We start from the raw sequence: 539713 nt of genomic DNA on the forward strand, positions 1-539713 counted from the left end.
TCCTGCCTAGAGAAGTCCCTTTAGCATTTGTTGTAAAGCTGGTTTGGTGGTGCTGAATCCTCTTAGCTTTTGCTTGTCTGTAAAGCTTGTCATTTCTCTGTTGAATCTGAATGAGATCCTTGCTGGGTAGAGTAATCTTGGTTGTAGGTTTTTCCCTTTAATCACTTTAGATATGTCTTGCCACTCCCTCCTGGCTTGCAGAGTTTCTGCTGAAAGATCAGCTGTTAACCTTATGGGGATTCCCTTTTATGTTATCTGTTGTTTTTCCCTTGCTGCTTTTAATAGTTTTTCTTTGTATTTAGTTTTTGATAGTTTAATTAATATGTGTCTTGGCCTGTTTCTCCTTGGATTTATGCTGTATGGGACTCTGCGCTTCTAGGACTTGACTATTTCCTTTCCCATATTAGGGAAGTTTTCAACTATAATCTCTTTAAATATTTTCTCAGTCCCTTTCTTTTTCTCTTCTTATTCTGGGACCCCTATGATTCGAATGTTAGTGTGTGTAATGTTATCCCAGAGGTCTCTGAGACTGTCCTCAATTCTTTTCATTCTTTTTTCTTTAATCTGCTCTGTGGTAGTTATTTCCACTATTTTATTTTCCAGGTCACTTATCCATTCTTCTGCCTCAGTTATTCAGGTTTTGCTTCCTTCTAGAGAATTTTTAATTTCATTTTTTTGTGTTGTTCATCATTGTTTGTTTGCTCTTTAGTTCTTCTAGGTCCTTGTTAAGTGTTTCTTGTATTTTCCCCATTCTATTCCCAAGATTTTGGATATCTTTACTATCATTATTCTGAATTCTTTTTCAAGTAGACTGCCTATTTCCCCTTCATTTGTTTGGTCTGGTGGGTTTTTACCTTGCTCCTTCATCTGCTGTGTATTTCTCTGTCTTCTCATTTTGCTTATCTTACTGTGTTTGGGGCTCCTTTTTGCATGCTGCAGGTTTGTAGTTCCCATTGTTTTTGGTGTCTGCCCCCAGTGGGTAAGGTTGGTTCAGTGAGTTGTGTAGGCTTCCTGGTGGAGTGGACTGGTGCCTGTGTTCTGGTGGATGAGGCTGGATCTTGTCTTTCTGGTGGGCATGGCCATATCCGGTGGTGTGTTTTGGGGTGTCTGTGACCTTATTATGATTTTAGGAAGTGTCTCTTCTAAATGGGTGGGGTTGTGTTCCTATCTTGCTAGTTGTTTGGGATAGGGTGTCCAGCACTGTAGCTTGCTGGCTTTTGAGTGGAGCTGGGTCTTAGCATTGAGCTGGAGATCTCTGGGAGAGCTTTCATCATTTGGTCCACCAGAGACCTCCCAGCTCCATGTAATATCAATGTCCTGACCTCGGGTCTCCCACATCAGAGACACAGGCCTGACCCTGGCTGGAGCACCAAGACACTGTCAGCCACATGGCTCAGAAGAAATGGGAGAAAAAAAGAGAGAAAGAAAGGAAAAAAATTTTTTAAATTATAAAGAAAAAAAAGAACGAGCAACCAAACTATAAAACAAATCCTCCACCAATGATAACAAGTGTGGAAAACTATGCTAAAAAATATAAATAAAAATAAATCAAAAAAAAAAAAAAAAAAAGGACAGACACATTCCCAGGACAAATGGTAAAAGCAAAGCTATACAGACAAAATCACACAAAGAAGCATACACATACACACTCACAAAAAGAGAAAAAGGAAAACAAAACAAACAAACAAACAAACAAACAAACAAAAATATATATATATATATATATATATTGTTGCTCCCAAAGTCCACTGCCTCAATTTTGGGATGATTTGTTTTCTATTCACGTATTCCACAGATGCAGCGTTCATCAAGTTGATTGTGGAGATTTAATCCGCTGCTTCTGAGGTTGCTGGGAGAGACTTCCCTTTTTCTTCTTCATTTGCACAGCTCCTGGGGTTCAGCTTTGGATTTGGCCCTGCCTCTGCATGTAGGTCACCTGAGGGCATCTGTTCTTCACTCAGAGATGACGAGGTTAAAGTAGAAGCTGATTAGTGGGGCCCTGGCTCACTCAGGCTGGGGGGAGGGAGGGGTATGGTATGTGGGGTGAGCCTGCAGCGGCAGAGGCCAGTATGACACTCCAACAGCCTGAGGTGCACCGTGTGTTCTCCCGGGGAAGTTGTCCCTGGTTCATGGGACCCTGGCAGTGGCGGGCTGCACAGCCTCCCAGGAGGGGAGGTGTTGATAGTGACCTGCTTTCACACAGTTTTCTTGGTGGCTGCAACAGCAGCCTTTGCATTTCATGCCCGTCTCTGGTGTCCGCGCTGATAGCTGTGGCTTGCGCCCATCTCTGAAGCTCATTAAGGTGGTGCTCTGAATCCCCTCTCCTTGCACACCCCGAAACAATGGTCTCTTGCCTTTTAGGCAGTTCCAGACTTTTTCCCGGACTCCCTCCCTGCTAGCTGTGGTGCACTAGCCCCATTCAGGCTGTGTTCATGCAGCCAACCCCAGTCCTCTCCCTGGGATCCGACCTCCAAAGCCTGAGCCTCAGCTCCCAGCCTCCACCCGCTCCAGCAGGTGAGCAGACAAGCCTCTCGGGCTGGTGAGTGCTGGTCGGCACTGATCCTCTGTGTGGGTATCTCTCTGCTTTGCCCTCTGCACCCCTGTTGCTGTGCTCTCCTCTGTGGCTCTGAAGCCCCCCCCCACCCCCCATCTCTGCCCGTGAAGGGGCTTCTAGTGTGTGGAATCCTTTCTTCCTTCACAGCTTCCTCCCACTGGTGCAGGTCCCATCCCTATTCTTTTGTCTCTGTTTTTTCTTTTTCCCTACCTGGGTATGTGGGGAGATTTTTGCCTTTTGGCAAGTCTGACGTCTTCTGCCAGCATTCAGTAGGTGTTCTGTAGGAGCTATTACACATGTAGATGTATTTCTGATGTATTTGTGGGGAGGAAGGTGATCTCTACATCTTACTCTTCTGCCATCTTGAATGTCTTTCTTCTCTTTGTCTTTACTTTTTGTCAGTTTGATCACTATATATCTTGGTGTGTTTCTCCTTGGGTTAACCCTGCCTGGGACTCTCTGTGCTTCCTGGACTTGGGTGGCTATTTTGTTTCCCATGTTAGGGAATTTTTTGACTCTAATCTCTTCAAATATTTTCTTGGGTCCTTTCTGTCTCTCTTCTCCTTCTGGGATCCCTATAATGCGAATGTTGGTGCATTCAATGTTGTCCCAGAGGTCTCTTATGCTGTCTTCATTTCTTTTCATTCTTTTCTCTTTATTCTGTTCCATGGCAGGAATTCCACCCGTCTGTCTCCAGGTCACTTATCCATTCTTCTGCCTCAGTTATTCTGCTATTAATTCATTCGAGTGTATTTTTCATTTCAGTTACTTTATTGTTCATCTGTTTGTTCTTTAATTCTTCTAGGTCTTTGTTAAACATTTATTGCAACTTCTTGATCTTTGCCTCCCTTCTTTTTCCAAGGTCCTGGATAATCTTCACTATCATTATTCTGAATTATTTTTCTGGAAGTTTGCCTATCTCCACTTCATTTAATTGTTTTTCTGAGGTTTAACTTATTCCTTCATCTGGTACATAGCTCTTTGCATTTTTATTTTATCTATCTTTCTGTGAATGTGGTTTTCTTTCTAGAGGCTGCAGGATTGTAGTTCTTCTTGCTTCTGCTGTCTTCCCTCTGTTGGATGAGGCTATCTAAGAGGCTTGTGCAAGCTTCCTGATGGTAGGGACTGGTGGTGGTTAGAGCTGGGTGTTGCTCTGGTGGGTAGAGCTCAGTAAAACTTTAATCTGCCTGTCTGCTGATGGGTGGGTCTGAGTTCCCTCCCTGTTGGTTGTTCGGCCTGAGGCAACACAGCATTTGAGTCTACAGGCTCTTTGGTGGGGCTAATGGCAGACACCAGGAGGGCTCATGCCAAGGAGTACTTCCCAGAACTTCTGCTGCTAGTGTCCTTGTCCCCGCATTGAGCCACTGCCACCCCCGCCTCTGCAGGACACCCTCCAACACTAGCAGGTAGGTCTGGTTCAGTCTCTATGGGGTCACTGCTTCTTCCCCCTGGGTCATGATGACACACTACTTTGTGTGTGCCCTAAGAGTGGAGTCTCTGTTTTCCCCAGTCCTGTCAAAGTCCTGCAATCAAATCCCACTAGACTTCAAAGTCTGATTCTCTGGGAATTCTTCCTACAGTTGCCAAACCCCCAGGTTGGGAAGCCTGATGTGGGGTTCAGAACCTTCACTCCAGTGGGTGGACTTCTGTGGTATAAGTGTTCTTCAGTTTGTGAGTCACCCACCCAGCAGTTATAGGATTTGATTTTACTGTAATTGCACCCCTTCTACCATCTCATTATGGCTGCTCGTTTACTTTGGATGTGGGGTATCTTTTTTGGTGAGTTCCAGTGTCTTCCTCTCAATGATTGTTCAGCAGTTAGTTGTGATTCCCGTGCTCTTGCAAGAGGGAGTGAGCGCACGTCCTTCTACTCCACCATCTTGAACCAATCTCCTCTTTAACCTTTTTGAATAAAATTTATTTTTAATATCCTATGTATTCTATAACAGACATAGAATGCAAAATTTTATTTCAAAAATCTGCAGTCCTTTTATTGGTAACCTGGGATACTTATTTTATACATTTAAATTTTCTTGAGATTTGATGACAGTATTTAGATACATTTGTAGCCCAGAAATTAAAATATACAAAATAGTTCTAGGAACACATGTATTTTTATCTGTGTGTACACTTATAAATCCTACAAAGGTACAGATTTATTTTAAAATAAAAACTTTGAAAGTGAAACCAGTTCATCTAATTTTTACCAAGTTATGACAAGAAATATTTTATGCAAAAATTAAAAATTGAAGCAGAAATAAGACTTTCAACTTATGATTTTTTAAGACATTAGAAAACTATTCTACAAATTGCTATTTCTGAGGACAGAACCATATCTGTTCCCCTTGTGTTTTAGTCATGCTTATGATAAAACATAAAAAGTACTTTAAACACAATAAATGGAATTCTTACATTTTAAACCATTTTAATATAAAGGATAGCAATTCAAATCATATTGTACATTTCTACTTAAGTTTACATTGCACTAAAATTATTTTACAGGGATGAACTAGTTGATGTATGATGACATAATACCTTAGAAATGTTCTTTGATGTTCACATCTATATTAGTGGATATTTCACAGTCCACTGAGATGATTTGGTGTATACTAAAAAAATTTAACAGAAACAAATCTATAATGCTAATCTGTTTTAAGAGCAAAGATACTCAGTATTTATTACTGCCTTTGGGAAATACACTAACTTTTAAAAAATGTTATTATTTATTTATATCTGTGTTGGGTCTTCTTTGTTGTGCGCAGGATTTCTCTAGCTGTGGTGAGCAGCAGCTACTCTTTGTTGTGGTGAATGGCCTTCTCCTTGTGGTGGCTTCTCTTGTTGCAGAGCATGGTCACTAAGCATGCAGGCTTCAGAAGTTATGGCATGTGGGCTCAGTAGTTGTGGTGCACAGGCTCTAGAGCACAGGCTCAGTAGTTGTGGTGCATGGGCTTAGTTGCTCCGTGGCATGTGGGATCTTCCTGGACCAGGGCTTGAACCCATGTCCCCTACATTTGCAGGCGGATTCTTAACCACTGTGCCACCAGGGAAGTCCCAATACATCGACTTTTAAAAACACATTTAAATCACTCATAGAAACTGGAAATAACATTTGTGCAATTCCTGAAAATTCTTATTGTTGAGTCTCCACACAGCTACTTTTTAAACACAATTTTTATTAAGAAATGAAGAGAAAGTGTCCTTTTATTTAGTAGAGCAGAATTACAAGAAGAGCAATATTAATAATAATACTTCAGTGTTGGCTTCTAAGCATGCTTCATATAACTTAAATTTTCAGTTCCCATGATTCTGCTGCAATATAACCAAGCCCTTTTATAATAAGAACCAATGCCAGAGTCTTTGAAAATCAAGATTACAATTAAAAACTGGAATAGCATGATAAAGCTAATGACAACCTCTTTTTAAAATTATAGTTGATTTACAATGTTGAGCTAGTTTTGGGTGTATGACAAAATGATTTAGATATATATATATTTCAGATTATTTTCCATTATAGGTTACTATAAGATATTGAATACAGTTCCCTATGCTATATAGTAAATCTTTATTGCTTATCTATTTTACATGTACTAGTGTGTATCTGTTAATCCCAAATTCCTAATTTATCCCTTCCCCCTACCCTTTCCCCTTTGTTTTCTGTCTGAGTCTGTTTCTCTTTTGTATATAGACTCATTTGTATCATTTTTGGATTCCATATATAAGTGATATTACATAATAATTGTCTTTGACTTACTTCACTAAGCATAATATTCTCTAGGTCCATCCATGTTGCTGTAAATGGCAATATTTCATTCCTTTTTATGGCTGAGTAATAATTCCACTGTATGTGTGTATATATATACATACATATATATGTATATATGTTATATATATATGTATATATGTCATATATATATAACATATATATATATACAACATATATATATATATATATATATATATACATATATATATATATATATAAAGGCACACCACATCTTAAGCCAATCATTTGTTGATGGGCACTTGGGTTGTTTCCATATCTTGGCTATTGTAAACGGGGCTGAACATTGAGGTACGTGTATCTTTTACTTTGTCTTTTCTGTATATATACCCAGGTGTGGGATTGCTGGGTCATATGGTAGCTCTACTTTTAGTTTTTTAAGTAAACTTAATGGCAACCTCTTGAACCATTTTAAGTTAGCTCTACTTCCAAATAACACTTTTGAAAAAAAATTAATGTATTATTTTTTTTGGCTGCATTGGGTCTTCGTTGCTGCATGTGGGCTTTCTCAAGTTGCAGTGAGTGGGGGCTACTCTTTGTTGTGGCACACAGGCTTCTCATTGTGGTGGCTTCTTTTGTTGTGGAGCATGGGTTCTAGTTGTGTGGGCTTCAGTAGTTGTGGCACATGGGCTCAGTAGTTTTGGCACATGGTCTTAGTTGCTCTGTAGCATGTGGGATCTTCCTGGACCAGGGCTCGAACCCGTGTCCCCTGAATTGGCAGGCGGATTCTTAACCACTGTGCCACCAGGAAAGCCCCCAAATAACACTTTTAGCCAGCAGCAGCTTACATTTTTTTCAATGTTCTAAGATATAACTTTTGGCATCCAAAAGTATAAGTAAGCACTTTTGTGATGAATAAAAAAATCAAGTGCTAAAATACCCATGGTTTCCTGTGACAGGGTATATATTCCCCTTCAAGTAATGTTCTCCCCCCAAATTAACATTTTATTTCTCCCTCAAAGAGTTTACTAAGGAAAAGAAATCACAACAATCTTTTTTAGTTGAGGAGAAAGAACTGCTTGATAAGTTCATGTACTATAAAAGCAACTGCTTGAGAAAGAACACAGTGAATGTAATTAAGAGAGAAACCATGATATCCTTTTGAATTCCCTGCCATATAGACATACGTTATAGTCAGCTCCATGGTAGGGCACTTTTCAAATTCTGGAAGAACAGTCCTTAACTGCATTCACTGATGAGTTACATCAAATGGGTCGGATACTGTCTGTGTTATTGCTCCAGCAGCACCACCATAATGTAAGTTTATGTGAGTTTTGAAAACTCAGACGTTAGGGTGTATGAAGGTCTGAGAAGAAGGGTGGGAGCATAGGAAAGGCACCAAAAGTAAAAACAAAAAAAACAAAAAAAACACATCTGCACGAGGAGCCGTTCCTAATACAACAGGCATCAGGCCTCTGTAAAATGCAAGGCACCTTCCTTTGCATAAATTGTTTTGAATGCATGAATAATTCCTATATAGGTATGTGCTAGGTGTACTCTAACCACGTGAAGAGGGTAAGTACCGATAACTGCTGTTAAACCTGCTATCGATACAGCCATTCATCTGTGCACAGACCAGAAACTACCAGCTTTGTAGTAATTAGTGTTCTATAATGCTCAAACGCGATAAACTGGATCGCACCATAGGGAACGATTTGGATCATCACTGCAGCATTCCCTTTATACAATCCCCCAGGTATCCCTCCTTCGGGGAACAGCACGCAATGCAGCAAACACTCCCAAATGTTTGTAATGGTGATTGTGAGCTGGTAATAAAACCTTTGCTTGATATAAAGGAGCACCTGTTTTGGCACACCATCCAGCAACACCTGCAGCCAGGAAGGAGCATGGCCAGGAGAAGTATCGGCCTGCGATGGGCCCTCCAGCTCCGGAGCTGCCGGCTGCATCGCTAGAGGTGGGGTCGCCACAGCCAGTGCTGCCTGGGGAGATTTGGTCGCCAAGTTACAAGCCAAGGGCCCTAGCCATGGCCAGAGCGGGCAGTGACAGGGCACCGACCGCCTGTCAGGAGGGGCAGAGTCTGTCCTTTAACCTTTATACTAGAGTTATGTGGTTATATGTCATCATATTCTAGTATTAGAGTATTCTAAATCTGACTATATACTTAGCTTTACCAGTGCAATGTGTATTTTCACGAGCTTACATATTAGTAGTTAGCGTCCTTTCATATTAACTTGAAGTTTTTTCAGCATTTCTTCTAAGGCAGTTATAGTGGTGATGGATTCCCTCAGCTTTTGGTTGTTAAGAAAAGCTTTCTCTTCCCTTCATTTCTGAGGCATAACTTTGTTGGGTAAACTCTTCTTGGTCGGCAGTTTCTATGTGACCATGCTGGTGCCTTGATTTTGGACTTCCCAGGTTCCAGAACTGTGAGAAATAGGTTTATAAGCTATCCATTTTTTGTTTTTTTGCTATTGCATCCTGAATGGACTATATCAATCAAAATAGAATTGTCTTGAAATTCTTTTTCTCTTGTAATGTCTTCTTCGCCCCCTTCATATATTACATACTTTGGGTTTGGTGATTGTTCCCCTAAGCACTTTTATGCACATATATGTACCTTCTTATATACAGATATCTTTTCCAAATTGATCAATAAGTTCATAAGGGCACATGTTCCATATTTTTTCCCACTAAACAGGATATGGACAGGTTTCCAAGTCAGTATATAGTTACACTTCAGTATTTTTTAAATGCTGTATAAAACTGGATAGTATGGACATCGTGATTTTTTTCTAAACAACCTTTTCCATGTAATGAAAATCTTGGCTGTGTCCAGTTTTTAGCTCCCCGTAAGCCTGTTCACTGGAAAAGTAACAAAACTATTTAAGGATACACATATATGTATATATATATACATATGTGTGTGCATGTATATATGTGTATATGTGTGTGTGTATGTGTATGTATGTGTGTGTATATGTGTACGTGTGTGTGTTTGTGTATATATGTATGTATATATATATATATATATATATATATATATATATATATATATATAAAGAAAGATTCCTAGCAGTGTAATACAATCCTTTCAATTCAAGGAACTGAGCTCCAGAGGGCAAGAACTTTATCCAAGGCCAGATTTAAACCATGACTGATGCCAGTGATCATAAAATTTCCATGAAATCCTGCCAGCCTTTCAGTTTATATAGTTAATAAGGAAGAAATGACTCTTACTAATGTGATTGATAGATTTCTTGAGAATAATTTTTGAAATCCAAGGCAGTAATTATCATGCATTTTCATCTTGTCACTCTTTTGCTAAGTATTGTTCTTAATCCTCAGGGACATTCTTGTTGGCAGGATGAACATTTACAATTATTTTGTAGAATAGAGAATTGAGCCCCTGGGACTTCAGATTCTTTTTTCTTTTCTTCTCTTTTCTCCTCTCTTCTTCTTTTCCTTCCCTCCCCCCTCCCTCTCTTTCTGTCTTTTTCCTTCTTTGTTTCTTTCTTGGCTATTTGTCTAAGGTTGCTCATAGGCATAATTTGAGTACTCTAGTACAATAGCCTATGTCTTGGGGTTACAAGAGAACTCTAAATAATGGGAGAGACAACAAGGAAATCAATGCTCCACAGTAGGGATAGGGTTAAATAGATAGCATGGCTGCAGGAGAAAATGAAGAGCCAGCTCTAACTGGAGATGGACATAGTGAATGAGTGATGCTTTAGTTGAGAATTGAAGGATGAGTGGACATTTATCAAGTGGGGAGGGCATGCTAATCAAAAGGAACAGCATGTAAGTGCTTGGCATTCTGAAAATAATTGGTATAATCAAGCAAATGTCTATTTTCTATCCTGGGATTGGCAGGAGTTGCCGTGGGAAATAAGAAAAACCAAATCACAGAAGGCCTGCCCCCTGTTAAAAACTCAGTCTGTCAGCCTCCAATCTTGTCTCACATTGCAGTAATCATCTAGATGAGAGATGAGGGCCTAAGCTGTGGAATGAGACATGATAGATGTGAGAGATTTAAAGATTGAATCAATGCCAGCTGAAACTTAGCCGGGGTCCTAGTTCTGTTGAGCCTCAAACTAATTGGGAGACAATGGTCAGCCAAGAGATGGGAAAATTGGTAGTTATCCAATTCCTTGTCTGATTCAAGATTTCCTGAGTTACTTGATATATACATACCCAAGGCACTTTTTCAGGGACAATAGAAGGCATTTAAGTATACTAATACTTGGGATTCTACATTTCTTTTCAGGATAGTGTGAGAGTGGTCAAAACGTATAAACCACAAACCTAAGGAAATAATGGGTTAGGGATAAAGTTCAAAGCTTAAATCCTGGTCATTGCTAATGCCAAAGGTTGCTAGGACTTGCATCTTGGTATAATTTATTTTCAGTGCAAAGGCACACAATGAATGATCTCTATTTTGTTTGTACTATGTCATAGTAATTGAGATATACTGAGCTAATCTTTTTGCTTGTGTTTCAAAAGGGAATAAGGTAGAGGCACATTAATACCATCCCCACTCCTAAAATTCTCCCCTACCTTCTTTCTCTAACTTCACCAATGTGAAGCTCTATTCTATGTCCACACCAGCAGATTCCTGACTCATCAATTTCAAAAGTCTAAATGAATGATGTTCAGCTTAAAAACAAAATGGCCCGCTGGCCCCTGTGAACAGAAAATAAACTTAGTTCCATGAAGTGCCCAATACCTTCTCATTTTCAGAAGCAGATCAGGCTCAGAAAATGTATAAATAGAGGCAGAGCTGAAAACTCCCCAGAGAAACAACTGAAGATACAGGCATCAGTGCTAGGACGTCATGTAGCAGGCAATTCCACCATCAATAAATCTGGAACAAGTAACACCAAGAAATAAGGATACTGGAGAGTTTTGACACTTTAATTAGTAGATGCAGTAAAGTGGATTCAAAATTTCATATGCAAGCATTTGATTAACAGAGCCCAGGTCATGTGCCCATGCCCGGTTACCAAGATGACAAGGAAAAGTTGAATATACCTTTGGACTTCTAGGTTTGTAGCAGGAAGTAAGCTCTGTTAGGTACCAAGACTCACACAGGACCCAACAAGAAGGGGTTCGTGATGGGTATAATCTGTTGCCACACTAGTGCTGCATTAAAAACTACACCTGACTTAGTGGCTTAAAACAACCATTTATTATACTGACAAGACTATGGGTCCACTGGGTTGTTCTGCTGGGTTTAGCTGGGCAATTCATTTGGTCCTGGCTCGGCTTACTCTCGTGATTGGTTTGCTGTTGGCTAGTCTAGAATGGTCTCAGCTGGCGTTACTGGCTCTGTTCTATGTATTTCATCTTCCAACCAAATTCCCTGGGCAAGTTCTCATGGCAACTGCATGGGTCTAATACCTAGGCTTGGAGTTGGCACACTGTCAGTTCTACCACATTCAATTGGCCAAGGTCCAGATCCAAGGAATGGGGAAATTGTGGTTCCTCCCATGAAGAGGTAGAACCTAAGACCAATTCCAAAAATAGCCTCAATTCTCCACCTCTCCTATACCTATGCTTTTTTTTTTTTTTTTTTTTTTTACTTTTAGAATGATGGGCAAAGTATCTTGCCTACCACTTCACCTAGCCATCCAGCTTCTTTTCTATTCTCGGATATTATCAGTAATTATAGGTAAACATGTATGCATGGTTCCTTTTTCACACAAATGGTCATATATTCACACAATTTTGTGCTTGATTATTTGCATTTCATGCAACTTGATGTATTTCCCATATTCATAGGTGTATATATCTGTAGCGTTAATTCCTAAAAATAGAATGACTGGGTCAAAGTGTATATGCATTTTAAAATTTGATAGTGACAAACAGCACTCCATAAGAAACAGCACTTTTATATACTTTCCCACCTAGAAATCTATGCAGTTTTTCCCAACTCCTTGCCAAAATGCCAATCATGAAACCATTTTATATTATAAACATGATTTTTTAAAAGGTATTTTAGTAAATTTTAAAATTTCAAATGTACAGAAAAGTTGTAATGACAGTAAAGTACAGTATATCCCCATCATCAAGATTCCCCAATTATTAATGTATTTGCTCTGCAAGCATCTCTATATGAATATCTATTTCCATTATTTGTTTTCTGAGCCACTTGAAAGCTAGTTGCTAACATGATGCCCTGTCATCTCTAAATCTAGTGTATATTTCTGGAACACAAAGACCCTCTCTTACTTATAAAGCAACAATGCAACCATCTAAATTAGGATATCAACACTGATAGAAAACTACTGTCCAGAAGTGATGCTGTGTTCTTCTCAGTGTATCACATTAGGAGGCACATGACATTGACCCATCCCACTACTGTTTATGTTAACCTTGATAACCTGCTCAAGTTTGGGTCTGAATTATAGGTGGAGAAGCCTGCCATTTCCCCCTTCTGGTGTCCTTCATAATTGAGTAGTATTTTGTGGGAAGATTTCTAATAAGAAATTGGATATTAGCCGAGTTTCAAATTTCTATCTACCAGCCTTAATATCCATTGATAATTCCCACTTGAACCAATCAGCATTGTAATGGTTGCCAAATGGTTTTTTATTTTCCTCATTTCTTCTACATTTATTAGTTGATACTCAACTGTAAGGGAAAGCATTTCCTTCTCTTTCATATGTTAATATCAGCATGTACTTCTACAATTTTATTCAATGGATTGTAATCCATTACTGTCCTTCTTAAAAAATTTTATTATTTTAAATTGAAGTATAGATGATTTATATTATTGTAGTTCAGGTGTACAGCATAATGATTTAGTATTGCACACTCCACTTCATTATAGGTTATTACAAGATAATGGGTATAATTCCCTGTGTTATATAATATATCCTTATCACTTGTCTATTTTATATATAGTAGTTTGTATCTGTTAATCCCATACTCCTAATTTTTCCCTCTCCACATCCCTCTCCCTTTTGGTAACCATAGGTTTGTTTTCTATATCTGTGAGTCTTCTGTTTTGCATATACATTCAAATGTATTTTTTTAGATTTCACATATATTATACAGTTTTTGTCTTTCTGTCTGACTTATTTCACTAAGTATAATACTCTCTGTGATCATCCACACTCCTGCAAAAGGCAGTATTTCCTTTTTTATGGCTCAGTAATATTCCATTTCATATATGCAGCAGCATCTTAATCCAGTCATGTGTTGATGGGCACACTTGAGTTGCTTCTGTCTTGGCTACTGTATTGGGTTGGCCAAAAAGTTTGTTCGGGGTTTTCCGTAACATCTTACGGAAAAACCCAAATATCTTATGAAAAATCCAAATGAACTTTTTGGCCAACCCAATAACTAGCATTGCTACAAACATTGGGGTGCATGTATCTTTTCGAATTAGTGTTTTCATTTTTTCTGGATATATACCCAGGAACGGAATTGCTATAGTAGTTCTATTTTTAATTTTTTAAGGAACCTCCATGCTGTCTTCCATAGTGACTGCACCAACTTACATTCCCAGCAGTAGTGCAGGATGGTTCCCTTTCTCCACATTCTCGCCAACATTTGTTATTTGTAGACCTTTTGATGATAGCCATTCTGGCCAGTATGAGGTGGTAAACCTCCTTGTGGTTTTGATTTACATTTTTCTAATAATTAGTGATGCTGAGCATCTTTTCATGAGCCCATTAGCCATCTGTATGCCTTATTTGGAGAAACGTCTATTCAAGTCTTCTGCCTATTTTTTTTATTGGGTGGTTTTTTTGTTGAGTTGTATGAGCTGTTTGTATATTTTGGATGTTAACCCTTTGTTGGTCATATCATTTGAAAATATTTTCTCCCACGGCATAGATTGTCTTTTCATTTGTCTGATTTCCTTTGTGCAAAAGCTTTTAAGTTTAATTAGGTCCCATTTGTTTAATCTTGCTTTTATTTCTTTTGCCTTAGGAGACTGATTCAAGAAAATATTTATATGATTTAAATCAGAGTGTTCCATCTGTTTTCCCCTAAGAGTTTTACAGTTTCAGGTCTTACATTAGGTCTTTAAACCATTTTGAGTTTATATTTGTATATGGTGTGAGGGAAGGTTCTAATCTCATTGTTTTACACATGGCTGGCTGTCCAGTTTCCCCAGCAGCACTTATTTAAGAGACTGTCTTTCTCCATTGTATAGTCTTGCCTCCTTTGTCATAGATTACTTGACCATAGGTGTGTGGGTTTATTTGGGGCTCTCTATTCTGTTCCATTGATCCATGTGTCTGTTCTGGTGCCAATATCCTGCTGTTTTGATTACTGTATCTTTGTAGTATAGTCCAAAGTCTGGGAGGGTTATACCTCCAGCTTTGTTCTTTTTTTCTCAGGATTTCTTTGGCAATTTGCAGTCTTTTGTGGTTCCATATAAATTTTGGAATTATTCTAGTTCTGTGAAAAATGTCATGGGCATTTTGAGAGGGGTCACATTAAATCTGTAGATTGTTTTGGGTAGAATGGCCATTTTAACAATATTAATTCTTCCACTCTGAGAGTATGGGATATCTTTCCATTTCTTTGAAACATTCTGAGTTTCTTTCATCACTGATTTATACTTCTCAGAGTATAGGTCTTTTTCTTTTGATGCAATTTAAAATGGGATTGTTTTTTACTTTCTCTTTCTAATATTACATTATTACAGTAAGTCACCTACATACGAACCTTAAAGTTGTGAATTTTCAAAGATACAAAGTGCGCTTGCATGTCCAATCATGTAAGTTAGTTCATGTGTCTGGCATACATTGTCACGTGTGTGCATTCTCTACAAGTCGTTGTGCTTTTGTGTACTTTATAGAGTACAGTACAGTATCTTTATTTCAAGCCCAGGATATCCCCAAACAAGCATAAGACTGGAGGTGATGTAGCTGGTACTACTGCACTTTTCAAGGTATACTGTACTGTAAGATGAAAAATGTTTATTTTTTGTGTTTGTTTTTTATGTATTATTTGTATGAAAAGTATTATAAACTGATTACAGTACAGTACTATATAGCCATTGTGCACCTACGCTAACGTTGTTGGAGTCACAACAAATTGGACTTACAAATGTGCTCTTGAAACTGAACTTGTTTGTATGTAGTGGACTTACTGCAGTGTATAGAAACACAACATATTTCTATATTAATCTTCTATCCTGCAACCTTGCTGAACTGATTTATTCTAATAGATTTTGGGTGGAGACTTTAGGGTTCTCTATATAGAGTATCATGTCATCTGAAAATAGTGACAGTTTTACCTTTTCCATTCCAATTTGAATACATTTTCTTTTTCTTGTCTGATTGCTGGGGCTAGGACTTCCAATGCCAGAAGTGGTGAGAGTAGACATCCTTGTCTTATTCCTGAATTTAGAGGGAAGGCTTTCAGCTTGAGTATGATGTTGGCTGTGGGTTTGTCATAAATGGCCTTTATTTTGTTGAGATATGTTCCCTCTATACCCATTTTGATGAGAGTTTTTATCATGAATGGATGTTGCATTTTGTCAAATACTTTTTCTTCATCTATTGAGATGATCATGTGATTTTTATCTTTCCTTTTGTTAATGTGGTGTATCACATTGTGTGATTTGTGTATGTTGAACCATCCTTGTGACTCTGGGCTGAAACCAACTTGATCATGGTGTATGATCCTTTTTATGTATTGTTAGATTCAGTTTGCTAATATTCTGTTGAGGATTTTTGCATCTATAGTAATCAGAAAAAAAAAGAATTACAAGCCAATATCTTTGTAGTGTCTTTGTGTGGTTTTGGTATCAAGGTGATGGTGGCCTTGTAAAATGAATTTGGGAGTGTTCCCTCCTCTTCAATTTTTTGGAATAGTTTTAGAAGGATAGGTATTGGTTCTCCTTTACATGTTGGGTAGAAGCTGTCCGGTCCTGGACTTTTGTTTTCAGGGAGTTTTTTTTTTTTTTTTTATTACAAATTCAATCTTACTTGTAGTGATCAGTTTGTTTAAATTGTCTTTTCTTGATTCAGTCTTAGCAGGCTGTATGTTTCTAGAAATTTGTACATTCTTCTAAGTTGCCAATTTGTTGACATACAATTGTTCATAGTATTCTCTTATGATTTTTTTAGTATCTCTGGGATATCAGTTGTTGTTTCTTTCATTTCATATTTTGTTTATTTGGGTTCTGTTTTCTTTGTGAGCCTGGCTAAAGGTTTATCAATTTTATCTTTTCCAAAACCAGCTCTTGGTTTTATTGATCTCTTTTATTGATTTTTTTCACTTCTATTTTCTTTATTTCCTTGTTGATCTTTATTATTTCCTTCTGCTGACTTTAGGCTTTGTTTGTTGTTTTCTAATTCTTTTAGGTGGTAGGTTATATTGCCCTGAATTGTGATGAACTTCTCTCTTAGAATTGCTTTTGCTGCATCTCATAGGTTTTGGAAACTTGTTTCCATTTTTATGTGTTGATGGATTTTCTGATTTCTTCATTGACCCATTGGGTTTTTAGTAGCATGTTGTGTGTAGTCTGTGTTTGTACTTTTCCTTTTTTTTTTTTTTTTTTCTGTAGTTGATTTCTAGTTTCACACCATTGTGGTCATAAAAATCCTTAGTATAATTTCTATCCTCTCAAAATTTGTTGAGGGTTATTTTGTGACTCTAGGATGTGATATATCCTGGAGAACGTTTTATGTGCACTTGAAGAATGTGTATACTTTTTTTGCATGTAATGTCCTATAGATACCAATTAAGTCCAACTAGTCCATTGTGTCACTTAAGACCACTGTTACCTTACTGATTTTCTGTCTGGATGATCTGTCCATTGATGTCAGTGGGGTGTTTAAGGTCTCCTACTATTGTTTTATTATTAATTTCTCCTTTTATGTCTGTTAGTATTTGCTTTATATATTTAGGTCCTCCTGTATTGGGTATGTATATATTAAAGAGTGTAATATCCTCTTCTTATATTGATTCCTTTATTATATAATGCCCTTCTTTGTCTTTTTTTAGCCTTTACTTTAAGTCTATTTTGTCTGATATGAGAATTGCTATCTCTGCTTTCTTGTTTCTGTTTGCATGAAATCTTTTTCCATCCCCTCACTTTCAGTCTGTGTGTCTTTCACCCTGAAGTGAGTCTCTTGTAGGCAGCACATTGAAGGATCTTATTTTTTTTTATTCAGTCAGCCACCTATGTTTTTTGATTAGAGAATTTAGATCAATGACATTTAAAGTAATTATTGATAGATATGTCCTTATTGCTATTTTATTATTTGTATTCCAGGTGATTTTGTAGTTCTTCTCTGTTCATTTCTTTTTGTTTCTCTCACTGTCATTTGATTTTTTTTTTTTTTTTGTAGTATGCTTGGGTTTCTTTTTGTTTTTTTGTGTGTCTACTGTAGGTTTTTGATTTTTGGTTACCATGGGTTCGTACGTGTTGACCCATAATTATATCTACTTGTTTTGAACTGATAGTCAAATTCAAACACATTCTAAAAGATCTACATTTTCACTCTCCTCCTTCAATTTTTCTGATTTCATGTTTAGCCTTTTGGTGTTTACTGTAGTTATAGTTGCTTTTACAATATTTTTTGTCTTTTAACGTATGTACTGGCATACTTAACACATTATTGACTGGGGGATTTTTGCAGAAACTAATACCTGTGGCTAGTGATTTGTTATGTAAGTGAATACTGAAACACCTGCATTTGAGTAAATATCAATAACTTTTTTTTCATTTAACATATTTATTTGAAACTTTGTACATGTCTTACTAAAGCATTCTAATATTTTGTTAGAGTGTGTTAGGCAGTATAGCAGGCACCTCTGTGTAGGGGAAACAGAACATCTATTACAAATATACCATGTTTCCCTGTGTTTTCCCCAGAAGAGCAGACTCTCCACTTTCTGGCAGCATTTTGTTTTAGTCCTGTGGGTATTATTTCCTCTAGAATATGTTCTTTTATTTTACCTGATGACAAGGTGGATCTTTGCGGGGGGCTCTTTTAGAAATGCCACAAGAAGGACCGGGGTGGGACTACCACTACATTCACCAGAATGGTCAGTTACCCATTCTCTAGTTACTGCTAACAAAAATTGCTTGTCATTTTATTCTGTGCATTTAGGCTACAATAAATTTTAAATGCATTGAATAAACTGCAATTACTCAAATAGAAACCCACTTTCTTATACCATTATCAGGTTTTCCAGAGGATATTGAAGTTTGCCAGGTATTGATCAGATCGATCAACTCCTTTCATACATTTATTATACTTTAATATACAAGTGGACTTAGTCATCTGATGTCTAGTCCTTCTGTCTTCCTTTCCTGTAGATGCTATGGAGGCATCATGCATAGTTATCACCATGTGGAGTAGCCTCTTGTCTTTGCATATAAGAAGAATCATTTCTCTCTTACATAAAAATATCATTTCTCCCCTCTGTAGATTTTTAGATTTCTCCTTTAATTGGTTTGGTAGACCACTATTCTCTCTTATAGTCCCACAAACTCTGGTTTTATTTTTCAACAATATTTCAGATGTGGACACACTGTTTTAATAATTGTCTTGGTAAATATGGTGCCATGAACCAAAATAAGGTTGTAGGACTGATAATATTGTTTATTGCAGTTTCTTTCCTTCACTTGTGTAAATCTCATGGTTCCGTATACATCCAGTTTCACTTTTCACTAACCATCCTGACCAAAATTCCATATTTTGTAACTTTTCCAGAATTATAGGTTTTGAATCTGAGTCATCCTCTCCACCTTATTGTTGCCTCATCAAGTGATAGCTCTTGTTTGGGTACACAGATCGACTGAAATTTTGGTAGAAAATAATCCAAAAGAGGTTTAACTTTGAAATTCTGTCTGCAGGAAGTGGAGTTTCCAAGTTATTGTAAAAGTGAAGAAATGTCATTATTTGTTTGAACCTTCTTGTCATAATCTTTGGAAAGATAGGTGTTTTAAATAAGGGATCAGTTGACCTGTATTCTCTCCAGTGTGACTTTATTTGTCCCATCAAAATAATCCAAGAAACTTCTTCATGTCATTATTGGTTACATCAGTCCATTTTAAAGCCTTATCATGCTTTTTATATGATTTTTCATTCTGTTGGTCATACAAGTTTGTTTGAGAAGCGACCAATTTGAAAAAGTCATTACCAAAAATTAATTCTGTTATTTCACTAACACACACTTTGCGGGTTATTACATTCAATAGTTACACCTGACACATATGTAAAGTCTTCTAATTTTCCTGAAATGTTGTCTTCAATCCACTCTTCTATAGAAGCAAAGGAGCATTCTCCAGCTCCGTGAGTTTCATTTTCACTTTCTGTATCAGAATCAATCACTAAGGTTTTTTGTCTTCTTCTTGGTCTAATATTCACATCGTCTGAATCAGAACTATATTCTGAAGAACTATCTTCTGAGACACTAATATATATGTCACTCAGACAATCAGAGAAAGCATCTGCATAAAATTCTTCACTCAAAATTTCGCGATGTGTCGTTTTTGAAAATTTTGTGGTATAAAAAACCTAACGGAGTGAGGTTTTGACTATGAAATGTGAATGATTATGACAATTATAAGTTGTATAATGAACTCTTGATCAATTTTAAGCTCTAACAACTTTGTATGGTGATGTTAATTGTATCACTCTCTAAAAATGTATTGATACGTCTCTGGTCAGTAATATACCTTTTGTTGCCCAAATGTTATTATGTCTCTGGTCAATAACGTGTTAAGTGATCTTCAATCCTTACTATATATTTGCTTTTTCTTTTGGGATTTTCCATTTCCTGTATAGTCATTTCTTTTTCATTTAGAGAAGACCCTTCAGCATTTCTTTTAGGGTTTGTATTAGGTTTAGTAGGTTTAGTATTGCTGAGTTCTTTGAATTTTTGCTTGTTTGAGAAGTTCTTTATCTCTCCTTTGGGTAGGGTACCCTAAGCTGTAGGTTTCTCCCTTTCAGGGCTTTGCAAACCAGAAAGGGGTGACATGATATATTCAAAGCTTCTGCAGAGAAATCAGCTGATAGCCTTATGGGGGTTCCCTTTTATATGACTCTTACTGCCTTTAGAATCCTCTTTAAATTTTGCTGTTTTAATTATGATATGTCTTGGTGTGGGTCTGTTTGGGTTCATCTTTTTTGGGACCCTCTGTCATTCCTGTACCTGAATATCTGTTTCCTTCTTTAGGTTTGGAAAGTTTTTTTAAAAAATTATCTTCTTTATTGAAGTATACTTGATTTACAATGTTTCAGGTGTACAGCAAAGTAATTGTTTATACATGTATGTTCTTTTTCAGATTCTTTTCCATAATAGGTTATTATAAAATATTGAATACAGTTCCTTGTGCTATACAATAGGTCCTTATTGTTTATCTATTTTATATATAGTAATGTGTATTTGTTAATTCCCAATTCCTAATTTATCCCTCCCCCCTTTCCCCCTTGGTAACCATAAATGTGTTTTCTATGTCTGTGAATCCATTTATGTTTTGTAAATAAGTTCATTTGTATCATTTTTTTAGATTCCACATATAAGCAATATCATATGATATTTACCTTTCTCTGTCTGACTTAAACTTCACTTAGTATGATAATCTCTAAGTCCCTCCATGTTGCTGCTTGGGCATTCACAAAGTTTTGAAAAACAACCAAGAATTAGGGTATGGGTTGTACGATAAAGTTAATCTCCTATACAAGGACAGTCAAGACTGGGAGAGGTGGCTGTTTATGCAACTAATGCATATACAGCACAGAGTGTCAAGCAGAATAAACAGGAATATGTTCTGAACAAAAGAACAAGATAAAATCTCAGGAAAAAATATTAGTGAAACAGAAAAGTAATATACTGGAAAAAGAGTTCAAAGTAATTTTCATAAGGACACTCACCAAAGTCAGGAGAACAATGCATGAATGATATGAGAATTTCAACAGAGAAACAGAAAATATAAGAAAGTACCAAACTGAAATCATAGAGCTGAAGAATAACTGAGCTGAAAAATTCAATAGAGGGGTTCACTAGCAGGCTAGATAAAGCAGAAAACAGGATTAGCAAACTCATTTTACCAGGCCAGCATTACTTTGATAGTAAAACCAGAAAAGGACACCACAAGAAAGGAAATTATAGGCCAATAGCCCTGATGAATATAGATGCAAAAGTACTTACCAAAAATATTATTAGCAAACCAAGTTCAGCAATACAGTAAAAGGATCATACACCATGATCAAGTGGAATTTATCTCAGTGATGCAAGCATGGTTCACCATCAGTTCATCAATTTGATATACCACATTAAACTGAAGGATAAAAATCATTATCTCAACAGATTCAGAAAAATCATTTGACAAAATTCAACCTCCATTTAAAAAACTCAACAAATAGAATGTACCTCAACATAATAAATGCCATATATGATAAGCCTACAGCTAACATCATATTCAACAGTCAAAAACTGTAAGGTTTTCCTTTAAGATCAGGAACAAGACAAGGGTAACCACTCTTCCCACTTTTATTCAGTATGGTATTGGAAGTCCTAGCCAGAAAAATTAGGTAAGAAAAAGAAAAGACATCCAAGTTGTCTTTTTGCGTATGACATATACAGAATATCCTAAAGGCTCCACCAAAAAACTGTTAGAACTAATATTTAGTAAAGTTGCAGGGTACAAAATCAATATACAAATGTCTGATGAATTTCTGTAGAGTGTCAGAGAAATTAAGAAAACCATCCCATTTATAATTTCTTCAAAAGAGTAACATAGTATTACATTTAAGCAATGAGGTGAAAGACCTGTATACTAAAAACCATAAGACATTGATGAAAGAAATTGAAGACAACACATACAAATGGCAAGATAGATATACCATGCTCATGAATTGGAGGAATGAATATTAAAATAACCCTACTACACAAGGCAATCTACAGATTCCACGCACTCCCTATCACACTACCAATGGCATTTTTTACAGGAAAAGAACAAATAATTCTAATTTTTATGGAATCAGGAAAGACCCTGAATAGTCAAAGCAATCTTGAGAAAAAAGAATGCAGCTGGAGATATCACACTCTCTGATCTCAGACTATACTACAAATCTATAGTAATCCAAAGAGTATGCTACTGGCACAAAGCCAGACACATAGATCAATGGAACAGAACAGAGAGCCCAGAAATAAAACCACATTTATAGGGCCAATTAATCTACAACAAAGGAGGCAAGAATGTACAATAAGGAAAAGACAGCTCTTCAATAAATGGAAGAGTATCTCACACCATATGCAAAATACACTCAAAGTGGATTAAAGACTTAAATGTAAGACCTGAAACCATAAAAATCCTAGAAGAGAACATATGCAGAACACTCTTTGATGTTGGCATAGCAATATTTTTCTGTCTCCTCAGGCAAGGGAAACAAAAACAAAAGTGAACAAATGGGACTACATCAAACTAAACTGGATAGACACTTTTTTTTAACCAAAGAAGACATATCAGTGGCCAACAGACATATGAAAAGATGCTCAATATCACAAATCATCAGAGAAATGCAAATCAAAACCACAAAGAGATAACCACCTCACACCTCTCAGAATGGCAGTCATCAAAATGACAATAAAAATTGTTGGCAAGGATATGGAGAACAGGGAACTCTTGTTCACTGTTGGTGAGATTTGTATATTGGTGCAACCACTACAAAAAACAGTACAGAGGTTCCTCAAAAATTAAAAATAGAACTACGACATGACCCAGTAATTTTACTTCTGGGTATTTACCCAAAGAAAACAAAAAAGCTAATTCAAAAAGATATATGTGCCCCAACATTCATTGCAGCATTATTTACAATAGCCATGGTATGGAAGCAACCTAAGTGTCCACTGATAGATGAGTGGATAAAGAAGATGTGAATATATATATATATATATATATATATATATATATATATTATATTATATTACTTAGCATAAAAAATGAAATCTTGTCATTTGCCACAACATAGATGGATGTAGAGGTTATCATGCTAAGTGAAATAAGTCAGACAGATGAAGATAAATACCATATGATCTCACTTATGTGTGGAATCTAAAAAACAACAGCAAAAAACCAAAACAAAATGAAAAGAGACTCATAGATATAAACAACAAATGAGTAGTTCAGAAGGTTAGGGATTGGATGATTGGGAAAAATAGGAAAGGGGATTAAGAGGTACAAAATTCCAGTTATAAAATAAATAAACTATAGAGATGTAATACACAGTATAAAGAATATGGTCAATAATATTGTAATAACTTTGTATGGAAACTGATGGTTATTAGACTTATCATGGTAATCATTACATAATGTATGTAAATGGCAAATCACTATGTAGGACACCTGAAAGTAACATAATATTGTAAATAAACTATATTTCAATTAAAAACTGCATACTACCCAAAGCAATATATAGACTCAATGCAATCCCTATCCAAATTCCAATGGCATTTTTCATAGAATTAGAACAAACAATCCTAAAATTTATATGGAACAACAGAAGACCCATAATAACCAAAGCAATATTGAGAAAGAAGAACGAAGCTGGAGGCATCACACTCTGATTTCAAACTCTACTACAAAGCTACAGTAATCAAAATAGTATAGTATCACCATAAAAACAGACACAGAGATCAATGGAACAAAATAGAGTACCTAGAAATAAACCCACTCATGTATACTCATTAATTTATGACAAGGGAACAAAGAATACAGAATGGGGAAAGGACAGTCTCTTCAATAAATGGCGTTGGGAAAACTGAACAGTTACATGCAGAAGATGAAACCAGATCACTATTTTTACACCATACACAAAAGTTAACTAAAAATGGATTAATGACTTGACTGTAAGACCTGACCATAAAACTCCTAGAAGAAAACATAGTAAGCTCCTCAACATTGGTCTTGGCAATGATTTTTTGGGTTTGTCACCAAAAGAAAAACAAGTGGAACTACAACAAACTAAAAAGCTTTTGCACAGCAAAGGAAACCAACAAAATCAAAGGCAACCTACTGAATGGGAAAATATATTTGCAAATCATATACCTGATAAGCGGTTAATATCTAAAATATATACAGAGCTCATAAAACTAGCAAAAAAAAATCCAATTCAAAAATGAGCAGGGCTTCCCGGGTGGCGCAGTGGTTGAGAATCTGCCTGCCGATGCAGGGGACATGGGTTCGTGCCCTGGTCTGGGAAGATCCCACATGCCGCGGAGCGGCTGGGCCCATGAGCCATGGCCACTGAGCCTGCGCGTCCGGAGCCTGTGCTCCTCAAAGGGAGAGGCCACAACAGTGAGAAGCCCGCATACCACACACACACACACACACACACACACACACACACACACACACAAATGAGCAGAGTGGATTCTAAACAATATGCTAGTAAACAACCAGTGGATCACTGAAGACATCAAAGGAAAAAAAACCTGGAGACAAATGAATGAAAACACAATGATCCAAAATCTACAAGGTACAGCAAAAGCAGTTCTAAGTGGGAAGTTTATGGCAATACAGGCCTACCTCAGGAAACAAGAAAAATCTCAAATAAATAACCTAACCTTGTATCTAGAAGAACTAAAAAAAGAACAAACAAAACCCAAAATTAGTAGAAGGAAGGAAATCATAAAGATCAGAGAAGAAATAAATGAAAGAAACTTTAAAAATAATAGAAAATGTCAATGAAACTATAAGGTGGCTCTCTGGCTAAAGGTTTATCAATTTTCAGACTCATCAAGGAAAAAAGAGAGCATAAATCAATAAAATCAGAACTGAAAAAGAAGTTACAACCAAACCCACAGAAATACAAAGGAACATAAGAGATTACTATGAACTATATGAAAAACAAAAATAGAACTAGAAGAAATGGACAAACTCCTAGAACTGTACAATCTCCCAAAACTGAACCAAGAAGAAATAGAAAATATGAACAGACTAATTACCAGTAATGAAATTGAATCAGTAGTTGAAAAAGCTCCCAACAAACAAAAATTCAAGATCAGATGGCTTCACATGTGAATTCTATCAAATGTTTAGAGAAGAGTCAACACCTATCCTTCTCAAACTATTCCAAAAAAATTGAAGAGGAAGGAATGCTTCTGAACTCATTCTACAAGGCCAACATCATCCTGACACCAAGATCAGACACACAAAAAGAAAATTGCAGGCCAATATCACTGATGAACACAGATGCAGAATTCCTCAAAATATTAGCAAGCTGAATCCAGCAATACATGATAAGAATCATACATCATGATCAAGTGGGATTTATCCCACGGATGCAAGAATTTTTCAGTATCTACAAATCAATTAATGTGCTACACCACATTAACAGATTGAAGAATAAAAATTATATGGTCATCAACAAATACGGGATAAGTTTTTGACAAAATTCAACACGAATTTATGATAAAAACTCCAAAAATTGTGTATAGAGGGAACATATCTCAAAACAATAAAGGCCATATATGATAAACCCACAGCTATCAACATACTCAATGGTGAAAAGCAGAAAGCATTTCCTCTAAGATCAGGAACAAGTCAAGGATGCCCACTCTCACCATTTTTAGTCAACATAGTTTTTGAAGCCACAGCAATCAGACAAGAAAAATAAAAAGACTCCAAATTGGAAAGGAAGAAGGATAAAATTGTCATTGCTTGCAGATGACATGATACTATACATAGAAAATCCTAAAGACACCACCAAAAAACTACTAGAGCTCATCAAGGAATTCAGTAAAGTTGCAGGATACAAATTAATATAAAGAAATCTGTTGCATTTCTATACACTAACAACAAACTATCAAAGAGAAAAATTAGGGAAACAATCCCATTTATAATTGCATCCAAAGGAATAAATTACCTAGGAATAAATCTGACTTAGAAGCTAAAAGACCTGGACTCAGAAAACTCTAAGACACTGTTGAAAGAAATTGAAATCAGCACAAACAGTTGGAAAGATATACTGTGTTCATGGATTGCAAGAATTAGTATTGTTAAAATGACCATACTACCCAAGGCAATCTATAGATTCAATGCAATCCCCATCAAAATACCAAGGGCACTTTTCACAGAACTAGGACAAATAATTTTAAAATTTGTATGGTATACAAAAGACCCCAAATAGCCAAAGCAATCTTGAGAAAGAAGAACAGAGCTGGAGGTAACATGCACTGTGACTTCAGACTACATTACAAAGCTACAGTCATCAAACCAGTATGGTACGGGCACAAAAACAGACACATAGATCAATGGAACAGAATAGAGAGCCTAGAAATAAACCCACACACTTGTGGTCAATTTAAATACAAAAGAATGCAAGAATATACAATGGGGAAAAGATAGTTTCTTCCCTAAATAGTGCTGAGAAAACTAGGCAGCTACATGTAAAAGAATGAAATTAGAACATTTTCTCACACCATATACAAAAAATAAACTCAAAATGGATTAAAGACCTAAATACAAGACTGGAAACCATAAAACTCCTAGAAGAAAACATACGTAGAACACTGACATAAACTGCAGCAATATATTCTTTTGGATCTTTCTCCTAAGGCAGAGGGAAAAAAAACAAAACAAATTGGACCTAATTATACTTAAAAGCTTTTACACAACAAAGGAAACCATCGACAAAATGAAAAAACAACCTATGGAATGGGAGAAAATATTTGCAAATGATATTACTGATAAGGGGTTAATATCCAAACTATATAAATAGCTCATATAACTCAACTTGAGAAAAACGACCAACCAAATTTTAAACTGGTGGTCTTTAAGAAGACCTGGATAGACATTTTTCCGAAGAAGACATACAGATGGCCAACAGATACATGAAAAGATGTTCAACATTTCTAATCATCAGAGAAATGCAAACCAAAGCCACATGAGATACTACCTCACACCTGTCAGAATGGCTATCATGAAAAAGACCACAAATAATAAACATTGGCAAGGGTGTGGAGAAATGGGAACCCTCGAACACTGTTGGTGGGAATGTAAATTGGTGTAGCCACTGTGGAAAACAGCATGGAGGTTCCTCAAAAACTAAAAACAGAACTACCATATGACCCAGCAATTCCACTTCTGGGTATATATCCAAAGAAAATGAAAACACTTATTCAAAAAAAATACATGCACCCCAATGTTTACAGACACATTATTTACAATAGCCAAGCTATGGAAGCAACTTAAGTGTCCATCAACAGATGAATGAGTAAAGAAGATATGTTATTTATATAGAATGGAATACTACTCAGCCATAAAAAAGAATAAATTTTTGTCATTTGCAACAACATGGATGGATCTGGAGGGCATTATGCTCAGTGAAATAAGTCAGACAGAGAAAGACAAATGCCATATGTTATCATTTATATGTGGAATCTAAAAAAACCAACCAAACAAACAGAAGACCTGAGCTCATGGAAACAGAGAACAGATTGGTGGTTGCCAGAGGTAGAGGTGGGGGTGGGTGAAATGGGTGAGGGGGGTCAAAAGATACAAATTTCTAGGTATAAATTTATTAAATCATGGAGATGTAATGTACAGCATGTGACTGCAGTTAATACTGTATTGCATATTTCAAAGTAGCTAGAAAAGTGGATCTTGAAGGTTCTCAACACAAGAAAAAAATTCTTTGTAACTATGTATAGTGATGGAGGTTGAATTTACCCGCTCAGTACAAGCTGAGCTGGACTCTGGCAGGTCTCCCTAACAAGGTCCAGCCCCTGAAAAGTTGATGGTGTAGAGGAGCAGAACAGATGAGAACATATACTCTTCTTCCAGATGGGCATATCAGAGAGAGAGAGAGAGGAGCATCTCCCACATCCCTCCCTTAAACTCAGTCACCAGAGTGCAATCTCCATTCTTCCAGTTTTCAGAAGGAGGAGCTTCCACTTTGGGTGAGTGTTCCCTCCATCTTCCAAAATGTATGTCTCAAAACTTCCCTTCAGTCATCTCATCCAACTAAGATTTAATTCTTTTCAATGGTTCTTATGCTTTTTTCTCCCTCTGATTTATCTTTCTGGGAATAAAAAGAATAGTCTGTCTAAAATAGTTAGTTTTATAAAAATCAGTTAATTCAGTCTTGATCAATGATAGGTATAGTGGATGGTGTCCCATGTCACCCAGACACCTCTTCAGGAGTGAAGTACTTTTCATCCACTACTGAGAACACTTAGCTATCAGTCTTCATGTCTTGCCTGAAGAGAGGCACTTTGCCTGAGGGCACAGCCCCTTCCTAGAACAGTCCACATTCAGTGACTGATTATCCTACTCATTGACTCCTCTGCCCCCTTGATCCAACTGAGAACAACAATAAGGGGTCATTTCAGCTTCAGAGATTCCTGTTGAGTCTGGTGAGGTCTTTGTGTAACCATGTGGTGGTCCAAATTCCCTTTCTGTTGAATCCTTATTTCTATCCATCCCTTCCACATGTCTTCAACTTAAGAGCAACATTTAATAAACTTCCTGTACACTATTATTTGTCTCAGAGGCGGTTTCCTGGGGACCCACCCTGCAACAGTTAGTGCCAGGAATGATCTAAGAAAGTCAGTGCTAAGAAAGGATCCTGAAGCTGGGTTGTCACCAGCCAGCTGGCCAGAAGGACCCTGTAGTGAGCTGCATACAGCACACCCACCTCCCAAATTCACATTCATTCAGAATGTCAGGATGTGACTTTGTTTGGAAATAAGGTCTTTGCAGGTGGAATTAGTTAAGGATTGAGGTGCAATCCTGGTAGATTAAGGTGGGCCCTAAATCCAGTGACAGGTGTCTTTATAAGAGAAGAGGACATAGAGGAGAAAGCCAGGTAAAGGTGGGATCAGAGATTGGAGTGGTGCTGCCACAAGCTAAGGAACATCTGGAGCCATCAAAAACTGGAGGAGGCAAGGAAGCATTCTTTCCGAGAACCTTCAGAGGGGATATAGCCCTGCTGACACACTGATTTTGGACTTCCAGCCTCCATAATTATGAAAAAATAAATTTCTGTTGTTTTAAGCCATGTAGTTTGTGGTCATTTGTTACAGCAGCTCTACGAAACTAGCAGAGACCCCATCATTGATGATGTGTGGAGTACTGATAACACCTGGCACAAGGCTGAATTATTAAAAGGTTGAAACTGTTAAAATGTTTGCTGATGGTGAAGTGGAAGGAAATGAACTAGCAGGTGCACTGGATCAGGTGTTTGAGAAGTATGGGGAGATACTAACCACAGGTACAGTGGAATTAGGTGGCTCTTGCTAAATGCAATTGGTATTTTGGAAAAATAACAAGAAGTTGAGTGTTTAATCAGTAACTAAAAGCTAAGCCAGAGGCCTTCTTTACAGCATCTAAAGAGGCTCTTGTCTCCTTCACCAGAAGCCAGAGAAAACAGAGGACTAGGCTCTGGACTTAATCATAAATATAGCAGAGCTCTGAAGAAGATTCACTTCTCAGCTAGGCAAGTAGGCAATGCCAAGGTCAGGGTCCTAGTTGGGACAGAATGGGGTCATCTTCAAATCCCTGGATTCCTCGGAACCCATGATCCTGCAGAACTTATCCAGTCTTCCCCATTAATGGGATTCATGATGATGCAGAACCCCAACACCCCTGCTCCAGATCTATACTCAGTAAGTAGATTTCAATCACAACATAACCCAGCTGGGGATGTTCTAGGCTGGCTAGGCTGATAAGGGAGAAAAGGTACTCTACCCCAAAGTTTCTTGGGTGAGAAAGATGCCATGTGGAATTCATATAAGTCTCAATGGAAGAATCACAATGCAGACTGCTAGGGTTCTGGACAAGGTCATTTACAGCAAGAACTGTACACTGTTTGAAAAACAGCTTCCGCCTTGCTACTGGGCCTTGATGTAGATGGAGCATCTGAATATGCTATACCAAGCAACTATGCAGCAACACTGCCCTTCATAAATTGGGTTAAACCAGAACCCACAAATCTTTAGATTGGGTAGATGGAATGGTACTCCAGGATCAAGCAAGAACAGAGCTGAAGGACAAAGCAGCAAAACAGATAGCCCAGACCTCATCACTGTTGCACCTAGTGTCTTATCCTCAGGTCACACCCTAGGCAGCATCAGGGTCCCTTATGACCAGATGTAGAAGTAGGAGAAAAAAGATGTCAATCCTTTGAAGAGTGTCAGCTGGCCTAAACTGCTTCACAGGATGGCACAGAGGAGACACTGTCTACCAAAACATTGAGTATGAGCTAATGAGAAGGGAATCAGCATCACTAAGAAGTTCAGTGGTGGCTGCCTTGTAGGCCAGAGGTGACAAATGGAGATGCCACTACAGGACTGGCACCACTGAGAGCAAAGAGCATGATCAGATTCTGAAACAGTAGAGGCAGGAGATAGCAAATAAGCTTAAGAAATCTAGTGGACACAATCATTGTAATCAGCAGCATGGTCAGAGTGGCAGCCAGAGGGTTGCAATCTGGCTCAAAGAGATCTGAACCATGAGGACACCCTGTGCAATGTGACATGGGCCCACTATATAGATGACATCAGGCAAGAAATTTATTAGGGAGAGTGCCTATCAGGGAAAATGGCGCAGCAGCTGGGTGAGGCTGAGAGAGCCATTAGGCTGCATTGCATGCCTAACTCCAGAGGAAAGAAGTAAGGTTGCATGGAAGCTTCTTAGACTGAGTGCAACTCTAAGGAAAGTTTGGCAAGGCCACTGCAGAGTCCTTGAGCCACTTTACTTTCCTGCTTGTCCTGTCAGAGTGTCCAGGGTGAGGAAGATCAAGGGTTATTTGCCCCAGATAGTGGGGACAAGATGGCAGCTCCACTATTGACTTGGCTTTGGGGGAATTTCAATTCCATGCACATATATTTCAAGAACAAATTAACCTGGTTGTGGAATTCATTAGACAGTGGGGTTGCTTTTAATCATCATCTGGCATCTCTTTAAACTGAATGGCTTGCTTGGGATTTAATCAGGCAATAACAAAACGATGATAAAAATCACAACTCGTTTTTTTTAAAAAAATATTACATAACTTGAGATATTAGAGTGATTCCAGATAAATTAAAATTGGGCAGCACTCTTCTTTTGGATGAACTCTATTAATCAAGTGTATTTTATAATTATTGTTTATTTGATCATCAAGCCCTAAGGGTGAGTTAAAGATTTTAATTTCCTGGGAAATGTATGCCAAAGTATGAAATCAAGAAGACTGCTATAAAAGGCAAAGGATATCTAAAATGATGGGGCTACCACAACTGGTCAGTTCATAAATAATATTTGTATGATTTTACAGGCTGGTTGCCAGTAATTATGTCAGTTACTCCTACTAAGGAAATATCTCATTCCAAGATATTAAAGTTAGACCTTACTACAGAAAATCCATTAACTTCATCATAACTTTATAGAAGTTTGATAAAAACTCATTAATCAAATTGTATAGACCTGGAATATCTTTGGAAGGTTACTCTCTTGGAGGGTCATGGCTGTTGAGATTATGAAGTAGATTAATAGTGTTTGTTGTGTTAGAATTTGTTTACTATATCAATGTACTAATTTTAAAATTATAATCAAAATCAAAGCTATAAGTCATAGTTGGTACAATTACCACTTTAAAATCACATAGTATTTTGATACTATGATATACTTAATGTAGGAAGTATTGGATTTACATATGAACATATTTATATACTGTGGGTTCTGTTTTGTTAAAACCCGGACCTATCTCTTGGAGAGCCTTTCTAGGATAACCTAACCATAGCTAATGACCCTTTCTAGGATAATCTAAAAATAGCCAATGTTGAATGACCCAGGTTTGGGGAAATACGCCAAAGCACCACTAATTCCACAAGACCACACCATAGTAATACTATGAGGCCACACCATGAGTCCACACCGTGAGGGAAAGACATTTCCACATTAACTCTGAGGTAAGAAATGAGATGTATTTTGGACTAGGGAAAGTGAAGAGGCTTGGAGTACTTCTGCTGGTGGGGGTGAGATCCACGTGGAGACAGACAAGAGTAAGAGGAAACACCCAATCTCCTCCTGGTGTCAACAATGGCATTGTGGAAACACCCCTTCCTGAGCAGCTGGGACCCAGGGCAGCAGCATCTACAGTGGGCCTCCAAACTTAAGGGGGGTAGGTCTGAGTTCCTGTCCTGCTACTGAGTGGCAAGACTGACATTTTGGACATGTAATTACTGTTTTGCCTTCCTGAATTTGAGAGGGGGACAGTCATGGGGGTCACCACGAGAGAGCTGTGTCCAGCAGAGTGACAAGTGATGAGCTCATCATTTTAAGTAATGGAAAGAAGCAGCTTGCAATGGCCAGGTGAGGAAGAGAAAAATCTGAGATAATTAATCCAGGGTACATGTGAGATAGTACATTTGCAAATAGCTAGAAGTCAGTGTCCTCTTCCCTATTTGACAAAAAAACACACAAAACCCCAAACCCAAAACCCAAAAAAACCTGTGGGGGATAGGCCAATAACTGTGCCTTTAAAGGGAGTGTAACATAGCTACAAGCTAGGGACTTTGATGGATTATCCTCTATAAGCCCCAAGTTCAGTAACTTCATAGGCTAGCAGGGAAAGCTTCCTCCAAAGCAATCTCTGCTGGTCACTTGGTTTAGGAGCCCCATGGACTGAGATCTCATTCTGGGCATCCCAGAGCAAGATATTTTAGCCTCATGTGTCTGGGGTCTCCAACCCCATGTAGGAAACAACCCCATCAGTGCTAGATGAGCCATGTCCTCCCATTGGAGCCTGACTCTCTGACCTTTGAATAAGGCTCTAAGTTCCTGATAGGCAAATTACCAGGAGAGTCAGTTATCATACTCTTATCAACTGAGGAAAAATTATGCCTGTTACTCAAGGGATGCAAAACCTCTCCTAGCAGGCAACTTTGTCAGACAATTTTCATGAGGGGCTTTATAGAGCAAGAGCTGAGATATATAGTAAGCAAATATCTCCCATGTTGCTGGAACAAAGAGAGTAATGGATTCCATTAGCCTGTTTTTTTTTTTTTTAAATACCATCACTTGATGAAAGCTGAAGGCATAACACAAAAGTATAACACAGCAAACATGATTGTGTGTGAGGCCAAGAAAATATTGTCCAAGTACATGAGGGTCCTATTCAGTCTGAAGATGGAATGCACAATAACAAGAATTGGATTGCTGCTTGACCTGTAATCAATTCTTCACAAACATCACTTTTCTCAATTAGTCTTTTGGAAAGAGGAAGCAGATGATTTGAAATTAATCTCTACTAAGGGTGTAGAGGGGAATTGTTTTGCCTGTTCAAAGTTTATCCAATACTTTAAAGAACCAAATGAGCATGGTGTAAAGTTAATATCCAAAATTACAGTAATTAAGCAGATTCACTAAGCCCTCTGATCCAGATGAATCTCCATCTCTCTTTTGTTTGGGATAGACTTGGACGTCCACCCAGGCAAAGTCAGAGTCTTTAATGTCCCAAGTCTACTGGATAATCCATTATAAACTGGAACCAACGTCCTACATATTTAGACTTTCAGGCTATAGGCTCTTTTTACCCACTTCTAGAAACTTATGTCTGGCAGTTTCTTTCAACTCCTGAAGGCCTGTTTGGTTTCAGGGATTATATCTGCCCATTGGTATCTGGGTATTTCTGGCCAGAGGAACAGAAATCTTTCCCTTTTGTGATCCTGAGGGAATTCCTGAGGCAGAGCTGGTGATTACATAGATTCTGGAAAATGTTGCAGTCAAGAGCCAGCTCCACCCAAGAGAATTCCCTGTGCCATAGGGTCTGGGAATGAAAAATGAGAGAGGATAGTATCTGTAGATTCAGCTGGCTTAGACTTTAGACTAGAGTAGATATTTAGCACTTTTGGTCTCAGCTCCTTAGCTTTGATGGAGATGTTGAATATGTCAGTTAGCCAGTCTCTCTGTTGGAAAAGTAGACTTTTTATGCCTGCTGGAGTTTACTGAACAGATTAATAACTCAACAAAAGACTGCTTATATTTATATGGAGTCATCCATCAGAAATCTAACTCCAAAAGCTACTGTATAAAAAACTCAACCTAACCCTGCTTACTAGGAGAGACTGATTAGAAGTCCACATGAAGACAAGTATTCATCGAAATTAAGACAGCACTTTTTAAGATCCCTTTCAAATGACTCATTGGACCAGCTAAGTGGATGATAAAATAATGAGGTCTAGGATCCAAAGCTGATGTCTCTCTATGGCAGAGACGCATTTGGACTCTGAGGGAGGTGTGGTCTTTAGATGGGTCCCCAGGGCAGTACTAGCTGTTGATTCTCTAAGTTGTAGGCCTTATAAGATGTGGAGGCACGGTGGTCAGGAGTGTCTCTCCAATCCTGGCTGGCAGTGTAGATGGGGAATACACACAACTAGGCCCAACGGTGAACTGCTGGGGCACACCCGTGGGACCAGGTTTAGTGCTTTGGCCAGGAGATGGCAGTGTCTAATCACACAGCAGAGCTCATGGAGCCCTGAGGCACCTTGGATGGATGGAACCACAACTGGGTAGCTTCTGAGAGGGCTTTCTGAGAAGAAATGACTAGCCATGACTGACTCATACAGTCTTAGGACATCTTGTGTTCTACAGCTATGGGTAAAGATACATAGTTCTTGGAAGGAGAATGGCCAGGTTAATCTAATTGACCCAATCTGAGGCTGATTAGCAGAAGGAAGACCCCAAGAAGGGGAGGAGATGCTGAAAGGCTAAAGCAGAGCAAGACACACCGGAGAAGAGGTAAGAGTTGGACCAACAGGTGTAGGTCTCAGAAGAGAACGAATCCCAGGGAGGTGAGAGAAAAGATGCGTTCTGTCAGTGGGGAAATTGTGGGAACCACATTTCAAAGCATCAGTGTGCATGGCTCTGTTGACCTCTCCTCTCTCACAAAATAGATTATGCCCCAAACATATACTGAGCTAACATAGCTGGCAACAGGTGGGCAAGACACAGATGGTCCCTACTCTCTTGGATCTCTGTTTTCTCATTAAGGCACGTGACCTCTTTTACCTGCCTTGGGAGGGGTGTTCCTTGCAGTGGTTCAGCAATACTACCTGTATGGGTCCCACCTCTTTGGAGGCTGCTATTTTGCCAAAAGCATGATGATCCCTGGTTTATATGCACTGTTTTGGGATCTGCTAAAATGGAAATGGTAATGGTAGGGGGAAGGTTTTTATGAGATAAGAGATACTATGTGCCATAGAAAGAAAATAACATGCTATACCGTAGCAACTTTAGTTCTAAAATATAAACCCATTGAACTTCTAGGTGATTTTCCCAGAAACTAAACTATCTAAGAAAATAACTTACTAGAATAGTGGTTTATAATTATGAAATGGTGGTTTTAAATACTTATTAAATATACTTTTACTTATTAAAAACACTAATACTTTATGGCCTTGGGTTCCAATTATTTTGCCTTATTGTCATACTAATATAATACCAATACTTATTAAAAATAGCGGTTTATACTTATTAAATGGTTTTAATATAACTCCATTTGGTAATCAGTGACTTGCTGGCACGTTCTAACACTGACAACCTCATCTGGAGCATATGAGTAAGTAACTTGTCCAAGGTAACTCAGGTCTGAGAGATGGACTAATTCTGGATCCCAGAACTCTTGATTTAGTCCAGAGAACTTTGTTCATACACTATGATACAGTCTAGTTTATGTAAGCAGAAATTGCACCCATGTACTCTTTCAGGTCCCATGGGTTCACACACTAAGCTGTAGGAGTTTTGAATATTAGTAAACTCTCTGGAGCACTCCTTTGTGAGAAGGTAACTGATGGTGATCAGGAAACCAAGGTGAAGAGACCTGCTCTGTTGTGTCCATACAGAACCTTGCTCAGAGCAATGGGGCTGAAGAAATTCGTGCTCCATTTCCCCCTACTAGCCTGGAGGTTCTTCACTGGGTGTCATTGGAGACACCCAACTGTAGAACATGAATCATTCCTGAGGCTAATCCAAAATACTGCAATGCCCATTGTGGGCACTGTTTTCTCCTAAAGACCTAAGACCAGTCTTGACCTTCTTAGATATTTGTGTTTCAGAGCCAGATGGATGTCAGGCAAACAGAAAAGCCCCTGGGGAAGGATCCAGCACTAGGCAGGAAGCCAGACCGTGGAAAAAAATACTCAGCCCCCAAGGCCACAAGGAACTTTTCACTTGTAATGGAATTCGTGAGTAGAGGGGTCTTTGGGGGTATCCTGGTGGTAACTTTGGAAAGCCCTATAGTGGGGTCAGATCTGGGTAAAACATGCCATCAAGGGTCTCTAGTGTTTTGCTTTCATAATACCCTGTTCTCAAATATCCCTTAACTTGTCAAATTGTTGAACTCACTCTGAGTCCTTAAGCCACTGGAGCAGCTCACATCCAGACAACATGGCATCCCTTATGTGCACCATTATGTTTTGTTTAAACAAAACAGCTTTAAACAAAAGGAATGACCTATTTTAAATATTTAGAGTTTAGAAGAATGGGCCATAGCATTTTCCAGATGCCCCACGGTACATGCCCTCAGCCACATATGACTTCACACCTGAGGGGGTATTTATGTTTTATTCTTGCTGGCAGTGTGCTCCCCAGGCTCACACTGGACCTCTTCTGAGGGGCGTGGCTTTTGCCAGTCCAGGCTTTTTTCTACGTGCAGCCTGGAAGAGTTAAGGAGTTGTTTCTGGGGACAAATCTGAGAAGCATACAATCCTCCTGCAAAGGTGAAAAGCTGGATGGTGGACTTCAATATTGCACCTCATGGTGGCTTTTCCTTCTTTTCTATCTGATGCTTCCCCTTATACACTCCTGCTTTCTGGGTGTAGGCAGTTTATATAGGAGGCAATCCCAAATCCTTCTCTCAGGCTCTGCTTTTAAGGAAACCCTAACTAAGACACAGGCCCCAGCTTCAGGAGATTTATTTCACTCAGAAAAACCTATAATTTTAAAAAGTGAGTGAGGGAAAATTACATCATAAGCTATAAAACCACAGTAAGGCATCATTCAGTAATGGAAGAAGACACCAGAGGTGAAAATAATTCTTGACCTCAGGGAATTTCCATTCAATGTTTTAAGTTTCTTCCATTAGTGAAGGAATAGAAACATTGGCTTCTGACATGCACTGCACACTTTTTGCTGTTTGAGCTTTGCCATAATTCCTCATTTGGTGGACTTTTTTCTTATCTTTCTTTTCAATCTTATAGGAGCCAATGAATCCTGGTGCCTACCTTGCCTTTGCTGCCCTCTACAGCTGCTCCTCTTTCATTCTTTTAAGGGGTGGCTTTTGCCTCAACTGTAAAGGAGATCTAAGATTATATGATGATTCTGATTGAGAGGCTGAGGGAGAATGTCTTAAGAAACTGGCATCCTGTTCAGAGGGTTCCAGTCCAACATGGTAACATCAGAGGCTCCTGAACTTACCTCCTCCCACAGACACACTAATCTACAGATACGCATGGAACAATTCCCTCTGAAAAAAATCCAGAAACTATCTGAGTGACTCCTAGACTAAGATGAATGAGAAAAAATCCTACATCAAAAAGGACAGGGTGAGACATACTCACCATAAACTCCACCCCTGGCACAGTACCCTACAATCGGAAGGGAACTCCCAACTCCCAGCTTCTGCCTGAGGAGTGAAGGGTTTAGACCCAATATCTCACTCCCCAACTTTTAAGACTTCAACCTGGGGGGTGCCCCCACCCCCACCCAAACACCTAGCTCAGAAAGCCAACAGGGCTCACATCCATGAGAAGCACCAGATTATAGCAAACAAAGAAACGGTTTTTAACAGGCTCCTGAGGACTGCCCATGGCTATCCCCCCTGCCCCCCAGGGCTCAGTATAGAGGCAGCAATCAGAAATGCCCATCTTACAGTCTTTCCCTGAAATAGGCCTCCTTGCATATCTTAAAAGGTGCAGCTTGAGGGTCAGGCTCCTAATTTAGCCCACATCTAGGGTGACTATGGTTCTCCCTGGAGACCAGGGAGGCCATTGGGAGCCATCTTTGGATCCTCCCTCTGCTCTGCTACAGGTCACTAATATCTCCCTGAAAGAAGCATTTGCCTGTGTCTGGAGCTCTAGCTTTTTTAGCTCTTGCCCAGAGGATGCAACCTTTGATCACATGGCTCTGGTAGCCAGCGGGGCTTGTGTTCATGGATCCCACAGGACTGTAGCAAACAAGAATCAGTTCTCAACCAGCCATCTACCCCCACCCCACCAGGACTCTGTGCAGAGGGAGTAGACAGAACCACCCAGCTCCCAGTCTTTCTCTGACAGAGATCTACTTGTATACTTTAGAAGCTGCTGCCTAAGGGTCCAACTTCCAATCAGCCAGCATCTAGGTGTTGACTAAGATCCTCCCCCTGGATACTGATAAGTATTGGCACACCCTAAAACACTGGGAGCCACAAAGACAAAGAAGGCAGCTTGGACCATCACAAATGTTTGAGAGAGAACCAGGAACTAGAGCTGATAAGATTCATTTCCTACATAAGTCCACTCCTTTAAGACTGGGAGAAGTAGCTATTTTATCTGAAGTGCAAAAACCAACACAGAAAGTCAAGGAAAGTGAAGAAAGGCAGGAATATGTTCCAAACAAAAGAACAAGATAAAACTCCAGAAACAGACCTTAATGAAACAAAGGTGATTTACGTGATAAAGAGTTCCAAAAATGGTTATAAAGATGCTCACCATGTTAGGAAAACAATGCACGAACAAAATGAGAATTTCAACAGAGATAGAAAATATAAGAAAGTATCAGACAGAAATCACAGAACTGAAGAATATAATAATTGAACTGAAAAATTCAATAGAGGAGGTTCGAAAACAGACTAGATGAAGCAGAAGAAAGGATCAGCAAACAGGAAAACAGGGCAGAGGAATTCATTTAATCAGAGCAGGGAAAAAAAGAAAAAAAGAGTGAAGATAGTTTAAGGGATCTATGAGACAAAATCAAGTGGACCAACATTCGCATTATAGGGGTCCCAGAAGGAGAAGAGAGAGAGAAAGGGCAGAAAACTTACTTGAAGGAATAATGGCTGAAAACTTCCCTAACCTGGGGAGGGAAACAGACATCCAGATCCAGGAAGCCCAGAGAGTTCAAAATAAGAAAACACAAAGAGACTCCACTAAGGAATGTTATAATTAAAATGACAAACGTTAAGACAAGGAGAGAATCTTAAAAGTAGCAAGAGAAAAACAACTTGTTACTTATAAGGGAACCCCATAAAACTATCAGCTGATTTTTTCAGCAGAAACTTTGCAAGCTGGAAGGGAGTGGCATAATATATTCAAAGTGCTGCAAGGAAAAACTGCCAACTGAGAATACCTTACATGGCAGAGCTGTGCTTTAGAATTGAAGGTAAGATAAAGAGTTTTCCACACAAGCACTAAACCAGCCTTATAAGAAATATTAAAGGGACATCTTTGAGCTGAAATTAAAGGACACTAATTAGTAACAGAAAAACATAAAATCTCATCAGTAAAGTAAATATATAGTTACATTCAGAATATTCTAATGTTGTAATGGTCATGGTAAATCACTTACAAACCTAGTATGAAGATTAAAACACAGGAGTAGTAAAAATAACTATAACCACAATAATTTGTTAATGGATACATAAGGTAAAATGATGTAAACTGTATCATCAAAAACAAAACACGGAGGGGGGAGAGTAAAGATACAGAGCTATACTATGTGTTCAAACTTAACTTCTTATCAGTTTAAAATATACTGTTACAAATAGAAGGTATTTTATATGAGCCTTGTGGTACCACAAGTAACAATCTATAGTAAATACACAAAAGATAAAGAAAAAGAGATCTAAGCATACCACTACAGAAAAATCATTAAATTACAAAGGAAGAGACAAAGAGGAAGAAAAGAACAAAGGTATTACCAATAGCCAGAACAATTAACAAAATAGCAACAGTGAGTCCTATTGATAATTACTTTTAATGTAAATGAGTAAATTCTCCAGTCAAGTGACATAGAGTGGTTAAATAAATTTCTCAAAAGACCCAACTATGTTGCCTGTAAGAGACTCACTTCAGATGTAAGGACACATAGAGACTTAAAGTGAAGGGATGGAAAGAGATATTCCATGCAAATGGAAACCAAAAGAAAGCAGAGGTAGCTATACTTATCAGATGAAATAGACTTTATAACAAAAATTGTAATAAGAGACAAAGAGGGTCATTTTATGATGATAAAGGAGTCAATCCAACAATAAGATATAACATTTGTAAATATGTATACACCCAACATAGGAGTAGCTAAATATGTAAAGCAAATATTAACAGATCTAAAGGGAGAAATAGACAGCAATATCAAAATATTAGGGGACTTCAATACCCCACTTACATCAATGAATAGATCATTCAGGCAGAAAATCAGTAAGGAAACATTGGACTTAACACTTAACTAGACAGACTTAATGGACATTTACAGAACATTCCATCCAAAAGCAGCAGAATACACATTATTCCCAACTGCACGTGGAACATTCTCCAGTACAGATGATATGTTAGGCCACAAAACAAGTCTTAATAAATTTAAGAAGATTGAAATATCAAGCATGATATGCTGATATGTTAATGAAAAAAGGCAAATATGTGGAGGTTAAATAACATGTTACTGAACAAACAACAGATCAAAGAAGAAACCAAAAGAAAAATCAAAAACCCTTGAGATAAATGAAAATGGAAATGGGATTCAGCAAAGGCAATTCTAAGAGGGAAGTTCATAGCAATAAACGTATACATTAAGACATAAGAAAGATCTCAAACATCCTAACTAACACCTCAATGAACTAGAAAAACTGAGCTCAAAGTTAGTAGAAGGAAGGAAGAAACAAAATCAGGCAGATATAAATGGAGTAGAGACTACAAAGACAATAGAAAGATCAATGAAACTCTGGTTCTTTGAAAAGATAAACAAAATGCACAAAACTTGAGCTAGATTTATAAAAGTAGAAATGAAAGAGGACACATTACAACCAACAGCACAGAAATACAAAGGATCATAAGAGACTACTATGAAGAATTATATGCAAAAAAAAATTGGTCAACCTAGAAAAATTGATAAATTCCTAGAAACATACAAGACTACCAAGACTGAATCATGAAGAAACAGAAATCTGACCAGACCAATAGCTACTAAAGAGACTGACTCAGTAATCAAAAACATATCCCAAAAGAAAAGTCCAGGAACATATGGCTTCAGTAGTGAACTACCAAACATTTAAGTAATGGAATTTTATAATATTTTTTTATATTTTTATTTTATATTATATAAATATATAATTATGTATTATTTATTATATTTAATGTAATATAATTATATACTATTTATTATATTTTATATTATATAACATTATAACTATAATAATATAATCAATGAATTATTTTAATGATATTAATGTAATTAAAACCAATCCTATCAAACTCTTCCAAAAAATAGAAGAGAACGGAATGCTTCCACACTCATTTTATGAGGCCAATATTACTCTGATAACAAAACCAGACAAGGGTACTACAAGAAAAGAAAATTACAGGCCAATATCCCTCATAAACATAGGTGCAAAAATCCTCAACAAAATGTTAAGAAACCTAACTCAAAAGCACATTAATAGGATCATACACCATGATCAAGTTGGATTTATTCCAGAGATTCAAAGATGGTTCAACATTTGTAAATCAATCAATACAATACACCACATTAACAAAAAAAAGGATAAAAATTATATGATCGTCTCAATAGATGCAAAAATGCATTTGAAAAATTCAACATCCATTTATGATAAAAATTCTCAACAAACTGGGTATAGAGGGATTGTACCTCAACATAATAGAGATCATATATGACAACCCACAGCTAACATCATACTCAATGGTTAAAAGCTAAAAGAGTTTCTTATAAGATAAGGAAAAAGACAATATGTCCACTGTTATCACTTTTATTCAACATAGTATTGGAAGTCATATAGTAGGAAAGGGTGATGGTGGAATTTGAACTCTTGCAATCTTAATCCAGAGCTCCTGGCCAGAACAATCAGGCAAGAAAAAGAAATAAAAAGCATCCAAATAGGAATGGGAGAAGTAAAATTGTGTCTATTTGCAGATGATGCAATATTTTATATAAAAACCCTAAAGACTTCACAAAACAAAAACAAAAAAGACTTCACAAAAAACCTGTTAGAACTAATAAACAAATACAGTAAAGTTGCAGTGTACAAAATCAACATATAAAACCAGTTATGTTTCGATACACTGACAACAATCAGAAAGAGAAATTAAGAAAACAATCCCATTCACAACTGCATCAAAAAGAATAAAATACACAGGAATAAATTTAACCAAGGAAGTGAAAAATCTGTACACTGAAAACTGTAGGGCTTCCCTGGTGGCTCAGTGGTTGAGAGTCTGCCTGCCGATTCAGGGGACGCGGGTTTGTGCCCCGGTCCGGGAAGATCCCACATGCCCTGGAGTGGCTGGGCCCGTGAGCCATGGCCACTGAGCCTGCGCGTCCGGAGCCTGTGCTCTGCAACGGGAGAGGCCACACAACAGTGAGAGGCCCGCGTACCGCAAAACAAACAAACAAACAAACAATAAAACCTGTAAGGTACTGATAAAAGAACCTGAAGAACATACAAATATGTGGAAGGATATTCCATGCTCATAGATTAGAAGAATTAATATTGTTAAAATGTCCATACTGTACAAAGCCATGTACAGATTCAATGCAATTCCCATCAAAATTTCAACATTTTTTACAGAAATAGAACAAACAATCCTAAAATTTGTATGGACCCACAGAAGACCCATAATAACCAAAGCAATACTGGGAAAGAAGAACAAAGCTGGAGGCATCACACGCTCTGATTTCAAACTATAGTACAAAGCTACAGTATTCAAAACAGTATGGTGTTGTCATAAAAACAGACACATGGATCAATGGAACAGAATAGAGCACCTAGAAATAAATCCACTCATGTATGCTCATTAATTTATGACAAAGGAATCAAGAATATAGAATGGGGAAAGGACAGTCTCTTCAATAAATTGTATTGGGAAAATTGAATAACCACATGCAGAAGAATGAAACCAGATCACCATTTTACACCATACACAAAAACTAACTGAAAACAGATTAATGACTTGAATGTAAGACCTGACCGTAAATCTCCTAGAAGAAAACATAGACAGTAACCTCCTTGATATTGGTCTTGGCAAAGATTTTTTTGGATTTGACACCAAAAGAAAAATAAACAAGTAGAGCTACAGCAAACTAAAAATCTTCTGCATAGCAAAGGAAACCATCAAAACAATGAAAAGGCAACCTAGGGAATGGGAGGAAATACTTGTAATTATATTTGATAAGGGGTTAATATCCAAAACATATATAAAGAACTCATAAAACTGAATGGCAAAAAATAATAATTCAATTCAAAAGTGCACAGAGGAACTGAACAGAAATTTTTCTGAAGAAGGCATCCAAGTGGCCAATGGGTTTGTGAAAAGGTGTTCAATATCAGTAACATTCAGGGAAATTCAAATCAAAACTACAATGAGATATAACCTTACACCTGTTAGAAGGGCTATCACCAAAGGGACAAGAGAAACAAGTGTTGGTGAGGATGTAGAGATAAGGGAACCCTTGTGTACTGTTGGTGACAATGTAAATTGATACAGCCACTGTGGAAAACTCTACAGAGGCTCCTCAAAAATTAAAAATAGAACTACTGTATGATCCAGAAATTTAACTTCTGGGTAAATATGTGAAGAAAATGATATTGCTATGTCAAAGAGATATCTGCACTCTCATATTCATTGTATCATTATTCACAATAGCCAAGACATCAAAACAGCCTAAGTGTCCATGGACAGAAGAATGGATAAAGAACATGTGGGAAAACATACAATGGAATATAGTTGACTGTTGAATAACATGGGGGTTAGGGTGCCAAACCCCTGCAGCCAAAAATCTATGTATAACAGTCAGTCCTCTGTGTCCACTGTTTTGCATCCATGGATTCAACCACCTTACAGATTGTGTAGTACTATAGTACATTTTTATTCAAAAAATCCACATATAAGTGGATCAGCACAGTTCAAACACATGTTTTTCAAGGGTCAACTCTTACTCAGCCACAAAAAAGAAGGAAATCTTGACTTTTGTGACAGCATAGATGGACCTGAGGGCATTATACTAAGTGAAATACAGACAGAAAGACAAATATTGTATGATATCATTTACATGTGAAATTTAAAAAAAAAAAAAAAAACAAAACTAATAGAAACAAAGAACAGATTGGTGGTTGCCAGAGGAGGGAGGGTTAGGGCATGGGCAAAATGTGTGAAAGTTGTCAAAAGGCATAAACTTTCAGTTATAACATAAATAATTCCTAGGGGATATAATATTCAGCATGGTGACTATAGTTAATACTGCTGTATGGCATATTTGAAAACTGCTAAGGGAATAGATCTTAAAAGTTCTCATAACAAGAAAAAAATGTATAACTATGTGAGATGATGGAAGTTACATAAACTGATTGTGGTAATCATGTCGCAATATAAACATATCAAATCATTATGTTGCATACCTTAAACTAATATAGTGTTATATGTCAATTATATCTCAATGAAATTGGAGAAAAAAACAAAAAGAAACTGGAACCCTGTGCGGCCCTGGGGATGTCCCCTCAGATCTCCTTTCATGAAAGAACTTACCATGGAACTCTGAGGAAAGCAGCTGCTGACAGCCTCTCTGCAGTGCCTTTGGGATCTAACCCAATATTGGAGCAGTTCCCAGCCAATGTTAGTACAGTGAAAACATAAGGGCCTGCCTGGCTATTTCTGACCAACTCCACAGGGGGTAATCTTTGCTCCAGTGCCCCCTTGAGTCTCCCAAGACATCTCTGGCTATGTAATGTGGTGCAAAAATCTTCCGTGACCAATCCTGTTTCCTCCCCTTCATTTATCACAGGTGTTACCCCCCAATAAGCCTCTGACACTCCTAATTTCACCTCAGCATCTCTTTCCTAGAGGATCTGAACTGACACAATTGGTACCAAGAATGGTCTGAGAAAGCAAGATATGCTTCTGGGACTGGATCCCTCATTTCCCAGCTGGCAATGTGAACCCTATCCTGGTTGTTATGTGAGACATGGATAATCTATGGGTGGGGGGGGATGGGCAAACTCCAGACCAAGGGCCAAATTCCACCTGTTTATTGTTGTTTTAATTTGTATGGAAAAGTCTATTTTACCTTCATTTTTTTTTTAATTAATAGACTTTTTTGGGTGCAGTTTTAGGGATACAGAAAAATTGAGCAGAAATCCCCTCACCTCCCCCCAAGTTAGCCTTATTGTTAACATCTTGCATTAATGTAGTGCAGTTGTTACAACTGATGAGGCAATATTGGTTCAATATTATTAACTAAAGGCAATAGTTTACATTATGGCTTATTTTTCTTCTGTGTGTTCAATGGCTTTTGACTAATGTATAAACACACATATCCACCATTATATTATGACACATAATAGTTTCACTGCCCTAAAAATCCCATGTGCTTTATCTATTCATCCCCAAATCATTGGCAACCACTGATCCATAGTTTTGCCTTTACCAGAGTCATATAGTTGGAATGATACAACCACCTGTGTTTTTTTTTAAGTTGTATTGGATCTCAGCCATGTGCATTCTTTTATATATTGTCTATTTTTGCACTACAACACGAGAGTTGAGTAGTTGCTATAACTACTCAATAATAATAGGCAAAATATTGTCTATTTTTGCTACTTTTGCACTACAACAAGAGAGCTGAGTGGTTGCTACAGAGACTGGTCTCAGAAGCCCCAAAGCTCCAGCCTTTTACAGGGAGTCTCCTGACTCCTTTCTATGGCACAAGGTGGCAGCCCAGTTTCTAAAATTTTCTCCAGGTTAATTTAGTGGAATGTTTTAGTAGAGGAGAACAGTCTGGCCAGAGCAATCATTCAACTGTTTGAGAAGCAGGCATGGGTAGGTACGTACAGAAGAAAATGAAAATGAGGACAATAGAACTGGCTGACTGGTACTAAATCACATTGAGCCACTAGACAGAGAGAGGAACAAGCTGAAGCAGTTAACAAACCATTAAAATCAAGTGTGGAGGCCAGAGAACTTCTTCAGAAGCTTCCAAAAAGCCCTATTTCCTAAAGTGAAAGAGCAAAAGAAGTGGAAGACCAAACTGGATTTAATAGTTAGAGTTGCTGAGAAGCAAAGTTGACTGAATGCTCAACTGAGGCAGGTCTCTTATACCAAGGTCAGGGCCTAGTTGGACAAACTTGGAACCATTAGTATGGGATGGAACTATGTTACTCCTCATACTGCCCTGAACCCTTAGAGACTGCAGATGTGGCTAGCTCACCCTTCCCTTTCCTATAAAGAGAGTTACCTCTTACCCTAGCCCCCACCCTCACCCTCCACAAGGCAGCAGAACCTCTACCATAAGATCTGCCCCCATTTTCCTCTGGCAGCCAGGCTGATATCTGGGGTTAAGCATTATACATCCAGGTAGATATGGGCCTGCAAGAATTAGCCAACATGAACCAGCAGGGGTCAGGAGAGCACCCATCGTTTTGGATTTGAGCATGCTTGACCTAGGGAGCCAGGACATTAGACCAGATAAGGGAGAGTTTTTTTTTTAACTTGGTGGCACTACTGCTGATATTGGATTTAACACCCTGGCAAGGGCTTCTGGGGATGAAGCAAACTTAATGCTATGATGATTCCTAGAAGCCTGGAAAATGCAAGGGACCATGCTGAGCCAAGTTGAAACACCTTAATTGCAATGACAGACAGTAGAAGAAGGAACTAAAAAAGCCCAAGGACATGGGTATACTGGATTAAATGTATTTTGTGATGATAAAAGAACTACCATGGAATGATGGGACAGCCCAAAAGACACTCATTCACCAAGGTCATTAGGAATGTACTGGCAAGAGGGTCACCAGCGTCAATAAAAAAGTTCAACAGTCACTTTCTTCTGAAGGCCAGTTGCAGACAGTAGGAGGTGCATTTAAAGGTCTTGGCTCATTTCTAATAATGGAATGGTGGAGCTCCTGAAGCAAAAGAGGCCAGGTGGCAGCCCTCAACCAGCAAAAGCCAGGGTGTCATGATTATTATAAAGCCAGATGAGGCTGGAATGGCAGCCAAGTGGAAATGACCTCCAGAGAGTTCTGAGATGTGTAACATCTCACAGAACGCAGCATTCATAGAAGCAATATATATGAGAATCAATGAGGGCATTGATTAATACGTATAAGAAGAAGAATGAACAAATGGATGACAAGAAGGCTGAGAGTGGTTACCCCGCTAAAAAGTCATAATGTCTCGCACTGTCCCCAGACTGAGCCAAAATTACTCTGCCAGTTGATGTTTGTTAACGTTTGTCATCTGCCAACCCAGAAATGACGTGATGGGCATACAGATAGAGGGTCCACAGTGGCAGAGATGGAGGCCATGAGTGGACCCAGCAATGTGGACTCTCACTCAATAAGTCCAATTAAACTACTGGTGCTTCTGAATGTTTAACCTGCCAGCAACATAGACCAACGGTGAGCCCCTGATATAGAGCTCTTTTCAAGGAGACCAACCAGCCAGTTGGAGGCAAATCAATTACACTTCAACCCTTCAGTCTCAGAAAAATGAGTGAATCACTCTCACAGGAATAGCCCCTCCTGATATGGGTTTGCCTGTCTTGCCCTCAGCACCTCGTTCAGCATCACTATCCAGAGTATTACAGAGTTCCTGATCCATACAACACAGTATCTGACCGAGGTCTCCCATTACAGTGAAGGAGGTATGGGAGTGAGTCATGACCATGGGATTCCCTAGTCATACGGTGCTGTGCCATCCAGAATCAGCTGGTCTCAGAGAGCTTTGGAAAGGCCTGCTAAAGGCAGAACTGAGGTACCTTTCTCCAGGATACATTGTACATATTATAGAGAGATTTCTAAATGGCACAGTGACTCCAACAGGGAGCACATTTGGACCAGGAGCCAAGAGTTGGAAGCAGAAATGGCTTTACTCATCATTATCCCCAGTATCTCACTAGGGAACATTATGCTTCTCATCCTCACAAATCTGGGCTCTACCATGTTGGAAGTCCTAGTCTCCAAAGTAGGCTCACTCTTGCCTGATAATACAGAAAGGGTCCCAGTGAGCTATAAACTATGGTGGCCACCAAAGGACAAAATTTCTCCTTGGAGTTACTCTCCAGTTGCTCACAGTGGTAGGTGGCTTGATAGTATGCACTTCACTGGCTACTTTGCTTCCCTGTTTCCCTTCCCCACTCTCCTACCAGGGTTCCATCTACCTCTCAAATTACTTGCATTCTAGCCTCATAGCCTGCTTTTAGGGGACCCCAAACTAAGGGACAGGCCTAGGGAACACAAGATATGCTGCAATAACTCTTGCTCCTGTTTAGGAGCAGTGTTCTGTTAGACTAAAATCATTCAAAATCTAAACAAATCTAAAAAGTCTATACTCTATGAACCCTGAAACAAGAATCCCCAAATATTCTATTTACAGTTGTTCTGCTTTGGAACACAAAAATGTTCAGTGGTCACACGAAGATGACATGCAAGTGGTGCTTGATGGTCTTATTTCCCCATAAATTATTCCATTGATCCAAGAACATAGATGGTTTATAGAAGGAACAGAGGAGATTCGAACTCAAGGCATTTGAATTTTACACAGGCCATGATCAGGGACCAAGAAACACATGGCAAAGACTCTCTGCTCACGATAAGATGGGGAAGGTAACACCTAGCTCGGAGCAAGAAGAAAGTCTATTCTCTCTTTATGTGCATGGCACGGCCAAGGGGGAGAGACATCATCTCCCTTGCAATCGTCTCGAGCAGAGACTGAGTGGTGATCAAATGTTAATGAAGCCAGGGAGATTAAGGGGAATACAGTGAAAATATTAAAGCAGATGGGACACCCTTCTAATGGGAACAGGGTTGACCATGTTAGAATGGAAGACAGCAGGGGAGCCGCCATCTGCACAGGATGCTGCCTTAACCAAGTTCATTACTAAATGGATTGGTTAGTTATTACATGGACAGCTCCACACAGGTTTCCCATTTCAGTGAAAGAGGCAGCATTCGGCCCTGCCAGCCCCTCTTGAATCTATTCTTGTATTACAGAAGGGACATTCTCCCTGGAGGAGGCTGAGAGACAGCTAAAGCAGCATTTGTACCATTCCTTCAGAGATGAGTGCCTTTGGCTGAAATGATCTTTTGCCACTCTCTCATAGGACAGAGGTCATGGAGGGTCACTGTCCTCAAGAAAGCTCTTGCCCAGAACTGCAGACCTCTGCCTGATGGGGTACTTGCAGAAGGAGACTCCACTAAGAGCAGTTCTTGTTCTCCTCTGTGTACACTGCCTCCACCTACTGAACCCCCAAAATGCATTCTGAGCTCTCTGGTTCCTTGTACATAAGAGAAATTGAAAGACGCCCCACAGCAGACCAAAGTTTGCCGCCCTTCCAGGCAGGATGTGGGTGTATATAAAAAGACCTCATGAAAATACAAAATAAAACAAAATAAATGAATAAAACAAACCAAACAAAAAAGAACACATAGAATAGAGTAGTGGTTACCACAGGGGAAGGGGGTGAAGGGATGGTGAAATGGGTAAATGGAATCAACTATATGAAGAAGGATGGATATGAAACTTTTGGTGGTGAGTCCCCTGTAGTATATACAGAAGTCAAAATACAATATTGTAGACATGAAACTTAAACAATGTTGAAAACCAATGTTACCCCCATTTTTATAAAAAGTTACATTCTGGCATCCAGTGCAGGATCATACAAGAGCAGTTGGTAAAGGATGTTGTTGTGGGATTTCTACAGGACTCCCCAAAGTAACTGCCCACCCTGTCTTATACTTGTGGATCAAGGCAAAGAGACATTCTCCACATCCAAGATGGTTTGGACCATACAGAATGTTTTTGCCTTAGCTAAACTTCAGCTTCCTTCTTCCTTAAACATATGCTCAAATCTCTTGAGAGACAGTATTGAACAGGAGTGGATCAAAGCAGGAGCTCTCATGTCAGGTTGCAAGAGTTCAAATACCAGCATCACTCTTCCTGCTGTGTGACCTTATACAAATTACTTAACTTTCCAGCACTTTACTTGCCTGTAAGTAGAGATAATAATAGGATCTGTCTCTGTAGGGGTGTTGTGAAGATGAGAGGAGTTAATGCCTGTGCGTGGCCTTCTCCATTTAAAAGGCACTATCCTGAGACTTGAAAAATGAATCATGGGTTTACTGTCTCATTGTTAAGGCAAGGAAGAGCCCATCAAAAGAAAAGCTGCCCCTCCTATGAGAAGAAAGTGCATGTGTCTAGGCCAGTGATCCCAGATCTCAGGCTGGGTCTGTTTTCAGGAAAGAGCACCCACTCACTATCTATGGGGAGTGAGAATCCAGAGACTGTATCCACAGGGTGCAGGCCTTTAATTCCTTTGCTTACCACAGGAAACAATACAAATGCCTTTGTCTTTTTTTTTTTGCGGTACGTGCGCCTCTCACTGTTGCGGCCTCTCTCGTTGCAGAGCACAAGCTCCGGATGCGCAGTCTCAGCGGCCATGGCTCACGGGCCCAGCCGCTCCGCGGCATGTGGGGGATCTTCCCGGACCGGGGCACGAACCCGTGTCCCCTGCATCGGCATGGGGACTCTCAACCACTGTGCCACCAGGGAGGCCCAATGCCTTTGTCTTTGACCATGGAACTTCCCTCCACTGATGGGTGAGGAAGAGGGTGGTTGAAAGGTACAGCCTGGCGCAGGCCCTGGTGTTTGCATGGACGGTCTGACTAGTGCTCCGTGGGCTGTGTGAGGGGAGAGAGTGGGGACAGAAGGGGTGATGGCTTCCACTCACAGAAGCATTATGGACCCTGAAAGCTACTCCCCAAGCACAATGGCATGAAAGTCATGGCAGCTCTGGGAAGTTGTACATGGAAACAATTTGGAGTACGGTGGGCAGCCAATCTGCCAGCCCCGATCTTGAGTGTTGACAGGCTGTCTTCCTTCATGGACCTTCTTCATTAGTACCTGACTGTCCCCTCACAGACGGTGAACACTTTCATCATGCTCTACCTCAGGTCTCAAACTCTGATGCCGACAGGGGCCTGGCAGGTGATGCAATGAGTGATTTCTCAGTGACTAAGACGTGGGGAGTTCTGGAGACAGGAGTGAACTAGAGAAAACATACCCTGTATGAGGAGGCAACTGTTATTCCCTGCCATTGGATTGTTGCCACGTGGGAGTTTGCATAAGAAGCCAGGAAGCCAGATTTTTGGTAAAAGTTTCAGATTAAGAAAATATTGTGTGTGGGAAAAACCTAGCACATCTGTAGACCAGATCTGCCCCACTGACCATCACTGTACAACCTCTGTTCTACGGTTTATAAAGTAAATTCCGCATTCTCCCGTAACTTTCACAAAAAGCAAAAGTCTTTTCATTTTCCAGATGAGGAAATTAAGGCTCTGAACAGTGGTCTGCTCGTCACCACACAGTTGTGGATGAAATATCTTGAGCTTAAGTCCATCTTTCTTTCCATAAGAGTCCTGTACTTTCAATCACACACTGCCCTCCTTCACTTCTCTTTTTTTTTTTTTGCGATACGCGGGCCTCTCACTGTTGCGGCCTCTCCCGTTGCGGAGCACAGGCTCCGGACGCGCAGGCTCAGCGGCCATAGCTCACGGGCCCAGCCGCTCCGCGGCACGTGGGATCTTCCCGGACCGGGGCACAAACCCGTGTCCCCTGCATCGGCAGGCCGACTCTTAACCACTGCGCCACCAGGGAAGCCCCCTCCTTCACTTCTAATGGCAGTATGGACCGCTTGAGCCAAGGATTATATGCTGAAAGTTTGGCACTGCTTTCCAAAAAGACCTGTTTTTTTGTTTGTTTATTTAATGAGCAGTCAGTACTACTCCAGTTAGAAATGGCTGAAAGAGGCCCTATAAGAGAGAAGCTTTAGGGCTTCTCTTTTGGGGGAAGCTTTATGGAGAAGAATCTCTAGGAAAAGAAAGTTTAGACCCCCAATTAACTAGACCTATAAAAAAATGGCTCAACACGGTAATTACCTTTTTCAAGGCCTGATCAAGATGTCTCTGAAGGTCCTCAACAAGTGGGAGATTTAAGCCTTTAATTTTTTCATCACATGTGCGACAATTAAATAGAAAAGTTTTGTAATTAAAATAGGGGTGCCCAGATTCTGGTACTGCTTTACAAATGGGAAGCCCAAAGCAGAATTCTAACACAAAAGAAGCAAGCACCACCTCAATGATTCTTCATTTTTCTGCTTTCAGTAGTTACTTCCTGTGTCAGTTCAGATCCCCCCAGAGTCAGACACTGGGAAGGATTAGACATGCAAGATACAGGGAGATACCAATGAAGTATAAAGGAGAAAGAAGCAGAAGTATGCAGGGACAGCCTTTGGACTATCATGCAGGACTGACACCTGTAAATGGAGAGAAGGAAGCAAGGGTTGGTTAGGAAGGGCCTCTCAGCCTGCAGTACAGTTCTGAGAAAGTTGTGACCAGGCAGATGTAGTCCTGGAGCCAAAGTTGACTGTGAGATGAAACCTGCATCCCACAGGACTGGCTGGCTTCAGAGCTCCCGATGTTCTCAGTCATTGGCTTGGAAAGCCTCAGTCCCACCGGCCTCTGTGTGAATACCATGGTAGATCCAGGAAGCAGCAGCTGAGGTTGTTTTCTGCAGCTGGGTTCTTGATGGAACATCAGAGTGGGGCATCTCCATGGCCACTACACCCTCCTTGCCTGGATACAACTCAGGTGACTCACAACAGAGCTGGAGTTTGCTCTCTAGATGAGCGAAGGGGAACAAATTATCTTTTTCTTTCCTGCCTGAATTCTTAAACAATATAGGCACAGGACAAAAGCCAGCAGGTGGTAGCCAAAATATTGCCTTTCCTACTGAGAAGCCAGATATGGGAGAAAGTAACTTACATCTGCAGGGCAGTGAGATTCTCAAAACAGCCCAGAATTAGACACGTAGCCATTCTGGAAACACTGACCACTCCAGGACTCTAAGTCCTGTGTTGCCTCTAGAAAACCGACAGAGGCAGGAAGGGGAGAGAACACATGTTTCCTGTGGGCAGCCTCACTCCCAAAAAGAAAGAGGAACAAGCTGGGCTTCATGTCCCCAGTCTACTCTTTCAGGGAGGAGGCAAGGAGTGGTGAGAGAAAAGTGAAGAGTGCTTTAGCTGCAGGAGCTACCTCAACATGGAAAGATTAAGAACAAGGAGGGACACTTCTCTTCTTTCCTTCTGGTTCTAGTTTGAGTTCCCTCCAAAGAGTCAAAGACTTGAGTGCAGGAGGTTTATCTGTGGTGTTTGGAGCAGAAGTGAAGGAGTGGGGAGAGAGTTGGGAAAAATGTAGATAGTGTTTCCTAGAAGCAGTCTCCAGGCAGAGTTTGGGCTGCAAGGTGTTTCTTAGGGATCAGTGTCTGTGAAAGGAGTCAAGGGGAAGTGTCATTGGGCAGTCCCACTGGATGCAGGCTTAACCAAGCCAAGGTCAGCCTGGAAGGGTGCTCTCGAGCAAATATTGCCCATAGCATCATGCTGCATGGGACCAAAATGGCCACACCTCTGTGCCCTCATCTCACGTAGTTGTTAGATGTGAGTTTCCCAGGAAGCACATGACCTCAGGTGAGACAACTCTGGGACTAAGGTAGAGCCAGAAGGAGCTGACATCTGGAGCTGCTGGTTACAATATCTGGATCAGGACAGTGCATCTCTTTGTTTACCACCGAAGAAAGCCAATACGGTTGAGCAGGATACTGCTGTAGGCAACTATGGTTCAATTCCCCTGGGCACTCACTGAGCATCTGCTAAGAATATGCCTCAGGATTGTCCTACCAAGGGATGGGGGGCTACAGTATTTCTCCACTGACTTCCACCTGTCATTAGTTGAGGGCTACCTTGAGGGTCATTCAGTCCTTGGCACTTCCAGGCAAGCACCTTTAGCACCAGAGAAAACCCTCAGGCAGAGCAGCTCAGATAGATGTTTGAGGAGGGAGGCTGCCCATTGCAGCCATAGACCAGCTTGGAAGTGACCAGGGGGATGTAGAGCAGGATCTACAAACAGAATCTGCCATACCCCTGGATATGCCTAGCAATACTATCTGCTCTAAGGTAAAATTAGGTAGCATTCTGAGTCCCTGCTGCATTTGGGGGTTGTAACCAACGGGTATATGATTCTGTGGTTGGTCCAGTTCCAGAAAATGTGAGCTCTGGTATTCTTTCTAGTAGCAGAGAATGGGTACAATGTGAATGATGACTGATAGGGCTGTGGGTGATGTGAGACATTAATCCCATTGAGGACAGCACTCTGCAATTCAGGTTGCATTTTGGACAATCTTTGACTTTCAGTAGGGACGTTCAGTCTACTCTGTAAGAACAAATGTTTGACTTTGGGAGGTGTTTGGGCCTCTTCCTAGCCATCTAGTAGTTCAATATTAGCCATCTGCACCACACACAGTGAAGAAATCCTGAAAGGGACTGAACCTGAAGTGCCCTACCTCACTGAGGGTTGTCCAGCAGGATTCCACCCCTTCCCAACCTCTCCATGAGTGGTGTGATCTACCGAAATGAAAGTTACACGTGTGAATGCCTACAGACAAATTTCCAGAAGCCCAGCTTCTTGTATGGCCCACCACTCCTATGTCTAAGCCTCTAGAATTCCTACCCATTTAATATAAGTCTCCAGTGATTGAAATATAAGTCTTTAGTGATTGTTGACCTACAGCTGATGCCAGCAGGACTGTTGTCTTCCCTAGTGTTTAAACGGGAGCTATTTCTTTCTTCTGAAATCAGGGTACCATGGATCCAGTGGAGAGAGAGGCTTAAAGAGCTGGCTGGGGGATGCAGACTGTTTGAAGTGCTTCTATGTTTTGTCTAGAAAGCAATGGCTTTTGGACTATTTTCTAGTGTCCTTCTACCCTGCACAGTTCAGAATGTACAAGCCATCCGTGCTGTCTAGGAAGCTGACTCTTCCTCCTTCTGCATGAAGAGAACATGGTCCATTTGTAATTATTTTTCATTTTCAGAATATGCACTTCCAGTAGTCTGTGCGGTATAACTTGGCTAAGAGTCAAGTTAAAATTTGCAACTAACTATTTTTGTCATTAAGAAATTGTAATTATATAATAAAATGAACTTGGAAAGGCAACAGTGTCTTATCATTATACCTAGAAAGTATGACAAAAACAAAAATATTAAAACGTGTGTCCCCAGCCCACTTACTGCCCCAACTTGTGAAAGGAGTTCTATCAGTGTCCACTGAGCTCTTACATGCCCCATTCACCGCCAACTCAACCTGGGCAGAAGTTCCTGGATACTGGACCTCTTTAGACAAAAAGGTAAACAATAGAGAAGAAATACTTAATCTGAAATTTGAAGCATGCCCTACCTCATCCTCACCATTTCAGTGGATGGCACAATCATTTTCCCTTGGTCCACATAACAAATCCATCAGCAAATTCTGTAGAATTTAACTCTAAAATATTTGGAATCAGCTCATTCTTTCCTCTCCATGGCCACATTTCTCAACTAAGTACCCTCATCTCTCCATAACTGGCCCTCCTGCATCCATTATTCTTCCATTAAAATAATTCTCTTCAAAATGACTAGCATAATCTTTTTTAAAAAACAAATTTATTCATGTTATCCCTCTATTTAAAACATGTCTTGACTTCCCACTGCTCTTAGAATTAAATCCAAGCTTTTAAGCCACTACAAAACCCTACATGATCCTACTTGCTTCCTCACTTCACCTCATTCCATTTCCCCGCCCTCAATGAATTCCAGACCCCCGTGAGCTTTGTCTTAGATTGGGTGCTCCTAAAAGCAGAGCCCTGGACAACTATTTGTATGTTCTAGTTTATTTTGGAGGGAATCCCAGGGGACACAGTGAAGAGAAGAGAGATGAGACAAGGAAGAGAGTAAAACCAAAAAAGAGGTGTTTTAACAAGTGGGTTACTACTGTGGGCAACTGGGGCTCAGTCCCACTGGAGACCCTCAAAGAGCTGCATGGAATGCACTTTGCGTTGTCTATGGACGGGCAAGGAATCTGGGCTATTCACTCATATCCACTCCCATTCCTCATTGACTGAGGATCACTTCTGGGAATGTTGACTCTCTGGTACTTCATCCCCATGTTACAGCCAACCTTGTTCCCATAGCAATGGGATGAAGCCTGAATCCATAGCCTGAATTTGCTGCAGAGCCTTCTCTTGCTCTGACTCCTAAAGCATGATGGTACCTCCTTAGTTGGGCCATGCTGGCTCTTGATCCTTGTTATTAGTTTAGAAGTCATGAGGAGAGATGCAGTCAAAATTTAGGACAAGCATCATCTTGCAAGGCACCTGCCTCAGGTGAAACCTTTGCATGTTTCTAGGTAGTGGGGGGGGGCCTGTTATGCTCCAGTAAGGGGCCATGAGGCAAGTCCACCATCCCCAGAGTGTTCGGGGTAATGTGGGCATTTAGAGTTCTTAAATGCATCCCACCAGATGTTCCTGTCGCAGCTCTTTACCTACTTCTTTCTTATAGGGCCAGACTTTAGCATAGGAGATTTTCTGGGACTATGGGTTCAGCCTTCTTTTATAACTCTGCTCTTCTACAGTCAGGTATTGGATCTGATTTTTATCACAGTCTGCCCTCAAACTGCAGGAAATGACCTCTTTAAATACTGCCTGGGGAAGCCCTTTAGTTTTCCTATTGTGACCGAGTTGGTAGTTAGCTGACCTGAACCTGTCATTTTCTTCCTTGAGAGCATCAGCATCACTTAATAACCAACTGGCTCCATGGTCCCTAAGCTTATCATTGCCCGATATCTCTGCAGATTGCATAAGCCAGTGCATCCCCTTCTACCTGTATCCCAGCCTAGCTGGCCACAGATGAGCATCTTGGTAATTTTGATGCTACAGCACAACCATCCCACTTACCACAAACAATGAGGTTAGAAATCACAGGCAAAACTATCTGAGTCTGCTGTACTTTCTTTTTAATGTTTAAAGATTTAGAAACTGAGGCCAAAACAAAGTGGCCAAAGTGGTCCTCCAGCTAGCTAATGGCAGAGCTAAGCCTAAAATAAGTCCCATGAGGGGTACTGTTTCTGGCAGCCCAGGTATAATAGAAAACTTCTATAATATTTTGATCAAACAGATCATTTCTTTAAGGTGTATAATGTTCTTGATGCTCTCGGTGCTCCATCCCTTTACTGGCTGGTGCACCCAACCCCTAGATGCTCTGAATGTTAGCCGATAAAGTTCACAGCTGCTCCTTCTCCAGAGAATTGGCTCTGGGCAAACAGAAACCTGTGGGAGGCTGCACTACACCTCTTTTCTTGCCCAAGCTCTCACCTGGGCCAGACCTTCCAATGACTAGCTTGGGGCATAAGAAGCCAGCCCCCTTCCCTTGAGGTGCAACTAGTTTTTATGGTGGAATTTATGCTTCAGAATTCCCAAAGGTTCAGACTTAAGTGAGATTCCAGTGAGCTTTTTGCTTAGCTTTTTCATCTGCTCTATCTTGCTTCCCTCATTTTCTTAAGAGTACTCCCCCAATTAATCACTTAAAAACCCCCCATCATAGGTGTGCTTCTAGTGAACCCAAATTAAGACAGTTGGTAGAGGAAGCAGACCCTAAGGATGAGATTCTGAAGTTGGATTGCTCACTATCTGTATGGCACTGAGTATGTGAAGTAGTAATAGTTCCTGGCATGCTGGAGCTCTGGGATTGCTAAAACTAACTGGAATGATGTATAGGTGGAAGAGGAAGCTCTAGTTGGTACAGTGCCTTGGGCGTTTGAGGGGTATGGTAGAGAGAGCAACCAACATTCATTTCACAATCTTTATAGTCGCTAAGACAGACTCCGATATATTGATTAATGATTTAAAGAAAGCTTCAAGAGCCAGGTGACCTCCTTGACAACATTTTAAAAGACCCATATCCTTTGCAGCTGAAGGGCAGACACAGCTGAACAGGGTCAGGGCTAAGGTGAGGCAAAAGAGGCACCTTGGGCCCAAAATTTGAGGAGACACTTACACTCGGGATCTTGCTAGAGCAAGGTCAGTACTTGCATGTCCTTGAGTGTGAGCACCTCCTTAAATTTTGTACCCTAAGTGCTTTACTTGCCTCACCCTAGTTCCAAACCTACAGCTGAAGATCAGACACAGGTGTTAATGTTAACAGAGGCTGAACTTCAGAAATGGCCGGACTCCCAGTCCGGTCAAGAATCCTACACCAAAGTTGGGGCTCTAATAGGGAAGGATTAAGACCTTGAGATTTGGAATGGTTGTATCTAGGGAGATGGACTTGAGAAACTTGAATCTTCTGATCCCTTTGAGCCCTCTGGGCTTACAGTAGTAGTTCACAGCCTTTGTTGGAAGGTAGAGCTCCCTCCTTTCCTTGAAGACTCCACAGAAGCCTCAAATGAGACACATGCCTGATAAGACACTTGCCCTCCTCAGCATCTGTCCCCACCTAATCTCCTGTCCACCAGACCTATAATTGGGTCAAATCTCAGCAGAGCCCTCCTGGGGAAGTGATGGGCTTGTTCTTGTGGGTGAGAGATATCAAAGGAGCTACAGAATCTGGCTAACAGGCAGGCATGAACCAGGAGAGCATACCTGGGAATAGATCCTGGGGGGGTTGGCCCAGCTGGGGAGGAACTTAAATCTGGATAAGTGGGATTTGGTCAAAATGAAGGAACTCTTCCTTGACACAGGACTTAATGCCCTGGAAAGAACAATGAGTGACAGTGCTGCGATGGCTTCTGGAAGCTTAGAAAAAGTGGTGGCCCACATTGAATGAAGTAGAGATGGCAGAACTGTCTAGGCAGCCTATTGAGGATGGGATAGTGCTAAAACAGATCTACTGCAAAAGACTTGACCATGATCTACTCTAGAAGAGCTAATCATGTTCCTCAGCCAAGTCTGCAGGACACTCTTTAAAAAGGCAATAATGAATGCACCTGTAAGAGTGTGCCAACCTTGATGGAAAGCTATCCTCTATGAGCTGAAAGTTACAGTAAGAGATGCTGTTATGGACCTGGGCTCCCTGGAAGCAATGGGGATGATAGGTTTCCAGAAGAGCAGAGGCCAAGTGACCACACTTAACCCTCTGAACAAGGTGGACATAATGACCATAATGGGCAAAAAGGTTGCATGACTCTCAGGGAGACCTGACCCATAGTCATCTCTGGGGATGGCTCACACAAAATGGCATTCCCATAGAGCAACCCACAAGGATACTGTTTAATATAGAAAATAAAAAGCAATCAGGAACACATGAGCAAAAGTGTGATGTCAGTTGCCCCCGCAGGAAATGATGATCTCCTGCTACCCTGTTCATAATTTAATATTCTGGGGCCTTAGTTAACTTAGGAGTTGGGTTTGTTAACCCAATTGGTACTATCTTTTTCTTCCAGATAGGACAGTGGTTTCTGCTCTTATACCAGGGATCTACACTTGCTCCTAGATGAGCCCTTTCATGTTGGGATGAATCCACATGCCCAGCACCATGTTTATATGGTCCACCAGGGTCCTTTCCAGGTTGCCTTGCTGCTACCAATCAATTTTTCCTCACAGAGTTTCTTACTCTGTGAAATGAATTCTAATTTCCCAAAAGACTAGAAGTACATTTATTTCTTTGCTGCTTTACATAAGTCTTCGGGCATATAGACAATACCCAGAATGCTGATATGGAGTAGAAACTAAGATTATGTCATCTTAATGTAATTTTGAATGTTTAGATAGTGATTCAAGCAAGGTTTCTTTTAAGAGCATTGAGTCTGACTCTCACTGAATCTCTTTTTTGGCATTTAAACATTTTTTTAAAATGAGGATGTAGCTCCTTGATTGACAAAAAGTTGGCAATGTTTGAAGCAGAAGTTCAACTGTACAACAAGCAGTTGACATACCATGATCTGAGCATGCTTGTATAGTCCAAAATTTAGGGTCATTCCCTTTACTTTCCTTACCAGAAAGTGAATAAGGCTTCCGGCTAATGGGTACCTCCAAGAGTCCCATTACTGCTGGCAGACAAAAGGCATCCAGAGCCTGATTCAGCAGATTTGTGGTCAGGACTTTGAACCAAATTAAGAACGTCCTTTTGAAATGGGGGCCAGAGGGGACTTCCAAATGCCTTGAGGTTGCTCCGTGTCCTCAGCTAATTATACTGTCCTCTCAAATATGTAAAAGAGGAACTAGGCTCATGTAAAAAGAGTGGGATTCCCCTTTTGACTCGCGGTGGATGTTTAAGGCTTTATTCTGAACATAATGTTCTTTCTTCCCCAGTTCTCCTCCTCCTTCAATCCTTTCTGCCTCTTTCCTCTTATAAAATAAACAAGGAAAGATTGCACTTATGGGCCTGTCCCTGACCAGCAATTAGATCATCCACCAACCTTCTTGGTTTGGATGTTATCCACCACTCATGTCCCCACTGCTTGGGGGTGCTAGAAGGGGGCTGAGATGGGGGGGTAGGGTAAGAGCATCCTGAGTTCTACAGCCCTACAGTACTTACTTGAGATGAATACTCTCAGACAGGACCATATTTCTGGCCAGTAAACTATTCAGATAATAAAGTTGGTGTACTTTGACACTAGAGAGTCATAACTTATAGAGCTGGTTAAATTTATCCATAAGCTTCCTCTTTATCTTGACTTCTCATTCTCTTGAACTCCTGCCAGGGTCTGGAGTAGAAACCTTGCAGAAAATTGATTTTTGCCCGTGTGTTTAATCCCAGTTTCCTTCCCACCTGCTTGTCTCCCCACCCTCCAAGCCACATCTTCTTTTTGCTATTGTTCTTTCAACCACACCCACTGCTGACTATAACTCTCATTTTTCTTATAAATAAACTTATCTATGTACATCACAGCAAAATAGACTACCTCCATACTTTATTCCTCTAATTAAAACCTGGAGATGCTAATTTCTTGGTCACTCACTTGAGAGGAATCTACCCATTCTCCCAGAAGACCTTGCCATTTGGCATGGAACTCAGTATCAGTGTCCTGGTTCTGCCCTGTCCACAGACAGGTCATGGATCTTCAGCTAGTCTGATCACCTTCCTCAGGTACTTCTTATACCTGTCATTATTGCTATAATCTTATGAAACCTACCCACCCCATTTCTAAATGCTCACAGATTCATTGAGGATTTGGGAATCTGGATATGGCCGTAGTCTTTGACTTGACTCCTGTCATCCTAAGAATATTCATCATCCATGTCATTGTCTCATCCTTTATTCTAGTCTGTATTTTAACCATCTATTCCCATGGCCTTCTTATAACAAATATGAATATGCCTTTGTGGCAAATACTGTGGATTGCCTGCCCTGTGGGGCTTCACCTCCCCTACAGTTTCTTTACTCAACTGAGGCTGATACTTGGTTACCCAGCCTCTCTGGAAACTAGCTATTGGTGGCTAAGTAACCCAGTTATGATCATAACCATAAGAAAAAGTTTTGGAAATGTTTCCTTAATTGATAAAAGGAGAAAAGTCAGGGAAGAGACCCAGAGCCTCCTTTTCTTCTTTTGGACTTTATCATGTAAAGATATGTTGCTTGGAGCTACTTGTAGTCATACTGTAGCTCTGACCAGTAGTTCTGACCAACACCTGAGGCTGGTAGAAAAGACAGATAGAAAACTCTGGTTCTCAATGACATTGTGGAGCTTCCAAACCAACACTGCAACCAGCTACATCTGGATTTCTTGTTACTTGAGAAAAGTACACTCCAAATGTTTGTCACTTTTAGATCAGGACCTTTGCTACTTGCAGCGGAAAGCAACTTATATACACTATGAGTACACCAAGAAGCTTACTGGGAAATAATGGGTAATAAGAGTCCTTGCCTTTGAGGAATATACTTTAGTGAGGAGGTAGTCATGTGAACTAAAAGTACATTGTATTTGCTAGACTAGTGGTGAACTAGACTATTAAGTTCTAAGCTGACAGGGTTGGTGTCTGCTTCATCTGTTGCATCCCTAAAGCCTTCTGTGGTACCAAAAATATTGTGAGTGCTCAAAATAAAACTGAAGAAAGGGTGACAAGAAATAAAACTTCAACTCCTGTGTGCTTGCACATGTGTAAGTTGGGTGAGCATGTTAGAACTTAAGGATCATTGACTTTGCAACTTATTTTAGGTGGGGGTAGGTGTATGATTGTGTTGAGGTAGGAAAAATCAGTCTTCTAGATTAGATCTCTGTTTTTTAAATTTCTTTAAGAAAGGGTGTGTATGTGTGTTATGAGAGACAGAGACAGAGACAGAGACCAGTGACCAATCTCCACTGAATAAAACTGGCTTTCTAGATGTGATACAATTTTTCAATTGGAAATCAGGCCGTGTCATAAGCTCATTCTACAAGCTTGTGTGTTACAAACATTACTATTTCCAACATAAAATTTTGAATTAAAGTACCACATTTTAGTGACAATTTCTATAAAACATCAAGCTAAATCAAATTAATACTATTCTTTTTTTTTTTTTTTTTTTTTTTCGGTACGCGGGCCTCTCACTGTTGTGGCCTCTCCCTTTGAGGAGCACAAGCTCTGGACGCGCAGGCTCAGCGTCCATGGCTCACGGGCCCAGCCGCTCCGCGGCATGTGGGATCTTCCCAGACTGGGGCACGAACCCGTGTCCCCTGCATTGGCAGGCGGATTCTCAACCACTGCGCCACCAGGGAAGCCCAATACCATATATTCTTGGAGTCCCACATCTTAGCCAGATTTATATGCATTTGGTATACGTTTAGTGCTATTTGACTTTAGCTTTATTGCTGTATACGTTTAGGGCTATTTGACTTCACTCATACTAATGTGTTAGATAAAATCTTTTAAAAGGAGAAAATAAAAATTAGGTATTATTCACACAAAACACTGAAGTACCACTCTTTTTACCTAATCTTAGGGAGAAAAAAATATTATAGGAAAGATATCTAAGTTTTAAAAATTATATCATATCCAAAAATGGAACTGGAGTCTCAAATTCCTATCTGATTAATAGTTCCCTTTATTGCTCCCTAAATGCCAAATTTTCACTGTATATGTAAGACATATAGTCTTTCAGCTCAGTGTGCCATGGAGCTCAAGTGTGGAACATCTATGTTGGCAGCACTTTAGGGAGAAGAAAAATAACATCAAAAACACTAACGTCCTACAGTAGAGGAGGTTAGAAATACAAATGTTGAAGCACTAAAATCTCAAAGTAATAATATCCCTAATTTTATTAGCAAGAAGATATACAAGCATAGCAATGCATGGTTACCCAGCATTTCTGCCTCTTTACTATTTGCAAGTTGCAAAGCACCATAGAACAGCGGTTAACTGGAGTAGGCTAAGGGGCTACAACATGGGCACAAGAAGTCTCTGCTACAAGACTTTTCTTTGTTCCAGGTATTATGCTAGGCCTTGGAGATATCTATTAACTTGCTAGTCTCAGGATTCATTTACACTCAAAAATTATTGAGGACTCCCAAAAACTTTTGTTTATATGGGTTGTATCAATTGGTATTTCCTATATTGATATTGAAACTGTACTTCTTGATAAAGCACATGAATTTAAGAAAGAAGAGCAGACAAGGTTATACTTTCTTCCATCCAAATTCATCAGCCTCCTACAGGGCATCCCTAATTGGGGGCTTTTGCTCTTGTTATATAGGAAGAGGAAACCAATACCAATACCAAATGTATCTCAAAGGGAAAGACCCTATCACATGCTGGAAGGGAACACCAAGCTTGTTTTCTCTTGAGCTACTACATCAGTTCCAAGATTTGAAAAGCTGTGCCTTTGGTGCAATGACTTTAACAAAGATCTAAATACCCAATGGACTTAAACTATCCTTTTTCTAATACCACGGACTGGGTGCCCTCTCCATTCCCACCCTGGAGAAATCCAGGAATAAAAAGTTGATTAAATACATACATACATACATAAACTGTATTTAATTCAAACTTAAGGTTAGCATGGAAAGTATAAGGGTCTTAGCCCTAGCAAACAGAGACTATGGCAAAGCTTACATGTAAACGGGATGTTAGAGGTTGCAATCCAAGGCAACAAGAGTGAGAGAAAGGGATGTGAAGAAGGGAAATAGGGAAAGAAATCCTACAAACTGATATATTATCAAGCAAGCTATAACTTCATACAAATTCACAGGGGGGTGCTTGGATACAGGAGACATCTTTGAAAAGGCCATATGAAAGCTGTCACTGGGTCTTGAAATCTCTGGTGGGGGATCAAGAGGAAGGAAGTAGAATTTGTCAGCTCCCTTCTGCCTCCCATTGGTCAATATTTTATTAAGGAACAATCACTCACCTACACTACCAGATATGTTGCTTGGCCATTCCAAGCACCTGCCAGGTGAGCTAGAGCCTCTATGGGTCTGGTTAAGTCAAACCTTGGTAGTGAAGCTGCTATGGGTGCTGCTATGATGGCACCGCAGAAGCTGTGCCCTGGAAGAGGATTAAGCCACTGGCAGTATTTGGAGCAGCAATGACCACTGAACAATGTTGAGATTGGAGCTGAGCAACTCTGGGAAGATGCATAAATAGTCTGGTATAAATGTCACTTGACTGAAATGTTACTTCATGTGTACATCTGGAATTTAAGAATGCTGTGGCCACGATTTGTACAACATTTTATATCTAGGCATATTTGTCAGTTATTAGAAGCACACAGGGACAAGCAGCCTAGGATGAACCAATAGCATAACCAATGTAGTCATTTTTGCACCCCCTTCAAAACCCACCCTACTTTACTTAATGCATTAGAAGATAAACTTGCTTATAAATTGTTTGAGGCTTATTTGTTACTCAACTAAGAGAAAAACTGGTTATCATTTTCCTTTAGTTTCTTTTCTTATTCTTTGAGTCTTGTGATGACTGGTACTGTCTGGAACATTGTTGGATTTTTCTTTTTTTTTTTACAGTAAAAAAAAAAAAGGAACAAATACTAGCAGTCACAATTAACAGTCAAGAGATAATTCACTGCTTAGTTGGTGGTCTCTGGGCATCTTTACTTAGATGGATAATTCTTAATAATGCTATATTGTGTAACTTAGAGTCAAAAATCCCCAAATGTCACAATACATCAAAATTTCAAGGCTTTTTTCATCTGGGGTCCAGAATATGCTACCTACATAAAGCAATGAGCTTTTTATGGATCTGGGATTCCCAGTAGCTGTGTATTGTCCTTGCCTTAACAGAGAAAACTTTTTAAAAAGTGGTTGAGAGGGAGGATTCAAGATGGTGGTGTGGGAAGACGTGGAGTTAGCATCTCCCCACAACTAGGGCGCCTGCAGGTACCTAGCGGGGGACTCTGACTCCCAAGGAGATGGGAGGAGCCCCAAAGTGAACCAGTAGGACACAGGGGGACCGAGGGGGGAGGAGAAATGGAGGGCAGACAAGATCAACACCCCTGAGGCCAGGGAGATGAGGAGAGTCAGCTGAGAGGGACTCTCTGGGAAGAGCGGGAGAGGAGTGGAGGGCCATCACCTGGCCCACTTGGACAGGGGAGCCTGCTGAGCTCCCAAGCAGCTTCCCCCCCATCCAAAGCCCATCCAGGCTACATGGGTCCTGGAGGCATAGGAGGGAGGCCTAGGAGATCAGGAGTGGCAGGTGGGAGGAGCCATCCAGGAGGAGTGGGAGAGGAGCAGAAGGTGATTGCCCTGCCCTCTGGGGCCTGGGGAACCTGCTGACCTCCCAGGCCAGTCCCCTACAATCCAAAGCCCTCTCCAGTCCTGTGGGTCCTGGGGGCATAGGAGGGAGGCCAGGGAGATCAGGAGAGGCATGTGGGAGGGTACCTCCCAGACCCCAGACCAGAGGAGCAGGAGAGGAGAAGAGGGCATTTGTCTCACCTACTTGAGCCCAGGAAGACTGCTAGACTCCCAGGTGAGGTCCCCCACTCTCTGAGACTGGGGTGGAGGTCATGCCTGGGCCCCATCTGTTCCTTGAGCCTAAGCCCCACCCCTCACAGACCCCAGGGCCTTTTCCAGTGCTGTGGGTCCTGATCATTGGCCCTGCCTGATGCCCAAACCTCAACCTTACTTGGCCTTGCTCTTCACAGCCAAGGTCTTCCCCCGACTCTTTTCTTTTTTTTTTTTTTTTTTCTTTCCCTTCTCTTTTTTACTATTGTGATACTGATGTACCTTCTGGTTGTTGATTCATCTATATTTTTATTTTTACATTCTTTCTAACATATCTGTTAGTTTCCTAGTCTAATTTTATTTTTTACTCTGCTATTTTTCTCTTTTTTTTCCCCACCCCACGAGGCTTGCAGGATCTTTATTCAAGAACCTGGGGTTGGGGGGAAGGTCCTGTGGTGGAAGCTCCGAATCCAAACCACTGGACTAACAGAGAACCTCAGATCCCAGGGAATAGTCACTGGAGTGAGGTCTCACAGAGTTCCTTATCTCAGCACCAAGACCCAGCTCTACCCAATAGCCTACAAACTCCAGTGTTTCAAGCCTCAGACCTAGCAACCAGTAAAACAGGAACACAATCCCACTCATTAAAAAAAAAAAAAAGAGAGAGATAGCAAAAAAAAATATGTCACAGATGAAGGAGCAAGGTAAAAACCTACAATACCAAATAAATGAAGAGGAAATATGCAATCTACCTGAAGAAGAATTCAGAGTAATGATAGTAAACATGATCCAGAATCTCGGAAATAGAATGGAAGCATGGATTGAGAAAATAAAAGAAATGTTTAACAACAATCTAGAAGAACTAAAGAACAAACAGAGATGAACAACACAATAACTGAAATGAAATATACACTAGAAAGAATCAATAACAGAGGCAGAAGAAGAATAAGTGAGCTGGAAGACAAAATGGTGGAAATAACTGCCAAAGAGCAGAATAAAGAAAAAAGAATGAAAAGAACTGAAGATAATCTCAGAGACCTCTGGGACAACACTAAAGGCACCAACACTCGAATTACAAGGGGCCCAGAAGAAGAAAAGAAAGAGAAAGGGTCTGAGAAAATATTTGAAGAGATTATAGTGGAAAACTTCCCTAACATGGGAAAGGAAATAGTCACCCAAGTCTAGGAAGCACAGAGAGTCCCATACAGGATAAACTCTTGGAAAACCACACCAAGATGTATTTTATCAAACTAACAAAAATTAAATTCAAAGAAAAAATATTAAAAGCAACAAGTAGAAAACAAAAAAATAACATACAAAGGAATCCCCATAAGGTTATCGCCTAATTTTTCAGTGGAAACTCTACAGGCCAGAAGGGAGTGGCAGGATATACTTAAATTGATGAAAGAGAAAAATCTACAACCAAGATTACCCTACCCAGCAAGGATCTCATTCAGATTCGATGGAGAAGTCAAAAGCTTTTCAGACAAACAAAAGCTAAGAGAATTCAACACTACCAAACCAGCTTTACAACAAATACTAAAGAAACTTTTCTAAGCGGTAAACACAAGAGAATAAAAAGACCCACAAAAACAAACCCAAAACAATTAAGAAAATGATAATAGGAACATACATATCAATAATAACCTTGAATGTAAATGGATTAAATGCTCCAACCAAAAGACAGAGACTGGCTGAATGGATACAAAAACAAGACCCATATATATGCTGTCTGCAAGAGACCCACTTCAGACCTAGGGACACATACAGACTGAAAGTGAGGGGATGGAAAAAATATTACATGCAAACGGAAATCAAAAGAAAGCTGGAGTAGTGATACTCATATCAGATAAAAATAAAGACAGTTATTAGAGATAAGGAGGGACACTACAAAGGATCAATCCAAGAAGAAGATATAACAATTATAAATGTTTATGCACCCAACATAGGAGCACCCCAATACATAAGGCAAATGCGAACAACCAGGAAAGGAGAAATCGACAATAACACAATAATAGGAGAGGATTTTCACACCCCACTTACACCAATGGACAGATCATCCAAACAGAAAATAAATAAGGAAACACACAGTTTAAATGACACAACAGACCAGATAGATCTAGTTGATATTTATAGAACATTCCACCCAAAAGTGGTAGAATACACTTTCTTCTCAAGTGCACACGGAACATTCTCCAGGATAGACCACATCTTGGGTCACAAATCAAGCCTTGGAAAATTTAAGAAAATTGAAATCATATCAAGCATCTTTTCTGACCACAACACTATGAGACTGGAAATCTATTACAGGAAAAAAAACTGTAAAAACACAAATACATGGAGGCTAAACAGTGTTCTACTAAGTAACCAAGAGATCACTGAAGAAATCAAAGAAGAAATTTAAAAATACATAGAAACAAATGACAACAAAAACACGATGACCCATGAGACCCAACCTATGGGACGCACCAAAGCAGTTCTAAGAGGGAAGTTTATAGCAATACAATCTCACCTCAAGAAACAAGAAAAATATCAAATAAACAATCTAACCCTACACTTAAAACAACTGGAGAAAGAAGAACAAAGAAAACCCAAAGTCAGTAGAAGGAAAGAAATCATAAAGATCAGATCAGAAATAAATGAAATAGAAACAAAGAGAACAATAACAAAGATGAATAAAACTAAAAGCTGGTTCTTTGAGAAGATAAACAAAACTGATAAACCCTTAGCCAGACTCATCAAGAAAAAAAGGGAGAGGACATAAATCAATAAAATTAGAAATGAAAAAGGAGAAATCACAACTGACACTGCAGAAATACAAAGGATTATAAGAGACTATTACAAAGAACTATATGCCAATAAAATGGACAATCACAAAGAAATGGACAAATTCTTGGAAAGGTACAATTTTCCAAGACTGAACCAGGAAGAATTAGAAAATATAAACAGACCTATCACAAGTAATGAAGTTGAAACTGTAATTAAAAATCTTCCAACAAACAAAAGTCCAGGACCAGAGGGCTTCACAGGTGAATTCTATGAAACATTTAGAGAAGAGCTAACACTGATCCTTCTCAAACTCTTCCAAAAAGTTGCAGAGGGAGAAACACTCCCAAATTCATTCTACGAAGCCACCATCACCCTGATACCAAAAACAGAAAAAGATATCACAAAATTATAGACCAATATCACTGATGAACATAGATGCAAAGATCCTGAACAAAACACTAGCAAACAGAATCCAACAGAACATTAAAAGGATCATACAACATGATCAAGTGGGATTTATCCCAGGGATGCAAGGATTCTTCAATATATGCAAATCAATCATGTGATACACCACATTAACAAATTAAGGAATAAAAACCATATGATCATCTCAATAGATGCAGAAAAACTTTTGAAAAAATTCAACACCTATTTATGAAAAAAACTCTCCAGAAAATGGGCATAGAGGGAACCTACCTCAACATAATAAAGGCCATATATGACAAACCCACAGCAAGCATCATAATCAGTGGTGAAAAACTAAAAGCATTTCCACTAGGATCAGGAAGAAGACCAGATGTCCACTCTCACCACTATTATTCAACATAGTTTTGGAAGTCCTAGCCACAGCAATCAGATAAGGAAAAGAAATAAAAGGAATACAAATTGGAAAAGAAGAAGTAAAACTGTCACTTTTTGCTGGTGACATGATACTACACATAGAAAATCCTAAAGATGTCACCAGAAAACTATTAGAACTAATCAATGAATTTGGTAAGGTTTCAGGATACAAAATTAATGCACAGAAATCTCTGGCATTCCTATACACTAACAACAAAAGATCAGAAAGAGAAATTAAGGAAACAATCCCATTTACCACTGCAACAGAAAGAATAAAATACCTAGGAATAAACCTGCCTAAGGAGGTGAAAGACTTGTACTCAGAAGACTATAAAACACTGATGAAAGAAGTCAAAGGTGACATAAACAGATGGAGAAATATACCATGTTCTAGGATTGGAAGAATCAATATTGTGAAAATGACTATAGTACCCAAAGCAATCTACAGATTCAGTGCGATCCCTATCAAATTACCAATGGCATTCTTCACAGAACTAGAACAAAAAATCTTACAATTTGTATGGAAACACAAAAGACCCCTAATAGCCAAAGCAATCTTGAGAAAGAAAAACAGTTGGAGGAATCAGACTCCCCAACTTCAAACTATACCACAAAGATACAGTAATCAAGTCAGTATGGTATTGGCACAAAAACAGAAATATAGATCAGTGGTACAGGACAGAATGTCCAGAGATAAACCCATGCACCCATGGGCACCGAATTTACAACAAAGGAGGCAAGAATATACAGTGGAGAAAAGAAACCCTCTTCAATAAGCGGTGCTGGGAAAACTGGACAGCTACATGTAAAAGAATGAAATTAGAACACTGCCTAACATCATACACAAAAATAAACTCCAGATGGATTAAAGACTTAAATGTAAGACCAGACACTATAAAACCTTTAGAGGAAAACAGGAAAAACACCCTTTGACGTAAATCACAGCAAGATCCTTTTTGACCCACCTCCTAGAGAAATGGAAATAAAAACAAAAATAAACAAATGGGACCTAATGAAACTTAAAAGCTTTTGCACAGCAAAGGAAACCATAAACAAGACAAATAGACAACCCTCAGAATGGGAGAAAATATTTGCAAGTGAAACAACAAAGGATTAATCTCCAAAATATACAAACAGCTTATGGAGCTCAATATCAAAAAAACAAACAATTCAGTTAAAAAGTGGGTGGAAGGCATACAGATGGCCAAGAGGCACATGAAAAGATGCTCAACATCACTAATTATTAGAGAAATGCAAATCAAAATTACAAGGTATCCCCTCATGCCAGTCAGAATGGCCATTAACAATAAAGCTAGCTAGAAACAATAAATGCTGGAAAGTGTGTGGTGAAAAAGGCACCCTCCTACACTGTTTGTGGGAATGTAAAATGATAAAACTGCTATGGAAAACAGTATGGAGGTTCCTTAAAAAACTAAAAATAGAACTACTATATGACCCAGCAATCCCACTGCTGGGTATATACTGAAAAAACCATAATTCAAAAAGAGACATGCACCACAATTTCACTGAAGCCCTATTTACAATAGCCAGAACATGGAACCAACCTAGATGTCCATTGACAGATGAATGGATGTAGAAGATGTGGCACATATATACAATGCAGTATTACTCAGCCATAAAAAGAAATGAAATTGAGTTATTTGTAGTGAGGTGGATGGACCTAAAGTCTGTCATACAGAGTGAAGTAAGAAAGAGAAAAACTAATACCGTATGCTAATGCATATATATGGAATCTAAAAAGAAAAAAAAAGTACTGATGAATCTAATTGCAGGGCAGTAATAAAGAGACAGACATAGAGAACAGACTTGATGACATGGGGTGGGAGGGCAAAGCTGGGGCGAAGTGAGAGTAGCATCGACATATATACACTACCTAATGTAAAATAGTTGGCTGGTGGGAAGCAGCAGCATAGCACAGGGAGATTGGCTCGGTGCTTTGCAAATGACCTAGAAGGGTGGCCTAGGGAGCATGGGAGGTAGGCTCAAGAGGGAGGGGATATGGGGACACGTGTATGTATATGCCCAATTCGCTTTCTTGTGCAACAGAAACTAATACGGTATTGTGAAGCAAATATACTCCAATAAAGATCTATTAAAAAATAAAAGTGGTTGATTCTTTAAAATATGTGACATACAAAGTAGGACTCCTTCAAGAACGTCAATTGTCCACCATTCCATTTCACTTTAGTGCATACCATCTTTGAAGATCTAGATTCTAAATATAGTTTAACCTTACCATCTGCCATCGCACATTCTTGAATAGAAAAAAAGTAGATGGTCAAATGCTCATTCCCATGAGGATATTTTTATCAGAGCTTTTAGTGTGTGTCATTTATCTCATCCTATACAGCTACTGCCTCCACATTTCCTGTCCGCCCACTACTTGAGGCAATCTTGGCATCTTTCTGGATGCTTTAAGAGGACAGTTTATCAGATTGATTGTTCACAATGCATAAAAGCACATCATCTGACATGTGTGAATGCCTAAATAGCACTCTTCAGCACGTCACTGGCTCAAAGCCTACTACTCATGCATAGAGGATGGCCAGCAGGCCCAGAGGCTGCAGAAGGGAGAGAAACCTTTTGAATAGATGAACACTCAACAGCTCCAAGGCTGGAGGCTCATACTAGTGATGATTACCATGCTAGTAATGGTGATTTGTGAGGCCCCAAAGAAAGAGCCCCCCTTCCCTTCCAGCTACACTAACCCAGTTCCTATAACACAGTATTCCCTGGCTAGGCAGCCTTGGTAATCAATATCCTAACATCAGAGATGCCTGATGAGTTAAGGGGTTGTCCTTTTCAAGGTGGAGGTCTTCTGCAGGGCAGAGGCTACTGCTATTGCCCACTGGGTTTATTGGGATTGGAATCTTTAATTCTCTTGTCAAAGTGCAAGTAGATAAAAAATCTAAGTGATCCTGGATGAGACAGGGAAAGAGAAAATTGAGAGCAGGGAAAGTCAGTCCTGGTGAGGTGGGAAGTGGAGTGAGATTCCTCAGAGTTACCCCTGTCGGGTATGGTGAGAAAAGACCCGTGACCAGTTTCACCTTTACCACTTTGCTCAGTTTCATCTGGGAAACATGATTTATGAGACTGAGGATGGGGGGTAATACAGAACTACTCAAATTTCATCACTTCATTCTCTCATGCAATCTTTTTAATGCCCTTCCACCAGCTGCAACAGTCTCACATCAAATGCACACTCATAGCCTATGTCATGAGCAGCAACAGTTAGTTATTATTAAGATAAGTTAGTTATTATTAAGATAAATAATTTAAATCTTCAGCCATTTACTCTTGCTCAGTTAATAAATTTAATAAGAACTTTGAACAGGATCACATCCTCCCCTGTTTCAGACATATTCTTGGATAGAACAGAAGGGGTGAATAATAGCTAGCCTGCCTTGCTTTGCACATAAACCACAGCGTATCTCCCATGTCTACGGAATCATGCTCAAAGTCCACAGCATGCTCTACAAGGCCTTCTGGGGTCTGAGCCCATTAGCCTCTTCAGCATCAATTCTTGTCACACCTTCATTTGTACCATTTACTCCTGACATACCAAAAGGCTTGCTATTTTCACAAATATGCATTTCCTCAGCCTAAAATGCTGTCCTTCATCCAGTGCCTTAATTTAAGAGTATTTCACTTAATTATACTCTGATCAAGTATTACTGTTTTTAGGAAGTAAGACTTTCCTCACAAGCTCTCCCCTATAACCCCATTTTCATTTATAGAGGACCCTTTTTCTGGGTTATTCTCATATATTTACTTCCCCTGTTAGTTCTCTGAGGTCAGAAATTGTCTTATTTTCTCTTTCTCCAGTGTCTACCACACAGTAGATGTTCTTATTTGTTGGTTAAGGGGATATAAACAACTCATACTGCCAAAACATTTGTTTCCATAAGTTATTTAATTCTATCATCAAATACTTATTAAGCAACAAATTTTAAATGGCAGAGCACAGATAATTGCATGGTTGGACTATTTCCACTTTTATTTTCTCCATCATCCTTTCCTAGAATGCAAAACTCAGTAATTGATTCCAGCCCAGTGAGTTGTTTGGATGTACATGCTGCTTCAATTCAGAGGTTTCACTTGGCTTTCTCTGTGCTTAGTAACTGAACACCAACCTCGTTGGTGATAAGAAATGAACTGTGATTTGTTATGATTACAATGAGCTATGTTTACTTTGTGTATATATATAAGGCTTCTCAACTTGCTTGGACTTTTACATGGCAAACAAATTTTACATTTTTTTCCCTTTAGTGCCAAGCGAAGATTATTTGTGTCTGAATGGAAAGGAAAAATATTTTAGTTAACAATAACTTTACCAGGAGAAAGAGAAGATAGAAGAGTAGGGGGCCCCAGGAATCTGTCTCCCACTTAGACAACAATTGCACTGGCAGAATCTGTCTGATGCAACTATACTGGAATTCTGGGGTTTGTAGAAGAGTTACAATTCCAGGGGAAGATTTAGAAGGTAAATTTTGATTAATTTTGATCATTTTAAGCTTTTAGCACACTAGCATATGCCCACCCCCGTACCCCCATGGCAGGCAGCTGTGCATGTGTTCCTAGAGCAGCTTTCCCACAGCTTGCAGTAGCCAGGATGAGCAAAAAGGACCTTGTCCTCCAAATATTGAACATCTGTGCTTTGATTGCTGATTGCTGCTTCTGATCACAGAGGTTCAGACAATATCTTATAAGCAACTACTTTAAGTGTAAATGGATTTACATTTGTCAATGTAAACTCTCCAATCAAAAGACAGTGGTTGGCAGAATGTACAAAAATGCATGACTCAACTATTTGCTGTCTACAAGAGACTCACGTGAGATCCAAAGACATAAAACAGGTTGAAAATGAAAGGATGGAAAAAAATATTCCATGTAAATAGTAACCAAAAGAGAGTTAGAATGGCTATATTAAGAACAGACAGAATAGACTTTAAATCAAAAATGTTTACAAGAGATAAGGACATTCTATATTAATAAAATTTCAATATAGCAAGAAGATATAACAATTATAAACATACACATACCTAATGACAGACCAACAAAATATATGAAACAAAAACTGACAGAATTGAAGAGAGAAATAGACAGTTCTACAATAATAGTTGGAGGCTTCAGTACCACTCTCACAATAATGAGAGACAGAAGATAAGTAAGGAAAAGAGGACTTAACAAAATAAACCAACTAAATCTAACAGACGTATACAGAACACTCTACCCCAAAACAGCATACACATTCTTCTTAATGCACATGGGAAAATTTCCAGGATAGACCATAAGTTAGGTCATAAATTAAGTCTCAATAGATTAAAAAAGATAGATATCATAAAAAATATCTTATCTGACCACAATGAGATGAAATTAGATATCAATACCATAAAGAAAACTGGAAAATTCACAAAATTGTGCAAATTAAACAACACATTTTAAACAATCAATAGATCAAAGAAGAAATCACAAGGGAAATTAGAAAATAATTAGAGACAAATGAAAAATGAAAACACAACATATGAAAACTTATGGGACACAGCAAAAATGGTGCTAAGGGACAAAATTATAGCTATAAATTTTTTTGCATCCATGTATGATTTTAATTAAATTCTCCCAATACCCCAGTAGGTTAGTCATTAAAAAAAAATTAAAAAATTTAAAAGATCTCAAATCAACAAACTAACTTTAAACTTAAGGAACAAACTAAACTCAAAGCTAGTGAAGGGATGCAAATAAAAAAATAGAGCAGAGATAAACAGTATAGAGAATAGAAAAATAATGGAGAAAATTAATGAAACCAAAAGTTGGTTCTTTGAAAAGATTTTTTTTAATGACATATCTTTAGCTACATGGACTAAGAAGAGAAGACAAAAATATTAAAGTCAGAAATGAAAATGGGGACACTACTATCAATATTAAAGAAATAAAAAGCATTGTAAGAGTGCTATAAACAACTATACACCAAAAAAGTATCACCTAGATAAAATGGACAAATTAACAGAAATAGAAAACCTACCAACTCTAGAAAATCTGAATAGATCTATAATTAGTAAGGAGATTGAATCAGTAATCAAAAATCTCCTGACAAAGAAAATCCCTGGACCTGATGGCCTCAATGGTGAATTCTGCCAAAAATTTAAAAAACGAATACTAATCCTTCTCAAACTTTTCCAAAAAATTGAAGAGGAGGGAACATATCCTAACTCATTCTGTGAGGCCATAATAACCCTGATACCAAAGCCAGATAAAGACACCACAAGGAAACTACACAAATTTCTTTATGAATATTGATTTTAAAATACTCAACAAAATACTAACAAACAGAATTCAGCAGCATATTAAAAGGATCATACACCATGACCAAGTGGGATTTATTCCTCAAATGCAGAGATGGTTTAACATATGAAAACTGATCAGTATAATAGGCCACTTCAATACAATGAAGGGGGAAAAACACATGATCATCTCAATTAAAGAAAAAGCATGTGACAAAATTAAAACCCTTTCATGATAAAAAACAGTCAACAAAATAGGAGTAGAGGGAAACTACCTCCATATAATAAAAGCCATATGTGAAAGACCCATAGAAAACATATAGTCAATAGGGAAAGACTGAAAGTTTTTTCTTTAAGATCAGGAACAAGGCAAGGATGCCTGCTTTTGCCATTTCTAGTCAACGTAGTACTGGAAATTCTAGTCAGGGTAATTAGGCAAGAAAAATAAATAAAAGGCATCCAAATTAGAAAGGAAGAGTTAAAATTATCTCTTTGCAGATGATATGATCTTTTGTGTAGAAAATTCTAAAGACTCCACCAAAAAAGCTCTTAGAACTAGTAGATGAATTCATCAAAGTAGGAGGATAAAAAATCAACACACAAAAATCAATTGCATTTCTATACATGAGCAATGAAAATTCTGAAAGGGAACTTACAAAAACAATTCCATTTATAATAGCATCAGAAAGAATAAAATGCCTAGGAATTAACTTAATCAAGGAGGTGAAAGACTTATACAATAAAAACTATGAAACATTGCTGAAAAAATTAAAGACAAATAAATGAAAACACATCCCATGTTCATGGATTAGAAGTCTTAATATCATGAAATTTTCAATAATGCCCAAAGCAATCTACAGATTCAATGCAATCTCTATCAAAATCCCAATGATGCTTTTTGCAGAAATAGAAAAACCAATCCTAAGATTCATATAGACTCAAGGGACCCTGAATAGTCAAAACAATCCTGAAAAGAAGAACACAACTAGAGGACTCACACTTCTTGATTCAAAATTTATCACAAAGCTACAGTAATCAAAACACTATGGTACTGGTATAAAAGACATATAGATCAATGGAACAGAATAGAGAGCCCAGAAATAATAATTGCATATATGGCCAAATTATTTTCAACAAGAGTGTCAAGACCATTCAGTGGAGAAAGGACAGTCTTTTCAAAAATACTGCTGGGAATACTGAATATCCACATGCAAAAAAAGAAAAAAAGAAGAAGTTGGAACTTTACCCAACACCATATACAAAAATTAACTCAAAATGGATCAAACACCTCAATGTAAGACCTAAAGCTATAAAACTTTTAGAAGAAACCACAGTGTAAAAGTTTCACAACATTGGATTTTATTTCTTAGATATGACACCAAAGGCACAGGTAACAAAAGAAAAAACTAGACAAATTGGACCTTACCAAAATGAAAAGCTTTTTGCATAAGAGGACACTACCAACAGAATAAAAAAAAAATCCACAGAATGGCAGAAAATATTTTCAAATCACATATCTGACAAAGGATTAATAGCCAGGATATATAAAGAACTCCTAAACTCAAAAAAAGAACAAACCACCCAATCTAAAATGGGCAAAGGACTTGACTAGACATTTCTCCAAAGAAAATATACAAATGGCAATAAGCTCATGAGAAGATGCTCAATATCACTAATAACTACAGAAATGCAAATCAAGTGTACAATGAGATACCACCACATTTTTTTAACTAAAAAATACAAGTTTAATAGCAGTATGACAATAGTTTTTTAAGAAACAGAACCATCTGCATGCTACAAATATTTCTTCATTGATATCAACATTACTCTGACAACTATACAACTAAACTGATCTGAGGAATTTTAATTGAATCATTTTATAGTTACATTTTCTCATCTATACTGTCCAAACGTGGTACTGTTTTTTTTTTCCATCATTTTTTCTTCTCTGTTTTCTTTTAAGTGAATCCCTATATCGGAGAATTATATCCACCCATTAAGATGACTACTATCAAAAAACAGAAAATAACAAGTGTTGGTGAGGATATGGGGAAATTGCAACACTTGTGCACTATTGGTGAGAATGTCAAATGGTATGGCTGCTGTGGAAAATAATATGACAGTCTTTCAAAAAATTAAAAATAGAATTATCATATGATTTAGCAATTTCACTTCTGGGCATAAAGGCAAATGAATTGAAAAAAAGTCTCAAAGAGATATTTTTACACCCTTGTTCATAGCAGCATTATTCACTGTGGCTAAAACATGAAAGTGACCCAAGTGTCCACTGACAAATGAACAAATAAGTAAAATGTGGTATATACATTCAATGGAATATTATTCAGCCTTAAAAAGGAGGGAAATTCTGAAATATACTACAACATGAATGAACCTTGAGGACATCATGCTAAGTAAAATAAGCCAGTCACACACAAAAAGCGAATACATAATGATTCCACTTATATCCACTTATATGAGGTACTTAGAATAGTCGAAATCATAAAGACAGAAAATATAATGGTGGTTTTCAGGGGCCAGGGGGAGGATAGTATGGGGAATTATTATTTAATAGGTATAGTTTCAGTTTTACAAGATCAAAAGAGTTACAGGATGGATGGTAGTGATGGCTGCACAACAATGTGAGTGTATTTAATACCACTGGACAATACACTTTAAAATGGTTAAGATGGTAAATTTTATGTTATATGTATTTTACCACATTAAAAGAAGAAAAAAAAAAACCCTTCCCAACATATAATTACTTGATACCAATCAATAAAATTAACTTTTTAGAAAATTCAATTTTTACCAGCTTTAAAACTCAATGAATATGGAGAACAGTAAGGAGTTTCCTTAAAAAACTAAAAATAGAGTTGTCAAATGAGCCAGGAATCCCACTTCTGGGCATATATCTGGAGAAAACCATAATTCAAAAAGATACATGCACTCCAGTGTTCTTTCCAGCACTATTTACAGTAGCCAAGACATGGAAGCAACCTAAATGTCCATCGACAGAGGAATGGATAAAGAAGATGTGGTACATATATACAGTGGAATATTACTCAGCCATAAAAAAGAATGAAATAATGCCATTTACAGCAACATGGATGGACCTAGAAATTATCATACTAAGTCAGACAGAGAAAGACAAATATCATATCATATCACATATGTGAAATCTAAAAAAAATGATACAAATGAACTTAATTACAAAACAGAAATAGACCCACAGATGTAGGAAAAAAACTTATGGTTACCAAAGGGGAAAGGGGGGGAAATATGGAATTTGGGATTAACAAGTGTACACTACTGTATATAAAATAGATAAACAACAAGGACCTACTGTATCACACAGGGAACTATATTCAATATTTTGAAATAAACTATAATAGAAAAGAATCTGAAAAATATATATACATATATGTATAACTGAATCACTTTGTTGTATACCTGAAACACTGTAAATCAACTATACTATAATATAAAAATTACTAAAAACTTCAATGAGTAAAAGTACTGGTATCAGAGAACACTGTTCTCTGCTTTTCTTGTTAAAAAATCAATTTTCAATATTCTCCAAAGTTTGTCATGATCTGACCAAAAAAATGCAAGCTTTTAATATTTTCAATTCTGCATTTTTCTCTTGGTGTAATTGAAATATCAGAACTTAGTTTTCTTTTTAAAAGCAATGATTGCTTCCCAAATTCATTGAACTTTAACTCATTTTCCATCTATAAAATGATCCAAGTTATGGGCAGGCTCATTTTTCACTGAAGTGATTATGATGAATTATTCATATAGTTAGAATGAGCAGTAGGGTAATATTTGTTAAAAAGAATTTATGTCCTAGAATTAACATTGCTGTTTGAGCCACAGGTTTGAAAAAGAGGGGATATGGCCAAAAAAACAACAAAACCACATCAACCTAATGTAAGTTGTAGATTCATCCTTGCAGATGTACTATGGTTTTGAGTTACACTCACAGTATATCAACAGGAAATTATTTGGATGTCTATCATCTTACGATTGAGAAGACAAATAGGGCAAATGTGTTTACTTTTTGCACACAGTTCCCAAGACTGGTAACATAAAGTTCCTGTAAATTTTCATTTCCAAAAAGTTTATTTATTTGTTGAAAATTTCTTCTCATAGCTATAGAACTGTTTCATTTATTGGTAGCCAATTAAGCTTGAATCTAAGGATCAACACATGAATGAAGTGTTTTGACCATTTTTGAGCATCTGGGTTTGCTAGTTTACTTGGAGGCACATTATTTTAAGTTCTGCCTTGGATGCCACTTAGCTATTTACTAGTCAATGAGTGTTGCTTCCTTGAGTTTCTCCGATCTGGCTTTGTAGAGTGTTGGCAAGGAAGATACGTTGCATAAAAGAATGGTTTCTTGGGTTCAGGCATGAGGGGCTGGGTGGAGACCAACTGGAGGTGAAGGGTTCAGGCCAGGATGCTTTGGTAGGAAGGGGAGTCAAGCTCTGTTCTGAATTCCTACCTCCGTTGCCAAAGCTGTTATCATGTCATTTCAACCAATCAAATGGCTCCTTTAGTTTTTGTTTCTTGTTCTTTTATCAACCTGTGTATCTGCTCATTATTATAACCTCAGCGTCAATAGTGTGAACTTAAGTGTGGTAAGGAACATCACTAGTTACTGAAATATCACCAACTCTGTGAGATACAGCAAATGTTAACTACAAAGTTTGTACTCTTTTGACATTGAGACAGGCTGTTTCTTCTAAATTTTGACATATAATAATTGTTTCCAGGCATATTTGCTATTTATCAGGCTGCCTGGTCTTAGAGGGATAGGCCATGCCCAGCAGAGAACAGGAAATATACAGCAGAGGAGACTCTGTCATGGGGAAACGTACCTGCAGAGTAGCTTGATGGGGTGTCAGACTTCGATATATTGTATTGTCTCCTTGGTCCAGTGAGTCCTTTCTGAAATGATCCAAAATGAATATATGTGACCACCAATCTTTGGGAGATAGGAGAGAAGATATTATGGTCATTCCTTGCTTCTAAGCAAGTCCAGTTGGTATGATCAATGAAACACAGCAATTACCTTTTAACACTTGGAGCTTTTAAGAACTTTGGCAAATACTAGATTCCAGCATGAGGTCCCTAAAATCCTAGGGAATAGTAAAGCTGTTGTGATGGACACACACCAGTTCAATGAAAAATTTGTTGTCTCAGCTGCCAAAGCACTGTTGGCAGACAGTAGGGTGACCAGCTATTCTGGTTTGCCTGGGATTTTTCAGTGCTGAAATCTGGATAGTCCTGGGAAATCTGGGATAGTTGGTCACCTTATGAGACAGTTTTTTACCTGTCAGGACCTTCGGCAATTGTCTCAGGTGTAGAGACCCATCTAGCATAAGGATGTCCCTTCCCAGCTTGGCTCACATCCCATGACTGATCTGTGAGGGCATATATGGGCCTGGCCATCTGGCCCCAACTCAGGGTATCTCTGAAGAACATTCTAGTCTCAGAGCTTCCCAGTCAGACCATATGAGGTTGGTCCTCAGCCTGTATCACAGCGAGACTTCTCCCTCCTCTCAATCTTGCTTCCTCCCTCTCCTTTCCATACTTTCAGATCTCATGGGTGCTTCTTAATAAATATCCTGGATGTTAAACTCCATCTCTGAGTTTGCTTCCCAGGGAACCCAAAGTGTACAGTGGTCCATGATCTAGGCTTCAGACAGAAGAGTGTATGAGTTTATTAGCATTTACAGTTTTTTCATAAGTAATCTCAAATATGGTTTCTATGCTTTTGTCTGGAATGATGGGAATGCCTTGATAACAGTGATTCTCTTGAGCTGACCAGAAGCCATGATTAGTAATTATATATTTTCTCATTTATTTTCCATTTAAATGTTTAAATGTGGTTTTATACACATATTTTAAAACCTGTACTCTACAGGTAGGGTGAATATTTAATACAAGAAGTCCTTGATTTACCAGGTACTTTCAGATGGCAGTTGGTCAGACAAGGTGACATAATGTGACTGACTCAAGCTAATTTCAGTTTGTGATTTTTTGTGGGGAATGGAATGGCTGAATAGTTTGCAGAAGCCATCTGCTAAAGTCTTTTGCTTTTTTTTAGGTAATATTGCCCATTTTTTTTAATAGTTAAAAATGTTTTAATGAATTAAATGATACACTAGAAAATATTTGCTTAAAACCAAATGTATTAAAAGAAGGTCAGAGGAACAAAATAGTCATGAGACAGAAAGAAAAAGAAAATAAAAATAATTGATGTGATTCCAGACACATCAATAATTATACTTATAATCTAATTAACAGCAGAGACTGTCTGGATAAAAAACAACAATATCCAGCTATATGTTGTCTACAGGAAATATACTTTATATTCAAAGGTATAAATTGAAAATAAAAGGATAGAGAAAACCATACCATTTACACATCAACCACAAGACAGCTGATGTGACTATATATCATACAAAATAGACTTTAGGACAACATTGTTACTAAGGCTAAAGAAGGACATTTTAGGATGATATACTGGTCAATTATACCTAACAAGAGAACCCTAAAATACATGAAGCAAAATCTGACAGAAATGAAGGGAGAAATAGAAAATTCAATAATAGTAGTTGGAAACTTCAATATCCTACTTTATATAATGGATAAAACAATTAGGTAGAATGTCAGCAAGGGCATAGTAGAACAATACTATAAACCAACAAGACCTAACAAATACAGAACACTGCACCTAAAACATCACAATACAGGGCTTCCCTGGCGGTGCAGTGGTTGGGAGTCTGCCTGCCGATGCAGGGGACACGGGTTCGTGTCCCGGTCTGGAAAGATCCCACATGCAGCGGAGTGGCTGGGCCCGTGAGCCATGGCCACTGAGCCTGCACATCCGGAGCCTGTGCTCTGCAACGGGAGAGGCCACAACAGTGAGAGGCCTGTGTACCGCAAAAAAAAAAAAAAAAAAAAAATCACAATACATATTCTTCTCAAGAACTCATGGAACATTCTCCAGAATAGATCACATATTTGACCGTTAAACAAACCTTTATACACAGTAAAGGACCAAAATATTACAAAAGAATGTTATCTTTTAAAAAAAATTTATTGGGATATAGTTGATTTACAATGTTGTGTTAGTTTCTGCTGTACAGCAAAGTGAGTCAGTTATATATGTATATATATCCACTTTTTTAGATTCTTTTCCCATATAGGCCATTAGAGAGTATTGAGTAGAATTCCCTGTGCTATACAGTAGGTTCTTATTAGTTATCTATTTTATATACAGTGTGTACATTTCAATTCCAATCTCCCAAAGAATGGTATCTTGCTTTGGTTCTTCTGGCTGCTATAGTTATCTCAGATTCGTAAAATAGATAACAGTAAACTCTACTACATGGTCTTTCAGCTGCTGCTACTGCTGTTCACCCCCTTCCCTTGGTAGTAATTCCCAGTTCAAATTCCTAAGAACCTGACCTATCACATGGCCTGGCATGAAAAGATGAGCTGTATCAATATCTAGGCCTTGGATAGGTGGCCCTTTCATTGGGTGTCCACCTTTGCCTACTTAGTTGGCCATGTGATATGAAGCATGATCACCTAAAGCTGTCCATTCATCATGGGCTGTAAGTAGGGCAGGTATTGACTGACATTTCCAGTGGGTGAATCCAGTACATGGTTTGAATTTTTTCTCTAATCCTAATTAAGTTCCACCTTGAAACATGGCCTGAATTTTAAAAGCATATATCCATTTGGCTACATACCCTGGCCAAATTGAAGGTTTAAAAGATACCTTCAAATGAGAAATGTAGCACATTTTGAAATAAATATACAAAGTATTATTCCAATGAAAAATGATGCTGGTACCATGACTCCTCTCCCCAGTTTGGTACCGAAATAACTTAGAAGGGAGTAGTAGACAAGACTTTCTTTAGTGTTTGGAATCATAGAAACATAGAAAATCTTACTGAACTCATGATACTCACAACACAAAGAGAAGTAGGCAAGTAAGCTTGTGCTTCCCCTATCATGAAACAACCCACACTGCATTAATGAAGGAAATTGAATATTCTCTAATGCCCTATGATTAGGGCCAAACCTGATGGTAAAATGTTACCTAAAATTCACATACCAGCTCCTTAAATTCTATTTTAAAAAATCGTAAGATACTCTGGGCAGAAAGAAGCAAGAAAGGGCAAAAAAATATCCTGAAGCAACTGGTTGAAAATAGTTATGCAAATATGTAACAATACAAGGTTTTTGCTTTAAGGTAATAATGTTAGTTCCTGGGCAGAGAATGAGAGAAAGTGAGGAAATAAAATTTCTGTCTTGAATTCTTTCCAATTTGGCATGTATACTAGATGTCTTTAGGAATACTTTAGAAGAAGTCTCTATAGCATTGGGCCTCTGCAACATTAAATCATCAACGCTGTTTTTCAAATAATATTTCGCATTACAGTTTTTAGTCTTTCCAGTTTTAGATATTTCTCACTTCCCATAACAAATGTAGCCTGGCAAAACTGACTATACAAAAAAAATTCCATTTTCGTTGCTATAACAAATGATCCTATAATGGGCAATCTTCTTCTTAGGGAGGAAAAGAACCTCCAAAATTGAAGCATAACTTTTTGGTGATAAATGGAGAGGTTAATGGATTCATGGCGTAAGGGACATTATGGTCCCAGTAGTGCTTTTCAACTTGTACTTTCCCTAAAACGAGGATCCTCCTCTACTTAACCCCTCTGTTTTTCTCTCCAGAGGCAACTTTTTCTGTGCTTGGGGATTCATTGGTCCACAAGTGCAGCTCTAGTAACGCTGTAGGTAGATTCCAACAATAGGACCTTGATTTTCTCCTTCTCTGGTCTCACTATTTACTGCTTTTTAGTTGAAACTCTTATTTCTCACCTTGGTTACTGCAAAACCTCCTTGAATAATCTTCCTGCTGCTGTCAGAATGGTCTAGTATGGGGGGATGGTCCTTCAGTGGCGTGGATGTCACTCACTTCAACGTTCTCAGCTCTCACTCCTTACATTTGCTCTAGCTGCATTAGACCTCTTGTAGTTCAAATGTGTCATTCAGATTTCCTAGGAGCTGTGGCATATCCTGCCTTGACCTGGTGTTTCTCAATGTTGTCCATAGACCCCTGTGTATCAGCCAGGATCCCAGCAGAGACAGGTGGGAATTTGAGGTGAATTGAATAAAAGCAATATTTATTAGGGTGTGGACAGGTATAGAGAAGCCACATGGATAAAGTATTATTCTAGTGTGGCACTGATATTGGCCTTAGGCTGGAAGGGGAGATGGGAGGGAACACTTATCAGAACCTGGAGACAGAAAGGGCCAGCAAAACCCCAGGTGGCAATTCTGCAGGGGGAGCTGAGAACAAAGTCACCTCCCCTCAATCTCCTCCTTTCCATCCCCTCCTTCTTTACAGCCTTCCTGAGTGCTCACCTTTGCCTGAACCCCACTGGGAACCACAGGGCACAGAAGCTTCCTGATGCAGTTCTTGGTGGTCTGCCCCGCAGGGCACAAGGTAACCAAGTGTGGAATGTCGCTTGGGAGAGTAAAGAGAAAATATTCAGAGTGCCCTGTATCGTAGAGTCGTCCTGCAGGACTTGGTGAGGAAGCAGTCTGCTGAGGCCCACCGTGCCTGCTAAATGAGAATCCCTGTTATTGGAGCCCAGGAATCTGCATGTGGCAGAGACAGTGAGCCATCCACTGAAGAGCTTTGCCCCATTTTCATAGTGTAGAGGCTGGAAGTGACTGTGCACTCAGGAACTACTTTGTTCTAGATGAAGCCAAATGACACATTTTTGCTAATGGAATGTTAGTAGGAGTGTGTGAATTTCACTATTCTCTTTCCCCTGCTTATTCAGATGCAAAGAACTCAGAGGCCCTACAGCACAGTAGAACCACAAAATGAAAACATTATCAAGAGAAAAGCAAACCACCAACTATGGAAACACAAGAAATGAACTTTGAAAAAAAATGTTATTATAAAACATATTAAAAATTAACAAAATTAGAGAGAATAATGAATCACATTTACCCATCATCCAAGCTGAACAATTATCAAGATTTTCCATCTTAGCTTAACTATCCATTTTGTCTTTTTCTTTGCTGAAGTAGTTCAAAGTAAGTACCAGGCATTGTGTCGTTTCTCCTTTGCCTACTTAAGTATGCAGCTCTTAGAAAGAATGTATTCTTACTTAACCACAATACTGGATGATACCTAATAAAATTATTAATAATTCTTTGACATCAGCTACAAAGCCCACATGTCACATTTGATAATTGTGTTTTTTGCATATACAGTTGACCCTTTCCCCCATTGTCTTTTTGCAGAAAATGAGTCAGTTCCTCAGAGTGTTCCCTAGTCTGGATTCATCTGTTTCCTTGTGCTGGCGTCACTTAACTTATTCCTCTATCCTTGTACTTCCTGTAAATAAAAGGTCACACTAGAGACTCTAGATTCAGGTTCAACTTTTCTGGGAAAGAACACTTTATAGTGTTAAATGTTGTTTTGTTTGGTAAAAATGCAGAGTATTAGAATCACATTAGCTATTGTAGCAAACAGCCCCAAGGAATCCAAATGGACCTTGCAGTTGAAAATGACCTAACTTGGAACATCCTCTTCCCTCTTTTCTGGATTCTTATCTCTTGGAACTCAGCTTACAAGAGTTCCTCAGCTTTATGAGAAACTTACTAATACCTCCCCTTCTCTAGCGTAGACTAGTATTATTTACTACAAAAGCTTTTGTGTGTTTCTATTCTAGCAATTCCTTTATCTCACATTAATGACATATTTGCTAATATGACAAGATGGAACTCTTATTTTTTGCTGAGAGCCAAAAAGCAACCAACCCCACAATCCAAAGTGTTACCAGGTGTTGTATTTGCCTATGCAGAACTTCCAAAGGAGTTGGTTGGAAACAAGTTGTATCCCCTGGCTATATCCAGGCCATAGAAGTGAGAATTAAGAATTGAGTCAAGAAATTGGAATCTAGAAAAACAAAGGATTTCTCGGGAGGGGGTTATTAGTACAGTGGGCCTTCCCCACCTCATGGAAGAGACGTGAAGCATTATTTCCCCTTCCTCAAGCTTAGTAATCAGGTCTTTGATGAGCTAAGAGAGTTTGATCTACATCCCCTGGAGTTTGGGGAACAGAGTAAATCACTGCTGAAGATGCTAATGGCAAGAAGCAATGGTAATGAGCTGAGAGTTCAACCAGGCTGCCCTAGAAGCCAGCAGTCTGTCCCTTCGCAGCTCAGTGTTCCTGTGGGTCCTGATGGAGAGAGCCAGCTGAGAGCTATTGCAAATTCTATTGAAAAGGACTTCCCTGAAGTGATGGTTAACCCAAGTGAGAGGTGGACCATCCAATTCTCGGAGATTGAGGGAGGAGATATAATCAGGCACCCTGAAGAACGGGCATACCCATGTCACAGGAAGTTTCTTTGCAGTTCCCAGTGGGGGCCTCCAAACAACCCATGGGAGATACTGTCAACCAGACATATGCTCTGGCCCAAGATCACCTGAGTGCCAGCCAAGCCCATGCCTGCCTCTGAGCAAACCTCTGGCCCCCACCTTAAGCTCTAGCCTAACAGGAGCCAGAGGCAGCCTAGCAATTGGGAGAAGAATAGCAGGACCCCAGGAGGGAGATGGATAAGCTGCCAGGAAGGGGAGTCTTTACCTTAAAATGAAATTTGGTGTTTTGACAGAGAATGAATTACTGAAAGAAGACTTTTTTTCCTTTAGAAGTAACCAGAGGACTTTATTATTTGAGATTTACCAGAAAAGTTATTGGGGAGACCTGTCCTAGATTTCTTCTAAGGTACAAGGAAGCAAATGTTCTGCAGAACAGGTAGTAGGGACAGCAGAGTAACATTTTCTGTTATTCTTGTTCAACTCAGCATCTCATGTGTCTAATTCTTTCATGAGATTGAGCTCTCCTTGAGGACAGACTGTCCCATCCAATTTTATTTCTTAAAACGTTTGTAGATAAACAAGGATTTACTATATACTATGGGGAACTATATTCAGTATCTTATAATAACCTATAATGGTAAAGAATCTGAAAGAAAATGTATGTATATATAACAGAATCACTTTGCTGTACACTTGAAACACAATATTATAAATCAACTATACTGTAATAAAATAAGTAAATAAGTTTGTAGTGCACAGGCATTTGGTTGAGGTCTAATAGAGTATATAGGATAGAAATATATTATAATTAAGTGCATATTTAATCCTTTGGACCTGGATCTCAAATGAATCTACTCCCTACTTTATTAGTTTCAAAGTACTGTAAAACAAATATCTGTAACCCTGCACACTGAAGAGAGGAAATAATTTATCAAAAGAGTAATTATTGAACAGTATTCACTGGTGAGATTGAGTTACTTTTCAGTGATATAGTACAGCTTTCTCCAACTGTTAATCAATCTCTTTATATTTTCCAGATGTAGTACTGATAGGATTTTAACTTCTAGCCCAATGTCATAAGATAAACAATTAACTTTGGAACATCCCTTAACTGTATTTCCCTTTGAGATATTAGACAAGGCCTAGCAAGGGAATCCAAAGTGCTGTTTGTAGCATGAGAAATTTTAGGCTTGGTAGGTCTCCGAGGAATCTTTATCTCTAACTTCAGACTGAGGTAGACTGCTATAAATATTCTGGACACACAGGTGTGAGCACTGTGAACACTACTCTGAGCATTTTGGGGTCCTAGTTTTCTCCCCTGTGAAATGAGGATTGGTCCAGTTGATGAAGGTCCTTGAGTCCAACAGATTTTATCTGATCATATTTGGCTACTCTTGGCCAGTTACGTTTATTCAAGGGGATGAAAGAAGAAGATGTATGAACAAAATGGCCCTGTTAATGAGGTGAGAGGTTGAATGCATCAGCCCCACACACTCTACTGCCTGGCTGACTTCCAGAGCCAATGTCCATCGTCCCTCTTGGCATGGACAGCCTGGTCTGGAATTTGTTTCCAGTAACTAGCAAGGAATGTATGTGGTTAGTTTGTTCTGTGAGTCTCAGATCAAAGCTTTGGAAGACCCATGCATAGTCCCTGGAGACTGTGCCATGGGCCACTCTGAAGTTCCACTTCCAGGTAAGGGATGCAGGCCTTCTTGACTGGGTGATCATGGTCTGGTCAGAGGACCAACCATTCAGTATACTTTCCTTTGACCAAGATTCAGTCAACTTCAACTATGAATTTGATTTTTATTTTCATATTCCTCAATGACAAGAGGAGGATTAATTAGCCAACTTTTTCCTTCTTCATTTATTATTTTATCATTAGTTTCATCTCAAACCAGCTCCACCTATCAGCTCAGGGTGAGGTAGGATTAAAATAATTTTAGTGACAAAATTTGTAGATAATTTTACAGAAATTTAAAAATGCAGAGGATCAAACAGTAAATTCCCACAATTCTACCATCACATACTGCTGCTGTTACTATTTGTGTCAGTTTGCTAGGGCTGCCATAACAAAATACCACAGACTGAGTGACTTAAATAACAGAAATTAATTTTCTCACAGTCCTGGAGGCTAGAAGTCCAAGATCAAGGTGTTGGCAGGGTTGGTTTCTTCTGAGGCCTCTCTTTGGTTTGTAAATGGTTGTCTTATCCCTGGATCTTCATGTGGTCCTCCCTCTGTGTGTATCTGTGTCTAAATTTCCTCTTCTTATAAAGACACCAGTCATATTGGTTTAGGGCCCACCCTAATGACCTCATCTACCTCTCCCAATACAGTCGCATTCTGAGGTAATGGGGTTAAGACTGCAACATACAAATCTGGGGGGATGCAATTCAGCCCACAACACTACTTTAGTGTATATTCCTATATACTTCAATCAAACATAAACATTTTTATTTTATGAAATTGGATCATGCACCAGATAATACACATTAATACACTAAATAAAATTTGTCTGTGTTAAATATTCATGAAATACATTTAGTGACCAAATGCCAGCTCAATCTAAAATAGACCTTCATACTATTGAGCGTTTTACATGGTAAATATGTATGTCTTAGCTTAATCCAAGGATGGTGTTCGTGATGATCATAGGTAAATAAAAAAGGGAAATGATAGAAACTACACTAAAGGGGGAAAAGTTTATGGTAACTTGAAACCTGGATAAAGTGGCACTGAAATGTACCCAGTCATTCACCAAGTCTGTGGATTTGTTACATACTTGTCACTTAGCCCAGATGCTGAGGCTTCAAGTGAGAAAAGACACAAGGTCCCTGGCCTGACCGAGTTTATGTAAGATGATGTAAGCGAAGACGGTGACAAGCAAACAGATAAGTGAAACTGCAAACTGGGGTAAACATAAGGGGAGGGAAACCAGAGTTACAATAGGACCACCTTAAGGAAGTCAAGGTAGACCTTTCTGAAGAAGTGGCCTTTAAGCCAAGATTCAAAGTTGAGAAGAGCCAGACACATGGGGAAACAAGCAGATTGGTTGTAGAGTCATTGTGTTTGCTGGTCAAATATGAAGAGTTTGACATGCTAAAGATGCTGACAGAGGGCAGTGGGGCTGGAAAATGGTGGGCAAGTTGGTTTCCTTTCGTGAACATAGGGACTAGAAGTTTGGCAAACAAGACCCTAAGCATGGGTGGGAGAGTGCATAGCTAGACTTTGCTCATATTAAACATTAAAAAATATACTTGTGATATACTTCACCAAAGAAGAGAAACAGATGGCTAATAAGCATATGAAAAGATGCCTAACATCATTAGTCTACAGGGAAATGCCAATTAAAACCACAAAGAGACAGCACTACACACATATTAGAACAGCTAAAGTGAAAAATAGCTATCACACCAAATGCTGGTGGGGATATGGAGAGGCTAGATGACGCATACATTGCTGGTGGGGATGTAAAATGATACAGCCACTCTGGAAAATAGTTTGGCAGTTTCTTTAAAAATCTAAATATGCAACTACCATGCAACCCAGCAATTGCTCTCCTGGACATTTATCCCAAACAAATGAAGACTATGTTTACACACAAAAACCTGAATATGATGTTTATAATAACTTTATTTGTAGCAGCATGAAACTGGAAACAACCCAGATGTTCTTCAACTGGTGAATGGTTAAACAGTGGTACATTCACACCTTGGAATACTACTTAGTGATAAAAAGAACAAATTGCTGATACACAATAACTTGATTGAATCTCCAGAGAATTATGCAGAGTGGAAAAAGCTGATCCCCAAAGCTTGCATGCTGTATGAGTCCATTTACGTAAGATTCTTTAAATGACAAATTATAAAAATTGAGGACAAATTAGTGGTTACCAGGGTCTAAGGAGGGGATGGAGCAGGAAGAAGTATGTGTGCCTATTTTTAGGGCAACATAAGGAACCCCTGCGGTGATGGAAATGTTCTGTATCTTGTCTGTATCAGTGTTAATATCCTGCTTATGATATTGCACTATAGTTTTGCAAGATATTATCACTGGGAGAAACTGGATGACATGAGATCTCTGTTATTCTTATAACTACATGTGAATTTACCATTATCTCAAAATACAAAGTTTAATTTAAAATACATAGCTCTGAGAAGAGTGGGGGGTTTGAGTCGAGACTTATTTCAAATTTGTCACAAATGGCAGAAGTCCAAGTAGTGTAGAACTTAGGTGTGCCACTTAACCTCTCATTTCCAGTTTCCATGCCTGCAAAATAATGGGGCTGGGCCATAAATAGGTTCTAAGGTCTCTTTTTGCTTCTATAATCCCATGACTAGAGTGAGGTATATATATTTGTGGAAACTTGTTTTCAGCATTTTCATATTTATCAAAGACCCTCTGAAAATCTTTATGGAAACAGCATTAAATTTCTTTCTAGCATTACTCCAGAAGAAGTAGATCCGACCTTCCTGCCCTCCTAAAGACTGCTTTGCATACTGTGGCAAGATTACTGCTATTGTAAAAGGGGAAACACTGAGCAATTTATTTCCTGCCCCAAGAGATCTCCCCACCCATACTGTCCTCACAATATCCTCTTCCAGAGAGACAGAGAGAGAGAGAGAGAGAGGAGCAGGGAGGGAAGAACTGCTTTCAGAGGACACACAGTATGGTCAAGAGTATTCATTTTCACAGGAAGAACTGAGGATATTTTAGGAACTCTGTTTAGATCCAATTATTTACTTATTTTTCAAGGCCTGGGGGTACCCTGAATAACAGTTGTATAACATACTACTTCTTTTACATTTTCATAAATTCTATAATATACTTCCTTCCCTTCTAGGCATGCCTTTCCAGTTGAGCCATACTCATGTATACAGATGTAGTCCTCAAATCTCAATCTGTTACCCATTATATTTCCAAGGGTGACTGCAAAATCTCTCCTACCCCACATGCCTTTCTTACAATGTGACCTTGACATTTCTCCCATAAAGTGTTGGCATCTATATTCCTTCTCCTTGAGTCTGGGCAGAGCTTTGTGTCTGTCTTGACCAACAGAGCATGATGGAAGTGGCACTGTGCAACTCCCAAGGTTAGAACATAAAAATGCCACACACTTCTATCTGCTTTCTTGGGGACACTCATTACTGGAACAAGATGCTGCACTGTGAAGAAGCCCAAACCCACCCAGGTGGAGAGGGCAATGGTGAGGCTATATGGAGGTATTTTGGCCATACATTCAGCTGAAGTCCCAGCCAATAACTAACATCAGCAGCTAGGTACGTGAGTGAACATGTCTTTAGATAATAAGCTCCCAGCTGTGAAGCCATCTTAACAGCTGAGTCCCAGATAAGACCCTAAACGTAGTGGAGCAGAGACATGCCATCCTCATTATGCTCTGTCTGAATTCCTGACCCACAAAATTAGTGAGCCTAATAAAATGGTAATTTTATACCACTAAATTTGGGGGTAGTTTGTTAAGCAGCAATAAATAACTATACAGCTTGTTAGAATAAATACTCTAGCTTCACCCTCCTCCCTGAATCTTCTGCTACTGCCCCCCAACTGGTCAAACCCTACTAGAATCAACAGAGCAAGGGAGTCCATTGATCAGCCTGTGTAAGTCAGCTTCCTGGGTAGTAAGCAGGATGGAATGTGCATCTGGAATGACTGGCAGATAACCAGTACAGTTGGGAGTCTCACTTATACTCTGCTTTAGTTCAGTGATGATGTAAAGTAAACAGGATGAAACTTGGGATGCCTAAATTTGATCCAGGATAGGATAAATAGTAAACAACAATACTTTAACCATACTTCAGTTGAATCTGTAAAATGAGGGGTTTGAAGTAATTAATTTCAAAGTTCCCTTTCAGCTCTGGCATTTATCATGAAAACTTAACCAGAACTTAATCATTAAGAATATAGACTCCGGGCTTCCCTGGTGGTGCAGTGGTTGAGAGTCCGCCTGCCGATGTAGGGGACACGGGTTCGTGCCCTGGTCCGGGAGGATCCCACATGCCGTGGAGCAACTAAGTCCGTGAGCCATGGCTGCTAGGCCCGTGCGTCCGGAGCCTGTGCTCCACAACGGGAGAGGCCACAACAGTGAGAGGCCCGCATACCGCAAAAAAAATAAAAAATAAAAGAATATAGACTCCATACCATCTAAACCATCTATATATTCAGTACAATCCCTGTCAAAATTCCAATGGTATTTTTGTAGAAATAAAAAACAACAACAACAATTCTAAAATTCATATGGAACCATAAAAGACTACAAATAGTCAAAGCCATCCTGAGAAACAACATAAAGTTGGAGGAATCACACTACCTGCTTTCAAACTATACTACAAAGTTACAGTAATCAAAGTAATATGGCACTGGCATAAAAATAGACACACAGACAAATGGAACAGAACTGAGAGGCCAGAAATAAACCCTTACATATATGGTCAACTAATATTTGACTTGGGAGCCAAGAATACTCAATGGGGAAGGGATAATCTCTTCAATAAATGGTGTTGGGAAAACTGGATAACCACATGCAGAAGAATGAAATTTGACCCCTCTCTTACATCAGTCACAAAAGTTAACTTGAAATGATCAAAAAAGAAATCAAAAAATACCTAAAGACAAATGAAAACAAAAACATGACCATCCAAAACCTATGGGACGCAACAAAAGCAGTCCTAAGAGGGAAGTTTATAGCAATACAAGCTTGCCTCAGGAAACAAGAAAAATCTCAAAAAAAACCCCTAACCTTACATCTAAAGCAACTAGAGAAAGAACAACAAACAAAACCCAAAGTCACTAGAATGAAAGAAATCATAAAGATCAGAGCAGAAATAAATGATATAGAGATGAAGAAAACAATAGAAAAGATCAATGAAACTAAAAGTTGGTTCCTTGAAAAGATAAACAAAATTGATTAACCTTTAGCCAGACTCATCAAGAGAAAAAGGGAGAGGACCCAAATCAAAATTAGAAATGAAAAAGGAAAAGTTACAATTGACACCACAGAAATACAAAGGACCATAAGAGACTACTACAAGCAACTATATGCCAATAAAATGGACAACCTTGAAGAAATGGACAAATTCTTAGAGAGGTACAATCTTCCAAGACTGAACCAGGAAGAAATAGAAAATATGAACAGACCAATCACAAGTACTGAAATTGAAACTGTGATTTTAAAACTTCCAACAAACAAAAGTCCAGGACCAGATGGCCTCACAGGTGTATTCTATCAAACATTTAGAGAAGAGTTAACACCTATCCTTCTGAAACTATTCCAAAAAAGTTGCAGAGTAAGGAACACTTCTGAACTCATTCTATGATGCCACCATCACCCTGATACCAAAACCAGACAAAGATACCACAAAAAAAGAAAATTATGGCCAATATCACTGATGTATATAGATGCAAAAATCCTCAACAAAATACTAGCAAATTGAATCTAACTATACATTAAAAGGATCATACACCATGATCAAGTGGGATTTATCCCAGAGATGTAAGGATTCTTCAGTATATGCAAATCAATCAGTGTGATATACCACATTAAGAAATTGGAGAACAAAAACCATATGATCATCTCAATAGATGCAGGAAAAGCTTTTGACAAAATTCATCACCCATTTATGATAAAAAGTCTCCAGAAAGTGGGCATAGAGGGAACATATCTCAACATAATAAAGGCCATATATGACAAAACCACAGTTAACATCATACTCAACAGTGAAAAGCTGAAAGCATTTCCTCACAAGGATGCCCACTCTCCTTACTTTTACTCAATATAGGTTTGGAAGTTCTAGCAATAGCAATTAGAGAAGAAAAAGAAATAAAAGAATCCAAATTAAAAGGGAAGAAGTAAAATTGTCACTGTTTACAGATGACATGATAGCATACATAGAAAATCCTAAAGATGCTACCAGAAAACTACTAGAGCTCATCAATGAATTCAGTAAAGTTGCAGGATACAAAATTAATGCACAGAAATCTGTTACATTTCTATACACTAATAATGAAAAATCAGAAAGAGAAATTAAGGAAACAATCCCATTTACCATCAAATCAAAAAGAATAAAATACCTAGGAATAAACTTACCTAAGGAGGGAAAAGACCTGTACTTTGAAAACTGTAAGATGCTCATGAAAGAAATTAAAGAGGACACAAACAGATGGAAAGATATACTGTGGTCTTGGATTAGAAGAATCAATATTGTTAAATCACACTACCCAAGGCAATCTGTAGATTCATTGCAATCCCTATCAAATTATCACTGGCATTTTTCACAGAACTAGAACAAAAAATTTTTTGATTTGTATGGAAACACAAAAGACTCTGAATATCCAAAGCCATCTTGAGAAAGAAAAACAGAGAGGGAGGAGTCATGCTCCCTGACTTCAGACTAAACTACAAAACTACAATCATCAAAACAGTATGGTACCTGCTCAAAAACAGAAATATAGATCAATGGAACTGAATAGAAAGCCCAGAAATAAACCCACACACCTATGGTCAATTAATCCATGACAAAAGTGGCAAGAAGATAAAATGGAGAAAAGACAGTCTCTTCAATAAGTGGTTCTTGGAAAACAGCTACATGTAAAAGAATTAAATTAGAGGATTCTCTAATACCATACACAAAATTAAACTCAAAATATATTAAAGACCTAAACGTAAAACAGTATACTATAAAACACTTAGAGGAAAATGTAGGCAGAACACAGGCATCAATCAGACCAATATCTTTTCAATCTGTCTCCTAGAGTAATGAAAATAAAAACAGAAATAAACAAATGGGACCTAATTAAACTTAAAAGCTTTTGCACAGCAAAGGAAACCATAAACAAAATGAAAAGACAACCTACAGAATGGGAGAAAATATTTGCAAACAACACGACCAACAAGGGATTAATCTCCAAAATATACAAACCGCTCATACAGCTCAACATAAAAAACCCCCCAAACAACCCAATCAAAAAATAAGCAGAAGACTTAAATAGACATCTCTCCAAAGAAGACATACCAATGGCCAAAAGGCACATGAAAAGATACTCAACATTGCTAATTATTAGAGAAATGCCAATCAAAACTACAGTGAGGTATCACCTCACACAGGTCAGAATGGCCATCATCCAAAAGTCTACAAATAATAAATGCCGAAAAGGGTATGGAGAAAAGAGAACCCTCTTACACTGTTGGTGGGAATGTAAATTCGTACAGCCACTATGAAGAACAGTAGGGACATTCCTTAAAAAACTAAAAATAGAGCTGCCATATGATCCTGCATTCCCACTCCTGGGCATGTATCTGAAGAAAACCATAATTTGAAAAGATACATGCACCTCAATGTTCATTGCAGCACTATCTATAATAGCCGAGACATGGAAGCAACCTATCCATCAACAGATGGATGGATAAAGAAGATGTGGCATCTATATATATACAATGGAATATTATTCAGTTATAAAAAAAGGATGAAATAATGCCATTTGCGCAACATGGATGGATGTAGAGATTATCATACTAAGTGAAGTAAGGCAGACAAAGACAAATATCATATATCACTTACATGTGGAATACAAAAAAATGATACAAATGAACTTATATACAAAATAGAAATAGACCCACAGACATGGAAAACAAACTTATGGTTACCAAAGGGGAAAGGGGAGGGAGAGGGTAAATTAGGAGTTTGGGATTAACATATACACAATACTACTATATATAAAATAGATAACCAACAGGGACCTACCGTATAGCACAGAGAACTATATATATATATATATGTAGTTCTGAACCACTTTGCTATACACCTGAAACTAACACAACATTGTTAATCAGCTATACTTCAATAAAAAAATTTTTATCTACAAAAATTAACTTAAAATGAGTTAAAAACTTAAACATAAGACCTGAAACCATAAAACTCCCAGAAGAAAACATGGGAAAAAAGCTCCTTGACATTGGTCTTAGTAGAATTTTTTTTGATATAACCTCAAAAACACAACAACAAAAATTAATAAGTGGAACTACATCAAAAGAAACAACCAACAAAATGAAAAGGCAACCTAAGGACTGGGAGAAAAATCTTTGCAAATCATATATCTGATAAGGAGTTAACACCCAACACATATAAAAAACTCATACAGCTCAATGGCCTAAACCCCAAAAATCTGATTTTAAAATGGGCAAAGAACCTGAATAGTTAAAATAAAAATTCAAAATAATAAAAAAGAAGATACACAAATGGCCAACAGGTACATGAAAATGTGCTCAATATCACTAATCATCAAGGAAATGCAAATAAAAAGCATAGTGAGGTATCACCTCATACCTGTTAGATGGCTGCCATCAAAATTCAAGAGATAAGTGTCAGGGAAGATGTAGAGAAAAGGGAACACTTGTGCACTGTTGGTGGGAATGTAAACTGGTATAGCCACCATGGAAAACAGTATGGAGTTTCCTCAAAAAGTGAAAAATAGAACTACAGTACAATCCAGCAATCCTCCTTATGTGTATATACCCAGAGAAACTGAAAACAGGATCTTGAAGAGATATCTGCACTCCCATATTTACTGCAGCATTATTCACAACAGATAAGATATGGAAACAACTTAAGTATCCATCAATGTATGGATGAAGATGTGTGTGTGTATGTATATATGTGAGTGTATATATATATATATATATATATATATATATATATATATATATATATATATATAATGGAATATCACAAGACATGGAAACAACTTAAGTGTTCATCAATGTATGGATGAAGATGTTGTTTATATACATATAATGGAATATCACTCAGAAGAAATAGGAAATTCTACATTTGCAATAACTTGGATAAACCTTGAGGGTATTATACTAAGTGATATGAGTCAGAAAAAGAAAGACAAATACTGTATGATATCACTTACATGTGGAATCTAAAAAAAGCCAAACTCATAGAAACAGGAAGTAGAATGGACTGGGGGGCGGCAGAAATGGGGAGATGCTAGTCAAAGGGTACAAACTTCCAGTTATAAGATGAATGAGTTCTGGGGATCTAATGTACAGCATGGTGATTATAGTTAACAATACTGTATTAAGTACACTTGAAAGTTGCTGAGAGAGTAGATCTTAAATGTTCTCACCACAAGAAAAGAAGTGGCAGTTATATGACATGATGGAGGTGTTGGCTAACACTATGGTCATGATCATTATGTAACATATAAATATATCAAATCATCACATTGTACGCCTTAAATTCTCTCAGTGTTATATATCAATCATATCTCAATAAAGCTGGGGGCAAAATGAACATAAACTCAAGAGTCTATCTGCTTGGATTCAAGTCCGGGCTCTGCCATTACCTAGCTGTGTAAATTTAGGTAACTCCCTTAGCCCCTCTGTGCTTCAAATGGGGATAAAAATATTGCCTACCTTATGGGTATATTGTGAAGATTAAATGACCTAAGCAGTGTAAAGCACTTAACACAGGGCTGGGGGAGAGTAAACACTGTATAAATGTTAGCCATTCTTATAATAGATAGGAAGAGAAGATTACAGCATACAGACTGTGAGGGGGAAACAGAAGATGGAAAATTAGCAACATTTTTTCCTTTTCCCTTTATTTTCTTTTTTAAGCAGAAATAGCTGCTGCCAGTCTCTGATCCTTTGGTTTCTTTAAAAAGATTAATTTACCAGGATAAAAAAATTAAAGAGTGACTGCAGTGGATAAGAAGCTACCTAGGGTTATAGGGGTCATAGGCTGAGTAGAGTCCTAGAATGGCACCTAGTTGTACTAACTACCAGGTATCTTAGGAAAAACTAGGCCTCTAACTAGAGGCCAAAAAAGGTCTTAAGCTATAATTAGATATTTTATTTCCTCATTCTGCATTATATAACACAGTCCTATAGAGGATGCTAGCTATGCAAAGTATTTCTTCACCACCAGCATGTGGTTTTTAGCAGCATTCAAAATCTCTTTTTAAAGAGAATGAGGGGTATTTTTCAGTTTCAACCATGAAACTGTTCTTGATTTATCTCTTTAAAATAGTTATTTTTTTTATTTTGCCAGAAATAGTATACTAAAACAGTCCATTGTTAAAACAGAGTATTAAAACAAGCTCTTACAGCATATTCATTCTTAGGGAATGAGCACAGTTCTAATGATGTTTAGCTGTCTTATTCCTGCTCCAGTTTCAAAAAGGGAGAATAAATTAACACCTGGAAAAGGAAACCTGTTTTTTCTTTTTCTTTCTTTTTACATCACTCTCCTTCTCAAGATAATTCCTAGTCAACAGAGCTTATAGCCTAAGAGCGAGGACAGGCAGTTAGTGCAAATCAGATTTTTACCTTGGCTACAATTTCTCTCAAAACGTTATAGAAGAGAGAGTAAAAGAAAACTGCTGTCAGTATTAATGGTAATGCTAACAGCTAGCATTTACTCAGCTAGATACTGTGCTAAGCAGTTTACGTATGCAGGTTTGTAGTGCAGTCTTTTGCACATAGAAGTTCAATATTGTTTCAGTGAGGACTGCCAAACATAGATGGTCATCTTCCCTATTTCATTTTATGTCCTTTTGAAGGCAGAAAGCCAACTAAGACATATTTTGTTTTGCAGCTGTTTTTCTCCATCCTCTACAAACATTGAGATGGTCTTTCTTTTTCTTCATGTTTTCTTCCCTATTTAGATCTTAAACACAGGGACTCGATGAAGTTGAATAACACTGAACACACAGTTCATTCACTAGAGAGAAGTAGACAAGAGTAGGAGAGTTGCACATACAGGCTTTTCCTGGGTGAAAAAAGGGCAGACTTTAGATCTCAGCACTATTCCACCCACCCCTGGTCATGAGCACAGTCATTCCTGCAATTCTTGGACAGGACACATGGGGCTCAGGCCAACTTAGCCTGCATTGGAAGCTTTCATAAAAAGAATTCTGTCCCTGCTCAGTCTTACTAAACATTTTCTGAAGACTCAGTGAAGAATGACTTATGACTTTGTTTAACTTGAGTATGTAACAGTTGAACTGTTGAGAGATTCATTTGGTGTCTTGTGCATTGTTTTGTTTTGTTTTTCTTTTCTTTTCTGGGAAACTACGAACTCTTCTTGGAGAAAAGAAATCAGAAAATATTTCCTTTTCTCTGCACACATCCCCAACTTTCTCCCCTGCATTGCAGAAGCCAAAATTTACAAGGCTGGCTAATTTGAAGAGAAAGATGATAAGGGATTGGCGCTTTAGAGGTAGAAGAGAAAATGTTCTGGTTCACTCTGATGAAGCTCACTAGGGATGGTAGAATCACTGGTAGAGATGGTTGCCTGGATACCCAAGGCAAGCACTAACATCTTGACCTTGCAGTCTCCTGTGGAGGGCCCATGTCTGAGCTCAGCAATGGGGGAGGAAATAACCAAGTCTCACCAAACCTGGCAGCCTGCCATTGAAGGCTGTGGGCCTGGGCAAAGACCAATGACAATGGCATCCAAAAGTGACTAAGAACCAACAGTCTTCACTTTTTTCCCTGACCATTGGGTCAGAAGGACCATAAAAACAGAGAGATATTGGCATTCTTATCAACCTTGTTGAGAGAAGAACTAACTTGATATAACTATTTTTGGAAAAATAGGTACATCATATTTATTGCAGTCAATGTTATAGAGCAATTGCTATCTCCCTTCGTTGAGTGTCATTTATGTGGCAAATCCTAATGTAGTTAATAATAGAGCAAGACAAAAAACACTCAATAGAATGAATGAGGGTGCAGCAAAATCCAACTGTTTGTGGTTTGCAAGAAACCTACCATAAATAGTTTTTTTTAAACCCTGGTAAGTTAAAATAAAAGGATAAAAAATTTATACCTGGCAAAGATTTATTTTATGAAAACTAGAGTGATACTTCAGCACAAGAAATATTACTAGAGATAGAGAGAAATATCTCATAATGATAACTGAGTCATTTCACCATAAATGTGAAATAACAATCATAAATGTGTATGTACTCACAGTTTCAAAAATACACGAAGCAAAAACTGACAGAACTGAAACTAGAAATAAACTCACAATAATACTTGGAAAATTTCAATTCTCTTCCCTCAGTAATTGGTAGAATAGAAAGAAAATTCCATAAGAATGTAGAAGAATGAAACAATATCAACCAACTTGATCTAGACATTTACAGAACATTTATAGAACACTCCACCCTAAAACAACAGAATATATATTATTTTCAGAGGCACATGGATCACTCACCAAAATAGACCATATACTGGACTATATAGAGTCTGAAGAAATTTAAAGCATTGAAATCATATAAGAATGTGTTGTTTGAACACAACAGAAAAAATTAGAAATCAATAACAAAGAGATACTGAAAAAGCACAAATATTTGTAAATCAAACAGCACACTTATAAATAACCCATGTATTATACAATATATCACAAGGAATATTAGGACATATTGTACCTGAATAATGAAAATAATGAAAATGCAACACATCATAATTTGTAGGATATACATAAAGCACTGGTTAGAGGGTAATTTAGAGCTTTAAGGGCTTATATTAGAAAAGGATAAAAGTCTAAAATCAATAATGCAAGATTCCACATGAAGAAGCTCGGAAACAGAATAACAAATAGAACCCAAAGTAAGTAGAGTATAGGAAATAATAAAAATATGAATGGAATCATGAAATGGAAAACAGATAATTTATAGGCAAAAAGATCAACAAAACCAAAATCTGGTTCTTTGAAAAATTATTATGCTTCTAATCAGACCAGTCAAGAAAAGAAGATACAAATGATCAAAATCAGGAATGAAAGAAGGAAATTCACTATAAGACATTAAAAGAATAAAAGGGGACTATTCTGAACAAATTTATGTAATAAATTGGACAACCTAAGATGAAACGGACAAATTCCTTGAAAGACACAGCTACAAAACATAAAAAGAGACATTTTTAATAGCCCTGTATTTATTAAAGTAATTGAATGTGCCAAAATAATTAAATGGCAAAAAGATCGTCTTTTCAATAAGTAGTGCTTAAACAATTGGATAACCTTACAAAAAAATATGAACCTCAACTCTTAGTTCACACCAAATGCAAAAGGTAACTGCATTGGATATAAACTGAAACATAAAAACAAAAAGTATAAAATTGCTACAGCAATACATAGGAAAATATCTTCACAAACTTTGGGTAGACAAAGATTTCTTTGATATAACACAAAAACACAAAATATGAAAGAAAAGATTAATAAATGGACTCTATAAATATTAAGCATTTCTTATTTCAAATATCACTGTTAAAAAAATGAACAGACAAGCCAACAGACTGATAGAAAATATATTCTTTACATATATTTGATGAAGGACTTGCATCCAGAATATATAAAGAACATTTACAGCTTGATAATCAGAAGATAAAAACCCAGTTTTTAAATTGGACTGATAATTTGATCCTTAAAATAAAAAATATATAAGGATGGCCAATATATACATGAAAAGATGCACAACATTTCTAGTCATCAGGGAAATACAAGTTAAATCATGACATGTTATTATAAATCCATAGAATGGCTAAAAACAAAAACTGAGACTACCCAATGGTGAGAATATAGAGCAACTGAAACTCTCATATATTGCTGGTACAAATATAAAATGGTACAACCACTTTGGAAAATGATTTGGAAGTTCCTTATAAAGTTAAACTCATATTTGCCATATGACCCATCACTCTACACCTAAGTAAATACCAACAAGAAATGAAAACACTTGTCCACAGAAAGACAACGGTACATGAATATTCATAGTAGCTTTGTTCATAGTAGCCTAAAACCGAAATGTCAATTAAATGAGTGGTTAAACAAATGATATATCCATACAACAGAAGACTGCTTGATAATAAAAATCAATGTGTGTGTTGATGCACACACTGTGGATTTCAAAAACATGCTGAAGAAGCCAGACACCAAAGAAGATGTACTTCATGATTCCTTTTATGTGACCTTTTAGGAGAGGAAAATTGATCTATAGTGATAGAAAAGAGGTCAGCAGTTACTGTATCTGGTGGAGGTAGATATTGATGATAAAGAGGCATGAGGGAATTTTTGGAAATATACCTTGATTGGAATAACCAAATTTACTGTAACTTCATTGGGTGGTAGGTGCACAGATGAATACCTATCAAACTGTACACTTAAAATGGATGCATTTTATATGTATATTAAAGTTGATTTTTAAAATCATTGCAGAAACAGGCTTATAAAATGCTAAAATATAAAGTTGGAGAAATCTTCCATATTGTAAAGCCATAAAATATGAGAAAATTCAAAGATGAGTCCAGAAGATTAGGTCTACCATCCAAGAAAATGGGAAATGGAGCTTCCCCACAATGGCAGAGGAGGGAGACCTGAACACACCTCCTTCCATGGGCACACCAAAATTACAACTACTTACAAAGCAACTATCTATGAGAACGATCTGAAGACTAGCAGATACAATTTTCTATAACTAATGTTATAAAGAAGGATACACAACAAAATGGGTAGGAGGGGCAGAGGTGCGATATAGTCAGGACACACACCCCAGGGTTGGTGACACAGAAATGAGAGGAATATCACAACTACAACACAACAAATGTTGGCAAGGATATGGAGAAAAGGGAACCTTGGTGCATTGTTTGTGGGAATGTAAATTGGTGTATTCACTATGGAAAACAATATGGAGGTTTTTCAGAAAATTAAAAATAGAACTATCATATGATCCAGCAATTCCACTTTTGGGTATTTTATGAAATAAGTCAGAGAGAGATAAATACCACATGATCTCACTTATATATGGAATCTAAAAAACAAAATGAACACCCAAAACAAAACAAAAACAGACTCAGAGAATAAATGGATGTTTGCCAGAGAGAAGGAGGGTTCAGGGTTGGGCAAAATAGGTGAAGGCGATTAAGAGATACAAGCCTCCAGTTATAAGATAAATAAGTCACAAGAATTTAATATACAGCATAAAGAATATGGTCAATTATATAATACCTTTGTATGAGCACAGATGTTACTAGACTTATTGTGATGATTTTCTTAATGAACGCAAATGTCAAATCATTAGGTAGTACACCTGAAACTAACATAATATTGTATGTCAACTACATTTCAATTTTTTAAGAAGAGGGAAATGGAAGAAAGAAATTTTAAAAACATGATTTTCCTGAGTATTAGGAAGACACAAATCTTTAGTTTGAAATGTTGATTTATCCACTGAATCCATTTATTACTTGGCCCCCATATAGCTCCATTTTTAATGGAGAAACGATGATGTTTCAGATCTCTGGGCATCAGTGTTAACTCAGACCCCGTCCAATAGTCCCCTTCCATAGTGCACATTTGTTTATGTAAATGACCCTGGAGAAAGACTGGGGGGCTCATCACTGTGTGCATTTGCCATGGTGTTGCAAAGTTGTTGGTATCTGACCTCTTTAGTAACTGGGTTCCAGTCCTGAAAAAGCATTCAGACCTGGAATCTAGGCAATGGATCATGACTGTATATTGGAGCAACTACTGTCAACCTCGCAATGAGTCATCCTTGACTTCTTTTCATTATACAGATTGCGTACATGTAGGACCCTGTTAGTTGCCCCCTATTTTTCCCTAGGGATACAGTTTTCTGTTAATCAGTTTCACAATTTTCTGCAAGTCAGCTCCATCCATTAGCCTTTCATCCTTGCCATACGTTAGGATAATGGCATCTATCTGGCTTCAGATGGTTAAGTACCACCACCTGTCCTCTATAGAGTGCATGTGGGTGTGGGGCTGGTGGCTGCCCTACTATCAGTAAGCATAATAATTCTGTAATGGCATTTCCAGCCTTACACAGTATACATACTCTGGCTTGTGTACTTCTCTCAGCCCTTTATTTCCTTTGTCTACCAGCTGCCACGGCAACTCTGATGTTTCTTTTCCCACTCAGTGTGAGCTATCACTTTTTCCATGCTTTTAAGAGCCACCCTAGGATTGTTTTTGCACCATCTCTTGGTGTTTCTTGCCAGAATTTTAAATCACATAATCCTAGAAGAGTCTCTCAAATTGATAAACTTTGTGTTCAAGCAATATTCCAGCACCCTCAGAAACCAATCCTATCTATAATCTTCCAGTGCCTGTTTATAAAGGAGGACTAGGTCCTGTAGCTCCTTTGGGATATAGTCTCTTTCCTCCCTTCTCATGCCCACCATGTCTCTGGCTGTGTTTGCTGCAACTTATAGTTATAGACCTAGTGGCCGAGTGGGTCAGTAGGGTAGGGCCAGATCCTGAGTTTGGCACATGCTGTCTTGTAAGGAAAAAAACTTCTGCACTGCCTTTGAACAAGAGAAGAGTACTACCCTTGACTAGGGATGGGCATACTACTTCTGTAGGGCTCCTGGGAATCTGGTGATTCGAGATAGAGGTGGGGAGTGGTAATCTACCCAGGTGTGCCCATCCCACATGTCAGAGTCTTATTTTTACCTAAGCAGGGCCCTGACCTTGGCATAGCAGATCTGTCTAGGCTGAGAGTTTAACCTCCATTGAAATTTGGTTACTCTAATGCTAGTTCCTGGGCCTTGTCCTCAACTCTCTCAGCTCTTCTCTTGAAGGACATGAGAGCTTCTTTATATGCTACTAAGGAGAACCTCAGCCTTTCACCCCAGCTTGTCTGTTTTCTAAAGTCTCAACTGAGTTAGAAAAGTCACCCAATCCAATTGTCTTTATTTCCTTCATATTTCTCCAATGGTGGAAACTAGCACCAGCTAGTGTATTTCCTCCCACATAACACCATACAAATTCATTACCTGTGATCTTTTTAATACCTACACTACCACCTTGTGCCAAGAGTTACATGTCCTCCACCTACCATCAGCAGTGCCTCCTGTCACAGGTTGATTCCCCAGGAAGCAGACTCTAAGATGGAGATGACCATGCACGAGATTTATTACAGAGTGTCCTTGGGTTCAACACTTGTGGAAGGGAAAGGAAGGAAACAGGATTGAGTAGAAGGAGAAACTGAGATGTGATGCCGTCTAAATGCAGCTTCAGTCGACCCTGTGGCAATTTCTGAAGATGGATTCAACCCTTCAGAGTTGTTGACAGCTCCTCAGCCTGCACCTCTGCACCAACAGTCACTGGATGTGGACCACAGGGGAGGGGTGTGACTCTGAGCAAGGTGGCTTTCTTCGGTTAGAAGGAGCCCCCAGCGTGGTGGGGCAATGGAATATTTATTCCTGAGGGCGGCAGCACATCTAGCAGCCATCCACCCACCCTTCTCTTCTATGAAAGATTAAAATATGCTCTGTGTGTGTGTCATTGATAATATAAACTGAAGCTATGTGCTTCCAGGTATATTGGAGCCCCAGTCTTTGGGACCCCCTTCACCTCCTAGAACTTCCTGGTCATAAGCACTGCTGTGACCACAATGAGGTTTCTTTCTTTCTTCTTTTTTTTCAAACTTTTGCTGGCCTTTCTCCTTTCTGTTTTGATTCTGTTAATACTTACTACTTTTCAAACACTGACTATGAATCAGGCCCTGTGCTCAGGAATATATATGGGTTACCTTTCATGAATTATCTCATTTAATCATCACCTCAATCCTATCTAGAAAACATGAACTCATCATTTTATGGATAAGAAAGATGATTCAGAGTGAACAGTGTTTCCAAGACACACATCTAGTTCTTATTGAAATCTGTGTGTGAACCCAGATCTGACTCCAATTTCCATATTCTTAGTGATGATGCACCTATTCGTCACCTGCTCCTTGACCTCTACCTGCGTCAGCTAGGAGTCAATAAGTACATTGTGGGCCACAGTTCATAACCAAGCCCTGTTACTGACAACATATATTCCTAAACAATGCCCCTTTTGAGGCACATTTTCTAGAACCATTTTGTTAAAGTTATGACCATTTCCCTATATATTCCCGCTATATTCAAACTCAAGACTCTCTTGTCCTCTGAAGGCTCAGTTGAAAACCCTCTTCTGACTATACTTTTCCTAGGTATTCCAGACCAAAATAATCTCCCTGTGCCTAACAAAACTCTCCCACTAAGGAGAGCTATTTATTCACATTTTTACTGCTTAGTCTCTGCAGTATGTGTCTGTTCCCTTCAACAGATTGTAAACACCATGTACATTCCTTTACATCATTACCCTACATAATGTATGGTACATAGGAAATGTCTCAAAGCACATCACATTAATTTTGAATTAGTGTCATGAATTGCTTAGAAATATGTCTTTGGGCTCTCTTCCTTTTCCTCATTCTCTAATAATGATGCAAGTTTTTTCTTTTCTTAGGTTTCCCATAATGCTGAAATACTTATCTAGCCTATATATTTTTCATTCTGTACTTTTTCTCTGTGTAACTCTGCTTTGGGAACCCCAGTCAGTTAAGTTTATTAGTGGTGATCAACCCAGCTGGTTGTTATGTTCCATATAAGGCTAACAGCTGTCACAAATACAATCAAACTTTTTTTTTTTTTTTTTTGCTATGATGAAACTCAATGGATCCAGGGAAAGTATTTTACGAGTTACTGCATATTGTAATTTTTAAAAAAACCAAAACTTTTAGAATGGTTTAAAATCTTACTGCATAAAGTATGGTCCATGGACCAGCAGCATCCGTATCACCTGGGAGCTTGCTAGAAATACAGAACCTCATGCCCGACCCAAGTATGCTGAATCAAAATCTGTAGTTTAACAGATTTTCAAGTGAAAGTTATGAATATTTAAGTTTGAGAAATACATACTAGTTTAAAAACAATTTAATGGCAGCTCTCTATGTACAGTAAACGGCTATGTCTGATGCTTCATACAGTTCTAATCACCCCGATAATCCTGAAAGTAGGTGAGGTAGAATTTCTATTTTATAAAGAACAGGCTCGTGTGTTAACTTACCCCAAATCATCCTGCATCTAATCAGTAGCGCTGATCTTGGAACCCAAAGCTGTCTGCTTTCCAATTTTCTCTTGCAGTGTAGACTTGCTTTCCAATTTAATATTGTAGATGTAGCAGACGCTCCCAGCATCTGCCTGTCCCTGAGGCCTTACCATCCCAGAGTGCACTGGCTGCATTAGCCCGCCCACCCCCAGCAGTTCTCAATCACTGACTGATAAGAGTTAGTGTTTAAAGGCCCCAGCCCCCTGAGCCCCCAGGTGAGATATTTTGGTGGTCTGTGGTATCTCACGGTCTGGTATCTCACTGTATCTCAGGGTCTCTCGACATGATTAATTTCCAGTCAATCGCTGGGATAGCTGGCTTAGTAATTCACCTTTTTTTTGGACTGCCTTCCCTTCCCTCCTTCGCTGCATCTCCCAATAAACTATTGATAATTAAATCTTATCTCAGGCTCTGCTTCTGGGGGGAATCACCATTAAGATAGCAGAAAAATCAGCTCAGTTCCTATGAGGATTCCTCATAGCACAACAGAAGAAGTACTGATAAGTGAACAGTTAACCTCCTTCGTAAATAGCGAGTACAACACCTTTAAGAATAGTGAGATCTTTTTATGAGACTGGTGAGAGCTGAGAGATGAGATTCTGGGGTGTTTGCTAAAATGAAGTGTCATAAGGGAATCCAAGAAAAAAAAACTGCACTAACTCCCCAGCAGAAAGAGAGAAAATACCATTTTCCTGCTCCTATAAGAATCTGTCATATAGATCTTTGGACAGAATCTCTTGCCTCTTATTCACAACTATTTTCTGTGGGAGGAATAAACAAGTGTCATATATATGTACTTTCTGTCCTTCAATCCTTCCTGCATAAAAAAAAGGAAATCTCATCGTGTAAATTGAATATCCTACCCTGACTGTGACATAGATAAACGAAGCAAAGGCTTTAAAGATGCTGATGTTTGTATTCAGGGCCAGCTTCATAGACATGGAAGGGCCCTGCACTTGGTTTCATGCTCTGCTGTCACTGCCCTGAAATTCTTAATTATTGTGAACAAGGCACCCCATGCTTTGATTTTTCACTGGGTCCTGAAAATTAGTCAGTCCTGCTTGTACCAGTTAAAAACTGTTTAACATGGGTTTTCATGATACAAGAAAGAGAAGGCCAGATCAGAACTATAAGGGCTGAATAACAATGTATATTTGGGGAAAAACAGAACTGACAAAAGTTGGAGTTTCTAGAAGCTTCTGAGAGTTGTCATTAAAGGTTTGCTGCATAGAGTGCAGGAGGAAAGCAGTGGCACCTGATGTGCTCCGATACTTCTCAAACTGACACATGCATAGGAATACACATAGGAGTGATCTCTGAGACCGCGTGTTTGGCTTGCAGCCAGCAAGGAACATTCAGGTGACCCAGAAAATTAGGAGCAAAAGGAGTGAACCTCTTCCGCTGGTTTTCCTGCATCAGGCAAGCAAACCGACTGTGTTCCTAATGATACCCAGCATTTACCAAACATTTACTCTGTGTCTGGCCCTGTCCCAGGGTTCTTACAGTCATTACCTCCTTTAATCCTCACGACAACCCTAGAGGGCAGGTGCTGTTACTGTCCCTCTAGCGTGAGCAGGAAATCTAGGACAAAATGAGAGGGAGTACCTACGCTCCTGCCCCCAGCAAGTCCTGGAGCCCAGAGTCAGACTCAGAGCCCAGATTCTTAATTACTACATGTAGCTCCCCTCCCCAGGGAAATAACTTTGACTTCAAGAGGCGGGATGAGCAGAGACTGTGCTGAAAGGTCCCCAGTGGAGAAGAGGAAGGGGAAAGGCTGTGTGGCAGTGATGCAATCCTGAGCACCACAGTTCCCCATTCCCCGATGGGTGGGGGAGGGGAGGGGCAGCCGAAAATAAATAGCCCTAGACCTTGCGGAGCCTGTGCGGGGTTTTCCTGGGTCCATTTTGCTTCACAAGCACATTTTCCATGGATTTTTACCAGGTTGCGTCAGGTTGTCTGTGGGCCTCAAACTGGTCCTTTGAGTCTGCGTTTCAGCTGATGTGGCCCAAAGGTTTGGGGGGAATGCAGGGGGCTCAATGGAGTGGCTGGGCTCCTGCTGCTTCCACCTGCGCTGCTGTACTTTCACCTGTTTTAATCTAAATATAGGGATTGTGGGTAAGAATTTGTTTGCAAAAAGATGAGGTTCTGTGGCTAAAAATAAAAGTTTAAAACCCATGGCGCTGGTTGGGCTGTCGCTTCAAAACTGGGAGAAAATGAGTTAGCTGTAGGTGGCTCACATGCCCCTCTGTCCCCTCCCCCAAATACAATCCATGTTCAACCTGGATCGTTAGAGAAAAAAATGATAATTAAATTTGGTGATTTGGTATTTGGTATTTGGTATTTGGTATTAAATTTGGTATTTGGTGATTCTGGAACACTGGGCAGAACATATTTGAATCTTCTCTATGCTAAACGTTTGCTCACTGGCTGTGAGTTTGTTCCTATCTTAAGAAACATTTTTAAAAATTGTTTGCACTGGATCCTTCCAGAAAAAAGAAAAACAATAGAAAGAAAACCCTTACTGGGCCAACTCCGAAGGGTTTTTTGCTTGTTTGTTTTTGCGGTACGCGGGCCTCTCACTGTTGTGGAGCACAGGCTCCGGACGCGCAGGCTGAGCGGCCATGGCTCACGGGCCCAGCCGCTGCGCGGCATGTGGGATCTTCCCGCACCGGGGCACGAACCCGTGTCCTCTGCATCGGCAGGCAGACTCTCAACCACTGCGCTACCAGGGAAGCCCGGAAGCCCCAAAGGTTTTACATGAAAGTGGCTCTGACCTTCCTTTCACGCAGGAGCTGAAATTAATTGTTCCTTCCTCTGCTTTCCTACAGCACCCAACAATTATTTGACTATTATGTGTAAAACACAATGGAGCCTGCTTCAAAAGACTCACAATCTAGTAGGTAAGAGGAACTAGGTAATTCTCTGTACCTGTCATGGCAGTTGTTATTTTCTAACTCGTGATGGCGAGGAAGGAGAGAGAGCTGATGGCCATAAGACATGCGGAAATTGGTGGAAGAATGGCACCCAGGTTTGGCCTTTGAAAAACTACAGTCCACTAGGTGGATATGTATGTTTCCCAAGAGCAGATGAAATAACTGCTGTGTAGAGCTTCCAGTAACATGAACAAGACCCACAAACTTTGAAAAGCCTTTGAGGATGGGAACTTGGTTTTTCAATATTTTCCTGGAAAGCCCTCTTATCCCACATACTCTTCAACATCTGGGCCTATACATCAAATTTATAGACCTTTGTTTATGATTCAAATGGACTTCTGTATAATTCAGCTCAAGTTCGATGATGAAAGTCCACCTTCCTTATTGATATAATTCTATTAAAATATGTGTGAGCAAGCAGTGTTTATGGAGAGTCAAATGTGTGTGGCCATCTGGGACAATCTAATTATTTACTAGAAAATATATATTTAAAAATTTCCAGAACATCCAGGGTTACAAATGTGTATCCCTACCTCTTGTTTACCAGTCCATTCAGGGGATTAAAAAGTGCACCTGTTATAAAAGCAAACCATTGCACAAAACTCTGACTCGCCAATTGGCAATGTTCCTTCAGATAATGTGGATTGGAGAAGAGACCAAGTATAATTTGACATGTCAACTCTGAAACTATTGCTGTTTTTATTTCCTGTACCATACCTGCCCCCACCTTTAAAAAATTATTGTGATAAAATTAAAATAACATAAAATTTACTATCATAACCTTTTTTAAAATTATAAAAATAAGTTCCTAGAATGTGAAATATGAAAATCAAGACCCTTGAAAGTGCTTCAATTTGTAGCTTTTGTTTTTCCCACTAGCATATAAAATACCACAATACTTCAGAGCCTCCTATTTCTCCATCTCCCATCTTAGAGGATGTTTCCTTGTCCTCTTTTATCCTAAATTAATCTCTTAAATAGCAATGAGTATAACATATCAACCAATCACCTGCGAACTCACTAACACAACAGTTAGAATGGTTTTAGGTATTCAACTAGTTGTAACTCTTGAGTTAGGTTACAAATTATATTTTTAAAGGCCTCCAGGGTATGTCCCAAATCTTGATATTAAGTTAAGAATAGTAACCACTCTTTCCACAAATACTTTTTTAGCATGGTTTTAAATTCATTCAGAGCCTTTTTGCAAAATGGGGGGAAGATATTTTCTCTTCTGTATCAGGAACTACGTAACAACTAAAGCAACATGAATCAGGGTGGGCTGTCTCAAAGTAGCTCCCCTGTCACTGAGGAGATTCAAGCAGAGGCCAGATCACCTGCTGGGAATGCTGTGCAGAGGCAGAGGAGTGTTGGGAATTTATAGACTTCAGGGTCTTGACTCAGATGACTAACACTGGCAAAGTACACAATAGTAATAAATAGGAATTTCTTCCCTTTTGTTTTTTGTCTCTCGGCCATCCTATTGAATCTGCCACATAAAATGTAAGTAATGTCTTAGGTACAGAGTAGAGAAATCTTCCTTATCTGTAGGGCACTGGGTATCCATGAGGCATGAGAGGATACTGGTTGGGAGTCAGTCGTGGGTTATAGTTAGTGGCAGGTTATAGTTACCTGACCTTTGCCAAGTCACTTAGGCTTCCAGCACCTCCTCATTCTCAAGTACGAACCCAGGAGACAAGTATAGATGTCCTCCATGTTGCTATGTGATCATTCCTTGCCACCTTCCCCTTATCCCTGGGCCACAAAACTTGTTTAATATTCTGTTTCTTCCAGTTTCCTATCACTAATAAATGGCAAATAATTCATTAAACCTTCTTCACATTTTAAAAATTACTTTTTATTGCGGTATAGTTGCTTTACAATATTGTCTTAGTTTCTACTGTGTAGCAAAGTGAATCAGTTATATGTATATACTATCCCCCAATTTTTAGATTTCCTTCCCGTTTAGGTCACCACAGAGCACTGAGTAGAGTTTCCTGTGCTACACAGTAGGTTCTCATCAGTTATCTATTCCATACATAGTAGTGTATATATGTCAATCCCAATCTCCCAATTCATCCCACACCCTCTTTCCCCCCCCCTTGGTGTCCATATGTTAGTTCTCTACATCTGTGTCTCTATTTCTGATTTGCAAATAAGTTCATCTGTACCATTTTTCTAGATTCCACATATAAGCAATATTATACAATATTTGTTTTTTTCTTTTGGACTTATTTCACTCTGTATGACAGTCTCTAGGTACATCCACGTCTCCGCAAATGGCACGATTTCATTCCTTTTTATGGCTGAGTAATATTCCATTGTATATATGCACCACATCTGTAACCTGGGTGTGGTGGGGCTAACTAGCAACCTCTGCCACAGTAACTAAGGACCAGCACTCCCATTCTCTAGTTTCCCAGTGTAATCACACTCCCAAGTTTGACCTGGTATATAATCATACAGAATAAAGGTGGCAGTTCCTCATATCCCTTACAACTGAACATGGCCAGATAACTATGTCTGGCTAATAAACTGTAAGCAGTAGTGCTAGATGGTTGTTTCTGGACCTTCCTTAAAGGACAGTGGGAGGGGCTTCCCTGGTGGCGCAGTGGTTGAGAATCCGCCTGCCGATGCAGGAGACGCGGGTTCGTGCCCTGGTCCGGGAAGATCCCACATGCCGCGGAGCGGCTGAGCCCGTGAGCCATGGCCACTGGGCCTGCGCGTCCGGAGCCTGTGCTCCGCAACGGGAGAGGCCACAACAGTGAGAGGCCCGCATACCGCAAAAAAAAAAAAAAAAGGACAGTGGGAGGGTGCCTTTTGAACTTCCTTCATCATATTTTGTCTTCCATCTGCTGGCCAAAATGAGAATTTGAGGCTCGAACTCCAGCTACTACAAGGGCCACACTCCGGCGAGAGCAGAACATTGAGGTGAACGGGCCTTGGGTGCCTGGATTGTGCCACACAGCCCTGGACTGCCCTCCTCCAGACTGACCCCTGGCAGGAAAATGCATTTCTGTCTCATTGAAGGCATTCAGATACAGGTATCCCCCAGTTTTTGCAAGTTTGCTCTCTCTACACCACTTTGCTTTTACAAAAGACCTACATTTGTAGGTTTGCACTAAGCAAAAAAAAATCCAAAGAGGATTTTCACTTTTACAAAAAAAGATGGAAATTGAAAATAGCATTCAGTGTTTGTTTGCAGTTGCTGTTACAGAGGCAGCTCCCACCTCTGGCAGCCAGAGTGGCACCGCCAAGCTCCTTCCCTGGGAGCTACACTCAGCATCTCAGCATCAAGCCACCAGAGCTCTGAACTATAAGCATGTGTTCTTTATCTTGTTTTATTGTGAGCATCTGTTAGCAAGATGTGTCCTAAGGTAATTGCTTCTTTGCTTTACACCATTTCAACTTATGAAAGGTTTCATAGGAACGTTCTACTGTCCCATGGCAGGGGAAACCTGTATTCATTTAATCCTTACTGATATAGTTTTACCTGAACAGTTTTTTCAGAAGGCTCCTAAGGAGTCACTTTCCAGGTAGAATTTTGGAAAGCTAGAGTTGGGATCCTTTTTCTGAGGAGGTAGGTTTGGCTTCTGTTGTTTACCCCACCAAGGCTGTGGGGGCCTGGCCTTCGCTGCCCAGGTGCAGCATCAACACCGTGGTGAGGTGACCAGCGTCAGACGTAGTTATATTCCAGCTGAGAGTTGTTGATGTTTTCTCAATGTTAGTGCTGCTTGAGCCCCCTGAGGTCTAGCGATCCTTAATAGCTGTGTGTCCGACTCATACTCCTATTTTAAAGATGCTCCTCTGTTCTCATGGTTTCCCTGAAAAGTCCAGAGTTGATCCCTAATACAAATGTTATGTAAATAGTTGCTGGCATGTGGAAAATTCAAGTTTTGCTTTTTGGAACTTTCTGCAATTCTTTTTCCAAATATTTTCAATCTGCAGTTGGTTGAATCCACGGATGCAGAACCCACGGATACAGAGGGCCAACTGTATTCATATCTAGGTCATGGCTGAGTATACTCTTAGTCATGGTGTTGTCAGGTTGGAGCTTTTGATGTAAGGAACAAAGGCTTAAAAAACTTCTTTCCACATACCCTGAGTAATCGGACTGTGACAGGTTGCTTCCTCACCTCTCCCCTAGGTCAGAACACCGAGGAAGAACCAGAGTTAGATTAAGGAGGCCATTAGAAAAACATCTAGGTTAGGCTTTGATCTAGGAGAATAATAGTTGCTCTTATGGCTTACTTTTGGTCCATCTGGACCACCTGACTGGGTTTAAGCCCAAACCTCAGCCCTTTTGGACTTGAACTGGGATGAATGCAGCTTGATAGGAATATAAAATCCGTCAGAGATGCCTTTCCATCCTTTATCTGTCAACATAGTTTTCTGCTGGTTCCCTTGTTCTTGCCACCTTCGTGATTTGACAAATATTCAAATATACACTGTTCAAGTCACTGCCTCAGATAGCAAAGAAAAGACATGAAAGTAAGGGATAAAATAATAATTTTCCTATATGTGCCCCTCAACATTTTCAGGGCGAACTATTCGTTCCCCTTCACTTCCTTTTGCATTTCAGTTAGGGCCCTTTTGTACACCACTTGTTGTGCACCTGGTGAGACTGAGTTGTCCTTTCCTTGGACCCCACATGCAGGTGCAATAAGGACTCAAAGGCTATAGAGCTTTGTTGTTATTTCCCCAGATTAAATGGCATACAAATTATGATGGAGCCCTGACGGCCGTCCGACCAGCAGTGAAAGTACTAGGTATTCATCACCTTCAAGGCCCTTTTTAGGTTGTTAAGGGAAGGGAGAAGTAATGAAGGCACTGAGGACAGACATCTATTTGAAATGTAGATGTCTCTTCAAAGGTGAGGCAGTTTGTTTGGTATTTGCTATTATTGTGTATTTGCTTTGTCTTGCTTGCTAGTTTGTTTTGGTTTTCCTTGCATTGTTTTATGTTTCAGTGAGCCCACCTAAAGAACTACATGGCACACCCTCTCCCCTTAACTCCCACTTTCCCCCTTTAAGTCTAAGTAAATGACAGCCAAGGTAGGACACATGGAAAAAGGGCCAAGGATACTACTGAGATTGATTTAGTTTGGGTCCAAAAATGGAGGGGGAAGAGGTGACGTGATGGTGGAGGTCTATCCTATGTCACTGATTTAGGATACCACATTTGAGTTTAGGGCCAACATACAGACCGATAGCAATGTTCCATGACCTAGAATAGTCTTTTACATATTATTTCTCAAAAACTGGTGTGGCCACAATAGATGGCTACTCAGGGTTTGTATTCCAACCACTGCTTAAGAATGACCTTTCCAACTTCTCTAACTGCACAATTCTGTTCATATCATCTGGTCTATTAACCATTCCACTAACATCCGCTGTTTAAATCCACCAACACACCCTATATTCATTAGACAGTTGATGAAACTGATGTGGGTTCAGAATAAGGAAGAAGGCCATTCCAGGCCTTCTATCATTTTATGCTGATATTGTTCCAATATGCAGAGAATATAGAAATTAATACTCTTTCCTTAGTTGCTATTTGAAATCAAAATAACCTCACAATTTGAGAGAAAATAAAGTTACTCCAGATAATTTCAAAGCCTTCTAAAAATCTGAATTACCTTTAGAAGATACATTTTTAACAGTATTGAGAAATTTACTGGACAGAAACCATGGCTTAATCTGACTTTCTGGGGCACAAGAATGCTGAGGAATTAGTTGAGAGAGAGGAGGAGGAGAAGCATTACTATTGGCTGAGAATATCCAGTGTACTGACTATCTAGGAAAGTTGTGAGCAGAAAAGAATTGCCTGAAAGGAAATGGAAAATCCAGTCAAGGACTTCTACCCCTTAGGCACATGGGAAGACACAATTAGAATACTCTGATCTGCTTTCTTCCCTCTAGGTTTTAGTTAATAGCAAAAGTAAGGAGAGATACTAGGCATCATAATCCAAGCATCTCAAATTCAATTACCCTAAATCCTAAAGCTGCTTTAATGACAGCTATTACTTATACCTGTCCAAAAACTAGTGTATGCTCTAAAAATTCTTTCTCTCCAAAGACTTCAAAATGAAGACACACAGCTGTCTGAGCCCATGATTTCTTGCAAGCTTTTCTAAAAGAGTGTCCTGAATCACACATATTGAGGCACCATCCTGAAGCATTACTGTATCCCAGAATTCCCTGTTGGGCCACTAAAAGCAGACGTTTTACCAAAGTTGCTGGCTTCTTTTATTCAGTGAAAGTCTCATTCTTAGTATTCTGGTTATTTAAAATCTCTTTCCAAGCGTGGATGCTCAGGGGCCAGGGCACTCAGTTGATGTGGGTCAGGAAAGTTTAACTTAAGGAAAAATTAATATTCAAAAATTAACTTGGGAGGAGCTTCAAGATGGCTGAAGAGTAAGACGTGGAGATCACCTTCTTCCCCACAAATACATAAGAAATACATCTACACGTGCAACAGCTCCTACAGAACACCTACTGAATGCTGGCAGAAGACCTCAGACCTCCCAAAGGGCAAGAAACTCCCCACATACCTGGGTAGGGCAAAAGAAAAAAGAAAAAACAGACAAAAGAATAGGGACAGAACCTGCCCCAGTGGGAGGGAGCTGTGAAGGAGGAAAGGTTTCCACACACTAGAAGCCCCTTCGCGGGCGGAGACTGCGGGGGGTGGAGGGGGAAGCTTCAGAGCCACAGAGGAGAGCGCAGTAACAGGGTGCGGAGGGCAAAGCGGAGAGATTCCCGCAGAGGATCGGTGCCGACCAGCACTCACCAGCCCGAGAGGCTTGTCTGCTCACCCACCCGGATGGGCGGGGGCTGGGAGCTGAGGCTCGGGCTTCAGTCAGATCGCAGGGAGAGGACTGGGGTTGGCGGCGTGAACACAGCCTGAAAGGGTTATTGAGCCACGGCTGGCCGGGAGGGAGTCCGGGAAAAGGTCTGGAGCTGCCGAAGAGGCAAGAGACTTTTTCTTGCCTCTTTGTTTCCTGGTGCGCAAGGAGAGGGGATTAAGTGCGATGCTTAAAGGCGGTCCAGAGACGGGCGCGAGCCGCAGCTATCAGAGCGAACCCCAGAGACAGGCATGAGATGCTAAGGCTGCTGCTGCTGCCACCAAGAAGCCTGTGTGCGAGCACAGGTCACTGTCCACACCTCCCCTCCCGGGAGCCTGTGCAGCCCACCACTGCCAGGGTCCCGGGATCCAGGGACAACTTCCCCAGGAGAACACACGGCACGCCTCAGGCTGGTGCAATGTCACGTTGGCCTCTGCAGCCACAGGCTCACCCCGCATCCGTACCCCTCCCTCCCCACTGCCCTGAGTGAGTCAGAGCCCCCGAATCAGCTGCTCCTTTAACCCCATCCTGTCGGAGCAAAGAACAGACGCCTTCAGGAGACATACACGCCGAGGCGGGTCCAAATCCAAAGCTGAGCCCCCGGAGCTGTGCAAACAAAGAAGAGAAAGGGAAATATCTCCCAGCAGCCTCAGGAGCAGTGGATTAAATCTCCACAATCAGCATGATGTACCCTGCATCTGTGGAATACCTGAATAGACAACAAATCATCCCAAATTTAGGAGGTGGACTTTGGGAACAATGATATATATATATATACGTTAACCTTTTTCTCTTTTCGTGAGTGTGTATGCGTATGCTTCTGTGTGTGATTTTGTCTGTATAGCTTTGATTTTTACCATTTGCCCTACGGTTCCGTCTGTCCGTTTTTTAATTTTTTTTTTTTTTTTGGTATAGTTTTCAGTGCTTTTATCATTGGTGGATTTGTTTTTTAGTTTGGTTGTTCTCTTCTTTCTTTTTTTTTGAATTACATAAAAATATTTTTTAAACAATTTTTTGGGTTTTTTTACAAAAGAATTTTAATAATTTTTTGTTTATTTTAATTACTTTTCTCTTTCTTTCTTTCTTTCTTTCTTTCTTTCTTTCTTTCTTTCTTTCTTTCTTTCTTTCTTTCTTTCTTTCTTTCTTTCTTTCTTTCTTTCTTTCTTTCTTTCTTTCTTTCTTTCTTTCTTTCTCCCTTTTATTCTGAGCCATGTGGGTGACAGGACCTTGGTGCTCCAGCCAGGCATCAGGGCTCTGCCTCTGAGGTGGGAGAGCCAAGTTCAGGACATTGGTCCACCAGAGACATCTCAGCTCCAAGTAATATCAAATGGCGAAAATCTCCCAGAGATCTCCATCTCAAGGCCAAGTCCCAGCTCCACTCAACGACCAGCAAGCTACAGTGCTGGACACCCTATGCCAAACAACTAGCAAGACAGGAATACAACCCCATCCGTTAGCAGAGAGGCTGCCTAAAATCATAATAAGATCACAGACACCCCAAAACACACCACCAAATTTGGACCTGGCTACCAGAAAGACAAGATCCAGCCTCATCCACCAGAACACAGGCACTAGTCCCCTCAACCAGGAAGCCTACACAACCCACTGAACAAACCTTAGCCTCTGGGGGCAGACACCAAAAACAATGGAAACTACAAACCTGCAGCCTGCAAAAAGGAGAACTCAAACACAGTAACTTAAGCAAAATGAGAAAACAAAGAAACATACAGCAGATGAACTAGCAAGGTAAAAACCCACCAGACCTAACAAATGAAGAGGAAATAGGCAGTCTACCTGAAAAAAAATTCAGAATAATGATAGTAAAGATGATCCAAAATCTTGGAAATAGAATGGAGAAAATACAAGAAATGTTTAACAAGGACCTAGAAGAACTAAAGAGCAAACAAACAATCATGAACAACACAATAAATGAAATTAAAAATTCTCTAGAAGGGATCAATTGCAGAATAACTGAGGCAGAAGAACGGATGAGTGACCTCGAAGATAAAATAGTAGAAATAACTACTGCAGAGCAGAATTAAGAAAAAGGAATGAAAAGAATTGAGGACAGTCTCAGAGACAGCTGGGACAACATTAAACACACCAACATTCGAATTATAGGGGTCCCAGAAGAAAAAGAAAAAAAGAAAGGGACTGAGAAAATATTTGAAGAGATTATAGTTGAAAACTTCCCTAATATGGGAAAGGAAATACTTAATCAAGTCCAGGAAGCACAGAAAGTCCCATACAGGATAAATCCAAGGAGAAACACACCAAGACACATATTAATCAAACTATCAAAAACTAAATACAAAGAACAAATATTAAAAGTAGCAAGGGAAAAACAACAAATAACATACAAGGGAATCCTCATAAGGTTAACACCTGATCTTTAAGCAGAAACTCTGCAAGCCAGAAGGGAGTGGCAGGACATATTTTAAGTGATGAAAGGGAAAAACTTACAACCAAGATTACTCTACCCAGCAAGGATCTCATTCAGATTTCATGGAGAAATTAAAACCTTTACAGACAAGCAAAAGCTAAGAGAATTCAGCACCACCAAACCAGTTTTACAACAAATGCTAAAGGAACTTCTCTTCGCAGGAAACACAAGAGAAGGAAAACACCTACAGTAACAAACCAAAAACAATTAAGAAAATGGTAATAGGAACATACATATTGATAAGGACCTCAAATGTAAATGGATTAAATGCTCCAATCAAAAGACATAGACCAGCAGAATGGATACAGAAATAAGACCCATATATATACTGTCTACAAAAGACCCACTTCAGACCTAGGAACACATACAGACTGAAAGTGAGGGGATGGAAAAAGGTATACCAACAAATGGAAATCAAAAGAAAGCTGGAGTAGCAATACTCATATCAGATAAAATAGACTTTAAAATAAAGAATGTTATAAGAGACAAGGAAGGATAATACATTATGATCAAGAGATCAATCCAAGAAGAAGATATAACAATTGAAAATATTTATGCACCCAACATAAGAGCACCTAAATACACAAGGCAAATACTAACAGCCATAAAAGGGGAAATCGACAGGAACACAATCATAGTAAGGGACTTTAACACCCCACTTTCACCAAGGGACAGATCATTCAAAATAAAAAATAAAGAAACACAAGCTTTAAATGATACATTAAACAATATGGACTTAATTGATATTTATAGGACATTCCATCCAAAAACAACAAAATACACTTTCTTCTCAAGTGCTCATGGAACATTCTCCAGGATAGATCATATCTTGGGTCAAAAATCAAGCCTTGGTAAATTTAAGAAAATTGAAATCATATCAAGTATCTTTTCTGACCACAACACTGTGAGACTAGAAATCAATTAAAGGTAAAAAATCTGTAAAAAAATAGAAACACACGGAGGCTAAACAATACACTACTTAATAACCAAGAGATCACTGAAGAAATCAGAGGATATAAAAAAACACCTATAAACACTTGACAATGAAAACACGATGACCCAAAACCTATGGGATGCAGCAAAAGCAGTTCTAAGAGGGAAGTTTAGAGCAATACAATCCTACCTTAAGAAACAAGAAACATCTCAAATAAACAACCTAACCTTACACCTAAAGCAATTAGAGAAAGAAGAACAAAAAACCCCCAAAGGTAGCAGAAGTAAAGAAATCATACAGATCAGATCAGAAATAAATGGAAAAGAAATGAAGGAAATGATAGCAAAGATCAATAAAACTAAAAGCTGGTTCTTTGAGAAGATAAATAAAATTGATAAACCATTAGCCAGACTCATCAAGAAAAAAAGGCAGAAGACTCAAATCAGTAGAATCAGAAATGAAAAGGGAGAAGTAACAACTGACACTGCAGAAATACAAAGGATCATGAGAGATTACTACAAGCAACTGTATGCCAATAAAATGGACAACCTGGAAGAAACGGACAAATTCTTAGAAATACACAACCTTCTAAGACTGAACCAGGAAGAAATAGAACATATGAATAAACCAATTCCAAGCACTGAAATTGAAACTGTGATTAAAAATCTTCCAACAAACAAAAGCCCAGGACTAGATGGCTTCACAAGCAAATTCTATCAAACATTTAGAGAAGAGCTAACACCTACCCTTCTCAAAATCTTCCAAACTATAGCAGAGGGAGGAACACTCCCAAACTCATTCTATGAGGCCACCATCACCCTGATACCAAAACCAGACAAAGATGTGACAAAAAAAGAAAACTACAGACCAATATTACTGATGAACATAGATGCAAAAATCCTCAACAAAATACTAGCAAACAGAATCCAACAGCACATTAGAAGGATCATACACCATGATCAAGTGGCGTTTATCCCAGGAATGCAAGTATTCTTCAATATATGCAGATCGATCACTGTGATACACCATATTAACAAATTGAAGGAGAAAAACAATATAATCATCTCAATAGATGCAGAGAAAGCTTTTGACCAAATTCAACACCCATTTATGATAAGAACCTCCAGAAAATAGGCATAGAGGGAACTTTCCTCAACATAATAAAGGCCATATATGACAAACCCACAGCCAGCATTGTTCTCAATGGTGAAAAACTGAAACCATTTCTACTAAGATCAGGAAAAAGACAAGAATGCCCACTCTCACCATTATTATTCAACATAGTTTTGGAAGTTTTAGCCACAGCAATCAGAGAAGAAAAAGAAATAAAAGGAATCGAAATCGGAAAAGAAAAAGTAAAACTGTCACTGTTTACAGATGACATGATACTATACATAGGGCATCCTAAAGATGCTACCAGAAAACCACCAGAGCTAATCAATGAATTTGGTAAAGTAGCAGGATACAAAATTAATGCACAGAAATCTCTTGCATTTCTATAAACTAATGATGAAAAATCTGAAAGTGAAATTAAGAAAACACTCCCATTTACCATTGCAACACAAAGAATAAAATACCTAGGAATAAACCTACCTAAGGTGACAAAAGACCTGTATGCAGAAAATTATAAGACACTGATGAAAGAAATTAAAGATGATACAAATAGATGGAGAGATGTACCATGTTCTTGGATGGAGGAATCAACATTGTGAAAATGACTCTACAACCCAAAGCAATCTACAGATTCAATGCAATCCCTATCAAACTACCAATGGCATTTTTCACAGAACTGGAAGAAAAAATTTCATATTTGTATGGAAACACAAAAGACTCCGAATAGCCAAAGCAATATTGAGAAAGAAAAACGGAGCTGGAGGAATCAGGCTCCCTGACTTAAGACTATACTACAAAGCTACAGTACTCAAGACAGTATGGTACTGGCACAAAAACAGAAATATAGATCAATGGAACAGGATAGAAAGCCCAGAGATAAACCCACACACATATGGTCACCTTATCTTTGATAAAGGAGGCAAGAATATACAGTGGAGAAAAGACAGCCTCTTCAATAAGTGGTGCTGGGAAAACTGGACAGCTACATGTAAAAAATGAAATTAAAACACTCCCTAACACCATACACAAAAATAAACTCACAATGGGTTAAAGACCTAAATGTAATGACAGACACTATCAAACTCCTAGAGGAAAACTTAGGCAGAACCATCTATGACATAAATCACAGCAAGATCCTTTTTGACCCACCTCCTAGAGAAATGGAAATAAAAACAAAAATAAACAAATGGGACCCAATGAAACTTCAAACCTTTTGTACAGCAAAGAAAACCATAAACAAGATGAAAAGACAACCCTCAGAATGGGAGAAAATATTTGCAAATGAAGAAAATATTTGCAAAAATATTTGCAAATCCTGACAAAGGATTAATCTCCAACATTTATAAGGAGCTCATGCAGCTCAATATAAGAAAACAAACAACCCAATCCAAAAATGGGCAGAGGACCTAAATAGACATTTCTCCAAAGAAGATACACAGATTGCCAACAAACACATGAAAGAATGCTCAACATTGTTAATCATTAGAGAAATGCAAATCAAAACTACAATAAGATATCACCTCACACCAGTCAGAATGGCCATCATCAAAAAATCTAGAAACAATAAATGCTGGAGAGGGTGTGGAGAAAAGGGAACACTCTTGCACTGTTGGTGGGAATGTAAATTGATACAGCCACTCTGGAGAACAGTATGGAGGTTCCTTAAAAACTAAAAATAGAACTACTGTATGACCCAGCCATCCCACTACTGGGCATATACCATGAGAAAGCCATAATTCAAAAAGAGTCATGTACCACAATGTTCATTGCAGCTCTATTTACAATAGCCAGGACATGGAAGCAACCTAAGTGTCCATCAACAGATGAATGGATAAAGAAGATGTGGCACATATATACAATGGAATTTTACTCAGCCATAAAAAGAAATGAAACTGAGTTATTTGTAATGAGGTGGATAGACCTGGAGTCTGTCATACAGAGTGAAGTAAGTCAGAAGAAGAAAAACAAATACCATATGCTAACACATATATATGGACTCTAAGAAAAAAAAAATGTCATGGAGAGATTAGTGGTAGGATCGGTATAAAACACAGACCTACTAGAGCATGGACTTGAGGATATGGGGAGGGGGAAGGGTAAGCTGTGACTAAGTGAGAGAGTGGCAGGGACATATACACACTACCAAATGTAAATTAGATAGTTAGTGGGAAGCTGCAGCATAGCACAGGGAGTTCACCTCTGTGCTTTGTGACCACCTAGAGGGGTGGGATAGGGAGGATGGGAGGGAGGGTGACACAAGAGGGAAGAGTTATGGGAACATATGTATATGTATAACTGATTCACTTTGTTGTAAAGGAGAAACTAACACACTATTGTAAAACAGTTATACTCAAATAAAGATGTTAAAAAAAAAAAAAGAATGACAACAAAATGTCAAACAAAAATTGTGTTTACCACTTTTTCAGGGAGAAAGCAAATTATTCCAGGTATGTGACTAAGTTACAAGAAAGAATGGTGAATAAAGAAATTGGTAAACAAGTGGGACAATCTAAGTAAGCAGAGACAGTAAAAATAATAATTATTAATTATGGGGATTTGAAAAATAACACAAATAGTAACAATAGTACCTAAGTTTAGAGGGGGTGATTGGAGTTCAAGTGTTCTAAGATCTTTATATTGTTTGCTGGGGTTTAAAGACACTAATTATGTTTAGAATTTGATATATATGCATGATAAACTTTTAAGGCAGATAATATAGAAGTAGAACGTATAATTTCCAAACAAGTAGAAGGAAAAAATGGATTTGTTTTTAAAAACACAGTGGCTCGGGCTTCCCTAATGGCACAGTGGTTAAGAATCTGCCTGCCAATGCAGGGGACACGGTTCAAGCCCTGGTCCGGGAAGATCTCACATGCCATGGAGTAACTAAGCCCGTGCGCCACAACTACTGAGCCTGCATGCCAAAACTACTGAAGCCCACATGCCTAGAGCCTGTGCTCCACAACAAGAGAAGCCACTGCAATGAGAAGCCTGCACACCACAACAAAAGAGTAGCCCCCACTCACCGCAACTAGAGAAAGCCCGCATGCAGCAACGAAGACCCAACACAGCCCAAAATAAATAAATGAAATTCATTTAAAAAAAAACCCACACGGTGGCTCTAGAAGAAGGCAAAAAAAGTAGGAGAAAACAAGAAGCATAGAAAATGTGAGACAAATAGGAGGCTTAAAATAAGATGGAAAATTTTATCTAAATTGATCAGTAGTTACAATAAATGTAAGCAGCCTAATACACACAATGCAATTAAACAAAGTATTTTCTGAATTAATATAAACTAGTGGTAAGAAACACTGTTTTCCTCAGTTATTTATTCTAAATCTATCATTGACGTGTAGATCTAAGTCATTTTGAGATTATGTTTCCTGACTTACTCACCTGTCTGGGTAATGAGGTCCATAAGTTTGTCCCCTGCTGTGTGAGGAAGATTGCCTTCCATTCATCCTAAAATGACCTTTCAAGACTCAAAGAGGGGCCCACTGAGGTCTAATATTCTGGGAGTCTCAAAACATTGCTTCATTGCCCTTTCAAACTATTTCATGATTCTGCAGACATCAATCCTATTACCTCCCAATCTCAAAGTTAAAAGGTCTCATTTGTGTGTTTTATCCAGAGAGTTGGCTGCTCTCCATACCATCTCCCCTTGGAAGCAGGAAATAATCCAGGTGTTGATTCCCTGATATTAAATTCTAATTCAGAAAATGCAGCCTGATGGATCTTAATTATTTTAATTACAAAAAAGATTCCATCCACCAAAAATGAATAAAATGAGCTAGACTAATTTCTTACATGATTTCTTCTAGAAAATTATTTTCCACATTTTAACCTAAGAAGTCACTCAGGAAGTACTTTTAAATATTTTTGTTGTTTCTGAGAAGTATTAAGGAAAATATTTTAGGTAAAAAAAAAAAAAATTCAATGTTGCTCATTATATTAGTACATAAGTTACCATATACTAATATTAAATATTCTAACATAATATTTAATTATAATTATAATTTAATAAGTAAGGAAGGATAATTAATTTACTTTATGTAATATTAGCATAATGTCAACCTATAAATTCCTAAATGATACATTGCTTTTGGTTTGGGAACCAAATGTTTATACAAAGCAAAGTTGAAATTCTGCTTAATGTTATAACATCAAAAAGAGGAAGCAACTGATTTTTTGAGCTCTTGCATTTTGTATTTAAAGAAAGAACTGGTTTATTTTTATAATCTTGTCACTTTTTAAATAAATGACAATCTAAAAAAAAAAAAAAAGAAACGAAACTGAGTTATTTGTAATGAGGTGGATAGACCTGGAGTCTGTCATACAGAGTGAAGTAAGTCAGAAGAAGAAAAACAAATACCATATGCTAACACATATATATGGACTCCAAGAAAAAAAAATGTCATGAAGAGATTAGTGGTAGGATGGGTATAAAACACAGACCTACTAGAGCATGGACTTGAGGATATGGGGAGGGGGAAGGGTAAGCTGTGACTAAGTGAGAGAGTGGCAGGGACATATATACACAACCAAATGTAAATTAGATAGCTAGTGGGAAGCTGCCGCATAGCACACGGAGATCACCTCTGTGCTTTTTGACCACCTAGAGGGGTGGGATAGGGAGGGTGAGAGGGAGACGCAAGAGGGAGGAGATATGGGGACATATGTATATGTATAGCTGATTCACTTTGTTATAAAGCAGAAACTAACACACTATTGTAAAACAGTTATACTCCAATAAAGATGTTAAAAAAATAAAATCCCCTCTGTACCGGCTGAGTTTTCAGCAGAAACTTTGCAGGCCAGAGGGAGTGCCATGATATATTCAAAGTGATGAAAGGAAAAAAAACCTACCACCAGGAATATTCCACCCAACAAAGCTATAATTCAGATTTGAAGAAAAGACAAACAGTTGTACAGACAAGCAAAGCTAAAAGAGCTTTACTAAACTAGCTTTACAAGAAATGTTAAAAGGGGGTGCTTCCCTGGTGGCACAGTGATTAAGAATCCACCTGCCAATGCAGGGGACACAGATTTGAGCCCTGGTCTGGGAAGATCCCACAAGCCATGGAGCAACTAGGCCACTGAGCCACAACTGCTGAGCCTGTGCTCTAGAGTCTGTGAGCCACAACTACTGAGCCCACATGCCACAACTACTGAAGCCCGTGTGCCTGGAACCCATGCTCTGCAACAGGAGAGGTCAGCACAATGAGAAGCCTGCATGTCACAACTAGAGAAAGCCCATGTGCAGCAATGAAGACCCAACGCAGCCAAAAATAAAATAAATAAATTTTTTTAAAAAAGAAAGGTTAAAGGAACTTCTCTAAATGGAAAAGAAAAGACCACAACTAGAAATATGAAAATTATGAAAGAAAAATATCATTGCTAAAGGCAAAATTTGTAAAGGTAGTGAGTCAACCACTTATAAAGCTAGTAGGAAGGTTAAAAGACAAAAGTAGTAAAATCAGCTATATCTACAATAAGTAGTTAAGGAATATGAAAAATAAAAAAATGTAAAATATGACATCAGAAACATGAAACATGAGGGGGGAGTAAAAGTGTAGTGTTGTTAGAATGCATTTGAACTTAAAAGATAATTGACTATTAATAGTCATCTATCTATCTATCTATCTATCTATAGGTGTTATATATCAACCCCATGGTAACCAAAAACCAAAAACCTATAATAGATACACATAGCAAAAAGAGAAATAGGGCTTCCCTGGTGGTGCAGCAGTTGAGAGTCCGCCTGCCAATGCAGGGGACACAGGTTCGTGCCCCGGTCCGGGAGGGTCCCACATGCTGCGGAGCGGCTGGGCCTGTGGGCCATGGCTGCTGAGCCTGCATGTCCGGAGCCTGTTCTCCGCAATGGGAGAGGCCACAACAGTGAGAGGCCCATGCACCGCAAAAAAAAAAAAAAAAAGAAAAAAAAGAAATAAATGCTACATAACAGTAAAGTTAGTCACCAGATCACAAGGGAAGAGAGCAAAAGAAGAAGAAAGAAACAAAGAAGAACAACAAAAATAATCTAAAAACAATTAGCAAAATGCCAATAAGTACATACCCATCAATAATTACTTTAAATATAAATGAACTAAGTGCTCCAACCAAAAAGCATAAGGGGTTGAATAAATTTTAAAAAACAAGACCTATTTATATGCTTCCTACAAGAGGCACACTTCAGATCTAAAGACACAAACAGACTAAAATGATGGGATGGAAAAAGATAGTCCATATAAATGTAAATGAAAGAAAAGCTGAGGTAGATATAGACATTAAAACAAAGACTGTAACAAGAAACCAAAAAATACATAATAAAGGGATCAATTCAATAAGAAAATTTAACAATTATAAATATTAATGTATATGTACCCAACATAGGAACACATAAGTACAAAAAGCAAATATTAACAAACATAAAGAGAGAAGTAGGGGACTTCAACACCCCACTTAGAGCAATGGGTAGATCATCCAGACAGAAAATGAATAAGGAAACATTGGCCTTAAGTGACACCTTAGACCAATAGACTTCATAGTTATACATAGAACATTTCATCCCAAAGCAACAGAATACACATTCTTTTCAAGTGCACATGGAACATTCTCCAGGATAAATCACATGCTAGGCCACAAAACAAGCCTCAATAAATTTAATAAATTTGAAATCATAACAAGCTTCTTTTCCAACCACAGTGGTATGAGACAAGAAATCAACTACAAGAAAAAAAACTAAAAAAATGCAAACATGTAGAGGCTAAACATGTATGCTAATAAACAACTAATGGGTCACTGAAGAAATCAAAGAAGAAATAATACCTGGAGACAAATGAAAATGGAAACACAATGATCCCAAATCTATGAGACGCAACAAAAGTAATTCTAAGAAGGAAGTTTATAGTGATACAAACCTACTTCAGGAAGCAAGAAAAACCCCAAATAAACAATTTAACCTTACACCTAAAGGAACTAGAAAAAGAAGAACAAACAGAACTCAAAGTTACTAGAGGAAGAAAATAATAAAGATCAGAGTGGAAATAAATGAAATAGAGACAAAAAAAAAAAAGGAAAATTTCAATGAAATTAAAAGTTCTTTGACAATTAAACAAAATTGATAAACCTTTAATGATAGTCATCAAGAAAAAAAGAGAGAGGGCCCAAATCACTAAAATATAATTGAAAAAGGAGAAGTTACAACTGATACCATAGAAATACAAAGGATCAAAAGAGATTATTATAAACAATTATAACCAATAAATTGGACAACATATAAGAAGTGGATAAATTCGTAGAAATGTACAATCTTCTAAGACTAGAGATTCTATTTCAGGAAGCAACAGCAAATATGAACAGAACAATGGCCAGTGATGGAATTGAGTCAGTAATTTTAAAAATACCTCTCAAGAAACAAAAGTCTAAGATGGCTTCACAGGTGAATTCTACCAAACATTTAAAGAAGAGTTAACACCTATCCTTCTGAAACTATTCCAAAAAATTGAAGAGAGAGGAATGCCTCCAATCTTGTTCTAGAGTATCATCATGCTGATACCAAAACCAGACAAAGATACTGCTAAAAAATGAAGTTACAGACCAATATCACTGATGAACATAGATGCAAAATCCTCAAAAAATATATTAGCGAACCAAATTCAACAATACATTGAAAGAATCATACACCATGATCAAGTAGGATTTATCCCAGGGATGCAAGGATGATCCAATATCTGCAAATCAGTCAATGTGATACACTGCATTAACAAACTGAAGAATAAAAATCATGATCATCTCAATAGATGCAGAAAAAGCTTTTGGCAAAATTCAACATCCATTTATGATAAAACTCTCAACTAAGTGGGTATAGAGGGAACATACTTCAACATGATTAAGGCCATATATTACAAACCTACAGCCAATTCAACAGTAAAAGGCTGAAAGCATCCTCTAAAATCAGGACTAAGACAAGCATGCCGACTCTCAGCACTTTTATTCAAAATGGTATTGGAAGGCCTAGCTACAGCAATCAGACAAGAAAAAGAAATGAAAGAAATCCAAATTGGAAACTGTTTACAGATGACATCATGCTATATATAGAAGTCCCTAAAGTCTCCACCAAAGGCTATTAGAACTAATAAATAAATTCAATGAAGTTGCAGGATACAAAATTAATGCATTTCTATACACTAAAAATGAACTATCAGAAAGAGAAATTAATTTTTAAAATCCCATTTACAATTGCATAAAAGTTACCCAGGAATAAAATTAACCAAGGAGATGAAAGACCTGAACTCTTAAAGCTATAAGACATTGATAAATGAAATTAAAGATGACACAAGCAAATGGAAGGATATACTATGCTCGTGGATTAGAATAATTTATATTGTTAAAATATCCATACCACCCAAGGCAATCTACATATTAAGTGCAATCTCTATCCAAATTCCAATGGCATTTTTCAAAGATTTAGAACAAATAATTCTCAGATTTGTATGGAAAAGTAAAAGCACCTTCTCAAATTTGTATGAAAACATAAAAGATACTGAATAGCCAGAGAAATCTGAGAAAGAAGAACAAAGCTTGAGGTATAATGCTCCCTGATTTCAAACTATATTACAAAGCTACATCAAAAGAATATGGTAGTGGCACAAATGCAGACACATAGATCAATGGAACAGAATAGAGAGCCCAGAAATAAAACAACACTTACATGATCAAGTAATCTACAACAAAGGAGGCAAGGATATACAGTGGCAAAAAGACAGCTTCTTCAATAAATGGTGTTGGGAACATTGGACAGCTATATGCAACAGAATGAAATTGGACGACTTTCTCACATCATGTACAAAAATACACTCAAAATGAATTAAAGACTTAACTATAATACCTGCAAACATAAAACTCCTAGAAGAAAAAAGGCAGTACGTTCTTTGACATCAGTCTTAGCAATATTTTTTTGATCTGTCTCCTCAGGCAAGGGAAACAAAAGCAAAAGTAATCAAAAGGAACTATATCAAACTAAAACGTTTTTGTACAGTAAAGGAAACTATATAAAATAAAGGCAGCCTACTGAATGGGAGAAGATAGTGTGTGAATTATGTATTTGATAAGGGATTAATATCCAAAATATACAAAGAACTCATACAACTCAGCATCAATAAACAAACAACCCAATCAAAAAATGGGCAGAGAACCTGAATAGACATTTTCCCAAAGAAGGTATAGCTATGAACAACAGACACTGAAAAGATGCTCAGCATCACTAATCATCAAAGAAATGCAAATCAAAACCACAATGAGATATCCCCTCACACCTCCCAGAATGGCTATTATCAAAAAGACAATAAACAACAAGTGTTGGTGAGGGTGTGGAGAAAAGTGAACCTTGTGCACTGTTGTGTATGTATGTAAATTGGTGCAGCCACTATGGAAAACAGTATGGAGATTCCTCAAAAATTAAAGATAGAACTGCCATATGATTCAGCAATTTTACTTCTGGGTACTTACCTGAAGAAAACAAGCACTAATTCTAAAAGATATATGCACCCCTACACTCTTTGCAGCATATATACAATAGTCAAGATATGGAAGCAACCAAAATGTCCATTGATAGATGAATGGATAAAGATGTGGTGTATATATACAATGAAATGTTACCCAGCCATTAAAAAAGAAGAAATCTTGCCATTTTTGACAACGTGGATGGACCTAGAGGGTATTATACTAAGTGAAATAAGTCAGACAAAGACAAATACCATATGATTTCACTTATATGTGGAATCTGAAAAGCAAAACAAATGAACAAATATAACGAAACAGAAATAGAAACATAGATATAGAGAATAAACTGTCGGTTTCCAGAGGGGAGGAAGGTGGGAAGAAAAGTGAAATAGGTGAAGGAGATTAAGAGGTATAAACTCCGAGTTATAAAATAAATAAGTCACAGGGACGTAATGTACATCATAGAGAATATAGTCAATAATATTATAATAACTGTATGGGCACAGATGGTAACCAGACTTATCATGGTGGTCATTTCATAATATATAAAAACATCTAATCATTATGTTGTACACCTGAAACGAGTATAATACTGTAAGTCAATTATACTTCAATAAAAAAGTGATGAAATGAAATGAAGTAAAATAAAATAAAATTTCTCTGTGTCCACAAGGGAAAGCAAGAAAACATGCCCTCACTAAAAGATGTGGGCAGCTACCTACATAAACTGGCTCACCAGACATGCATATTCAGGACAGGGTCTCTGACTGTGAGGAAAGAATGGCTTTTTGGTGAATTGCTTAAGCAGCCATATTTTCCTGGCTTCAATGGAATAACTCATTTTTCCATCTGTAAATAGAGGATTCAGACATTAGCTTCATGTAAGCTTGCTGTTTTTCTTAGACGCTTTGAGGGAATATTTTGTGGTTTAAAGGAAATGCGTGGCAGAGGTTAAAGTCCTAGGAAGAAAAGGATCTAGACAGCAATTGAAAATTGCGTGTAAATGAAGGATAGTGTGACACCACAATTCCCCTATACGAGCTGCAGACCCAGCTGCAGTAGGTGGTGCTGAAATGTAAGACGACTCCATCTTCTCTAGCTGATGACAGATAATGTGAAACCGCACTGTGTCTTGGCGTCGTGGGGCTTCTTTTTCTTAGTCACTCCTAATTCAACAGCCTAGTGTGGAAACTCTGAGAAGGCTTCCCTGTGTGGCTCTTTAAAAGTAGATAAAGCCTAGACTTCTTTTGCCCACAAACTAGTCAACAGTATTCAGAACAAGATCCGGTAAGTCTGGTGTCTTACTTGCTGAACCAGTCAAAACAAGAAAAGGATGCTGTATTGGAACGTTCCTCTCAATTAATGAAGATTTCTAGTTTCATTTTCCCCCACCACCGTTCCCCTTTTATTCATTCACTTATGCATTCAGTCAGCAAAGGAACCATGGGGATCCAAGAAACTTTTATTGAGCTTTTGTACTGGTAACAGTACTAGTTACAGTGTGAGGAATACAAAGCCGTAATGTTTTGACCTCTTCCTGGAGGAACTCACAGTCTAGCTAAGGTTTATGTATAGAAATAAATGGTTGCATTCCTTAGGGTTAGATGAAACAATGGAGCTGGGTAATTGGTAGAATAGTGGCTCAAAGGAGGGAGACCAGGTATCTGTTTAATTGGAATCTTCACAAAGGCTGATATCTGTGTGCCAGGCACTGCATCAGATCTTCACTTTAGCTCACTTAATTCTTCAATGACTGTCATTTCAAGAATTAGAAAACCAAGGTGCCAAGAAAGCAAGTAACACACCGAAGGCCATGAAACTAATTAGAGGCAGAACCGGGATTCAAGTCTAGGTCTGTCTTTTCAGGTCTCTAATACTCCTCACCAAGTGACTGATTGCAAGAACAAGGAACGTGAACTGCCCAGTCCAATGGCCTGGGGAACAGGGTCACATAAGGGGATGACAGCAGTGTGTGGACCGGCTTGAGCCAAGGACAATTTCTGCTTCTGCTTTGAAATGATGTAGGGCACCAGGATTGATGGCCAAGGTGGGATTTGTCTTGTTTCCTTTGCATGATCTCATTTGCCTCTTCTCACCCTTGATTCCTACATTAATTTTCCAAGAAGCCTGCTCACCCTTCTCTACCACTAGTCTCCACAGAAAAATTCTAGTGAACAATCAAATGTTACTGTCAATTTGGGTACATAATTTATTTTACTGTTTCTTACTCCCATCCACACCCCTGAGGTATAAAACAAACCACAGTTTGGAAGAAAGGGTCACTACCACTGGGGTGGGTGGGAAAGTAGACTGGTCCCAACCCTCAAGGATTCTGGTACCATAGGTGCTGCTCACCTCTACCAGGATCACTGTTCTGGTAACTAAGTGTCATTAGTACCTGCATACCCCAGTCAGCTTAGTTCAGCCTTATGGATGTTCAGCTTTATACATTACTGACAATACTGGTGCCAACTGAGAGAATACACCAAGAAAATTATTTTTAAACCTATACTCTTTTCTTACTTGTCCTTTGCATGTGCATATGTCATCAGTGGAGTTTCTTCCCAAAACCAACTTCCTGGCTGTTCTGTCCTTTAAACTCTGAGTTCTCTCTAGCCTGGACCATGGATCTGGCTCCATCCACATTCTCTTCACCTGCTCTCATGGATCCTCTTTCTCCAGTTCTTTGCCTGGGATAACTTCATAGGCTCTGCTCACCCCCAACCCTCCCATCTCAAACACAGATAAACAAGAACAAAACTGAACACTGCATAGCAATCACTGCTTACTACCCTTAAAACCACTAAATGAAGTTATGCAGGTAAGTCAAACCCAGGGCGATTAGGTTAGAAGGTTGGCTTTTACAACTACTAGAATTGAAAATTACCCCTCATTGTTGAAGCAATTTCCTGTGAGCCACTTCTATTTTCAGTCTGTCTAAGTTTCTATCTCAGACTCATGTGGCTTGAAAGGCTGCTGATTATATAGACCATACACATTTTGAAATTTGCAGAAGTGCTTGCATGGGACTGGCTTTGATCATAGGTGGGGTGGAGGAAATTGTTGAAAATTATATCAAAGTTCTACTTCTTGACCCGAAGGCCGAATACCAACTGCTTGGTATGGAGCTGGCATTTGGAAAATGTTTGAGACCAATTGCTTGTTTTTCTGGAACCATAAAAAGATTTTGATAAATATTCATGTTTTCAACTGGCTCAATCTGTTCCATCAATTAGACATAGGAACTTAGGGAGAGGTTCATTCAATTCAATAGAAAACATGCAGACATACTGCCCTTGCCTCCATCAGAAGAGTAACACCACTCTTCTTCACTTTTTCCTTTTCCTGAACACCTGCATATACATTCCCCATACTCAGATTTTTCATACACCCAAAAGTTGATGGCTCATGTAAATACTCTATGAAATTTATTGATGTATGAAGTACACAGAAGACAGTTTTTATTGAAGTGTGATCACAGTCTCTCTGGATTTGCGGGGAAGTTTCAAGTTACAGACCTTTTTATATTTAGTGGCTCCAGGAGATGGTAAGATATATTTTTTAAATCAGAAGAGACTAACCTCCAAAATTTATATATAAATTGCCAACCACTTACTGCACATGTCAGAAATGTCCTTTTAGAGAATGTCTCTACTTTGTCTTTAGAAACCAGTTTCTATAGGAGGGAGAAGCAGTCTAAGGTAAAACATAGTCTTTTTCTTCCAGCAAAGCAACATGTGGGCCAAGGTCAAAAGTGCTTAGTCAAGTTACCATCCCACTTCAAAGAAGTTGATGGCATAGGGGATTCACAGAGGCAATTTATGGGAAGTTTGAATTCTTTATTAATTTCAGCCAAAACAAGAATTATTCCTTTTTTAAAATAAATTGTTCTAAATAGAATTGCACATGGTATAATAATTTAATAAAGTAAAACACAGTATCAAAATGTTGATCATAAACTTACCTCCGGAAGGCCTAAAGAATGCATTTTCCACGGACATAAGTCACACTGCAATTCCTTCCTTTTCTGCTCCTGAGTTTAAAACCAAATAGCCTGTGAATTATCCCCTCTCCTATAGCGATATCACACACTAATTCAGTGTGTGCCAGGATTAAGACAGCAATGTAAATGCAGGGGGCTTAGCGTATGTGTAGTCATGCTCTCCAAGCCCCAGTACAAGGCCAGTATTTTTGTTTTATGACTGGAAAGGTCATGCTAAAAGCTATTTCACGCCATGTAAAGTGTATCCATAAGAATGCTAGGGCTTCCCTGGTGGTGCAGTGGTTGAGAATCCGCCTGCTGATGCAGGAGACAAGGGTTCGTGCCCCGGTCTGGGAAGATCCCACATGCCGTGGAGCGGCTGGGCCCATGAGCCATGGCCACTGAGCCTGTATGTCCGGAGCCTGTGCTGCGCAACAGGAGAGGCCAGAGCAGTGAGAGGCCCGCGTACCACAAAAAAAGAAAAAAAAAAAAAAAAAAAAGAATGCTACCTGCCTCATATTATTACTATGTGTATACACTCATAATACGGTTTATGGCTGGTGCCACCATATTAGGAAGGATTCTCAAATACCAGAAAGCACCAGGATCACCTGGGGAGCTTATTAAACATGACACTTCCTTAGTCTGACCCCCAGACATGAAGTTGAACCCTGGAATCCACATGTGTGTAAGCGTTGCAGTGGCCCTAATGCCTGCAGGGTCCAGGCCACACTGCACAGCTCTACACTGGCTTCCCTTCCATGTCATCAGCACCAGGCCCTACATGCCAGCAAGAGCCTGGCCCATAGTCAGAGGGCAACAAATATCTACTGAATGAATGACTTTGGAATCAGGACACCTAGATTTGAGGGCTTGTTCTTCTTTAACTGATCAATTAAACTCTGAGCTCCAAATGTTCTTATCTATAAAAAGGGAATAGTATCTGTCTACACAGGGGTCTAGGTTATCAGTGACAAATATACACAGCAACAAAAGCAATTCTAGCTGTCTTGAATAGAAAAGAAATAATTGAAAGGACTTTGTATAGGTCATGGAATCCAAAGAAAGCCTGCAGAACCAGGGGGAAGCCATGAGGAGCTGGGCAACAGGAACCATGCCAGGATCCTGCCACAGGGGTGGTCCAGTTAAGTCAGAGACTTTGAATCAATCAAGAGTCCAAGTTTGTGGTGGGAACAGTATGGTTGCCATCCTGGGTCTTGTGCCCTGAGTACTAGGGGCCTTTTCAGATTCCGTGGTGGAAATGAGACCTTTACTGTATCCAAGACTCACACAATAGGAGATTTCTCTGAAACAAGAAGTTTTGGATGCTGAGAAGCTAACTGTACATTATGGTATTATCACCTCCACTTTAAAGATGGAGAAATCCAGAGAGGTTACTAAGTTACAAACGCATGGGCAGGGTTGGGATTTTCGCTCAGATCTTTCTTTCCTCTCTCTAGGCTCTATTCTTTCATCATTCTCTTGGATTTGGGTGGTCTCAGTCAACTCTTTGCCTTCATCCATTCTTCCCAATTAACAAGGCAAGAAATGCTTGACCAGGGGAGATTGGGAGAAACTGAAAGCTTGCTCCATTTCCCTGATTGTGGCTGTTATGAATCACTTGGTGATGAAACAAAACTGTTTTGAAGCACAAATTAAAACATTGTTAGAGCCAACTAGGCTGGAAAGAACAGAGAGATTCACCTCCAATTTACAGTAAGAAGGGGCACTAACATTGCTTCCCATCATCTCCCACATGTGCCCTCTGTTGGGCATCACACCAAAGTTGGAGGTTTGTCACTGGTGCTGTTACAACGAATGAGTGGACAGTCCCTTGAGACCTAACTTTCCAAAGCAAGGCTGATAAATTCCTGTGCCTTTGAGGAAGTTGACCTCAGGATTCAGTTAATGGAAATGCCTAAGCGGAGCAACGGAGAGAGTAAAATACCTTACATTTAAAAATCATTTTATATTTTACGAAGCACTTTCACATACATTAATTTCTTATATCACCCCTGTGCAGAGAGCTATTATTCCTTTTTTTGTAGATGAGAAAATGTGGAGATCAGAACTTAAGTAGTCAGTTCAAGCACAGTGAGCTCTCAAATCTAAGCTTCCTGATTCCAGAGAAAACCTTGCCATGTTTGAAGGTGAAGGGTGTCCTTGGACAAAGGAACACATGCCATAGTGGTTATTACTTAGCTGGGCAAAAACCTCTGTCTTCAACCAGCCGAGGGCAAGGAGGACCAGTGCTACCCCAGAGGTGGGAGCAAATTGAGAGATGCTTCGAAGTTAGAGGACAGGGATCTTTCTAACATTTATCAGGGACTGAACCCAGAGATTGGGTTGGGTGAATGGATAAAGAAGGGCAGCGCCACTCTCTTGAGCACCAGTAAGAGGTCAGCATTGCCATTGCATGACATGGGATTCATACTGGAAGGCATGTCATAGCAGGCAAGGCTGCTTTCCTTAAGAATAACATCAGCCTCCTGGCAAACTTGCTGCAGTGCAAGTACTTGGTGGCTCAGCCTAATGGGAAGAGCACTGGATTTTGAGTCAGAAAGGTTAGGTTTGAGTATCTCGGGAGACTACCAGAGTGAGTTATAAAGAGGAGGAGAGCGATGAGCTCTTAAACAACTGGCTTCAGGTCCACAGAGGCCCAGCTTCTCCCTCTGCCCTGGAACCTGGGTCCACAGAGCTTCCTTGCATGTTTTATTGCTTGTTTGTTTTTTTTTTTGCGTTACGTGGGCCTCTCACTGTTGTGGCCTCTCCCGTTGCGGAGCACAGGCTGCGGACGCGCAGGCTCAGCGGCCATGGCTCACAGGCTCAGCCGCTCCACTGCATGTGGGATCTTCCCGGACCAGGGCGCGAGCCCGCGTCCCCTGTGTTGGCAGGCAGATTCTCAACCACTGCGCCACCAGGGGAGCCCTCCTTGCATGTTTTGAGCTCAAGGCAAAGGCCCTGAGAAGCACTATTTTGGAGAACAAGATCATGAGAATCAATTTGTCTCTGCCAAAACAGAGACATCAATAAAAATGTTGAGACAGTGGGTGGATCAGGGATTCCACTGACACTTGAATCAAATGATCCAGCTTTGTCATTAGAGCTATAGTCAGCTGGATAGGTCAGAAACTTCCCTCTGGCCATGCACCTATAGAAAGCAGCACAGCCTGCCCAGGCCTCTGCTAACAAGAATATCAAGGCACAGAATAAACATTTCATGTCCCAAAGCCAGAAAAAGCCTCTGGCTCTGTGGACAGGCAGCTGGGCAGGTGCTGGGAGGGTGCTCGACAGTCCCCACTCTACTTCCGCCACCTCACTTGGGTAGCTTGAAATTGACCATGGTGGGAGTATCCACATCATGGAAATAGGCAAACATCACAAATCAGAATTTTCCAGAATGTTTGTTTTACAACATTTACCAGCACATTCCTTTTTTGTGTGTGTGCCAGTAAAACAAAGCTTTTTTGTATATCACTGAGGCAGATAGTAGGTCTATGGACATGACTCTAATTTCTTCTCACTTAATCTAGCAGGGGCAGCGGATGCTTTTGAGTTCTCTACTAAGACCGCTTATGCTTTATAATTAAGAAAACGTGTTGGATTAAAACATTTCAACCCCGCTGAGACACCCTGAGTGAGAGTAATCCAGGTTTGTGCTTTTAAACTCTGGGTCAAGATGTATTGAGCTTAGTACGTGCAGTAAAGGTGCTAAATTTGGGGCTGATTTTCACAGGGCATGGACCGCATGTCTTTTGTGCACATTGCAAAGTGCCTGACATAGAGTAGACACTCAAATAAATGACAGTGATTGAGTTCACCATGAAAGGAGCTGAACCATGGGGGAAGACTGAATAAGCTTCTCTTTTTCACCACCCATAGAAGAGTGTGGTATAAAGGTGTGAAAGCCAGAGCCTCTGACTATAAACACAATGGTGTGTGGGTTGATACCCCTCCTACAGCTCTGCCGGATGTCTATAGGACTGCTGCCCCACACGCCCACACAGTGCCCCACTGGCTTCAGGGAGACGTGCCACAAAACTTTTGTGATTTTTGCGCTAGCCTCTGTGTTAAGATACATCACTGCTGTCCTGCCAGGGCCTTCTGTGAGGATGTTGCTCTGCCGCCCTGAGCCTTCAGTCTTGGAGCTTTATGACTGTCTGCAGAGCATTTAGGGGGACTGGCCTTCTCCCCAGTTCTCTGTCCCACTTCCTAAGACAGTGTCCCCTGGGCTCCAAACAAGCATGCTTGTGTCCAGAGTCATTTTCATACACAGTCTCCTCAACTTGGCATTCCAACCCTCTTAGTGGTCCCAGTCTTTCAGCCTGGGTAGGGATGAGGAATTGACCACTGCATGCTACCCCTTTATTGACCTTCTCATACTCAAAGAATTGTTGCCTGCGTTTTGCAAACAAAGCAAACCCTTCGTATATCACTGACATAGACAGTAGGTAGTGTAACAGGAAATATAGGGGCATTTTTCCTGATGTCCTGGGTGGGTGCTAAGATCAAAAGCCGACAAGCAAAAGAACATGGGTCCATTAGGATACTTTTATAAGTAACCAAAAATGCATCTAAAAATGACTTTAACAATAAAGAAATATTTTTGTCTCAAGTAGTAAGAATGTCTCCATTCTTTTGACAATGAACTCTTCCATGTGTTGCCTTTGTTAGATCTGGGTATGACACCTGGAATAGCTGTAGTCATGAAAGGATGCAGCCCGAGGACAATGTCCAAAGGCAGGAAGAAGTCACCACTTACATTATCTTGATTTTAAGAGTTAAATTAAAATGTCTTTCTCAGGCCCCAGATTTAGAAAAGTGGAATCATCTTAATCATTGGCTTAAGACAATGAGGATTTCCTCCCAAGGGCCTTGGAATAGCTCATCTGGTGCACATAGCTGTGTTGAAGAGGTTGAATATTCAAATTAGATAGGGTTCTGTTCAAAAAATGGAAGTACAGGAATGGCTGTTAGGTGGGCAAACTGCAGGATCTGCTGCAGGCTGTGGCTACATTCTACATCCAGAGCACCACCAGTACCAGGGCCGACCACCCACTCACAGGGTTAGAATCCAATCAAAGAACCCTCTATCCTTGCCCCCCTCCAGTCAATATAAGGGGAAGACTAGGAGAGAGGAGAGAGCATTGCAAGATTGCCAGATATATATCAATAACAGAAGCTCTTCCTTCTCCTCCCTCTTCTGAACATTGGCAAGCCATTAAAGGGATAGAGTATTTGATGATGTTGGAGCTTGGGAAAAGGGGAAACAGGATGCTGAAACAGGAGGTATACCAGCAAGGCCATCAGCTTTTCCACTGGTTGGCATGGCAACAACCTTTAATCTTCTGTGGGTCTAGCAGATCCTGCAGGAGATAACCAAGCTTGGCCATCTCACCAGTACTCCACCTCCAAAAGAGGTGGCGTGGGGTAAGGTGACCCCAGTGACAAGTTGCTGTGGCATATGTCCCTCTGGTGGAGGCTGGAGAGTTGTGGAAGGAGTTAGTTCAGGTTCAGCTCTGCCACGTTAGGGAGCTGTGCATTAGGGAGGCTCCTCGTGGTCTCCCTGAGAGAGCCAGCCCTGCCACCCAATAGGTGTCCACAACGATAGAAGCACCCATGACAGAGAAGCAGCGATGAGTAATGGGCTGAGTGGGGGCTGCCCCCTTGCCATGGAAGACAACAATCCCAGCCCTCGTCCCTCTTCCCTGACAAGTCGCACAAGCCTGGAAGAGGAAAGGGGAGGTAGAGGACATCCAGACTGTGCCACACTCACCCATGCCAAGCCCCTCTAGTCAAAGTTTTCATCTGCATTGGCTGGAAGAGAGGAGAAGAGCTTTGAATTGTGCAAATACTGAACTGTTTTCAACAAACAGAGCAAAGATTATTTGAATAACAAAAAAAAGGCAAAAAGATGTTATGGAATCTGGACAAGATGCCTTACACGGCAAGAAAGAGAGCATCAATACAGTAGAGTTGGGAGTTGGCAGGGGGGTGGATTTTTCTTCATTATATACCAAGGTGACACTCCTCAGTAAATATGGTCCGCTCAGGAGTAAGGTGGGGTGTTGCCCAATGCTAAGCTTCAAAAATATCCACATGCCATATCCTCACACCATACACAAAAATAAACTTAAAATGGCTTAGATACTTAAATACAAGACATGAGACCATAAAACTCCTAGAAAAGAACATAAGCAAAACATTCTCTGACATAAATTGTACCAGTATGTTCTTAGGTCAGTCTCCCAAGGCAATAGAAATAAAAGCAAAAAGAAAGAAATGGGACCAATCAAACTTATAAGCTTTTGCACAGAAAAGGAAACCATAAACAAAATGAAAACACAGCCTACGGACTGGGAGAAAATATTTGCAAACAACACAATCCACAAGCACTTAATTTCCAAAATATGCAAACAGCTCATACAACTCAATAACAAAAAAACAAACAACCCAATCAAAAAATGGACAGAAGATCTAAACAGACGTTTCTCCAAAGAAGACATGTAGATGGCCAACAGGCACATGAAAAGGTGCTCAACATCGTTAATAATTAGAGAAATGCAAATGAAAACTACAATGAGGTATCACCTCACTCCAGTCAGAATGACCATCATTTAAAAGTCTACAAATATCAAATGCTGGAGAGGGTGTGGAGAAAAGGGAACCCTCTTGCACTGTTGGTGCAAATGTAAATTGGTGCAGCCACTATGGAGAACAATATGGAGGTTCCTAAAAAAACTAAAAATAGAGTTGCCATATAGTCCAGCAATCCCATTCCTGGGCATATATCTGGAGAAAACTCTAATTTTAAAAGATACAGGGGCTTCCCTGGTGGCGCAGTGGTTGAGAGTCCGCCTGCCGATGCAGGGGACACGGGTTCGTGCCCCGGTGCAGGAGGATCCCACATGCTGTGGAGCGGCTGGGCCCGTGAGCCATGGCCGCTGAGCCTGCATGTCTGGAGCCTGTGCCCCGCTACAGGAGAGGCCACAACCGTGAGAGGCCCGCATACCACCAAAAAAAAAAAAAATTTACAATAGCCAAGGTATAGCAACCTAAGTGTCTATCGACAGATGAATGGATAAAGAAAATGTGGTGTATATATACAATAGAATATTACTCAGCTATAAAAAAGAATGAAATAGTGCCATTGGCAGCAATATGGATGGACACAGAGATTATCATACTAAGTGAAGTAAGTGAGAATGAGAAAGGCAAATACCATATGATATCACTTATATGTGGAATCTAAAATATGACACAAATGAAGTTATTTACAAAATAGAGGCAGACTCATAGACATAGAAAACAAACTTACAGTTATCAAAGGGAAAAGGGGGTAGGGGAGGGATAAATTGGGAACTTGGGATTAGCAGATACAAACCACTATATATAAAATAGGTAAAACAAGGTCCTACTGTATAGCACAGGGAACTATATTCAATATCCTGTAATAAACCATAATGGAAACGAATATGAAAAAGAATATGTATGTATATGTATAACTGAATCACTTTGCTGTAAAGGAGAAACTAATACAACATTGTAAATTGTTTCTAGCCCTGGTACAACACCCTGTTATTGAGAATAAATATAAATGAAGCCATAGGAATAGGGCTAGAGGAAGACACGTTGAATATACAGGTACTGCCAATGAGGAAGGAAGTATTCATTTCTTCATTGCAGAAGGTGTTCAACCTGGGAACTTCAGACCACTAGTGGAGGGCAGAGGGATTGCCAAGGGTCCTCAAACTCATCTTTTGAAAAGTGGGGTGGAGAGCGAGGGAGTGAGGCAAGGGATGAAATGGGAGAGAACGCCAGGATCCACAGAAGGGCTGATCTGTATAAGGACAGTGAGAAGCTTTTGAAACAGAGCAATGACATGATTAACTTTGTGCTCTGAAAAGATGACTCTGACTGCAGTGTGGGAAATGGATCGCAAGGGGGATGGGAAAAGAGCAGTTAATGGGCCATTGCAGGATTTCTAACAATGGTGTCTTGGAATAAGAGGTGGTGATAAAAGTGAGGAAAGTAGACAAAGCCAAGACGTTTTAACAGATACAAGTGGCAGCTCTTGGAGACCAAATAAATATGGGGATTAAGGGAGATGAAGGAATTAAAGATGACTTACTAGTTTCTGAGCAACTGGGTGAATGATACCATTCACTAAGACTGGGAATACTGCAGGTAAAGCAGATTTTAGAGAAACTAAGTTCAATTTGGATGTGATTGGTTGGAGGGATCTAAGAGGCCTCTATGAAGCCATGACCACTAGGCTATTGGATAGATACCCATGTGAGTGGACTTCCATCTAAACTGGAAGTAGGGAAGAGACACGCTTGCCTTGGAAGAGGGCCCACAGTGAGAAGAGGATCTTGATGTCTGGTTAGACAAAGAGGAGACACTGGCAAAGGAATATGAAGCCAAGAGGATTACCTGGAAACACCTGAGGTTGTGGAACAGCAGATATTACAAAAACAGAGTGATAAGCCCCAAACTTTCTAAGTTAAATAAAGGTGCTCTTGCTGGAAACCATTGACTTTTATTCTTAACATCCAGAATTCCATCCATACATGGTTATAACATAAAGGTAGCTAAGATAAAAAAGCAGATGATGAGATAACATGTACATTATAGAATCTGAACCGGAGAAAGAAGATAACTATTTTGTTTCTGCTCACTGGGCTGAGCTGGAAAACTTGACCATCACTTTGACGTTGCCATGTGGTGTCCTCACTGTTCTCAGAAAACTTGCTAATCACAGAAGCTTTGCACTCAGCTGCTGCTGAGGCCTAACGTGATTGCACACCAGAGAACTGACGCACAATCTGATTTTGCAACCTCAGGGCCAAGAAGTTGGATGTGGCCCAGAATTTGTTGGATTACTTCTGAGTTTTAGGGGGTTTTCTTCCCTCTTTGAGTAACATTTCAGCCCAATTTAAAAAATCTCAAAACTCACAGTATTTAATTTTTTAGAAAAGCAATAAACCAAATCAAATAATGATTTGAACACTGAAATAATATGCAACACATCCCTCTTGTCAGCACTACAGGATCTTTACCTGTGGATCCGCCTTTCCCTTTCAGCAGGCTGTTTTTGTAATTAACACTGCCACCTAGCAGTCTTCTGGAAAATCACCACCCAAACACAGGGGAAAGAAGTTTCATTTTTAATTTTTTAATTTTATTTTTTTTGGAAAGAAGTTTTAAATAGACACATTTTAGTTTTGTCTGGGATCCACTATATTTGAGATGAACTTGAGCACAACTTGAAATATGAACTTAATCACCTTTGAAAATACCTTTCCTCAGATATGGGTCTTGAAATGACTGTCTGATAAACAACAGGCTGTTATAAGTAAGTAATTCGGTCGAGATGAAAATGATGGCAAAAGGCAAAATAGTCAATTCATAAAACTTCAGTACATTTGTAACTAATACAAACCTCCATGGGTGGCTTCTTAGGGAAAGGAGATCAATATTTTTGTTCAAAGTGGGTAAAAACAGAGTGTGAGGAACAGCTTCTTGGTCAGAGGACCTTTAAATAAGGAATCACATGTGTCCAATGGAAACCAAAGTGACACTTTAATTCACGTCAGAAGCTTGACTCACAAACGAAGCCAAAATTGCCTCTTAAAAAAGATGAGGGCTTCCCTGGTGGCACAGTGGTTGAGAGTCCGCCTGCTGATGAGGGGGATGCGGGTTCGTGCCCCGGTCCGGGAAGATACCACATGCCGCGGAGCGGCTGGTCCCGTGAGCCATGGCTGCTGAGCCTGCGCGTCCGGAGCCTGTGCTCCGCAACGGGAGAGGCCACAGCAGTGAGAGGCCCGCGTACCGCAAAAAAAAAAAAAAAAAAAAAGACGAATGAGCTGTAGAAAATCTGCTGTACCACGTTGTACCTTATAGTCAACAGTAATGTATTGTACACTTAAAAACTGTTAAGAGGGTAGATCTCACATTAAGTGTTCTTTCCAAAATAAAATAAATATAATTTAAAATAAATAAAAATTTTTCGTGTTTTCACAAAGGTAAAAAATTTAACATTTATTGAGTGCTTACTATTTGCCCAAACACTGAGCAAAGCACTTTCCCATCACTGTTATGTTCCCTATAGGACTCTCCAAGAAGGTACCATCACTTATCTTCAGTGCCAATGGCATGGAGGAACTGAGCCTTGGGGACAGTGCAAGGCAAGTAAGTCTTGGAGTGAGTTTGTAAACCCAGACAAGTCTGATTTCAGAACCTGAGCTCTTACCTACTAGGTTGTAATATTTTCTTGCTGTGCTGAAAGGCTAAAGCGAATGTCAGATGTTCAGCAAGTTAAAACACTTGTTAACAGAATAGAGCAAGTTTCTATTTTCTAGTTGAGTTGCTTTTAGATGGCATGAAAGAAAATGTTCTCAGTTTGGTCACAATGGCATTTGTCTCCTATTATATTACAAACTACTTAAAAATTATCAGAATTTTATCCCTTTAATCATTTTAAACTCTGCCATGAACCCTCTGTTCAGTGCCTTTTGACTAGCTGGATTGGTAGGTACTTTGGTCAATTATACCATCTCTCTACTTTAGTGACATTGCACTTTTTGATATCTTGAGAGAGAATTCCCTTCTTATTGCTTTCACTGCTGTGCATTTAGCAGTCAGGGAGCATGTTTGTCCTGTCTACTTGCACTAAGGGATCTGTGCATCATACTCCGAGGAGATGATTTGTGCAAACCTTTCTCTGAAGGCAATTTGAATATGCGTATGGCTCAAGCTATACAGAGCAGTTCTTCTCAGACTTTAAGGTGCATTTAAATCACCTAGGAATCTTGTTAAAATGCAGGAGCTGAGATTCTGCACTTTTAACAAGCTCTCAGATAAAGCTGATGATGCTAGTCCATGGACCACAATTTGAGTACCAAGGTACTCAAAACTACCCAGTTTTTCTTGGGTCTAAGAGAAAATCTGGTTTGATTCCAAAGTCTGGGGAAAAAAAAAACCCTCCCCATCATTTTTTCATTTTCCCTAAGTTTTTATATATCTGATCGTAAAAAATCAGGTTTGATATAAACCAAGTTGTATATTTTAATGTTTCCAAACAAAGGTCAAACTATTTATTTGTATATAAAAACTATTTTAAAAATAAAATGTTTCCACTTTGGCCCTAAATTTATTGTTTCAAAACATTTTTCTTCTTGGCTTCAAAGTTTTTGAAATGTATACCCCTATTGTAAATGAGATCATGGAGTGTCTGACTTGAAACTTCTAGAATCATCTGACCACCACAGAGCTGCACATTTTCCAATCCTATCTTGGGGCAGGCAGGTATAAAGTTTCTTTGGTCAGTATATGCTAAATCTTAAATGCTGAACATTAAAAGGAACAAAATCAGGCTTCCCTGGTGGTGCAGTGGTTGAGGGTCTGCCTGCGGATGCAAGGGACGCGGGTTCGTGCCCCGGTCCGGGAAGATCCACATGCCGCGGAGCCGCTGGGCCCGTGAGCCATGGCCGCTGAGCCTGCGCGTCCGGAGCCTGTTCTCCGCAAAGGGAGAGGCCGCAACAGTGAAAGACCCGTATACCGCAAAAAAAAAAAAAAAAAAAAATCACTTTTAGAATTACTCTGGAATTAACTCCTTGACCCAGCAGTTCTTTTTTAACAAGAGCCAATTGTGGCATTTCCTAAGTTTATTCAGAGTTCTCTTTTAGGTACCTTTACTCCTACTCTCTTCCTATTGTTGCCAGCATCACTCAGAACAAGAATTGCTCTGACAAGGAGATATATAGTACCTATAGCAGAGGCAAATGTAAAACTCCTACACTTGGGTCCCAAGATCAAATTGCACAAGTGGGCACAAGTGAAATGAATGAGACATATAGTCAGAAATGACCATATCAAAAGAAAAAGAAATTGTTACCTGAAAACTCAATGTAAGTGACCAGAATAATGCTATTCTAAGGGGCTTCCTCTACTTTGTATTGGCAAAGCCATACTTGGAGTAGTGTGATGTCCAGATGTGTGTGCATGCAAGAGTGTGTGTGTGTGTGTGTGTGTGTGTGTGTGTGTGTGAGAGAGAGAGAGAGAGAGAGAGAGAGAGTCAGAGAAGGTAGGGGTAGACAGAAGCAGGGGCAGTCGTGATTTAGGAGAAACAATGAAAAAGATGAACAAATTTCAAAAAGATAAACCAAACGGTGATTTATCTTTTTGAAGATAAGTGATGGGAAAAAGATGGTGAGAGAGCCTCAAACTGTGTTATAGGTTAGGATATTTACCTTTGAAATGTGTTCATTTGGGGTTTAGAGTAAAAGTTTTGATATTGATAATGGATGAATGTGTGGATGGATGGATGGACACATAGACCATCTACTGAACACATTCTACGTGCCACGCACTCTGCCAAGAATTCTACATATTCTAGATGATTTTATTCTCCAAAAAAATCCTTTAAAATTAGTATTATCCCCATATGAAAACTGGTAAATCTGAGATATAGAAAAATTAAGTGACCTGTCCAAAGTCATTGACCGGGTGACTCCACAGTTTGTGCTCTTAACCTCTAGCTTATAACTCTGCCCAACTCAGCCATGGATGTTCACTGCTCAAATCTCCTGCAAAGAAATAACTTGTTGGCCAGCTGGGAGAAGTGGAGTTAGCGGACAGCCTCCAGCTGTTAACATCCTCAGGCTCTGTTTCAGCTTTCTACCGGGGACCATGCTGCTTCTGAGAAGCCCCCGCCAGTGACTGGGCATGGCGGTGGGGGGAAGGGAGGGATGGTAGGGCCTGGATCTCTGCCCACTGTGGAGTTCCTCTAATAGACAGTCTTTTCTCAGGACCTCCCATTGAGTTGTCACAGACCCTCAGATCAGCATTGCAATCTAAAGCTCTCCTCAGTGGGCAGGCCCACTCCTGTCTCCTCCCTACTTTGATTCAGAAAAAAAAAAAAAAGAAAAGAAAAAACATTTTGTTTTATTCCAACATCCATCTCAGCATCTGCTTCCTGGGGGGCACAACTCACACACCCTATCTTCCAATATTTGGAGGACTATCAATGAAAGAGCAATTGTTTACATATGGTGATAAGGGGTTGAATTAGTACAAAGTGACTGAAATATTAGGGAAGCGGCTTTCACATGCACAGAAGGAAGAACTTTCTAACAACCAGAACTGCCCAAACAATGGAATGGGCTGCCTCAAGACTGATGAGTTACTGGTCACCGCAGTCATTCAGGCCAATTGGAGGACTGCTTGGCTTATGAAGGTATTATGACATTACCATAACCCCACCCCATACACCCTGGAGCATCTAAGATGCTAACATCCATAATGCTAACTTAGTAGCAAAAATCAAATTAATTTAGGAAGCCACACCAGGAAGACCAAACCTCTGATTTTTCAGTGGCTCCATGGGTCTGGGTTCGCACATCCACACCTGTACACTCCTAGGGCAGCCCAGGGGTGCTCTAGGACAGATGAGCTATTGTCCACATATATATATATTTTTTTTAATCAAAGATATACAGATTGCCAGCAAACACATGAAAGAATGCTCAACATCACTAGTCATTAGAGAAATGCAAATCAAAACTACAATGAGGTATCACCTCACACCAGTCAGAATGGCCATGATCAAAAAATCTACAAACAATAAATGCTGGAGAGGGTGTGGAGAAAAGGGAACCGTTTTGTATTCTTGGTGGGAATGTAAATTGATACAGCCACTATGGAGAACAGTATGGAGGTTCCTTAAAAAACTAAAAATAGAACTACCATATGACCCAGCAATCCCACTACTGGGCATATACCCTGAGAAAACCATAATTCAAAAAGAGTCATGCACCACAATGTTCATTGCAGCTCTATTTACAATAACCAGGACATGGAAGCAACCTAAGTGTCCATCAACAGATGAATGGATAAAGAAGATGTGGCACATATATACAATGGAATATTACTCAGCCATAAAAAGAAATGAAATTGAGTTACTTGTAGTGAGGTGGATGGACCTAGAGTCTGTCATACAGAGTGAAGTAAGTCAGAAAGAGAAAAACAAATACCATATGCTAACACATATATATGGAACCAAAAAAAAAAAAAAAAAAGGTTCTGAAGAACCTAGGGGCAGGACAGGAATAAAGACACAGATGTAGAGAATGGACTTGAGGATATGGGGAGGGGGAAGGGTAAGCTGTGACAAAGTGAGAGAGTGGCGTGGACATATATACACTACCAAACATAAAATAGATAGCTAGTGGGAAGCAGCCGCATAGCACAGGGAGATCAGCTTGGTGCTTTGTGACCACCTAGAGGGGTGACATAGGGAGTGTGGGAGGGAGACACAAGAGGGAGGAGACATGGGGATATATGTATATGTATAGCTGATTCACTTTGTTATAAAGCAGAAACTAACACACCATTGTAAAGCAATTATACTCCAATAAAGTTGTTTAAAAAAAAAGTTAGGCCCAACATCATCTCAAGATAATTTAAAAATTAAATCAATTTAGACGTATTAAAAAAAGAAAAAAATGTGCTCCTAGCAAGTGAGTTAAGGCTACAGGTTCATTGGGCCCATGGGTTATTTGGCCAGATCAAAACCAAATTGCACATGTGCTTTATGAAACAAACCGTAATATGAGATTCAGCATCTGATGAAATTCTAATGACACCCTCCACTGACACCTGGTTCTCAAGTTCAATAACTTGCATACCAGAGCCAGAAAGATTCTCCTCCTCAAACCTGTTACTTTCCTCCCTCGAAGACACAGCCACATTAATGAGGGGGCACATACTTGCCCTCTTCCAGGATTCCCATGATGGTGAAATTACATAAGTAATCATATATTTCAGATAGTGAAATATGATGTGGGAAAGTCTTGTAGAAAAACAGTCGGCATAAGGATCTGTATATAAGAAGACATTCATTATGTCTGCAAATATTTACTGAGCCCTCACCAAAGGCTAGACTCTCTTGCAGGTGCTAGGAACACAATGATGTGCCTGACAGAGTCTCTGATTTCCTGGAGGATATATTCAAATGCCATTGAGAAAGCCCATTGACCCTTCACTGAGAGAAGCAATCAAAGCCACAATCACTGACTGTGGTCCTACAGAGTGCTGTGGAGTCTCCAAACTGATAACCCTTTCCTTCACTCCCACCCCCAAATTTCTGCAGCATCCCTGCCATTTATAGGCTACATTTTCAAGAAATACTTTACTATATTACTATTGCTCTGAAGCAAATTCATAAAATTTGCAAGAGGAGTTTTAAAAAAACAAGCTCAGCAATATTTGGGGGCTTTTAAAACTGATGATGCAGCTGACCTCCTAGAGACAAAGGCAGTGGGAGGGCCTTACTGGTCTGAATAAATAGGAATCTCCGTGCTGAGAACTCACAGTTTAGACCCAGAGCTAACTAAAGTCTGAACTCCACCTTGACGCAGAATGAGATTCACCCAGGGATCTCTGCTTCTTGTGCTGCTGGCCTGCAGCCTCTCTCCAGTCCATGGTGAGAACTTTCACTTATGTTGTCATTTGTGCTTTGAGCTGAAATGGTCTTCAGCTGTTTCATTTTTTTTTTTTTTCCAATCAGAAAATGAGGGGAGATGTGAATGCAGGGAAAAAAAAACTGCTCAACTGCTCCTAGATTTCTAAAAGTAAGGTGCTTAGGGATTTAACTCTTAGAGGCTGGAAACATCTGTATTATTAAGATTGTCATCCAGAGAAGGGGGCAGATACTGGAGATCCAATGTCCATGGGACTTACACTCAGCTTGCCTATTCCTGGCCTTTTTCAGATGCAGCTCTGCCTGTAACTAATTCTCTCCAGGTATCTCTTCTTCATTTTGCCTTTCACTATCCCTTCTGACCAAACACTTTATAGGATTTAAAGATTATTCACCTCAACCTGTTGGTCTCCTGCAGGGAACATCTGATACAATTTTATAGGGTCAGCTGTGACATGAACCTTTGTATGTACAGCAGGGGTACTCAAATACACACATTCTCCCAAGAAGCAGACTTCCAAGTCTAAATGGGGAGGTTTTCTTTGTGTAAATAGGTAAATATCTAATTGAAGTGGTAAATTTTTATACAGCTGAAGTAGTCTGATGCATGCGCAGGATGCTATGCTCTGCTCAGGGTAGAGGACCAATTTTTGTTCTTAAAATGTGGGGATTTTTTTTTCCAATTTTTATTTTGTTTCATGTTATTTTCATTCTCCAAGACCCTCATCTCTCTTTCCTTGCATGAAGCCTTTCCATTGCTCCTGGCAAAGTCCCCTGTTCTCATTCATGCAGTTTGGGCCTTGGGGGAATACAACCTTCTATGGTATTTTAGTTTTTGTTCACTTGTTTCCCCCACTAAAGTGCAGACACGTGAGAGCCTGGTCCCTTTTATTTGCAATTCCATGTCGAGCACAGTAGTAGACACTGGGGTTAAAGAAGGTAGAATTCCTTAAAATGCATGAGATGTGTTACCTATACAAGTATCTAGTACTGAGAACTTTTGTTGTTGAAAACAAATAGTCGAATCTTTATGATTGGCTTTTTTTGGGTAATGATTTGCAACTGAGTTGGAGGACCAACATATTAAACAAAAAAAATATCCTCGTGGTATTTCCTCGGAGAGACAGGGAGGGTTGGTGGGCTGGGGAGTATGATAAGAGAGAGAACTCTGTTACAGCTTGTTAATGCTCCAGGAACTCAGAAACTAGTTCATTTCCTTGTTTTTTTATGTGTTGGGGGTGATGATCAGTCAATTTTATGTTGCCTTAATTATAACTGAGTTGTCAGTTCCCACCGTGGCCATTCTCAAATTCTATTATATGGACAACCACCTGAGTACCAATATAATGCTATCACAAATTTCAATGGGTATTGTGCTTTTAAAAAGCTAATTTTATTTTTAAGGTTTTGGTAGAAAACGTTTGAAAATAAGCCAAGATGAACAGAAATGCACAAACTAAAGGCATATGGCTGGAAGCACTGACTTGAAATTTTTAAATCTTCAGATGTGCAGTATGAAAGACTACTGATTAAGTTCTAGTTGTGAATTATATGCCAAAGGGACTAAAATAACTGATTCTGTGTTTATAGGTGTCCTGGAGACCTATAACACAAACTTAAAGTGTAAATGCATCCGAGAGACCTTCAACTTTGTCTCCATTTTGCACATTGGAAAGCTTCAAATCTTGCCCCCTGGGAATGGATGCCCAAACACAGAAATCATGTAAGTTGCAATAAAACAATAATGTATGATTCCTCAAAGTGATTTACTTTGAGTGTTGCTAGCAATTAATTCTCAAACTAATAATGAGAATCAGTAATACTTGTTAAGTACATACTTTGCAGGGGTCCTGAGCTAATGCACATGCTTTATGCACATTCACTGATTTTATTCCCTCAAGAGCCCTTTAAGGTGTGTCTATTGTTATCACTCCTTTACATATGCAGAAACTGAGGCTTAGGGAGGTTAACTAACTGCCCTGAGTCACACCATTAGAAATGGACAGAGTCAAGACTCTTCTCTTATCTGTCAAATTCCAATTGCCAGCAGAAGCAGACACTTTGTTCCCCAGAAGTTGAAGAGCAAGAAAATAAGTACCTACAGCCGTCCTTTGTCAGAATGTCTATCTTATGGAACTGTCCTTTAGCTTTAGGTTCTATCAACTTTGAACCCCTAACTCTGTTTAAAGACTTAGGCTAAGGGGATAGTAGTGGCTACAAGAAATTTAATAGATATTTTTTTTAATTGAAATGGTATAACCCCTTTCTTCTGTGACCCTCCCTTTTCTGCACACCCAGAGAAATCTGTGGATTTCTTTATTAGGGCATTTTCCATGGCACATTAATAAGACTTTACACACTCCACGTAAAGCCCCTAGTATAGTGCCAGGCACAGTAATAAATGTTCAGCAACTGTTAGCTGCAATTGTACGGCATCATTGTGTTGAAACAATCAGGTTTGTTTGTTTTTCTCTTTCATTCGCACCAGAAAACAAGTTCTTTATAGACGGGGATCAGATATTATTCATTTCTCTATTCCTGATGCCTTATCCCTTACCTGGCATATAGGAGAGGCTCAACAAAGTTGGATTGTTGCACTGAATATTTTAAAGGGAGCTTGTAGATCTTTTGCATATCGCTGCTTAGAAATGTGATTTCTTCTTCCTGGATCTAACTTGAATAAACCAAGGTGTCCCACAGCACCTTGAAGTACAGACAGGGCATCCTTCTCAGGGCACCACCAGCTTGGCTTTCATTAGCAACTCTTCCCTTGGCTATTTTAGCCTTATGAAACATTTGAAAGCAGCCAGTTTTTGTTTGTCCCATTTTGATGTTAGTGCTTTGGGTCTCGGACTAGTTGATTCACTTTGTTATACAGCAGAAGCTAACACAACATTTTAAAGCAATTATTTTCCAATAAAGATGTTAAAAAAAAGTACGGAAAATTTTCATTAAAAAGGCATTACACTTCCACTACTATCTTTGACAGTGAAAATTCAGACTAAACCATGATTATTGCCCTCATACTTGGAGACGCAAAGTATAGCCATAACCTGTTTAGGAGCAGTTCCTCTGGCTGTCTAGAGAATAGAGACTTCTTCCTTTATTTTTACCAGTTTCTCTGTCATGAGTCAAGTCTCTCACCTCCGGCCAGGGGGAGTAATACACCTTAATTTTCTCTACTTTAGCTTTAATTGTTTTAACGTGACAGAAATACTTTTTCTTCTTAATTAATGTATTAATTTTTGGCTGCGTTTGGTCTTCGTTCCTGCGCGCGGGCTTTCTCTAGTTGTGGCGAGGGGGCGCTACTCTTCGTTGCGGTGCACGGGCTTCTCCTTGCGGTGGCTTCTCTTGTTGTGGAGCACGGGCTGTAGGCACGCAGGCTTAGGTAGTTGTGGCTCTCGGGCTCCAGAGCGCAGGCTCAGCAACTGTGGTGCACGGGCTTAGGTGCTCCGCGGCATGTGACATCTTCCCGGACCAGGGCTCGAATCTGTGTCCTCTGCATTGGCAGGTGGATTCCTAACCACTGTGCCACCAGGGAAGTCCCCCCCAAATCTGATTTCTTATCTTCTCACCAGAGTCTGCATTTCTGAATTTTAACCAGATACAGAAGCAAAAGCTGCAAATAATTATGAGCAACTCACAGCAGTCAGGAGTGAAAATCCTGTAAGTCCACATGGTCATAAATCTGCTTTTCTATCACGAACTCAGGAGCCAAACTGGAAGGCTCTGCCCGAGAACCCAACAGTTCTATGACCTCTGACTCTGTACTTTTCAATGACAAGGGTAGAGTTTCAACACTAAATGGATGGATTCTTGCTGTTTGTCATTTTATAGCTAAAATAAGAGACACATCAAGAAATTGTGTTTTGTTTGAGGTCACCTCAACAGAGAGTAGAGTCTCCCAGTTTGCTGTCACCTGGGAGACCTCACTTTTTCCACCGCAGGTAAAACACTCAACACCGTGTCTGGCACTTGGTAACCATTCAGATCATGCCCATGTGGAATGGTGGCTAAATGTGTGGGTTCAGGAGTCAGATAAGCTTCATTTGAATCCTGCTTTGTCATGCATTTGTTGTACAATCTTGGACAAATTATTTAAACTCTCTAAGCCTCAAATTCCTCTTTTGAAGGTGAGGAAATAGTATTTCCTTTAGCACAGGATTTTTGTGAGATTAATTGAGATAATTCATACTACTGCTGAGCATAGTGGCTGGCACATTTTAAGTGCTTGATCAATATCAGCTGATAATTATCCTTGCTGCTTTTGTTGTTGCCTAATTTTTAGAGCATTGAAAGCCTTGCTCACTGATGGTTCCACCAAATGCAGATGTCACTCAGAGCAGACAGCTCTGTAACCTCTCCCAGAATAAATTTCATCTGATTTTTTTCAAATAAAAGGTCTTCAAGAGAGTGTTTTCTATAGTCTATTTTGTTCTCCCAAGCTCAATGGACAAACACATTTTAAAGATATTGTGATACAGCTTTAGGAGTGAGCAAACCTTGGAGTCAGCTGTTTGGTCCATCTCCAGTTCATGTAAAGGTTTTCAACAAAGTACTAACCTCTGACACATGAGAGCCTGTCAATTCATTTTCAGTTCCACCAGCTCACACATACCAGCACGCAAATGGGGTTTTTCTTATTCATCAGACCTCATGCCACAAATCATCTACTCCAGATCCAAAACTGCCTACCTCCAATTTCACTTCATGTGGGAATCTTTATTTTTATACTCAACTCTTTCCTTAAGTGAAGGACCTACTGCTTTATTTTTATTTATTTTCCCCCAGAGCCTGGATGAAGAATAAGTCAGTTATCTGCTTGAACCCTGGAGCCAAATGGACACAAAAACTAATGAGAGTGTCAAGGTGAGTCAGGCATATCAAGGGTTTGTAGGTTTCACTTGTACTGAAGGGTTTCCCTTTCCCCGTAGTCAAAATGGGGACCATTTTAAATTTATGAGACGTTCCTGAGACAAATGCCTATTCTTCACTATTATTTCTTATCAGATAGAGTTGGGGTGACTCATTCCAGCAGCTCAGTAAACTAAACTGGAAACCAGTGGGCACAGTATTCCTTGTTTGATATCTCCAGGGGAGAGCCACAGTTTCTGGCAAGTCTTTCTCTAAACATGACTCTCTTGTTATTTTTCACAGAAAAAGTGCTTTTTCAACTTCACCAGCTCCAGTGTTTAAGAAAATGATTGCCTGATGCCAATATTACCACCAAGAACACCTGCATTCCCCTTCATTCGTGCCCTCAGTTTTAGTTTTGTGTTTGGTTGGATGTTATCCAGGAAAAAGATCTTCCCCATCTGCTCAAGCATGAGAATATATATATATACAAATAACCTTGCAGAAGCTGATGGGGCAAACTTGAGATTTTTTTGATTACAGTACCCTACAAACTTAGAGTTTGCATTCTTAGTCATCAAGGAGGAAACTTTCTTGAAGGATAGTTACTGAGTTATAAATGATATAGGTTTCTTTCAAAACTATACCTGTTGTTGAATGCTGAATTTCCCTACAAAATAAGGGAATGAGAATTTAAAACTCAATTCTGAACATGTGGCTTGAATTAAGGAGGAAATGATGGAATGCATTTCAATCATTTTACACCCTAGGAATAGCAAGCTTCCATAAGAGATTTTAAAAGCTGCCTGGGAAACCCATGGAATTTCAGCCTTCCAAGAGACAGAGGGTTCACATAATAGATATCCTTCATTTAAAAGCTCACTATTGAGAGGAATGAGGTCCTTCTACTTTTAAGGAGTTCCTTTATAAGATTTATTGTCACAGATAAAAGCTAATAACATTCAAAGATCCCCAGACTTAAATTCATAGAATATTCAGGAAAAGGATTTAAAGGGTGATAACTTAGATGTATTCTTTTATACATTGGCTTTGATGAACTGTTTTTTAACTCACATCTTTTGCACAGACTTTTTTTTTCTGTCTCTGGTATTCAATTCTTTAATGCTTCCTATTAATCAATATTCAATAAACTTAAGCAAATGTTTTACTTAATTATGAGCAATTCATTCTTAATGGAGCATTTATTCAAACTTAGCCATTCTCTGATTCTTCATAATGAAAATTAGGATTTCATCATGTTAATGTTCCCTTGCATGCCTCTTGCCTTTTTACAGATGATCTAAATTATACGGCAAAGGGTGAGTGAAGTTATTCCTGATATCAGCACAGCAGGAAAATGCTTGCCCCCAAGAGTCTCTTCTCCCTGATATATTCATCACAATTTCTTCCAGAAATGCCCACACTCTTACTAAAACCCATTTTCACTGTCTCATTATATTAATTCTTAAGGTCACCAATGTTTTCTTTGAAGGTTTTGCATTGAATTTGACAAACAGAAGGAGCAGATACTTAAACTCCCACATCCCCTTCCTTCCCTTGTTCCAGCCTAGCTCTCCCACCACTGAAATAAGCACTGTGTTCCTGGCCCTCGCTCTCCCCGATGTTTTGGGAGGTCTGTTCCCAGGATGCTCAAGTTCCAAGCTATATCTGGTTCTCTCTTTCATTTTTCTCTTTATATTTTTATATTTTTATTTTTATTTTTTTGTGGTACGCGGGCCTCTCACTGTTGTGGCCTCTCCCGTTGTGGAGCACAGGCTCCGGATGCTCAGGCTCAGTGGCCATGGCTCACGGGCCCAGCCACTCTGCGGTATGTGGGATCTTCCTGGACTGGGGCACGAACCCGTGTCCCCTGCATCGGCAGGCGGATTCTCAACCACTGCGCCACCAGGGAAACCCTCTTTCTATTTTTAGATTTATTTATACTAAAGATTTCTTGGGAGTCAAGAGTACCTATGACTACTACATTTTCTATTGTCTACAATTCAATGATTATTTCTTTATTACAAACACACACACACATACAAAAGGATTATAAAATGCCATCAAAATCCTGTATTCATTTTTTAGTTTGATTTTGATCTTCTTCGAGAATGCAGCAAGCTGAACATTCAGGAGATTCAAAAAAAAAAAAAAATCTTACTATTGCAATATTAGGTGGGTTATCACCCCTGTTTTGCATATGTAGAAGCTGAGACACAGAGGGGTTAAGTAACGTGCTCAAGGCCTTACAGTTACTAAACAGCAAGTCAAAATTTGAACCCAGGCGGTTGGGCACTAGAATCTATGCTTCTGACCCCTCCACTATGCTGACTGTATATGGGTTAGAATATCATCAGCTCCATTTTACAAAAGCAGGAACTGAGGCAAATAGACATTCACATGCCCCAAATCACATAACTACTAAGAAACAAAACCAGAATCCAAACCCAGGGCCACCTGGCTCCTAAGCAAATGGGAGTCATGACTAGCTCCCAGTCATGACACTACACTGCCTGAAGTTTTCTTACCCCTAAATGTATTTCTTACTTCAGCTCCTTGCCCCCTCCCCTCCTTTCCAGGGCCAATCAAGGCCAGAAGAAGGATGGGAGTTCCAGAATGTTCAGGCCTTCCCCTGGGTTGACACATCTATTGAGTATGATCCAGGGGGACTGGACAACTGAGAGGGCAAATGTGGAATGAAAAGCAAAAAACAGGGCCCTTGAGGGCTTCTAAACTTGTTTTTCTTATCCCACAAGCACCCATTCTTCGAAAGTCACAGTAGATTTAGGCATATTCAGCCTGATTTGGAACAGGAATCTTAACCCATAGTTAGATGCTGTGTCACTTGTTGAGCCAGTTAATGGAGTTTTTGAGGAAAAGTGATCCTTAGCTGATCTGAGTGGGTTTGGGTCTAGAAGGGAGGATGGTGAGAATTCTGTAAGGCGGAATTTAGGTAATTTATGGCTATATTCATACATACACATACAGATTCTTTAAAATCCATATAAAATAGAATTGAAGGGAAAATACAAGGTAATCCTGCCCCAAATAGGATGTTCAACTCTGAAAAATGGAATGAAGGAGCTATAAGATCAAGCTACACAGGATCTTCGATGGAGAAAGCAGAGAACCTCTCACAAAGTAAGTTGAGGCTTACTTGCTCTTCCCACACTCCTCTGAGCGGCAGAGGCCCAAGGAGGGAAAGATTCTGATTCTCCAAGGGAAGCGGAATTTTCCTTTCTCCCAACTGAAGGATTCAGCCCCACCTCACTGGGAAACGGCTTGCCCCACAGTATGAGTTCTGTCCTAGAGTTTTCCATTTTCCATCACTTTCTTTCTGCAACTCTCCCCTCTCACTGAGATGTGCCATTTTACTGCTCCCAACTCTAGGTAAGGATTGATGTACAGCCCAGGGTTAACTTGCTCTGAGGTGAAGTTTGGAGGTACTTTTGAACAGAATGAATGGTCTACAAAAAACCTGGTAGAACTGAGGAAGAGAGGAAGGCCATGAATCAGAAGGGTAATATTTGAGAGACACCACACCATTTTGTGACCCTCAAGGATAGAAGTTCTCTGTGTATAGTCTCTCTGAAGAGAGCCATCAGCAGCAACTGGAAACTTGTTAAAATACATAACCTCAAGCCCCTCTCCAAACCTAATGCATAAGAAACTCAGGGGTTGGACCCAGCGATTTGTGTTTAACAAACTGTGGTATAATAAAAATTATATTTGGTCTTTGTCCCTGGTTCCTGGCACAGAGGTCCCAAAACCCTTGGAATTTCCTGACAGAGAAGACTGTCTTTTGTTATTTGCAATGAGCCCCTTTCAAACATACCAGAGTTTACTCTAGTGAGGTGACCATTGGCAAACCCCTAGATGCTTCAGGATGGGGGCTGGTTGCCAGAGGAACCAACCACGTGATTAGAGGGTTGGAACTTTCAGTCTGAGTTCAATCATCAAAGGCCAATGATTTAATCAATCATGCCTACGTAACTGAACCTCCATAAAAACTCCCTGAACAACAGAGTTTGGAGAGCTTCTGGGCTGGTGAACACATAGAGGTGCTGGGAGGGTGGCATACCTAGAGAGGGCATGGAAGTAATATGCCCTCCTCCTCCATATCTTGTCCTATGCATCTCTTCCATTTGGCTGTTCCTGAATTGTATCCTTTGTAATAAGCCAGTAATAGTAAGCAAAGCACTTTCCCAAGTTTTGTGACTCGTTCTAACAAATTATCAAATCTGGGGAGGGGGGTGGTCATGGGAATCTCCAAATTTATAGTTGGCTAGGCAGAAATGTGAGTAGCCTGAGCACCCCATTTGCAATTGGTGTCTGAAGTGGGGGCAGTCTTGTGGGACTCAGCCCTTAGGCTGTAGGGTCTGTGCTAACTATAGATGATTAGTGTCGAATTTAATTGAATTGTTGGACACCCAGTTGGTATCAGGGATTTGGAAAATTGGTTGCTGTCAGTAAACACTGGAGAAAAAAATTTCACACAACCTCCAGGTGGTTATTATGCTACTAAAGCTTGAAAAGCATTGTTCTAGGAAAAGGGTTTTCAACCCTTATAGTACATTAGAGTAATCTAGGGAATTTTTTTTTTTAATATCAGGTTAATCGTTATAACTTACATACAGTAAAATTCACCCTTTTAAAGTTTTCAGTTCAATGAATTAGTTTGAATAGTCCCTTAGCTTGGGCTGCTATAACAATGTACCATAGACTGGATAACTTATAAACAACAGAAATTTAGATTTCACAATCTGGAGCTAGAAGTCCAAGATCAGAGTGCCAGCATGATTGGATTCTGGTGAAAGTAGAGAAGGGAAGTGAGCTCTCTGGTGACCTTTGTAAGGGCAATAATCAATAATCCTATTCAGGAGGGCTCCACCTTTACGACCTCATCTTAATATTATTTATCTCTCAAAGGTCCCATATCCTAAAACTATCACAGTGGAAGGTAGAGTTTCAACATATGAATTTGGGGTGGGACACAAATATTCAGTCCATTACAGGCCCAGCCCCTGTTCTGTTCCTATAATTTTGTCTTTTCCAGAATGTCATATAAATGGAACCATACAATGTAAAGCCTTTTGTCTAACTACTTTCACTTTGCCTAATGGTTTTGATCTTCATCATGTTGTTGAATGTATTAGTAGTTTATTCTTTGTTGTTACTAGCTAGTATTCCATTGTACAGATATACCACAATTTGTTTATTCATTCACCAGTTGATAGACATTTAAGTTGTTTCCAGTTTGGTTCTATTATGACTAAAACTGCTGTAAACATTCAGGCACAAGTCTTTATAGAAACCTATGATTTAGGGGCTTCCCTGGTGGTGCAGTGTTTAAGAATCTGCCTGCTAATGCAAGGGACACAGGTTTGAGCCCTGGCCCAGGAAGATCCCACATGCCACAGAGCAACTAAGCCCTTGCACCACAACTACTGAGCCTGAGCTCTAGAGCCTGCAAGCCACAACTACTGAGCCCACGTGCCACAACTACTGAAGCCTGTACGACTAGAGCCCGTGCTCCACAACAAGAAAAGCCATGACAATGAGAAGCCCGTGCACCGCACTGAAGAGTAGCCCCTGCTCACCGCAACTAGGGAAAGCCCATGCACAGCAACAAAGACCCAACACAGCCATAAATAAATAAATAAATAAATAAATAAATTATTTTTTTTAAAAAAAGAAACATACGATTTTGTTTCTCTCGAGTAAATACCTAGAAGTGAGATTGGGTCATGTGGTATATGTATATTTAACTTTACTAAGAAGCTGCTAAACTGTATTTCAAAGTAGCTATACTATTTTGCATTCCCACCAGTGATATATAAGAATTCCCGTTGCTTCATATCTTCACCAGCACTTGGTATTGTTAGTCGTTTAAACTTTAGACATTTCAGTAAATTTTTAATCTCTTGTAATCTTAATTTGCATTAATTAACTAAAATGGCTATTGATGTTGAGCAGCTTTTAATGTGCTTGAGATCCATACATTAGAAATTTACCTTACATAAAAGCCTTTCTCCATTGAGTTATGCTGGCAAAGTTATCAAAAAGAAATTGCCCCCCCCCAAAAAAAAGAAATTACCCATATATGGATGGGTCTACTCCTGAACTCCTGTTCTGTTTCACTGATCTATATGCCTATCCTCATGCCAATACCATATGGTCTCAATTAGTTTAACCGACTAGTAAGTCTTAAAACTCCATAGCAGAAGTCTTCTAACTTTGCCCTTTTTCAAAATTGTTTTGCACCTAAGTCCTTTACTTTTCCATATGAATTTCTGTATCATCTGTCAGTGCCTATGCCCCCCCAAAATGATTTTGATTGGCATTGTGTTTAATCTATAGATCCATCTGGGGAGAAATGGCATCTTAATAATCCTGAGTCTTTCAGTCATGAACATAGTATATCTCTCCATTTATATAAGACTTCTCTAATTTCTCTAGCAATGTTTTGTAGTTGTCCACATTCAGATCTTACAGTCCCCCTAAACCAAACCATGAGCTGTAGCCTTTGAAGGACATTCATCTGTAGGAGCAAGACAATCAGGTGTGTTTCTTATTTATCATCCATCTCATTTGGAAAGTGGTCAGATGTGGCTTGTAGCCTAACTTTAATTGGACAATATTGCCCTCTTTCTCACAGAAAAGTAGTGAATCACTTAAAGTGATTAGATGGGACACCCTCAAATTCTCTCCACCAGATCTGCAAGTCTATTCAAATCTCCTCCCATCCTTGTCAATCTCCTTTTGCTACATTAGAGTAAGTACCTTTCCTCCTCATTCCTCCAAGGCTAATCCCTCTACCTGCATCTTAAACCTTATCCTCTCTCACTCTCTCAAGAACCACACACTATCAGCTATCCTCTTGTTCTTCACTATAATCAACCACTTCCTCCCAATTAGTTCTATCACCATACCATTTAAATATATTCTACTCTCTCCCTTCTCAGAAACAAAACCAAAAAATCCTCTTCCTATTAATATTGTTAAAATGACTGTATTACCCAAAGCAATCTACAGATTTAATGCAATTCCTATCAAAATACCCATGACATTTTTCACAGAACTAGAAAAAATAATTCTAAACTTTATATGGAACCACAAAGGATCCAGAATTTCCAAAGTAATCCTGAGGAAAAAGGCCAAAGCTGGAGGCATAACTCTCCCAGACTTCAGACAATACTACAAAGCTACAGTAATCAAAAGTGTGTATTGGCACAAAACAGACATATAGATCAATGGAACACAATAGAGAGCCCAGAAATAAACCCACACACCTACGGTCAATTAATCTTTGACAAAAGAGGCAAGAATATACAATGGAGAAAAGACAATCTCTTCAGCAAGTGGTGTTTAGAAAGCTGGACAGCTGCATGTAAATCAATGAAATTAGAACACTCCCTCATACCATACACAAAAATAAACTCAAAAGACTTAAAGACTTAAATAGAAGACATGACATCATAAAACTCCTAGAAGAGAACACTGGAAAAACATTCTCTGACATAAATCGCAGAATTATTTTCTTAGATCAGTCTCCCAAGGCAAAAGAAATAAAAGTAAAAATAAACAAATGGGACCTAGTCAAATTTATAAGGTTTTGCATAGCAAAGGAAACCACAAACAAAAAGACAACCTACAGACTGAGAGAAAATATTTGCAAACAATGTGACTGAAAGGGCTTAATTTCCAAAATATATTAACAGCTCATACAACTCCATAACAAAAAAACAAACAACCCAATCAAAAAATGGGCAGAAGACCTAAATACACATTTCTCCAAAGACAACATACAAATGGCCAACAGGCCCGTGAAAAGATGTTTAACATCATTAATTATTAGAGAAATGCAAATCAAAACTACAATGAGGTATCACCTCACACCAGTCAGAATGTCCATCATCAAAAAGTCTACAAATAACAAATGCTGGAGAGGGTGTGGAGAAAAGGGAACCCTCCTACACTGTTGGTGGGAGTGTAAATTAGTGAAACCACTATGGAAAGCAGTATGGAGGTTCCTTACAAAACTAAAAATAGAGTTACCATATGATACAGCAATCTCACCCCTGGGCATACATCAGAAAAGATGAAAACTCTAATTCAAAAAGATACATGCACCCCAGTATTCTTATCAGCACTATTTACAACAGCCAAGAACATGGAAGCAACCTAAATGTCCATCAACAGATGAATGGATAAAGATGTGGTATATATGTGTGTGTGTGTGTGTGTGTGTGTGTGTGTGTGTGTGTATATAATGGAATATAATGGGATATTTCTCAGCTTTAAAAAAGAATGAAATATTGCCATTTGCAGTATTGTGGATGGACCTAGAGGTCATCATATTAAATGGAGTCAGGCAGAGTAAGACAAATATTATATAACTTATATGTGGAATCTAAGACATAATACAAATGAACTTATTTACAAAACAGAAATAGACTCCCAAATATAGAAAACAAACTTATGGTTACCAAAGGGGAAAGGGGGAGGAGGGAAAGGGGGGTAAATGTGGAATTTGAGATTAACATATATACACTACTATATATAAAATAGATAAACAACAAGGACCTACTGTATCACACAGGGGACTATGTTCAATATTTTGTAATTACTTATAATAGAAAAGAATCTGAAAAATAATATATATCTATATCTATATACACATACACAATACTTTAGGGCACTAGTATATATTACTGGAAAAAGCAAAATCAATAATGAATCCATTCTCACCATAAGTATAATGTGACTAGCATTTATTAAATTCTTACCTGCTGTATTATTTAGGGTTCCACTAGGAAACAGCATACTTAGCTGGGACTTTGAAGAAAAGGCAACGAAAGCACTATTTCAGGAGTGTGGAAGGAAACAACAAGGAAAGTTGAGGCACCCAAGGACTAGCAGCCATACCTATACCTGAAGAAGGTGAAGGAAAAGGTAATGGAAGGTTGTTTGGAGAGCTGCAGCTTGGAAGCTAGACTGCCTGAAAGGAACCATAGCCACTGAGGGATCAACCACAACCAGAACTGAGTGTGAAGAAGGAGAAACATTGGCATCATTCGAGAGCATGTTAGAAATGCGGAATCTGAAACAGAACCTGGATTTCAACAAGATTCCCAGATGATTAAAATGCAACTAACGTTGAGAAGCTCCGTCTTTTCTATTTCTCCCTGCCTCCTCACTGCAAAGAGTTAATATGCAATAAAAATCCAAGGGGTAAACCAGAATTCCCCCAAGCTAGGTCTGCAACCATGCTAAGAATGATAAGAAGTAGAAATTAGATCTTGGATCAAAATTTGGTCCTGCTTGTTATTAACTGAAATATAATTAAATTCTCTGAGTCTCATTATTCTAAGTTTTCAGATGAAAATAATATCTACCCCTTAGGGACCTAAGAATAAAAACATTTTCAGATCAGCTACATATAAGTTGGGGTCATTTCTGTGCTCTATAAATTCCAGGAAGTTGGGATTTTTCTCCCATTTCTAATGTTATGTCACTGACCTTCTAGAAATGGTCATGGTAAACCCTCTGAGTTTAAGCCACAGTCCTCTACTGGCATCCAGTGGTGAGTGGTATAATGTGGCAACATCCACCTAGCCAAATATGAGAACTCAGTAAACCCTAGAACTGACCCAGGAACATGGAGCCAAAAAACAGCATGTGACTTGTCATATGTCCTCCAAAAGAGAGACCAAAGAGAGAAATGTGGTTACAAACCCAATGTCACCTAAGACCTGTGGCAGGTTTGGACTTATTATTCTGAGCAAGAAAATATATTCTAATTCATTATTAGCTGCCAGAGTGCCAAGCTATAGAAAGGTGCACTCAATTTTCTTTTACGCATCATCTCAAATTAGATGTGAAATAATCACGGAGAGTTCAGTCAAGCTGAGACCCATTAGTCAGTTAACAGAACTGACATTTCTAAAGTACTTTATAACAAACGGCAAATTAGTTCACTCAGCTTCCTTGCCTGAATCACGGGCCCCAGCTTTGCGACTTTCCATTTGTTTTTTTAGTAGTATAATTGACATACAATGTTATATTAGTTTCAGGTGTACAGCATAATGATTCGACATTTATATACATTGTGAAATGATCATAACAGGTCTAGTTACCATCTGCCACCATACAAAGTTAATATTATTGACTATAGTCCCCATGCTTTATTTGCATGTTCTGCCCTTTCTCCCTCCCACTTCCTTAAATTAAAAATGAGGATAAGCAAAGAAAGCCTCACTGATTCTCATTTTCAATAAAGAAGATATTCCATTTATTAGACATCCATTATCTATGGATGAAATTCCATAGATATTCCCTTTCCACCACGGTCGATGTCCCTGGTGGACAATCGTGATGTCCACTAAGACAGAGGAGATTTTTAAATTTTGCCTGACATTTAGTTTTGGAGATTGTATTGTGTATTACCATAACTTGCAACTTGTAGACTCTGCCCAAGAGCAACTTCAAAGAATTCCATTTTAGAAATATCCAGCACTTTTTTTTTTACATCTTTATTGGAGTTTAATTGCTTTACAATGTTGTGTTAGTTTCTGCTACATAGCAAAGTGAATCAGCTATATGTATACATATATCCCCATATCCCCTCCCTCTTGCATCTCCGTCCCACCTTCCCTATCCTACCCCTCTAGGTGGTCACAAAGCACCAAGCTGATCTCCCTGTGCTATGCGGCTGCTTCCCATGAGCTATCTATTTTTTTTTTTTTTTTTTTTTTTTTTTGTGGTACGCGGGCCTCTCCACTGTTGGGGCCTCTCCCGTTGCGGAGCACAGGCCCCAGACGTGCAGGCTCAGCGGCCATGGCTCACGGGCCCAGCCGCTCCGCGGCATGTGGGATCTTCCCAGAGCAGGGCACGAACCCACGTCCCCTGCATCGGCAGGCGGACTCTCAACCACTGCGCCACCAGGGAAGCCCCGAGCTATCTATTTTATATTTGGTAGTGTATATATGTCCATGCCACTCTCTCACTTCGTCCTAGCTTCCCCTTCCCCTTCCCTGTGTCCTCAAGTCCATTCTCTACATCTGCATCTTTATTCCTGTCCTGCCCCTAGATTCTTCAGAACCTTTTTTTTTTTTTTAGATTCCATATATATGTGTTAGCATACCATATTTGTTTTTCTCTTTTTGACTTACTTCACTCTGTATGACAGACTCTAGGTCCATCCACCTCACTATAAATAACTCAATTTCATTTCTTTTTATGGCTGAGTAATATTCCATTGCATATATGCAGCACTTTTTTTTTTTTTTTTTGCAGTATGCAGGCCTCTCACTGCTGTGGCCCCTCCCGCTGTGGAGCACAGGCTCTGGACGCTCAGGCCCAGCGGCCATGGCTCACGGTCCCAGCTGCTATGCGGCACATGGGATCCTCCCAGACCGGGACACGAACCCGCGACCCCTGCATCGGCAGGTGGACGCTAACCACTGCGCCACCAGGGAAGCCCAGCACTTATTTTTTTAATTTAAAGCATCTTCCCACATTCTCCCACCAAAGATAACCACATATGCAGATACACTTTTCACTAAAGTCAATGAGAATCTGAAAATCTCAATGAGGGTGTAAACTGAGGTTAATAGGATTCATTGTGCCACAAATATTCTAACCTGTGTTCAAGTCTTTTTCCTATTGTTAAAAGTAAAAATTTTAAAACCTTCCTTATTCATGCCTCCTGTTTATTATCCAACTATGCCTATAGGATTAATGAAAGAGAAATTTGTTTCTGAGTACTTCTTAGAGAGACTCTTGGATGTGTGATCTGTTGATTCCTCGAAGGAGTGCCCCTAGCGACTTGGTGAGGCAAGTAGAGGCGTGTCCACCTCCAGGTGTGGTGCTGGCATGGGAAAGGCAGGCAGGGGTTTCCACTTTCTATGAAAGCCTGTGATTCCTGGAGACTCTGGCTAGTTTTAAACCCTACTGACTGGAAGGGACCTTGAAGGTCCCTCTAGGTCTCTTTTGTCACAATGAGAAGAACTAAGGAGGTAGTTTTTTATTTTTTGTTTTCTTTTCTAGCAAAAGCTAAAATTCCAAGGAAGATTAAAATTGAGGAAGTCTCCTCACTCTTTTTTGGTCCCTCAATTGTCCTTGTGCTTCAGCTTTGCACTCTTGAGTTCCTCAGTACAGAACTGGAACCTCAGTGTTGGCCCAAGGCTAATAAGAACATCCAACAAATTTAAAGTGAAAAGTTTGTATAACTTTGGGAAAACCTTGGCCAAAATCTGAGTTTGGTTTTTGGCAGTGCTAAAGTCAACATGCATTAGCCACAAAAATACTGTTTTGTGTCCTGCAACCTTGGGATTTTGACATGAGCATTCATGTTCATATCCAGCCTGCAAAGTTGGTGGTGGATTATGGCATCTTACTCAACACAAAATGACAACTGGGTTGTTGTATACCTGCCTGACTTATAAACATAGCCTTTTTTTAAAAAAAAAAAGTCCTTATCTTGCGTCATATCATCTCAGATTGTGACAGAAATCGTGGAAGCAATTTTTCTACTATTTGCTTTATCTGTCAGTGTCCCAGGACTGGCAGGACAAGAACAATTTCTTCAGGATCCCACTTCCTGCCTATTTTTGAGACAGATATACTGAAAGGAAGTGAATCCAGGAGATGTTTGTCACTCTCTAGCTACCTACAGTGGAAAAGTTTCTTTTTTTTAATTGAAAAAGAAATCAGTTGATTTCTGAGTCTCGGCTTCTTTATCTGTAAATGAGAAGGGTGACAACTGCTAAGGCATCTTCCAGTCCTAAAAGTCTGCTTTTTCCCATACTGCTACCCTCCCCACAGCCTTTCCTCCTCCAATACTCCCTACCCTAGTAAATTTTGTCACTACTATCCATTAGAATTAAACTTGAGTGCCATCTTTGACACCTTCTCTCTCCCTAACTTTCCTCTTTAAATCATTCACCAAGAGCTATCGACCCCACTTCCTTAACATCTCTGGGATCCAGCCACTCTATTTCCACCACTGCATTTGGCCATATGAATGAGCTCTCCTTATTTGGGGAAGTGACTGTATAAGCCAGGAAGGTTTAAAATTACATTTAGAGCTGATGGAATAAATCAAACTCATGTATTTATAAAGTATAAAAGAATTTGGCCTCTCAGAGAAACGTGACTTCAATTTGAAATGTAACAATTTTAAGTCTGTGATTTTCAAGCTGAAAAGTTTATTTAATATCAACTTTAAGCATATTAGAGTATTTAAGAAAACTAGGTATGCAAAAATTAATCATTTTACGTATTTGATTAACAAGATTTTCTTAAGTAGTCAGGAAGACCTATTAAGGTTGTGATTTTGTTTTGTCAAGTATTTGAAGTACTTAGAAAAAATGGAATATATTACATTAAGATATTTATTCTAAAATTTTAAAAGGAATCTAATCAACCAAGTCTGTAAATGAGCCTATTGTTTAAGGTAAGTTCTGTTTACTGGGACTGGAGTTTCACATTAAACATCAAAGTGATTACCAGTATTTATATAAATATTAGAATAAGATTTAGAGGTTAAACTTGATAAAATATAAATTTGAAAACCTAAACTTTAAAACTGAACATTAATTGTAAACCCAAGCAACTATTAGTAGTCCTTTCTGTTTTCAGAATTCCCCTCCAGACATTGACTTCACTGAAAGTAGTAAAAGGAGTTCTTTTATCATGGACCTGTTAATGTATAGGATTTCATCTGAAACACCTTAATATGTATCTCATCTCTTAATTAAATACATGAGTGCAAAGTCAAACCAAATTGCAGAGCATACACCAATTTAAATACTTAAGTTCCGGTATAACTTTTTGTGATTCATGAAGAGAAAAGCCACATGGCATTTCTTGGGGTCCTACTGAATTGTCACACTCCTATGTATTTTGGGGGGTTTTTTTTTTTTGATTATATGGTAAGACTATATTTAGCTCTGTAAGAAGCTACTAACTATTTTCCAAAGTGGTTGTATCATTTTGCATTCCCATCAGCAGTGTATGGGAGTTGCTGTTGTGCCACATCCTTGTCAGCTCTTAGTCCAATGTATTTCAAAAACAGAGCAGATATCTTAGCAACTTGATGTGCTCTAAACTATGATCCAGGCCTTCCTAAAAACTTGTAATTTGCCCTACATAACTAGAGCGGCATCTAGGCCACTTCTTTTATCTGTCTGGGACTTGCAACTGGTCGGGTGATAGTCCCTAAAACACAGCTGTTACAGATTGATAAAATCTGTAATACAAACTAGGTTAACCTGCAAGATGTTTGCCAGGTCTCTGGGCAGCACAAGGAGGCTTCTCTATATTCACTTTGCTGACATCCCCACTCTTGCCATCAATGTTTACTATGCTTCCCAGTGAGTGTGCTTTATTATTTTAAACTCAAAATAAATAAGCAGTGAGAATTGAATGAAGTGCTCTTCTACTTTACAGATTATCTCTTCCTTAGCTTTAAGAAATTTTGCAAGAAATACAGCTTGCTACACTCTGACTCATAGCCAAGCACAAACTTAGGAAGCAGGGAAAGTTTGTGGGGAGAATTCCAGAGCCAAGTCTTCACAGAGCCCTGAAACTATGCACTGAACCAAATGTGAATAAACCAAGCGTGAGTCTACGTACATAGAAATCTGCCATGTGGATCAACTCTACCTCCCTCCCCACTCACACAGCCCATTGGATGCACCTATGGTGCTTTTCCTTTATAGAACGTAGAAAGTGAAAAGATTCAAGGATTATTCTCCTGTGGTTTCACAACAGGAGTACCATTGACATTTTGAGTCCTGGGGTGAGTGCATCCTGCATATTGGGAGATGCTTCTCATCTCTAGCCCCTGGCCACTAAATACCACTAGTCATTGGAAATTGTGGGTGCAGACTTGTTTGCCACCAGCATCCCACCTACAAGAGCAACTTCTTCCCCCCTGCCCCCAAGAACTGCTGACCTCAGCAGAACGGAGAAGAATACCCACCTTATTTTTAACCCCTTGAACTCTGTGTAGGGGCCCGGCTCTTCGGCATGTCTCTGCTTTAACAGAACGAGTGGTCTTGTAACAAAGGACACACCCCATCCTTCTGCTGCTGGGCACAGAGCCCAGGAGAAAAAGGAGAGGCAGGAGCTGATACTGTGACATGAGCTTGAGCAGAAAAGGAGATGGCAGGACATTCGAGTTGGAAGGTATCTTAGTAATCATCTAGTCAAACACCCTCCCTTTAGAGATGAAGAAAGGTTGTGACTTGTTGCCTATAATATATATTCCAAATGTTATTTTTTACTGTGATTTATTACTATAATATCTATCTTAAAATTGCCAAGCCTTGTGCAAGGGTGTTTTAATTCAGAAGTTCTCTGGAAGCCAAACCTGATGCAAGGATTTGGGTGAAAATGCTTTATGCTAGAGATGATCCAGGCAGTGCAGTGAGGGCTGGGGAAGTGATACAGGGTGGTAGAGACTGCACTGGGCTACCAGATCCACCCTCAGGGCTGAAGCACTTATGTTCCTCCACCTGCTGGGCATACAGCTGGCAGGAGCTGATGGTCTCTGGGAATTGCCTTCACCCTAGGTCAGGCTCCCTTCTCGGGACTGGGCAATGCAAGGGTGTATATGTCCCAGCCCCACCTCCCTAACTCCAGTCAAATCCGAATGGTCATCCCAGCTTCAGGACTTCCTTTGGGGTCAGTAGTGCCTTTGCCGTGACTGCCTCATGTTCAGTGCCTCATGCTGCCTAATCCTGCTTGCTTATCTTCCCCCCACCCCCTGCAAGGGTTAATCCTAAAACACTCCCAAATAAATGTTCTGCTTGCTAATGTCCTTATCCGTATGCTTGCTACAGAGCCTAGCCTGCAAAGATGGGTACCAGAAGTTGTTCAAGAAAGCAGAGGCTAAAAAGGGATTCTGGAGCTGCATCCTACACCAGCCAGCTGGCAATAAGGACCACATTCCTGGGAGCCCACACAGTCCCTGCACAAGGTAGCAGTGCAATTGTGAATGCTTCTACCTGCTGTGAATTGGGATGGATGGCAAACTGGTAAAAGGAAATGTATTTTAGGAAGTGTATTTGAGAAATATTGGGGAATTAGTAATTCTAAGAAAAATGGGATTGGATGGCTATTGCTGTAGGCATTAGATAATTTGGAAAAAGATCATAGAAGTCACAAAATGATTAATCAGCAAGTAGACTAGATATGAAAGCCAGACGGTCTCTTTGGAGCACATTTGATTCTCCTCTCCTGCTGGCAAAAAGCAGGGAAATCTAAGGAACAGGTCCAGGACTTAATCATAATAGCTGCAAAGCTCTAGAGAAGGTTGAACTCTCAGCCTAGTCAGGTCTGTAATAATGGGACCCTAAAAATTGAGATGGTGACCTCTGGATTGATGCACTGCAAAATATTAAACCCTCTGAATCCACTGGGGCCCTGAACCTGCAGAAGTGGGCAGCACTGTTGGAGATGGCACATTCTCGCTGGCTCTGCATGAGAACATGGGGCCTCTGCCCCACTGCTTCTCCTGACACCCAGAGCAGCAAGAAGAGTGAGCTCTCAACACAAGTGCTGGGCCTGTGAAGGGAGGAAAGAGATTATACCCCAAAGGACCTGCAGGACCTGAGAGAGGACATGTGAAAGTTAACTCTAAGATGGCAGATCAAGGGGCTGGTAGGACATAAGGTGGGATTAGGAAGAGTTTACTCTCTTGGGATAAAGGATTTTAACACCAGGGCAAAGACCCCAAGGCAGACACATTCCTGGGATGGTTTGGTCTGGTCCATCGCTTTTGCAAGCTCCTAAATGAAGCAGAACTGCCAAATTCACTGTGGCAGACAGTGAAAGCAGGGAATCAAAAGGTTCAGAAAAGTGGGTGTGCTAGAGTAGATGTGCTATAACACAGGAAACCCCATCACATAACCATGTTTGGTGGGAGGGCCTTCAGTTTACTAAAAGAGTAAGAGATGCTACTGAGAAGGACCCTAGCATCCCTGAGATGCTTCCTCTGTAGGGCAGGACACTTGTAGGAGAGGTCATTACAGAACTGGTCTCCCTGATAAAAAATGGGGGTGAAAGGTTTCAGAAAGAATAGAAGTGAGGTGGCAGCACTGAACCACCAGCAGCAAGGACAGCACAGTTGCAATGAGCAGCAAAAACAGCATGGCACCCACAGGGCTGAATTACAGGAGCTAAGATGATGGTTAATAGAACATGTTATCCATATGGGCAAGATAGATGGGCTGCCAACAGAGGTATTGCTCAGTCTATACAACCAAAAAAAGAAAAAAAAAAAGATGGACAGACAGGGGGCTAAGGTCAGACATTGCAATAAAGAGTTATGATCTCTTGCCCAATTTTTGGACCTGAGCCCACTTGGGGTCCCATAAATCATGGGCTGAAGGAGGCAAGTCCCCCAGGAGACAAGACCCTGCAATGTCATGGAAATGCATATGGAAAAGCACAGATGGAAATGATTCTCCCAAGACTCCCAGCAGACCTGTGGCCATTTACTAAGGAAACTATATACTGGAGAAAGAACAATACTCACAAATTTGGGGAACTCTTGGACACAGGGAGTAAGCTGGCACTGATACCTAGGCATGTAAAACATCATCATGGCCCAGATCCAGTTCACAGTGAGTTCAATGGGTTCACGGACCTACTCAGTGATTCCTTTCCTAATCACCAATTGTATAACTGGAATGGACATACTTGGAAGTTGGCAAAATCCCACATTGGTTCCTTGGCCTGTGGGATAAGAGTTATTATATCATGAAAAATCAAATGAAATGCCCCCTTTTCTATAATCAAGCAATATAGTAAATCAAAAAAGAGGATTGTATCATGGGGAAAATGGCAAAGATTAGGACGACTCTTAAAGACCTAAAGGATGCAGGAGTGATGGTCTCCAACATATCTCCATTTAATTCACAAGTGTGGCCTATATAAAAGCCAGATGGATCCTGAAAATAGCCTACTACAAGCTTAACCAAATATTTACACTAATTATACATTGGCCCAGGTGTGGTATCTTTTAATAGAGCAGATTAACAAGTCCTCAGCCACGTGGTACACAGTCATGAATCTGGTGAATATTTTCTTTTCCATTCTCATCAGAAAGGACGATCAGAAATAGCTCACATTCAGTTAGAACAGACTGCACTATACTATAAATACTACATTTATAGTTTTGCCTTAGGACTAGGCTTACTTTCTTGTCCTCTGTCATAACATAACCTGACATTCCCCTAGAATTTCACCCTGGCCCACTCTATTGATGACATCATGCAATCCGACTAGATGAGCAACAAGTGGCAAGTATGTGAACGACCTTACTAAGGCACAAGTTCTCCAGAGAAGGTAAGACAAAACCTAGGAAGATTCAGGGGTCTACCCTATCAGTGTAATGTTTAGGGATCCAGTGGTCTGGGGTGTGCCAGGACTTCCCCTCCAAAGTAAAGGATAAATTATTGCATCACACACTTCCCGCCATGAAGAAGAAGCACAATGCCCAGTGGGTTTCTAGAGTTTCTGGAGGAAGATTATTCTGTATCGGGGAACACTACTCCACCCAATATATTGAGTGAATGAATGGATGTCAGCTGAACATGAATATGTTCAAACAGCTCCTGCTACAATCGAGTGGCCCAGCTTCTTGCCCATGTGAGCCAGCAGACCTTATGGTATTAGTGGTATCTGTGTGGAGTTTATGGAAAGCCTTAATTAGAGATCGTAATGTAGAGGTCCAGGATCAAGATCATGCCATCTGCAGTGAAAAAATATGCTCTGTTTGAAAAAAAAAAAAAAAAGTTTCTGGAATGCTACTGCATCCTGTTAGCAATGCAGTAACAAGTTATCATGTGGCCAGAGCTGCTGTCATTATTTAGGTTCTGTCAGACCCATAGGTTGTAAGGTCAAGCAGGCCAAGCAACAATCCATTGTGAGATGAAAGTGATGACATATCTGAGATTGGGAAGGGGAGCTGGGGGGAATAAGAAAGCTGCATGTTCAGATGTCCCAGGCCCCCTTGTCATTCACGGCTACTGCACCAGTACCTCTCCCTCAGCTCACACCTCTGACCACAGTTGAAGTGAGGAGAATCGCTTACAAATAGCTTATGGAGGATAAAAACTGAAGTGGGTTCATACATGTGTCAACTCAATATGCCCAAAATTGACAGGAGCTGAACTGAAGCTTGTTGTTGGGTGGCCTTGAAAGACAGGAGAAAGGGGATATCCTCCCAGTGTCCCAACGAACAGAGCTTTGAATGGTGCACTTGATCATTCACTTTGTGTGGAAAGAAAAGTGGCCCAAAGTTAAAAAATACATGGATTGCTATAGATTAAATGTGTCCCCCCCAAAAATAATATGTTGAAGTCCTAATCCTCAATGTGACGGTATTTGGAGATGGGCCTTTGGGATGGAACTAGAGGTAGATTTGGCCATTGTAATATAAGCCCTGAAAGTCTTTTTTTTTTTTGTAATGCAAGTGCCTGACTTAGGCAGCACCACTCACAAGGGCCTACAGAGTGTTTGTTCCACAAAACTTCACACCAGGACAAGGGGACCCCTTTATAAAAAAGGGAGACATGGCACTGAACACATGACCTCTGGATCTACTGGTACTATCCCATACCATGCCAGCCAGACACTGCTAGTCTAACATGGTGATGGAAGGCCTTTTGAAGGTACAACTGAGGTGCCAGATCAACAGACTGGGAGAATAAGGCACACTCAAGAATTCAGTACACACTCTAAATCAATGATCACTATATACTGCTGTGTCCCCAACATGTAGAATATGTGGTTCCAAAAACCAAGGGGTAGGAGTAGGTGGGGTGCTACTTATCATAATTTCTAGTGACCCTCTTTGGGATGTTTTGCTTCTCATACCCTGGCATCTCTAGGCCTATGTGTTTAGGTACATTGGTTCTGGAAAAGATAAATGTTTCTACTTGGGGATAAATCAGGAATCCCATTAAGCTTTGAGCTATGGCAGCCTCCAAGAACTCTGGACAACTCATTCTGAGGGACAAGCAATCAAGAAGAGTCAATCAATCAATGAATCACTCAATGAGTCACTTTCTTGGCAGATCATCAGAGGGGAATCAGGCTTCCTTTACATGCAAATAGGCATATAGGAATGTGTGTGGCACCCAAGCAATTCACTTAGGCATCTCTTGGTATTCCCTTGCCTAATTTTGCCCGTAAAAGAACAAATGTAGCAGCCACAGCTTGGGAAGGGAATGGGACCAGACTAAGAGCCCTCAAGAATGAGATAAGCTACCAAGACCAGCAGAAGTGCCCACTGAGTAGAACGGAAATCCACAATGGATAGTAAAAGAGGGAGATAACGTGTATGAGTCATGATCTTGAGATTAGCACTAGCTATGGGGCTGTAGCTCGTCCCTCTAACTTTCCTCTTAGTTTACCCCAGAGAAAGAAGCCCACCAGAATCCTAGAAGAGCTGCTCCAGAACCTAGATGAAGTGAATCTGAGTGGAACAAGGGGTGGACTGTAGTGAATGCTGTGATTCAATGCCCAGATCCCCCTCCATGATGGAAGGGTTTACTTCCCATGCCGATAGGAGTGCTGGAAAACACCCTTCCCCTTAGCTGCTAGCCCTCTCCAAATATTGCCCTCAGCTAAAGAGATCAACCTCACAAAGTTACTCCCCTTTCCTAGGGACACACTGAATTGGGTAATAACTTGTCAATGCAGGGGTATTGTGGTCTGGCCCCTTTGCCCCAGCTCAGATGACTTTGAAGACCATCCCAGCTTCTGATCTCCCTAAGGAGTCAGTTGGTGCTTTTCTAAATTACTGTTCAACTTCTCCCTTGGCTCAAACTTCCCTCCTCCTTACCCTTCTGGTCACATGGATTCATCCTGAGAGCACTTCCCAGTAAATACCCTGAACACTAATCTCCTTCTCAGAGTCAGCTTGCTGGGGATCCCAACCTGCAACAAACAGAAGGAAATTGCACTGATGAGCATATAAATACTGTGGACAACTGGGCCTCAGTCTCCGTAGGGTCCTTCTCAGAGACTGTTGAACATGTATCAGAATTTTCCCATTGAGGAATGAGGGGGTCAGAGTATTTATCCACCAATTCCTACCCTTCACTGGCTGAGGGGTCTCTCTGGGGGTTTTAACACTCTGACACTTTCTTCCTGCTCTGTGTGTGGGCTGAGGAAGCCCCTGCCACTAGAGGACACCATCAGCTAGAACATCTCAGGAAGCCATTAGTCTATAAGGGGACTGTCCCCAGGGTAGCAGTGGTTACAAGAGGAACATTGACATCATCTGCAACAAGTCGTGTGGAGCTGTGCAGTGTATTTCCACTGAGGTGGAAAAAGGCTAAATTATGTTTGTGAATGATGATAGAAATGGACCCAAGATGACTGTTGGAATAAAGCAGGACAGGATGAGGCCATGAGGAGGGAAAACATCTAATAACTCTTTGTTATCATGTATCTTCTGTATGGAGTGTATGAGATAGCACTGGGAGAGGGTGGGTGGGTGTGATGGAGATGCTGTGAGGGAAAGGCACATTATAACCATATTTTACAAATCTACAAGTATTTTACTGCTTCCTGTCTTGAAGCAGAGACAAAACTCTTGAAGAAAGGAACTGTCTTGCTCATCTTTGATGTGGAGGAATGCCAAAGCTTTGGGGGCTATTCTGCTACCCCCCTCCAGGCACCATGATTGATGTGATAGAGAGAAAAACTAGGCTCAGATATCTGCCACTCAACAGCTCTATGTCCTTAGCTATGTTACTGAAATTCTTGAAATCACTATTTCCTCACTTATAAACTGGAGACAATAATATCTATTTCATGGGGTTGTTGAGAGGGGTCAACAAGGAATGTGAAACACCTGACACAACTCTTGGCGGATAGGGGTGCTCAATAAATGTCCAATGCCCTTTCCTCAAAAAAAAAATTTGGGGGTGAATGAGTGTACCTAAATTTACCTGAAGATTTTAGTAACATTACATAACTCCAAAAGTTGTCATATAGGAATTAACAAAGGGCTATACCGTCATGACGATCGTTGTCTTGATGATCCTTCAGATGTCATGAAGGATTATGTTGTTAGGAGACAAGTTAGTGTTATGAGTCCTGATTGCAGTGAAATCATCAGAGAGGGCTTCTAAAGGCTCCAATATACATAGTATTGAAGTTTCAAACAACAGTACGTCTAAATGAAAACAAAGTAACAGCCACAGTGGTGACTGATTAGGTCATTTGGAATCTGTTTATTATTAGTGTCTTTAAAATGCCTTTTTGAACCAAGGCCACTCTACTCTACTTGATCTTTTTGTGACAGTTTGAGATTTAAGAGCATGTTCCATGTCTCCAGAGCTGTTTTTAAACTATTTTTTGATGCATTATACCCTAAGTGGGAGAAGCAAAAACACTTAATATTTAATCCCACTAGTTTCTCATCTGAAGAAGATAATCTATCTTCCTAATCATTCCCCGTTCATTGTATCCACTCTCTGATATTCAGTGTTGGAAAGAATAAAGTAACTTTTAACTAAATAACTCAAGGTCACTGGGCGAGAGAGTTTCAGGATCAGTTTTGGGGATTTTTATTCATCTCTCTGAAACTTCAGATACTTGCAGTTGTCAACTACACCTAAATCCCTGCATCTGCAAATGGCAAGCAGTAACAATGATAAAAATAAAAATAATAGCTAATATTTACTTAGGTGATATTCAGTACTTTCTATTAATACTGTGTTAATACTTTGTATTGTTAATATTTTTGTATTGGTACTCAGTAAATTACTTTGTATTAAGTGTATACTTACTGAGTATGAAGTACAGTGCCCATTGTGTATTAAGTACTTTACAAGCATTATCTCCATTAATCCTCACTGCTGCCCAATGAAGTAGGTTTTTTTTCTATTATACCCATATTATAACAGATGAGGAAAATGAGACTTACAAAGGTCGTATCATTCAGGGTTCTAGCAGGGAAAAAAATGACCTCCTTAATGGGTTTAAATAAACTGTTTAATGAAGACTCCCTTTGGCCTCTTCTACACAATTGTAGGCAGAGCTAAAAGGAATCAACAAGGGGACCAGCAAGAGCTAGAGCCGTGAAGGGGGTCCACTGCCAAAGTCATAGCCCCACAGCAAAGTAGTGGGGACCGACTCCCTGCCTCAAATCTCCTGCCAGTTCCTCCCATTGGCTAAATCATGCAGATACCAGAGGGAAAGGCAGCCTACTTGCTGCCTTTGGTGAAGTTAAGCCTCCCAGGGCACAGAGCAGGGTGGAGAAAGATGGAGAATGGATCTGGGAGGGTAAATGGGGAATACCCTGTCACATGGCCACATGGTTTGCTCATGGTTACTCAGTGAGAATGACTTGAAAACTTATGCTATGTGAGGTATTATAGGTCCGAGGGAACTGCTTCATTACTGATCCCAGCACAGGCCTTAGAAATGAAATAGAATACCTTACCCATCCATAGTCTACCTGCGACAAGTTCAATCTCCATCCTACTGAGCCTGAAGAGGAAGTGGAAACCAGAGGTGGGTAGAGCTAGCTGACTCCCAGAGACCTTAGCGGTAAGTGGGTAGGGCTGGCCTGTGTGGGTTACGATCTTAGGGGCTGAAGAACCCTTCTTCACAAAACAAGAGCAATTACCTCCCTACTTTCTCTTAAGGTAGTGATACCTCAGTTTCAACAGATAAGACAAAGTTTCACCACCATCCTAGTTTAAACTTTGTTCCTTCCTTACACCCTCAACAGAGATACGGTAAGGGGTAAATACAACTGCTAGCAGATCCTTTATACTTAGAAAGTATATTTTGATTATAATAATAGTAATAACATATTTCATGGGGACTCATAAACATGTATGTATATATACAGATATCCCTGCTTTTCAAAAGTTTGCTTTATGTCACTTTGCTTTTATTACATTAGTACCTGTTTAGTACCTATTTTCACTAACCAAAAGAAATCCAAAGAGGATTTTTCACTTTTAGGAAAAATGACAAAAAGCAAAAATACTTCTCAGCATTTGTTTTGCAGCAACCAGTATGGAAACAGCTCCCACACCAGCAGAGAGGGTGGCACATCCAAGCTCCTTCCCCTGGAACTACAATCAGCATATCAGCATCAAGCTGCCAGAGCTCTGAATTGTGTCTGTGAGCATCTGTTCTTTATGTTGATTTATTTTGAGCATCCATTAGCAAGATGTGTCCTAAGGTAATTGCTTCTTCACTTTATGCCATTTCTGCTTACGAAGAGTTTCATAGGAATGCTCTACTTTCTCATAGCAGGGGAAACGTGTGTGTGTGTGTGTGTGTGTGTGTGTGTGTGTGTGTGTGTGTGTCTGTGTCTGTGTAACTTGAGGATTGGACTTTGTCTTCTCAAAGGCAGAAGATACAGGTACCTCCCATAACCATCAATGCCAGATTATAACTACACAGGTCAGGTAAGAATTTCTATGCACCAATCCTGGAGGGGGCAGAGAAAGCACTGTAAATAGAGGACAAGTTTTAGAAGAGAAATACTGCAAAAGCCACCCTAAGACATGCCTGAGCTAGGGAGAAGCTTTAACTTGGATTAGAGATTTAAACATCCCAGTCCCTTCTAATATAAGCATTGCAATCTCCAAAAAAAATAAATTCTTTATTAATCCCTGAGAGTAATCAGAAACACTATGATATCTGGCCAAGATTTTGTTCAAGTCCTGAGAAGCACAAATGGTAACAAAAAAGAAAGTTGCTTTCTGCTCACGCGTACAAAGTTCTATTTATTCCATAAAGGAGACATTGAGGTCAATGGTGACACAAGGTTGGGAGGTGCATCTGGTGGCAGAGCCAGATCAACTGAGTTGAGGAATGAGAGGGATTAAGGAAACAGAGATGGTGAGAGCAGTAATGCACTTTTTTAAAAAAAATTCTCTTTTGAGAAGTTTGGTTGTAAAGGTAAGAAAAGAGATTAGGGGTCAGCTGGAGGTAGATGGGAGATCAGTGAAGTTTCTTTTTTTAAGGAGACAAAAATGGAAACCTGTTTAAATACTATGGGGATGACCTAATGGAGAGGCAAGGGTTGAAGACAGAGAAAGTAAAAGAACAAGAAATGGCATACAGTTCCAAATGGGTGGGGGGGTTCCCAAGGCACTGGCCTTGGATGGGGAGGGAGGGCAGTTACTCCATTCAGCAGAAAGGAAGGAGGAAAGAACGGGTTAAAATAGGAGAGGTGTGTGGATCTGGAAATGGGAAAGTAAGATATTTTTTCAAGAATAATTGCCATTTTCTTTATGAATTTAGAAATTAAAAATTGACCCATCTTCTGCTTGATTCTGTCTTGCATACCAATTGCAACAGAAACTCTCAACAGGCATTTGAGAGTCGAATAAATGGATAAACTTTAACATTCTTTGTGTTTATATAACAGTTGATAATGTATTTAGTAACACTGCTTCAAAAAAGGTTTTTAAAATTCCAAATGATCACTTCCAGCTAGCTTTTTAGACCACCTATAAATGCATCATTTCACAGCTGCTAAAGTGGAGTTTGGAAGTCCCCTACTCAAATGTAAACAGAACATTCTCTCCAATTCACTTTTCTCTTTCTTTTTCTTCTGTCTTTTTTTAACCTCAGTCAGCAGAGCCCAAAACTTCCTTTACTCTGAGTGTGAAAATTAAAGGGAAGCAGTGGCTGCGTGTAGCCCTTGTGGATGGATATTAGTTTGCATTTACAGTCTCTAATCTTTACTGAGCCTATAACATTGCTCACCCTCTTTTTGCTTTTTTGAAGGAAAAATATTGATACAATAGGTATAGAGGTTAAAATAATAAATTGCCATGTACGCATCAACAGAATCAATGAATGAATATTTAGTGATATTTGGTTCAAATCTTATTTTTTTCTTTTTACTAAAAGGCATAAAACACAAGTGATGAAGCTGAAATTTCCTTGAGTGTGGAAAAGCCTCCACAGAGCAAGGGGAGAATCAGTTGACCAGGGTTCCTAGAAGGCAGGTTGGTAATTCATGGCAGTTTGGAGGAGAAAATTGTAACAGAGAACAGGTAAAGATATTAACCTAGGACAGTATGGGGCATCCTCTTGGCTCTAGCAGGAGGGGAGGAGCAAAGGTTGGCTGTCCATTTAGAGTTGGTGGCAGAGAATCGAGAGAGTTTTCATCTTTCCCTTTCTATTTTTTTCTGTGATAGAAGCCCATTTAAGCCCATTCATTTGTTGAGAGTGAAGGGAAGTTGGCTCAGGAACTTGGGGAAAATGGAGATCTGAAACAGCTCTTGGTGCGGGAGACAAGATGGGACTTGATATGGTTCTAATTCAGCAAATTGCTTCCTCTGGATCTTTAGTCAAATCTCCAGAATTTCTTCTGCCTTGATTTCTTCTGTAAAATGATAGAATTAAAATAAATGGTTGCTAAGGCCTTTCCAGATTGTGAATCATAAGGCCTACTCACGTTGACCCTAACTGTTACGGACGTGGGTTCTTGGATTGTTTAATCGACAGAAATTGATAAGAAGCCTGATGAGAAATTCAGTCAAGGATTTACTGGGACTCATGCTGCAGCACAAGGGAGCGAAAACAAATAACAGGTGCCCTTGGCTCACTCCCTAGGGTGGGGCAAGCTGGTCCCTTAAATGGGGTGAGGGTAGGGGCAAGTCCATAGGTCAGGCAGGAAGCTTGGCTTAGGTGGCCTGCTCACTCCCTTGGTGGTGCTGTGTGCAGGGCTCACGTGCAGGGCCCTGCTTTTGTTCCCTATTCCTCAGAAGTGGCAGTTGGGTTTTGGCCATTTTGTATCTTACTGTTCATAATATGCCCCAACTGCACATGTGTGCAGTTATTTTTAGTCCCTTATTGTTTCTTTGTATTCTGTTACTAGAGAAGACGTTTGTCCAGGTGCAAGCACTGTAGTAAAGGGTCCCAAGTCCCAGGTCCCAGCCTGTCTCAAAACCACTGGAAAGGCTTCCAAAGACTACTCCCAGAATTCTCAGATTAGGAGTATTCCAGGGCTCAGTCAATCTGCATACTGTGATTGATTCTATATCATGGGCTAGGAGGCTTGGCTGGTTGAAAATTTTTAGTGTGCCTCTCCTCCTTTTGAGATAGGTCCTCTGTTTGAAAAATGGCACTTTGCAGGCATTAACTTCACTGTTCACAGAAACAATTTTTTGAGAAGGAAGTGGTAACAATCAATCAGTCCAAAGCCTTGAATATTTTATGCCATGTCAAAAAGGCCTAATATCATCAAAGGTCACCAGTGAAAAGGATTTTAGCAATCATTTCATTCACACATTCATCCAGATTAGCGAGTCATACAGAACATTGCATGAATTGCATTGACTAGTTTGGCATCTTCTGTGATTTTTGTGCACAGTATTATTTTCTTGACCTATGCCAAAATAAACTTTACTATGACAAGTATAAGCTACCAGGAATATTGTGACAACATGGACATCATCACTGTCATTGTCAGTATGACAGCAGACAGATTTCTTATGCTTTTTAGAGGTAGCTTAGAACAGCACAAACTTTCTTACAAACTTCCTTTAGCAGTAGCAATAGTTTAAAAAACTGCTTTGCCAGTCCTTTTTCCAGCTACCTTTTGGTTGGCTGAAGTTTGTCCTACAGTAGATTTCTTAAGATAAGGCCCCTGGGAACATTAATTCATGATTTCTTACATGTCTAAAACTTCAGTTGCCTTCATCCTTAAATGGCAGTTTGGCCAGCATTACCCTTAAGCATACATGACTACAGGCAGAAGTGTCCTATCCCTGCCTCATTGCATCCTTTCTCACTTTGAAGAAAGGTGGCTTGACCAATTTTTCATGAGCATAGTTAATATTATTGTTTGAAGGGCTAAGAGAATTTTAAATTAACATTCAGTGCAATTATACTCTACATTGTGTGTGTATGCCTTTGGGGAAAAGTGGTATCTGTTCTCTGAGAACTGATTATTAAAACAAGAACAAAATGGTCTTGGATGAGACCTGGCTGGAAATTACATTTCTAATGTGTTTGTTTATTGTTTGAGAAACAAAACAAAATAAACTACTCTGTGAATCTGAAGATTTGACCACCACATATTTGGTTAGTGTTCAGCAGTAATTATTAACATTCCACTCCTGTTTGCCAGTGAATACTGATTCTAGGTTCTCTGTGGAGAACAGAAGAAACCCTAGAAGTCTTTTCACCATGAAAAAAATTATGACAATATAGTATTGTCCTGTATTACTGAGATGATGGTAAAGCAGCTCTCTAATTGGGACTTTTTTCTTTACACTTCAACATGAGTTAAATGAGCAGCTAGCATTGTTTTGTTTGGGATGAGGATCTTTTTCACAGGAACTCTTGTATAGGGGAGAAAAATGAAAGTCAATATACCACAGTGTGTTGAGATGTGTAACTTCAACCAAGCTATCCATCATTTTGGGTCTTGGGCTCACCCTATCCTGAGCAATGTTTCCTTCCCCTTATTAACCTTTCTCACTAGAAACTGAAATATTTAGAGGTTGATCTTAAGTGGGGTAAGGAAACATGAAGGAATCACAGACTCTCAAAGTTGAGACATACAGCAGAAGTCATCCAACCAAGTCATCTCATTTTCCAGATGAGGAAAGAGTAACCCAAGCTAAATAATAGCCTTGCCAAGGTCATGGAACTAGCAGATGTCAGAGTAGAATCAGAGCCAAAATGGGTCATGCTTCCACATTCAGTGTTCCTTCTGTCACCTGAACCTAAGCTTGGAATAGCCAACAAAGAGGAAGACACACAACTCTATTTAATTAGTTAATTAATTAATAGAGTTTGTGAATCAAATCTTTGAAATGTCTCCATCATTACTTTGCCCACTGGTTGCCTACTGATTATAAGAGTCAGCAAGAGAGAAGTTCCGAGAAAGCTTAGTTCTAAAAGTAAACATTAGAGAAAATACAGGATGAATTACATATTTCAGACACCACAGTGTATCTACCATTACTACAAGGCAGAGAAATTTTAAAAATTTTGTTTGCATCCCATTTCACAAATTATAAATAAGGCCTGAAAAAAGCTAAGGCACACATAATATCCTTGGCCCAGCCAAAAGGAAGACCCCAGCCCTCGGATGACTTGTCAGCTGCACCATCTTAAGCAATTCCTTAACCATTCTCTGTACCTTAGTTTCCTATGAAATGGCGTAATAATAGCATTATCCTCATAAGCTTGTTATGAGGACCAAAAGCATGAATATGTATTATATAATAATTATAATAATATAAATATCCAGATATAATATATATCATATATACATTCACAAACTGTGAGGCATAGAGTGAAATTATATAGGTGTTTGCTATTCTACTTCTTTGTTAATGTAGCTGAAAGGGTCATATTCAACAAAACTCATTTTGGGGAATGAAAGCATGAAAGGGAAGTCTGAATTAGTACTTATCAGATGGAATTAGAAAAAAAAAAATTCCCTGAGGGTACAGAATTGCACAACTAAGTAAGTCTGAGAGTAGAAGGATGTTAAGAGGAAAAGACCAGAGTGTGGTTGCAGAAGGTCTGAGGGCACAAACTCTGTCTCCTAAAATTAATCACCTTAGGCACTAATATTTCCAAGGGACACCACCACTCTCTGCCACAATGCGGGCTAAGCTTCATCTGAAACTCTTGGAGTACCTGTTTCCTAAGGGGTAAGCAAGCAGATTGAACAAAACGTAATCTGAGGTCTCTTTCTGAATTCTATGACTTTAAGGGACTTACCTGAGGCTACTTAGTGAATGAGGGGCAGAAACAGGGTTGAAACTCACATTTCCTGACTCACTCCGTCTTCATTTCTTCTCCATTCTTACTGCTACCACACAACTATTTTTTGTTTCTACTGGGTCACTCTTCGCCCTTTTTAAAGTTGAATTTTATTAAATTGGAGAAATATTTTATCCTAATTTTGAAAAACCCCACGCATTCAATTTAAGTCACTTATTTCAACAATATTTGAGAAGCAACAGGCTGTTTGGGGACGATAATGAGTTAAGAGTTAGACCTGGTTCAAATTCTGATTCTGTTATTTAAGAGCCATGTGTCCCTGGCCCAACTACTTACCTTTGCAGAGTCTCAGTTTCTCCATCCAGATGATGGAATGGATAATACCCTCTTCTCAGATTTGGATGAGGATTAAGATAGCATATTTTAATGGACCTGACACTCTACATCTTCTCTCTTGTGTCAGCCAGTACTCTCAGTACTGAGTAATAAAACTTTTTTAGCTTAGCTATGAAAGGCAATTTCTTTTGTGCTATGTAACTCAAGTGTGCAAGGTAGAGGTGCACGGTGCTAGCAGGAAGCCAGGCAGAAGCCTGAAGTCAGATTGCTCCCATGTGAAGTCAGCTGGAGCCCATGCAGAACCAGAACCAGAGACAGCTGAGGGCAAGAGCCTCTGATGTAGTGATTAAGAGGCATGTGATCAAGGTAGCTCCCCAGAGGGAGAGAGGGGGGGGGGAGAGATGTTGTGCAGACCACACGTGTCCGCTATTCCCCCACTGCAAACACGGTGATCTGATTTGCATCACAGGGAGCTTGCTGTTAAGGCAAGTCTTAGGCCAGGTGCACAGCATCCAGATTAATCCCAGCTCACTTCAGTAATATTTCTGATATTGTATCTCACCACCTTGACGTTATGATCCTACACTTCGACTTGACTAGCCACTGGCTGGTTCACTCTTCTCATTTCCAACCATTTTTCCCTTTTTTAATATTTCAATATTCATTGATATGGAGTTCCATTTTGGTGACATAATCTGTTTGATCTTCAAAGTTTCTTTGGCCTAGGAAAATATTATTTCTCAGAGTTTTCACACATGTTTCAGCTATAGTCACACAGAAAATTTTGAGTAAGTAAATAAATGCTCAAAAACACACCCAATCATTTGATTACAGCACATGAAAGTAGTTATAAGAATTGCATTGTTCCTGAGAATGTATTTACTTAAAGTTCAGAGTAGGAGACAAGTTTAATCTTTCCTATGCCAAAAATTCTGAGTGTAAATTTCTGCAGATTCAATAAACAATTAGACCTGCATAGCAGTTGAAGTTCAGGCAACATATTTGAGCCTAGCTCCACTGTCTCTCAGCTTCTGATTCACCTTATTCTTCCCTTTAATTCTTAGCACAATTAGAAAAAATTCTCCTCATGTCCTGGAGTGGGAAACTCTGTCCACACTTGGACCTTCTTCAAGTCTTTGTTTCTATCTCAAATGGCTTATCAGGAAATGTCTTCTCAACAAAATAATGTGCTCTTGATGAAAGATTCCAAGTAATTTATTCCACCTCATTTCAAAGCACATTGAAATTAACAGAACAACATAAAGTGTAAAGCTTTATCTTCCAGATATTGAATATTATAATTATTATTGTCATCAGAAAAAATCTAAAATTTTAGGCATTGATAGAAGATGTAGGAAGACTTTGGGGGGGCCTCTAAAAAAATCACACCACTAAGTAAGTAGATTCTTTCATGTAGTTAATATTGGTCCATAATTTCTTCTTCATTCTTACTTTCTTCAATGCAATGACTTAGCTCCAGAATCATTTTCCTGAGGTTCAGATGATGATATTGAAAATACTATAGAGGTATAATGATGAGTCATGTCTTTTCTAGGTATTTCCTGGAACCACAGGGGCCAGGACTGAAAAATGGGTAATTTGTTATAATGGGCATGTGTGGTTTTTAAAAACAATCAGTTGACAGTTTTTGGATAGGCCAGCCTAAGCAGCCTTAGTTACTCCTTCCCTACTTCTTCTGCCAAACTTCAGCATCTCCATTTTTCCAAGATTTTGAGGCATTATGCCCAAGAGTTTGAAGGCACCCAGCACACCTTTTCTTTCATCTTTCCCCACTGAAGCATCAGCAGCAAATCTGACTCACCTATTTGAGGCAGCTGAGGGCATGTCCATGAGCAATTGAGAGACCGAGCAAATCATACTCATAGTTATAACTCATAGTTTCCTCATCTGAACTCAGTGGCCTTGGATATCCCAGCCAAGCATTACTGAACTCCTCCTTATGGGACTAGGGGAAATATAGATTAGGAAAACCCAGCCCCAACTCATGTGCTGCTCATCATTTCACTGGGAAGTAACTATAATGCCAGGCAACATGTAACAAGAGCTGTGACAGCAGGCTCGAGAGGACAGCTTGACTCTAATTATGTGGACAAGGAAAAATCTGCTGGGCTTTGAAGATTAAGTAGTGTTTATACTTGTGAATATAAGAGAAAATGACATTTTAGGCAGAGGAAAAAACTTGTGCAAAGGCATGGAGACATAAGAGTGTGTTGTAAAGAGCTAGAGCCCGGAGAGTAGAAATGCTTGTAATAGAAGAGCAGGTCTCCTAGGTAACCGTGCAGTGGAGAGCCAGCCAACAGGCCTCATCCCTGTTCATTCCCTTCATAGCATTTATCACAAGTAAGAGTTCTTATGTTCAGAATTATAGGAGACAAATATTTTAACTGTCATTAGTGAAGTATCAGCTGTATATCACTCTTGCCAATTTTTCCATTTTAAGATTTGGAGCGATTGTCCTGAGAGTACCATTGTTCCTGATGAATTACTTCCCTCTGGTTCCCATTGAGAATCCTCCCTGTTTCAGGGCTTTGTTGAGAATCATTGAGAATCCTCCCTGTTTCAGGGCTTTGTTGAGAATCATTGAGAATCCTCCCTGTTTCAGGGCTTTGAAGTGAGTGAGCAGAATCTCTCTGCACTGATTTTACCTGTGCAGGGCTGACACTGAGTCCACTCTTACCTTTGTTCACAAGAGATAAAGGGAAGTGGTGTCTTTGCTGTGCCTTCCTTAGAAGTGGCAGGGCAGGCATGATTCAATCCAGGACCACACAAGAGATTTATAGATTCAGCTGAATAGAGGGCTCTTTTTCCAAGTTCTTCTTTTTAAAAATTCAAGAGAAGTGTTTGGTTGTCCTCAGAGATTATGTGACTCTGATTTGGTGACTGTACATTGCATTGGGGCTATTCAACCTTGATTTAACCCTCAAAATTGGAGCCTTTGTCCCTGCTTCTTTATCTGTAAATGGGGTCTACAATGCTGATTTCATGAAAGAATGGTTTAACGATGTGGCTGAGTGACACAGATAAAGCATTTGGTACTCTGTCACCTAGATGGAAGAAATACACTAACCGTGGTAAAATAGGAAAGTATCTGTGAGACCACTTACCTAAAGTAAGGTAGAATAATCAACTCAGACACCCAGTAACTGTCTGTCCTCATATTCTGAACTTTTTTGTTATTTGGAAATCATACCATATCTTCATGAATAACATATGCACATTGGATAAATATGCGATGAATTATGTAACATTTTAAACAGTTATTTTCATATTGCTTCTAAATATTCAGTTAGGAGTAAAGTCCTCCAAGGAAACTATTGATCATAAGTATGTCTGTGTGGCCTTTTGAAATTGGGTATAGGTATTCAAAGTCTGAAAGTATCCACTTTTAAAAGACAGAGAGAAGGAACAATTATGTTGTCCCATGGGGAAATTTTTCTACAATGTTAAATAAGAGGGATAGTCACATATTAACAAGAAAGTCTGATATTCCCAGTTTGAGCAACATACAGCCTAGACAGTCTGAAAGCAATGAGGATGGAGAATCCAGGCCAGTGGACACATTTAGCCAAGAAGATGAGAAGCTACATCCAGAGAGGTGAGCTGAGGCAGAGAGTACACAGGCAAGGAGACAAGTCAGGATGATCAGCTGAGGCCAGGTCCACTGACCCAGACCAAGAAACTCAGAGCAAAGAGACCTAAACCCAGACAAAAGGTCTGAGTTACCAGGAGTTATGAGTTAGCAAAGGGTTTGGGTTAATTGGCATGGAGCCCCACCAACTGGATACTGGATACTGAAATACCTTGCTAACTATAGTTCCAGATCCCTAGCTTTACTTCAAAACCTGGGCATTTGTCAGGTTTGTCTTGGTTGAACATCACCTAGAAACCCCCCTGCCCCCACCCCCTCCCACACACACTGTATAATATTCCAGTGAGTGCCCTTCTTCCTTCAATTATGGAATCTGAAGTAGAAAGCCCTCCCAGTTCCCATTGCCTGCAGCCGTGGATCAGGGGCATGTGATCCAGGATTAAGAGATCAGACACTCTTGTCCAGGACTGTGAGTCTGATGAGAGACACAGAGATGAAGGGATGCTTAGGGTTTACTCTGGGCAGCTCAGATGGTATCTAGAGATGGTGGCAGTGAGTGTTGGTATGATCCTATGGTAACAGTGGTGGCCTCCTGGCCACAGACTTCCTGATACAAGGCTCTTGTGCTTCCTACTTTTTGGTACTTCTAGAGCTTTTTGGTTCCCGCCTGCCCTCCAACTCTCATTCCCTACCCTCCTCTAGATTCTGTTAGCCACCAAGGTCCTTGTAGTAAACTCCTTATTGGCTTAAGATAGCCAGACCCTGCTGCTACTTCTTGCAGCCAGGAACCCCATCAGTTATTTCAAAGTCTATATTCCAAGTCTCAGTGACTTTCAACACTGACTTCTGATCAATCATCAGGTCTTACAAAATCTGCCTCCTCAGATTCTCATATCTACCTGTTCTTCCATTTCTACTGCAGCAGCCACATCACTTGTCACTGAGATGACTACAAAACGACAGGAGATGCTGCCTGTCTGATCGTCATACTTTCATCTTCCAAACCACAGCTAATGATGTCAGTAAGGTTGGCCTGGATCTCTGAGCAGAGGTTATACAAAACAAAACAAAACGAAACGAAACAAAACAAAACAAAACAAACAAAACCATGAACCCATTTCAGGTGAGAACACCAGAATCTTTCTACCAAAGCGAGAATATAAATTTCCCACAGGAGAACTCGGTTTTAGTGTTGCTGCTTTCCACAGCACTACCCACTCAGCCAACCTCTCAACAATCACCTGAGGACACACCATTCTAAGGAATCACTTCTCTCAAACACTGTACATTTTCTGTTGAGAACATGGGGACAATAGTCGTTTTCTTTCATTGACTCTCGATGACTGACATTTCTGAAATCATTGTGACCACCTCACTCCCATGTTTAAGATCTTTGGCAGCGTCTTCATATCTTTCAAGATAAAGTCCAAAGTGCTTAGCTCAGCAGATGGCCCTATATGATGGGATTCCTGACTTTGTCACCTCCTCTAACTCCCTCATCTAACCTCTATTACAGGCATGAGACAGTTCCTTGGAGAAGTTAGAACATTTTATGCAAACCTGTTCCTTCTGATTGGGATTACCTTTGTTTTATTTTCAAAATTTTAAATGTATATGGTTTAGGAAAGTAAAATAGTTCTACAAGACATATAAGAAAGGAAGTTTCTGGCTCCATCCTTCTCACCCTTGAATCCCATTCCCCAGAAATGACCAAAATTTACTCTTCTCATCAAGTCTTCTCTTATTTGGCTCCATATTTCTAAATAACATGCTTGTACTGTTAGTTCTTGATGTTTTTCAGGTTTTAATATTATTATTTGACTTCCAATTATATGATAAAGTTGTAGCTTTTCACACACACACACACACACACACACACACACACATTTACAGTATCCTGATCCTCCTAATTAGTTATAACATTTGGCTAGCTTTACATTTAATGTTTATATTATTTTGACTTTAAATATTAATCACAGAAGGTCCACATAATCATAGATTATGATTTTGGTCCTGTTTTGATTCCCTGTTTTGATTGTCCTTTTAAAATTCATTTTCTTGGTTTTCTATGTACCTAACATTTATTAATTCACAAACTCCCTAAGAAAATATTGGTCTCCATTCAATAATTTCAAACACATCTGATAATCAATCATTTCACCTTTTTCTTGGTGACATCTTTCCTGTTCTAATCTAGACTGGTTGGTGCACAGCTGTCATTCTAGGCTCTTCCTTCACCCCTTCCCATGTTGGATCCACCAGCTACTCCCTTCTTTTGTTGGAGCACACTCTCCCATAGCTTTCTAAAAAGGAAGAAATTTCTTTTTGAGATTTTGAGATCTAAAAATGTCTTAATTGTTTGATTGATTGCATGAGTATCAAATTATAGGTTGGAATTATTATTTTCCTCATAAATTTAAAGACATTGCTCTTTTTTTCCAGCCTCCAGTGTTGGTATGAGTAAATTTGATATAATTCTAATTACTGGTCATTTGTATATGACCCTTTTTTTTTTTTCTCTCTGAGAAGTTTAGAGATCTCCCATTCAACTCAGGGTTCAGAAATATGATGCTATGCCTTGACGTGAGTCTCTTCCCACAACTATTGTGTGAGGTTTTATGGAGTGAATTGTCCCTCTTCAGGGTTTCCTCTTTTTTTCTTTTCTTTTTTAAAATAGATCTTTATTGGAGTATAATTGCTTCACAATACCGTGTTAGTTTCTGTCGCACAACAAAGTGAATCAGCTATGTATATACACATGTCCCCATATCCCCTCTCTCTTGAACCTCCCTCCCAACCTCCCTATTCCACTCCTCTAGGTCATCGCAAAGCACCAAGCTGATCTCCCTGTTCTATGGTGCTGCTTCCCACCAGCCAACTATTTTACATTCAGTAGTGTATATATGTCGATGCTACTCTTCAACCCAGCTTCCCCCTCCCACCCCATGTCCTCAAGTCCATTCTCTATGTCTACCTCTCTATTCCTGCCCTGCAGCTAGATTCATCAGTACCTTTTTTTTTTTTTTTTTTTTTAGATTCCATATATATGCATTAGCTTTTAAAGAAGATTCTACTTTCTCTGTTCCACTAAGTCAGTTATCACTTGTCAATTTGTTATATAGCTTCCTTTTCTTCTCAGCATCTTTGCTCTTGGGTTTTTTACTTTTTAAAATGCTTTTAATAGCATTTTAGTGGAAGTTGAAGATTTCAGTCTCTGTTGAAGGATGGGCCGCAGCACAACTGGAAGAGGGGTGGTGCTTGTCTGCTGGGGCCCAGGACAGGCTGGGAAGTTCCCCTCTCCTCTAGGAGCCAGGCTCCTCTTGTTCTATGACTTCTAGTGAGGACTGACGCCTGTGTCAGGAAGAATCAAGGCACTCCAATTCCAGGTTGCAAGGCAGCCAAGGATGCTTGAGCCAAATCAAATGTTAACAGTTCTTCAGGCTTTTCTACCACAATATTGGAATTGAACACATTGGCCAAATAAAGTTGAAAAAAATTTTTAAAGGCAGAGTGAGAAAAAGAAGGACCTTGTTCAGCCTTGAAATCTATGGGTTCAGCCCCCAAAGCACTGGGAATCCATCCTCCCAGTGAACAAAGGCAGCTACAGCTTTTTCTCCCCTTGGTCAGTAGTTCCAAATATTTTTGTTATCATAGTTCCCATTTGTTGTATATATGTCCTCTTGCTACTTGAATTTTTTCTCACTTTTTAAAAATGAACCCATCAATTTTTCTTTATTTATTTAACTACTCCCAAGCCAAAAATGAAAAACAAAAAAACCCCAGTATGCTCATTACATTTTTCTTTAGTCAAACCAAGCTGTTAACAAGGTGAAGAGTCAATACACAAAATATTCAGTGAAAATTATACAAAGCCACTCTAAAAATATCATTAGTGCAAATCCATTTGTGATTCACATTCTAAATAACTGGTGAAACCCAATGATCAGCATTTCATCCACCTTCAGCTTTTCTGCAACCATACCACGGACGGAATTATTGGCAGCTGGCTGATGACTGTGGCATGCAAAAACATGATGGATTTGGGGTAATGGCATATTCATCAGCTTCCCCCTGACAGCTGCTTTTCCTTGGAATTGTTCTCCTTCCCAGGACAAATGTGCTGCCTGGGTACAGAGAGCACCCAGCTGTCTCCTATCAACATCAAAGTGACGATAATACAGGTGGACAAAACTCATCCTGACTTACTCCCATGTGGGTCTCTCAGACATTTCACTCAATATCTGCTCTAAAGTCTGGGGAGGAAACATCTTGAGCCACCAAGCCAGTAACATATAGTGGAAAAAAAGCAGGAATGACTAACCTGTCCTGGGAGAAAAAGTCCAGTTTTTAAACCTATTTGTGCTCAGTTTATCATTTCAACTGGAAGATCCTTTGTTTAGAATACTCCTGACCCACCTATCAGGTTGGACCATATTAAATTACCAATATCTGAACTATAAGAATGGTAATTTCATACAGTTCAACCCAAATCACTTCTACCTTTCCTTCAGGACTTGGCTCAGCTACCCCCTCATCAGGACTCCTTCTTTGGCTTCTCTGAGTTAGATGCTACCATTCTGCTCCCATTGCATGTGGGGTATATCACTATGTAGTACTTATTTCTTCACAGTGATATCTTGTGTTTACCTCTGTCTTTTCCACCAGAGTTAAGGAACCATGTCTTATTTAACTTTGAATACCCTGCATGTAACTCAGTGACTCGTAAAAAGTACACACTCAATAAATGCTTAAGTAAATGAGAATATAAAAGAGAACAGCTAGCTGGACAGATTATGGCAGAGATCTATAATCATCTCATCTAAATAAGGTCCACGTGTGGATGAATCTCCTTGGGTGTACTTCCTTAAATACAGCTACTTTGAGTACTGTTCCTCTCAACCTACAGATCTGTGAAACTAAAGAGATAGTTATCTATGTCACATAAACCCAAAATACAATGATCATGCAGGCATAGGGCAATTGCTACAGAAACTCCTACTCGAAAAGTGGGAAATGGGATACACAAAGGAGTCACTGCCCATAGCAATTCTGAAATCCAACAGAGGGAATGCTGCAAGCTCCTCCCTTTGTTTTCAAGGTCTGGGAATAATTCTCCAGGGCTCTCAGCTCTATTCTGTAGGCTGTTCCACTCTCTGAGTCATCCTTACTTTTTCATGAAAGGTAGCACTTGTTTGTGGTTGAATAATTTTCTCAGCCTGCTTCCTGCCAGTAGAATTTCAGAGGCTCAGTGGCCTCTTTCCATTCTGTCCTGTCTCTGTCCCTTTCAATCCAAGCTAGCAGTGTTTCTGTTTATATAGTTTTCTCCAAAACTTTGTGGGACTTCTGTGCAATTCATTGAGGTTCACACCATTAGACATGTGTCACATCCATAAATCTCTTCTAGATCAGCTCTTCTCTGTGCTGGGCTCCTGCTGAGAAGAATGAGAGCCCACATTCTAAGCTTCCCTTGTTCCCTATTGTTTGAGAAGAGTTGTGAGATGTGTCTTTAATCTCTTCAAAGGGCCCTTTGTGGACTAAATAACCTGATCCTTTGATCTTTCTGGGGGTCTGAATAAAATGTTGTAGAGTTACTCCTTTAGCTTTATCTCTAGACCACATTTTCCTGATGGTACTCAGAGGTCATTTCTTAATTTTAGCATTTTTTGTTCTCTAGAGAGGAGAAGATTTTTCAAAACTTTCAAGTTCAGGCTTCTGTTTAACAGTCCTTCCCTCAAGTTCTCTCTCTCCTCTTGCATTTCATTATGAGCAGCAAGAAGAAACTAGGCAGCACCTTCCACACTCTTGGAAACATCCTTAGCTAAATTACCAAGTTCATTCAGCACTTTTCCTGCTTTCCATCTAAGTGCAGATGACAGTTGACAGTGTTGCTAAGATTTCTGACAATACATAACAAGGATTCCCCTTCCTCCGGTTTCCAGTAACATGTTTCTCACTTCCTTTTGAACCCTCACAGGCAGCATCCTCAAGGTGTGGATTTCCACTGCCAGGTTGTTCAAGGTGACTTAAGCTTCTTATATCATGCTCCTCAAGATCTTTCCAGCTTCCTCCCACTGCCTGGTTCCAAAGCAACTCTGAAATTTTTAAGTATTTGTTACAAAGACACCCCACTTCTAGTATACTGCAAGATATGTATTGGTTATGTAACACCATGTAACAAATTATCCCAAACTTAGTGGATTAAAATAGCAAGTTACCAGATTCCTGGGTCATGAGTCCAGGTGCAGCTTAGCTGGGTCCTCTGGCTCAGTGTCTCTCACAAGGCTCCAAAGAAGGCGTCAGAGGGGCTTCAATCATCTCAAGACTTGAATAGGGAAGAACCCTCTTCTCAGCTCACTTACATGTTTGTTAGCAGGATTCAGTTCCTGGCAGGTTGTTGGCCAGAGGACACCCAGTTTCTTGCCACATGGGACTCTCCATAGGGCAGCTCACAATGGCAGTTTGCTTTATCAGAATGAGCAAGAGGAAAGAGTCAGAGAGAGAGGGAGTGTGAGCAGACAGAAGTCACTGTCTTTTATGTCCTTATCTTGGAAGTGACAGCCCATCACTTTTTCCATATTCTATTAATTATAAGCGAAACCGTGGGTAATCATTAGTCAAACCCATTTCACTTGCCTTCACTAATCAAGGTAGTTTTAAGACTTGCATGTTCTCCAAGCGGCATGTAACCTAAACAATAAGATGTTTGCCTGTTGTTTTCCAGGAACTTGGAGTCAGCTGTGTCTAGTTCGAGCTGAGCTGGTTAAGATTGGATAGGACCACCTACCCTCCAGCTGGGCATGTGCGAGTGTTCGCTTAGTGACTTTTTGACGTCTGAAAACTCCACCCTCAGATCGTGCTAAGTGCCTCCATTTTTTAACGTGCAGAGGCCTGTAGCTTAGTTACACCTGCCCAGAGCAATGATTATCGCTTCTTTTTCCAATCACCTTTCCCCACTGCTCCCCACACTCAGACCACCCTGCTTCTTTATTCTTTATCCCATAAAATCCCCAAGATCCTTGCTTTCAGAGAGGCAGATCTGAGATGTGTTCTGCCATCTCCTCGCTTGCCTGCCTTGTGAATAAACCCTCTCTTTGCTGTGAACCTCGATATCTCAGAATTTAGGCTTGCTGCATATTGGGCGAAACGAACCTGGGTAACTTAAGCAAGCCTCTCAGTCCAACCCACACTGAGGGAAGGGGAATTACACGTGAGCATGAATAAAAAGAGGCAGGGGTCATGGGGACCCATTTTAGAAGCTGCTAAACTAGAGCTTCATAAAGATGCATGAATGGAGAGTTATTATTATTTTAAATTTAATGTTTATTCAGAGTTTATTATGTGCCACACATTATTCTAAATGTTTTGCATACACTCATTTGATTCTTAAAACAACCCTCGGAGGAAAGTACTATTATCACCCCTATTTGACACATGAGTTATCTCAGGATTTATGCTTAAATGATTTAAAGTTAAGAGCATAAATAATTTGCAAGGGATTTCCAGCAAGTAAATAGTTAAGCCAGTATTTATTTGTTTGTTTGTTTATTTATTTAAAAATTTATTTTTGGTCATGTTGTGTCTTTGTTGCTGTGCACGGGCTTTCTCAAGTTGCAGCGAGCAGGGCTACTCTTCATTGCGGTGGGCAGGTTTCTCATTGTGGTGGCTTCTCTTGTTGCAGAGCACAGGCTCTAGGTGAGTGGGCTTCAGTAGTTGCAGCAGGTGGGCCCTAGAGTGTGTGGACTCAGTAGTTGTGGCACGCAGGCTCTAGAGTGCAGGCTCAGTAGTTGTGGAACATGGGCTTAGTTGCTCCGTGGCATGTGTGATCTCCCCAGACCAGGGATCGAACCCATGTCCCCCGCATTGGCAGGTGGATTCTCAACCACTGTGCCACAAGGGAAATCCCTAAACCAGTATTTAAACCCAGGCAGTATGGCTCTAGAACCTCTTAACCACCACAATCTATACCTTCTTATTCAGAAAGGTAGGACCCTAGGGAGGAATAGATTTACAGCTGGATCCAGACATTGTGGAGTGCCCATTAAGTAAACAATTCTAGAGCAATTTTCTTTCTTCTGAACTTTTCATGGTGCTGTTGTAGAAGAGACAGGGTGATAAATATCTCTATATTAACTTTAAATTTTCATAAATATTCTTTTCATGGGAAAAATTATGATTGGAGAGATTTGAGTGACTTTCCCTAAGACAGTACACTGTGTGCTGCTTTTCTCATATTATATTCATAAATATTTCCCATATTATTAATCATTCTTGAAAAATGACAGTTAATATCTGTGCTTCTTAAGCCTTAATTCAATATTGATATCACACTCTTCATTCTGAGAGTGCTTGAAACATCTGGATTAAATTCTTTAAAGTCACAGTGTGCTGCTATGCAGAATTAGAAATTCTGGAGGAAAAATAATGTTTAAAGCACATTGGTAAAACACAATAGAGTGCCAAGCAATATGGAAGCTAGACTCTTCTCTCCCATGCCCTTTGAAATTCCCATTGAAATGGAGGACCCATTACAAAATAAGGGGAGCACAGCAACAACTCTGGAACCACAGTCCACATATAGGATTCTATGAGGAATTTCTGTTAGATGCCATGGGATGAAAATGGATTTTTATAGCACTGATTTCCTTTGTGAAATTATTACACAATAATGTTAAAGGTTTAAGAAAAATACATGTACTCAGGAGATTTGTGGTATTGCTGGAGACTCGCAGCATGTCTGCAGTCAAAGACCCTCTGCAAACTTCACCTATTGGGACAACCATAGTGAGGGAGACCTGGGGCCACTGGAGGGATCTGCGAGTATCTCCATCCACGTGGGTCAAGCCGGGGCACAGATGGGCAATGACTGCTGGGAGCTTTACTGCCTGAAGCCCCACATCCAGCTCAAGGGCACCATGCCCAGCGACACAGCTCTAGGGAGCAGCAATAACTCCAACACCTTCAGTGAGACAGGGGCCGTCTTTGTGACCCTGTCATAGGTAGGGTAAGAACTGGCATGTATAGGCAGCTCTTCCACCCTGAGCAGCTGAGGTCTGACAAGGAAGATGCTGCCAAAAACTGTGCCAGACAGGCTGCCCTGGTGGCGCAGTGGTTGAGAGTCTGCCTGCCGATGCAGGGGACACGGGTTCGTGCCCCGGTCCGGGAAGATCCCACGTGCCGCGGAGCGGCTGGGCCCGTGAGCCATGGCCGCTGAGCCTGCGCGTCCGGAGCCTGTGCTCCGCAACGGGAGAGGCCACAAGAGTAAGAGGCTCGCGTACCAAAAAAACAAAACAAAACTGTGCCGGAGGCTGCTACACAGAGGGGTCCCAAGGAGATGGATCATCAGTCGGGTGCTGGAGCAAATCCAAAAACTGATGAGTGGACCAAGTGCCATTAGCACCTGCAGGAGATCAATACATTCTTAAACCTCCCTCCCTGGCCTAGGAGGCTAGACACGTGTGGAAAAAAAGGGAAACCACAGGCCTGTGGCTGTGACTAGTGTCTACAGTGTCTGCATGGTTCCTCCAGCCTGTCCCTCCACTTGGCTTGTCCTAGGGGTAGCTGTGTGTCCTGGTTTGGATCTAGGGTTAGAAGCTGGCTCTGCCCTGAGTCTGTGGACTCAGGCTTCTGCCCTTCCAATTCCTCTGATTCCTCGCTTTGCCAGGCATGATTGTCTGATCCAAGCCTTCTTTAAACTTCGTTTTTTTTTTTTTTTTTTTTTTTTTTTGTGGGCCTCTCACTGTTGTGGCCTCTCCCACTGCGGAGCACAGGCTCCGGACGCCCAGGCCCAGCGGCCACGGCTCACGGGCCCAGCCGCTCAGCGGCACACGGGATCCTCCCGGACCGGGGCACGAACCCGCGTCCCCCGCATCGGCAGGCGGACTCTCAACCACTGCGCCACCAGGGAAGCCCCTTCTTTGAACTTTGATTCATCTCTAGCCTCAGCAGGTGGGAGGAAGCTGCCTGGCTGCTCAGCTTATTGTTCTTAGACTCCTAAGCAGAACTGCCCAGCTGGGAGAGGCTCCTGTTTAGCTTTTAGCCACTTCCCCAGTTCTCCCCATCCCTTGCCCGAGAAACTAAGAACCAGAAGTAAGGCCAACTAGGAGTCAGTACTTTGGCACCGGTCCTCTAGAGGGATTGTCCAGACATACTCCCTGCTGCTCAATAGACTAAGGATGAGTGGGAGACCTGAGGAATGGGATTCTGTGTGAAAATAAAACAAAGCATCCCCTAGGCTTAGACCTTTCTTAAATGGAGAATTTTTTTTTAGTTATCAATTTGCATTAAGCCCACTTTTCTTTTTTTTTAAATTTATTTTTACTGACATATAATTAATATATAACATATTAGTTTCAGGTGTACAACACAAGATTTGATATATCTATAAATTATGAATAAATGGAAAACTTTGTACTGTAAAAAAAACCCAAGTACTTGGAAATTTATTTTCTTTTTCTAGTTGCTACGTTCTTTGTACCATCTGAGAAATCTTTTCCTACTCTAAAGTCACAGAGAATTTTCCTGTGTTTTCTCCTAAAACTTGATAGTTAGCTTTTATGTTTAGGCCTTCGAGTCATCTCAAATTGAATTTTGTGCTAGATGTCAGGTAGAAGTCTAGAGTCATTTTTTTAAAATATGAGCTTATTTTTTAGAAGCTGAAGATATCTTTCCACCACACACTCTTTAATTAAAAAAAAAAGAAGGCAATTCTCACCTTTCTATTTTTTTATTTTCTATGTTAAACATAGAAACTAATCTCAATATTTGTATCAGTTATGATTGGGTTTGACTGAATAATAGAGATCATAAAAACAGTAATTCAAGAGAGTTGAATGTTTCTTTCTCTCTCACATAAAACCGATCCAGGGGCTTCCCTGGTGGCGCGGTGGTTGGGAGTCCGCCTGCTGATGCGAGGAATACGGGTTCGTGCCCCGGTCCGGGAGGATCCCACATGCCGCGGAGTGGCTGGGCCCGTGAGCCATGGCCGCTGAGCCGCGCGTCTGGAGCCTGTGCTCCGCAACGGGAGAGGCCACAACAGTGAGAGGCCCGCGTATCAAAAAAAAAAAAAAAAAAAAAAAACCGATCCAGAAGTCAACAGTCTCAAGCTTATATAGCACCTTAATGGTCGTCAGAAACTCAGGCTCCTTCAAGCTTCATCTATGCCATCCTAAGCTGCTGCCTTCATTCTCATAATACAATGTGGGGATGAATATCCAGCCAATATGTCCATGTTCCCAACAACAGATTAGAGGATGGAAAAAAAGCATTTGAGCAACCTTTCAGGTGACTTACCAAAAATTCCATTTATATACCATAAGCCAGATTTTAGTCATTTCATCAAATCTAGCTGCAAATCAGTATTTTAGCTAAGTGGCTAGCTAGGTTATCAGCTAAAAGTTGGGGTTCTATTGCAGCATTATCCACAATAGCCAAGATATGGAAGCAACCTAAGTGCCCATCGATAGATGAATGGATAAAGAAGATGTGGTATATATATATATATATATATATATATATATATATATATATACACACACAATGGAATATTTTTCAGCCATAAAAAAGAATAAAATCTTGCCTTTTGTAATAACATGGATGGGCATAGAGGATATTATGCTAAGTGAAATAAGTCAGACAGAAAAAGACAAGTACAATATGGTCTTACCATATGTGGAATCTAAAAAAAACAAATGAACAAACATAATGAAACAGAATCAGAATCATAGATACAGAGAACAGACAGGTTGTTGCCAGAGGGAAAGAGTAGGATGGGGTGGAGTGAAATGGGTGAGGGAGATTAAGAGGTACAAACTTCCGGGCTTCCCTGGTGGTGCAGTGGTTGGGAGTCCGCCTGCCGATGCGGGAGACACGGGTTCGTGCCCGGATCCGGGAAGATCCCACATGCCGCGGAGCGGCTGGGCCCGTGAGCCATGGCCGCTGAGCCTGCGCGTCCGGAGCCCATGCTCCGCAACGGGAGAGGCCACAACAGTGAGAGGCCCGCGTACCACAAAAAAAAAAAAAAAAAAAAAAAAAAAAAGAGGTACAAACTTCCAATTACAAAATAAATGAATCGTGGGGATGAAATGTACACCATGGGGAATATAGTCAATAATACTGTAGTATCTTTGTATGGTGAAGAAGGTGGTCAAAAGGTACAAACTTGCAATTGTAAGATAATTAAATACTAGGGATGTCATGTACAACATAAATATAATGAACACTGCTGTGTGTTATATATGAAAGCAGTTAAGACAGTAAATCCTGAGTTCTCATCACAAGGAAAACATATTTTTCTTTATCTTTTATTTTGTATTCATATGAGATGATGGATGTTCTCTAAACTTATTGTGGTCATCATTTCATGATGCATGTAAGTCAAATCATTATGTTGTTACACCTTACACTTATACGGTGCTGTATGTCAATTTATCTCAATAAAACTAGAAGAAAATAAAGGAAGAGGTTCTATTGAGGAAAAGGAGAGAATGAATATAAGAAGCACTTAGTATTCTCCTCAATGGTATACAGCACTGGGTCACTTTAGAAAAAGTGTCTAGTCATTCAACTTTAAACAAAACAAAACAGCCCATAAGCTTTTCTTCTTGGAAAAAAAAATTAACATTTGTTTTTTAATTTTCAATTAATTTTTCCACCATGTAAAGCCGATTCAAACAAAAGGTCATTTTCCTTACTTTGGCATCATTTCTATCTTTCCACAGCCTGTTAGAAGAAGCTTTAGAAAAAGTGTGACAACTAAGCAGCCCTGTGTGGAGAGAGGCTATTTATTTAATATCCACAAGGAAATGACCCCAGTAAAAACTGAATCTAAGGAAATAAAGCATCTGAGATCATTCTTAACCTCAATTTTCCCTAAAATAGCATTTCATAAAATCTTAGAGGGGTTGATACCCTGGAGTTAAGGACTCTATAGAGCTTCATGACAAATATATGCTGTTATTCCACTTTGCTTTGTTTTATTATTGTTGTTTTCCTTTCTCCCTGGACCCTAAAGAACTGTTTTGAAATCTCAACTGCTGTCAAATGTTGTCTAAAATGGTTGTACACACCAAAAGCACAAGCAACAAAAGCAAAGATAAACAAGTGGAACTACATCAAACTAAAAAGCTTCTGCACAGCAGAAGAAACAGTCAACAAAATGAAAAGGCAGCCTACAGAATGGGAGAAAATATTTGCAAGTCATATATATGATAAAGGGTAAATATTCAAAATATGTAAAAAACCCATACAACTCAATAGCTCCCCCAAAATATGATTAAAAAATAGGCAGAGGAATTGAACAGACATTTTTTCCAAAGAAGATACACCAATGTCCAATAGTACCTAAAAAGATGCTCAACATCACTAATTAGGGAAATTCAAATCAAAACCACAATATCACCTCACACCTGTCAGAATGGCTATCATCAAAAAGACAAGAGATAACAAGTGTAAGCAAGGGCATAGAGGAAAGGGAACCCCTGTACACTGCTGGTAGGAATGTAAATTGGTACAGCTACTGTGGAAAGCAGTATGGAGGTTCCTCAAGAAATTAAAAATAGAACTACCATATGATACAGTAATCTTACTTCTGGGTATGTAACTGAAGGAACTGAAAACAGGATCTTGAAGAGATATCTGCACCCCCATATTTATTGCAGCATTATTCACAATAGCCAAAATATGGAAACTACCCAAATGTCCATAACAGATAAATGGATAAAGATGTGAGATACAGACATGGAGAAGAGACATGTGGTTGCTAACGGGGTGAGGGAGGGAAGGATTGGGGGTTTGGGGTTAGCAGATGCAAACAATTACATAGAGAATGGATAAACAACAAGGTCCTACTGTATAGGGAACTATATTCAATATCCTGTGACAAACCATAATGGATAAGAATATATACTGTACAGCAGAAATTAACACAACATTGTAAATCAACCATACATCAATAAAAAATTTTAAAAAGATGTGAGATAGATATATATAAAATTATTATTATTATATGAAATATTATTCAGCCATGAAAAAAGGGAAATCCTGCCACTTGTGACAATATGGATGAACATAGAGGACATTGTGCTAAGTGAAATAAGTCAGACAGAGAAAGACAAATACTATATGATATCACTTATATGTGGAATCTGAAAAAAGCCAAACTCATAGAAACAGAGAATCGAGTGCTGGTTACCCAGGGCCTGAGGGATGGGGAAATGGAAAGATATTAGTTAAAAGGCACATATTTCTAACTATATGATTAACAAGTTCTGGGAACAGCGTGGTGACTGTAGCTAATAATACTGTACTATATACCAGAAAGTTGCTGAGTGAGTACATCTTAAATGTTCTTACCACAAAAAAGAAATGGTAATTATGTGATGGGATGGACGTGTTAGCTAATGTTATGGTGGTAATCATTTTGCAACATAAGTCAATCAAATCAATACATTGTACACCTTAAACTTATACAATGTTATATGTCAATTATATCTCAATAAAGTTGGAAAAAAATAAATGCAAATATTAAAGTCTAAAAAAAAGGGTCTTATAAACAACTTGTGGCAAATACAGAAATGCTTACCAAATAGTACATTAGCTTCCTCCATACGCAGCCCCCTAGTCCTTCAGTTCACTCCATGTTCAACACCCTGGTCTGTTGGTTCCACATGTGCTCGGTCCCCTTGTAGTCAGGGAGGGGCAGGTGACTAGTTCTGACCAATGGGCTGTGAAGGAAGTGAATGTGCATTACTTCTGGGCTATGACAGTGAAAGCCCACTTGAACTCTCCAGCACTCTTCCCCATTCCTCTATGGATGCAGAGGAAGCTCCTTATTCAGAGAGAAAAACCAGAGGGTCAAAGCAGCTTAGATAGCTGAACCATTGCTGGAAAACAGGTGCCCTGAAGAGCTGTCTAGATTTACAGATGACTTTGAATTGGCAAGAAATAAACCCTTGTCTCCTAAAGAACTTCTGTTCTACAGTTGTTCATTGCTATAAACCTAGCTTGTCCTAACATGCAACCCGACAGAGCAATACAAATGTTCAATAATAGGGAGACGGTAGGTATAGTATGCCACAACTATTTGATGAAGTATTATGTAACCATTGAAAAGAACGGTCACAAAACTATTAACATTAAGAATTATTATATTATTAATTGGAAAAAAATGCAAAAAACAAAAATATGATTAGAAAGGTAGATGGGAATAAAAGGCAGGGCTTTCCCAGTAAAACTGACAGAATGGATGAAATTGTGATTCAGAATTCTCCATAAACTGTTTTCCGGAAAACTACTGACATATCAGAATATGTGTATTTACTGGGGAGGGGGGAGTGGGGATGAAGAATGGGGTGGTCCCAGCTGAGACTAAACCCATATTCAGGCTTATTCAGATACATGTTGACTTTCTGCTAAAGAAGGAGCTTCTAGGAAAAAACCCATTTTAAGGATGGAGAGAATAAAGACACACATTTTGTTCAATAACAATTTATCAGTCTTTGGCGTGAAGGGGAACTCATGTCTGAGCCCTTGAATTTGTTCTCTGACCCAGATACCTTGGACTCATGTCAACACTTGAGAGCTGTTTGTCACATGTCTTGGTATGCAATGTTAGAAGCCCAAGGCTGTGTTACTTTGGGAACAGGGTAGGGGTGGGAGCCAGAAATTCACTTGGATTCAGTGAAGGACAGCACTGATCCAGCATAACCTGGAGTCGGGGTGTAACAGAAGGTGGCCAATGTCAAGAGCACTGCAATGACACCAGCAAACCAACTTCCGGGGGCAGCAGGAGGGCTATGCATGATAGGCTCAGCATGATCCCAAGTGTACCTGTGGCTGAGAGGTGCCAGCTAACTCAGCAGCAGTAGGAAGCAGCTTTTGAACAAGGGGCAGCACTCCTAGTGCAGACATCAGTGCTGTGGATAGCCACCCTTAGTTCCAGGACGGTAGTGACCTCAGAGGTCAGTGGAAGCTGTAAGAATTTATTCATGAGCTTTTGTGAGTGGTATCCTGGGAACTCTCAGAAGATAGGGCAGGAAATTTGCAATAAGTCAGAGAGATGCAGAAGAGGGCAGGAGATCCCACAGTAAGTGGGGAGAGCTAAGCCAAGCAACCTTGTTTATTATTGCAGTGACCCCCATTTTCTGCCCAGACTGAACAGCTTAGGACATGTATGTTTCCAAATGACAGATACTTTAACAGAAGAAAAGAGATTAACCTGGAAATGGACAAATGAGAGTCAGGGAGGCAGTATTTCCTAGAATTTATCCCTCCAGCACTCTCCACAGGAGAGAAACTCTGATCTAGGGAAAAGGCTTTAGATCACCAGAGAAGGGTTTGTCAGGCCTATATGGAACCCCCCTCTACTAACACCCATTTTGACATTCCAGGTACCCTGATACTTGAAATATGCTGCTCAGGAGAGTAACATGAATATTTCAATCACTGCAAACTAATCCACTGGTATGGACAGTGAATGATCAGTGATAGTACAAAGTACGTGGTCCCTTTCATAATCTTTAAAAAATAAAGAGGCATTCTGGTTATCAGGTCAGTCTCTTGGTTAAAAAGAACCTGTTCTCAAAAGACTGAATGCCCTTGGGTTACACTCAGATCATTTTTGAACCTACAAAGCTGAGATTTGTGACTCCAAAGTAATGTCACTAGGAGACATCTGATCACAGCTGCTGTCTAAATTGCTGATATCATTGGCATACTCTATAGCTGCCACAAAAATTGTAAAAAACAAAAAGGCAAAATCACCATTATTCAAACTCCTATAATAATAAATTAAATTGACATATATATGTGCACATATATAAGAGAACAAAGGAAAATGCAGAAAAGAGGTGTGCTGGATACTGTTCCTCCACATTTAATCTCCACCCTTCCTCACCCTGATCGATGCCATTGGTGGATGGCTTCCACTGACTATATGAACCCAATCTTTTCTCTGTGAACTTTGTCTGTGATATCCTTCCAGGAACAGTTGATAAGGTCAATTCCATCATTTTACCCTACAGTTTATGCTTTTAGGCCCTTGTTTTAAAAGGCCTTTCCTATTCCAAAAATTACAAAAATATTCTCCTGTGCCTTCAACTATTAGCTCTATGGTTTTATTTCACATTTATGTCGCTTTTGTTTGTTTGTTTTGGCAGCACTGTGTGGCTTGTGGGATCTTAGTTCCCCAACCAGGAATTGAACCTGAGCCACAGCAGTGAAAGTGCCAAGCCCTAACCACTGGACCACCAGGGAAATCCCATATTTATGTCTTTAATCCTTCTGGGGTTCACCTTTATGTGGTGTAAGACAGATATCCAACTTTTTCTCTACAAAGTGAGCTACTTTCCCCAAATTTATCTGGAAACTTTCTGTAATTTACCTCACTGATTGTGAAGTTACATTTATCACATAAATACTTATATATAATATTTCTGGTCTTTATTCTTTCATTATATTCTTTCCTCTCTATTTTGTTTCATTAGACACTTTCACTGTTTTTATGAATACAGATTTAAGTATTCCTACTATCTGTCATATTTTCCAGAGTTGGCTTAGCAACTTTCATGGATCTTGATTTTTCCAAATTTTAGGATAAATTTGTTAAGTTTCTCAAATAAACTTGCTAGACTTTTAATTGGAATTGCACTGGGTTTATCAATCACTTTAGAGAGAATTAAATCTTTATAATACATATTAAATGAAGTAAGTCAGAGAAAGACAAATATCATATGATATTCTACATATCACTGATATGTAGAATCTAAAAATATGATACAAATGAATGTATTTACAAAACAGAAACAGACTCGGAGACATAGAAAGCAAACTTATGGTTACCAAAGGGGAAATAGGGTTGGGGGGAGGAGGGATAAATTAGGAGTTTGAGATTAACAGATGCACATTACTATATATAAAATAGAAAAACAACAAGGACCTACTGTATAGCATAGGGAACTATATTCAATATCTTGTAGTAACCTATAATGGAATAGAATCTGAAAAATAATATAATTCTGAATCACTTTTCTATACACCTGAAACTAACACAACATTGTATATCAACTATTCTTCAATTTTAAAAAATCTTTATAATATTATCTTGCCCTATCCAAGAATATGGAATGCTTCTGCATTTATGCCAATATTCCTCTTTGTCACCTACATGATTTTTAATTGCTCTTTTTAAAGGTATTGTGCATTTTTGTTAGGTTAACTCAATAATCTACATTTTTCTTGCTATAGGTAACAGTAAACCCTCTAAGACTGTTATAAAGAGGGTAAACTTTGGAAGTACATGTATACTTGAGAATTCTTTATTTCACTCTAAACTTAAATGATAGATTAGCTGGTTATAAAATTGTGGCTTCAGCATTCTTTTCATTTACTAATTTGAAATAATTTTTTGTCTCCAATATGTGTTTGGTGTAATTCTTATTCGTGGTTCTTAGTAGGAGGCCTTTATCTCTTGAGGTTTTGAGAATTTTTTTTTAATCTTTGATTTTTAAAATTTCATGGGAATTCCCGGGCAGTCCAATGGTTAGGATTCCGTGCTTTCACTGCCGTGGCCAGGGTTCAATCCCTGTTTGGGAAACTAAGGTGCCATAAGCCATGTGGTGTGGCTGAAAAATAAAAAATTTCACAATATAATGTACCTAAGGACTTTTAGGAACACTTTCAACCTGAGGTCATTCACTTCTTTAAATCTGGGGAAATTTTGGTCATTATCTCCTCAGATATTTTCTCTTCTTTGTATAGATATATTTTTTACTCTCTTTCTAGTTCTACAATAAAACAGATGTTTACATAACTACTATGATCCTCTTAATTTTTTTCTCTCATATATTCTAACTCTTTATCTCTGTCTGATACTTTATGGAAGAATTTCTTGATTTGATCACCCAGCTCATTCATTTATTTTTCAATTGCATGCATTTTGGGATTCATCTCTATTACTGTTTTCTCTTTCAATCATTTAATTTGTATATACATTATATGAAGTCAGGTTTAATAGGCTGTCTCTAATAAGCATCTTTCACCCCACATGGTCTCAGGATATAGAAGGTGAAGTCAGGGTGAGGAAATGTCCAGAGGCTGAGGGTCTGTGGTATCTTTACTATCCCGTTTTCCTTCCAATCAAACTAGAATACTGTTCTGATATTACCCTATCATTGGATTTGCTCTTCCTTTCAAGACCAAGTTGGTAGAAAAAAAAGGCATGGATTATAAAGCTTTTCCCTGGCCTTTCTGCATCAAAGGCACTATAGATCCTCTTCCGTTCTGGGGCACCATTATCTTCTATACCAGGACTCAACTACCTTTATAGTTTTATCTTAATTTTTCAGCTTTGTTGACTTTCTTCTACTTCCGTGGCTTACACAGGGCTAAATTTGAGTGAGGGGGTAACTCTTCTGGTTAGTTTGCCATCTTTCTTGAAGTGGAATGGGGAAATCCTTTCTAAGTTTAAATGCAGAATAGAAGCTGTTTTATAGCTGGCAACATTTTGTAGACATTCCTTGGGAATTCGCTGGTTAGCAGACCTAAGTCCATTCACAAAGAGACCTGTTAGCACTACTTAAAAAAATAAAGATATCTTCAGGGATATTCAATGCAATTAGGAGTGTTGACTTTGGTAGGGGAACTCATCACTAAAAATGCTCTATTATAAAACTTCCGAAGAAAAGCTTTGAGAGTAAACGGGAGAAGAGGAATGTCAAGGGGTTCTCCTTATATCCTGTGGAGAACAGCAGAAACAAAGGACTGGAGCTTCTGTGTTCTACCTGTGCCCCACAGAGGAATAGTATAGCGAGCAGGTGGGGACTGAAGCCTTGGCAGTCACTACTAGCTGGAAGGGGGGGTCGAAAAAGAGTGGGAGTGAAGAAGGAAGAAGACAGGCTTGAGTAGCAATATGGTGGAAAAAAACATGTATATGAATAGAACAGGAGAGATATTTAATGGCTGGATGAATGTAGACATTTAGGGAATGGAAAGAATGATTAGAGGAAATCATTGGGAAGACGTCTATGTGGTATGTATACACCCCCATAGGAAAGTCTATATTATTCCTCAAGACACCTGGAGTCTTATTTGTGTTTTCATTTCCTGTGAATCTATGCAGAGGCTAGGCCACTAGATCCTTGGCTTTTATTAAAAATATTGATAAATAAAACCCTTGTCCAGGTGCAAATTTGTTTTACTTTGTTTTTCCAAGTCATCAGATCCTGAGTATCTCGTGTGTATGCTTTAACACAGCACTTGCCAAAGTGGGTTCAGCAATTATAAATAAAGAGGGTTCTAGAGTCAAATAAGTTTGGGATGTGTAGGGTTATACAGTATTAACATGAGTTCTTTGCTTACAGGATTTCTCAGAGCCATTAATATGCAAATATTACTATCTTTTTCCAAGAAGGAGACATGGTATGCCCTATTTCTCAAATTTGACCATAGAATCATTTTTCTCAAGGCATCTTAAGATACTACTGTTCCATGGACCAAACTACTCTGATGGATTGCCTACCTTTGCTTGAGTTATAATGTGAACTTAGTAGATATAGTCAAGGGCATTTTTTTTTTTTTTTGCAGATTTTATGAAATAGCACCTTGCAAGATGCATTCTTCATGCTATTACAATCTAGCAATTGCTTTAACCATGAAAGTGTTATCTGTCATTTCCATCAATATGCAGGATTATATTCAATTAAGTAATTTATTTCAAAGCCACTTGTATTGTTCTCTCTTTGTGGCACCTCATGTCGTTAGTCTTGTTTTCCTAAGAGCGTGTAAGCTCTATAAAAGTAAGAATCATGCCTATCCCTTTACTGTATCATGCATAGCACTTGGTGCAGTGCTAGATGCAAGATCAAGATTCAGTAAGTACACTTTGATTGGAAAAAATACAACTTAAAATGCAGCAGAAGCAAACTATTATAAACTTCCTATGTATTTGATAACATATCATCTAAGTACTTTTGTGCTTTAATTATCACTCCCCACTCCTTTTTTCTCTCTGCTCCTTTTCAGCACTAAATACACCCTGGAAGGAAAATGGGGACAATAAATCTAAGCAAGGCAGCGCTGAAAAGTATTTTCCTGTTTTTTCCAATATTAAGAATAAATCTTTGACTAACAACTTCAAACTATTGACTCATCTTTTTGCTTGATTCCCTCCCAGTTTATTCGTTAATTGTTCAACATTTTTGCTCCTACTTTTCCATGGCTGTGTTCTCCTTTAAATATAAAATTCAATATCTTTCAGAACATTTTCTTTGCTTTGCAAGTCAGGAAAAATTTCCCTACCACCTCATTCTGAAAGCAGTTGGCAGGTAAATTTTTATTATCATATCACTGTATATGAAGGTCCTTAGCTTAGTCTAATGATGCTTTGCCAAGTAAACAATTTATAGTCTATTATTTCCACTGGAAAGTCCCCTTTTCAAATTGAAGAATTTCACAATTTAAAAAACCACTGGTCAAAGAAACCCCAAGTTCTTCTTAGCATTGGTATTTGGGGTTTCAACTTAATGGGGTCATCATTCATACGACCAGGTTGATGACACCAATACATCAAATTTACAATGGAAATTTAGGACCAAATAGTTCTGTCAACAGCTCCATTGTTCCCAGTTCCCTTGTCTGCCTTCTCCCTCCCACATCTCCTTCATCGATAAACTCATTGGCCCCTCCACGGGAACCTCTCCAGATCCTGCCCTTGCTATCCCCTCAGCCTTACCCCACCCGGAACTTGTCTCTTACCCTTGCTTCTTCCCATTATTGACCCTTACTGGTTTCTTTCATTGTTCCTTCCCAAACTCCTTTAACTGTCCACATACTTCCTCTTTCTTCTCAAGTCTCTCAATTAGTGAGAGGCTTTCTCCAACCCCGATCTAAACCCAAGCCAAGAGATGTGGCTGACATACTCCTCACTGGCGTTTCCAGACCATAGCACCAAACATTTTATCAATAACCCCATTTACTCTGCTCATACAGGATTCTTCCAACATTCCTACCACTGTCATTTCAGCCTCCAGGGCCAAGCCTCAGCTTCATTGACGCCAAGCTCACAGCTTTCATTCTTACTGCATTTCCTACCAGAGATGGAGTAGAGTATCAAAGTTGACTGTCCAACCAACATCCTGGCCTCCCAGCTTCAGACTTTTCCTCTTCTCTGACTTCCTAATCCCCTCCAACATGGTACCTCCCTACCACACATGCAAACACAGTTATGCCTTAGAGGTGTTGACTAGGTCAAAGATCTTGTAATTGGCCTATCAAACAAGCTGGACTCAGTAGGGGTGACATTATAAACTAGCTTAATATTTATTTTCACACAGCTGCCTTTGACTCCATTGAGCTTTTTCAGTCTTTGCCCTCCTGAATTAAATTTCAGGCAGATCCCATGTTTTCTCTGATTACTCTATTCCCAGCTATTAATAAATAGCTCCATTTTTGACTTAGTAAAAAAGTTCAATTAAATCTAAATCAAAATTTCAGTCCGTTCAGGTGTTTCCCTTCCCCTCTGTCAAGTTACTCTGTCTATTCCTCTCCATCACAGGTTAATTAGCCACTCATTCTGATCCCTTGGGAAAATGAAGGGGATAGAAGGGAAAGATTTAAGGAAAAGGATAAATCTGACACTGATGCCACTGAAATCTCTGTGTTGCATGCCCCAATTCTGGCTCTTTTTCTTTTTAGTGTTTTATGAGTTTTTAGGAGACTCATTTACATTCTTTGAGCAAGGCTGATGTCTCCTCCTGGATTGTCACACATGGCATAGCTCTGCTCCTAACTTCTGGTGATCTTCACTAGTCTGACCTTCCCACTCTTCCTAGAAGGACTGTATGGCAGAGATTCTTTAATACAACTCAAAAACAGTTACCCATAGCTCAACGATAACAAGACAAATGATCTATTTTTTTAAATGGACAAAGGGATTTGAATACATTTCTTTAAAGAAAATATATAAATGGCCAGTAAACACATGAAAAGATGCTCAACATCAATAATATTAGTGTAATGAAAATCAAAACCACAACCATATGTCACTTTATACTAAGGATAAAGCCACTAGGGTGACTATAATTTTAAAAAGGTAGAAAATAACTAGTGTTGGCAAAGATGCAGAGAAGTTGGAGCTCTCATACACTACATTCTCATTGTTGGTAGAATGTATAATGGTACAGCAGAACAGTCTGGAAGCTCCCCAAGAAGATGAACATAGAATTACATATAACTCAGCAATTTCACCCCCGGGTATATACTCAAGAGAATTGAAAACAGGTATTTAAACAAAAACTTGTAACACAAATGTTCCTAGCAACATTACTGATAAGGTCAAAAAAGTAAATAACCCAAATGTCCCTCAACTGATGAATGGATTAAAAATGGTATATCCATACAATGGAATATTATTTGGCCATAAAAGGTCATGAAGCACTGATTCATGCTATGACATAGATGAAACTTAAAAATATTATGCTAAGTAAAAGAAGCCATACCCCCCAAAAAAGGCAATATATTGTGTAATCCAGGGGTCCCCCAGGCTGCAGACCACTACCGGTCCTCAGCCTGTTAGGAACTGGGCCACACAGCAGGAGGTGAGCAGCGGGTGAGTGAGCGAAGCTTCATCTGTCGCTCCCCATCGCTCGCATTACCACCTGAACCATCCCCCCCATCACTCGCATTACCACCTGAACTACCCCCTCCCCTCCCCTCCCCGTCCGTGGAAAAATTTTCTTCCATGAAACCAGTCCCTGGTGCCAAAAAGGTTGGGGACCGCTGGTGTAATCCCATTTATATGAAATGCCCCCAATAGGCATATCTATAGAGGCAGAAAGTAGATTAGAGATTGACTAGGGCAGTGGGGTAGGAGGAATAAGGAGTGACTCTTAATGGGTACAGGGTCTCTTTCAGTGGAAATGAAAATATCCCACAATTAGAAAATGATGATAGTTCCACGACTCTGTAAATATGTTAAAATACACTGAGCTACACACTTTAAAAGGGTAACTTTTATGCTAAAATAAAGCTGTGAAGAAGAAGGATAAGGAAAAGGAGGGGAGAGCAGTTGCTATATCAGGTCCATATCATCGCTGCTATGGTCCTCTCTCCTTACTCTAATGCCATTCACCCTCTAACAAGGCTTTCTCTTCTAGACCTTTTTTTCAGGAATGACTCAGGAACAAGTCCCTGTGTCATTCCAATTTCAGGAAGCTTATGTTAAGGTCTCAGGTGATTCTTCTGAAGTCTCCGTCTCTTGGCTTCAGTTTGAGAATGAGGATGGGGAAAGCATCTCTCTGCTTTGCCCCATGGAGATGTAGCACCCTAATTCTCCAAAGGAATCCTTACTGTGTCTGAGTGATTGTGAATTCTTAGCCTCCTCTTAAGAAGCTGTTAATGGGCTACTGGTGGGAGAGTCGGATTAGAACCACCCTCTTTGCAAGTCCTTCATAGATGGTGTAGCACATGACTAAATCAGGGGTCAGCAAACTTTGTGTCAAGAAGCAGACAGTAAAGGTTTCAGGCTTTGACGTCTCTATAGTCTCTGCTGTAACTCCTCAACTCAGCCACTGTAGTACAAAAGCAGTCAGAGACTAAATGTAAATGAAAGAGCATGGCTGTGTCCCAACAAAACTTTCATTACAAAAACAAGTGGTGGCCAGATTTGGTCCATGGGCCTTAGTTTGCTGACCCCTGTTCTAGGGTCACTTGGAGGAGTTTAGATAGTGAAAGGGGATACTTGACACCTTTTGTTTTGACTGAAACAGAAGAGCCCATTTTAACATCCTGTTGTAGTATCAGATGATGAAAATGCTCTCTCCAACCATATTCTCTGGTCCAGCACTCTCAATGTTTTCCCAACCGTGAGCCTACACTGTGCTCTCCTTACCCATCTTGTCCCTTCACACTCTCCCATTTACCTGATTGATGAGGTAACTGCCTCATTTCAGTCAATTCCTCACATCCTGGTCCATGATCTCAACTTTGCTATACCTTCCTCCTAGATTGACTTAGCCCCTTGACCTCCTACCAAACCTTAAGAATCCCCAACTTTTAGAAAATCCAGCTATGTGCTATTTTTTCCTGCTCCTGGACTGCCCAGAGCTGCCAAGGTAATCTCACAACTACAGTAGTAAATTCTAGCACATGGTTAACTCTAGCTACATCAAGGCCTTGCCATAAACCAGCAGACTTTTCTCTAACTCTCAATCAGGATGTTTTTAAATTGAAGTATAGTTGATCTACAATATGATATTAGTTTCAGGTGTACAGCATAGTGATTGAGTAGTTTTGTGGATTATATTCCATTAAAAGTTATTACAAGATAATGGCTATAATTCTCTGTGCTATACATTATATCCTTATTGCTTATCTATTTTTTACGTAGTAGTTTGCATCTGTTAATCCCATACCACGAATGTGTCCCTCCCTCCTTCCCTTTCCCCTTTGGTAACCACTAGTCTGTTTTCTCTATCTGTGAGTCTATTTTGCTTATACATTCATTTGTATTATTTTTAGATTCCGTATATAAGTAATATCCATACAGTATTTCTATTTCTCTGTCTGACTTATTTCACTAAGTATAGTATTCTGTAGGTCCATCCATGTTGCTGCAAATGGTGAAATTTCATTCTTTTTTATGGCTAATATTCCATTGTGTGTGTGTGTGTGTGTGTGTGTGTGTGTGTGTATACATGTGTGTGTGTTTATATGTTGGATATTAACCCCTTTCTGGTCACACCATTTGAAAATATTTTCTCCCATTCCATAGGTTGTCTTTTAGTTTTGTCGATGGTTTTCTTTGGTGTGCAAAAGTTTTTAAGTTTACATAGGCCCAGGACTTTTGATCTCTGTTTTGCATTGATGGTAGAGACCACCTTTTTAAACTCTCATCCTCTGGTTTAAAAGTGCTCTGTATCTCAATCTATACCTGCATGTATTCCAATCTGGTGGCCAAAAGCTACTTGTGGCTACTGAGTACTTGAAAACTGTCTAACTTAACTGAGGAGCTAAATTTTTAATTTTTTTGATGATGGCCATTGTGACCACTGTGAGATGATATCGCATTGTAGTTTTGATTTGCATTTCTCTTATGATTAATGATATTGAGCATTCTTTCATGTGTTTGCTGGCAATCTGTATATCTTCTTTGGAGAAATGTCTATTTAGGTCTTCTGCCCATTTATGGATTGTGTTGTTGTTGCTTTTTTTTTTTTTATATTGAGCTGCATGAGTTGCTTGTATGTTTTGGAGATTAATTCTTTGTCAGTTGCTTCATTTGCAAATATTTTCTTCCATTCTGAGGGTTGTCTTTTCATCTTGTTTATGGTTTCCTTTGCTATGCAAAAGCTTTTAAGTTTCATTAGATCCCAATTTGTTTACTTTTGTTTTATTTCCATTTCTCTAGGAGGTGGGTCAAAAAGGAATTTGCTGTGATTTATGTCACAGAGTGTTCTGCCTATGTTTTCCTCTAAGAGTTTGATGGTGTCTGGCCTTACATTTAGGTCTCTAATCCATTTTGAGTTTCTTTTTGTGTATGGTGTTAGTGAGTGTTCTAATTTCATTCTTTTACATGTAGCTGTCCAGTTTTCCCAGCACCACTCATTGAAGAGGCTGTCTTTTATCCACTGTATATTCTTGCCTCCTTTATCAAAGATAAGGTGACCGTATGTGCATGGGTTTATCTCTGGGCTTTCTATCCATTGATCTATATTTCTGCTGTTGTGTCAGTACCATACTTGATTAATGTAGCTAAGTAGTATAGTCTGAAGTCAGGGAGCCTCATCCCTCCAGCTCAGTTTTTCTTTCTCAAGATTGCTTTGGCTATTCAGGGTCTTTTGTGTTTCATACAAATGTGAAATTTTTGTTCTAGTTCTGTGAAAAATGCCAGTGGTAGTTTGATAGGGGTTGCATTGAATCTGTAGATTGTTTTGGGTATTACAGTCATTTTCACAATGTTGATTCTTCCAACCCAAGAACATGGTATATCTCTCCATTTGTTTGAATCACCTTAATTTCTTTCATCAGTGTCTTATAGTTTTCTGCATACAGGTCTTTTGTCTCCTTAGGTCGGTTTATTCCTAGATATTTTATTCTTTTTGTTGCAATGGTAAATGGGAGTGTTTCCTTAATTTCTCTTTCAGAGTTTTCATCATTAGTGTATAGGAATGCAAGAGGTTTCTGTGCATTAATTTTGTATCCTGCTACTATACCAAATTCATTGATTAGCTCTTGTTGTTTTCTGGTAGCATCTTTAGGATTCTCTATGTATAGTATCATGTCATCTGCAAAGAGTGACAGCTTTAATTCTTCTTTTCCAATTTCATTTCCTTTTATTTCTTTCTCTTCTCTGATTGCTGTGGCTAAAACTTCAAAAACTACGTTGAATAATAGAGGTGAGAGTTGGCAACCTTGTCTTGTTCCTGATCTTAGTGGAAACGGTTTCAGTTTTTCACCATTGAGGACAATGTTGGCTGTGGGTTTGTCATATATGGTCTTTATTATGTTGAGGAAAGTTCCCTCTATGCCTACTTTCTGGAAGGTTTTTATCATAAATGGGTGTTGGATTTTGTCGAAAGCTTTCTCTGCATCTATTGAGATGATCATATGGTTTTTCTCCTTCAGTTTGTTAATATGGTGTATCATGTTAATTGATTTGCATATATTGAAGAATCCTTTCATTCCTGGGATAAACCCCACTTGATCATATAATCATTTATATGATTATATAAATGGGTATAATCATTTTAATGTGCTACTGGATTCTGTTTGCTATTATTTTGTTGAGGATTTTTGCATCTATGTTCACCAGTGATATTGGCCTGTAGTTTTCTATTTTCGCGACATTTTTGTCTGGTTTGGTATCAGGGTGATGGTGGCTGCATAGAATGAGTTTGGGAGTGTTCCTTCCTCTGCTCTATTTTGGAAGAGTTTGAGAAGGATGGGTGTTAGCTCGTCTCTAAATGTTTGATAGAATTCGCCTGTGAAGCCATCTGGTCTTGGGCTTTTTTTTGTTGGAAGATTTTAACTCACAGTTTCAATTTCAGTGCTTGGAATCGGTCTGTTCATATTTTCTAATTCTTCCTGGTTCAGTCTCGGAAGGTTGTGCATTTCTAAGAATTTGTCTGTTTCTTCCAGGTTGTCCATTTTATTGGAATATAGTTACTTGTAGTAATCTCTCATGATCCTTTGTATTTCTGCAATGTCAGTTGTTACTTCTCCTTTTTCATTTCTGATTCTATTGACTTGAGTCTTCCTCCTTTTTTTCTTGATCAGTCTGGCTAACAGTTTATCAATTTTATTTATCTTCTCAAAGAACCAGCTTTTAGTTTTATTGATCTTTGCTATCATTTCTTTCATTTCTTTTTCATTTATTTCTAAACTGATCTTTATGATTTCTCTCCTTCTGCTAAATTTGGGGTTTTTTTGTTCTTCTTTCTCTAATTGCTTTAGGTGTAAGGTTAGGTTGTTTATTTGAGATGTTTCTTGTTTCTTAAGGTAGGCTTGTATAGCTATAAACTTCCCTCTTAGAACTGCTTTTGCTGCATCCCATAGGTTTTGGGTGGTTGTGTTTCATTGTCATTTGTTTCTAGGTATTTTTTTGATTTCCTCTTTGATTTCTTCAGTGATATCTTTGTTATTAACTAGTGTGCTGTTTAGCCTCCATATGTTTGTATCTCTTACAGATTTTTTTACCTGTAATTGATATCTAGTCTCATAGCATCGTGGTTGGAAAAGGTACTTGATACAATTTCAATTTTCTGAAATTTACCAAGGCTTGATTTGTGACCCAGGATATGATCTATCCTGGAGAATGTTCCATGAGCACTTGAGAAGAATGTGTATTCTGTTGTTTTTGAATGGAATGTCCTATAAATGTCAATTAAGTCCATCTTGTTTAATGTATCATTTAAAGCTTGTGTTTCCTTATTTATTTTCATTTTGAATGATCTGTCCATTGGTGAAAGTGGGGTGTTAAAGTCCCCTACTATGATTGTGTTACTGTCGATTTCCTCTTTTAGAGCTGTTAGCAGTTGTCTTATGTATTGAGATGCTCCTATGTTGGGTGCATAAATATTTACAATTGTTATATCTTCTTCTTGGATTGATTCCTTGATTATTATGTAGTGTCCTTCTTTGTCTCCTGTAATAGTCTTTGTTTTAAAGTCTATTTTGTCTGATATGAAAATTGCTACTCCAGCTTTCTTTTGATTTCCATTTGCATGGAATATCTTTTTCCAACCCCTCACTTTCAGTCTGTATGTGTCCCTAGGTCTGAAGTGGGTCTCTTGTAGACAGCATATATACAGGTCTTGTTTTTGTAACCATTCAGCCAGTCTATGTCTTTTGGTTGGAGCATTTAATCCATTTACATTTAAGGTAATTATCGATATGTATGTTCCTATTACCATTTTCTTAATTGTTTTGGGTTTGTTATTGTAGGTCTTTTCCTTCTCTTGTGTTTCCTGCCTAGAGAATTTCCTTTAGCATTTGTTGTAAAGCTGGTTTGGTGGTGCTGAATCCTCTTAGCTTTTGCTTGCCTGTAATGCTTTTAATTTCTCCATCAAATCTGAATGAGATCCTTGCTGGGTAGAGTAATCTTGGTTGTAGGTTTTTCTCTTTCATCACTTTAAATATGTCCTTCCACTCCCTTCTGGCTTGCAGTTTCTGCTGAAAGATCAGCTGTTAACCTTATGGGGATTCCCTTATGTGTTATTTGTTGTTTTTCCCTTGCTGTTTTTAATATTTGTTCTTGGTATTTAAGTTTTAATAGTTTGATTAATATGTGTCTTGGTGTGTTTCTCCTTGGATTTATCCTGTATGGGATTCTCTGTGCTTCCTGGACTTGATTAACTATTTCCTTTCCCATATTAGGGAAGTTTTCAACTATAATCTCTTTGAATATTTTCTCAGTCCCTTTCTTTCTCTCTTCTTCTGAGACCCCTATAATTCGAATGTTGGTGTGTTTAATTTTGTCCCAGAGGTCTCTGAGACTGTCCTCAATTCTTTTCATTCTTTTTCCTTTATTTTGCTCTGCAGTAGTTATTTCCACTATTTTATCTTCCAGGTCACTTATCCGTTATTCTGCCTCAGTTATTCTGCTATTGATCCCTTCTAGAGAATTTTTAATTTCATTTATTGCATTTTTCATCTCTGGTTTTTGCTCTTTATTTCTTCTAGGTCCTTTTTAAACGTTTCTTGTACTTTCTCCATTCTATTTTCAAGATTTTAGATCATCTTTACTATCATTATTCTGAATTCTTTTTCAGGTAGACTGCCTATTTCCTCTTCACTTGTTAGGTCTGGTGGGTTTTTGCCTTGCTTCTTCATCTGCTGTGTGTTTCTCTGTCTTCTCATTTTGCTTAACTTACTTTGTTTGGGGCCTCCTTTTCGCAGGCTGCAGGTTCGTAGTTTCCATTGTTTTTGGTGTCTGTCCCCAGTGTCTAAGGTTGGTTCAGTGGGTTGTGTAGGCTTCCTGATGGAGGGGACTAGTGCTTGTGTTCTGGTGGATGAGGCTGGATCTTGTCTTTCTGGTTGTCAGGTCCATGTCTGGTGGTGTGTTTTGGGTTGTCTGTGGCCTTATTATGATTTTAGGTAGCCTCTGTGCTAATGGATGGGGTTGTGTTCCTGTCTTGCTAGTTGTTTTGCATAAGGTGTCCTGCACTGTAGCTTGCTTGTCATTGAGTTGAGCTGGGTTTGGTTTTGAGATGGAGATCTCTGGGAGATTTTTGCTGTTTGATATTACGTGGAGCTGGGAGGTCTTTTGTGGATCAGTGTTGTGAACTTGGCTCTCCCACCTCAGAGGCACAGCCCTGATGCCTGGCTGGAGCACCAAGAGCCTGTCCTCCACACGGCTCAGAATCAAAGGGAGAAAACAAAGAAAGAAAGAAAGAAGATAAAATAAAATAAAGTAAAATAAAATAAAATAATTAAAATAAAAATTAATTATTTAGAAAAAAAATTGTTTTAAGTAAAAAAACAAAAAAACGGACAGACAGAATGCTAGGACAAATGGTAAAAACAAAGCTCTACAGAAAAATCACACACAGAAGCATATATATACACACTCACAAAAAGAAAAAGGGGAAAAAAACATATATCTCGTTGCGCCCAAAGTCCACCTCCTCAATTTGGGATGATTCGCTGTCTATTCAGGTATTCCACAGATGCAGGGTACATCATGTTGATTGTGGAGATTTAATCCACTGCTCCTGAGGCTGCTGGGAGATATTTCCCTTTCTCTTCTTTGTTTGCACAGCTCCGGGGGCTCAGCTTTGGATTTGAACCCACCTCGGCGTGTAGGTCTCCTGAAGGCATCTGTTCTTTGCTCAGACAGAACGGGGTTAAAGGAGCAGCTGATTCGGGGGCTCTGGCTCACTCAGGGCAGCGGGGAGGGTGGGGTATGGATGTGGGGTGAGCCTGTGGCCGCAGAGGCCAGCGTGACATTGCACCAGCCTGAGGCGTGCCGTGTGTTCTCCTGGGGAAGTTGTCCCTGGATCCCGGGACCCTGGCAGTGGTGGGCTGCACAGGCTCCCGGGAGGGGAGGTGTGGACAGTGACCTGTGCTCGCACACAGGCTTCTTGGTGGTGGCAGCAGCAGCCTTCGCATCTCATGCCCGTCTCTGTGGTTCGCGCTGATAGTTGCGGCTCGCGCCTGTCTCTGGAGCTCCTTTAAGCGGCGCTCTTAATCCCCTCTCCTCGCGCACCCAGAAACAAAGAGGCAACAGTCTCTTGCCTCTTCGGCAGCTCCAGACCTTTTCCCGGACTCCCTCCCGGCTAGCTGTGGCTCACTAACCCCTTCAGGCTGTGTTCACGCCGCCAACCCCAGTCCTCTCCCTGCGATCCGACCGAAGCCCGAGCTTCAGCTCCCAGCCCCCGCCCATCCCGGCGGGTGAGCAGACAAGCCTCTCGGGCTGGTGAGTGCTGGTCGGCACCGATCCTCAGCGGGAATCTCTCCGCTTTGCCCTCCGCACCCTCTGGCTGTGCTCTCCTCTGCGGCTCCGAAGCTTCCCCCTCCACCACCCGTAGTCTCCGCTCACGAAGGGTCTTCTAGTGTGTGGAAAGCTTTCCTCCTTCACGGTTCCCTCCCACTGGGGCAGGTTCTGTCCCTATTCTTTTTTTTTTTTTTTTTTTTTTGCGGTATGCGGGCCTCTCACTGTTGTGGCCTCTCCCGTTGCGGAGCACAGGCTCCGGACGCACAGGCTCAGCGGCCATGGCTCACGGGCTTAGTTGCTCCGTGGCATGTGGGATCTTCCCGGACCAGGCAGGCGGATTCTCAATCACTGCGCCACCAGGGAAGCCCTGTCCCTATTCTTTTGTCTCTGTTTTTTCTTTTTCTTTTGCCCTATCCAGGTACGTAGGGAGTTTCTTGCCTTTTGGGAGGTCTGAGGTCTTCTGCCAGTGTTCAGTAGGTGTTCTTTAGGAGTTGTTCCACATGTAGATGTATTTTTGATGTATTTGTGGGGAGGAAGGTGATCTCCACGTCTTACTCTTCTGCCATGTTGAAGCTCCTCCCCCCACTGCTATTTCTTATTGTTAATACTATTTTTTATTTTTTATCCTCCTTTGAGGATGTATGATGGGAGGAAATTATTGATATATTTCTTTCTCCCTGAGACTGACTGGGAACTTAACCCAGCTTCCAAATGGAAACAGAGGCCAACAGGTCAAATCCCTGGGGCTACTATAAAAAAGTAACTGCTAATCTTTATAGAGATCCAAGCTGAGCTCTTGTAGGTCTTATTCCTTAACAAAAAGGAGTAATGGATCCATATTTTGCTATCATCTTATCAAAAGTCTATCAAAAAAAGGGCTAGCAGATTGTTTCATCTTTGAGTTTCATCTTTGAATTTACCTGAATTTTAAACAATTCCCTTTAAAATCTATGGTTTCAATCTATAGTCCCTGATAAACTTCTGGTATAGAGAAAAGGTCTTGTTGGCAGCCTGGACAGCCTGGATTTTGAATTTTGAGACCTCTTTGTGTAGATCTTTTGGGATTTCTTTATGTAGAAATAAGAGAGAAGGAGGGAATTTGTGCATTTACATATGTGCCTTCATGCATACCTATGTATGACACAGTACAGAAACGAATGTCAGAATAAAATTAAAATAGAACTGGCATTTCAGAGAAATTTGGGCTGCTCTCAAAAGTGGTTCATCTGACTTCCTTCCAAAGAGAACAGTATGGAAAGGGGGAGAAGGAGTGTCTTTACAGTAAAGAAACCTGATAAACACTATCACCAAGCAAGTAGTTCAGTCAACATCAACAGTGATAAGCCATGTTGATAGTATGTATCCTTGATATGATGTAATGAGAATGGCCCTTTATCTCTTGGGCCTTCTTTCCCAAAACATATAACTCCAGTCTAGCCATGATTAAAAAAATAAAATCAGAAAAATCCCAAATGGGGAACATTCTACAAAGTATCTGATGAATACTCCTCAGAAGTGTCAAGGTCATCAAAAACAAGGAGAGTTTGAGAAACTGTCAGAGCCAAGAGAAGCCTAAGTAGAATGACAACTATATGTAATGTGGTGTCCTGAATGTCATCTTGGAACAGAAAAAGGATATTAGGGAAAAAACTAAGGAAATCTGAGTCAATTACAGATTTAAGGTAATAATAATGCATCAATATTGATTCATTCATTATAGCAAATGTACCATACTAATACAAGATATTAACAATAGGGAAACTGGGTGTGGGGTATATGGGAACTCACTATACCCATATTGTTCAAAAATGAAAAGTTTATTAAAAATTAAAAAAGAGAAATGCTGCTTGTTTGTTCCAGTGTAGGTCCCTAGTAGATTATTAAATAAAATGAATATAAATGACTTGTTATGAACCTTGCTGTAATAATGTCCTTGAGTTCATGTCATAGAACTACCTTATAAATATGATCATTGTAGGACAAGCTTCTGTTAGTGCCTTAGTAATTAAAAGTCCCAAATAGTATTCCTCACCCCCAAGAAAAAGTGAGTGGATCCCTGGGTCACACAGGACTTAAACAGATAATAGCATCACCCTGGCCCATTGTATTGCCCATTCTGCTGCTGGCTGAAAGCTACTGTTATTCATGACATTAATAATTGGATTTTCTTGGAAAAAATATTTCTCAGTGTAATAAAAATACCATGAAATTCAACTCTGTGTAGTAACTCTTAATAACCCAATCTGCTCTCCATTACAAAGTGAACAAATTTGGAAAGAAGCTTGTAGACATATAGAATAAAGTATTTGTTTAATTTGCTAACCACACTTTTCTGTTTTTCTCAATTTAGCTAATAAATTAAAGTTGCAGATTGACTAATACTACTTTCCAACTAAAAACCAGAATCTCTATAATTTTTAACCACTTCTTTGATTTTAGAAAACAAAGCTAGATTTTTTCAAAAGATGTTGCAATTTGAATAATTTGGTATTATGCTTTCATGGAAGATTGCTTTCAAAAAGAGTTTAATTATCATTAGGAGTGTGTGCAGTTTTTTTATTTAGAACTCAAAAATATGGTAATGAGAAAAACAGATCATTCATCCTGCTTATTCAGCAAATACTGAAACAATATCTGCTATGTCCCAGGCCCTGTGCTGAGCACATGAATATAATGGGGGCCAAAACAGATGCAGGCCATGCCTCTTGGTGCAGGATGACATTAACCAAGTAATTTATGTCAGACTATGTAACTAATTTGACTGAGCAGTCTCAACAACTTGGGTATAAACACAGAACTGTTTTATTTTTCCAGTAAATGTTTTTAATTCTGCTCTGTTAATCCTCCTTTTTACTGGGTAGCAGGACCCCTAATATCATCTCAGTTCTGTACCTTTCAGTTGTTAAAATAGGATGTCTTTTGTTATTAGGACTCAGTTCCCTGTCTTTTTAAATTTCAATCACGTTTGATAGAGGCTCCCCTTTCCTATCTTGCAAGCTGACTTACAGCTTAGATGGGTAGAGGTGGAATGTGATTGGATCTTTCACACAACACCCCTCCTTCCTTGAAGTTTCCCTCCTTCCAAGCCCAGAGTGATAAGAGAAAAAGACATCTGCTTATGGGACAGACCAGGTGATGCTGATGTTCCCTTTCTCCCAGTCATCTCTACTGATCATGCTTGCTGCCCATAGACATGGTATTGAGAACCAGTGCCCAACAAGTTCACTGATGAGGAATTTATCCCAAGTAACTTGCCTAGGTTTAGTGGTCCCTTGGGAGATTCAGCCATATCTTCCAGCTGGTGGCCTCATACTGTACTCCTCTGATGTGCATGCCCCTGGAACAGCAAGCCTGCCACTCCAACTCTGCTCCATGGTCCCAATTCTGGAGTGTAGAGGAATGGGCAAAATTCATTTTCTGTATCTATCTGGAAACACAAATTTTCTACCTGGCTTGACATTACCAAACACTATGTGCTCTCAGACCTCTTTCCTGATCTTTACCCTTCTTGGGCAGGAACAGGTCAACAAGTCTAGCAGCGAGAGTACATCCAACTAGGAAAGGAAATGCCAGTCTCCAGATGCCCTCTTAATTACCAGCAATTCTCTTGCCCACCACTCCCCACTTCCTGAGTTTCAGTGGAAACGAATCAAGCTTACCCCTTCCCTACAGAGAAATGAAAGAAAGGAAATATTCCACGCTGAGGTTTTCAATGGTCACTTGGTATATCAGCTAATTATGCAGTGGCCCATGCCCCAGCCTGTGAGATGCCTGAAGCTTCTGGGCCTCCAGAGAGGAAATGTGGGAAATTACAGATGAAACATACGTGAAATGTGTGCAGGAAACAGAGCCTGAGCAATCCAGATGCAAAGCATCTGTTTTGCAGTATCTATTAGAGCTGAACACATGCCCACCATATGACATAGCGATTTTACTCCTGGGTGTATACTCAACAAAAACGAGTACATAAGCACCCCAAAGGTACAACAGTGTTCATAAAAGCATTTTTCATAATAGCCAACACTGAAAATAAATAGTAGAAATTTATTAGAAAGGCTAAACAAATTGTCGCATTCTTTGAAGCAAAGAAAAGAGACAAACTTCTGCTATATGCAACATGGATAAATTTCACAAATTATAATATGGAGAGAAAGAAACCAGAAGCAAAAAAAAGATAAATAATGTATGATACCATTTATATAAAGTTCAGAAGTAGACAACACTAAATGATGGTGCTAGGTGTCAGGATAATGATTACCCCTGGGGAGGAAAAGTGTATTGAGGTAGAAGAATGGGTACTTCGAATGCTCTATGTCTTGATCCAAAGTGTTCACTGAATTCTACACTTATAATCTGTACAGGCTCTTGTGAAGTACATGAATTACACTTCAACAGAATGATTCTTAACAAAAAGACAATTTAATTCCTTCTCAAAAAAGTTAGTAGTTGTTATATAAAAACTGTGCCCCAAAAAGCTGATTTAACACACACAGCCTCAGAAGTTAGTATTGATACTTATATATCCTCAGGTGAAGCATGACTTTTCATTTCATTTCATTTATGAGCAAACTCATAAATTATCTTGCTCTTTTTCAATTCTAAGTGTTCTTTGCATGTACCAAAGTGAAGTGAGAATGTGTTGGCTCCAATAGCAGAAAAAGTGCTCAATTACGTCAGTTTTATATCAAAGACTCCAGATGCTTCAGAGAGAAAGTCAGTTAGGATAAGTCCAATACTAGTTCATTGTTTTCCTCCACTGCAGGGGATCAAGGTTGGAAGTTCATTACAATAAGAGTGAAATGGCTCTCACAATTGTGAATGCTATTATAAATTCAGTTTAAAATTTCAACATTGAAGATAAATTTACTTGGTTTTTACAGTTACAATATTTTGGTTTAATGCACATATATTTTTATTGAAAGTATTTTAAAGTAGGACAATTTTATAGGCCTATCAATATAATAAAACCAATGTTACATAGTTAATAAATTCAAAAAATTATATAATTTTAATGATTTTAACCATCCCCTCTCAATAGTGTACCAGTTGTCTTATAAAGTTCACTTTCAAAAGTGTCCCAAATAAGGAGTGACATGAACAAGATAACAGAATAAGAAGCCCCAAACCTCATTCCCCCACAGAGACACAATTAACTAAAACGTATGGTACAAAGGCTTTTTGAGAACTCCAGAAAACTTAAGAAGTCACAATACCCCAGGCAAGTGCAAAGCAAGAACAGCTGTATTGAAATGAGTGAGAAAAGCCGTTGCTTTTCACCTAAAATAATCTTTCCTCCAAGATAGCACACCTCAGTCTGATCAGGAGAAACTGCTCAGCTCATGGCTTCTCCCTCAGGAGGGAAGGAGTAGTACATTCATCCAACATTCCAGCTTTTCATGGGCTACCAAGGACTAGTATATGTCTAGCCTGATTTGGAACACTGACGAAGAACTGACATACTTTGGGTGCCTGAGGGTCACTGAAAATGAAAGAGAGCTCAGTGGCTTGGTGCTGCACCAGAGAGCCTCAGGTTCAGAGAGACATCAGAGGGAGCAAGAGATTATGAGTACCAGAAAAAGAAACAGGCGAACCTCTCTACCTGGGAAATTACATGTACAAGGCCAGAGAAGACATATCCTCAGAAAGTTCGAGAGGCCTCCAGAATCTCTACCCAGGCAGACTGGTGAAAGTCTTCCCCTGTACAAAGGCAGTCTGTAAAGAATGGGAGAGGTGGCTGTTCTTTCAAATACCCAAATCCTAGCAAAATATAACAAGGCATATGAAGCAGCAGGGAAACATGACACAATCAATGGAACCAAATAAATCTCCAGAAACTGACCCTAAGAAAGGGAAATCAATTAATTATGTGGTTAAGAATTTAAGATAACCATTTTAAAGAAGCTCAGTGGGCTACAAGATAACACAGACAACTAAAAAAAAAATCAGGAAATGATACACAACCAAAAATCAGAATATCAACAGAGACAGAAACTATTAAAAAGAACCAAAGAGAAAGTCTGGAGCTGAAGAATACAATAATTGAATTGAACGATTCACTAGAGGGTTTCAACAGCAGACTTGATCAAGCAGAAGAAAGCATCAGTGAACTCAAAGACAAGTCATTTGAAATTGTTGAATCAGAGGAGCAAAAAGGAAAAAAGAACGAATACAAGTCCTAAGAGATTAACCAGAGACCACAGAGCAGACCACTTATGGGAGTATTTGTGGAGTATAATAGGAGTCCCAGAAGAAGAGGAGAGAGAAGAGGGAGCAGAGAGCTTAAGTGAAGAAATAATTGTCAAAAACTTCCCAAATTTAAGGAAGAAAATGTACATTCAACTTTAAGAAGCTCAACAATACCAACTAAGATAAATCCAAAGAATTCCACACCAATACACATTATAATCGAATTGTCAAGTCAAAGATGAAGAAAAAAATCTTGAAAACAACAAGAAAAAAGTGAATTGTAATGTACAAGGAAGATCCCATAATTATCAGTAGATTTCTCAATAGAAACCTTGCAGGCCAGAAAAGAGTGGGATAGTATATTCAAAGTGCTAAAAGGAAAAAACCAACCAAACAAAAAACCCCTGCCAAATAAGGAGCCTATATCCAGCAAAACTATCCTTCAGAAATGAAGAAGAAATAAACTTTCCCAGATTAAAAAACAAACAACAATAAAAAAACACTAGACCTGCCTTACAAGAAATGCTAAAAGGAGTCCTTCAAGTTGAAATGAGAGGATGCTAGACAGCAACACAAAAGCATACAAAAATATATAGCTCTCTAGTAAAGCTAAATATTTGGACAAATACACAATCCTGTAATACTGTAATGGCAGTACATAATCACTTTTATAGAATTTAAAATATAAAAGCATAAAAAATAATAGCCATAATTATAAAACTATGTTAAATGCCACACATATAAAAAGATGTAATTTGTGACATGAATGATATAAAATAAAGTAAGAGAGATGTAAAAGAGTAGAGTGTTTTTATGCAATTGAAGTTGTTATCAGTTTAAAATACATTGTTAGAGGGGAGCTCAAGGTGTCAGAGTAGGAGGATGAAGACCTCACATTCTGCCATGAACACATCAAAAACACATTTACATGTGTAGCAATTCTCACTGAAAACAAACTGAAAACTGGCAAAAAGACTTGTACAGCAAAGGCTGTAAGAAAGATCCACATGGAATCATGAAAGATTCACTAGAGGGTTTCAAAAGCAGACTTGATCAAGCAGAAGAAAGTATCAGTGAACTCAAAGAATCTATAGGAAAGGAAAAATTCCATTAGCAAAAACTGTGGATCAACCACTTAAATAAGCTAGTACAAAGATTAAAAGACAAAAAAATTGTAAAGTCAACTATAACTACAATAAGTAGTGAAGGGATAAACACAAAGATGTAAAATATGACCTCAGAAACACAAAAGCGGGGACATCCCTGGTGGTCCAGTGATTAAACTTCACCTTCCACTGCAGGGCATGTGGGTTCGATCCCAGGTTGAGGAGCTAAGATTCTACATGCCTCATGGCCAATAAACCAAAACATAAAACAGAAGCAATATTGTAACAAATTCAATAAAAGACTTTAAAAATGGTCCACATCAAAAAAAAAAAAAAAAAACCCACAAAAGTGGAGGAGGGGAGTAAAAAAATTTAAATCTTTTAGAATGTACTTGAACTTAAAGGACTACCAGTTTAAAACAAATAGATATAGTTATAGGTCAACACACATGAACCCTGTGGTAACCACAAACCAAAAACCTACAATACAATAGATACACAAAAACAAGACATAAAGGAACACAAGCATATCACTAAGGGATCCATCAAACCACAAAGGAAGAAATTAAGAGAAGAAGAAATGGACAGAAAAGAACTGCAAAAACACCCAGAAAATAAGTAACAAAATGCAATAAGTACATACCTATCAATAATCACTTTAAATGTCAGTGGACTAAATGCTCCAATCAAAAGACATAGGGTGACTTACTGGATTAACAAACAAGATCTATCTATATGCTGCTTCCAAGAGACTCCATTCAGAGCTAAAACACAGACTGAAAGTGAGGGAATGGAAAAAGATATTTCATGCATATGGAAATGACAAGAAAGCTGGGGTAGCAGTTCTCTCATATCAGACAAAATTGACTTTAAAACAAAGTCTATAACAGAAGACAAAGAAGGGCATTACATAATGACAAAAGAATTAATACAAGAAGAGGATATAACACCTGTTAACATATATGCACCTAATACAGGAGTATGTAAATATATAAAGCAAATATTAACAGACATAAAAGGAGGAATTGACAGTAATAAAATAATAATAGGGGACTTTACCACTCCACTCACATCAATGGGCAGATCATCCAGATAGAATCCAGACAGAAAATCAATAAGGAAACAGTGAACATAAATGACACAATAGACCAGTTGGACTTAATAGATATCTACAGGACAGTTCATCCCCAAACAGCAGAATACACATTCTTTCAAAGGCACGTGGAATGATCTCTAGGATAGATCACAAAACAAGTCTCAACAAATTTAAGAGGACAGAAACTATATCAAGCATTTCTTCTGACCACAACAGCATAAAACTAGAAATCAATTACAGGAAGAAAAGTGAGAAAAACACAAACACATGAAAACTAAAAAACATACTATTAAAAAAGAACAAAAAACCCACAATGGGCCAATGAAGAAATCAAAGAGGAAATCAAAAAATACCCTGGAATAAATAAAAATGAAAACAAAACTTTTCAGATCTATGGGATGCAACAAAAATAGTTCTAAGAAGGAAGCATATAGCAATACAGGCCTACCTGAAGAAACAAGAAAAATCTCAAATGAACAACCTAACCTACCAACTAAAGGAATTAGAAAAAAAAGAACAAACAAAGCCCAAAGTCAGCAGAAGGCAGGAAATAAAAAAGATCACAGAGGAAATAAATAAAATAGAGACCAATAAAACAATAGAAAAGGTCAATGAAACCAAGAGCTAGTTTCTTGAAAAGATAAACAAAATTGGTAAGTCTCTAGCCAGGCTCATCAAGAAAAAAAGAGAGAGGATCCAAATAAAGAAAATAAAAAATGAAAGAGGAGATATAACAACTGATACCACAGAGATTCAAACAATCATTAAAGAATACTACAAACAGTTATATGACAACAAATTGGACAACCTAGAAGAAATGGACAAATTTCTACGAACATACAACCTTCCAAAACTGAATCATGAAGAAATAGACAAACTGAACAGACCACTTACTAGCAGTAAAACTGAATTTTTAATTAAAAAAACAAAACAAAACTCCTAGTGCATAGAAGTCCAGGACCAACAGCTTCACAGAGGAATTCTACTGAAAATATAAAGAAGAGGTAATACCTACCCTTCTCAAACTATTCCAAAAAAAAATTAAAGAGGACAGAACATTCCCAAATTCATTATACAAGACCTCCATTACCCTGACACCAAAAGCAGACAAAGATACTTTTAAAAAAAGGAAGAAAAGAAAATTACAGGTCAATATCTCTGATGAGTAAAGATGCAAAATCCTCAACAAAATATTAGCAAACCAAATTCAACAATATATAAAAAGGGTCATACACCATAATCAAGTGGGATTTATTCCAGAGATGTGACATTGGTTCGATATTCTCAAATCAATCAATGTGATACATCACAATAACAAAGGAAGGGTAAAAATCACATGATCAACTCAACAGATGCAGAAAAGGCATTTGACAAAATTCAGCATCCATTCATTATAAAAACTCTCATCAATGTTTGTATAGAGGGAACATATTTCAACATTACAAAGATGATTTATGACAAACCCACAGCTAACATCATACTCAAAAGTAAAAAAAGCTGAAAGCTTTTCCTCTAAAATCAGGAACAAAATAGGGATGCTTACTCTCACCACTTCTATTTAACATAGTATTGGCATTCCTAGCCACAGCAATCAGATAAGAAAAAGAAATAAAAGGTATCTAAATTGAAAGGGAAGTTAACTGTCACTATTTGCAGGTGACATGATAATATATATATAGAAAACATAAAGTCTCACACACAAAAAACTATTATAACTAATAAATTCAGTAAAGTTACAGGATACAAGATTAATATACAGAATCTGTTGCGTTTCTATACACTAATAATGAACCATCAGAAAGAGAATTCAAGAAAACAATTCCATGTATAACTGCATCAAAGAAAATAATATACCTAGGAATAAACTTAACCAAGGAGGTGAAAGACTTATACTCTGAAAACTATAAAAGACTGATGAAGGGAGCTGAAATTGGCAGAAATAAATGTAAAGATATGCCATGTTCATGGATTGGAAGGATTAATATTGTTAAAATGTCCATATTACCCAAAGCAATCTACAGATTTAATGTAATCCCTATATAAATACCCATGATATTTTTCACAGAACTAGAATAAATTACCCTAAAATTTATATGGAACCACAAATGACCCCAAACTACCAAAGCAATCTTGAGAAAAAAGGACAAAGCTGAAGGTATCACACTCCCTGACTTCAGATGATACTCCAAAGCTCCAGTTATCAAAGCAGTATGATACTGGCACAAAAAACAGACGTAGAGATCAATGGAACAGGATACAAATCCCAGCAATAAACCTACACACCTACAATCAACTAACCTACAACAAAGGAGGCAAGGATATATAATGGAGAAAAGACAGTCTCTTCAATAAGTGGTGCTGGGAAAACTGGAAAGCTACATGTAAAAGAATGAAATTAGAACCTTTTCTCACACCATATACAAAAATAAAATCAAAATGGATTAAAGACCAAGTGTAAGACCAGAAACTACAAAACTCCTAGAAGAAAATATAGGCTGAACACTCTTTGATGTAAATCATAGCAATATTTTTTGCACCTGTTTCCTAAGGCAAAGGAAACAAAAGCAAAAATAAACAAATGGGACCTAACTAAATGTAAATGCTTTTGCACAGCAAAGGAAACCATCAACAAAACAAAAAGACAACCTACTCAATGGGAGGAAAAAGTTTGCAAATGATATGATTAATAAGGGTTTAATATCCAAAATATATAAACAGCTCATATAACTCAACATCAAAAAAACAAACAACCTGATTTTTTTTAATGGGCAGAAGACCTGAATAGACATTTTTTCCAAAGAAGACACACAGCTGGCCAATGGGCACATGAAAAGATGCTCAACATCACTAATCATCAGAGAAATGCAAATCAAAGCCACAGTGAGATTATCACCTCACACTTGTCAGAATGGCTATCATCAAGAAGTCTACAAATAACAAATGTTGGTGAGGGTGTGGAGAAAAGGGAACGCTTGTACACTGCTGGCGGGAATGTGAATTGTTACAGTTGCCATGGAAACACCATGGGGTTTCCTAAAAATACTGAAAATAGAACTACCATATGACCCAGCAACTCCACTCCTGGGTATATTCAAAGAAAACAACAACACTAATTCAAAAAGATACATGCACCTCAATGTTCATATCAGTGTTATTTACAATAGCCAAGGTATGGTAGCAACATAAGTGCCCATCAACAGATGAATGAATAAAGAAGACATGGTATATATATATATATATATATATATATATATATATATATATATATATACAATGAAATATTACTTAGTCTTAAAAAATAATAAAATTCTGCCATTTGCAACAACGTGGATGGACATAGAGGGTATTATGCTTTGTGAAATAAGTCATACAGAGAAGACAAATACTGTTATCTTATATGTGGAATCTAAAAAATAACACGAATGAATATAACAAAACAGAAACAGACTCACAGATACAGAGGACAAACTTGTGGTTACCAGTGGGGAGAGGAAAGGGGGAAGGGGCTAGATAGCAGTAAGGGATTTACAGGTACAAACTACTATGTATAGAATAAATAAGTTACAAGAATATATTGTACATTACAGGGAATATAGTATTTTATTATAATTTAAAATATAATATAATGTATAAAAATTTTGAATCACTATGTTGTACACCTGAAACTAATATAATATTATAAATCAACTATATTTCAATTAAAAAATAGATTGTTATACTATAAAATGTTTCAGATAATCTCCATGGTAAGAATATACCTAGAGAATGAGAACAGAATCACAGCCTGCACTGTAAAAAACCAACCAAACACAAAGGAAGACACTGAGAGAGAAATAAGACATAAAGAAAAAATTAACAAAATGGCAATATAAGTCCTTCCCTATCAGTACTTTACATATAAATGGATTAAACATCCCAAGTCAAAAGACATCAAATGACTAAAATGGATTTTTAAAAAAGATCCAACTATACACTGTCTACAAGAGATTCACTTTAGATGTAAGGACACACATAGGCTGAAAGTGAAAGGATAGAAAAAGATAGTCCATGCAAATGGTAACCAGAAGAGAGCCGGGGTGGTAATAATTATGTCAGTAGAGACTTTAAGTCAAAAACTGTCACAAGAGATAAAGAAGGACATTATGTAATTATAAAAGGTCAATTCATGAGGAAGATTTAATAATTATAAATATATATGCACTAACATCAGAGCACTCCAATACGTGAAGCAAACATTGACAGAAATGAAGGAAGAAATAGGCAGTAACACAATAATAATAGTAGATTCCATATCCCACTTTCAATAATGGATAGACCAACCAGACAGAAGATCAGTAAGGGGAAACAGAGGACTTACACAATACTAGAGACCAACTGGACCTAGCAGATACACACAAAATTCTCTTCAACAATAGCAGAACAGAAATTCTTCTCAAGGATACATGGAAAATTCTTTAGGATAGAGCACATGTTAGGCCATAAAAAAGTCTTAACAAATTTAAGAAGATTGAAATCATACTAAGTATCTTTCCCTTTCACAATGGAATAATACTAGACTTCAATAGCAAAATAAAAACTGGAAAATTTGCAAATATTTGGTAATTAAACAACACACTCTTGAACAACAAATGGGTTAAAGAAGGAATCTCGAGGGAAATTAGAAAATATCACGTGATGAATGGAAATGATAATACAACAAATCAAACCTTCCAGGATGCAGCAATAGCAGCACTGTTTATTGTTAGTAAATGCCTACATTAAAGAAGAAAGATCTCCACTCAATAACCTTACTTTACACTTCAAGGAAATAGAAAAAGTAGAACAAACTAAGCTCAAAGTTAGCAAAAGGAAGGAAATAATAAAGATTAGAGCCAAAATAAATGAAATAAAGAATAGAAAAAAATTCAGTAAAACTAAGAGCTGGTTTTTGAAAAGATAAACAAAATTGACAGACTCAGCTAGATTAAGAAAAAAGAGAGAAGGCAACACAAATCAGAAATGGGAGAGGAGATGTTTCAACTAATGCCACAAAAATAAAAAGGATTATAAAAGACTACTATGAACAATTATATGTCAGCAGATTGAATAATCTAGAAAAAATGAATAAATTCCTAGAAACATACAACCTACTGAGACTGAATCAGGAAGAAATAAAAAAATATGAACAGACTTATAACTAGTAGGGAGACTGAATCATTAATCAAAAACCTCCCAACAAAGAAAAGCCCTGGACTTGATAGCTTTACTGGAGAAGTCTACCAAACATTTAAAGAAGAATTAAACTAATCCTTCTCAAGTTCTTCTAAATATTAAAAAGAAGTGAGCACTTCTAAACACATTTTATGAGTCCAACATACCAAGGCCAGAAAAGAAAAGAAAAGAAAAATTCAGACCAATTCTCCTGATGAATATTGATGTGAAAATCCTCAACAAAATACTAGCAAACTGAACTCAACAGTACATTAAAAGGATCATAGGCTACAACAGAATGAGACTGATAAACAAAATTGATAAACCATTAGCCAGACTTATCAAGAAAAAAAGGGAGAAGACTCAAATCAATAGAATTAGAAATGAAAAAGAAGTAACAACTGACACTGCAGAATTAGAACATTATTAGAGATTACTACAAGCAACAGTATGCCAATAAAATGGACAACCTGGAAGAAACGGACAAATTCTTAGAAACGCACAATGTGCCAAGACTGAACTAGGAAGAAATAGAAAATATGAACAGACCAGTCACAAGCACTGAAATTGAAACTGTGATTCAAAATCTTCCAACAAACAAAAGCCCAGGACCAGATGGTTTCACAGGCGAATTTTATCAAATATTTAGAGAAGAGCTAACACCTATCCTTCTCAAACTCTTCCAAAATATAGCAGAGGGAGAAACACTCCCAAACTCATTCTATGCAGCCACCATCACCCTGATACCAAAACCAGACAAAGATGTCACAAAGAAAGAAAACTACAGGCCAATATCACTGATGAACATAGATGCAAAAATATTCAACAAAATACTAGCAGACAGAATCCAGCAGCACATTAAAAGCATCATACACCACGATCAAGTGGGGTTTATTCCAGGAATGCAAGGATTCTTCAATATATGCAAATCAATCAACGTGATACACCATATCAACAAACTGAAGGAGAAAAATCATATGATCATCTCAATAGATGCAGAGAAAGCTTTTGACAAAATTCAACACCCATTTATGATAAAAACCCTGCAGAAAGTAGGCATAGAGGGAACTTTCCTCAACATAATAAAGGCCATATATGACAAACCCACAGCCAACATCGTCCTCAATGGGGAAAAACTGAAATCATTTCCACTAAGATCAGGAACAAGACAAGGCTGCCAACTCTCACCACTCTTATTCAACATAGTTTTGGAAGTTCTAGCCACAGCAATCAGAGGAGAAAAAGAAATAAAATGAATTGAAATTGGAAAAGAAGAAGTAAAGGTGTCACTGTTTGCAGATGACATGATACTATACATAGAGAATCCTAAGGATGCTACCAGAAAACAACTAGAGCTAATCAATGAATTTGGTAAAGTAGCAGGATACAAAATTAATGCACAGAAATCTCTGGCATTCTTATACACTAATGATGAAAAATCTGAGAGTGAAATTAAGAAAACACTCCCAATTACCATTGCAACAAAAAGAATAAAATATCTAGGAATAAACCTACCTAAGGAGACAAAAGACCTGTATGCAGAAAATTATAAGACACTGATGAAAGAAATTAAAGATGATACAAATAGATGGAGAGATATACCATGTTCTTGGATTGGAAGGATCAACATTGTCAAAATGACTCTACTACCCAAAGCAATCTACGGATTCAATGCAATCCCTATCAAACTACCACTGGCATTTTTTACAGAACTGGAAAGAAAAATTTCACAATTGTATAGAAACAGAAAAGACCCCGAATAGCTAAAGTAATCTTGAGAAAGAAAAATGGAGGTGGAAGAATGAGCCTCCCTGACTTCAGACTATACTACAAAGCTACAGTAATCAAGACAGTATGGTACTGGCACAAAAACAGAAATATAGATCAATGGAACAGGATAGAAAGCCCAGAGATAAACCCACACACATATGGTCACCTTATCTTTGATAAAGGAGGCAAGAATATACAGTGGAGAAAAGACAGCCTCTTCAGTAAGTGTTGCTGGGACAACTGGACAGCTACATGTAAAAGTATGAAATTAGAACACTCCCTAACACCATACACAAAAATAAACTCAAAATGGGTTAAAGACCTAAATGTAAGGCCAGACACTATCAAACTCCTAGAGGAAAACATAGGCAGAACACTCTATGACATAAATCACAGCAAGATCCTTTTTGACCCACCTCCTAGAGAAATGGAAATAAAAACAAAAATAAACAAATGGGACCTAAGGAAACTTAAAAGCCTTGGACAGCAAAGGATACGATAAACAAGACCAACAGACAACCCTCAGAATGGGAGAAAATAGTTGTAAATGAAGCAACTGACAAAGGATTAATCTCCATAATTTATAAGCAACTCATGCAGCTCAATAACAAAAAACAAACAACCCAATCCAAAAATGGGCAGAAGACCTAAATAGACGTTTCTCCAAAGAAGATATACAGATTTCCAACAAACACATGAAAGAATGCTCAACATCATTAATCATTAGAGAAATGCAAATCAAAGCTACAATGAGATATCATCTCACACCAGTCAGAATGGCCATCATCAAAAAGTCTAGAAACAATAAATGCTGGAGAGGGTGTGGAGAAAATGGTACACTCTTGCACTGCTCGTGGGAATTGAAATTTATACAGTCACTAGGGAGAACAGTATGGAGGTTCCTTAAAAAACTTCAAGTACATTTACCATACGACCCAGCAATCCCACTACAGGGCATATACCCTGAGAAAACCATAATTCGAAAAGAGTCATGTACCAAAATGTTCATTGAAGCTCTATTTACAATAGCCAGGACATGGAAGCAACCTAAGTGTCCATCAGCAGATGAATGGATAAAGAAGATGTGGCACATATATACAATGGAATATTACTCAGCCATAAAAAGAAATGAAACTGAGTTACTTGTAGTGAGGTGGATGGCCCTGGAGTCTGTCATACAGAGTGAAGTAATTCAGAAGGAGAAAAATAAATACCATATGCTAACACATATATATGGAATCTAAAAAAAAATGTCATGAAGAGACTATGGGTAGGACGGGAATAAAACACAGACCTACTAGAGCATGGACTTGAGGATATGGGGAGGGGGAAGGGTAAGCTGTGACGAAATGAGAGAGTGGCATGGACATATATACACTACCAAACGTAGGGTGGATAGCTAGGAGGAAGCAGCCGCATGTCACAGGGAGATCAGCTAGGTGGTTTGTGACGACCTAGAGGGATGGGATTGGGAGGGTGGGAGGGAGGGAGACGCAAGAGGGAAGAAATATGGGAACATATGTATATGTATAACTGATTCACTTTGTTGTAAAGCAGAAACTAACACACCATTGTAAAGCAATTATACTCCAATAAGGATGTTAAAAAAATGGTTAAGGGAATAAATTTTATATGTTTTTTACCACAATTTTTTTAAAAAAATGTCCCAGTTAAGTTATATGTTATACATAGGTCATGTTATATGATATGATCTCCCTACCAATGACACATAGCTGAGTCATTCAAGTAATCTGAAGCAAGCCATCTCCAACACTCCTCCCCAACCTACTCCAGAGAATGAATCACTCAAATCTGTGTTTTATGATAAATCTGCCTGAGGTGGGGGAAATATTCAAACTTCCATGACTTTGTGTGTGCTCCTCTTTAGTTTGAAAAGGGCATGGCTTATCTGGAGAACTAGTCCATCTGCTGTGGCAGGGAAATAAGGGCTGAAGGGGTAGGAAGAAGGTGAGGTTGGAAAGGTCCAATGTTGTGCAAGGCCTTTCAAAATCTGACCCCATCCAAAAAGTGGGAAGTTTATCCTCTAGTCAATGGAAAAATCTCTAAAAAGTTTCCACAGCAGTGAGTGACAAGATCCCATTTGTGTTTTTCGAAAAATAATTCTGACAACTGCAAAGGATGGATTGGCAAGGGCAGAGTTGGTATGACTCAGCTGGTGTCATCTATACTTTTGCAAAAACTTCTTAAAGAAATTGTGGAAGGGATGAATTTAGGAGATGTTTTTGAGGTAGAATTAAGAGGATTTGGTGACTGACAGTAATGGAATTAACTGAAAAGCATTTGAAGGAATAAATGTAATTCACCTGGCATAGGGCCTGACACAGAGTAGGCAACTAATACATATTCATTTCACCATTACTTAGAAGTACATATGCTTTACAAGTAGCATAATTGTTCTGTTACTTGGTTGCTGGAATAACTAGGACTCTTCTTTTAAAAAATAAATATATGCATACCACATTTTATTGCACTTTGCTTTATTTCACTTTGCAGATATTGCATTTTTTAGAAATTGAAGGTTTGTGGCAACCTTGCGTTGTCAGATGATGGTTACCATTTTTTATCAATAATTTCTAAATTAAGGTATGTACATTTTTTTAGACACAATGCTATTGCACACTTAATAGACTACAGTATAGTGTAAATATCACTTTTTATATGCACTGGGAAACCAAAAAACGTGTGTGCCTTGCATTATTGTGATATTTGTGGTATGGAATCAAACCTGAATTACCACCGAGGTATGCCTGTAACATATTTTCATCTGGGAAAAAAATTTTAATACAATGGAAATAGAAACAACCAGTCAGGAAAACTTTTGGTAATCTCTGGCAACACTGAGTCAAACTGAATATACTCATATCCTAAGACCACGCAACTCCACTTCTGTCTATAATCCCTACAGAAAGTCTCATGTATGTGAAAACTGAAAACCAAGAACCAACCAAAATGTCCATAAGGAGGAAAATGGATAATGAATTGTAGACTATTCATATAATGGTATGTTATATAGTACTTATGAGCATGGATAAATCTCAAAAATATATTAGGCAAAACAAAAAAGTTGCAATGAGATATGTATGATACCACTTAAGGTTTAAAACCTGTTAAATAATACTATGTAATAAATAAGAGGCTTGTATAAAGGAGGAGTGCATAGAAAGTCTTAATTACATTTATGATATTTAACGTCTTTGAAAGAAGGGCTTGCTCAGGTATAGCATAATGTTAAGATTTGATAGAGGTACATACACTGGTGTTCATTACCAGATTCTCTATACTTTCTTTTTTTTCTTTCTTTTTTTTTTTTTTTTTTTTTGTGGTATGCGGGCCTCACTGTTGTGGCCTCTCCCGTTGCGGAGCACAGGCTCCGGACGCGCAGGCTCAGCGGTCATGGCTCACGGGCCCAGCTGCTCCGCGGCATGTGGGATCTTCCCAGACCGGGGCACGAACCCGTGTCCCCTGCATCGGCAGGCGGATTCTCAACCACTGCGCCACCAGGGAAGCCCTATACTTTCTTTTTAAACATCTTTATTGGCATATAATTGCTTTACAATGTTGTGTTAGTTTCTGCTGTATAACAAAGTGAATCAGCTTCACTGATGTATACATGTATCCCCAAATCCCCTCCCTCTCGCATCTCCGTTCCATCCTCCCTATTTCACCCCTGTAGATGATCAAAAAGCACCGAGCTGATCTGCCCGTGCGATGCAGCTGCTTCCCACTAGCTATCTATTTTACATTTGGTAGTGTATATATGTCAATGCTACTCTCTCACTTTGTCCCAGCTTACCCTTCCTTCTCTCCGTGTCCTCAAGTTCATTCTCTACGTCTGCATCTTTATTCCTGTCTTGCCCCTAGGTTCATCAGATCCTTTTTTTTTGTTGTTTTCAGATTCTATATATATATGTGTTAGCTTATGGTATTTGTTTTTCTCTTTCTGACTTACTTCACTCTGTATGACAGACTCTAGGTCCATCCACCTCACTACAAATAACTCAATTTCATTTCTTTTTATGGCTGAGTAATAGTCCATTGTATATATGTGCCACATCTTCTTTATCCATTCATCTGTTGATAGACACTTTGGTTGCTTCCATGTCAATACAGCTGCAATGAACATTTTGGTACATGACTCTTTTTGAATTATGGTTTTCTCAGGGTATATGCCCAGTAGTGGGATTGCTGCGTGGTAGTTCTATTTGTAGTTTTTTAAGGAACCTCCATACTGTTCTCCATAGTTGCTGTATCAATTTACATTCCCACCAACAGTGCAAGAAGGTTCCCTTTTCTCCACACCCTCTCCAGCATTTATTGTTTGTGGATTTTTTGATGATGGCCATTCTGACCGGTGTGAGGTGATACCTCATTGTAGTTCTGATTTGCATTTCTCTAATGATTAGTGATATTGAGTATCCTTTCATGTGTTTGTTGGCAATCTGTATATCTTCTTTGGAGAAATGTCTATTTAGGTCTTCTGCCCATTTATGGATTGGGTTGTTTGCTTTTTTGATGTTGAGCTGCATGAGCTGCTTGTAAATTTTGGAGATAAATCCTTTGTCAGTTGCTTCATTTGCAAATATTTTCTTCCATTCTGAGGGTTGTTTTTTCGTCTTTATGTTTCCCTTTGCTGTACAAAAGCTTTTAAGTTTCCTTAGATCCCATTTGTTTATTTTTGTTTTTATTTCCATTTCTCTAGGAGGTGGGTCAAAAAGGATCTTGCTGTGATTTATGTCAGAGTGTTCTTCCTATGTTTTCCACTAAGAGTTTTATAATGTCTGGCCTTGTATTTAGGTCTTTAATCCATTCTGAGTTTATTTTTGTGTAGGGTGTTGGGAAGTGTTCTAATTTCATTCTTTTACATGTAGCTGTCCAGTTTTCCCAGCACCACTTATTGAAGAGGCTGTCTTTTCTCCATTGTATATTCTTGCTTCCTTTATCAAAGATAAGGTGGCCATATGTGCATGGGTTTGTCTCTGGGCTTTCTATCCTGTTCCATTGATCTATATTTCTGTTTTTGTGCCAGTACCATACTGTCTTGATTACTGTAGCTTTGTAGTATAGTCTGAAGTCAGGGAGCCTCATCCCTCCAGCTCCGTTTTTCTTTCTCAAGATTGCTTTGGCTATTTGGGGTCTTTTGTATTTCCATACAAATTGTGAAATTTTTTGTTTTAGTTCTGTGAAAAATGCCATTGGTAGTTTGATAGGGATTGAACTGAATATGTAGATTGCTTTGGGTAGTACATTTTCACAATGTTGATCCTTCCAATCCAAGAACATGGTATATCTGTGTTTGTATCATCTTTAATTTCTTTCATCAGTGTCTTATAGTTTTCTGCATACAGGTTTTTTGTCTCTCTAGGTAGGTTTTTTTCCTAGGTAGTTCATTCTTTTTGTTGCAGTGGTAAATGGGAGTGTTACCTTAATTTCTCTTTCAGATTTTTCATCATTAGTGTATAGGAATGCAAGAGATTTCTGTGCATTAATTTTGTATCCTGCTACTTTACCAAATTCATTGATTAGCTCTAGTAGTTTTCTGGTAGCATCTTTAGGATTCTCTATGTATAGTATCATATCTTCTGCAAACAGCAACAACTTAATGTCTTTTCTGATTTCTATTCATTTTATTTCTTTTTCTCCTCTGATTGCTGTGGCTAAAACTTCCAAAACTATGTTGAATAACGGTGAGAGTGGGCATCCTTGTCTTGTTCCTGATTTTGGAGGAAATGGTTTCAGTTTTTCACCATTGAGAATGATGTTGGCTGTGGGCTTGTCATATATGTCCTTTATTATGTTGCGGTAAGTCCCCTCAATGCCTACTTTCTGCAGGGTTTTTATAGCTTCTCTAATCTTATTCATTTGTTTGAGAGATTTGCAGTAAAAATTTTAAAATGGAGTAGTCAAATATCTACTGTCCTCTAAGCTCCAGAATAATATTTTGTCCAGTATTTGCTAAAGCTGCAGGACAGAAATTAGGTCACATTTTTAACCTTGAATGGTCTCTGTAGAAACAGCAACCACCCTGGTGCACCGGGCACAGAGTTCTGAGAAACTAGTGCTCATCTGGCTCTGATCTTGGTCAACTCAATAATTCTCTTGTGACCTTGAGCAATTCATTTTACTCTGGTCGTCAATTTCCTCACCTCTTCTTCAACCAATATAGCTTAAATCCCCTTGAATTCAGAAAAGAGCCTGAATGTTACAGTGAATCTTAAAAATAATAACAAGGATAGCTTACTATTATTGCTACATGCCAGAGATTCTGGTAAGCACTTTGATTAGGAGGATTAAAAGGTACAATGCATTTGTGTCCTGCTATTATCTCTAATCTATACATCAGAAAACTGAGGCTTAGAAAGGTTAAATAACTTGCCAGTGACACACAGACAAAGCAGGAATTTTAACCCAGATATATGTCACTTTCTGACTCTAATGCCCATGCATGGTCTTAACCAGACCCGAGGGCCCTTGCTTGGTCAGACCCACACTATTAGTAAGTACCCCTCCTAATATACGGAGTAGGGTGGCCACGTAACTTATTCGCCAAACTGCAACACTGAGAGTAAAAGGGGCACTATTAATAATTATGCCACGCATAAACCAGGACTGTCCCAATCAAACTAGAACACATGTTCAACACAGTTCTGACTCTCCAGCAAACAAGTTCCAGCAGGCTTTTTAGGGATACCATACAAGCACAGTGGTTTTCTAGTAGCAATCAAGCGGGTCATTTAGATGCCCATTCTAAGGGTCTGCTGCTCTAGTAGCACCAGAAGTCCTCCCAACCCAGCTGGCAGAAATAGATGCTGGAATGGTGCCTTCTGATGATGTCTTCATACGCAGGTGTTGCCCACAGAGGGACACAGCAGCTGCTCCAAAATCCTTCCACAGTTTCTCTCTTACTGCCCTATTCATATTCTGGAACACAGATTCTGCTTCCTCACTTGCTGAGGCATTTAGAAAAATCCTGTCTGCTAAGGCTCTCACTCCTGGAAGCCTTGGATGGGATAATGTCGCCCTCTAGTGTGGTCAAGGAGGCAGGGAGCACAGACCTGGTCAGAAGGAGGGTGCCTTACAGAAATGAAGGCGAGGAAAGCAGCTCTCATCAAACAAGTATATTAACAAGTTTTCCTATTTAATTCTTACAACAACTTTGCAAGGTCCATTCTTATGTTATCCATTTTTAGAGATAATAGAAGTGCTCAGAGAGATTGAGTAACTTATTCAAGCTCACACTACTAGAAAATGGATAGAAGTTTAAACCCCAATCTCTCTAGTATTAAAGCCCATGGCCTTTCCTTGTATCATGCTGTAGGCCATATAAAAACTGGGTCTTCAAATATTCAAAATATATTTTGGAACACCATTTAATGCCAGAAATGGAAGTTGAGAGTAGATTTATTTATTCCATAAAGAGACCTCAGAGTACTTTAAGATGAAGTATGTGTACCCATCCGTGTGTTGTGGGGGGAGGACAGGGGTGGGGGAGGAAGTTGAAACAGTCCCTAGGTACTTTTCCTTATGTGATTCTTTCACTTATAATGGCCTTCCACATCTTTGTTAATATTTTCCTATATCATTCGTAAAAATTCAGCGTTCCTCACCAATCCTTGTCTCTCACTTCTGAAGCACCTACCACTTTCTCTGTACCAGTTTTCTTAGTGAACTCAGTATTACAGTCATCATCACATCGAATTCCTCCATCCACCACCCATGTATTACTTAGTAAGCTACCTGAGAGCCGAGACTATCTTACTCTTTTTCCACTTCAAACCCTTAAACTTCTATCACAGTGCTCCACAAATAACAGACCCTCAAGGCATTTGCAGAATTTGGACTGCAATAGATGTTAGTCACTGTCCTTGATGAGATTTTAGTTCCAAGACATTAATATCTTCTTCCAACTTGATAACATCCCACTGTGTCCTCTTACAGAGCAAATTAGCCAAGTTAAATGTCTAACAGCCTGGCAAGATCAAAGCTCTGCTAATTCACATCCACATACTGGTGAAAATATAGGTCAATGAAACTTGGAGTTGGGAAATGGGCTGGAGGTGTGGTCTCTCTCATCTCTAGCATGGAGGATGTGGGCCAGTGTTCCACCATGCCTGTCTGTCTTCTTTCATTTCCTCGTCCTCCTCCCTCGGTATTTGGTGATTCTGTTCTACACTAGCACCATCTACCCTCTCATTCAATTGCTCCCTTAAATAGAACCCCTCTGCTTTCTCCTTTCCCTAAATGGCTTTCACTGATCCTGACTGGTGCGTCCTCTATGTTTAGGGAAATGTGACTAACCTCCTGACCTCTAATTCTGCCACAGACCAGCTGTCTTCCATGTATTAACCCTGTTTAAGCAAGTATTTAAATTCCTGGGATGCTCAGTCAGCAGCATCAACATCAGCAGCACCATCTGCTGGGAGTTTTAACCCCTGGCTCCCTGGGTTGTAATGGTGGAGGTAGATTAGAAACCGAAGTTTCACATGGGGCTAGGTCTGAGCCACATAATATCTTAATGCTCCTCTGCAATTCCAATCATTCTAAATGTTGGCAAAGTAAGTTTTTATATTGAAAATGTAAAATTTTAGTACATTTATGTTAGTCTCAGTGATACATAATAGCAAAATATTAGAAGCAATCTATATGTTCATTAAATACAAAATTCAACCCTACGAAAGCACAACCAAAACATTTTGAATGGCTTTATAATATTCTGTGGTTTTGAAGTTATATTTGTTAACCTGGAGAAATGCTTAAGTTATAATGTTAAGTGGAAAAGAAGTAGGATATAAAAATGAATTAAAACCTAGTAACCATTTTGATGTATTTTCATCCATTTTTTTTTCTGCACCAATATTCTTAAAAATATAAAAAGAGAACTTCTGTTAGTTTAAAAAGCACTTTTACATATTCATAGTAATAACAAATCAATGCACTACGATAGCTCTGCTATAGGTATAGCATGTTAACCAGCATAAACCCACAGCTAACAGGTGAGCTAAACCATTTTTATTGTTTCCTCCAGTTCCTAGAACTCTTTTTTCTACTACCAATTTTTCAACACTACCACCATTAAAAAAAAAAAAAAAAATCAACCCTTTCAATTATCTTCTTTCTTCTTTTTCTTCCCAAAGTCATCCCAGGCCCTCTTCTTTGCACCTGAGTCTCAGATAAGGGGAAGAGAAAAGCGGATCAGAGCAAACATTTCTCCCATTTCATCTTTTCACCAAGACGCTCCTCCTTGCATCCCTGAAAATACACAGGGCACTGTCACTAGAGAAAAACTGGTGTCCCATGAGTTCACAATTCCACTAGAGATGACAGTCCCACCACTGCAGTTTCAGACAAGATCAGAATTTTGTATAGTAATTGTGTAATTGCCTAATTCTGGCAAAAAGACAAATATTATACATGCTTTTAATAACTGTACTATAATAAGGCACTCTCAGACCTTTGGCATGTATGCTGAAAGGATTTCTTATTCCTTTCTCCTGCGTTTGTTTTCAGGATAGGAAGAGACACTGAGAGCTCATATGACATAACACTTGTCCCTCCAGACAGCTGAGTATTTTCCACAGATAGACGACATTTACTTGGAGAAGCTTCTTTAATATGCATTTAGACAGCAGATGTTTAAAACACAGTTCAGCCCTGTCAAACAAAGAGCCATTTCCCGTCGCTTCACTTGTATTCAGAATGTAATCAGGTCAGAGGAATACCCCTAGATAACATTAGAGTTAAAAAGACGTTCTGTATAGGCCAGTAACAAAGCCCATCCAATGTGGCTTGGATTTGAGGAGGAAGTATGCAGAGGAGAGAGACAAGGAGGTATAGATTTAATCAATTCTTTGATAAGTTTTCCATTTTTATGAAACCCCACACTTGATTATTTTTTCATTGCTCATAATCTATTATAGCACGCACACATGTACACCATCTCCCAACTGTGGAGATTAAGTTCCCAAATATCTACAAAATGGGAACAGTTGAATTTGAGAAACTTAAGAGCCTAAAGCACTAGGAGTCAGCAGACCAAGTTTAGTATTGAACTTTTAGAAGTCCTTTACACATAAAACTATAAAACAGCACAGTAAAAAAAAGACTATCAATGACTTTTTGTACAATTTAAATTAGTAATAATAGATTTGTACTTAATCAAATAGAGAAGAGAAAGATAGCACTTATCAAGTCCTACTGGTCTTACATGTGTAATGTTTCTGATCGACCTCTTGCTTTCCATGGCTCCCCAAACCTTGGCCTACTTCTGACTGGAATCTTTTACTCACCCTACCTAAGAAACCAAGAGGAGGAACAGGACAAGTGATGGAAAGATTCATTTAATTTGGAATATAGTGAAATTAGTGTACCCAAGAATTTCACAGAGGCAGTCAGAAATAGAGGACTAAAAATAAAGAAAGAGATTGGGGGTAGAGTTAGACTTTAGGGAGTCATCTATGGATGGAATAATGAAAAGGAAAGGAAGCACTAGGGCTGATGCTTGGAATAATTCCAGGGTAGTGGAGAAAGAAAAGGAACAAACAGGGAAGAAATCATTTTTCCTGAGTCTTTTTCAACTCTTCTGAAGGTTCACAAAGGCCAAGAGAATGGCATTTTTAAGAAGAAATAGATGCTTATAATGAGTGAATGTGACAGAAAGGTTGAGGGAAATAAGGACCAAGGTCATTGATTTGATGTCTGGGAGTTGGCCAACCACCTCTGGGTTTCTGGACCCACTACTCCACTAAGCCGCTTCTCTCCAGGTCCAGAGGGTCTAAAGAGTGAGTGAGAGAGGAGGGAAACAACAAGAATTTTCCTTTCCTTCACTGTCACATTTGTTATTTCCCTTTCTCTTGTCTTCTCTTTCAAGATGAGAAGGTAATGGAATCAAACGAACATTCTACAGAATGAAAGAGGCTTAATTATGTCCAGTTAAGAGTTAAACTACTTATTCAATTACTCATATACATAAATAAATTGGCCATTACATTTCCTTCAGTCCCAGTTATATTTTAATTCTTTGCATACTTCAAAGACATTTTTATTAATGACTATAAACCTAACTATTGGAATGATAATGAAAATGGAAGATTCTATGAGTCTAAATGCCAGAGTTAGGAGGCCAATTAGTGGTCATCTAGACTTAGTGTCTACAGAAACCATATTTTCTTCTATGGTGTTTCCAGAAGTAGTAGCAAGGAAATCTCTATGTGGTCTGTTTTTAAATACTTCTAATAATTTTAAAACTCTCCCATTTATTGTTCTGTGTGGAAACAGAACAGGGAGGAAAACTAAGAACAGAGGGTGGTTATTAAAGAAAGGCTCAATAACTCCTCTCCCATATGATAACAGTTTTCAAACATTTGAAGGGCTGTCATATTTCTAAGTATTCTTTAATGAATTCATTCAGTAAACATTTTATTGAGGTCACTGCACAAAGATGATAAAAGCTGCTCCACCCTTTAAAAATGGGAAGTTGCAAAAGGAACCTAATTTTTTGTATCCTCTCACATCCCTCACTTAGCCTACACATTTCCTAATGGCTCCATGCCCCCCCCCTTTTTTCCCCAGAAGTATGCCTACGAGCTGGCCTGCATCAGGACAGTGGAAGAAACATTTGTCTTTTGCCATCTTCACATTGAATCCAGTATTCAGTGTCACGTAGTTTGTACGTGGCGAGTTTGTCAAGTCAGATGTTTGTGGTGATTGCCAAAGATATCCCCTTGGTTCTAATGGAAGGCATTACTATATACAACTGAAAACCTGGTCATGTGGAGGGCATCCAAGACTGTTCAGAAACAACTGCTTGGCCAGTTGTGTTGAGGAGAAATCCAATCTGGAGGGTTAAAAGAAGTAGCACATTCTCATGCTGTCAGCCTCTCTAGCAAATCTTTCCTCCCTCCTATGGGGGAAAAAATGGAAGCTGTTACATGGATCATCTCGTCAATGCCTGAATCTAATTTCCTGATCACAGGGTACAGAATTCACATAGTCAAAACATAAAGTCTTTCTTTTTTAAACCTGGTACAGAATGTAAACTTTCCAAACTTATCTGATTTTTGGTAGATACAGTTGACAAACCATCAAGGGTATAAGCAAAAAGTTTGGCAAGAGTATTTTTGGCTTAGAATAAGATTCTTAAAACAAAAGAGTTCCCTTTTTCCCCCTCATAGAATATTTCATAGATGTGGACATACTAAAAATAAAGATTAAAGTTTCCACAGAAATAAATACCTCACAGCAGGATTTTCCATACTATTTCCTCTCCATATGTTTAGTACCTCATTTTGACACATCATTTGTAGACAAATCATCTTGGTTAAGTAGTTGCAAATTACTAAAGAAAGCCAAGCTTATGGAAGGGAAGGTGTGTGTTGTTCTTTGGGTTTTCTTAATTTTCTCTATTAACAGGTAAAATATTAATAAAGTAGTCAAAATAAGGAAAGTACTTAGAATCGTATTTAAAAGCTTGCTACTTCAAGTAATTTCATGCCTCTCATAAGATGATATTTATGGTGATTTCTTCTATATATAAAAAATATGTAGGTAGCCCTACCAGAAAATAATGCTAGGATGACATAAGATTCATCTGGCATTCATGCTGTTACTACTAATGACATACAAATATAGCCATATGTTTGCAAACTTTTCTGAAGCAAAGTCTGTACTGTATCATCTCTATGAATCCGCCTACAGCACCAAGTGTGTACATAATTACAAAAAAGGGATATACTTCTTGTGCTGGTCATTTGCCTGCTTGCTCTCAGATTCATTCCCATTCTTCCCTAGTTCTGCCTGTATCTCAGGATCTACATTTCCCAGGGTCCCTTCACAAGTCGTTTCTCAGTGGGTTTGGCAAATGGGAAGCCTTGGTGGATTAATTAGGAGTGGGAGAGAGAAGTAATCAGGGTATTTTACCCTTTCCTTCTCTGCTTTGGTGGCATCTCTGGCATTGGCTATGTTCCCTCCATAACACCAGTTCCCATGGGATAATCATTCCTATATATTTCAGATCTCACAAGATAGTCACTGAGAGGTTTCGGCTCCCAGTAGATTGCTCAGCTTCTGAGCCCTGGTAGCACTCTGTCCTCCCTACATTCCATCCACTCGAGTGGTGGTAGCAGTTTCCTGCTTTTCCAAATTTTTTAGGATTGCCTCAATACCTTCTTATTTGGCTTCCCAGTTCTTCCATTTCCTGTAACCAATCCCCTGCACGAAATTTCTTCTGTTTGCAATGCCCAAAGTGGTTTCTATTTTTCTGAATGGCTCCTTACTGATACAGCTCTTGGTATCAGGAATGGCTGCAGGAAACTGATATTCAACACGGAACCCTGAGATCGGGTTGTTATCTGTTTGACCAGGAATGCAGTGAAGACCTCTTTATAGGCAATAAATGAACACCAGTAAGCTGTGGCGTGCAGTAGCATCGTGATTACTTAATAAGCTGTGGTTTCTTGAGATTAGTACAGGGTTAAGACAACGCTTTGGCCAAGTAACTGATGCACTTGTCCATTATGATAATAATCATGATTAACAAGAATTATTAGATGGTATGGATGCTTCTGATTGCTCTGAAGAGTATGCACAAAGAAAAAGATAAACCTAACACCTTAAACTTTTAACATAAAACCTTAGGCTTCGTAGCCACATTCCATTGCCCTGTAGTCACAGGGCAGCCATGGCTGATAATATAGATTGAAAAAGTTGCAACATTACTTAAATGTATAGTCCTATTAGTTATTTTATGCTAAGACAAGGGATGCAAAGGAGCATTTCACTGAAACTTTGGATGGTAACATTTGCGCAGACAGAGATGAATGAGGCTGTAAACTGAACTTTCCAACTTCCTGAACCTTCCTAGCTAGCAGAAGTAGTCCTCCCCTTGTCAATTTGTCAATTTAACATCCCACCCAAGGCAACCAACCTGCACTTGCATAAAACCTTTGCATGACTTCACTTGTGGCATTTGCCAGAGAAGAGGATGCTTATTCCCCATAGAACCCATTCTAACCATCCATCATTTTCTCTAGTCTCATAACAAAAGTTCTACCCCAACACAGCCCAGATGGAAAAGCTGGTACAGGACCTGCTCCAGTGAAAGACAGCAAATACACCAAAGGAGTTGCAGAATTGTCAGTTTGTATTGAAAGAACTCTTGAAAACATGTATAGGAATATGTCTTAGTCCATTCAGGCTGCTATAACAAAATAACAGACTGGTAGCTTATAACCTACAGAAATTTCTGACATTTCTGGAAACCGGAAATCCAAGATCAAGGCACCAGGGACTTCCCTGGTGGTCCAGTGGTTGGGACTCCCTGCTTCCACTGCAGGGAACACGAGTTCGACCCCTGGTCAGGGAACTAACATCCTTCAAGCCACGTGGTGTGGCCTAAAAAGACAAACAAACAAAAACAAGATCAAGGCACCAGTGTGGTCACCTTCTGGTGAGGGCCCTCTTCCTAGTTCATAGATGGCACCTTCTTGCTGTGTTGTCACATGGTGAAGAGACAAAGGATCTCTCTGGAGCCTCTTTTATAACGCATTAATCCCATTCATGAGGCATCCAACCTCATGGCTTAAGCCCCTTCCAAAGGCACCACCTCCTAATATCACGAACTTTGTGGGTTAAGATTTAAACGTATGAGTTCTAGGTGATATGATCATTCAGACCACAGAAGAATATATTCTAAGACTATTCAGAAGAATGAAATTCAGAAGACTGAATCAGGGTGAACATATTGACATGGGTACACCTGCCTGGGATTCAGGATTAAATGTGTTGATTGAAGCACCAGGGGGTGGGACTAAACACGTTAGGTTATTAAAATAACGCCAAAAACATGTGAGCCAAAGACGGCAGAACGTGTGTGGCACATTGAAGAACTACCAGACAGAAATATGAGCCACATATGTAATTCCTAGCTTCCTAGGATCCATATTTTAATCTATTTTTTTTTAAACTACCATTTCAAGTGCTCAACAACCACATGAGGCTACTGGCTACCACAGTGGGTAGCACAGGCATAGGCAAAGGCATCTGGAGAATCCTAGAGATGAGACTCTGGAACGCGTTCATAATGTACAAACTGCTTAGCCGCTCCCAACCATACCCTCACCTTGAAGGGCCCAGAAGACATTCTTTTGCCACAGTATTAAGAAATACATCTGTGACAGGAGCATATTCATGTAAAGGACACTGGCATCATGTTACATAGCAGCATTAGGTTGTGGTTGTATTGATACTAAAAATGGTTAGACATGAAGAAGGGTTCTAGGAAGATGGCAGAGTAGAAAGCACCAGGAATCTGCTTCCCCACCTAGAAAACAATTACACTGGCACAATCTATCTGAGAACTCTGGAGTTTACTGAAGACTTGAAACTTCCAGGGGAAGGCTTGGAAGGTAAATGGGGATTAATTTTGGTCAGTGTCAGCTCTTAGCATAGTAGCAGCTACCCCACCCCCAGCCACATGGCAGGCAGCTGTGCACCTGTTCCTGGAGCAGCCAGCACACAGCTTGCAGGAGGCAGGGTGAGCAAACAGAACCCAGTTCTCCAAATACTGGGGATCTGTGCTCTGACTGCCAACTGCTGCCTCTGATCACAAAGGTGCAACACAGGGAGATCAGCTTGGTGCTTTGTGACCACCTAGAGGGGTGGGATAGGGAGGGTGGGAGGAGACTTGGGGATAATATGTATATATATAGCTGATTCACTTTGTTATACAGCAGAAACTAACACAACACTGTAAAGCAATTACACGCCAATAAAGATGTTAAAAAGAAAAAACACAAAGGTGCAAACAAAGTAAGAGGCAGCCAGTGCTGTTGCACCTCCCCTCATTGTTGCAAGCCCCTCCCCCTTGGGCTGAAGTGACTTCCAGAAAATGTAAAGGGTTGGTGCCCTTCCCCCTGGAAACATCACAGCACAGCCTGTGCAGAGGAAATACACCAGAAGAAAACAACTTTCATAAAGAACTATAAGACCTGGGCTAACATTATGACCAGGAACTGGAGGAACACGTGGAAGTGGATTTTGAAAGCGCTGGGCCAGAGAGACCTCAGTAAGAGTATATAAGAAACAATTTATTGACACAGTGGCACTCTCTCGTGATTCAAAATTTAAAGTCTTAGCAGGGAGTCCTGGAGGCAGTCCTAATATGCCTCTGGCATGATACCTTAAAACTTGGTGTGGCAGGTCCTGTTCCTTGGGAAGCATATTCTTGAGACAGAGATTAGTGTGCAGGAAACTTATTACTTTAGGAAGTGCTCTCAGAATCACACCCCATGAAAGGAATTAGAACTGGACCAAGGGAGAAGTTGGGTTACAGTTAAGTCTCAACAGAGGCACCAAGGGGAACTCTGAACATCTGGTGGGTTGGCCCTTCAGAGTTGCTGAGGTGTGGACTGAGACCAGGCCTTCATGCCCACGCTGCCCAGGCACTGGATGTAGGTTGCCCCCAGGAAGGGGCCATGTGGGGCTCACTATGCTAGTGTAAAGATTCACCATACTGCCATGAGAAAGTACGGGTGCTACTACTATAAAATGGGAGGCAGGAAGAAGCATGTCTGGAATCCACAGGATTCACTGGGCGGCTCTTGGTAATTTCATGCCCAGGGATGGGTTAGCAGACTGTTTACCAATGGCCCAACAAGCATAATACATCTTGTTGGGATGAAGGCCTGGGTCACCCAACGTTAGAGAAGCAACCTAGACTACTGATGTGGTGGTGCAAAGCTAGATGTGGAATGCATGATGGAAGAGGGAGGATGACATTAATAATACATTAATTGTGGCCTCAGCTCCACCAAATGTTTCTCACTTTCTGCACCATCTCCCACCCCATTTCTCCACTATTATTGTATGGGATACCTGCAGGAACCTCCGTAGTGGATTTGATAGGTGTACAAAACATGGATAGGAAAAGGAATTAACACCCATGGAGCAACCCTTGCCTCATGGGAGATGGGACTCCAAAACAAATCCTCTCCTCTCCTACCCCTCATGAAGACAATTTTGAGGTGCATTCCATTCAGCTCTTCAGAGGGTCAGTGGCAGGTTTACGCCCCAGTTGCCCACAGAGGATTAATTCAACAGTACATCCTTGACTTGGCTTTCCCTTCTTCCCCGTTTCATTCTTCCTAGTGCCCTATTCTGTTTTCTTGGGATCACTTCTTCAAATAAACCACCTGCCTGCAAGCCCTTCTCTTGGTGTCTGCTTTTTGAGAGAACCATTTCATGGGATTTAGTTTCTTATATTCATTTCACCAATGAGGATGTGTTTTGCCCAAGATCACATGGTGGAACGCAAGGTCACCTGGTGAATGTCTTGATTGCCCTGTGTGTCTTCTTAGTAAGGCAGTATCCTGAAACCTGGTCCCTTCAAGATCCACTTCAGAGGTGAGTGATTCTACTTTTGGAGGACTTCCAAAATGCTGGCCAACATCAAGGCCTCTGTAAAGAGATGGTCCTCAGGGTCAGTGACAGGCTCACAATGGGTTCTTAGTAGAAAAGACAAATCAGTAGGCACTGAGCTTTCAGCCTAGAGATTTGATGTTCTTAGCAATCTGTTCCAAAATAATCTGTCAGTATCTTCCCTAAACACTTGGTAAACTGGGCAGTTCAGTTTTTTATTATGTTTCACTCACTAATAATATTGAATTATTCATTCAAAAATAATCTGGTCCCAATCACACCATGCATTCATATCATTTTTCTACTGAATATCCCTAAACATAGTTTTCAGAATTCTTAATTATTTCACTGTGTGCCTTTCCCTCTCCTCTTCCAAGATTCTAAGATTTAAGATACCTTTAACTAAAACACTTCACTATTTTCTCCTTAATCATAAATAGAAGAGGATTTGGAAAGTGAATTCTTAGAGGATGGGGAACCTGTCCATCTTGTTCATAGCAGATACTTAAATGTTGAATGAATTTACTCTAAGTCTTGGCAGGTTCACCTGTTGAGATTAGTCAATACTGGTAACTCGGCAGATCTGTCTGATGGTTGTCTATCAGTCAGGACCGGCTAGATTATGCTGTAATAACAAACGTTTATTGAATTAAGACACTGAGATTTGGCGGTTGTTTTTCACTCACACTACATGTCCTATGTAGTTCAGCAGGGGAGCTCTGTTCATCATTACTCAAGGATCTAGGATGAGAGGTTTGATCTCAACATACGTTTCTATGATCATCAAGGCAAGAAAAGGGAATATGACAAATTGCACACTGGCTCTTAGAGCCCCACTCAGAAGTGACACATGGCCCTCTGCTCAGATTTCTTCAGCCAAAGCAAGTCTCATAACTATGACTATCTTCCAAATCTATTCTAAACAGTGTTACTTAAGTAGTAATGTAGTTTTTACCAGGAAAAAAAAATGTAGTATGAATTTGTAATTTTTGCCCTGACCTTGGCTCCCAACTTCACTTTAGAAGAGATATGCTGACCTTAAAGCAGACCCTTAAACTGCACACATAAAGAGTAAAAAACCAAGACAAAGGTATGCAGTTGCAAAATGGCCATTTATTGCCTACAGGGGAAGGAACGGGAGGGAGAGAAGGGGAAGTACACAGGTGCGAGGAAACAAGCATATATTTAGCCCTATACATCATGTGTGAGCAGTACCCAATCTCCAAAATGGAAAAAAGTATTTTGTCATCTGACATAGTAGTTAAGGTTCTTAAGCACCTCCCTCCTGAGCTGCCACAAGATTTAAAAGGCAGGACTGCTTTGTTTAGTCAATGTTCACATTAATGAAAAAATACTACCACCCAACTGTGTCCTTTTGCACGCATATTTTGTACAGTGTCTATAGTGAAAAACATCTCAGCTGAGCAGTTTGGTCAAGATACAGACCTCATCAACTGTTTAACCATAATAAATAGAAAAATAAAGCAGCTGGTGATTTTGTCAGAGAGAATGTGTTCTGTAAGAGTAGAAACACTTTCTCCGGGGATGACAGAGTGTTAAATGATTAGAACACCACAGAACCAGTCTATCAAACATTAAACACTAGTAACCTACAATTACATGGCACTTCATTAAATCTTCTGATTAAAAAAAAAGAAAGAAAATCTCAGATTTTAAATTGATTATTAGAACACAATAACAAATTGATTTAGGGCTTGGCTTTTTCTTAGGACAAAAGCAAAGTAAATACACAACCTAAAACAGTAGAATCTGTTTTGGAATAGCATCAATAGAAACTACCAAGTTTGCAAGGAAAAAAATTACCAAAACTTCTTGCTCAGTTTTAAACTCATGTGCTTTGCTTTCCAAGCATTAAATTAGTTACAAAAACACTTTAGAGGTCACAGAATGACTCAAATGTATGCAAAACAATGGAGATTATTAATTTAATGCCAAGAAATTAAAATAAATGAGCCCTTCCCTATTCAAATGGTAAACTGAGTGGAAGAGTCAGTCATCTCACGGACAATTAGTTGGCACTTGTTTTACGGTTGAAAGAAATCACAATAGAAAAAAATATAATCCACGGAAAAACCCCCAAACAAAACCCACCTCCCTCCATGCTGTCCCACTCCACTCAGACAACAAAACCCAAAGGTGAAACATTCATCCCTCTCAAAATATACTAAGTACTCTAACGAATCCTACTCCTCAGCTTCTCCTAGATGAAAGAATTGCTTGCATGTGGACAACTGTACGAATGCCCATAGTGCACTTCTCAGTGCTGCTGGTGTTTAAGAAATTTGCCACTCACAACACTGAACAATTCCACACCCAGTGTGCAGTAACACAGCCATCCAAGCCACACCCCCAAAACCTGGCAGAGCACCGCTCAAGAATTTCAAAGGTAAGGAAATATATTTTAAGCAAATTAAGCACAAAGGACAGTACAGTTTCTGAATAAATACACACCCAGACTATTGCATCACTTAACTGCATCAAGATTTAAACAAGTAGCGGGAAACTAAGCCTGTTCATTAAGAAGCAAAGCCATTGTTTGACACATCAACGCTGAGCCAATTGTGTGAGTTAACTAATTAAACAAATGTGGTACATATAACCATTGATAACTTGAAAGGAAATACTCATATATCAGTAATGAGAAATTAACACAAAACTGAAATGAGCAAGAAAGGACCACTTCTGAGAGGGCTACCATGATTCTTATGCTTTCCACTTAAAAGTGACAGACATACAAATAGGGAAATTATCTAAATTTGGGGAGACTGTTGTAACAAAAACAACTAGTAGGCGCCAAACTATGCCTTCTGAAAGTTTCTGGAAGCTGAATATATCCAATGCTACTGTGCCAAAAGACTCATATCACTTGGCATTTGCAAACACTCTTCATAATGTGATTTATTTCTGATGACACAATTTCTCGTGTCAGTACAATGCTAAATTTTATACCACTGCCATAGAAAATTAACATTTAATATGTAGAAATGTCCTTATTTCACATGCTTTGAAAGTGAAAATTATTTTACTTAAAATTCCATTACTTTGATGTCATAATGTTTGTTGAATAAAACCTCAACATGCTTGTTTTCCTTTGGTTCCAAGAATAACCAAGTCTAACCAAACAAACTTATGCCAAAAGAAATTATTAACTAGGCTAATAAAGCTTGCTTTTCCTGGTATTTCCCTATTTCTTATAGAACTTGTGATTTAACAGAGAAACTTAGACAAGGCATTTAGTTAAAAACAAGAAACATGCATGTTCTCCCTTACCACCTTCCTGAAAAGAACTACCTTTTTCTTTCTGTGGATCTTGTTCAGAACACCCTGCAGTATAGGTATAAGAACCTTCTTTTTTCTTTTAAGCTTTAAGGTGACACACAATGAAGATGTATCATGTTGTAATACACAAGATGCTCTTGGCATCCTGTTCTTAAACATATTACAACTTTGGTAAATAAACCAGGTTAAGATGTGCTAATTTACTTAGGTTTGAATTCAAATTTAGTAATCATGATGCTGTTAAAAAATTACAATCACTCAAAGCAACCATAAGTATAAAAGTTCTCATCTGTCTACAAATTCAAAACTTTAAAGCTCCTGGCTTAGAAAAATATTCTAATTTCCCTAGTTAATTTATGTACCAATAATTCACAGAGTTCTACAAACATGACACAGTTCAGAAGGAAAAGGTTAAACAAATCTTCTACATATTAGAAAGGTGTTTTTCTTTTTTTAAGGGGGAGGACAGGTAGGAGAGAAAGACTACCTTACAAATGTGAGAATTCACATTTCTGTCAAAATATAAGTATATATGAGTGCTATTTTGAAAATGTGCACTAAAGTCTTTGCTTGCTATGAAACTATTATTCTCAGAGCCTGCCAAATGTATCAGAAACTGATGACGTTTTCTGTGACTGAAGCTACTGATCAGTCAGTGCATTTTACAAAGCTATTAAAATCCCTCAGAAACTTAGAATATAAGACCTTAGAAACAAAGAAGTAAGTACTGGGGACACAATCAATTTTTATTGCTAGAAAATCTAGCCTTGGATTGGGAATGTCGAACCATATGCCTCTGGTTCCACTGAAGAACACATTTAACCTTTTTTTCTTCTTGTGCTTTCTCCATTCTTTGCTATTTGATTTGAAAGTATACATGGCACTAGTGATTTTTAGAAACTCTTGGAAATGCAAATACAAACTTAATCTTTCACCCATTTAATGGTATATACTTAGGAGATACAATTTTAAAGTGGAACACCATATGATTGCCCATGTTCCAGTTTTAATGTGTCACATCCTCAATTCTAATACAACCCACTGTAGAATCAAGTGATATGAGCCTTCGGGATCTTTCAACTTTCCCCCTTGCTTCTCTGTGATTTAATAGGTAACTTTAAAACACCAAATAGGGACAAATAAGAAATGAAGCTTTATATTTCTGCAAACTACAACTCTAAAACACAGTGGCTTCTTTAATACATTCACACAGGATGCTTATTAGTAAAATTAAATATTTGCCTATGAATATCAGAAAAGTAATTTGAAAAGAAAGAGCTCGGAAGAAGGCAAATGGGAGGGAGGAAAAGCTGGTCTCAGAACCCATTGTGCCATACCTGACTTTAACATGTGATATTCAAACGAACGTTCACACGCCTTACATCAAAGAAATGAAACAAAAATATTCAGCTACGTTGTACAAAAATTTTTTTACATAAAACATCATAAATCTTGAACAGATTTCCTATATTTGAATTCTAAAAAGTTGCCTATAGAATGGTGCTGGGATTCTGTTCTCTGCTTGCTTTTAGGCAGTGCTGTTGCTTAAAAGTTGACACCAGGCACAATATTTTAAAACAAAGTCAACAAGCAAGGAGCAGTAAGTGGATTTGAGCCTTTCCCAGATGTCAGTCCTGAGGATGCTGCAAGACTCCCCATCAAAATGTGTAAAGCTATGAGGCGGATACTGATGCCTGAGAGAGTGGGTGATGACATGCACTGTATGACTGTTGTAATGCCAAACAGTGCAGTTTTCCCCTCCTCAAACAGCATTGTTTCAATAAATTTAAAGAACACTCCAGTTCTTAGAAAAATATCAGAAATCATATTTAACAGTTAAAAAAAAACATTATCACAATCTAAAAATGCCCAAATGTTCTCTTATCTTCAGATAAAATATGCAGCAGCCCCATGGCATAAAGCTTATTAACTTATTCTGAGAACCAGAATGTATATGAGCATAAATATTTTACTTTCACTGAATATATACCATGTCGTTCACCTCTTCCTTTTTTGGCTTTTCATGCCAAAGGTCCAAATGGCATGCGTTTTTAACAAGACAATACTGAGGAGAGCAGCATTTCTGATCATCTGAATTGGCAGCTCAAAACAGATACCACTCCTTTTACAAAGGGAACAAAGGGTGAAGGGTGTGTGAAATTTGGGCAGTGGTCTAAAGGGAAACCGTGCACATGAAATTTGGGTTACCATGCCCCAAGTGTGTTTGCCACCCAAAACATAACACAATTACCTACTTTAACAGAGCTACTACCAACATTTACTAAAACCACATTAAAAATACACAGGATAATGAATGGTTTGAAAGAGTGCATTTGGAAGCAGAGAGAACCCAATTACACACCTTCCTGCAACAGAGTGCCTCAATCATACACAAAATAAACTTAAGCTGTTTACAATGTTTCCCAATTTTTTTTATTTTTCCCTCTACATTTAACTATTAAAAAAGTTTTTTATTAATAAATGGGCTCCTCTGTGGTTCATATACAATCATAAGTGAACTTTAAATTCCATTTTATACAAACATCTCAAAAAATATTGGGAGTGAAGTATGGTGAGAAATATTGCTCACATTGCTAATTAACATGCGTAGATGAAAGGAGGAAAATGTTTTGTTAGTGCATATACCTCCAGAGCAGAAAACCCACCCAAAACAAAAGATTTAAAATAAAACATACAGTAGCTGATTACAAAAAAAGGTAATGTCCACAAAATTAAGTTTTTCATGCTATTCTACTTTCCAGTACTATGTAATCAATTTGCATGGCTAGATGTTGAATGCTTGAGGTATATAAGAAGGGATACCTGCACATTGAGGAAAATCTGTCATCTTAAGGGTTGTTTCTTTGTTTATTTTGTTTATTCTGATATCTTGACATTTTTAAAAGAATATTTTATTTACATCAAACCACTCAACTACAATGACATTCCAATTATAATAGATGACAAACAACGCCTCTATCACTAGGCACTTTTAAAAGGGAGTTTAGGCTTTACAGAACCCTTCTGATGCAATCCCATGTATGACATTACATCAACCCACCTCCCTCGTCGCACTAAAATTACCCTTCAGGGGAAATATCATATTATGTAGCCTGATCAATTTACTGTGGAAGAAATTAGTATAAAATGACCAAAGGAAATGCATCATTTAAGACTAATAAAACAGCCTAAGATGTCAGGTTTGAAAGAGGAGACAAATTGTATATATTTAAAACTAATTAAATAATTTAAATTTGACCTGTATTTTATATATTAGTGAAACACAAATATAGGCTATTTTCTTTTAAAATTTCATTCACATAATGGAAAGTTTCTTGTTTATTAAAAATATCACATTTTGAGACTAGAAACAGTAAAGTGCATGAAAAGTTTAAAATATAAATTTCAGAAAACTCTTATAGCAGCAAAAAAGCAGAATAAAGAAAAACTTAAAAACACAGACACAACCTTTTCCTGTTACTGTGCCATAATTAACATCAAGTAGCCAACCAATTTTTCCCCCATTGAACGGTATTTCAATCACTTCCTTGAGTCACAGATTTTCAACTGGCCCCTCCTGGGCGAAAAAAAGATTCCAACATATCTAAAGAGCATCAACAGTTGGGAATAAACCAGTAGCTTCTTAATTCAACCCTGACAGACAACGGAAACAAAGATTAAAAGCATATAATGGCCATTTGGCAACTAGAGTCAGGAAAAATGATCCAAGGTTTTCAACTACTCCCTGTTCTCTCTCTCTCCCAAATCCTTTCCCCTGTCACCTCAAAAAGCCAAAACCAACAGCCACTTGACCTACTCTGGGAAACACATGAAATATTTGTAGCTTTCTTCTTCTAAAACTTTGATCAGGGCCTTTTCATTCAGTAGTTATTTTTTAAACACTTGACCATAACAGCAAAAATGATACAAATCATATAATATCTGTTTTTTCCAGCACAACCAGGCAGAAAAGGGTGGATGGAAACAAAAAATACTGGACACTAATTCTGTGGGCATCCTAAATAGACCAAATTCTATTTTCAAGATGTGTGGCAGTAGAAATTACCCGTTGTTTTCCTATAAAGAAACTGAAGAGACAGGCTTAGAATTAATACTTCTAGTAAGGTTATAACTAATAGGGGAACAAAATACAGAATGATTCCTCAAAAAAACAAAACAAACAAATAAAAAAAGCCAACCAGCACTTGCCCAACAACTTGCTATGTGCTGTTAAATGCTTGATTTTGAAAGCATATTGTGCAATCACCTTTCATTTCTCAGTTTTTCTCATTATGGCTAGTTTATGTACAGATCTAGCAAATTTAAGTGCTTTGTTAATGTGCAAATGACTGGGGAGCCAAAAATCCGTTTGTTATCATGGAAAACAGAAATTCAAGGCAGTTTCCTGAAAGGCATGCCATCATTCAGTTTAAAATCTTATATTTATAGTTTTTAAAAACTGCCTTTCACAAAAATGAAAAATGGTTGGCTTACTTGAAACCATTCAAAAGAAAGTATTTGTTTTGGAAAAACAAATACCCTGTTGTTGGGCCTTGAATTGGTGATTTATCAATTATGATGCTGACTCCTAATATAATATGAAGAAGGTCCAACTTAAAAACATGTTAAATTAAAAATTTGGAAAGAGAGTGATAATACTTTGGTTCCAGCCCTAGTGCCAAATGATACCAATATGCACAAAATTGTACAAAATCTTATAGCAAACACATAATGAAAGGAACCTGAAGAAGCAGCTTAAGGATGGCCATACTTCACTCCTACATACTTTGATTTACAACTGTACATGTCCATAGTAACAGATCCCCGTCTTTGCGGGGCAGTACTCCACTACCTCCGATTAGGCAAGTGAACACCATTGACAAGAGGCAGGAGTGGAGGGTGGAGTTCAAGTTGTGTTAACAGTGAGAAGTGGTCTGAAGGGATGTGAGGGTGTGGACACCCAGTGATGTTGTTCTCAACCAGCCATTGAGGATCTAAAGGCCCCAGGACACCAAGCACGTTCATATGAGTCTTGGAATAGAAAATGTAGTCAATCACGCCCTGAAAAGAGATTGGGAGTTGGGAAAAAAAGAAAAACATATGCTTAGATAAAAGAAAAACTTAAGATATATATAAAAGAACAATTCATAATTTGTAAAAGCCAAATACCTGAGTAACCTGTATTTCTGGTACACCTGCTGTCTTCACAATGGGTCAAATAGAGCTCAAATCTTGAATGGGTATTACATGAAATAAAGGTGGCTGGACAGGGAAACACAGTACCCTAGTGGAATCATAAAGCCTCGCACATGTGCATAAGTGGTAAGCAAACTGAGAAGCTAAGCACACCAAATCATGTCTAGGCATCTTTAGAACTGGCTTGCTTGCATCAGTGAAATCTGATTTATCAGTATAAACAATATGGTAACTGCACTGACTCTGTTACAATAAACAGAAAATCAGAATATTTATACAAACATATACAAAGTTAATGAAAAGTTATGACAAGAATAATTCTTTTAATGATAACTGGTATGATATTCAGTTATTTGTACATCTATCAAACACATCTGAATGAAGCCACTGTAAAGCATGTTTTCAGATTTGCTAATCCTAGTTCAGCTTTCCCAAATTTTATACATATATACAAAATACTGCACACATTTAACCATTCTAATCTGTTCTTAAGTTTAGAATATTTTCACTAATCCTGGTGTACTATAAATTCTGGATTCCTTGCTGCATAACAGTACCTCAGCAAAAAACATTCAGTAAAGACCTATCTATGTATTCAGTTGTATTTCTCAGAGCTAAATGATTCGGTTTATCTGATCAGTAAGTTTCAAAACTAGTGTGCTTTTTTTGCCCCAGGCTATGTATGCAAGAGTGTGAAGTCAGATTTTTTTCCTTCCCACATTGAGAGAGCCTGAGCCCAAGTAAGAAGAAAGAGTTCCACACCTGGAAATACCTATTCATAAATACTATACACACAGTGAGTTCTAGCTAATATTTTTAAATGGTATCACAGTGAAATGGGCTACTTTATTAAAAGAAAAAAAAAGAATTGAATGAAAAAAATTATACTGTGAAATTTCGGAAACAATTACCTTAGTTTGTTGATTTTGACATGACCAAGACCAAAACAATTAAACAGTGCTTTTGAGGGAGAGGGCCTTATTCAACATTAGATACTTTAACCTTACTTTACCACAGATTAAGGAACCTACATGAACCCAGGGGAGTACTTTCTGCCATTAATGCTCCAAGTCCAAATAGTCAAGAAATATTAGCGCAATGTATTTTTATCCCTTCATTTTGGCTAATGCTTAGTTTTGCAGTGACATTTTAGGAAAAGGGTTCACAAGAGTTTCAGTGGTTTTACTTTCTTTTATGAGACCACCCTTTGCTTCAGCAAACACATTTAAAACATTTGTGTTTTAAACAAAACACAAACAAAACATTTTCAATTAGTTATGTTGAATAAAACCTCGTATATCTTATCACTTTATTATAAAGTACCATTATGCACATTAGCTACTAGAGTTAGAGAATCCTTTGCAAACATAGGCCCCAATAAAGATATTAAACATTCCAGAAAGTAAGAACTGGAGATATCACGTGTAACTGTTTTCCTGGTTTGAAACATCCAGAGTAAAAGCTCTTATCAAAATCCTTAGCAAGTTCATGTCTGAACTCGCCCAAGTATTTATACATATGTAGGTACACTTGTACACTGTATCATATTCACAAAGAAGGTTATAGACTAATGATTCTTAACCTTTTCTGATTCAAGCTGTTTCTTTTTTAAAAGACCATAAAAAGGTGGGAAAAGTCTTTATATTAGTAAAGTCTATAGGTAAGTCTATAGAAGTGTATATGAGAAAAAAGTAAAAACAATGAAAATAGTTTATGAGGTAACATTATGCTAAGCTTTGTTTTGTAAAAGAATGTGAGAAAATTATACACCATAAATTTCACAATGTATAACAGAAAGATTGACTACTTGACATGATAGGAAAACTGTCCTTCCTCTTTTCATTAAATGGTTCAGACACACCCTTAGATTGGCACAGGGCAGGAGGGGCGGGCAGATGATGGTGAAAGCACTGGCAAGTTTGAATTAGGCTGTTTATTCAACTTATCTGATGTTATGAACTGAATGTATGTGTTCCCCCCAAATTCCTATGTTGAAATCCTAACCCCTAACCTGATAGTATAAGGGGGTGGGGCTTTTGGCAGATGATTAGGTCATAAAGATGGAACCCTCATAAATGGGATTAGTGCTCTATAAAGAGACCCCAGAGAGCTCTCGCTCCACCATGTGAGGATGCAATGAGAAAAGAGCTGTCTGCAACCCAGAAGAGGACTCTCATTAGAACCTGACCACGCTGGCACCTGATCTTACACTTCAAGCCTCCAGAACTGTGAGAAATACATTTCTGTTGTTTTATAAGCCACACAGTTTATGGTATTCTGTTATGGCAACCTAAACTCACTAAGATACCTTGTCTACAAGTAATTCTCCTAACTGCTTACCCTTCAAGTCATTCCAAATCAGTTCTAGATTAAATGACTCTGAGTTCTAAATACCACTTTTCTACATTTCTAATTTATTCGAGAACCAAGAAAGTAAAAAAATGCTAAGCCAAGTAAACAAAATTTAACAGTCCTCCATTGATGCAATGGCAGAATACTATACTTGGATCTGTATTTAATGCTAATCACATGACATTTTTACATTTGATGTTACCTATCCTTTTTTACCAACTGCCTTCAATACTGACACAGCACTAATTACATAAAATGCTTTGTATGAAATTGAAAAGTTTACTGTCTGCTACTTGGACCAAAAGCTTAATTCTCTCTAGTCAGGTATGCCCTTAGTTTGTTCTCTGATCATCCTTCTTTTCCATCCTATTCCACCCGCCCATCCATCTACCCAACCAGCCAGCATATTTATCCTCCCCATTCATGCCTCTCTCGCATGGATTTATAGTTCTGCCCTTTCTCATCCTATCCTACATATGCAAATATCAAACACTCTCTGAGCCATGCACTTTTGGTTCTTTAACTGTACTTCTTTAGACAATATAAATGGTTCTATAAGATTCTTTTTTTAAAAAAAATTTATTTGTTTTTATTTTTGGCTGTGTTGGGTCTTCATTGCTGCGTGCGGGCTTTCTCTAGTTGTGGTGAGCGGGGGCTACTCTTCGTTGCGGTGTGCGGGCTTCTCATTGTGGTGGCTTCTTTTGTTGCGGAGCATGGGCTCTAGGCACGTGGGCTTCAGTAGTTGTGGCACGTAGGCCCAGTAGTTGTGGCTCGCGGGCTCTAGAGCACAGGCTCAGAAGCTGTGGCACATGGGCTTAGTTGCTCTGCAGCATGTGGGATCTTCCCGGACCAGGGCTCGAACCCATGTCCCCTGCATTGGCAGGCGGATTCTTAACCACTGTGCCATCAGGGAAGCCCAATAAGATTCTTTTATTCACTTATTAATACATGTAAGTTCTTTTGAAGAAACATCAACAGAAGATTTGAAAACAACTCAGATGATCGAGGAAGATGGCTTAGATTAATATTCTAAACCTTATTTCCCTAATTTTTACTTTGTGGATATGGTAAAAGTAACCTTTATAAAAGCCTAGTTAAGGTAGAAATGATTTGGTCTTTTTACCTATACACAAACCAAAAGAACAATAAGAGTTGTAGAATTACTGAACACTTATTTTAAGGAACTTTATTTTAGGTTTTCTGGGTTGTGCTGTGCTGGCAGAGCTGTATTATATACCACTGTATAGGATTTAACCTACAGTAATCTGTGTATCATTAAGTCCCAAGGTTTTCCTTTAAGCTTACACAAGAAGCCGTGGTGCGATAGAGTCAGCTAGTACTTGCTCTCTTAGCACTTCATCCCAACTCTGTGTTCAATGGTATGACGTTGGGAGCTTGAAATCTACTACAATGGGAGTACATGTACCACAGAAATCAGCAAACACTACAAATTTGGGCTTTTTTTCCCTCAGAAAGCTGATTATTAAATATTTACCAGCACATTACTGCATATGAGTGATCTGAACAAAATCAATTATCTCTGAATAGTATTTTCTACTCTAACAGTAAAAATACTAAAATTAGATTCAACTTCTAAACAATTCTTTTCCACTTCTTGATTACAAAAACTGACCAATAACATAAGCACACAAATTTCCTTTCTTCTTCCTACTATCTGTTTCTTGGAAAGGGGCTAACAAGCACTGAAAATGGAAAAAGGTTATTGGAGATGTGTAGGAGCCCAATTCATAAATTTTCTTTGGTATTTTATTAAATTCCCCATCTAGGATTCTTACTCCTAACCACTTTCTAACATTTGCATTTTTTCAGGATAGTATAAGACTTTAGGATAGATGCCTGAAATGCCAGAAAGTCAAACAAAGGTACAACAGAAGAGCTGCAGGCAGACAGAGTGATTAGAAAACTGGCAAAGGGAAAAGGACTGACTACAGAAAATCACTACCAATCAATGTTTCAAAAGAACAACTGGTTTTGTACAACTGGCCCTCTAATTTTTTTTTTTCTTATTTTGCAAAAAAAAAAAAATCTTTCTTGTCCTTTTACTAAGCTGGAATGGTCTACTGCCTGGGCATTGATTAGTATGACAACATGGATATAAAATAGACCCTAAGCACAACTTTCTCTAACCCATCTCACAAAGAAACCTAGAAAATTTAAAGATAAATATCAATGGAAAGTACTAAGAAAATTCTGAGGGAATACTCTACAAATGCATTCAAGGTGAATGTAGCTATACCAGGTTGCTTATTATTAGGATCCTTACTGAAAGTTAGGGATGGTATGGACAAGTGAAGTTAACTATATTAATAAATATAAAGTGCCTTTGAACAGTGCCTGGCACACACATAGTAAAGTATTTTGGAATTTTTTGCTATTATCAAGGTTATTTGAAATTTGAACAAATAAGGGTTCAAAGAGAATTCTCAAGTCAACAATAACCACCACAAAACCTAAGAAACCTCCTTACATTACGTGCACACTTAGCCAAGACATTTTGAGAATGTAAAAAATCCTGAAGATTAAACTATTAAGCATAAATAACACATATCTTTCTTGTCACATGTTTGTATTTGACATAATTTCTATGCCAACCCAGAGGCTGTCACTCACTTTGAAATCAAAGGTGTAATTGGTGTAAGGCATCAAGTTATTTTCATAGGCGCTCTTCAGTTGGAAGCCATGTGTGATTCTCCCTTCTGAGCTTCCATTCTTTCCATTGCAGCTGAAGTTCATAAGACACTCATTGTACCTTAGTTCCTTGAAGTCTTTATGGTTGTCAGCTACTCCTCCATTGCTTAAATATTCCACGACACCTAGTAGAATAAAGAAGGAAGAAACACTACCATTTAAAATTTAGACCTTACAGAAGACTTCATGGCCAAAAATCTGTTGCCAGGTGCATGCACCAAGTTCAGAGTGGTTTTATTACACTGAATATTTACTTTTACATATGAAACTGCCTTTTTGTTGTTGATGCTAAAAAAATCAAATATCAGCAATTTCATATGGTTCAAACTGACATGTATTTGCCTACTCCAGAGTAAAATATCCTGATCACCCAGAAAGATCTTCAGTTTTCTTAATGGTTCTTCAAACTGAAGATGATTCCCAGGGTCTAGGATGGCATTCACCAGGAGGGTCTTGACCCTAAATATTTTTAGAATGTTATTGCAAAGCACTATCTCTTTAGCATTTCACCATTCTATGCAGTCAATCAACAACTTCTGGAATATGTAAAATATAGCATACATAATAAAAAAATTTTAAATCATTGACAATAAAAATAGATTTTGCATCTTCAACACTGCAATGTCTAGCTTCAGCTAGGCAACATCATTCTTTGTTTTGAGCTACAGTGACACTAAACTGTACATTACATGCTGGAGGTATACCACTTGGTCAAAAATATTAGATGTATCTAAAAAGCTGAAGAGAGTAGAGGCATTCAAAAAAAGTTCACCACTTCCACTGAATAAGTAAACATGAAAAAAATACCACAACCCTTCTTATGATGATGAAGATTACTAAAGTTTGTCAGTCATCTCTTTCTATTTGTGATCAGGAATGACATCAACATATATAATGAATAAATGATGAGCGCAACATCAGTATTGTGAATAGCTGAAAAGCAGCTATCATTTATCTAGCAGTTACTACATGCCAGCCACTGTTGTAAGTGCCTTACACACTTAAACCTTACAAACAACTCTATGAAGTGGATAAAATGATTATCCCTTTATTTAAAAATGAGGAACTTAGCCATAGATTGCATAGCTCCTACATGGCAGAACCAGGATCCAGCCCTGACAGTCTGGCTTGAGTCAACTCAGCATGCTGTGATGCCAAATGATAGCTCATTGGCTTAACCAAATCAAATGAACTGGGGGAAACCTGTGCTTGAGAGCAATTTACCCCAAAAAAAGAAAAGGATTAAAAAAGGAGGACATGGTTAAGGTGTCAATGGGCCTAGGGGCTGAATACAAACATTTGTGAAAGGATGATTTTGGCATTTATTTGCTAAGGAGAAAAAGTAAAGGTGTTTTCTAGATTTGAGACTTTTATTATTACAATTGTAGGCATTTGGGTTATGTTATATTTATTCTTGAGTGGTTATTTTAAACAATTTAAAGTAGCTTATTGAAAATATACAAAATTTTGAATATGCCTCAGTAATAGCAAAACTGTGATACTATAATGTTTTACATTTGAATTTTAATATCTAAGTGCGGAACTGATTTTTTACAAAGATCTAAAATAATTTAAGTTAGGACATAAAGTAGTTAAGTGGAGCTCAAGGTAATGTGAAATCCTAAGATAATTTTGATTACCCTTCTGCAACTAATATCAGAATTCAAGCATCATTTAATGAATTCACTTAAAGGTTGCCAACATTATTAAACTAGATAGCTACCTGTGCTGAATATTTTCTGGTTGCTTCTTCAGGTCACCCTTCTCCACTGCATTTTGTGCGGCAGGAGGCTGACCTTTACTTGCATCAACTGCAAACCCCTCCCCGTTCTAGTTTCTAGTTGGATTTGGTCAATGGACAGCAGTGGCGAGAGATCAGAGGACAGCAGCAGAGTGAGGCAGGGATATATATTCACCTGGCTTGTCAGTTTGCAAGGGATTGATTGCATCCCAATTCAAATCCATCGCTCCTATTACTTGGCCCTCTCCTCGTAACTATTTTTTCCAAGTTCTGATAACAGCTCCCACCACTTTTCCCCCTTAGGTGTACAGGTGGTGAAAGGTCCCTATCTCCCCTAGTGGCAGGGTACTGCATCACTCATTGTTTTGTGTCCCTAACCCTGCACACATCTTTGGAAATAGCTTAACTAAATAAACTCTCCTCAATTAGTCCATGTCCCATCCCTGGGATTCTTATTGATACACTCTCTAATTTAGAAGAGAAAGTCTCTACTCAAAAGTTAAGAGCTAACTGACCTTTCAACTAGAAGTAAAAACAAAACTGAAAGCAAAGAGGAAATGATGTTATAAATACCTGAATCTGGCAATGAGTTAAGATCTGCACATAGCACCAGCGGGATGGAATTAGGATCTGCAGTTGGGCTGCCAGGCCTACTTGAGGCTTTCTCCAGAATGTTTTTAACCTCTGAGACAAACATCATGGTCTGAATGAGTTTCACATCAGAATACTCTGGGTCCCAATGCATGTGGGCATTTGCCACTATAAGCAGCTGTTTGTCTGCAGCATGAATAGGCTTCATACCTAAATTTAAGCATTAGGGAAACAAAGGTTAAGATTATACTTTATGTATCAAAAAAGCAGTATTTTAAGGTTTTCTCCCCCAAACCCATAACCACTTCTTTATTCTTTTCCATTCATTTACGTTTTTCCCTTTATCTCATAAAGTAGTTCTTAGAAGCTAAAGTGCTGAGATCCTGGTAATCCCAACATGGGGGTCGACAAACTGCAGCCCATGGGCTAAGTCTGGCCAACTACCTGTTTTTGTACAACCTGCATGAGCTAAGGCTGGTTTTACATTTTTAAAGATTCTACCAAACATTTTTTAGAAGATTATGATAGAGGCCATATGTGGCCCACAGAGCCTAAACTATTAACAACCAGGCCCTTTACAGAAAAAGTTTGCCATATCCTGCTCTCTACCCAAGTTAGGAACTATACTGTGATGTAACCAACATTTGGTTATAGTACCTTGATTTGCTGAGCTTAGTGTAAACAAGCAGTTTAAATATCTCTGTCATTTAAATATCACAGTAACCTAGTGAGGTAGGTTTTCAGTTGTTTGAATCACCTAAACCTTAATTTAAGTTCTTCCTACTGCCCAGTACTTATTCACCTTGCATTTCCTGAACACATCAGTGACAGTGTCAGCAGTAAAAGGCAGTAACATTATATTAACAAAATAAAATAAGGCAGTGAATTTGCCATGAATCTGCTACCAAAACAAATTCATACAACACATCCAAAATAAGTAATTTAAAAGTTGAGAATTAGGGAGTAGTGTGCTCTCAAAGTCTGGACATGGGTTTCAGACTTGGCTTTATTACTAATTACTAACCTTTATTTCTAACCACTTAGCCATTCTGGTGTTCAGTTGAATACCTCATTTGGACAATGAGGTATTCAACTATAAAATCTCTAAGGTTATTTTTTCCCCTAAAATACTGTTTTATAATTCTGTCAAAATAAATATTAATATGGTGGATGAGGATAACACATTAAAAAACTTGCCCTTTCACAGAGGCCATAAGCACCTCTGAAGGGGCAAACTGTGAAAAATCAACTCAGTTAACATGTGCTGACAGAGGAAAAAAAAGTGTCCATAAAGTTTTTAAGGCTCAAAACTCAATATGCATGGTACGATGCCATTTAAATAAAACTATACACATATATGTTAGTAATGTGTAAAGAATGAGTAAGAGTTACTCCGAGAGGAAATGAATAAGATGAAGGGACTCTCACGTTTACTCTATATACTTTTGTACTGTTGGAATGTTAGATACATACAAAATTAATTTTTCTATAGAATTTCTATAAGTATCTCTTAACATTTTCTATTAAAAATATAAACTCTGCAGAAAGACCTGATTTTCTTAGTCTACTATTTTGGTAAAGTTTCCGTCTTACCAAGCTATAAGTATCTTTAATGTTGAATAAACAAATAACTGAAGTATCTTTCATATGTGACAGAAATGGTCATTTTTAAAGCAATCTGATCATTCCCTAAGCTCTCTACTTTTCCTAGGAGTTTTACAGTGTCACTTTTGGCTGTAGATTAAATGTTCACTATACTAAATATTAAAAACTTGCCCCTTCAAAAAGGCCATAAGCACCTTATACTCTTCCAGGAGTATAAGAGAGAGGTGTATTTCAGAATGTGAAAGTTTTAACTATATAATTTGTAATTACTCTTCTGCAAATTAAAAGGAGAGTAAAACTCTAAAAGAAATTCAATGTTCGCATTACCAGAAAAAAAGGTACCAAACTTTTGAGAAGAACGAGACTGGAAAGGACATAAAAGTCAGTAAAAATGGAGAGGCTAAAAAAGAAGAAGGAATTTAAAATCTCACATCAAAGACTGATTGTCTTTGATGATGGATAAACTGAAGAACAGTGAGAAAAGGAAGTTTCACAGATATGCATGGTCTGAATAATTCAACCAGTACTTAAGGCAAAAATGTTTTTCTTCTACAGGTAGTAAGTAAAGAAAAAAAAATTTAAATAAAAGCCCTGATGTGGTCTTGACACCTTCTCCTTGCTCTTACCTAAAATATAGTTAAGTAAACAATGAAATGCTGAAAGGCAGGCAGTAGAGAGGGGAAATAAAGGTCTGGATATGCAAAGTACATAATGAGTTTCTTACTTTGAAGGAAGCTATAAATATCTAAAGTGGAAAACAAAAGTAGCAGGTAGATAAGAGATGCCTCTCTTACCCTGACAATGACTGAGATATAACAAAGAAATTAGAGAAAACGTGCCAAGTACTTAAAGACAAGATTTCAGTCAAGAAGCTAAAAATATGGCTAAAAGGAGAACCAAATCATCATAATTTCCAAATTCAGCGTAAAACTATTCTTATTTCAAATAACCTTTTGGAATTAATGGCATAGTAAAGACTTTCCTCTTTACAGATTACCTGGCAAGTAATATTCCAAGATATAGATGATGCTTTACACAATTAGTGCTATTTTCCAGCCTGTCTCCCTTAACTTTCCTCAAAAGACAAGAAAATAACTATGCAATAAATATCAGCAAGACTCGCTGCACTTGAGATGGTGTTTATTTTTTGTAAGAATATATATCTATTTTTTGTAAGAATATTTTAAACTGCACTCACCTGCTCCAAATAGTTCTTTGTGGACCTCTAATACCACGGCGACACCAATATTATCTTTTGTCATCACTCTGTTCAGCATAGCTTCGGATCCATCTGAATTAGCCATTGCCACTTGGTTAAATTCCACTGTATGCTTCTGCACCAATGTAAATCTAAAAGGTACAATGCATTAGTATTATGATATTAGATACTTGGACTATCATGCTAAAGCCATTAAATGAAGGGAGCACAAGATATAGATGGAACTCATTGTCTCCCTAGTCACTTTTTAGCTGCAAGGGGCCTTGTGATATAGTTCTGGCCAATGAGAGGAAAAAGGTCTGATTACTGAAGAAACTTTCTTGGAAGTGCCACCTAGCAAAGATGGTGTGTGTGCATGTATGTGTATGTGTGTATTCCTTTACCATTTTATATCTCTGCCCCTGTGGTGAGAAACAGGAGGGTAAAAGACAGCCCACTCTGAATGGAGAAGCAGCTGAACCAGTTGTGGACTGCCATTTTTGGACTTCTTGTGTGAGAAAATTACTCTCCTCCTACTTCTTTAAGCTACTGCTAGGATTTTCTGGTATTCAAAGGTGAACACATCCTTAACTAAGTCAGCAGATTAATAAGAAAGAACAGCAAGAGGGAGGGGATATGGGGATATATGTATATGTATAGCTGATTCACTTTGTTATACAGCAGAAACTAACACAACAATGTAAAGCAATTATACTACAATAAAGATGTTTAAAAAAAAAAGAAAGAACAGAATAAAATCTACCTACCCTGTTTGTAGTTTTATTCTCACCACATCAAGAAATCTGTCAAGAAAATGCAGGGACACACACCCTTATCTCGGCTAAGTCAAAGCCGATTTTTCCATCTGGCTTTTACTAGAAAGCTGGAATTACGTGAATGTAAGTGAACAGAAAGAAAGATTCTATAAGATGAGGAATGGCCCTCCCTGTGATTACAGCTTCTGCACTAATATTTCCTTTCCTCAGTGCCAAAGTAGGTATTGTAGCATCGTAGGATTTAATAGAATTGAGTCTAGCACTGGCATTTAATAGCAGTTATGACTTTGGTCAAGCCATTTAACCTCTGTCAGCCGAGTTTTATTAAGTTTGTGAAGTATTTATAAACAACCAAAACCTACTAAATATACTGTTTACCTTTCACTAGGTTTTAAGTGGAGAAAAGACATCTTTGCTCTTATAAAATGTCCCCACCCCATCTTCCTCCTAGCTTTGAAAGAGAAGCCTGCACACATTCCTTCAAAAATACTGACTAACATCTTACTGTGTCGCAGGGCACTGCTAGATGAAATAATACTCCTCTCCTTGCTCCAATTCTGAATGTCTCAGATGCGCTGAGAAGAATAAAAGGTCGGGTCATGTGCCTACTCCAAAACCAGAGTGATTAAAGGCAGCGTAGTTTCCACCCTCTACCTTAAAGAGGGGATATTTAAACTGAAACATGAAGGATGAGGAACTACCAAGGTGAAGAATGGAATCAAGAGCCTTCCAGATAGAGGAAGGAGTGAGAGGTCCTGGGTCAGCAAACAACTTGGTATGTTTATAGGTTAGAAAGGAATGGAAGGGTAGAAATGGTGTTGGAGATTAAGAGAAAGAAGACTGAATAGGTTCTAAGCAAGGATATATTATTATTTGATTTATATTTTTTAAGATCACTGCAGCTGCACTGTAGAGAATGAATTACAGGAGCCAAAGTTCAGGAATTATGAGAACAATTAGAAAGTTTCTAAGGTTGTTTGGATGACAGATGATGGTGGCTTAGGCTAAGGCAAGAGAAATAAAGAGAAGTAGGCAGATTCAAAATAAGTTTTACAGATATAATTGATCATCCTCCATAGCAGACTTTTTAAAATGTCTTTAAGCAGTGGAATACCTTTTTCAAACAATTTCTGGTAAGATTCTTATATATAAAACAGATAAAAGCAGTATTATGTTTAAATAAATCTATCACTGAAAATGATGAATCTTTTGATGATTATAAAAATTTGAAACTATAGTCATATCAGTCTCAGTACCCAGTTTATTTCTCTATTCTGTTTTGGTTATACAGTATTAATAATAAAAATCCTGATTCACACAGACACACAGATACAAGTGGTAAATAACTGAGTTTGAACTCAGAAAAAGCAAGCAGGCAAAAACTCAATTCAGAGTTCTGCAACAAGTCAACTAAGCAGCGTACCAGGAATATGTTATCCATTTCCAAAGTGTTAAAATTTGATATTTGAAACATCTGAGTGAACACGTTATTTTTAAATTAGTTTAATTATTTGTATTTAATTTTTGAAATATCTTGTAAATATTAACTCTTAAGGCTTATTTATAGGAACCTAGGGTTCTATAGGAAAGTTTGAAAATACTATTTAATAGTTATATTTTTAATATTGGAATATTTTTCTTCTCCCAAAGTCAGGCTATTATTTGGTAGGGGTTCTAATAATTAGATATTCTCCCCCCCATATCTAATATCTAATTACTAGAACTAATATATCTAATTATTAGAATTGTCTAATTATTAGAGAATATCTAATTATTAGAACTGTCTTACCTAACTAAAATTTGTTTCACTGTATCTTTCTTCCATCAAAACTAGCTCTACATCATTTTTTACAGGAATATAGAATTTCTTTTCCATTTGACACTACTTTAAATATCATCCCCAAGTCTTCTCCAGAAAAGAAATCATCAATTCTTTATATAATATATGGTATAAAACAGTTGTTCATTTGAAAAACTCAAGTTCACCCAAAGGTGCAGTACCTAGAACTGGGCAAAAGTGAACTACTGCCTTCCTCATTTTAGACTGTATTTTTGTTAATAAAGACTGAAATTGCACTTGGGGACAGCCATGTTATTTATAAGCCAAATAAGTACTAATATATATCTAAAACTTTTTGGTTCTTTTAGCTCTTAAACCAGGTCTCTTCAGTTCTGCATTTATAGATGCTTAAAAACAAACAAGTGAAAAAATGATTTTATTAAGTTATGTATGTTTATTATAGAGATTTGGGAATGAGTTAAAAATATAAAGAAAATTTCAAGTCACTTGCAATCTAAGACCCCCATCAACAAGTCAATATATTTCCCCAGCCTTTTCTCCATGCACGTGCACACAAATATTTTTTATACAATTAGAAATAATACTCTAGGTCTATATTAATGAACATTCTACCATGGATGCTTCCCTATAAAATACTATATGTTTCAAAAATCAATTTCTATGATTGCATTATAGTCCACTATACAGATTCACCATAAATGAACTATTCTGTGTTGGACATTTACTTCTGATATGAGCTATTATAACTAATGCCGTTAGTTATAGTAATTAACATTTAGTTTAGTAATGAACTTTATTGCATATAAATATTCTTCTGTGCTCTCAAATAATTTTACCTCTTCCTCTTTCTTTTCCTTTAATAATCTAAGAGTAGCACACTTTATTTCTGTTGAGTATCATTTCATGGGCTTCTGCCCATTAGTTCACCCATTCAGATATTAAGGGTACTTGAAACTACATTCTGTTTTTCCAAGATTAAATATCCCTGCCACCTTTTCAGTTTTTATAAATCTTATATGTATACATATGTCTTCTCTTAAATAATCAAAATTCTCAATAGGACAGTAGAAATAATAATAATTTTAAAAGGGGTCCGTTATTGAGGATCTACTTTGTATCAAGACCTGTGATAGGTACTTCATACATATTAGTCTTAAAATTTGTTAAAACTCTGCAAAGGGGTGGACATGAAGAGATGCTGCCCAGATTCCTCATCAATCCTTCAAGAATTGCTCCAGGGCTTCCCTGGTGGTGCAGTGGTTTAGAGTCCACCCGCCGATGCAGGGGACGCGGGTTCGTGCCCCGGTCCGTGAGGATCCCGCATGCCGCAGAGCGGCTGGGCCCGTGAGCCATGGCCGCTGAGCCTGCGCTCCGCAACGGGAGAAGCCATAGCAGTGAGAGGCCCGTGTAGCGCAAAAAAAAAAAAAAAAATAGAATTGCTCCAGTTGCAGAGAGCTGCCTCACCAAGGTCAAGTACTTCTGGGAGTGGCACGTAACCAATTACAGATCAAAAGCAAAAGATAAAGGTCTGGGGATTTTGGTCCCTCCTGGGTTAACGCTCACAGGCCATTTCAGCTCTGAAGCTACAGGGTGGGGTCAGCTGAGGCTGTCCGGGTCTGCAACACAGCTCTACTCTCTATGCTCATTTCTGCTTTTTCCCCTTCCTTTCCACAGTTGTTGATCCCTAATAAACTCCTAAACACCAAAGTAACTTGGAGGCTTCTTTCTAGAGAACTCAAATTGCAACAGACAGTATTACTATTACCATTACAAAGATGAGGAAAACTGAGGCTCGCAAATTTTTTGAAAAATTAGGTGGTTTATTTGTCCCCAATATATTAGGACTTTTCCTATACACCAATATTCATTCCATCTATTGGGCCTGGCCACAAAGTCCGTTCGGGTTTTTCTGTAACAGCTTATGGAAAAACCCGAACAAACTTTGTGGCCAAGCCAATACTCCTCTAATCATACTTTGGCAAGATATTTTAATACTATGGAGAAATGGGATATACTTATATTGATATGGAAACCTAACTAGTTAAGGCACTTTAGTGACTCTTGGCTTACCAATCTCCTCTTCTTGGTTTGCCAATCTCCTCCTTACCTGGTCTTAGTCTCTCCACTTTGAAAATAATTCTCCTCAACAGAGACCATGAAAGCAAAACAGAAGTTGCATACCTCTGGTTTTTTCTTGATCGTCAATTACTGATGGCACAATCCACATAGGTATACCCCTTTACAGTGCGTATGTTATTTAAAATATCCTCCTTGTTGCCTTAACACTTTCATCCAATTTTCCCTTTTTCTTAATTTTCATGGCAAAGAACATAGGTTCATAAACTCTTTTTTTAAAATACATACTTGGTTATTGACTTTTTTAATCAAAAAGAAAAAAAAAAAAACCCAAACAAAGAACACTCCTTTTAAAACGAATCCTGAACAATTAGCCGGTTCATTAGATGCCTCCAACTACCCCTCCAACTTTCTTCCTCATTGTTAGTATAATTTATAATTGTATTGCCCTAGTTTTGACTTTTGAAACTTCCCAATCTTCTTGAGGTATCTGCTTTTTAATGTCTTTGGTTTCAAAAAGTTCAGAAAAATGAAACCAGTTTTCCTAAATAGAGCACATGTCGTTATAACTTACACCTCCCTCCTTGGGGCTTAGAGATACTAAAAGGGTCAGAGTTATACGCTCAATTTTATTATTTCAGCTTCACCAGTAGTTGAAGAACCAAAGAGATAGTTGAGAACTAAGGAAAAGAAAATTCCTTCTTTCCAGTGAGAATTAAATAAGAGCATAGATATAATTCTTGAACCATAAGAACTTTTCAGGGACTCTACTTTTAGAAAATGAGATTTCCGGCACCAGTATAGGGAGTTATAATCTCCTATAACTTATCTTGTGTTTGTGTTTATTTTATACTATATTTATAATACATTTATTTCTACTTTCTGTTAACTATGACCTTTTCTGATCATTAAACTATGCCCCTTCTAAACATTAAACTCACCCTTAAACCTAAACCAAATAGAAGTTTTTATTGTATATTCAGTATAAGATGCTATAAAATGTGTTAAGTCCTTTCAAGTAATCATGGGAGTGCCAGAAAACAATTTGCTAGAAAAGGTAAGCTTAGAGAGTGAGATAAATAGGGAAGAAAAGTGGATATTCACCATTCTACCTATATTTGTACAACTCTTTTAACCACTAAAAGCACTTTCACATTCTTGATCATTTTAGCCACATAAGAAACCTCTGAAGTTAGGCAGAACAGTTATTATTTTCCATACTGGAAAGGTAAAGGAAACTGGCATAAAGCAATAATTTTATGTTTCAGATTAAATTAATGGGAAAGCTAACACTGGAAACCAGAAACCACAATCTCAGATTTTAAAATTCTAAACACAACCACCACCTATGACACACAAAATTAGTAACTGAGAAACTAGTAAGACCGGATTATCATGATAGGTCATTTTGGGACAACACTATAACCTCTGAATGACCTCTTCTCAACCACAAAACCACCTGTCGAAATACAGAAGGAAAAACAAGGACTTGGCATTACCTGGTACCTCTGAGACAGACAGCAGAGGCAATACAGTAAGGACTAAGCACCATGACAACCTAGTTCCCAGTCCGATTGGAAGAGACTGCCTCTTCACAGTGTAATGGTAACACTGTTCTAAAACTGCTGTTTTCATCTTTCCCTTTCTCACTGATTTGAAACAAAGCATGATCAGATCAGAATTGCTAACCTCAGGAAAAGCAAGTAAGTCTAGTATCTAGATCTGGTTTCAGCTCCATTTTTCAACATTTTGGATTTCTTCAAATTGTGTATCGGGCGCCAAGACTCCATTTCTACTAACTGTTTAGTCTATAGGACAAAACATGGGAAAGAGAAACTTTCTGACTCTAAAAAACTTATCTATAATAACAGTCTCTCCTTATACACACACACAAAATACAGGCCTATATGTATATGTCTGTTTTATAAAATATTTTGCACTGAAGAAAACACTTATTAAGATAAAGGACAGGGCTTCCCTGGTGGCGCAGTGGTTAAGAGTCCACCTGCCGATGCGGGGGACATGGGTTCGTGCCCCGGTCTGGGAGGATCCCACATGCCGCAGAGTGGCTGGGCCCGTGAGCCATGGCCACTGAGCCTGTGCATCCGGAGCCTGTGCTCCGCAACGGAAGAGGCCACAACAGTGAGAGGCCCGCGTACCACAAAAAAAAAAAAAAAGGATAAAGGACAAAGAAAAAGGTGATTTCTGGCATCTTATCAACCCAAATTTCTATTTTCTGGTATCTTTATGCATCTAATTACCAAAAAAATGATGTTCATAATGACCAAAAGGTGCTACCAAATCTTGAAGTGCCTTCTGAATCCCCAAAGATTAAACTAGAATGAATACAATATAAAGTATAATGTATATAATATAAAATATAATGTATTCTAATTCTCTGAATAATGGTCTATGTCCCAGCCATTACTAAGCAATATACTACCCTTCCATCATGATGCATAAGAGATTTTTAGTATAATATTTTGCTAAAAATAGTGATTATTATAGTTTCCATTTATTGTTACCCATTCTGTACCACTGTTTTCCATGAAGGGAAAAAAATGTCATCAATGAAGATGAGAAATTATCTGATACTCTGGTTTTAGAAGATTAAGACCTTGAGAATGAGTACAGAGAATTGAAGCACTCTTCTACAGCTATCTTTTAACTGTTAGTTTTGTAAATCATATAAATTCTCTTACAAGGTAATACACAAATATGTACAAATGAGAAAATAAGCCCAGAAAGGGTAAGTGACTCATTCAAGATTATACAGCTACATAAGCAGGAGAACCACCCGGCTTCAAAACAGTCTTTTCTTTGCACTGCATCATTTCTCCAATCTGAAGAAGGAGTAGAAGAAATGCAGCATAGTATACTTTGTGTTAAATTCCAAATAGTTTGGCATTGGATAGATAACATGACATCAGCAAGATATTTGGCACTGTTCAAAACAGGTGGAATGTCACAACATATCACACTCAAGGTCTTCATCTGTTGCTGGATCCATGTTACTATGTAGGCAAAAAGTTGAAGAAGGAAAGAAATGCAAATGATGCATCTAAGTATTTCCTATGTATTTATCTCAACTAATTTACAGCATTTTTAATAATTCAAGTATCAATTTTCAAATACTTGGTTGTTTAAAGTTTCCTAGACAATTGTTAGTTCAAAATCTTAATTACCTCTAGTAAATTATCAAGGCATTTTATATTTTCCTCTCAAAACTGTGAAGGGAATGAAAACAATTTTATGTATTATCATCTTTCAGAAAGAAACAACGGCAAATGGAAAAACAGATTGATGTTATATGTCTCAATGTTATCAGTAATTCTTTTTTTAATTAAAAGAGGAAATTTGTGCATGAATACTAGTAACAAATATCAAATTCACGGCAGTATTTCCCAAATGAGGTAACCTTTTAAGAGGTACAAGTGATATCGGAAGCTAAAACAATTAGTCTAAAGATAAACAACAAGGACATACTATATAGCACAGGGAGCTATATTCAATATTTTGTAATAACCTATATAAGAATCTGGAAAAATATAGATACATGTAAAATGGAATCACTTTGCTGCACACCTGAAACTAACACAACATTGTAAATCAACTATACTTCAATTAAAAAAAGTAATAAATATATTAAAAAAAAAGAAATCTAAAGATGCAGTTTAGTACAGTGGTTAAAAGCATTGACTGTGAAGCCAGATAATCTCTATGGCTTGGTTTCCTCATCTATAAAAATGAGGAAATAGCTCTATTCCTACCTCTGAGGATTGCTTTAAAAATTAAATAAGATAATCAGTATAAATAAAAGAAAATGGCAGGCATGTAAACACTATGAAAGTAATAGCTATTGTTATTCTAAAATTTGTAAAAAAAAAAAAAAAAAAATCACCAACCCACTAGAAGAAGTTAGCATATCCTGACCTCAAATACTTCAGAGCCGTGTACTAATTATTAAACAAATGAAAAATCTCTATTAAAAAGTCACAGAAAAGATATGAAAGTAGGTACAAATAAGTGAGAAGAAGGGGCTCAAATTCACTTTCAAATTCACTTAATTCATTTACTTAAAATAACATGCCATGCTGGTAATAAATAGGCCTGTATCAATAAAAACATTGAAATGATTTGTTATAATAGGCACCAAACAGGAAAATATAGGAAAATAGTCACAGGCGTTTAGTAGATGATTCCCTATCTAATGTATCAAACCTAAGTTATTAACTACAGGATACAATCTCTATGAGAATCCATATATTTCAGTCTTCTATTGGAGGTTCCTTCAAATTTTCCACTGTAAAACTGGCAGCCTTTATGAGGCAAAAATATACTTCTCTCTTTTCCTCAGGATGATAACCAAAGGAATCTGCCTCTAACCATCTAGTCACTCAGCCAGCGTTCAAGAGACAGCCTTCTATGAAATAATGCCATTTGCAGCAACATGGATGGACTTAAAGATTATCATACCAAGTGAAGTAAGTCAAAAAAAGAAAGACAAATACCATATGATATCACTTATATGTGGAATCTAAAATATGACACAAATGAACCTATCTATGAACAGAAACAGACTTACAGACAGAGAACAGACTTGTGGTTGCCCAGGGGGAATGGAAAGGGGGAGGGGCAGTGGGGGAGAGATGGATTTGGAGTTTGGGGTTAGTAGATGCAAACTGTTATATATATAGAATGGATAAACAAGGTCCTACTGTACAGCACAGAGAACTATATTCAATATCCTGTGATAAACCATAATGAAAAAGAACATAAAAAAGAATGTATGTATGTATAATTGACTCACTTTATTGTAAATCAACTATACTTCAATAAAAATAAATAAAAATAGATAAATAAAAGAATGAAAGAGTCACATAATAAACTCTTCACAATTCCATACCAAAAAAAAAAATAACAAAAGGGAGAGATAGCCTTCTAAGTGTGTTACGGCTCTGCACCCTCAAGTAGGAAATGCAGTTCCTAAATCCAATGCGCACAACATCATAAACCCAGTAAGAGAGAAATACTAATATTGCAAAGGATTACAGAAACAGAGAAATATGACAATAATATAAACATTTCCAGGACACTTAATGATTTATGAAGTACCTATCCATTCATTATCTCCTTTAATTCTTGTCGCTAACTCTGAACAGATACTCTTTTCCATTTTAAACTCAAGAATACTAAAGCACAGAGGTCTCTACAAGATTGTTCATGTCTTGTAATAAGCAGTCATCATCTTCTTATCTTTGTCTGTATTTTCATCAACTATATTACAGCTGTGAAAAAACAAAGGTCATGTTTTCTGTTTTCCATTTCAGGTCATGACAGCTTTCCACTGTCCTGTCTCAGTCAATCCTTTAACTCCCTACCTCCATAAGCTCTGTGCGTGTCCTCCCTCATCTATCCTTGCATATCTCCATGTCATATATACCATATTAGATTATGATTTTCCTACTAGAGCTCTGAGTGGGATAGAAACTGTATGTCTTTGAGTCTGTTGTGACTAGCACAGCACTTATCACAAAGCAAATGCTCAGTAAACATTTAGTGAATGAGTGACTAAATAAACGTATAGAATGTTAATTTAAAAAGATGAAAAGTTCATAAAATGAATGATTCTGAAAAAGGTCAAGTAGCAAAAAAAAATCAACTTTCTTTTTTACACAAAAACTAATATTTTACTTCATGAAAATATATATAGAAATACAGTATCATATTCAAGTATATACTCTTTAATATTTTAATGTAATCTGGCAAAAAAAAGCATAAAGAATAATACAGTAAACATTATTTCCAATACACAGCCTAAGAAATAAAAATTACCAGTAGTTTTAAACTTTTATATTACCTGTCTATTTCAGGGTCAAACCAAAGACAATTTCAAATGTGTGGTAATTAAAGAAATAAGTACACTATTATGCTTCATTTCCTTAACTCACTTTTCTGTTTTGAAGAATATTGCACAACCATCCACATGCTTTCTCTCCTGCTCAGACATGATTTTGGCACGTGACTTTGGAGAAAAAAATCCATCATATCCACGCTCCTTCAATGCTGGCAGAAAGAGAGTGAAGTATTGCTCTGTTTCCACTTCCTGAGACGAAAGAAACATTATCATTGACATGACAGAGGAAAACTAAGATATAAAAACGTGCAGCATTGTGAGCAAGGTGTGACCAAGTTAAAATACTTCACTTAAAAAATATTATCTAAGTACCTTACCTTATTGATAGCAGCCACCATTTGACAATGGCAGCTTTTTAAAACCTAAGAGAACCAGAAAGTAATGTGATTTTCTCATGCTCACACAGGTAGTTGGTCCCAAGTCTCTTGACTCCCAATTTAGAATTCATTCCACTATACTTCACTTCCTCAACTGGTAAATGAACAATTGAAAGTTGGTCATATTACAGATTAGGTGGTATGGAATAGCATATTTTATATTATAAAGAGGTAATTTTAAAAATTATTTCAAATTTCTCAACTGTGGTGGAAAGAAATGATACTCAAGAGTGAGAAGCTTAAGATCTACCAACAAAAAATTCTACTTAAGGAATTTTTAGGTACCTGAATACCAATAATCCAATGGTCTGTGTTAAAGTAGTAATTATTAAGTTAGACCCATAACATATTTTTAACAAATCTTTCCAAATGAAATAATCAAGTGTGTAGATAATGATTTATGTATGCTAATGCTCATAACAACATGATTTTGTAACAGTGAAAACATAAACAGCCTGAATGTCCAACAGTAGGGAAAATGCTAAATCAATTAATATATATTCACATAACTGGCTTTGAGGAATTTTAGTAACATGGAAAGTGTATTAAGTGCAATAAACAAGAAACAAAATACATCAGCGGTGTGATCTCTATTTTGAAAACATATCTGTACATATCTGTAAATAAATAGGCAAGTGAATTTTTTAAGAACTGTACAAGAAATATTTCAGAAGTTTTAACCCAGCAACTATATTTGGGATATGGGATTAGGTATTTTCCTCCATTATTCTTTATATTTTTTCAAAATTTCCAACTTCTCTAGAATGAACACTTTATAATACAATATTACTTTAAATATGTTCTTACTATAATAAGAACATATTTTTAAAATTATGATGCTTTTATACTTCATATTACACTTTACTTCTGAATCAAAAGGAGGACAATTAAGTAACCACAACAAGCCTACGTTTCTTTGCCTCCTCCTCCCCCCAATTTTGTGTCAGTTGTCAGTGTTTAAAAGAAAATTTAATTTCTGAAGACTTGTTATTTCCTAGGAAGTCAAATAAACCACGGAAAATAACACAAATATAAATAATCAAGCTGTTCTAGTACAAAAAAATTATTATAAAAAGTAATAGCTTTCTTCTTAAGCTATGCTGAAAAGGAGGTATGACATTATAACACCTAAATTTTTTAAATACCTTTAAGTATTTAATATGCTTTGTAAGTTGCTAAGGAAAAAGTACTAAAAACTACGCATAAACCTTCTTGGCCATTCATTAGCTGAGTGTTGAAAAGAAGCAATAAGACAAATATTTCAATGGAAAGGTACTTTGTCAGTTAAATTCATTATAAAGTATCTAGATTTCTGAGGTAGCTTTTAAAATAAGGCAAAAATGCATGATTTATAGTACAATATTTTTTAATGTTTAAAATGTTTATCACTGGGACTTCCCTGGCAGTCCAGTGGTTAAAACTTCACCTTCCAAGGCAGGGGGTGTGGGTGTCATCCCTGGGTGGGATCCCTATTCAGGGAACTAAGATCCCACATGCCTCCTGGCCAAGAAAACCAAAACAGAAGCAACACTGTAACAAATTCAATAAAGACTTTATAAATGGTCCACATTAAAAAAAAATGTTTATCATTAAAGAACAACGGTGGGCAAGTAATTCTGTTTTACAGATCCCATTATAAGTTAAATTTATAAACCTTAGAGATGCAATATTCTGCAGTTTTCTCTTTTGGCAAGACCAAAGATTTGTTCATAAAATGAATTAACATGAATAGTGTAGTGAGGTTACTTTCACGTAAGAAAATAGTAAATGAGTATAAGTTGGTGGCTATACTTAGCAAAACAGTTTCACTGTAGAAATATCTGAAGTGCTTATTAAAATTGTCCTTTTTTTTTTTAAGAGGAGAGAAAATAAGTGCTTTGGGTTTTCCTTCGAACACAGGAACTCTCCCAAAAGTAAGATCCTTCTATAATTTTTAGCTTCACCTTTAAGTTAGACAATTTAATTTCTATAGTGTTACCTGAAGACTAATGATATCTGCGTCACAGTTAACAATTTCTTCCATAATTCCCTTTTTCCTGTATTCCCAGTTTAATGCCCAGGATGGGCAATAGCCATATAGCTGCCGGGTGGCATATTTATCACATAACACATTGTAACACATAACCGTGAATGATGCTAAGAAGTGGGAGAGAAAAACAACAGACAAAAGGGAGAAAATTAGGCAATGTTTTCTAAAGCAATATCACATATACACAAGCACACATGCCACACAAACATACCCCAAATATCATCATCGTGAAATGCCTTGGGCAAGATTCCGTTAAGCTATACCTATAAAACTTCACTGGAATCCATCACACCAAAGTTCTTTGACCAGAATTAGACTAATACTTCATATTTGTGATTTTTAGAATATTTTAATAAATAAAACTTCAACTTTAAAATCAGAATACCATTTTTTTGCACATAATTTACTGAGCAAAACTTTTCTCTATAAATGGAATAAAAGTAAATTTTAATTTTTCTCGTTACAAGGCTCTAATTTCATTAACTTGTATTAACAAAATATCCATACTTAATACTTTTTTGGGCCTCTTACTGCTCTCACTGCTCTAAGCCAGAAGAATATGGACTAACAAAGTTCAGTCATAAGAGAATCCTTTTTTACCAAATCAAATGTTCATTTCTAAAACTAAATTCTCATTTAAAAATGCCTATAAAAGGACTACAAGCAAACTATTAGGAAAACGCAGCTTGTATCCCTGCTACTCAAAAATGTACTCTAAGTACCAGCAGCATCAGTTATCACCTAGGAACTTAGTACTGAAGAATTTCTGGCTTCACAAAGACTTAATGAATTGGAACCTGCAATTTAACAAAATCCCCAGGTGATACATACGTACATGCACACCAGGTTTGAAAAGCCCTGATTTTTATCATTAATTCTCTATCCTGGCTGTCCATTAGAATCAGTTTGTAGAACTTTTTAAAAAAAATGCTGATACTCAGTGCCCTACACTCCAGACTAATTAAGTTAGTATATTAGGATTTGGGTATTAATTTTTTTTTTCCCCCGTACGTGGGCCTCTCACTGTTGTGGCCTCTCCCGTTGCAGAGCACAGGCTCCGGACGCGCAGGCTCAGCAGCCACGGCTCAAGGGACCAGCTGCTCCGCGGCACGTGGGATCCTCCCTGACCGGAGCAAGAACCCACGTCCCCTGCATCGGCAGGCGGACTCCCAACCACTGCGCCACCAGTGAAGCCCGGTATTAATATTTTTAAACAGCTTCCCAGGTGATTATAATGGGCAGACACAGTTGAGAATAAAGTACTTAATAAAAGGTGAGGAATCCAAGAATGAAGTAACACTTGATTGAAGTTGATTCAAAGTCAGATGATGGGAAAGGTATTAAGAGAAACTTAGTTCAACGGTCCCCTGGAAATCTGACTGGTGGCCATTTTGTATACTGGTACCTCTTTTCACTATCTGGGATTAATTCTTACATAGTTTAATTACCATTATAGTTTTGTGGCTATAAATCACCCTTAACCATTGTTAGTTATTATACACATCTCCCTATGCATCAGAAGTAAAAGGCATTTTTAATATCTTTTTTTTTTTTTGTAGCACTGATTCTACTCATGGAAGTCAGACATCCCAAGAAAAATCCATAGTGGTTTTTCAATAAGGAAAACCCAAGAACACATTACTTGAGAATTCAACAACTAATGAAAACATGTTTCTGTTGTTCCTCTTCTTAATGGAAATGAAGGTATGTGATATTAGGAAAGACCTTCTTCAGGAGGGATTACTTTGAAGAACTAGAAAATGGTGTTTTTAATATCATTTTAATACCAGAAAGGGAACAATTAATTACACATTAAGGAAGGCTAAACATAAAATAAATCTGCCTAACTTAAGGCTTTGTAGAAAAACTGAGGTATTCGTTTTACTCAGACCATCAATGTGAATCCTGATAAAAGAAGTGTTATTCTTGATAACACTGATACAGTACCTCTTAGAACAGGCTGATACTATGGCTCCAGAGTGTGGTGGTTTTAAAATTATTACCTCTAGAAGATACAGAAATGTACTGATATGATAATATTTCTCAGTGTTATTAAAATATAAATAGAACCATGAACACGTTACACTTCCCACATCTGATACCTAAGCAAATGATTTTTTCTGAATCCTTTCACTTCTTACCTTAAATTAAAAAAAAAAAAAAGATGGGCTTTATAATTGTTGTAAAAGTACATAATAAATTCTGTGGTTTGCCCTTTAAAATTAAGTGTCAGTATTCAGTGATTGGTTTACCTTCATATTAAAACAGTAAAATTTTCATTTTTAAAACAAAATTAGGTATTATGAAAACTATCACTTGTGATTAAGAGGAATATTAATTCTAACAACTTATTTTAAGCAGAATTCCCAATCATAAAATGTCTAATAAGCAGTAAGAAGCCCTATAAATGTCAAATCATCATTGGTCTGCACCAAAAGATAAAGGTTTATATTTCCTACATTACTGCTCTTCTAGAAATGTTAAATCTTATAATTAAACGGCTCAAATCTTCACCCTGTATCACTTCTATACCCTTGGTCTGGTATCAGATTTTGTTTCCAATACAGTAAATTGAACTCATTCTAAATTATCCTTCTACAAGCATTATCAGCCTACCCACTCAAGAAAGATAAAGTTTCTAAGTAGTTTAAAATTTCTCAGAAGAAAATTTGTTACTACTCATTTTTCTTAAATCACCAAACCCTATGTGAAGATGCCATTTGGGAAGCTCTATTACAAGAAATAATTTTAAAACCAAGAGCTGCATCATTGTGAAAGGTATGAGATCCCTGTACATAAGCCTTAGGGTAGACTTTTAAGTCTACTGATCAGTATTTTTAAATGTATCTACTCAAGGAAGGTAAAATGAAGGCCTGTCAATTTTATCACAAAGCCCAAATGGCATTTCAAGTATATCTGAAAAAAGTCAAGAAGAATAAGAAAAACTATTTACCTGATGGCAGAATTTGGTCTCGTTCTTTTAATGTAATCCATGGCCTCGGAGGAAGCTGCTCTGGATGAACTGGAAAAAATTTATGTTCTTTTAAACATATTTTCATGTCTTTCTAAAATCAGTATCATTTGCTTTATAATGTCAAATCAGCTTCTGTTTTCTCTTCAGCTATAATGCCCCACAAACTGACTTAAAAATATAGTACTGAAATATAATGAAGATTTAGAAGCTGAAGGAAGTTGACGAAGAGTTCTGCATAAAACACATAACTAATATCCAAAAAGAACATGAGGAAATTCAGTAGTGGCATTTATACTTACACAGTATTTATAAAAGAGTACCTATTTAAAACCTTAAGTAAGGTTGCTTCCATGTCCTGGCTATTGTAAATAGTGCTGCAATGAATACTGTGGTACCTCTTTTTGAATTATGGTTTTCTCAGGGTATATGCCCAGTAGTGAGATTGCTGGGTTATATGGTAGTTCTGTTTTTAGTTTTTAAAGGAACCTCCATACTGTTCTCCATAGCAGCTGTATCAATTTACATTCACCAACAGTGCAAGAGGGCTCCCTTTCCTCCACACCCTCTCCAGCATTTATTGTTTGTAGATTTTTTGATGATGGCCATTCTGACCGGTGTGAGGTGATGACACCTCACTGTAGCTTGATTTGCATTTCTCTAATGATTACTGATGTTGAGCATCCTTTCACGGGTTAGTTGGCAATCTGTATATCTTCTTTGGAGAAATGTCTATTTAGGTCTTCTACCCATTTTTGGATTGGGTTGTTTGTTTTTTTGATATTGAGCTGCATGAGCTGCTTGTATATTTTGGAGATTATTCCTTTGTCAGTTGCTTGTTTGCAAATATTTTCTCCCATTCTGAGGGTTATCTTTTCATCTTGTTTACAGTTTCCTTTGCTATGCAAAAGCTTTTAAGTTTCATTAGGTCCCATTTGTTTATTTTTATTTCCATTTCCCCAGGAGGTGGGTCAAAAAGGATCTTGCTGTGATTTATGTCACAAAGTGTTCTGCCTATGTTTTCCTCTTAGAGTTTTATAGTGTCTAAAGGCAGGACAGGAATAAAGACACAGACACAGAGAATGCACTTGAGGACACGGGAAGGGGGAAGGGTAAGCTGGGACAAAATGAGAGAGTAGCACTGCCATATATATACTACCAAATGTAAAATAGATAGCTAGTGGGAAGCAGCTGCATGGCACAGGGAGGTCAGCTCAGTGCTTTGTGACCACCTAGAGGGGTGGGATAGGGAGGGTGGGAGGGAGACGCAAAAGGGAGGGGACATGGGGATATATGTACACATATAGCTGATTCACTTTGTTATACACCAGAAACTAACACAACATTGTAAAGCAATTATACTCCAATAAAGATGTTAAAAAAAAAAAACTTAAGTAAGATGTTATGTCTTAATTATACATGTAAATTGTGTTGACCCAGCCTTGTTCCCAGCTGGAAAATCAAAGCTATGTGAAGTTTCAACACACTGATGAACAAAATATTCAAATATTTTTAAAATAGAAAAAAACAAATATGCATGCATAATAAAAATTACTGAATTTTCTAACAGGGCTTTCATTTCCTTATTTTACTCTTTCTCTCTTTCATAATGTCAAGGCAAAGCAAGAGATTAGAGCTACATTATACAGAAAAAAGGAAGGCACTGGTTAAACATTAATTGCTCAGATATGATTGTCAATACTATGGAACTAAATGTTACCAAACTATCAGATGAAAGAAAATTACTAAGTTAAGATTTAACTTCCTCTTTTTCTTCTCCCTTTTAAACACATTTGCAGTTACAGAACAATTTGATTAGAGTTTGCAGATTTACCCAGGGAATTAGTGGATAAGAAATGTACTTCTTTAAAACAAAAACACTCCATCATCATCCAGCCACAGAAATTTTGACCACAGTATCCAAGACGTTTAAAAAAGTTTCACTTTACTAATCATTTTGATGTTCCAAAGTCTACCTAAAGGATGCCTGTTTTAGCAGCCATGCTTTTCACAAAGTGAAATGAACGTTATTTTGCACAGTCCACATGAAGGTAATCATAAGATGACAAACCATCCAGCTGGTTCAACACATTGAATCCTGGAAAATAATCATGCCTGCTAGGAGTGCCATGCCAGAATCTTGGCAACTATCTCAAAAAATGGAAAGCTCATTATATAAATATAATGAAGAGTAAACAAGGAACTTTTTACCTGCTGGGATCCTTATTAGCAAATAGTTAAAAATTCAGAAAGCACAAAAAATATCAAAATAAGACAAGTAAGGTGATGTCAACATTCTGACACTTCCCATATCTTAACTGATAGAGCACAATATATCAGTGTAAGTAAAACGTATAATATTCCCCAACAACAACCAAAGAACAAAAACATAGGAAAAGATACTCTATCTCACCAGTAACCAGGAAACATTAAAAAATGAGATAGCATGTCTTTATCCAGATTGACAAAAAAATTTTTAAGTTTACTAATATCCAGGGTTGGTGAGGTGATAAGAAACAGATACTTGCATGTACAACTGGTAGGAATACAAATTGGTACAGCTATCTGGGAGGACAAACTGGCATCATCTTTTAAAATTTAAAACATTCATGTCCCTGTGACCCAGCAATTCTATTTCTTGGGATCAGCCCTATCTGCTTAAAGCAGCATTCAAATAGATATTCATTATGCCATTGTTTATAATAGCAAAAGCAATGGTAAATGGTTATTATCCATTTCAAAGAAGTCTATGCTACAGTTTAAAAGAAAAAAGATGTGTGCTAAAGTGGAAAGGTATATAAGAAATACTGTTAAGTGAGAAAAAAGTAGAAAAATATATAAGATACATTTTAATTAAATAATAAGATATATTATAATAATAGAATATATTTCATTAGAAAAAAATTTAAAACACATATGCAAAGTAATACCATAAAATTTCAACTGGTATAATTTTTATATGTAATGTCTATAGACATGTCTACAAGGATACACACCCAACTTAAGTGTGTTTACTTACACGGAGGGGACTGGAATTAAAGGTAGTGGTCAAAGGAAAATCTAGTCTTAACCAGAATTTAAGTATTTCTTACAAGGAAAATAATATATTCATGTGTGGCACATACTTAAAATTGACATTTTTCAAAGATAAAATTGCATAGCCAACGATATAACAAAGGAGAGGGATACAGAGTTATATGGGCCAACTATCAAATCAGATAAAGACTGTTTAATAGATAAATCTATATGGTCCTAGACACAGCACCAGGATTTGGATCAAAATTGAAGATAAGTCTATTCTCATTATGAAGAGAAGAACAGCAGTTGACATCTTAATACGTCTTTCGGCATCATACCTATAATGTGATAAAACAATTCTCCCATTTTTATCTCCCACACATGCCATACTAAGTGCAAGACAGACCTGAAGCCACCAGGAATAGACCCAGGGTGGTGAGGCATGCAAGGAAAGTTCTGATTTCCCACACCTCCCAGTGGCTGGCAGCACTGGGCCTGGTCTCCCCACAGAGAGGGTGCCAGCTGAGCCTGGGAGGACCAACAGAACCCACATGCTAAATCTAAATTGGCTGCCTGATATTGAGGTTTTTAAAAGGTCATGAATCTCCTAACAAAATATTCAAAATATACAGGGCACAACTGAAAACCACTGGTCATACCAAAGACCAGGAAAATCACAACTTCGGTGAGAAAAGACTACCAACAGACAACAACACAGAGATGATTCAGATGTTGAAATTATCTGACAGAAATTTTAGAGCAGCCATCATAGAGCTGCTATAAAGAGTAATTACAAATTCTCTTGAAAACTGAAAAAAACAGAAAACCCAAGGAAAGAAGTGGAAGGGCACAATAATAACGATAACCAAAGATAAAATGATTGAATTTGAGAACATATCAAGAGAATTTACTCAATAGGAACAATAAAAAGAAAACTGAAAAAAAAATGAACATAGCTTGAGGAACCTGTGGGACTATAACAGAAGATCTAAGATTCATATCATCAGAGTTCAGAAAGAGAATGTAGACTTAAAAGTATTCTGAGATAATGACTAAAAATTCTCAAATTTAATAAACAACATAAATCTACAAGTTTAAGAAGATGTGCAAACTTCAAACAGAATAAACCCAAAGTAAGCCACACCAAATCACATCATAATGAAACTGCTAAAAATTAAAGACAAAAATCCCAAAAACCTCAGAGAAATGACACATTACCTTAAGGGGAACAATAACTTTCTTTTCTAAAACCATGGTGCCAGAGGAAGTGATAAAGTGCTAAAAGAACTGTCAACCTCAAATTCTGTGTCCAGAAGAACTTTCCTTCATAAATCAAGGAAAAATAAAGATGTTATCAAAGGAAAATGACAAGACTTTGTTGCTAGCAGACCAGCCCTTAAAGAATGACTAGAGGAAGCTCTCTAAACAGAAAGAACATAACAGAAGAAATGGAACATCAAAATGGAAAGAACAGAGAATGACTAATGTTAAGGATAAATATAACACATTAACCTTCTCCACATAAGCTTCTTAAATCGTATCTGACGGCTGAAGCAAAAATTATAACACCTGTGTGGTACTTAGTACAGGTAGAGGAAATACTAGGGACAGTAATATTTTAAAGGTGGGGAGGGTGAAGGGACACAAATGGAAGTAGGGCATCAATAATTCACTTAAAGTGATAAGACATCATTATCAATAGACTGTGCTACGTATGTATATTGTGATATCTAAAGTAACGACTAAGAAAACGATACAAGACAATATACTCTAAAACAGCATAAATAAAATAATATGGAATCCTAAAAAATGTTTAAGTAACCCACAAGAAACCAAGAAAAGATAAATGAAGGAAACAAAGGAAACAAACATAATAAAGTATCAAAATGGCTGATTCAAGTTCTACATATGAATAATTATTTTAAATGTACATGGTCTAATACACAAATTAAATGAGTGGAATCTTGGCAGAGTAGATAAGAATCATGACATATAAGTCAACTGTACACTAATACAAGAAATTCACTTCACATACACATAGTGAAGCTGAATCTAAGAGTATGTAAACATTAAACAAACCAAAAAGAAGCAGAGTGGTTATGTTAACATCAGATAAAGTAGACTTAAGAGCAAAAAAGATACTAGGAACAAGGGAGGTTATTACACAATGATAAAAAGATCAATTCATCAAGAAGATGTAGCAATCCTAAATATGTATACATCAAACAACACCACTTCAAAATACATGAAGCAAAGCAAAGACTGACAAGGCTGAAAGGAGAAACAGACAAATCCACAACTATGGTTGGCAATTTCAGCACTATAATATCTAGTAAGACTACTAGATAGAAAGTTACAAAAAATATAGAGGAATTAAATACCACCAGCAACCGGCATGATCTAATTTGCATGTGTAGAATACTCCACCCAACAAATCACAAAATATATACTTTTTTCAAGCACTCATGGAACATTCACCAAGATAGACAATAAAACAAACCTCAAGAAATTTAAAATAATTGAAATAATACAGAATGTTTCCCAACTGGTCCCAAACTGGAATCAAACAAAAAGCTAGTAACAGACAACAGGAAATTAAGTAACATATTTCTAAATAATCCATGAGTCAAAGAGGAAGACTCAGAGGAAATTTTTTTTAAAATACACTGGACAGAATGAAAATGAAAATACAACATATCAAAATGTATGGAATGCAGCTAAAGTAGTTCTGAGACAGAAATTATAGTGTATAGTGCTACATCCTTACATAGAAAATGAGGAAAGATTTCAAATCGACAATCTAACTTGTTACTTCAAACAAGAAAAAGAACAAAATAAACCCGAAGTAAGAAGACAGAAGAAACTACTACGATATAGGGATACAGAAAGGTTTAACGCAGAAAAAAACAGAAAAAGATATACAGTGCAAATTCTAACCAAAATAGAACTCACGCAGCTATATTTTTTTCATATACTTACATTAATATGAAAGTAATAAGAACAGCATAATGATAAAAGTTTCAAATAACCAGAAAGATGAAACACAGGAAAATATATCCTCAATATATGTAATTAAACGTTGTAAGAACTACAAGAAGAAATAAACAAATCTGTAATCTAAGTGGGAGATTTTAACATAGCTCTATTAGTAATGAATAAAAACAAAGTAATCATTAAGTATATATAACACATTCAAATTAGCGAACTTTAATATACATAGGATGCTGTATAAAACAACTATAGAATGCACATTCCTTTTAAGTACATATTTAACATTTACAAAAAGTAATTAAGCATGAGCTGGCTAATATATAACATATTTTTAGAATTTAAATCAGAGTACGTTCTTTGACTGGAATTAAGCTAGGAATCAATGACAAAGAAAACTAGAAAAACTAGAAAAACTCCCCTAAAAATAAAAAAAATAAACTTCTAAATGACTCATAAAAGAAGAAATGAGAGCTTGGAGAAAATATGCTGAATTGAATGATAATGAAAATTATACAAATTAAAACTTTCAGGATACAGCTAAAAGTCATATTTAGAGGGAGATTTATTAATGAAGACACCAGAGAAAAAAAAAGTCTAAAAGTAAAAGATTTAGGTGTTATAAGAAATTAGAAAGAAAATAGCAAATGAAACCCAAAGAAAGCAGAAGGAAAAAATAAAGATAAGAAATTACTGATAGTGAAAAAAAAGTATGATAGAGCTGACCAAAAAAGCTAAAAATTGGTTATTTTCTTCAAAGAAAATATTGATAAATCCCTGGACAAGACTATTCATGAAATAAATAGAGGCAACACAAAAAACTAGTATCTGGAATGGAAAAGAGACATCACAATACATTAAATGGACATTAAAACCTCATAAAAAGATATTCTGAACAACTGTATGCCAATAAATTTGAAAAATTAGATAAAATATTCAAATTACCAAAAAAACCTTTCAGAAACTGATAAAAAGAGAAATGGAAAATCAGACAAATATTATAGTTATTAAAGAAATTAAATCAGTAATTGAAACTGCCTACAAAGGAACCCCAGGCTCAGATGTATTCTACTAAATATTTAAGAATTAAGAATTTAAGAATATCAATCTTAAATAAACTCTTCTAAATAACAGAAAATGAGAAAATAATCCCCCAAAACTTTAATGAGGCCAACATAACCTTTATATCAAAACTTGACAAGAAAAATTACTGGCCAGTCTCACTCAAACACACATGCAAAAAATCCTAAGTAAAATATCAGCAAACAGAAACAGGGATATATAAAAAGAATAATAATATATTACAAGTTACTTGGGCTTATTCCAGGAATACAAAGGTGGTAATATGAAAAACCATCCATGCAATTACCAAATTAACAGAATAAAGGACAAAAATTTTATACTCATCTTAATAGAAAAAAAGCATTTGATAAAACAACATTTATTCATATTAAAAAATAACAGACTCTCTTAGCAAATGAGGAATAGAAGAAAATCCTTAATCTGATTAATCTATCACTATAAAAACTACAGTGAACATCCTACTTAATCATAAATTATTAAAAGCTAATAAATTATGAAGTTAGACAATGATACCCATTATCACCACTTTTAGTTAGCAGTTTACTGGTGGTCTTAGCAAGTGCAATAAAGAAACATAAAAGATATAAGAATTAGAAAAATAATATTAAAAGTAGAATTTACAGATGATATGATTGCATAAATTGATATTAAAATGCATTAGGATTAAAAAGAATTGAGCAAAGTGGTTGAATACATATTTAGCAAGTGTTCAGCAAGGTGGGAATACCAAGAAGTATACAAAACTCAACTGCACTCCACAAATCAGCAATATCCATTAAGATACTATTTATTTTCAAAAAGACTATAAAAGCATCAAAAAAGTCAATACCTAGAATAAATGTAATAAAAAATGCACAAGACCAATACACAGAAACCTAAAACTAAATAATGAGATAAATTAGAGAAGGCACAATAAATAAAAGAATATTCTACACTGTTAGATTAGAAAACCCAGTGTTGTAAACATGTCAATTCTTTCCAAAGCAATCTACTGTTGACCCTTGAACAATACAGGGGTTAGGGGCCCTGACTCCTGTACAGTCAAAAATTTGCATATAACCTTACAGTCAGCTCTTCATATCCTTGGTTCCACATCCACAGACTCAACCAAACGTGGATCCTATAGTACTGTTCATTGAAAAAAAAATCTGCATATAAGTAGACCCATGCAGTTCAAACCTGTGTTGTTCAAGAGTCAACTGTATCCCCAATCAAAATCCCTACACTTGGGGGAGGGGAGAAATTTGAAAAGCTGTTTCTAGCAATTTTAATGAAAATACAAGGCAAAAGAAGCATGGGGCCAAAACTAGCCAAGACTTTATAATCAAATCAAGAGGGAAGACTTACTCTACTGTATCTTAAAACATTTTATAAAACTGCCATAACTAATAACAATGTTATACAGCCATAAAGACTAATGGAAGAGAACAAAAAATAGAGAATCTAGAAATACCATACAAACATTGATGATACATGACAAAGATGGCACAAAAAAACAGTAATGAAAGGACAGTCTTTTCAATAAGTGGCTAAGGGTTAATTTAATATACACATGGAAAAACTGACTCCTGTGTTACTCAAACTCAATTCTGGGAAGACTATAGCTCTAAGTGTTGCAAGTAAAAAATGGAGTTTTTAGATACTAACATAGGAGAATACATTCATGAGCTTGAGGTAGAGAAAAATTCTTAAAGAGAACACAAAAGCAGTACCACACTAGAAAGATCAATAAAGCAGAGTATGTTAAATTTTTTCTATTCATCAAGAGACAAATTAAGAGAGTGAAAAAGCAACAAGAGCACCAGAAAAGGTATTTGCAACATATGTATCAACAAACAGCTTATGTCTAAAACACATGAAAAAGTCCTTAAAAATTACACACATACCACACATGCCATATAGCTGGGTCAACAGGCTATATCCATAGAAACAAGAGATACTTAATTTTTAAACAAGAAGGAAATAACATACACATGCTTTGTATACAACTTAACGGCCACATATTCTTAATTTCTTACTAAAAGGAATTCTCTAATAAGTTTGTTATCTCTCTCTCATCAACCAAAAGCTTTTAATAACATTAATTTGATTTCACCTTATTGTAAATCTTACGATTTTAAAAAAAAATTTGTATGTAGGTAGGTGTCTTCTATGATACAATTAAAAAGAGAACAGCCAAAATATTGTGATGATGGCCTCTATGCTGGGATCTACATTTCTCTAGCTCTGTTTCAAGATTCTGTATTTTAGAAAGGTATTATTCCAAGAAAAATATCTGAATTTAGTAGCATCTCCATTCTTTTAAATGTATTTTGAGTGTTTAAACAAACAAAAAAGTTTTAAGTCAATTACTTAATAGCTTTCTTACATCAAAAATTTTTCATTTGGAATACCACTATTTTGATCAGATAAATCTGGTGTTCTTAATTAAAATCTTGCTTTCAAAATTTCCACAGATGTGTAGTGAATCAAACAAGTCATTTCATTCATGAAAAATGTGCACAATGTGTGGGTTCCAAATATTCTGCATCAAATTCAAACAATTGATAACTATGTATCTTTGTGATTAAGAGCAAGACAATCTTGAGTTCACAGCTCTGGCATTAATCAGCTGTGTACTTAGGTAAATTACTTTATTCTCTGAATCTCAGAATTTGCATCTGTATAATGCCAGTAAAAATTCTTACCTTCTAGGTTCCTAAAAAGATTCAACAAGATAATGTAACTAATGATCCTAACATAAAGCACTCAGTATGTGAAAAGAAGAAGTCCCACTACCATGGAATATACTAACGCCAGGAACTTCAATCCTATAAGCAGTTATAAAAAAATGGTCAGATGCCTCCAATAAAAATTTTTAAAAATAATAACAACTAAAAAAAAATGGTCAGAAGCTCTTGAGCAACATGTGATCTATTAGCTAACGGTAATATCTGTAGAGTTTACTGCTTTGTCATTAATATTTACCTGCAAGATTGTCAAGCATGAAGTTCAGTAGCTTTCGGGTTCCATCTGGGTCCTGGTATAAATTGAGAATATCCTGTGATAAAGGATTGCCTAAAGACGAAGAGAAAAATAAAATCTGTAAGAGTTACAACTGGAAGACAAAACAAATGTACACTATAAAACAAAATACTAATTTTCTAAAGTGAATTTTACTGTACTTAATCTGTTACATAAATTTAAAGAAATCATAGGAATTAAATACTCTGTTGAGAAAGTCATAAAGAAAAACTTCTTTCCAGATTTCAGTTTATACTGTATACGTATAATTTGGGTGTGTCAAAATCACATATATACATACATACATACACACACACATACACATATTAACCTTGGTCAGTTCTGAAGTAATATCAAAACTTGGCACCCTTAAGTAACCCAAAGGTTCTACATTTATCTTTGAAGATAATACTCTAACTGAAAGAAAAACAGCCTTGTATGAGAAAGAACGAGTGATATCATAAAAAAGGAGGATCTTCCTAGTTAGAATATTTATACTACCCATGGAGAAAAGGAAGGTATTTCAAGTGAAAATAAAACCTATTATTACCAAGAGGAGTTAATGAAATGTAGAGGGAAATAAGAATTTTTTTTATGACAGTGATCAGGGGTATCTGAATACTGAGAGTGCAGATTTATCAAATTTCAAAAAACAAACTACTGTTAACAGTCTATAGATTCTCTAAAGAAATAAAGGTGGTATTTATTAAGACAAGCATGCAAAAATAGTCTAGCAAACAGATTTGAAAAAAAACAAAAATTGTACAACTTTCAGAAATGAAGTTTCTAACTATTAAAACAAAATCTTCAATGCAACACACACCAATCAGAATAGCTAAGATTAAAACGCAATGACCAACGAAGTAGTTAGAAAGAATGTGAAGTACGTGGAACTCTCAGAAGTTGCTGGTGAAAGTGTAAAATAGTACAACTATGGTGAAAATCTCGTTAGCAGCTTGCAACTGACTTGAAAGTGGGAAAAAGAAACTTCCTGGGTTGATGGAAATGTTCTACTTCTTGAGTTAGGCAGTTATTTTTGTCAAAATTAGTCAAGCAGCATACTTAAGTATTTGGGTATTTTGCTGTATGTAATTATAATTCAATAAAGTACTAGGGGAAAAAACCATGAGTGAGTTAGGCAGTAGATGACATACAGCTGAAAATAAAATAAGTGAACAGGAAAACTATATTCACAGAAATTACCCAGAATGCATCACTGAGCATCAAGAAAATGTAAATATGAGACAATAAAAATATGGGAGTTAGAACAAGAAATCTTAATATATGTTGAATTGGAGCTCTAGAAAGAGAGAACAGTACTTTGGTTTCTGGAACTTGTCACTCACACCTCCACAACTGAGGTCACAGGGCAAACTGCTGTCCTGAACACAAGCAGGGCCCCACACTTTGCTGCGTTTTACTCCCCGGGGTCCTAGTGGGTTCTCACTATAAAGACTGGAGAAAAACTTCCCTGTGCTTCTGTTAGGGGAGAGGGAAAGTAATGTTCTCCTTAACCAATTCTGCCCACAAGGGAAACCATTTTACCAGAGTACAACCAAGTGGGGTTTTACCAAAGCCTAACCAACCCAATATTTCTCTTAACCCACTCCAGCCCCCTCTAGTGTGTGGGGAGGGAGGATACCCAACTCAGACTCACCAAAAGACTGAGACCTAATCATAGGACTAGAAGACTCTTCCTCTCCTTCACACTTCATCACATCAATAGAGCTCCTATACAAGCCTCAGACCCTAGCTAAAGAGTCTCTGGGAAAACCCAAGGATAACAGAGGTGACAAAAACAAGGACATGAGTGGAAATTTTAGACTCTGACACACAGATGGAATAAATAGTAAACACATTCTGACTCCTAGCCAGAAGGAGATTAGAGAGAGAGGAGAAATGAGAGAGGCAATATTCAAAAAGAAAAAGGCTGCAAACTTTCAAAAGTTAACTTTTTAAAAATTGAATAAACTGACACAAGAAGCACAACATATACAAAGATTTTTATGAAAACTTTCATTTTATGTTGTACTGCAAACTAGAGAATGCCAATGGCAAATACAAGACTTTAAAACCAGATAGGGAAAAAGGATCAATTACTTCTAAAGAAAAAAATATGAGAATGCCAACAAAATTCATTAACAACAGAATACAGTACAGTAACAATACAGTAGAATAATACCTCTAAAGAGTTGCAAGATGGCATTTGAGACTTTAATACTCCTCTACCAGTCACCAATATAAAAAGTAGACAGAAAACTAATAAAGATGAAGAAGACCCTAACAACACTGTCAAACAACTAACTGATATCTATATAATACTCGACTCAAAAATAGGAAGATATACATTCTTTTCGAGTACACATGAATATTCACCGAGAGACCATACTTTGGGCGAGGAAACAAACTATAACATATTTAAATGAAATGAAATCACACAAAGCATACTATCCGAACATAACAAAACTAGAAATCGACAACAGACAGACATCTGGAAAATCCCCAAGTACTTTGATACAACTAAATCAGTGTTTAGAGGAAAATTTATAGCATCAAATGCTTATATTAGAAAGAAAAATCTAAAATCAGTGACCTAAGCTCCATATTAAGAATATAAAAAAAAAGAAGAGCAAATACACCCCCAAAGAAACCAAAAGGAAGAAACTAATAAAGAGCCAAAATCTATAAAATCTAAAATAGGAAAACAACCGATTACTACTGAACTCAAAAGATGGTACTTTGAAAGAGGCAATAAAATTTACAAACCTCTCTTTGACCAGGACAAAAAGACACAAACTATAAACATCAAGAATGAAAGATGGAACAGCCCTTGAGACATTAAAAGGATAGAGAATATTAAAAAATATTTATGTGCATAAATTCAACAACTTAGAAGAAATGAATAAGTTCCTTCTAAGACAGAAACTACCACACCTCAAAAGGAAATGGATAGAGAACAGCAAAAATGGCAGAGAAGAACTCCAAAATTTTGCCCCTCCACAAAAGCAGTATCAAAAACCAAAAAAGCTAGCAAAAATTGCAGACTCAACTATTTCAGAACTCTGGAAATTAACTAAATGATTACGGCAACCCAGGGGCAATTTATTCAAGAAAAAAGGACAGTGATTTGTGGAGTTTTGAACCTTCTCCTGGTCCCTCATTGCCAAGGCAGCTTGGCAGCCACTGGAGCAACCAAAACTGAGCTGAAGTACTCTCAAAGCCTCATTCTCAAACACTAGTCATTATCTGACCTGTGCAGTGATTCCTCTACTCTTGCATAATGTTAACAGACTTCTTCCTGGAGGGGAAGGAGGAAACTATTACTGGCAAATGTTTTAAATTTGTAGGTGTCCGAGGTCATGGAAACAGTTGGGGCGAACAACAGACTAACCAAAAAGGTTAAAAGGAAAAACTTGGGAATGAGATGTCAGTACGTGCTCCAAAAAGCTCTGACATACTCCTGGGACTCTAGAAGGTCATATGGACATGGAGACCTATGCACATGCTTAGGAAAGACCTAAAAATAGCCTAAGCTCTCACCTCTGTCTGACCTTGAGGCTTTGCAATGAAGGAAGTGAAGGACAAGGCGGAGTTATAAACTTCTTGGCTGAGTAATGAAGGTGAGCCCCAAAACACACACTGAGCCACTTGGCCAGGAATGGGAGACTTACTGGTTACAGGCCGTTTAGGAAATCTCTGTCCAACCATTAGCTGACCATAAACTGAATAAAAAAACTTCAATGGCCACACATGACAAAGCATACAAAATTTATAGAATTAGTTCTGAAAAGTCACTAAAGCAACAAGCAACAGCAACAGACAGCCCTAGGAAGGGGAGAGAGTCTAATTCCAAAGTTGTTGCATTATTTTAAATGTCCAGTTCTTAACCAAAAAAACCTATGAAACATACAAAGAAACAAGAGGGTATGTCCCATACAAACGGAGAAGAGCCATCAATAAAAATTGTCCCTAAGGGGGGAGCGAGAAGATGGCGGAAGAGTAAGACGTGGGGATCACCTTCCTCCTCACAGATACATCAGAAATACATCTACACGTGTAACTTCTCCTATAGAACACCCACCGAACGCTGGCAGAAGACCTCAGACCTCCCCAAAGGCAAGAAACTCCCCACGTACCTGGGTAGGGCAAAAGAAAAAAGGATAAACAGAGACAAAAGAATAGGGATGGGACCGGCACCAGTGGGAGGGAGCCGTGAAGGAGGAAACGTTCCCACACACTAGAAGCTCCTTCGCGGGTGGAGACTGTGGGTGGCAGGGAAGCTCCGGAGCCGCGGAGGAGAGCACAGTAACAGGGTACGGAGGGCAAAGCGGAGAGATTCCCGCAGAGGATCGGTGCCGACCAGCACTCACCAGCCCGAGAGGCTTGTCTGCTCACCCACCCCGGGGCGGGCAGGGCCGGGAGCTGAGCCTCAGTCTTCAGTAGGATCCCAGGGAAACGTCTGGAGTTACCAGAGTGAAAACAGCCTGAAGTGGTTAGTGCACCACGGCTAGCCGGGAGGGAGTCCAGTTGAAGTCTGGAGCTGCCGAAGAGGCAAGAGACCTTTTCTTCACTCTTTGCCTCCTGGTGCACAAGGAGAGGGGTTTAAGTGCGCCGCTTAAAGGAGCTCCAGAAACGGGCGCGGAGCTACCTTAGATACAAGGCTTTTTCTTGCCTCTTCGCTTCCTGGGGCGCGAGGAGAGCGAGGAGAGGGGATTAAGGGCACCGCGTAAAGGAGCTCCAGAAACGGGCACGAGCCGCGGTTGTCGGCACGGACAACAGAGACGGGTGTGGGACGCTAGGGTTGCTACTGCCGCCACCAAGAGGCCTGTGTGCGAGCGCAGGTCACTCTCCACACCGCTCCTCCCGGGAGCCTGTGCAGCCCGCCACTGCCGGGGTCCCGGGAGCCAGGGACAGCTTCCCCGGGAAAACGCACGGTGCGCCTCGGGCTGGTGCAGTGTCACGCCGGCCTCTGACGTCGTAGGCTCGCCCCGCATCCGTGCCCCTCCCTCCCCCCCTGGCCTGTGCCAGAGCCCCCGAATCAGTTGCTCCTTTAACCCCGTCGTGTCTGACTGAAGGGCAGACAGCCTCGGACAACCTACACGCAGAGGCGGGGCCAAGTCCAAAGCTGAACCCCAGGAGCTGTGCGAACAAAGAGGAGAGGGGGAGGTCTCTCCCAGCAGCCTCAGAAGCAGCAGATTAAAGCTCCACAGTCAACTTAAAGTGCTCTGCATCTGTGGAAAACCTGAATAGACAACGAAATATCCCAAGTTGAGGAGGTGGACTTTGGGAGCAAGATATACTATTATTTTCCCCTTTTTTATTTTTGTGAGTGTGTACGTGTGTGCTGCTGTGTGAAATTTTGTCTGTATAGCTTTGTTTTCACCATTTGTCCTAGGGTTAGACCGACCTGTTTTTTTGGGGGGGAGCGGGTTGTTGTTGTTTTCTTTAATAGAAATTTTTCTTCTTAATAATTATTTTTTATTTTAATAACTATATTTTATCATACTTTATTTTGTCTTCTCCCTTTCTTTCTTCCTTTCGTCCCTCCTTTCTTTCCTACTTCCCTCCTTCGTTCCTTCCTCCCTTCCTTTCTTCCTTCCTTCCTTCCCTCCCTTCCTCTTTCCTTCCTTCCTTTCCAATTTTTTTCTCCCTTTTATTTTGAGCCGGATGGATTAAAGGGTCTTGGCACTCCAGCCAGGTGTCAAGGCTCTGAGGTGGGAGAACCAACCTCAGGACACTGGTCCACAAGAGACCTCCCAGCTCCACGTAATATCAAACAGCGAAAATCTCCCAGAGATCTCCATGTCAACACCAAGACCCAGCAACGAACAGTGCTGGACACCCTATGCCCAACAAAGAGGAAGACAGGTCTACAGCCCCATCCATTAGCAGAGAGGCTGCCTAAAATCATAATAAGGCTACCAACATCCCCATACACACCACCAGACGTGGACCTGCCCACCAGAAAGACAAGATCCAGCCTCATCCACCAGAACACAGGCACTAGTCCCCCCAACCAGGTAACCTGCTCAACCCACTGAACCAACCTCAGCCACTGGGTATACCCACCAAAAACAGACGGTACTACGAACCTGCAGCCTGCAAAAAGGAGACTCCAAACACAGTAAGATAAGCAACATGAGAGGACAGAATAACACACAGCAGATGAAAGAGCAAGATAAAAACACACCAGACCTAACAAATGAAGAGGTAATAGCCAGTCTACCTGAAAAAGAATTCAGAATAATGATAGTAAAGATGATTCAAAATCTTGGAAATAGAATAGACAAATTGCAAGAAACAGTTAACAAGGACCTAGAAGAAATAAAGAGGAAGCAAGCAACGATGAGCAACACAATAAATGAAATGAAAAATACTCTAGATGGGATCAATAGCAGAATAACTGAGGCAGAAGGACGGATAAGTGACCTGGAAGATAAAATAGTGGAAATAACTACTGCAGAGCAGAAAAAAGAAAAAAGAATGAAAAGAATGGAGGATAGTCTAAGAGACCTCTGGGACAACATTAAACACACCAACATTCGAATTATAGGGGTCCCAGAAGAAGAAGAGAAAAAGAAAGGGACTGAGAAAATATTTGAAGAGATTATAGTTGAAAACTTCCCTAATATAGGAAAGGAAATAGTCAATCAAGTCCAGGAAGCACAGAGAGTCCCATACGGGATAAACCCAAGGATAAACACGCCAAGACACATAATAATCAAACTGTCAAAAATTAAACACAAAGAAAACATATTAAAAGCAGCAAGGGAAAAACAACAAATAACACACAAGGGAATCCCCATAAGGTTAACATCTGATCTCTCAGCAGAAACTCTACAAGCCAGAAGGGAGTGGCAGGACATATTTAAAGTGATGAAGGAAAAAGACCTACAACCAAGATTACTCTACCCAGCAAGGATCTCATTCAGATTTGATGGAGAAATTAAAACATTTACAGACAAGCAAAAGCTGAGAGAGTTCAGCGCCACCAAACCAGCTTTACAACAAATGCTAAAGGAACTTCTCTAAGCAAGAAACACAAAAGAAGGAAAAGACCTACAAGAACAACCTGAAACAATTAAGTAAATGGTAATAGGAAAACACATATCAATAATTACCTTAAATGTAAATGGATTAAATGCTCCCACCAAAAGACACAGACTGGCTGAATGGATACAAAAACAGGACCCATATATATGCTGTCTACAAGAGACCCACTTCAGACCTAGGGACACTTACAGACTGAAAGTGAGGGGATGGAAAAAGATATTCCATGTAAATGGAAATCAGAAGAAAGCTGGAGTAGCAATTCACATATCAGACAAAATAGACTTTAAAATAAAAACTATTACAAGAGACAAAGAAGGACACTACATAATGATCAAGGGATCGATCCATGAAGAAGATATAACAATTGTAAATATTTATGCACCCAACATAGGAGCACCTCAATACATAAGGCAAATACTAACAGCCTTAAAAGGGGAAATCGACAGTAACACAATTATAGTCGGGGACTTTAACACCCCACTGTCACCAATGGACAGGTCATCCAAAATGAAAATAAATAAGGAAACACAAGCTTTAAATGATACATTACACAAGATGGATTTACTTGATATTTATAGGACATTCCATCCAAAAACAACAGAACACACATTTTTCTCAAGTGCTCATGGAACATTCTCCAGGATAGATCATATCTTGTGTCACAAATCTAGCCTTGGCAAATTACAGAATATTGAAATCGTATCAAGTATCTTTTCTGACCACAATGCTATGAGACTAGATATCAATTACAGGAAAAGATCTGTAAAAAATGCAAACACATGGAGGCTAAACAATACACTACTTAATAACGAAGTGATCGCTGAAGAAATCAAAGAGGAAATCAAAAAGTACTTAGAAACAAATGACAATGGAGACACGAGGACCCAAAACCTATGGGATACAGCAAAAGCAGTTCTAAGAGGAAAGTTTATAGCAATATAATCATACCTTAAGAAACAGGAAACATCTCAAATAAACAACCTAACTTTGCACCTAAAGCAATTAGAGAAGGAAAAACAAAAAACCCCCAAATTTAGCAGAAGGAAAGAAATCATAAAGATCAGATCAGAAATAAATGGAAAAGAAATGAAGGAAACAATAGCAAAGATCAATAAAAGTAAAAGCTTTATCTTATCTTTATCTTTACCTTATCTTATCTTTGAGAAGATAAATAAAATTGATAAACCATTAGCCAGACTCATCAAGAATAAAAGGGAGAAGACTCAAATCAATAGAATTAGAAATGAAAAAGGAGATGTAACAACTGACACTGCAGAAATACAAAAGATTATTAGAGATTACTACAAGTAACTCTATGCCAATAAAATGGACAACCTGGAAGAAATGGACAAATTCTTAGAAATGCACAAGCTGCCAAGACTGAACCAGGAAGAAATAGAAAATATGAACAGACCAATCACAAGCACTGAAATTGAAACTGTGATTCAAAATCTTCCAACAAACAAAAGCCCAGGACCAGAGAGCTTCACAGGCGATTCTATCAAACATTTAGAGAAGAGCTAACACCTATCCTTCTCAAACTCTTCCAAAAGATAGCAGAGGGAGAAACACTCCCAAACTCATTCTATGAGGCCACCATCACCCTGATACCAAAACCAGACAAAGACGTCACAAAGAAAGAAAACTACAGGCCACTATCACTGATGAACATAGATGCAAAAATCCTCAACAAAATACTAGCAAACAGAATCCAGCAGCACATTAAAAGCATCATACACCATGATCAAGTGGGGTTTATTCCAGGAATGCAAGGATTCTTCAATATACGCAAATCAATCAACGTGATACACCACATCAACAAACTGAAGGAGAAAAACCATATGATCATCTCAATAGATGCAGAGAAAGCTTTTGACAAAATTCAACACCCATTTATGATAAAAAACCCTGCAGAAAGTAGGCATAGAGGGAAATTTCCTCAACATAATAAAGGCCATATATGACAAACCCACAGCCAGCATTGTTCTCAATGGGGAAAAACTGAAACCATTTCCACTAAGATCAGGAACAAGACAAGGTTGCCCACTCTCACCACTCTTATTCAACCTAGTTTTGGAAGTTCTAGCCACAGCAATCAGAGAAATAAAAGGAATCCAAATAGGAAAAGAAGAAGTAAAGCTGTCACTGTTTGCAGATGACATGATACTACTATACATCGAGAATACTAAGGATGCTACCAGAAAACTACTAGAGCTAATCAATGAATTTGGTAAAGTAGCAGGATACAAAATTAATGCACAGAAATCTCTGGCATTCCTATACACTAATGATGAAAAATCTGAGAGTGAAATTAAGAAAACACTCCCATTTACCACTGCAACAAAAAGAATAAAATATCTAGGAATAAACCTACCTAAGGAGACAAAAGACTTGTATGCAGAAAACTATAAGACACTGATGAAAGAAATTAAAGATGATACAAATAGGTGGAGAAATATACCATGTTCTTGGATTGGAAGAATCAACATTGTGAAAATGACTCTATTACCCAAAGCAATCAACAGATTCAATGCAATCCTTATCAAATTACCACTGGCATTTTTTACAGAACTAGAACAAAAAATTTCACAATTTGTATGGAAACACAAAAGACCCTGAATAGCCAAAGCAATCTTGAGAACAAAAAATGGAGCTGGAGGAATCAGGCTCCCTGACTTCAGACTATACTACAAGGCTACAGTAATCAAGACAGTATGGTACTGGCACAAAAACAGAAATATAGATCAATGGAACAGGATAGAAAGCCCAGAGATAAACCCACACACATATGGTCACCTTATCTTTGATAAAGGAGGGAAGGATATACAGTGGAGAAAAGACAGCCTCTTCTATAAGTGGTGCTGGGAAAACTGGACAGCTACCTGTAAAAGTATGAAATTAGAACACTCCCTAACATCACACACAAAAATAACTCAAAATGGGCTAAAGACCTAAATGTACGGCTAGACACTATCAAACTCTTAGAGGAAAACATAGGCAGAACACTCTATGACATAAATCACAGCAAGATCCTTTTTGACCCATCTCCTAGAGAAATGGAAATAAAAACAAAAATAAACAAATGGGATCTAATGAAACTTAAAAGCTTTTGCACAGCAAAGGATACCATAAACAAGATGAAAAGACAACCCTCAGAATGGGAGAAAATAGTTGCAAATGAAGCAACTGACGAAGGATTAATCTCCAAAATTTACAAGCAACTCATGCAGCTCAATAACAAAAAAACAAACAACCCAATCCAAAAATGTGCAGAAGAACTAAATAGACATATCTCCAAAGAAGATATACAGATTGCCAACAAACACATGAAAGAATGCTCAACATCATTAATCATTAGAGAAATGCAAATCAAAACTACAATGAGATATCATCTCACACCGGTCAGATTGGCCATCATCAAAAACTCTAGAAACAATAAATGCTGGAGAGGATGTGGAGAAAAGGGAACCCTATTGCACTGCTGGTGGGAATGTAAATTGATACAGCCACTATGGAGAACAGTATGGACGTTCCTCAAAAAACTAAAAATAGAACTACCATATGACCCTGCAATCCCACTACTAGGCATATACCCGAAAACCATAATTCAAAAAGAGTCATGTACCAAAATGTTTATTGCAGCTCTATTTACGATAGCCAGGACATGGAAGCAACCTAAGTGTCCATCAACAGATGAATGGATAAAGAAGATGTGGCACATATATACAATGGAATATTACTCAGCCAGAAAAAGAAATGAAACTGAGTTATTTGTAATGAGGTGGATAGACCTGGAGTCTGTCATACAGAGTGAAGTAAGAAGGAGAAAAACAAATACCGTATGCTAACACATATATATGGAATCTAAGAAAAAAAAAATGTCATGAAGAGATTAGTGGTAGGACGGAAATAAAACACAGACCTACTAGAGCATGGACCTGAGGATATGGGGAGGGGGAAGAGTAAGCTGTGACGATGTGAGACAGTGGTAGGGACATATACACACTACCAAATGTAAATTAGATAGCTAGTGGGAAGCTGCCGCATAGCACAGGGAGTTCACCTCTGTGCTTTGTGACGACCTAGAGGGGTGGGATAGGGAGGGTGGGAGGGAGGGTGATGCAAGAGTGAAGAGATATGGGAATATATGTATATGTATAACTGATTTACTTTGTTGTAAAGGAGAAACTAACACACTACTGTAAAACAGTTATATTCAAATAAAGATGTTAAAAAAAAATTGTCCCTAGGAACAATAAAAATTGTACCCAAGGATTTAATAGAAAACACTTTGAAAATCCACTATTTTAATATGCTTAAAGAGCTCAAGAAAACCATGTCTAAAGAATTAAAATGAAGTATGAGAATGATATCTCACCAAACAGAGAATATCAAAAAAGAAACAGAAATTATAAAAAGGAACCAAATAGAAATTATAAAACAAAACAAAACAAAATCACTAGAAGGCCTCAAGAGCAGTATTGAACAGGTAAAAGAAAAGATCTGTGACCCTGAAGAGAGGTAAGTTGAAGTTACACAGTCTGAAGAAAAGAAAAAAGAATGAAGAAAAATTAACAGAGCTCAGAGATCTATCAGACAAGAAGTGTACCAACATATGGAAAATGGGAGTCCCAGAAGAGGAGAAAAAAAGAACAAGAAAAAAATGTAAAGAAAACATGGTCAAAAGATCCTAAATTTAATGAAAAGCATTAATAGAAGAAGCTCAATAAACTCCAAGTAAAATAAAATGTAAGTGAGATCTACTCCAGGACAAATTATAATAAAACTGTGCAAAGTCAATGACAGAAAGAGAATCTTGAAAGCTCTAAGACAGAAGTGACTCGTGGTATACAGATCCTCAAAATAAGATTAACAGCTGGTTTCTCATCAGAAACCATGGAGGCCAAAAGGCAGTAGAATAACATATTCAAAGTGCTGAAAGGGGGAAAAAAAACAAAAAACAAAACCAAAAACCTATCAACCAGGAATTCTATATCCAGCAAAAATATCCTTCAAAAATAAAGGGGATAGTAAGACATTCCCAAATAAACAGAGTTTCTCACTAGCAGACCAACCCTACAGGAAATACTAAAGAGATTCCTCTAGCTGAAATGAAAGGACACAGAACAGTAACTTGAATCCATATGAAAAATCAAGAGTACCAGTAAAGGTACTCTTCATAGCACATATAAAAGACAGTATAAATGTAATTTTTGTTTTTAATTTTTTTCTCCTGATATGAGATAACTGCATACAGCAATAATTATAAATCTATGTCGATGGGCACACAATGTAAAAAGATGATATTTGTAATGATAACAGCATAAAAGAGAAGTGAATGGACTAACACATGCAAAGTTCTTTTATATTAGTGAAATTAAATTGCCATTGATCCAAATTAGATTGCTCTAAACTAAGATGTTAATTGTAATCCTCAGGGTAGCCACTAAGAAAATAACTCAAAATAACATAGTGAAAGAAAGAAGGGAATTAAACTGTACACTGGAAAATATCCATTAAGCACAAGAGAAGGCATTAATTGAGGAACAGTGGAACAAAAAGGACGTAACACATACAGAAAACAAATATCAAAATGACTGACATGAATCCTACTTATCAGCAAATACATTAAATGTAAGTGGATTAAACTCTGATTAAAAAGCAGAGATTAGCAGAATGAATAATTATACATGATTCATTATATGCTACCCAGAAGAGAGACACTATAGATCAAAGACATAAATAGATAGAAAGTAAAAGCACAGAAAAAGTTATGACATGCAAACAGTAACCAAAAGAGAGCTGAAGTAGCTACACTAAGACAGGGATAACCTCAATGTCTTATATCAATGAAAGAAACTGAATTAGTAGTTAAAAACTTTTCAACAAAGAAAATTTCAGGCCCATATAGTTTTACTGGAAAATACTACCAATAATATAAGAAAGAAATAATACAAATGGAAATGCTTCAAGAAAATAGATGTGTTAGTAACACTTTCCAACTCATTTTACGAAGTCAGAAGTATCCTTATCAAGCTAGACAAAAACATTGTAAAAACAAATACTACAGAATGCCTTACAATCATAAATGTATAAATCCTCAACAAAAACTAGCAAATCAAATCCAGTAATATATTAAAAACAAAATACATTATGGCTAAGTGGTATTTAAAATGGGAATAGAAGGTGAGTTCTACCTCTTGATAGAAGTCTGATTATTAATGAAAAACCACCAATGTAATTCAGCATATAAACAAAGTAAAGAAGAAAAGTTATGATCATTTCAACAGTTGCAGAGAAAGTATCTGACCAAATTCAACTTGCATCAATGACAAAAATCCTCAGCAAATGTGAAGACATAGAAGGAAAATTTATTTAACCTGAAAAAGCATCTACCAAAAAACTTGCAGTTGATATAATTCATGGTGAAAGACTGAATGTTTTCTCCCTAAAGTTAAGAACAGGGCAAAGACGTGCACTGTCATCACTTCTATTTAATATTGTCCTTGCCAGTGTGATCAGGCAAAAAATAAGAAAAGGAAGAAATGAAAGGGTCTCTATTCACAGATTTAAAGGTTGTAAAAGTTCCTAGAAGTAATAAGTTTACAAATGTTGCAAGGGATAAGGTCACTATACTTTTAAATGAAATTGTGTTTTAATTCTATAAAATATCAATGAATAACTGGAAATTTTAAAAGTAGTATCATTTACAATAGCATCAAATATCAAATAAGTAGCAAATCCAGCAACAAGATATAAATCTAGCAAAATATTTGCAAGATCTGCATGCTGAAAACTACAAAACATCAAAAAAATAAAGAAGACCTGCATAAGTAGAGAGGTACACTGTATTCATAGATTGGAAGACTCAGTATTAAGTCTCAAGATTAACATACTGATTACTCCTCCAAACTGATCTACATATTCAATACAATTCAAATAAAAATTCTAGCAGGATATTTTGCAAAAATTATAATCTGATTCTAAAACTTATATGGAAATGCAAAGCATTTAGAGGTGTCAACACAATTTTGAAAAATAACTACAGAGTTGGAGAACACATACTATATAATCTCAGGGCTTACCACAAAGCTGCAGCAATCAAACATTTTGGTATTGGCATAGATCAGTGGACAGTTTATATATCTAGTGGTAGACCCACCCACATAAATTTGGGTCTAATGAATTTTGACAAAGCTGCAAGAAAATCCACGTGGAAAGCATAATCTTTTCAACAAATAGTGCTGGAATGACTGGATGTACATATGCAAAAGAACAAACTTTGCACCATATTTACAAAAATTAACTTAAAACAGACCACAGACCTATATGAAAAACCTAATTATAAAATTTCTAGAAGAAAATCTTCATGTACTTGGGTGAGGTAGATACATCTTAGATGTACTTGGGTGAGGTAAATACACCACAGACATAATCCATAGATGAAAACAAGTGATAAATGGGACCACATGAAAATGGAAAATTGCTCTTTAAAAGGCCCTGTAAAGAAAAATAAACATACAAGCCACAGATTGGGAGAAAATATCTGCAAAACATACTTTAAAAAGGACTTGAATCCAAAACATATAGTAAACTCTCAAAATCTCAGTAATTAGGAAAAAAAACAACTCAATAATAAAACTAGGCAAAAGATGTGAATAAACACTTCCTTCACCAATGAAGACATACAGATGGCAAAAAAACACATGAAAAGTATAATTACTCATTAGAGAAATAAGCTAAACCACAATGAGATATTACATCCTACTAGAATGAAAAAAAATTTTTTTTAAATTGATAATACCAACAAGTACTGACAAGGATGCACAGCCAACTAAAACTCTCTCATATTTTTGGCAGGAATACAAAATGATAAATCCACTATGTTGGATTATTAGACAAACAGTCTGGCAGTTTATTATAAAGTCCAACATACACTTACCATACCACCTGGCATTTCCAGTCCTAGGTATTTACCCAAGTAAAATAAAACTTACTTCACACAGAAATCTATACAAATATTTACAGTGCCTTTATTCCTAATCACTCATAACTGGAAACAACCCAAATGTCCTTCAACTTGTGAACAGATAAAAATTGGTGGTATATCCACACAATCGGATACTACTCGGCAACAGAAATGAGCTACTGAAATACACAAGATGGATGAACCTCAAATACATTATGTTAAATGAAAGAATCCAGACTCAAAAGGCTACATACTATGTTTCCATATATGACATTCTGGAAAAGTAGCTGACAAGGGCTAAGAGTGGGAGAAGGTGTTGACTTCAATGAACACAAATGAATTTTGGAGGGTGATAGAACAGTTCTATTTCTCAATTGTAGTGGTGGTTATGCAACTGCATACATTCTGTCAACATTCACCAAATGTGAATGTCTGTCAACAAAGAGGTCAATTTTACTACATACATTTAGTTCAGTAAAAAAGTTGCTAAAAATTTAATTTTTCAAAAATATATTCAAGGTATAATTTCAAGAGTGACCACTGAGAGTCCAGAAATAGAATGTACAAATCCTGCACCAACAGAAGTATACAGATCAAGAAAAAAACAAGGGGGAAAAAAAATCTGTTTTTAGAAAGGCAAAAAGAAAACAAAAAAATCACACAAAGAATGGAATCAAAAGTAGGATGGCAACCAGACAAAAATATCAATAATTGCAATAGAGGTAAGGCAATTGGTCTGAACCCACACATAAAAATAAAGTCACACTGGATTAAAAACAAAGACCAGTTATATACTTTTTGTAAGAGACACACCTAAGCATAAGTACACAGAAAGGTTGAAAGTAAACAAAGGAGAAAAGTTGTATTATACAAACATTAACCAAAAGAAAACTTGCATAGCTTAATAAGAGACAAAAAAGACTGTAAGATGAAAACCCTAACAGGAGGCTCATGACCTAATATCAGGTTCAATTTACCAGAAGGTATAGCAATATATAGGCATAGTTGGTATACCTAATTAAATAAACTCAAAGGCTATAAGAAAAAGCTGACTGAACTACATGGGGAAATGAACAAATTCAGCATTTAAATGGAAATTTTAGCATATATACCTTAATTATTAAAAGAGCAAACAGTCAAAAATTTATAAAGATACAGAAAATATGAGGAACACAGCTAACAAATTTGATCTAATGGAGAAACATAAAGATCTGTACCTAAAAATTAGAGAAACAATACTCTTTTCAGATGCAGTAAAACATTTATAAAAATTGATCACATACTAGCCCATAAAGCACGAATCAACAAATGTGAAAGAACTGGTTCATACAGGTTACCCTAACTGCCTATAATGCAATTAAGTTTAAAGTTAACAATAAAGAAAGGTAAATTTAAAATCACAAATGCATGGAAATTTTAAATAACTGATGAGTCAAAGAAGATATGATAACCTATATTAATACTTAGGCAAAAATGAGAATATTTCATATCAAAATCATGGGATGCCAAATAAATTTATAGTCTTGCCAAAAAAATTTATGGTCTTAAATGCTTATATTTATTTGAAAATAAGGAAATCTAAATATGAATAAGCCATATATCCAACTTAAAAAGAGAAAAAAGGAAAAAAACTATAATAAATCCAAACAAAATAGAAAAAAGAAAAACAAACAAACCAGTTTTTAAAAAATAAAAGCCAATATTCACTTACTGAAAAGAACATAACTGACAAATCTCTGGGGAGACTAAATCAGAAAAAAAGAAAGCAAAAATAATCTTACTAATGAAGAAGGGGGTAATATAAACAAAAGAGTCTAAAATATATCAAGAGAATATTATGAAAATTTTAATGCAAATTTGAAAACTTTAAAAAGCTGAAAAATTCCAATATTACAGATATAGTCCAAAAAAACTGACTCATCAGCAATTAGAAAGACTCAATGATGCTTATAACTACAAATACATTGAGGTGATAGTTCCACCAGGCAATGGTAGTTTTATAGTCTTATTCCACCAAAATTTCAAGGAACAGATTAATTCAATATTATACAAACTCTTTGAGAAAACTGAGTAAGAACAGATGTCTATCTTATTCATGAACATACATGAAAAATTCCTTTAAAAAGTTATTGTGAAAGGCAATCCGTAAGGGTCCCTGTGCTTCCCCCCTTCATTCTTTGTGAGTACAACAGATTCTGAGACTTATCTGTCTCTTGATACTGAGCAGTTTCTATAGCTAGTTAAATAGGGAACTAAACAGGTAAAGGCAACCAGAGCAATACTTCCATATAACTCTTTGTACCCCTGGAGAAGCAGGACTAGTTGTTTTGTTTTGTTTGCAGCTAGCTACAATATTTGCTGCTTGCTTGAAAAGTGCTGCACCTTTGGACTTAGATTACTCAATTGCAATGCAAACTCTTTGTGTATACAGCATGTGTCTGGGTCCACCTTGTTGCCTGAGTGATAATGTTCTTTGTCTCTGACCCAAGAGTCTCATGTCTTCTACCATTATCCATGAAGCAATAATTGGCTAACTTATTAGCTTGTAATAGGGTAAAATCTCAGAGCCTTAACAGTTCTTGACAAACACTATCAAAATAAATCCAGCAGTGTATAAAAGCACCAAGTTGGGTTTACCTCAGGAATGCAAGTGTGGTTTAAAGGGGCAGGTTGGGGGGACGCTTACATATAATTTACCACTTCAGTATATGAAATGAGAAAATAATGTAATCATCTCAATAGATGAAGAAAAGCATTTAATAAAATTCAGCACTCAAATAAGGATTAGCACAGTAGAAACAGAAGGAAACTTCTAGAACCTAAAAACTTTTTACCAAAAATATAGAGCAAATATTCTTAATGGAAAAATATTAGAAACATTTCCTTTAAAATTGGGATTAGAAGCATGCCCAGTATTAATGCTTCTATTCAATACTGTATTAAACATGCCAGTACATTACAATAAGGAAAAGAAATTATAAGAATTTGAAAGGAACAAAGTCTTTATCAGCAGATAAAATCATTATCTGCATATAATACCTAAAGAATCTGTAGACAAACTTTTAGGAAGAATGAGAATTTAGCCAAGAAGGCTTACTATAAGATCTTTTTTCTTTTTAATGGTAATTTGTATACCCCAACAGCAAACAGGCAGAAAAAGCAACTTAAAAAAGACACGGTTTATAAGAGGAACAAAAAAACTTATAAAGTATCTAGAAACAAATCTACAAAAGATATGCCTGAACAGTGTGCAGAAAGTTATAAAATTTTATTCAAAGACATTAAATAAGATCTAAATAAATGGGGAGAATGCGCAAATTCATGGATAGGAAGGCTCAATATAATTAACATGTCAATTTTTCTTAAATTGATCCAGACATTCAATGCAGTTCCAAAGTCCCAACAGCATTTTTTGTGAAACTTAACAAGCTGTTTCTTATGTATGAGGAAGATTCAAGGCACCCAAACTGCCAAGATATTGCAAAAGTAAAATGTAAAGGGACTTCTCAAAAGAGATATCAAATCTTAATATAAAGCCATAGTAAGAATTATGACAATGTAGTCATCAGTGCAAGATTAGACAAAGACTACTGGGTATAGAGAATGGAGATCCCAAAACAGGCCTACTACACATTGCTGATATATAAGAGATGTGACTTTGCTGATCAGTGGGAAAAGGGAAAACTAGTCACTAAATGATGTTGAGACAACTGGTTATTCACAGGAACAGATAAAATGAGATTCCTCCCAAAATTAGACCTCTCATACCATATTACAAAATCAACTCCAAATGAATGGAAGAATTAACTATGAAAAGCAAAACTTTACAACAACTTTTAAGAGATAATATAGAAAAACTATTTATGAACTGGGGTAGGGCAGGATTTCTTTAACAAAACATAAGATGCACTAGTCACAAAAGAAAAGAATTTTAAATTCAACTACAATAAAAAAAATCAAATCTATTCATTAAACAATACCAACAAAGAAAACAGAAAGAAAAGCCAGAGTGGAAGAAGACATTTACAATACAAAATAGACAAAAGTTTAAAATTCCAAGTGAAAATAAGGAAAAGATATCAATAGCAATTTCAGAGAAGAAACGTGGCCAATACATATATGAAAAGATTCTCAGTTGTATTATCAATTAGGAAAATGTAAATTAAGAGTAGAACTAGAAACTGTTTCACACTTAATAACTGGCAAAACTTTAAAAATCTGACAATACTAAGTAAGTGTTGGGAAGAAGATAGAAAAATGGCATCTGTATTACCTTGGGGAGTATATTTTAGTACAGCTACTTTGTAAAATATTATGGCATTACCTAATAAAGCTAAGAATGTATAAGCTTCTTTCTATAACCCAACAATTCCATTCCTAGGAACTCTATCAGGAAACATGTACCAGAATGTTCATGGCTACATTGCTTATAGTAGTCAAAAAAAGGTGGAAACAATCTAAATATCTACAGTAGAATGAACTACAGCATATCATAAAACAGAATACAACACAGCAATGAAACAGATGAACTACAATTACACACATGCATGGAGGTATGAATCGTAAATACATAAAGTCAAATAAAACTAAGTCACAGAAAATTACGTTCAGTAGGATTCCATTTATATAAAGGTTAAAACACCCTTAATAGATACATATATAAGCTCAGTATCTGGCACATAGTATGTGCTCATCAATACCTGTTGGATGACCAAAAGAAAACAAACAGAATTTAGGACAGTAATAACCTCTGGGAGAAGTGATGAAGATGTAATCAAGAAAAGGCACACAGGAAACTTAAAAGATACAGGGGATCTACACCAACAAGGCTTGATTGTGCCTATTTCCCAATAATCTCACCAACGGTTATTTTATCAAATTTTTGGAATTCATCCAATCTGATAGGTAAAAATTGAGTATAGTTTCAATTTGCATTGTTATTATTATATAAGGTTGATCAACTTTCTAATTTTAGAGCCACTTGTAAATCCTCTTATATGAATTATTAATATGCTCTCTAATTGACTGTCTTTTATTTACTGATTTCCAGAAGCTCATTATATAATACAGAAGAAAGTACTTTGCCTCCTATATAAGTGGCAATCGGATATTTAAATGCATTTTTTAAAAAGGTACTGAGAACGTTAGATAATGGGTGTGTAGTTATTTATTTTATTATTTTCTTTAAAATGTTACTCTTTGTATATTATGATATATTTCATGAATTAAAAAGTTTACATAGTGAAAGAATCTTCAACTGCCATGGTCCATTTTATTTTAAAGGAGATAAGTAATTCTTAGAAGGAAGCTAGAAATCTTCACAATTATTGAAGTTCTAAAGTTTTTATTATCTGGGGACATCAATGTTTAATGCCTGAGTACAACTGTTTGGCCCATATGTCAGAGAAAGTATTACTTTATACCTTAGGACATGAATTCTAAATTATTTAAAAATAACTATATGAGAATTGCTTTCACTTACACCTTTTCTTCCATAAAACTAATACAGTTTGGATTTTTCTTTTAAGTGACTTAAAAGAACATTTCCCACTTCCTGGACTGGCCATGTTTGTAGTTTTTAAATTGGCCTTCTTATCCTAACTCTTCAAATACCCTACCCACCACACATACTCCTCAAGTCTCAAAATAGCATTTCTAAAAATTAACTTGTTGAGCCAGGATGATCAAATTCATTATCAAAATTTCAGTATCTATGTTTCAGAGGAAGACAGGAAATGGAAGAAAGGCACTCCTTTTTCTAGTTTCAAGACAAAATGGAATCTTAGAGGCAATCCATTTTCATTGTTTCCTTTAAATATATCGCAGTGCTATTTTAAGTGCTCCATTCTACTCCCTCCCCCTTTTTTTGGACACAAAGTACCACTATGTGGTTATTAAAACTGATTAAGAAATTATTTAAAGTTTTACCTTCCTAAGAATATAAAGCTACCATTCATTAGGAACATTTTATTCCTTCAATTCCAATGCAATTTTATTCTTCAATTCATAAAATCAATCCTGTTTTTATCACCTTAAAGTTTTGAAAGAAGGCAGGGAGGGCTCTGGCTTTCTTTCATTTCTAAAAGGTCTTTGCTCTTCTGTACTGATCACCTGAACATAAAATAGCACTGCCAGAAAAACAGATTCTCACAGAAGAGGAAAGGCTGCAGATAGGTATTTATATTGAATTTAAATTGAAGTTTAATGAAAAGGAATTTATCCATAGGCACGGACAAAGCTAAGTTACAGCTGGTAAAGCAGAGCTGGTGCCTGATTTGAAATTCTAAAGTGAGATTTTAACAAATGTGAATCATCAGTAGACAAGGGACACTAGAATCAAAGTCCAACCAAAGACAGTAGTTTGGAAGACTAACATTTTAACTAGTAAAACAGAATGAAGAACCCAGGAGATAAAGGATATTCAGAAAGATTCATTCAGTTGATACTAAGCATAAATTTTCTGAGAACATGTCTCTATATGAGATAACATGGAATAGAGTTATGAAACAGTAAGATATATAATATTTGCTTTTCCAGGAATGTTATGTGGTATGAAGGGTAAGTCCAATTGGGTTCAATACCAAGGTATTCATTTGTCATTGACATGCTCTCCATAAAGATTAGGAAGAGGAAAACAGCTGTTCTGTTTGATGTTCAAAGTAAGAAACAATGGTTATCCTTGGAGACAAAAAATATACAATTTATTATAATCAGTATGAAACTGTGAATTCTGAAATCTAAGATTATAAAAAATGATAACTGGGCTTCCCTGGTGTTGCAGTGGTTGAGAATCCACCTGCCGATGCAGGGGACACGGGTTTCTGTCCCGGTCCAGGAAGATCCCACATGCCGCGGAGCGGCTGGGCCCGTGAGCCATGGCCACGGAGCCTGTGCTCCGCAACGGGAGAGGCCACAACAGTGAGAGGCCCGCGTACCGCAAAAAACAAAAAACAAAAAACAAAACAAAACAAAAAAGGATACAAAAAATGACAACCATTCGATACTTTTTAATAGGAAAGAACAGATCTGCCCCCATTCCAACTCTAGTTGGATGGCTGTTTCAGCTACATTTACAAGAATAAGATTTAGCACATAGAAAATGAGGTGAAATGTCACAGCAGTTAAATTTCAAATGCCCTGGGTTAATCCTCAAGAAAATACTTTAGATAAAAAGTATTACCCGTATGTCTACCTCATACATGATAAAAAGCATCAGTAAATTCCTACAAAGAACCTAAAATCACAAGAGTTAGACCATTCATATAATTATCCAACTTACAAAGGGTTAACTGTGTAAGGAAGCCTAACATCACTTTTGTCATTTCAACAAATAATGTCAGCAATCTTACCACTTTTATTCAAGCTTCTTTCTTAATGTTCCATTATATGACTTAAGCAAATGTAAACAGAACACATTCATGAGACTCAGTAGTCTTTGAAGAAGGAAAATAAAACATATGAAAGTGTATACTTTATAAGGCTTTGATTAATGTTCACTCCTCATTATCACAGAAAATGTTTAACCAATACAGTAAATCTGTATTTAGTCCTCTGCATTCAAAATAAACCCTTCTTCCTATGCTATGCTATAAGAGAAAAATATACAAATCTCAGTATTTATGTGATTTGAGTATGACTTTCATTCCAAACTGAGATGATATCATCAGAGGAACATGCATTTTGGATTAATACACTATTTACAATAACTACACTTATTAGATATAGCTCATTTTTACTGTAATGTTTTCCCTCTATTATAAACCTAATATGCCAATGCTATCTACTCTATCAAAACCAGACATTCTGGCTGAGGTAAATTTCTTATGTTACATCATTGTTTTTAAATTTTTTTTAAAATGGGAAAAAAAACTACAGTGCTAAGTGTCAATTTAAACTATCTCCTCTAAGAAATTTCAGTAAAATATAAAAACAAAACAAAAAACCCCGAAATTTCCCCCATACAAGTTTGTTAAAATGATGGCAGCTTGTCGAAATCGTGAAGCTCAATTTGATACAGAAGAACCACTTTTCTTTCAAGAGGAATGTATAGTTACATTCTCAAAATTATACTAAAACCTGACCTAATTGTAACCAAAGTGGTCTTTAAAAGGCTAAGAAAACCTCAATCCTGAGTGCTAATGCTATCATTTTTAAAAAATCACTCACCTTTCAAACCTAGAGTTTGTAGCTGGAAGAGCCGACCAAGTTCATAAGGCAAAACCCGTAACAGATTGTTATTTAAAAGCAATTCCCTGTTTTTTTTAAAAAAAAAAAAACAAAAAAAACACAACGGTTTTAGTTTAATATATCAAACTTTATTAATACCTACAGTCTTTGTTCTTAACCTGCCTTCTAACATAACATGAGTGATGTCTACATCCAGGGTATATTTCTCTACATCCATCCAAAAATGTTGTAACTGCCACAATTATTAACAGTGTTTCTATGATTTACTCATTCTCTAGCACAGATTAAAGTTAAAGGTATAGAAACTGTATGTCATTCTCAGGCTAAATATGCTCCCTTTTCTCTCTCACCCAAAATGCCTCTCAGATGCAAATCAGAGTGACACATATTTTATGTATCCAAAGACAGCATATATCCTTGAACCTAGTCTCATTCATAGAAAAAAGTAATCTTTTTAAAATAAACTTCAGGATTTAACTATAGTAGCCAATTCCCTGCATCAATTTTTATAACAATACAACTATTATCACTTCAAGATACAACAATCATTGACACAGAATATAAACATTAAAAATAAAGTATAGGATAGTATAAATAGGATAGCACAGGTAAGATCTGATTTATGATTGTGAAATTTTGGGCAGACTACAGAAAAAATAAACAGCCCTTGTAATTAATTAATGACCAAAAGGTATAAAATAAATGACTAAAAAGTATAAAAAACAATAAAAACACACAGTAAGGGGATGGCAAAGAACAAGATTTTTAAATGATATTAAATATTTAATTTTAAACATGTGATAGCAATTTTTTAACATTACTATTCAGCAGATAAGGTAGAAGAACAATCCTTGTTTTCATTGGGAACATTTATACAAGGTCTCAAGATTCCTATAAAATTTTCTCCTATGAAGAAATTCTTAAAGAATCCTGAAAGACTAGAAATAAATCCATTTATTATCAAGTTTTAAGATTTCCTTAAGGAGTTGTAATATATAAGTATACCTTGAATTATAAAATAGATATGTTCCTAAAAGCTTTACTTATAAGCAAACCATCTTCCCAATTATTTCTCATTAGTCTAGACTAGTCTAGCCCCAATTAATTCTGATGAGATTTGTCACTTGAGTGTAAAGCGAGACTTAGGTATTTTAGCCCTATCCCACCTCAAGTCTGTCAAAAGAAATTGGTAATACAAGCACATTTTTAGCCAGAAACCTCCAAATTTAAAGGAAGAAAGGAAAAGAAGCGTTCAATGGAGCCCAACTCAAGCACTCTGCTTAGAAAATTTATATCATTTAACCTTTACATACATATGGAAATCCTACTGTAAGATGAGTAACCTCCCATAATGTTCTTATTTGGTAAATTTAGAATTTTATACAGTGAGTCACATTTATATTTCCTCACCTGAGAGACACCATGTTTCCTAGTTCTGCTGGTAAACTTCTGAGTTTATTGGATGACAGATCCAGGTAAACCAGATTATGAAGCTTGGCAATATCAGGTGGAATGCGACTAAGGTAATTGTCATTTAGGTGCAGTGCTGTCAAGTGTGTCAATGACCAAAGTGATGTACTTAAGCTCCGCACTCTACCTAAAAGGCAAAATATTGATGCATTAAACTTCTAGGCCCAAGACAAAGACTGAACTACAAGGACTAAAAAGTGGGAGAAGAGCCCACAAATACATACAGATATTGTGACTCTGGCATTTAATTTTGTATTTAATGCTACTTGATTGCTTCCAAACACACCTGGTCCTTCTTTAATTTCATTCCACTTTTCCCTGACAACCATTCTTTCTCATGAATCTTCCATGTATTAAATAAGATGTGGCATAATGAGGAGACCCTTGGAGTCAGAGTGATCACATGGTCTCAAGGAAAAAGCATGGGGCTGAATTGAGCTTTTGCAGTAGAACAGTCTTGAATTTTTTTTCTTTAAGTTATGATCCTCACAAAAGCACTTCTCATATACTTCGTGAAAATTAATAGTGCAAGGTTTATCTATATCTAGGGCCTGAATTAGTCTACAAACTTTAAATAGACGGGAGTAATTGCTATGATTTAGAACCAACCTTAGATTAGCCACCAGGAAAACCATTTTACTCCCAAAGGTGACATCTTCCCCAGCCTTCTCATATTTCAATTATACATTAATAACTCTGGTTTAAGATTTTGCACTTAAGTGCAACATACTCAAGGAAATAGTCACTCATTAAGCTTTACCTATCAGTCAGCATCTGACAGCTATAGTAGGACATGTACTGGAAAAAGAAGACTTGGTTCACAGTCCTGATTTTTACCATTTATTAGCCATATAAGCCTAAACAAATCACATAGCTTCAGCTTCTGTAAAATGTGATGTTATCTTAACAATAAACTTATATGAAGAGACGCTGAAAACTTTACCAAAGTAAAATGCTAACAGATACTGATTAAAAGAGCAGTGGAAGGTAGAGAGGGCAAAAAGTCTCAATAGGGAAATGTTATTTTTCATATGGCTATCAAGCAGTAGACTCGAACTTAGATCTTCTGTTCAGGGTTCACAGGTTCCTTCATGCTGTCTATAATCAGGCTTAAAGTGCCAATTAGGATTTTGCATTTTAATAGGAAACAAAGTTTTCAAGTGAATAGAGGCTCTAGTAGAAAAGACGCTTATTTTAGTTTTACCCAGGGTTTAACCGAGTGGTTTCTCAACCAGGGGCAATACTGCTCCCCAAGGGACTTTAGCAATCTGGAGACATTTTTGGTTGTCAAAACGAGAAGGGTGCTACCGGCATCTAGTGGGTAGAGGCCAGGAATGCTGCTAAACATCCGACATGCACACAACCACTCCCAACCACAAAGGAACTGTCCAGCCCTAAGTGTCAATAGTGCCAAGTTGAGAAACCCTTGGTTAACCTAATAGGATTTGCTCATATTCATTTTTTTTTAAATTATCAATCACCTAACCACCACCTTTTAGCTAAAGATACAGGTAATTCTTGCTACTGACACCATAATATGGATTTAACTCTTCCAAATGAAAGCCTACTGGGGAAAAAATTACATTCTAAATATACTCTGTATTGTATCAATTCATAAAAGAAAAACTGTACTTATACTTTATTTCTAATAAACTTTTAAGTTTGTGATAATTTTAGATTTACAGAAAAGCTACCAAAATAATACAGTTCCTATATCCCCCTCATCCAGTTGCCCCTAGTACCAGCATCTTATATAACCATGGTACATTTGTCAAAACTAGGAAACTAAGATTGGTACGTAGTGTCAGTATTAACTAATTTATAGACTTTTTTGATTTCACCAGTTTTTACACCTTTTTGTTTGAAGATAACTAATTTATAGACTTTATTTGAATTTCACCAGTTTTTACACCTTTTTGTTCGAGGATCTGGAATATCATATTTTTTGCATTTAGTCATCATGTCTCCTTAGTCTTCTCTCATCTGAGTTTCACAGTCTTTCCTTGTTTTTCATGACCTTGACAATTTTGAGGATTACTAGCTAGGAATTTTGTGGAATGTCCTTCGGTTTGTCTGATGTTTTTCTCACTATTAGACTGGTTATGAGTGTTTAGGAATCAGATTCTATTTTAACAACTCCTAAACATGTAATTTATAGAATAAACAGATAGCTTCTAGGTTTCCCATTTTACCAACAATGGGATGATAGGAGGATGGCAAAGATATCAATTTGCAAAAATGATTACTCTGCAACAGCCAAAACAAAATCTATTATATCAAAGAACCTGGTTTTACTTAGAAACTAAACTCCCAATGCCTTCAATTTTAGATGCCAAATGAGGCCCACAGTATTAATCTCAAAAGAAAGAATGGGAACAAAGATATTTAGTCACAGATAAATCAATAAGTTAAACACTAGTGCCTCAGCATCTTGTATTTTCTCAATTCATCTAATTAAAAATGTACAGCAAAGAAATAAGTATAACACTCAACTTTTGTTCATCATTGCTATTATAGTCCAGATGTAATGTTTCAGGTTCCACTCACCCGAGATTTCTAATTCTGCCCAGTGAGATTTTTTCCCATTGGCTACCTCCTCTGCTGACATGATGGTATAAATTCTGCGAGGATCTGGAGGATCATATTTTTCCTTTGGCATCCCTATTAGTCTGTAAGGGAAAAAAAAAATCAACAATTATAATCTAATAGAAAAAAAGAGAGAAAGAAAAATGAGATGGTAAGTTTTCTTCTTCTTCCCCCTCGCCAGGCTACTACTAAATTCTCACTAGAAGGAAAACACATCTAAAGTATGCTAGGCTACTGCAGGTACTCAGTAACAGATGCCTCAGGAAAAATGCAAAGAAGCAGGGACACTGGACTTCACAGAAAACATGGTGGTTGCTTCCCAAACATCCATTGCACCCTTTCCCCTTCATTTAGCTACCTTGCTTCCCAAGACAGACTGACCCTATGCAAGTTTCCTGAATGGACTCTGACTGGTTTAAGAGAATTAGAGTAATCCTATCCTCCTTGTCTCAGTGATATTCAGATATTCCATATCTAAGACAATTAGCACATGACATTCCCCTTGTCACAGAGATTAGTTCAGAAATATCTAATAATCACTAGGCTTAAGACTCATTTTATGTTTATGGGAGGAGCAGGCTTCTCTCTCCTGCTGGTCATAAATGAAAAAGAAAATAGCCCAGGCTGTTGTTGGCAATCATCCAACTATAAGGGAAGCCAGCCGTAGCAGTCAGAGACGAGAAAATAGACAAACAAAGCCAGAGTCCTCACCAAATCACACCTGTAGCATCCTCAAATACTGGGCTTTTTGGATACACAAGTCAATCTATTTTACTTAATGTTTAAACTCCTAGTTTATGTTTTCTGTTACTTGCAATCAAACGCATCTAATTAAGATCATATATCTTGGTTTGCATGGACCAGTCTTGGTTTATATCTGTTATTCTTAGGTAATTATTGATATCACTTCTTCACTCCCAGAAGTGTCCAATTTGGATAATGAGTTACATGGCCACCCTAATTGAAACTAATATTATACAGTTTTCTTCAGTTAACTGACAAAATAATCACTGGACAATCATCAGTGATGACCAGCTAGACATAAACTCCTCAAGAATGAAATGTATGAATCAGATGACAAATGGCCATAAAAGTAAACATTCAAGAGGTCTAATACAAGAGTTACTGCTTGGTAATTGGCAGAAAATGAAATCCCGTTCAGATCTAACAAGAATAGCAAATTACAAAATCCTGAACCTAATTAAACTCCTGCATGCTATCAGTAAATATCCTCATAGTATTTATAGTTGGTTCTTTGCTCATATTTTAACACACAGAGACATACATACATACACCAAAACCAACTGCCTAAAACTGGGAGTGTTTCTAAGTAGTTTAGAAGTTCTACCTCAATGGAAGAGTTACTTTCAGATGGTCTGAAATTTGTTACATAAAGAGAACAAAGAAAAATAGGAAGTATTCTATCATGTATCAAGGAATCAAAGCTAGAAAAGAATACAATCAAAATTTCCCATACCATAATTTGTCCTCATATTGCAGAAGGAAAAACAGTCGTTCCTTCCTATTTACTAAAAGGGGCAAAGAGAAAGTTTTCCAGGCTTTTTCATCTGTTAACAGTAATTAGCTTCCACATTTCCAGGTTAAGCTCTTCTGCTCTAACCTTATCACACAACTGGGTGATACTGAAACATTTTATTTTCCATAAGTGTCCCGGATCTTCACAGAGCACAAAGAGTATGATCATTTTCCTCAGGGGAAAAACTTGATTTTTACCACTTTTGGCCTATGTAAAGTATTTCTGAATATAAAATTTTTAGGTAACAAGGTTTTCAGAATTTCTACTATGCACCATAAGGTACATGTGTCTCTGTAGGTACTCCTTCATACTAATATAAGATTCTACAAAAACACAAGTTAAGCAAAACCAAATCAAACAGATTCAGATCCAAAGACATGCTATAAATCCATCATCTACAATGAGGATGGATAAAAAACTAAGACTGTGACATTTGCAAAAACATATGTGTCATTAATTTTAAATCATTTTTATAAAATATATAGTGCATAGGTCAACTTAATTTGGCAGTTTTAATCATGGCTCCCACTAGACAGTGTGTTATTTAAGGGGACAATGAGTTGTTTCTGTGTGGAGGCATATCCTTTTTATAACTCTATACAGTTCCTACCACATAGTAGGCATTGAATATGTATTTGTGGAATGATCATATATGCTTTATAATCCTAAAAACTACCATCTTCCTCTCACCTTTCCCAATTAACAGTCAATGCTCTTCTAAAAATTAATCTCATGAAATGGTAATTAATCCACATGTTCTATTTCCCTAAATATTTACAAAATCTAGATAGGAGATTAATAATCATCATCTCTTCTGGCCCACTAATACTAATCTCTAAAACAGCTACTATGTAAGAACTATATTTCTTTTTAAAAAATTTTTCATAAGTCTCCATCTTTGTAAGTCCAATAAAATTTATAAAATCTGTTCCTGCAAAACATATCCATAAAATGCTTACCAGTGTCTATAATATGTAAAAACCAAAGTAATATTAACACTGTTATAGTAGGGGTCAAAGGTCTCCTTTGGATTTGATTAGGAACTCAATAAAAATACAAGTCACTTAATCCTTCAAAATAAAACTAAATTTGGATAGTCTAACTGAAGTTAAAACATTTTTCATTTGCATTAACTAAGTAATTTAGTAGAGTCTATAGATCTGGTGATCACTACTGTCCCAAACATCAGGTTTTCAAACATGCTACTAAAAACTTAACTCAAATTTAGGAAACTGTATTATTGAATACTCCTATTCAGCTTTATCTTCCCTCTCAGTTCCTCAGCATCAACCTTCCATCCTGGAGACATACCATAAAAACCTATTTCAAAGTAACTTAAGATATAAAATAATAATTCAAATGTAATTTAAATCTCTAAATGTGACAGTTAATGTGCTTTCTCAACAGTCTAAGATATAGGTCAGTCCAAGGCTTAAATACTGGATTGACACTTTTCATCCAAGAAAGAGAAATGTTTTATTTTGTAAAGCCTAGCAGCTAATTTCCTTTCCTATCTTCTTTATCAAATTGGTGAAGAGGCAGGTTTTTTAATTGTTTTTTCCAAGAGTTTCTAATTTCTGCAATATCTTACATCAGTTCCCAAAGGATACTCCCATTATATCAACCTAATTTATATTGGGGATCCTGATCACGTAACAAAGTAAACTAAGAGCCCCTTCACAACACAGCCTTTTTAACTTCCAGTCTTCAAACCCCATTTTGACACTAAGAAAAATACTCCACATAGCTCCCCAAATACTAACTACATAAGCTTCTTTGAACCTACCATCCTTTCTACTCCATTCCTTGAATCTCATTTTATCACCAACGCAGCCCCCTCAGATTCTAGGGCAAAATTTCTGAGAACCGTCAGCCCTGGAAAAACAACCTGATTATCTCCTACTTCTTAGTTTCTATGAACTATCCCGAAAGTAAACAAGTCTTAATCTCTGTCACTGAAGGATGATTAATTACTACATATAGTGAAGATTTTCATTAGTTTAGTTCTGTCTTCTGTATAATTAAGCAAAAACTTCAAGTAAACCTGTAAAATACTGACTTCATGGAAAATGTATTCGAATCTTTTTTTAGCTGCAAAGCAACACTGTATGTAACACTAGGGCTACTTTGCCTTAAAAAATTTACCTTGGAGTTTCCAAAACTGTAAATAAAATACAAGATACCTACATAGCATCGTGTCCAGTGAATAGCATGTGACAAAATATATATATGAGTTACACCCAAATACACTATTGCCAAGGAATCCCAAATCTCAGGTTTTATATCTGGGGCTAGGAAAATAATGCAAAATAACTCCTCCCTGCCCCATCCCTGAATAATAATAATCTGAGCCAAATCAGAGCAAACTGTTAAAGGCCAGAACTGAACTTCTGCTAATTTTAGTCATCTGAAGCATCTTATTAAAAAAACAGTGGGCTCTATAGTACATATAAAGATGTTAAGTCCTTATGGTGTTAAACCACAGCTTTCCTCCCACCACCTTCTCTAGATTTAAGTTCATTTTATCTCAGTCTATAGTTCAGCACAATTAATACTATTTCATTTAGAACTTAGAATAAGAAAGAGAGAATGCTACAACCCCCGAAGAGTGCTTCATAACGAACCAGAGACTTCTAACTCAATGAATCCAAACCTAAGGTACAAGCCAGTAGACATGCACTTATATCCATAGAAATATTAAGTGATCATCTCAACAGTAGTCTGCAAAGCAATCTTAGGCAGAGATGCAGAGTTCCCAAAGTTGAAAGAAGACAAAATTAAGCCTACATTAGATATTTCTGCTTACATTTTAGAGCAAGATGTAGTGACTTATTACACTTTACATATTCTCAGATAAATCTGTCTTCTATCAGCATTTATTTCCAAAGGTTATGGAACACATTGTTTGTTATTTATTGAATACCCACCTTGACTAACATCCATCCTTCCCAACTGGTCTTAACCATTAAGACCATTTTCCTTTCTGAGAAAATATATCTAAGTTTACCTTTTTTAAAAAAGCAAAATAACCCTTGCACTACAGCATTTCTTAAGTTTCTATTTCCTCATCAATATCGATTTTTAGCTATACACAAGTATTAATCATTACAACTGTCATACAAAATCTATACCTTCCCTAAATGAGCTCAAGAGCTGATACTAAAAAACAGCACCTAGCAAATCACACTGCATATAGTAGAATCATACTGATAAAAATAAAGATTGATGGCAATCACAAGAGTTGAGAAGACACCCTGAGATAAATAACAATTTCATCCACATTTCCACTCCTCTTCTATACCAAGGGCCTCTGGATGGCATTTGTCTTCAATGACATATTCAACTCAAGTCCGGAGATGATGATAATGCAAACGTTCAGAAAGAATCCATTCAAAGTTTTCATGATATCTCCCAATCTGTCACCATTCTAAACAAAAACAAAGCAAAACAAAATCCGTGTTTTACAATGGTAAAGCCACCCATCATTCCGGAAAAAATAACCTTCAGACTTCTGGAATTTCATGTTTCTGATCAGTTTAACATTTATTCAAACATTTACTGCAGGAGTACTAATTATAATGTATTATACCAAGCACTAGGACTTGGACAGTGAACAAGGTGAACAGCATCATTGCCCTCAGGTAGCTTACATCATTTTCATGGCACTACTTGAAAAATAAAGTTATAAAATATTCTACTTTCAAGTACTTCTATGAAGAATGTGGCATTTCTTCTTGTTACTACTTTTTTTCCCTTTATCAGGTAATTGCCACTGCATAGGCATATATAACAATAAATCCCCTGAATGAAAATGAGATAACTGTAATGATTGTTATACTCCTTTATAAAGGTAATCCAAAGAAAACTTTAGGGTAATACAGAAAGATAACTTCTGACTCTGTAAAAGGGGAAGTATTAGGGTTAGTCTACTTGTCAGTTAAAGTACTATCATGAGGCAGAAAGAATAAGAATGTAACTCCTTTTCTGCATATCTAGAAATTTTTTCCCATATGTGGGATACCAGAAAACAAGAGCAGCAGCAACATAAAACATAAATAAATACTAAAAGGAAGAATGAAGACCTGGAATTACAAATCTACCAAGCACTTCAAAGTTCCAAAATAATATTATTGGACAAGTTTTATTTTATTTCACTAGCAATCAATTTAGACAACCAAAGCTTATGATTCTATCATAATGTCCTATCATTCCAAATCAGGTCTTAGTCTCTATCTAACAACCACTATGCTTTAATGTTTCTTGTATTTAATGCCTCCCACTTACCTAAAAACAGTAAATACAATCTATCTTACAGAAAACGGGAGGTTATTAGACTAGATTAAAAATTTCAACATCAATTTTCTCAGGACTATGACTTCTTCCCCAAATCTCTATCTTTCCATTTTTTTGGTGTAGCCTGTGTTTTCTACTTCCTCTGGTATATACATTCTCATCTCTTTCAATGATGTCAAATTCCTATCCATCCTTCATGGTTTAAATCATCTTCCACCTCTTCTCTAGAATATTTCCCCACCTAAAAATCAACAAGCTGATTCTAAAATTTATGTGGAAGGACCTAGAAGAGCCAAAACACTTTTGAGAAAGAAATATAAACTTGGATGTGCCCACTATCTGATGTCAAGCCTTACTAGAAATCAATGATAGTCCAGACAGTTTGGTACTAATGAAAAGACAGACACATAGTTGAAAGAAACATAACTGAGAAGCTAGAAATAGACACATGTATATACAGTCAATAGATTTTTCCATGAAGGTACAAAGGTAATTCAATAGAGAAAGGATAGATTTTTCAACAAATGGTGCTGGAACAATGGGACATCCATATGCAAAAATAAAGAAATAAGCATCAGTCCACACCTTGCACCATACACAAAATTAATCTGCAAAGATCATAAGCTTACGTGCAAAAGCAAAACCTATAAAACTTACAAAAGAAAACATAAGAGAAAAATCTTCGTGATGCTGGATTAGGCAAATATTTCTTTGATAAAACACAAAAGCATGACCCATAAAAGAAAAATACTGATAACCTAGATTCCTTGAAAATTTAAAACATCTACTCTTGAAAGATGAATGAAAAGACATGCCCAGAGATTGAGAATAAATATGTGCAAAACACTTATATGAAAAAGCACTCTGGAATATGTAAAGAATTCTCAAAACAAAATCATAACAAAGTCTAATTTTTAAGAAGTGGCAAAAGATTTTAACAGATACTTTACCAAAGAAGGTACACAGATAGAAAATAAGCACATGAAAAGATGTCAACATTAGGCATTAGGGAAATGCAACTTAAAACCACAATGAGATATCACTACACAGCTATTAGAATGATTACATTGAAAATTTACAACAAGACTGACAAGGAAAACACACACACATACATGCACACACATACACCCCATATCCTTGTGTGTATACTTACAAATATATACATATTTGTATATAAATACACACACACTCACAACCTCATATTTTACCAATGGGAAAGTACATTGGTACTGTCACTTCAGAAAACAGTTTTGTAATTGCTCATAAAATTAAACATACACTTATAGAACCCAGCAATCCCATTCCTAGGTATTTAACTAAGCAAAATTAAAACTTATGTTCATACAAAAACCCATACATAAATTTTTTCAGCAAGTTTATTTATAGTCACCCCAAACTGGAAACAATACAAATATCCTTCAACTGATGAATAAACTGTGGAATAGCCATATACTGAAATACTACTCAGCAATAAAAATGATTGAATTACTGACACACACAACATGGATGAATGTCAAATGCATTATGCTAAATTAAAGATGCCATACTTAAAATGCTATATACAGTAAACTTCAACATAATAAAGGCCACGTATGACAAGCTCACAACAGACACCCATACTCAATGGTGAAAACCTGAAAGCTTTTCCTCTGAGATCAGGAACAAGGCAAGGATGCCCACTCTTGCCATTTTCATTCAACATGGTACTGGAAGTCCTAGCCAGAGCAATTAGGTAAGAAAATGAAATAAAAGGGATCCAAATCAGAAAGGAAGTAAAACTGTTTGCAGATGACATGATATTATATGTAGAAAACCCAAAAGACATTAGAATAAATGAATTCAGTAAAGTTACAGGATACAAAATCAATACATAAAAATCTGCTGTTTCTATACACTAATAACAAGCTATGAGAGAAATCATGGAAACAATCCCATTAACATTTGCATCAAAAACAATAAAGTACTTAGAAATAAATTTAACCATGATAAAAGACCTGTACCCTGCAAACTGTAAGACACTGATGAAAGAAAATAAAGACACAAAAAGAAAGACATCCCATCCTCATGGACTAGAAGAATTCAATGCAATCCCTATCAAAATTCCAATGCCATTTTTCACAGAAATAGAACAAATAATCCTAAAATGTACATGGAACCACAAAAGATCAGAAGAGCCAAAGAAATCTGGAGAAAGAACAAAGCTGGAGGCATCACTGTGAAATCACTTCCTGATTTCACAGTATACTACAAAGCTATAGTAGTCAATATAGCAAGTTTTTGGCATAAAAACAGACACACAGATCAATGAAACCAAATAGAAAGGCCCAAAATAAACCCACAAATGTATGATCAGTTAATTTATAACAAAGGAGTCAAGAATATACAATGAGAAAGGACAGTCTCTTCAATAAACAGTGTTGGGAAAACTGAACAGCCATATGCAAAAAAGCAACTGGACTCCTATCTTACACCATTAACAAAAACCAACTCAAAATTAATTAAAGACTTGAATGTAGAACTGAAACCATAAATCTGGAAGAAAACATAGTGGGTCAGCTCCTTGACATTGGTCTCAGTAATGATTTTTTGGATTTGACACAAAAGTAAAGACTATGAAAACAAAAATAAACATATTGGACCACATCAAACTAAAACACTTCTGCTCGGTAAAGGAAACCATCAACAAAATGAAAAGGCAACCTACAGAATGGCAGAAAATATTTGCAAATCATGTATCTAATAAGGGGTTAATATCCAAAATAGATAAAGAACTCACACAACTCAATAGCAAAAAAAAAAAAATTCCAATTAAATAATGGGCAAAGCATCTGAACATTTTCCCAAAGATATATATATATGGCCAACAGATACATTAAAAGGGGCTCAACATCACTAACCATCAGGGAAATGCAAATCAAACCCACAATGGGATATCAACTCACACCTGTTAAAACAGCCATTATCAAAAAGACAAGAGATAAATGGTGATGTGGAGAAAAGGGGAACCCTTGTGTACTGTCAGTAGGAGTGTAAATTGGTGCACCCACTATGCAAAACAGTAAGGAGGTTCCTCAAAACATTAAAAACGTAACTACCATACGATCTAGCAACTCCACTTCTGGGTGTTTATCCCCAAAAAACAAAATCACTATCTAGAAAAGATATCTGCACCCATGTTCACTGAAGCATTATTTACAATAGCCAAGACACAGCAACAACTTATGTGCCCATTAACAGATAAATGAATAAAGAATATGTGATACACACACAAAAAAAACACATGATGAAATATTATTCAGCCATAAAAAATAAGGAAATCCTATCATTTGCAAATGGACCTTGAAGATATTATGCTAAGTAAGTCAGACAGAGAAAGACAAATACTGTATGCTCTCACCTGTATGTGGAATCCAAAATTAAAAAAAAAAAAAAAGTAATAGATACGGAGAACAGATTGGTGGCTGCCAGAAGTGGGGGTAGGGGCATAGGCAAAATGGGTGGAGTCAAAAGGTAGAAACTTCCAGTTACAAAACAAGTAAGTCCTGGGGATGTAATGTATAACATAGTAACTACAGTTAACAATGCTGTATATTTGAAAGTTGCTAAGAGAAATCTTAAAAGTTCTCATCACACACACACAAAAATGTAACTGCGGGATGATGGATGTTAACTACACCTTTCTCAGTGCAATCATGTCACAATATACACATATAACAAATCGTTATGTCATACACCTAAACCTAATACAATGTTATGTGTCAATTATATCTCAATTTTTTATAAAAAGCTATGTAGTATACAAATACGTTTATATGATATTCCACAATAATCAAAACTATGGGAACAGAAAACTGGTAAGTGGTTGCCAGGGGTTAGGGGTGGAGGAAGGGATAGACTATAATAAGAATAAGGGAATTTTTTTGTGTGATGATGTGAACTACATATACTGTTTAATCTATAATTACTCATAATATCATCATCAGAAAGACACTTGGAAGCAAAATAATTTAATCCTTCATGTCTCTTGGTAAAGCAAAACAACTTGGGGAAAATTGCTTTCCCATCCAAAACACCACTTAAGTGAATAAAAAAGGAAAATAAACAGAAGAATATGATTCCATATCTCTAGCTTTACCACAAGGCATTTATAAATATGTTAGCCTAAAAAGAACATAAATTGACTGTAGCAAATCAAATCACCAGTTAAATCCATAGCATTTTGCAAACTCTTAGTAACAATGCCAAAGAGTTGTACAAGTCAACTTTATCACTGAGTAATAAATGCTAACAGAGTTTATATGACCCGGGCCATTTGAAAAGGAAGATCCCTCCCCTGCTACTCCCCCACCCAATCCCCCCCCTCCACACACACATAATGCACGTGCTTGCACAACAAGGGGATTACAAGCAGTTCAGGCTTGCTAAAAATATCACTGGAGGCACAGAGAGACGGTGCTGTATAGGTGGACAGAGGAAAGATCATGGAAAGTTCAAAAATCTGTTTATGCTTTCCTACAGAACATTTTCCTAACATGAAAAACTGCCAGCCAAAGAGACTAATAATAAACATGATACTATCAATCCTGGTTGCCTCCTTCATTCATTTCCTTTTATATTCTTGCTCAACAGCATTTCTTCTAGTCACACGTCCAGAAGTCCTATATCCTCTACTGATTCAGCTGTCACATTCTTAAATTATAAATTTATTTAAAAATAAAAATGAATTAAAATGCATAAATCATCTGAAAAAATTATAAATGCATTCAAAACCCTGTACTTATATGAAATATAAAATATTCTTATCAGTTCCCATCATAAAAGCAAGACTATATAGCACGGTATTTGACTGTTACCACATTTAATCCAAGTTTTTCAGCATGCACAATTTTAATGACTAGTGTAGTAAACAGATCCAGTTAGCCTAAGACCCAATTCTAAAATATGTACTCATACTCTTCTTTGAAATTGAGAGAGTACACTTAAAGCAGACTAGCTCTAAATTCAGGATTCTTTAGAGTCAGCAACTAGCCTATATTCTAGTTCTAAAATACTGTAAATCCTTTCTTTCAGGTTTTGAAAACAAATGTAAGGTAGAAATCCTGATTTAGATTATTCCATCTAAAAGCATGATTTTATGTCACAGAAGAAATGCAACAAAATCCCAAGCTTATGTCCCCAAGGTTTAATTTAAAATTCCCACTTAGTGATAGTTGGCTATAATTTTAGAAAGTTTCATTTATTAGGCTATCCCAGCAAATTTCTCTTCAAAAATTTCCAAATTAACACATATTTAATGAAAAACACTATTATTTAATGGCTACATTAAAAATATCATAAAATTTCTAAACTAATATTTAATGAAAGACACCATAATTTAATTTTTATACATATATAAATCAAATACAGGACTAAAAAGAGCTACAGCAATCCAAGTCCATAAAACTGAAGTAGACAAATAAATTGTTTCAGGGGGAAAGTTTTTTCTACAGTTCAGTTTCCTCATGATTCTCTTTGAACAGGGAAAGTTATAATATACAAAATAATAAACTCCCATGTTCTCAGGAGTCAATTCCAAAGTGAATAAATGAAAAGGGACTCTCCCTTTGATGGTTAGGAAGTGATGCTAGTCATTCCAAAATGGTGACTAAAAATATGTATAATAGTAACTAAAAGATCATATATTCTATACAGTCTTAGTAAAATTAACTTTAACCAACATACATTGTTGTTTGTTATCCTTGCTTTTAAGAACTAGCCTCCAATAAAACTAGTAGCTCTTTTACACTGATAACAGCCTAATATGTTTCCTTTACTAACTACCTTAAAATCCCATTATTTACTTTAAATTTATTTATTTATTTATTTTTTTGACTGTGTTGAGTCTTCATTTCTGTGCGAGGGCTTTCTCTAGTTGGGGCAAGCGGAGGCCACTCTTCATCGCGGTGCGCGGGTCTCTCACTGTTGCGGCCTCTCTTGTTGCGGAGCACAGGCTCCAGACGCGCAGGCTCAGTAGCTGTGGTTCACGGGCCCAGTTGCTCCGCGGCATGTGGGATCTTCCCAGAACAGGGCTCGAACCCATGTCCCCTGCATTGGCAGGCAGATTCTCAACCACTGCGCCACCAGGGAAGCCCCCATGATTTACTTTAAAAAACACACGGTATTCAAATAATGACAGTTTTTCAAAGATGCACAAAATATAAATACTACGGAAATTGGTTTAGCCAGAATTCTGTTATTTGGTCCTCTCTAATACCCAACATTTGTGCCAATCTACAATTCTACAATAAATAATCCTAAAGAATAACATTTATAATCAGTATAGAGTGGATGTTTATTTTTTTGTAGCCCAACCTGAAAGTTGGTCATCTATATTTAGCAAAAAGCACCTTTAAAAATCAGAACAGTCCATTCTCCAATTTTTTTACTTTTTTTAAGATTTAAATCTGTGGGAAAGTATTCAAGATGTACTGCTAACTAAAAACAAAAACTGATTTAATTATATAATAATCCCATCTTTGTAATAAAACGTGTATATGAAATCTGTACAAATGTGCATGAAAAAGTCTAAAAGAATAATAGAATTATGAGTAATTTTTATTTTTCTTAGTTATATTCTCTAACTTTTCAATATTGACAATATATTGTTCTTGTAATATGACAATAGAACTTTTTTATTATTATACTTTATTATTATTACTTTATTATACTTTAATTTTAGGGCAATTTTAGGTTCACAGTAAAATTAAGCAGAAAGCACTGAGCTCCCATTTACTTCCTGTTTCCACACAGCACAACCACCCCCAACAGTTATTGTAATCAATGAACCTACACTGACACGTTATCATCCAAAGTTCATAGCTTACAACAGGGTTCATGCTAGCTGTTTTACATTGTTACATTCTGGTTATTTGACATGTGTATGATGACAATTAACGACCCATGTAGCAGGGTACAAAATACTTTCACTGCCCTAAAAATCCTCTATGCCCTGCTTATTTATCCCTCCCTCTCCTCTAACCCCTGGCAACCACTGATCTTTTTACTGTTTCCACGGTTTTGCCTTTTCCAGAATGTCTATAGTTGGAACCATATAGTATGCAGACTTTTCAGACTTGCTTCTTTCACTCATTAATATGCATCTAAGGTTCCTTCATGTCTTTTCATGGCTTGATAGCTCGTCACTTTTTAGCACTGAATAATATTTCCATTGTCCGGATGTGCTACAGTTTATTTATCCACTCACCTACTGAAGGACATCTTGGTTGCTTTTGAGTTCTGGCAATCATGAATAAAGGCTGCTATAAACATCCATGTACAAGTTTTTAGGTAGACATAAATTTTCAATTCATTTGGGTAAATACCAAAGAGCATGACTGCTGATTGGATCATATGATAAGAATATATTTAGTTTTATAGGAAACTGCCAAATAGCCTTCCTTCCAAAATGGCTGTACCAATTTGCATTCCCAACAGCAATGAAAAGAGTTCCTGTTGCTTCAAATCCTCACCAACATTTGGTGTTGTCAATGTTTTGGATTTTGGGCCACTCTTACAGGTGTGTAGCATTCACCATTATTTTACAAAGAGTTTTTTTAATTGAAAATTTCAAAGGCACCTGACATATATTTGAAGATATACGCAAAACTTTCACATTTAAAAAAATAATTTATTTCATAATTCTGATAATAACCTAGCACATTGTCAGTGATGATAAAGTTACATCCTACAGACGTCTACAAAAATATCAAGATAAATAACAAGCTCATACTGTAAAATACAAAGACTAATAAAACAACAAAATTCTGCCAAATAAGAAAGATAATTTAAGAATACTTAGATTCACATAATTAAGGAATCTTGTAAAGAGATCACTGCCTATTTAAACATCCATATTTTCTTTGATGAACAGCAGTATATTCAAGCATTTTTGTGCTTAATTGTTTAGTTATTATAAGCCTAAGACTATAGAAGTATACTATGTCATACAATTTATCTAAGGTCTATTCATCTGTTGCACCATTATTTCTCTAAATTTTTTTCCATATTCTGGTTAAGGAAATTAACCTGTTTTGCTTAGTATTATTTAAACTATAAATATAGAATATTTTAAAAATCATTTGGTATTATGAAAAGTATTCTGATAAGGCAAACCACATCTAAAAAAAAACACTAGCTGGGGACTTCCCTGGTGGCGCAGTGGTTAAGACTCCACTTGCCAATGCAAGGGACACAGGTTCGAGCCCTGGTCCAGGAAGATCCCACATGCCGCGGAGCAACTAAGTCCATTGCCACAACTACTGAGCCTGCGCACTAGAGCCCGTGAGCCACAACTACTGAGCCCGTGTGCCACAACTACTGAAGCCTGCGTGCCTAGAGCCCGTGCTCTGCAACGAGAAGCCACCACAATGAGAAGCCCATGCCCCACAATGAAGACTAGCCCCCGTTCGCCACAACTAGAGGAAGCTCGCGCACAGCAACAGACCCAATGCAGCCAAAAATAAAATTAAAAGAAATTAAAAAACACTAGCTGTTTTTAATTTATAGATTCAAAACCACATTCTTCCAGAAAATGTATATAAACACACACATATCTGAAGCATAAAGATCATATTCAAAAGCATGTTTAAAAACTTACTGCCAATAACACTTTATACTGTATTTACCCTTAAGTTATCCAGCAATTTTAATTCAAATAGAATACCTTGCATTATTTCTTTTTTTTTTTTAAGATCCTGTTTAAAGGTCACTTATGAATGCCTAAGGACAACAGACTACCTCCAAGCAAAAATTTCCTTTTTGGGGGTAGGATATACTTGTTTTCCCAGCCACCTCTGAACACAGCACAAGAAGTGGAATCATAAGACAGGTGACTTCCTATCTCTTCTTTTTGAAAACAAAGTGCAATAACATACAAAAATTTAGACCTGGGTGCTGTTATCCATTGAAAAATTCCCTAGATGCCTAAATCCATTGCATCTACATGGGCAAGAAAAGATTTTTTCAAGCCATCAGTTTGAGCAGTCACCAAAAAAAGAGATACCCTACTGACCAATCCCAGTAGCAGCAACTAATCAAACAGCTATGCTAAAGTGAAAATATGAGAAAGATCTATTGAATAAAATTAGTGGCAATCTTGAAAAATAAGTACTGATTAATAAAACCATCATGGCTCTCTCCAAGAAATACTAAACAACAAATCACAGTCTTAAATCACAGCACACACCTGAAGTCCCCTTTAACAGAGTAGTTCTCAACCAGGTGTGATTTTGCCCCTCGGGAGACATTTGGTGATGTATAGACATATCTTTGGTTGTCACGACTTGGGGGGTATGCTGCTAATGAGTAGAGGTCATAGATACTGCTAAACATCCTACTCAGGACAGGCCCTCACACAAGAAATACCTGACTCAAAAGGTCAATAGTAGGGCTTCCCTGGTGGCGCAGTGGTTGAGAGTCCTCCTGCTGATGCAGGGGACACAGGTTCGTGCCCCAGTCTGGGAAGATCCCACATGTCGCGGAACAGCTGGGCCCGTAAGGCATGGCCGCTGAGCCTGCGTGTCCAGAGCCTGTGCTCCACAACGGGAGCGGCCACAACAGTGAGAGGCCCGTGTACCACAAAAAAAAAAAAAAGTCAATAGTGCCAAGGTTGAGAATCCTGCACAAAAAATGAGTCCAGAGTATAGTGTATGTTAAACAAGTACAAGTAGAGAAATCAAGTACTACTGCAAAAAAATCGCTTATGATAGAAAGGAAAAAGTCAAAGGTTATGAGTTAAATTATGAGTTACATTTATTCCTAAGTTCCTGGCTAAGGACATCCTAGCCAATTAAAGTTGTCTCCAGGTGCTAAGACAAGCAAATAGTTATTCCACCAAAGGCTGAGCATCTCAGCAATTCACACGTAGAGACAAATATCAAGCTATAGCTACTACTCAATGAGCACCAACCATCTGAAAACATTATCCACAGTGTTTACATATATTAATTCACTTAGTAATCACAACTACTCTAAGTTGTAGGTGCTTTAATTATTTCTAATTTGGAGAGGCAAGGCCAACTTGCCTCTGGTTACACGGCTAGTGGGCAGCAGCAGAGCTGGGATTTAACCCAAGCAGTCTGGTTCTACAGTCTCAGTCATATCCAACACACCATTACTGCTTCATATGCTGGACCTGGGAAAGTCTGAGAATAGAGCAAGAGGGCAGAGAGAAACTTCACAATAACTAGAGCCTTCTCTTGAGTATTAAAGAGTAGCCATCAATTGCTGAGTGTTGGACAGGGAAGCTGAGAAAGACACAGCCAATATAACTAACTACAGGAATTGCTCAATTTCAGATGACAGATAAGCTCTCTGGTAGGGAAGAGTGTGTGGTGTGAGGATGTGTATGTGGAGTGTGTGTGTGCAATTTGTTATGAATTTCACTAAATTAAAATGTGCCACAAAATTAATGAATAATCATAAAATATACAATACTCATTATTGTAAATTTCATGTAACCAATTGACTCTCACACAATGTTTTAGTTCATTTGTTACTGAATTCTTGTTTCTGTAGCTAACATATGGTAGCAAATGACGAATGAATGCAGTTCCAACATGAATTATGGCTAATAATTTCATTTACATTAAAAAGATAAACTATAAATATCAGAACTTTACTTGTTTTTCAATAACATGAGAAATTTCTTTGCTGATAATGGTTGTCTAATATTGAAAAACTATTTCCTTAATGTTTTTGTGCTACTCACAACAGACTCAGAATATTAAAGTTTAATCTTGATTAATAATATTTGCTCCATCATTTTCCTAACAGTACACAATTAACAAATTAAGCTCTGTTTGTAGCATTTACTTATCTGTAAATCTCCCATATGAATAGCAAATTTCAAGTTATCAATAGGATGCCCAGTAAACACAGCATTAGGTTGTATTTCACAAGTAAATAATCTCAAGAGTATAGACACAACAGCAAAATAATTAGTAAGTGATGAGTTTTGAGTATTATCTTTGTTTCTAATATGATTTAATTGTTACATAATTTAATTTTCAATAGGTTGTATTTAATAATTGGCTTGCAAAATACCTTAAAAATGAACAACTGGCCATCTCAAACCAGCACAAGCCAACTCCAGCACACCACTGTAGCACACCACTGCCTTCCCCTCTCTTACAGATCCTCTGTTCCTTGGAGTCAATTCTGCTTCACTGAAAAATCCAAATCAAACATCAATTTACTCTGTGCTGTACCTAGCAAAACTAATTTACTTCTCCCACTCCACCTCCAAAGAACTTCATTCATTAAATAATAAGACACAGGAACTGCTCTTTATTTATAAGAACATATGCATCCTATTATAGGAAAAGAACAAAAATAAATTTTAGAAATAGAAGGAAACAGAGATCATATGTAGTCCAGTACTTCTCAACCACAGTAAGTCTTTAAGGAAGAAACAATACATATTCTACGCAAACTCTTCCACCAAGTTGAGATAAACATTACCCTAATACCAAAACCACACAGTACATGAAATGTTTTTAAAATTTTTAGCAAATTGAATCCAGTAATATATCAAAAGGATGTTATATCATACCAAGTGGTGATTATCCCAGAAATGCAAGGCTGTTTAACACTAAAAAAAAACTGTATAATCCACCTATATCCAGACTAGTATATACAATAAACACACACACACACACAAAAAATCCTCAACAAAGGCACAAAATGCATTTTAAAAAAATCTAACAGCCATTCCTATTTGAAAAGAAAAAAACTCTCATTTCAAAAATAAAAAGAAACATACTCAGCCTGATAAATGGCATCTATGAAAAACATACTTAATAGTGAAACTCTGAATGCTTTCCTGCTAAGATCAGGAACAAGGCAATGTTACCTGCTTTCACTTCTTTTCAACTTTGTACAGATGGTCCTAGCCCATGCAATAAAGCAAGAAAAAGACATAAAAGGCATTGTGACTGGAAGGAGGAGTAAAAACCCATCTTTATTCTCAGATAACACAATTGTTTATATGTAGAAAATCCCACAGAATCTACAAAAATGAGCTACTAGAACTAATAAGTTTAGCAATGTGGCAGGATATGATACAAATATATTCCCCTCCAAAACTGCATTTTTTTTTTTTTTTTCGGTACGTGGGCCTCTCATTGTTGTGGCCTCTCCCTTTGCGGGGCACAGGCTCCGGACGCGCAGGCTCAGCGGCCATGGCTCACGGGCCCAGCCGCTCCGCGGCATGTGGGATCCTCCCGGACCGGGGCACAAACCCGCGTCCCCTGCATCGGCAGGCGGACTCCCAACCACTGCTCCACCAGGGAAGCCCCAAAACTGCATTTTTATAACTGAAATTTTTAAAATACCATTTATAGTAGCACCAAAAATTATACAATACTTAGAGATTAATATGAAAAAAGAAGTGTGCAAAACCTGTGCACTGAAAACAACAACACTGCTGAGAAAACTTAGAGCTAAAGTAAATGAAGACATACACCATGTTCATAGAACAGAAGACTCAACACTGTTACAATGTTAGTTCTCCCCATATTCACCTACAGATTCACTATAATCCCAATCAAATCCCACCAGGTAGTTTTTATAAAAATTGACAAGCTTATACTAAAATTTATATAGAAATCCTAAGGACCTAGAACGGCCAAAATAAATTTGAAAAGGAAAAATAAAATAGAAGACTTATACTATCTGATTTCAAGAGTTATTATAAAGGTACAGTAATCATGGTGATGTGGTATTAGCATAAAGATAAATAGATGAAGAGAACTGAATAGAGAGTCTAGAAGTAAATTCACATATATATGGTCAATTAATTTAAAATACAGATGCCAAGGCAATTTAGTAGGGAAAGGATAATCTTTAACAAGTAATGCTGGAGCAATCAGATTGCCATATTCAAACTAATGAATCTCAAACTTTACTTCACACCATATACAAGAATTAACTCAAATTTGGTAACAAGTATTAATTTACATGTATTATTAATTCACTTAGTAATCACAACTATTCTAAGTTGTAGGTGTTTTCATTTTTCTATTTTAGAGAGGCACAGAAAACTATCAACATAAAAAAGCTAAAATTACAAAATAACTGGAAGAAAACACAGAAGAAAATTCATAATCATGAGTTTAGCAAAGATTTCTTAAGCAAAAGAATAAGAACATGATGCATCAAGCAAAAAAACTGGTAAGTTGAACTTCATAAAAATCAAGAACTTTCACTCTTTGAAAAACATTAGTAGGAAACTGAGAAATCAATCCACAGACTGGGGAAAATATTTGCAAATCATATGTGTAATAAAAAAATGCATTATCCAGTATAAACAAAGCATTCTCAAAAATCAATAATAAGAAAATTTTCTTAATGGACAAAACATCTTAACATATACTTCACCAAAGAAGATATGTGGATAGCAAATAGTCACATGATAAATACTCAATGTCATTAGAGAAATTAAAATTAAACCACAATGAGATACCTACCACCTATTAGAATGGCTAAAATTTAAAGACTGACCAGGTGAGAATGTGGAGCAATGAGAACTGTCATACAATGCAGATAAAATGAAAAGCAGTACCACACTGGAAAACAGTTTCACAGTTTCTTAAAAAGTTACATGTTAAATACATACCTATCAAATGACACAGACATTTCACTGCTAGATATTTACTCAAGAAAAATTAAAACATATGTACACTCAAAGACTCAACTGAAACCAAATGTTCTTGACAGTTTTATCTGTAATACCCCAAAACTGGAAACAACCTAAAAGTCTATCAACAGCCTAACAGATAAATAGAATGTGGTAAATACAAAAAATGAAGTACTACTCAGCAATTAAAAAAGAATGACCTATACTATTAATATATAATGATCAAAGGATCAATCCAAGAAGAACACATAACAATTGTAAATATATATGCACCCAACAGAGGAGCACCCAACAGAGGCAAATGTAAACAGACATAAAAGGAGAAATTGACAATAACACAATAATAGTGGATGATTTTAACACCCCACTCACATCAATGGATAGATTATCCAGACAGAAAATCAATAAGGAAACACAGGCCTTAAATGACACATTAGACCAGATAGACTTAATTGATACTTATATTCGATCCAAAACCAACAGAATACATTTTTAGTGTACATGGAACATTCTCAGGATAGATCACGGCTCAGCAACAGAGCAAGCCTTGGTAAATTTAAGAAAACTGAAATCATATCAAGCATCTTTTCCAACCACAATGCTATGAGGCTAGAAATCAACTACACACACACATAAACACAACCAGAAAAAAACACAAACACGTGGAGGCTAAACAATATGCTACTAAACAAACAAGGATCACTGAAAAAAAATCAAAAACAAAATAAGAAAATACCTAAAGGCAAATGAAAACAAAAACATGATGATCCAAAACCTATGGGACACAGCAAAAGCAATTTTAACAGGGAAGTTTATAGTTATACAAGCTTACTGCAGGAAACAAGAAAAACCTCAAAAAAACAACCTAACCTTATACCTAAAGCAACTAGAGAAAGAAGAAAGGAAACCCAAAGTTAGTAGAAGGAAAGATATCATAAAAATTAGTGCAGAAATAAATGAAATTGAGACCGAAACAATAGGAAAACACCAATGAAACTAAAAGTTGGTTCTTTGAAAAGATAAACAAAATCGATAAACCTTAAGCCAGACTCATCCAGAAAAAAGGGAGAGAGCCCAAATCAGTAAAATCAGAAATGAAAAAGAAGAAGTTACAACCGACACCACAGAAATACAAAGAATCATAAGAGACTACTACAAGCAACTACTATGCTAATAAAATGGACAACCTAGAAGAAATGGACAAATTCTTAGAGGGGTACAATCTCCAAAGAATGAACCAAGAAGAAACAGAAAATACAAACAGAGCAATTGCCAGTATTGAGATTGAACCAGTAATTTTAAAACTCTCAACAAACAGAAGTTCAGGACCAGATGGCTTCAGGAGAATTCTATCAAACATTTACAGAAGATTTAACACCTATCCTTCTGAAACTATCTCCAAAAAAATTCCAGAAAAGATTCTATGAGGCCACTATCACCCTGATACCAAAACCAGAAAGCTATCTCACAAACACACACACACACCCCACAGGCCAATATCACTGATGAACATAAATACAAAAATCCTCACCTAGCAAGCTAAATCCAACAGTACACTAAAAGGATCATACACCATGATCAAGTGGGATTTATTCCAGAGATGCAAGGATTTTCAATATCTGCAAATCAATCAGCATGATACACCACATTAAAAAACTGAAGAACAAAAAAAAAATGATCAACAATATATGCAGAAAAAGTTTTTGATGAAATTCAACATCAATTTATGATAAACACTCTGAGAAAGTGGGCACAGATGGAACATACCTCAACTTAATAAAGGCCATATATGATAAACCCACAGCTAACATCATACTCAAGAGTGAAAAGCTTAAAGCACTTCCTCTAAGATTAGGAAGAAAACAATGATGCCCACTCTCACCACTTTTATTCAACATAGGTTTGGAAGTCCAAGCCACAGCAATCAGACAAGAAAAAGAAATAAAAGGAACCCAAGCTGGAAAAGAAAAAGTAAAACTCTCACTGTTTGCAGATGACACACTGCTATACATAGAAAATCCTAAAGATGCTAACAGAAAACTACTAGAGTTCATCAATGAGTATGGTAACGTTGCTGGATACAAAAATAATATACAGAAATCTGCTGCACTTCTATACACAAACAACAAAATACCAGAGAGAAATTAATGAAACAATCCCATTTACCACTGCATCAAAAAGAATAAAATACTTAGGAATAAACCTACCTAAGGAGGCAAAAGACCTGTACTCCAAAACCTCTAAGACACTGATGAAAGAAATTAGAGGACACAATAGATGGAAAGACACACCACATTCTTGGATTGGAAGAATCAATATTGTTAAAATGACCACACTACCCAAGGTAATCTACAGGTTCAATGCAATCCCTATCAAATTACCAACAGCATTTTTTATGGAACTAGAAAAAAATTAACTTTGTATGGAAACACAAAAGACCCCGAATAGCCAAAACAATCGGGAGAAAGAAGAACTGAGCTGGAGGAATCACGGTTTCTGACTTCAAACTATATTACAAAGCTACAGTAATGGCATGGTCCTTGCACAAAAAGAGAAATATAGATCAATGGAACTGGACAGAAAGCACAGAAGTAAAGCAAAGCATCTATGGTCAACTAATCTACAACAAAGAAAGCAAGAATATACAATGGAGAAAAGACAATCTCTTCAATAAGTGGTGCTGGGAAAACTGGAGAGCTACATGTGAAAGAATGAAATTAGAACACTCTCTAACACCATACACAAAAATAAACTCAAAATGGATTAAAGACCTAAATGTAAGACCAACACTACAAAACTCCTAGAGGAAAGCATAGGTACAACACTTTGACATAAATCACAGCAATATTTTTTTGAATCCACCTCTTAGAATAATGAAAACAAAAACAAAAATAAAGAAATGAAACCTAATTAAACTTTAAAAGATTTTGCAAAGCAATGTAAACCATAAACAAAATAAAAAGACAACCAATGGACTGCGAGAAAATATGTGCAAACACGGCAACCAACAAGGGCTTAATTTCCAAAATATACAAAACACCTCATACAGCTTAATATTAAAAAAACAAACAACCCAAGCAAAAAATGGGCAGAAGACCTAGACATTTTGGCAAAGAAGACATATAGATGGCAAGCAGGCACGTAAAAAGATGCTCAACATTGCTAATTATTAGAGAAATGCAAATCAAAATTACAATTAGGTTATCACCTCACAGCAATCAGAATGGCCATCACCAAAAAGTCTATGAATAATAAATGCTAGAGAGGGTGTGGAGAAAAAGGAACACTCCTATGCTGCTGGTGGGAATGTAAATTGGTATAACCACTATATAGAACAGTATGGAGGTTCCTTAAAAAACTAAACATAGACTACCATATGACCCAGCAACCCCACTCCTGGACATATATCCAGAGACAACTCTAATTTTAAACTCTAGTGTGCACATCAGGACCCAGGGGAAGGAGCAGTAACCCCATAGGAGACTGAACCACATCCACCTGATAGTGTTGGAGGGTCTCCTGCAGAGGCGGGGGGTGGCTGTAGTGAGGCTCACTGTGAGGACAAGAGCACTGGCAGCAGAAGTTCTGGGAAGTACTCCTTGGCGTGAGCCCTCCCAGAGTCCACCATTTGCCCCACCAAAGAGCAGGGTAGGCTCCAGTGTTGGGTCGCCTCAGGCCAAACAACCAACAGGGAGGGAACCCAGTACCACCCATCAGCAGACAAGCAGACTGAAGTTTCATTGAGCTCTGCCCACCACAGCAACACCAAGCTCTACCCACCACCAGTCCCTCCCATCAGGAAGCTTGCACAATCCTCTCAGATAGCCTCATCCACCAGAGGGCAGACAGCAGAAGCAAGAAGAACTACAATCCTGCAGCCTGTGGTACAAAAACCACTTCCACAGAAAGACAGACAAGATGAAAAGGCAGAAGGCTATGTATCAAATGAAGGAACAAGATAAAAACCCCAGAAAAACAACTAAATGAAGTGAGAATAGGCAACCTTCCAGAAAAAGAATTCAGAAAAATAAGTGAGAATGATACAGGACCTCGGAAAAACAATGGAGGCAAAGATCAAGAAGATGCAAGAAATGTTTAACGAAGACCTAGAAAACTTAAAAAACAGAGATGAACAATACAATAACCGAAATGAAAACTACACTAGAAAGAATCAATAGCAGAATAACTGAGGCAGAAGAACGGATAAGTGACCTGGAAGACAGAATGATGGAATTCACTGAAATGGAACAGAATAAAAAAAAGAAAATGAAAAGAAATGAAGACAGCCTACAAGACCTCTGGGACAACATTAAACACAATGTTCGCATTACAGGTGTCCCAAAAAGAGAAGATGGAGAGAAAGGACCTGAGAAAATATTTGAAGAGATTATAGTCAAAAACTTCCCTAGCGCTTCCCTGGTGGCGTAGTGGTTGAGAGTCCGCCTGTCGATGCAGGGGACATGGATTCGTGCCCCGGTCAGGGAAGATCCCACATGCTGCAGAGCGGCTGGGCCCGTGAGCCATGGCCGCTGAGCCTGCGCGTCCGGAGCCTGTGTTCTGCAACGGGAGAGGCCACAACAGTGAGAGGCCCGCATACCGCAAAAACAAACAAACAACAAAAAATTCCCTAACATGGGAAAGGAAAGAGCCACCCAAGCCCAGGAAGCACAGAGTCTCAGGCAGGACAAATCCAAGGAGAAACAGGTTGAGACACACACTAATCAAACTGACAAAAATTAAAGAGAAAGAAAAATTATTGAAAGCAACAAGGGAAAAATGACAAACATACAAGGGAACTTCCATAAGATTAACAGCTGATTTCTCAGCAGAAAGAAGCTCTACAAGCCAGAAAGGAGTGGCATGATATATCTAAAATGATGAAAGGGAAGAACCTACAACCAAGATTACTCTACCCGGCAAGGATCTCATTCAGATTCAATGGAGAAATCAAAAGCTTCATCGACAAGCAAAACTAAGAATTCAGCACCACCAAACCAGCTCTACAGCAAATGCTAAAGGAACTTCTCTAAGTGGGAAACACAAGAGAAGAAAAGGACCTGCAAAAACAAACCCAATAACAATTAAGAAAATGGTAACAGTAACACACATATCAATAATTACCTTAAATGTGAATGGATTAAATGCTCCAACTGAAAGACACAGGCTTGTGGAATGGGTACAAAAACAAGACCCATATATATGCTGTCTACAAGAGACCCACTTCAGACCTAGGGACACATACAGACTGAAAGTGAGGGGATGGAAAAAGATATTCCATGCAAATGGAAATCAAAAGAAAGCTGGAGTAGCAGTACTCATATCAGATAAAACAGTCTTTAAAATAAAGAACGTTACAACAGACAAGGAAGGACACTACATTATGATCAAGGGATCAATCCAAGAAGAAGATATTACAAATATAGATATATACGCATCCAACATAGGAGCATCTCAATATATAAGGCAACTGCTAAAAGCTATAAGAGAGGAAATCGACAGTAACACAAAAACAGTGGGGGACTTTAACACCTCACATACACCAATGGACAGATCATCCAAACAAAATTAATAAGGAAACACAAGCTTTAAATGACACAACAGACCAGACCAGATAGATGTAATTGATATTTATATGACATTCCATCCAAAAACAGAGGATTACACTTTCTTCTCAAGTGCACACAGAACATTCTCCAGGATAGATCACATCTTGGGTCACAAATCAAGCCTCAGTAAATTTAAGACAACTGAAATTATATCAAGCATCTTTTCTGACCACAACGCTATGAGATTAGAAAACAATTAAAAAGAAAAAAAACCACAAACACATGGAGGCTAAACAATACATTACTAAATAACCAAGAGATCACTGAAGAAATCAAAAAGGAAATAAAAAAATACCTAGAGACAAATGACAATGAAAACATGACGATCCAAAACCTACAGAATGCAGCAAACGCAGTTCTAAGAGGAAAGTTTATAGCAATACAAGGCTACCTCAAGAAACAAGAAAAATCTCAAATAACAATCTAACCTGACACCAAAAGGAACTAGAGAAAGAAGAACAAACAAAACCCAAAGTTAGTAGAAGGAAAGAAATCATAAAGATCAGAGCAGAAATAAATGAAATAAAAACAAAGAAAACAATAGCAAAGATCAATAAAAAACTAAAGGCTGGTTCTTCAAGAAGATAAACAAAATTGATAAACCATTAGCCAGACTCCGCAAGAAAAAGAGGGAGAGGACTCTAATCAATAAAATAAAAAATAAAAAAGGAGAAGTTACAACTGACAACACAGAAATACAAAGCATCCTAAGAGACTACTAAAAGCAACTCTATGCCAATAAAATAGACAACCTAGAAGAAATGGACAAATTATTTGAAAGGTATAACCTTCCGAGACTGAACCAAGAAGAAACAGAAAATATGAACAAACCAATCACAAGTAATGAAATTGAAACTGCGATTAAAAATCTTCCAACAAACAAAAGTCAAGGACCAGATGGCTTCACAGGTCAATTCTACCAAACATTTAGAAAAGAGCTAACACCTACCCGCCTCAAACCCTTCCAAAAAACTGCAGAGGAAGGAACACTCCCAACCTCATTCTATGAGGCCACCATCACCCTGATACCAAAACCAGACAAAGACATTACAAAAAAAGAAAATTACAGAGCAATATCACTGATGAATATTGATGCAAAAATGCTCTACAAAATACTAGCAAACAGAATCCAACAACACATTAAAAGGATCATACACCATGATCAAATGGGATTTATCCCAGGGATGCAAGGATTCTTCAATAAAGGGAAATCAATGCGATACACCATTTTAACAAACTAAATAAAAATCATATGAGCATCCCAATAGATGCAGAAAAAGCTTTTGACAAAATTCAACACCCATTTATGATAAAAACTCCAGAAAGTGGGTATAAGTGGACCTACCTCAACATAATAAAAGCCATATATGACAAACCTACAGCAAACATCATTTTGAATGGTGAAAAGCTGAAAGCATTTCCTCTAAGATCAGGAACAAGATAAGGATGTCCACTCTCGCCACTATTATTCAACATAGTTTTTGAAGTCTTAGCCACAGCAATCAGAGAAGAAAATAAATAAAAGGAATACAAACTGGAAAAAAAAGAAGTAAAACGGTCACTGTTTGCAGATGACATGATAATAAAAAGAGAATCCTAAACATGCCACCAGAGAACTACTAGAGCAAATCAACGAATTTGGTAAAGTTGCAGAATACAAAATTAATGCACAGAAAACTTCCATTCCTATATATTAATGATGAAAAATCTGAAAAAGAAATTTAGGAAACATTTACCACCCACTGCAACATAAAGAATAAAATACCTAGGAATAAACCTACCTAGAGAGACAAGACCTGTATGCAGAAATCTGTAAGACACTGATGAAAGAAATTCAAGATGATACAAAAGATGGAGAGAGATACCATATTCTTGGATTGGAAGAATCAACATTGTGAAAATGACTATACTACCCAAAACAATCTACAGATTCAATGCAATCGCTATCAAATTACCAATGGCATTTTTTACAGAACTAGAACAAAAAATCTTAAAATTTGTATGGAGACACAAAAGACCTCGAAGAGCCAAAGCAGTCTGGAGAAAAAAAAAAACGGAGCTGGAGGAATCAGGCTCCTGGACTTCAGACTATACTACAAAGCTACAGTAATCAAGACTGTATGGTACTGGCACAAAAACAGAAATATAGATCAATGGAAAAGGATAAAAAGCCCAGGGATACACTCAAACACATATGGTCACTTTATCTTTTATAAAGAAGGCAAGAATACACAATGGAGAAAAGACAATCTCTTCAATAAGTAGTGCTGGGAAAACTGGACAGCTACATGTAAAAGAATGAAGTTAGAACACTCCCTAACACCATACACAAAAGTAAACTCAAAATGGATTACAGACCTAAATGTTAAGGCCAGACACTATAAAACTCTTAGAGGAAAACACAGGAAGAACATTCCATGACATAAATCACAGCAAGATCCTTTTTGACCCACCTCGTAGAGAAATGGAAATAAAAACAAAAATAAATAAATGGGACCTAATGAAACTTAAAAGCTTTTGCACAGCAAAGGATAACACAAAGAGGACAAAAAGACAACCCTCAGAATGGGAGAAAATATTTGCAACTGAAGCAACTGAAAAAGGATTAATCTCTAAAATTTACAAGCAGCTCATGCAGCTCAATATCAAAAAAACAAACTCAATCCAAAAATGGACAGTCGACCTATATACACATTTCTCCAAAGAAGATATACAGATGTCCAAGAGGCACATGAACAGCTGCTTGCTCAACATCACTAATTATTAGAGAAATGTAAATCAAAACTACAATGATGTATCACCTCACACCAGTTAGAATGGGCATCATCAGAAAATCTACAAACAACAAATGCTGGAGAGGGTGTGGAGAAAAGGGAACCCTCCTGCACTGTTGGTGAGTAAACTGATACAGCCACTATGGAGAACAGCATGGAGGCTCCTTAAAAAACTAAAAATAGAACTACCATATGACCCAGCAAACCCACTACTGGGCATAAACCCAGAGAAAACCATAATTCAAAATGACACATGCACCCCAGTGTTCATTGCAGCACTATTTACAATAGTCAGGTCATGGAAGCAACCTAAATGCCCAATGAAAGATGAATGGAGAAAGAAAATGTGGCACAGATATACAATGGAATATTACTCAGCCATAAAAAGGAACGAAATTGGGTCATTTGTAGAGATGTGGATGGATCTAGAGACTGTCATCCAGAATGAAGTAAGTCAGAAAGAGAAAAACAAATATTGTATATTAACGCATATATGTGGAACCTAGAAAAATGGTACAGATGAACCGGTTTGCAGGGCAGAAATAGAGACAAAGACATAGAGAACAAACGTATGGACACCAAGGGGGGAAGTGTCGGGGGTGGTGGTGTGATGAATTGGGAGATTGGGACTGACAGGTATACACTAATATCTATAAAATGGATAACTAATAAGAACCTGCTGTATTAAAAAATAAATAAAATTTAAAAATTAAAAAAAAGAAGATATAGTACATATATACAATGGAATATTACTCAGGCATAAGAAAGAATGAAATAAATGGGAAGGAAATCTGAAAAAGAGTGGATATATGTTTACATATAACTGATTCACTTTGCTGTAGAGAAGAAACTAACAACACTGTAAAGCAACTATAGTCCAATAAAAAAAATAAAGAATGAAATAATGCCATTTGCAGCAACATGGATAGACCTAGAAATTATCTTATTAAGTGAAGTTAAGTCAGACAGAGGAAGACAAGTATATGATATCACTTATATGTGGAATCTAAAAAAATGATACAAATGAACTTATTTACAAAACAGAAATAGACTCACAAACAAAGAAAACAAAGGGGATAGAAAGGGGAGCAGGGAGATAAATTAGGAGTTTGGGATCAACGTATACACACCACTATATATAGAACAAATAACAACAAAGACCCCCTATATATGTAGCACAGGGAACTATATTCAGTATCATGTAATAACCTATAATGGAAAAGAATTTACATATATAAATCATTTTGCTGTATATAAATCACTTTGCTGTACATCTGAAACATATACAACACTGGAAATTAACTATACTTCAGTTTTTTTTGAAAAAAAGGTTAAAAGAATAAAAATTGAAATAAAAGAAGTTTATGGAATATGAAAAAAAGACCGACCTATTGATACACATGGCAACATAGATAAATTTCAAAATAATTTTGCTGAGTGAAAGAAATTAATTTTTCTAATCTCAGCAAACTCATTCTTAGGCAAATTGATTTTCAAAAAGATGATCCAGAAACAGAAGAGATGACGAGTAGGAATACAGGTCTTAAGTTTAAACCAGCCCAGCACAAGGCCTATATATTAATGAATTGCTAATTCAATTCTCATTTTCCTTCATATATACAGTCCCCTCAGAAACCTCAAGGACAGAGGAATGGATAAAGAAGATGTCCCCAAAACAGAGCAATGGATAACGATTTATGGTTGGAATATTACTCAGCCATAAAAAAGAATGAAATAATGCCATTTGCAGCAACATGGATGGACCTAGAGATTATCATACTAACTGAAGTAAGTAAGTTATATCTGGAATCTAATTTAAAACTAAAGATACAGGGCTTCCCTGGTGGCGCAGTGGTTGAGAGTCCACCTGCCGATGCAGGGGACATGGGTTCGTGTCCGGGTCTGGGAGGATCCCACATGCCGCAGAGAGGCTGGGCCCGTGAGCCACGGCTGCTGAGCCTGTGCGTCCACAGCCTGTGCTCCACAATGGGAGAGGCCACAACAGTGAGAGGCCCTCATACGGCAAAGATTCAAATGAACTTATTTACAAAACAGAAACAGACTTACAGATATAAAGAACAAACTTATGGTTACCAAAGGGGAAACGTGGGGGGTGGGTAGAAATCAGGAGCTTGGGTTGAATACACACACACTACTATGTATAAGATAACCAAGAAGGACCTACTGCATAGAACAGTGAGCTCTACTCCATATTCTGTAACAACCTATGTGAGAAAAGAATCTAAAAAAGAATGAATATATGTATACGTATACCTAAATCACTTTGCAGTACACCTGAAACTAACACAACATTGTAAATCAACTATACCCAGGAATACCCAAATCCTATTACAATCATAACCCTAACATGCTGAATCCAAGTAACCTGAATGGAGTACATACTGACTCAGAAACAGTTCAATTTTTCTGACAAAGGCACAACAAATGTAACATCCATTACAGTGCAGCTTACTATTCTATAAACTTTGAGATAACACAGGGAAACAATGTTCCCATTTGTCTAATGAATTATCACACTAGCAAGTTCCTTTCTTTCATCTCCTACTTCAATCACAAATACAGATACTGACAAAATAAATAAGAAAAATGGTTTGTGATTTTTAAAATTTGTATGCTTCTCCTCTAAATTCTCTATCAGCCTAACTCCAATATACCTCACATCCCTCTTTGAAGGGCAGTTGTAAGATATCCAGGGTAAGCAAGAAAAATGCCACAGGATGACAACGAGGTTTCCACCCTGTTGTGTACTCAAGATGCTATTATGAAGTCAAGAGGGAACTATCCAATACATCTGGCACGTGTTCAAGGACAAACACGCAAAGTCTATTCTCCAGCATTCTCCTTAACATGCTAATCATCAAAGGTCACTATATCTGACTGCTGGAAATTCTCCTTCGAATTCCTCTTCTCCACCATAGTTAACCTACTAAAGTTAAGTGGGAAGGGAAAAAAACAGAAGCAAGAGTACTCTATTCACAAAGATGTCTAAAATTTAAGATCAGAAAGTTTACTGCAAGCATTCTCCTAAATCTCCTAATCAATAATAAGTAGTACCCAAAGAAAAGTATTCTCCTAAATCAGTTGTCTGTGCAATCTAAAAGAAGAGTAAACAAGAATCCACAGCAGGGCTTCCCTGGTGGTGCAGTGGTTGAGAGTCTGCCTTCCAATGCAGGGGACACGGGTTTGTGTCCCAGTCCGGGAAGATCCCACATGCCGCGGAGCGGCTAGACCCATGAGCCATGGCCGCTGAGCCTGCGCTCCGCAACGGGAGAGGCCACAACAGTGAGAGGCCCGCGTACCGCAGAAAAAAAAAAAAAAGAATCCACAAGTCTGTTGCTTCAAACCTATCAGAAATGAAAAGATGTTTGCTGCTGTAAAGAAAGTCAAGAGTAAATATGTTCAGACCCAAACTAAGACAGGCTGCAAGGGCAGTTCTAAGAGGATCACAGATCATCTAGATAAGCCACACTTTTAAAAGTAAGCATATCAAGGGAATTCCCATGGTCCAGTGGTTAGGACTCCCAGCTTCCACTGCAGGGGGCATGGGTTCAATCCCTGGTCAGGGAAATAAGATCCTGCAAGCCGTGTGGTACAGCCAAAAAAAAAAAGTAAGCACGTCAAGAGTATGAGAGTTCCTATGACTCAAAATAACAAATCCACTAGAAAAACTGGACTCAGTCCAACGTGTTAAATGTGAAAAAAACTGAAGTAACATGCTAACACTTCATAACAAAATAAAATACTTCATCTTTTCTTTCTCCTACCTTCTAATTTCAGGCTCTGCCTCTCTAGAAGTATGTAAAATCAAATAATTGACTAATATTTCACAAATATAATGCTTTAAGTCTGTTTACATAAGCAAAAAAAAATCTGTGTATAAATTATGAATGTTGTATTGCATAAAGAAAATTTAAACACTAATTCAAAAACTCATTTGGGGGGCTTCCCTGGTGGCACAGTGGTTAAGAATCCGCCTGCCAATGCAGGGGACACGGATTCGATCCCTAGTCCGGGAATCTCACATGCCACGGAGCAACTAAACCCGTGCACCACAACTACTGAGCCCACGTGCCACAACTAGTGAAGCCATGCACGTAGAGCCCATGCTCCCCAACAAGAGAAGCCACTGCAATGAGAAGCCCGCGCACCGCAACGAAGAGTAGCCCCTGGTCACCGCAACGAAGAGTAGCCCCTGGTCGCCGCAACTAGAGAAAGCCCCCACACAAGCAATGAAGACCCAATGCAGCCACAAATAAATAAATAAATAATTTTTTAAAAAAATCATTTGGTTTCCATTACTAGAAAACTGAACATGATAGCAGTATCAAAAACTAAGGATTTAACTAAATAACACTTTTCATAATGAACAGCTTTTCCAATTATTTTAGCTTTTCTATTTCTTTGGGAAAACAATTTAATTAAATCTTGAATACAACGTTTTATTGACTAACATTAAAGTCTGATAGTAATCATAATAGTTGTCCCATACTTTTTGACATGAACCTAATTGCACAATGCTCCAACATTAGATATACATAGCAAAATATACATAAAGAGGTGTTAAACCTAGTTTTACTTATCTGAGAACCAGGGTTTAGAATTTGGAAAAACCATATCTAAATCTACAAGTCTCCATTAAAAAGAGAGAAATAAAACAGAAAAGGCTTAGTAACTAAACTCTGTCTGGGATAAAACTCGATAAGGCACAAAGAAAAGCTCCATCCAGGAAAGGGTTCCTAGGTGCCAGCATCTTAATTATGAAAGAATTAAAAAGGAAAGGCCAATGCAGACTCACGCTGATCCAAAACAGATAGCATTAAACAACAGAGCTAATTCTTAACTTTTTGACATGAATAAATGCCTAAGGAGAGTACCCACTCTACTCATACAAATGACTGCCAATAAGGTAGTGCTTTGTGCTGAGTGGAAAAGGTTTGAAGGGAAGGGGTGTCAGCTTTAAAACAGTTCCTAAAATAGTTGCTTAAAAGGATAAAGAAAAAGAGAACTTACAAAGGCTTTGAGTCACCCTTGGTTCCAGGAAAAGGATACTTTGGCTCTATGTGAAAGCAAAAACCAGTCATTGTAAAATACAGATACCCAGATTTTGTCAGCAAAAGGAAGAGTATTGTCCATTATTTCCCACAAAGGCAGCAGAGCCTTTAACTTGGATTCCTATTTTTTCTTGGCAGGTAGATATTCTGCAAAAGCAACAAAGCAAACTAAATATAAAACTCTTCTGAAATTCAACCCCGCAGTCAAAATGCCAAATTCACAAACTCATCAAAGGTCACAGAGGAACAAATTTCCTGTTTTTTTACTTAAACTCATTACCTTCCTCCTGAGCTAACCAATACAGAATTTCCTTCTTCTTGTTTTGAGGCTGATAAAATGAGGACAGCATACTTACAACATACTAGGAACAATAGGCAGTTACCCAGAATCACAGAATCAAGGAATAAAATTTGATATCATTTTCTAAAACCCAGTAGCACATAATCCATGTCTATTATTTCTCCATTTGAGAAGAGTGAATTGTTTTATTAACAATTTTTAAAAACTTTATTTCGAGGTTGTTTTACAAAAAGACTAAAAGAAAATGTAATGCTTTATAAACATTTATCAAAAATCCATTACTTTTAATTATTAGAACTATGTTCCTTGCCCTAAACACCTTATAGTCTAGGAAAGATGAGGGAAAGGTAAACAATGATTACTATATTGTAAACATTTATGTATTTCCCATCTCTTTCTAAAATGTATTTAAAGTTGCTTTCCACAAAGAATATTTAACAGTGTTTACAAGTAACTGTAGTTTAATGAAAAAATGTGTGTAAATTCAATAAAAGAGCTATTAAGAATAAAATTTGAATGGAGCAATAGTTCTTGATGATTAATCGTGAAATGTGTTACAAGTACTGTAATCTGTAAACTAATAATAGTAAAAATGACCTAAGTTTGTGTATAATTTATACACACAATATATACTATATGTGTATTGTACTGCTAATCCTATCCTTTTATCAACAATCTACCAATGAGAGAAAAAGGAAGACTTACAACTATTTCTCAAAGATATTATTAATATTGATGGATACACGTTGCATATGTGAACATCATCCTTCAGGTATGTTGCATGGTTTTACATAGTCCTCATCCTATTAAAATATGGTTGTCTCTCTTACCACTCTAATAAAGAATGTTCTTATTAAACATACATGGCTTCAAATTACTAAATTGACTTTCAATCCCCTTTTAAGTCAGTACTCATTCTGTATGGCTTCTCTGGTTTTAAAAACTGAGGGCCACCCTCTTTTCTTGAAACTTTCCCTCCTTATCTTCTGAATCAGATTTTAAGTAGGCTGAAGGAAGATAGAGTTTATAAATGGGGGAGAGAAGAAAACATGTATTGAATGCCCAGTCTGTGTCCAGATACTGTGCTAGACTATTTGCATGCATTATATATTTAATTTCGCTAAAAATATAAACTCATTAATTGCTATTTTACCAATGAGGAAGCTGAAGTACAGAGAAGTTGTGAAACATCCAACACCTCACAGCTAATAAGTGACTGCACCAGAATTTAAACATACGTAAATCCAACTACAAAATCCAAGCTGCTTCTACTAAACCATTACAAGTTTAATTTTAGACATTTCTAGAAGAAAATGAAGAATAATCATCTTGTAATTCTGGAGTGGAAAAAGCTTAAAGCAAGGTAAAGACCATACAAAAAAAGAATGACAGAATAAACAATATAAAAAAATTTTAATGTCTGTAAGGCAAAGAGCAAAGTCATAAAGTCAAAAGATAAAGAGGAAAGTGGAACAAAGTCTCTGTAATATCTATAATAGACAATGAGGTAATGTTTCTAAAATACAAACAGCTTTTACAAATTGATAAGAAATAAATGTAAACATCTCAAGGGGAAAATCGGGGTTAAAGGTCATGATAAGGCAAATCACAAAAGAATAAATACAATGACCAAAAAAGTGAAAAAAATAATGCCTAATCATCAAATAATTGAAAAAATTTAAAAATATGACTTTATTATCAAAAGGCAAAGATTAATAATGTGAAAGGGTGTGGGGAAATAGACATCCACTGCACAACTGGTAGGGGTATAATTTTATACATTTCTAGAGGGCAACCTGACAAGATATCAAAATTTTGAATGTGTAATCATTTTAATCCAGCAAGTCCACTTCTAGAAACTTACCCTTTAAAACAGTGTGCAAAGGTGTATATATGAGTTTTTTCATTGCATTAATGTTGATAATTGCAGAAAATAAGGAAATCAATTATTTGCCAATCAATAGCGGACTGAATTATATAGCACATCAATAAAATGAACTATAATTCAGTCATTAAAAAGTATGATAAACAGAAATGTAAAATGATGCAGCTGCTGTGGAAAAGTCTGTCAGTTGCTCAAAAAGTTAAACAGAGAACTATCAGATGATCCAGTAATTCTACTCCTAGGTATATACTCAGCAGAAGTGAAAACTTACGTCCACACAAAAACCTTTACATGAATATTCATAGCAGAATTATTTATAACAGCCATAAAGTAGAAACAACCCAAATGTTCATCAGCTATGAACAGATAAAATATGGTATATCCATACAGTAACATATTATTCAGCCATAAAAAGAAATGAAGTAGTGTTTCTTGCTTCAACATGGCATAATCTCAAAAACATGCTAAGTGAAAGAAGCCAGACACAAAAGGTCACACACTGTATGTTTCCATTTATATTAAATGCCTAGAATAGGCAAATTCATAGAGACAGAAAGTAGACTGGTAGTTGCCAGCAGATGAAGGAATGGGCAAACTGGAACTGCTAATAGGTATGAGATTTCTTTGAGGATGATGGAAATGTTCTGGAATTAGATAGTAGTGGTGGTTCCCAACACAGTGAAAACACTAAAACCACTGAAGGGTGCACTTTAAAATGGTGTGTTGTGTTATGTGATATACATCTCAATGTTTTTTAAGCCATAAATTTTTTAAAGCATGAAGCATATCCAGTGATAGAAAAACCGCCAATAATATGTTGTTAAATCAAAAAGCAAGTTTAAAAAACAGTGCATATAGTATGATTCTATTTATGTATGTTTATGTGGTTATATAAGTTCATCTTGCCCAGAAACAGATAATGGTACTATATATATAGTATATACTACTAACAGTCTTGATCTCCATGAGATATGATAACCAGAAAATTATGCTCTTTAACATCATTTTTTTTAAACAAAGAGCACATAATTATTTCCAAAATCAGACATGAAAAAATATTACCATCTGCAAAGAAAAGGAGAATAATATGACAAAAATACACATAGTAGACAGAAACCAGGAGACAATACAGCAAAGATTATTAACCTGAGGTCCATAAACCTCAAAGAATCTGTAAATTTGTAAAGGAAAAAAATTATATCCCTAGTTTCACTAATCTCTGATTAAAATTTAGTACCTCTTTCAATTAGACCTAGACAACCTACCATAATAATATTAGCAGCACCTGTGCTTTTTGTCACTAACAAGTTGTATTTCACATCACATTACAGTTGTTACAGATATCTCAATATATATACTACTTTAAAATTATGGTATTTATTATAGACTCACTGCTAGATCTTGTTCTTTAAGTGCAGTAATAAAAGGGTGTATATATATTAAACTTCACAAACTGTTTTTATGTATTTCAACATAACACATTCCTTTTTAATATTATTTATTTCATTCACTAAAAATCATTATTCCAAAAAGGCTCCACAGTCTTCTCCAGACTGCCAGAGTCCATACAACCAAACATCCACCCATATCCAAACATAACACCCATGCATTAGAGGGAGGAAAGGAAAACCAATCCTTATGGTATTCAGGCATAAAGTAAGTAGGGCCTAAATTCAGGCAAAAATAGAAATAATTCCAATTTTAATCAACTTGTCTAATACAAAATTCATAATTTTCTTCCCCAAGTTGTATCCTCCTTCTGATTTTTCAGTTATCTTTGACTTCTTCCTTCATATTCAACCACTGATGTCACTTAAAAGCTTTCTTTTCTATCCCAATTGACACATCTCTCTCCTGACTTACCACTTCATATTTTAATTTTAATTCTTTAAAAAAGAGCCTCCGTCCTCCCACACTGATCTCCGCAACTGATTCTGCATACCTCAACCATATTAAACTTCTTAAATAATTATTTCCAAACTGCCACCAGCCTCTCAAAATCACTCAATGCTCCCAAAGTCTTTAATAGTAGTATTGATAATTACTTGATTCTAGAGCCAAATCTGCAATAACTATTAATAACCATTAATCAAAACAATTATACAGCCATGTCCTATAAAATATCATCTAAATGATATTTGTTCCTTGTTCCTACTGAAGCTCTGGAAGTTAACCAGATATTAACTCAATGTCCCACCCCTCCTTGAATCTGGACTCATACCTTTTTTCTTTTTAAAACATCTTTATTGGGGTATAATTGCTTTACAATGGTGTGTTAGTTTCTGCTTTATAACAAAGTGAATCAGCTATACATATACATATATCCCCATATCTCCTCCCTCTTGCGTCTCCCTCCCACCCCTCTAGGTGGTCACAAAGCACGGAGCTGAGCTGATCTCCCCGTACTATGCAGCTGCTTCCCACTAGCTATTTTACATTTTGTAGTGCATATATTTTCATGCCACTCGCTCACGTCGTCCCAGCTTACCCTTCCCCCTCCCCGTGTCCTCAAGTCCATTTTCTACATCGGTGTCTTTATTTCTGTCCTGCCCTTAGGTTCATCAGAAGTATTTTTTTCTTTAGATTCCACATAAATGTGTTAGCATATGGTATTTTTCTCTTTCTGACTTACTTCACTCAGTATGGCAGACTCTAGGTCCATCCACTTCACTACAAATAACTCAATTTCATTTCTTTTTATGGCTGAGTAATATTCCAATGTATATATGTGCCACATCTTCTTTATCCATTCATCTGTCAATGGACACTTAGGTTGCTTCCATGTCCTGGCTACTATAAATAGAGCTGCAATAAACATTGTGGTACATGACTCTTTTTGAATTATGGTTTTCTCAGGGTATATGCTCAGTAGTAAGATTGCTGCATCGAACGGTAGTTCTATTTTTAGTTTTTAAAGGAAACTCCATACTGTTCCCTATAGTGGCTGTATCAATTTACAGTCCCACCAAAGGTACAAGAGGGTTCCCTTTTCTCCACACCCTCCTCAGCATTTGTTTATAGATTTTTGATGATGGCCATTCTCACTGGTGTGAGATGATAACTCACTGTAGTTTTAATTTGCATTTCTCTAATGATTAATGATGTTGAGCATCCTTTCATGTGTTTGGTGGCAATTGGTATATCTTCTTTGGGGAAATGTCTATTTCGGTCTCCTGCCCATTTTTTTTTTTTTTTAAGCATCTTTACTGGAGTACAACTGCTTCACAATGGTGTGTTAGCTTCTGCTTTCTAACAAGTGAATCAGCTATACATATACATATATCCCCGCATCTCCTCCCTCTTGCATCTCCTTCCCACCCTCCCTATCCCACCCCTCTAGGTGGTCACAAAACACTAAGCTGATCTCCCTGTGCTATGCGGCTGCTTCCCACTAGTTATCTATCTTACATTTGGTAGTGTATATAAATCCATGCCACTCTCTCACTTCATCCCAGCTTACCCTTCCCCCTCCCCCTCCCCCTCCCCATATCCTCAAGCCCATTCTCTACATCTGCATCTTTATTCCTATCCTTTCTGCCCATTTTTGGATTGGGTTGTTTGTTTCTTTGATATTGAGCTGCATGAGCTGCGTGTAAATTTTAGAGATTAATCCTTTGTCAGTTGCTTCAGTTGCAAATATTTTCTCCCATTCTGAGGGTTTTCTTTTTGTCTTGTTTACGGTTTCCTTTGCTGTGCAAAAGCTTTTAAGTTTCACTAGGTCCCATATGTTTATTTTTTTATTTCCATTTCTCTAGGAGGTGGGTCAAAAAGGATCTTGCTGTGATTTATGTCATAGAGTATTCTGCCTATGTTTTCCTCTAAGAGTTCTATAGTATCTGGCCTTACATTTAGGTCTTTAATCCATTTTGAGTTTATTTTTGTATATGGTATTAGGGAGTGTTCTAATTTCATTCTTTTACATGTAGCTGTCCAGTTTCTCCAGCACCACTCATTGAAGAGGCTGTCTTTTATCCATTGTATATTCTTGCTTCCTTTATCAAAAATAAGGTGACCATATGTGCATGGGTTTATCTCTGGGCTTTCTATCCTGTTCCATTGATCTATATTTCTGTTTTTGTGCCAGTACCATACTGTCTTGATTACTGTAGTTTTGTAGTACAGTCTGAAGCCCAGGAGCCTGATTCCTCCAGCTCTGTTTTTCTTTCTCAAGATTGCTTTGTCTATTCAGGATCTTCTGTGTTTCCATACAAATTGTGAAATTTTTTGTTCTAGTTCTGTGAAAAATGCCATTGGTAGTTTGACAGGGATTGCACTGAATCTGTAGATTGCTTTCGGTAGTATAGTCATTTTCACAATGTTGATTCTTCCAATCCAAGAACATGGTATATCTCTCCATCTGTTCGTAGCACCTTTGATTTCTTTCATCAGTGTCTTACAGTTTTCTGCATACACACACATCTTTTGTCTCTCTAGGTAGGTTTATTCGTAGGTATTTTATTCTTTTTGTTGCAATACTAAATGGGAGTGTTTCCTTAATTTCTCTGTCAGGTTTTTCATCATTAGTGTATAGGAATGCAAGAGATTTCTGTGCATTAATTTTGTATTGCAACTTTACCAAATTCATTGCTTAGCTCTAGTAGTTTTCTGGTAGCCTCTTTAGGATTCTCTATGTATAGTATCATGTCATCTGCAAACAGTGACACCTTTACTTCTTCTTTTCCGATTTGGATTCCTTTTATTTCTTTTCCTTCTCTGATTGCTGTGGCTAAAACTTCCAAAACTGTGTTGAATAAGAGTGGTGAGAGTGGACAACCTTATCTTGTTCCTGATCTTAGAGGAAATGGTTTCAGTTTTTCACAATTGAGACTGATGTTTGCTGTGGGTTTGTCATATATGTTGAGGAAAGTTCCCTGTATACCTACTTTCTGGAGGATTTTTACCATAAATGGGTGTTGAATTTTGTCAAAAGCTTTTTCTGTATTTATTGAGATGATCATATGGTTTTTCTTCTTTAATTTGTTAATATGGTGTATCACGATTGATTTGCATATATTGAAGAATCCTTGCATTCCTGGGATAAACCCCACTTGATCATGGTGTACGATGCTTTTAATGTGCTGCTGGATTCTGTTTGCTAGTATTTTGTTGAAGATTTTTGCATCTATGTTCATCAGTGATATTGGCCTGTAGTTTTCTTTCTTTGTGACATCTTTGTCTGGTTTTGGTATCAGGGTGATGGTGGCCTCGTAGAATGAGTTAGGGAGTGTTCCTCCCTCTACTGTATTTTGGAAGAGTTTGAGAAGGATAGGTGTTAGCTCTTTCTAAAAGTTTGATACAATTTGCCTGTGAAGCCATCTGGTACTGGGCTTTTGGTTGTTGGAAGATTTTTAATCACAGTTTCAATTTCAGTGCTTGGAATTGGTTTATTCGTATTTTCTATTTCTTCCTGATTCAGTCTCGGAAGGTTGTGCTTTTCTAAGAATTTGTCCGTTTCTTCCAGGTTGTCCATTTTATTGGCATATAGTTGTTTGTAGTAATCTCTCATGATATTTTGTATTTCTGCAGCATCAGTTGTTATTTCTCCTTTTTCATTTCTAATTCTATTGATCTGGACTCATACCTTTCTGCTACTACATATCTGCTGATGTAATTTCTACCATCTGCAATGCCATTTGATTCATTCATTCATTTAATAAACAGTTACTAAGCCCCTAAAATATACTAAACATTTAGTATATCTCTGCCCTTAAAAATCTCAGTCTAAAGAGAAAGCAGAGACATAAACCAGGTAAACATAATACAGTCTGGTAAATGTCATTAAAGGGGAATGCACAGGATGCTAGGGGAGCACAGAGAAAAAGCATAAAGCAAAGACTGGAAGTGTGAGGCAAGGTTTCCTGGAGTAGGGAGCATCTAAGGTGAGTTATTAAGAAAGTCAGTGAGGTCATAGAGTATAAGGTATTGTAGGCATGTATAAAGCACTACTAGGCTATATATAAGTCACTCAATTGGCTAGGCTAGAGAAGGAGGAGGAGTAATAAATGACAAAACTGGAAAGGTACAAGAGGCCAATAACATGATGGACCTTACATATAATGCTATGATAGCTCCATTTTAATCTAAAAGCAATAAGCAGCAGCAGGATACACTGGGAAGTATACAAGTTGAGGAATTCCCATGATCTAAATCTGAATTCAATCTCTTGTGTCATTTACTTGCTATGTGACTTTCATCAAATTTGCCCCTCTAAGCTTCAGTTTCCTCAACTATAAAACAGGAATTAATAACATCAATTTTGCCAGGATTCTAACAAGAAGTTAATTCATGTAAATCTCCTAGCACAGGGGTCAGCAAACTATAGCTTGGTTTGCCAGCAATGAATGGTTTTACATTTTTAAAGGATTGTTTATTTAACAAACAACAACAATAACGATATAGAACAGAAATCTTACATGACCCACAAAGCCAAAACATTTACTATACGGCCCTTTACATAAAAATCTTACCAACTCCTACCCTTAAGCACATAATACGCAACCAAAAAACAGTAACATTATTAAGGATTTTAAGTAGGGAATTTAAGCAATATTGAAAGAATTTTAGAAGGATTTCTCTGGTGACAATGTCTACAAAGAAACAGAAGTTAAAGCAGCAATAATGGATGTTGGGAAACAAGCAAGGAGAATGCTGCAGTAATCCATTAACTTTTCCTTTCCTCCTCCTAACTATAAAGGTGAGATCAACTTCCACCTCCTCTATTTATCCCTGTAGGCTACAACCCCATATGTACTCTGCTATATGGTACAGCACTTAATGTTCTTTGTCACTTAGCATATTCTGCCTTCACTTGCTTGCTGTTTAACCAGGCTTAAATCCCCTATAAGTTTAAGTAGTATAAGAGTAAATATTTTAGAGTCAAACAGATCTTGTTTCAAATATTAGTTTTATCAATATATAAGATTTTTTATTTATCTCGTATGGCTCCTAACAATAAGAAACAGTAACAGCTAACATATATTGAGTTTTTTAGTTTCATTTTGCTTTTTTACTTCAGACGTGTCACATACTGTTTTAAGCACTTTACAGGCATTACTTCATTTAACCCTCCCAACAACCCTGTAGGATAAGGATTATTAATTACTATCTCCCTATTACAGATGAGGAAACTGAAGCATGGAGAAGTTAAATGAGTTTCCCAAGAGCTAGAAAGTGAAGGATCGAAGAGTCACATTCTTAATCAGCTAGAGAATGAGAATCATACTGTCTAATTCACAGGACTTTTCTGAACACTAATTTAGATTACATATTTAAAAGGGAAGGTGATGGCTTTCACAGTCCTTGGTACTCAGTAGTCTGATAAATATTAGATCCACTTCCTGGTATAAAAGACTATATTCTGAACTTCTCTTTATTCCCCAGAATCCTGAATTTAACAGTTTATAGCCAGTAGAAGCTTAATAAATATTTATTAATAGGTTAGATATACTTTTGGTGATTCAAATTCTTATTATTTCAAGGTTATCATTCTGTACATAATTCACAATATATTATTTCATGAATTTATATGTAGATTTTGCAGAAGGTTGCACTACATATGAACCTATAGCAGAACATACCTTGTCAGTTTTTTGGTTTTGTTTAAATATAAACTTTATGATCAAAGAGCTATGGATATATATGTAAAGATCCCAGCAAAGTCTGTGTATAGAAAGACATTAAGACTGGTATATCCTAAATTTAGTTCTATTCTCTTATCAGTATTTGTAACTGGTATTATATAACTCTGAACTATTTTACTCATTTAGGGAATCTAAGTAATTTGGAGAGAGAAAAATAAAGATTCTAAACTATAAGATTACAGAGAGAGGTTCTCTCTGCAAAAGATGACTATTAAGAAAAATAAAGTGTTGTAACTTCTATTTTGTGTCACCAGTTTCTATTGTTAATAAAGGAAAACAATATGAAAGAACACAATTACCAGGCATCTGTCTATTCAGAATGAATGATGAGTCTCTCACACAACAAAGTGAACTACTTATTTCTTCAAAAAATTAGGAATAGGGCTTCCCTGGTGGTGCAGTGGTTAAGAGTCTGCCTGCCGATGCAGCGGATACGGGTTCGTGCCCCGGTCCGGAAAGATCCCACATGCCGCACTGGGCCTGTGAGCCATGGCCGCTGAGCCTGTGCATCCGGAGCGTGTGCTCCTCAACGGAAGAGGCTGCGACGGTGGGAGGCCCGCGTACCGCAAAAAAAAAAAAAAAAAAAAAAGAAAAATAGAAATAAATTTTTACCTATAATGAGATTTTAAAGTAGACTGAAAAAAAATTAATGAAAAGTAATAATCCTGCTACAAAAGAGGATACAAAACAAAAATTCTGTTACTACTTATCAATTTTTGCCTTGTGAACAGAGAGATTCTTGGCTAAACCCAAAGTCATTTGACTTCTTAGACATAACATGAAACAGAAATTTTTTTTTTAACATTACCTAATCATGGGGCTTCTCTGGTGGCGCAGTGGTTAAGAATCCGCCTACCAATGCAAGAGACACGGGTTCGAGCCCTGGTCCCGGAAGATCCCACATACCGCGGAACAACTAAGCCTGTGCGCCACAACTACTAAGCCTGCACTCTAGAGCCTGTGAGCCACAACTACTGAAGCCCGCACACCTAGAGCCTATGCTCCGCAACAAGAGAAGCCACCGCAATGATAAGCCCGTGCACCGCAACAAAGAGCAGCCCCTACTCGCGGCAACTAGCTAAAGCCCACGCACAGCAACAAAGACCCAACTCGAACAAAAATAAATGATTAATTTTTTAAAAATTACCTAATCAGAATGCAGCTGCATGCAATTGTGTAATTAAAATTTCAAAAGTAAATGAAGGATAATCACCACATCAAGTGCATCATAACCTTACCTTGCAAAGCAAAATTTCCTAAGAAATCTATTAAACTTTTTAGAAAACTATGCAGAAAACTTACAAAAGTAAAACCATTGATGCTGAAATGTTTTGGGAAAAAGGTCAGGTGACAGCCAGGTTCAAAGTAAACATGGAATTCTTCATTAACCATACACTTTTTATCACAAAGGTTTGTTCCCTTCTCTCTTTTTTTTGTGATACGGGGGCCTCTCACCGCTGTGGCCTCTCCCGTTGCGGAGCACAGGCTCCGGACGCGCAGGCTCAGCGGCCATGGCTCACAGGCCCAGCCGCTCCGCGACATGTGAGATCTTCCCGGACCGGGGCAGGAACCCGAGTGTCCTGCATCGGCAGGCGGACTCTCAACCACTGCACCACCAGGGAAGCCTCTGTTCCCTTCTTTTTAACTCTATGTTTAGTACTTCATTTATGATTTAGTTTCTCTCTGCTTCCTGTGTCCCCCTCCAACCTACCTACCAAACTAAAAAAAAAAAAATTATCCACACTTTTTAATTAATGTTTTTCAAAAGAAACAATGTTCTCCACTGATCAAAAAACCCGAATTATTCAGAAAATCTTCAGTAAAGGATTAAGGGCCCTCAAAATGTGTATAGGGATTAATGGGAAGACAATCAGAGATCATGAAAGGGGTAGGGAAGAGAGAAAAGAAGGGAGAGGGAAAAAGAAGGGGGGAAAGCTAGCCCCTCTTTCCCAAACAAGTTAAGCATCATTATCTGCCATGTATCACTGGACTTAGCATCTTCACTTTTCTAATTCATATTTCATACTTCCCTCAAAACTCAACCTTAACACCCCCCTTCATGATAAAAACACTCAACAAACTAGGAACAGAAGGGAACTTCCTCAACCTGATAAACAGCATGAAAACCCCATTAGCTAATATCATAGTTAATAATGGAAGACTGAATGCTTTCCCCCCCCAAGATCAGGAATAAGATAAGAATATCTGCTCTTGACACAGCTTTTCAACAATGTTTAGCCAGGGCAATTAGGCAAGAAAATGAAATAAAATGCATCCAGATTGGAAAAGAAGAAAAACTATACTTATTTACAGGTGACATGATCCTTGTTATACAGAAAACCAGATGGAATTCATTTAAAAAACTATTAGAACTAATAAACAAGTTCAGCAAGGTTGCAGAATACAAGATCAATACACGAAAGTCAGTTGTATTTTTTCATACTTGCAATGAGCAGCCCAAAAATGAAATTAAGAAAACAGTTCTATTTACAACAGCATCTAAAAGAATAAAATATTTAAGAGTAAATGCAACAAAAAAAGTGTAAAACTTTGAAGACTACAAAACACTGTCAAAAGAAATTAAAAATCTAAATATACAGGAAGATCCGATGTTCATAAATAGGAAGACTCATTTAATATTGTCAAGATGGCGATGCTCCCCAAATTATCTACAGACTTCCTATCAAAATTCTAGCTGGCTTCTTTGCAGAAATTGATAAGCTACTCCTAAAATTCATATGGAAATACAAGTAGATCAGTGATTGCCTAGAATTAGGAGTATGGGAGAATGAGGGATAACACAAAAGAATACAGAATTTATATTTCAGGTGACTAAAATGTTCTATAAATTTTGGTGAAGCCTGCACAAATGTGAATATACAAAACACTACTGAGATGTTTTTTAAATGGGCTACTTCTATGATAAGTGAATTATATCTCAAAAATGTTGTTACCAAAACAAATCTCTCAACTTTGAGTAGTCCCTGGCCCACCCACCATTCCATTTTACGTTACTCCCTCTCAGAATGTCTGTAAACAGTTTACATTGTGGTGACTCGCACTTGTTCATTTATTGTTTTGAAATAACTAAATTATATGCTTTATTTCCCTTATTCATAAGCTATAAGCTTCACAAGGGTCTCTTCTACTTCTTTCTTTTTAGAACGAAGTATAATAATGGGTACAGAATAGGCTCTCAAATAGGGTTTTTTTCTTTGTTTGGTTGGGTTTTTTTGTTTTTTTGTTTTTTTTTTTTTCGGTACGTGGGCCTCTCACCGTCGCGGCCTCTTCCATTGAGGAGCACAGGCTCCGGATGCGCAGGCTCAGCGGCCATGGCTCACTGGCCCAGCCGCCGCTCCGCGGCATGTGGGATCTTCCCGGACCAGGGCACGAACCCGTGTCCCCTGCATCGGCAGGCGGATTCTCAACCACTGCGCCACCAGGGAAGCCCTCAAATAGGGTTTTTAATTTTCAAAATGCAAAACATTAGAAATACTTAACATGGAGAAGTTAGCCAGACTACTCAAAAATCTTCCTTTTGGAGAATACAGACATATATAAAACTCCCCAGATTCCTAACCAAACTGTTCAGAATAAAGACAAATAAAAGTATACCCAGAGCTGAGGTTTCACATTACAATAACCCTAGGAAGTAAAAGAGTAAGTTGAAATTCAATTAAAATTAAAGTCCAGAAATAAAATTAATGTATTATGGTTCAGTATTAGTGCAGGTAGTCAAAGAAAGTTGTAGTATTTTCATCATGAAACATGAACACAAGTTAATAACTGAACCTTTGCTGTTTACTTGATGATTTTATTGTTCTTTCTGGGTTAAGCCTCACAAATATTAATTATAATGACTTTAGAATTACAAAAAACTGCAACAGAAAACACTAAAACACAGTAAGCTCCATCTAAATGATATTTTAAAACAATAATAATAATAATGCTCCATCCCAACAGAAAAAAGAGAATTTTAAAATGTTTCCCATATATATACCTCTGAAACTATACCTCAGAAATTGAAATTCAAAGTCAACTGATTTCAAAGTACAAAGAGAAATAACTCAAACAACCAGAACCCAGTAGACCACAATGGCAATCAATAACTGGATAGCAAAGGAGAGACCCACTAAAGGTTATAAAATCCAATTGTAATGGTCTTTGTAAAATCTGTATCTTTAAATAGTTGCTGACGTTTACTTGTCATTCAAACCCACCTTGAAAGAAAAGTCCTTCTTCTCCTCCTCCTGTGGCCCTTCCTCCTTCCCTTCTCTTCCCACTACTCCCACCCCTTCACACAATTTTACGCTTTGAAGGTGGAAAGTAATTTTTAGTATTATAATTTACCTTTCAGACATAATTTCACAAATATATGCTACCATCTAAAATAACATCATGAAATGCCCCAAGCTGTCCACCACCCAGGGACTACATTCCCATCCCCCTTGCATTCAGATAAGGCTGTGACAAATTATCACCAATGAAATGTGGGCAGATGTTTGTCTTTGGGGGTTCTTAAGAAATGCCCTGTGGGTAACAGGCAGGGCTCCAAGGCTCCAGGGAATGGTGGAGACATAAAATGTAAGGCGTCTGGGTTCCTCAATTACCACATGGAGGTAAGCCACAAGCCTGTAACAAGGAGCACCTGCACTGGACTGTTACGTGAGCAAAATACAAACTTACATGTGTTAAGCTACTGAAATTTGGGAGTATATTTATTACCCTAATTAGCATTACCCAAAGTAAAACATGCATAAGTCTTATGTATTTCAATTCCCCCTAATTAAAGACAGTTATAAGGGATATTTTGGAAAGATTGTCTAAAAGGCCACTTAAGTAACATTAAATTTTAAAACCTAAACAATTTTCCACCTTGATTTTACTGTAATTACTTTAAAATGATAGCAAGGAGTCCACTGTTAGTAATAAATTTCACTGCTAATATATCTTAACATTATTTCAGTATCACCTGTTTTCATGATTATTACAGAAAAATGTCTTCCTCAATTCTCCCAATTTAAAAAAAAATTACAAAGTGTTTTCAAATACCATAATTCATAATGTCTAATGAAAATTACCAAATACTTAGTTAAGGGCAAAATTCACTTCCATTTTATTGTTTTTAAAGTATTAAAAATTATCACATAGTTTTTAAGTTAAGAATTCTTCCTTTCAATATAACCATATGGCAGATAATTCTGTTCACTGTAAATGCACATACACCCATAACACATACACTTTAACAAAACTATGACATTTTGCATTCTAATAAAGTTCTCCCTCCTATCCTTCACAAAAATACTTCAAAAATGTGTTGAAATTTTAGTGCTTTACTAGGTTTTTTTTTAAGCTTAACATTGCTGATATAAATAATGATATAAGGCCTAAGGAAACCTGGTGTTAGTAAACAGAGACATTACAAACTTAAACCAATGAAACTCCTCCCACATTATCTTCACCCTGCCGTCACCAAAAAAAAAAAAAAAAAAGCAGAACAAAAGAAAAAGAAAAAACGCTTTATTTAACCTTTCTGTTGTCTTTACCTTAAACTTCATACCATTATTTTTTCCAGCACAATACAATAAAAATTAAATGAACAGCCCACTTATCACTCCACACAGAATAATAAAAATGGAAAATTACTGAAAGTTGATATAAGATTTTTGCTTCCACTCAGGAAAATATTCCAAAAGTTTTTGTTTTGTTTTCTCCAGAATCAGTCAACATGAACTAAAACAATTACACAGCAATTCTGTGGTACTTATAGTTTGTGGATCTATATAAATAAACTCTAGGTCCTTCATCCTTTTTGATATTTGATTGTATTGGAACATATATGGGCTATATATAGCTTAAACAATTTTTTCCAGGGCTACATAGCAAGAACTCACAAAAACAGTAATGAAACTGAAAGATGGCCTATTCGAAAATATGAAAACAAATCAAGTATGACTAGATAGTCTCTATAAACTGGTACACTGGGCTATTTTAATGACAGTCAGTTCAAGGAAAAAGGACTTCTAAAATACATTTAACATTGTTTATATATACTTTATACATATCAAAGGACTCAAATGTTCTTTTGTCTTGATTTTTAACTTAAGGTGACATAATATTTCTCTCAGTAATCCAGTAAGTATTTCTACTTATACATGTTTTTCAATGCCTACAGTCAGGGATGCAAGAGGAAGAACTAGTATTTAACTAAGCAGCTACCATGTGCCAAACATATGTTTTTTCAATTTATCCTCAGGACAACCTTACTATATAAACGTCTTATCTCCTTGTTACCTATGAGAAAACAGACTTACAGACAGTAGGTACCTTGCCTAAGGTAAAACAGCTAAGAAAATTGGCACAGCCAGAGTTTTGAGGTCCCTAAAACAAGTCCTTTTTCCACTAAACAACATGTGTTGTTTTTCCAGTAGTGTTCATAGAAAACAGCTCTCCACCCCTCCTGCTCTTCTGCTCACTTCCCACTGAACAGCAGGAAACATTTCTTTGTGAGACCAGGTTCAGAAAGGAGCAATCTCTGACCATTACACAGAGCAGGGCCTGCAAGGATGGAATCTGTATGACGACTTCATCCATAGGGTTTTAGCTAGATGAGCTAACTAGATGCAAATAGAGGGTTGAGTACATAAAGTAAAGAGCAAATAATCATCCAAATACCATTTATATTTGGTTCTGAAATACACTGTATGCCTACTGACAGCAGATTTACTTCTACAGTTGCGTTCTGCTTAAACTACTCTCAAAATAGCCTTCGAAGAGCACACACTTGGAGTAGACCATACAGGCTGCTTGATCTAGGTTTTGGATACTGTGAGGGAAAACTTGTTTGTACATGACTATCTTGCCTGACAACTAAGATAACTAGAGACAATAAGATAGTATCTCCTAAAATATAGTACTGTGCTTCCCATGTGTGCAAACGGCTCAGCTAAACTCCCTGAACACAATGCATCTAAACAGCCTAAGCTGAAGAGTCGGCTGTGCTAAGGAGGATGACAGCTCCAGTAACTTCCTCTTCCTCACCAACCTCCTCAGCTCGGCGTGTACACCCCTTTCCCCCTAGGAGGCAGGATAAAACAACTTCAAATGCACGAAATCCATCCAATCCTACCAACACCATAGGGCAGGGAAGCCAGCTTCCATTTCTTCCCCCGCCCCTCCGAGAAAAATTTTATCTTAAAAAAATGCGTAAGTATTATCAACGAAAAAGTATTTGCAACGAAAAAAGAGCTGAAAATATGTACTCAGTCCCTCCACACAGCCTTAAGGAAAGGATGAAAAGAAGGGATCTCAACACCGCGTCTTCTCGAGATTTACTGCTTTGATTCACTTTCCCTCGGGTCCCACCGCCGGCCGGGGGGGAGACCTTGCGGTCAGAACGCCAAAATATGCCTTCGCCTCTCCTCAGGAGACGCGGGGGCGGCCAAGGCGACGGCGATCGCTGCGTCCCGCCTCCGACCCTCACCTGCCCAGGCCCTAGGCAGCGCCCTGGGCCCGCGCGGGCCTGGCGCCCGGGAGGCGTCCGAGGAGACTGGCGGGAGGCAGGCCGGCGGGCGGACGGGCGGGCGGACGCCGAGGCGGTTAGGCCGCGCCGCAGGCCGGCGCGCTTCCTGCCGCGGCCCCGGGAACGGCGGCGCGGCCCCGACCCACAGCTCCCGGGCCCCGCTGCTATGTGTGTGCGGAACACACTCATCCTCCCTGGCCACCGCGGAGCAGCTCTCACCTGCGAGGCTCCGGAGCCTCGGCCACAAAGGGGGAGGGACACGCCACTCAGGGGTCCCGAACACACGGAACCCGCCCCCAGAGTCCCGGGCCCTGGGCGCGGACCATCCCCCCCGCAAGCACACACACACACACACACACACACACACACACACACACAGAGGCACGCACACCCCGGAACCTTCGCCGCTTCCGACAGCGACGCGGGTCATCTCCGCACCCGACACACACCCACTCGCTGTGGGTCCTCAGGCCGCCTCCCCGCCCGCCGAAGTCCCAACTCGCACACCCCCAGGCACATCTGTCCCTCTCCCACCTCATTTCCCCGGGGACGCGCTCCTCTCCCCAACACTCTCGATCCTACTCGGAGGCACAAAAACACTCTACCTCATTCTCCTCCTCTGGCCCAGAAGGAGCAACAGCAGCCATTTCCCCGCGGCAGGGGAAACACACACACAAACGCGCGCGCGCGCGCGCACCAGGCCCCCACAGATGCTTCCCCTCCGGAGCCGCGGCCGCAGACGCAAACACAAACACCCACTGGCGGGCCTCGCTACCGCCCGCCCCGAAGGGAATCCGCCGCCGCCGCGGCGGCGGGCAGGGCCCGGATCCCGGCTCGCGGGCGGATGGGCGCACAGGGCGTCCGGGCCTGGGGTCGCCGAGGGCCTGCGCCCCCTCCTCACCTGCATTCAGCGCGCCGGGGTCCGGGCGGCGGCGGCGGCGGCGGCGGCGGGGCGGCTGCTGCTGGTGCTGGTGCTGCGGCGGCGGGGGAGGCGGCGGCGGCGGTGGCGGCGGGGCTGAGGGCAGCAAAGACATGCAGGCAGCCCGCCGGGGGAAGAGGCACCGGCCGGAGGGGACGCGGGGCGGCAGGCCGGGCCGGGCCGCCTGAGCAACGGCAGAGGCTGCGGCGAGGAGGGCGGCTGAGGGGAGCGAGAAGGAGACGGATGGGGGGCTGGGAGGGGGCCGCGCCGCCGGGCTTCGGGGACGGTGACCCTGGGCGCGCAGGAGAGGCCCCGCGGCCGCGGCCGCCGACGCGAAGGGCCCTGCTGGAGGAAGCTGCGCCCCCGCAGCCGCCGGAGCCGCGGCTATTACTCGGAGAGCCGCACAGAGCCTGGCCTTGGCCTTGGCCTCCTGGCGCCGGGGCTGCCGCCGCTGCGGGGGTTGCTGCTGCGCCTGCTGCTGTTGGAGCCGAGGCTGCTGCACAGAGACGCCAGCTTTCGGTGCCTCTGCTCTCGCTCACACACGTTCACACCCCCGAGGGCCGGGGGAGAGGCGTCCGCGCGCTATCGGTATTGAGATTAATAAGAAGGTGCAGAGAGTGCTAGCAGGAGGAGGGTTGATTGACGTGGAGGGGCTGGCGAGAGTCAGTCACTCCCAGGCGCGGAGGGGTGGGGGGAGGGGGAGGAGGCGGAGCTCCAGCGCCGCGCCTTGGCCCCACCCCCGGGGCGCCGCGTTGGGTCGTGGTACGCGTGCGCGCGCGGCTGCCAGCTCTCTTACCCATTTTCTCCTTTACCCTTGCTGTTTCCTTACTCGCTTTTCTTGGCTTGAGTGACGAGCAGAGCCGGAGAGGCTGGTAGGTTATCAAAAAGCCACAGCCGCAAAGCCATGGGGGGTGGAGGGAAGACACTGGTGATCCGCCTCCGCCGATGTTCGTGCCTGGACTTGGCGCTGTTTTACTGCCCGCTCGCCGGAGGCGGCCTGACCGCGAAGCCCAGCGCTGGTCTGAGTGGCGAATGGGACGCCAGGTGAGGTGAAGGAAGTGACCTGAAGGAAGAAAATGTTTCCTGACACCTTCAGTGGTTTAATTTTTTTTTTTTAACGTGTAACGCCTGTATGTTACATAGCGAGGGGTACATAAAAGAACCTGTGACGCTCTACGATAATCACGTCCTGTTTATTTTCTGAGTCTCCCCTCTCACGGTAGAAATACATTTGTTTGGCCGTGCCAGTTACAGAATGAAAACGGCAAAATGTAAACTAGGAATAGTAATGTTTACTTGGCGAATGTGGCCTTGACATCTGAAGTTTATGGGGTTTAATTTTGGTTTCGTGGGTCAGCTTCAGCTTTTACCACGAGCAGTCCAAAAACAAATTATACCAGCTCTAGAGGCCGACTACTGCTGTTGCAGTTTTGCATAATTTCTTTCCCAACGCATGCCCCGGGCTTGCGTACTTACCAGTGTTGGTCAAGGGTATATTAGCAGTGTTCAGGATTTCCACCCCCTCCCCACAGGGGTGTTGTTTAGCACACCAAGCACGTGGTGTTGGTTGCGGTTAATCTTAGGCCCTATTATTGAACGTAAAAGGCCTTCATCTCTTGGGGGGGAAAGTTGCGGTAAAAATGCAAATCATCATTTAGCCAGAACTGATCAGTTATTGAAAGAATCCACCAGAAGAACAATTGTATCATTTTCATCTTTGTCACCCGGAAGTGTGAGTAATTGGAGAAGCCCCTCAAGACATAGAAAACTGCAGGTTACTTTGTTTCACCACCCCCACCCCGTTAAGTTTCCATTTCCCTCCCTAGCAACATCACCCCCTTACCAGCTTCTGCAATGGGTCTGAAAATGGCCTTAATCCTAGAATAAGTCCCACTTATTCCTAACTATCTTGATTCTAGGCTCACATATAATGAATAATCACCTTTGGCTTTGTAAGCAACAAAGCCAAACAAGTCACTGCAGGAGCCCAGAATAGGAAACCTGCCTCGGTGGCATCTTGCCACAGCATTTCTCCTTGGCGCAGAAACACTTGCCCCACGGAGAAATACTACCAAATGTTGAAGAAAAGAGGAAAATAAACACCTGAAAAATATAAATCAGATGATCGGATATCCTCACAGATTTAAGCTTCTTCAAATACCTGTAGGTAGATTCCTAGCTATTCATTCATATACCATAAACAAACATCTGTGGAGGGTGTATTATATTCCAGACATTGTATTTAGCCTCAGAGACACAAAAATAAGCATATGTAGTCCCTATTGTTTAGTAGCTCACAGTCGTTGTAAGGGAAACAGACCCATAAACAGGAAATTCTCAGAGAACAAACCAGAAATGAAAGTATGAAAAGTAACACAATTAATAGTCACAATGATGCCCAGGAGGATAAAGCTGATGGCACTAGCAATTTCACTTGAGCCATGTGATACCTGCCAATCTCACAGGCCAAGTAGCCGTAGTGACTGGGGTGAGGAAGGAGGAGAGAGCCTCTGTGAAAGTTAAAGAAGCACAAATAAACGGTGCAGTTTGCTCGTCCTGAAGCTGACGTTTATATAGGCCATGTTCATTGTTGGCCTTTAAATTTTAAATACTAAATGCATCACTATCCATTGAATAATTATAACTGTGACATTCAGAGTTAAGAATAGTGGATTTTATTATAAAAAGGTCAGTTGAATTCAGGTTAAGTTTAAATAATCTCCACTCTGGGTGGTTCTCTTTACACCATAGAAAATAGATTGACTCATTAAAAACAGGAAAGGAATATTTTCATATATTAATGAGTATAACCGTATCATCAAAAAATAGCTTGTTATTTTTCTCATTTGCAAGGAGATTGACGTTAAAGAAATAATAATTTTCAAATAGTTGGCCCTGTACAAATGCTGAGAAATTAAGTCTTTGCTGATATTTTTAAAACTCCCTCACAAGACTCCAATTCAAAGACATTCCAACAACAAAAGAGTAGCACTTAAGCCATTTTTTAAAAGTAGTTTTATAGTAGATCAAAGTTTGCAACAGAATAGTAACTTGATTTTGATAGCTTATTTCATGGGACTTTTTCATGTTTGACAGATATTGCAATTTTTAAAATAAGAGTAAATAAGAAAACAATTCTATGAAAGAGAAAGTATAGAAAAAAAGAAGAGAGTTGATTTTGAACATTGCATTTTTAGGGAACTGAAAGAGAAAGAGGCATATACTGAAAAAAAAATAAAAATAAAAAAATAACTCAAGAAAGTATCTCTTTAAAGAAGTGATTTATCCAGGTAAAAACTAATGGCTTATGTAAGGTCTTTTTGACCAAAATGGTTTAATAGCAGCACTGTGTAAGTACAACTTGTTCTGAAAACACTTACGTTTATTCGCATTATTACAGAATTGGTTCATTACTTCTCAAAAAACAAAAGTACTTGATGTTCTAGTGACCACCTGTGTCTTTTCCAAATTAGTAATTAATTTTTTTTTTTTTTTTTTCCGGTACGCGGGCCTCTCACTGTTGTGGCCTCTCCCGTTAAGGAGCACAGGCTCCGGACGCGCAGGCTCAGCGGCCATGGCTCACGGGCCCAGCCGCTCCGCGGCATGTGGGATCTTCCCGGACCGGGGCACGAACCCGTGTCCCCTGCATCGGCAGGCGGACTCTCAACCACTGCGCCACCAAGGAAGCCCCGAGCAATTAATATTTTATCTGAGTAAATCTGATCTCTCCATGTTTTTTCTGTTGGTAGCACAGGTAGGTAGACTTATAAGATCCCTTGTAACAATGTTCCTTTGTGTGTTTTCTGAAATTCTGTTGAGCAGCTTGCTCAAAAGGCAAAGATTTAAATTTTGTAATTTAAGAACTTTATTACTATTTTATAGAGAAACAAATTTGATTTCACTGATTTTAGTACACTTATACTAATAGCTACAAAGCTTTTCAAAAAAAGTGTTACATTTAAATTATTTAGTAATGTATAATTAATAAAATAATTAAGTGTAATTTACCTGATATTCATTAGTATAACTTTTAAATAGGTATTAATCAATATGATCTTGAATTTTTACTTCCCAGACTTCCTGACAGGGCCTCCAAACTATATTCCAATGATGTATTCTACCTTTTACTGAACTACATTCCTCTCCAACTTCCCATCTTTACTCATCTTATTCCTCTTCCTCTCTCCTCCTCTATCCCCATTTCTAATATTTTTTGAGGTACCAGTATACCATGGGTATATTCATCCTAGAAAGGTGCCTTTACTCATTGCCTCCACCCCTCTTCCAGTCCATCAACTCTCTGTTTCCATCAACCTCCCATTTGTTCCTTTCTCTAGAATGACTGTGGATGACATCAAGGATAGTTCCACTCTCTTGGCCAAAGATAAACATTTTCCACCATTTTTAATAGTGTGCCATATGATATGCTTGTCCTAGATAAAATGACAAAGTAGGCAAAGTTCATTTTGGTGTCCTCCTGCCTCTTCTTTCTGCACTCCCAGTCTCAAGTCCCTTGAGAACATTCAGAATCTCCACTCCAACCCCATCTATGTCAGCACCATTCTTTCCAGTACTTCCCTACATTCCAGAAATGTTCTAGAAGGTAAGTACCACCACCACAAATAAATATCTAGCACTACAATTTTTCGAGGATTTGGAGGCACCTGGCATACTAGCCAATCAATAAAATCAATTATTTTAATATTGTACTCCAGTGATCTTCATGGGGCCTTCAGAGTTATGCTTCAGAAGCCACCTAGGATACACAGAGAGGACCAGATAGGTGGATCTCAACTAGAAAGCCTCTGTTTTACATATTGACTATCTAACTGACTGTATTAGAATTTTCCCTTTTCCATGAACCATGCTCCTTTCCTTTGGGGAAACTATTCCTTTCTGTACTATAAACAGGTGATTCTAGTGGCAGTTGCAGCTCAAGAGAGTCCCCCAACTTCTTGACTACAGGGTGGACATATGACTCAAGCCAAAGCAAGCAGACTTCTCCCCCAGAATGTTTTCAGATAGAACTAAGGGAAGAAGGGCTAGTTCACCATAGTGGTAGTCTGAGGCAAGAAGGAAGGAAAGAAAAAGGAAGCCTTGAGAGTGGCCAGCAGCTACATTCTGCCTTGTGTAGAATGAATCCATCACACAGAGATGAGAAGTGTAGAGAGTGAGTCCTGGTGGTGCACCAGTGTCAGGTTCCAGTCATCCTTGGGGTCCAACTGCACATAGTGTAGTTAAGTTAACTAGTAAATTCTCTTCAGATAAGTAACTTGAGTTAGACCTCTGCAACCAAACATCCTGAGTAATACATTGTGTTTCTGCATGGAAGGTCTTTCAAAGAACGCTAACTGCTGCTAAATAAGTCTAAAATTACTGAACTAAACTACAACAGGACATTATTATTGTTTGAATTGTAGTCTTCCAAACGTTGAAGGTCACCTGGTCTTACTTCCTCATTTTCCACATGAGGAACCTAAAGCAAAGTGACTTTCTGAATATCACCCAGGCAGTCAATGGCAAGTCATTGGGTGATATTTCTAGATATCTAGTTCAGTTGTTCTCTTCATTATACTACCCTGTCATCTTAGTCTAATTCTCCCCAGTGGTATTTTTAAGAGGCAGTTACTCAGAGATACAACTGTAACTTAAAACTATAAATCACAAAATGGCAATTTCAGACACTGCTTAGTGGGAAGATAGTTGGTGGCATGAGGTGAGGCCATAATAGACCCGTTTTCCTCTTTTAGACTTCCATATATTTTTCTTATTGGAGCCAAGCACACTCTTGGAGTCTTAGATAGTCATATCTCCAGGTTTTAACTACCATCTTTATGCTTATAACTCCCAGATCTACATCTCCAACTTAGGGTTCTTGCCACACATTCATATCTATATTGTCAATTTCCTCCTAGGTATTTCCATTTGGACAATCTTCATATGTCAACATTAGTATGTCTAAAACTGAGCTCATTGTCTTTCCTCCAAAATCTATTCCTGGCCTTGTGTGACCCTCTCTCATTAAAAATGGTACCACCGGGCTTCCCTGGTGGCGCAGTGGTTGAGAGTCCGCCTGCCGATGCAGGGGTCATGGGTTCGTGCCCCAGTCCGGGAAGATCCCACATGCCGTGGAGCGGGTGGGCCCATGAGCCATGGCCGCTGAGCCTGCGCGTCCGGAGCCTGTGCTCCACAACAGGAGAGGCCGCAACAATGAGGCCCGCATACTGAAGAAAAAAAAAAAAAAAAGGTACCACCATGCTAATGGCCCTGTAATCATGTACATAGTCACCCAACGCAGAAACCTAGAAAGCATCCTTAACTTTTCTTCCCATCCTCCCCATGATCTACCAAGGGACCTACTAAATATTTTCATTACTCTAGTCCCTCCATCCCAATGCACTGCTAATGTCTTAAGTTAGCCTGTCATCTCTTACCTGAGCTTTTGCATTTTGTCTATTAATGTACCCCTACTAAGTTTAATCCCAGCATCCTCCAAGAACATATGCCATTCATGTGACTCTGCTCTTTAAAATCTTTCAGTGACTTTCCGTAATTTATAAACTAAAACCTAATTTCACAAGCATATTGGTCCCTTCATGATCTGCTTCTCACTTACCATCACCACCTGCAGCCACTTGACCATCTCTCTCACCCCTGGCGTTTAGTGAACTTGCCATTTCTGAAACAGGACAGGCTCTCTTAGGTATCTTTTTTTTTTAATTAATTAATTTAATTTATTTATTTTTGGCTGTGTTGGGTCTTTGTTGCCATGCACAGGCTTTCTCGTTGCAGTGAGCAGGGGGCTACTCTTTGTTGCGGTGCACGGGCTCCTTATTGCAGTGGCTTCTCTTGTTGCAGAGCATGGGCTCTAGGTGCACGGACTCAGTAGTTGTGGCTCGCAGGGCTCTAGAGCACAGGCTCAGTAGTTGTGGTGCACGGGCCTAGCTGCTCCGGGCATGTGGGATCTTCCCAGACCAGGGTTCAAACCCTTGTCACCTGCATTGGCAGGCAGACTCCCAGCCACTGCACCACCAGGGAAGCCCTTTCTTAGGTATCTTTGCACATAATATTTCCTCAGTGTGGTGTGCTCTTTCCTATTTTGTCCTCCTCTTGAAATCACCCTTCATGATTTAGCTCAAGCATCCCTGCCTTTGTAAAGCCTTCTCTAAAAGCCCTAATGTGTACTTCCTTAGCACGCTATGCTCACCTCTATTACAATAAGTGTGATTAAATTAAGTAGTAAATTCTCTTCTATATCTAAACTAATTTGAGTTAGATCTCTACAGCCAAAACATCTGAACGAATACATGGTGTTTCTGATGAAAGTTGTTTCAAAGAACGCTAACTACTGTTAAAATAAAATTGGAAATCACTGAACTAAACGACAATAAGGCATTATTATTGGTTGAATTATAATCTTTTTAAAAAAGCATCCCATTTGTGGAGGTGAATTAGAAAACCTCCCCCCTCTGGGTGAATGCAGTCTGTTAGAGGACAGCCCCCACTCAACTCTTGGCCAGATGTTTTTTGCAATATGCAAACAACAACACTATCACAGTGTACTGCAATTATCTATGTAAGTACACATTTGTTGTTCACATCCTAGACTGCAAGCTGTGTCTTTATCCCTAGTACATCACAGCATCACAGAGCGTCTGACACATAATGCTCAAGGAACATTTGTTTAATTCGTTAATTAATAGTAGCACTTCTCAAATCATACCACGTGTCTTAATTTACTAGCAATTAGCTGCTAGTAAAAGAAATCAGAAATAATAGTCACAAACAAAATAAATTTTGTTTTTGTCTCACATAAAAGAAGTCTGAAAATAATCAATTCAGGGCCGATATGGCACATCCATTGTCAGCAGGAACCCGTCTCCTCTCTTTGGCTTTGCTATCTTTAGAACATGCCTTTCTTTCCTGCCTATTCGTCCAATATGGCTGCCAAGGCCACCTGATATGGTTGTGCAGTTTGTTTACTGCAAAGGCACCCAACCAAGAAGTGAGTGGTGCACCTATGCAGAGGAGAAACTTTTTCTAATTCATCTGCAAGGATGGGTGCTTCTTTCTATCAGGGATATTATGGCCATTGGGATCCCAACTATCCTATCCATTTTCCTGGCAGGGCAAAAATTATCCCCACTCCTAAGCACTGTCCTGGAAGGCTCACCCAAAAAATATTTGGTTCGACTTCATTGGCCAAAACTTAATGACAGGACACAAATAGCTGAAAGGGAAGCTGGGAAATAGTGTTTTAGTTAAACACACTGACACCAGAAATAAACCACTGGGCAGCCTCAGTGTAGGTACAACATATATACAATCCATCACCTCAACAGTGACTGGATTGTTGATTAGTGCAAAGAAATAGAGTTAAAGCATTGTATTAAGTTTCATAACTAGTTTTAACTCTAGCAAACTTCTAATTATGTTTATCTAAATTGAAGCAAGATACTTTCACCAAAACTTTCATGCTCTGTTTTTAAAAACCAATAATTAATCTCTCTCTCAAAGGTCAGCAAACACCATCTATATTTAAATTCTCAGTCATCAAGTAGAAGGATTCCATTGCTCTTTGCAAACCAAACAAACAAACAAACAAACAAAAACTCCTCTTTAGAGGGTCATTCTCCTAACCCAGATACCATTGAAATTTTAGGACTCTTGTGTTTTATATTCATACCCATAATTGTAAGCCACTGGTACTAAAGACTGTCTACTGCCTTTTTTTCAAGGATCTTTATAACCTCAAACACCTTTCCAAATTTAGCACATTTACACTTCACTCACTTTAGGTTCCATCCAAACTTGTTCTCTACATATGCTCTGACTTTCCCACTCTATACCTTTGTTCACATTGTTCTTGGCTTACGCTTCTCAACCTTTCATTTGCACACGATCAAAAGAATCACATCTTTCAAGCACTAGCTCCAATGCTTCTTCATTCACAAAGCCTTCTGGATCCCTCTCCATCTCTACCCTTGCCCAACCAGATATACCTTCCTCCCCATCGGAACACCCACAGCACTTTGAGAGAGGAGATTCTGGCGTGTTAACTTGGTGTAGTAGAAGTCGTATGGCTTTTGGAGTAATACCATTCTGGGTACAAATTCTGGCTCTGCCATTTACTATATGATCCAAGGCAAATTGCTCAACTTCATCTGAAACATAAGTATAATATGTACTTGCAGGGTTGGCATGAAAACAAGTAAAATAGTAAATGTTAATCTTGACAAGAGTAGAAAATATTTCTTGACTAAATTAATAAATATAGTATACAGGTTTGTGCTGACTTGTGTTAACACTGAATTTTTCAAAGGTGTTTTCAAGGAGCAACTACTGTGCTTTCTTTCATAAGATTCTATCTAAAGTAAAAATATCATAAAAACAAAACACACTGACATAATTAAAAAAACATAACCATAAGTTGAAAATACTTAAAGCATGTGTTTAATTCATAAATCTCTTCACAAATAATCTCTAGGTAACCATAGCCTGGAAACTTGTAGAAATACACGTATATGTTTGCACTGGGTTGGGAGGCAGGCATGATGTGTTCTGCTTCCAATTATGTCATTAAATAGTTTTACTACCTTTGGCAATTTGCCAGGAATTTCATTTCACAGATTCTTTGTCTATCAAAAACAGGGGAACAAAAACAGGATATTACATACCCTAAACAACTTGAAGATGAAGATAGCCAAGTGGAAATAGTATGAGAAATAAAAATAACAAAAAATGCTATATATTAAGTCTTGTAATTATGTTATTATAATAAGACAAATACATGGTTTTTAAAAGTATGTCTCTTTTGGCTCTCTTCCTGTGATGAATTTCTTTATTATCAGCTAAAATGACTTGCTTGCTGAGAGCATACCCTAAGCAGTTCTCCAGAACCAACCTACCCGCCTGCCTTACTTTTTTCTTCCTCCTTCCTTCCTTCCTTTAATAGCACAGGATTTACAATTGCCTGATAAATTAAATTAATGTTTTTACCTGACCAACCCTTTTGGTGGATGGAAGAAGATTACATGCTAATGCCTGGGTTGACCCACATAACTGCTTCACCAAAAATACCAAATGTCACTGTGTTCTCTGGCTAAAAGCACTGAGGAAGGACATGCTTTTCTGTTTTCCTTGTTCTTGTTTTTCAAGGCAACCTGCAGTTCTGTGTGGCAAGCATGAGTTAGGGATTGAAATTCGAGAAAGATTATATGACATCAACCCAGGCTTCACACTGATAGGTGACTCTGTTGATAAAGTTATAGTCAGTTGCTATAGGGATGATTTTTCAGATGAAAAATTTCCATGAAATTCCAAATTTCCAAAAGAATAAAGGTGTTCAACCTTTGGATTTATTTTCCTTTGTATTTTTATTGTGTACTTTTTAATTAAAATATCAGCACATTCAATAGAGAAGTAGAAGTGCCTAAAGAAACCAAGAAGTGGGAAGACAGTGTACATTTATCAAGATTTCACTGTCTGCCACATTACTCTGAAAGCATGCATGGTACCATAATTTCCCTGAAGGATTGTGAGGAATTGATATTTCGTGTTCTCTAAACATTCTATTTGAAGCTTTCTTTTTTGGCTGCACTCCGAGGCTTGTGGGATCTTAGTTTCCCAATCAGGAATCGAACAAGGTGCCCTCCACAATAAAAGCAAGGAGTCTTAACCACTGGGAAGCCGGGGAATTCTGTAAAGCATTTTTTTATTTCTTTCAGAAACCAAGGACATTTTGGGGGGATTGTTCCCTGTCAACGAAGGACATTTATCATATAGCTTCTAAATATATGTCCCATACTGTGCTACAGAGACTGTTGAACTAGCTACACTCTTTGGGCTGAGGCCCAAGTCAGGGATTCTTTCCCACAGAAATGAAAATGGCTAGTTGGCTGACTTACCCTGAGGCACGTGAGAAGCTGAATCAGCAAGAAGGAGAATGATGGACAGGCAGGGACAGGTGGGACAGAGAGAGGATGGCAGTCCACGTCCTCACGATGAGAGGCACTGAGGAAGCTCTGCCCAGATGTCCAGCTAACCTCTTGGAGCTAGAAATACAGTCTACTCCATCTGATGTGAGAAAGTGCGGAGCTGCACTTTAGAGCCCGGCAGCCCTTCGCATCTTGTTAATATGGCCAAGTTCTCTCCTTATTTAACACTGTCAATTTTTTATGACCCTGGCTTGTTCAAGGAACCAGGACAATTGTTCTGGAGAATGTCACCCTTTCTGGTTTGTCTAATGCTTCCTTGTGTTCTCATTGAGTTTGTTCCACTATCCCCTGTGTTTTCTGTAAACCGAATGTTACATCCAAAAGTTTATTGGATTGAAATTAAACATTTTGGCTTGACTACAACACAGGTACATTTGGTGTGTCTTGTTACCTCCCATCAGAAGACACATACTATCTGGCTGACTCACAAGAGATGACAATGAATCTGGACCCTGGACTAGAGTGATTACAGTTTTCTCCCCCAGAAATCTAGCTCAATGACATTTTGCCTGTAGAGTCCTAATAACTATTTGGTAAAACATAGACTTCTGTATTGTTTTTGCCCTTAAGGACTTTCTACATTAGTTAAGCCTTAAGTTGGTTTTAGAACCCAGTATCTGAGTGTTTTGTTTTGTTTTTATTTTGATGGTAGACTTACCTTCACGATTAAGTTTTACTTGGTATGTTATTAAGATTGGTTTTCATAAACCATCTTGTGCAGTAAACAGTGGCCCAGAAGCACACTGTATGGCAGGGCCAATAAACTAGATGTTAAAAATTTTCAACAGATATTCCACTCATTAAATAATTTGCATTTTGAAATTTAAAACATGTAATCTAAAATAACTCTTGAAATGTCAAACACTAGGGTTTTTTTAAACTAATACCAACTGCTGATATACCTACACAAAACAAATTCAGTGAACTTCCACCAGCTGACCTTTAAAATAATCATCAGTTAAAGGAATAATGCTCTTTTCTGCAGCAGGGATAATCTTGTTATTTGTGTTCTTTCTAGAATTATACTCCACTTTTGAATTTAGGTTGTCTATATTGGTGGCCTAATCCCCCCAAATAACCAAGAAAGCACAATATTTCTAATATTTCAAATAATCTGATTTCTTCCTATCCACTTTCCATATATAATATTACATTCCTTCTATATCTACACTGTGCAGTTTTTCTATAAACAACTTTCAGACTTAACTATTTTGACTGAATGGACATACCAAATCTGGTTTGTTTTGTTTTCTTCTTGGACAGATTTTTTTTTTTTTTTTTTGAAATAGATCAACCTTTTGATGTGTAGAGAGCCTCTATGTCACCTTTTAGCTCTAAAATGACTCATGCCCATCTCACATTACAATTTTTGTTCTTTTGTTAACCTTTTCGGTTCCTTCTTTGTATTAACCTTAACTAAAAAGTTCTAATTTTGACATATTTAAGACAATCAGTACACAAAACTGTTTTCACTATTGCTTCTTATAATTTCTGAAAATTAACCATGGGGAGTCAGTCTTTTGAAAATAAAAACTTCTGTAGGGCTTCCCTGGTGGTGCAGTGGTTAAGAATCTGCCTGCCAATGCAGGGGACACGGGTTCAAGCCCTGGTCTGGGAAGATCCCACATGCCATGGAGCGGCTAGGCCCGTGAGCCACAACTACTGAGCCTGCGCGTCTGGAGCCTGTGCTCCACAATGGGAGAGGCTGCGACAGTGAGAGGCCCGCGCACTGTGATGAAGAGTGGCCCCTGCTCTCCACAACTGGAGAAAGCCCTCGCACAGAAACGAAGACCCAACACAGCCAAAAATAAATTAATTAATTTTTTAAAAAACTTATGTAAAATATATTAAAATATATATCATCCTAAATTAGTGTGTCCCAACACCTGCTATGCAGAACGCTATTTCCTTGAGATTCTCAGGGTATAGGGACCAAGGAGATTCTGTGGTCAAATATATATGGGAAATGCTACACACTGTACTTCTCTTGAAAACTCACAATACTCTTAAGCTTAACAAAAAAATTGAAAAGTCCTACCTACAGAAACATGTTTTACTTCATTTACCCCAGTGTTTTCTCTGATATATTGACCACAGAACTCTATTTACTTAACATCCATAAATGTCTCCAAGTAGAGCATAGCTGGGGAAATACTACCTAAACCTATCATCAGCAAACATTTGCTTTAGAATCATTGAACCTGAAAGCTGGAAATCTTGTGTTATTGATCATGTATCTTAAAGTTTTTCAGATTAAAAAATAGACCTTTAAGAGTTAAATGACTTGCCTTAAAAAATAAAGCCAAGATCAGAAGCCATATTTCGTTCCCATCTGATTCCCAGGAACTCAAAACAATACAATTCTATAATTCCCTAATTGAAATTAAAAATTTATTTGGTCAAAACTCTATATAACTATAGAGCACATAAGAAGAGACCTCTTCAGTTGGGTTGCTGTGATCCCATAAGATATTACGGGAAAGGGAGTGTGAGTTTTTGTAAATTTTGTTTGTTTTTTGTTTATAAAAATGGTGTCAATCCATAGGTAATGCTTTGAATCTACTTTTTTCACTTGATCCTATATTGTTAATATATTTTCATGACATTTAAATATAATTCTAGAGCACAGTTCTCTACCCCATCAAACCCAACACTCTCCTTTCATAACAAATATTTTGTAATACCTTCTTTATTATCCTTAGATGAAATGCATAGATAATATATTGTATATGCATAAACAATTTATAAGAAAGACAATGCCTTAGCTGTGATGTATAGGATAATTAAAAGCAAAGCAATTTATAATGAAATAATCAGGCATGACTTCACTGGAAGGCAGAGTGAAAAAGTTAGATGTTTGTACCTATAAGTAGCTTTCTTTTTTTAATTTATTTTTTATTTCGGTAACACTAGTTTATAATACTGTATAAGTTTCATGTATACAAAGTTATATTTCTGCTTGTGTTTATAATACTGTATAAGTTTCATGTATACAAAGTTATATTTCTGCTTGTGTATACACTACAGTGTACTCACCACCAAAAATTTAGTTTCTGTCTGTCACCATACAGTTAATCCCTTTTACCCATTTCGCCTTCCCTTCCCCCCCGCTTCCCCTCTGGTATCCATTCCTCTGTTCTCTGTATCTACGCGTTTGTTGTTGTTTGGTTTGACTTGTTTCATTTTCTGTTTTGTTTATTTGTTTGTTTGCTTTCTATATTCCACATAAGAGTGAAATCATATGGTATTTATCTTTCTCCTGTAGTCTGAATGCAAATGTCGTGACTACAAAAGCAGACTGATAGACAGACGTGGTGATTTGTCATAGGAGTGACACTGGCAGGAGTCACATGATTTTACCAAGATGGTGAACTGCTCTTGGTAAAATTCCAAGCAAAACAAAATACGTTCTTTCTGTTGTTTACATAATAACTGCAGTCCTAGAAAAGTTATATTAAAAACCATGGGGCTTCCCTGGTGGCGCAGTGGTTGAGAATCCGCCTGCCGATGCAGGGGACACGGGTTCGTGCCCCGGTCTGGGAAGATCCCACATGCCGCGGAACGGCTGGGCCCGTGAGCCATGGCCGCTGAGCCTGCGCATCCGGAGCCTGTGCTCCGCAACGGGAGAGGCCACAACAGTGACAAGCCTGCGTACCGCCAAAAAAAAAACCCAAAAACAAAAACATGAAAAAACCATTTATGCTTTAGGTAAAATGGAGTTGAGGTCTCGGTTCAGATCATATACACGGATTTTTTTACCTACGTGAATGTCTAGAGGAACATATGAAAATCACGTAGGATGCAAGGGCATGCATCCTTTTATGTGCAGAACTTTCCCGAGGATTCCAGGACATCTAGCACCCCCAGCCCCTGTCCACTAATCCAAAGTATCACTTCCCACTGCTACTCATGTGATTATGATGTCCAAAATCCTTCCCTACAAATTCTCAAAATGCCCTCACCCACGAGGGGGTACATACTAATTAAGGATTGCTATTGTAGAATGTATTTTAAAGATTGCTTAGCATTCCATTGAGTGGATTACCAACTCTTCACTGAATTCAAGGACACAGTCTGCTTAAATTACCAAATAATCATAATTATTATTCTACCAACTGAGAGCACACGATGTCCCAGACATTTTATTTGCATTTGGTTATTTAACCTTTACGATAGCCATATTAAGGTAAGAGGTATTATTTTCCCCATTTTACAGATGAGAAACCTGAGGCTCAAAGATATCAAGTAACTTTCTTCAAGGGAGCCAGGATCCAAATCCACGTCTTTTTGATGTGTAAGTGCATATACTTAGCCACAACAATATACTGTCAGATGTATTTTGTATTACTTCTTAGAGCAGCCATTCTCTTTCTGTTCAATTCTTTTCTTACCTTCTGATTCAGCTTCTCTTCATAATTGCCTTTCCTTTCTGATCTTTCTGGAACAGTTCTTTTCTGGAAACAAGAGGCTGTTCAGCAGTCCCTCCTTCCCCGCCTTTTAAAGTGGAGATCTGTGTTAGATTTGGATCTGCTACAATTGGTTCTAATTAATGTCCCTACCTTCAGGCTGTCTCTAAATAAATGACTCAATGTAACTGAGCAAATTCAATTTTTAAAGGAACTTGAGAATTTTTAACCTGAACTAACACATACAGGGAGGATTCTATTACATGTTCATTGCTTATTTTTCCTCACCAGCCATTCATTTTTTAAATGACTAGATGATTGCTTTCACTCCCTGACTATTGTCCTATGAAATACTATTTCAGTGGTTATGAATGACCTCCTCATTAGTGGAGTGTTTTTTTCCTCCATTACTAGAGTGGAAGTAATTTGAGGACAGAGAACGTATGCAACTATGTTTCTACTATGTTATATTGTAAATGCTTGTAGCTAATAAATTCACAGTAAATATCTATTGAGTGATGACATGAAGCTCAGTTCAGTCTAGTTTAGCACAATAATTATAAGCCAAGCATGAATAGACTTCCTCACTTAGATCCTTGGTATTTTGTTTTCCATACCGATAAAACAGCTGAATTCCTAGAACTGTTACTAAGACACATAAGGTATTTGTGTGTTGCTGGAACTATACTAGCACTAGGGGGAATTTGAGAAGAGTAGCTTCCTTTCCCCCTCTATCTTTTCCCTACAGTCCCCTTCCCTTCACAGAGTACTTTGAGCCAAAGTGCTCAGGATTCTAATTTTGGACTTGTGTACATACAGGGTATTTTTTTCTTTGTGTGTGCCATGCATATGGAATTTGGTGGGATATATGGACACAATTAACAAACTTTTAGCTTTATATTGTTATTATTTTAAAAGACATAGAGCACATTTCCCTAATTAGGAATGAAAGAAGACTCTAGAGCATATAGTACCCTCACTGTATGGACTAACTTTCTAATTATACTGTACTGTATGTATCTCTTGAGAGAATATTCAGCTTATTATGTTGTGGTACAGTCTGAAGGACCAGGTTTTTCTCTTTGATAATTGTCAAGGCAAGAAGCTAGTCCTCAGACAGGAAAGTTTGATTGAGTGGGTATGCCCAAAACAGATATGAAATGAAATTTGATCTCCAAAGATCAAGGATTCAGAATGTTTGGAAATGTACTCTTCATAATTACTATTAAAGATGGCTCCCTGATCCCCCATATGGGAGCCAAGAAGGATGGATACAGATAAGACCTGTTTGTTGTCTTTTTTCCCCTCTAGGTTAACTCATGAGCTTTGGAGGCAAGGTATAACTTCAACCCAGATTTTCCAAATTCATGCTATTATTTAACTTTATTTACCTTTCGTTATCCTCCAGTCTTTAATAAACTATTTTAGCTGGATTACAGAAAATGAAGAAGGGGTCATTTGTCCATACTTGGACCAGACTGCCAAAAGGAGGCTCTTCACCCCATCCTCCACTCTCAGCATGGCTGTCTCAATAGCAATCAGTTTAAAGACTCCAATGGCCATGGAAAGGCAGGGGAAACAGGCGGGGCCATGTGGTCCAAGCATCTCCTGATCATCTGGAAATTCTTCTAATGCTGAACTTGGAAGATCGAGATTATATTTTTGTAAAGAAAAACAGAATCCAAGTACATATGACTCATTGCTCTATCCTCAGAGCCTTCCTAGTACATGGTGCTCACTAAGAATTTGTATACTAAATAATGAGCCAGCATATACTTACTGAGCTTTGTCTTTCTATGTGCCTATCACTGTGTTTCATAGCTAGCATCTAAACGGCAGTGCAGGCAACTTTTACTCGGGGTCAACTCAGTACCCTTTCAGTACCTTCTATGAGCAAGGAACTGAGTTAGCTGCTCTGGGGGACACAAGTATGAGTAAGTTATGTCATCTTGCTTTAAGGAGCTAAGAATCTAGTGGTGGAGATAGACACAGACATAAATAACTCTTTCTTTAACGTGTAACCTCAGGGAGGTCTCAAGTTCCCTAACTCATTACCTTTCTCTCTTTTTGTAAGCATTTTTCAACTTCTCTTTCCCTTAAGAACACTCGTGCTTTTGTGCTTCATCTTCCTTGCCTTTTTCACTCCCTTGGCACCATTCTTATGTTCTTTCCTATCAACAATTCTTATTGTTCTAATAGCTCCCTCCTCCCTTAAGCAAGCTTTGAGCACATCCTTCTTGACTGGAGAAAAGACTTCCCTGGAGGCTTTCTTTGATTATCTTTCAAGTTTGTTTTTTTTTTGTTTTTTTTTTTAAGTTTTTCTGTACTGCAAGTTGGCAATTCTTAACTTCTGGTAGAATAGCTTTCTGTATATTTTCTCCAGAAGATATTTAGGAAATGTTTTATTAGTAAAGTGAAAAATCTGTACCTAGTGTGTTTCTCTCCCCCCATCCTCCCTTAACACATAATATATTACAGAAGCTGGTTAAAATTCTTCATGGTGAACGTATGCATGCTGTTTGTTATAAACAATATTGCCTCATTAAAGTCGGATGAGACAATAAAAATCATTATCTGATTTGTGTAGCAAAGATCCAACAAAATGAATTAAGGCAAAAAAATATAATGCCATTCTAAACCTCTCCAGTTTTTTCTAATTTTAGTGAAAGAAGAAAAATGAAATACTACTTTGCATTTTTAAACAAATATTTTATTACTATAGTTCTGATTTTGTAGAGCAGTTTACAATTTACAAAACTTTTTGATGTACTAGCAGCTAATTTGATCTTTAAAACCACATTGTTTTGAAAAAATCAGTTATGTCACAACTGTATTTTTACTATATTAGAAAACTCAGAGATGCCAAATGACATCTTTAAATTCACAAGATCTCAAATACAAGCATTCTAACCTTTAGAACATGATTCTTCTACATCTTCATGTTATACATTATTTCATAAGCCTATTTATATTTACATTTATGTGAGATTTTAATTAGGTCAAAATTTCTGAATCACAACCTCTATTGTAGAAATATTTTTCACTAAACACTTGTGTAGCAAATTAATATAGATTGTGTGGTTATCTAGTAGGACAAAACATTTCATTATTTAGAATCCAGACTTTAGCAACTACTAACGCAGAGAGTGCTTCCTGAAGCAAAGGAGCTGGAGGAACCCAGGAGACAGAATCTATAGGTCTAAATAATTGCACTGAATCCAAAGAGAGCTCTCTAATGAGCTATATTTTGAAGACTGCATGAGAGTGAGAACACTTACCCAATTGTCTATGTCAATGAATTAGCACCAATTATCAAAATTTTGGAGAGTTAGGGGGCTATTATAGTATTAAATGAATAGAACAATGATCTGACTTTTCATTCAAATGAAGTTTTGTGGAATATGATTTATATCAGTGAAACAACATGGGGCAGCTACAATTACTTGAAATCAAGGTAAATGAATAGAAATCATCAGAGAGTTTTTAATTGAGATATAATTGACATAAAACATATTAGTTTCAGGTGTACAACATAATGATTTTATATACATACACATATATATATATAGCTAGATAATCACCACAATAAGTCTAGTTAGCATCCATCATCACACAGTTACAAATTTTTCTTTTTTCTTGTGATGAGAACTTTTAAGATCTCCTCTTTTAGCACTTTCAAATATACAATAAAGTATTATTAACTATAGTCACCATATTATACATTACAAACCCAGGACTTATTTATTTTATAACTGGAAGTTTGTACATTTTGACCACCTTCACCCATTTTGCCTCACCCCTTACTCCCCACCTCTGGCAACCAATCTTTATTTGTGTCTCTGAATTTGGGGGTTTTTATTTTTTCTTTTTAGATTCCACATATAAGTGAGATCGTATGGTGTTTGTCTTTCTCTGTCTAACTTATTTCACTTAACATAATGTTGTCCTAAATGGATGGATTTCCTTTTTCTTTGTGGGTAATAGTATTCTCACATCTTCCTTAACCATTCATCCATCTATGGACACTTACATTCTTTCCATGTCCTGACTACTCTAAATAATGCTGCAATGAACATGGGTGCAGATATCTTTTTGAGTTTGTATTTTAATTTCCTTCAAATAAATACCCAGAGGTGGAATTGCTGGATCATATGGTAGTCCTATTTTCAATTTTTTGGAGGAACTTCCATACTGTTTCCTGCAGTGGCTGCACCAATTTACATTCCCATCAATCGTGCACAAGGGTTCCTTTTTCTCCACATCCTCACCAACACTTGTCATTTCTTGTCTTTTTGATAGTAGCCATTCTAACAAGTAGGAGAGTGGTTTTGATTTGCATTTCCCTGATGATTAGTGATGTTGAGCACCTTTTCATATACCTGTTGTTCATCTATATGTCTTCTTTGGAAAAATGTCTATTCAGATCCCCTGTGCATTTTTTAATCAGAGGTTGTTTGTTTTTCTATTGAGTTGTATGAGTTCTTTAGATATTTTGGACATTAACCCCTTATATGAGAGAGTTTTCTAATAGAAGGATTAGATGGGAATGACAAACTAAAAGTGAAGTAAATATGAAAGATCTTAAAATGTATTGCATTCAAAAGTCTTCAGTAGTCTTGTATATGTCTAAGTCACGTACGACTAAGTCTTATAAGTCTCATAAGTACATAAGTCTCATGCACTTAGCTGCTTGCCATTCTGAAAAGCAAACTGCAAATCAGCCAATGATAAACACATTTAAAAAATCTCTTTCTTTTCCATACTTCTCACGTAAGACCAGCTCCCAACTAACAAAAAAAATTTCTTTCCAAAAATTTATTTTTAAGATAGCTGTCTGGGACTTCACTGCTGGCACAGTGGTTAAGAATCCACCTGCCAATGTAGGGAACACGGGTTCGAGCCCTAGTCTGGGAAGATCCCACATGCCACGGAGCAGATAAGCCCGTGCATCACAACTGCCGAGCCTGCGAGCCAAAAGTACTGAAACCTGCACACCTAGAGCCTGTGCTGTGCAAGAAAGGGAAGCCACTGCAATGTGAAGCCCACTGGTCGCAACTAGAGAAAGCCCGCGTGCATCAGTGAAGACCCAATGCAGCCAATAAATAAATAAATAAACTAAAAAGAAAAGAAAAGAAAAGGAGTGTCAACAAAGGCACCATATTTAAAAAAAAAAAAAAGATGGTTGTCTAACAGCCTATGTTTACAACCTGAGTGTTTGTGAATTGGATGTTTGTCACTCTGGGAGTTCAACAATATCAAAATCAGGTAAGTAAATTCAGTAAGGTCATTCAAGATGTGGATTAAAATCTCTATCAGCTCTTGTTTCTGTTATACTTTTATTTCTATGATTATACATTTGCAGACTAAGATGTGGCATAAAGCAAAGAAAGCATTAGAACAGAAATATGTCGGCATCAATTTTTCATATAATTGAGAAAAGAGCCTGATCCATGACGCTTTAAAAATGCAACAGGCTCTGCATGTACTCCTAGAATTTAGTACTGGGTTTTGTTCTGGCAGCTGGAAAGTCTTTTGATTGAAAACATCTTATGAGCAATTCACATGGGGCATATAGAATGTTTTACTCAGAAAGACTAATTTGTTAATCTTGCCTTTGATGTCCCTTGTACATTACTTTGTTTTTCTGCTCTCAGTAGTAATTTCTTGGAAGTCATAAAGGATTGTTAAGCAGCTAATCATGTTGTATTTTGTATATTTATCTTAAAATTTTATCTGTTTTTTCAAATTTCATTTTGCTTTCTTTGGGAGTTAATGTCTCCTGGAAGCTTCTTTCCCTGCTATAGTACCCTAACCTGAGTACAGACCCAGGTCCTGAGCTGACTGCTTAACCAGCCAGATGTGTAATTTTGGAAGGATCTTGTCACCTCTTGGACCTCAATTTCTTACCTATAAAATGAGAAGTTTGGCCTCTCAGGGTATTCCTTCTTAAATATTCACTGACCTAAAGCAGGTGTTCAAAAAACTCATTGAAGGAATAAACATTAGCCTGTTTTTCACATGCATGTTTGGCCAGAATTATGAGGGTCTCTCAGATACAAATGAGAGTATAAGCTGGGAAAGGGGATATACTAAAGGCCTCCTTGCTTGAAATATCCAATATGTGGTATCATGAAGTTCAAGTCTAGCAATCATTAACAGGACAAGCTAAAGCCCTGTGAAGAGTGAAGACAAAATTTTGATACTGTGATTGTTTTGAAATTTTCAACTCTTACTTTTATGGATGTCAATAGGACTGTGGAGGGGTTGGAGAGATATGTTCCTGTACCCTGCTACTTAAACACTAGAGTGGGAAGGAAACTCAACAGACCACTGATCAACTGGGAGAGGCACACAGTGTTGGCAGTCTTTGGGTAGCAAGATTCTCTTGGGTTTTCACCAATCATAGAGGAGGTTTAACTCTCAAATTTCCCAGTACTTTGGAAATTTCTACTTTCTTGGGTCACCTACTATAATTTAGTGCATAGGGGGAAAGTGCTGGATGAATAAACATGCTAACAGTGGTTCTTCCTAGGGAGTGGGATTACTGGAGAGAGCCTTCCATTTTTACTTTACACACTTTAGAATTAATATATTACTTTTGTTATAAAAGTAATCCAGACATACAGACATTTCAGGCAATGGGTATGATTCTTAGGCTGAAAAAAAACATTCTTTACTTTCGTTTTTTTAAATAAATTTATTTTTGGCTGCGTTGGGTCTTTGTTGTTGCGCACGGGCTTTCTCTAGTTGTGGCGAGCCGGGGCTACTCTTCATTGCGGTGCGCAGGCTTCTCATTGTGGTGGCTTCTCTTATTGCGGAGCACAGGCTCTAGGCGCCCAGGCTTCAGTAGTTGTGGCTCGCGGGCTCTAGAGCACAGGCTGAGTAGTTGTGGCGCATGGGCTTAGTTACTCCACGGCATGTGGAATCTTCCGGGACCAGGGCTCGAACCTCTGTCCTCTGCATTGACAGGTGGATTCTTAACCACTGCGCCACCAGGGAAGTCCCTCCATTATGGCTTATCACAGGATATTGGATATATTTATCTGTGCTATACAGTAGGACCTTGTTGTTTATCCATTCTATATATAATGGTTTGCATCTAATATTTCAATTTCTTTCTTTTTTTTTTTTTTTTGCGGTACGCGGGCCTCTCACTGTTGTGGCCTCTCCCATTGTGGAGCCTGTGCTCCACACAGGCCCAGTGGCCATGGCTCACGGGCCCAGCCGCTCCGCGGCATGTGGGATCCTCCCGGACCGGAGCACGAACCCGTGTCCCCTGCATCTGCAGGCGGACTCTCAACCACTGCGCCATCAGGGAAGCCCCTCAATTTCTAAAGGAATTATTAAATAAGCATTTTATGTTGACAACTCTTTGATATTATTTAATTAGGTTTTCCTTATGACTACTCTTCTGGTGCTATTATCTGAGATTTTAAAAAGTTATTAAATGAATGAATGGATGGATGAATAAATGCTTTGCTTAAGATCCCGAAGGTAAGAAATGGCAAAGACAGGATAAAGTTCATTGACTCTGTCTCCCCAGATTACTGTTTGGCCCCCTGAGCCCTGTTGTCTCCCAAGAACAAAGAGGTAGTACTGCCATGCTTCTTTCCCCATGGCAGTAAATAAGTGGGTCATTTGCTGTAGTAAATGCTTGACAGGAAAAGATGAAAGAGTAAGCCAAATAAGAAATATCTACTTACTGCAGGTACAGCTTAGCATCTTGGTTATAACTTATCTATAAGAAATATTATGGTCATCATTAGCAAGTCTTTGCAGTCTTTAAATATACAAACTCACGTCTTCTCCAGTGCTGAAAAATAATTTCTCTCTGTTCTATGCCTGGGAAGAGAAAAAGAGAGAGAGAGGGGGATAGAATGAACAAAGTTAAAATGGATCTGAAATACTGAGATTTCTTTGCTATGTTTTATTGAATTTCACATTTTAAAATTGAGTTGGAATGGTTCTTATTTAAAAATAATGGTATTGGGGCTTCCCTGGTGGCGCAGTGGTTGGGAGTCCGCCTGCCGATGCAGGGGACACGGGTTCGTGCCCTGGTCCGGGAGGATCCCACGTGCCGCGGAGCGGCTGGGCCCGTGAGCCATGGCCGCTGGGCCTGCGCGTCCGGAGCCTGTGCTCCGCGGCGGGAGAGGCCACAGCAGTGAGAGGCCCGCATACCACAAAAAAAAAAAAAAAAAAAAAAAAAAAAAAAAAAAAAAAAAAAAAAAAAAAAAAAAAAAATAATGGTATTGATGGATACACTTTGAAAAAAGAAAGGGAAAATTAAGGTTTTGGCAGTAGGTCAGTTTTTACTTAAATCTATTTTCCTTTCTTTTTTTTCCCTTATTACATTTTTATTGAGTCTTTTCCTGTAGTTTTTTGGGACTAAGCTAGTAGCTATAGAGGGAAACTTGTTTGTACGCACAAATGAGTTTTTTCCCCTACTTCCTTTGATGTTCATACGAATTTTTATTAAATTTCTTTGGCTTTGGATATTTACCTCTCTAGATCTTTGTGTTCTGAACAGCATTTTCCTTTCCATCTATTGTTCATGTGAATTAGGCATTCACAGTTGCATTTACAAACTGTTGTGGAAATAAAGAGTCTTCCTTTGTGGCATGCAACTCTTAGAGCACAGTCCACTCTTGGTGGGTGCCAGTTATGCCTGGTACTTATCCCATTCTAAGCACTAACACAGGTGGTTGGCTGACACCAATGTTGAGTTACAGCTTTCGACTAATAGATACAAAATCCCTATTGTTTCATAGTTCTATTTGGAAACACAAATGTTCTTTAAATGATTTGGTTTTGTTTTTTTTTTTATTCCAAATTCTTTTTCTTAGCTTTATCTGCCGCTGAAATATTTGTCAGTGTTATGTCTCAGTATAATCACTGATAAATGTATATTATTATTGTGCTGGCTTTAATTCCTTACTAAAATTTAAAATATTTGAGATATTATTAATACCCACTTACAATATTCTTTTGATTCTTAATATAGAACAAATCCTGCTGGATAACATTATACAAAACAGTGATTTGATTTACTAAAAGTAAACCTTAGTAATGAAAATTCCTACCCTCTGGGCTTACGCATTTTTTTAAATGTCAAAATCTGCCGAGAAAAATCAACTGTATTCCCCTCCTAGGCAATTAGTTATAACCAGAAACGAAGAAAAAATTGAAGTGCTTTTTAAAAAATATTGTTACAGCATTAAAAATTTATCTTGAGTTTCTAATACAGAATGTCTAATAGAAATCCTCCTGTACCAAAGATGCAGCCCACTTGTAGACTTTTGTTTGGGAAAAGATCATTTAGAAATAATTGCTTTTTAGTACTGCTACATTATTAAGTTCTGTTCTCATTTTTAATGGAATGTGGCAGATCTCACTTTCATGAGTGTCAAAGGAGTTTTGTGATGAAATTATTACAGTTTCTCCCCTGTCTTTATTAAAATCGTCAATCCCCAAGGATTACAGTGATAAACCAACTCAGTTTAGCAGGCCAGAGCTGCTCTTTCTGGTGGGTCTCCCACAAGTCTTCCCTGGTTTCCAAACTTCCTAAACCACTTCCTTTCCCAGAATTCTCTCTGACAGTCTCTGCTCCTGGCAATGCCAAACCCCACCCAGAATCCCCTTCCCTGTTGACCTTCCATTGCAAACTCAGTGGTGAAATCCTCCCAGATACCAACCTTCTTTCCAGTTAGTTTGAGATTCCTCTAGGGCAGTGGCTTTCTAGTGTGGTCCCCTACAAGCAACAGCAGTATCTCATCACCTAGGAACTTGTGAACAACGGAAATTCTCCTGTCACATGCTAGACCTATTGAATTTGAAAGGGGGTGGGGCCTATTGTGTATTTTAACCAGCACTTTTGGAGATGCTGACTCACAGCTCTAGGGCAGAGATCCACTAACATCCATCTCACCCTCAGACTCTCACTTGTTTTCAGGGTAAGTGCTCAAGGAGGCTTTCGTATGAAACCAATCCATCTAAACAAACAAATAAAAACAAAAACAGTTGCCTAAAATTGGTTAACTGAAATACATTAATCTGAACCTAATTTTCCCAAAGCTATTACTTAATGATGACAGCTTTTAATGACCAATTTACCTAAAATTCAGCCTCCTTTGAGTATTTTTTATCACCTTACCAGTTTCCACACCTACACATTCTTCAAGCTACTAATGAAAGTTCTACTTTCATTCCAAACCTGGGATTCTCCCTACCTGGGCTTAGTCGTTTTCTCTTATTTGTTCCCATAGTGAGTTAGCAGTAGGTTTCTCCCTTGTATAACATTACGTATTTCTTGTGAGCAAAACGCTCTTAGTTTTCTGGTTATGTCTCATACAATACATTATGCATGTTAGACATTTGACACGTGCTGTTGATTTCAATGACAGTACAGTATAATAGCTGAGAGTATAGCCTGGAGCCAAACCTTGTGTACAGTTGCCACCCCCTTTACTTACTAGCTTTGTGACTTTGGGTATTTTTTTTTTTTTTTTTTTTTTTGTGGTACGCGGGCCTCTCACTGTTGTGGCGTCTCCCGTTGGGGAGCACAGGCTCCGGCCGCGCAGGCTCAGTGGCCATGGCTCACGGGCCCAGCCGCTCCGCGGCATGTGGGATCTTCCCGGACCGGGGCACGAACCCGTGTCCCCTGCATCGGCAGGCGGATTCTCAACCACTGCACCACCAGGGAAGCCCGGGTATGTTTTTAAATACCACTCTATGCCTCAATCTTCTTACCTACAAAATGGGCATAATATACTAGTACTCAACTCATAGGCTGTCATAGAATAAAATGCTTTTATATGTAAAGCACCTAGAACAGGGCCAGCCATGAAGTATTATATAAGGGTTAGTTATTATTTCCTTAGTTTCCAAATCCTATTTCTGCTTTTATTCAACTATCTGTTTATGTTTTCATTTCCTTTTCAACGCCCCTTCTTATTTTACACCCTCTGCCTCATTTAGATTTAATAGAATATTTTTTTCACAAAAAATAAAATATTACCACTTTTAAAAAGTTAAGATGTATGCTTTAAATAGTTCCTATTCTCTGGTATAGTAATTGTTTTTCTAGAACTCTGATTTTTTGTTGTTGTTTTTGCGGTCCGTGGGCTTCTCACTGTTGTGGCCCCTCCCGTTGCGGAGCACAGGCTCCGGACACGCAAGCCCAGCGTCCATGGCTCACGGCCCCAGCCGCTGCGCGGCACGTGGGATCCTCCCGGACCGGGGCACGAACCCGTGTCCACTGCATCGGCAGGCAGACTCTCAACCACTGCGCCACCAGGGAAGCCCCTCTATTTTTTTTTTAATAATAAAAATACTTAGCAAAATCTATGGATGAAAATATTGATTTTAACATTATTAATAATAATAGAGTTCTTCACATATTTGGGGTATGTATTGTATCAAATACATGGCTTGCAAATATTTTCTCCCAGTCTGTGGCTTACTTCTCATTCTATTAATATATCTTTCACAAAACAAATACTTTAATTTTAATAAAGTCCAATTTATCAATCTTTTCTTTCTTGGATTGTGCCTGTGGTGTTTTATCTAACATCTCATTTCCAAACCCAAGGTCACCTAGATTTTCTCCTATGTTTTCTTCTAGAAGTTTTATAGTTTTGTTTTGTACATTTAGGGCTATGTTCCATTTTGAGTTAACTTGTGTAAAGTGTAAGGTATGTACCGAGGTTCATTTTTTCTACATATAGTTGTTCAATTATACTAGCACTATTTATTGAAAAGACTATTTTTTTCTATGAGTTCAGTTTTATTTGGTTTTTGTTTTCTTTTTCTTTTAATTGAAGTATAGTTGATATACAATATTATATAAGTTACAGGTGTACAATCTGTGATTCACAATTTTTAAAGGTTATACTCCACTATTTTGTTGTTTTTAATGTCCAATTAACTTGGTTAGTTGATCACATGAAAGTTGGTTAAAAGGATGTGTACTACAAATGCAACAAGACCATCTTTTCTTGATCATTATTTTAAAGCCAGCAGTGACTAGACAATGTCAAGGTTTAAGTGGACACTGTTAGATGCCCCAATGACACACTAGTCTTAAAAGTTTTGCACTTTCAAAATAAGTGTAAAGTTTTTGTCAGCAATGGAGATTCCATTTAGAGCATTCACCCTTAGTACAATACTGATTTAATAAATTCAGTTGTATTATATTATAATGCGGGAGGTCAAGTTTAAAAAATGGGTTGGAATGGAGTGGACAGGCTTCAAACAAGAATTCTGGGCTGGGGATAAAAAACATCTCTACTAGCACTATATTACATTTCACAGCATATACAACTAACTCAAACTGGACAAAACATACTACAAGAATCAAATGAAAAAAAAACTTTTAAGAATTTATTCATTAATGAAACATAGCTGGATGAGTTCAGACTAATTTACTGACAGCATTTTACCTAAACCAGTTTGACTAAGAGAGTCCAATGTGTTCAAAAGTATGTAAAATAGAGAAAGACCCTGTCAGGATAGGAAACATCTACCTACTTACAAAAAAGTAGCAAATTGTATAAATAATTACTAAATATACATGGTTAAGATAGCAGGGCCCTTAGACGAATTGCTTAAAATATGAAAGGCAAATGGACCTTATCTAAGTATTTACTCAGATTTTTATGAGTGGTAATTTCAAAGCTTCACCCTGGATTTTTTGCTAATAGAACAACCATTAAGAGGTTTATTCTTCAGCAGTAGCCCTATTTCTCATTCTGACAGACTCCAGAGGACATAATTTGAAAAGAAGTGGGATTAGAGGTTGCAAACTCAAGTGTCCTCAGAGTCTAGGCTGACGCTTCGAATGAATGACATGTCCAGAGAGGCAATACAGAGTGGTGACAATTGTGCTGCATGGGTAGCTGATTCCCCAACTAAAAAGTCCAATGCATTCTCAGGTCCAGTGGGTCATGACCATGTAGAAATGTGGGCCCAGTATGGCTTGGTCTGTTGGCTATTTTCAAAAGAAGACAGAAATCTAGATTTTTTTTTAGCTTAATTAGTTGTCAGTTCAATTAAAAAACATTTCTGGGCCAATACTGGTTTAACAATGTATATTATCTCTGAGAATTCATACTTCCCCTTAGGAGGGGTGTGTGTGTGTGTGTGTGTGTGTGTGTGTGATCTAACAGTTATCTGCTAGGCAACTGAAACAACAAAGAGGCATTTTTGCCATTTGCACTAGAGAGAAAAGTTAAAGAGAATCAGATTATAATGCCAATGTCGTAGGGAACTGTTCTGTGGTCCTTGGAGAGTGCTAATGGACACTTGTTGGAGTCTCCAGGACATTATTCTTGACTGAACGACTCAAAATATTAGATATGTATTATTATATATTGGAAGGGTTGTAATCATGGGGTAAGGCCATCTCAAATTTTAAGTCTTTGCTGTCCGCAAAGACTGGTACAGCATTGTACCTTGGAAGTATGATGAAAGTGGTGTTCTTACAGTAAGACACAGACCTTAGGACAGAGTTAAGAACTAAAGTAACCATAAGAGGACCTGCTGTGAATGGTTTGACTTCTTGCTTGCATTTCCTTTGAACTATGGAAATTGTTATTATTAGCATAGTGTTAAAAATTTTCACCAACAAATATAATTCTCTGTGTATTTCACACAGAGAAAGTTAAAGTCTGATCTAGCAATACAGTTTGCCCTCTGTATCCGAGGTTTCTGCATGCAGTGTTCAACAAACCGCAGATCAAAAATATTTGAAAAAAATTTTCAGAAAATTCCAAAAACTTGAATGCCATGCTGGCAATGATTTACATATTATTTACATTGTATTTACAACTATTTACATAGCATTTACATTGTATTAAGTATTACAAATAATCTAGAGATGATTTTAAATATACCAGAGGATGTGTATAGGTTATATACAAATACTATGCCATTTTATATGAGACTTGAGCATCATCTGATTTTGGTGTCCACGGGGGGTCCTGGAACAAATTCCCCATAGATACTGAGGAACACCTGTTTATTGACTAGGTATCTGTATTACTCAGGGGTGGTACTGTTTTATTTATTTATTTATTTATTTATTTATTTATTTTTGGCTGCATTGGGTCTTTGTTGCCGCACACAGGCTTTTTCTATTTGCTGCGAGTGGCGGCTACTCTTCCTTCAGTGCGCGGGCTTCTCATTGCGGTGGCTTCTTCTGTTGCAGCGCACAGGCTCTACGCTCACGGGCTTCAGTAGTTGTGGCACACGGGCTCAGTAGTTGTGGCTTGCGGGCTCTAGAGCGCAGTCTCAGTAGTTGTGGTGCACGGGCTTAGTTGCTCCGCGGCATGTGGGATCTTCCCGACCCCGGCTCAGACCCATGTCCCCTGAATTGGCAGGAGGATTCTTAACCTCTGCGTCATCAGGGAAGTCCCAGGGGTGGTACAGTTTAAAAGAGTCAGTCACCAAGGATACACTTAGCAGGGTGGACAGGATAAAGAAAGGATATAGTTGGTAGCAAATAGAGTATAACCAGTACAGTATTCTTTTAAAATAAGAAATTATCAATAATTAGCAGATTATAACAAGGAGAAACAATGTCAGGAAAAAAATGAGTATAAGATAATGAAGCATTTTTGTAGCAGGTGGAATTTTGGCAACATGATAAGGGCAGAACAGTTTTGTAAAAATAAAGCTTCCTTCTAATCTACTAAATTATTTGAAAGAGTCAACATAAATGACAAAGGAGGATTAGCCAGTGAGCATAATTTATTCAGATTTTGCCATGAATTGTGATAATGCTTTCTTACTGTAGACTATGAAGGATACTTAATTCTCATAGAATAAGAGATATGATAAATAGTCATAGGTAACTTGATAAGATTTAGGAAATTAGACCAGGATTTCATATTAATTCAGTTCATAGTAAGTTAAGATATATGGTCCAGTGTGTCATATTTTATTATGTAAACTGGAATTATATACTTTATAGAAAGGTTCAAGGGAAAATACCCTGCTAATCTTTGGTCAAAGAAAATTTAGGAGAATTAAACATTAAATGAAACCTAGTAAATAATTGGGCAACATTATTGTAAAAAAATATAATTATACTTGCTTGTCTTACTCTCAGAGCATTTTCTGCACGCAGCTGGTGTTTTCCAGACTGAGGATGAACTAGAATTTGATTATTTCTCTGCCTTTAGGACACGACCAATAATTATTGGTTCTATATTTCACCCTAAAATGCTCGCAAGCTCTCCCAAGTTCTGGATGGATGTGAGGACTGTAACAAGGGAGTGTCTCACTGGGTGTTCCCAAACACATTTGCTACTGCCTGGTATCAACGCTTTTTGTCCTCTTCTGCTGCTTTTGGTTACTGTCTGTAAGAAAGGTGCCAAAGCCATCAAAGCTGTCCTGAGTGTGTCAATGCACATGGCCTTGAAGAGTTTCTCTGATGTCCTCCCTGTTACCTGGTTCCCATAGACAAGAAGTTCTGTGCTTACAGGTCCCACAGAGGTCTCAGTGCAATGTCTTTGATATATTTTTCTTTTGCCTCCCTGCCCAGGTTCTAACGCTCATCCTTGGAAGGCAGCATGTAGAAGCAGGGCCCTGAAGAACACACCCAGAATTGCCTTCCCTTCACACTGGTCCTGTGCCCTTCAAATGCTCTCACCTCCCTTGGGATGAACTGCTCCTCAGAGACATGCAAAACACACTGCAGGTCCTTTGACCGTCCAACACGTGTCTGGATCTTAGGGTGCACACCACTTGGGTTAAGTGGAACCCTCCCGTAACATAGCCACTACTTCCTGAATCCGTTCTGTGTAAATGGTGAATTGTGGTAACCGTGCAAAAATCCCCACCCTCACTGTCAGCCATGGAAGGGGTTGGGCCTCTTCCTATAGTGGAGCCTTGAGCACCAGGGTGCCTTACTCTCCCTAATCTTCTGTAGCCCTCCCCTGGAGAGGGTTCAGGAGAGCGATGCATTCTTGTATCTTCTTGAAGAATCACATGTTTCCTGCCAGTTATAATGGTTCAAACTAATGAAAGATAAACAATTACCAGTACATATTTTCAAACCTAAATTATTACAGTTGAAAAGAAATTTTATTTAGTAAAAAATTTCCATTCTTATCTCTATGCCCAACCATTATTATTTTCCTTTGATTTTTGGAGAAATCTATTTATTTTTCTAAGTACAATCTATTTTCCCTGATGGGTCAGGAATGCTAATTACTCCCTCCCCTTGGGTCCCCGCATTTCCCTTTGACCTGTTGTTTTTGTTTTTGTTTTTTGCTTGGGTTAGAGCTCTGTCATCTGTCCCAGAGGAGCCAGAAAAGCATCTATCATTTACCCATTAAAAATTAACCCTTAGTTATTTAGCATACATTCACAAGGTGTCACTGTAGCTGAGGAACTGCAGTGGAGAATCAAGTGCCACAAAAATGTTGTCATTCCTATTTTCAGATGGAAAAACTGAGGCACTGGGTGGGGACACAGCTTGCTGGGGTTGGCCATGCCATGAAAACCTGAACTGAACCTCTGGCTTCTTAATTATTAAAGCCCGCTCCACTCTGAGCCTCTTTTCTTCCCATCCCATCCCCTATTCCCTCCAGCACCACCACTGTTCTACCTCTTTCCCCTGATAACCATGGGAGGAAGAAAAAGGCTAACCCAGTAGCAACAACAGAAAAACTGTTAGACCGAATAAGATAATTTACACCAAGATGAGATGCTGCTGTACATGGGTGAATACTGGAGTATTTGATTCAATATTTTTCAGATAAAAATAACTAAGAAATAATTACTTAATCTTAATAATAAGATTATTAACCCCTTATTAGTCCCTAAGGTTAGACCTTGGAAAGGAACTCAGCCTCTGTCTGACCTAATTTAAAAGAAAGGACCTGAAAGGAGTGCAACAACAAAATGTCAAGTTCACTTCTAAGTCAACAAAACAATAAAGCCACACAGCACAGAAGGGAGGAGAGAGTCACATCCTTTTAATCCTCACTGCTTCCTCTCATGAGTTTGCCCACTCTTCTATAAAAATAAAACCTCTTCCTGAGAATTGCTTTGTTGCTATTGTTACTTTTCTCAGATTTATAACATTTAAAAAAATGCATTGCCATGTTTTAGATAAATATTTCAAACAAGTTTTACCTCTGTGTGCATTAGAGATAAAAAAAAAACTAACTCCAATTAGTGTTTTGTTGGTGCTTGTGATTTCCACCCTTGGCTTTGAAGAAAAAAAATAATGTATAGGTGCTTACATGTTATTTACTTTCTTCCACACACTCTGATATTACCTGGCCATTTTCTAATGTAAAACATTGGCATGAAAAATATTGAGTCATAGGTGTATGTACGTATAAACACAAGAGTTTCAGGGTGGCAGTGAAGTAGGAGGAGGGGTTGATGGTCAAATGCACTGACTGGGTTGTTAGGCTTGAACAATACTTGTGTGGCCTTGGGCAACTCAATAACTTTTTGGAGCCTCAGTTTCTTTATCTTTAATTAAGCAAGCTACTACATGCTTAGCACAACGTCCAGCAAGAAATAGGTGTGTGATACATGTATACTGGTGGTTGCAAACATAGACTCTGGAGTCAGGCATCCTGGATTCAAATCCCAACTCAACTATGCACTAATTGGGCAAGTTACTGAACTTCTCAGTGCCTCTGTTCCTTCATCTGTAACCAGAAATTTGAGTATCATAGAGAGGGTTTATACATCTAACTTTTCAAACTCTGAGATTCCATGATTAAGTCTTTGCTACTAATTCTGGCAGAGAGCTGCCAATTCATGCATCTTCACTAGAATAACTAGAGTCCCATGATTTTAATTAGGTCTTTGTCTGTTGGTTTAGAAAATAAAGACATTCACTGGTGAGAGCTCAAGAAAACAGGAGTTGTTGTAGGGATATATATGGTAGATATAGATCTCACAAGAAGACAGGGAGAGGAACAGTGATACTGCAGGCTTGACAGAAATAGGAACTGAGGCAGCATTTGCTATCTTCCTCTCAGAGGCGGGTAGCTCTCTTTCTTCTTCATGATATTTTTGCTTTTCAAGGTATCCTCACTCCATTCTATTCTTGAAACTGACTGGCTTCATGTGACTCTACTCAGGCATCATTTCTGCTTGCTAATAACCCCAGCTTGCCTTTCAAGGCTTCTCTAGCCTTGAATCTATGCCATGACCTTATAGCTTGAGTTCTCCCACCTAAGTGTTTCAGCCCTTCATTTTCTCAATTCCAGTTCTGTGAGAAGGACGACTGGCCCAGCTTCTCTTTTCAAGCCAGATTACTGGCTACAGTATGAACAGATTTTCCTTGAGTCAGATGGTTTCCACTGATCCAAACAGCTGGGGCTTGTGGAATTTTATTTATATGGGAGAGGAAAGTTTCCAACAGCAGCAGATGTAGACGGGGCAGGAAGTCAGTGATATTTCTAGTATCTCCACTGAGTGATGGAGGTCATGGAGTTTATACCTAGAAATTTGGGAATCCACTTAAGTTTATACTCTGTATTAGGAAGAGACCTATTCAGAAGGTTCTGGTTTGGGACTAACGATGGAAATATGAATTTTGCTCCAGGATGTGTTCTAGGACATTGCTACTCAAAGTGTGGTCCTTGGACTAGCAGCCTCAATATCACTTAGGAGCCAACAGATTTCTAACAAGAAATCAGAATCTCAGGCTCTACCTCAGACCTACTAAATTAGAATCTACATATTAATAAGATTCTCAGATGATTTGTATTTACATTAAAGTTTGAGAAGTGTGGCTCTAGGATGAATTGGTTTAGTGTAGGCCTTCTAAAAGTAACCAAAGGCTTTTACTAAGAAACTTCCAGTAGTGCTGTAGTCGTGTGAGAACCAAGTGCTAGATTGTCAGAATTTTGTGAGTTGGTTGATTTGATGTATGACAGCTTGAAATCATCTATTTTGGGAATATACCATGGAGATTGGAAAATACTATAAATTTGTGTCTTCTGTACTGGAAGGCTGGTTGTCAAACATTTACCAGCATTCCACTGGACAGTTCTAAACCTCCTAATTCAATCTGGAATTAAAACAATCTCCTAGGGGTTGTTGGACAGAGAAACTCCCATATATGGAAAGGACAAGACAAAATGAGTTTCAATTCTTCACCAAACTTTCAATCTTCTAAGAAATTATTATTCTAGATAGTGATTTCTTTATTAAAAAATAATCTGAGTATAAAGTAAGCACAAGGAGGGAAGGGAACCTAGGAGTTGGTAACACTTAAAATCCAGATGGGTAGCTAGGCAGACACTGAAAATTCTCCCAGCTGACAGCTGGACAGTTTTGGAGCTGAAATCCAGATGTGGAATAGCAGTTTCTGTATAAAGGAGAAGATAAGAGTGTGTAGAGTCTGGTCCTAGAGACATATCACATGGGGAAATTCATGCTTTTATTGCTTATATTATATCAAGTATAAAATTGTTAAATAAAACGACTCCTCCCCAAGTTAATGATAGGTATGGATGTAAATGTTTCATGATATTACATAGGAAGTGGATTTTAAAGTGTGGTCTCTAGACTAGTACATAAGCATCACCCAGGAACCCATTATAAATGTAAATTAATGAGCCCTGACCCAGGCCTACTGGATCAGAAACTCTGGGGGGTAGAGCACAGCAATTTGAGTTTTAACAAGCCTTCTGGGTGATTCTGTTGCACACTAATTAAGTAGGAAATGTCACAGAGTTCCTTTTTTTGTCCTATCAGAGTACTCATTTTCAACTTGAACTACAAATGGGAAGAGACTCTTCTTGCAAAGGAGTTTCCAGCTCAATTGGAAGATAGTTGAGGAAGGCAGAGAACACAAATCAAGAGAACTACAAGGTTGGGCAAATATTGAGAAACTTTTCCCAAGGAAATTAGCCAGGCAGGCAGCTGGCATGATGCCAAGACTCCTGGAGAGTAAAAACCTTCCTAGAAATCAATTGGGAAAAGTTGCTTTAAAGTGAACTTTGAGGAAGTACATAAGCACAGCCTAAAGACTTTCTGAAAATACTAATGAGTCCTCATATAAAGAAGGTGACATCCTAGCACATATAGGAACAAGAATAGCATGTATCATATTAAGAATTAAGCAGATATTGGAAGAAAGGTTACTAGAACAGCGTATTCATTTTACCTCTCTGGTTAAGAGCTCTCCCTGGTTCCTTAGTAATGACAATATTTAACATTTAATGAGTGTTTACTCTGTGCCAGGTATGGTAGTAAGTACCTCAGTAAATTATCTCACAGGTGAGGAAACTGAGGCCCAGAAAGGTATAGTAACTTGCCCCAAGTCACACAACTAGTAAGTGATAATACTGGGATTCAAACCTGGGAAGTTTTGCTCCAGAGCACCACCGTTTTAACTAACACGCTCTATTGCTTCTCTTTAATGAGAACCTCATTGTGGCTTAGAGGCTTAGAGTTCCCATCTCAGTGTGTGCATTTTTGTGGGTTTTACAAGTCTCAAGCTAAATAACCTCTTTATATATTATTATATATAGATAACTGGACTCTGGACCCCACCTGACTAATGCTATCAAGTTCTAGTGCCCAAAGTGGACAATCAGGTAAGTTGCACCTCTACAGGAAATTGCTTCAATAAAGCTACTATTACAAGCACATTAAATGTTACTCTAAATCCTAATATCGGATGTTTAAATTCTCTTATTATTACAGGAGACATAAAGAAGCACACACATGGGGGCCAACTGATCCCAACTACAAAAAGGAAGGGATGTAGAGTCTAAGAACCAGAATCTCTAATCTGGATGTTTGGTTTTTGTCTGAGATAAATTAAGTGAACTTGCTCTAATTCTGGCATTTACCCTACATGAAATTCATTTTTAAGTATCATGAGAGCAACGGCTCTTTTATTCACCATATCTGTGCATAGCCAAGCACACTGCTTGACACATGGCAGGCACTCATGTATTTGTGAAAGGAAGGGAGGAAGGGTAAGGAGGGAGACAGGAAAGAAAGTTATAAAGGTAGATTCAGTTTTTTCTAATTTTTTTTGTATAACAGCCATAAATGGGTGTGGAACTTTTGAAGTAACTGCGTAGGTGTTGGCAAGGCAGGCAAATAAATTAGAAATCTTATACTTCATGTAGATGAGTATACAAATACAAAATAAAGCATTTGTGAAAATCCTACTTTGATCCAGTCCTATGGACAGCTTCATAGAAGCACATTTGCAAGCTTGCCATTCTAATCGAGTCAATAATTCATGTGTGCATATAACATTCACTTATTCAACAAATATTTGTTGAGAGCCTCCTATGTGCCAGGCAGGTAGTATGTGCTGAGTTTACAGAAATGAGTAAGACATGATTTCTGTCCCCAAGAGCTCAGATGATTAGTTGAGAAAAACAGATAACATTGTGGTGATGGTCACACAACTCTATAAATATACTAAAACCCATTGAATTGTACAATTTAGACCGGTGAATTGTATGGTATGTGATTATAACTCAATAAAATTGTATAAAACAAAGAGATAAACAAAAACAGGTGTAAGCCTAGTACAAAACTGGGAAGAGGTGGCCATATATCAGCCTGGGAAGGGAAGAGGTAGGCTTCATCAGTGAATAAACCCTGAGTTGAAGTCTTAAATTAAAAACTTTTTTAAAAAAAGTTACTGAGGTGATACGGTACAGGACGTTCCAGAGGGTACAGAGTGAACAAAGGCCTGGAGGTGAGAAACCGTGTGTGTGAATGGGGTTGAATGGGGGTGGGCGGCGGCTAGAGGGTTGAGGCTAGCGAGGTAGGCGGAGGCCAGAAGCTAGCTCGAGGTAGTCACGGAAGGGTTTTATATTAAACTGGGAAGTGATATAATTCGTGATCAGATTTGTTTTAGATAAACTACACTGACAGTTGTGACGTAATGGAAAGGATACTGATTCCCCCCCGGTCAGAATAACCTGTGCATAGGTCTTAGATCTGCCATTTTAAAACTAGAAGTGTTATATAAATTTGTCAAGTTTTATTATTCAGTTGATCCTAATGGCACAGTTTGTCAGCAGCGGGAAAATGTGGAACTGCTTAATGTTCAGATTAACTGAAAAAACCACGCTGATCTTGCGATGAGTTCAGAAAAGTTTGTTAGTGAGTGGGACACGCCCCTTGGATGGTAGTGGACAGCCTGGTTAATTTTTTAAAGTCTTTACGAGGCTGGAAACGTGGCGGTGGAAGCTGCTGAGATTATTCAGATTTACTGTTTGTCATGCTCTACTGGGTACTCTCACAATTTATTAATAAAATGATCGTTCTGAGTACACTTGCAGAATTAAAAAGAAAAAAATAAAAAGGAATAAAATAGTTGGAGCATCGCCAACAGGACCGTACTTTCCAGGAAGGGCAGGTTTCCCTGAAGATGGTTGAACTGTCGAACCGGAACCAGGAAGCACTGGGCCCTACACAGCACGCAGGACTAACGGGAACACAGCCACGGGGCACCCGCGCGGGGCGCCCTCCCGCGCCGGCTCGAAGGCTTACTTTGGTCCCAGCTCCTTTCCTCTTGCTCCTTCGAATCCCTTCCCCCTCCGCCGTTTCCGGATAGGAACCCTTTGTAAATCCTTTCCAAGTTGAAGCGTGGGACCAATTTCGTCAACACAATCCGGAATGGTCAAGATGGCGGCAGCTGTAAGATGCCTCGGTAGAGGTAAAGCGAGGGGTAAAAGCTCTACCTCGGTAGAGGTAAAGCTTGCGGGGAAAATAGCTCTGGCGCCGGGTCTTCTGTGGCTGCACAGTGCAAGCCGGACTCTCCAGTGCGGCTGTGCACTGGAGGCTCGATAAGCCTCTACTCTTTCTGGACTCTTAAGTTCTCTAGAGGGTCGTTGCTACTTAAAAACGACCTTATCAGAGGTTTCACTCCTTTCTGGAGCTGTCCACCCTAGGGTGTACATTGACACAATTCCAGCCACCCGTAGGGACCGAGGCAGAAACTTGGTTTTGTCTCCGATGCTGGGGATGTGGGCTGCAGGGAGAAAGGAGTTTGATACGTGAAGAGATCCGTAAACTTAGATTCCAATTCTTAAACTTCCAGATGTTGTTCAGTTTGGATTAACATTTATCATTTGGAGGCTAATTCCGTGGTACTTCTTGCTAGCAACTCTTCGCAGCAGTTAATAAGGTCTAATTTGTTCGCTAGGATGACAACCCTTTTTGGGTACAATACTTAACATTTTTTTGTTTTGTGTTTTTGAAGTACAGTGATACGTATTGTTATTTAATTATGGTGGATTTTTGGGTGGAGGCAGCAGCCAGGAACACCCGCATTTTACAGAGGAAGAAACTGATTCTGTTAAGTATGTCGCCAAGTTCATACAACTGCTTAGTGGCAGAGGAAGACTGAAGCTTAACTCCTAGACCAGTGATTAATTGATTTTTTTTTAACAGCATCATAGTCTTCTCTTTGAGCTTCGTAACAGGAAAGCTCAGTGTAAAGACCAGCATTCCCTATTTGGGATAGTTGTTGCTTCAAAGATAGGGATGACAAGAGATCACAACAGACCCTGATAACTACTAAGTGAGCAAACCAAAAAGTATATCCTTACTGAAAAGAGATTAATGGCACTATCTTCATATGTGACAGAAATAACATTATGATAGACAAACTAAAGGAACCAAAAGGAGAATCAAAGGTTATCATTCTCTCCTTGCCACATTTCTCATGGCTCTCAGGATGTGTCACTCTCTTAATTTTCTTTTTATCTCACTTGTCACTTCTCACATTACTTTGCTGGTTCCTCCTCTTCTTCCCAATCTCTTACCTTGGAATGTCTCAGGAGCAAGGATTGCATCCTTCATCCTCATGTCTTTTGTATCTAAATTCACTCTTTTAGTGATCTCATCCAAGTTTTGTGGCTTTGACTATTGTCTGTATCTTAATGGTTCTCAAAATTATCTACAATCAGGACCTCTCTCCTGAACTTTTAGATTCTTAAACTCATCTCTCTATTCTAGATCTCCACTTGTATATCTAATCAGCACCTAACACTTGTCTAAAATCACTCATTGTCATCACCTGGAGTCTTCCCCGTCTCATTTGATGATTACTGCATCCTTTCAATTGCTCAGACCAGAACCTCAGAATATCCTTGACTCCCCCTATTTTTCACACACTTCACATTTATTGGTTGACACATCCTTTCTGCTTTACCCTCAAAATAAATCCAGAATCTGACTTCTCACTACTTCACTGCAACTACCTTCCAAGCCACTACCATCCCTCATCTAGATTTCTCTACAGTGTACTCTCAACAGGTAGTCAGATTGGTCCTTTAAGAGCTTAAATCAAATCGTGTTACTCCTATGCTTAAAACTCTGCAAAACCTCCCCATTTTTCTAAATCTAAAGTCCTTAGAATGGCCTACAGCTGTGCTGTCCATTTTGTTATACACAATTGAGCACTTCAAATGTGGCTAATCCAACCTGAGTGTATTAAATACACATTAGATTTTGAGGACTTAGTACCAGAAAAGGTAAAATATCTCAATAATTTTTTTATATTGATAACATGTTGGAATGATAATATTTTGGGGTATTAACTGTAGTAAAATATGTTAATTTTTATTATTAATTAATTTCCCTGATTTCTGTTTCACCTTTTTTTTATTGTGGCTATTAGAAAATTTAAAGTTATGCATGTGGCTTACATTATAATTCCATTGGACAGCACTGGCCTAGGGTCTTCTATATCATTTTGTGCCTACCTCCATTCACCCAGCTTACCACTCTGAGTTCTTCTCCAGTTGCCCTCCTTCTCACTCACTGTGCTGTAGCACATTGGCTTCTTTGTTCCTTAAACACACCAAGAACATTCCTTTGTTGGGAGGACTTTTTCTCCCAAGTGGAGTGGGCCTGGAACACTTTCTCTAGATATTTGCATGACCGACCTTCTCATTTCTTTCAAGCCTTTGCTCAAATGTCACTTTTTTTTTTTTTTTTTTTTTTTTTTGGGTACGTGGGCCTCTCACTGTTGTGGCCTCTCCCATTGCGGAGCACAGGCTCCGGACGCGCAGGCTCAGTGGCCATGGCTCGCGGGCCCAGCCGCTCCGCGGCATGTGGGATCTTCCCGGACGGGGGCACGAACCTGTCTCCCCTGCATCAGCAGGCGGATTCTCAACCACTGTGCCACCAGGGAAGCCCCAAATGTCACCTTTTTAAAAGGGCCTACCTTAACCTTCCTATTTAAAACTGCAACCCACTTTCCCCTTGACTCTCAATTCCTTTAACCCAGTGGGTTTCCCCTTGCCAGTACCATTTTATGTTTGTTAGTATTGTCTGTCACCAGTAAGATGTAAGCTCTATGAGGACAGGGATTTTATTTGTTTTGTTCACTAAATACTTAAAGCAGTGCTAGCACATGTTTTGTTGGCATAATTGTTGTCTAATAAATAAATGAGTGAATGAATACATGGATCGTCAACAAAATGCCACCCCTCTCCCATGTGTTGTAATGAATATTAAAGTAATTTGAATCCAGTTTTTGCTCTCATTGGTTGACATTTCCTTCTTTCATTCAACAGATGTTTATCATGTCTTCATTTGCCAAACACTGTGTTTTGTGTTAGGAACAGAATAGTGAACAAATTATATACACTCCTTGGCCATGGTACTTATCATCTGTTGAAGAGCGGACATTCATTGTATAATTATTTTTTTAATTACGGTTGTCCTGAGTGCTGTGAAGGAAAAGTACAGATTGTTATAAGAGTGTATATGAGAGACCTTAATCTATTCTGAGTCTTCAGGGAAGTCTTTTCTGAAGGAGTAGCGTAAGCAGAGTCCCTGAAAGATCAGTAGATAGTTACGAATTAGCTATTGGAAGGGGGAGTGGGAAGTAGTAGGGGAGAATGTCACAGATGGAGGGAAGATTATATTTGAAAATCTGAAGGTTGTAAAAGCCGCGGTGTGTTCAAGAAACTGAAAGGAGGCCAGTGTGTTTGAAGTGTGGCAAGCATGAGAGAGAATGGTGTTAGATGAAGCTCGCTAAATAGGTTAGAAGCAGCTCATGGAGGACCTTTTTAAGAATTTACTTTATTCAGAGAGCAAGGTGAAGCCATCCAAGTGTTGTAAGGATATGACGAGATTTCATTTTTAAATCATCCCTCTTACTACTAGGTGGAAAAGAAATGGAAAGGGCCAAGAGTAGTAGAATAGTTTGGAGTCTGTTGCAGTATTCCATGTAGTAGGTGATGGTGGCCTGGACTACAGTGCTTATGGTGGGAAGGCAAAGACTAGGTGGATAAGATCTCCTGGGGAAAGTGAGGATTATAGAGTTAGGTTGAGAAGCCCTGGGGAACTCTAACCTTTCAGTATCATGTTTAAGAGAATCAGCTAGCAAAGGAGATGGAGTTATTTCCATCTCATTGCCATGGTGTAGGGGTGAGGATAACTTTTGAGAATGAGTGCAGATTCAGTTATGTTCCTAAGTAGTGGAGGAAGTTCTGAGGGCTTCTGTTTTCTCTGAAGTAGGGAGTGAGGTTATTTGCTAAGAGTGAGAGGAGAAGAAATATATTAAAGGAATATAATAAAATACTACACATAGATAAATTGACTACAGAAGGATTGAAAATACAGAGATCATGGCCTAGCAGTGCTATTTAAGTAGTGGTATTTTTGTTTATTTTTTCGTAGTCTGTAGCAGTTTGATTTCTGTTGAAAATTTTAGTTTCTGGTTGTCATGACTGGGGATTCAGAAAGTAGTGGTTGAGTATTTTATAGCAGGTTGCAGTTGATGTATTCAAGAGAATTATTATTTTGAGGCTCCTGCCAAGGTTGTGGGGTTCTTGTTTAGTACAACTAGAATTATTTTTTGGAAGTGTTTTCCAAATCTTGAGTGGATAATTGCTCTTCTTCCTTCATTTACCATATGTGATTTTTCAGGATAGCTGGCTTCTTTAAAAATGTGGAGAATCTCCTCTTAGACTGTTGCATACCAACATAGCCCACTAAATTTGAGACTCAGGAGGTCAGGAACTGGATCTCATTCGTCTATTTCTCTTCTTTTTCCTAGCCATTAAAGCCCCTTGTGGCTTTTGTGCCACAGTAATAAACAGGTTTCCTATACTGCCCCAAATGTCAGACCCATATGTTCACAGAATTCACAGTTTGGGTGGTTTTCTTGTACTTCAACTTTGTTTTGGAAGATTAGAATTAGAGATGAAATTGAGTTGTTAGGCATGTGGCTTTGATGACGTTTGAGCTGATGATAAGGAGTAGGCCAGGGAAGATATGGAGCTGGTGCATCCCCGTCAAATGTAACATCAACTGTAAAGGCCCTAGTGAGGAATTAACCTGAGGGACTCTAGGGATTTAAGGATTTGAAAGAAGGTTCATAGTGAGCAAGTAAAAGAGTGGTATGGAGTGATAGGCAGGGGCCGGCTCACATAGGGCCTTGTAGACCACAGTGAGGACTCGGTAGCTCTTCTGCCTTCTGCATGCACAGTGCCTTGCACTTGGAAACTTAACTCATGAAATGAATTCATTTGATGTGTAGACAAGTCTTACAGTTTACATGCTATTGGTTTATATAATGAGTGGATTTTAAGATATTAGATTTTAACAGTTATTTTACATGAAAACCTAGTTGTAGAGCACTAATTTAAAAAGTTGAGTTTAGAGAGTTCCCTGGTGGCCTAGTGGTTAGGATTCTGGGCTTTCACTGCCATGGCCCAGGTTCAGTCCCTGTTCGGGGAACTGACGTCCTGCAAACCACATGGCACAGCCAAAAAGAAAAAAGAAAACAAAATTGAGTTTAAGCCCAATTAAACAGAAAAGAAAATGTAGATGACCAAACATGAAAACATTCAGCCTAATTCATAAGGAAATGCAAATTAAAACAACTCTGCATACCATCTTTTATCTACTAGGTTGACGAATATCAACGTTTGGTAACATACTATGTTGGCATGAGTGTTTGGAAACAGGCAACCTTTTCATTGCTGGTTGAAATGTATATGGCACTGTTATTGTAGAGAGCAGTATTTATCAAAATTACAAACGTTCATATCCTTTGACCCAGCAAATTCCCTTCTTGAATTTATCCTATGAATATACTTGTATGTGTGCAAAATGATGTTTGTACTAGGTCATTCACTGCAGCACTGTTTATAATAGCAAAATATTATAAATGAACTAATGGCTGGTCACTGATTATGATACAGCCACACAGTGTAGTACTTTTGCAGCTCTGAAGAGATTAAGTCTTTATGAACTGATACGAAATTATTGCTGTAATATATATGTATAAATGTACCTTTATGAAAGGTATACATGAGATTATATATACACATCTCGTATAAATAATGTGTGTATATCTATATCTAATATATATGTGAAAATGGGCTCTGATACCTTTACATGAAAAATAAATGCGTAGAACAGTGAGTAGAGTGTGCTACCATTTAATAAAAGAGTAGGGAAATAATATTTCTAGAGAGATGCATAAGAAATTACTAACGTGGGAGGGAAGCTGGGTTTTAGGGGTTGAGGAAGACTTTACTTTTGTATATTCTTTTGTAATCCTTAAATAAAAACATTTTCCTAGTATTTCTACATATAAAAGATATTTATAACATATAAAGAATAATAACTTAAAATTCTGGATACTTACTAGTAAGCTTAAAAAAAAAAAAAGAACATTGTCAATACCTTCAAAGGCCCAAGTGCCTTTGTCTTATTTGATCTGCTTCTTTCCCAGAGGTAAGGCACTTTTCCTGAATTTCTATTTTATCACTCCATTGTTTTTCTGTATAGTTTTTTTTTTTTTTTCTTGGCTGCATTGGGTCTTCGTTGCTGCGTGCAGGCTTTCTCTAGTTGTGGTGAGCGGGGGCTTCTCTTTGTTGCAGTGTGCAGGCTTCTCATTGTGGTGGCTTTTCTTGTTGTGGAGCATGGGCTCTAGGTGCATGGGCTTCAGTATTTGTGGTGCGTGGGCTCAGTAGTTGTGGTGCACGGGCTTAGTTGCTCCACAGCATGTGGGATCTTCCCAGACCAGGGCTTGAACCCATGTCCCTGTGTTGGCAGGAGGATTCTTAACCACTGCACCACCAGGGGAGTCCCCTTCTGTATAGTTTTAACACACATACACACACACACACACACACATACACACACACACACACATACACACACACACACTCGTAAATATAATATTGATTACTTATGCATGTTTTTGAATTTAAATAATACCAAATGAATTCTTTTGCCAGTGACATTTTTGCTCAAATTATGTTTATAAGATCCATCTATATATATGGCATATAGTTTATTCATTTTTACAGTCCTGTAGCTTTCCATTATAGGAATATACCACAAATTATTTATCCATCCTACTGTAGATACACACTTGGGTTCTTTTCTTCAGTTTTGCCATTTCAACGATGTGATGATCATTCTTGTGCATGTCTCTTAGTACACGTGTGCAGGAGTTCCTCTAGGGTATATGCCCAGGAGTAGAATTGCTGCATCATTGAGGTGTGCATGCCCATCCTCTTTGGGTAACACCGTATTGTGTTCCAAAATGGTATTCCAATTCATACTCTTAACTGCTATGTGTAAAATTTATCCTTATGTGATATTTTCAGCTATACAGGACTTCTAAAAAAAGTTTTGCCAATTTGCTACATGTAGAACAGTGCTACTTAAATTATCTCATCTACAAACTGTTACCTGTCCAAAGTAAGATCAAAGCACTCTTCCTTCACTGAGAAAGTCTTGTGGAAAAATATTTTGTCAGCTGCACTAAATAATATACTTACTTAGTGATGTGTTTGATTTACATGCTGGGGTAATTTTAATTTGGTAACAGGCTCACAGACCACTCTTTAAGTAGCACCGTAAAATGATATGTTACTGTGGTTGAAATTAACATTTACCTGATTACTAATGAGACTGTACATTTTTTATATGTTTATGCATCATTTGCATTTCCTTTTCAGTTAGAAGTCTATTCATCTCTTTTGTTTATTTTTCAATTGGGTTGATCTTATATATTCTGGATATTAATCCTTAGTCCAGTATGTATCTTACTATTATAATCTCCCAGTTTTTGGCTTGTCTTTTCACATTCTTTAAAGTATCTTTTGATAAATAGGTGTTCTTAACACTAATGTAGTCCCTTTTGGTTAGTGCTTTTGGATTTTGTTTGTGAAATTGTTCCCTTCTCAAAGGTCATAAAGATATTTTCCTATATTCTGAAAACCTTTAAGTTTTGCCATTCACATGTAAGTCCTTAGTCCATCTAGATTTGATTGTGTGTGTGTGTGTGTGTGTGTGTGTGCGCGGTGTGAAATAGGGATCTAAATATACTCTTTTCCCCATTGATAATCACTTGTCTTAGCACCACTTATTGAATTCTTTGCACAGTGATTTGCCATAACATCTCTGTCATATTTCAGTATCCATATGTACATGGGCTTGTTGCTGGGCTGTTTATTGTTTCATTAGTCTATTTTTCTATACTTGTGCCAATACCAAAGTGTCTTAATAACCATAGCTTTATAACAAGTCTTGACTTCTGGTAAGACAGTACCCTCCACTTTCTTATCCTTCAGAAGTACCTTGGGCAACTTGAATGTATTATCTATACAAGAAAAAAAAAGAAGAAGAAAATTTAAATTAAAAATTCAGGATACATATTTGTAATCTATAATAATAGAGCTAACATACTTTGTTGAGCCTGAACTAGACTAAGTTAAAAATAAATTAGGACAGAATTCTTCAATTAGATATGTTTACTTGGCTTTAGTTTCAAGAAGTACAGTTTCCATTTTTACACTTTTTAAAGATTGTGGTTAACTCACAAATATTGAATATTTTTGTTTTAGAAAACACTGAGAATGTAAAAACTATGTATGTAGTGGTTAATATTAATATTTTACATGTTTTTTTTCTTTCAAGTCTTGATACATCATCAAAGGTATAGTCTTTCCAAGATGGCTTCTCAGACGTCTCTTTATCCTTGTTCTGTATATGTTCCGGTGCCCAACAGACATTTTGCTGTTGCTACAAGGTAAGGTTTTTGGTTTGTTTTTGTTTTTTTAGTTATTTCATTTGCTGTCATTTAAATCTTTGATTAAAAAACAATATGCTTGGGGGGCTTCCCTTGTGGTGCCAGTGGTTAAGAATCCTCCTGCCAATGCAGGACACATGGGTTCGATCCCTGGTCCGGGAAGATCCCACATGCTACAGAGCAACTAAGCCCGTGCTCCACAACTACTGAGCCTGTGCACCTAGAGCCTGTGCTCCGCAACAAGAGAGGCCACTGCACTGATAAGCCCATGCACCGCAATGAAGACCCAGTGCAGCCAAGTATAAATAAATACATTTTTTAAAAAAAGAAAACCAATATGCTTGGTTCTGTAAAGACATACAGGGATATATAGTTGTAAAAGCTTATCATCTCTGCTTCTTTGACCTGATAGTCCTGAAGGAGAGGCATGACTTATTATAATAATACTTCACATGTATTGAATACTAACATTCAATGACTGATTTAATACCTACAGCAACCTTATCTGGAAGCCATTGTTATGCTCTTTTTTAGAGGCAGAAAGCAAGGAACCAACAGACCGTGTAACTTGCCCAAGGTCACAGAGCTAGTAAGTGTTGGAGCTAGGATTCTGTGACATAATAAGAACTATTTATATTGGGCTCTGCCACCAGCTCCTGACACAGAGCTCATAAAATCCTTGTGATGTCCTGAGTGATAGGGATGCTAGGAGCGTTTTTCAAAAATATTTGGTCTTTGACCCAGTTCCTGATACAGAGCTCATAAAACCCTTAATTTTCTGGGTGATAGGAGTGTCTTTTTGTCTAGTGAGGCAACTCTTGGTGGACTCCTGGATGGGGACTGGTCACTAGAAAGACCAAGCTGTGATTACAGGCTTGGAACTTTTAGTCCTACCTTCCATCCTCTAGGGAGTAGAGAGGGGCTAGAGATTGTGTTCATAATTGCTCATGCCTACATGATGAAGCCTCCGTAAAAGTCCCTGAATTATGGGGTTTGGAGAACTGCTGGGTTAGTGAACACATCCACGTGCTGAAATGGCGGTACACCCAAACCCTACAGGGACAGAAGCTCCTGCGCTCCAGACCCTTCTGGACCTTGTCCCCTGTACCTATTCATCTGGCTGTTCATTTGTATCTTTTATCATATCATTTCTTATGTAATAAACCAGTAAATGTTAAGTAAGCGTTTGTCTTGAGTTCTGCAAGCCATTCTAGAAAATTACGAAGCCTGAGGAGGGGGGGTCCTAGGGCCCCTCTGATATATAGCTGTTGACCAAAAGTACTGGAGGCCCAGACTTGCAATTGACATCTGAAGTAGGGGCAGTCTTCTGGCACAGAACCCTTAACTTGTGGGATCTGATGTTTAATCCAAATAGTGTCAGAATTGTGTTGAATTACAGGCTATCAAGCTGATGTTGGATAACTGGAGGGTGTGGGGAAAAAAATCCACACATTTAGTGTCAGATTGTTGTGAGTAGAGGAAAATAGTTTCCTGTCTAACTGTACACCCTGTCTGCATCTCACTTCCTTGCTTCTAACTTAATAGTGTATCTTGGAGATTGTTTCAGATGGAGCTGTGTAGTCATTTTTTAAAAATTGCAATATGATCGACATATATTAGTTTCAGGTATGCAACATAATGATTTAATATTGTATATATTGGGAAGTGCTTACTACAGTAAGTCTAGTTAACATCCATCACCATTCAGAGTTACAAATTTTTTTTGTGTGGTGAAAACTATTAAGATCTACTCTCTTAGCAACTATCAAATATACATTACAGTATTATTAATTATAGTCACCATGCTGTACATTACATCCCTATGGCTTATTTATTTTATAACCAGAAGTTTGTACCTTTTGACCATCTTCACCTATTTCACCTACACCCTACTCCCCCTGCCTCTGGCAATCACCAATCTGTTTTCTGTATCTGTAAGTGCCCCCTGCCTCTGGCAATCACCAATCTGTTTTCTGTATCTGTAAATGCATTTTTTTAGATTACACATATAAGTGAGATCATACGATATTTGTCTCTCTTTGGCCAACTTAGTTCACTTAGCATAAGAGAAAGGTCCATCCATGTTGTTGTAAATGGCAAGATTTCATTCTTTTTATGGCTGAATAATATTCCTTTGTGTGTGTGTATATGACATTTTCTTTATCCATTCCTCCATTAGTGGACTCTTAGATTGCTTCCATGTCTTGGTTATTGTATATATTGCTACAGTGAACATGGGTATAATATTTCATTGTGTGAATATACCATAACTTACTTAACCATTCCCTTATTGAAACACATTTTGGAAATGTCTTTCCAAAAGACATTTGCCTTTTGCTATTACAAATGATCCTCCATTGAATAATCATGTACATAGATCTTGTCAAATATTATGAATATATTTGTAGTATGAACTCAGAAATAGAATTGAATCAAAAGATGTGTGCATTTATAATTTTGATAGGTGATACCAAATTGCCTTCATAGAGATCTTGCCAATTTATGTCGTTACCAGCAAGTATTGTTAGAATGCCTATTTTCCCATATACAATGTAGTCAAAATTTTTGAACTTCGCCAATTTGATAGGTAATAAATGGTATCATCATGGTTTTAATTTATATTTTATTACCGTTATTATTGAGGTTGTATATCTTTTTATCTGCTTAAGAGCCATCTATATTTTCTTTACTGTGAATTTTCTGTTCATGGCCTATTCCTATTTTTTTGTTGTTGATTATAGGAGCTCTTTATACATTATAAATTAGCACATATCTGCACTATAACTTTAATATGTCTTAACTGCTGTAATAGAGGAATGGACCAGGTACTGTGGGATCACAGATGAAAGGTCAATTAATTCTTCCTGGAGGAGAACATGGCAAGAAGTATTTGACCTGGGTCTTTTTTTTTTAAAAAAATAAATTTATTTATTTTATTTATTTTTTGCTGTGTTGGGTCTTCATCGCTGAGCACGGTCTTTCTCTAGTTGCGGCGAGTGAGGCTACTCTTCGTTGCGATGCGCAGGCTTCTCATTGCGATGGCTTCTTCTTGCAGAGCACAGGCTCTAGGCACACAAGCTTCAGTAGTTGTGGCACGCAGGCTCAGTAGTTGTGGTGCACGGGCTTAGTTGCTCCGTGGCATGTGGGATCTTCCCAGACCAGGGCTCGAACCCATGTCCCCTGCATTGGCAGGCAGATTCTTAACCACTGCACCACCAGGGAAGCCCTGAGCTGGGTCTTGAAAGAAAGATAGGATTTTGCAGGGGAATTGGGAGAAAGGTATTTCACTGGTGCGGAAGGATGAAAGTGAATGATATAGCTTGAATATAGGATGAAGAGAGAGGAGGCAGAAATGATGCTAGAATGGAGGTTTCCTTTGAGTCCGAATAGTACCTGGATTCTTTTTGAGAATTCGGAGGAGTATTGGTTGTTTACATTCAATTTACATCCCTACCCAGCAGTGAGTGAGAGTGCCCACATTTTTAACAACTCTGCATATCATCAGTCTTTATTGGTGTTTCTTCATTGTATGTCTAATTTATATCTTTTGCCCATTTTTCTATTGGGCTGTTTGTCTTCTTTCTGCTTTGTGGAAGTATTTGTTTATTAGGGACATAAATTATTTTGAGTATATTTTATCTTTAAGTGTTGTTTTCTTTTATCCTATAGAAATTTTTCATTTTATGTCTTCCCCATATTCTATTCCAGTACAACTTTAAAAGGAGTTTTCACTCACCTAAAAACTGTAGCATAAGAAATATGCATGGGGCTTCCCTGGTGGCACAGTGGTTGAGGGTCCGCCTGCCAGTGCAGGGGACACGGGTTCGAGCCCTGGTCTGGGGGGATCCCACATACTGTGGAGCAGCTGAGCCCTTGTGCCACAACTGCTGAGCCTGTGCTGTAGAGCCCACATGCCACAACTATGAAGCCCGCGTGCCTAGAGCCAGTGCTCCGTGGCGGGAGAGGCTGCCTCAATGGGAGGCCCGCGCACCGCAGCGGGGGGTAGCCCCTGCTCTCTGCAGCTGGAGAGGGCCCGTGCAGCGGCAGAGACCCAACACAGCCAAAAATAAAATAAATAAATTTTAAAAAAAGAAATATGCATGTTTAAAAAAAAACTGAAAATTTATTAGCAGATAATTTTTTCCATGTCTAACAATGAGTTATTCAGTAGCTTGATGAGAATCACAGTATTTGTAATTTTAATTGTGGTTTTAATTTTTTAATGTATTGACTTTATAATATACTAAAAAAATAGTTTTTTCATGGCTGATTTTTTATCAGGATCTGAGACAGGGTAGAGGGGCTTGTGCTTGCTTCTCTCTTCTCTCTTGTCACTCTGAATCTCCTCTCTTCTCCATATATGGGCATATACTCATGGTTTGCCAGTGGCATCTCTGACTCTGGTTTTGCTTCTCTCTTGACAATAGGTTCTTTTTCTTGCTCTGTGTATCTCAGAATATTTTATTGACTGCTAGATATTTCGCTCGAACAGTTGAGACTAAAGTACATACTATTTATGCCTAGAAATGGGCATGCCTCTTCTGTCATAGTGTTAAGTCAATCCAGTCAAAAGTTGAGCTGGGGTTTGGTTTTGTTACTGCTATGGTTACCACCACCAGCTTCAGATTTCTGTACTGTTACCTTGTGCTTAGGGTGGGGGCTGGGTTGCTGGAAGGTTTTCTTTCTCAGTGTTGCTGTTCCATGCTCAGTTTTCAACCTTGCCTGTGCAGCTGTGCCTCAGAAGGGGGTCACTCTCCATACTCTTGCTCCTCCCCAAGTAGAAGACTGCTGTTGCTTATTACTCAGTGGTTGTCAGGCTGGTGATGGGTGCAGAAGGGGTTCTGTGTTTTCCAAATTCAGCCATTGTCTTAAGTAGGCCCAGTGTTGCTGGTCCTTGGGGATGAGGTTTTCTCAGTGTTTCTCTCCCCCCGCCATGGTATGTATCTATTGCAGGTCTTGTGCCGTAGTGCCTGGGCCCTTCCATAGCTTTATTGGTAGATGATACTGCACTCAGGACTATTTCCTGCCCTACCCCTGAGGATAGAAGTTTTAGTGTTTTTTCTTCTTTCTAGGGTTTTTTTCTTCTTTTGTTTCCCTACATATAGTGGGTATTTACCTGTGCCCTAGAGGGCTTCAGGGTTACTTGCCTATCTGGCTGTAGTAGCTGATCTTCTCCATACTGCACCCTTGAAGGAGTCCGCTGGCCTGCTCCTGTCTTTTCCCGGAGCATCTGGTGGAGGTCTGTGGAAAAGGCCCATGCAATGAGTGTGGACTCCCCTTGTGTCTGGATCTCTCAGGGGGTTTATAGGTTAGTGCTAAAAGTTTAGCTGATTTTTTTCCTGCCTGCTTGCCTTCCTCTTATTCTCTGCTGCAGGTGAGACCATCCTGGCTGTATGCATATGGAGTGGGGCTGAGGGGGAGATTTCAGACCTACTTGATTGCCCTACAATCTCAGCTCTGTGATGCGTTCAAGAAAAGTTGTGATTTTATCTGACTCTGTCATTGTTAATGCTCTTTCCAGCTTTTATTTGTATTATTATTGACTAGGTTTTATTCTGTCAGTTTTTACATTTTAGATATAAGCAGAACTTCTGCATTTAGTTTATTTATTTTAAAAAATTATTTATTTATTTATTTATTTGGTTGCTTGGGGTCTTAGTTGTGGCAGGTGGGCTCCTTAGTTGTGGCACACGAACTCTTAGTTGCAACATGCTTGTGGGATCTAGTTCCCTGATCAGGGATTAAACCTGGGCTCCCTGCATTGGGAGCGTGGAGTTCTATTCACTGCACCACCAGGAAGCCCCTGCATTTAAGTTTAATGAATAACCAGCATCAGAGGTGGGTGTTTGTGATTTTTATTTATGTGATTACACTGAGAAGTAAGAATTCCAAACATTGGCATTCCATTAATAGTTATATGCCCTAGGCATTTTCTCTTTAGTTCTGTTTAGTTCAGTTTAGTTTGACTGAGGTTGTGTACCCTCCTACCTCCACCCCAATTCCTCAAAGTAAAGGCTTCTTCAGCCTTAAAAGGACTTGGATCTCTGGGGTCACAGATCTTCAAGGATCTTGAAGTGAGCTTTATTATAGCACTGATTTTTTTCTTATCTTGTTTTATTTGGGTATGACTGTGGAATTACTTTTTCCTTTCATTCTCTTGGAGGTAGGAGACAGGTGAAGGAGGGAGAAAGTTATTACCTGAAAACAGTCTCTTATTACTCATTTAATCTGTGTGGTTTAGTTACCCAGGTAACTACAGCTAAATTCTGTTCTCTCTAATTCAGATTGCCAGATGTTTCTCCCTCACCTTCCCCAAAACCTTTCTAATATGATTATTTTATTCTCTGAGAATCACAGTATTTAAGTTCTCCTGATAGGGCCTTACATAATTGCATGAACAACAGAGTTCTTCTGGATGTGATTCTTATGAATAAAGGCAAACAATTTTTGGAGTGTCATGGAAAACAACAGGTGGTGGGTTTATAAAATCAGTAATTATTGACAGATTTTATTCAGTTGCAGGTTTTTTTTTAATTTTGGAAGACAGTGTTTTCCTTAGAGTCCTATTTGCTCTGTGATATAATGATGTACTTTATTTTTTTTTACTAAAATAGTGTTCTGTTTGTAACTTAATATTTTCACTGAAGCCTCTGAAATATTTTGTGAAACAGGGTCTAAAGTATAAATAAGTAAACTGCTGTATATCCCAACTCAGTCTCGTTATGTATCAGACTTATATTGGGTTTTGCAAATATTTATTACTTTAAAAATCATATTTTAGCCTCTGGGAACTTTATATTACTAATTGCAAATTAAATGGACAGGTTCAGTCATGGTTAAAAATATAGTGGTGAAATCAGCATTTACATAAAGTAAATCTGTAGGTTGTAGTTAATATTCATTCCTTTGTTTATCTTAGAGAGTTTATTACTAAAACAGGCTCTGTAGGCTCATTTTTCTATTGGCCTCACTGCTTTTTTACTAAATATAAAATGTGATTTCTCCAGTTTGGAAGGTTTCAGGATTTTGTGGTGTATTCCCAAATACCATTGGGGCATGTCGCATCATCCACTCGGGCACCTACTTAGACTTGTCAGCAGTCCAGTGGTAGGACACCTGTGTCCCATTAAAAATGAGCACTGTCATTATCTGCTATTTGGTCAAATTGCTTATTAGTTGGGAGGATACTCTTATTAGCTATGGTAATAAGGATTCATCGAGTGCTATAAGTGAGAATGGAATTATATGTTGGATTGGTTTTTGAGGTTCTTTTTTAAAATATCATTTTACTGTCATCCATTTCTTTTGCATAAATTTTATAGGATCCCATATTAGTTTTCTGTTGCTGCCGTAACAAATTACCACAAACCTCGTGGCTTAAAACAACTCAAGTTTATTATCTTGCAGTTCCGTAGGTCAGAATTCTGACATGGATCTCACTGGACTAAAATCAAGGAGTCATCAGAGCTTCGTTCCTTTCTAGAGGCTCTAGGGGAGAATCTGTTTCCTTGCCATTCCCAGCTTCGAGAGGCTACCCATATTCCTTGGCTCACCGCTCCCCCTTCCTCCGTCTTCAAAGCTAGGAATGGCATATTGAGTCCCTTTCATGCTCAGATTTCTCCTGTCTCTTCCCATCTCTATCAGATGCAGATGAGAAAGGGGAAAGTTTCTCTGCTTTCAAGGATTGTGTGATTTGGGCCCACCTGGGGTAGTCCAGGATAATCTCCCCATCTCAGGTTCTTTAACCTCAATCCCATCTGCAGAGTCCTTTTTGCCAAGTAGATATGGACATCTTTGGGAAGCCATTATCCTGTCTACCTTAGAACCCAGACATCTTTCTAAAATATTATTTCACTAATTTAAAACTTTTATGGTTAAAAGATTAAAGGTGTGATTTGAATTAATGCTGAGAAAAGATATCACCTCTAGCTCTGACTTCTTAACTTCAAACTCTTACCTGTAATTTTCTGTTGAACATATTTTCTTAGTTTGTAAGCATCTTGTTATCATTTGCTATGTAACAAACTACCTTATAATTGATTATCATTGCCCACACATCTCTGGGTGAGCTGATCTAAGCTAGGTTTGGATGGGTGTCTCTGATGACCTTGGCTGGGCTTGCTGTGCATCCGTGAGTCTGCTGCAGGTCAGCTGAGAATTGTCTAATCTAGGGGCTCTGTGGGGCAGCTGTGTTTCACACTTGCATCCTCCCACCTTGGGCTACCCCGGGCCTATTCTTATGAAAATGACAGAAATACAAACTTACAAGTGGAAACAGATGAAACCTCTTATGCCTTAAGCTTAGAGCTTAGAAACTGTCACTTTTGCTTTATTCTACTGGTCTACTAGTCACATGACCAAATCAAGGCACTGAGAAATATACTCCACCCTTTTAATTGGGAGGAACTGCAGAGTCACTTAGCAGAGGGACTTGAATAGAGAGAGGGGGTAAGGAATTGGGGCCAGTGATGCAACTAACCCTACACTCAAACTCACCCTACACTCAGTTTGAGTAAATAGTCTGTTTACTCAAACTGAACTCATCTCTGTGACTACCTCCCTCATAAGAAAACTGTTTTGCTTTCTTTATTTCTGGTTTTAGTTAATGATACTACTCTATGTCTAGTCACCCAAGCCAGAACCCTACCAAGTATTCTAGTCTTCTCTTTCCCCTTTCCCTATCTTCAATATTTACCTTGTAAAATATCTCTAGAATCTGTCCAGCCTATTACCATCACTGCTCTGGTTCAGACTGTCATACATCCTTAAGAAGAGACGGAGCGAGTTGTCTCTTAATTGTCTCCAATCCAGCTTCCTTCAAATCCATCCCTTATATTGCAGCCAGAATACTCTACCTGAAATACAGATCCCACTCCTGTTCAGTGGCTTCTCATTGCTTCTAGAGGAGGCCCTCTGTGATCTAGATTTGCCAGCCTCATGTGCTGTTTCCTGCCTTTTGCTTTACCTTTAGTTCAGGAGTCGGCAAAATATGGCCAGTGGGCCAGAAAATCTGGCCTGCCATCTATTTTTGGTACAGTTCCTGAGCTGAGAATGTTTTTCACATTTTTAAGTGATTAGGAAAAAAAAAAGGAAAAAAGGAACAATATTTTGCGACACATGAAAATTATAAAATTTAAACCAGTGTTCATAAATAAAGTTTTATTGGAACAGAGCTACTCATTCATTTTTGAATTGGCTGTGGCTGCTTTCACATTACAATGGCAGAGTTGAGTCATTGAGACAAGAGACCATAAAATATTTGCTCTCTGATCCCTTACAGAAAAAGTTTACCAACCCCTGCTCTAGTCAGCTAGAACTTATAATAGCTCCCCTTATGTACCATTCTGTTTATCATGCCTCAGTACTTTTATTACATTGTTTCTTTGCTTGGATAACTCTATAGCTTTATTGCTATATAATTTATGTACCAAACAATTCACCCATTTAAAGTGTACAATTCAGTGGTTTTTAGTATATTCACAGCGTTGTGCAACCATCACCACAGTCAGTTTTAGAACATTTTCATTATCTTCCCTCAAAACCTCATGCCTATTAGCAGTCGCTCCCCATTTCCTTAACCCTCTCCCCTGGCCCTAGACAACCACCAAATCTACTTTCAGTTTCTATAGATGTGCCCATTCTTGATATTTCCTATAAATGGAAACATACAACATGTGGTGCTTTTGTGACTGGCTTCTTTCACTTAGCATAATGTGTTTAAGGTTTATACAAATTATAGCATGTATCAGTACTTCATCTCCTTTCATTGCCTATTAATATTCTGCTGTATGAATATACCACATTTTGTGTATCCATTCATCAGTTGATGGAAATCTGGGTTGTTTTATTTTTTGACTCTTTTCAGTAATGCTGCTATGAATATTTGTGTACAAGTGTTTGTGTGGTCATATATTTTCATTACTCTTGGGTATATATCTGGGCTAATTCTTCCTCATCCTTCAAGAATTGACTTTGGGGTCATCTCTTTCAGAACTCTTCCCTTCCTCGTAGGCTGGGTTAATGTCTTTTCCCTGTGGCCCTGATAACATTCTCAAAGTATTTACCACATCATATTGAAATTATCTCTTTGCGTGTCTGTCTCCTCTAAGTTTCTGGAGAGCAACATCAATGCCTTATCCAACTTTGCATCAATTGCAAACAGTTCAAAAGTTCACTTAATATTTGTTGCACTAGAAAAACTAGAAAATAATCTATGCTTTTGAATTAAAATAAACTTTATCTTTTGTCTTTTTTTGGTCTAATGTACATTGCCTTTTTTTAAGTCTCTTGGACTACATATTGAGGTAACTGATCTTGAATTTTTTTTTTTAAGGCCTGCAAAGAAAAAAAAAGGTGCCAAAGAAAAAGCATCGGATGAGAAAAAAGATGAGATAGAAAAAATAAAGTCATATCCCTTTATGGAAGGTGAACCTGAAGATGATGTCTACCTAAAACGCTTGTATCCAAGGCAGATATATGAGGTGGAGAAAGCTATTCACTTACTTAAGAAATTTCAAGTCCTGGACTTTACTAATCCAAAGCAAGGTGTCTATCTTGATTTGACACTGGATATGACACTGGGGAAGGTATGTAGACTCAATTAAAATTTATTTGTGAACAGTGGTTGAAAGAATTGCTGTTTCTTCATTTAAACAATTTTTGTCTCCTGTAATAATTTTTAGAAAATCTTGTGCTCTTTCTGAACTTTAGGTTGAAAAATGTTTGTTTGTCTTAATTTTCCAAATATAAAATAAAATGTTGAATGTACTCTTCAGAGTTGATGAACATATATCTCCTCTTCATCTGAAAGTCACTGGTATAAATTTCAACAAAAGTAGTGTTAAAATTAATTGAGGTATTGCTGTAACTTTGAAAAATGACTTAGGCTGCCTGGGTATGTTGTTCCTTCTCTGTAAATGAGGACTTTGGATTAGCTTAGTAGCCTTCAGATGTGTTCCATAGAATCCTAAAGTTGAGACTAAGTTTGGGTGGGGTGCCAAGCCCCTCACTCTCATCTCAGCCAGAACCTTTCTACTTTGTCTGTTTATATATTGCAGTTCTATGGAAGACTTGTTTATAAAATTCTAAAAGTGGGAAAAACACTAGATTAGATTTGAGGTCCATTACACCTCTAAATTTTATAAGCTTCTCACTTAAGAAGTCTAATTATTTTGGAGATTATATTTTAATTTTTATTCTGAGAATGTCTTTTTGGGGTCAAACTAGAAGGTATGTATTTTTGAATACAATTTAACAACCTCAACGACAACAATTAATTGAGCACGTAGAAGGAGGCAGTACAACATAGTGCTTAAGAGCATAGGCTCTGGAGTCGGGTTACAGTACAGCCCAGAATCCTGGCATCACCAATTACCTGCTCTTTGAGCTTCTGGTTTAACCTCTCTAAATCTCAGTTTTTTCCTCTCTTTATAAAGGGGGATAAAATGCTTGTTAGTTCATTTGGTTATAGTGAGGATTAAATGAGATGATAGTGAAGGATTTGGTAAGAGTTTAATAATAATGATCAACATTTACTGGAAACTTTCTATTTACCAGCCAGTGCTAAATGCTTTGCATGCATTTGCTCATTTAATTCTATAATAATCTCAGAAGAGGAAGCTGAGACACAGAAAGTGAAGTAACTTGCTCAAGGTCACAGAGTAAGGGGTGGAGTTAGGATTTGAACCAAGGTCTGTCTCATTTCTTAGTTCTTATTTATTATAGTTCATACCAGCCCCGTTGTAATTTTATTTTATACCATAGTGTTACTGTTCTTTTATTTTAAAATGCTGTAGTGTCCAAGATAATCACTTTCTCAGTCAACCATTAATGTAGTTTATAACGAAGTCTTGTAGGACCACAGGTTTCATTTCATAAATGGAAGCCACTTGTAAACTAACAACATTGGAAGGGTACAGTTGTTTTCCTGAGACAGTTTTTGTTATTGATAGAGTGCTTATAAAACAAGCCAGCATTCCCCCAGGGGATGCTATTGTTGTGATTGCTTGCCATTGAAAAATGTACTGAAGTCAGTTGTGACATGTTAATGGCAAAGGAATGCCAGTCAGTAAAACTGAGTTGTATGTCTGATATAAAGTGTGTTTAAGAGTTTGTGCCTTCTCGTCTGAAAAGAAATTCTCAGGAGGTTATCTCTATGCAAAGCTTTTCTAAAAATATAATCTTTCAGTCAGTTTTAATTAGGGAGCAACTCCTTTTCTCTTTCTTCCAGACCTTAAGGCTGCACCAAAACTATGGGCCTAGAACTTGTTTCCCTGTGACGTCTCCCTAAGAGATCTGAGCCATAGGCCTAGACATGTCCTTGACCCAATGACTGAACATATTAGTTCTGAGGCCCTGTAGAAACTCCACCTGTATTAGGGCAACTCACATGCATTCCATTATTTATTTGGGATTTTCCAACTGGCTTCCCAAATATATCTGAAAGTGGTGGGTGGTCCAGGTAATTTCAAAATAGACCCACTCAGAAGAGCCTTTTAGGTTTGGCAATCTATCTTGGATTTAAAGTTAATATCATCTGATTTACCTGATTGTTTAGAGCCAATGGTGGAAATTAGGGGTGACCTACTGAGCAGATAAGCTGGATATTGTTCAATATGCATAGCTATATTCATGTCCTGCTTGATGGTATTAAAAAAATTACATGTTCTTTTGAATTTAATTCAGGGTAGCAAACATTTATTGGCATCCATCATGCGGAAAGCATTGTACTAGGTGCTGGGGAAGATATGGATTGTGCAAACACATCTCTTAATATGTGAGAGACTGTGATGAATGATGTAGAGATAGAAGCCAAGTGCCATGGGAGTATGGAGCTGGGGAGAGAGATTTAGATTTTTATTAGGATTTCTTACAAAAGAAATATAATCTCTTATGCCTTAAAGTGTAACCAGTGAATATTTCAGATATAGAAAAGCTGAATGAATTTTTCATAATTGTTTTTCCATTGTTGTGTATTTAGAAAAAAGTGGATCCGTTTGCCAGTGTTCTTAGTTTGCCATACCCATTTGTTTCAGAGACCAGTAAAGTTGCTGTATTTACAGGGGTGAGTAACCTTTATCAACTTTTTATATCGTTTAATTTTTTTTACATATCACATTTGTCAATGATTAGAATAACTGAATGAGTAGAGTTAGAGGAAACCTTAGCATTCCTCTAGACTTATTTTCCCCACATGAAGCTCAAAGCAATTAGATGACTTATTTGAGGTTATGTCATTAGCTTGAGAAAGAGCTAAGCCACAACATTAACTTCATCGTTATTCATCTACCATATTATGTTTCTCACAAGAAACTGAAGAGAAATATAGAATTTATCCTACTCGCTGCTGCTTCCTACTGAAACTCTTCAAACAAGAATAACATTGCCGTTAAAGCAGTGGACCCATTTAGTGCTGTGAAGACATAGAAACCACACTTTTAAAAGGGTCTAGTCTGGAAATTCAAGAAAGTCAAGGCGATAACAAGTGTAGTAATACAGCTCTTTGTCATTCTTTTTGTATTATAAACATTTGTTTATAACATGTTCATGAATTTGTTTTGTAAGGTGTTTTGATTCCTCTCTATCTGTCTCACTTTCAATGAAGAAATTCTTTACTCTTTTCCTAGGAAAGTAGAGAATATAGCTCTTGGACTGCCACAAACCTTGAGTAAATAAGGGAGTGATATGTTTTCACAGTAAAACCAAATGGCATGAAAGGAACATATAGAAAAAAAACCTAATACTGTGCATTTTTCTTTTGAATTTTCAGACAATAGGCCAAATTTTGGTTCTCGTTTCTTAAATTAAAAAAATTTTACTCTTGTATATTGGTTTGATAAAATGTCTCCATTTAAATTAGCAAAACTAAATATATTTTAATCTTTTACTTTTGGAAGATGATGTATTGATAGCATTGGAGACTAAGGACCACTTGGTGGGTTCCTAATATGCCATTTTGATGTGTTTCCTCATATGTTAAGTCAAGAAACACTTTAATCACCTCTAAACTAAACTTGTTCTGGATGTAATATCTCTGATGCATCTAGTTGAAAATTGATGCACATTCAATTAAAAGTAAAAAAAAACAACACAGTTTTTATTTTGAACTGTGGTATTATTTCTGACAAATACTTGAAAGCAGACTGAATTTGCTTAAAGATTGATGTACATACTATTGTGTTTTGGTAGAATGCATCAGAGATAAAAATAGCAGAAGAAAATGGAGCTGCATTTGCAGGAGGAACTAATCTGATTCAGAAGGTACAGTATTGTTTTCATGTTCATTAGTTATAGAAATTGTTCTGTTATCTTTGCCATCTGTTGATTTATTACATGTGGAACATAACCACTCTGTTCATATCTTTTAATAAATGGTTAGTAGAGCTTTACAGAACAGGGGAAAATTTTCCTACTCTTTTGAGTCTCAACATCAAGCTAAGAAAAAACTATCCAGACTTTCTGATATTAACTGTGCTTGATTTATATTGTGATTTTTTTTTTTCTTTGCTTCCTATATGTTTGTGAGAATTCTGTGGGTAGACTGGAAAGGGCAGTATGACTTTTTCTGGTTTTGAATGTGAGATTTGAGATGAAGTACAAAAGGTAGCACACATGGATATCTCAATTCATGTTTTGAAGGTCAGATACTGGTTTTGCTTTCTTGGAGTGAAAAGTGTGATTTGCTTTAGTAGATCACAAAGGATAGTATCTGACCTCTATAATATGGTACTTTTAGTTACTCTTAACGTTTACCTCCCCAACTTCATCAATTGAAGTAATGAAGGCTTAGCATGGAGGCAAAAAAATGATTATATAGCCTGCCTTGAGAAAATAACAAAGAATTTGTGGAGCCCATTTGAAACAAAGACAACATTTTTTTTTTTTTTAATAGGTGGGTAGGGGAATTTTCTGGTGGTACAGTGGTTAGGACTCCTCACTTTCACTGACAAAGGAACTAATATGCCACATGGCCAAAAAAAAAAAAAAGACGTGGGGAGAAGAGGCACATCTGTTGAATTTGGGGAGTTATTTCTGAAATACAAAAGATTTCCTTAACATTCTCTAAAATCTTCTCTTCTAAATTTAATCCTTTAGACTGTGGAACACTTATTGTTTTGTTTTTAGAACGGGAGAAAGTGATTTGAAAATTTATCTTTTGTCCTGTATTCAGATTTTGATTTGGGGGAAACTTTAACTGGACCATTAACTGGACCAAGCACAACAGTGCTTGTAGCGTGTTTTTTTCTACCCCAGTAATTCTCTAAATTTGGTGTGGATTCTGGATTTTAAAGGGGAATTCTCTAGAATTATTTTTGGGAGCAGAACTAATGGAAGATATGAAGAAATTGTACTTTGATACAGCTTCTAGATCAAAGTCAGAGGGTGGTACCCAATTCTCTCTGATGTATCATAAATTTTAATTTAGTAAGATTATTAAAATTCTTTTAATATTAAAAAATAGACAATACCACAAATTCTTTGGAATTTGAGAGTGTAGCTTGGACCCCAGAGTCAGAGAACTAACTATTCTTATTAAACTTCTGTACTGCCTTCCATCTGTTTTCTTCCACAAGCATAAGAGTATCTTATAGAACTGTCATAGCAACAGTGGAGTTTGAATAGATATCTCCACTTCTTAAATGTTAAGTAAGAAGTTACTTCTCAAGAAAGAAATGGTATGGGAGCAGAAAGTATTCTGTATCATTAAGTTCATTAAATAAAATATTTTGAAAAAAGTAACCTGAATAAGGAAACCAGGTGCATTTTGAAATTATTTGGTAAGTAAAATATTACAGGCACAGAATTTCTCTTTAGGTGCCCCACTGATGATCTATTATTAGAGGGAAAAATGCCACCTATATAAGGCATCAAAACCAATATATTTTTGCATATTACCCCCTGGTATCTTTTAAAACTCATCCATTTTATTTTCAAAAGGTATTTAGGTTGTGAAGTAAATTCAGTACAGTTTTGTAAATAGTATCGTGGCTGCAATTTTTTTTTTTTACACATTCTTGTATTTTTTAATTAGTTTAAATATCAATAGTATTTTACTTAGTGCTTATAATAGGTAAATGTAGGATGAATTTACTGAACTTTTAGTCATTTCTTAGGTAAGACTTTATTTACTAAATTCATTTTGCTTTAATTACAATACTTGTGAAATATCACAAGTATGCTTGGTTCTGAGGGATTTTTAAATAGTTTCATTTTTACTTGTCTCTAAAGCGTGCATGATTTTCATCCATATAGTTTTATATTATTTAATGATATGATCTTAAGGTTAACTATAGCATAACTTTCAAACATAATTTTAAATTTATTTCAGAGGAACATGTTTTAGAATCAGTATTAGAAGATGTTGGAGTAGAAATGTCACATACGGTTCTTTGACATTTCAAAATTGCCTCTGCTTTCATGTTTCTAGTGATGAGAACCCTGGTTCTGGAACCACACTGCCTGTGTTTCAGTTCTGGGTCTGCCTCTTAAAAGTGCACAAATTGACCTGTCCTCCTTAAGCCCTCTATTTCCTTATCTGGAATGTGTGGTCAATAATACTTTCTTCATAGATTTATTGTAAAGACTTGATGAACTAAACCATGTATGATGCTTAGCAGAATGCTTGGCATGTTATAAGTTCTCTTTTAAAGTAAGTTGTTATTGTTTAGGGGAGCACAGTATGTTGTTTAGGGAGTAAAGAATTTGTAAAAAGAAGAAATAGTAACAGGAAGATAAAATTCCAGAACCACACTTAATTTTGCCAGAGTCCAGGTTTTTACAGTTCAATGTGTAACCCCAAACCAAGGCCTTGAATGACATACTGTGAGAAGACTTTATGCAAAAAAATCATTGGTAAAATATTTGTTGTTCAGTCAGTACTGTTCTAAAAAGTTGCTTCATTTTATAATCAACTGAATTTTTAAATGGAGTATACTGTGGGAGTAAAACAATTATTTGGGGTGCCTGCCTGAATTAATTTAAAATGTCTTTTAAAAATTGAAATTATTTTCTTTGCTCCTAGAATGGAAATAGAGTGTAGATAATAAACTATAAGTACCCTTGTCTTTGACCATTCCACTCCTCTTTTATTTTTTGGAGGCAAAGAGAATTTTGGTTTCAGTTTTTTGTGAAAATAATTATAGATTTAGTTCTCCTGATACTCCAAATTTAGGAAAGCAGTGTAGTTGCTAGTGATTTGGCAGCTAGTGGTTATTAATTTTACATGTGATCTATTACAAAATTTTCAACATATTTCTTCAGCTTTGATGGACATATGAATTCAACTTTGTGGGACTGTATGAGCTGTGTACACATCAGTGATATGTTCTAGCTTATAACACTTTGCCTAACATAACGCCATGGAAGAATTAAGCCCATTAAATGTTTGTTTGTTTGTTTGTTTGTTTTTAATGGATGTGGCTATTTTTAAAAGAAAAAATTAGAAAATGTTTTGCTTCTGATGGTTTTCATAATTGATAAATGTGTTCAAATGATCCTTGTAGTTAAAGAATTGTGCTTAATAGCTATTTTCTAAATTATAAGGGAAATTATTGCTACATTAGACTTTATCTTTTTATACAATCTAAGGTTATCTTTTCCCCCCTGATTTTTAGATTTTGGATGATGAAATTCAACCAGACTTTTATGTAGCTGTTCCAGAAATAATGCCGGAGCTTAGTCCATTAAGGAAGAAACTGAAAAAAAGATTTCCTAAGCTTACTCGAAGTAAGGGAGATTTCTTTTACTATTTCAATATGCTATCAACAACTTTCTAATATATATGTTTAGTTAGAAAACAAAATTGCTAATATATGTGTAGAATAAATAATATGTTCTGGTGTTTGAGTTTTGTGTTATATAGGAACATATGGATTTAATTTTTTTTTTCCTTTGGCATTAATATTGGTGATTTAATGTAATTTGAAGACCTAGTTACTTTATAATACCAGATCTGTAAATTTAGGCCATATTCTAGTTTTAAATTAGTGGAACATATTACCCACTACATATGTTATCATCATACTATTTTATACCTCTTTATTAATATAACATGTATGCTCATTTATGTTAACATTCGACATATAGGTATGAATGCTTACTGTGTATGGTTCTGCAGTTATTTCCCTTGAGCAACTTTTCCCTTGTGGATATTTCCCCCTTATGAAACCTAGTAAGAGAAGTAAGGGTGCTACATAAATAGCCTTGTTATAAAGTATGAAGTATTATATGATAAATTCACAAGGTGCTGTAGGTGTTCGGTAGAGGAGGAATTTATACATAGGTGGGGAAATCAGAGAAGGCACCCTGAAGGGGGTAACATTTAAACTGTACCTTGAATAATTTGGTGAGCAGATTAAGGGGGATATTATTTTAAGTGGAAAGAATCTGTTAATCATAGACACTGAAATAAGTTAGAACTTATAGGCTACATCTCAGAAATATCAATTAGTTCTCTTTGGCTGTGGTGAATGCTACCCCTACTTTGAAATGAAAGAGAATATGTTGGACAGGTAGATTGATGCCATGTTGAGCAGAATCTTGAATAAGATCCTAGTAAATTTGGACTTTTTTTCCGTATTCAGCAGGAATCTCATAGAAGTTTTTAAGGTGGGGGATTCTTCAGACCTTTAATTTAGCAAGAGTTTGTAAGATGTATTGGCATGAATCAAAAGTAGAGGCAGGGAGACCAGTTCAGGTGCAATCGCCAGAGACAAAGGAAATGTTTAAACTAAAGTCTTCATAATGAGACTGGAGTGAAGAGGACAGATGTGAAAGACAATAGGACTTTGCACTAAGTAGTTAGGAATGGACATGTTGAGAGAGAGAAAGGGAAGAGTCAAATGATGCTGAGATTTAAACCTTGGGATCTCTCCTAATAAGTTGATGTCATTAATGGAAACAGGGAGTAGAATTGGGAGGAAAAGTAAGTTCATTTGCAGACATTATTTCTTTTAGATGGTGCTGGATATCTGCTATAGATAGATGTTATTTCAAATAAAATTTTATAAGGTAAAAGAGCGAGTATTTTAAAATCATTTTAGTAGATTGGTCTTCAAATTTTAACCTAGTTGAGCTAAAAAAAAATCCTGTGAAAATTCTTCATACATGATAGCCACTAATGCTCATTCTGAATTATAGATCGTGTTCTATGCTGTAAGCAAATTCAAATGTACTCTTCAGTTTTGTTGTACTAGTGTTTTGTTTATTCTTGATAGCCTGCATTGAATAACACATCCTTTTGAGATATTGGACTGAGGTTTGACACTTTTTATTAGGGATTTCCAATACAGTAGTGTTCGTTTTCATGGAAGCACACTTACATTCTTTCCTAAGTAGGACCTGAAATTGAACATTATTTTAAAAATTAAACCAGAGTTGCAGTTGAATTTGAAAATAATTTTCATATTTTTTTTCTAATTAAATTCATGCTCAACAAAGCCAAACAATATTAAATATAGTCAATTAAAACTGAAACTGAATAGTGAATATCTCTGTATTCAGCTTGCTCCTCGCTTTGCACGGTTAACTGGTTTTTCACAGAAATTAATTTTGTTAACTTTGCTGCTTTATCCATTCTTTGAATAACTCTTTTGGCCTCAATTTTCTTTAGCGTTGAGGTTTTTTATTACCATTTTCATTGCAATATTTGGGACTAAAAGGTTTTCAGATAACATTTCTTTATTTCAAATAAGAAAAGTTTCTGTTGAAAATGTTTATTTTTATTAGTGGGCTTTGTTTCTGCTGTCCTAATGAATCATAGCTTGTGTATACCATGGTCAAGTTACCTAGGTTTGTTCTTCCCACCCAGCCCCCCCAATTTGCTTAACAAATCATCTTGGAAAACCAGGCAGACCTTTCTCCTTCCCTAACCTTTTCTTTTCAGCCCCACACGAACTGCTTAACAGCACTGGCAAAACATTTGTGTTCTTTAAACATGAAGACAAATGATTAACCTGTCAAAAATGTGAAAACAGAATACACCAGATGTGCATTAGAGCAAATGAAGCTTGTATTATGCATTTTTAGAACTTATTCAGAATCTTGTTTAGGAACATTTGATTCCCCTTACATCCAACAAAAGACATAAGGGTAAAACAGAAATTACGTTTTGAGCAAATGGATGGAATTAAAAAACAAACAAACAAGCCCCTGCAGCTGAGCTCATTAGTTTCCCATTTTATCTTACATTTTGTTTTTCTAGTGGGAATGGGTGTAACCAACTTGGCTGGATTGAATGTGCACATTTTGCAGCATATTTAATGCTGCAGTTTTATTTGTTTTATTTTAATGGCTTACATAACTATAGGCAAGTTCTCTATTTTTCCAGTGCACATTTGGCTTGTTTTCTGAGTATTTCTTTTTTATCTCGTTAAAAAAAAGACATTTAAAACTTGCTTTTTAAAATTTCTTGGAAGAAATTGGCCTTCATTTTGCTTGTCAACTTAGCTTTTTTTCTCCACAATACAAATGCCCTCTGAAATTCTTTCATATCTAATATAGATATATCTTATTGATATTTTTTGATTTTCTTTATTCCTAATCTTATTTTTTAGCATTTACTAAACAAAAAATACTAGTATGAAAAATATCTTGACTTAATGGAATCAGTTTTCTATTATGCATATTAAGCCATAGTAGGTACTATGGCATATGTGGAAATAGTTGAATTCTTTTAAAGCATACTAAGTTGTTGGCAGGTAAGGGATATGATTAGAAAACTGGACCCACTACTGTGTGTTCCTCTTAACACATAGTTCTTAGGATTGAACATCAGTGCTCCAGTTGGAGTCTTGTCAAAAGGATATTCCAGCAGACTTGTCCAAAGAGTATTCGCGTCTACTGAGTAGGACACTGCTTTCTGTATGGAAGTTGGTATTGTATCATATTTGAGAGTAATGGATATAAAATTATTGAAATGTAAATTATTTTTAACTCATAGATTGACATGCTGTACTTCAGAGTATTGTTTGCATTATTGAAACAATTTGATTATATAAAGAAAAATGCTAAAACACAGAATTTTTTCAGGGTAACCAATTTGAAATTTTTCTAAATTTCCCCCTCTCATGTGTTAGTTTAAAAACTATTTATGTGTGAATGACTCCAAAGATGATTAGGTACGATTATAATTATTATAGATGAATTATTGATATATTACAGCTGGTTCTTTTGCTCTCCTTCATCTCCCTTACTCCAGCCATAGTGGCCTCTTTGCCCTTCTTTATACGCACTAAGTGTTCTTCCTTCTCAGGTCTTTGGACTCATTGTCTCATCTGTCTGTAATGCTCTTTGCTAATTTGCCTGACTCACATTCTTATTCAAGTATCACCTTAAACAGAGAGGCCTTCTGTAACCATCCTATATAAAGTATTAATTTCCACTTCCCAATATCACCGGATTTCTCATTATTGTGTTTTTTTTTTTTTGGCTGCGTTGGGTCTTCGTTGCTGTGCTCAGCCTTTCTCTAGTTGCGGCGAGCAGGGGCTAGTCTTCGTTGTGGTGCACAGGCTTCTTACTGTGGTGGCTTCTCTTGTTGCAGAGCATGGGCTCTAGGGCGTGTGGGCTTCAGTAGTTGTGGCGCACAGGCTTAGTTGCTCTACGGTATGTGGGATCTTCCTGGACAGGGCTTGAACCTGTGTCCCCTGCATTGGGAGGCGGATTCTTAACCATTGTGCCACCAGGGAAGTCCCCATGTATTTTTTTCAATTATAGTTTTGTCTGGATATATGCCCAGGAGTGGGATTGCTGGATCATATGGTAATTCATTTTTAGTTTTTTGAGGAACCTCCATACTGTTTTCCATAGTGGCTGTATATAATGAGATTTTCATATTGACTTATCATGGGAAGAGCTGCCGGAGACACACAGAGAATGGTGTGTCTCTAGTGGTATGTTCCTTATTGTATTTCTTACCCTTCAAATAAATCACATTTTCTAGGTACAAAATTGAAATTTTTTCAGGTTAAGTTATGGTATTATGGAATATTAGAAGTATGTATGCAACTAGAGATTATCATACTAAGTGAAGTAAGTCAGAAAGAGAAAGACAAATACCATATGATATCACTTATATGTGGAATCTAAAATATGACATAAATGAACCTATCTGTGAAACAGAAACAGAATCAGGGACATAGAGAGTAGACTGGTGGTTGCCAAGGGGGAAGGGGATGGGAGAGGGTTGGATTGGAAGTTTGGGATTAGCAGATGCAAACTGGTATATATAGAATGGATAAACAACAAGGTCCTACTGTACAGCACAGGGAACTATATTCAATATCCTGTGATAAACCATAATGGAAAAGAGTATGAAGAAGAATATATATAGGTATAACTGAGTCACTTTGCTGTAGAGCAGTAATTAACACAATATTGTAATTCAACTATACTTCAATAAAAAACAAATTTAAAAAAGTTTAAAGTAAAACTAAAAAATATATATATTTTTATGTGTTGAATTTGAGTTAAAATGTTAAAGATTAAGAAGGTATAGTTTATGTTTGGAGTCTCCTCCATGATCCTTTGAAAATTCTTAGTTTTTACCTTGATTCCTTTTTTCTCCTTTCTTTATTCAGTTGCATCTTTTTTTCCCCCCTAATGGAGGAAAAGTGACATTTGAATCCAATAAAGTCTCAATTCTTAACTCTTTCTCCTTCCAGCTTCTGTAACCATTTGTGCAGCAATGAGCTGCCTCCAGACTGTACCACTCACTGAGATATTATTTCTACTGCTACATCTTGCTACTTTTCTAGTTCCTTCCTTTCTTTATGGTAAGGCAGGTCAGACAAATTTCACACAAAGGTAAGTAAAAAGTTCTTCAAAGATTTCAAGACTCCACTGTCAGCTTTTATCATGGGTTAGTTTATAGGTTTAATTTTAAGTTTTTTTTTTTTTTGGTATGCGGGCCTCTCACTGTTGTGGCCTCTCCCGTTGCGGAGCACAGGCTCCGGACGTGCAGGCTCAGCGGCCATGGCTCACGGGCCCAGCCGATCCGCGGCATGTGAGATCTTCCGGGACCGGGGCACGAACCCGTGTCCCCTACATCGGCAGGCGGATTCTCAACCACTGCGCCACCAGGGAAACCCCGGTTTTATTTTAATTTGTCATCAGTGTTTCTAAAGTATAAGTATCATCATTGTATATACTTATTTATTAGTTATTTATTACTGTACAACAATAATATCACAAATTTAGTGGCTTAAAACAACACACATTTACTATCTTAGCTTCTGTGTGTCAGGAATATGTATACAGCTAAGCTAGGTTCTCTGCTTCAGGGTCTCATAAAGCTACAATCAAGGTGTCAGCTGGGGCTGTGATTTTATCTGAGATTTGAATGGGGAAAGTTCCCTTCCAGATTCATGTGGCTTTTTGGCAGAATCCAGTTCCTTGCAGGTTTCTGGACTGAGGATCTCAGTTTCTTGACCCATGGCTCTCTCCATATGCCACGTCACAACATTGTAGCTTGCTTCTTCAAAGCCAGTAGGAAGAGAGACTCCTCCAAGATAGGCATTACAGTTTTATGTAGTGTAATCAGGTATGCACGTTGCAACTCTCATCCGTATGCAAGGGGAAGGGATCACACAAAGGCATGAACACGAGGAAATGGGCCACCCTAAAGTCTCTCTGCCACGAATCATTTTTTATATCTTAACTTAGTTGAATGTTTCTCTTATTCAGTAATTTTTGCTACTTGTTTAGATGTAGTGATAACTTTGGATTTTCTCCTTTTCTAACCAGATTCCATTGGCCGAGACATCCCCAAAATGCTTGAATTATTTAAAACTGGACATGAAATTAAGGTAGATGAAGAAAGGGAGAACTTTCTGGAGACCAAAATAGGAACAGTAAGTTATAGTGAAAATTATTCAGTAACCCCTTTTATTTTTTGTTTAAGTGATTCATTAATAATTTATAACATACCAGCCCTTTGAACTTGTCCTTGTCAGTAGCATTAGGAGTGGCACTAAATATATACATAGATAATTTTTTTATGGGTTGAATTCATAAATTTTAGTGGTACTTTAGAATTCCTTCTTTTCTAGAGTTATGTGCCACTCTCTGACATTTACTTGTACTTTGCCTTATTAGTCTATTCTATGTTATTTTTGCTAATATTTTGAGCATTTTGGGAGTTGGGTCTAGATCTTACATGTACTTTATAGAGTATTGCATAATGCTGAGTCCATAGTAAGTATTTAATGCTACTTTAATGGAATTGAGTAATTTGCTTTATTTTAATGAATTGTTTCTGATTATCCCTGCTTGTGTTTTAAAAGCTGTTTGCCCACTTATAGAAGGTGCTGGAAATTAATTTCCAGAGCCATTTTGGGGACACTAATATAGCTAAATCAGATTTTTATAGGACTGTGTTTCAAAAGATATAGTTTTTTGCTAATATTTCTTAATCCTACAGAATTTCTAACATGCCTATTTAATGTATGTAATTTTTTCCTGTGCAGTAACTATAGGAATAATAATAATATTGTTAGCCAAATTTAAACAGTGCCTATCAAGTGCTAGGCACTATTCCAGACATTTTTCATATATTCTGTCTTTTACTCCTGAACCCTATAAGAGGTAAATTATCATCCCTAATTTATAGGTGAAGGGATGGAAGCCCAAAGAGGTTAAGTAATTTTTCCAGTGTTTCACAGCTAGTATGAGGCATACTTGGTATTTAATCCTTGGGAGTCTCCTCAAGAGCCCAGTCTCTTTAGCCTGTCTTGCCTCATGACTGGAGTTATTTGAAGAGCTATTATTCCTCCTCCCATCCTACTCCTGCAAGCAATTCTGCATTATAGCCCACCACTAATAGTCCAAACTCATTGAGCTGTACCTGTTGTAAATCATCAGAAATATATAAAAGGAACTTATCTAGTTTTATGGAAGGAAAACTTGCTTTAGAAAGGGGGCAAAGCAAGTTTAATCCAGTCAGGGATTGGGAAACCCCCCATCGCTTTCATTATCATCAAAGCTTAGCTCTAATTCAGTTGGCGTTGAGCTCTGCTTGAATCTGATGTTGGAATTTCCTTGTTCCCACAAGGCCCTTGGCAGTGTGTCTTGTTTCTCAGGGATGGCAACATTGCAATGTGAAACACAACAGAAAACCAAATACAAATTTTAAGAGACTGTTCTAGAGCTGTAGAGACTTGGGCTAGAATACCTGTTCTGCTACTTAAGGGATGGCAGATTTTAGACAAGTTTCTTTTATTTTTTTAAAAAAAATGTTTCTTTAATTGAATTATGGTTGATGTACAATATTATATAAGTTACAGGTGTACAATATAGTGACTCACAATTTTTAGAAGTTATAATACATTTATAGTTATTATAAAATATTGTTTATGTTCCCCATGTTGTATAATATATCCTGGTAGCTTATTTTATACATAATAGTTTGTACCTCTTAACCCCTTACTCCTATATTGCCCCTCCTCCCAAACAAGTTTCTTAATGTTGTTGTGTCTCAAATTTCCTCATCTATAAAATTTATATAGTAATATCTATTTCACAATGTGGTATCAAAGATTAAAATTTTAGAATGATAACACCTATTGTTACTGTTTTAGTTGGACTGTTTAGATCTGTAAAGTATCTTTATAAGACTCTTTCTTCCTAGATGTATCTTTTTTCTTAAGTAAAGTTTTCAGTATATTGAGTAGTTAATAGTTTATTTAGATCCTAACTCAATGCATAAGAAACCGTGGCATCTCATTCATTCTTTTTAACAAATACCATAGTGATTAAGACGTGGACTCCAGACCAGACTACCTGGATCTTTTAGGGACATAATGCTTTTTCTTAATGAAAAAGAAATTAATCTGTGTGCCTGAAAAGAATCTTTTCTGAGTATTATTTAAATAGTATAGTATAGTAGGAGGTTAAGAAAATGGGTTTTAGATTCATATGTGTGGATTCAAATCCTAGTTCCTGATTAGAACTGTGTTACCTTGCTCTCTGAGCCTCAGTTTTCCCCCATTCCCCATTTTCCCTATATGTAAAATGATGTTGATAATGATATATACTTTCTAGATTAGGAAGGAATAGATGAGATAATGATCTAATAACTATTAAACAGAATTCTACTTCTGGCTAAGATGGAGTAACAGGGACCTGATTTACTCTCCCACCTAAAGCAATTAGCATTACCTTGATACCAAAACCAGACAAAGGAGATGACAGTCCAGCATCATTCATGAATATAGATATTAAAATTATAAACTAAACTTTAGCAAATAGAATCCAGCAATGTATAAAAAGAATAGCATATCATGACCGAGTAGGGCTTATCCTAGGAATTCAAGGTTAGTTTAACATTCAACAATCAATCATTATAATTGACCACATTAACAAACTAAAAATCAAAAGTCATGTGATCATCTCAGTAGATACAGAGAAAACATTTGATAGAATCCAACACTTGTTCCTGACTAAAATGTCTCAGAAAACTAGGAATAGAAGTTAATGTCCTCAACCAGATAAAGGGCATCTAAGAAAAAGCAAGAGCTGATATCATAGTGATGAAAGGCTGAATGCTTTCCTCCTAAGATCAGGAACAAGATAAGGATATCCACTCTCACCACTTCTGTTCAACATTAATCTAGGGATTCTAACTGATGTAGTCAGTCAGGCAAAAAATAGAGGCAGCAGATTAGAAAGGAAGAAGTAAAACTCATTTTTCAAAGGATGACATGATCTAGATACTAGAACAAGGAAGTGAGTAAAGTAAGTTGAAGGATACAAGATCAATATACAGAAATCAGTTTGCTTCTATATAACAGCAATGAACATTTACAAATTAAAATTTAAAACTAAGGAATGCCATTTATAGTGATATTAAAAAATATGAAATACTTAGGGATAAATCTGACAAAAGATGTGAAAGATCCATACACTGGAAACTTCAAAACATAGTGGAGAGAAATTCAATAAAGAAGCTCTAAATAAATGATGGAATGAATCATGTTCAGGGATTAGTAAACTTAATATTGTTAAGGTGTCAATTATCCCCAAAGTAATGTATAGATACAGTACATTCTCAGTCAAAATCCCATTAAGGTTTTTTGTAGAATTGACATGATTCTAAAATTCATGTGAAAATACAAAGGATCTAGACTAGCCAAAACATCCTTAACAAAGGACAAAGTTGGAGGTCTGTCTGATTTCAAGATTTATAAAGCTACAGGAATTAAGACAATGTGATATTGATGTCAAAGAGACAAAACAATCAATGGAGTAGAATAGAGAGTCCAAAAAAAAAAAAAAAGGACAAAACACATATGGACAACTGATTTAAAGCAAGATGCAAAAGCATTTTTAATGGCGAAACAAGTCTTTTCAACAAACGGCACTAGAACAATTAGATATCTGTATCTGATAAAATGAACTTTGATCCACACTTCATACCATATATAATTACCTCAAAATGTGTCAAAGACCTAAATGTAAAGCTTAAAATTATAAAACTTCTGGAAGAAAATGTTGGGTCAGGGAATAATTTCTTAGATATGACACCAACAGCATGATCCACAAAAAAACAAATTGATAAATTGTACTTTTAAAAATTAAAAGCTTTTTCTCTTTAAAAGATACTGTTAAGAGAATGAAAAGGTAAATTGCAGATTGGGATAAAATATTTGTAAATCATCTGTCTGATAAATCCACGATATATAAAAAACTCTTAAAACTCAACAATAAAACAATACAGTTTTAAAAATCAAAAGATTTGAACACACCTCACTAAGGGGTGACAAACACATGGCAGACAAATGACAAGCACATTGAAAGTTGCTCAACATTATTGTAGTTGTTAAGGAAATACAAATTAAAATCACAATGAGATATCATTACACATCTATTGGAATGACTAAAATTAAAAAGACTGATCATACCAATGTTGGTGAGGACGTGGAGCAACTGGAATGTTCATATGCTGCTGTGGGAATGTAAAATGATGCAACTTCTTTGGCAAACACTTTGGTAGATTAAGAAGTTTAATACCCACCTACTATATGATCCCACTACTTCACATTTAGATATTTACTTAGGAGAAATGGAAACATATGGTTATGCAAAGATTTGTAAAGAAATGCTTATATCAGATTTATTTGTAATAGCCAAAACCCAGAAACATTTCACGTGTCCATTGACAGGTGAATGTATAAACAAACTTCGTTATGTCTATACAATTGAATATTCTTTAATACAGTAAATAAAAAGAAACGATGCATGCTTTAACATGAATGAATTTTTTAAAAATCATGCTGAATGAAAGAAGCCAGACAAAAAGAGTACATACTGGGTGATTCCACTTATGTAAAATTCTGGCAAATGCAAAGTAATGTATAGTGACAGAAACTAGACTGGTAGTTGCCTTGAGGACAAGGTGGCTGGGATGGGGTGGGGAGGAGGGATTACAAAGGAGTACAAGGAATTTGGGGGATGATTGACATGTTTGTTATCTTGACTGGTGATGGTTTGAGTGTATACATATGTCAAAACTTAATAAATTGACACTTTAAAAATGTGCAACATATCCCTTGGAATACTGTTTAGCAATAAGAAAGAACAAACCATGGATACATGCTATGATGTGGATGAACCTCAAAAACATTATGCTTAGTGAGAGAAACCAGATGCAGAAACCAAATTTATGTGAAATGTCCAAAAGAAGGGTGAAACTGTAAAGACAAAAAGTAGATTAGTGGTTGCCTGGGGCGAGGGGTGGGAAGAAACAGGCATTAACAGTAAATGTTCCTCAGGGATCATCAGTTTTAAAACTGATTTATGGTGTTGGTTGATAAATGTACTAAAAAATCATTGAATTATAAATTAGAAAATGGTGAATAACATAATATGCAAAATATGCCTCTATAAAGTTATCAAGTATACCTCAGTAAAGTTGTTGAAAAATGAATAAAAATCTGTCTACAATTGTATCTAATACAATATAACTATTCCATAAAAATATGTATTTTTATAATTATCAGAGGTAACAGATTTTTTTTTAAAAGATTTCAAAGCAAAGTAATATATCTTCCTTAATAGTTGGCGATTTCCACGAGTAATGTTATTCTTATTATATAGTTGGAAATACTAAAGGTTTATTGTTGTTGTTGCTTTGTTTCTGCTGTTGCCACCTGTATTTAGAATGAGTGTGCAGATGAAGGGGCACTGACAGCATTACATGCCCATTCAGGGTCTGCCTCATTTGGATAAAAGGGGGCTATCCAGGGCTTCCCTGGTGGCGCAGTGGTTGGGGGTCCGCCTGCCGATGCAGGGGACGCGGGTTCGTGCCCCGGTCCGGGAGGATCCCACATGCCGCGGAGCGGCTGGGCCCGTGAGCCATGGCCGCTGAGCCTGCGCGTCCGGAGCCTGTGCTCCGCAGTGGAAGAGGCCACAGCAGTGAGAGGCCCACGTACCGCTTAAAAAAAAAAAAAAAAGGAGGGGGTTGGCTATCCAGAGCAGGGTCAACAAACGATGTACGGCTATGGGCCAAATCCAGTTGTGGCCTGTTTTTTTTTTTTTTAACCTGTGACCTAAGAATCATCTTTACAATTTTAAATGGTTTTTAAAAATAAGCAAAACAACGAATTTGCAGAGATTATATGTGGCCTACAAAGCTTAAAATATTTACTGTCTGAATCTTTAGAGAAAAGCTTTGCTAACTCCTAATCTAGAAAGATGTTTTGAGGGAGAGTGAAATGTATTAGTTTTGTGTTTTTATTTGCCTGTATGGGAGAGACTATCTTACTTTAGTTAAATCACCTAGAATTCCCTTGTTATAATTCTGTACTGCCACATTGCTTCAGGATCCATTTCTAATACTGCTGTAATGTGAAATTGATCTTGAGTAGTTTAAGTTGGTTTTTCTTCTGTATCAAAGTGATAAATACAATCAGTTGAATGAACTTTCTTAATTATCTGACTTGAGGATTAGCATCTTGGGTATGAGAACTCAACCACTAATGCCTTTTGTATATCAGAACTTTACTAATGCTCTTATAGCCAGCCAGTATCTAACATTTGTCCGCATTACTTGCAGGTAAATTAGTTTCCTTCTTAATCTTTCCTACCATTTGTACCTATAGTTTACATATTCATGAAATTGTTTATGTCTATACGCACTATCAGATAAGATACTCATATCAGTGAAAATGTCATTCAGATGATATATTGAACATCATGCTGACAGAACGGACGATTATTGGAATATTTTATTTTTCAGTCTCTTATATTGCTGTTATACAATCACCATTTATTTTCTCTCTTGGCATGAAGAATAAGTTGGTTGGGATAAAAGTGAGTTGCTAAATGATCAGGTTCAAGGGAAATGTCTTAAAGCATAAAACTAAAAATAAAGGTTTACAAGGGAGAAAAAGCACATTTCTTCAACTGGACCTTAAGTTTCTTAAAAATTTAAATTATGACTCTTTCCACGAAATAGAAATGAAACTAAGACAGATTCTCAAAAAATGAAATTGAGACATAATATGTCTCAGTATGTATATTCTAAATAGCAGTTTAATTTCAGGTAGTAATTAGATAATTTACAAATGATTAATCTGAGTTTAATATTTAGAAAACAATATCATAGTTATAATTCTGCTGCCCAGATAAACCTGTTGACATTTAAAAATTTTCAAATTAACCTATTCACTTGGTTAAATTCAAGCGGTTTGCAAAAATGGATAAGGGAACACTAAATCCCATCACTCTGCAACTGTTTTCTTATGGCACTACTATTAATAGTTTTATCTTGTCCTTCCAGAAATGTTACAGCCTAAACACCCTTATAAAAATATATATTATATATGATGAATCAGTATTTTATTTTATAAAAATTTAATTTATACTAAACTTTTCAAACAGTCCTTAGAAGTAATATTGAAAGCAAAAATTTTCATTCATGGGATTTCACAAAATGAGAGTCAGAATTAAGAATCTTGTCCTTTATTCATTATAGGAATGCTTAGTCAGATGTATATTTTGACATTACACAGAAAAACTAAACAGTGTCCAGATATTATAGCAGAAACCTGCCAGAATAAAGACTTTGAAGTAATTTTCAAAGGGTGTCTGTTACTATTTTATAACATACCACAAATCCATTTTATGTCAGCTATGAGGCTCTCAGAAACATGCTTTGTTTTTTCTCACTGATAGATTGCTTGTTTGATTTAAGAATCTTGGCCTCCAGCCTACTTTTCCAGATCACTTGTAAGTGTAATTGTAAGACAGTCCCATTGTTGATTGGTTTTCTTAACTTGTCCTTTATTATAAGGTAAAAGTTCTTTCCAAGTTTCTATTAATGTTAACTTTCCCATTTTACAGAGGCACACATAATATTATATTTGTCAAAAACTAAAATGTTCTCTCTCTCTCTTCCTTCTTTCACTTTTGTTAATATTGACTGCTTCACATATTTTAAAATCAAAGGTGATAGTGTTGTTGTTAGGTTTCATTTGCTGAGAGTGGTGGAGATCAAGAGATAGAACTTTTCACTAGGAAAAAAATTCTACAGCTATAAAATACGGTACATTAGGACTTGCAGTAGGGAGCATTTATCAAGAAGAAAGGACATGAACTGTAGTTTAAAGAAAAATTTGGAATGTGCCTATTTGATGTATTTAACCTATCATAGTATTTCATACCATAATAAATTACGACTCTCATGGCCTATTATAAACACTCCTGAAAGAGCCAATAAAATTTGGCCCATGTTTCTGTATATATGTTTTCAAGTAGCAACTAACTTTTATGTCTGAATCCAGTTCAGTAGAATCTCACATATGTAGAAATAGTTACTGTAGTTTTCATGGGTTTTAGACTTTGATTTTCAAATCAAGTCTAACCTAGAAATCTTCTGGGATTAATAAAGTTAGATAAAGTTTGAGGATAAAAATGTAGATTTGTGTTATAATGCACAATGGACCTTTTAAAGGGTGCAGTGTACTATAAAATCTACTCAGTTTCAGATAATTTTTTGTAGTTTTGACCCCTTTATAAGTGCTTTGGTGTCAGCACAGAAACTTAGTGGGATTTTCCACACTTTCAAAACAATGTTTAGTGAGGACCTGCTATATTTCCAATCAACTTTTTCTTTTTTTTAAAACTTGAAGCTGATATTTATGCAGATATTTGAGTTAGAATATGATTGAAATCCACATAAAACCATTTATCTAGGGAAATATTACTTCACATTTCACTTTATAGAACATTAAAAATGAATAAGTACAAAGAAGAATGACTTCTGCATACCAGCTTTTATATTTACACAATTAAAACATCTACATATTTTTATTCTTAAATGCTTACAAAATCTCTATAGGATCATGTCCAATCAACTTTTTCTGTTTAATTTTTCACTTCAAAGTAATTCAAGTATACGTGTACATACAAGCTTTTTTTTTTTTTTTTGCGATACGCGGGCCTCTCACTGTTGTGGCCTCTCCCATCGCAGAGCACAGGCTCCGGACCCACAGGCTCAGCGGCCATGGCTCACGGGCCCAGCCGCTCTGCGGCATGTGGGATCTTCCCGGACCAGGGAACGAACCCGTGTCCCCTGCATTGGCAGGCGGATTCTCAACCACTGCGCCACCAGGGAAGCCCCATACAAGCTTTTAAAAGTGACTTTTCACTGTAATATTTTCTGAAACACCATAAAATCAGGAATCTTGATGATCTATCTTCATTTTATCTTAGAGCATTGGAGACTCCTTGGTTCATAGCACTTTAGAAAAGAAAATCTAAAGAGAAATTAAATCACATTCATAACATTATAGGTAAGAAAATAATGAAACATTACACATTTTCTTGGAATTTATTGTTTAATAAAGCTTAGTTAAGCTCTTACTTGAAAGAGCTTAAGCTCTTATTTTTAAATACCCTCAATCAGCATATCTTTTTCCTCAGTTTTTTATTTTGGAAAATTTTAAATGAATGGAAGGTTGAAAGACTAGTATAACAAACACCTATATACTCATCACCTAGATTCACCAATTTTGTCACATTTGCTTAGAAAAACTAGGATAAGTAGTTTGCTTAGAGAAAATAGTAGATATTCTTTTATATTTTGTAAAGCACTTAAAATTAAGTTGCAGACATCACAACACTTCATTCATCATAACACTTATTTGCACATAAAATATTTTATATGCATAATATATTTATAATGCAAATAATATATTTGCATAATATATTTATATGCAAATATTTTATATGCATAATTTATATGCATTGCCTAAGAATAGGACATTCTTCTGTATATGTTTTTTAAAATTTATTTTATTGAAGAATAGTTGATTTACAATGTGTTAATTTCTGCTGTACAGCAAAGTGATTCCGTTATACATATATATACATTCTTTTTCCTATTCTTTTCCATTATGGTTTATTGCAGGATATTGAATATAGTTCCCTGTGCTACCCTGTGTATTTTTTTAAAGTACTTTTGTTTTTGAGTATAGTTTTTAGAATTTATTGCTATTTTTTTTCTATTTATAAGTTATTGCCTTGCTCTTTTTCTTTATTATATTATCTTGAGATTTGTTTTGTTGTTTTCTAATTTTCTAAGTTTTATATGAGGTTTGTGAGGTTTTTTTTTTTTTCTTAATAAGAGTTTAAATTTGTGAATTTGCCTCTTAATTACATGTTTGATATTTAGGTTTCTTGTCATTATTTTCTAAATAATCTGCCATGGGACTTTTTATTCTTATTTGGGAGAGTATTTTAAAATTTTGGAACCTTTTTAGACTTTTAAAATTTTTACTATATTCTACTTTGACTGCCTTATGGTTGAAGACTGCATCCTTTGTAGTTTCTACTTTTAAAAAATTCCTTGAGACTTTCATTGTGACCCATAGTATAAGATTAATATTCTTTTTCCAAGTATCACATGGACACTTGAAAATAACATGTGCTCTGAGGCTTCCAGGTAAAGATGGATTGAATGCATACCACAGTAGTAACTGATTAGAAAATGTCAAATCTTAAGTCAGCAATAGAGAAAACCAAAATATTAATATAATTTAAATTTCAGGATCTTTAAAAAGGCTAGGATCTGGCTCTAGATATCTCTGGAACTGAGTGTTAATGGTATGTGTGGGGATGGGGCAAGAACCTTCTGAAATAGGATTAGTTGAAAACTCTTGAAGAAGATCTTTACATATTTCATGACCCTAGGTAACTGCCCTTTCCCATGCTAGCAGATGGCGGGAAAGATTAAAACAAAGGTCTCTTACTGGGGGCGATCAGGAGTTGAGAAAATTGAAAACAGCGAGATTAAGTGAATATATGTATATGGAATGTTGAGAAATCCTCCCCTCCTCCCCACCCAGTCCTCTTCCCTTACCTGGCTCTCAGAATTCTGGCCACCAGTCTAGGCAGGAGATTAGATGAGGATTAATTCAAGGATAATTATAATAGGCTTTTGAGCAGCTTTGTAATATTTTCCTTCCCATTTGAACATTCATGGTGGTTTTACTCTTTCAGTATCTGGATGAAGAGGTAGTTCATTTCTGGTACTTTGATGAAAATTATTTGACATGATTTAAAAATAATTGTTATTATTTGTAGGTTGTTTTTTTTTTTTAATGTAGTTTGTTTTTGATACTTGTTTTCAGGCTCCCTTTTCCCTTCCTTCCTCCTTCCTCCCTCTTTCTCTTTCCTTTTATTTTATCCTTCTTTTAATAGCTCTCTGAAGTTTTTCTTTTCTATTTTCTTATTCCATATCCCTTTTTTTTCTCATCTCTACTCTTCCCTACCTCCTTGTTCATCCACTTACATGTTGGAAAGACATGAAAACTAGAATTAAATTTATGGGAAAATTAATGTGAATTAGTTGAAAGTGAATACCACAGACTAGTTTTTCAATGAAATACACCTAACTTTGATAACATAGACTATCTAATCTAAAAATGTTGCTTGATAGATGCTGCCTCAGTTAATTATGCTATATAATTAACAAATCAGTGGTTTATATTAAACAGTATTTTTAATGTAAATGTTCTCTAAATATGTTTAAATATTTTTCTGTAATTTTTTTTTTTTTTTTTGTGGTAACGCGGGCCTCTCACTCTTGTGGCCTCTCCCGTTGTGGAGCACAGGCTCGGGACGCGCAGTCTTAGCAGCCATGGCTCATGGGCCCAGCCACTCCACGGCATGTGGGATCTTCCTGGACCGGGGCACGAACCTGTGTCCCTTGCATCGGCAGGCGGGCTCTCAACCACTGCGCCACTAGAGAAGCCCTGTAATCTTAATTCACATTCATTACATCATATTCATTACATTCACGTTCATTGCATCATAAAACTTTTAAAACATATTTGACAGTCTTTGAATTATTACTAATTCCAAATTAGCGTCATCAGTAAGTTTATTATGAAACATTGATTCCTCCTGTGAGTGGAGTCCTACTTCTCCTATTTATTTTCTTATATCACAAGACAGATCCCTACTAGTATCCTGTGAAATCAACTTAAGTAAATAAAAGAGTAAAGTATTTTAAAGAAACTGTACTTTCAAAATATGTTATGCCACTTGTTCTGTTTTAATTTAGAAACTATTGCTATTTTAATTTATTAATATGGAATTAGAACATAAACTCTTAAGTAATTTGGATTGAGGAAGACTTCTAAAAACTTCATTAAATATAATTGAAATTTTGAAGAACATATTTTAAATGTAATATAATAGCCTAGCTTTGACATGAATGGTTATCATAGCATTAAAGGAAAAACAACTGTAACCCTTTTACAATCATGTAAATATCCAGATTTTGAGGACTTGTAAATAATAATGCTATTGGCAAATCAAACCATTTTCTTAAAAGAAAAAAAAAAACAGGATAGGACATCTCAGATTTCTGTTTATAATAAATCATGCCAAGACCTGATTTAACTAGTGTTTCTTGTCTGGGTTTCAAATATACTTGAATCTTTGACATACTTAATATAAAGGCAGTGTCTTTGATGTGCTTTTCCCCCCCTCTTTTTAAAGTTGTAGACATGTTCCATTCATAGGTGTGTATCACTGTGTTTTGCTTGTGTAATAGTGAATTGTTTTGTGGCAAGAATATTGTCAACTTGCCAGCTGATAAAAGATGATGTATATGGTAACAAAAATAAACAAGTTCAGGGAAAGGGAATATAAACATAGTAAAATCTTGTGTTGAAATCAGAGCCTTCTGTTTTAGCGAACATGTTAGAACAAGAAAAGTGAATGTGTCAGAGTTCAGTTAAACAAGATGTGAGTAGTATAGCACATGGAAAATGAAGCCTTATTTTGAAGCATCTAGATCCACAAGTTGAGAAAGTGGCAAACAAGGAGTATTGCTTAAATCAATTAGATACAAACAATAGTTGGATACAAGGTGGCAGCTCATTGGCTCATGGCTCATTGCCACTTCCCCTCCTCCTTTTCCTCCATTTCTTCCAGTTGATGATTAACTTTTCTTTCATTGCATTATTTTTGGTATATTGCAGTGTACTGTGTCATAGATAAGGAAATTTAAAGGTGGAAAATAAACTGTAGAATATAAAAGTCAAATTCTGTACTTTTTAGTTCTCATTAAAAATAAAGGAAGTAGACTGGCAGTAGATCTTAGATTTCTAAAAGTATGGGGCTAAGAAAGAGGAGAAAATAATGTTTACCCTGGACCCAATATGTGCCAGCATTTTGCTTGATGCTTTATTGTATATTTATTTAACTGGGATATATAGTCCTTGTAGAATTTTAGGATATATCCATTGTATGTATTTTTATCAGTGTTCTTACCAGTAGGCATATTAGAATTAAAAATAGTTTATTATCATTTTTAGTTTTCTTATCTATACTGTCATGAAATCAAATGATAATTTCCCAGAACTTTTGGGATTGGAAGTGTGACTCTCCCATTCAATCAGATATAAATAATAGCATAAGAAAAACCATACCATTTGAGAGAAACAGCTAACTTTGCTTTTTAATTCATTGCAGTAACTCAACAATGTAGTGATCATTGATCAATAGAATAACACATGATGAAAAATATGTGACATAACATGCAGTAGGGAAGTAAACTGACTTGCTTTCCTTTGTTTGCCAACCCATTTGTTAATAAGTAATTTTCAGTATACTACACACACAGCTTTCTTTCGTTAGCTTTATTTCAAAAACCAGTGATAAGTATGATAGCTTTTACTGAATTCTGTCTTTATCCAAATCCTGGTAGAAGAAATTGAATGGATCTGAAAGATAATTCCCTGCGATTTTCTTTTTTTTTCTTTTTTTCTTTTTTTTTTTTTTTGCAGTACGCGGGCCTCTCACTGTTGTGGCGTCTCCCGTTGCGGAGCACAGGCTCCGGACGTGCAGGCCCAGCGGCCATGGCTCATGGCCCCAGCCACTCCACGGCATGTGGGAACCTCCCGGACCGGGGCACGAACCAGTGTCCCCTGCCTCAGCAGGCGGACTCTCAACCACTGTGCCACCAGGGAAGCCCCCTGTGATTTTCATTAGTGTTACTTCTAAACAAATAATAACATTTAGTAATATAGTATTTACAGTAAACAATAAAACATCTATAAGATCCTATTATGAATTATTAAATATATTAAATGTAATACAAAATTACGGATTTTTCAGACAACTTTATCATGAGCAATGATGAAGGCTGCTTTGCCTTACAGCACCTGTAGATTTTGGTAAAGATATTGATTTGTTAAAGTGATGTAAAGCATAAATCATACTACAAGTTGTCTTTGCATGAATTTTTGTGTACTTGGAGATAAATAATGTATTCTAATACAGGAGTTGGAAAACAATGGCTCTATGGTCTGTTTTTGTACCACCTGTGAGCTTAGAATGGTCTTTTAAGAGGTTGTATAAAAAAAGAATATGCAGCAGAAATCATATGTGACCCTCCAAGCCTAAAATATTTACTCTTTGGTCCTTTACAGAAAAAGTTTGCCAACCCTAAAATATAAATATATAAAACATAAGCCTGGGAAGTTCTGGTTCCGAGTGAGATGGTGTAATAATCACATGACACCCTATCTCTCTCAGTGAGTGCACCTATTATAAAACCTGGACAGAATGCATGGAGCAGCTATTTGAAGACTCTGAAAAGTCAGTAGTAGCAGGTGAATTAGGGAAGACCAGAATTTGAAGTACCACCAAACTGGCGGTGAGTTTGCCATTTTCCCTTTTGTGTTGTCACATGGCCTGGTCTCAGCATAGCCTGAAACTGGGAAGTAGACATCAATGCAGGCAGAGAGCCCCAGGAGAGCTCTAAGAGAAGTCCTCTACCTCAGGCTTGGGAAATAGAGATCATGGCTCCTAACAGTGACAGTGGGTGCAGAGGAAGACACAAGTATCTAAAATTGAGGAATGGGGTTGCCTTACTTTCTGATTGGAGGATCTATGGTCTCAAGAGGTAGGGGCATGCACCCTTTTCTTATCTTCTCTATCTTCCTGCCAGTTGGCCCCCACTGCCGAAACAGTTGGAGGAAGTAAGAGGCAAAATGTAAATAAAACCTCAGCTTTCTGGGCGGAGTGCTGAAAAGGAGAGCCCCACGGAACCAGAAAGTACTGGGGATATCAAGGGGTGGGGTACTTAGGAAAGGGATCTCATAAAAATTATGTATTAACTTCTGGAGCTGAAATTAATGGAGGTGACAGAGGAAAGAGTCAGAGAACTTGAAGGTAGATCATAAAAATTATTCAATCTAAAAAAAACAGAGATGAAAAATTGGAAAAAAAAAAAAAAAAGACCATCAAGGCCCTATGGGAAGATAACAAAGATCTAACTTTCATATCATCAGCGTCTCAAAAGGAAAGGAGGAAGTATTGTGCAGAAAATTACTTTTTTAAAAAATGGCAAGATTATGGAGAAACTCTCATACATTTATGGTTGGAATACAAAATAGTGCAGCCACTCTAGAATACAGTTTGATAGTGTCTTGTAAAGCTAAACATACGTTTACTGTAAGGTCCACCAATTCCATTCCCATAGAGTTGAAACATTGATGGTGAAATCAAAACTTAACGTTCACACAAATATCTGAACACAAATATTTATAGGAACTGTAGTGATAATCATCAAAAGATGGAAAAACCTCATTTATCCTTCTATGTGTGAATGGATTTAAAAAAACACGTGGTACATCTGTATAATGGAGTGTGACTCAGTGATAAAAAAAGGTATGAACTATTGATAGACACAACAATTTAGGTCAGTCTCAAAATGTTACATACTGTAACCTGAGTGAAAGTAGTCTCAAAAGGTTACATACTGACACCAAAAGCACAGGTAACAAAAGAGATAAATTGTATTTTATCAAAACAAGACTTTTCTGCATCAAAGGACACTATCAACAGAATGATATGGCAAGCCACTGAATGGCAGAAAATATCTGCAAACTATATATATACCTGATAAGAGACTTGTATCTAAAATATATAAAGTACTCTTATAACTCAATAATAAAAAGATAACTAAAGTGAGCAAAGTATCTGAACACACATTTCTCCAAATAAGATATACAAATAGCCAATAAACACGTGAAAAGATGCTCAGCACCATTAGCCATCAAGAAAATGCAAATTAAAACCAGATGAGATACTGCACTATACCTATTGCAATGGCTGTTACCAAAAAAACAGAAATTAGTGTTGGCAAGAATGGGGAGCATTGCTGGTGGGGATGTGAAGTGGTGCAGCTGCTGTGGAAGATGGTGTGGTGCTTCCTCAAAAAATTAAACAATTACCATAAGATCCATCAATTCTACTTACAGATATATACCCCAAAGAATTGAAAGCAGGGACTCAGAGAGGTATATGTACACCCATGTTCATAGCAGCATTGTTCACAATAGCCAGAAGGTGGAAGCAACCCAAGTGTCCATCTAAGGCTGGATGGATAAACAAAATGCGTATGTTCATACAGTAGAATATTATTCAGCCTTAAAAAGGAAGGAAATTCTGACACTTGCTACATGAATGAAACTTAGAGACATCATGCTAAATGAAATAAGCCAATCACAAAAGGACAAATATATGATTCCGCCAAATATTTGTCCAAAAGGACAAATATTATATGATTCCAAATGCGATATGAGGTACCTAGAGCAGTTAAATTCATAGAGACAGAAAGTAGAATGGTAGTTGTCAGGGGCTGAGTGTTGAAGGGAATGAGGAGTTAGTGTTTAATGGGTACAGACTTTTAGATGCAGGAGATAGAGTTCTAGAGATAGATGGTGGTCAGAGTTGTACAACAATGTGGATGTACTTAATGCCACTGAACTGTATACTTCAGAATGGTTAAAATGGTAAATTTTATGTATATTTTACCATAATTTTTTAAATTATGGAGGAAAGAAAACAAAGGTTACATATAATTATTCCATCTGTATGACATTTTTTAAGAGATGAAAAGTTGCCAGGGATTAGGAGTGGCTAAGAGAGTCCACATGAGGGATGAGGAAGGATTTTTGGGGTTCTGTGTCCAATACTGTGGTAGTAGTTACTCAAATATATGCAGGAGTTAAAATTTATAGAACTGTACACCCCCAAAAAGTTGACTTTTACTGCCTTTCAATTCAAAAAATATAATTAAATATCTGTATAAGCCTGTAACAACATAATTAGCTGTTAGGACCCATGGTTGTGGGGGGATGGTGGAGGTCTGGGTCTATCCTTCAGTACCAAAAGTGAGAGTGGTTTTTATTTTGTTTCAGGGAAACGTGAAGAAATAAAGTATGCCTTGTCATTTATAGCATTTTAAAGGACTGGTTTTATAGTTTAAAATGCTAAACTAAAACTGGTTTTTTTTTTTTATCAACAGGTGATAACATGCACATAATAATAATATTTGAAAAATACTGAATAGCATAAATAAGAATATAAACATTATTTTAAAATTGCAATTGGTAACATTTTTGTGCTTTTCATTACTGCTCTTTCTCTATGCATGTATTTGTGTGTGTGTGTAGCAGAGCAGAAACCTTACTCAGAAACCTTGATGAAGGAATGGAAAAGGGAAGCCTCGAGCCCTAAAAACACCTTCTCCCTGAGGGTAGGGGAGTAAATGAATTTTAAGGGGTAGGAGGCAGGCATATCATCAGGGCTCTAGGAAAGGGGAGGAGATTTCCAAGGCACTATGCATTTATTTTTTATGTAATTGCTGTCATACTATATATTGAGTTTTCTGTTCTCTTTTCCTTAAATACTGTATATTGAATATTCTTCGGAATCATTAAAATTCTTATAAAGTATTATTTTCATAGCTGTATTGTGGATATATCTTAATTTATTCAATTTTACTCCTTTTCTTGGGCATTTAGATTGTTTCCAGTATCACTTGTTATTATAACCATGATTCCTATGAACATAAATTCTTATAAATTCTCATGTGCACAGAATACAGTCTGTACAGCTCTATTGAAAAGTCTGAATTTAGTGGAGTACAAACATGAAATAGTCTTCTCCATCCCCTGATTCCAAGTGTGCCATGTACAATTTTTCTTCTCTGTTATGCACAGGCATATTAGGTGACAGGCATAATTCTAGTGGCTCTCAGTAATTAAAAGTGCAGTGAGTTTCAGTTCAAAACTGTGATCTCATATCCAGAGATTTTCCTTGTTCAATTTGGAACCAGGCTTTTATAGCTCATGATCTGAAGCAGGGAGGGCTTAGTAAAATTTCACTCACACCTTCTCCCACTCTAGACTGTAGAGTGCTGCAGTGACTTGATTCAGTTCTGAATACCTCACCCCACTCCCTGTTCCAGGCCCAACTCTTCTGTGGTAGAGGCTTAACAAAGGGAATAAGGGAGAAGAGGCAACTGCCCCGTCTTATCTACCTGTATTTGTGGTTCCTACTTTGGTAGTTGCCACTTCTCTGGCCAGTGGCCAGCTCTTACTGATTCGATGTCCCTCAGGCATATGTTCAACAAGCTAGTATCTTCTTCTGGCAGTGCCCCCAGTCTCTACACAAGAGCCTCTTGGAGGCTTGACTCTTGGCCTGCTTCTACTTAGCATGGTTGTTGATTATGGTGAGAACTTTTTGGCCTTAATTGTTGGCATCTTTCTTTAAAATATAGGGCATGCGCTACATGCCTTTTTTTGCTGTCAGATTTAGGCCCTGGTCATCAGTCCTGAAGAAACTTCCAGAAAGGCCCCATGCAACATCTTGTTTCAAGTGCATATATAAAAATTATGGCAGAGGAGTTGCCGTGAAACAGTTGCTAAGCATTTTTCCTACTTTTATTTTAAATGGCAATGGAATTATTAGCTTGACAAAACATTTTTTTTGCCTCATTTGCATAGTAGATGCATTGTAGGATACCAAAAGTCTGTCAGCAACCAACAAAACTTTCTGTTAAACACAACAAAACAAAAATCTTTTCTGCTTTAGCAAAAAGTAATGGTTTCTTTTGCCCATTCACTTTCTCAGACATCCTTTGGTCTATCTTCCACACCAGAGGTGTGCGAACTGTGGCCTGTGGGCCACTTTCAGCTCTCCACCTGTTTTTGTAAGTAAGTTTTCTTGAAGCACAGCTATGGTCATTTGTTTATGTATTGTCTATGATGACTTTTGTACCACAGCAGCAGAATTGAGTATTTGCGACAGAAACCGTTAGGCCTGCAAAGCCCAAAATATTTACTGTCTGACCGTTTACAGAGAAAGTTTTTCTACTCCTGTTTTACACCCTTCCTATAAAATTCTTTCTAAAACGTAAACCAGAAATACCATTCGTCTGCTTAAAAACATTAAGTAGCTTCTCACTGTTGACAGAATATATTCTAAAATTTTTAGCTTTACATTCAAATCTTTTTATAATTTAGTGTCAAATCACTATGTCAAGTTCAAATTCAGGATTTCCTGTTATTTTCTGCGATGCAGCTTGAAGTCTAGTTACAAATTGGCAGCTTACAGGCTGAGTTTGGCCCCCAGACTTGTTTTGTTTTATTGATTCAGCATTTAAAAACTAGATAATGTCACATAGAAATCGAGATTTCTAGTTGTTCTTCACCAGTCAAGCATTCTGATAAACCGGCCTCAGAGCCCTCAGTGTAACATTCTGTTAGCACTGAATGGCTGCTGCCTCTTCCCTATGGAGCAGTGCTCTCCACCTATGCACAGCCTGTGTCCTGTGGGTCCTGTATGCATATGCACTCAAACCCAGTTCTCTTCAATCATGCATGTTACCCGCTGTGGCCACTGTAGCCATTTGAGTTTGCAACCCTGGGCCTAGATATAGTGAGCTGCCTTCTGGTCACCTGATCCACCTGTTCTCACATTACCTCTTGCTGCTCCATCTGCCTAGAAGATCCTCTTTGTCCTTCAGAATTCTTCATCCTTTAAGACTCAATTTAAATATAACCTTTGTGAAGCCTTCTCTGTCAAAGTCAGTCACTTCTTCCTCTCTACCCTTGTGGCACTTTGTTCATTTGATTAGAGTAGCACCTGTCATGTTGTATTTTAGTGACCAGATGGTGAGCTCCTTGACGTTAAGGTTTGTGTTACTCATCTTTCTGTTCCTAGTCCCCAGCATGTTGCTCAACAAAGAGTGAAGGCCAAGTAACTGTTGCTGAGTTGTATGCTGTTAACATCTAAAAACTGGGAAGGTAGGAAAGGATTCATTAGGTGGAAAGAAAAATTCATATTTTTCCTACTGAGATGTATATTCTTTCCCTTTCAGTATTTCATTTAGTTTCCTCTTTTTCTCCCCTTAGTTTATAACCAACTCATTTGTGGTTCCCAGACAACTGACACTTTACTTTTCATAAGGATTACCAACACTTACTAGCTGTGTCCAGGGTCACAAGCTAGTAAATGGTGGAAATGGGGTTCAAAGTCACATTTCTCTGCCTTTAGAGCTCATGCACATAGCTGCTGATCCACTCCTTATCATGTGGGTGCTTTTGAATAAGTTACAAAGTTTTCTAAGTCTCAGTTTCTAACTGTAAAAGAGGAATGATAATGGTTCCCATCTTTAGGATACTTGGGAGAAATGAATGAGGATATCTATGTAATGCTTAGAACAGAGTTTGGCTTAGAGTAAGCACCCAATAAATAGAGCTGCTCTATTATTATTATTATTATTATTATTACTGCTGCTGCTGCCACTACTACTACTACTACTACTGTTACTTAATGTTGTGTAGGAGATACACAGACTGTCTTGTCTTCCTTTTCTTGGTTTAGACTTTCAGGAGTCAAGGGAATTGAGTATTGGCCCACCTGCAGAAACCATTGCCAGGCTACCCTTTTTGTAACCCTAGAACATTGCACTTGGAAGGGGTTTTGGAGGTCAGGTGTTCTAACAAGTGCTTATCCAAAGCAGCAGTCCTCTCTGCAGTTCCCAGCTAGAGATGATCAGTCATCTAGAGCCAGTTACAACATTTACAGTGACAGAAGCTGGCCACTTTAGGTAGAACATGTGATTGTTTAAAAACTGTGCACACACACTTTGCTTTTTCTTTTTTATTTCTGTCCTCTGTAAAATGTAGAAAATTAAGTTGAATCCTTTTTCTATACTGTTGTCCTTAGTCCTTTAAAGTATTTGAGCCGAATTAAACAGCGACACTGGTGGTTCTCAAAGTGTAGCCCTTTTAACTTGAGCCCCTTTCTTCAGGAGCCTTTCTTCTCTCTTCCCCTTTCTTTTTTTAAAAAAAAAATGTATTTATTTATTTTTGGCTGCGTTGGGTCCTCTTTGCTGCGCACGGCCTTTTTGTAGTTGTGGCGAGCGGGCGCTACTCTTTGTTGCGGTGTGCGGGCTTTTCATTGCAGTGGCTTCTCTTGTTGAGGAGCACAGGCTCTAGGCGCGCGGGATTCAGTAGTTATGGCATGCGGGCTCAGTAGTTGTGGCACGCAGGCCCCGTTCTGCAGCATGTGAGATCTTCCCGGACCAGGACTCGAACCCGTGTCCCCAGCGTTGGCAGGCAGATTCTTAACCACTGTGCCACCAGGGAAGCCCCATCTTCCCCTTTCTTTTAATCAAAGAATCCTTGAAAACCCTAAAAGCATAGGCTAAAATTTTTGTGTGCTTGTGTGCATTTTCTGGAGCAAGTTTTGATAACCTGAAAAAAGTTTAAGAATCACTGTCTTAGACACTCTCATGACTATGGTTTGTCCTGCATATGTCTGCATCTCAAAGGGACAAACAGTGGTTAAGAACCACAGTGTTTTAGTTTTCTCATAATGGTAGAGAGTGATTGAAAACAAAGGTTAGGAATTGCATAGAAAGAGGAAAATCTGAGAGTCAAAGCAAAGAGGTATAGTTCAGCTGTATCAATTGAGCCACCACCCTGACATCTTTGGGAAGTCTTCCAACTAGTCTGCTTAGGGAATTATTTCTGATATAATAAGGATGTTAAGCAGAAGGGAGGATTCAGTAAATCAGTCTTTTCTTAAAAACATTTATGCTACAGAACAAGGAATAACTATTTTGCCCTGTAGTGGACAATCACTTTAGCTAAACATAGGTACTGTTGTGACTATTATATATTCAAATACACATATATACACACACAAATACAGTGCTTAACATAGTTCAGTATCGCCTTCAAGGTCAACCCGTTCCACTCCCCCCGCCCCCACTTTTTTCCTGCTTTGCCAAGTCTAATGCTCTGCTATTGAGAATCTAACAGATAATATATCCTCAAAATGGTCCTCCTTACCTTTGTCAGGCCACAGTATGTTACGGTGTGGAAAAGCACTACTGGAAGAACAGAGCAACTGAGGTATAGATGGAGAAGCTTGTAAATGTTGCTTTCCTGAGTTATCTCTAGATCATTGTTGGCCCAAATAAATTTCCTAAGCAAGTTTTGATAAAATGCATGCATGCATACATTTTTTTTACATAGCTATCTTGTCATCGGTAGTCAATTGTGTACTCAAAGTTATACCCATAAAATATATCTTTTTCATAATTTTACAAAATATCTAAAAGAAAAAGTAAAGTGAGGTATTATGGCTAAAAATATATTTTAAGATTCAGTAGAGGATATAGTTCTGATAATTAGAGGTGCTAAAATTTGGACAAAAGTGTAAACTATGTTTTAAAACAATTTGTATATTTTTAATGAAACCATTGAAGGCATCTGTTTTGCATTTCTTTTTTGTTCTTCTTGTTGTTTGGTTTTTTTGTTTTGCATTTCTAAAGCCTATGTTGTTAGCTTATTGTAGGAATGGCAATATAAGTCTGCAGAAAGTACAGTTACAAAAATCTGAGTTTAGTATACACAGCCCAACAGTATAGCTTGTAACTATCAAGGAAGATATATTGGACCTCTTGCTTTTTCTTGTATCTATTGCTTTCCCAAATCTAAGGTAGGTATAGGTCTTTACAAAGGGTAAAGGAACTCCTTAGAGCTGTGTTGGTTACTTCAGTTGATAATAGAAAGGAGGACATTTTGAGGGAAGGTGGAGAATTAAGAGAGGAATGAAAGGACACATGTTGATACTCTTGGTGTTTTGTTTTGTTTTCTTTTTTTTACCATAGCAAATGTAAGGTGCCCTGTCTGTCAGTGAACTACTTACTTCAATACAACTTAAAGTCTATAAGTTCTGTGGATTTAATGAGGAGAACTAAGCATTGCTGGATTTTTTCCCTCCAAACTCCTACTTGTGGATTGGCATAAAGTGAAAATTCCTCCAGTAATGCCCAAACCTTCTCATTTAGGGTTTGGTACTGCATCATGCCTTAGTGAATGTCGAATAAATGTTGTCTGATGATGATGAGAATATTTTGTTTCAGGAGGAATTCTCTTTATGCTTATGTACCACATTTCTCACAATTGTCTCAAGAGTCATTGGAAGATAGAATTCTTGTTTGAACTCTTACTGTCTAATTTTTGCCAATTACACTATTATAAGTTTTATATGAATTTTAAAAACTGGATTCATTTGGCAAAGTGCAAAATCCTCTAAACATAGGAATGCAATAGAACTGATTTTAACTGGTATATTTAAGAAGAATAACATGCACTGAATTTGAATGATAAACTAAAGGACTTTCCAAAGATGTGTGCTGGGTATAGGTGTTTTATGAATAGGGCTCATTCACTATATATTTACTTACTGTAGCTTTTACTATGTAGCAGGATAATTGTTACTGCAGAGTTAGAGTGTTAGCATAGCATCTTGAAAATGTCTCTGTGTGGGATATGTTATGTGAATGTGCGTTGTCAAGTAGTTTCATTTTGGACTTTTGAAAGCATTAACTTCTAAATATTTTCTTAGTTTCTTTAAAAAAATAAACAAATAACTTGAAGAAAAAATATCACTAATTCCTTGGTGATAGGGAAGGGGTGGGGGGAATGGTGTATTCTGCCCCAGGATATGCTTTGGGGAAATTACTTGGAATTCAAGGAATCGAAAGTGGAGTAACTTTAAAACACTTTGCTATAATGTGTTCTAAAAGGTAATTAAGTCTTGACATGTAAAGACATTTTAATGTAGTATTCTGAAAAAAGAGTTACGGAAGTTTTTTTCTGTCACAGTAGGGTCTCCTAATGCATAATTTGCACTAGTTGAATATTTGAAAAAACTGTCTGGAACAACTACTCATGCAGTTACCAAAAACTGTATTATCATCTCACTTTCACATCATTAACGTTATATATCCTTTTCTTTCAGCTGGATATGTCAAGTGACCAGATAGCTGCCAATCTGCAAGCAGTTATCAGTGAAGTTTGTAGGCAAAGACCGCTGAATTTGGGTAAGTGGTTCTCTGGGGTAGACTTCCTTGTAGCTCTGTGATACTTTAAAAATGTAAAATATTAAGAAAACAATCCAGTTAATATGCAACTGCAATAACAATATTTCCAGGGATTAAAGAAATACAACTTAATTCTCCAAAGGATTCCTAATGACCTTATTAAGAAGTTGTAGTTGTTTGGAGAGGAGACCTCTTTAACATTAATAAGGAATACATCGTGAAACCTTTAATAAATTCCCACATTATTTCTACCATTAAATGTAATAAAGTTTGAAAGAAAACTGTAACGGATTGCCTTAAACTTACAATAGTGCTTAAGCAGAAACTAAAGTCATTTATGAGATAGATGATATTTTGAAGCCAGACCATTCACTTTGTCACTGGTACTAGCAGTTGGGTTTCTTAATCTTATTTATTTTAGAAAAGAAACAAGGTTTTTAATCATGTCACAAGAATCACTATTTATAAGTGGGGTGATTCCTGGAGAACAGTGAAACTTGATGTGGAAGCTGTGTCATAGGCTAGGAACATGTGTAGTACCCACTGCATTACCTGCCCTTCACAGTCCTTCCTCAGGCAAACGTGTTCTCTTTCCGCTGGTTGAAAGCAAGCAAGAGTCTGTAACCTTCAATTGACTATGCACTTATAGGCTTACCATTATAGGAATCTGTCATGTTTCATTTTATAAACCAAGTGTATAATTAAAACAGAATCTCACATTATGTTTAACCTTCTTTGGGAGTTAAACACACTGGTGAATAAATACCTCATTTGTTAATTCTGTTGTGCTTGATATGGCCATACTACTTAGTGATTGTATGTGTATAGATTCTTCTCTTTCATAGAGAACTTTGTTTTGAGTATAGGAGCCTCTGAACCTCTATCAGGAGTAGAATGATGAACAGTAAATCTCTAAAAGCAATGTAGTTATCTTCTCTTTGCCATTTTAACTGAGGATCCCTTAACATTGTTCTTATGAAGGGCTTTTTAATTTTTAAGGAATTTTACTAAATGTTTGGTAACACAGAGTTAGTATCTGTGCTGACTGTTTTAAATAAATATTTAGAATCTTGCCATCAAATGTAAATATCATCACCTGTTCCCTTTACTATTGACTTTGCAATGAAATAAATTCTAGGTGATCACCTTCTGAAAGAGAGAAATGAATTATTAGTGAATATGTGTAGTTTCATGTGTAAATCTCTTAATATATTATGGTACAGCTAGTTTGTCTGCTACTCTAGAAATGAAGCGATCTTCCCTTTGTTATAATTCAAAATAATAGTTAGTAATATTAGTACTTTTCAAGTGAAAATATAACACGAGTCCTATAAAGTTTCTTGTGGTATGTTTTTATTTGCTCATTAAGTATCTATGGAATAAAATGAAAATTGATTCCTGTCTTTGTTTTCAGGACCCTTTGTGGTACGTGCTTTCCTTCGAAGTTCAACAAGTGAAGGTTTGTTACTAAAGATCGAGTCATTATTGCCTAAAGAAGTAGAACCCAAGGAAAGTGACAAAAATGCTGCCTAAATGTGTTTCATTGAGAAATTATTTTCAGTGGATCAAGAAACAACAGAGAAAATTAAAAACTGTTTAATTTCTAAGTTTGGTGTCTTGTTATTTCTTGATCATCATACTTGAAAGTAATTTTTAACCCTGGAAAATCTTATAATACTTTCAAAACTAAGAAAATAAAATTTGCTCTGTGTCTGAACCTAACTTTTAGATCCTGTTAAATTTTCTTCCTTAGTATTCAGATTCTACAGTCTGGTAATTATAGCAGCAATTTCTAGCTTAATAACTTTCCCTTGAGAGTCATACCATCTGTGGGAAAAGTAACATCCTCAATTCCCATAAGACAGAGAATGGCAGAATCATGAGCTACATCACAAATATGACTATTTTCTAAGGAAAAATGTGGAAAATCTTCATTCTAATAATTCCTTAATGTCTTTTGTGATAGCATGAATATAGAAAATGATTAAGCCCTTAAAACAAGTAGATGGAAAACTTTTTTTTCTCTTAGGAATCAATTTATAGTATTTGTATTTTTTGTAATAACAATATTATATATTTTATTTATTTATTTATTTTAAAAATATTGTATATTTTAATGGTGCTTTGTAATATACAAGGCACTGTGTTTGTTTTTATATACTTTATTTGATCCTAAATTCCTCTGCTTAATAGCAAGTTGTTAGTGTTTGTTGAATGAATATCCCATGAGGTAGATAAAACAACTTAATTTATGGGTGAAGAATCAGGCTACCAGTTTGCATGCTGGTGTTGGTCCTTAAGTGTTTACTGGTATGTGACAAAACAAAAAAAATAAGGATAATTTTGTCATGCAGTTGCTAACTGTCCTTTCTTGGGAACGATTTCTTTTACTCTGAGACTATCTTCCACTTATTTTAGGGGATGTTCATGGGCTTTTTCTTATATGAAATAATAGTCCTGATAAATTTGTTGGTGGGTTTTAATAACGCTCACTTTGTAAATAATATTTTGACGGCTCCATATAGGTCTCCCCAATTGTTTTTGAAATTTTAGTGGTCTGAGAAGTCCAAAAGACTCTGAACAACATTGTACTCCACTAAGCCTTTTTTCCCACAGGAAAATTAAAATTTAAGGGCTGTTTATTAAAAACAACTGTAGCATTAACTACAAAACAGTAACAGCAGTTACCTTTTATTGAGTGCCTACTACTATCTTATGCTTTATATGCATTCTCTCATTTCATCCTCTCAGGAGTTTAGTAAGAAGGGTGATACTCTCATTTTACAGTTAAGGAAATTGAAACTTGTGGGAGGTCCTATAAGTGGCAAACTGAGGTTCAAACCTACATTTGTCTGATTTTGAAGCCTGTTCTCTTAACCATTAGGCTATTTTACCTCCTTTTTATGTGTTCTAAGATAAATTAAACTAACCAATTTTAAATTTTCAAAATATTGAATAATTACACTTCAGTTTCTCGGTATGTCTAGTTATGGGGTTATGGCACAGTGATGTGAAGAAAGTTGAAATAAAAGGGTTGGAGTAGTGGGATGAGAAAAGAGAAGTGCAGGATGGAGAGAAAAAGATATCTACTTGTTTCCCACATTTATGGTCTTCTGAAAGCATACTGATTGTTATTGAAAGACCCTAGTTCACAGAGTAGAAACTCTATTACTGTATTTGTAGGTTTTCTTCTGATTAATAGAGTAAGTATACTCTTATTATAGAGAACTTTAGAAACACTAAGAAATATAAAAAAATAAATCACTCAGAGTCCTACTACTCAGATAACCAGTATTAATATTTTGGTGCTTCCCATTATCTTTTTCAATTGACAGAGAAAGAGAGACAGAGAAACAGAGGGAACATGTACACACATGATGTTATATAAAGTAAGCATTTCCCCATATTATTTAAAATCTCATATGAAAAGCATTTTAATGATTGAGCAATATTTCGTCCTATTGATGTTCTAATTTATGGAGTCATTTCTTAGTTTCGGGGCATTTAACTTGCTTTCAGGTCCCCCTTTACCTTATTATTTACAATGCTTTGGAGAAAATGTTTGAGCATAATTTAGTTTCCTCTATATTTCTAGAGCTGACATTCCTGAGTTAAAAGGTATGATATGGCTAAAGGTCTTAATTATGTCTTAGGAAGGTGCCTTTCTGAGCAGAACTAAACAGAACAAGGAAATCTGGTTGGAAAACTTGCTCTGGGCAAGAGCATTCCAGGGTCTTATTAACTGGCCTATGAATAAATTATTCCCTAACCTTCTGTTAGAGCATTTTTCCTATTGGCTAACTAGAACTAATGTTGAGTGTTCATAATGGTATGCTTCTGGAAAAATAGTAGAATTACACTAGATTACTTTTCACATAAACCTCTCTCTTTTGTGTTATTAATGTATTTTCTTCTTTCTGAGAAAACAGTAAATTAAAATCTTATATTTAAAAAGAGTAAAAAGTTTTAAATAATTATGGTAAATATCAATACTAGTAATTCTCAAACATTAGCCTGCATCCAAATTACCTGGAGGGCTTGCAGGCACAAATTGCTTGGCACCAGTCAGCGTCTGGGGTGGACCTTGAAAATTTACATTTCTAATAAGTTCCTGTTGCCAAACCCAGTTCATGCGCCTGGTGCACAGTGAGGCCAAACAAACCAAAATGTTGGAGTTTGGAGCAGAGAAAGGTTTATTTCAAGCGCCAAACAATGAGAATGGGCTGCTTGTGCTCAAAAAGCCTGAACTCTCCCAAGGTTTTTAGGGAAGAGTTTTTGTAGGCAAAATGTGGGGGGAGGACTGAAAGGTGTGTGACCTTCCCCTGATTGGTTGGTGGTGAGGTAACGGGATGATGTTCCACGAAACTCAGTCATTAGCCTTTGGGTTCCAACCTGTCTGGGATCCAGAGCTTGTGCTCTGACTGAAGTTACCATTCTCTACCTGGGTGGGATAGTTCCTGGAGAACTATCAGGTTGTTATGTATAGCCCTTGAGGAGGAACCGGGACTCTGCCCCATCGCTGCACTGTTTCTTGACTGCCTTTCCTTTGTTTCTGCATTCCTTCACTCTTCTGTTTGAATCTGCCCTCTGGAACTCAGGGAACATCTAGGAGGCTAAACCTTTTTCCTACAAGCAAGGAAGTGGAGGACAAGGAAAGGCTTTTGTCCACAGGGTCCTGCTCAGTTTCATTTGCAGGTGATGATGATGTTGCTGGTTCAAAGACTATATTTTGAGAACCACTGATACTTACTAATGGATCTTTTAACCCTGGATAAAAAAAAATCTCTGGCTTTGGTATCTGCATTAGTTTATTTTCAAATTTGACAGGTAATTCTTGTGCAGCAAGGTTGAGAATCACTGGTGTATGCAATTAACCAAATTATAAGAGGTGAAAAATTTTTAATAAAAGTCAAGATTTTAAAAGACTGAGATGAAAAAAAGATAATGCACTGAATTTAAGAGCCAGGACTAGTTTCTAGCTTCCTGGTGTGTAAACAATTTAAATTCCTATAGGAAAATGATTCAAAATCTGGGATCTTCTGTAAAACAAGGACATCATAAGGTGATCATCAATGTACTTTCTAACAAAAATTTTATGACACAGCTTTTGTAGTTGGCATTTCATGTTGTTAGAAATGATGTGATATAACATTATTAATTAACATTACTAATATAAACACACGTAAACATAAGTTTAATGGTGTTACTTATTATCTTGTTAAAGACCAGAGACTTATGGTGGGATGGGAAGACCTACTCAATAGTGACTGTTTTTTTAATAGCAAGTAGTAATCGCAGTGTCCAGTAGGTGGCAATAGTAACCTTTCATACAACTTTTAAATAGTTGTGTACTTATTGGTAAATATTGGTTTTCTCATTTGACTATACAAATAAAATAGGAAAAATACTTTATAGACCCCTGGAGCTTTGTTTATTTATTTATTTTTTCTGCTTTGGGCATGTTACAGAGGTTGCTTTAGTTGTCACTCTGTAATAATGCATTTTTAGAATTTAAAGAATTCGTTTCTGTTTTAACTTTTATTATAGAATTTTTTCAAATATACAGAAAAAAAGAACACCCATTTACTTACCACCTAGCTTCAACAATTATCAACATTATGCTCTTGTTCTAGGTACATCTATCCCTTCCATCTACCTACCACTCCCCAGCTAGTCCTCATCCTTGCTAGAGTAATTAAAAGCAAATCCCTATAAAGAGTTTTAAGAATAATCAAGCTATAATTACAAGAAAATTTTAGGTCTGTTTTTCAGAGCCCAATGTTTTTGTGTTCTCCTCTGGCCATTGAGGGCATTTAGGTTCTTTGGATTGTATTTTTCATGTAATAATGGGCAAAACACCTATTTCTAGTGCTTTGAGAACTTAAGAGTACATAGTAACAGAACTAGCCACAAAAGGTTGTATATAAATATCAATACTTTAAAAAATAAGAAGAAATTGGTATCTTCACTTAAATTTTTGTTTTTGAATCAAAATATGAAATTAGAAATGTAACTATTATAAGGGATAGGTTGAAATAATAGTTTTCATTCTGAAGGTATTCAGAGGAACAAAAAGTTTTACTGTATTGCTTTATTTAAAAAAATAGAAGGACATTAAATAAATTTGGCAAGTAGAGAAAGGAAGAACACAATCAAAAATTTAAAGAAAACAATGACCCATAATTCCTTAAATAACTGCTTAACATTTCGTATACTTCCTTTTTTTCTTCTTCCCATGGGGAGGTCTCCTTTTTCTCCCTGAAATAACATGGTTGTGATCATGTTGGGTATAGGGTAGGAAGGGAGATGTCTTGGCTTTGGCAGTTTCCCACATCTCCAGCTCTTTAGTCACTTTTATTTGAAAAAAGCCAACCAAAAGCAATTTTCAAGTATTTGCTAAATGAAAGGTTTAACACTTTCTATATCTTGCCATATGTTGCATAAAACTTTATAGTATGGTTTCCTAAGTTGGTAATTACTTTAATGAAAATTAATTTATGTAAATTTTAAGTTGAATAACCCAGTGTTTCCCAAAGGGCAATAAGTGTACCAAGGAAGACCAAGAAATGAAATTTGATGGTAAGTGAGCCACATCTTTAAGAGTTTAGTATGTTTTTACTATATTATAGGAAAATATAACTTGCACATAAATGACCATGACTTCATGGGCATTGTTGCCTAGGATGACGTTGCCTAGATGATTATTTGTAAAGTCTATTTTAAAATATTGTGTAAATTATGTACATCTATAAACTATATAACTGCTTTCCAAAGTGGTTATACAATTTTACATTCCCTCCAGTAGTGCATAAGGGTTCCAGTCTCTCCACATCCTTGCTAACACTTGGAATTGTCTGTCTTTTTTGTCATAGCCATTGTAGTGAGTGTGTAGTAGTCATATATGTTTTAATTTGAAAATAAATTATTTTTCTGAGAAAGTGTTTGGCGATAAATGATAGAGTTTTAAATGTGTGCCATTTAGAAGATGGAGTATATTTATACTATGAAGCTCCAGAAGTAGAGGTAGGACTAATATAGACTTCATAAGGAAGCAAATTCTGGCAAAAAGTTAAGCAAAAGTTAAATACTATGGACTTTCTTGCAAAGTTGTAGTAACCTTTTTATTGAATATATTTACATCCAGCTGTTTCAGTGTTTCCTCAGTTACAGTCAACAGAAATTAACCAGAGAAGAAATGTAATGTAAGGATATGTAGTGATTCACAGAATCTAAGGAAAAGTTAAACAACTGGTGCTTGGAAAGGATAGGAAGCAGTGCAGCTTAAGGGATCTAAGTAGCATGAACCAATGGACAGCTTCTTCAGAGAGCTACTGTCAAGGTGAATTTGTTTTCTGACCTTGTGTCACTCTACTCAAGATTTAAATTTTAAGGAGAAAGAGTCTGTTTGGCCTAGTTTAGTTTACACGCCCACTCCTTGGTCAGGAGAAGGCAGAATTGATAATCTCACCAAAACTGCATGCAGTAGGGTAGAAGAAATTGCCCAGGGGGAATATTGAAATGCCTTTACCAAAAGAAGGAGCTCACTGGGTGCTGGGCAGGCAAGACCAATAGATGCCCACTATACCACGTCACTATCTCTGATGAATGACTAGGAAGAATTAATAGCAATGATAGGAGGGTCAACAAATCTCTAAGGGTCATTCATTCCTTGAATATTTATTAAATGTCTCTTCCTATGATTTCTATGAAATCAATGTATTTCTTTGAACTAAAAACACTTACTTTGTTACTCAAAGTATTTTTACATACATAGCAAATATTCTTTGCAAAAAAAATGTTGCCCATTTATTTTTTGGAGGGGAGAAATGTCAATTTCATTTTATGAAACATAAATAGGAACACATGAACAGATTCCCATGGTAAAAAGTTTAAATCAGATACAGCAAAACTTCTATGATTCTCCCAATCAGCCTCTCTTGTGGCTCCATGTGGATCTTCTATACTTGTACAAATTATGTTCCTACATTAATAGTTAATTGCCTGTTGACATATGTAGGTTTTTCATATTTAAAAATAGATAGTATTAGCAAGTACTTCTTTAAGGTAGGTTGCTAAAATAGTATAGTGGTTAAGAGCACAGACCCTAGAGATAAACTATAATGATTCAAGTTCTAGCTCTCCTATGTAGCTATATATCGTTGGTGTTGCCCAGTAATTTTAAGGAAACTTTTTATTGGCTTACAATACAAATTCATAACTATGAACAACTTGATGAATTTTCCTAAAGTGAACTAGCATATAGGTCAAGAAGTAGATAATACCAGTACCCCAGAAACCCCTTTGTTCCCTCCTTGAAAAATACTCCTCTTCAAGGTAACCACTATCATGACTTCTAAGAACATGTATTTGTTATTCCTCTTTTTGAACTTTATGTAAATGGAATAATAATTACCATAAGCATTTGGGGGGGGAGGCCCAGGTTCACTCAGTATGTTTATGAAACTCATCCATGTTGTATGTATTTATATTTTATTAATTCTCATTGCTGTTTTAATATTCCATTGTGTGAATCTATCACAATTTATCCATTCTACTGTTGATGGACATGTGGATTCTTTACAATTTGAGGTATTACAAATAATGCTATTCTGAACATTCTTATACAGTTTTTTGGGGGGAGGTTTTAGGGATTTTACAAATAATGCTATTTATTAACATTCTTGTTCACTTCTTTTGGTGAGCATCTGTATGTATTTCCCTTAGATATATACCTAAGAGCAGAATTGCTAGATCATAAGTTAGGTATATGTTCATTTATAGTAGATAATGCTTCACAGTCTTCCAAAGTAGTTGTACCAATATAACTTCCAACGGTGTGTGAGACTTCCCACTGATCTGTATCCTTGCCGATAATTGGTTTATCTTTTTCATTTTAACCATTTTGCTGAACTTGACGTGGTCCAGTAATTTCTGAAGAATGTAAAAATCCCATTAGCGGGGAAGACAGAATGTAGGGTGTCACTCCCCAGTGATTGAAGTTGGTTCTGAGGTCGGGTAAGGCCCAGGCTGGGCAGACCCGCCCTAGGGGTGAGGGGTTGCTGGCATGTCAGCACTCCTGCCCTTCTTCATTACCCTCTCCCTGTATCGGGGCCCACATGCCCTTTGGAAAAAGGGGTCACCTGAGAAGCACAATACAAGGGCTTGTCCCTTGCATCTGGGCTGGTGAGCTGGGCAGAGGCTGGGACAGGAGCCACAACAGTCAGATAGTTTTCCCAGGAGAGGCCCAGTGCCTCCCTCCTTCCCCAGGGTCACCACCTTCCTGGCTCCTCTTGCCTTGTGCCCCCTCAGGCCTTTCAGCCCCTTGTACCTTTACTGCTGTTTGGTTAAAGCCTCTATTTTGTTAAAAAAAAAAATTACCAGATGATCTAGAGTTTTATGGGATTTACAAAACAACTTTCTCTTTAAAAAATTAAAAGAGATGGAAGAAATCCGTTATTCTCTGACTCCAACAAGTTACTATCTTCTGGGGAAAGGATTAATTTGATTTGGATTATCCTGTGTAATAAAGTGCCCTCCATCAGACTCTAGAACCTGGTTTTAAACATTACCCCTTCTTTATATCTAAATCCCATGTTTGGTAAAATTAGGTGTTTAAGGTTTTAAAATTATTGTTCCTGGTATATTACGCAATTTCAAATATTACTACTCTTAACCTAGACTGGAGACTGCAAATACCTGGCTCACATTCTGTCAATCCCTTGTTTCCAACCAGGCAGATTATGATAGATGACGTGACTCACAGAATGTTTTCCCACTGATTTCTATGTGGTTTCAGATTTTTTTTTTCTTAGTACAGTGCTCCACGTAGTCACACTGTTGAATAGAAGTGTGATGGAAGATTAAAACACTCTTCATCCTGTACCTCAAGGTACAAGGTAATCAGCTGAGTCTTAAAATTTTCTTAAGTATTGCCATCGTTGGTTGGCCCTATATTATACTGAGAGAAATGTGACTCATTCTTAGAAAGTTGTCATTTAAATCTATTACTTAGTCATGCTAACTGAGGAGCTGGCTTACTTTTATTTTATTCTTGTTTAAAATTTTTTGTTTTCCTTTCTATTTTAATATTTAATTGATTTTTTTGTCTTTTGGACTAGGAAAAATTCTGAGAAGTTTGCTGCAGCTTCATAGGTCAAAGTAAGTTAGGGGAAATGACTTGAAAGAGGAGGAAAGATGATGCAGATACAGGGTTACAGATGAATACTGACAGTTTGGGGGTTAGGGAGACCTTTAGAAGCCTCTATGGTTTTGGAGTATATTGGTTATGGTATGATATATATTGATTATAGCTTGTCACTTGAAATTAAAATTAAAAATAATTTATGGTAGTGAATTACAAAGCAGTTTTCAAAGTGAAATATTAGAGAATAAGTTGCTTCTTTAAAAATTTTGACTATGCTAAAATGATAAAGCTAATGATTAAAACCTAAGATGAAAGATAATTAAAACCTGAAGGGTATAAAGAAGGAAGGAAGGATGGATGAAAAATAAAAGAGTTTGGTGATATAGGTGAAACCAGGAGATAAGTTTTAGCAGTAGTAGTTTATGCTAATGTCATATTCCCAGCTCCAACCCTTACTAAGTGTGTTACTTTGAGCATTCACTTGCCTTGTGAGCCTCAATCTTTTTGGCTATAACACAATCATAAGAAAGGTCACCTTTATTAACTCAAAGTGTTGTGAAAACTACTCAGGTAATGTAAATGAAATTATTTTATAAAATGAAGGTACAATCAACTGCTGTTATCGTAAATACTAGGATAATATGTGAGCCCCAACATGTAAATAGCTCAAACTAGGTTAAAAAAAAAAATTCTAGCTTTCCTCTTCTGACCATAATGGAATAACTTATACCAGACTTGCCCTCTACCTGTGAACAGCTAGAAAACTGGACAAAAATATTTGAAGCTACTATTTGCTGACCTTGGAAAACATGCGGTACGGGTGTGTGTTCTCTGAATGGATGGAAACAAATAAGTTGTACAAAAGCCTCAGCATTCTGCATGATGTCACTTTCCAGACCCTGCACAGGAAGAGGGAAACCAAGGAAAGCATGGCAGTCTCTTTATAGAAGTCACTGAGATCAGATTTGGGGAAGGCTGTGGCAGCTTCAGTTTGTGAGGCATGGAACCAGAGATGTAAGCGCTATGCAGGGAAGCTCCAAGACTCTGCAGGGGCGTTCACTGAAACTTCTGCTCTGTGCTAAGAAGGGCCTGCATAGATTGAAATGCCACAAGGCTAGACTAAACGCAATTATTGGGGGCTTTAAGTTGAACAATTCCTAGAACTTACATGTGGCTGAGAGACATTTGAGTTTTGACCACCAGAGTGGCACGACATTATTGAAAATCCTGGGCATTCAGTAGATACCCCACAATTGTGCCTTCAAATAGGGCTAAAAGAGCTCTAGAGTAGAGGCTACTCTGGACCACCAATAACACTTTAAAAACAACCTCAAAAGGATCAAATTGACTGGCAAGGAAGTTAACTGCCTGCCAAATTCAACACTCTTTAAATGCAGAAAACAAAATCCAAAATTTTAAGAACACAGTTTTATGGTGTCTGGTACCCAATAAAAATTATGACATGCAAAAAGGAAGGAATATGTAAGGAAGAAAATCGGTCAATAGAAACTGACTCAGAAATTATGGAGATGAATGAAGTAGCTGACAAGGGCTTTAAAACAACTATAGTAAATATGTACAAGTATATAATGAAAAACATGAGCATAATGAGGAGAGAAATGGAAGGCATTAAAGAAGGCAAAGGGAACTTGAGAGCTGCAATGCAATTTAGAAATGCAGTATCTGAACGGAAAATTCACCAACGGATTAACACCTATAGCCACTGCAGAAGAAAAGAAGCATGACTTAAAGATACTGCAATAGGAACTATACAAATTGAGGTACAGAATGAAAATAATAATAGTAATAAAAGGCCAGATCCTCAGTGATCTGAGGAATATTCAAAGTGATCTAACGTATGTGTAATTGGAGTATCTGAAAAGGGCAGGGGAGAGGAGCCAGAAAATATATATTTGAAGTAATAATGGCTTAATTTTTAACAAACAGGATGAAAACTATGATTTCTAAATCTAAGTAAATGAACGTCAAGCAGGATAATTGAAAGGAAAACCATTCTAAGGCATATCATATTCAATATGTTGAGAACCAGTGGTAACATAAAACTCAAAAGCAGCCAGAGAGAAAAAGAAACATTAAATACAGGGGTACCAAGATAAGAATTACTGATTTCTTGTCAGAAATAATGCAAGGGAATGGAATGATAACTTTAACATGCTTAAAAAAAGTTAATGTAGAATTCTATGTCAAGTGAAAATATCCTTCAAAAATGAGAGAAGCATAAAGACTTTTTTGACAAATACAGAAAATTTATTTCCAGCAGACCTGAATTATAAGAAATGTTAAAGCAAGTCCTTCCAGAGGAAGAAAACTGATACCAGTACAAACCCAGTTCCATACAAATGAATGAAGAATGCCAGAAATGGAAAATATGTGGGAAAATACGAAAAATGCTTTTCTGATTTGTATCCTTTCTTTTAAAGACATTACCTTTTAAAAGCAAATGTAATAACAGTGTATGGTGGGGTTTATAACAGTTTGAAGTAAAATGTAGGAAAATAGCACAAAGGTTAGCATGATATATATTTATACTTGGCTTATTTCAGTTGCGTGCAGCTTTCTATGTTCATCTATTATTTTTAGTGGATGAAATCACATGTAAAATTAAAAGTCAAGTTAATACCAAAAACTTTTGTTATCGTGTTAAAACAAGTTTGCATTTTTGAAAACAAACATTATAGTAGAACTGACTGTGTAGTTCACCTAGTATGACAAAAGTTTGCACCCATGTTACCATGATGAAAATCAAGATACAGAAAATTTCTGTCACCCCCAAAAGTTTACTTGTACACTTTGTACTGATTCTTGCCTTCAGCTCCAAGCAACAATAGATTTGTGTTCTGTCACTATAGTTTTGCTTGCTGTAGAATTTCATATGGGTGGATCATACACTGTTATGTATATGTTTTAATATTTTAAAATTCATCCACATTGCTGCATGTATCAAATAGATAATTCTCTATTGCTAAAATATATTCCATTGTATAGATATGCCAAATGTATTTATCCATTCATTCACCTGTTGATGGGTATTTGTGTTGTTTCCAGTTTGTGGTTATTATGAATAAAACTTCTCTGAACATTAATGTACAAACTTTTTTTGGTGGACATTTGCTTTCTTCTCCCTTGGATTAATAATGGAACTGCTAGGTCATATGGTGACAGCTTTCATAAGCAACAACCAAATAGGTCTCCAAAGTGGTTGTACTATTTTATACCCCCAATAGCAATGTCTGAAAGGTGAAATTGCTTCATATCCCTGGGAAAAGTTGGATTTTTAATGTTTAATTTTAGCAATTCTAGTGGGTGTGTAGTGATATCTCATTGTGATTTTAACTTACATTTCCCTAGTGACTAATGATGTTAAGCATCTTTTTATGTGCTAATTAACTATTCTTCTCTCTCCTTTGGTAATTAGTACAAAGTGTCTATTCATATCTTCCACTCTTTTGAAAAGTTGGATTATTTGTCTTCTTATTGAATTGTAAGGTTACTTTATATTATCTGGTTTCAAGCCCTTTGTCAAATATATGTATTGCAAATATCTTCTTCCATTTGAGGACTGACTTCATTTTCTTAGTTGTGTCTTTCAAAGAGCAGAATTTTATAATTTTCATAAAGACTATTTTATTAATATTTATTGTATGGTTAGAGCTTTCTGTGTCATAATATATCTTTTCCCTTACAAAAGTTGCAAAATTTTTCTTCTGTGTTTTCCTCTATTACGTGTCTTTTGTAAGGTTAATAAGTTTTAACCTTTACTTTATAATTCATTTCAAATAAATTTTTTGCATGATGTCATGAAGGAAGTATATTTGTTCCATACTGATATCCAGTTGCCCCAGCACCATTTGTTGAAAAGACTATTTCCATAGACTTTGCACCTTAGTCAAAAATATATTAACCATATATGTATAGGTTTATTTTTGAACTCTCTATTTTGTTCCACTGATCTGTTTGTCTGTCATCATACTACTACCACGTTGTCCTAATAACTGTAATTTATGGTAAGTCTTGAAGTCAGAAAATATAAGCACTCCAACTTTGTTCTTTTTAAAAAATATTTGTTCTGGCTGTTTTATATAATTTGTATTTCTACCTACATTTTAGAATCAGGGAATTCCCTGGCTGTCCAGTGGTTAGGATTTGGCTCTTTCACTGTGGTGGCCCATGTTCAGTCCCTAGTTGGGGAACTAAGATCCTGTAAGCTGTGCAGCACGGCCCAGAAAAGAAAATTTTTTTTAGAATTAACTTGTCAATTTCTACCACAAGGGCTTCTGAGATTTTGATTGAGATTTCATTGAATCTACTAGAGATTCAATGAAGAGTTCTATTTAGAGTTCTACTAGAGAGAACTGGTACCTTAACAATACTGAGTCTTCTAATCCATGACTGGTATATCTCTCAACTTATTTAAATCTCCTTTAATGGCTCTCAGCAAGAAAAATTTGAGGAAATTCCTTTCTATGCCTAATTTGATGAGAGTCTTTGGTTGTCGTTGTCGTTCCTGAGTAGGTGTTTCTGAATCTATTTAGAGAACCATGTGGATTTCCTTTTTTAGTTTGTTAACATGGTGAATTCGTTGATTATTTTTAAAAGGTTAGACCAACTTTCTGTTACTGGGGTAAATCCCACTTGGTCATGATGTATTATCCTTTTTATATGTTGCTAAGATTTGATAATATTTTATTAGGAATTCTTCCAACTAGGCTCAGGAGAGAGATTGGTTTTTAATTTTCTTTTCTTGTGATAGCTTTACTTTTGGTGTCAGAGTAATGGTAGACTCATAATAAGTTGAGAAGTAGTCCCTCTATTTTCTGAAACTTTCTCTAAGACAACTATTATACCTTCCTCAAATGTTGGATAAAATTCACCAGTGAATGCATATGGAATTAGGGTATTTTTTGTTGGAAGATTTTAAGTTATTTCATTTATTCAGATGATATAGGGCTATTCAGGTATTTATTTATTTATTTTTTTTGCCAGTTTTGGTTTTGTAAATTTTGGCTATCAAGGACTTGGTCTGTTTCTTATAAGTTGTCAAATTTATTGCAATAAATATGTTTAAAACATTTCTCTTTGACTTTTAATATATATGGAATCTATGGTGATATCCCTTTTTCATTTTTATATTGGTAATTCATGTCTTTATTTTTTTCTTGATTCTTCTAAGCTAGTTTATTATTTTATTGATCTTTATAAAATATCAGCTTGAATTTCACTGGTTTTCCCTGTTGTTTGTGCATTTTATTTTTAATTGGAATTTTCACATACCATGTAATTCACCCATTTAAAGCATACACTCAGGGTTGTTTGTTTGTTTTGTTTTGTTTAGTATATTCAGAGTTGTACAACCATCACCATAATGAATTTGAGAACAGTTTCATAACCCCAAAAAGGAATCTATCCAGTCACTCTTCATTTTCCCCACATACCCTTCCCTAGTACCAGGCATCAACTGAACTACTTCATATCTCTATAAATTTGCCTATTCTGGACATTCCATATAAATGGAATCATGCAATTTGTAGTCTTTTGTGACTGGCTTCTTTCACTTAGCATAATGTTTTCAAGGTTCATCTATGCTGTAGCATGTATCAGTGCTTCATTTTTATTGTTGAATAATATTCTATTGTATGGCTATATCACACTTTGTTTATCCATTCATCAATTGGTGGACATTTTGGATTATTTCCATTGCTTGGCTATTGTGAACAATGGTGCTGTGTTATTTGGGTAGAAGTTTTGTGCAGATGCTTTCATTTTGCCTAGTATATATACCTAGCAGTAGAATTCTGGGTCAAATGTTAACTCTCTGTTTAGTCTTTGGAGGACATACCAGGTTGTTTTCCAAAGTGGCTGCATCGTATTATATTCCCATCAGCAGTGTGTGAGGGTTCCAATTTCTCCACATCCTTACCAACACTTGTTATTATCTGTCTTCTGGATTGTAGCCATCCTAGTGGATGTGAATTGGTATCTCATTGTGGTTTGATTTGCATTTCCCTGATGGCTAAAGATGTCCTTTTTCTCCTCAGCTGGAGTTTTGCTAGAGATTGTGTTGAATTTGTAGATCAATTTGAGGAGTATTGCTATCTTGATAATATTAAGTTTTTCTATACACGAACACAGGATGCCTTTCCATTTGTTTAGGTCTTTTTATTTTCTTCAGTGATATGTTGTAGTTTTAGCATACAAGTCTTTCACTTTTGTTAAATTTATTCATAAGTATTTTCTTCTTTTTGATGTTGTTATAGATGGAATTATTTTCTCAATTTCATTTTTGGATTGTTCATTGGTATTGTATAGACCCTTAATTGACTTTTTTTTTTTTTTTTTTTTCGCGGTACGCAGGCCTCTCACTGCTGTGGCCTCTCCCGTTGTGGAGCACAGGCTCCGGACGCGTAGGCTCAGTGGCCATGGCTCACAGGCTCAGCCGCCCCACGGCATGTGGGATCTTCCCGGACCGGGGCACAAACCTGCGTCCCCTGCATCAGCAGGTGGACTCTCAACCACTGCGCCACCAGGGAAGCCCCCTTAATTGACTTTTGTGTATTGTTCTTGTATCTAGCAACCTTGTGGAACTCAATTATTACTCTTAATTGTGTGTGTGTGTGGTGTGTGTGTATTCCTCAGGATTTTCTGTATTCAAGATTATGTCATCTGTGAATAGACATAGTTTTGCTTCTTTTTTTCTAATCTGGATGCCTTTTATCTCATTTTTTCCCCCTAATCTGTCTGGCTAGAAACTCCAGTGCAATGTTGAATAGAAATGTTAAGAAAGGACATCCTTGCCTTGTTTCTGATATTAAAAGGAAAGCACTCAATTTTTCACCATTAAGTTTGATTACCTGAGGGATTTTGTAGATACCCTTTATCATGTTGAGGGAGTTTCCTTCTATTCTTAGTTTGTTGAATATTTTTATCATGAAATGTTGAATTTTTAAAAATGTTTGTTTTGCATCTATTTTGAAGATTCTGTGGGAATTGTCCTTTGTTCTATTGACATGACATATTAATTGATTTTTGTATGTTAAATCAACCTTGCATTTTTGAGATAAACCCCACTTGGCTATGTTGTATGATCCTTTTTGTATGTTGCTGGATTAAGTTTGCTAGTATTGTGTTGAGCAATTTTGCTTCTATATTCATAAGAAATATTGCTGTATAGTTTTCTTTCTTGTGAAATCTTTGTGTGGTTTTGGTATTGGGGTAATACTGTCCTCATAGGATGAGTTGGGAAACGCTCACTCTTCTATTTTTACAATAGTTTGTGAAGAGTTGTTATTTAAAAAAATATTTGAATTAACCAGTGAAGCTATCTGGGTCTCAGCTTTTCTTCTGGGTAATTTTTTATTTCTAATTTAACATCTTCACTTTTTCTAGGTCTATTTGGATTTTCTTTTTCTTCTTAAGTTAGTTTTGGTAGTTTGTGTCCTTCTAGGAATTTGTCTATTTCATCTACATTACCTAATTTGTTGCCATACATTTGTTCATAGTATTTCCTTACTATCCTTTTCTGTGTGGTCAGAAGTGATGTCTCCCCCTTCATTCCTGATTTTAGTAATTTGAGTCTTCTCTTTTCTTTGCTTGAAGAATCTAGTTTAAAGTTTGTCAATTTTGTCGACTTTTTCAAAGAACCAATGTTTCGTTTTATTAGTTGTATCTATTGTTTTTCTATTCTCTATTTGATTTATTACTACTCTAATCTATCATTTCCTTCCTTCTGCTTGCTTTAGATTTAATTTACTCTTCTTTTTCTAGTGTCTTAAGGTGTAAGTTTAGGTTATTGACTTGATATCCTTTTTATTTTTTAGTGTAGCTATTTAAAACGATAAAATTTTGCTTTAGCTGCATTCCATAAGTTTTAGTATGCTGTTTTCATTTTCATTCATCTCAAAGTATTTTTCAGTTTCCATTGTGATTTCTTCTTTGACCCATTGGTTATCTAGTAGTGTGTTATTTAATTTCTATAGCTTTGTTAATTTCCCATATTTGTTTGTTTTTAATTTATAATTTCACTCAGTTGTGGTAGTTGGAGAACATATTTGATATGATTTCAATTCTTTTAAATTTATTGAGTTTTGTTTTATGGCCCAGCATATGGTCTATCCTAGAGAATGTTCTACGTGCACTTGAGAACAATGTGTATTCTCCAATTGTTGAATAGTGTTCTGTAAATGTCTTTTTTTTTTTTTTTTTAATTTATCTACTTATTTGGCTGTGCCAGGTCTTTAGTTGTGGCATGTGGGATCTTCATTGCCATGTGCGGGATCTTCATTGCAGCATGCGGGATCTTTGTTTGCGGCAAGCAGGCTCTTAGATGCGGCATGCAGGATCTGGTTCCCTGACCAGGGATCGAACCTGGGCCCCCTGAATTGGAAGTGCAGAGTCTTAACTGCTGGACCACCAGGGAAGTCCTTGTAAATGTCTTTTAGTTCTAGTTGGTTTAAAGTTGTTAAAGTGTGCTACATTTTTATTAGATAATATCTTTGTTTTTCTCCTCCTCCTCCTCCTCCCCTTACCCCTTCCTCTCCCCCTCCCCCTTTCTCTCCTCCTCTTCTTTTTTCCCACTAAACTACAGAAGGGAAAAAAGGCACAAAGAGTGTAAGAGCAAGTCACTTGCTCAAGTTATTTCTTAAGTCAGAATGGAGTTAAGACTGGATTCAAGGCAGGTCTCCTGATATTTTATTTATTTGGCTATTCAACAGTTTTTTTAGAGTGTATACTACATGCCAGGCATGGTTTTAGGTACTGGATATACAGTGGTAAAAAATATATACATGAAAGTCAGACATGGGACATAGACTGAATAAATGATCACACAAATAAATTGTAGTAAGCGCTATAAAGGAAAAATAGCATCTAATGAGAAAACAACAATTTATAGCTAGACTGTATGTTTAAGCTAAAATTTATTAACAAAACCAGCTCACTCTTTTGAGAAGACGTGTATTTTTAGAGAATGTTCATTCATTTTTACACATATCATTATTTCAAACTATCACCAAGTCAGAAGTTTATCAATATCATCTAGAATTAACCATCCGAGACAGATCTATGAAAATAAACATTTGGAGAAAACAATGACAGCATTATTCACCTACCTCTATCACTTTAGTTCTCACAACTAGAAGCCCAATGATGTCTATTGACCTTAATATTAAAACTTGGCTATGAGTCTCAAAACATGCCTTCAAAATTATACACTATCATTAAACCAAATTCATAACATACCTTACTTTTAGTAAGCACTCAACAGGTTTTGCTGTGTTGCATTTTATTCTTTTAGAATGTTGAGGGTTATCATTAGTATACCAAAACATCATTTTCCCATGGGAACAAATGTTTGTTAAATGATTAGCTAAAGCTAAATGATTAGTCAAGCTAAAGACATGTAATGAAGGCTCTGTTTCTTATTCCTTTGAATTCTCAATGAATCCATTGAGTTGACTTGACAAGTCCACATGCTTTTTTAAATGGTTAACTTAGGCTTTTAATCTATGCAAAATTGCTTTCTACTTTGCAGGCAATATTGGGAGAAGAGTAAGAGTTGGAACCAACTCTTCCTTTTTAAATGAACATAAAGGGAACATTGTATTTTGAATTAAAGAACAATTGCTGGTAAATATGCTCTCTTAGCCTGCCATGGTTGACAGCTAGAATTTTAAGGTCAGATATTGCCAATCATCAGTAACTTTTTTAAACTTTAAATAATAACAATAAAGGTAGAAGCATTTTACTAAACAATTTAAGACAAAAAAATAATCCAAACTTTGTGGGAAAAAATTGGGTTTATATGATAAGTTTAGTGGAAGTAGAAAAATAGATTTAAATACCCATTAGAAAAGGGTGGATAGATTTTTTAAAAATTTCTTTTGTGGGAGTAAGTTTTCAAAATCATTCTGTTCAGTACGATTATTTGTTACTCTAAGAAACTATAATTTACAATCTTAAATAACTTTTACCCAGAATTATTAATTTCTTTTAAAATCAACTTTACTGAGGTATAATTTATATTTTAAAAAGTACCCATTTAAAGCATACAGTCAGTTCTTCTATAACTCAGCCCAAGTATTCCTAAAAATCATAGTGCTATAAAAATCCCCTCAATAAAAAATAAAGGGGCTTCCCTGGTGGCGCAGTAGTTGAGAATCCACCTGCCAATGCAGGGGACATGGGTTCGTGCCCCGGTCCGGGAAGATCCCACATGCTGGGCCCGTGAGCCATGGCGTCCGGAGCCTGTGCTCCACGAGGGGAGAGGCCACAACAGTGAGAGGCCCGCGTACCACACAAAAAAATAAAAAATAAAAAAATAAAATAAAAGACCCAGGGAGGAAATGGGGTTAGAAGAATAATGAAGACTATGTCATTCACACACACACACACACACACACACACACACAAACACACACACACACACACATGCTTAGGCTTGTATAGAGGAACCTGGAAAAAATATATCTATTTGGCAGAAGTGATAGAGTAACTTCTTTATAAATATGCCCTAAAAGCCATACATTTGATATAATTCTATTTAACCTTTTTATCCTACTAAAGGATTAGATTTCCATAGAAAAACACTTCTCAAAGTGTGTTCCTTGAGTGTGTTTCTTAAGATATTAACAAGTATTATTGGGAGAGAAGGAAGGTTTCTGTAGTCAAATATGATGAAAATGCTAAGTTAAATAGTTTTCTTCACTATCAGTCTTCTCAGAGCCTTTAGTATGTTAATACGTTAGTATGTATCATAATCTCTAGTGGGCAGTATTTTTCCCAACATTTTGCCACAGGATGTTCTTTTTCTTAGGAGTATCTTATGGGACTAATGTTCTGCAAAACACAGTTTGGGGAACACTGCCTTAGAGTATATGTCGGTATTTGCGTAATAGCCTATGAAGTCTATACTTGTTACAGGTTGCTCCTTAGTCCTCTTCTTTCTCTGGGCACTCTCAGTGGTACCAAACACTTTAAATGCCACATGTAATCAAGGATCCTCAAATATGTAAATTCACCAGCTCTGTTTTTTGAGCTCTACATCCAAATATCTACCTGCATAACCAACTTTTCCAACTGGGTATTTGAGGCTTTCAAATTTAACTATCCAAAACTGAACTCAGTATTTTCCTCTTAAATCTGCTCCTCTCCTATCTCATTGAAGATCACTAGTATCCATCTAGCTTGTATCCAAGCTAGATGCATGGGAGCCATCCTTAACTCTTGCCACTCATTGTCCTTTCTCATCCAGCCATCAGCATAACCTAACTATCCTAATTCTTTATATGTCTTAAGTAAGTCCACTTCACTTAAATTGCATCTAACTTAGTTTAAGCCTTCATCATCTTATACAGATTGCTAAAGTAACCCTTTAACTCAGCATTGTTCAGTAGAAATACAATGCAAACCACAAACCCAAATCACGTACATAATTTTAAATTTTCTAATAGCCACATTAAAAAATGTAAGACCAAACAGGAGAAATTAATTTAATACATTTTATTTAGCTCAGTGTATCCATATTATTATCATTTCAACATATAATCACTTCAAAATTACTGCTATACATATATATATATAAACATATTTTACATTATTATTTGTTGCACTGTTTGAAGTCCAGTGTGTATTTTACACTTTCAGCCATCTCAATTTGTGCTAGCTATATTGAAGAGCTCAATAGCCATATGTGGCTATAATAATAGGGCAGTACATCTTTAAGTGGTTTTCCTTTCTGCAGCTTCTCCCCTTCCTATCCATTCTTCCCATTCAGCCAACATGGTATGTCTATATCTGATGGTATCATTCCATTGTTTAAGATCCTTGGTTGATTCCTTGTTGCTTCAGGCCTCAAGATCCATGATAATCTATATTTACCTCTCCAGCCTCATCTCACTTAACCTCACTTTAAATTCCTTACACACTGATCTATTTGTGGTTGTTTTCCAAAGATATCGTGCCTTTCTCCTCTAGCCTTTGTACACATGACTCCTGTTTGGAATAATCCTTCCCAACCACTTTGCCAGGTAAACTCCTGTTCAGGTCTCAGCCGAGATTTCACTTCTTCAAGGAAATCTTTTCTAAATGCACAAGTCTGAATTAGGTGCTACTCCTATGAACCCTCACTGTACCATCTGCTTACCTAATATTAGTTGTTATTGCACTATATTTTATTGTACTGTAATAACTTACCTCTAAGAGCTTGGGATTATGTTTGCTCTTAATGCCATGATTTAACTAACTAGACTGGAAGCTTCTTGAAAATCTTGTATAAGCTTACTAAATAATTTTTAAATGAAAGAATGGGAGAAATAGAATAATGTAACCGTCAAAAGACCTCTGCCCCACCTCTGATTATGACATTATCAGTCTCTAATTCCCCACACCTGGAAGTGTACATTCAGCAAGAATTTATTGATGTGTTGTATGTCAGGCACTGAGTTAGGTATTTCCTGGCATAGTGGGAAATAGCCTGACTTATTGATCAACAATGATACATATTCCTTTTATGTTACTTTATAGTATGAAAGCCCTAAATTATCATGCATCAAAAAAGCACCGTCAGTTAAAATTCTGTGACTACAAGAAACAGAACCAATTCTTTTTTAACAACAAAAGGATATTTATTGGAAGGACACTGGAGGTAGGCCACAGAATAGAAGTACAGAATCAAACTTTAGAAAGTTTTGGGAAGGACAAGAACCAAGATAGCTTCAGATTTCTTAGCCTTAGAAATTCACAGGTATGCTTATCAAGTATGTTTCCATCAGCTTACTCAGGTAAGTCCTAGAGGTGTCTGCTCAAGAGTCAAATTCTTGGAAGAGAAAAACTGGCCCACAAAGAAAAAAGAAAAAAAAACAAAAGCTGGTCCAGGATCACATATTTGCCTCACTGGTCAAGATCAGGAAGTAATTCTAGAAGAAGGATGGGTAGTGGGAAAGCATTCCAGGAAGACAAAAACAATATCTGCTACAGTTATGAAAATATCTCTCAGGGACTAAGGCTCTGGAGAAGGCATCTGAATGGCTTAGTCAGTGTATTAATGGTTATCATTTTAATTAGCTATCATGTAGAAGAACCAATAATCCAAGTAAGATTTCAGTCTTTGCACTTGATTCATTCACTTATGATTTGCATTTATTCAAACAGAGGATCTATCATGTCAGATACTGCTAAGAAACAGGGTTATAAAAATGAATTTTTTAAAAAAATGAATTAAACATAGTCCCTGTCTTCAAAGAACTTGGTCTTGTATGCAAATAGTCATATATGGATACTATGGAGAAATTGGAGTAAGCTTTATAGCTTTGGGCTAGGATGAACATTAATTTACCCATAGGACAAGCAGTGGGAAAGAGTTCTACAATTCCAACAGAGGGAATTGCAGATGAGCAATCACCAAAACAGAAGAGAGGTACATATGTTTAAGAACTACATGTAATTCAGAATTTCAATAATGTAATGTATCCCTGTATTGTGTGTTGGGAGAGATGGGGGCAGAAAGAATGGTTAGTGATGAGACTGGATAGGCAAGTACATCTTGTGCACAATGAGAATGCATGCGAAGAGTCCTGGGGAGGGGACTGTGATGATCAGATTTCTGTATTAAAATGAGTATCCGATGGCTATGTAATCAACAGATTGAATGGAAGAGAAATTAAAGTCAAAGAAACTTGCTAAGTATTATATGGTAAAATTAAGGAGAAAGGTGATAAGGCTTAAACATAGGCAATGACAATTGAGGAAGGAGAGAAGGCGGTAGATAAAGAACATATTTAGGTTGTACCGTAAAAACCCCTTATGATGTGGAGTTTTTCCTGTAAAATTTTTTTGGTGTACAGTAACAGAAAATTGAATTCAAATAATGAAGAAGTTCATTGCCTCACATACCTGGAAAATACAGAGGAGGGCAGGTGTTAGGCTTAATAGTGTCATTTTAAAAGTTTATTATCAGGAATTCCCTGGTGGTCCAGTGGTTAGGACTCTGTGCTTCTACTGCAGGGGCCATGGGTTCGATCCTTGGTCAGGGAACTAAGATCCTACAAGCTGGGGTGCAGCAAACTTAGTAAAGTACATGGAAATTTGTTTAAAATAAAGTTAATCATCTTGTATTTCTGCTTTCCATAGTGTCAGATTATTTCAGGTCTGGTTTTCTTTCTGGTGACAAAATGACTACAGCAGTTTCAGGCCTCTCCTCAGAAAAACACAAGATCCAGAAAGAGAAAATGTGGGTGACCTTTTGGAGGCTTTCCTAGAAGAGAAAGAAAACCAAGTTATTTTGGCCAATTCATGACCTAATCCCCATGGCCAGGGAAATTTCAAATTTGCCTAAACCAGTTTATCTGAACCAATTACTTTATCAAAGAGGATAAGTCCACGTCTGGGAATAGGGTCAACTTCCCACAAGCACAGGACTCTCAGGAAAGGAGTGGATCCCAAACTGGAAGCTTAGGCAGGAGGAGATGAATGCTGGGTAAGTCTACTCAGGGAGGATGTCTACTCTTTCCAGAATATTGACGGAGAGAAGAGGAAGATACATATAAAGAGACACAGGATGAAGGGAAGAATATTTTCTTTTTTTTCTATTTTCTTCCATTCTCTCTCTCTTTCTTCCTTTCTTTCTTTCATTGAAGATAATTAAGCATGTTAATGGTTCACACTTCCATTTGAATCTCATTGGCCAGCATTGTGTCACATGGCCACATTCAGCTTCAAGCGAGGCTGAAGAAGTAGTGTCTGTAGTAGAAGGCGGCAAGGGAAAAAGGAAATGGGAACAGCTGGTGAGTGAGCAAAACATAAGAATTTGCTTTAAGGACTTCCTTTGAAGTCTTTCTCTCCCCACCCCCAAGACTTTGGGAGTGCTTTTTTGTTTGTGTGTTTAAGATGTTGGAATTATATGACAATGCTGTAGGTCTGTTATGAAGTCTGAGTTCGACAATGTGGGAGGAAAGGAAATGTGTTCCTTTCCTCTCTAAGATTACAAAGTGAATGAAGTGGGAACTGTAGGCATACACTGCAGATTTACTTTGCAAGACAATGCTGAGGCAGGAATTTAGTTTTTCTTGGGTGGACCTCCAACTAACATGAAGTGAATGGCTCCATGGGGTAGAGATGAACCTTTGAGTCATAGTACATTAAGTTCTAGCAATGAATGCGTGAGACACAGTAACTCACTCTTTGATTAAGCACAATAAGAACCATTCCCTTGAAGAAGTAAAGTGTCAGCTTATATATATGAAACTCATACCTGTATTGTGACAGCTGATTCAGATGGCTAGGTGATCCCAAATTGCTGAGCCTTGTTTCTTCAACCAGAAATAGCATCAGAAATGAAGATGAATAAAAATTGATCTATAATATAAAATAGATGATCCAGCCAGAGCAGACTGCCTTCTCACTGGCAGGAGTGCTGCTCTCACCGTGGTTCTGCTTTATAAGCCAGCCTTCTTGATAGCAGCCATCAAGTAAGAGTATGATGCAAAAGCATCTGTGGATCCTGCCAGCATCTATTGACCTAACAGGATTCATTCTTTATCACTCACTTCCTGATACACAGAAACAAAGTTAGAATGATTGAGTGCTTTGAAAGGGTCAGTATTTCTAGCCCTGGAAGTACACACTACTTTGCTTCCCCATTTATTACTCATCAGCGTATTTGCTTCAGCAGTTACTAACAGCAGCCAGGAGACCATTATTGCATGAAAATGTTCCATGACAGTGACATTCATTCAATTTTATTTTTTTAATTTGAAAATATTTTATTTGGAAAATTTTATACAAATGCAGTATTTAATATGTTCTTTAATATTTTATTTTCATAATTCTTTAATATAAAGAAAACATAATTACTTTTTCTATCAAGCCCCCTACAGATGTCCTCAAATCCCCCCCCCCCCCAGTTTACTTGAGCATGCCATAAAAATGTGAATGCTTCTTGTGAGTGTGATGACATGAAATAATTTAAGAGAAGGTATTTTTGAGTATCTTTCAGGTTTGGAAAAGGCATTTTGAGCATCTCACCATGCTTGGAGCCATGCTGAATTCTTACACAGAGCTGTACATATGGTATATTTTATAGTATACACAGGGACAGTTATTCACGGGAAATCTTTGTTGTTCCACTAAGGAAAGAACACCTGGCAAGAAGTTCCCAGCAACTGGCTCTGTTGGCAACAGAATTCATGAGCATCTTATTGAGGACAGGACCAGCCACAGAGCAGCGGGCCAGGAGGATTCAGTCTGAACAGAGTGACAAGGAGTCACTCAATTTTTTAAAGCTTAGCATGGGCCCTGGACTTGTGCATCCCTCTAAAAATATGACAAGGAACTTACATTTGAATAGTGATTAGACACTTTAAAAATTTGGAAAACTCAAGCTTATTCATATTTTGTGACAGCAATAGCTTATTTTCCATTCTGCAGGTAAAAAGGCCTGGAAGTGTCAAAGATAATTAAAATTCTCTGATAATTTCTAAACTTTATTTAACACTATTGTGTATACTTCTGTATTATTTTCTATCAAACCCTTTCATTAGAACTATGGAGTTGCAACACTGATGTTTGGCCTCACCTTTCTGCCGCTCTATAAGCCCACTTGAAAGTAGTAAATAGCAAATGGGAAAGGTCAAGCAGCCTGAGTGAGAGAACAGAGGAGAGAAAAAAAAAGTGTCTAGATACTACATAAACTCTAGTCTATCATTGAATTAGCTAGAGTTGACTGTTTCCATAAGGCATTTGTATATACAGATCTACACATTTCAATCTGTCCTTCTCGGCTCAGCATGTTATACGATGGCATTATCCTGTTACATGAACAAAGGCACTGATTTTAATTACATGGAAATGGATGTTTACTGTGAGCTTTTATGAAGAATAATTATTACATTGAAAAAGGATCCAAAAAGTAGTTATCTTTACAGACTTTGATTTGGGTGTAAATGCATCTGATTTCCAGGGTACAATAGTGAGACTGAATTTGTGTTAGATCCACATTTTTTTTTCAGGTATTATATTCCTGGTGCATTTGTAGTTTGTTTGTTTGTTTTAATAAATTTATTTTATTTATTTTTGGCTGCGTTGGGTTTTCGTTGCGGTGCGCGGGCTTCTCATTGCAGTGGCTTCTCTTATTGCGGAGCATGGTGCGGGCTTCAGTAGTTGTGGCGCACGGGCTTAGTTGCTCCGCAGCATGTGGGATCTGCCCGGGCCGGGGCTCGAACCCATGTCCCCTGCATTGGCAGGCGGATTCTTAACCACTGCACCACCAGGGAAGCCCACATTTGTAGTTTTTGCCTATCCACAAATGTTGACGCCAAGGCTTTGTTTAACTTACTTCCTTCTCAATATATTGCTGCTTCTATTTTTCCCTAAGTACATTTGAATGCATTATCAGAATTTTTGCTTTCATGACTAGACTTTGCCTTCCTCAAGTCAGAGATCCTGTGTTAATCAGCTTTGCAAATCTCCCAACAAGGCGCATAGGAGGTATTCATATAAAAGTTGAAGGAAATGAATCTAGGTCAGATAGATGATGTGGGACAAATGAAATAATCTGTTTGCATGTATTGCCTTATCTGAAAAAGGTAAATAGTCTGATTTACATTGCAGCATATGTATTTTGAGAATCAATATATGGTGGTAATCACTCAGAAGATGATTGTCATACAAAATTCCAGGGAGAAAAATCACTGGTTTTTCTCTGGTTCTCTGCTTTGATGTGTCTGCATAAAATACTACTCTCCTTGTTTTGCTGATGTGGCAAGTACTTGAGCAGTTTGCTGTTTGCACCCATCCCTGGATCTATATAGTATTAATGCTTTACAGGTTTCTCATTGCCATTGAATAGCTGCTCTTCAGAATTAGTATAATCTCAGAATTTAATTAGGAATCAGAACAAAGGTGAATTGGTGTCTCACTTTGTGGGCTGAGAGAGGGGGGTTCAAAGACGATTACCGTTTTGCCTGATGCCCATTGCTCACTTTAAAGGAGAACTTGAAGCCAGCAGTGGTGTGAGGCGAGGTGTGTTTATCCATCTGCTATCCCTGAGAGCTGAAGCTACTTCATCAACATTGATTAATATGCTCTAGCAGGTTCAGGTCTTCAGAAATCAGTTTAAATAATTAAAAGTTTTACTTATCTAGGGGTTCCTAGAATGCCCCCCAAACTTCACTTCCTGCCCAAGGTCAAGGGATTCTGAGGGGACTGGACAATGCTCTGTGACTCTGTTCACTCCCATGTGAATTTGGAGTCCTCATTTAGAGAGTCTCAGCCTGCCTTAAATATTCTTTTAGTCCGTGACTCAGTGATGTAAATAGAATGAAGTTGTCAGCGAACCATTCACATATTTATATAGAGATCACTTGTTTTAGCATGTTTATAACATCAAAAGCTTGGAAACAATCAGAATGCTTAAGTAGGAAATTGACTAGATAATGATACAATCACAGAGTGAAATCCAGTGCAGCCACTAAAAATTATTTCTTTAAATGGATGAGGAAATGCTTATTATATAACTTGAAGTGAACAAAACAGAATACATATATTGATATACATAACATATTTTAATTTTGTAAAACAAACCATATATATATATAACATTTTGGAAAATGTATTTATACTTGGTTAATGGGATTATAGATGTTTGCAAGTATTTTTCCCATTTAAGCCTATCTGTATTTTCCAGGTTTTCTACAATTTTATCAAAAAGTTAATTTTTTTTTTTTTTTTTGTGGTACGCGGGCCTCTCACTGTTGTGGCCTCTCCCGTTGCGGAGCACAGGCTCCGGACACGCAGGCTCAGCGGCCATGGCTCACGGGCCCAGCTGCTCCTCGGCATGTGGGATCTTCCCAGACCGGGGCACGAACCCGTGTCCCCTGCATCGGCAGGCGGACTCTCAACCACTGCGCCACCAGGGAAGCCCCCAAGAGTAAATCTTAAAAGCCCTCATCACAAGAAAAAAAATTGTTTATAGCTACATATGGTGATGGATAGTAAGTAGACTTATTTTGGTAATCACTTTGTAATGTATACAAAGAGTGAATCATTATGTTGTATACCTGAAACTACTGGAATGTTATATATCAATTATACCTCAATAAAGTAAGATTAAATTAAAATTTAAAATTTTGGGCTTCCCTGGCTTCCCTGGCTTTCCATAAGGAAAGCCAGCCTAACTAAAAACTCAATAAAATAAGGATGGCACAGTCAAGGGAATTGCCAAAAAATGGGAAGCAATGGCCCTGATGGTATTACAAACCGTTTGCTCAAACTGACCCTGAAATTTGCTCTCCAGTATTTCTGGTTATGTGAGTCAATAGATTCCCTTATTCTCTAAGTCAGTTTAAATAGTGTTTGTGCTACAGAAAGCTTCCTAACTGACAACAGACATTTAGAAATAAATATTCCTTTCCCTTACCTTCCATTAGTGGAATCTTCAGAGCATTCAGGACTTAAGACAGAAAGTCATAAATGAATCCATAGAAGACTATGACTTTTTTCATGACCCAAATCAAATGTTCTGGTCTTTTTCCACTCAAACTTTTTTGTATAACCTGATTATTTTGTTATTAGTCTCTAGTCATTGGCAATTTACTTCTAAATTGATTTACATTGCTTATAAAGTAAAACATCATCTACTACTCAGTTTAATTACTGGATTTTGATTGCTTACATAAATAAACAGCTCTCTGCATGTGACAGTCTGAGCATTGCTGACCTCAGATTGGTCAGATTCACTTGTGGTCCCAGTGGGTGGTCAATGATATGCGTGTGCAGGAGTTCTGATTGTCATAATGCTCTGGTACAACAAAGTAATGTTGCATAATTTCATATTTTACAAAGTACATAATTGCTTCCATTTGTCCTAGATATATATCCAACAATGTCGATTTCAACAGATTCTGCAAATTATCTCCCAATAGAAATGGCTGAAATTATGAATGCATTTATATGTTATAGTTTACACAAGGACATTTGTGTAAGTGAAATGTATATCAGTTTGGACTCTTTCTGTTGCTGGTGATGAAGGACCTAACTTAAACTGGTTTAACAGAGAAGGGGAATTTATCGGTCTGTGTAACTGAGAAATTCAGGGGTGTTAGGTAGGGCAGGGTTTGAGGTTCAAACAATGATATGGGAACTCAGCTTCTGTGTGTTTCCATGTCTGTCTGAGCTCTACTCTGCTGCATTGATTCCATCCTCAGGCTCCACAAGGGTCCTCTTCACAGCTCCAGGTTCCCTCACATCTCTTAGTCCAACAGAAGGGATAGTCTCCCAAAAAAAAATCTCAAAGAGAGGTCCCAGAATTTAGGGTAGTTGGCACAGATTGGCCTGAACCAATTATTGTGACCAGGAAATAGAGCACAGATCAGCTCAGAAAAGGTTATATTCCTAACCTCTACATTTGGTGGAAGAGGTAGTTCCTTGGAACCACATCCACACCTCCTGAAAGTAAGGAGAATCCTAAATATGCATGCATTGTGTATTCCTCTCTCAAAAAAGGGGGCATGGGTGATGGGAAGTGAAACGACTACAAACTATCAGAAAGCGAGGCCATATACCATTCTTATCTTTGGGCTCCAGGGAACTGATGGTGGTCTAGCCGAGCAAGGCCTTTACCACTTACTGTGTGTTTTCACATTCAGGTTCCTAGGAACTAACCAAGTTCCTTTTGATGGGGCTTCTTTCCCTTTTCTTCTGTCCATATTTGGGTCCTATCTGAGCGCTGATTTCTCTATGAGCTCAATGCTTGTCTTGTCAGCCAAAGTTCATGGTTGCACAAGGAACTGTTAAATCTATTGGCTGTTTGCTTTTTTTTTTTTTTAAGCCAGTTTCATTAGCCTCACAGTATGATTTATGAAAACCAACAGTGACTGGAAGAGAAGGAATATTCTGCTTGATAGGTTCTGAGGCAGCTGGCTGAGTAATTTGGTAAACAGAAAATAACTAACCTAAGAGAGCAGGGAGAATGTGTTGGAGCCAGGCACTATGCTGCTTTCCCCACCTCCGCCCCCGCCCCAGAATATGGTTGAATTTGTTCTGATATATTTAGAAGTCTTAGGGTTGATCTGTCTTGGGACCAGTGTCCTGAAAAGTGGTTGGTTTCATTTTTAAAGGTGGTAGTGAAAATGCAAGAGCATTTCCAATTCTGGAAGGTTAAAATTGCCCACTGAGAAATTTGTTGATCTAATTTGGCTGTTAATCAAACAACCTAAAAATAAGGGCTGCTTTAAATAAAAGACTAAAATAAATCACTCAAGAGAGAGTCCCATGTCTGTTCCTGTGCAGCAGTCCAAATACACCATCTAATCACTTATTTGTTCCCCTTTAAAGTTGACATGGTTGCATTTGTTCTTTTCACCTAACCAATATGAACCCCCTTTTAAAAGTTATGTGAAGTAATATATGTCCTTCTTTTTGCCTAAGAGAGCATATTTTATTATGATTTTTTTTTTTTTTTTTTTGGCGAAGGGAGATGTCACTTAGAGTGAATTCAAGAAGTCCCAAAGAAGAAACTGAAATAGTGTGAGGCAACTAGGAGATGTCAGGAAAAAGTCATGAACTTGGAGTAAAAAAACTGGAGTTTAAATTTAGTCCAGCCATTACAGCGGTGCCTCTGAACTTCAGTTGCTGAAGAAAACAGAGAACAAGCAAGAGGATCCAAAGTAACATAGTTTGACCCTCCTTAGAGCTCATGGGAGTCTTAGGTGGCCTTTACATCTCTTCTCCAAATACTTAAAACATTGTGGGTAGATGAATATTTACTCTGTTTGAAATTATAACAATAATACCTTTGATTTATGTAAACTTTGCCCTCAAATAACTTTTCTAACAAAGGAATAATTTATTCTAAAATCTTTAATATGACTAGAATAAATGACACTCCTTTATATCTGCCAGTGTTTTGTTACCATAACATTGAGTCCTGAGAACTGTAGATAAGCCAAGTACCACTTAGATCTTAGGTTCTCATAGGTACAGATCCAAATCTAATTTGGATCATACCCAGGAACTGATGAACCTTTTACCCAGATTAGCATGAAGATAGAGAAAAGAATGTGATTGGGCTTGGGAGGAGAAAGGATTCAAATGCCAAATTGATATGTTTGCCTTCCAGGTCCCAGTGTTTTAAAATCATCCTCATTATTTCAAAGAAAAACATTGTTTTCCTGGCTCCATTCTATAGTTCTTGCCCCACCTATTTCTTGACATTTTACATATCATACACAGGTACTCATATAAAAGAAGAAAATATATGATAAATATTATTTTCCCAAAGAAATTTTTTTACCTGTCATATTTAATCTGAGCCATTCTAAACTTCAAACTCAAATAAAAAGGAGAAAAGGCAAAATAAAACATGAAAAAATTTTAAGTTAGCTTTTGTTTCATTAAAAAAAGTAAGTTCTGACTTCATTGGAAACCTTTCTATGCCACTTTTTCTAATCTAATCCTATCTTCTGATGATCCAGATTAGAATAAAAGTTTCTAAGCCTTTTGGAGCAATTAACAACCAATCATGGTTAATTTGCAACTCTCCCTTCATCCTTGTTTCCTTCTTTATTCTGTACATTTTTTTAAAAAATCACACATCGCATACATAATATTGTATAACATTTTAGTTTTAAATTTAATAAAATGTATAGCAGTTTTATTGAGATATAATTCACATATCATACAATTCACCCTTTTAAAAATTTTTATTGAACTATATTTGATTTACAGTGTCATGTTAGTTTCAAGTATACAGCAAAGTGATTCAATTATATATATTGATATATAAACCTATTCTCTTTTTTAGATTCTTTTCCTTTATAGCTTATTTATGAGATAACAATCCACCATTTAAAAGTGTACAATTCAGTGGTTTTTAATATATTCACGGAGTTGTGTAATCATCACCCCTATCTAATTCCAGAACATTTTTATCTCTCTGAAAAGAAACCCTGTAACTATTAGCAGTCACTCCCCATTTTGCCCTCTCCCTAGGCCCTGGCAATCGCTATGGCCCATGTCTCTATGGGTTATGTCTCTATGGATTTGCCTATCCTGACATTTATTTACATTTCATATAAATGGAATCATATAATATGTAGCTTTTTGCATCTGGCTTCTTTAATTTAGCTCAAAGTTTTTAAGATTCATCTATGTTTTAACATATATCAGTACTGCATTTCTATTGCCTAAAAATAATAATCTGTTGTATGCATATACCACATTTTATTTGTCCATTTATCAGCTTATGGACTTTAGGTTGTTTCCACTATTAGGCTATTACGTTGCTATAAACTTTCATGTGCAAGTTTCTGTGGGCACATATCTTTTCAATTCTCTTGGGTTATACCTAGAGTGGAATTACTGGGTCACATGGTAAATCTAGGCTTAACTTTTTAAGGAACTGCCAACCTGTTTTCCAAAGTGTCTACATAATTTTACATTCTCACCAACAGTGTATGAGGGTCTAATTTCTCCATATCTTTGTCAAATCTTGTTATTGTCTGTCTTTTCGAGTATAGCCATCCTAGTATGTCTAACGTAGTACTTCATTGTGATTTTAAGTTAAATGTATTTTGATTTGAAAGCATTTTTCATAATTTTATGGTATCCTTTATGACTAATAGCCATAGCTATCATTTATTGAATATCTTTCTAAACAATATCTTATCTTGTGAGTATACTTGGCAGCCAGCCCTTCGTCTTCTAGGGATCCACATCCATGGTTCAACCAACCATGGATCAAAAGTATTTGGAAAGGGCTTCCCTGGTGGCACAGTGGTTAAGAATCCTCCTGCCAGTGCAGGAGACACAGGTTTGAGCCCTCGGGAAGATCCCACATGTCGCGGAACAACTAAGCCCATGAGCCACAACTACGGAAGCCCGCGCGCCTAGAGCCCATGCTTCACAACAAGAGAAGCCACTGCAATGAGAAGGCTGCGCAACGCAACAAAGAGCAGCCCCCTCTCGCTGCAACTAGAAGAAAGCTCGCGCACAGCAACGAAGACCCAGCACAGCCAAAAATAAATAAAACATTAAGAAAAATATTTGGAAAAAAATTCCAGAAAGTTTCAAAAAGCAAATCCGAATTTGCCATGCTGGCAACCATTTACATAGCATTTACATTGTATTAGGTATTATAAGCAATATTGAGATGATTTAAGGTATACAGGTGGATGTGCATAGGTTATATGCAAATACTACACCATTTTATATAAGTTACTTGAGCATCTGCGTATTTTGGTATCTGTGGGGATCCTGGAACCAATCCCCTGCAGATTCAGAGGGATCACTATATTCCTATGCCACAAAGAGACCAAAGTAAGGAAAGTCAAGTGCTGTGCATGGTTTTCGTTATAAGTGGAGTCGGTTTTTGCAGTCAGGGCTGTCTGACACCCATGTCCTTATTGTACAAATTCATTATATGCTATAGACATTCACTCCCAATCTGGTAGTCCCCAAACTCACAGCCTTTGAACTTCTAATCTGAGACACAAACTCAATGAACCTATTCATTTTAGTATAGAGACTTTAAGGTCTTTGGGAACACCATGTTCAGGTCCTGGTCCTAAATTCTGGAGAGGGATCTAAAGGAGCCTAACTTGAGGAGCAATTTGACTTGCTTTTTTTCCTTGCCCAACCTAGTCAGCTTCATTCTGATTGTCTGAATATTCAGCTAGATGATGTAGCCCTGACTTTGTCATGGATACTAAAAGTTCTTGTACTGACGTAGATAATTTCCTGCCTCAAAGGAATAATTGCTTACATTATCTGGGCAAAAATCCTTTAAATCCTGAAAATCTTGCATTATGGGTGGAGTAAATTCAATACATTTGTAAAGGAGAGCCGAGATCCTTGTGGCAACTGCTGCCGTCAAGATATTACCCTTGTTTGTATGACTTCCTCTCTTTGCAGTCAATCATGTAAACTCTTGTTGCCTGACTATGCCTTTTATTTTTTTAAAATGAGTCCAGTCTAGTTGTTTGTCTTTCAATCTATTATTCAACTTACCTATGTATAATTTTTATTCAAGTAATATGAGTACTAGTTCCTCGCCTTATTTATTCTATCTTCACCCACTCTCAAGAGTCAACCACTTATTACACATTTCTGAGATTACTTCCATATCTCTAAATATGATTTTTCTATCATGCTTGACTTATCAATTTTAGATATTATCTAAATTTGCTTTCTCTAAAATAAATGAGAAATTAGATATTTATTCAGTGATATTACCCATCACTTCCCTAGTAACTTAAGAGATATTACCACACCTAATTTTTTATTTCACCAACTATAGGCATTATTATTGATTGCCTATCTTGTCAGATGAGGATAATAATGGCTCTATCCTTTCATTTAGTTCTTCTCCAACTCCTTCCCCTCCTTAACTTCTAAATCTATACTTTTTCATTTGCATTGTAAAAGTTGATAACATTTACAGTCTATTCTGTAACCAAAATTTAGTCTTCCATATGTTGCCTATAGGGTTGAATCTTAAAGCTGAAAAGCAATAAAATGTTATCATTATTTTGACTTTATAAAAATCCTTTTCCATTAACACTATAAAAATATTATTGCACTGTTTTCAGGCAACACATATTGTCATTGAGAAGCCGTATGCTATTTGGAGTACCATTGCTTTGTAAGAAAGCAATTTTGCTTTTAGGGAAGATTTTAGGATCTTTTCTTTATTCTTCATGTGCACAATTACCTCTACTGATATAAATCTTTTTTCATTCATTGTACCGGGCAATTGGGAACTTCCTTAATATGGAGACATATATCCTTCATCTCTAGAAATTTTTCTTATTTATTTGTAAATGGCCGTATTTCTGTTTGTTTGGGGTTTTTTTCCTGCTCTTCCTGCCTGGAACTCCTATTAATTGATGTTGGGTATTTTGTATTGGACTCTACAAATTGTTCAAAATAGCTGGAGAGGTGAACTGTTCTGAAAACACACTTTATTTATTTTTTCTTTTTGTTTAAACAGCTTTATTGAGATAAAACATATCATAAAAGTCACTCAAGGTGTACAATTTAATGGTTTTAAAATATACGTAGAATTATGCAACCACCACCACCACAATCAGTTTTAGAACATTTTCCAAAGTGGCTGAACTATTTTACATTCCCACTGGCAGTATATGACGCTTGTTATTGTTTGTCTGTCTTTTTTTTTTTTTTAACAAAAAGCTAGGAATCCTTTTGAAATTTTTTAAAAATTATTTTCATCTTGTATTTTTATACAATTTTAAAGGTTACACTCCATTTTAATTTTAAAAAATTAAAAAATTGAAGTATAGTTGATTTACAATGTTGTGTTAGGTTCAGGTGTACAGCAAAGTGATTCTTTTCCATTATAAGTTATTACAAGGTATTGAATATAGTTCCCTGTGCTATACAGTAGGTCCTTGTTGTTTCTTTTATATATAATAGTGTGTATCTGTTAGTACCAAACTCCTAATTTATACCCCCCCCTTCCCTCTTTGGTAACCGTAAGTTTGTTGAAAACACATTTTAATTAATTCCTCTGTTTTTAGCCCATAGCTCAATGCCACTATTTGTTGTACCTGGTATATCTGTGTCCTGTGCCTCTCCTAGATTCTTCAAATTGTTTTTCTCCTTGATCGTATTCCCTGACCTACTCCCAAAACTTACATGTATGCACACTCCTCCAGCTCTCTCTCTCTCTCTCAACTGAAGCTTCTTCCTTGTTGCTTTATCAGTAAACACTTCTCCATCAGCAAAAACTTCTCCATCAGCTCTCAGTTCTCCAGAAATTGATCTAATATATTGTTCGTCAATAGAACCCTTCCTCTTTTTTTTTTTTTTGTATTCTGTTTCTGTCATTTTCATACCATCTCAAGAGGAAGAGAAGATAAATATATATGATTGTTTCACCATACCCTCTGACAAATCAAGCTCTTTATCAGAAACTACCTGCCTTTTCTCTATGCAGATCCTTGTCACTCCTTATCGTTAACTCAGCTTCCTTTAGGTCACCTGATTTTGCCCTACATGATCCATTACCTTGACTCAACTGCTCAGGTTTGTCATTATTCTTCTTGGTACACAGAAATTCCTTGATGTATTACAAAACAGGTCTGAGAATCACTGTCTAGTGTTTCGGATTAGTCATTTTCATACTGTGAATTATAACTCCACTGTAGTAAGATCATTATTTCCTTTATTTGCTCTCAGAGAAGTGAAAGTAGTAGAGTCATTAGCTGTGCGTTTGGGGTGGGGTCCCTGGGGAGTGAGAAAGGAAGAGGAGGGCCAAGTCATAATCTCCTTAAAGTACAGCATCTACAATATTGCTAAAGAGGGGGATAAGTTGTTCCCCACCCTCAGTAAATATAGCCAAGAAGAAATAGACTTATGTCACAACATGAGAGGTTTTTAGAAAAACTAGAAAACATTTCTGAGTGAGAAAGAATTCCTACAGGAAATCATGTACTTTCCTTTTTCTTAAATACCCTTAAAAATAGGAGAGGGACTCATTTTGTTTTCTGTAAGTATTTAAATGTGATCCAAATTAGAAGCAGAAAGGTGGACTAGAAGACTTATCTAGCTCTTTCGCCTACTAGGATGATGATGAGACGTAACAACAATAATGCTAATGGTTATCACTACTTGAGTGCTTATAATGTGCCAGCTTCTGGGCTAAGTACTTAACATGCCAGTCTCATTTAATTTTTACAACAAGCCCCTGAATTCAGAAATAGTAACTATTCCATTTCACAGATGAAGAAACCCATTGCCCCAGATCCCTAAAGCAACAGATTCAGATCTGGATCTGTTTGACCACAAGATCCATACTTTGAATCGTCACATTAATTTGCCTCTTCTAGGATGCCATGATTCACATTTTCAAAAACAATGCCTTTATCTAGGACCACTGTCCCTTCACTATTCTAAGTAATGTTTGTAGTTGTAGTTGTTTTTAGGTGATTTGTTATTTGCTCTGTATTTTATCATCCAGTCAGAGTGAGGTGATGCCTCTTCCTTTCAAGGACTTGAACTAGTTTTCCAGTATTATTAAAAACGTGTCATCTCCAAGCTGTCATTCAAAGTCAGATTACTTTTCACTGTACAGCAAAAGACCCTTAAAACTTGTCATCCATTGTGGAGCTTAGCCTCTGCCTTGAAGAGACTATTCAGGAAATGGCTTCCTAGCCTAACCCCACAGCTGCCCACCAGCACATAACAGCCTTCTGGGGTGCTGGCCTAACCCTAAACAGGGCAGGTGAGCATTCCTGCCTTATGAGGACACTCTTCACATTCACCTTTTAAACTTGTGGCTGCTTCATGTAGAGTAAAAAATTGCTGGTTAAAGAAAAACCTTCATCCCGCAGAATCTTCAGATTAATTCTATTTCATGTTACAAGCCTCAGCGGCATGTTTATTCTTGCTCTTTTTGGCTTTACTGTTCATTAAAGAGTTGTTTGCCCTTTTCCTGTTTATACATCTGAGTGAATTGGAAGGTGCATACTTATTTTAAACCCACTTAAAAGGCACAAGAGCAATAGGAAGAGAAACGAAGGAAGGAAGGGAGGAAGGAAGGAAGGTAGGAAGGAAGAAAAGAAAAGGTCTTTTCTCTCTTGCCCTGGAGGTAAAGAGAAGTCCAGTTGAACAGATCCCTATTGTAACACAAAGGGTTAAGTATACCCTAAATGAAATGCTGACAACTAAAACATATTCACACAATTGCAGTTAGCCTACAAGGTGATTGTTGTTACAAAGGAATTTTGCTGTCCTTTCAAGTGCTTATGCTTTTGTTTTCCTTTGTAGTATTTATCCTGGGGGTGACCAAGTGGGAGTCTTTCAGCTGCTACTGGCTGGCATGCCACTGCCCACTAGCTCCCCTGTCATTTTCTCTCCCTCCCTCCTTTTGAACTCAGATTGACCAGAATTGTTGAAAAGATGGTGGTAGAGGCAACAGAAGTGACTGAACAAGTCTTGTCTATGATCCTCCCTTTGCATTTGCCTTCTGTCTGTCCATAGTTATTGACCACCTCCTTCATCCAGCTATAGGTAATGCTGTTGGTCACACAGTTGCTGGGTAAACACATTTCTCTTTTCTTCATGTCACTATAAAAACATGCCACTAGTAGGTCCTGTGACGTCGCTGTCACATTCAGAACCTTAGGCTCTTAGTTTGCTCTGCAATAGAGAATAGGATGAAGCCAACAGGCTCCCACACAAACTAAAGAGAGCAGTCTAGTCACATTTGTACCATGTTTTAAACAACTTTGCTTCACAAATTAAGTTTTCCTCTTTTATGTAGAGGCTTTATGAGAATTTTCTCAGCAATGACAAATTTTCCAATCTGGGGACAGTAGGAGGAAGAGAAAGTGACCCTGTCTTAGACACAATCTAAAGTGCCATAACTGCACTTTGGAAAAAATACGGAAGCCTAGAAAGTTTATTGATTGAGATTCAACATAGTAGATATTAAAACAGATGATAAAACCACAGCAATTTAGCAAGTATAGTGTATAGAAAGAAGACAAATTTATGTAACAGGAAAAGAATCTAACATGTATACAATTTTAGTAAATGATATTGGAAGACATGACAAATCAATCAGAAAGGGTAAGATTGTTCACTAGATGGTCTGGGGAGACATGGCTTTATAGTCAGAGAAAAATCAATTTAGATTTTCACTTCACACAATATGTGAAAATTTATTCCAGATGGACAAATTTAAACTATTAATTAATAGGGAGAAACTGTAAGTGCTGATCTCTAGAATGGAATGTACACTCTGGTGTTAGAGCAAAGATAAAAATTACAAAGTAATCTATTATCATTTGACTACATAATGTAGAACTTCTGTACATCAAAAACCAATGACATAAAGGACTAATATCGTTTATATATCAATAATTTATACAAACAGACAAGAAAAACACTATGACCCAATAGGAAAAATGGGAAAAGAACATGAATAGTCAGTTCACAAAAGAGGAAATTTCAGAGCTTAGTAAAGATAAATATTCAATTGTGTCTGTAATCAAATAAATGCAACTAAAATAATGAAATGTCTTTTGTTTCTCGTATCATCTTAGCAAAGTTTCTGTATTTGTTGGGTCCTCTGGAATGCGGATGCGGAGGCAGAGTGAGAAATACAAAGGTTTAATTGGGAGTAAGAGCTCTGAAAAATAAAAGAGGAAGGAAGCAGCATCTGACATTCATGTAGTATGAGCATTCTGTTATAGCACGTGATAATCTATCAGGAAAAATAGAGGTAATTAGTGCTGATAACTTTCAAATATAAACCCATTTAGTCCTTACAACAGCCCTATATGGCATGTACTTTCCTGATCCCTGTATTTAGAGATGAGGAAACTAAGGCACAGAGAGGATAAGTAAAATGCCCAGTGCAGAGCTGGAACTTGAACTCAGGCAATCTGGCTCCAGAGTCTTTGGTCTTCAGCCTTGTATTACAGTGCCTCTTAAGTATAGTGTCCAGTATTAAGCAGTTTTTAAAATGATACTAAGAAAGAATTTTAATGATGTGGGAAAATGCTTATGGCATAAAATTAATTGCAAAGAGCTGAATTCAAAATTATCTGTATAATGAAATCCCAATTAACTATAATATGCCTAAAGTAATGGATGAAAATAGAGTAGGTTATTAATAGTAACTACTTAGTGAGAGGTGAGGTGGAGTGTCACCAACTCCTGGCTTGCCCTGGACATTGCTGGTTTTTTCCATGTCCTGGAAATCCCCTCAGTTCTTGGACAAACTGGGATGATTGGTCAACCCCAGTGACTTCAATTTTCTTTTTATATGACTTAGGTTTCACCCCCCAATTTTCTAAAATGAGCATGTATTAACTGGTTATCAGGGAAAGAACAATAACCTCTTGGGAGAAGAAATGGAAGCATGCTGGCTGTATTTTGGTTGAGGAGAGACTGGGGATAGAAGAGAGCATCCCAAATAATGGCTCGGATCAAAGGGATTAATCAGTAACAGGAAATTTTCATTCATTTTCTCATTCATTCAACTCAATGCTAGGCTCTGGGGATACAGAAATGAACGTGACAATCACTTGCTCTCAGGAGCACACTCTAGTAGCTTAAGGCATTCAATAAACAAATGACAGCACTTACACCTTGTGATGAATGCTGTTCAGGATAGTGGTAGGTGATGTAATAGAGTAATGGGATGGGGGCACTCTAGAGAGGAGGCTGGGGGAAAGCCTCTGTGGGCTGGTGACATTTGATTTGGGACTGAATGAGAAGTAGCATTATAAACATAATGCAAGTGTAAAACTGAACTGAATGAAAATATTTCTAGCAACTCATTTCTTCTCAGACTTGGAGATTTGAGATAGAATTCTGAGAATTCACTCATCTCTGAAGATAGAATTCCTTGGTACCATACTCCCAACTCTAATGAACAATAACTGAAAGAGTATGTTCACAATTTTGGAGCCTGTGAGAAACTGGGTCGGTTTGTAAAAATTGAGCTTTTTGAAGGGGAAAATTCATGAAATATCAATTATCAGAGACTTTTTTCCTAACTATTATATTTTGGAGTGGTAATAGAACACCCTGACTCTATAATTATTCACCAAAACAAAGGCTCTTAAAAATTAAACTAATGCCTGTGTTTGAATGATCTCATTTTAGCATGAAACTGCTTAGAAGCAATATAAATTTTGAAGGAATAAAGAATAGCATAAGGGAAGCTGCAGTCTCCTCTTCATTTAGCAAATGTACAACTCCTTAAAATGAAGGCTGAGCATGCAGTTTACAGGGGAGAATAAAAAAGCACCTAGGCTTGCCAAAGTCAACAGAGCTTTTCTGGAGTAAGCAGACTAGCAGAAGTAATGTCTCCTCCAAAACTTTTTTTAAACATCAAGAGCCTGTTTCATAAAGAAAGATAATAGGTTCACAGGACTCCTTGGCTTTTCATCAAGGACAATCGACAGAAGAAATTATTCAGTAAGAACAAGGAAGGGTCACACAGGAGCAGGGAAGGAGATGCTAGGAACAAGAGGGTTTTTGTTTGTTTGTTTGTTTTATTTTGTTTTGCTTTTAAACTAGAAGAGCTTGATATATTCCTAATGTCTACCCAGACAATAAATTAGGACCAGGGTATCAGAGTATATTTTAGATTATAGTGCTTATAATAGAACTGGTCCTAAAAGGACTGTAGTATTTGTTCTTCCACATTCCTCCCCTGTTTCTTTCTGAAAATACTCTTTAGGAAAAAATTGTTAAATTGCTTATTAATCACTTTTTATGTTTTAAATTGATTACAAATATGGACTTTAAGAAAAGAAATAAGCAGTAGAATGGATTTTTTAAATCCTTAGAAAAATTTCTATGGAGGGGATGCTTTTTCTGGGTAGCAGTTCAGGTTGGGTATCAGTGTCTGCTGGAAGGCTTATCGTAACTGAGAACACTGAGCTTTTCTTAAAAAATTCCTTAGCTGGAGTGAATAATTGAAAATGCTGAGCCATTAGAACTTCAAAGATTAATTTCTCCATTAATGGCACAAGGTGATAGAGAGAAACAATCAGGCTAAAGAAGAATAATCAAGCTAACCCAACTGGGGCATTTCATCTGATATTCAAAATTACTGGGCCAAAACTTTGATCTTTGGTTTTGTTTGAGGGAGTTTTCAGGCATTTAAAACACTGCAGAAACCTTCTGTCTTTGTGTGCTCGAACTGTGTTCTGATATATGGTTTTCTTTCAATTCCTGCAGGTAATAGGATACAAGTGCTATTTCAGGGGACTGTGAGATGCAGGATGGTTATTTAATGACCAGTGTCAGATGTTCCCAGAAGGCTTTGGGTATATTTTTAATGTGCTTCCTTGATAGCCTCAAGTCCATTCAGTTATATTAAACTTACAGGCAGAGCATCATACTTTGCTAAAGAAAGAACAGTGATGCAACAGGAAGTCAGATGGCAAACACAAGACACCTGTGTTCCAAGATAAACCAAATAAGGCAGAACCTGTTTTTTGGGGGTTTTTTTGTTTGTTTGTTTTGTTTTTTGCTGTATGCGGGCCTCTCACTGTTGTGGCCTCTCCCTTTGCGGAGCACAGGCTCTGGACGCGCAGGCTCAGCGGCCATGGCTCACTGGCCCAGCCGCTCCGCAGCATGTGGGATCTTCCCGGACCAGGGCACGAACCCGTGTCCCCTGCATCGGCAGGCGGACTCTCAACCACTGCGCCACCAGGGAAGCCCCAGAACCTGGTTTTGAATAACAGTTGGGGATGGGGTAGATTTAAGTAAAAAATTTCTTTTTAATAGCCAGTTCTGTCAGTAACAGATGTATTTTCCAGGTTTATAGCTAAGAATACAGAGGCTAGCTTATAATAATACCAGGTAGATTGTTTTCTCTTTGTCAGAGAAATGTTCACTGTATACGTCTAACTTATAAAACATCTTCATGAATGCTCATCAGGATTATTGTATGGTTGTATGTACTTTCTCTTTCAGAGACAGTGATTCATATCTTTATAACTATTTTGTCATCAATATTACTGGCAAAATCGGCACCATATTAGTAAGAGATATAGAGAGTTTCTGGCTATATTTATTTATTCCTGTTCTGTTTGAAACACTTTTTGGCCTATTTAAAACATCATCTCCATTCCTTACAACAGCCCTGCTAAGTATTATTCATGCCATTTAATACTTGAGAAAATAGAGTTTAAGTTACTTATTCAAGGGTTACAAATGATTAAGTGGCAGATTCAAGATTCCAATAGGAGCTTCTTTGACTTTGAAAAACAAATTCCATCATAATCACTTTCTCCAATTTTTTAATACTGCTTTCCTTGAGAATTAATGGACAGGGTGGTTTTCCTTGCCAATGTCACTTACTCAGAAGAAATGTCCTCTTTCTTTCTTTGCAATCATATTATATTTATGGAATATTCACAAGTTCTTCAGATCCATGGCTGTCTAACTGGTGGGAGTGAAAGAAGAGACAAATCATGGTGGAGAACTCCAAATCATCTTCACTATGGTAGAAAACAAATCAAGTACACACCATGCCTTTAGCCCTGGTACTTGGATCTCTAGTGGGATTACATGCTCAAGTCCCGTTTGAGTTTTTCACATCCTGGGCTTCAGAAGAAATCTTTGCGTCACTAGTGACCTGGATAAGTTCAACAATAGCCACCCCTCACTGAGTGCTTTCCAGGTGTGAGGTACTCGCATCGATTACCTCTTTTATCAACACATCAACTCTGTGAGTTGAGTACTATCGTCATTATCATCCTTATATTACAGATAAGGTCAAGGTCATTCATATACTTATTGGTAGAACAGGAATTAGAACCTATGACTCCTGACATCAAAATACTATAATTGTTTATATGATATCTGGTAATTCTTTAGGTTGGTGTTCTCAAGTGTCTTGAAACTGTGATGTACTATAATTCTCAAACATCCTAAGTAATTTGTAATTAAACTACATAAAACACTGAAATTTGCAATGGTTTACTTTTTTTTGTAATCTAGAAAACATTCAAGGATTTCTCTTAAATACCATCATCCTCTACTGTTTGCATATTTTGTTTGGTATGAGAGAAATGTTTGTAATAGCAGCCAATATGCAGGAAACTGAACACAACCCTGTCTGTTACCCATTGTGTTACTTTATTTCCTATCTTGTATCTTCAAAAGCCACCTAAAGGGCCTGACACAAGCTTGTCTTTACATGTAGCAAGTGCAGTAAATTCTTGCTAAAACCATGGGAGTATGGAACAGAGTGGTTAAAAGCACAGATTGGAGGGTTGAAGCCAGCCTTCCAGCACTTCCAGCTCTGTAATTTCAGGCAGGTCATTTACACTCCCCAAGCCTTGATTTCCTCATTAAAGAAATGGGAGTAATAACAGTATGTAACTGGTAGGGTTGTTGTGAGGATTAAATAAGATGATCTAAGTAGAAGTGTTTAGCACAGTGCCTGGCTTAGATTAAGTGCTCAATAATGTTAGCTCATTGTATCTGCTATTCTAAAGGTTTCCTTTTTTCCCGTGACTCGGTAAAGTCTAATTAGATAGTAATAACACAAAATAATGATTTTGTGGTAGTAACACAAAATATCTTTTATTAAAATATTTTGTGTTAATAATGCAAAAGTAATAACAAGGTTAATAACACAATACATCTTTATTTTGGGGTGAGCTAAGGAAGCCTGGGACATAGTACTATAAATGGATATATAATATTTGATTTATGTTATTTGTGATGCCATGTATTATGAGGGGAGGTGGGAAAAGATAGTCAATAAATAACTCAAGTCTGGGAGGATTAATAAAATATTTACTCTTTTCCATCTAATCTTGTAAATTAGTAAGCACCATTTTTAAGCCTTGTTAATAGCAACATTACATCCAAGATGATGAAGAATTTGTATTGGGGGGGATTTAATCATTTCTCACTAGATATTGACTTTTTAAAAAGCTAATCATTAATGTAATGGAAATTAGTGCATTTTGAATTCTTCTGGAATTCATTTTTTCCCCTTATGACTTGAAAATAGCGTATACTATCTGCACAGAGAGTTAAGAAGAAAGATCCACGTAGACAGACTGACTTGGTGTTAATAGCCAGTAGAAGGAACTGAGCAGGCTGCACAACTGCACAGTAGGAAACATCAGGACTAGGGCAAGGTCCTGATTCAGAGGGGACATTCTCCAAAGTTATTGTGAAACATCACCTACTGTGATATTGCAGTCAGCACTATTGCTCTCACTCACTTTCCGATAGGTTGTTCTGTAGTATGATAAAACATTGCTAACATATCTAGGTGAGCTCTATTTTCAACAACTGCCACACAGGTTTCCCATCTTCAATAATATTCTACAAGCATTTTTTGACTCAGGGTCACATACTTTATACATGCTACAGGAGAACAGCAAAGACTTTTGGCTTTAGAAATGAAAGTAGAGTTTCATATTCTGCTCTAAATGTTTTCTATATGCAGTCTTGTCCTCCCAATCTCTTTTGTACCTACGTCTCTGCCACCTGTGCATCTAGCACAAGCTTCCTTCTCTGTCTGAATACCTTATTGCCTGTAGTTAGATATTCTTTCCAGCAGGAGGAGTATGGTGATTAAGCTGGCTTCCTTTGACTTATTAAACCCCAAAAGGACTTTAGCAACGATAAAAAGATGTCAGAAGTTATAAATGATGAAAAAATTGTAGAATGCAATTTTGTTTTTATTGATATTAATCTTACTAACAAATGGAGTGAATGGGAAAGCCTCTTACACAAATTCCATCTCTGATGAGGAAGGTAGTTTGATGAAATAAAACAAACACAAAACAAAAATTGAATTTAGAGAAATAAGAGTTCTGGTCCTAATCTTGCCAACCACCAGCTAGATAATTTTGGGTTAGTTATTGAACTTTTCTAGAACACAATTTCCTTATGAGTAAAATGAGAAGATTCGAACAAATATTCTGAAAGGCCTCTTATGACTCTATTATTTGGTGTTCTAAGATAAACAAAAGCCAGCATCCTCAGTGAACAATTTTACAGGAGCTTATCATGAACCTATCACTGTAAATCAATGCTGTAGTGTTAAAAAATGGTCTAATTCTACCCAGAGCATTTTAAGATAAATAGAAGTGAAATAGGTAGAGACATTTTAGACCAGAGAAAGGCAACAGTGGAATCTAAGTGATTATAAAATTTAGGTAATTAACCAAAGAACCTTAGCAAGAAGAGCAAGCAAACAAAACAAAAATCCAAATTTCAAATCCCAAAGAATGATCCACAAAATTTCTTTGAATCCTTCCTGGAGATTTTATTTATGTTACTTTTTAACACTGGCAGTTTCCTTTATAAAAGGTAATATAGATTTCCATTTCTGGACCTGGTCGAGTAACTGGTACCAGACTTTCCTTCCCATTGTAAATAGCAGAAAAACTCAACAAAGTATGCAAAACAGTGTTTGTTAGACATTGGATAATAGGCATGGCAGAATGTGATCCCTAAGAGAAGGGAAACAAACAAGCTGAACCCTACCATCACCCTAAGTTTTATTTGGAAGTATTTTTTAGATCATGATGTGGGGAGGGAGAACCCAAGCAGAATATGGTGGTCTCACTGAATTGAGGGGATAGAGTTTGAAGTTTGGAGGAACCTGAGGTGGCTGGAACTTGTGGCACAGAATAGTGGAGTAAAGAGTGTTATCTAACAAAAAACTCCTACAAATATGAATAGGATCCCCATGAATTAGTTGCTGAATACTACATTATGCATTTCTGAAATACTCATGAGTCCAAATAAGAACAATAAGGGAACTGTAGATTAAACAATTTTCAGAGATAACATTGGGTGGAGACTTTTGAATTCCCATCATCCAGAATGGAGACACTCTGTTGAATTCCTGGGATATTCATATAGAATCCAGACGATCATGCATTAGTATCAATAGTATGGCTAAACTAGCCCTAGAATAAAGATTATTCTAGACCTATCATTAAAAAGTTTAAAGACAAGCCTCAAAATGATCAGGCAACTTAACTTCAAGCAACTTAACTTGCAGTAACTTAAGTAACTTAACGAAATGGCGCAACAAATTTTAACACTAGATAGAAAATCTTGATAGTTAACAATGTAATATTCAGTGTCCCAAGTCCAATAAAAATTATTACATATACAAAAAAGCAGTAAAGTGAGACCCATAACCAGAAGAAAAATCATTCAATAGTAATAAAATAAGAGATGATAGAGATAAGGGACTTCCTGGACAAAAGCTTTAACACCGGCATTATCAGTATACTCAAGGATTTAAAGGAAAACATGAATACAATGAAGAAGAAATTATATACATATGAAGGTTGGAAGTCTGGAGCTGAAAAACGTAATCTCTAAAATAACAAAAAACTTACTTGATGAGATTAGCAGCAGATAAGAAACTAGGCAAAAGAAATCAGGAAAAAATGAAGTCTGAGCAGTAGAAAGTATTCAAAATACAGTACAGAGAATAAAAGATGCAAAAAATAAGCAAAGCCTCATTTACCTGCAAAAAAAAAAAAGTCTAACATACACTTGATTTGAGTCTCAGAAGTAAGAGAGCATAGAAAAATGATTTCAAGAAATAATTTCCAAAAATTTCCCAAATTAGAAGTAAACTAGAAATCCATGTATCCAATAAATACACAGAACCCCCCAAAGGGTGAAAAATAGCACCAAGGGATATTATGATCAAATTGCTGAACATAACAAATAAGATAAAATCTTAAAAGCAGCCAGAGCAAAAAATATGCATTACATAAAGAAGGAAAAGATAAGATATCCATATAGAGGTCTCACCGAGACAGTGCAAGACAAGAATTTTCAAAAACTGCTAAATGACATCATCTTCAGATTCAAGAAACTCAGTGAAACCCAAATGGGAGAGATATATATAAAGAAAAGTCACATCATAGTCAAACTGCTAGAAACCAATGTAAAGGGAAAATCTTACAAGCAATCAGAAAGGGAAACATTACATTCAGAGAAATATCAACAAGAATCACATCAAACTTCCCATCAAGAACAATGGAAACTGGATGACAGGTAAATGGTATCTTTAAAGTGCTTTAAAAAAATAATAAGTAAATAAAACCCTGCCAACCTACAGTTCTGTACCCAGTGAATTATTCTTTAGAAAAATTAAGGCAAAATAGATATTTCCAAACAAACAGAACTGAAGATTTAGCAGCAGAACAGCACTACAATAAATTCTAAAGGAAAATCTTTAGTCTGAGGGGAAATGATTGTAGATGGAAACTCAGATATGCAGGAGGAAATGAGGAGCACTAGGCAAGACAGAGGTATGGGTAAATATGTACTTGAAAGCTATTTTTAAAAGCATCTTTAAAAGACTTTTAACTATACAAAGCAAGTATAAAGAAAATTAGATTTTAAAACAATGAATATGACTAGAGATAAAGGGGGCATTTTATAATGATAAAAGGATAAATTCCTTAGGAAATAATAAGAATCCTAAATATATATGCAGCTAGCTCCTAAATGAAGGAAGCAAAAACTATCAGAACTAAAAGGAGAAATAGACAAACTAACAATCTTATTTAATCTACAGTAATATTTGGTGACTTTAACACCTCACTCTTAGTAATTGATAGGATGTGACCAAAAAAATTTGGTAACGGTATGGAATATTTTCACACCATTAACCAATTTGATCCTATTAACATGTATAAAATATTTTACCCAATAACTGGAATATACACTCTTTCAAAGTGCGTATAGAATATTCACCAAAATAAACAATGTGTTGAGCCATGAAACAAGCTTCAATAAATTTCCAAGGATTGAAATTATACAATGTATGTTTGCTGACCACAATATAATTAGATTAAAATGAATAACAAAAGATAATCTAGAATACTACCAAATGTTGCTAAATTGAATGACACATTTCTAAATAATCCATGGGCCAAAGAAGAAATCATATTAGAAATAGAAAATATTAGAAGTTCCCTCCCTGGTGGCACAGTGGTTAAGAATCCACCTGCCAATGCAGGGGACACGGGTTTGATCCCTGGTCCAGGAAGATCCCACATTCCTTGGAGCACCTAAGCCCATGCACCAAAACAGAGCCTGCGCTCTAGAGCCTGTGAGCCACAACTACTGAGCCCACATGCTACAACTACTGAAGCCCACGTTCCTAGAGCCCATGCTCCAGCAAGAGAAGCCACCACAAGGAGAAGCCCATGCACCTCAACGAAGAGTAGCCCCTGCTCGCCGCAACTAGAGAAAGCCCACGCACAGCAATGAAGACCCAACGCAGCCAAAATAAATAAATAAATAAATAAAATTTTAAAAGAAATAGAAAATATTTTGATATAACAAAATTGTGCAGTAAAGCTTAGATAGCATGGACAATCCCTTGAAGGTATGAATACCAGTACTGGCACAAGAAGAAACCAAAAGTCTGGGCAGTACTATATTTGTTAAAGAAGTTGAATCCGTATTTAAAAACACTTGAGGCTGGTGAATTTTAGTTTTCCAAAGGATTTGTACTTGTTTACACTCCTACTAGAAGTCTGTGATATTCCCTTTGTTCCATGTCCTTTCCAACATTTGGTGCTGTCAATCTTTTTAATTTTAACCATTCTGATGGCTGAAATGTGATTTCAATTTGCATTTCTATCATGACTAAAAAAGGTCAACTTCTTTTCATGTTTTTTGGGTATTTGGATGTTCTATTTTGTGAAGAACTTAAGTCTTTTGACCATGTTTCTGTTGTGTTGTCTACCTTTTAAAATAGATTTTAGGAGGTTTTAAAAAATTCTGGATATGAGTCGTTTGTCAGGTGTTATGTTTTGTGAATATCATCTCCCACTTTGTGGGCACAATATATTTATGCATAAAATATCATTTTATAACCACATATATATCTACTACATGCTCTCAAAACCTAATATTCAAAAGAATCTAACATGTTAAGTATATTGCAAACATAAGAAACGTATCATTTATTTTCTTCATCCAGTTTTGTGACCTTTCCCATAGAAAATGGCATGTCCCCTGTGTGAAACAACATGCTCACAGTGAGGGAAGAAAAGCTATTCCTGAACAATTCCTCTCCACACCAAAACTGCAGGCTACTTGTTTAAATGAGCTTCTGTTTGTTCTGCTGTTGCTGCTAAAATTTCTATGAAGTCTGTACATCTTTTCTTTGGGAAGATAGCCTTATATTGCATGTTTCATTGGATCCAAAGCACTTCTACATTTGTAGGCTTTCTCAGCATGGGAAAGGAAAGAGAGCTGAATTTAAGTCAATTTTCTTGATTCCTATTCCTTATATTGCTACTGACAAAACAGCTTAGATCTGAGATGATTTGCTGAACTTCTCTGTCCCCTCACTGGTGAAAACATGGTATATAAAACCCCAGATATCATAGGGAACTCCGTTCAATATTATGTAATAACCTAAATGGGAAAAGAATTTGAAAAATAATAGATACATATATATGTATAACTGAATCACTTTGCTGTACACCTGAAATTAACAGCATTGTTAATCACATATATTCCAATATAAAATAAAAAGTTAAAAAATAAAATAGCATAAAATGTAATACTTAGGTATAAATCTAACAAAGTATATGCAGTTTCTGTATGCTGAAAACTACAAATGTCTAAAAAAAAGAAATCAACGACCTAAATAAATGGAGAGTTTATATCATGTTTACATCACTCAATAAAGTGGAGATACAAATATCTCTAAACTGATCTGGATTCAATGCATTTCCAATCAAATCCCAGAAGACATTTTCTTTTGAAATTAATAAGCTGATTCTAAATTCCTATGAAGACACAAAGGAACTAGAAAGCCAAAATAATTTTGAAAGAGAAAAACACATTTAGAAGACTCACACTACCTGATTTTAAGACTTGTGATATTAGTGAAAGGACAGACATAAAGATTAATAGAATACAATAAATATCAAGATCTGGACAAGTAGTCCATGAAAAATATCAGTGCTAGGAAATTTGTTATCTCTAGCGTGTATTAAGAAAACACAGAAGACTGCCAACACTTAAACATGTTTGCTATTATTATGAGATAATCTGCTGTTTAGAAATGATATGCCTTATAACAGAATACACTGGAGCTCACCAGAAGCCTGAATACGTGATGCTGACTTTGCACATTTATGCAAAAGTAGCATTTACCAAATAACCATCATGTTGATACATGTCATTTATTAGTGATTGCTTGTCTGGGTTTTATACATTTGCTTTGATAATTTCAACACATTTTTTTGTTATTTTGTTCATTTTGGCCTTTAGCAAATAAATTTATTTAATTTCTTTAGTTTGTTATATTTAGGTTCTGTTTTTTTTTTAAATGTTTCTAGTAGCAATTACTCTGAGATTATGTTTTTGCTCTTTATTTTAACCTGAGTGTTCTCAGTGCTGTACATGTTCCATCAACATATTACACTTGTACAGAATGTTCTGTGATCAAAGAAATTTAGGAATTATAAAGTAGATAGATACTGTAATTCATCCAAATTGTAAAAACATTATCTTTCCTTGATTGGAACTAAGATGCTATATGGAGATGCTCCTTTTCAATTTGCTTCCAATAAGTTTTTCTGAAATCTCTGAAAAGCTGAATAATGCATGGTATGTATATGTAAAATTGCTTTTACCTTTGATTATTTCTTTTGTCTAATATCTTTATTGTGTCCAAATGAGACTCACTTGGTATCACTCTGTTATAAAGATTGCAGTTCATTGTATATGGAAAGGAAGTGATATCCAGAAAAACTCTGGGCATTGCTGGCTTTAAAACAGTGGGAGAGTTGGGGATGGAATAGCGAACTTGATTGCAAATCAAAATTCTCCTATATTCTGTTCCATTCTCTCAAAAATTTAGCCACTGTCCAATGTAAAATACTTACTCTTTCAAATTTTGGGGTTGAGTTCTGCTTTCTTTAAAAAGGAAACTACCAGATAACAAAGCATTACATTAATAATCAGATGATCTTCACTGCTGATGTTGTGTGACCTCCCTCATTCTGCTTCTTCTCCCCATATCTATACCTAGAATCTCAGAATCATGCAATGATTTATAGAAAAGATTTATAAAATTCAGAATGTTTTGTCTCCCCCTGCCCTTAGTGCTATATTGTAGTGCATACATTTCTTATTAAGATTTCTAAGCTCTCTTTGACTGTCTTAATTAATTAACGAGGACTGTGTATGCTAATGTGCATTTGTTGGTATAAGGAAATCACTGTTCTGTTTAACTATTTTGTAACACAGGTTATCTTTTAAGAGTTTATCAAAAACAAACAAACAAAAAAAGCAGAGGCACAGACCTCTTTAAAGTTTTGTTTCTGTAAATAAAATTTGTATTGCTGGTTGAGAAAAAGGTTTCTTAAATGTTCATTCAAAACATATTTTTGTATGCATGCAATGGGCATTACTAGAATCACCATGCCTAGTTCCATCATTACATTCTTATCTCTTTGAAATATTGGCTAATTCCCTCCTTCCTGCCACTCTTGGTTTCTGTGCTCTGTGAATTGCTTCTGAGAGAATCTCATTTTTTACTTATCCACTGACCAGCCTGGTCGGGGCAAGTCACTCATCCCTCATCGTATCAAACTCCTCATCTGTAAAATAGGAACAAAGCTTGGTATTATGTTTGTAAGGTGACCTTCTGAAGAGGAACTGCTTATCCTGTATCATTTAGTGTTTTGCTACTAAGCAGCAGGGTGCTGACTGGGAACAGTCTGTGAGAAGGGACATTGATGTGAGAGGTTTAGTTGTAAGTGCACTACCATGAGGAAAGAGTAAACTGTTGAGGTTTTTGTTAAGATAACCTTGATCAGACTGCCACCAAAACAACTGAAGAATAATTCAGTTCATCTTCATTTGGTCTATAAATTCTCTTCTATTCCATTCTGCTAATGTGTTTCACAGTTTTAAAATAGCTTCTAGTTATTTCACTATTAGAGGATTCTATATTGTCATTGTGAGCTATGTGTTAAGTCCAGTGAATGGTATCATTTCTACATGTTGCATTTTGATGTATAAGCTCTTCACAGCACATATTGTGCTGTGTAATAAAGCACATGATCCTGTGCATCCAGTGGGACAACATGAATCTGTGTGGCATTGATATACTTCATGGTGGGAGCATGGCTGCTTTCATGATCAAGAAGTTTTCTTTTGCATTATTTATATTTTTGCTGATTTGTATGACCCCAAAACTAAGTCCTTTAGTCCCAGAAAATGTCTTGGCTCATATTTCTTTATTTAAAACATTATTTTTACTCAGAGGTTAAATTTTTAAAAATAAATTTCAAAAGATATGCTTCTAGTCAGACTACACTCATAAAATTTTTGTACTGGTTTGTACTAGTTCATAAACTCTTTCTGAGATAGTCTTAGGTGAAGTAGATGTATAAGGATAAGCCAATTATTTGAGAATTGATTCTCTAAGCTTGCCCTATCTATCTATCTATCTATCTATCTATCTATCTATCTATGTATCTTCTATTCCCAGGCATAAATATATAAGTTCTTGTTATAACATTAGCTAAAATCACTATAAAAGAAGATCAAGGAAGAAGAATTAAAACTTCATGGATTCCTTTTTTATTTATACTTCTGTTTTCAAGGGTCATTATACATTTATACAACATATATATATATTCTTCAATATACGCAAATTAATCAATGTGATACACCATATTAACAAACTGAAGGATAAAAACCATATGATAATCTCAATAGATGCAGAAAAAGCTTTTGACAAAATTCAACACCCATTAATGATAAAAACTCTCCAGAAAGAGGGCATAGAGGGAACCTACCTCAACATAATAAAACCCATATATGACAAACCCACAGCCAACATCATTCTCAATGGTGAAAAACTGAAACCATTTCCTCTAAGATCAGGAACAAGACAAGGTTGCCCACTCTCACCATTATTCAACATAGTTTTGGAAGTTTTAGCCACAGCAATCACAGAAGAAAAAGAAATAAAAGGAATCCAAATTGGAAAAGAATAAAACTGTCCCTGTTTGCAGATAACATGATACTATATACAGAAAATCCTAAAGATACCCCCAGAAAAGTACTAGAGCTAATCAATGAATTTGGCAAAGTAGCAGGATACAAAATTAATGCACAGAAATCTCTTGCATTCCTATACACTAATGATGAAAAATCTGAAAGAGAAATTAATGAAACACTTCCATTTACCATTGCAACAAAATGAATAAAATACCTGGGAATAAACCCACTTAAGGAGGCAAAAGACCTGTATGCAGAAAACTGTAAGATACTGATGAAAGAAATTAGAGATGATACAAACAGAGAGATATACCATGTTCTTGGATTGGAAGAATCAACATTGTGAAAATGATTATACTACTGAAAGCAATCTACAGATTCAATGCAATCCCTATCAAACTACCACTGACATTTTTCACAGAACTAGAACAAAAATTTTCACAATTTGTATGGAAACACAAAAGATCCTGAATAGCTAAAGCAATCTTGAGAAAGAAAAACAGAGCTGGAGGAATGAGGCTCCCTGACTTCAGACTATACTACAAAGCTACAGTAATCAAGACAGTATGGTACTAGCACAAAAACAGAAATATAAATCAATGGAACAGGATAGAAAACCCAGAGAAAAACCCATGCACATATGGTCACCTTATCTTTGACAAAGGAGCCAAGAATATATAAGGGAGAAAAGACAGCCTCTTCAATAAGTGGTGCTGGGAAAACTGGACAACTCCATGTAAAAGAATGAAATCAGAACACTCCCTAACACCATACAACAAAAATAAACTCAAAATGGATTAAAGACCTAAATGAAAGGCCAGATACTATAATACTCTTAGAGAAAAACAGAGGTGGAACACTTTATGACATAAAGCACAGCAAGATCTTTTTTGACCCACCTCCTAGAGTAATGGAAATAAAATAAAAAATAAATCAATGGGACCTAATGAAACTTAAAAGCTTTTGCACAGCAAAGGAAAACATAAACAAGATGAAAATTCAACCCTCAGAATGGGAGAAGATATTTGCAAATGAAGCAACTGACAAAGAATTAATGTCCAAAATATGCAAGCAGCTCATGCAGCTCAATATCAAAAACACAAACAACCCAATCCAAAAATGGGTGGAAGACCTAAAGAGACTTTTCTCCAAAGTAGACATACAGATTGCCAACAAACACATGAAAAGATGCTCAACATCACTAATTATTAGAGAAATTCAAATCAAAACCACAATGAGGTATCACCCCACACGGGTCAGAAAGGCCATCATAAAAAATCTACAAACAATAAATGCTGGAGAGGGTATGGAGAAAAGGGAACCCTCCTGCACTGTTGGTGGGAATGTACATTGATACAGCCACTATGGAGAACAGTATGGAGGTTCCTTACAAAACAAAAATAGAGCTACCATATGACCCAGCATACCTACTACTGGCCATATACCCTGAGAAAACCATAATTCACAAAGAGACATGTACCACAATGTTCACTGCAGCATTATTTACAATAGCCAGGGCATGGAAACAACCTAAATGTCCATTGACAGATGAATGGGTAAAGATGTGACACATCTAAACAATGGAATATTACTCAGCCATAAAAAGGAACGGAATTGAGTTATTTGTAGTGAGATGGATGGACCTAGAGTCTGTCATACAGAGTGAAGTAAGTTAGAAAGAGAAAAACAAATACCATATGCTAATGCACATATATGGAATCTGAAAAACAGTACTGATGAAACTAGTGGCAGGGCTGGAATAAAGATGCAGATGTAGAGAACAGACTTGAGGACATAGTGGGGGAAGGGTAAGCTGGGATGAAGTGAGAGAGTGGCATGGACATATATACACTACCAAATGTAAAATGGATGGCTAGTGGGAAGCTGCTGCATAGCACAGGGAGATCAGCTTGATGCTTTGTGATGACCTAGAGGTGTGGGATAGGGAGGGTGGGAGGGAGGCTCAAGAGGGAGGGTATATGGGGATATATGTATACATAGAGGTGATTCACTTTGTTATGCAGCAGAAACTAACACAACATTGTAAAGCAATTATACTCCAATAAAAATATTTTTAAAATAAGTTTTTATTAATCTTTAGGTCAATATTAACATTTCTTTATACTTATATATAAGTTTACTAGTTTTCTTGTTTAATACTATTTCTTGTATCTCATGTCTTCCTACTTTTTAGATACTTTATTTGTAGCAATATGTCTTGGAGTTTTTTAGAAAGCTTGAGTAAGCCATAAAGTTTCTGAATACTTAGTTGAATAAAAATTTCTCATTTGTTTTCACATTTCAATGATGATTTATTTGCCTTTGTATAAAATTTTATATAAAAATTTAGATTCAAAATCCTTTTCCTTTAGAACTCTATGGAAATTATTAACAGTTGTTTTGCATCCCATGAAGAAGATGAAAAGTGTAAATCCATCTGAATCTTGATCTTTTAGGATGATTTTTTAAAAATAATTTTATTTCTGGAGCTGAGAAATCTTACCTGAATGATTTTGAGTGTTTCCTTTTTCATTATTAATGTTTGGGACTAAAACTAAAGATTCTGCTGTTCATTGGCTCAAAAAATTTTTTTATTTTTATTATTATTTTTTACTGTTATTTCAGAAACTTTTTAAAAATAATTTTTAAATAATTCAAGTTATACATGAATACATACTTACTGAGCTCAGTTGTACTAATACACAGAATAAAAGCTTAGAGTTCCCCCATAGTTCCTTTAATTTCCCCATGGTCATATGGAGCTATAAATCTGGCCAGCATATACCTGTAGGAGCTGCTACTCTGAGACTATACCTTAGGGTGCTTGATCAAGGGGCAGAGACATAAGATTGGATAGTGGAGAGTTTATTGATTTGAGAGCATGCACCTGAGATATAGGATTTAATGCCCTGGCTAAGTCCCCAGGAGATGGTATGGACTTGCTATTGGGATGGCTTCTAGAGGCATAGAGAAAGTGATGGTTCATAAATTATATGAACTTGAAATCCCAGAATTTCTGTGTGAGACAATGGAGGAAGGGATCGAAAGGCTCCAGAAAGTGGGCATGCTGAAGTGGGTATACTACGTGAAGCCTGAATACCCACGAGAGCATCATGTCCCAGAGGTGCACCTAGAGGACATACCACCCACCAAGGCCATAGAGAAGGTGCTGGTGGGAGGGTACTACAAGCATCACTAAAAATGATCAGCTTGTCCTTTGTATTTCAGAACTAATGGGGAGGGGAGACTACTATAGAACTAGGCTAAGAACCCAAAACAATAGAGGCCAGGTGGCAGCACTTAACTGCTCAAACCAGGTGGATGCAATCATTGTCATGAGCCACAGGGGTGGAATGATGGCCAAGAGGATCTAACCTGAAGAGAGTTTTGTAGATGGATAATTGAACAAGGGACCCTAGGGGCAAAAAAGATGAAAGCCAAAATATGTACTACTCAGTGAGTACCATCATAACAAATCAAGGATAAGTGATCAGAAGACTGAGAACAATTGCCTCAGTAAAAAGCCATGATACTTCACTCAAATCCAGATCTGAACCAGTTTTTAGACCTGGAGCACATTGACTGAAGGGGAGGCTGGATCCACAGGAAGAAAGCCCCTGCAACACGATGGCAATTATCACAGTAATAGTTCTCCCAGCCCTTCTCCAAAGGGATGTTGCCATTTACTCAAGTAACTGCACTCTTGGAAAAGAAGAGCTGTTGTGAGAATAGTAACAGTCCCTGCAAAGATGTCCAGGTCCCAATCCCTGGAACCCATGACTGTTATGTTATATGTCAGGGAGAATTGAAGTTGCAGATGGAATTAAGGTTGCTAATCAGTTTACTTAAAATATGGAAGACAGAGAAGAGGGAGAGTGTTAGAGTTATGCAACATGAGAAAGACTTGACCAGCTATTGCTGGCTTTAAAGATGAACGGGGGGCTTCCCTGGTGACGCAGTGGTTAAGAATCTGCTTGCCAAGGCAAGGCATACAGGTTGGAGGCCTGGTCCCGGAAGATCCCACATGCCGTGAAGCAACTAAACCCATGCACCACAACGACTGAGCCTGTGCTCTAGAGCCCGCGTGCCACAACTACTGAAGCCCATGCACCTAGAGCCCGTGCTCTGCAACAAGAGAAGCCACCGCAATGAGAAGCCCGTGCACCACAACGAAGAGTAGCCCCTGCTCACCACAACTAGAGAAAGCCTGTGCACAGGAACAAAGACGCAACACAGCCAAAACTAAAATAAATAAATAAATAAGGTTATTTAAAAAAAAAAAAACAAACAAGGTGAACAGGGACCACAAACCAGGGGAATATGGGCAGATTTTAGAAGCTGGAAAAGGCAAGTCAATGGATTCCAGAAGGAACACTAACCTTGATTTAGCCCAGTGAGAACCATTTTAGACTTTGACCTCCATAACTATAAGATAGTAAATTTTTGTTATTTAAGTGTGTGGAATTTGCTACAGAAGCAATAGGAAATGTACAAGCAATAGAGTACATACACTAATACTCATCCATTTAATTTACAAGTCTGACCACTAAAGGAGCCAGATGAATCTTAGAGGATCCCATTAGGCTATGCAAACTCCCCCAAGTAGTAGCCCCATTTGCAGCTGCTGTGTAAAATGTAAATTTGGTAGCAGATTAACATGGCCTCAGGTACATGGAATGCGGCCCCTGAGTTGGCAAATGCATTCTTTTCTATTTTAATCAGAAAAAAACACTCAACATGGAACAGGCAACAATATATATTTATAGTTTTTTCCCAGGGCTATTTAAAACCTACTATCTTCTGTCATAAGATAGTCTGTCATAATATAGTCTGAAGAGGTCTGGACCATGTGGATATCCCCCAAAATAACACACTGATCCACTACATCAAACATTATTCCAATAGTGTCAGGAGACCAAAAGTGGCTAGCATACTGGAAGCCTTGGCAAGATACCTATGAACCTAATGGTGGAAGATAAACCCTACAAAGATTCAAAGGTCTATCACACTGGAATATTTTTCAGCAGTTCAGTAGTCATGAGTGTGCCAGGATTTCCTTTCAAAATGAGAGACAAATGATGCATCTTGCAACTTCTATCATGAAAAACAATGCCTGGTAGGCCTTTTTCGATTTAGAAGGCAGCATATTCTGCATCTGGGAATACCGCTCCAACCCATATACTGAGCAACACAGAAGGCTGCCATCGTTGAGTGGGGTGCAGAGCAAGATAGGGTTCTGCAGCGGGTCCCTGCTGCAATGTGCCTGCTGCTTGGCTCAAATGACCCAGAGGATTCTATTATATTAGATATATGAATGAATGATGCTGTGTGGGCAAACTACTGCGGTAGAATCAGGCTTCTGTAGCTAGATTATGCCCTCATGGCAGATAATTGCATGCTTTTTGAAAAACAACTCCTGCTGTGCTACTGGGCTCTGGTAGAGATGGAGCATCTGACCCAGAGATAACAAGTGACTATGCACTTGGAACTGGGTTCTATCAGATCCACTAAACTGTAAATCAGGGAGGTTCAGCAACAATCCATTTTAAGAGGAAAGTTAAAATGGGATCAAGCATGAGCGGGGCTGAGGACATAAGCAAGCTGTATGAGCAGGAAGCCCAGATCCACTGGCCATCTACTACTGTTGCGTGCCTCAGCTCATCCCTGTGGACACTGGGGAGATGGCTTATAACCAGACAGCAGAGATTTACAGATGGGGCAGCTCAGTATATGGGTACAAACGGAAAACGGGCTTCAGCTACACTGCAACTTCACTCAGGAGAGGCGTTGAAAGACAGTGAGGACAGGATTTCAGGCAGTGCCTGATTATTCAGTTTGTGTGAGAGGAGAAGTAGCTCAAGGTTAAAATATATATAAATTCATGGGCAGTGGCAACGAAAGGATGTGGATAGATGCATGGGAGTGTCACAAAAATGTGAAGATCTTTGTGTCACATGGAAACACTCATCAGAGGACATCCATCATGGAAGAGGCATGGAAAAACCACATAGTCAAAATTACCTGGCCATTTGGTTTTAGCTAGTCTTAGTCATTGGCCACTCCAGTGCTTGCACATGGACACATGAATGGAGTGGTCATGGTGGGAGAGATGAAAGCTATGCATGGCTCCGCTGTCTTCCATTTACCAAGAATGAGTTGGCTACTGCTGCCACTCAATGTCCAAAGTGCCAGCCAGAGGGACCAACACTGAGCCCCCAAGATGGCACTATTATTCACGGAGACCAGCCAGCCATTTGGTGGCAGGTTGACTACATTGAACTCTTTCTATTCGGGCATTGCCAGAGATTTGTTCTAACAGGAAAAGCCAGTTGATCTGGGCATGGGTTTGCCTTTCCTGCTCATAAGCTTCAACCAGCATGACTAGATGAGGGCTCATCAGGATAGGGTCCCAATAGGATAACATTACATCAGACCAGGGGACCCACTTGTCAGAAAAGAAGGTTTGGAAGTAGGTCCCAGTCCATGAGATTTATTGATTGCATCAGAGATAGCACCATGCACAAACTCCAGCCCAGTAGTGTTGGCGTGGGATACTGAAGGTGCAGTTTAAGCATGAGCTTGGAGGTGGTACTCTATGAAGATAGAGCACCATCCTCTGTGACCCCAATCAAAAGAAATCATGGGTCTAAAAATAAAAAAGTGAAATCAGGAGTGATCTCATTTACCATCATTCTCTGACCTGCTGGGGGACCAAAAATCCCAGCCATTTCACCCCAACATGGGATACCTCTGAACAGCTGTATGTGCTCCAGAGCTTTCCATGGGGTTGGGTGAGACTAGCTTGACACTGCACTGCAGTTCAACTTTGCATGGTCCTGCTTCTTCCCCCCTCTTATACAAGTACAGACCCTTAATAAATATGTGACTTGCCAAATCTGTATCAGATTCTGCTTCCAGAGAACCCAGTCTTTGATAGCCCCCAATCCTACTTCCATCTCCAGTCTCAGGTACTAAGAAAATATAGTGAATATTTTCTTAGGTCTTTCTATATATGTAAACATACCGACATTTAAAATTTTTAAATTTTTCTTCACAGAAGTGAGATCATCGTGTACATGTGGTTTTCTATGACTAGATATCTTTTAAGCAGTTTTATTGAGATATAATTTACATTTAGTAAAATTCACACTTTTAAAGTATATCTCAATGAGTTTTGACAGATGATTAAGATATAGGATATTTACATCACCCAAACAAATTCCTTCATGCTCCTTTGCAATCAGTCCCTTTATCCCAGTCCTAGTTCCCAGTCTGATGTCTGTCCCTATAGATTTGCTTTTCCATAATATCATTTAAATGGATTCATACAGTATATAGCATTTTATGTCTGGACTCTTTCTTTTAACACAGTGATTTTGAGATTTACTCACATTGTTGGATGTATCAATAATTTATTCTTTTTTATTGTTGAGTTGTATTCCATTTATGAGTGTACTACATTTGTGTACAGGTTTTGTGTAGACATGTTTTTATTCTCTTGGGAAACTAGAGAGTGGGATTGGTGGATTATTCATTAGGAGTATATTTAATTTTAAAAGAAACTGAAACATTTCCAAAGGGGCAGAAACATTTTACATTCCCACAAGCAATACGTGTGAGGACTCCAGTGAGCCTACATTCTCTTAAGCATTTGGTATTTTCAGGCTTTAATTTTAGTTGTTCTAGTAAGTGTGTGTTGTATTTCATTGTGGTTTGTTTTGTATTTCCCTAATTAAAAATAATGTTGAGCATATTTTAATGTACTTATTTGACATCCTTATATCATTTTCAGTGAAGTGTTTATTCAAATCTTTTGCCCACTTTTTTTACTAGAATGTCTATTTTTTACTACTGAGTTGTAAGATTTCTTTATATATTATGGATACCATTTATTAATCAGATATGTGTTTGCAAGCATTTTCTCCCAGTATGCCTTTTTATTTTCTTAAATAGTCTTTCCTAAAGCAGCAGTTTAAATTTGATGGTGTCAAATTTATCAATTAAAAAATGGTTTGTGTTTTTTGTGATCTATCTAAAAAATCCTTATCTAACTCAATGACACAAAAATTTCTCCCTATGGCTTCTCCTAGAAATTTTATAATAATAACTTGTAAGTTTATGTCTATAATTCATTTTAAGTTAATTTCTGCATAAAGTGTGAGATAGCATCTAGGTTCATTATTTTTGCCTATGGATGTCTAATTATTCTAGCATCATTTGCTAGAAAGACTATTCCTTCTCCTTCTTTGTAAAAAACCCCCGCAATTGACTATATATGTAAAAGGTCTATATCTGAACTCTTTATACTCTCCCAGTGATATAAATACTGTATTAGAGTTCTCCAGAGAAAAATAATCAACAAGATCTCTCTCTGTCTCTCTTTCTTGTCTCTCTGTCTCTCTCTATATATATAATTTCCATATATATATATATATATATATATATATATATGAAAAGAGAGATATATAGATACAGATTTATTATAGGAATTGGCTCACACAGTTATGGGAGCCTACCATCTGCCATCTGTAAGCTGGAGAACCAGGAAATCTGGTGGTGTAATTCAGTCTTAGTCCAAAAGACTGAGAACCAGGGGAGCCAATGGTATAAGTCCAAGTCCAAAGACCTGAGAACCAGAGCCAATGTCTGAGGGCTAGACAGGATGAAAGTCCTAGATCAAGCAAAGACAGCAAATTTGCTCTCCCTCTGCCTTTTTGTTCTATTCAGGACCTCAAGGGATTAGATGATGCCAACCTACGTTAGTTAGGATTGACTCAGTCTACCAATTCATATGCCAATCTCTTCTGGAAACACTCTCACAGAAACACCCAGAAATAATATTTTACCAGCTTTCTGGGCATCCCTTAGCCCAGTCAAGTTGACATATAAAACTAACCACCACAAATACCGTATTATCTTGATTACTGTAGCTTTATTATATTGAGATTTATTCACACTGTTGGATATATCAATAGTTCATTCTTTTTTATTTTATTTTTTATTTTTTTGTGGTACGCGGGCCTCTCACTGCTGTGGCCTCTCTCTTTGCAGAGCACAGGCTCCAGACGCGCAGGCTCAGCGGCCATGGCTCACGGGCCTACCCGCTCCGCAGCATGTGGGATCTTCCCGGACCGGGGCACGAACCTGTGTCCCCTGCATCGGCAGGCGGACCCTCAACCACTGCGCCACCAGGGAAGCCCTCATTCTTTTTAAAATTGAAACCAAGTGGTAGTGTGATTCCTTAAAATACGTTCTTTTCCAAAAAATTTTTTCTCTTCTAGCTCCTTTATATTTTCACACAAATTTTAAGAACTTCTGATTTTGGTATAGATGGACTAACAAGGACCTGAATTACCCTCATGCCTGAAATAACTAGAAAACTGAATAAAATATATGAAACAACAGTTTTCAGACACTGGACATCAGGCAGTGCAGGATAGTGATAATTGAGATGAGAAGCAAAGGAGATGAGCTCCGTGATTGTCCATTTTACTGCCTAGAGAATGTTTCCAGGCCACAGCACAAGGAGGAGGGGACCCAGCAGAGCCTAACAGTCCTCCTGAGCTGAGGAGAAAAAGTTGAGAATATTAGGAGGACAAGCAGCTAGGGTTCCTAGGGCAGAGTACAAAGGGGGAGAGAAGTGGCAGGAGAGTTCTGGAGATCTTCTGATCTGTTCTTTCAGTCCTTTCTCTGCTGGATACTGATAATCTCATGCATCTGAGGGAAGTACCTGAGTCTGGGGATAGAATTCTATCCCTCAGAAGCAGAGGGAACAATCCCTGGTGCTCACACAAGGCCAGAAAGAAATACATCATCTTGTCACTAGCCAGAGTGAAAGACCTTGCAATTCACAGGGCATTGGGCAGAGAATTCAGAAAGTTATTGGAACTAAATTAGACATTGGCTAAAGATTGTTTTGATCTCACCTCACAAAGTTTAAAAGCAAGCATTGAAAGAATCAAATTGTTTCCAGGTAACTAAATTGTATTCAAACACAGGAATATCTAGCAACAAGGTAATATTCACAATGTATAGCACCAAATAAAAAAGAAAGTACCAGATGTTCTAAGCTGAATAATGGCCCCCAAAGATATCTACAGCCTAAGCCTGGGAACCTGTGAATGTTACTTCATATGGCAGCAAGGCCTTTGCAGATGTGATTAAGTTAAGGATTTAGAGGCAGGGTGGTTATTTTGGATTATCCAGGTGGGTTAAATGTAATCCCAAATTTCCTTAAAGGAGAGAAGGCAGAGGGAGATTTGATTACAGAGACAGAAGGCAATGAGATGGCTGAGGCAAGATGCTGCACAGCTGGCTTTGAAGATGGCTGAGGAGCCATGAGCCAAGACATGTAAGGAATACAGCTCTAGATGCTGAAAAAGACATGGGAACAGAGTCACCCTTTGAGCCTCCAGAGTGAGTGCAGCCCTGCAGACCTGATTTTGGCCCAGTGAAGTGGATTTCAGACTTCTGACCTCCAGAACTATAAGAGAAAAAGTATGTGTTACTGTAAGCCACCAGGAAGTGGTAATTTGTTACAGCAGCCATAGGAAACCAATACAGATTTTGGTCCCGGGAATGGAGTACTGCTGTAACAGATACCTGGAAATGCGGAAGTTGCCTTGGAGTTTAATGGATAGAGGCTAGAGGAATTTAAATAAGCATGATAGAAAAAGCATAGATTACTTTGAACAAACTATTGGTAGAAATGTGGATGTTAAAGACTGCCATTGAGGGTTCAGAAGGAAGTGATGAGCATGGTAGAGAAAGCCTGTACTGTCTTAAAGAATACCCACATTTTCATAAACCAACTATTGGTAAAAACATTAAATATTAAAGGTTCTATTGGTGAAGGCTTAGAAGGGAATGAAGAACACGCTTTTGGGAACTGGTGGAAAGAGGATCTTTGTTTTATAGTGGCAGAAGTTTGGCTGAATTGTGTCCCACAGTTGTGTGGAAAACAATACGTGTAAGTAATGAACTTGGATATTAACTAAAAAGATTTCCAAGCAAAGCATTGAAGGTGGAGCCTGGTTTCTTCTTGTTGATTATACCAAAATGAGAGAACAAAGAGATAAATTAAAGGAAGAATTGTTAAGCAAAAAGAAACCAGGACCTGATGATTTAGAAAATTCTTAGCCTAACCAGATTGCAAAAAAAAAAAAAAAAGCTAAATTTGGAGATTCACTGCCAGAAAAGTATGCTGTAAAGAGAAAGCCAAAGGTGTGTCTGGACAGCTTTTGCTGGTGCTTTGGAAGAATCAAATGATCACTACATTCATTCATGAAGAGTGAATTTGAAGAGATTAAGCATGTGACTCATGGATCTCCTTGGCCATCTCAGCAGAAGTCAGAAAAAGAGATGTAATGATCTCAGAAATATCTGTGGAGGAGCCTTTTGTTAATGGCCTACATTCTCATGACATACATAGGAAACTGCCAAGGCTTTGAGAATGTTGTACCTGCAGAAAAACTGACAGCTTAGACGGACAAGAGAAAGGATGAAATGAAAGAAGGCTGTTGGTCCCTGAGAACTCTACAGGCAAGAAACATGATAAAACTATGCATCTGCAAATATGTCCTACCCTTCAAGAAAAAAGAAGGGTAACTTTAAGGGTAAGGCCTTGGGTCCAGAGGTCAGAGCCATGAGCTACAGAGGATTATTCCCAAGCTTTTAAACCTAAGAAGTTCGACCAGTTGGACTTTGAAATTGCTTGGGACCAGTGACTCTTTTTCTCCTTCCATTTTCTCCCTTTTACAATGAGAATGTCTATAACTGTTATCCTATGCGTTTCCCACATCATATTGTGTGAGCATATATCTTAGTCCATTAGGGTTGCTATAGTAAAATTCCATAGATTGGGTGGCTTATAAACAACAGAAATTTATCACTCACAGTCCTGGAGGCTGGGAATTTCAAGATCAAGATGCCAGCAGATTTCATGTCAGGTGAGAGCCTGCTTGCTGCTTAATACACAGCAATTTCTGGCGGTGTTCCCACATGGTAGAAGGGAAGAAGGGAGCTTTCTAGGGCCTCTTTTATAAGGTTATTAATCTCACTCACAAGGGCTCTACCCTCATGACCTAACTACCTCCCCAAAGCCCCATCTCCTAATACCTTCATCTTGGGGGTTAGGATTAACATATGAATTTTGGAGGACACAAACATTCAAACCATAGCAGCATATAAGTAGTCTTCTAGTTTCACAGGTTCACAGATGGAGGGGAATTTTGCCCTAGGATGGATTATATCCAGAATCCTATCCATATTTGACTTAGATGATGAGCTTTGGGGCTTTTGAGCTGATGGTATATAGATAAGATTTTGCACCTGCAATGGGTTGAGACTTTTGGAGATGTTGGGATGTAATGGAGCAACATTTCCTCTGACTGAAGTAGTTAATTTTCCTTTGCCTAAGAATCTGAAATGGCCTCCTATGAGTTGGTTAGTTTGCAGCAGAATGCTAATCTCCTTTACGACTACCCCTACTACCACTCATTGCTGCTAGACCTACAGCCAGACTCAGAACTCTTCACATCCCAGAGGGTGAGATATAGTGACTCATGAGGAGCTACCATAAGCCCCCAAATCATCACAATATACACCAGAGAAATATTTATGGAAATGGATCCTAAGGGTGCTAGATTAGGATGCCCAGAAGCCCTCAAATTCTGATTATTTTCCTTCCCCTGTGTATA

The 539713-nt window shown here is 37.7% G+C and overlaps 3 protein-coding genes and 1 pseudogene across 21 annotated transcripts; 2 read left to right on the forward strand and 2 right to left on the reverse strand.

Moving 5' to 3' along the window:
- Positions 1–7332: 7332 nt before the first annotated feature.
- Positions 7333–7895, reverse strand: LOC136794426 (solute carrier family 25 member 16 pseudogene; annotated as a pseudogene).
- A 143734-nt stretch (positions 7896–151629) lies between these two features.
- Positions 151630–157027, forward strand: CXCL13 (C-X-C motif chemokine ligand 13). The gene is made up of 4 exons (XM_059066947.2): positions 151630–151723; positions 153311–153443; positions 156512–156589; positions 156878–157027. The coding sequence occupies exons 1-4, from the start codon at positions 151660–151662 to the stop codon at positions 156930–156932; spliced, it is 330 nt and encodes a 109-aa protein (XP_058922930.1). The 5' UTR covers positions 151630–151659; the 3' UTR covers positions 156933–157027.
- Positions 157028–256069: 99042 nt separating this feature from the next.
- CNOT6L (CCR4-NOT transcription complex subunit 6 like) lies at positions 256070–379012 on the reverse strand. 8 transcript variants are annotated; one of them, XM_067035885.1, is made up of 13 exons: positions 377883–378008; positions 331811–331936; positions 326934–327055; positions 324327–324513; positions 322896–322981; positions 299672–299761; positions 289598–289666; positions 286594–286751; positions 284273–284427; positions 273669–273820; positions 270848–271075; positions 268456–268658; positions 256070–263337 (listed from the first exon to the last, which is right to left on the reverse strand). In XM_067035885.1, the coding sequence occupies exons 3-13, from the start codon at positions 327043–327045 to the stop codon at positions 263125–263127; spliced, it is 1653 nt and encodes a 550-aa protein (XP_066891986.1). In that variant the 5' UTR covers positions 327046–327055; positions 331811–331936; positions 377883–378008; the 3' UTR covers positions 256070–263124. The 8 variants fall into 8 exon arrangements, with proteins under 8 accessions (XP_066891986.1, XP_066891984.1, XP_066891982.1 ...); XM_067035883.1 differs by lacking the exons at positions 331811–331936; positions 377883–378008 and adding an exon at positions 378993–379012 and having other exon boundaries at positions 326880–327055; XM_067035881.1 differs by lacking the exons at positions 331811–331936; positions 377883–378008 and adding an exon at positions 378179–378249 and having other exon boundaries at positions 326880–327055.
- Positions 379013–379018: 6 nt separating this feature from the next.
- Positions 379019–486291, forward strand: MRPL1 (mitochondrial ribosomal protein L1). Of its 12 annotated transcripts, none has more exons than XR_010841034.1 (13): positions 416016–416268; positions 424512–424623; positions 434957–435209; positions 437603–437686; positions 438811–438882; positions 442236–442347; positions 448363–448469; positions 472246–472327; positions 473742–473786; positions 475663–475716; positions 478864–478906; positions 482446–482485; positions 483368–486289. XR_010841034.1 is itself a non-coding variant. In XM_067035891.1 (12 exons), the coding sequence occupies exons 1-10, from the start codon at positions 416229–416231 to the stop codon at positions 475713–475715; spliced, it is 960 nt and encodes a 319-aa protein (XP_066891992.1). In that variant the 5' UTR covers positions 416032–416228; the 3' UTR covers position 475716; positions 478864–478906; positions 484750–485567. The 12 variants fall into 12 exon arrangements, 8 of the variants coding, with proteins under 8 accessions (XP_066891988.1, XP_066891989.1, XP_066891990.1 ...); XR_010841033.1 differs by having other exon boundaries at positions 416023–416268; positions 484750–485581; XR_010841031.1 differs by having other exon boundaries at positions 416032–416268; positions 484753–486291.
- Positions 486292–539713: the final 53422 nt, after the last annotated feature.

This window comes from Kogia breviceps, chromosome 6 (genome assembly GCF_026419965.1).
Source record: "Kogia breviceps isolate mKogBre1 chromosome 6, mKogBre1 haplotype 1, whole genome shotgun sequence".
Lineage (NCBI taxonomy): Eukaryota > Metazoa > Chordata > Mammalia > Artiodactyla > Physeteridae > Kogia > Kogia breviceps.

What these genes read in the sequence shown, in the direction of transcription:
- CNOT6L (XM_067035880.1), bottom strand. An exon ending in AATAGCAATGATGAACAAAA is followed by an intron (nt 324,514 to 326,879) that starts GTTGAGTGTTAT and finishes TTTGCCTTTTAG; the next exon opens with GTAGAGTGCGGAGCTTAAGT. An exon ending in ATATTCTTCAAAACAGAAAA is followed by an intron (nt 273,821 to 284,272) that starts GTGAGTTAAGGA and finishes TGTACCTTTTAG; the next exon opens with ATTTACATTGGTGCAGAAGC.
- MRPL1 (XM_067035889.1), top strand. Translation starts at nt 416,229, where the DNA reads ATGGTCAAGATGGCGGCAGCTGTAAGATGCCTCGGTAGAG. An exon ending in CATTTTGCTGTTGCTACAAG is followed by an intron (nt 424,624 to 434,956) that starts GTAAGGTTTTTG and finishes TTTTTTTTTAAG; the next exon opens with GCCTGCAAAGAAAAAAAAAG. An exon ending in GAACTAATCTGATTCAGAAG is followed by an intron (nt 438,883 to 442,235) that starts GTACAGTATTGT and finishes CCTGATTTTTAG; the next exon opens with ATTTTGGATGATGAAATTCA.
- CXCL13 (XM_059066947.2), top strand. Translation starts at nt 151,660, where the DNA reads ATGAGATTCACCCAGGGATCTCTGCTTCTTGTGCTGCTGGCCTGCAGC. An exon ending in TGCCCAAACACAGAAATCAT is followed by an intron (nt 153,444 to 156,511) that starts GTAAGTTGCAAT and finishes ATTTTCCCCCAG; the next exon opens with AGCCTGGATGAAGAATAAGT. An exon ending in AAACTAATGAGAGTGTCAAG is followed by an intron (nt 156,590 to 156,877) that starts GTGAGTCAGGCA and finishes TATTTTTCACAG; the next exon opens with AAAAAGTGCTTTTTCAACTT.